General features: G+C 41.0%; 15 protein-coding genes and 1 long non-coding RNA gene across 31 annotated transcripts in view; 6 read left to right on the forward strand and 10 right to left on the reverse strand.

The window, feature by feature from the left end:
• Window positions 1-94, forward strand: part of LOC120548746 (CD109 antigen-like) — a 16,207-nt gene extending 16,113 nt beyond the window's left edge. The window contains exon 32 of the mRNA XM_039785184.1: window positions 1-94. This exon is cut by the window's left edge and continues 413 nt beyond it. The gene's annotated coding sequence lies outside the window, so the exon portion shown is untranslated.
• Window positions 95-80,919: 80,825 nt separating this feature from the next.
• On the reverse strand, window positions 80,920-137,621 carry col12a1a (collagen, type XII, alpha 1a). The gene is given in 66 exon segments (XM_039786396.1): window positions 80,920-81,865; window positions 83,644-83,814; window positions 85,048-85,125; window positions 85,968-86,150; window positions 86,240-86,306; window positions 86,407-86,442; window positions 86,548-86,619; window positions 87,352-87,405; window positions 87,714-87,767; window positions 88,678-88,731; window positions 89,094-89,189; window positions 89,579-89,632; window positions 90,098-90,184; window positions 91,068-91,145; window positions 91,424-91,582; window positions 96,652-96,761; window positions 97,241-97,383; window positions 98,126-98,264; window positions 98,405-98,443; window positions 98,713-98,877; window positions 99,092-99,235; window positions 99,347-99,470; window positions 99,605-99,744; window positions 99,848-99,922; window positions 100,108-100,260; window positions 100,386-100,502; window positions 100,667-100,813; window positions 100,956-101,075; window positions 101,694-101,823; window positions 102,032-102,174; window positions 102,319-102,448; window positions 104,246-104,388; window positions 106,209-106,338; window positions 106,466-106,605; window positions 106,777-106,906; window positions 109,308-109,447; window positions 110,438-110,570; window positions 110,827-110,966; window positions 111,052-111,181; window positions 112,307-112,443; window positions 112,615-112,744; window positions 113,287-113,432; window positions 114,223-114,352; window positions 115,170-115,309; window positions 115,926-116,072; window positions 116,179-116,343; window positions 116,460-116,579; window positions 116,687-116,836; window positions 118,524-118,648; window positions 118,761-118,953; window positions 119,204-119,470; window positions 121,071-121,340; window positions 126,030-126,302; window positions 126,403-126,678; window positions 126,866-127,144; window positions 127,729-127,864; window positions 127,897-128,354; window positions 128,480-128,770; window positions 128,963-129,136; window positions 129,380-129,544; window positions 129,748-130,011; window positions 131,238-131,291; window positions 131,730-131,873; window positions 131,993-132,109; window positions 135,795-135,900; window positions 137,254-137,621. Coding segments are annotated over 65 exon segments (9,318 nt in total). The 5' UTR covers window positions 135,865-135,900; window positions 137,254-137,621; the 3' UTR covers window positions 80,920-81,716.
• Window positions 137,622-138,261: 640 nt separating this feature from the next.
• On the reverse strand, window positions 138,262-141,113 carry LOC120548654 (cytochrome c oxidase subunit 7A2, mitochondrial-like). The gene is made up of 4 exons (XM_039785010.1): window positions 140,983-141,113; window positions 139,899-139,988; window positions 138,734-138,818; window positions 138,262-138,486 (listed from the first exon to the last, which is right to left on the reverse strand). Exons 1-4 carry the CDS (start codon window positions 140,998-141,000, stop codon window positions 138,428-138,430), a joined length of 252 nt encoding a protein of 83 aa, XP_039640944.1. The 5' UTR covers window positions 141,001-141,113; the 3' UTR covers window positions 138,262-138,427.
• Window positions 141,114-142,143: 1,030 nt separating this feature from the next.
• On the reverse strand, window positions 142,144-147,641 carry tmem30aa (transmembrane protein 30Aa). Its single transcript, XM_039786795.1, has 7 exons — window positions 147,160-147,641; window positions 146,278-146,397; window positions 145,593-145,700; window positions 145,429-145,516; window positions 145,070-145,213; window positions 144,770-144,979; window positions 142,144-142,820 (listed from the first exon to the last, which is right to left on the reverse strand). Exons 1-7 carry the CDS (start codon window positions 147,406-147,408, stop codon window positions 142,627-142,629), a joined length of 1,113 nt encoding a protein of 370 aa, XP_039642729.1. The 5' UTR covers window positions 147,409-147,641; the 3' UTR covers window positions 142,144-142,626.
• A 501-nt stretch (window positions 147,642-148,142) lies between these two features.
• On the reverse strand, window positions 148,143-173,228 carry LOC120549835 (filamin-A-interacting protein 1-like). The gene is made up of 6 exons (XM_039787010.1): window positions 173,007-173,228; window positions 160,228-160,527; window positions 159,545-159,718; window positions 159,166-159,344; window positions 150,769-153,568; window positions 148,143-148,857 (listed from the first exon to the last, which is right to left on the reverse strand). The coding sequence occupies exons 2-6, from the start codon at window positions 160,513-160,515 to the stop codon at window positions 148,654-148,656; spliced, it is 3,645 nt and encodes a 1,214-aa protein (XP_039642944.1). The 5' UTR covers window positions 160,516-160,527; window positions 173,007-173,228; the 3' UTR covers window positions 148,143-148,653.
• An 8,279-nt stretch (window positions 173,229-181,507) lies between these two features.
• Window positions 181,508-206,210, forward strand: tfb1m (transcription factor B1, mitochondrial). Of its 3 annotated transcripts, none has more exons than XM_039786164.1 (8): window positions 181,508-181,570; window positions 182,818-182,962; window positions 183,522-183,673; window positions 184,328-184,436; window positions 184,525-184,676; window positions 185,233-185,352; window positions 204,052-204,179; window positions 205,189-206,210. In XM_039786164.1, the coding sequence occupies exons 2-8, from the start codon at window positions 182,830-182,832 to the stop codon at window positions 205,457-205,459; spliced, it is 1,065 nt and encodes a 354-aa protein (XP_039642098.1). In that variant the 5' UTR covers window positions 181,508-181,570; window positions 182,818-182,829; the 3' UTR covers window positions 205,460-206,210. The 3 variants fall into 3 exon arrangements, with proteins under 3 accessions (XP_039642098.1, XP_039642099.1, XP_039642101.1); XM_039786165.1 differs by having other exon boundaries at window positions 181,515-181,556; XM_039786167.1 differs by having other exon boundaries at window positions 181,520-181,547.
• Window positions 192,586-198,101, reverse strand: LOC120549330 (claudin-20). 2 transcript variants are annotated; one of them, XM_039786169.1, is made up of 3 exons: window positions 198,028-198,101; window positions 197,273-197,323; window positions 192,586-196,605 (listed from the first exon to the last, which is right to left on the reverse strand). In XM_039786169.1, exon 3 carries the CDS (start codon window positions 196,422-196,424, stop codon window positions 195,696-195,698), a length of 729 nt encoding a protein of 242 aa, XP_039642103.1. In that variant the 5' UTR covers window positions 196,425-196,605; window positions 197,273-197,323; window positions 198,028-198,101; the 3' UTR covers window positions 192,586-195,695. The 2 variants fall into 2 exon arrangements, with proteins under 2 accessions (XP_039642103.1, XP_039642102.1); XM_039786168.1 differs by lacking the exon at window positions 198,028-198,101 and having other exon boundaries at window positions 197,273-197,526.
• A 7,021-nt stretch (window positions 206,211-213,231) lies between the features above and the next one.
• LOC120549331 (T-lymphoma invasion and metastasis-inducing protein 2-like) lies at window positions 213,232-334,900 on the reverse strand. Of its 7 annotated transcripts, none has more exons than XM_039786170.1 (28): window positions 282,827-282,958; window positions 261,771-261,866; window positions 259,852-261,021; window positions 259,733-259,759; window positions 255,631-256,084; window positions 254,827-254,999; window positions 253,659-253,883; window positions 248,700-248,885; window positions 248,108-248,251; window positions 244,987-245,043; window positions 240,468-240,644; window positions 239,747-239,851; window positions 239,572-239,650; window positions 239,350-239,439; window positions 239,016-239,225; window positions 236,756-236,835; window positions 223,609-223,842; window positions 222,377-222,445; window positions 221,267-221,392; window positions 220,608-220,716; window positions 217,887-218,066; window positions 217,480-217,598; window positions 216,830-216,938; window positions 216,385-216,443; window positions 216,166-216,268; window positions 215,830-215,923; window positions 214,494-214,648; window positions 213,232-214,155 (listed from the first exon to the last, which is right to left on the reverse strand). In XM_039786170.1, exons 3-28 carry the CDS (start codon window positions 261,013-261,015, stop codon window positions 213,461-213,463), a joined length of 5,223 nt encoding a protein of 1,740 aa, XP_039642104.1. In that variant the 5' UTR covers window positions 261,016-261,021; window positions 261,771-261,866; window positions 282,827-282,958; the 3' UTR covers window positions 213,232-213,460. The 7 variants fall into 7 exon arrangements, with proteins under 7 accessions (XP_039642104.1, XP_039642106.1, XP_039642108.1 ...); XM_039786172.1 differs by lacking the exon at window positions 282,827-282,958 and adding an exon at window positions 265,411-265,542; XM_039786174.1 differs by lacking the exon at window positions 282,827-282,958 and adding an exon at window positions 263,476-263,550.
• Window positions 334,901-335,054: 154 nt separating this feature from the next.
• ipcef1 (interaction protein for cytohesin exchange factors 1) lies at window positions 335,055-344,562 on the reverse strand. 6 transcript variants are annotated; one of them, XM_039785985.1, is made up of 11 exons: window positions 343,896-344,562; window positions 341,824-341,877; window positions 341,280-341,319; window positions 340,539-340,708; window positions 338,865-338,938; window positions 338,499-338,570; window positions 338,326-338,390; window positions 338,003-338,127; window positions 337,443-337,794; window positions 336,789-336,979; window positions 335,055-336,648 (listed from the first exon to the last, which is right to left on the reverse strand). In XM_039785985.1, exons 1-11 carry the CDS (start codon window positions 343,968-343,970, stop codon window positions 336,448-336,450), a joined length of 1,419 nt encoding a protein of 472 aa, XP_039641919.1. In that variant the 5' UTR covers window positions 343,971-344,562; the 3' UTR covers window positions 335,055-336,447. The 6 variants fall into 6 exon arrangements, with proteins under 6 accessions (XP_039641919.1, XP_039641924.1, XP_039641921.1 ...); XM_039785990.1 differs by lacking the exon at window positions 343,896-344,562 and adding an exon at window positions 343,686-343,866; XM_039785987.1 differs by lacking the exon at window positions 343,896-344,562 and adding an exon at window positions 343,518-343,641.
• Window positions 344,563-350,442: 5,880 nt separating this feature from the next.
• LOC120549247 (connector enhancer of kinase suppressor of ras 3-like) lies at window positions 350,443-385,536 on the reverse strand. Its single transcript, XM_039785984.1, has 13 exons — window positions 385,291-385,536; window positions 369,104-369,267; window positions 364,499-364,701; window positions 361,273-361,360; window positions 357,584-357,625; window positions 356,600-356,719; window positions 356,313-356,372; window positions 355,526-355,594; window positions 355,170-355,316; window positions 353,711-353,835; window positions 352,831-353,018; window positions 352,623-352,709; window positions 350,443-351,757 (listed from the first exon to the last, which is right to left on the reverse strand). The coding sequence occupies exons 1-13, from the start codon at window positions 385,340-385,342 to the stop codon at window positions 351,468-351,470; spliced, it is 1,635 nt and encodes a 544-aa protein (XP_039641918.1). The 5' UTR covers window positions 385,343-385,536; the 3' UTR covers window positions 350,443-351,467.
• Window positions 385,537-388,026: 2,490 nt separating this feature from the next.
• Window positions 388,027-396,012, reverse strand: LOC120549070 (glutaminyl-peptide cyclotransferase). Its single transcript, XM_039785696.1, has 7 exons — window positions 395,846-396,012; window positions 393,577-393,723; window positions 392,889-393,170; window positions 391,360-391,527; window positions 390,002-390,101; window positions 389,422-389,535; window positions 388,027-389,328 (listed from the first exon to the last, which is right to left on the reverse strand). The coding sequence occupies exons 1-7, from the start codon at window positions 395,975-395,977 to the stop codon at window positions 389,147-389,149; spliced, it is 1,125 nt and encodes a 374-aa protein (XP_039641630.1). The 5' UTR covers window positions 395,978-396,012; the 3' UTR covers window positions 388,027-389,146.
• A 500-nt stretch (window positions 396,013-396,512) lies between these two features.
• Window positions 396,513-403,803, forward strand: mocs3 (molybdenum cofactor synthesis 3). The gene is made up of 13 exons (XM_039785697.1): window positions 396,513-396,769; window positions 397,957-398,089; window positions 398,201-398,293; window positions 399,443-399,563; window positions 400,487-400,561; window positions 400,757-400,874; window positions 400,993-401,101; window positions 401,205-401,267; window positions 401,778-401,941; window positions 402,114-402,161; window positions 402,724-402,820; window positions 402,902-403,009; window positions 403,596-403,803. The coding sequence occupies exons 1-13, from the start codon at window positions 396,677-396,679 to the stop codon at window positions 403,751-403,753; spliced, it is 1,380 nt and encodes a 459-aa protein (XP_039641631.1). The 5' UTR covers window positions 396,513-396,676; the 3' UTR covers window positions 403,754-403,803.
• A 675-nt stretch (window positions 403,804-404,478) lies between these two features.
• Window positions 404,479-442,541, forward strand: prkd3 (protein kinase D3). 2 transcript variants are annotated; one of them, XM_039785698.1, is made up of 19 exons: window positions 404,479-404,899; window positions 405,834-406,473; window positions 423,464-423,602; window positions 427,821-427,952; window positions 428,516-428,673; window positions 429,529-429,721; window positions 429,829-429,906; window positions 429,994-430,180; window positions 430,655-430,778; window positions 431,005-431,082; window positions 435,809-436,085; window positions 437,336-437,388; window positions 437,776-437,848; window positions 437,961-438,067; window positions 438,246-438,407; window positions 439,338-439,436; window positions 439,545-439,812; window positions 440,488-440,573; window positions 440,844-442,541. In XM_039785698.1, exons 2-19 carry the CDS (start codon window positions 406,186-406,188, stop codon window positions 441,015-441,017), a joined length of 2,676 nt encoding a protein of 891 aa, XP_039641632.1. In that variant the 5' UTR covers window positions 404,479-404,899; window positions 405,834-406,185; the 3' UTR covers window positions 441,018-442,541. The 2 variants fall into 2 exon arrangements, with proteins under 2 accessions (XP_039641632.1, XP_039641633.1); XM_039785699.1 differs by having other exon boundaries at window positions 429,532-429,721.
• A 10,413-nt stretch (window positions 442,542-452,954) lies between these two features.
• foxa2 (forkhead box A2) lies at window positions 452,955-455,198 on the forward strand. Its single transcript, XM_039785092.1, has 2 exons — window positions 452,955-453,263; window positions 453,946-455,198. The coding sequence occupies exons 1-2, from the start codon at window positions 453,192-453,194 to the stop codon at window positions 455,116-455,118; spliced, it is 1,245 nt and encodes a 414-aa protein (XP_039641026.1). The 5' UTR covers window positions 452,955-453,191; the 3' UTR covers window positions 455,119-455,198.
• Window positions 455,199-457,185: 1,987 nt separating this feature from the next.
• LOC120548718 lies at window positions 457,186-472,700 on the forward strand. Its single transcript, XR_005637264.1, has 4 exons — window positions 457,186-457,385; window positions 457,979-458,072; window positions 469,334-469,584; window positions 471,204-472,700. It is a non-coding gene; the product is annotated as an uncharacterized LOC120548718 (long non-coding RNA).
• Window positions 472,701-557,382: 84,682 nt separating this feature from the next.
• pax1a (paired box 1a) lies at window positions 557,383-562,033 on the reverse strand. The gene is made up of 5 exons (XM_039785331.1): window positions 561,763-562,033; window positions 560,438-561,067; window positions 559,297-559,430; window positions 558,547-558,760; window positions 557,383-557,999 (listed from the first exon to the last, which is right to left on the reverse strand). Exons 1-5 carry the CDS (start codon window positions 561,764-561,766, stop codon window positions 557,902-557,904), a joined length of 1,080 nt encoding a protein of 359 aa, XP_039641265.1. The 5' UTR covers window positions 561,767-562,033; the 3' UTR covers window positions 557,383-557,901.
• Between the last annotated feature and the right edge of the window lie 14,683 nt (window positions 562,034-576,716).

Here is a 576,716-nt window from a genome sequence, read left to right on the forward strand (position 1 = left end):
TGCGAATGAGAAAATACTGTCTTTGGAAACTAGAAAACAAATAAAAGAATTTCTCTACTTAGGTCATACAAACCTGCCATTCTCCATATGATTCCATGTGTTGACCGGAATAAAAAACGTTTGATAAAGAACTCCTGCACAGTTGGCAGCAAAACAAATGAAAATGATTTATTTCTCAGTACCACGTGTCCTGTTGTTGCCACCTTGGCAGAACAAATGCAGACTTGTTAAGCTGCCTAGAGACATACTATAAAGGCTAAAATAAGATGTATTCTACAGGCCTTGTGTACTTTCCAGGATTTAATGTTTTTACTCGTGTTGGTATATAACCGTTCTGCTTGAGTGAACCAGACCTGACTGAGTTTGGGTGTAAATATGGCACCAAGGAGGAAAATGCCCTGTCAGGTCATTTGAAGTGAGATAGAGTCTGCCGTCCCCCTCTGCCACGTCACGAAACTCTGAGGCAAAGGAATGCAGAATGACCCGCAGAGAGAACTCGCACATGTAAGTCATCACCGGAGAGTAATCAGGTTTGACGCTGCTGACGTATGATGAAATATGAATGCTATATGTGTAAGATTTCAGCCTACTGTGTTCAGTCCATGGCTTATTTCATTTTTGTACAACATAAACATTTCACACCATGTTCACCTGACCATGATCAACAATCAATTATTTCACATTGACAGCATTTTACTTTGGAGGTAACAACAATATTGAAGTTTAGTCTCACGCGGCGATGGGAGGTTTGTTCTGTAGCCGAACATGACCTTTGACCTTGTTAAGCCTTATTCTACCCATGTGGCTTTTTTATTTTTTATTAAATTTTTTTTAAATGTGCTGTCTTGATGTGTTTTAATGGCAATGCATGTCTGGTTTTTATGTGTAAGGTGTTTTATAAGGCTCACGGGGCAAACAATTTCCCTCAAGGGGCAATAAAGCTCTTTGCTCATGAGAAAATGCAGACATGGAATGAGGTTGAGAATATGAGTTGTTACACAAAAAGCAAATACGTACTTAAGACAAACATACACATTAAAACCCTTCACTTTTGGCTTCATTTGAATGTAATAAATAGTTATAACTTGTGAGAAAAATCTCCCAAAATTGCTTCCTTGCCTTATTCCCTACTTTAAAATAAAGTGAATGCTTCAGTAAAGTTAATTGACGAAAGTACTGTGACATGAAAAGGCTACACAATTAAAGAAACTTCACCTTTGGTAGATACTGTACAGTGATGTTACTGTGAATATTTTGGGATATCCCAAATTTTGACCAGATGTGACCACACCGTCTTGTTATTATTCTCCCTGCTAGTCCCCACGGTGCTCGCATGTGTTGCTGTTACATTACCGTAAATAAGCATATTGCTCTAACCGTTACTACATACCAGAATAAGGGGATAATGAATACTCTTATACAAAAAACATTATGGATATATATAGCACCTACACTGCCACAGTTACCCCAAAGAAGAAATTTAACAATTCCATACAGTTTCCATAGAGATGTACACTGTTTTTGAATGTATCTTGGCCATTTCCTCTTGCTTTTCTTCACAAAAACCTGAGAAGTTGCTGTACCTGACTCACTAACACTAGATGGCAGTATTGTTATCATAATGGTGACAGTTTCAAAGTTCAAGTTAGACCCCAAGCCCTTTATAAATTGATACTATCAGAAACCGGAAATACTTTTGGCCTCTCTGATTTAATGATAACTTTGCTGTTACTACTATCATACAATAAGTGGGTGTGATGTCAGGGAGAATATGCACTCCTCAAAGAGTCCAGCAAAACTTTGATGTATTTTAGCAGAGTTTGTGTGATGCACGGCATAATTAAGAAAGGTCATTTGTGTACTGTATGCTGTTTGATGACTTTATTGCCTGTAAATAATAGTGGTGGTTAATGGTTAACTGTGCTGTGGCTCTGGTGTAAATATGTATGTGGGATAACACCACACACATGAAGGTCATGACAAATGACCCTTACTAACCAGGTTTTTCTTGTGGGTCAGGCTACAAAAACAGACATCAATCAGGGGCAAACACTAGTCGTGATGTCATGCATTTACTATGTCAGACAGTTGACAACTGCCTTAGGTGGTGGCCTTAACTGACTTAGTGAAAGTATTTTGAGTTGAAGATCAGTTGAAGGAAGCCTCTCTTAGCGAAAAGGTGTATGGGAAAAAGAGATTTACGTCTTTACAGAGCTTCTATCTTTCACCACTTCATCATCTAGTTGTGAAGAGCAACATGAGATTAAAAATAACTAAATGTAATATCTCCCAAAGTGAAGATTTTGCAGAAATCGCTTCTCTATTTCTCATAAATAAGCTCCATTCATTCTGATGACATTTATTAATATAGCTCAAGCCAATGTGGCTGTGAGAGCCATAAAGTGGGCAACACACCTATCGTCGAGGAGATGCAGATGGGATAAACAAAGTGAGGGAGATTTATGAGCTTTATCTCCTGGTGGGAGCCATTAGAGAAACATGCAATATTGTTGTTGGACTCACTATGACAGAAGGCAAGATGGAGTGTGAGCGTTTTGTCCAAATATGCAATTCACAACAGCAGGAGTTGCTGATGAATCTTCAAAAGTGGATGCATTGCGTAACAGAGAGATCTGTCTTGTGTCAAATAGATTTTATCAAACACACTCATCAAAAAGGAAAATATGTCAGCCCTGCTTATATTTAAGTGTAGTACCCTTGTTGCTTTACTACGACTACTCAGCAATGACACTGATATGATGTATTATAATGATGAATTGTATAATCAAGACTCAATAGTTTACATTTCTAACTGCAGTTATTTAGTGTAAGATAATGTGGTTAGGAAGTGCTTCTGGCAAGTTTAAAGCTTTCTTTCAGTGCAACATTTATTCCAAAAACAGCGATACTAAATTGCTCCCTGTGGCCCTGCTCTAGATGACATCAGTAGGAAAGAATCACCATCACGACAAACAAACACATCATATGGAAAGCCAATGCTGATGGTGTCGTGACATAAATCGGCGGGTTGCAGCCACAACAAAGATGAATCGAAGGGAAAACTCCCAACTCCCTGGCGATGCTACCTAAACAATCGGGAAGGAGGATGATGCATTTGTTTGGCAAGGCACGCTCCATTCACCGGTGCTAGTCATGGAAAATCCCTTTGAGCTCCCATCCCACCCAGAGTGAGTGTGTATTTACACAACCCTCTGGCGACCCTGAACAGGCCGGCCCAGACAGACAAATCCATCCCAGACAAGAGGAGACTCCAGAGGAACAAAGCAGAGCTGAAGGTCCACTCAGTCATCCTGCTCGAGGGAAGCCATCCCTGATCGTATCGCTATGGTGTGATCCTCTCAGGTAGAGATGATACTACCTCAAGGAGTCTGGTTCATTCTTCGTCACCACCAAGAAAGATTATGTTTGGGTTAATAGTGTCTGTGTGCATGTACTGGTAAATGTCGGCGTGAGTACGTGAGTCACTGTCTTTTGGTGTATCAGCATTAAGTAATATGTCATCTGTTTGTGTCTGTATTACTGTTATTTGTACAAGTATGAGCTGCTACAAGCCCAATGATACATAATACCACACAAACAAGATCCAGAATTATATACTATGCATCATGGACCTGCATGGATGGCTCCTTAAACTTGAACATTTCAGTCACTGAGTTGTTCATAAAATGTGCAACTGAACAAACATTGAAAATACAAATTTGCCATCGGGATGGCAATGGCAGTCGGTTGGTCGCACCACTACATAGGAACTAAAATATATCAACAACTGTTGTCTTGATTGCCATGAAGCTTTTTACAGAGTGCACAGAGAAAGAATAATAATGATTTTGGTGATCCTCTGACTTTCCCTCTCTAGCGTGACCATGAGGTTGTGATTTTGCAGTAAATGTCTAAACCGCTATTGATTGCCATTCGTCTCATCCTCACACTTTTCACAGCTATACTTCCATAGCCTACCCAGTATGTTTCCTTATTTGTGACTGAATGACCACTTCAACTCAAGTCCAGCCCCATTATTGTTCAGTACAACCGAATGAATCAATGTTTTCATTGTGGTGAAAGGGCATCATTGGGAAAGGCTTCGACGGTACCAGCTCTTGGAGTGTGATTGATTGATTCTGTCTGGGTCAAGATGATTTCTTCACTCACCGCCTCTGTGCTCCATTTATCCAGCTTCACACTAGGCATCACTTGGTGAGTAAGTCAGGGTCTACGGTTGTGTAAAATATTTGTGTGTGTGTGTGTGTGTGTGTTAAAGAGAGAGTGAGAGAATGAATGATTCACACTGGAAGGCAGACTAAACTTAACTGGTCTTACACACACACAAAGGGAGCAAACCCTGACTCCTAATACCGGTATGACTTCTCTCTCACTTAGGTGCTCTCCTAGTTTTCCACTCATTTTTCACCAGGGTCAGTTTTGCTACCCCAGATTCAGCTGTCACACATTTCCTCAACCCTCACTGGCCAATTAGAGTAATCAGAAACAGGTTCACACCACTGCTCCCGTATGTGCGAGTGTGTTTGTACTGTATGCAGACATAAGACAGAGTTGGACAGACAAAAAAGAAGAGGATTGTTTATGTGTGTGGAAGGCAGAGCGGGGCTTATGAAAGCAACACGTGTATTTGCACAGACATATCTGACTGACATGGGATTATTATGTGACATTATGGGTCTAAACCACAGAAAGAGCGGGAGTTCCTGCAGTCTGATTAGGATCCAAACACTGTCATAAGCGTCTGGATCAACTGCTTTGATTACTCCACATGGAGGAAACACACAGGACGTGCAGTTTAACACGTGTGACGTGAGGGATCATGCAGTAGCAGGGATAAACGGGATTGATGAATGAAGGGGAGCTGAGAAAATAAACGCTCCTGCTCTGTTATTCCACTGATGTATGGCTCGATGATAATGAACACTTAAATGGTGGACCTGAACACTGCTGGAAATACTTGAGTCACAGTTGAGATGGAGTGTTCTGCATAAGATATGAGCTTTTGTGTCTCGTCGTCTGACATCAGTTCATTAATCACATTTTATAAAAACGATGCAACCCTACTTTTACGTTGCTACTTTTAGTACGTACTCCAGCTGCCCTTACAAAATATGAACTGTTGCATGCAGTGTGCATACAATTGGGAAATACTACTTTGTCATAAGATTGTGCCTTGAACTATGACCCTCTTGGTCATCGCAAAATTTAAATGACCTGTCAACGAGCTGTTTTCAGGCTGCCATCTGTCTGTGCTCTCTCAGCAGCTCAGTCGATGTGAGGTATCTTCCGCTGCACAGAGGATTGTGAATAGCCAGAAAAGTATGCGACTGGATGTGACATCCTGGTATTTTTGGCATAGTGCATTTGACATACTTTGTATTAGGACATACTAAATCTTTTTCTGGCATACTAAATAGTACGGTAGTATGGGTATTGGAATACACCCCAAGTGTCTATCAGCTTCGGGGGTGCTCTTGACCCTAACCCCTGACCTCTCTGGAGAATTATAAATAGGCTACATTTACTATCTCTATTCTATACATATCAATCATGTTTCATATAACTACAGCTAGAATAAAAATTTTGTTTTTTTTTAATTGAAAAAGAAAATCATTTAGATTTTACAAGATGCCACAAAACTTTGTGAAATTATCTTTCAAACTATGCAACTGAATATTCTAGTGGAAAATGGACCATAAATCAGAAGGAAATAGGGAGGTACTCTACCAATTCTACACATCAAGATCAGTTTACTCGTAGCAAGGAGAACTGCTCAGCCTGTCAAAAAAGTTTTATAATGTCCTCTGAAGTTACAGGGGAGCTGTCCAAAGCCTGCTTTACAAACTGGGATATGGAGTGTGAAACTTGCATTTACCAACCAAACAAAAACATGACACTGGTTGCATCATGAGAAATGTAGGATCCAGGATATCTGGACATTTTGCTGCACCATCTTTCGACCATTCTTTTCAAATCACTTTCTTGCATGTCACGCAACTTACGGAAGTGCAATACTAAATCGCTGGAGTCCTCTTTTAAGATCACAAAGCCCAGTGTTGGTGCCTCTACATATTGTTTGTGACAGGAAACATGAGAGGCCTGCAATAATTGAAAGGACAACGTTCTGATAATGTCTATTAAATAGGTTTATTTTGAAATAAACCATGTTTTTGCAGAGTGAGCTGGCCAATACAGTTTCATAATGGTTCACATACTACTGTGCAATAGTCTGTTTCTCTTTCTTTTTCTCTGCCTGGTCCCATCTGTCCTGTGATTTCAACAGAGCTGATCTTGCTGTCTAAATATTTCTTGTCACAGTTTAAGGAGTTTTGCAGGAGGGCAGATGGTATGAAACTCAGAGGCATCATATTTCCATTTTGCTACTGAGCTGCGAGCAACTTTAGGCCCACTACCATATAGTGAGTGAGAGAGTTATAGGGAAGCCCCTTGGGTATCAGGCAAGACAATCAAAGCTTACTCTTCCAGGTGTAAAATGTTGCCCCTCCATTGCCATTAATGAGCGTGGATGTATTTGTATGTGCATATGTAATTGGGTATGCACTTGGCAGTGACATTTAGATGTGTGATATTTTATCATCAGGTGATAAATCCTGATCATAAAAAGCATGCAGCCTTTAAAAGTACCCTTTACCAATATGTTTGTTCAGATGTAACATTTGTATTATCAGATTGCTTGAAATTAATTCAATTTATACAATCTCCTCAAGCCTATATTCAAGTTGTTCACATTCACAGTCAATTCAATTCAATTCAATTTTATTTATAGTATCAAATCATAACAAGAGTTATCTCAAGACACTTTACAGATAGAGTAGGTCTAGACCACACTCTATAATTTACAAAGCCAAGAAGACATCCAGAAGCAACAGAAAGAAAAGAAGACATTTCTAGAAAACAGACTTTCATGTGTCAGCCTTTGGCATTGTGAACTAGAGTGTGCATCCAGTTGTCTCTTTACAACCTTAATGGAGCCTGTAATGATTTCCATAATCCTTATACTCTCATCTCTGCCTTACTGCCCCATTAAAATGTATTTTATTGGCAGAATAAACAATTGATCTGTTGAAGATTCTGACTGATCTTAAGTGCCAAACATGCTGCCATTATGCCCTATAGCTTTTGTGAGGATAATGTGTTTCCCATATTCCTTCTGGTAAAGTAATGTGAGAAATTGTTTGGGATTTTTGCAGGATAAATACTGTACGGTGCTGTTTGGCAATGGCTGCATGTGGTGTGAAGCCCCAGATGTGCAAATACAAACACACACCCATAAAGTCATAAAGAAATTCCAAATCTGAGTCAATAATTATTTTTAAGGTGTGCTGCTTCCTTTTGATCTATTTCTTTACTTTAGCTCCAGACAGCATCTGTATGTACATGTACTGTATGAATGAGTGTAAAGCACTCCACCCATATGGAAGCTGCTGGCACATGAAACACCTCAGGGAAACATATCCCCCATTGCTATTTTGAGACGACTGAGCTTTTGCTGCGGCAGACAGACAGAACAGGAATGTCTGTCAGGACGACATATGTGACTAGCTGGAAGGAAACCACACACGGGATAATGGGCCGCTGTAAGCTGCAGAGCAAAAACAAGACGCTCTGCATCTCTGTTTTGTCAGTACTGCTGCACCACACACCTCTGTCCAGTTACCTGCTGGAAACACAGTATGCATGGTAACATGATTTCTGAGCTGTATGTCATTGTTTACTTCACAAACGGACTGTTGCACGTTAGTGACATGTAAAAAGAAGTAAATATGACCTACGGCTATTGAAATCCATGTTTGCAAGTAGTTTGCCCTTTTTTTTTTTTTTTTGCTGATTTTTTTTTTAATGCATGTGCTAAGGTTTGTTGTCTGTGTTTTCTTACTTTTTTCCAGGCAGCCATTGGTTTCCATTCATGTAAAATGAATTAGTAGGCTCTTGTTCTACATTAAGTCTACATTAATTGTATTACAGTGGGGAAAAAATAGATTTTCTAAAACACAGCAAATTTTATCAAATGGGCTAAAACATGCACAACTACTAGTATGGTCGTTTAAAAGACTTCTTCATTTTTGGAAATACTGTACACTTCTTCACTTTCTTTCCGGGAATGGTTACCATAGCTTAAAGCTTGGAAGTGGAAAATGCTGTTTTATGGGGGGTTATTTGCTGAACTCTTTCTTGTCAGGGGGCGACTTCCTGGAGTCCTATTGCCACCGTGAGATTGCACCTCTCCACCTTCAGAGCACAAAAGAAAAATAAAAGTACGATTTGAAGTTCTTATCATACTGTAGCTGTAGACATCACCTTAGCACCATCATGTAATCAGACTCTCAATCTCAATCCCTTTTGTGTTGACAGACAGACTCGGCACTTAAATTAAGACAATCTATCTATCTGTTCTCAGGACGGATGGTCCCAGGTTTACAATAGAACTGTAACCTCTCTTTGCCCCCATCATCCATATCTGAAGTGACCTGTCTGCTGAAGTCTTTACTTCCACAACTGTCAGCCGTACCATACCATACCATACACTGTCAAGCTGCTGCAGTGTCTGCTGCTGTTGAATTATTGTTTTTACTCTGTGGAATTTTCAGTGTGTTGCAGACATCTGAGGTCCACATGAGGCCCATCGGTCATCTGCTGCCATGGATGTTCTCCAGCACTGGTTTTGTGTAGCTGCATGTACCTGGCAACACGTTCAGTCCAGCACACCCATTTGATTCACTGCACACTGTATATAAATACATGCACACTTGAGAACACATTGAAAGGATATTTCACTCGGAATAAGTACGATGGAAATCATTACAGTCCAATGCATGGGCACAAGGTATCCATGACTGTATTCTTGTATCGTGACAAATTACAGTAAGTGATGATTTGTTATGTGACGCATTGTATACTTGGCTGTAAGTGTCTCATCAAATCTAGCCTGACGTCGTCATACTCAGATTCTAGTCAGAATATGAGTCTGGTACTGCTCCATTGGGCTGTGACTATCATAGACAGTAAAATAAATGGACCAACAGATCCCGTTGCTCTGGACGGAGACCAGTGAAGTGAATTAGAAGCACTTTTCCGGTGCTGGCTGAGCGTTACTGCGCAGCCTCCAACTGAGCTTGAAGACGTAGCTGTGACGTGAGCAACCTGTCTGAAAGTTGTAAGTCTTCTGGTAGCTGTGCCAAGAGAAATCTCAATCATTCCGAATCTTGCAGAGACGGAAAGTGTAGGTATATGTAAGGAGATAACATAGGCACAGGCTAATTATTGCTAACTAAAATGCTAGTTAACATTAGTAATTAAACTTAAACAGGTAATATGAGTCGAAACTGCCTGCGAGCTTCTCCTGTACTATGCGGTAATTCCTCTACTATGCGACAGTAAGTCGCGTGGTTATGACCCAATCGTTAGCCTATTTTTACAAAAACGTCTGCTACGGAACCATAACGTGAGGTACAAGGTAATGGAGCCTTTTATACATTGTCGTGTTTCTTTAGAAATAAACAATAGACAAATAAAGTCTTTATAAAATGATAATAAATAAATAAATTATCTGGAGCTGCTCCCCCCACAACCCGACACCGGATAAACGGACGAAAATGGATGGATAAAGAAATTATCTGGTACAAAACCCCAACAGAACAATGCAGTGTCAATTTCACACTTTGGTTTCATTAGGAATTAAGCAAAATAGATAATTGTTAGAGCTTTAAAGGTGCTGGTAGGTGGATTTTGTTACCTTTGGATAGAGCCAGGCTAGCTGTTTCCCCCTGTTTCCAGTCTTTATTCTAAGCTAACGTATGACATGACAATGGTATAAAGTAAATGAGCATATATATTTTAATGTAGAGCTATTCCAATGTTTTCCTATCCCATCAATCTTTGTTAAAGGTTCCCTTATAAAATGTACTTCACCCCATATTTCTTGAGTCAAGCTGCTCAGATGAGCAGACAGTGTGGATGTTTGTAACTAGACAAATGTCAGGAAAGTGTTATTGAAAAGAACACGCGCTGAGCTAACCTCCTCAGATATTTCAAAGTTAGAAAAAAATCATCTCCTTTTTCTTTACTGTGTTGTATCATTGTAAGGACTGTCCTCCTTGTTTCCTGTAAACTATGTACCATACATAAGGCAGAAACATCTACTGTATGGAGACAAATGGAGTCAAGGCACCCTGAACCCCATAAACTGCTGAGGCAAGGGTTGAAACGCAATAGCTCTGACCTAAATAGATTTTACAGCCGCTCCCTCCACGCTGGGGGAGCCAGCATATGCAGAAAACATCAAGCAGAGGTGAGCAGCGACAGACATGATCTTCCTCTTTGCAGAGTCTGGCATGAAATATAGTTGGGTTAAGTTCAATGCCATGCGGGCTGCAGCCTGCACACTGTGGAGAACAGGAAGGAGCTGTGAGAGCCAGTCATGCCAAGTCTTACATAACCCTGCCCAGACAGGCTGTATTCCAGCCTGCCCACACCTAAAGCCCAGCCCTTTTCAGTCCCATCCAGGTAACCTCTGCAGACATTTCTTAGAGAGAGACAGTACATTACTGCTCCAGTGGCAGAAAGCTAGAAGGAAAGAAAGAATGTATGTGTGGATGTATGGGAGAGAAACGTGAGGCTTGAAAAGATAGAAGATAGAAGATTGATAGAGCACCATTTTTCCTAGACTTCCCTTTGATGTACTGTATGATGGAAGCCTGGACCACCGAACCCTGGGGGCAATGGGGGATGGACATCCATCTGTATTTCCCTGTGTCAAGCCTCTTTCCAGGAGACGCTGTGGAGCCTCCATGGTGAACTCCAGAAGCTGCTGAGATTAACTCATGGAAAATCTGGGGCCCAAAGCTTGTAATTGCTTAATTGGATAGCCTCACTCCCTCAACTATTTCTCTAGTCTTTCTTTCCCTCTCTAGCTGCACGCATTGATGAGAACATAAACCAGAAAGCTCTGTCTGAGAGGTGTGTATGGGAATGAGCACATGCATACTAGCGATTGCTGGATCGAAACTATAGCCGGCCTCTGATTTGTGGTACTGATTCAGAGCCATTTTTTCCACTTCAAACCACATGGCGCATGCCGATGAGCTGGTCATGGAGGGAACTTCTGGGAGAAGGGGGGGTGATTTGTGTCTTGTCTCTGGTGAGTCAGACTGTCAGCTCCTTAACGTAAAAAAAAAAAAAAAAAAACATATTGACAAAAAAAAAAAAAAAAAAAAAGGTTTTTAAAAAAAAAAAAAATTTTTAAATTAAATTTTCCCAAAAAAAAAAAAAAAATGAAAGGGGAAGGTTTTTTTTTATATTATTAAAAAAAAAATTTTTTTTTTTTTTTTTTTTTTTTTTTTTTTTTTTTTTTTGCCAGAATAGCGTTGGACTATATTAACATCCTGCATTAGCTTTTACAAACCCACAGAGAGACGCTTGGCCCAATATGAGCCCACTATTTAGTTTGCACTACAGAATATGGGTTATTCACAGCTCTCAGGGGCCACACATTTGCCGCATTAACAGTAATCTCAACATCAGCATTTGCTTTTCTGGGGGAACACCCAGGTAAGTGTCCTTCCCGGCCAAGTCGTTATGCCACTTGAGCGCTGAAGCGCTATGAAAGTCAGTAGACCACCAGACCCCAGAGGGCCAGAATGAGGGCCACCATAATACCGCAGAACAGTAAAGAACCAGAACAGAAAGGGGAAATATTCAAGTTCACTGTCCTGTGAGATCTTATTCTATAAGATGGCTTGTTCTCAAGGAGTAAGGCTTGCCAAGAGGAATGGTTTTGTGATCAGTCTTCCCTGTATATCTTTATGTCTAAAGGATGATGAATGTCTTTGTATATATAGGAAGTATAAGAAAGGTTTTCACTTTGGATATAGTTCTCATTCCTTTATACAGATAATAATAATCCTGTTGTGACTGTTCTGATTCAGTCTCATTTAGTCCCATGAGACTATTTCAAGTCCTTGGCTGTCTGATAACACAGCAACACTCATTGGATCATTTAGTTCGGAGTCTAAGCTGTTGAACAGATGAACACCAAGTCAATGGATTTCCTCTTGTCCTAAATTCCTGCCATCCCTGTCAGTATGCAGAAGAGTTATGAAATGCATCCGTGCTGATGTCATTATTGTGTCAGGACTTAAACAACAGATTGAAATACCTGCTGCAGACAGAGAGCAGGCCTTTCCAGAGCATGTATGACTTAATTTCATAGGAAAATATTTGTATTCTCTTACACTGTGGTCTTGACTTGACTGTAGCTTAAAAAACAGTCTTAAGTCAATATTTTTGTTACGATTTGTATGCATTTTAACACATTTCACCACATGTACTGGCAAATTACATTAACTCACCCTTTTCATTTAAAGCACAGGGCTGTGTAACTGCCAGATGAACTTTGACAGACTTGATGAAGTAGTAACTTTAACCATAAAAATCCCAATTAATCTCAAAGCTGCTCTGCAAGACAGTGATAAATAAGGCTTTGGATTTTAAATAGGTAATGACACATTTGATGTGATCAAGTTAGTAAAACTTAAAAGCCAAGAAAACATTATTCTAGGAATAAAAGTGTTGCAGTGCACTTCCAACATTTCCAGAGTGAAATGATGTGGTCACTGCAGACAAATTAACATATTTTCTGGGAAGCAAGGTGACAAAACTATCAGTTTCGACCATGCCTGTGGAATTAAATCATCACATGAAATCATCAACAACATAAAAAGCATGAAGACTCAGTTTTAATTGAACAAAACATTTAGTTATATTTATTACAACTGATGCTTCTGCTCCATAGTTCTATTCAGGGTTATCCTAAAGGCCAGAATAAACAGGAACAGCTTAGTAACTTCAGACACAAACAAGATGCTACAAGATGTGTGTGTATGTGTGTGCGCATGTGCGTGTGCGTGTGAGTGTGCGTGTGTGTGTGTGTGTTGTGTGTGTGTGTGAGTGAGCTACTAACAGCTCAAATGTTCTCAGAATGTCACTTACTTTAATGGGAATGACAGATGGGCAGACAGATAGATGGAGGGAGCTTTACACTGAAAGGACAAATAATGCTAAATAGTTTCACTTCACATTGGTTTCATTTCACTTTAAAAATTCTAATGAAAAAAAAATGAAAAGTTTGCCTTCGTTCAATCACAAATGACAAAGCATGGTCAAACTGGGAACTTTAAAACCTGCCTGACTGCTCATGTTTGTTGCCCTAATAGACTCAGTTGTACAGCTGTGTACAGCTGTGTGTGTAGTTGCGGTCTTTACTTCGGATAGAAAACTGAGCACTTATTTATAATCAGCAAGGGGAATCTCTAATATCAACTCAGAACCAAACCTTAGCCAAACTGAGATTCAAAGGTCATTCTTGACTCCGGAAACAGCAGTGAAAAAACAGTCTCACCGCAAGGTTAATTAAGCAGCATATTGTATGATGCAGATGAATATCGTGTAATATGATCACACGATATTCATCTGCAGAAGGAGATTGTCATGGATTTGTTGATGTTCAAATTATCTTTTTTTTCCCATGTGCACTTAAAGGTATAGTGGAGGATTTTCCCGAATTTTAGAAAAGATCCGCCCTCTCCACTTTTTGAAAAAATGCACATACGCAACACTCTACCTGCTCCCGAGACGTAACGCCTATTAAACGTGTGCACGAGAGTGCACTGTTTACAAGTTGCTGTCGGCATGGTTCATACAAGCCTACTTTCCAAAAGAAGATGCACTTTTTCACAAATTGAGATGTTTACCGTGTCTGTGCGGTGCGTGACTTGTGCCAGTGCTAGCATCGCTAATCATAGCTTACATCAACTTTCACTAGTGATTTTAAATGGATTTCTCCAAATAGCATGCCAAACTTTACCTGTCGAGTAGAAACTTCGCGACTGAGGCATCAGTGGAGAGCCCAACCTGTGCTTTTAGCGCACGCCAGCGTGTGAAACATTCTCCCAAAAACACTCTGGTCTTGTTTCTTTCTTCAGAGGCCTTTCTCTTCTTGTCATACCTTTCGTAGACACTCGTAGCTCACCACACATATACACCTGAAAGTATTCATGCGCAGAAAGCGGAAACTACCCTGGGGACGAGCACGTACGACGGCCTTACGTAAACATAGCGCCAGAATGGTTGACAACTAGGAGGACCAATAGTCTTGATGATCCACCCGGAAAAATCCTCCACAATACCTTTAAATAAACAACTACCAAGTTAAAGCAGCTCCAGAACAGCTACTAAATGGACCTTCATGACATTTCATGCCATTTTCTTTTTTCATTTGATAGTATGACAACATGAATAGACAGGAGGCGATAACACGACAAAGGTTCCTGGCCTGAATCAAACCATGAACAGTGCAGTTACACGGTACACATCTCAAAGCCCTAAACCACCAGGTGACCCATGTTTCACCCCACTGCTGACCCCACCTCAGAAGACTGACACATACGTCAGTGTTGTGGTGATTTATTATTCCTGACTGTCCTAGAGCTCTTACACATTCTCTAATTTTTGAGTACGCACTCAGTCTTTAACAGAATTCTTTTGGTTGGATTTATTGACTTACTTGATCCTTCTCAGTCCAGAGATCATATCAGTGAAGGACAACAGTATTTGTAATACATTTTCCAGACTTGTTGTCTAACTACTAAACCTCAAAATCTGGAAACTGTCCATTTATTTTCCACATTTCACTTTCCAGACAAGAATTCCGTGGGTAGTTTACCATCGACCCAATATCAAAGAAGTCTACCATGTAAGGTAGTATGCTTTATAAATACAATAATGAAATTAGTAACTTATGCAGTACCATTCGGGCAAATCAGTAGATCCATCATCATCCCTTTAAGTTGTGCCAAGAGGTAGCTATGATGTAAATTTTTTTCTGGTTTAAATTGTCTGTGAGTAATCGCTGCTGTTTATCTCCAAATGTGGCTTAATGATCTGAATGTGATAATAAGATTAACAGCTTGTCATTTTCCTATTTTAAGTCATGACATCAGCTCAACAATCTAGCCCATTAACAATCTGACACAATCCGTATGCCTACAGAGTGACCTCATACTTCATTTAACACATGGTGAACAAACCTAAATGGAAGGTGCTGATAGCAATAGTGTGGGTTATAAAATTGCCTAAATGATGTTTTCTAAAGCAAAGTGATAAATTAACTTCACCAAATGAAGTCATGTCACCATTTCTTTCTTTATACACGTGTTGAAAGTAGATAATCTTGGAAATTTTAGCCTCAGCCGACTTTGGACAGACAGCGCAGGGATTCGGTCTTTTCAAGCGCCCACTGGGCTTCATGATTACTTTCCAAGCCTTTCATGCAAATTCAGCTCCCAGGCTTCGTGTTCCACTCATTAAAAACAGACCCTCTCCGGTCATCACATTTCTCCACTAAAACAATACAACAGTGTGTCGACTCAGCACTTCCTTCTCTTCCTACGTTTGTTGTGACTCTGCGCCTGGTTCTCAGGCTGGGCCATTTTATTGACTGTTGGAGAGACGGTTCTGCGGTGTGCGTGCTACAGGTGGTGATACATGCACATACACTCAAATGTACATTACATCACCATAGTCTGGGTGGTTGAGTTACTGTTCCTCTCATCAAGGTTTCCCCTCTAATCATTTTAACATTATGCTGGCGGCGTGGGGGTTAGGGGGTGTTAGATTAAGGTTTCTGTATGAAGAGACACCAGTGATTACATGTGTACAAATAATCATCATCAAGCAGGAAATGTCACCTGAAATGGGTCTGAGCATTACCTAAAGGTCTGACTTTATTTAGCTGTGGCCAGACTATGTGTAAGTGCCCCATTGGAATAAAGCTGAGTCCGCTATTAGAAGCTCATTAATGACTTATGAAAGGATTTGTACCCGAAAGAACAAGGTCACCGCAGACTATAAAAATGTCTCGGGCTTGCCCATCGTGACTGACCACAGACATTTCACCCACTGCCCCACTTCTCACAGGTTTAAGAAAAGAAAACTAGGCTACTCATGTATGATCTTATCAATTTTACCGTATCAGTAACACTATGAAGATTCACAAATATCTTAACATGGACCCATGATAGGGAGTCTTATTCAATGGATCAGGCCTCTACTAGACCTAAAACTGTTGAAAATCTCTGGACTTGCAATTCTGTTGTATGTATGTTGTATGTGGTTGTCCACATTACTGAGTGACGTGGACAGAAACTAAAGGACTTCTGTTCTTCTGTTAATGATTCAGCTACCACAGCACAAAGTGACAGTGAGCCAGAGATGTTTTAACAGATGGAGAAATAACAGGCAGTCAACAGAGGCTGTCTGATTTATCTAGTGTAGTCATTACATTTGGCTATAGAGTTTCCTATGAAAAAAGAACATGGATCTAGCATCTTGGTTGCCCTATTTATCTGTGTGTGTGTGTGTGTGTGTGTGTGTGTGTGTGTGTGTGTGTGTGTGTGTGTGTGTGTGTGTGTGTGTGTGTGTGTGTGTGTGTGTGTGTGTGTGTGTGTGTGTGTGTGTGTGTTTGTGTGTAATTCCATGTCCATCCATAAATTTACAATTAACAGTATCTCCAAAACAAGACAAAAACCCTCGGGACCTAGAACTCTAGCTTGCTGTAGAAACTGTTGTGCTTTGTTGTCATACATTACAGTGTCTTCAACAAAGTCATGTCACGTCAGAGCAATTTGTTGCAGTTTTACAAACAGAAAAGCAATCAGCAGTCATTCAGTCAGAATGTGTGTTCACCATAATTTCAGCTGTGGAGGATTACTTGTAAAATGTGACCAGGGGCTGTCTACAGTCTGCCTGCCTCCATGCAGAGACTGTAGCTTCTGAGCCCTTTATTCTCTCTTAAGGCAGGATGTCAATAAACTCACCGAAGCTTTTGGTCAAGCCAGACAGAGGAACTGCTCAGAGGCATTTTATGGAGGATCTTGTAAGTTCAACACACAGATGTTGAGTATATTCTGAGGGTGGAGGGAGAGCAGGAGCCAAAGATGGAATCTACAAAACTATGTACATTACACTTGGGGTCAATGCAGTAGTGCATGAGCTGTTTCTCAATATGATACCTGCATTTAAAAGCTCTGCAGAGTATTTCAAGAAAAGAGGCGAAGTTATTAGCAACACATCCAGGCTCTCTTCGGTAATTTATATGGCCAAAGGGGCCACAATCTGTAGACTGGACCAAGCCAAAAAGAGTCAGGGTTACACTAATACCAAGAACCAAGAGTGAGTAACACACTTCTTAACAGGCCTTTTATTTGTTATTCTTTGCTTCTTAAACCTTTAAAGGGGTCATGGGTCAAAGGGACTACCCCTAGTTGATTAAGCATACAACATTGTAGCAGTATCCGCTAAGTGCAGAGAGACGGAGAGACATTGCAGACTCCTCAGGGGAGGAGTGGACCGGGGTCTGGTAACAGGATCCAAAGTGCCCGAGGGATGATGTCATGAGGAAAGACAGGGGGGCGGCCAGGCAAGTCGGTGTGTGGATGGATATATGGAGCGACAAAGCTGCAGACTGAACGCAGAAGAACCACCAACTTTGAAAACATTTGATCGTCTTAAACTGGCAGACAGTTGAATCTTGTATGTTATATGGTTAATGTCATTTATCCATACCTGCTGGATGAAATCTGTTACGAAGTGAAGGCATACAAAAAGAAGGTGTACTGCCAGTAGGGCTGGGCGGTTTTTTAAGGTATATCGATATATTTTTAAATGAGATATGAGATGAGACCATACAGTTTATATCAATATAGTTGCATGTTGCGTTCCATAACCCATTTATTCTGTAAAGCCATGCCCGTGTTTGCATCTCTCTTTTCACACTCTCGGGGCAACCCTATCCCCACTCACTCACAGTCATCATTAACTGCGGAGCAGGGGCGTCGGACTGGGGGGAAATAGGGGACTGAGTACCCAGGGCCCTCATGTGAGGAGGGCCCAAAAATATGCTAGAATGAATAGCTGTGGATGTGGGGAAGGGCCCATAGAAAATGCCTTTCTACAGGGCCCAGAATTTTGTGCTACGCCCCTGCTGCTGAGTCCTCACCAGCCGGTATAGGGGCAACAAATCAATTCACATAGCAAAAGACATTTCCGGTCTGATGCAGACCACTTTTTGGCCTTGTTTGTGGCTTAAAAACTGACATCCACAGAAAAGTAAGTTAACACTATTAGAAGGTCTTTATTATTTCTTGGCTTAAACTAACAAAAATGTAATTACTTAAATTACCAAAACTAATCTACATTTTTGTCAGAAAACTAAAACACAAAATTAAAATCAGGTGCCAAAATTAAAAGTGGTTGGGACAAGAGAATGCCTGTTCAAGAGAAAGACTGCATTACACAACTGGAGGTGTAGGGTTGGAAAGAAGTGGGTAGGGGCTCTGTAATGAAAGATACCAAAGAGTTGAATTATGGGAAATGTAAGATCCAGCTTTGATTTATTCTGTCTCTTGTGAGTCCCTCAACTTCATGGAAGTGCAGCAGTAAGTTGCTGGAGTGCTTTTAAGCAGGATAATGCATTTTTAAAATTGTCTTTGTTGCAAGAACCTTACATTATTTAGAATTTGATGCCATGGACTGGAATGATTTCCTCTCAAAAGCAGATACACATAAATCTAACTAACCATGTCCCTGGAGATAAAAATGACTTTGTACCCATTCTGGCTGAGCAACAACACTTTGGTCTTGTCCCCCTCTACTCACGCGGTTCATAATGTTTTCCAATCACGCAAGAGCAAACATAGTTGTGTTCCTTTTTAAAGCTGACACAAGTTATGACTTACTGAACTAGAAAAATTCAAAGGAAGCATACAGATGGTGATAATTGAGAAAATCTATTTTAAATGATTCAAATCTTCACACATTTATTCCTGTGAATACATGAGAGTTACTGGAAATACTCGTAAACTCTTCAGCAGTAACTGATTCAGTCTTCCCAACATTTTTGAGGCAGTTATGTCATTTGGTTTCATTTCAATTTAACTTGACTGCATTTTATTACACACAATAAAATTAGATGCATTTAGGTCTCGTCTACCAACTGCTGTGTTGCACCATAAAAATCACAATGAAATGCAACTAAATTCTTGTCAGGTGACACATATGAATGCCACATTTGAGATAACAATAGACAAGCTTAAGTGTTAATTTAATTACAGTAGATGTTAAACCATAGTGTGTTAGAAGCATATAAACCGATATCAAGACAGTGAAAGACTGTCTCTCACTGCTCATGAGAATGATGTCATTCATTAAACTCTTTTTCACTTTGCATTGACCCTGCCTTCAATCTGGGTCAGGATGGTTATCAAAAAGATAGATCACCGAAACACTAGGGGACGCCTCTTTAATAGCTAACTGCTGACACAAAGTTCACTCATGGGTTATTTATGCATTATGAAACCATTAGATCCTAAATGATGATTGTGGGTTAATTTGGAAAGACTGTTCTTCTGGAGCAGACTTGCTTCCAGATGTGATCACCTGGCATTTGGATGAATCATTTTCGCCATTACCCAGCCCCCACCCCCGGCGGGGAGCATTTTGGACTGTGTTTATATGCAAAAAGTTCTAGTCACACACAGTCTTTTGATCTCATGTTGCTCCCATACAGTTATTCATTGTTTTCTATCAGAACATCTCAAATCTCTTCTGGGATAATTAGCCTTTTATCATTTGTTCTATGTGATTCGGGGGCCTTTTATCAACCATTTTCCTAATCCTCTAGACTGGTGACTCTGTAGGGCACTGTTCTCTGTGTTGTGTAAAGACGGGTGGACAGATGAGTGTCTCTCTCATCTTCATCCTTACAGACCCAAAACCACAGGCCACATGAAGCTCTGTAGTCCCTGAAACACATGGGCATCTGGATGCTGCAAGATACACTCACACAAACACACACGTACAATACATGCACCAACAGTGCTTCATACTCACACTTACAGATGCTTGTACACTCAGACAACCACAAGCATGCCTTCCCTTATTTACTGCATGTGTACTTCTGTAAATGTGTGTGATTTGTATTAATATCTCTGATGTTCCAGTAAAATGCCCTCAATTTCTGGGTCATCTTTTTGGAAAGGAAATCTGTAACGTAAGCTGGAATCCCATGTACTTATTTCTAATTGATATACCTTTCAAACTCACCACATAAAGCTTGGTAAACAATCCTCTTTAAATCTGCCTGATGAGAGTTGAATCGTTGACCCCAGATCCCCAACATACCTACGAGCTTACTGCGACTAAAGCTAGAAGTAAAAAACAAACAAAATGCCCCCATGATAAGTTTAAAGACCTCTAATGGCCCTTAACTGACCAGCTCTTTGAGTAGGAGGCATGCCATCAAGTTGCCAGATAGCATGCCTGAACATAAATGGAAATATGTGAGTTAGGTAATGATTAAACACAATGGTCAATTCATTGGGTTTAGATCTAACACTGCCATTACATGTGTGTTCCAAATCTATTCACTGCTCTTGGGTGGTAAACAAGAGGAAAACGGTCTAATTAATTCCTGGTAAGCAAATCCTGATTCAAAGAAAAGGGGCAACAAGGCTGTTAGAATGTAATTCATTTGATATTGTAACATTTTCCAGAAGTCTACTTCTAGAGAGAAGTTACATTTTTTGTTCATGCCTTTTTTCCCCTAATGAGTGAAAGAAAAGTAAAAAAAATGGTATTGGACAATCCTCCCAAAGTATGAGGGAAAAAAATCATATAAATGAGAATTCATAGAGTAATGTCAATGTCAGTGTCATCTGTCTACTATTTACCATGGCAGTGCTTAACTATTTAGTAATGTGAAACAATTCTATAGCCACAATTCCCTCTAAGTGTTGACTTATGATGCCAGTAACCAAAGACCCCTGCTATGGCATTCTGTTAAACGCCCACTATTTACCAAACTCTATAATAACGGCGAGAGGGAAACCCATGCTTTCTGTATTCCTTCTTTACTGGCTTCTATATAGGGGAAATCAATCCATACAAGCAACCAAACCCAAAGAGATCTGTGACCATCTGTGGCCATCTGTGGCCATCCAGCTCTCAGTTGTGGCACTGGAAGGAGTTTTAGTGGATTCCTCATCAACGGAGCGAAGACAAACCCTAAAATTTGTACCATGTTTGCCTCTCTGTTTCTGTCTGCCCAGCAATTTTGTTTACTGTTGCAGATGCTCGAAGTGCAACGGACCAGATTCAATGTGGCTTGCAGTCACTCAGATGCAAAGTAAAATTCTTAAAGTAATATGAAATATGTTGCTCTTTCAGACTGGTCTTGGAAGTTTTTGTGTGTTCAGTTCAGTCATCAGGACTGCACTTTGGATAAGCTGATCCTGGGTATCTAGGAAAGACAGCTTCACACTGGAGTCAGGGTATCCGGGACATACATTAGGTTTGGCTTGTCAAGAGAGATTTTCCGTTCCTGTGGACACGGCAGGCCCAGCTGCTCTTTTGCCTGCTTCATATAGGCAGCACATACCTACATAAAAGCCAAGCTCATTTTCACAGAATCGTGCAACCCCTGGAGTTTACCTGTCACAATCAAATCTTTTATTTGGGGTCATTTTAGAAGGGTCATGCCAAGGAAGGTCTATATTTAGCAAGTTGCTCTAAATATATATTATATGCACTTATTTGCAGTGTTGGGCAAGTTACTTCCAAAATGTAATACATTATAGATTACTAGTTACTGTCATTTGAGAGTAATTTGTTATATTACAATATTACTGTCTCTGAATTGTAATGCTTTACACTACTTTTGCATTACTTTTGAGTCACTTTCACCAAAATAACAGCAGAAGTTTAACTAGGCTTGTGAATTTCACTACTGGATCGATAAAGTCTCATCTTTATCCACTTTAGCCAAACAAGGCTAATGTAATAATATGTCAGAGTTGTGTTTGCAGCTTGTTTCCTCTGACCTCAAGTGGCCAAAAACTCAGTTAATGCAGGTTTAACAATGTGATCACTTTTTTTTATTCTGCTCTAAGATTTTCCTGAAATCAGGTAGAACACATAATCTAAATAGTAAACTAATTCATCCCATGCTATGATCCAGTTCCCCTGAAGTTAGAGGGACAGGATGCATGGGAACACTGACAATCCTTTGATCTCAGGAAGCTTTACAATGCTAATGATCTCTCTTATACACAATCTAGCAACACCATTAGCTCTTCAAGTGGGGCTAATCAAGCCAAAATCATCCAAACATCTCCTTGTGTTCACTTAATCATTCAGGGACTGGGATGTAAATATTTAAGATTCATCAGCAGCTCCATTCCCTTGCCTTCTTAAAATGATGAGACCATATGGATGAGACATTTTGTTACTGTAAATACTAACAGAATATAGTGATTGTGGGGGTGGATGCCCACAGACATTACAGTAACTGCTATGTAGATTGTTCTCACATTAATGGCAAGTGTTTCTCAAGGTCTACAGAAATATCTTTGCACGACAAAGAGAGGATTTATAGCTTGCTATAGGAAAAAAACAATGTTGTGGTGGTGGTTCTTTGTGTAAACAATAAGGGCATGTGCGTCTAAAGTCTTGCGCTATCCAATTACAATCAATTAGTGTTTCACAATGGCAAGATGTATACTGTAGCTGTCTCGACAGCTAGCAGGCCTTTCAAAAATAAAGTATATTTTTATTGCTCATATTGTTGTGGTTTAAATGGATATTATCATGCATTGAACCCATGGGAGCTTTTATTTCTTACTAGAAGCTGAGGACAGTGACATGGGAAGACCTTGTTTATTGCAAATAAACAATAATGAAAGCTGGTTTCCTATGGGGACAAACACATTTGCTTGCTCATTCTTAAGAACAATAAACAGTATTAATTGTAATTGGTAACATCTGGGCACAAGGTCGGGTGAAGTTCCGCTGTGGCAGTGACAGCAAAATGAGTACAATCACTCAGCGGACGATATAACTGTCATTTTGTAATCCGAGATATTGTTAAGTTTGATTTCTAAGCTCCGAAGCTGAAATGCACCAAATGTTTGGAGCTGGTGTAATCAAACTCAAACTGCCACTCAAAGCCACAGTGTTTGATCACAGCGGGAGCATGAAGTAGCTCTCCATCTTTCATCCATTGAAATATGACAACATGCAAACGGAATAAGAGAGTTTGACAGCAGACCAAATAAATAATTTGATGAGCATTTGTAAGAGTTCCAATCATATCGTTAAAACGTCATTATTGGAGTTAAATCTGTATTCTAAAGCTCAAGGTGTTTGAGTTTAATTTTGAACACAGCATTTAACCCCAAGTAAGCAATTTATGAATCTAATTACCTTTTAAATGAAAGTCAGAATAGCATAAATTAATTCTCTCCTCATACCTTGCAGTCACACTGCACAACTCCTAGTGGCCATTTTGCAGACCAGATGTGAAGCAAAGCTTTTATTGTGTGACCAGGCCATTTGGGTTGCAGTGAAAAGAGTCCCATGAGGAGAGTCTTTGTAGGAAGACGATACTGTGATTGTCAGATCAAATATCTCTGCCGCTATTTCACCCCAAACTTACCTTTAGATATTCACAACTGTTGACAGCAGAGCAGAGTGAGTGCTCGGTCAAATGAACAAGCTGTGTTTGTTTCTTGTTTTAAAACTCAGAACCTGAGGGAATATTTCTGCTCTGAGGTTGTTCGAATAACAGCTAACATGACTTATGTGAAATTTACAAAAACCAATCCAGCGCTGTGGCAGGACTTGGTTTAATATGCATTACAGTGTGTCAAAACACTTCAATTCCCTCAGTAGCCTGTTGTGCCAGTTAATACAGCAAAGCTTAAACAGATTAGCCCAACATCATTTATTCCTCGATTTGACATAAAGAGTAAGTAGAAACTTAAGACACCTGACTCATTATTACTGTTTGTTAGGTGTTTAATATTTTCTTTTCACTTCATTAAAAGATTTTGCATTAAAGGTCCCATGACATGCTGCTTTTTAGATGCTTTTATATAGACCTTAGTGGTCCCCTAATACTGTATCTGAAGTCTCTTTCCCGAAATTCAGCCTTGGTGCAGAATTACAGCCACTAGAGCCAGTCCCACAATGAGCTTTCCTTAGGACGTGCCATTTCTGTGTCTGTAGCTTTAAATGCTATTGAGGAGGAGAGAGGGGGGGCAAGGTGGAGGGTGGGGGTGTGGCCTTGACCAACTGCCACTTTACTCGTTTGAAAGCCATGATGTCTCTGTCTCATGGGTGGGCCAAATTCTCCGGGCGGGCAAATCAGAGAAAGGGGAGGTAATCTTGCTCCTTATGACCTCATAAGGAACAAGATTCCAGATCAGCCCATCTGAGCTTTCATTTTCTCAAAGGCAGAGCAGGATACCCAGGGCTCGGTTTACACCTATCGCCATTTCTAGCCACTGGGGGACCATAGGCAGGCTGGGGGAACTCATATTAATTAAGTGAAATTTTCATGCCATGGGACCTTTAAACATTCCAAGCCAAATTCATTGTAGCGCAAAAGAAAAATATTAGTGTAAACATTTGCAGCCAAAACTGAAACAGCTGGATTGTGTTGCACCAGCTACTGTAATCATCCGACATTTAGTTTTTGTGTACAGTCCTTCCTAAGTTCTTTGTAATAACTAGTAATAACTAATGTCAACTTATGAAATGTCTTAATAATGCACACTCATTGCTATCAAAAGAATCAACTAAAAGCAGGACATGACTGTAGCATCACAAGCTGTAATACAACTTCCAAAAATTACAGTTTTCATCAACTGCCAATTCTTTTTAAATGTAGGTATTACTGTGTTTTGTTTGTAAGTGCATACTTGGAGAAATATGTGTCAGTTGGTATTCATGCAGTTTAGAATGAGTGGGAAATCTCCAACTACGCCATCCTAGCTAATGTTATTTGGTCTGTTACCAAAACCTTATTGGCATAACGTAATTGACCTTACAGTACATAAAAAAAAAAAAAAACGTTGACGACACGTCTCATATCCTGGATACCCACCAGGGGGCGATCAATATCTTTTGGCTTAACTTATACAGTAGGCTATATTCATAAACCCCTGGTACATAGCAACGTCTTCCATCGAAACAGGTCATATATAAACAAGGAAGGAAGTAGTCTCACATTGCCAGACCTACAGTATCTCCACAGCACTCTGTTTTTTAAATCAATCACAATCGTCTTGGGCGGCGCTAAGCCCAGGATGCAGCGACAGTGCCCTTACAAAATAGATAGTGGAGACAGCGGAAGGGGAGAAGAATGCCGTAAACGTTTGAACTCAGGAAAACCTAGTGCAAGCGGTGGCATTATCCCACCAGCTTCTTTAAGCTTCAGTCTATGTTATGTTTTTACTGGATGGCTAAGATAGATAGTAATGAAAGCAAACCCAGGAGCAAAAAAAGGTTATAGCAGGAGTGAATTATTCACAAAATGTATATTACCTACTTTAAATGCTCTTAATACCAAATTCCCCACAGGAACAATTTACACAGCGAGTGGATGCCACATCTCGAGAAATAAAACGTCAGTGTGGCAACGTGCATCTCCACAAATTTGCCAGACCTCTAACCCGCGGTGAGATTTCTATCAGTGTCTCTATAATTGCATGTTGGCATCCATCATTCTTTAATCTGTTTTGATCAGAACGGTTCTCATCTACAAGAAACAGATAAGTAGATGTCAACAGTGCACATCCAGTCATATTACTTGTTAAAAACACCTGAATCTTGTTGTTTCAGCTGCTTGTCTCTCCTCACGTCTGCGCTATTTGGTTGCTTTCTGATGTGATCCATGGCTGTTTGCATGTTTGTCAGTGAGACAGAGAGAGAAAAAAGGGCATATTGCATTAATGCATAACATGTTTATGATAAATCAACCACTCGCAGGTTTCGCAGCACCAGATGCAGAATTTGAAATTGCTGTAGTGGACTGAGCTTTTCCACATTACACCTCAGCTAGTGTGTCTAAACTCAGCCTGTGAGGCTAACCTCAGCTATAAATTCAAAGCAAGTTGTTGTTGATCATGGAGGAGGAAACATAAACTCTGCAATCCTTCAATGTTTCACTTCAGCTAGATGAGATTGTGATTGTCAGTTGTCATAAGACTGACAATCATAAATCCCTTGAGCTGATAAACACTCAGGCATAGATGTAGAGCAGCAGAGAGATTCATCTGCACCTAATTACACCAATAAGAGACAATAATGACAATAATTGATGTGGCATGTCTCCCTTCCTCTGTTTACTACAGCTGTAAGTATGTAGTGTATGGTAGTGTTTTTTTAACCGTCCAGATGTGACTGTTTAAAAATCATCTGGACTGAGGTCCACAGCACCTTGTCCATTCAGTAAATAACGTTCAGGAAGGGCAGGTACACAGTCTTTCAAATAATCTGTCCATTGTCATGCTGATATAATACCCATGGAGGTCCATGGAACACGGGAACAGATGCAGAACAATCCATTCAACACAACACGGCATGAAGCATTTCATTCAATTATTGCTCTTTTGAAATATGAGGTTAGCTAGGTAACTTGACCAAAGCACTGGGACATTTAGCAAGTTCAAGTTCACCCTTTGGAGTTGGTATTGCACTACATGTGCTTTGATTTGGAGCCATTTAATAATCCCTGAATGTGTCTATGAAGACACATGATACAGTACGGTACTCAGCTGTGACCATCTGTTGCTGGTTGCATAGAGGACAAGGTCACTCAGGAGGCTTTCACATCAGGGACTCAGACCTGGAAACAACAAACACAATTATAAAGTAAACTATGTCTGGCTGTAAATTTGGGCCTCCACTTCATGCTCAGTGCAAACAACTTCAGTCAGAATTTTAATTCCGTCTCTTGGAGAATAAATATTTGGATAACCTTCAAAAACACTAAATATTCTCCACATGCAAATTGCTAAATAACTAGTTAATCATTTTTCAGTATTCCCCACATTGATCCAAATGTAATTACCCGTGTACTCAGTTGTTTTCTGTCTTTTAAATACCAAAGCTGTGAAACCACGCAAAGATAACGAAGCATTAGTTCTCCATTGTCCAAATGGACAGAAAAAAGACACTGTTTAAAAACATAAATCAGGTAATAAGCAAATACTCTCGCATCTGTTTGAAAGACACTGTTCAAAAAGATAATTTAGGTAATAAGCAAATACTCTCATATCCGTTTGCATCATGTAACCTTTTTTACGGACTGATGTAACGCATGAGGTGCTATTACTATAAGAAAATGAATTGATATTGTAATATTCTTTGATTATTCATTCTAAAAAAAGATAGAAATATTTATAAAAAGAGATTGGAAATTAATGAATCAGAATTACAAATGGTTGACATTTAAATGGAGACTGAATAAAAAGCACTTAAAGTCCCAAACTAAAAAATTAAATGCATGGTTACCACCCTAAAAACTATCACAACCACTGATATTTTCTTAATACAGCTATATGCTTGTTTGATATCGCAATGGTTAAAAATGACTCTTTCCTGTTACTTTCTGTTATAATTTTAAAGTTGAGCTATATTTCCCTTTAAAGTCTGTGGGTAAGCCATTAATCAATCCATAACTATGTCGAAGAAAAACAAACTATAAGTCCAGCCATGAATCTTCATAGCAGAGCAGCCACAATGACTGCACAATGGAGATTTATGGAGTAATTAATGCCTGGAAAATGTATCTAAGTGGAAGTGCACAAAGTGTGCTGCTGAGCTCTTTGCGTTGGAATTTGAATACACACTCTTGACCAGAGAGCTATGTACTCCCTTATTAATATTATTATTATCCACAACAGTTGGTGTCTTTTAAAGGAAAAGACTGGCAATTTTCTATGTATTCATCCAAGTGTCAGTATATTTTGTATTCCTCTGTGCCATCATTTATTAAAAAAAGTTGAGCACATTTTTTGTTCATTTTGAGTCACTCACACGTTAACCATCCTGCTGCTGTTATTATTCACTTGAACATCAAACGTGTATTTATCCACAGCTGGAAATAGTCCCCAGCAAAGGCCTTATTTACTCCTGTTTGAGTAACGTTCGCTAAAAAATACATTGCCCAGCTGTTTTTGGAAATGATTTGTTACTGTTATTAACAGTTTTAAAACTGAAACTATGTATTTGTGGCCCATTTTTAAAGCATTTTGTTTTCAGGAACAAACGTGCTTGGAGCCACAGACAGGTAAAGTATGAAAATAGATGAACAAACGCATTGTTTTTTCTGGTCTTTAAAGTAACACCAGCTTTAACCTTTGAAGAATAAATATCTAATATCCATTTAGTGTAACTTTGCTAATTTACCACAAAGCTCAAATAAAGATATATTTAGTAATTCTCCAAGACTGCTAAGAAAACATATCGGTGCAAGGAAGGTCTTTATTTTTCCTGAAATCTGCCATTGTTCAATGTGTGATGTGTATTAAATAAGAAAATCTCTTGGCTGGGCTATAAAGAAGAACAAAGATGATCTTAAACAGTAATCAGTGTGGCCCGGAGAGGAGAGACAATACCAAGCGTGCTGCAGTTAGCCAGACATTTAGAGCCTTTTTCTTAATTATATTCCAATCCAATCCAACTTTATTTGTTAAGCGCTGTTAAACAACCAAAGTTGACCAAAGTGCTGTACAGAAGAGTAAATAAGACATCATAAATAAAATACATAACAATATAACATGAATACAAAATAATAGCTGTGCAATGAAAAACAATCAATATAAATAATTAAAAGAAGTACAACAATTCAACATCTTACTAGGTGTCAAAGGCCACAGAGAAGTGATGGGTTTTAAGACAGGATTTAAAAACAGACAAAGAAGAGGCCTGTTTAACGTGCAGAGGCAGATCATATTGCACAACAAGTTGAGTTACTTCAAACCAGACTGAGAATAAGGGAGTTTTTGTTGTTGGACAAACATTATGCGAGGGTCGTTTGGATTGTAATGAACCTGGGGGAAATCATTTTTGCTTATTTGAAAGAATGTGGGCCCTCACGGCTATTTAAAATAAGACTTCTCCCCTGAGTCTGGGGGATCAAGAGGTGGCCAAACTCCAAGACTAGTATAGTAGTTACCAATGTTTCATAACAGAAGCGACAGTTAACTTCATTAACAGATGCTATCATACTGTCTGTCTGTCTGTCTCAACACATCTCTGAAGAATTTTCCACTTGACAGCTTCTACAAAATCTAGTAAAGGGACCAGACTAGGATCTTTCTGCTTCTGTCCATTGCTGTTACACCATTTCCAGGATTCTCTTCGGAACAATAAATTAGAGTTGACTTCAGCAGTGCAGAAGTAGATAGGTGGCCTTGTTGAAAAAGAATGTATTCTAGGAAGGCCTGCAGCTATGCAATGGTTTAAGTGAAGTAACACTGACATGTGAAATCTGCAAACTCAACGATGATGCTACAGCCCTTTTCATGACAATTTGAACTTGGTTCATATCCAGATGAGACACATCCAGATTATACAAGATGAAATGAACTGAAGGATGGTTTTTCAAAACAGAATGCCAGACAAGTACCCACAATAATTGCCTCATTTGTCGCACAACTAAAAATCTCTGTTTTATCTTCCATAAAACAGTACACTGGAGATTCAGATCTACACGGCTTCATTCAAGATCTGATTCAGGCTGCTCACATTGTTTCAAGGATTTATGGTCTGCAGTGGATGTACTGTATGACATGTGGGTTGAATTAATATATTTTGGTATTTTCCTATTTGGTAAAGGTCCATTTCTTTCATGCTTTTGCTCCACTGGCAGCAAAAAAGAGTGATATTCTGATGCCAGAGATGATAACTCCATGGCATTGTCCAAAACCTGTGAAGATTAGGATGAAATGATTCCTGCTAAAGGAGTCAGCTCATATAGTGGGAATGCTGTGAATGTAGTAGTAATTATTAATAAATAAATTAGTCTAAATGTTGTTAATATGAGAAGTGCTGTCACCATGTTCATAGATGCAAGACCTTGTCTTAAAGGAATAGAGGGTCTAAGGATAGAGGGTGTCATATAAATTGTAAAGCCTTGAGGCACATTTTTGGTATTTGGTTTTTTAAATGTGATAGGTAGGCTTGTGGCCTAGTAATTGTGGCTACCATCTAGCTTCTCATCCACAGGGAAGCTCCACCCTCTGCCTTTCCATTAACAGCCACACTCCTGGAGACCATTGCCTCATTAAGATGTTATATAACAAGCATCAGGATCTCTTTATGCATTGTGGTCCAGTGTGGCTAGGGATGCCGGTTCCTCCCAGTCTGTGTCCCCTGCCATGGCTATCTGAACGGGTACAACCACAGGTTCCAAGGGATGATGAAGATCCAGATGATGGCCTCTGGTTAAAACACAACTCCAGGTATACCCAACAGCCTGAGGTGTCTAGGGCCCCTCTTCAGGTGCCGAGGGCAACTGAAGCCCCGCTCACAACTGACTGTAGCGCTACTGCCCCAGTACGAGGAGGTCAAGACAAACTACAGCTGGGAAACCAGTGAGGGAAAGAGAAGTGGGGGTTGCAAATTCCCAGATACCTTGCTTTAGTAGTATGGTAGTATGGAAGCTGTCACATGCTATATGTAGTGTTCAATCACTTTGGTTCATAAACGGGATGTCGATACAAGATGGGGGGGGGGAGGTAGATGTGATAGGTGGCTAACCCTAGCAATTGTATTAACCAGTTTAAATTCTTGTTTTAGGGTTTATAGCCGCTGCTGTTTTGCTTGCCTTTTAAACTCTCCTATGATGTGTTTTGCTTTTGATGTGGAACTACAAGACACCGCTACAGGTGGATGGGCCTTGTAAATGTTTGTGCCAACTGCTAGTACTGAGGGTATTGCGAGCTCATTTTTGTGATATGTTTTACCACAGCCTTCTGACACTTTTTCCTATTTTTTTTATTTATTTTTTTGTGTTAGCCAGGCAGGGTGGTGGACTGGCCCTTCACTGCATGTGGTGGGGTGAACACTACCGGTCAAAAGTTTAGGGTCACTTAGAAATCGTAATCTGAAAACCGCTGCCCTGGTTAAAAAAACAATGCAACTGATCTCAGCTGGTATTCTGTCTATAATGGAGTGGAATGGAAATTTCTAAGTGACCCCAAACTTTTGACCGGTAGTGTATGTACTAACTGTGTGTGCCTGTCTAACTCAGCCTTGTCTGTTTTTGCTGTGTGTGTGGTTTGCCGTGGTTAGGAGCCGCGCACAAGTGAGTGTGGTGGTGTCCGGGCACCTGGTAACACCCAGGTACCCCCCTGTACGTCTGGCTCCTTAGAGGCTGAGGTGTTACAATTGCCTTGTTGTCTTTTCCTTGTGCATCTCTGGCACCGTTGGCATTAGCATCTTTTTATTTACCATCGCTTGAGTTTTTATGGTGTTTAATAAAGTCGCCCCAAAATTTGTTTAATATTGCTGTTAAATAAATTGCAAAATTAAGTCTCTGTATTTTATCATGTGTGGGCAACCTATGGCAATATTTGATTAGTTATTGGTGGATTTAAACCCCTACCACTTGCCTCAGTTACAAAAATAAAATTGACATGACTTGAATGCTTTTCTTGCGAAAAGTTAGATGAGAAGATAATTACCACAATGTGTGGTATCAATCTTCTCATTTGGCTCTCAGCAAAAAGCAAATATGTGTATTTCCCAAAATTCCAATACTACTTTGGTGACAAAGTAGTTTAAAATAAAAAATGTCATTAATGTAAATGCTATACTTTATTTTTAATGTCATTTTGTAGTGATATTTGTTTTGTTACAATACACTAGCATCATTGTTTTTAAACTTAAACCCACCATTTAAAGTTTTAAAACCGGAAAACCTAAACGAGAGTGTAATCAAACATGTACAAAGGTTTGGGCCATGTTGAGAGCCCTGTAATCAGCAAACATCATGGTAATCATTTTTCAGGTTCACTCCCTGCTTGTTTACTCATGCGTCTCAGCTGCAGAGGCAACCTTTGTTGTGGGGGCTCCACAGCCCCATGCAGACAAGCTGTTAAGCTCACAAGATGATTGACAGTGAGCAATCAGAGAAAGCCAGGGGGCCCATTTCTGATGCCAAAAATAAATGCGTCAAGCACCGCTGAAGGAAAAACATTGAAAAAGTTTTGCAGAGAAGCCAACCACACGATAGGCATCTGAACATTTAAAGCAAAGAAACCGATAATTACATTTAGGCTTTAATTTGAAGTCCTGTTTAGTTTCACAAGCATCCACAAAGTGCACCTGCCAGAAAACAGATGTTACACTCAAACATGGCGACACTCCACATGTCCCCATCTGCACCTTTCTCCAGTTAATTGCTTCCTCAATGCAAAATGTCAACTTTTTTTTATTTTATTTTTTAAAACCTTCATTCCTTTTAGAAGAGGCTATAAAATCCCATCATGCATAGAGTCAACATCAAAAGAAATGAACATTTAAACTGCCTGCTGTCACATTCCTAAATCTTGGACTTGATGTCCGTGACCTGTGCGTGGCATCTGTGCCAGGACTCCCAGAGGTTGTGAAACAGTAACACATGCCAGTATTATGGAGGGAATCCCTTCTCTGGAAACACCTTTCCTGTTCTGATCTGGGTCTCTCATCCAGTATGGATGCACTACTCTTTATTTCCTGTAGAGGCTGTAGATGAACACAGCATAGTCTAAGGAGCATGTTTGAACTTGAAAATAACTAGCTTATGCTGGCTACAGCTGTGGAGAGCAGAGATGAAAATGATTCCACTCTTCCTTGTCAATGTGTTTTTACAGGTATATTAACAAGTGTTGCATGTCAGTTATTGCCTAATGTACCTATGTGGCTTTAATTTCAGATTCCTTTATATGGTAGCTGTTACAGTTTGTCATGACACACTATTGCTGCAGATTTAACCATTTTAATGTAATTTCATGACTTGTCAAGAACTGAGTTAAATAATCTTTTAGATGTTTTCTTTGACTTTGCCCAGTTGTAATGAGAATAAGAGTCAACAGTCACTAATTAGCACAAAACACAAAGTAAAGCTGATTCCTATGGGAATGGCATTCGTTTAACAGGTATTTGGTTGAACCAAAGTTGTGGAAAACTGAATATTTGACCTGCTGATGGCGCTAGCTGGAAAGTCAGAGGATCATCAGAGTGATTAGACTTCCTCCTGAAGGGAACATGAATTTCATGGCAATCAATCCACGTTATTTTTAGGAGCCCCCTGACAGGTAATTCAACCCTGTAGTTACTGTGTCATCTGACAATGACATAATGACATGTCCTTATATTAATACAGGAAAAGCTCCAAAGATTTATAGTTACGTTGTATAGTGCAATTCATTGTTAATGAAAATAAATAATAATAAATAGAATTTCCTTTTATTTGAATTCCAAAGAAAAAACACTGAAGTTGTGTTTGGTGATGATTCAGTTCAAATAAAAAGTGAGTCTGGTTTTTATAAATTCTGAAAATACTTCAAGCTGTCTTCGGTATGAAATAGAAATGATTTCCATCCTTGCAGAATGTGGACTTACAAAATACAGACCCACTGAGCAGCAGATACCAGGCCCTCCCGAGGCCTCAGTGGTAATGAGCAACAGCCGCAAAACTCACAGGTTATTTTATTTCTGCCTGACGGTATGAGGTGAACAACGTAGCTTTTTACCATCAGAATCATCCGGAGCGTGTTCAACAAATGTAGAAATTTCTGTCAAGCATTACCTGTTCAAACTATGAATAAGGATGAACAGGAAAGCTGACAAATCGCTGCTTCATTTCCCATTATCCTCCCTCTGTTCCCTGTTCACAGCCGCAATAACGTACACGTTTCATTGCAACAAAAAAATTGGATGGACAGCCAAATAAGAAAAAAAAGAGGACTGAGAACATCTGCAACTCTTAACTGTCCACATGACAATCTGTTTAAAACATTTTTCTCTTATTTGTTCTCGTAACCGATGACTCTTCACTTCTTTGAAACATGGGGAATTTACAGAGATGAGTTGTTGACAACGTTTTTATTTATACTGAGGGAATTTACATGCATTCTTTTGATCTCATGCATGGCAGAAGTGCAAAGATTTTCAATTTCTTCTAATTTTCATTTCATTTAAGAAGGAAGATGGCTGCCTCCATTCAGCAGAAGCCTGGCAGCAATGAGACAAATCGACACGGAGTATTCTTGCCCACGGCCTCTTCAGCGTCTGGAAAGCTGTACAGACGGAGTGATCTCAGCCTGGATGAAAATGTGTGAAAACGGTCAAGGGAGTTTGGTGCGCTCTGTTCTGGTCAGGATCAGGTTTGACTGTTGGCTGAACAGTGTTGAGGTGTGCAGGGTGTTTTGATAGGAGGTAAGCGACATGATGCCCAAAGCCAACAGCGGATTATATATCTCACACATCTGTAGAAACTCTTAAAGAGACTCACGCACCATGCATTTTGGAAATCCCAAGAGTCCCCAAGCACTGAGGCCAAACTAAGCCATCTAGTTGTGTTGTGCTCCCCACACTGTGTCTATTATGTCCAATATAATTGCCTCAACATGCATTCTGAAAAGTGCGACTGATGAGGATTACTTAAAAATTATGATACGAAAATACATGCAGGCATATTAAATTTCAGTCGGTTCTACAGCCCATCCTGAGATAAACTAAAGTTACTAGACCAAAGGTGCTGTCTGTGTCTGTGTGGTGGAAAGTTTGAGCTTTCAATCATAATATTTTCCTCAACACCCTGTCAAAAAGGAAGATGCAGCTATTAGCGAGTATTAAGTTTATGCTCCTGTGCTGGCGAAAATAACTGGAAAAAATGAAGGAAGCCAAACCGAAAAACAGGCGCTGCACCCATGAAATGAAAGAAAAAGATCAGACACGTCATGTACTCTGGAGGCTGAAACATGCTGTTGTTTGATGGTGGTCTGATGTACGTATATCCATGATGTCAAGTTAAGATGGGACAGTGTTGTTGCTTTAAATAACATTGTTTATATGTCTTATTCTTTATACTTATCAGTTGAACTCCAGTCTAATATTCAGTTTTCATTTCAGTTTCAACATGGTTCCAAAACTTAGAATGCAAGAAAGAAATAAATGTTTTGTTACAACTCCTAATACAGTAAAAAGTGTCCTTCTCATTCATTAATGAAATCTACTAACTTAACCAGTTAGTTATCTGTAAAGGTGAATTATGGTATTGTATTCCTCCTTTCTACATTTGCTCAGAGGTGTCAAAAGTATTCACATTCATTACTCAAGTAGAAGTACAGATACTAGGGTTTGAAAATACTTTTGTAGAAGTTGAAGTATCAACTCAAGCTTTTTACTTAAGTAAAAGTGTAAAAGTACTGGTTTCAAAACTACTTAAAGTATAAAAGTAAAAGTAATATAAGGCAGAGATCTTCAACAGGAGGTCCTCAGAGTCATTGCAGGGGGGCCTCCAAATTATTGTAAATTTTTGAGTCTTTAAAAAGAAAAAAAAATGAAAATGCCTTAACATAATTCCAATATATTATTAGCAAATATAAATTCCCACTGATGATAGGCTTACTGGCCTATAGGTTAGGTAGTCACTAAGATATCAGCCCACAGATACAGTTAATCCTAGATTTACTGTGCCACATATGTAACATTCAAATATGATTTATAAAATCATGCCAACAATTAATATTTTAATAGCTTATGAAAAAAGGGTATGTAAGAAGGCTTCAGGTTGCCCTAACAGTTATTGTAGGCCCAGTTTAATATGCAACTTAATTTCATACAATATGTAGTAGGGGGTCCCTGCTACATCTCACTTTAAGTTAAGGGGTCCTTAAAAAACATTGAAGACCCCTGATGTAATGCCATTAAGGACAAAAGCTTAACCCCAAAACGTGGGGACAAAACCCCACTTCCACAAAAAACATTTTTCTAAAGGCCATAATGACTATAATAGCTAAGGTTATATTAAAATCATACCTGCAAACTCAGAAGGGCTGAAAAAGGTGACACATCTCTTCTGTGTTTTTCAGACAAGGGCAGCTACAGTCTGGTGTTAGAATCCTCTCCAGTGAAATACAGACACACTTTTACACCGTTTAGCTCTCAGCATTTTAACCGTGTTCACTCCAGCTGCTAGCTAACGCTAGGCTAACATTACCTGCTGCCAACTGTAGTGTTAACCATAGACAGTATATAATGGACCAACAGACCCCGTTGCTCTGGACGGAGACCAGTGAAGGCTATTAGAAGCACTTTTCCGGTGATGGCCAGCTTTACTGCGCAGCCTCCAACTGAGAGAATGTGACGTGAGCAACGTGTCTGAAAGTGTGAAGTCTTCTGGTAGCTGCGCCAAGAGAAATCTCAATCATTCCCAATCTTACAGAGACAGAGAGTGTAGGTATATGTAAGGAGATAATATAGGCACAGGCTAATTATTGCTAACGAAAATGCTAGTTAACATTAGTAATTAATCCTAAACAGCTCATATAAGCCAAACTGCCTGCAAGCTTATCCTGTACTATACGGTAATTCCTCTACTATGTGACACAATCGTTAGCCTATTTTTACAAAAACGTCTGCTACGGAGCCATAACGTGAGGTACAAGGTAATGGAGCCTTTTATACATTGTCGTGTTTCTTTAGAAATAAACAACGGACAAATAGAGTCTTTAAATGCTTCAGATGTAAAGTTATTCGCAGTCAAGTGACGTAAAAAAAAAAGGCGGTCAGCGGAATGCTAACAGGAGGTGATGGCCAGGTAGCAACAAAATGGCGCCATAGATGGCTTGAGTTCTGAAGCGAAGCTTACCCCCTTGGTGTTAACTAGCGTCCCGTGCGGCGATGTTTCAGTTCCCTCTAACGTCCGTTTTCGGAGCATCAGAGAGAAGCGCAGTCATTTAGGCCCTGTTTACACGATGACGCTCTCGGGTGAAAACGAAAAAATATTTTATCGGATGTGCCTTTTGTTTATACGGCGACGGCGTTTTTGGGGCTTAAAAACGCAAAAAAGTGAAACCACCCTCCAGAGTGGAAATCTTAAAAACGCTCCACCGTCGCGTTACCGTCTAAAGGGTAAAACGCAAAGTCTGAAGACAGCGAGGGTTGGAGAGCCGAGAAAAAGGCGTCTGTTATTACGGGGTAGGATACAGAAATTATAGGCTCCTGTTAGAATTTCAATGTAATGGCTCAATGTTTAAATGATTTCAACAATGTGGATAAGGTTGTTATAGTTCGATGACGATATGTAGGCTATTCATTTGAGCCAGAGCAGGCGACAACGTTACGGATGAAGAGAGGAAAGAGAGCGAGTGGCAGCGTTAGGCCGGCAGAGGTCAGCGGGCAGAGGAGGGTCTGCTTCAGCCTCCTCTGCCCGCTGCCTCTCAAGCAGCGGCTGCGAAGGGCGCGAGGCTCAGGGTATTGGTAGTGCTCCCGTGGGTGCTGTGTTGTGGCTTATCACGGTCAATTGTGCCGGTCATCATCAGACAAACATGCAACTCCACCTCCTCGTCTTTCCAGACAAGCTTTTGTTGTTCACTTCGGCATGTTTTGGTTTTGCGCTACTAAGGAGAGAAGTAGAATGAATGTTCTACGCAGGTGGGTGCCTTGGTGGTGTTGTGTGGCAGTGCCACCTAGTCACCTGGAGTGCCTACTACATCGAATTTCACACACTTTTGCGTCACCATATGCACGCAGATTTCCCCTCCATAACGCTCGTCTAAATGCAGAATAAAAAGTGATAACGCAACGCCACTTTTGCGTTTTCTCTTCAGATCGTTTCCGTGTAAACATAGCCTTAAGTGGCACCTAAATAAGGCAACAAAATCCGCGTTGCTATTCGGTCCGGTAGATAACGGTCGTTAAAGCACCGGTGCCGTATTAGCACCGGGTCTGTGCAGGTGCGATTGATCGCGTACAAACCAATAGGGTGTCGGAATGGTATATGTTTATACTTCTCATCCAACCACAATCAGATTCACTCTCTCCGGATGGAGCGATCTGGATAGTTTTTTTTTTTTTTTTTTTGAAAAGCCGGGATGAAAACAAGCCGAACTGAAATGTGAGTAACGAGGCTATTTTTAAAATGTAAGGAGTAGAAAGTACAGATAATTGCGTGAAAATGTAAGGAGTAGAAGTAAAAAGTATGCTGTAAAATAATTACTCCAGTAAAGTATATACCCAAAATTTCTACTTAAGTAAGGTAACGAAGTATTTGTACTTCGTTACTTGACACCTCTGCATTTGCTGTAAAAAAAATGACAAACACAAGCTGTTCATCATTTCTAAAATTGATAACTGGCTCAAACCTGAATAATGCTAAGATCTATGTATGAGTTGGACTGAAACGCGAGTCCTTAGATGAGGCTTAAAACCAGCGAGGCATTGACATTTATTTGCTTTTAAGCTGGGCTGCTTTCGCAATAAACTCCAAAAGTTACCTGGGAAGATCATCAAATCGTCTTGTTTACCTTGGAACACTCAAAGGAACTCTTTCCCTACCATTCTGGCAGGAGAAATAAACAGGGACTGCCATAGCAGCAAATCCTTTAAATAATATTATCATACTTCATCCAATTTGTTTACAGTGGCATCAGGGTTGAAATTAAAAGATGGTCAATACATTTGGGAGGAATATAAACAAGAAAAAGTGCCAGAGGCTGTAATTGCACAGGACATTTTCTGCTGGTATTATCAGAGTGAATAACACACTGGTGGCAGAAGAAAGTCTGAACTGTGATGACAGCATGGATAAAATACAATTCATTCAGTTTCAGTGCTTTCTGGTTTTGTGTGACGGTTTATAAACACTACTACAGAGGCTCACTACTACTACACTACAAGTACTAAAAAGGCCAAGAATGTGTGATCTTTCGCTTCTATTAGTATAGATAAAATCTGAAAACCATAAAATGGATCGGTCTGTAAACTTGTGATAGTATCTGGCATTCTTTGTGGCGCCTAAACATCTCCTCCTTCCACCCCAGCCATTTTTGCCTCCAGCTGGTGGAACTTTCTGCTGATTGTGTGCATTCGCCCACCGGTCCCTGATTAGGCTCCAGCTTAATTTTCAAATCCAGTTGAGGTGTTTCCAGTGTTTGTTCGAAGCCTCAAACAAATCTCCTGGAAATACAAGCTTTCCTATAAACCGCAGCATAGAAAACGAAGGAAAATGTTTCTGCACATGGCTGGCTTGAGGTGGGAAGAGGCTCAGACAGTAATATATACTCTGTTTAGGTGACACTGCCAGAAACCACTGAACAATAAAAATGTATATTATGTAAAAGGCTACTGAGCGATTGTCCTTGTACACGTATTTCTGTCCCATGCTTGTGGTTCATGTAAAAAGTCTGTGATGTAACAGTAACACAGATTGACCAGTTAAAATGTGAATGAGGCTATATACAAGCTACAGGACAATATACTTTCCTCCAAAATGACTTTAATGGTAGAATATTGCCATTCATTGTTATCATTAGTAAACAAGTTTATTCAAACTCTAAAACTGCTCTCCCCGGTACGTTATACAAACACGCTGAAGGGCTATTTTCATCGCTTCAGACGCTGACAGCCACTGTCCAAACGTCCGTATTTTACGAGTTCTGAGTGAGACCGGGTTGTTATTGTTGCTAATTTTTTATTTATTGCCGCTCATTTTTGTTTAATTTGCGCTTTTTTCTGGTAAATTCTAGTGAGGCTACACTGGGGAGGTGGTTATATAATTGACAATCAGTTGAGTGCACAGGCTGAAAGTGGCAGGAGCTACATTAGCACTTTGGCTTGTTAGCTATTATCCACAAAGCTTGCTAGCTTGCTAAAAACACTAAATATGAGGGACATGGGTTTTCATTCAAAGCGCCATATAAGGGTCATGATTTTTGATTTATTTCAGCACTTGCACCACTTATCTTTCCCCTTTTAATGCCAGAATGTTGATATTGCCTATTTAAATTTAATAGAAACCCCAAACAGATTTTTCTTTCAACATTTTACATTGTGTGTAGTGTAATGATATGGCCAGATCTGTTGGAATAGACATATTTCTGCTTCTACTTATTTAGCAAAATGCACAGATGGGAGTAGCTGTGATCTCCACTCAGCTGGCGTCACACATTCAACCACATCTAACCCACAGACTTGTTTTCTCTTTTGCAACCTTTACTTAAATAGTTTGATGAACAGCTCTGTTTAGAGTGATGGTTAGTAGATGGGCACAATGTCGAAATAAGGAAATAGTACACATTTTGACTGATTGCCAATTGGGCAGAGCTGTAAGATAATGAGCCTTGTAAAAATAAAGTTTAATAGACAAGTATTTGATATGAAACACATTTACCATTGTCTATGAGCTAAATACTATTTCAGCTGATTGAGACCACAATATCTCTAGTAATCTGCAAAGTCTTTACTTTTCTCTATCACCAAGTTATTCTGTCAAAATAGCACTTTTATCCAGTTGTTCAAAGCTGTTACATTGGCTGTTTCTATTGTTGGACTCTCAGAGAGGGAAAAATCCTCTGGCAATAAGTTATACTGTATATTTCATGTTTTTGGAATAACCAGTTGAACTACGTAGTTAGCACTAATAATAATGGTTGAACAGGAAAAGCAAAGAGCACATGCAGAAATGCAAACTTAATCAACAAGAAACAGGGAAAGGAAAAAAATAAGCAAATAACAAAGAACAAATGACTGCTCAGAGGATGGTAATTGTCTAAAAAATAAAAGAAAAAAAGGAAAGCGACCATATCTGAGTATGTTTGCAGAAAATTATGACAGGAGTCAATGGCATAAACACATCTATTGAATTAATTTTGGGAATTGTTCCTGTCAGTACCCAATCCGTACAGGAAACCTGATTAGTTTTTAACCTATCCCCCCCTAACCATTCGAGGTCGATGCCTATCTCAACCATCTTTGCACATGCGTAACATATCAGTCTGGTTATTGGCCGAGCCAAAGAGCTTGCTAGCTGTCAGTTAGCTGCTGTTAGCACGCTTGTTAGTTCTAACAAAATGCTACAGGATAGTATAAGGCACAGTATGAAGAAAATAAAAAGAAGTTCAAGGAGATATTTCGACATTTGGAGTAGAATTAGCACACCGCTGGGTGTGGTCAAGTGTGGTCTGTTGCACCTGCTTTAGCATTTCACTGTAGTCCAGTTGAAGTGCTGTACTGCTCAGTGTGTGGAAAGAATCATCACTAGTTGGCATTACAACTAAGATTATTATCCTGGGTGCAGTTACTCTTTAATGTAAATATCTGAATATAATTATAATGTAAATGAGCAAAAGGCATTGTTTACAAATGATCCGAAACAACAGTCCAGGCACTGTGATTACTTAACTGCTCATTATGGCACTCTTGCACCCCACCTCTAGTATTCTTCCATCCTGTTAACAAGAACAGAGCCGTCATTCAGTTTCTATTCCCACACATTAACCGCTTTGTAGTGAAAGAGCAGATCAATCTTATCAAATACCTGCATAAGCTCTCTCCAAAAATCTGCAGTTCATTTGCAGCTAATGTGGTTGCTGTGATGATTTGTTCCTGACATGTATTTTGTTTCCTCTCGTTTTATCATACTTCATTGTACATGACTTCATAACTGGCAGAGCTAAGCAGCTTTGATTTTAGCATATGCTCTGTGAACCGACACCTTTCAAATAGTATCAGTGTAGAGCGTTACACAGAAATGTCATTAAAGATATCTAATGTTCTACATTCACTTTTCTCAAAGTTGATTAAAGGCGAAGGAAATTATTGTCCAAAGGGGTTTAGTGGTTAGCTCAGTTTATGTCAGAATTTCATGGTCAGTGTACATGTCAGGCCCAACATCACAGATTTGTTTGTCTCTTTTCTTTGCTTACAGCAACAGGCCAGGGAAAGTCAGACAAGGAAATGGAAAACGGTTGTACAGGAAGGACAGAATATTATTAAATCTACCACACTGTGGTAGGCAATGTTTTTGTCCCACGGCTATGGCCACAGGTGTCTTCTCCTAAATAATAAAAAAAATGCAATCCTCTGTAGTGAATAAAAACATAAAAAGCCCAAACATTGCTCATTTCAACTCACTCTGGACAAGAGGCAGTTGAATGCCAAAAAGAAAAAAGGAATATCTCTTGAGCCCTTTTTTGTAAGAATGTGAGTGCTCTGATCCTGTAATGTTTAAACTGCACAAAAGTTTCAAAACCAGTCACAGAATTACAGCACTAAAAACCACAAGTGGTCATTGTTGGTTATCAACGATAAGTGCAGTCAGTTTGTTAATGGTCCGGTTACCCCATACATAGTGTCATCTGAGATGTTCAGATCGGATTCTCTTGTTAAGTGTCTGGCTGACAACTATTTGATTCACATATTAGCTGCAGTCATTGAAAATGGTAACAATGGACATCTGTAGCTCTGTTGATAGATTGTTGTTGTTTACCACAACTTTTCTATGGGTATTCACAATTCATTGACATCACTGATGTATCTTAATGTCCTATATTGTTTATTTAATTAAAGGGACTACTGTATGTGTAGACTTTAACATTTCCAACTTTGGCAATGCCCATCAAGAAAGACACTGAGGACAGCAATGCGCCCCTTTCACTTTATGACACTGAAGATGAAATGGCAAAAAGCGGCATATAAAAAGAATCGATTTTCACCAGGTAGTAATTCTAGATAAATGAGGGATTTGAGTGTGGCTGACTGGCACTGGAGGTGAGTTAAAAAAAAGATACTAAATTGAAAAATTGAAATTTTCAAAGAGCAAATAAGATGAAATAGCAATGCCTCACAGCAAGCTGCTGCTACCAACAACAACTATCCCACAGTTAATGCCTAAGTGGCTTTATATACCTCTCCTAGAACCACCCTAATTGGACTAAACCATTGCATCGGATTTGGTAAACCAGAGAGGGAACCTCCACTAAAACCTGGGCCATGCTCAGCCCCGACAAAACGTAGCATCACGTTTTTTTAAACTGAATCGGGGGTGCGTTGAACAGTTGAACACCCTGTTGTGTGCACAAGTGCTCTGCCTTTTTACTCCCACGAGTTTACAAACACGTCTCTGCTGATTGGGTATCACCTGTGACAAAGCCAATTAACGAGAGACACACCCACCAAACGAGAGAACATATCTCAAAGCCGTTGAACACGGTTCCACATGGTTCCACACGGTTCCGAGGGAACAAGTCGTCCAATCAGGAAACCGTAGCAAAGCGGAGCACACCGTTTGGAGATTGAACGTGCCCGAGATCCTAAAAGGAACAAAGCAAACATTTGAATGCCAGCCATATTTCAAGGTAAGCAACTACTAATAAACTCTTTCCCCTAGAATGAATTTTATGCTCCCCCACCCTTTACTAACAAACAGTATCTGGTGGTCAAACTGAAAGAGGAAGACACTAGGCCTACTGTGTCCTCCCCTTCAGCCCAGATTGCCAATGACCACTATGACACTAGTTACAAAACGGGAAAATCCCAATTAGAAAACAGCACCAGGTTAAACAGACAAGCACATAAACCTGATGAAGGACAACTTATTTCATTACATATCTTACTGATTAAATTAGAATTAAACCAACCAATTGATGGCTCCAAGAGGTGAATCTTTGTGGATAATTGTGGATATAGAGGGAGCCAGGATTGCTTCAACAAAAACGTATGCCATCAGAATGTTTTGAAAGATGCTATAATTATATCAAAACTGTATACAGAGTGGGTTTAAGTATTTTTGCATTCTAGTGCAACTAAACTATAAACTGGGTACAGATGGAGAGCATTTATATAATACAAATACATGAATATCCTGCAGCTACCATTTCCCCCTGTTTATTTTCAGTTATAGCAGGAAAAACCTTCATTATATATCTTCATGTCTGTTTGGCAACGCTGTGATGCTGTTTTTTTGTTTATTGAGACTGTCTTCTTTCTTTTTGAGGCTGTAGTCAGTGTAGTGGTAATATGCAGATATTCTGTTCAGTGTCATTGCTAGTAGGGGTCTACTTCTGGACATGTTTTTGGCATATGTTTTTACTGTAAGAATCGGTTTTCTTTGCAGTGTTTGTGCCACAACAATTCAGGCAGCAACTCTCTGACATCTTTTTACAGCTAACTTGCATTATTTGTTTCCTTGAAACTCAAAAACATAACTTAACCGTCAGACCTCTATTGAAGTTCACAAGTGAGTTGTTTGATTCAACACCTTTTGAAAGTCTCAAACACAGTTAGCTTGAGCAGGGTTTTGTTTTCTAAGAGTTTTTTGTGATTTGTCCATCATGTGTTTATCAAGCAGTAAGACAAATAACAAAACAAAATATCCACTCTCTCTCTCTACCATAAAATAAACAACAATATTCCTCATTATTCTATTCACTCCACTTTGGGTTAGCTGTGTGGCTTCAGTAAATATGGGGAGGACGAGCTGCATGCAGCCTGGTGGCGGTACCACCCTGTCAGACAGATTATCATGCTTATAGCCAGGAGCAGTCTGGCAGTAATTCAGACTGTCAACTGCAGCCAGGGCACATCTTTCTGCTAATGCTGGAGGATTATCAGTGACTTGTAGATGAACAGAGGAAAGAAAAAGAAATCACAACTGCCTCAGCAGCTCCATAATTCATCTGTAATTGTTACAGCCGAGATGACTAGTGCTAATAGCTACAGCTGTTGTTAACATGGTGTATGGTGTCTACAGGATGATGTCATTGTTGAAATGAAGCTAACTTCATATGTCTGCCACAGAGGAGTTGTGGTTTTAATAATGAGGAGAGTTGTAGATTTAAACTGGTTTTAAGAAGGGATGAAGTTAGTATGAGGTATATTGTTTGCTGTAGTACATTTTTAAATATTTATTTTCATATAATTCTGCTTCATTAGAATATGCTGGAAAGAAAAAATGACAAGACAAATTAAGACAAAGGAGATGATGAAAGTGGGGTGCTGGTCACCAGCTTTATACACAATAACACACGCTCCATTCCACCAGGTTGCCTCATTGTGGGTAACATTTAAAAGAAAACGTTTAATCTTCACTTAATAAAGTGTGATTAAATGCAGTAGCCGCATTAGTCTCTGTCTCTCCAGCTCACAGGCTTCCTCCTCTCAACTCTCAAGCACATGTGTTGTGAATTAGCCTGCTGGCAACAGCCATAATCTGGAGTCTTCCTCCGATGGACGGGGCCCAGGCAGACTTTTACTCATCCCCCGCTGACAGATCTTGTGGAAAGTCTTGTGTCCAGTTATGCTGTAAATACTCTCAAAAGTACAAACTTGACCAGAGGTAATCATAGAGGAAAACAGGTCAGTAGCAATGATACCACCGTGACATCAGGACATGATTATTAACACTGTTACTGTACATTAGTGCTTGAGGGGAAGAGAGCTCTCGATATCAACTCTTTACAGATACACAAATATTTCACTTTACGCAGACTGCCTCATGTGACACAATCTAACTCTGATGTCCATTAAAGTCACCTGTTGTCAGAAATCAACACTAGTGACAGCTATTTTAATTTCCTTGTTAGTTTTATTGTAACTTTGCCTGATCTGTATGTCAAAGAACCTCATTCATAACAGCCCCTTGTAGCATGTGTTTCCAATTATTCCAATAATCTGTTAGCCACCGAGGTGCGTGATGGGGTGTCTTTGAAAATTCGTTGACAGCTTTATGACCATGTTGTGAGATGCGCAAATGAGTAGGTGAGTGATGACTTATGTTCAAGGACAGTTGTTTCAAATGCTCTTTGCAGCCTCCAGAAGATTATAGCCCCTCCGGACACCTGCTCCTGCTGATTCAGTGCATTTAAAGTGCAGCTTGCCAGAATTCATCTAATTTACTGGAGATACTGTATGATAACGGGTGACTTATGGTCACCGTGGTTAAATACTTAGTTTCCTCATATTTTGTGTGAAGCAGTGTGAGATATCATAGATACATTTGAAAAAAGGAAAGCCATTATCTCAATAAGACAATGGTCCTGTTCACAATGAGATTATTTATAACTTCAATCAATGTATTATATATTAATTGCATAATTCTAAACAAAAACTTGTCTGGCTTGTGGTTGCAATCTTGATGCTCCCTCATAAACACTTTTCTGGTGCAATTGAGCAAGGTCCTTAACTCCCCACTGCTCCGCTGCTCAGTACAACTACAGTCTGACCCGTTGACCACTTTATGCTTCAGGGCATACATGTGTGTAAATGTGTGCGTAGGCCATTGCTAAAAAGGAACTTCCTCTCAGTGAAACTAACCTAAATTGATAAAGGTAAATGTTCAGATGCTATATAATCACAATTATTTTTATTTTTAATTTTTGTATATATTTGGTCAATGACCTTTTCAGTCTGTCCAGGTAAATGAGAGCATGAAAATACACCTCCAACAGGTTGAGTGACAGACAGCAGAAGGTACATTGCACACTCATGTATGAATGTGAACTCTGAAGGTTGTGACCATCCCAGACATCTCCTTCACTGCTTCCCTCGAAGGCTGTGACACAGAATATCCAATCACTGGGAGCAGTATGGTAATTTCATTTCTGAACCTTATGGCAAACCACAATGCAAAAACTCGCTGTGCTTGTCTGCATTTCTCCAGTTACATGATGGTTGCAATGTCTACATAAACATGTGGCAACACTTTAGAGATCTTTTTCCACTGGTGCGTGAATCTGTCATGCATTTCTTTTATTTTTTATTTTCACATGGAGTTCAAGGCCCGAGGGTTTACCGAACATTTTGGAAATGTAAACCTGTATATTCTAAAACATCGTTGTTTATGAAGACGCTGTAATTGCAGCATGGCTTTAGAATCAAAGACCATAGTGTCCCAGCAGGATCCCCTCACATTTCTGTGATGGATAACAATATTAGTTATTAAGTCATTTAACTTGATGTATCAATATCTTCATGTTTGATACTTAAAGCATTTGTTTAGTGGGTATGTATCTTCTTCATCCTGTAGTATCCAATGGACCATTTATACTGTCATCATGCCATTTCCTTCACCAGGTCCATTATCTTATTACACTAGGTTTTAGTCTGTTTTTAGTCAGGTGAACCCATGGTTAGTTTTGTTTGACATGATGAAGAATGCAGCATAATAGCATTTTACTTTTAGTTTGTGACCCCTTAAAATAAAGCTGTCTATTAGTGACCTCTCATCACAGCTTACAGTATACACAGTATGTTTTGTGATTTATGACTAGTTCAAGCCCAAAGAATGTTCTTCTCTTCTCAGACCACTTCATTTAAAATAGTTAGTTAAGTCAGAAATAGTTGAGCATCATTTTTGTTGTAACGCAGATATTTTCCTCTACCATTAGTAAACTTGTAGTCTATATCCTCGGCGTTCCACTTCCAGGATTGCTCCGGTGCCGCAGCAAATTCTTTTCGCCAATGTCCGTTTCCTTCCACTTTCTTTGTGTTGGAATTTTAAACTCTATAACTCTCTATAACTTTATGAGGACTATGGTTAACTGCTCCTCAAATCTCTGCAGGGTAAATTCAGACAGCTAGCTAGAGTATTTGTACAATCTAAGTTTTCTCTTGCACAACTTAACAACTTTTGAACGTACACCAAAACAAGTTCCTTCCCGAGGCTATTTTGCAGCGGCTCCATGCGGAGTTTGGCGTCGGCAAAGCGAGACTAGTAAACTTGTGACCCATGATATTTATCTTGTGAAGCCTTTGAAGGGGCCCCAACCCCTAGGTTGGGAGCCACTGCCTTACACATTGAGTTAGAACAGTGGAGATGTAGAACTGTTCACTATTTGTAAGCAACATTTGACTTTTGACAACCAGATAGGAATATTTTGCATTGTGATGGTATAATTGAGAATCAGTATGAAATATTGATCTCTTAAACAACAGTGAGGAAGCACATCGTCAGTCAAAAGCGTATTTATTACTTATTACACATAAATGATAATGATACACATTATTAACTTTCCTGCAAATATCATGATTTAAAAGAGTGAAGATATTGGAACATAGAAAGTGTGGTTTGTGGTTCTTCTAAAAAAAGAATAATATTAGATTGGTGTAAATAATCCTTTATTGACTATTTTTAAAATATAGTCCTGTTGTTGAGTATATGGCAGCTTCAGACAGTTTGCTGTGTGTACGTATATATTAATTATGTTTTTATAACTACACATACACAAACCACAGCTTAAAAGGCATGTAGTATTGCAGGTTCTGTAAAGCATGTGCATAATGATTTACTGCTCCAGCTATGAATGCGTGTGGAAGGCATCTCAGCTGTGGACATTATGAGTCACAAAGCCCAGATGGCTCTCAGATCCTGCCTCTACAGGTAGTGGGGCCCAGCGATGGCAGAACTGGCTGTCTGGGAGAGCTGCACTATGGAAAGTGTGGTTTTGTGGTTCATTTGAAAGGACAACAGGGCAAGGCCAACAAAGGCACCTTTAGTTTTACTGGAGATTTGGTTACAGAACACTTAGGAGAAGTCTGAATATCTTTATCCTGGAAACCCCTCCGACTTGTGGATGGTTTCACCGTACCACAGTCTGAAACATTTTATCCCTAGTTCTTGATGCATGCATATAATGTTTTATAATAATTTTTTTTGTATTAATAATGAGTCAATCAATGTATATACAGCATACAATGACATAAAGTAGCAGAATATAACAATTCATTACATACAGTAACGTCACCCACACATACAACATATCTTTCATTTTGAAACAGGTGCCAAGCTATGCCTAAAGAATTACAAATGTGATATGCACTTCTAATTAAGTTTAAAGCTCGGTGGCGTTCTCATTTAAATACATCAAGGAGAATGTTTATATGAAGTGAAAGTGGTTGTGAATGTTGCCATCATGAAGTTAGCACCAGACAACTTTTTTATGAAACAATTGTCACCTATAAAATCAAGTTCCAGGAAACAAAAGCATTGTTTGGAGTCAATGAATCAGAGGAATATGAGACTTTACAAGGTGGCACGGCCTCTTGTGGAATGCTGACCAAAGTGAAGTAAATGTGCACAAGTATGACCAATAATTCCTTTTAACATCCATGTCTTATAGTATTTACATGCCATACAATATATCATAGGAGTGTTGTTGTTGAAGTACAGTAGCAGTTCATATTAATCATTTCTTTCTAATGAAGACATTCCTGTATGTTATGAAACTTCATATTCCCATGAGTCCTTAAAGCCTGATGTTAGGTCACTGTCGCCTACACTAATTGAAATCATCCTTTAGCAATAAGCCCAACTATGGCAGCTCTCATAAATCATCTACTTAATGTAACTACTGTATTTATTTTCTTTTCATTTTAAATATCAAGTTTAGAAGCCATATCCTGTCCATTTTTCCCAGAGCTCTAGGGACTTTTCAGTAAGTTTCTGTATTTCCACAGTATTTCCTTACTGCTGGTTTACTGTTGGACATTAAGAAATAATTGGATCATTATTAGTGTCTGCATTGCATTTAACATTAATAATAATCAATAAACCCCGTCAGTGGACCCTGGGCTGTACCGGAAACTGCCAGGCCCCCACTATGTTTCTACTACTGTTTCTGCTCTGTACTTTGTGGCTGGCAACGCTTAATGTAATGATTAACTTTCTGAATAAGCCTTTAACACATATTATGGGTTTATTTGTGCATTTCCCATTGTGGTCATGCTCTAAGGATAACAATGCCAGTCTGTTCACCACTTTGGTCAAACAGTCATGATCCCCAGAAGATGAGTATTAGTCGGCCCCTTCTTCTGCCTTTTCCTCCAGTGCCACCAGCAGTTTAAAGTTTTCACTTATTTTGTTAAATAGCTCTATATCTTAGATCTTAACATCTACTTGATGGATTGGCACATTTTGTCCATACATTCATTGTTCCCAGATGATGTGTCCTGACTTTGGTGATCTCCTGACTTTTCCTCTAACGCAACCATTAAGTTGACATTTGTGGTTTGGGCTGAAATGTCTCAACAACTCTGTTGATACTTTGCCTCATATGTAGGCCTATAGTTCTAAATAGCAAATGTTAGCATGCTAGCACGCTGAGCTAAGATGGTGATCAAAGTAAACATTACACCTGCTTAGCATCAACATGTTACAGCCTTTGACTCTTTTCCTGATTCCAACGTTAGCTACATGATTGCAGGATATAAGCCAGACATTATATGGTATTAAGTTGCTGTGAGCTGTAGCCTACATTCACTTCTAAACAGTGGCAGAACATAAAGAAATCTCTGAGATTATTCCTTCACAGCGCTGTGCAATGTGAGAAAATCTCAGACCTGAACCGGGGTTAGGGTAGTATATATATAGTAGTATGACTTCCTCTAATGTAGAAGTACACTGTAAGTCAGTAGTAAGCTATACAGTGGAGTTGCATATTATGTGGTTTGGGGTCCTTCTGGAAATAATTTTGGGGTACAATTTGGTTTTGAAGAATTCTACAAGCAGCAATACCACAAGCCAAACAATCGGCCCGTTACAAACAGGCACATTTTCAACGGGCACTGTACTAGTTAAAGTAATGTTTCGGAGTAATTTCACCCTAGGGTCTTTTGCACCATGACTTCGAGCCAAACACCGCCCCAGAAGCTTTTTTCACCTGGGTCGAACATTGGGAGAGTTAGCGTAGCGTAGCGTTATCAGCTGAATAGCTTAGCGCAGGGGCTAATGGATCCAGTGATGTATCTCGTAAATGACCCCACTAATAATGCCCGAAATGATACCAAACTTCTACACTAGTACAAATAGGTTATGTACTTATAAAACGATGGATTGGAAAGTTTGTAAGTACACCAGAAGTTATGAACACTTGCCTGCTCTCTTCTGCTCTCTGTTGCTGCTGCTGCTGTTGCTGCTGCCATTCCATGCAACTTCCCAACGTCATCAAAAGTCCAGTTTTACCGTCCATTGTTTTGGTTGAGAGACCCCTAGTGGCAGAAAGTTACATATTGTACGTTTAAGAATAAATTCCTAAGGGGTCATCCTGGTGGCAGTCTGTGACCAGCTGAGGACATCTCCTCCGATGTCTTTATCCAAAACACTGATCTAAGACAGGGCAGCAATCATATTCAGTTTTGGCTCGTTTTTTTTGAGTTGTCAGAAGTAAGTTCTGGAAAATGTAGGGAAACACAACGTTCGAGTACTATAAAAGTAGAGCAGATGCACTGAACACTGCGAACTGATAAAACACAGTAACTGTTATCAATTAAAGGGTGTATGTTTCCTTTAACATATATTTCCCATTGAGTGCACAACAAAACATTTAGTGCTGTTTTTAGCACAACGGATGCTAAGAAAACCTTCAAAGACCAGGCTCTGTAAAACTCCATTAAGAAATCAAGACTTGACATTCCTCAAACCACAACTTAGGGCAAGGAAGCTGGTAGTGTTGCCCTTGACTTAAGCACAACTTCGACCACTCTGTGCTATTTTCAGCATTGCGAGCTCCTTCCTAATGCTAAATTAAAGAGGATTTCAGGATGTGCTATTTACACGGGATAATGAGAAGCATTCCCTGACACCGTAGCTGACTGAAAGCCAGCAGACAACTCACCGCACTCTGATTGTACACATGATGTCATGTACGGATGGATACAATCATAAGCCTCTCATGCTTCAAAACTGCTCCTGTAGCCTCAGAGCAGATGAAACATTTGGTCACTTAGGCCATTTAGGCATGTAAACCACAATTCCAATACGCAGTAATCCTCCATAATAGCGATAACAGGAGGTATTAGGTTTTACAGCCTGTGACATTTAGGCCATGTACAATACTAAGGAGAGCTCTTCGACTGGGCCAGCGCTCATGGCAGAGAAAGGCAAACTCCTTATTCTTGTCACAGAATGCAAGTGCAATGAGGTGCTGACATTTCTGCGAAACCTAGCCATAACTACATGGCTGTCATGCTGGTCACTAAAACAGAAAGATAAGATGTCAACTGATCGAGTTGGTCTGTTGTGTTTCATCCAAGTATCACAATATCTCAGATTTTCAAGACTTTGAATTCTTTACAGGGAAACAGACCAGTTTTAATAATGATGACCTCACTCTATACAACAAGTTGAGAGAGTCAAAAGGTCAAAGACGAATTAGGCTCAGACCACCAACACAGAAAGTGGTGTTCTTTGTTCAGTTGAGTAACCTTTGTGGCCACTGTAACCATTGAACCCTGAATATGAGCTACAACTGCCCTGAGGTTCACATGTTGCTGAGTGGCACTTTTGTGGTTGTGGTTAATGGTCAGACGGTGCTCAGAGAGAAAAAAGGAGGATTGGTCATGCTTCTCATTCTCTGTGTGGGAGCCAAGACACCAGTGATTCCTCTGCCCTGGGTGCAATGGCTTTCATTGTTAACTATTGCTGTAATGGCCTGTAATTGCACATTACAAATAGGTTGCTCCTGAGTCCCAATATTGCTGAGTGAAAAAAAGAATTGCATGTAAAGGATTTCTGATTCAAAAGCAGGATAAAGCAGGATTTGTTTTCAATATTTGATAGTTGGCAGATATTACTGTACCAAACATGTATAATATAATATACTATATAAAACAATGAGCTGAAAGAGGAGAGCTGGAGGAACTAAAGAGTCAAGTTATAATTCTCTGTGGGTTCTATAATAATTATGTATACTTTATTAATCCCACAAGGGGAAATTCCAATGTTTTCACTCTGTTGTTATTACACACAGGTCTGAATTACACACACATGCTAAGAAACCTATACATGCACTAATGGAGAGATGTCAGGGTGAGTGAGCTGCCCATGGAAAGGCACTCCAAGCAATTGGGGTGCCTTGCTCAAGGAGACCCTCCGGTTCCCAACCCAGCTCCCTACTGACTGAGCTACTGCCACCCTATTAAGAGGTTATTATAGGTTATCAGTATGAGCAACCCCTTCCACATTTACTTGTCATTTGATCCATTGTGTGTATGAACATATTGATCAGAGCAGCTTTAAAGACATTTACAGTTTAGCGTTAAACAGGTTGTGGGTTACAGTACATAAGAAATCCAAAGTATCCAGCATGAAGAAAGTTAAACCAATTCTACTCTGATAAACTCTGCTCGTAATAAACTCAGATAACCTGAGTCTTCATGCCAAGTGAATAATAGTTTTACAAAACTCTAATTATATGAGAGGATGTATAGGATTATACAGGTGCTGTCTGTTTTATTGAGGGAACCAAATCATGCAAGCACAGAGCTAAAACTTGGATCGAAGAAAATGTTTAACTTTATCTTGTCTAGAAGAGGTCCTTCCTTCCTCCTCCTCCTCTCCTAAGAGCATCAGACCGCCAAATCGTCTCAGAGAGCAACCTCAATCCCCCGCTGGTGTCATCTCTCAAAAAGAGGTTTAAAGTAATTAGGAAAGAATTCTGGTTGTCTCTTGCTTCTGTGCCATTAAATGGTATTGGCTTGGAAGAATGTGATCTTTCACCCTCTGTGCAATTTTGCGTCAGCTAATTTGGGAAGGAGAATTGCAAGAGCATTATGGTTTGAAACAAAAAAGCATAATCCTGATTCCTGGCAGTGATTCTGGGAGTGTGGGTATTGTACCCCCATAGTTTATGGTGTAATGCTGGGGTAAGCCTTTTAATTTTCCATCAAAGAAAAACCCCAAATGTCCAGGGCCATTGCATGAAACAGGAATTGGTTTGCGTGTAATTACCCACAGGAAAGTTCACAGTCTCTCCTCTTATGCATCATTATCATGTTCCCAGACATTTGAGAACAGCATTAATCATTTACTGTTCAGGTCAAACAGGACATGAAGCACTTACCAATACAATTTATGACAGCATGAAAGCTAGACAAAACTGAACTTCACTTTCTGTCAAACTTGAATGACAAAACATATAATTTGACTTCTGTTTTTGCTTTGTATCTACCTGCTACATACTTCTTTAACTGGCTGTGTTGTGACAAAAAATAGTATATATAACCATTTATGCAACAGTCCTCTATCCTTGGACATAAGTGTCTCTGACAGATATCATGTAATTCAAACTGAACTTAAATTTGCCAAAAACAGAACTAAAACAAGCCTGGAAAATGTATGTGATTTCCATATGAGAATGATGGTTAAAGACACCAAAAGAGCAAAATGAATGAAGACCATTCTTTCATTTTGCTCTTTTGGTGTCTTTAACCATTCTCCCCATAGTTCATTTGGTACCATGCTTTACTGAAACCAAACCCCAAATGATACCAGCCCGGTTTGACATCATGATGTAATATCTATGCCAAAGAAACATTTTCTCCTCTGCTATTTCTGGTTCCCAAAAAAGAGGTTTTACTGGCATGACTGTGGAAAATGACACAAGAGGAACCATTTCCAGTGATTCATGATTTTTTTTCTGAAGCTTGATGTGATAGATTTTAATTACAAAGCATCTATAAATGACCAGTTAGGAGATGTTTTCAGAGGATGGAAAGAGAGGACAAATGCTATAAAAATGTGAGATTCACAGCTCTGCTTTATAGGAATACATGCAAATGTTGGCCAAGAAAAATCACTATTTTATTTAAGCAACAGAAATACACTGCAGGTCCGTAACTTTGTGATAAAAATCCAACAGAAACGTTTCACCTAGAAGTGTTTCAAATGCCTATCAAGTACCAGTCCTTTGAGACATTTTGATATCAAAATGTTATTGCAATTAGGTGGATATTTAAGATGCCAAAGTGAATACTGCATCATTATACCAACTGACTTTTGCCTGGCCCTTTCTCCCTCTACATAAATAAAGAGCAAAAAGAAAGAACTCCCTGCTCCCAAATGCTGGAAGTTAAACTTCCATAGCAGATGGAAAATGTGAGTGGATGAAGAGCAAACAGTGGAAAAATTTCCGGCTACGGTTTGAACATTTCTAATTGAAGCAGACAGTGCCCGACTGCACAGACAAGGATCCCATTTTCTGTACACACATCATAGCAGGCAAGGGAGACTTTCAGGCCATAAATAAATACATCAGAAACAACTTAAAGGTGTAAAACCTCCACAAAACGCCAAGGCAAACATTCATGGCCACCTCATTTATAGAATGTAGACATTACATTCAACAAAGAATCCCATTAAATAAAGTCCTACTAGAAAAACACCTCTGCGGTTACTGTGGCCTGCTGGGTTGTTATTTGGCTAAGTGACAAAAAAAATGGATTGTGGGTAGTGCGAGTAGTGTGAGTACATTCAAAGATGAGCCTTGTTGTGTCTCTTCACAAGTCTTCTCTTCATTACAAATTAGTCAGGTTTGTTTTTCCTAGCTTGGGCTTTCCTTACGCTCAGGTAAACTGTTCTTGGATAATAATTATTTCCATCAGTCATAACTAAGTATACTGTCTAACATTGTACTGTCTTTTAAAATGTGTTCCAGTGCAGATGAATATAAGGACTATATTTACTGTTAGGCTGGGCTGTCCAGATTCAAGAACAGACACAGAGAAAAAGGTCAGAACAGGTATTGAGGTTTATTGAACACAATGAGTAATGCAGGAGCTTGATATCCTCTGGGGCTGAGAGCGGGCAGACAGGTGAGAGGCAGGTACAAAAAAAACAAGTTGGCTCAGGCAGGTAGACTGGGCTTCCAAGGCTGAAGTAGGAATCTGGATACAAAAGAAAACACAAAAAGTCAAAACAAGGCTTGCAACAGGAATACAAAGTCTTCTTTCAAAAACACCGAGGCTTGCCGTAGCGAGCATTACCATTTGGGTGAACAGACGATCTGGCAGAAACTGGTTGGAAGGCCAGGGTATAAGACAGGAGTGGTGATTGCTGGATGTGATTCAGGTGAGCAGGAAGCCACAGGTGTCCTGACGAGGAGGGAGAGAGAGCCAGGAGCGCCACACCCACTCAGCACATGACAGACAAGACAAACAACAAGGGAGAGGGGAGAGGGAAAACAGACAGCACCATGACAATTTACTATATTTTCACCATATTATGCTTTAGTGTCAATTGGATTAACATTGGGGAAAAAAATGCACAATTCAGCTTTTTCAATCTGAAATTTGATTTAAGTTAGATGTTCAAATCTCCTGATTTCATTATTGACACAGTGATGTTAAAAATCTGCTTCACATGACCTGCTTTTTCTTGCACTGGAGAGATTTCGCTCTTCATACTTCCCAAAATCACTTAGGCTACTTTTCCAACAAAAACGTATGATCAACAAAGCAGCCCAACACTTGTATATGTCACACGCTCATAAAGCACTCTTTTTTTTTTGTGATGAACGATTACAGATGTAGCACTTTAGACCCACACAGCATTACAGACAGGCAGTGGCTAAAGCTGCTGTAGGTAAGACATTTTAAACAAATACAGGCTGTTCTCAAGGCACACACTTTAACTTGTCATAGTAGAAAAAGCACAGGTGTTACTAATGATATTTACAATGTCTCTGTTCTACTCAACTGTCCCAGTAAGCTATGACAGTGTGACAATGAGCCAGCTTGAACAATACCAGGATCCTAAAACTGAAGCAACTGTCAAAATGCCTTCTGTGACAAAGGCCTACTGTAACATTTCTCTCTGCTTACACCAGACCTGCCTCCAAAGCCCAACCTACTAAAGGAGACCCCCATTTAAAGGTGCCCCTTGGAGTTTTCTTGTAAATGTTGTGAGTTATGTTTACATTATGTAAGTTTCCTGTGTGTGTCCTTGAGACCTAACACACATAATACGTTTTTCCCCATAAAACACTTTTTTTCTTCCCACAAGAGATGGCAATTGGCAAATTAAAATGAATTTGTGGGAGGTGACATATAACAAGGGCCCCCAAACTGGGGGCATTGCAGTGACTTTAACCCCCTGACACCTGCATTCTTTTCTTTTTTATTTCTGGCATTTCCACACAAGTTGTTTTATGCACAAATTGAATATGCATAAAAAAACAAGTGGATGAAAAGGTACAGGTCTATATGACATTGACTCAATCAGGGATCAATTTCTCTACCAACAACTTTGGACTGATACAAATTCAACCTTTGCAGCCTAGAATTTACTAATACCATTTAGACCACTATAGTTTGTATTACTTGGTAGTTAAAACTTATGGTAAAACTATGCTGTGTTTTTTTTCTCTTTTATTTGCATTGCTCTGCATAGACTGTTTGATATAAGTCACATCTTTACTGATCCTGTGAGCTGACAGTGTGGATGAGAGACAAGACCGTATGTGTGACTAATTTTTCTCTCTCACGCACATGCACATGCACACAGACACATACTGGCTGACTGGACTTTCCCAGTCGCTTGGAGGCAGCACTGTTCCTCTAACAAGCAGTGCCTCAGTGGCCCAAACAGTGTGGCTCGCAGCCAGAGGATCTCACGCTCTGGTGGAAGTCCGCTGACTCACTGCAGAAGGACACTCAGCGAACTCTCAGACTTGACTCTCAGACAAACCAACCGAGGGGTCTCTCTACATCCAAGTTAGCATCCAATGAAAGCAGCTGCATAAATTAATAATAATAAACTACTCCTTACAGAGGTTAAGGATGTCTGGATGGCGTAGTGCATCCAAGGACCCGACTTTGGGGCATTTCCAACTTGCAGTACTCACTGCGTAAATGCTCACAATGCTAAAATATCAGAGTGAGTCATATTCAATGGACTTATTGTTCTTTTGCCAATTAACATCAATCTGTACTACTTAAATCATTTTCAGAGAAGATTGTTCATAATGTGCTGTCAAATTACTGCCATATAAATCTTGGCATTACAGTAATAATAAAACATTTGTCATCAATTACCTTTCTATCATAGATTAATATGAACATCCATGTCATTATCACGATATATTTGGGATACTGTGAGAAATGTTTTTATGAACTTCAGAATTAGGTTTCTGAAGTGTGTGTTGATATGCAGGGGGTTCCCTGCATCAAACCCTACATCATGAAAAGTCTATTGCAGTCCCAGTGAGACAGATGGAATTGGGTTCAGATTGGAGGAAGACACGCTCTTCTAGGAATCACCGTTAGCCAACAGATTACTACAGTTATGAAATGTCTTTAAGCACAGTATATCACATCATTTATCATCAAATCCTTGTTAAAAAATAGACTTTGGGCAGATGATGCTTATTGTCTGCCTAGGTAAGACTACCATCATTCAAAGAGGCCCAGAATCTTCTCAAACTGAAAATCTGTCATCATGACATCTTCAAAGGCAGACAGTTACTATCTCCGTCTTTATAAGGGCATGATGTCTTTTTCGGAAGATGAAGAATGTGCTATGGGAAAGTAGGAGCAGTTTTATCATGATACGTTTTTAATCTCTGGACAGTAAAATGAAATCACCTTGTCCTGAAGCTAGGTCTTTGTTCTTGTAAAATAATACAGGAGGCAGGTTACCTCAGAGGAGTCCCCAGGATTAGCCTGGAACTTGTTTTGAATCACGCAAGGGCCTATTGACAACCTCCCTCGTCAGTCTAGGAGAAAAGTGATTCTCATCTAACTGTACAGAGACCTTAGTAAAGCCAGAGGGGGAGGAATATAGTGTACACTTCCACTGCAGTCTTTCCAATCTATTCCAAGCTGTACACAGTAAACCCTCAAGGGTTGGAGGAAACTAAGAAAGAAAACCAAAGACATCTGCTGAAACCTGACAGGACCTTCAGTCACATCATTGAAATACTACAGCTAGCAGTGGGTAATGGAGAACACATGGGCAGCGGTGTGTTTTCATAGATAGGTGAAGCATGTATGACAGTGGATCCAGTACATGAATGATGAATGGAAGATACCATGTACTGTATTTAGCACTGTGCTGCCTGTGTATAATGTGACCAGGACCAGAGCTCCAGCCGAAGCCTTAATCTTTAATATTCTAGATGTCATCAATCTATACTGAAGGCAGTTAGTTGTCAGTTAATAGACTGTATATAAAGATTGACAACGCGTCAAATTATCCAGTAATGGGCGCTGCCATCTTGTAATTTCTGAGGCAGAGTCTGCGCAGAAGTGATCAGGCGGTGGAGTCGCGGTATTCAAGTCCCACCCATACACACGCCTGACCAATCACAAGTCAGTCACAGCTGTCAATGATGAAGTTTGACCCTGTTTTTATAGCATCAAATAAGTGATAAAAAAAAAAAATGAACACTTGATAAAACAGTGTGATAAGAACTACCTTAAATGACAGAAACCATCTCTGGGGAAAAAAATGTATTTAACATGTACTTTGATTTTTTTGTTTGGTCCATGTCCCATCCGCTAGTATGGAGGGGAAGGGATTTGAGACCTATATCCTTCTGCAGCCAGCCACCATCTTTATACAGTCCATGGTTTAAAGAAATAGTTTGACTTTTTAGGAATATCTGTCTGCTTAGTTGAAGCTACACCCAGCAGACAGCTGGCTTAGCTTGCTATAAAACTTAGTTATTAACACTTTATATTACAGTGTTTTATGAGTTGTTCTGTCAAATTAGATATACCTTGTTAATTGGTGAGCTTTAGAGGTGGATTTTGTTACCTTATAAGGCAGGCTAGCTGTTGCCCCGGAAAGAGAGGAAATAAGCATGTAAATGTAGAATACATAAAACAATGTTTTATGTATTCTAAATATTAGCCAATCCGGGCCTGTAAACATTAATTTGACATACGCATTGGTAGAAAAATTGGACAGCAGTGTAAGCGTACAGCTTTGAAGTTTCATGATTGGTTTTTAACATCTTTGTCTTCTTTGGCTCGTGATTAATAAAGCAAGAGGTGGTAAATGCAGATTGTATCATACTGCATATAATAAGCAGGTATACAGGCCTACAAAACCACAAAATAAACTCTGGAGGAAGAAGGTCAGACCCATGAAAACTACTTAGTCCAAGTTACCTAACCACAGAGTTCAGCCTCCTGCTGTTACATGGACATAAAGACATCTCTACAAAAATAATCAGTGGTTACATTTTTCTTCACAATTTTCTGATTATTAATAAGTAGAGAGTGAAAGAAAAGAACGATTTGAAGGACACGTGATATACTACTGTAGTCTAATAGTCACACCTTAAACCACAAAATCACCAGGACAAGTTAAATGAGTCAGGATCAGTTTCATTGGGCAAGTTGTGTAACAAACCCCTCAGATGGAATCGCAGTGAAAACAGCCCAGAGGGAAGCTTTAAACCCATAAGCTAAACAAAAGAAAATGGGAGGTTTGCAGACAAGAAAATCACCTCCACTGTTGGGAGTCTCTGGTGTCTCCTGCATGTAACTCAATTCTGAGTGGAGGAAAGTTTGGACCTTTAGGTTATAAAAGTATGAAGACAAAGAAAAAAAAAAACTATACAGAAATCAGTGGATAAGCCCCATAAACCCAAACAAACCCCCAACTACAGTACAGTTTGGTCCAAAAGCTCAAGTCATGATAGATATACAAGTGAAAATAGATTAATTTTGACTTAACAATTGTAGAGCTTGTGGGGTTTAGAGATAGAAGGCCATTAGGTTATCATCTTACCGGTCACTTGGTGCCAGTGAGTGAAGCTCTACTGGAGAGACTGACGCTTTTCAATTTAAACAAGATCATGCTTCAGTGAGACTTGGATGAATTGTCTATTTAGTAATTGCTTTTAATCTATATCATAGCCACCTACACACTGGGAATGTACAGCAAATGTGGAACTGTCCTGTTAAATAAAAAGCCACATGAGTTCGCGGACGACACCTCCCTCATCGGACTCATCTTCGATGGTGACGAGTCCGCCTACAGGTGGGAGTGTAGGACAAGGGCAGACTGCAGCATGTCATTCGGTCTGCAGAGAAGGCGATTGGCTGCAATCTCCCGCCGCTCCAGGACCTATACGCCACCAGGACTCTGAAGCGTGCTGGAAAGATTGTGGCTGACCCCTCCCATCCCAGACACAAACTCTTTGAGTCACTCCCCTCTGGCAGGAGGCTGAGGTCCATCAGGACCAAAACCTCACGCCACATGAACAGTTTTTTACCCTCCACCATTAGCCTTATCAACAAGGCCCGGAACCCACCCTGACTCTCCTCACACTCCACTTCTGGCTCCTCATGCCACTGTAACTACTCTGCTGTACTGTTCCTTTTTACTTATTTCATTTTACATTTTATTTTCTAGTTATATTGTTTATATTCTTCTTATCCTTCTTGCATCTAGAGAATGTGACATGCACCAACAACACCAAGACAAATTCCTTATATGTCTAAAAAACGTACTTGGCAATAAAGCCCTTTCTGATTCTGATTCTGATTTAACATTGAGGCGCTGCAGAGAGGGATTCTTGAGGGTGCAGACATGCAGATAACATAATGTAGAACACATATTTCATATCAGAGAATTATTATTATTGTCAATAAATGAGGTCAATTAAAAAGTTCAACTACCATTTTCTTTCATCTGACATTGGTTAAACAAGTTAAAGCAGAATAACATTGACTGAAAGAACATCAGTACTAATGTTAAAGTTCATCCACTCTCTGTGGAGATGTTCTAATCTGGAAGAAACTCAAAGTCATTTTACAGTGTAATAGTTTGTTGAGTGGTACCATTTTAATACATTTGAGGGCAAAAACAGAACCGCAAAACCACTGAAACAGCCTTTTAATCACCAGTCAGCTGACATTTAGGGCTGAAAATGAGGCCCAAATTGCTAACTTCATCAGACATCAAAACCTTCCATTCATGATTCATTCTAAAAGCATCATGAGATCACACAATGATTCGACTATTTTATTTAGCACAGCAGCAGTGCTATAAGTTTAAACTTATGATTAACTCTGGCAAAATGGTCAAACTGCCAGTAAAAAATGACATAGGGCTCTCAGCCTTAATCAGTTTAAACCAGTGATTGAGTTTCCAATAGATTACTAGGTGGCACTTTTCCCAGAATCATGCAAAAATGTCAGCATGTTATTTGTGAAAAAATAGAGCACCGTGCTTTGTGAGACAAAGTAAAGAGAAACATCAGGCTACACTACAAGCAACTGGTTTGTTCTTATAAGTCGCAAAATTAAATTTTTGTCATTTTGTTTTCATAATAAACTACAGCAGGATCCTATTTATCAAACTGGTATGATTAATCTTTTGTTTGTTAATTCCATAACTGCATTATAGACTTATGGTTCTGCATCTGGTGTGTGCTTTACCAGAACATTTCCGAACATTAAAACCATGAGAAGAAAAGACCCTTGTTGTTCAGATGAAGATCTATTAGACTATTAAATAATAATGATTCATTTTGTTGTCTTGAAGGAAGGGAAGCGTAAGCCTCAGAAGCCCCTAAAAGTCGCCATGCAACCGAAACCTGGCGGTATGCAGACTCGTCTAAAGCGAGAGCGCAAGATGGGGATAGTTGGTACCGGTACAGTAAGTAACATTCCAGTAATTAAAACTAAGCTGGTGAGTGTTTTTGCCACTAGATTTTCTCCTGATCTGGATGCAGTCACTCTGTGTGATTACCTGATTGAGAAACTGGGCAAATCTGTGACATGTCGGAAGATTGACTCTACCCGCAACAGATTCAGTTCGTTTCATGTTACTGCTGAATGCAACGAAGTTGATGAAATGTATGAGCCACAACTTTGGCCGGAGGGGATCTATGTACGTCGCTATTTTGAGGCTCGCAGACCCAAAGTTAACGGTGATAGCGTGGCCCTGGGATCAGGAGGAGAGGTTGGCCCACAGCAGCAGCGCTCTGTGTCTGTTCCTATACCTGTAGCTACGCAGGGGAGCAGCAGTCAGGCTGCGGCCCGGGATTGATAAACATAAATGAATATCAATATCGTGTCTTATAACGCGCGAGGACTGCGCGTTGGGCACAGTGAAGCAGACAAATCGCGCCGCCTTGTAGTGGATAAACTCTTGGAGGACTGTGATTTATTATGTGTTCAAGAAACTTTTTTATCAAAGCAGGATTTAGAGGGTCTAAATTCCCTGCATAAAGACTTTTATGGGGCGGGTGAATCTACTACTGACCTGAGCACTAGGATAGTTCATGGTAGAATACCTGGCGGTGTTGCCCTGTTATGGCATAAAAAATATGATCAGCTGGTTAAGGTGGTTAGACTGGGTGTTGACTGGGCCATAGGAATTGAGTTTAATTGTGGTGCTAAAAACTTCATTATCTTAAACATTTACACACCCTATGAGTGTTCTCAAAATGAAGATGAATATCTTAACAGATTGGCTTGTGTTATGTCTTTCATTCAAGATAATGCTTCCACGTGCATCTTTATTGTGGGTGATATGAATGCAGATGTTTCCGATGGCAGCGCTTTATTTGCCAAACACTTAATGCAGTTCTGTTCTGATAATGGCTTGATTCTTTCTAGCAAATTGCTCTTGCCTGATAGTAGCTACACCTACATCAGTGAGGCATGGCACACAACTTCATGGCTAGATCACTGCATTTGCACGGCTGATGCACATGACTCTATAGAGGCCATGAAAATTAATTATGAATTTGCCACTACTGATCATGTGCCTTTTTCTTTATCTGTTAATCCAGGCAATATACCTGCTCTTCTGTCTGTAGATAACATGTGTGTGGGGAAAATAGATTGGTCTAATCTGACTAAGGAGGACCTTAAAGAATATTATATTCAGTCTGATTTTTTGTTGAGTAACATTGAATTACCTAAAGATTCTATTGTATGCTCTGATATTAATTGTAAGAACTCTCAACATGGTATTGAGCTGTGCTCCCTCTATGAGAATATTGTGAAGTCCCTCCTGGTTTCGAGCGGGCCTCTGTATAAGACACACAGATTGTACAAGGTCAAGCCAGGCTGGAATGGCTATGTGGAAGAGACACATGCTGAAGCAAGAAGGGCCTTCAAAGCATGGGATGAGTCAGGCAGACATAAACATGGTCCCTTATTTGAATATAAGAAGCGTGCAAATGCAAAGTTTAAATATGCTCTCCGTTTCATTAAGAGGAATGAAAATGCAATGAGGTCTGACTCTCTTGCACGAAAGCTGCGCGAAACAATAGTCCTATTGATTTCGGGAAGAAATCAAAAGAATGAATAATTGTAAAACATCGTTACCAACGAATATTGATGGTGTTAGTGGCTCAGAAAACATTACTCAGTTGTGGCAGAAACATTACTATGAGCTGTTTAACTGTGTTAAAAGTAAATCCTTTACAGTGGGTAACATTGATGGTAATGAAGATGCGACAGTTCTCCCTCAAGAAATATATGATGCAATTATGATGCTAAAAGATAATAAGGCATGCGGTATGGATAAGATATCTGCAGAGCATTTAAAATTTGCTAGTAGAAAACTTTGTCCCCTAATTGCTTTTTGTTTTACTGGGTTGTTAGTCCATGGCATTTTACCTGATTCTATTTTACCTGTCACATTAGTGCCTATCATCAAAAACAAAGCTGGTAAGATTAACAGCTTGGATAATTACAGGCCTATAGCTTTGGCCAGTATTTTATCCAAGGTCTTGGAGAGGACTATACTGAATAGGCTGGAACGGTCTGTCCTGACCTCTGACAACCAGTTTGGTTTTAAACCTAAACATGGCACGGATATGTGTATTTTTGCCTTAAAGGAGGTTTTAGATTTGTATAACAGGCATAACTCCACAATTTTTATGTGTTTTATTGATGCCTCTAAAGCCTTTGATCGTGTGAATCATGAGAAGTTATTTTACAAATTGCACAGCAGAGGGACTCCCAAATATTTGGTGAGAATCTTGGCTTTTTGGTATGCTCATCAGTCAATGTATGTGAAATGGGGTAACTCTATGTCTGCCCCATTTAATGTAAACAATGGAGTTAGGCAGGGAAGCATTTTGTCTCCTTTTCTTTTTAATATTTATATGGATGATCTATCAAAGTTGCTAAACAATTGTGGAACAGGTTGTATGGTTGGGGACACCATTGTAAACCACCTGATGTACGCAGATGACTTGGTCATTCTCTGTCCATATAGTGCTGGCCTTCAACAGCTACTAAGGGTCTGCTCCCAATATGGCTCAGACTTTGATATTAAGTTCAATTCTGACAAGAGTAATATAATGATTGTTAGAAGCAGGGACGACGATAAATTGTCATTTCCTGATTTCTCTCTCTCTGGTACTGTCCTTAAAGTGTGTGTTGAGGTCAAATACTTAGGGCACTATATAACTGATGACCTGTCTGATGATAGGGACATTCATAGACAGTATTGTATGTTGTATGCACAAGCTAATATGCTGAATCGCAAATTTAGCATGTGTTCACTGTCTGTGAAGACCACGCTTTTTAAAGCTTTTTGTACTCCAATGTATACTGCCCATTTGTGGCGGCGCTATAAAAAAAGCAGTATGCAGAAACTCAATGTGGCATATAATGATGGCATGAGGCTGCTGCTTAAAATGCCACGATGGAGCAGTGCAAGCCAAATGTTTGTAAGTGTCAATGTATTCACCTGTCCTGCTGTACTCAGGAATCTCATGTACAGATGTATGTGTAGACTAACAGAGTCATACAACAGCATCATTGCAACACTAGTGAACCCTGCATTGAGTGCAGTTAGGTTCACTTCAAGATTGTGGAACCACTGGCGTTTTAATCTATATGCTAATATCTGAACACTTTTTTGTGTATTGTGGAATTTTGACTGTTGTAGACATTTCTTATTGTATGTGTTTTATCTTGTATCTGTTTGTATTTTGCTATGTTTTTGTATTGTGCTATGGACCATTTGTGTGTGTCCTGAATAAAGAATATGATGATGATGATGATGTGAGACAAAGTAAAGAGAAACATCAGGCTACACTACAAGCAACTGGTTTGTTCTTATAAGTCGCAAAATTAAATTTTTGTCATTTTGTTTTCATAATAAACTACAGCAGGATCCTATTTATCAAACTGGTATGATTAATCTTTTGTTTGTTAATTCCATAACTGCATTATAGACTTATGGTTCTGCATCTGGTGTGTGCTTTACCAGAACATTTCCGAACATTAAAACCATGAGAAGAAAAGACCCTTGTTGTTCAGATGAAGATCTATTAGACTATTAAATAATAATGATTCATTTTGTTTTTGAATTAGGACCTGGCCCTAATTGCTGTGGTTGGACTAAATTACAGGGATATTATGCTTTGTTCTGGTATTGCTGTTCACCTCTTCAAACAAGAGAAGCAAAGAACATCATGAATCAGACTTGTTTTGACTGGGGCCAAACACAACAATAATAGATGAACTATTGAGTGTGTATCGGTTGGATTTACTAATTGACTGTTCTCAAAACTCCTCCCCTGAACATGAATTGTCCAATCATAACTTAACAACCGTAACTAAGGTGATACTGAGTTTTGAGTGTGTCTTTTCTAAGCCTTTCCAAAACCAAGAAACAAGAGCAAAAGTGTAAGAAATGCATTAAACAGCGTGTTTAATTGTCCTAACATAAACTGAAATTGTTAGCATGCCCGGCTAACTAGCAGTAGTAACCAAACGTTACATCCAAGGCCAGGGAGCACATCCTCTGCCTTGCTCAATAACTTACAGCACTTTTCACTGTGCCTAAACTAACCTTTTTATCAAAACTTTAAGAGAAGTATTTATGAATAGGCTACTTGTAATATTTTTGAAAAATTTCAATCAGGTTTACGTGCATGTCATATTACTGAATCTGCTCTAATCAAATTGACAAATAACCTTTTACTTACAGCTGATTCTTCTGGATTTGAGCTCTGCATTTAACACTGTGGATCACTCGATCTCACCTTGAGAAGTGGGTCGACAAAAGGGACATTATCCTAAAATTGTTTTAATCCTACTTATTAGACACGTCTTTCTCAATAGCTATGGGCAATGCCTCCTCATCAGTTGCTCCATCCTTGGCCCATTGTTATTCTGTATATATATCCTATACATCCTCTTTATTGGTTGCCAGTCAATTATATGATTGATTTTTAGATTTGTATCACTTTAAAGCACTTCATGGTTCAACTCCCAGCTACATTGCTGAATTGCTGCTCTCCTATGAGCCAGCTATTACAAACTGTCATGAAATTTTTTTGTCACAGTCTGGTTCTGTATCCAAATGCCCTCAGACTTTTGGTAGAGACTGGACCAAGTTGTGGACTGAGTTGTGTTTTTGGTAGACTGTCTGGCATGATGATCATTTAGGTTGCTGATATTGGTTGGTTTTTGCTCCGGTCTAAACTTGCACATCGGGTGCTCTGTCTCCTGTGTGCAGCATTTCCCTCCAATCTACACACCTGCTCTGAATCAGCCTTGTTAGTCCTTCCCTGTTTCCCCCTGCCAATCAGCTCCCTGTCTGTTTTCCTGCCTAATCACCTCATTAAATTTAACTTAAGTGTTTTTGCCCATCTCTCCACCTGCACTTCATTCCCTCATCAGATTAGTTTGTATTTAAGTCAGTTCAGTAGTTGCTGGATCCTTGGTTTTGTTCTGTTATGGTGACCAGTTTTGCCATGCTTGCATGGACCTTGAATAAAAAGTTATTTCTTGAAGTTGCCATTGACTGTGGCCTCCTGCGTTTGGGTCCACCTGCTCCTCAGCTCTTTGTGACGTTGTTGTGACAACAATGAACTAAATTACATAAATTGCTAAATAGAAATGGCTGAAAAGCATTATAAACCACCAAACAGAATTTAGTGAGTTAGCAGTTTCAACTTTTTAAGTGAATTTAGGGTGATTAATCAGCCTAATTTAGGCTACAATGTCTGGAGGATGGCAAGTATGCTGCAACCATACTTATTCATAAACTGAACTTCTTAAAAAAAGATTCCTGGGAGTTAAGGAGTGATGACCATAAGCCCTGTGGTGGGTAATGTCACAGAAGGCCTAGGCTACTCATAAAATGCACTACTTCACCTTTACCTAATCTCAATCCAAAGTAAATTAAAATGTTGGCAGCCCTGTTTACCGTACAGTATATGCAACAAATGAAAGTGTAAATATACTGGTTGTTTCATCTCTGAAGAATATGCACAGCATCTTTATTTTTTTTATTAAACTGAATGTGCTAAAACACTGTCAATCTATTTATTACATTCAAACCATGATCAACTGCTGCCATTACACACTATTTGGTGATGACATATCTTTTTTTATTTTATTTAACCTTTATTTATACAGGTAATTGTCAAGAGAGACCTGTTTGGGACAATACACAACATAAGTTACAAACAGACAAACAGATTACAATAGTATACACAAGATTTACAATAGTATACACAAGATTGTACAATATTTAAATGAAAGTGCCAAGTAGACTTAAAACACTAAAGTACTAAAAACAAGAACAAGATGCCAAAGATGTTTTTTCCAGTGCCCTTAAAAGTAGTTTAAAATCAAGAGTAGTCGGATATGCTTCATTGGGAAACAGAGGAGGTGGAAAAGGGAACACCACAACTGCTACAGTTGTTATCCGGTTCCTCTCTAACAGCACAGCAGCGAAGAGCAGACAGTGATCGTCTGTGAAATCCATCACTGATAGGAACAGGATTATAAAACTTCCACTATCATCCACTTGGAATGTCCCTCCCACACGGATGAAGACCATCAGGCTTCACAGCAACTCCATCATGTTGCCTGCACCCCTCTTTATTTATAGTCTGAGGAAGAAATAACTCATGGCACCCTGTGGGAATGTTCAATAAAAGAGACGAACAAGATACATAATGTTAGAATTTAAACTGTTCTATCTACAATAATGACACACATTATAAAATTTGTATCATTAAAGTTGTACAATTTGTAGCCAGATTTCATCATGGTGACAACTTTAAAGGCCGTGATGGAAACACCATGTCAACACACCGAGTCATGATGTACTATATGTTCTGTAACCTTAAACTACCATGTTCCACTGAGACATTCGACAATGACTTCAGTGTGAAGCTGTAAAATGCCGCCAAATGACCAGTGAGGGACACATGAAATGGCTGCTGTGCCTGTAGTTTCATTCCGCCGGCTATTCACTACTTGTTAACTGCAGCACTATGGATGGAATTAGGCCTGTTTTCTCAATCAGTATTATAGAAACGAAGTGAAGCTTTAATTCAAGTATTCTGGTGTAATTTTTGTGGATTAAGAACTGCAGCCTTCCCATTTACAGTCAAAACAGACCAGTTCTCCAATCTGTCATGATGTCAAGACTTCCTTTCCTGAGCCAGTTGAAATAATTGACAAATCAATTTAACTCAGCTTCCGTTTAAGATAGAGTCTATGGACTTAAGTGTCAAGTGAAGGTACAATTTCTAACACAAACTAAAAGGAACACCTTTGCATAATAATTTAAACCAAAACAACCTCTACCCTTAAGTTTTGCCCAACTAGCTAGGCCTAAGGATTACAATGTTGGCTGGTAAATTAGTCAATCCAAAACTTACCCCAAAAACACCAAGGGTCCCCAAATTTTTACCACCCCCCCCCCAAAACAAAAAAGGTTTTTTTTTTAATTCCCCTTTTTTTTTTTTTTTTTTTTTTTTTTTCTCTCTTTTTTTTTTTTTTTTTTTTTTTTTTTCCCTCCCCCCCCCCCCCAAAACAACCTTTTTTTTCTTTTTCCCCCCCTCCCTCCTCCCCCCCCCCCCCCTCCCTCCTTTTTTTTTCCCCTCTCTTTTTCTCTTCTCTTCCCTTTTTCCTTCTTTATATTTTATTTTTTATATTTTACATGTATGTGTATGTGACAATAAAGTACTCTTAATCCGATTACCATGAAATTAGATATGAATAATTCATGGTCCCCAGTATGGACCACAGTCTGGTTTTCCCTCAACTGATTTGGCTCATGACAAAACTTAATAGCCTGAAATTTACTGTAGGTTTTGTAGGTCTCCCAAAGGAGAAATCCTTGTTCTGGTTACTTCCTGAATTTACCTCTAGCACCAACCATCCATCCATTTTATGACACTTATCCGAGGTCTGGGTCACGTAGGCAGCAGGCTAAGCATGGTAGCCCGTACATCTTTCTCCCTAGCCACATCCTCCGGCTCTCCCTGCCGTATCCCAAAAGCATTTTCCAGTTCACTCTCATAGATAAACTCTTGAGTGTTTGATGACCCGGGGGTCTTTCCTCTGGCAAAGTTTAAAATGTTTGGCTCATTACTAATGGGGTTTAAAAACAGAAAAACTCTCAGGTCAACTAGTAAAACAGTTACCAGATCTGACAGTGTGTTATCTGTACAATGCTGAAACTTTCTACTATTTTTACACATACCTTAGTGATGAAAACTTTACTGTCAACAAAATAGAGTTGGAAAGTTCATTCTTGACCTCGATTATGAAATTATGAAAAATGACCAGCTTTTTTTGGAGCTTTTACTACATTTTAAGGAAAGTCTACTTCAGCTGAACTCCATCAGCAAATAAAGGCCGTGATACGCATTGAATAAAAAAAAACCAACCTAAATCTATTCTAAGATAAACCACAATATCAACAACTAACCCAAATCATAACAAAATAGGTATAAAAGCTAAATCATAATCAATTATATCATAGAAAGTAATAGTAATACTAATGACATTTTCAGTAGATCATGAAATAAAAATTGTTGTGCTTTCTATCCCTTTTTATATCAGTAAAAGAGTTCATGAAAGTAAACCCAGAGTATTTTCGGTCATGTTAAAACGTGGAAAATCATGCTATAGTTGAATGGTGTTTTTATTATTAATCTATAACTCCAAACCACTTGATGGTGAACAGTTTTCTTCTTTTTCAAGCAGCTTTCATTATCTTTCAATCTTAACAATAATGTAATTTCCTCTCAGCAAAAAAATAAATAAAAGAAAGGAAAACATAACCGGTGCTGACACATAATTTCTTTCTTTTCTTTTGTTGGTCTTTCCTGGAACAGCAGGCTTTTTTTTTTCTTCCTTCCCTGACATTCACAGACACCTCTGGGAGCTGAGTCACGGAGACTCTTCCTCCATTAGGGGTTCACAGGTCATCATGACGGCTGATCTGTCAGCTGCTGTGGCCTGGAGGGGAAACTGGAGAGAATGTTCTCAAAGTTGCAGTGTGAGGAAACAGTGACACAGCATTACGTTAACCCCCGTAAGCGTTTTTCCTTACTTCTCTTAGGCACTGAATGTCCAGGAACAAACAGCCAGACCCCCACGCCATCACCCCCAGAAACATCTGAATGAAATCAGAGTGTAATGTCTGGTTACAATGGTTTTTGTATGCACAGTATTTCAGCGTTTCCACTAGGTCAGCTATCATTTATCGATAATATTCCATGACTGATTTTGATCAGTGGTTTCCAACCTCAGGGATGGGACCTCCCAAGCGATCCCAAGATAAATCTGAGGGGTCACCAGATGATTAAAAGGATAAAGGAAAAAAATCTGGTACAGAAAGTCGTTTATTTTTTCTTTCTTGTGAAATAGTGGATACTTTAAACCCTTCATGCCTGTAAAAGTCCTTGAAATAAAAGTGAAATACTGCATAGTTTTTAGGAAATACGCTTATTTGCTTTCTTAACAAGAGTCCGCGGAGAGGATCGATTCCACTTTCATATCAGTCCTTTAAATATGAAGTTATACCCATGAGAGGGTTATCATAGCATATCACAAAGAGTGGGGGGGGAACAGCTAGCCTGGCTCCATCCAAAGGTAAAAAAGTCTGCCTACCAACATCTCTAAGCTTCATTGCCACAAGACCTCAGGAAGCCATTACTTCAGGCTAGGGTTGGGTACCTTTCGCATCTGAACCAACCAATGGTTCCGGTACCCAACGGTACTTTTTTGGTACTTTCCCTCTGTAAAGTGTATATATATATATATATATTTATATATATTTTATTTATATTTATATTTATATAATTCCAAACCTATTTACTTAGAACATTGTTATTTATTTAGAATATTTTACACTGACAGAAATTAAACAAAAATAAAACCCCTCCCTCTCTCCTCCCAAACCTGTCCCTACAACCTATTAAATTGAATAATTATACATTTCTTACTCACTATAACTTTTATTGTTGTATTTGTATATTATTATATTTTAGCTTGTTTTATTTTCATCATGACCATTTTTAATTGCTCTTTATGTAAAGCACTTTGAATTGCCTTGTTGCTGAAAGGTGCTGTAGAAATAAAGTTGCCTTGCCTTACAACCTCAGCCTGTCAGTCATTCCCCAGGGTATTGAAACCACTGTTGTGCCTGCTCGTGTCAGAGGAAGTGTAACGTCGACAGCACCGCGACCGCTTTCGGCTCGCCATTAAGATCATATCACGCTCAAAGGTGTCTGCGTGAAGTTTTGAAAAACTGTGACTACACTTGAAACCACTTTATCGGCATCGCCGTGACTCACTGGGACTTCAACAAAACTGCAGCGCCGACGAGTCTGCTCCGTCCGCACCTCTGCACGTGGGTGTGTGTCGGACCTCTGCTCTCTGTCAACGTGCAGAGAGGACAGATAAGTTTGCGCTTACTCTCAGGTACCGAAATTTGGCACCGTTTGATTTCACGTGAACCAATACTCGGTAGTACCGACGTGATTAGGTCGGTACCAACCCTACTTCAGGCCTCTGGTATTTAGCCCCCTGTGGTTTTAAAACCACACAATTTTTTTGTACGGATTAAACAAACAAGATATGTGTTAATTAGTAAACTTTAAGGTCTGGTAACACCAGGATTTGTATTGGTGAGCGGATCCTCTGATCATTGGAATGAATTGAAACTGAGGATCTGCTCGAGGAGGAAAATGAATCAGCGCAAATGTTCTGCACAGAGAGGGGGGGGGCAAGGTGGAGGGTGGGGGTGTGGCCTTGACCAACTGCCACTTTGCTCGTTTGAAAGCCATGATGTCTCTCTCTCATGGGTGGGCCAGATTCTCTGGGCGGGCAAAGCAGAGAAAGGGGAGGTAACTTTGCTCCTTATGACCTCATAAGGAGAAGATTCCAGATCGGCCCATCTGAGCTTTCATTTTCTCAAAGGCAGAGCAGGATACCCAGGGCTCAGTTTACACCTATCACCATTTCTAGCCACTGGGGGACCATAGGCAGGCTGGGGGAACGCATATTAATGTTAAAAAACCTTTATTCATTAATTTTCATGCCATGGGACCTTTAATTAAATCTCATCTTATTTTACAATCAACAACTGATTGCATGAATACACGTCCTGTTTAGACATTTAGCGTGCCACAAACCTTAGAAACAACCAAACCTTTTCTCAGTCCTTCCATGAAATCAGTCATTCTGTATTTACAAATGGTTGTAACTTAATCAATACCAGATGAAACAGATGACATCCTTCCTCCATGTTTTTCACACCTAATTCTTCACTCATGCTCTCTGACAAGCAGCTGCACTGGGATGTCTAATATCTTTAGTGAGAAATGCTAACTAGAGGCACTAAAGGCTGCCACAAGACTTGATTTCTGCATCATTTGGCTTGTAATACTGTAAAACCTCACTGGGCAGAAAGCACTGGAAAATAAGGCTGAAATAAGTTAGCTCTAATAGAAGCAGATGGACCATTTCAAAAGTTGGGATGACTTATTCCAATAAAATGTTTCACAGCTGCCTGGGAGCATATACAAAGCCCCAAAAAGGAATGAATAAACATGTAAACTGGTTAACATTTGGAGGAAGAGGGTGAAGGAGAATGTTGAATCAATCAGGTTGTAGACACCTACGCTCCTGGATGAATTGAGGATATAAAAGGCTGCTGAATTTAATTTTACAACATCCCTGCATACATCTTTCAACCACTATCCTGTGCTTACAATGATCCCCTGGATGAGTTTCTCGTCATTAGCCATGCAGTCACGAAAACAAGACATCTGAGACCACCATCATCTCTCAATAAATACACCATCAAAGCTCGCTCAAAACATCGGCGCAACCTTTTGTGGGATAGGCAGAGGAATAAAAACACTGTGACCTCCACAGCTGTGCTCTCCATGCGCTGCTTCCTGCAGTACAGGGCAGAGCTCTGAACTGGGTGGAGGACTTCCTTGTCAGTGGCGGAGTCCGCTATTCCTGCAGTTTTTAATTTGATCTAATTTAGCCTCACTGTTCACTCTTTACTTTCCACTTTCACAGCCATATCAGAGCTGTATTAAAATACTGTTAATGCAAACATAACGGTTCCTTCTGCTGCTGTACATTAGCAAGAAACACAGAGGGGCTATTATTGTCAAGCAGCCACAGGAAACACAATGTATGTGTTACAGAGGTTAATGTTAACTGTGATTGTTTACCAAAACAAGCCAATTTTTTCATCAGTGGATTATTTCTAAGTTTTGCCTGGCGGTTACACAGCCGCACAAGAAGGGCAGCCGCAATGAGCTGTTAGATGACGAGTTGCAGTTTTCTCAGCAACGTAACCTTAAATTACTGCTTTACTGTGGAAAACTACTACTGTGGGAAACTAAAATCTGATAGTGGTTGGAATTATTTTGGACTGACTACTTTTTATTAAAACAAAAGTGTTTGTTTGACTGCACTGTAAACGAATAAACCAGTTGCTCTTCTGATGTATTTCTGACAAAGGAGTTGCACAAAGTGTATGCGGTATTATTAAACTGCTGTCATCACGGGATCCACAGTTGCTGCTAAATCAACCAGGAATGAATTTTTAAGCATTACAATTTGAGGAATCCACATGTCTGTTTTTGTCTTTTTTTCACTTTTATTTATTCAGAGAGGAGATTCACTGAGAGCAATGCTCTCTTTTTCAGTAACGCCCTGATCACACACCATTCACACAGTAACACATTCACACCTGGAAGCTGTCCAGTACAACCACAATAATCTGCTGGCCACTGAGCAGTTCCACTGGAGGAGTTCAGGTTAAGGGCACCTCAGTGGGGGTAATGAGTGATTTCACTTTCCCCATCCAGATTTATGTCCGTGGCCTTGACCAACTGCCACTTTGCTCGTTTGAAAGCCATGATGTCTCTCTCTCATGGGTGGGCCAGATTCTCTGGGCGGGCAAAACAGAGAGAGGGGAGGTAACCTTGCTCCTTATGACCTCATAAGTAACAAGATTCCAGATCGGCCCATCTGAGCTTTCATTTTCTCAAAGGCAGAGCAGGATACCCAGAGCTTGGTTTACACCTATCATCATTATCATCATTTCTAGCCACTGGGGGACCATAGGCAGGCTGGGGGAACGCATATTAATGTTAAAAAACCTCATAAAGTGAAATTTTCATGCCATGGGACCTTTAAGTCATACAATGCTATAGGCAGCAGTAACAGGTACCACTGGAAGGGACCAATTGTGATATTTATCAAGAAAACACACATCATAGTTCCTTGTTTTGTTTCCTGTCTGGAGTTCATTTTGGTGGCAGATAGCAGTGTGGCAAATGAGGACAAATGTGTTTTTAAGAGGAATAATTCACAATCAAAGCTCAGTTTTTACAAGGTCAGCTGGAGAACTGTGGGCGCTCCTCTTCCCATATTCAAAGTGGAGTGCTGCTCCGCCGTTGCTTTTGGCATCTCAGTCAGTGGAAACCAGTCTGAATGCTGACTGAATATTTGCCCTGTGAGGAGCAAACCCCCCTCTAAGTTCAAAAGTACTACTTCATTCCTTCCTCAGGTTTTGGTTGGCAAGAATCAAAGCCACTCCGTTCTAGTGGGTGGCTGCTTCAGGCGAAGCAATTCATACACATTTGTGTCTGGTTCTCTTTGTCAAGCGAGTTCCTCTCTAAACCACATTAAAGCCAAGCTGAGATTAGAAACAGTATGATAAGTATGATATGATAGTACTGTTTACAGGAATGTTGTAACTCACTGTAAATATATATATTTTTTTTGTTTTTGATGGGATTCCACAAAGTTATCCGTACTAATGAATAATTCTACAGCATTTTAATGGAAATTTGGAGCATCACATAGTTTAAAATGCAGGTTCAGAGGCTTGTCCACTCTGCCAAAAGTAAAATAAAGAGGTGATTCCTTTGGCATAAAACAAAACATAAAATCAGAACAGAATGTTAGCTTATCCCAAAGGTGGTCCAATATAAAAGCTTTATTTTTAGTAGTCATCAAAAACCCACATTGGTCAACCCCTCTCATCCCATTGTAGGTTTGAAACCTCAGCTCAACTCTTTTGTAAAGACACTGTATGTAATACTGTATGCCCATTTATGTTACATGTGTGATGAAGCCCATGGTAAAGCTCATGTGACAGCATGTGTCCACCCTGCTGAAGGGTCTTTGAGCCAAACACTGGGTTCCTGCACTCTTAAAGGAATAGGTCACATTTTAGGAAATGCTTTATTGCCAAGAATTAGATGAGAAGACAGATACCTCTCTCTTGTCTGTACGCTAAAAATGAAGCTACAGTTAGCAGCCAGTTAGCTTAGCTTAGCATAAAGACTGGAAAAGTGGAAATAGCTAGCCTGGCTCTGTCCAAATACAATAGGTCAGAACCTCTAAAGTAAAAAAATAAATAAATAAAAGAAAATACTTTTTTAAACTTTGTTTTTTGCACAGATTAAACAAACAAGATATAATGTGTCAGTTAGGGAGCGTTAGAGCTGTTGAAACTGTAAATGATGACTTTTTTATCACTTTTTAAGACATGCTATACTATGACTTTTTTATCACCTTTTTCCGACATACTATACTATGACTTTTTTTATAAAACATTTTGACATACTATACTATGACTTTTTTTATCACTTTTTTCGTTTTTTCGCTATGCTGTATGTATTACTTTATTTGACATACTATGACTTTTTTTGACATGCTATACTATGACTTTTTCAACATACTCCACTATGACTTTATTACCAACTTTTTTATATACTATACTATGACTTTTTTCAACATGCTATACAATTACTTTTTATCACTTTTTTTGACATACTATAGCCTACTATCGCTTTTTATCAATTTTTTCAACATACTATACTATGACTTCTTTGGGTGATAAGAGAATTATTGGAAGACAGTAGGTTGAGTGTTCAAATCTTATAGAGTGCAGTTAGTTTCAAGACCAACTTTACAGGAATGAAGAATTCAAGTAGATTAAGAAAGTTGTTGTATTCTTGTCAGAATCTTTCCCAACCGGATGTTTTGAGGAGATAAATGCACTTTTCGACATACTATACTATCACATTTTAATCACTTATTTTCGACATGCTATACTTTGACTTTTTTTATCACTTTTTTCGTCATGCTATACTGTCGCTTTTTATCAATTTTTCCACATATTATACCGTGTCTTTTTTATCACTTTTTCAACATGCTTTACTATGACATTTTATCACCTTTTTCGAAATACTATACCATGACTTTATTAGCACTTTTTCTACATGCTTTACTATGACTTTTTATCGACATGCTATACTATGACTTTTTTTTATCATTTTTTAAGACATACTATACCATGACTTTTATATCACATTTTTTTTTACATAGTGACTTTTTTTTCACTTTTTTCGACATACTATACTGTCGCTTTTTATAAATGTTTTCAACATACCATACTATGACGTTTTCATCACTTTTTTCGACAAACTAAAAAAACACAACCTTTTTATCACTTTATCGACATACTCTACAATGACTTTTTCGACATGCTATACCATGACATTTTTATCACTTTTTCGACATACTATACTATGACTTTTTCAACATACTATACTATGACTTTTTCGACATACTATACTATGACTTTTTTGACATACTGTACCATGACTTTTATATCACTTTTTCAACAAACTGTACTATGACTTTTTTATCACTTTTTTCAACATACTATACTATGATTTTTTATCTTTTTTATCACTTTTTTCAACATACTATACTGTGACTTTTTTTATCTCTTTTTTCAACATACTATTCTAGGACTTTTAAAACATACTATACTATGACTTTTAAATTTTTTTTCGATATACTGTACTGTGACATTTTTTTATCACTTTTTTCAACATACTATTCTAGGACTTTTAAAACATACTATACTATGACTTTTTAAAAAAAAATTTATATACTGTACTGTGACATTTTTTTATCACTTTTTTCGACATAATATACTATTACTGTTTCGAAATCCTATATTATGACTTTTCTATCACTTTTTTCGACATACTATTCTATGACTTTTTCAACATACCATACATGACTTATACTTGACGTTTTTATCACTTTTGATGAAATTCATACTAAGTTAAACCATTCCCCGTTTTCTAACTATTCTTACTACATCACCTTCTTCTTACGCAATTATGCCAGTAATCAAGTTTAGCTTTAGCAATTTAGCTGTTCAGCATTTACAAGCATTTTCTGCAGGAAATGCCTTTTCCAGTAATATATTTACTGTACAGCAGGTTACATTATGAGTAAAGCTACAACATGTTTTTATGAAAATGTGAAAACTGTGTGTGTTGTGTGTAATCTCCATAATAAATCCCACTTCTACTTTTCAGTACGAGGCTAAATCATCTCATCTGCTGCCCAATGCCAATGCATGGTTCCATTCTATTATGGTGCTGAATGTTTATAAAACACTGTGCAGAAATTCACCGTAAACTTAGGCTGCTCGATGAATATGATGAAATGAATCGTAAAAAAAAAAATATGTTGCAGTGTTCTTTAAACTTTTACTTATTACTCAGCTCCAGAGTAAATCAAAAACGTATGAATTGCCATGGTGAGCTTTCCTTTCTTTGAACCTCAGGCTGTGGTTTGACGTGCCAACGCTGATGTCACATCACATGCTTGATATGAGTTTGCCGTGTGATGTGATATACTGAAGCCGTGTGAAAAGAAAGTACAGTTTGAGACTGTCTGGCCTTTTATAACAGTACATCAAACCTTTTTAAGAAATTACGTAAAACATGAGCTTATATACAAAAATATTAAAGTTTCATCATCCTATTCCACATTGCATTTATTGACACTATGGTAAGAGTTCCCAGATTTGACTTTTTGACTGGTGAAGAGCCTGAGCATTCAGTTATAAAAGAATTTGTCTGCACATTCACGACCTATATCTGATTAGGGAAAATTTAAATAACTCTTTAAAGCTGCACTAATCCATATTTTTATATAAACAATACATCAAGTATGTGTAATGTAAAAGCTTGAAGTGATATACTCAAAGAGTATTATAAACCAGCTCAGTTCCCCTGAGCTCTGTATAGAGCATTTTTAGCATCTTTAAGCTTATTGTTTTGGTTTTCAGGCTTGCAACTGTACTACTTTTTTGCAGAAATATCTCTGATAAACCCACTGTATGCTACATGTCTAGCACTAAACAGCCAGCAGACACAGTTAGCAACTAGGTGGTGAACATAGTGGATCATTTAGCAGCTAAAAAGCCAAATTATTCCCTGAGGAGTTAATGGAGACTGAAACAATGCTAAATACTGTGTACATTTTTACCTTGTGTTTGCCAGGGATCCAGACACACGACTCCCAAGTAAATGTGAATGTTGCTTTGTGTCTGCTGGATACTTATATCGCCATATCAACTTTGTAAGGGGACAATGTCTGTGTTGTGTTTACAGTTTGTTTCTGCTGCTCATGAGTAGTCAAAAAAAAATAAAATGAATGCAGGTTGAAGCCTTAATTTTGGAATGAAATGCTACATAATGCCACCAACCGCTGTGGTAGAGACACTTTGTCTACTGTTTGCGAGCGGACAACCGGAGATAAAACAGGTTAGTTAAAATCTGTTACAACCGCAGACTCTGGAACAGCCCACTTGAAACTCTTGCCACAAAGTGAACACATATGCATGCTGGATTGTCAACAAACTCAAAGAAATCAGCAGACAGAAACCAGACAGGGTTATGGTGAGGATGGTATCAGGCATCACTGAAGACGTCTATTTTATGTGAGTTTAGAGGGAAACACGGTATGGTTGGTCATGGTGGAAAAAAGGGGATTAAAGGCTACAGCGTCGTCTCGGACAGTGTCCTAGAATGATGTTAAAATCAAAATCAGAGCCTGATGTTGAGAAATAATATGAACAGCGTATCACTAATAACAGGTGTGAACATATTTCAACAAGGCCAGAATGTCTGAGAGCGTGCTGTGAGGTAAATATTGGCTTTATTAAAAAGCCACATCATGACCCTCTGTGGAACGGCTTTCTATACCCATAGGCTATATGACCGTGTACTGCTAAAGGGAGATTTAAATGGCAGACTGTTTTCTACATTTGTTCTCCTGTAATCTCCTTTCTTTCTGTATGTGAAATGCTTTAGCAGACTCGCCTCCCTCTCCATTACGCCTAACATGTAACAGCTGTTCAGACACTCACACTGTACTTTACCTGCAAGAATTCTCAACTCTCATGAAATATAAACTTCAATAAAAATCTATTTTAGGTGCTTCATAAATTGCTTGTGCAAATAAGAGTAACGAAATAAAGGATTTCCATGGAGTAATTCTATCATGTTTTCTTGTTGGGGTGATCTCGACCTTAATACCTCACCGCCCACCATCCTTATCTCTGCTATTTGTGCAAAACTCCTCCTCAGACATGGTTTCCCTTCATCACAATAAAAAGAAATGGCGTGAGTGGTTCCTTACCTCATACATCTCTTATTTCACCATTAGATATGATTAATGGGTGGAAATCTGTGAGTTTTTCCAGCTGGTGTCTGCCCAGTCTCATTTGCATTGCTTACTCATGGAAGTCTATGCAAAATCACTACAGCCTGATAGGATGAAAGCCAACATGTAAAAGACTGTGAAGCAGCTCACATGTTGGAAATGTTTCTATTCACACTCTTTCCTTACTCTTCTTGTTGCCCTGACATAAACTGACATTGTGGATGGCGCAAAATATCTTTAGCTGTCAAAATAAATCAAGGTTGAAACTTCAAAGCATATTTCTCTAGGCCTAATGTTTGGAAGAAACTGTTTTGTCACTCAAGATCAAATAAACTCTGTTTCGTCTGGAGGCGTTTAGTGTAAAAAGGAAGATGGTTGCGAGTGGTGTCAGGCAATGTTACTGTGAGAGATACTGTGAGAAGTGAGTTCTGTTTGAAGAATTAACAACAAGAGACAAAATGACTGGAAAGCTGAAACCAATGCTACATTTTCAGTAGTTTTATTGAAAAATGCCTCTTCTGTTTCAGAAATAAATAAGAAAATAAGGCTGTGTGGAATTCACAAAATGTGCAGTTAAAAAAAGCAAAGCAATTCTATGTCCATAGTCTTGCAACCAAATCCAAACTGCATTGATAGAAAACAACAACTATATTCTGACTTAGAAATCCTAGGTAAATATACAACACAAACATGCAATTCCACCTTTGGTAACAAAACAAAATTAAAATAAAAAAAAAAGTTTGGTTTGTTACAATGAATCAGATTATCATTTGGTTTAAAGGCCTAACAAAACATCACAACGAACAAATCTTTGGAGATCAAATTAATTGTCCTTATTTTTTAACCGTTGGGAGTATCTGAAACAGCCTTACATACTGAAGTTTGACAAAAACAACATGGATAGTCTGAAAGTGTTTAAAAACATACAGCACACACTGTACTTTCTTCGACATACTTTCTGCTGGTTTTCACATGATTAGTGCATTACACATTGGAGTCCGATAAACACTTGCAGTTATATTACAAGCAGACACTTAAAGGGAACACTTAGCAAGCACACAGGTTTGTAGTGAACGAACATGTAAGTTTGTATTCATCTTGCTAAACTTTCTCATGTCAAAAAAATATATGTTCAATATAGCCGTGGGTATCAAACCCATATAAGTAATAGTTTTGTACAGGAACCACTTCATCGTCACGTACGTGATCATGGAAGTTATTTCAATATTACACTTTCTGAGAACTCCTTATTGTAGCTATGATGCTATTGCTTCTGTATTTTCTTGTGGTAGCGATCTCTTTCCTCGTTGGATTCGTGAGTAACCGGGTGATTGTATTGCCTCAGACTCTCCAGCTGGCTCCACAGATATAGACTCTACCTCAGGTGCAGGCTGGTAGTTGTTGGCTAGAAAAATATTCGGGATGGCCAATCAAAAAAAAAGGGTTTCTTCTACAACTTTTCACATGCACAATTTAAATTATATTGCACTTTGGAATTTCAAACAAATACCTTGTGTCAAACTAGAGCATCCTATAAAGTACCATAAAACCTAAATAAAAAATACCTGTTCCAAATGCGGTGATGACATTTACAATGAAATCCATCAAGCTTTTGGATAATAAGATGTAGTAAAATAACCAGCTCATACTACAAAGAACACATGGAAATGGCAGGGGAGCTACGTTTAGCACTGATTTGGCCGACGTACACAAAGAACATGAAGATTAAAAGTACAAATGGAACATGCTTCAGTCTGGACTAGAGCTGTCTAAGTCACGTTAGGCGTCGTGAAAAAAGGTTATGCTGGTGGTAAGTAAGCAGAGGGTTATGAGGCACAGGCTCAATACAGATGTTAACTTGATTTTTAGAGAAATGTCCTGGTTCATACAATCATTTACAAGGCACAAACAATTAGTTTTATTTACACATATCACCTCTAGATTAACATTACTTTCAGTTATGAAATCCTCTTTGTTAGTAGTTGTTTTGGGTGGTATTGTACATGCTCCTTCCTTCGTAGAAATGCTCAGTCTCAGTTTTTTTTTTTTTTCCCAACGGTTTACGGTTCAAGATGCAAACAGGCCAGCAGGTTGCCATCACTGTAGCTTGTAGCTGTGAGATGATGTTAGTGCCAGTCCGCACTGTTCTGTTTTTTTTGTGTTTAGTGTTCAATAATTATGTCCATGGTGATTATCCTTACATGCCCCATAGCAAATGGGCAAACATCTCAGAAACAGGACTTCAAAGTGTAAGCGGCACAGTTGACTTAGAAGGTTTACTATGCCAAACCTGCAAACAGTTAAAGAGGGTGTGAGTTTACTCTGTGGAACAAAGTTATAAGCATCTTTTTTGATTTAATGTAAGTCATCATTAGCTAGAATGCTTTACATGCCAGTTTTAAAATTGTACATCAAATGTATGGAGGTATTGAAATATAGTGGCTCCTTACTGAACGTTCACAAACCCCTCCCCAAACAGATTGTTTTAATCTAGTTTACAGTAGCAAATAGTGTTGCCAGCTTGGCGACTTTCTCACTAGATTTAGTGACTTTTCAGACCCTCTTGGTGAATTTGTTTCTAAAAATAGGGGATATGTTATATTGTATATATTCATTTCCATGCATGTGCTTGCGCCGCGAGCAGCAGGCAGTCAGCCGACACAGCCACTAAGCTTTATGCAAATTGTACCTGATGACGTCACCAAAATGCAAATGAGCGTTCAACGTCATCTGGCGACTTTTGGCGACTTTTAGACTTTTAGAGCTAGTGCTAAGCTACGTTCATCGGAAAAGAGTTTGCAACACTAGTAGCAACGTAAACTAAACATGGCAGACCTGTCAGTCACAAAAATCAATGGTCTCTGGCTACAAATGAGAATGTCTGAAATAAAAGACCTATTGTTTCAAAAATGTCTAAGAATTGTGATGGTAAATCTGCCTTCGTTATCATGTCACACTGCGCGGGTGGTGCTCCGAGAACGCTCAGTTGAACTTTTTATGGATATAAGGTACTGTATAACAGCTTTCTGTTCAAAAATCACTACTCTGGAACACTTACATTCATATCTCCATATATTATCAAAGAAAGAAGTAGTGCACTGAGTTGCAAATAAATTAGTCTGCATACACTTAGTCTTTTATGTAATGTAGTACCATGCAGGACCTAAACAGTGTTGAGTGTACCTGTGTATCCTTGTCCATTGTAAGGAATGCCAACACACTGAGAGGAGTCGCAATATCCAGGGGGCCCTGATGGTCCCCTCACACCTGGAGTACCCTGGCGCCCTGGGGGGCCACGAGGCCCAGTGGAGCCAGAAGGTCCTGGGGGTCCCGTTCTTGACTCTCCTGGTGGCCCTGCAAAGTGGAGAGAGGTGAGGAAGGCCAGTTTGAAAATTCTCTGGAGCTCAGCACAAAAATCCACTGACATCATCCATAAATCTTCAGTGGAAATGGTAGGGGTAACACGGGGCTGCAGCTCTGTAATTTGAAATTTTCAATGGCTCAATTAAAAAGCTTGACCAAGAAAAAAAAAGTCTCTGTGGAGTTAGCTGCCCCCCCTCAGCCCCATCTGTCTAGACTTTAAAAACTCAGGATGGAATTTTCCCCCTCTCTCTTTTTCTCTAACTTACTTAAGTGAGCCCATGTGTTGTCAATGAAGCCACTGAAGAAAGCTCATTGTACAACAATCATATTCTCACATACATGCAGGCACACACACACACACACACACACACACACACACACACACACACACACACACACACACACACACAACACACAGGCACGCACGCACACACGCACGCACACACACACACACGCACACACACACACACAACTGAGTCATCAGTGTGGACTTCCTTCCATTGGTTGTTTCTCACTTCATTCACAGAAACAGACATATCAGTGTTTGGTGTTGTGGGGTCAACATCAATAGAAGGTTCCTGTTGTTTGCAATAACTTCCCTTGGGAAAGGACATCTTCTATAATCGTGAGCTTTTTAGAGAAAACATTGGATATCAATTGCAACTGAGGAAAGGCTATGGCAATTGTTTATAAAAAAGCATCATGACCATGTCTGAAGACGGCATGAAGATTGTCTAAACTCCAGACAGAAATTCTCTCCTTAATGATGAACGTAAATACCTTCCATTTTCTGTATGATATTTCACATGTGCACAGTGTTTGGAGAAGCTCAATATACACAAGACATAAATCCTTATAAAAGGAAAGTATGTGAATATGTTTGGGGTCCCTCCAAAGAATTTATGCATTGCAGCTGCCCAAACGAAGGTGCCTGAGACACAAATACTGTAGGTAAATTCTGGCCTCTGGTTAGAATACGTCATTTTAATTGGACCAATGGGAGTACTGTGTCCTAGAAAGGTCCAGAAAAGTAAAAAAATAAAAAACTCACTGTGTTTTAGTGTAACCATAATGTTGTAAGAGAACAGTGAGAGACCAGCAGACTGTCTGCAGAACAATATTCAACACAAAATGTGGTCGCTTGTGTTCCTTGCCTCATTGTCATGGGAGAGTTGATAAAAGATGCGTTATTATAACCAAGAAATTGAGAACCATCTTTATTACCTGGGGGCCCATTTGGACCTCTTTGTCCTCTGATGCCAGTTCCTGGAGATCCTCTCTCTCCCTTCTCTCCTGCCAAACCTAAATAAACCACAGAAAAGAGGAAAAATCACTTTCACACTAATAATGCATGTTTTCTGAAAAATCACCAATATCTGGAATTGAGTAGAAAAGGAGATTCAGGATTGAATAATATTTTGTAACGCTAACTTCAATAATGTGTAGACTACACAAGGTAATTCAGTTACATTGTTATTCCACTAATGTTGGACCAACCTTACAGTCTACAGAGTCGATATCACCATGACCTTCATTAAATCATTGCTCACCATTTGCTTATTATTTCCCTGCTTTCTGCTTTGTAACACTAACAAACATTCAGAATTAAAGTGATCATATTATGCTCATTTTCAGGTTCAAAATTGTATTTAGAGGTTATATTAGAATAGGTTTACATGGTTTAATTTTCAAAAAACACCATATTTTTGTTGAACTGCACATTGCTGCAGCTCCTCTTTTCACCCTGTGTGTTGAGCTCTCTGTTTTAGCTACAGAGTGAGGCATCTCACTTCTGTTCATCGTTGTTGGGAGTCGCACATGCGCAGTACCTAGGTAAGGACTACCAGCCAGTCAGAAGCAGAGTATGAGGGAGTGCCATGCTGGCAGCTAGGCGAGCATTATAACGTGTGTTACAAAGTGATCCACGTTCATCTCTGAAGTAAAGGCTGGACTACAATAGAGCTGTTTGGAGCAGTTTGTGAACAGTGTTTTCTGTTGGAGGTGGTAAGTCCCTTTGGGGTGGACTTTGGGCTTTTTCACTTTGTATACCTATAACGTGCACAAAAAAGATATATAACACAATAAAGGAAAGGGAAAAAGCCAAAAAGCATAATATGAGCACTTTAAGAGGAGAGAGAAATTACCTCTTTCTCCTGGACTTCCAGGTAAACCTGGGTTTCCAGGGAAACCAGTTCGACCAGTTTGTCCAGGCTCTCCGCGGGATCCCTGGTTGCCAGGAGGGCCGGGAGGACCGGCTGGCCCTGGAGTGTTGCTACGATAACCAGAAGGAATCTGGTTGAGCATCATGTCAACTCTGCTCATCTGACCTGCAAGAGAAGAACAAAATCTGTTGGAATCTGAATTTTTGCTTTAACAGCTTAAAAATTCCCTTTAAAATAAGAAATATTTCGCTCACTGTTCACAAGCTGTTCGCAAACTTGTCTGGCAATGGAGCGCATCATGTTCTGGGACGCAAAGTCTCCCTGGGAAACAAAGACATTTTCATGAAGAGATGGCATTGCTTTTCCCATTGGTGATGTATTATAATTGGTATATGGTCATTTCATAAAACATAATACATACTCTCTCTCCTTTCTCTCCTTTAGGACCAACAGACCCCTGTTAACGAGAAGAACAGTGTTAGAACAAGCAACAACCTTGTTCTCACCCTCTCCTAAACATTGCTATGTGACCATTATTTGTGTCTTGGTAGTCAGTACATACTGGGTTTCCTGTGTCTCCTTGTTTCCCTGGTTTTCCAGTCATTCCTGGTACACCTGGATTTCCAGGGCTTCCCTGAAAAGAAAAGAACACAGAAAGAGAATTGTTTATTTCAAAGTACTGCACAGTAAACATAATTGCAACGTTTAACTTCTGCCCCCTGTTAACAGTTGTATAACAAGCTTTACGTTGAGATCTATGTTTTGACAAATGCAGGGGGAGGGGGCGCGTGGCACCAGCTGCCAAGAACACTAAAGAGGAGATGGAAGCACACACATGACTAACGGCCAACCGGTATATGACGGGCGCGCACACACACACACACACACACACACACACACACACACACACACACACACACACACACACACACACACACACACACACACACACACACACACACACACACACACACACACACACACACACACACACACACACGCTACACATCCGCCACCAGGCACTGCTAATGGGTCTTGGAGCACTAGGATGGTATAGTGCGTGTAAATTCTATACTGGCATGTTGCCTGTTGGCATGATGGCTGGATTAAGTAGATTCAGACCTCCCCAAACCACAGAAGAAGAAAATGAGAGGCATGCACCATCCTCGTAACAGTGGAGGGGCTTACAGACTACAATCTGCTTTTTTTTATGTGCTGTTCCAGCAGAGTGCATCTGTGGAGCCAGAGAAGTAATTGTTGCAGATATATCAGGAAAGAAGGCACGCTCCAAGGAATATTTATTTTGCTAGTTTCTGCAAAACACAAAGACACAGAAACACACACACACACACACACACACACTCACCATGGGCCCTGATGGGCCTCTGGGTCCAGATGGTCCCTCCTTTCCTGGTGGCCCCTATGTAGAAACAACATACAATCACACATGGGTTACAACACACTGGAGACCCCATTCATGCAATACATCAGTGTCATGACTTTATATTGGTTTCAGCCTCAAGTTTGTCTTTTATTTATAAGTTAGTGGCTCAATTATTTTGGCTAATGCGAGTACAACTGCAAAAACTAACTACATGCCAGTTACTTCTGTACACGCTGAGCTAAGTGGGTGATCACATTCAAAACATGTGCTTAACTAAGTCTTGGATCCATTTGTAGGCTTTAAACACTGTGTGTATACTAAGCACGCCAGGAGGTAGATCTTACCCGCGCTCCGGTTGGTCCAACAGGGCCTAGAGGACCACGTTGCCCGGGAGGACCCTGGGAAAAAAAGCAGATACACTTAATCAAATGCTAATGATCAGGAACAACACATTATATAGCTCCCTAATGCATCTGTTGAACTAGAATTTACAGACTGAAATCCTGCAGTTTCACAGTTCTTTAGCCAAAGATAATATATCTTCTTGTTAGTAAAAACTGGAACATTCCCTCTTGTCCCAGATATCCAAATAGACAGTGCTGTTATACAGTAATAAGCTTTATTGTGTAAAGACAATGTGGCCAATAAGTTCTGAAGATCATAAGAACAGGACTTGCTCCTCTCCAGTTGAATGGTGGGAGTTGGCTGAATGAATTCAGATGGATGAATGAACGCTTGCTCAGCCAAAAAATGGCCATGTAATGCCAGCCCACTCAAAAATCCCCTGTATTGTAAAATCGGTTTAAGCTGAAATTAGAATCTGCTTCTGACTTAATAGAGCAGTGATGTCAATAACCCCAAAGAACTTTGAACTCTGAATGTTATGGTAATGGTAAGTCTGGTTTTATTTGACTTTCATTTTCATCCAACCTGTCCACAGAATGACATCTACTGTAAGTCAATCGCTCAAACTTCAGACACACTTAGTCTTTACCAGGTCACGATCGTCTTCAATTACAAGTCTGGGGGAAGAACATGTTCCATTCCCTATTTCCCCTTTGGTAACAGGAGTCTACTCTGCGCACCATAATAATTTAACTGCATCACTGGCCTTGTACTGTTTGTCAATCAAGAGGCTGATTCGAGAGTGTGCGTCTCCCTGAGGATGGCATGGTAAACCTCCCACTCTGAGTGTGGTTTCAATCTCAGCATGTGGACCGAATCCAGGCTCCAGTAGCAATGCTGCTCTCTATGGGTAGTCTCCTGTTTCCTGTTCATAAACCACAAAATGAGAGGGGGAGTACTTACTTGCAAGCCAGGCAGGCCCTGGTCTCCAGAATCTCCCTTTGGTCCTTGGCGACCCTGAAGGTGGAGGAGAAAAAAAAAAAGAGAGGTTTGCACAAAGCTTTCGCCTTTGTTTTATCATTTTTAGTCTGTGATTGTCATTGATTCCATGTTTTGACAAGAACATCTGCAGATAAGAAAATAAAGTAGCAGGCTAGCTGGATAGAGGTAGATGGGAGTGTAATGTGTTTTGACTTTTTTGACAGCTGTAAATCCCACTCACTGGTGGATCTGCACCAAAGACACACAAACTGCACTTTTCTATCAGCATGAGCTCTAATCATTTGCGATGGTGTCTGTCATACACATTAAACTCCATATCCCACAAATTCGTAACTATCTCTTCCCTGGCTGGACTTTTGTAGTGTAGATTAACTTACAGGTTCTCCGGGTAAAGACAGTCCGTTAGGGCCCTGTGGACCCGGTGGTCCCATTGAGCCTGGGGGTCCTGACTCACCGCGTGGACCCATTGGACCCTACAGACAAAAAGCAAATTTGTTTCATAGCCATGTTCTTACAAAAGAACAACGCTAATCAGACTTTGTATTGCACAAAACCAACATCAACAGTGGAAATGGGTACTTGACAAAGACCCCTTTTAAATCAAGTTGATGAAAAATATAGGCTACAGTCAATAACCAAAGTCAGATGTGTGCAACTGGCTTTGCCTGATGGTGTAAGCCAACGTAAGGCTGTAGCATTAATAGCTTCTGAATAACAATGGCAGTGAGAAGCGTGTGGATTTAGCATTATTGATCATGTCAGCAAGCTTCATTGGCTATGAACTGGTTCAATGTATTAAGTTACAAATTCAAAGCCTGTAAAAAAAAAAGAGATGTACTTAGTGATGTAAGGCGGTACTCACAGAGTTGCCGGTTTGTCCTCTATCCCCTCGTGGTCCTTTAGAACCTGGGCTTCCCTGGAAAAGCAAGGAGCCGCAAACAGAGAGTGAGCGTAACAACAGGAGCAGATTCTAAAATCTCCAAGTCGTCCTACCAAATCCACAGAGGGGCTTAGTGAAGCACACATATTCCAGACGTCTCCTTAATACTTTTTTCACTGTTGTTTTTCCAACAGGCATTTATCTTTTGACACTTCTTCCTGAGCCCACATTTCGTTGCATGCTACTGGTCTCATCCTCATCTGCTCTTTCCGAAGAAAAACAAAATACCACTTCTGATGCGAAGGACATCCTCAGTCTACTGAATTTCAAACTGTATAGCAGGCAAATGTCACCTAGCTCATTATAGCTGCACAGTCATTGTAACACTAGCAGAGAAACGTATGGCATTATCATCATCATTATCAAAACAGACAGAGATAGAGGAGGTGAAGATAGAGGCGGACAGCAGACAAGGAACGATGATCGCGGGAATGTCTTTACCGAAGGTCCAGGAGGCCCCTGAGGGCCAATGCTGTCCTGTGTGCATGTGCAAGAGTGGGGAAGGGATGGACACTTGGCCTCATCTCTCTGAAAAGGAAGACAAAAGATGAAGAAATTAGAAAAGCATAAACATAAATGCACATATACATTTCACACCCACCCACTGATAACTGAGACCATGTCTTGGCAAACAGAATCAAAAATCAAAAAGGAATAAAAGAGAAAATCCTTTCTGTAATTTTGTGACAGCATCCTGGCAAACTGCGGTTTTGACTTCACTTGGAATTTAAGAAGAAGTTTTGAAACCCAGTAAAGGTCATGATGGAACAGTTCACGCAAAGTCAGCGTGAGGCTTTAAGACCAGATGCTCACTGACAGCTGCGAACTTTGTCCACATTTTCGGAAATGAGTCTTATAACAAGTTATATAACACTGCAATCATTGACGTGATGTATTAATATCTGATGCAGATTACAGATGAATTACTCTTAATTGGATAAATGTGCATGTGTCCGGTATTTACCGTACTGAATCAAAATAAATGTGATTTACTGTCTGCTCCATGGTCTAAAGGAGCACTTGTTCTTATGCAATTGGGAGATCATACTGGCAACAGTCCGATTAGCACAATTACACAGACAGGATACAAGGTTCAATTCAGTTCAGCTGAGGCACTCTCTTTTTAAACTGCAATCTCGTTATCAGCCTTGCATTTAGCCTAATGACTACATACCAGCATACATAAACATCTGAGAAGGTATGCATGTATACAGCATATGCATGGTTCTTCTACTTTTAATTCTAAGAACCAACATTATTCATGGTCTTTTCAGCTACAAATGCAATTACACCTACATGTACATCAAAACATGTGAAAGAAATCTGCTAGAATATCCCTTGAGTGCGCCTACAGATGGCCCTTTGACTTGACTCTGTCGTTAAATTATTCTAAAATGACACTTTTTCTTACTGTGGCGGGCAGGTCGCAGCATCTGTCTCGGCTGATCCAGCTCAAGCTGCAGATAATATCAAACATCTGGAGCTGGAACTACACAACAGAAGAATGGAAAAACATTGAGGAGTGTTACAAATGGCTCCAATTCTTGATAAAAATGCACATTGTTGAAAACAGAACAACATCAGTCCCTCAGAGTAATAGAAAGATGGAGGCTTTCACGCTTCCCAGCAGTCACTGGGTTAAAACTTAATCTGCATCTACGCACAAGAGGATTTGGATATTCATTCTTTCGAAAGTTGTTGAATATTCTTCCAAACGTGCTTTTCCAAGCATTTAGCATTTTTCACAAGTTTCTTTTTTTCGCTTACTGTCGCGGACTGCCTCTTTCCACCTCCAGACTTGGCCAACTTGCCAAGCACTTCATAGCCGTCCAGTGTGATGTTGTTGGCCTCCTTGATAGGCTTCTCTGCCACCTCCAGGCAGTCCAGGTTGAGCTTGACTTTCTCTGGAGAGATGCTGATGTGGAGCTGCAGGAGGGAGAGGATAGAGAGAGGGCACAATTAACAAAACGTTCTTGTCTTCTCAATACTTCACAGCTGCCAGCTTTGTTGCAGCACAATTACTTGGCAAAGAGTAGTAACAACATTGGAGCATTTGAAAAGCTGGGTTTGGCATTCATTTGTATTTTAAAAGGGCATGATTACCCCTTTAAAGAGAAGGGAAATTTAAAGAGAAAGTGCAACCATAAAGCGGGGAAGAACTTCACTGAACCTTTTTAAACCATCTTGTCTAAAGCTCTTAAAGATGCTGATACTGTATTCCACATAATTGTGGAATGAAGTGTTTAGTCTTTGCAGAACCATGTTAATTATAGATTCTGATATTACCCCAGAGTGGTTACTGATTTGGCATGGGACTGCTGTTTGATGCCTCAACAGATGAATGGACCATAAAAAAGGAAATATACAACAGTTGGCATTTCTATGCAGCTTTAAAGCTGTAGTCAGTGATTGTATAACAACACAGAATGACAAAGTGCCAGATTTCAAAGTTTCCTGAGAACCCTGCTCCACATCTTGAAGCAATATCATTTGCGGTATGCCATCAAACGTCCTACACTTTCCATACTTTCCCCTCACTGTTGCAAATTTTCCCCTGCTCAACAGTCAGACAAGCTTTCTTTATGTCAGGAAAAGCAAGCTACCATTTCTTTCTACAAAACCATACCAACCACAGACTAGGCCATAGTTGTTGGCAACCAATCACAAAATTACAGTTGACTTCCTTGGCAACAGAACAAACTATCTGGTGGACCACAAAGAGAGAGGGGTGTCGTTCATCCCAGGGTCCTGGCATGGATATATTATACCGTGATGCTCCTGAGGGCTTACCAAAACAGCTTTGGATGATACACTGGGATGGCAAATAATGAGCATGTATATATTACCTCACTGACCAATGAGTAAACACAATAAAAACACAGTAGTTGCTGGAAAATAAGGTCTAGCTTTCTAGTGACCACTGCTTCCCTCAGTTGATGGTATTTGCTGTTAAGTGATCCAGTCCTACTGCAGCGAAGTGTTGACAGATGAACAGTTTTCATTCATCAATTATTAAGATTCCACTGTGCTTCACTGTGTCAATACTCAGAGTCCATATGGTAAGATTTCAGACTAACAGCGTCCCCCGCTTCAATACACATATTTCCATGATTGCTATAAGATTACATCTTATTGTTCTTGGCTCTGTCCTGACTGTTCCTTCGTTTCCATAATCCTGAACCTTAATTCCATGCATGCACTAATAATTAGGTGTGAGTCTTCTCTATTAAAAAAAAATGCATCCAAGATTAAATTAGCTTTTATTGAGCATGAAGGGAAATACATGATCATAATAGATGCAAACAGTGCTGTGACTGATCATGAAATCCCCAGTTGGGCTGATTATTTTCATTGTATCATTCTAGATGTGAAGCTGATCTGGCACCTGCGAACAGACAAGGCACTGTGGATTTCTTTGGTAAGAGACGTTAATATATAATTTCCTGTATTCCTGGTGTGTTTTTTAGGTTCAGTAAGTCTACTTGTCGTGCTCACAGAAAGAAAACGTCGTTGTGTCTCAAAGAAAGTCGTCACAAATGAAGAGTACAATGAGTGCAGTCAGTGGACAATTTGGCTAAAGCCTCCCTCTCTGTCTTAATGAGGGCATGCGTATATTGGCACAGCCTTCCCAACAGAGTCCCTGAAAGGAAAGTTTGAAGGATTGAGTTCAAGACTTTTTAAAGAACAATAGGGTTGGTGTATTTTTTTTTTAGCATGGAGGCATACTACACTGTTCAGTGACTACAGGAACATACACACTCACACGACTACCAATGTAATTCTGAAGACATGACTATGGCTTGTGGAAAATGTCTTCTTCACTTCAGTTAACAGGGAAGTTCCCTCACCGGGCTCCCACCCTTCGAGTGTGGGAGGGGATTCCCTAGTGGGCTAGTGAGTGGCTAGCATCTGCTATAGTCATCTCTGAGAGCTTTCCCACATGTTCTATTAGAGGCAGACCACGACCTCTCCAGCCTGGGTTACTCTTTATTAACTAGCCTGAGGAGGAAAGCCAAAATCTGCAAGCACTCTTTAACCCAGCACTGTGGCATGAAAGGACATAAAGTGCATTTAACACTTGACAAATACATAAACTGCAGTTCAAGTGACACAAATTCTTCATGAAATTAAATTTAGACTTGCGGTTCGTGTCAAAATTCTGTAAAAATTAACTGCCAGGAAAAGCCATGATTACAGGCAACGAATATGCAGTATCAAACAAACCCTAGTACTGCTAGTACTATATGAAGATATACTGGAAGGGTTGGTAGTTGGAGCTGAAACAATAAGTAGATTAATAGATTACGCGATTGACAGTAAATGGATTATGTGATTGACAGAAAATGAATTGGCAACAATTTGATTGCGGATTGATTTAAGTAAGCTTTTAAGCAAAATTTCACAGGTCCAAACTTCTCACATCTAAATATTTTCCTGTTTCTTAGTCTTATATCATAATGCACTGAATAGCTTTGCATTTTGGACTGTTGGACGGATAAAACAAGGCATTTGAAGATGTCACTATGATCTTTGGGAATATGTGACAGGCATTTATTTTTACCATTTGCTGGCATTTTAGAGATGACATAATTATTTAATTAATTAATAAGAAGAAAATAATCTGTAAATTAATTAACAATGAAATTAGTTGAAGCTTTACTACTTTAGCCTAAAACTCAAAGGTCAACATGGGAGTTTATTGGGTTTTGTTTTGTTTATCTTCACACATGGACAATTAAGCCCAACTGCCATTTGTGACAACCATCATCATTGGTCACTCTGGTTTCAGCACAGACAAACACACACTTTATTACAGAGGTCACTCTGTAATAGCCACAGACAAAGTGTTGGGAAACCACAGACAACATGTAAACACACACCAGCACAGCTGTTCAGCAATTGCACTTACTCAGCAGACCAGTAAATAAGCAGCTAGGTAGACCGCTGCAGACTCGCCAGCTCATGGAACAACAACTACTGCACCACAAACAGCCCCCCTCTGTCATTCCCACAACCCCCCCCCCCCCCCCCCCACCCAAAAACACACACAAAAAAAAAAAAAAAAAAAAAAAAAAAAAAAAACACACACAGGCTGCTGTCCAACTAGACCAGCAGTGATGTCATTTAGATCTACTTCCTGACCCAACATTTTCCAGGGTCCTATTCATTCATGAAGTAACCCTACAATTAGTGTGTAGATGCTAAACGGTCAAACTGAAAAGCCATATACAGTACGCTGTGATCTGGGAGCCAATATATCGCTCGCATCACTTCCTATTACTTTGTAATATCAGGAAGTGGGCGAACTTTGATGTCAGATAAGACCCTGATACATGTCCTCTGGAACAAAGTCAAATGCAATTGGACGTGACTTTTAGTACATTGCAACCAGTCATTTTTGCAGAGATGAATCGAGTATCTTAAGTCATTCAAGTTTGGTATGAAAATATACTGTACTTCATTGTTCTAGTCTCTACACCCTACTGTAGTGGAACATAACAGAGGATGTTTTATATTTGCTGCTGCTTTGAGTTGGATTTAAAGGCATTTGATGTCTCTTTTTACGTCTTCCTGTGGCCACAAGGGACTGCATACTATACAAATGCTGTTTATAGTTGTAAGCTTGGAATGTGGGCATAATGTAGTGGTTAAACCACTGAAAAGAAACAGAGGCTGCAACACCACTGTAAGTGATTACTTCAAGTTAGATGAAGGTTTTGACAGATCTTTTGAAGAGTAGTTATAATAGTAGTAGTAATAAATACTTCCCAAAGGGAGATTAATCTTAATTTCTTTCATGAAAGACAGTGCCGCTGATGGAATGGATTAATTTCAGAGTCAAGAAAATGTATCATCGGGACAGTTAAAAACATCTGGATTTAACCTGCTTACAATGTGTGCTATTCATGCGACCACAACTAATAAGTGTACTTAATCCATCTCTACAGTCTAATCCCCTTTATTATTAGAGCTTCAGCAACAAGTTTAAAGGGACACTCCACCAATTCAACTTGTAAAGTTCATTGTACTCGTCCTGGTCAGTGCTACTCAGCCTGTGAAAACAGCTATGTAATGTCTTCTGTGGCTCTGGAAGATCTTTGTCAAGTCTAAAAACATAACCCTGACGATGTTAACAGGGTTATGTCAGACTGGGCTTGAAACTTCAAATGTATACTGTAAGAGAAAGCCTCAGTTACAAACTGTGACATGGAGTGTGAAAGAGGGGGGTGTTTACCACTTAAGGGATGTCTAACAAACTATGCTATTGAGTTATATTATGGGAAATGTAGGATCCAGTACTTTTGGAGATTGACCCATAGCAGGGACTAAAAGACAGGCTATTCTGGCCACAGTTGCATTGATTTTCTGTATACTAAATCTCTGGAGAACATATTTAAAGAAATACCATATAATCTTTTTATTTAGTAACAAATATACAGACTTTAGGTTCTATTCTTGAAATGCTTTATGCCATTTTTTAACCAAACTCAAACTGAACCCAAATTAAAATAGATCCCTTCCCCTGACTGGTGCTAGAGTTGGGGGCAGACTGGTTTGGAATTCACTTAACAACTACCAGGATAGTCTCCAGTCTTGATGGAAGCCTGACCACATCAAGACTTGTAGTTGTTAAGTGAATTCCAAACCAGTCTGCCTCTAACTGCAGCACCAGTCAGGGTTATGCTGGGTCACTGAGGTATCATAATGTCCCTCCAACCTCTCTTTAAATTTTATTTATAGCCTCCACCACCCATTCATCAAATTAACTTAAAAAAAACAAAGTTTAATGACAAATCATAAAAAAGGGGCCCAAAAACCTCTTTGACACTCTGAGATGGCAATTAACCAATAGGATATAACAACAAACTTCTAAAAGGATCTAAAGAGGATAATCAGCCCACAGGTGACCACAAAAGCTTCCCAGTGTGTGCTATTAAAGCCAGACTTAAATAATATCACTATGTGGTGAGCACAGAATCATGCATTGTGTTTACCTTGTGGAAGCTCCCATGGAAAACCCGCTTCACTTGCTCCTCATTAAACGTGGCTCTCTGGATCTCTCCTCTGGTGTCCTTGTTGTAGAACGTGATTGTTTTGCTGGAAGCTGAAAAGAGAAGAGCCTTTGATGAATCCCTGACAGTGTGTTACGATGCGGTGGCACGCAAAGCACAGACAGGACTATAGAGAACACATGGTTGTAGAGAGCGGAGAGGAATAAAGGGAAGGCTAGAAGGGATTAGGTCCATGCCCGTAATTGTTTGCTAGCATTTACCACGTGCATTTGTAAGAGATACTTATTTAAAAATTAGGGCTTTTTATTAGAGAATAAAAAGGTCGAGCCAAATCAAAAATCAGAATGTAATTCAGGGCAGTGGTTATATTTACTTCAATGCTTCCAATGCCTTATTTACAACCTATCGTATCTGACAAAGATGAATTAGTTTTGGCTGCCTGTAAATTAAGTAACAGAGAGAAAGAAAGCTGCCTAAGATGTTAATAATGAGTTTACAGCTGTGTATATGTTGGGTACGGTACAGCAGCTTCCCCCTACAGCTGAGGGCCACAACAGGATGTGAGGCTTACGGTTGACGGTGACCCCGACCTCAGGGTTGTTGTTTTTGTCTGAAATCTGCCAGATATCAAAGGGTTCAGAGGCTGTGTCGGGCAGCAAGCGGAAGAGCAGGATGATGGTGTAGGATGGGGGAAGACCCTCTGGATGGATCTCCCTGTTAGCGTTGAAAACATACATTGTGATGAGTCATGAGTCAGAGCTGTGTCCTCATCACACTAGCAGTCAGAATATCAGTGTTAGAAATGAATACCAAGACCATTAAGTCTTGCTACAATGATACAGCACCCATTCTGTCGCATCGGCTACAGAACCTGTAAATGATTGCCAGTTTTTCCGCTGGCCTTGCAGAAATTGCCCACATATTGAAAGTATTTTCTGTCCCCTCTCCTTTAATGCAGTTCGAAGTGTTTCCATTTGTGCACATTATGGCAATGGCTGCGCCCAGGCACACAAAGTACGCATCATTATAAACATATTAAAGTATGCTGAAGACGTTTGGATACTTCCTCCGTTCTGCAATTGCCTAACACCAATTAATTGAGGCCTGATAAAGGGATAAAGCTCTTGACTCAGGGGTGATTTGTTTGCTCCCAGCATGACATTGGTGGGAGGAGGGCCTGGTCCAGGAACTTTATAATTCTATGACCACGTTTTGTTGTTGCTGCTAGCACCTTATATTCCACAAGCTGCAACAAATAGGGCTGTGGGCTCATTGCCAAAGGGCACTGGGGAAACCCCTATGACTACAGAGGCTATTGAACATCATTATAAATAATGACCGTGGGCTGGTCATGATTATAGTTCACAGGAGATAAGGCCAATAGGCTGGGAAAATGCACATAGTGAGACTCGCACTCCCTCTGTTTGACACATAAAAATACAATTTAGTCTCTTACTTGGTGGGCTGGTTTAGGAAGGAATCCTTGTGCAGCCTGTAGGCAATGTAGCTGTTGAAAGAGCCCGTCTCCATGGACACACCGTTTAGGCCAGCGAATGTCCGGTCTGTGATATTGAAAGCTTCCAGCATTCTGAAGCCTGTAAGGGATAGAAACAAGAGACGTGTTGAGAGCATAGAAATAGCAAAACCTTCTTATAGCATAGCATAATAGCTAATGCCAACAAGCTCTGGAGGGATTAGTTCATGTGCAAGGTCTAAGGTGATTCTGTATGCTTACCAGGTGTTGTGAACCCATTGATGTAGATCAGAGGGCAAGCTGAAACAGGAAAACAAGTTGTAAAGGGTTAGAAAAACAGATTAATGCTTAAAGAAAGTGATTCATGTCTGTTTGTACATTTCCTGGCAAAAGATTAGCTGAAATGTGCGGCAATGGGTGAGCTTCCTGTTACTTCTGCAGGTGCACTAATCAACCACAACAGAAGTTACAAAAAAGTACAATAAGTAAATGAATAAAAAAAACAAGTCTTGGAATTCAGAATTACTAAACTATAATGTGGCTTTGTGATATATTAATGTCTGCCTTACTGGAAGTGGCTGTTTCACAGATAAAGGTGATCAGGTTGTCCTGGATCTTGGCAAAAGCGTCATAGTCGTCCACCACAAACACATGTCTCTCACTGGGCTTGCTGCCGATAATTCTCAACTCTGTCATGTCCACATCGGCCACTCCAACCACAAACACACTGTAGCCTGTGGGGGCAAAAACACAAAGACAATTGTTAAGCTTCCAATAACTGCGGGCAGTTTTATCAGTGCAGGGGTTATTAAATTACAGTTTATTAAATCAGCCATAAAACTGTGGCTCTGTTGAAGGAAATCGAAGTTTGGGAGCAAACATGAAAATGGATAATTCAAAACATATAATGCACACCAAAATGACAATGATTAATAATGCCACACATACCAGAATGCTGCAGTTTTTCTGCACTCTTCTTGACTTCATCCTGGGAGCGTCCATCTGTTACCACCACCAGCACCTTCGGGACGTTCCTCCTCATGCCACTGTCTGAGGTGAATACCTTCTCATAAACATGCTTCAGAGCGACGCCTGGGTAAAGGAGGAGGATGAGAAGAAGGGGAGAGGACAAAGAACATCAAATCTGAAGAATTCATTTTCTTTTTAACACTTTGTTTGCTAAAATGCCACTCGGTGGTGTACCTGTCTTGGTGTTGCCTCCTCTGTAGCGCACAGTCTGCAAAGCTGATATCACTATGCCCTTGTCGTGGTAGGTGTTCAGCTTGAACTCTGTCTTGGCGTCATCACTGAACTGCACAAATGAAACCTGTTCAAAGAGAACAAAAAATGATGAGAGTGATAATGACTGATATTTAAACAAAATACCTTTTTCAAAACATGCATAAGGTCTGTCTGTACAGAGAAATAATAATGAAAGGTAGCACCACGATTTATGCTGACCTGCATGCCATCAGGGCTGATGACATCAAAGGCTCCGGTCATGCTCTTGACAAACTGGATGACCTTGTTGAAGCTATCATCTCCAATACTCCAGGAACCATCGATGAGGAAGACCAGGTCTGCCTTGGCACCTTTGCACACTGTGGCGCATGTAAAATGATGTTACTGTAAAGCCTTAATGTCAGCTAAACCATAAGAATTATTGTTTCAGCACACAGATGCAAATGTTAAAGCTCCCCTCACCATCTAGTGCAGGGGGGAATGGCGCTGGAGGAGGGGGGGTGGGAGGCTCGGTTGGCACCTCTGTTGGTTTGGGCACTGCAAGACCAAAACAGAAACACACCATTTGAATGGTCATACTACACTGTGGGTGGTGGGGGGCATATTTGTGTAACGCAAAATAAATTGGAGGTTCCAGTAGCTTTTACCAATAGGCTTAATAATGTGACAGCACTGTCCTCTCACACATTAGCATTAAACTGGCGTAGAGGGTGTCATCTTACATGTTCTCTCCTTTACTTTGACTCCAGGTCCCTCCAGGTTGGGAGTTTGGGTGTACACTGTGGCTTCGTAGAGAGAGTCAGGGGTCAAGCCATCAAAGCAGTGACTACTCTCCGAGCCTCTGACTGTGATCTCCTGAGCTCCGCTCTTGGAGGCTAGCAGAGAGGAAAGAAAGAAAGAAGAGAACACAGATTAGACAGATTCAGGTTGCAGTAATCTAACTAATTCAAAGTCTACGTCAACAAGGCCTTTATAGTGCGTAATTGAGTAAAGCACTTACGGTCAATAGGATTGACTTTGAGTCTGTAGGAGGTGGCTGCTCTGTGAGGGGTCCATCGGATGCAGAAGGACTCATAGCCAACATTGTAGGTGGTGAGGTCTGTCACATTCAGGTACACTAAAGGGAAGCGATATTCTTAGTATTCTAAGTATTCTTAGTAGCTGTATTCTTTCACAAAACGTATTTGCAAGATAATGAATTGGCAGTTAAAACTAGAATCATCCATTTAATTTTGTGCAGATAAACCTGTCAACTAATAATGAATAGCATCATCAGCTTACATGTGGTGCCTTGTCCAATTAGAGGCGCGCTGAGGCCTGTGTCGTACTGTGCCAGCACCTTCAGGTCATAGGTGGTTCCAGGTTTCAGGTTATGCAGTTGGTGGGAGGTCACATCTCCAGCAAACACCTCCAAGGACTCATCAGAGCCTGAAAGGAGACATAAACATAACATGTCTCCATATGTGTTTATATTAAAAACTCTGATTTTATAAATGTTACTTGATGAACCATTAAAACATATTTTCTCAGTAACTAACATATTTATTCCCATAACAACCTGTCCATATACCTTCAGGCTGGTAGATAATCTTGTATCCATTAACCCTGGAGGGGGCGGGGTCCCAGGACACTCTGAAGCGGGTGTACCATTCGTCAGAAACAAGAAGGTTCCTGGGGCCGAGCATACCCACTGTAGGAAACAAGATGGGACAGCACAGTCAACACAGGCTTCTTTTCATTGCAATGGGATGGAATTTCAGTGTGTTCAGCATTGTCAGCAGGGTAATTACTGTATTATAGCTTATTGCTCATAATGACTTTTCAATTATGGTTGAAATATCTTAACATTATCAAGGGGATAATAAATCAACCATATCAGAGAGATCAAAAAAAAAAAAAAAAAGCAGCTGCCTCAAGGAGTGGAGTGGTATTACGATATGTAATAGAGCTTCTTTTGTTTGAAAGGCAAAATTAGGCAGACACTGGCCAGCACTGGAAGCATGAGATCTCTCTCACTGGAGCACAGCCAGTTAATTATTATCTGGCAAAGGCTCTTGGTGTGTTTGGCCTTCATGAAAAGTCAAGAATTTCACGTATTCCTCTTTTGTGCAATGGTTAAGGATCCTAATCATTGGATCAGTCCATACGGATTTCCTGCTGTGGATTCCTCACTCTGGTGTGTGCATGTGTGTGTGCAGTACTGCATGATATCCTTAATACTTGTCTGTCAGTTTGCTTAGTTGCATGTCCTTAAATGATCTCTGCATTAGTTGAAACACACAGAACGCACTGATTAAATAGTTCATACCTGTGCGTCCATCTCCTTCCAGCTGTCCTCCTGCTCCATCCGCATAGAAGGCAGTCACTCTGATGTTATAAGGAGTGTCTGGATCCAGGTTCTGTAGAATCACATTGTTTCTGTTTCCTGGTACTACAGTCTGTAAGACATATCACATATCACATAAATAAAAGGATTAATACAAGAACAAATCAAGAGCATATTAGAGATATATTTGTATTAGTTACTCAGAAGAGTTGTTTATCACTTAGGACTATAGGCAAAAATTGGATAATTGCCACTCTAACAAGATCATTTATTAAACCATAAGCAACAGTGTAATTATGTGGAATTATAAACATGTTTACAAATTCCTCGATGGGGTCTCCTGTGGTCTGGGCATAGGTGATGCGGTATTGCGTGACAGGACCTTCGGCATGTTCCCAGCTCACAGAGAGGGTACTGGTGGTGGGGTCATATACACGCATGTTCCTTGGGCCACTGCGGGGCACTGAGCGAAGAAACGTGAAAAAGTGTTTGTGGATTGTACTAAAAAAATGTAATTGTTGATCACTGAAATACTTATACTAGATCTAAACTTGCACTCTAAAAAGCATGATACATGGTCTTTAAACACACTGGCCCGGGTTCTTACATGTCTTTCCGTTGTCACTGATAGTAGGTCCTTCGCCATCGCTATACAGGGCAACCACTCCAACATTGTAATCTGTATCTGGGAGCAGCTGCTGCAGTAGGGCCGTGGTGGTGGTTCCTGGTACCAAAACCTGCATAGAGAAACCGAGCATGTCAGGAATAGACACAATAGGCACTTTCAGTGCAGTATGTTTAAACTTGAGACCTAAACCTATCAGTAAAATAAAACAAAGATCATAGCAAATGTGTTTATTTTCTAAGAAACCTGAGCAATTTGTGTAGGGGTGCACAAGACCTTTCCCTCTCCTGACAGCTGTTTGTGTCGTACACTCCCTCTGACACTCAACGGCCCCTTGATGTCAGCACTAAGTGAAAGGAAGAGCCTAATAATGCTTTGATGTGTGACAGCTGCAGCGCTATTTAGTCTGACACTGACAACAGCTGATTATATACTGTAGGGGCCACCTCCTCCCCACTCTCTCTTTCTCTCTGTGGGTTAGTTATACCCCTTTCACACCAATGGCCAAGGGACCAAAGGGACCAGGGTTATCTGACCTGTGTTCAGCCTTCTTTCGTCAATTCAAACCAAGTCAGTCAACACCGGTTGATCCCTGGTCATGACAATTCAGATACGACCTGGGTCACAACCAGGGAGCAATGCATAGCGTGTGCAAATCCCATTGAAATCACCCCACGTCGATCAAGGTGGATTAACCCTTTTGAACACTAAGTCAACCCTTGTTGAGGCCTCGATGTGAAAGGGGTTTTAGTTGGACAGAGTAAGGTCAGCACTCCTTGAGGGCTGGTGATAACCTTTGTGAGTGAGTGAGGAAGGGGGGGAGGGACGAACACTTGTGTGTGATGGAAATGGATAAAGTGCGTCGTGAAGGGGGTTACGTAAGAGAGAGAGAACGCACCATGTGAGTGTTAGACCAGTAAATGGGTTGGTGAATCTGCTTAAAATCGTTTCATTGCACATTTGAATGCAACAATATCCTGTTGTCTACAGAAAGCTCCCATCCATGTCCATGTCAGAAATTTACTGAAGTGCTTGAGACTCTCCGTATAAAAAATAACATCACAGGCGACATCGGTAAAGCTGGTAATTCATGCTACAAATCTCCAGCTGGTGTTAAATTTGATGGTGGCAGCTGAAAAAGGCCACATTGCTGCACATCATTGGCTCCGGTGATGGAAAAAGGCCTGAGCCTGCCATAAATGTGCACCTCTCTATCAATAAACCGGAATATGCCTCACTCTTCAAAGACCATGTTATTAGGATCTCAGCAAAGAAACGGTTCTCAATAGTCCAATCTTTCTGGCAGATGCTGGAGAGAGCTAATGGCGCCATGTCAAAGTAACACTTCAAAAGTTGCTTGTGGATTCTTTTTAGCTACCCAGAAATCCTGAAAATGTGGGCACACTGGTGCCAGATGCCACATATCGTGTCAAGAACGGGAGTTGCAATTTAATGAATGCTGACTTGGTTAAAATCTTTAGCGGTGCGTAAAAGAGAAGAACTCAGCAGGCAGTAACTGCACACATGCATGCGTACAATACAAACACTCACATATACGTAGACCATTTGGTGAACAGACTAATGGATGAGGCTGCTTTGATTCCTAATCACATATGGTTAAACAGTAAACTGGTAGATAGATAGATATTTTAATTGGTTGTTGCTTGGGCAACATGTGCTCACACCTCCACACTGGTGTGCTCTAATTCTCCTCTTTTTTTATCAAACCCTCAGTGTTTGTGTGTGTATAATGCATGATTTAAGATGTGCATGATGCCGTAAGCAATAAGATGGCAACTGATGGGCTGTGATAAGACAATAAAAAAGTAGTTGTAGTTATGGGTGTAAATGTCTTTTTATGCATATGTGCTATATTACACTTCTTCCCACACAGTGAATGAAAACTCACCGACTCAGAGGGCCTGGCGCCAGTCAGAGGAGCATAGACCACCCGGTACTGCTGGACTGGGCCCGTGGCAGCCTCCCAGCGAACATTCATAGTGTTGGTAGTAGGGTTGAAAACCTGGATGTTCCTGACGGGGCTACGCTCCACTGCCAAGTCAGGAATGTTTGGACGCAAGACGGTGGTTAAAGATGAGGAAGTGAAAGGTTAGGTGAGGATTAGGGTTAAGGTAAAGCAAAAAAAAAAAAGGGTACAAAGTGGAAAGAAGATTAATGAGAGGAACGTTAGACAAAGTGGAAAGAGTGATGCAGGGTGAGGTTGAAGGCCAGCAAATCAAGTGGTTTGTAAAGATTGGGAAGATAGATTGCGAGAGGGGATGACATAAGGAAGAGGAGACAAAACAGATTGTTAAGGTCAAGTAATCATAATTGGGGAATGGACAGATTTCAGTAAATTTGATGCTAAAATCATCAATTACACACACATTCTCCCTTTGTCTCATTTAACCCAACATGGTCTGGATTAGGTTTTGAACAGCCAGAACAATCAAACATCTACATGAGAAAACTTCAATGAAATGGGACAATACTGGCCAGCAACCAACGGAGACAAGTTTAAGACATTATTTAGCAATACTGCTATCAACAGGACACTTCCTTTCAGTGCCCTGAAGGTTAATGAAAAGGATACACAAGGTGTATCACAGCCCTGTGTGAAGCTTGCCTTCTAAAACACCAAAGCAGATGTTTATAAGCTTTGTGCCGCTCCCTATTAAACCCCATAAATGCAGGGGAAAAACGCAGTGAGTGAGCTTCCGTACTTTAAAGTTACACAAACCAAAGCCTGTTGCCCAGAAAGCTGCTTTGAGTTTTAAGGCACAATTAACTGTCAGCGGCTTGCAAAGTTAGCTCAAATAGTGAGTAGCAGATCCTTCCTTAAACTGCATGAAAAGGGGAGAATAAATGAAGGCACTCCAGTTTGAATGGAGATGACAATAAATTCGTCAGAGGCAACAAAGTTACAAGGTTAGCTGTAAAAGGTTTTTTAGCAAAATGATCTGATATACTATACTGTATAATAGTTTGGTTAACATTTCTAGGAAAAAAAGCCACAGAACATGAAGGACCATTGCTTCAGAAGGGAAAATGGGGGTAACGGTAGCAGGCATGGAGCATGACCTTAGCCAAGTGAGTTGCGAGCCATAAAACATATAATGCTCTCCATTCATTTCTAACCCCGTTTCTGTTGCTTTTTCCCAAAGGAAAGCCAATTACTCAATATACCCCCTCCCCCATTACCCAGCCTAACCATTATCCCTTACCACTACCCTTCATTCCACCCTATAAATGGACAATATTACGGTAAAGAGAGGATACACCATTATAATGCTGCCAACCCGGAGGAATTCCTTCCTACGCAATCACCCCACAAAATGCTGACTCATTCCCAGCAGAGATTGTTGGTTTGAAATTGTTGAAAAAAAATGGAAAAATCTGTGTTCTTCAATGAAGTTCAAACTAAGCTGACTGAGCTTAATACTGTCATGTTATCTTATGTCTTACGTTACATTTTACATGTAAGGTGTCAATTAAGTAAATAATTCACCTCTTGAGAACCAAATGACATTTGATCAGTTCGGCTTGGCTCACAGCTTGTAAAAGGAATGGGATGATCTGAAACACATCAGTTATAAATGGCTGCCTCTTTGAATGATCCTGACACACAGTAACAGCGAGCCAGCAACTGAGGCCAGTAAGTTCATTTTGGATGTACATGATTGGTTTTCTTGAAATCCCACTGCCGTCATGCAGTTTGTCATTCTCAAAGGTCCTCTTCTCAGGCTGCATGGGCTATTATAAACCCTGAAAGCTGTCTTCCAAGGATGTCACCACTGCTCCTAAATATTTCTACATGGATCACCATTGCAACTTGTGGCCGACACCAATGATTATATGCATGCAGTTCTTACAGGTTTTGCCATTCTCAGACATGCGTTGTCCCTCTCCAGCGGAGTAGACCGGAACCACAGTCGCTGTGTAGACAGTATCAGACTGAAGGTTCTTCAGCACAGTGTTGTAGGTGCTGCCTGATACCTGGACCTGGGCAGAAGTATAATAAGACATACATCAGGTTGTGCTCTGGCCTACAGGTATGACCGTATTGTGATTATAGAAGGGAAGCACATTTACACATTGTCTAATGCTCTAGAACTATTTTCTAGCTTACCATCTCTTCCTCTCCTCCAGCTGCAGGGACATAGAAGATCCTATACTGACGCACGTTGCCTTCAGCAGCCTCCCAAAGGACATTCAAGGTGCTGGTAGTGGGGTCAGTGACCCGCAGGTTCCTAACACCGCCCAAAGGCTCTGGGGTAAAATAAAAGTATGATAGAGTTGAACTGTCATACCCAAACAGTGTCTGTAAGCTGAAATTCTCTGAGAGAATTTCCATGAGTGTGCTACTACAACTGTATTAATCATAAGGTCTCATTGTTATCACTTGTCATTTGGGAGCAACCAAAGAGAAGCACAACTCACTGGTCTTTCCAGGGCCGTTCAGTTCCATGCTGATTCCTTTGGCGTAGACCGCCACCACGGTGATGGAGTATTCAGTGTCAGGGATCAGCTTTGGAAGCAGGACAGTAGTTTTCTTCCCTCCAATCTGGGTCTAGTTGGTGAAGAATACATGTTAGCTTCCTTGGTTTGTATCTTTTTATTTATATTCGTATGACTTTGTTAAAGCTGTCAGTGATGCTGTCAAATGTTTTCAAACCCAAGATGATCATATTCATTGTAGACGCCATGATTTTGTTTTTGTGGCATTTTTAGGCCTTTATTTGACAGGACAGCTTAGACCTGAAAGGTGAGAGAGAGGGGGAATGACATGCAGCAAAGGCTCGCCAGTCGGAATTGAACCTGTGGCTGCTGCGGCGAGGACAAAGCCTCTGTGCATTGAGCGCATGCTCTACCAGGTGAGCTTACTAGGCGCCCCGTAGACATGATGAATTTAGCCAGTCAAACAATTGTTTACTAGTTTAGTTGGTTACAGTAAAATGCAACTAAGTTCTTCATTCTCTTTGAAATGCATTAGCATTTTCTACAAAATGCATCTGTCTTGCTATAGCTTTCAACAGCCTTTAGCAAATCCAGTATACACTAAGGGAAAAGGTATTTGATCTGTTTATTGGATGGGTTAAAGAGTTTAACAACTCTCCATGGGTGCCTTAAATTGATGTCAGTAATTTGATGGAAGGAATTCTACCTGAAAACTACAAGACCGTCAACATTTCAGAGGAGGAATAGTTCTGAGTCTGTTTGGACTTGATTAATACACAGCACACTGGCCAAGGTAAATCTGTACGCTGATGGCTGAAACAGTTGGATGTCTTGTCATAACAGTGGTGACTGGTGAGGAATTTACTACATTTCTCTGGCTGTGTGTTTCCATGTGGATTAGGGCATGATATTGTAGGCGCCTGTGCGTTTATGTCCTCTTTACTACTCTGTGGATTTCTTTAATCACTTAAAGCTCTGTCTCTCGACCAACTGGCTGATTCATTTTTTCTTTTATCAGCAAAAACAAAAAAAAGGGAAAACAAACGGAAGGAAGTTTTGTAATTTAGCACCGCAGTTGTTTTCTTGTACACAAGTACAAAATGTGTGTCTGACATTTCCGAAAACAGACTTGTTGTCCCAGACGAAATAATGCAAAACTCTCTTGGTTAGCTATACTTGTTGACATCCTGACAGGGAACCAAGACAGCTTGGCTGATGCTAGCTTGTTAGCTTCCAGTTTTCCATCAACCTTTCAGTGAGATATCTCTCAGGCAATATAAAGTACTAAAGAGGAAAACATTCCACCTTGTGTTAAAAGGGAAAGTAATGGTCAACCAAGGACCTATGTAACACCAGCTGAGTCGTGGCTGAATTCTGCACAAAACCTCTGTATGACACATGTTGAATGTCATATGACCTTATTAAAATAGGTGAAAGAACAGCAAACCAATAGCCAGATTTGTGAGCGCAGCAACTTTGTGCAGCACTTAGAACACACAAACTTGCACAGGCTGCATGTGAACCAGCAAAGTTTAATCTCTGAAGTATCTGTTCACTGTCTCCCCATATAATAGAGCTGTTAAATTATCAGCCCTAAAAATGTGTCAACTTTTTACGACGTCTAAATTTTATCTCTCTTAAGCAACTTCTCACAACCCATAAATGCCAAGTAGTGTGGATCAAATATATTTTACCAAAGTTGTCTGGAACATCTAACATTGATTTAAGGGGTTGTTTCACAGCTTATCTGCGTGCCTATTAGTCTGTAGTCTGGTGTATGGGCTTGTGCAATAAGCACCATTTAGCACACTTGCTTTTAAGTCTTGCTTATGTAAGCAAAGAGAAAATGTCTGACAGCAAATTGAAACCAAAATATTCAACTGTCATCCAAAAAGTCTTTTGCACATTCAGTAAGGCAGCCAAAAAATGCATGACCAGTAGGAGACTGTCTGCAGTGTCAGGAAATATTGAGAAAAACTAGGAAGGGTTTTGTCCACATTAATGCTGCCATATCTAAACAAAAGATTAAGAGATTTGACTTTGGATAAACTAAAATAATGCAATAGCAGTGGCAGAGTTAAGCTTTGCACATATATTTCTTGTAGCCAAATACGCTCTGGAGGAAGAAGCAAATCAAGTGATTGAGTTAAAGCTCAAGCCATGAACAGCAGTTTGCCTGGCTAAGTAATGCTAGACTTAAGACCAGTAAAGAAGGCAAGGATAAGACGATTAAGGAGTAAGTAGCTAATATTTAAATGTCTAGTGCTGCTGATACTGCTGTATTTCCTTTTACAGATTATTCAGTTTAAATTATAACTTGTGTTTCTCCTTTGCCATTAAACTACCAGAGCATGTCTCCCTAAATGCTTTTTTTTTTACTAAACCCTCAATCTGATCTTTGGTGTTTAGAAATTATACATAAACCTTATAAATTAATACTATATGTCTTACGTTCATTTTATATAAACATGATAGCTACACAAAGCAGTGTGTTGGTCTGTTGTGTGACTTACAGTCTGGCTCCTGCCTCCAGCTGTGGGGACGTAAGTGATCTTGTAGTTCTGGACGCGGCCTGGAGCTGGATCCCACCTAGCGTTTAGAGTGGTGGTGGTTTCGTTGAACACAACCAAGTTGGTGGGAGGCCCATTAGGTACTGGAAAACGCACGCACATGCACATATAGAAATTACAACCATGTCAATATGTACGTATATCCGTTATATGTAGTAAAAGCACTTTTTCCAGTGGATTTCCTTGAAAATATCTTTTAAAGACACACGTCCTTGATACGTTGGTCAGCTTATGTTAAAATGTCTACTCTGTCTTGAATGTCTTGAAATGCTCATTTTTCATCAAATATTAGTTCATTTACATCTATTATAATTCACATGCACTTTATGGTAAAACCAAGCAGCTTTACCAACTGATTTGTATCAAGGATTGCAGCTTTAAAGAAGAAAAGACAATCCTTCCTCTGGGATTTTGTTTTTTTGGAAAAAAAATATGGATTCGTGAAAAAAAAAATGGGGAAAGGGGTTGGTGGATTTGTTTTTGATGGAATGGGCTTCTTAACAAGGATTCAAGTCCCTGTTTTGCAAAGCATGCATGGTTGAAATCTATCTTCAGCCATTTAATTTGTCATTTGACTGACAGATTAAGGAACAGCCATGGGATGAATGGTATGGGACAAACACAGACAAGGACAGACAGACATAATAAAATCAGCTGTGTCAGGTGCATCACAGCACCACTAGAGCGGTGGATGGGTTAAGGGCCTTGCTTGATGATGGAATGATGGTTGTACAATGAACAAAAGTGCTGATGACTGGTTGAAATAATAACATGCTTTCATCACTTGAAAGAAAAAGCATCCTCTTGCTTTACCACAAATATACTTACGTCTGTTACCATCATGCGTGGACCCTATAGGCACTAGAGGCAGAAATAGAAAGGCACAATGGGCATACCCTTTGCTCAAAATTTCACTCAGCATATTTCCAATGGGTAAAATCGAAAGGTTAATCATTGGTCAGGCTTTAAATCAAAGATCCAACAGAGGTTCTGTCAAGCAACTGAAACAAAACAGTGTTAACTAAAGTGATTGTTCAGTTGTCATCACAGAGCTGCTGGGGTGTGCATCTTACATGTCCTCTCAGTGCCCAGCAGATCCTCGCTCTCTGATTCATCTGGATAGATTGCTGTGACAGACACATCATAGGGCGAGTCTGGCTCCAAGTTCTCCAGAACGTGGGTTGTCTCATCACTGTTCAGAATGGCCTGATGAGGAAAACACAATCACAGCATGAGGGAAAGTGCTTCTAGCCAATAAAAACCAAAGGCAAGCAACACAAGATCCATATTAGAGTGATGATAATTAGATTGGTGCAAAAAGTCTGTTTTTTAGATGTTCCGCCTGGCTCCACTGGAGGTCTTTTTCAAAGCATCACCAAAGCACTTCTATGGGACTCGTCCAAAAAATACCTGCATGAATTATTAGGGATGTAAACATCTGGGACAGCTGGTTTTCTCTTACATATTGGAAGTTAGTATCTCCCTTCTTGGTCCAGCCAACGCGGTACATAGCCACGTCAGGAGCTCCGTGCTCCCAAGTGGCTCTGAAGCTAGTCTGGGTAACTTCTGAGAATCGCAGGTTCTTTGGGGCAGGAACCACATCTAAAGAATAGTTGGAGAGAAGTTAGGTAGAATCAACCCTGGGACAGTGCCCATTATCCACAATAATGACAATTTTTTGTCTTACCAGTGATTGCATTTCCTAACATCGGCTGACCAGGTCCCTCATCATAGATGGGAGTAACAGTCAGGGCATACTCAGTCTGTGAAATCAGGTTGTCCAATTGTCTGGTGGTCACACTTCCATCCACTTCCAGCTGTAGAACAATCAAACACGCTTGTTAAATATTATTACACAAAATCATTAATGAAAATATTTATAATGATCTGTGAAAGTACATAGAACGTCAGATGTTTTTCTCTTCAGCCATGTTTTGCCAAGACTTGCAACACTTTAATTCCGAGTTTCCAGAAATGCTGGCAACAGAAGGAATGTGCTCCTAATAAGACACGTAGGACATTTGACCAGAAGGTACGAAACTGTGCTTGTTTCCAGAGAATGGGAACAAACAAGACAAGCAACAAAAACAAAAAAGCTGCACAAAAAACCCCACCTGGAATACTTAAAGGAAACACCACACCGCTTTCACTGCTCTTGATTCTATTATGTTTTATTTGCTGAATTTCAAGAAATTAAATTTCAGGGATTCATTCTGAACACCCATTAACTTGAATAGTTGCTGTATGTTTGTCTCATCTTTTGCATTATAATTTGAGTTATAAGTCTTAGAAGACACCGTACTTGCCTCTCTGGAACAGCAGAGGGAATATTGTCTGTGTTGTGAGTTGCATACTGTCACTTGTTGGGCTCTATCACATAATCCATTAGGTCAAACATGACATTCTGCTACTTTCTGAGCAGTAAGCTTTTCCTCCCTACGCTGTGATTTTTTGCATCCTCCGCTCATGAGTCACTTTCACATGTGTGTTTCCATCAATGGAGCTTTGAGGATCACCTCCACCTGATTTATGGCAAAGGAAGTAGCAAAAAGCAGACCACAGAGTTTGCTGCTGTAGCCCAAGAACTCCTAAAAGGGGACATGCAACCATAAAGTAGCTGTCCAATCCACCCTTTAACCCCCGCAAAAAACATATTCTGATAGTTTCATAATCTTTTCACTGGACTCCAAAACATTCCCTAAACTCCATCCAACCAGCTGCAATCTCCATTATGTGGTCTCAGCTAAAACATAAAGGGATCAGTGAAAAATATTTATATAAATTAATCACCATCAAAGCTAATGGCTCAAACAGCCAACAGGCAATAAAACTTTGTAAGGAAAACATAGGACTAGTAAAAACATAGTCTGCTAACAACTTTACGTTTACATGTATTCTATGGCTTTAGTAGGAAAAGAAGAGCTAAGCAGGATTGAACTCACTTCTTTAGCATCTCCTTCCTCAGGCTTGTAGGTGACGAGGTACTTGCGAACAAGACCAGGCGCAGCATCCCAAATAAGCCTCATGGTGCTGTGGGTGACGTCACGAACTGTCAGTTTGCCCGCAGGTGGCAGGGGCACTGAAAACGGGGCAGATGGTCAGTGTTAGTTTCAGGATTATAGTTAAGTATTTTTAAAGACAATGTTGAGTCCACAATGGCCCCCATAAACCTACTGTCAGATATAATCATTAAACACACTATATCAGCTTCATGAAATACTGTATGTGCTACATAATAAAAAGTACATACGGGTGACTCCCTGCTTGGTCAGTGGTTCACTAGCTGACTCTCCATGCAGGGCGAAGAGGGAGAGTGAGTAAGCCGTGTTTGGGAGTAACTTCACCAGCTGGACATCAGTTGTATCTCCTCCCACTCTGATCTGCAACAGGACCAGACCATACCAACAACATAGGGTCAGAGGGGAAGTGGATGACAGGGACTCCTCAGTGACTTAGATAGAGACATTTGGATGAGAAGAGTGGGAGAAATATTCTGGTTGCAGCACATCTGCCGATTCCGGTTACGACCCACTGGGTTTGACACCTTATGAACAAATGATGATGTTCCCTTGGCAGAGTGAGCTCATGGTTCACCCAGCCCTTTGTGACCAACAATGTTTCTCTGTATTTTCCCTTTTGCCTTGTGTGCTGAATGGTGAGGCGAACACTGGTGGCTTTGTTATGTGATTTCAGTGTGTGACGTCTGTATTTTGTCAAGAACTGCTGACAGCAGATTGAAGTGTTTGGTCACTTACAGTGTATAGAGGTGTGTTTGTGTGTGTACAGTGCATATGAGTGCATGCAAGCATGTGTACACCCATAAACATGTGCATATGTTCATTTTTTATATCCACAGCTGATTGGCCGTATGCCCTTTCATTCACTCACACTGTGTTCTCAGTGTTCCGGTGATGTCTCTTACCTCCTGCTCGAGGGTGGGCTGAGTGGCATTGATGGCACTGTAGAGCAGCATGTAACCAGTAGCACCCACCGCCTCCTCCCATCTCACCCGCATGGTGGTGGTCTGCTCATCATAAATGTCCATGCTCCTCACAGCAGTCAGGGGCACTAGATAGCCAGGCAATGATGTTAAAGGCAACACATGGCACAGTAAAACTGAGGGAAATATTCAATTTAGCAAATATACATCTACACTAACAGGGAATCCTTCAAAGAACTTCTTTTAAATGTTTATTTGATTGCAGACAGTTTCTCAGACCTATTTGTATGCCATTCACACTGTGCATCTCAACATCAGTGCTGTTTTACATGTGCTTTTATAGATACTATATAACACTATTAAATCTCTGCCACTCTAGAAAGAACACCAGTAAAACAGAAATTAACAACATCTTAAAAAAAACAAAGAAAAAAGTCCAAATTGCGCTTGAACCCCAGTGTAATCGTGTAAAGTGCCTTTGAATTTACATCCAATTAAGATTTACTATTGCTATCTTTTTGCAGCCACATATGGTTTCATAAACAAGACTAAGAATATATATATATATTACCTTTGAACGTTTAGTAATGGAGACAACGCAGGAATCACAGTCACTGAGTGCATACAATTTCTATTATGCCATTATACGTCATGAGTGCTCTAAACCTGATGAAATTTAAACTACTGTTCTTTGACACCCACATTTATCTTGGTTTCCTTAAGTGGGAAATGGTCACATCTACGACTAATGATCAAAGACCAGTCAGACAATTATTTATTATTTTTGTTAGTTTAGTTTAGGTAGTTTACATTCCCACTGACATCTTTCACCCTATATGGATTTTTATAAGTGGATCTCTTTAAATCAAATTGACGGGCCTAGATGTAAGCCAAAAAAGCCAGAAAGAGAAGACATACGTGTGGTCTCAGTTCCTTTGAGAGGCTCGCTGCTCTCCTCTCCCACCACTGAGTAGACATTGACCAGGTACTCCGTCAGAGGGTTGAGGCTCTGAAGAACCACTGTGGTTTCAGTGCCATCCACAAACACCTAATACAGAGGGGATAGTTAGAAAATCGCAGCTAAAGGAGTCATCTGTAAGAGTCTTGAATTTGATTTTGCAGTGTCTTTGATACAAAGCTTTTATTCGATGAGTGTCTATAGATACTTTCTGAAAATATTCTGGATCAATACCTTATGTATACATGTGTGAATATATATTTTGCAGTCTCATATAGTACAGTGGTAAGGTGTGATAATCAATTTAGCACAACAATCAAAAGCTCTATGTGTTTACTGGATTGACTTGAGTATTTTGTAAAGCTCTCCAGAAATCCATCTGACAAGTTTTTACTGGACTAAAACTCAGCATGTGCTTCACTTTCAGATCCATAAACAACAATAAAATCTCATACACTATGTTCACTATTAAACAAAACCATGGGAGCTGGACCAAAAACAAACATCTCCTCCATGTAATTAGATTCAGACACCACAAATGCATCTATTCCACACACTGACGTGGAGCCAAGCCCCTGCTGGCCAATGGAGCTATCACTCACAAAGTCATTATTTGCTTTCTAATCCTCTAAACTGAGGGCTGTGTGTTTTTGTTTCCTTGCCCTGTGTCAGATCGTAACGTAATTAGACACCCAAACAGTGAGAGGCCAACACAAACAGGAGGCTGGAAATAGAAGTTTAAAGTTTAAATGAGTTTCCAATTAGTCTCTGAATCAGTGGGTCAGGACACATTAAAGCCAACATCCCCTCAACACCCACACAGGAAGATGAGCTAAAACATTTTGTGTGATTATATTAGTGAAAGTTGAGATGTTTTTCATCATTGTACTGTATGTGGCAGGTATACCTGTTGTGGGCGTCCAGACAAAGTCACGTACTCCACGCGGTACTTCTCCACCGGGTCTTCAGGGGCGGTCCAGGTGGCTCGGAAGGACTGGTGAGTCACTTCTGATGTCACCAGGTCAGTTGGAGCACCGGGTGCACCTCCTATTCAGGTGAAAGCATCAAAAGACAGAAACTGTAATATAGGCCATCACAGTGAACATTATACATCGTCATGCAAAAGCATGACTGTTCCACCATCATGCATTTCTCATAAACTATACATTTGTGAGAAGTTTCATGGTTATTTGATATTCGGGTTATAAACAAGGAAACTAGAAAAAATAAATAAATGTGGCAACAGATAAAAGCCTATTTAGTAACAAGTCCTAACAGAACCTTGTACACGCCACAGCACTCATCGAGACTATAAAGCCACATCCTCTCCAAGGAGTTCCCCTACAGATTCCAATAGCAGCTCTTTAATTTGATTAGGGAGCAGACAATTTCCTATTCCAGGGAGGCAGAAAGAATATTAAGGGAAGAAGAAAATAATAGATTTGCAATAATTTCCAAAAGCTTGGCTGGTTCTTTGCTTCTGGTGTTGCTTTCCATGGTGGGCCAGACATGTAACTGTATACACCATATTTGTACTGCTTATCAAATGTCTAGGAATTGAGCAGTTGGCGTCTGTCCTTGCAATCCGGTGTACTGTTCCACAGTAATTCCTTTACTTTGATCAGTCAGATGTGTGCATACTTTGATGTAAGCTCATACATACCTGGACCCTTGACACTGTTACAGAGGTTATCAGTAAGGTTGTCAACGATGTCCAGCAGGAAGGAGAAGTCAGCAACGTTGTACATGTGAATACTATCTGGATCAGTGGCAATGGACCTCAACTCATTCTCATCAGCATTCTTCACACCTAAAGAGCAATAAGGTAGACAGTAGTCATCAGCCCTTTAAAACATAAGACATTCTGACTTTATACAATGAGTTTGTGCAGACACACAGAACTGATCTTCACTTACCGATGGCATAGAGCTCAATGCCCTGATCGCGCAAGTTCTGAGAGTTGAGGATGACATCGTCCTGGGATTTGCCATCAGTGATCAACACACCGATCTTTCTAGAGTTGGGTCGCATCCCGACGTTCTCTTTGAAATTGTTCTGGAGTAGATAGTTCAAAGCCAGACCTGCAATGAAGACATCAATGTTCATTTTTCATCCTGATAGTCGCACATTATAAAAATGTACTACTGTGCTTGTAGAAGTCAAAGTGGCATTGCTGCCACTTTAAATAAATAGATACCAGTCAGGGTGTTTCCTCCCTTGTAGGGCAGGTTAGCTACAGCATCCAGGAGAGAGTCCCGGGTTTGATGAGCATCCAAGTGCCATTCAGTCTTTGGGTCGCCACTGTACTGAGCAAGACCTGAAGACACCACAAAAACATTTATTATACAAATGCAAAGAGACCTCTTTTTGTTGTATTAGTAATAACCAGTTGACTGTAACTGCGCTAATTCTGGGTACACCCACCGATTTGGACCCTTTCAGGGCCAATGTCAAAGACTCCCACCATACGGGCGATGAAGGCTCGAATGGTCTTGAAGTTGAGACGTCCGATACTCCAGGAGCCATCCACCAGCAGCACAATGTCAGCTTGTGCATTGGTCTTACACCTCACCTCTGAGAGGGCAACATTTCAGTGTTTTAAATCGGACGAAATTGAAAGGTAAAAACAAAAGAGATAAACAAAAGACAAGTCCATGTTTATGTACACACTGTGGTGCGTGTGGTGAAGTGCAATGAAAGAGGTGTGAGAGGTAAAGGAAAGAAGAGGAGAAGAGGTCTATGACATACAATTTCATTTTAGGCATTTAACCAAACTAAATAACATTAAAACAATTCCCAAGGTGCTTAACAAACAACATATTCACAAGCAAGTAGTAAAACATTCCATCTTTTCTGAAGGTATTTTATCAGATAACTTTTTATTTTCCAGGTGTTGTAATTATTATCTTCTCGTCTTGTGGCATGTCGAGGCAGTATTTCCCTCGGTTGTTCTTTTCAGATCCACGAGTTAGTCGCAGGAGCAAATCAGGCGAGTACACCCTTAATGGCCTGTGACATATCAAAGGCCTCCATGGGAGATATTACTGTGCCCTCCAGAGTAGCAAGGTAATAATCAGATCCTGTTTTTCCAACCATCTGTGTGATGATATGGAAGGCATCCGATCCTCTGTACCTAAAAGAGGGCTGCAGATGTGCATTGGAGATAGGCAGATGTTGCACTAACTGCCACTGTCTGCAACTGAAAACAGGTTACATGTTTGATTTACAGATTGGTTTGCTCACACAGAAAACCCAAACCCAGGCCCCATGACATACAACCAGCTGTCAAGCTTAGCCTGATAGAAAGAGAGACTACAGAGAAAGCCTGCAGAGGTGCAAGAAGCTGTCCAAAGAAAGAATAATATCTGAGACTGCTGACTATCCATTGGCTAGGATAAAAATTGTAAAAGGGAAGAATTATGTAAAAGGTACATTGCGGCAATAACTAATTTTCTACTGTAATTTAAAATAGTTCTTAATGAAATAGGACAAGGAATAAAAGAGAATGTTACTTAGGACTTTTGCCACACCCTCAACTTTCTTTGCCCTCAAGCTCCAGAGACTTGTTGAGAACTGGCCTGTTGTCAATAGATGATACATGGGACAGTGAGATTCTCTCACCTCCTCTAATTTATCTTCTGGAGCTGTTACCTAATCTGCATCTGCCTTCTTATTAGGACCAGGCCTGCCTCCTTATTAGAAGTGGTCAAGCTGACCTTTCCAATTCCTTCCAGCAAACACAATATTTTTCCTCTTTTCACACTTACTGCCTGCTGCGCTCTGACTCATGAGGTAGTAAAAACATTTTATAACTGCAAACAGATTATACGTGAATGGCTTGAATCTACAATGCCCTGTACAAAGTGTCACAATGATGAAAGCGAGAAAAGGGCAGACAGATGAAATAGCCATTACATCTGTTATTTCGCGAGACAATTAGCTTTGAGGAAAGGCATTCAGGGAAACGCTTCAGCTTTTATGGGGCATGGGTTTAGAGCGTATTTTCCTTAGCAAAAATTTACTATGTGATACGGTCTCCAATGTTTGACCGTTGCTGCCCAGAGACATACTGGAGACGCTGCCTTAAAGGTGATGACAGTTGAGTAACAGAATGACTAAAACCATTTCAGTTCTTCGTGTTCTACTTAGTTTTAGGATAACAATGCTTGATCTGTTATTCCTTTGATGATATAGCATATTTCTAGAATATATTTATATATACATATATGTGGCTTGTATAGTAGAATATTAGATATTTTACCTGATGGCTCATAAGGAGGAGGCTCAGGTTCGTCAGAGAGAGTAGTTTTCTCCTCTCCAGCCAATGGCATACTCTCTCCTCCATCAAACATACCAAACACACTCACGCTGTATTTGGTACCAGCTCTGTAGACCAAACAAAAAAAGATCTTAGGTTATTATTTTGTACATGATATACTGGAGAATTTTGTTCAAAGTTCATATGACAATGAGATTAAAAATGAGAAATCAGCCAAACCTCAGCTCCTCTAACACCACAGTGTTGTCATAAGGACCAACCAGAAGTTGTCCCAGGTCAATGTCTTCGCCTACAGGGTGGAAAGTGACTTTGTAGCCCTTGACATCGCCAGGAGCATGGTCCCAGGTTACGCGGAAACTGGTCTTGGCGGGCTCTGAAGTCTGGAGGTTTCTAGGACCTTTGTAAGGCGACACTAAGGAGAGAAGAGAAAAGCGTAGATTGACTAAATGATATAGAATTGAATGATGAACTATTCCAAGTACTTCATAATGAGGAAAAGAACACTAAGTACTGAGACATTTCTTTAATCATTTAGTATGAGATGAGATGGTTATGAATGTTATAAGGATGTGGTTGAGTTTGTAATGGATAATCAAACTTTTCCTAAACTTGGCAACAGAAAGAGCAACATTTGTGGTTTAGTGAATGATAAACCAACGTACGTGTTGTTCCTTCGCCTTGCCTTGCTTTGCCTTCTCCTGAACGGTATACAGGCAGAACAGTGATGTCATAGGTGGTAAGGGGGGTAAGGCGTCTCAGCACAGTAAAAGTGGTGCCGCCGGGCACCTTGGCTGCTAGCTGGCGGCCTCCTTCCTTGGGTTTGTAGGTAACGCGGTAGTTGAGTACATTTCCAGGGGCTGGTTGCCATGTCACCTTCATGCTCTTCTCGGTCTCCTCAGAGACAACAATCGTTCTGCTGGCGGCTGAGACTGCAAGGAGGGGAATAAAGGAACAGAGGTTAAAAGAGGAGAAATGATGAATGGATGGTCTGACGGAAAATGTAGATTTTGGGCCTTGTTCAGGTGGGAATCTGGGCTAAATGTGTGCTTAACCACTTATTTTTCCAGTAGGCCTATACCTTTGGAAATATAAGCAGAATGGCTTTCCTGTCCTGCTGGTAAGTAAACTAAACAGTAACATGCTTGGCTACCTCACAGTCTTTCATATGGATATCTGCTCAGTTTCCACATGCGTGTGGACACAAACTTGCCCAAATATTTCTGATTTTCAGAAGTATACATTAAACAGGCCCAAATTGACATGATTGATCATGTTTAGTTGGCGGGTTGGGGAGCCAGACTCAGATGTCTTGTGAATTTGAGCTAAGCCACAGTTCTCATTTTCCATTGTGCTCAACAGAGTGTTTCTTATTTTCAGAGCAGGAAGGGCAAGTGTGAATTGTCAGACCTCGAAATGAGCTGCGGAAAATATTCAGAAAACTCTACTTCAGAGGGATGACTTTTATTAATGGAAAAAAAGCAGCGCATCCAAATTTGCCGTGTGTGGCTCAGCCCAAAGAGACCTGTGATTTGTGTAGAGCATGAGAAAAGAGAGCAACAGATAGGGGGTGTAAAGCGAAGAAAGGAATGAGCAAAGTGTACATTTTCTTTGACAAAGCTGCCTCATGGTTGTGTTTGGTGTATATGCCACATTTCTTGCTTGCCAGAATCAATAAACAATAATGATGGTTGGAACTATTTTTCCTTGAAAACATTCCATTTCACGAACTGGTGGATAAATTCCCTCCCAACTGGTGTGATTTTCCGCTCAATGTGCTTTTCTCATCCAAGCACGAGTGCAGTCTAACAAGGGAGAGGCCAGTGTCTATCTGTCCTGCATCTCCCATGAAAACCGGGTGCAGGTGTGCTGGACATTACGTCACTTGTGCACATACATATAACACGCACAGTCTTAAAGATGTGCAGGCGAAGACTCTATATTCTTGAAGGCTCAGCTGAATGCCAACAGCTATGACGTTATCTCTTAGCTCAACACAGTTAAGTGTCGCTGACAGATCTCTGTTTCTACATAACACCCACAAATGGGACTTTCAGCGAGACTGTATTTCCTGGATCATTTTTATTTAAACCTGTGTCACTGCGCCTTTTTTCTTAGTAATGATCTCCTATAGCTCTGACTTTACAGCCATAAGAAACGGTGTGATATATGTGTTTATGACAAGAACTTCTAGTCCTGCATTCTTGGACTGCAATCCTGCAAATGATCTTTTTAACAGTTACACATGGAAGAAAAATGCAACTGTCCCTTTGTGGTCATAGAGCTTTTATTGCCTTAATGCTTTTATGGCCGTAGATTTAAATCACACTTACCTTAGCTTCACACTTTCTAGGTAACCCCAAGACGAGACATTCAGAAACTCACAACAGGAAAATAAGAGAGGAGGAAAGCATTGGAAAAACACCAAGAAAAAGAAAGAAGGGAGCAGATGTAGAAAATGAAGAGGAGTGAGAAGTGAAGGATAGGGAATAAGTGTATGGTGGAACAGTTAAAGTAGGTAAAGTAACTTACCATCCGTGGTTTCCTCTCCAACCAATGGCTGACCCTCTCCACTGCCATAACCAGCAAACACAGAGACCCGATAACGTGTCTCTGGGGTGAGACCCTCCAGAACTGTGGCTGTGGTGTCTCCTTGTATTGTCTTTTCTCCGACCTCTTCAGTGAACAGAGACGTCCACTTGATCCGATACTGACGAACATTACCGGGGGCCGCAGCCCAAGACACAGCAAAACTGGTGTCAGTGACATCTTTGGTCACCAAATCTCTGGGTGAACCAAGCTCTGTAGATAAAAAAAAGAAAGAGGAACAGCATTATAAACAGAGTCAGTCTCTGCGTAATGGATACAGAAATGGAAAACAAGAAGCACAACAGCTTTACTTTTGTTTACCTAAAGTATTTCCTCAAGTTTACTTTGTTTTGAGCTGCTCTGATGCATAATAATTGAACTAAGATGGTAGTGTTAGTGCTAAGGTACAAAAATGCTTAAGGGAGCTCCAGCCCAGTGATGGCTTTGTCCAGGTGGTGTTGATTTCCAATGCAGATATATGGAGGTTTGAGGAAGTGAGCGAGACACACAATGGACAAAACTAGGAACCCCATCGCTAAACCATGAACAATCACTCATCTGTCTCTGCTTTAACCCCTCAGGATCTGTCTGAACAACCTGATTTTCTCCCTTCATGATCAGAGGCCGTTGGAAAAATCTCTGCAAAACTAATCATAAATCACATATCCTCAGTGCCTGCACTTTAATTTTCCATCGAAACAGAGGAAACCCGATCTGCAAAAGTGTGTTTGCTACAATTGCAGATGTTGCGCTCTCCCTTTCTCCCCTTCACTCACTTTTCTTGAGAGACGATCATGAAAGGAGGAAAGGCACAGAAATACAGTGGAGGGAATTTTGCGGTGGTGTTTCGTGATGGGCAGCCAGCACATGCTTGGCTGAGAGAGATGCTCATTTTGAGATGGACTCTCAACACTCAGATCTGGCTGCCATAAAGAGGAGCTGCATCTGCCACAGGAGGATACACTGCCACACATAGCCTCCCACACAACCTCCGGGATCCTGATCCTGTAACAAGCCCCTAAGCCCCTACATGCCAGCACCTAATGGCAGACAGAGCAGTGCAGCTGGGTGGTCTCTCTCAGGCCTCATTCATCAAACCTCACCAAATAAAGTTTTAACAAAAAGGCCAAATGCAAAGAATGAGATGCATCACAAATGTACCAAAAGTGTAATGCATGATAATTTTGCGACTGTACAGCATAAAAGAAAGCCACGGTGTCTATCTGTCACCCTATGAGACCTTCTCAGCATCCATCTATTACAGATTAATTGTAAACTGATCTGAACAGCAATAACAGCAGCAACCCTGCCTGCCAAGCAGAGCGATCTGCACCTTGAGAGTGGAGGCCAGATATGAAGAGTAATGGCCATGACCACAAACTAATGTAGAGTTCCAGATTTTGGAAGGACCATTAAAACAGTGTGGGCCACTTATATATATACCCTGATCAGTTTATCAAAAGGGTTATCCTTGCCAAAGGCAAAGGATGAACTTGACTGACTTTTCCGGCTGTGTGTGAACCAAGCGGGGAAGGATCACAAGATAATGACTTCTGCAGATAGTGGCTCACTTTTCATCAGTACTTGCAGACAAGCTTAGGGGCCACTTCTGGAAGCAAAGCCCACGTACATAAAACACATGGTCCACAGACCTAGCAAAAGCTTTGGTTTGCTTGGTAATACATGCATTTACACAATATCAGTGTATAAATTCTCATTTTTTTCATTTGATGTTTGGTTACAACCAGTATTTCTTTTTTGGGTTGTTAAATAGAAGAGTTAAAGAGGCTTCTATAAAGATGTGTACAAGCAATACAATAATATTACAATATAATTTCATGCTGGTTAAAACGTGTCCTTATCTTACTTTCCTTCTCAACCCCCGAAACTGCATCTCACCCTTCAAGAAGAAGGGTACTCTCAAATTACAACTTTGGACAAGACCAGATCACAAACTCACATTAAGGCCTCACCCAATTTTTTTTTAGAAAAACCACATATGACACAACTGACGATCAGCTAAGAGATTTCCTGCAGAGCATGTGCTGACATAACCTTCACATCTGCAGCCAGAGACGCCTAAAGCTTGAAAATATAATAAATGACTACACTTAAAAAAAAAAAAAACATCAAAATGCCCACAGGCTAACAAAATGCACATGAAACACTACCAGCTCATGCTCTGAACATTATCCTAATCATTTTATATGGCTGTTGGATCCACCACTCCATAGACATAGCAAGTACACTTCAAAATCACTGCAGCAAATAATTTGTTCCTTCAAAGTGCCATCTCAGCACTGGCCCCCTTCCCCTCCTTTATTGCTCTTGGTTCACATCTGCGCCACAAAGATGAACCGTTCACTGTCTTTGTGCCAAGGTTGCCTGCCTCTGGCCTATTACCTCAAAGGACCTTTAGAGTGGTGGAGAAAAACAGTCTGGCGATACCACTGAAAGAGCCTGGCACTACCTAAAACTTCCCAAAGGCATGAGTTTAAGAGGAAATCACATCAATATGCTACATTTTCACACCTGCTGTTGAGCTGCTAAGTTAAAGATAGTAAAATAATCGCCTCTAACACATGTGAAAACATTTGCTGTGTCATGCAGTAGTTAATTGTTTGATGTATTGGTGCAATGGCTGCTTCAGGGGCTGAACATATGACCCCTCAGTTATGGGCTGAGCTTTTTTATCCACCCTGAAGCATTCTGGTTCACACTTTGAAGAACCCTTTTTTCTACCCCTCCCAGCCCTCTCTCTGTGCCTCTTCCTGTCTGTTGCACCACCCTGGGAGAAGAAAAACAGACAGTTCTCCCTGTGACCAGACAGCTCACACAGCTTTTAAGGTCCTCTTAGGTAACATCTTCCACATGCTGGATAAAACTCCCTCTTCTTAAGTAAATCATTTTGCTCTGTTTGTGTGTAATATCCACATTCAGGACATTCATCTAAGCATTCGCTATGACACCTTCTTTGTCCTCCTTCTGAGTCATTTCAGGATGTTATAATTATGTCCTACTCAAGGCTTCTGTGTTGGCTACCATGCACTGTTAGCCACAAGGGATGACTTTGTGCAAGACACTCTTCCAGTTCTCGCCTACATGGACTTCACAGAGAGAGTCACTCAAAGTGAATGGCACTCAAAACAATGAGATCAGTGTTGAGGCTTCTTGACGTCATGACAGCTATATAAAGCTGGCTAAACAAAGTGCTTTGTCATGGAGATGTTTTCCTGTGGGGGTGCATGGTTGATGACAGCACAGATTTGACATGAATAAACACAAGCCCTTTGGTCAATGTTGGACCAGAGGAAAACATAGCAAAACAAACATTTCTTTTCGCATTCTTCATCAAAATGTAAACAGACATGCATTATTTCCAGTTGTCAATTCATGGTTGAAAAACTTCTACAGAACACAGTTTGAGCCAAAGTTCTCTTACTCAACCTAGTGCACAGGTCCATGTGGTCTGCAATAAATGTCCCTGTTAAATAAAGATAGGCCCGTCACCGAGGACCTCACTACTGCCAGGAGTGTAAGGAGGCGACATCAAGGAACAAGAACTCCACTCTTTCTATAGCTTTGGTGTGTCTGTGGGCGCAAACTGCTTTCAAAGAGGAGTCTTTTCAGGTTGAGCTAAGCATGGACACGATTAAAGACAGGCACTTAGCTGTTTTCATCTTGGTGCACAAAAGTTTGACTAAAACAAAGTAACGTTTTTTTATAATATTGCTGTTCTCTGATCCTCAGTCTAATGCACAGCCCAGGCTATTAAAGATCATTCCATACAGCACAGCATAGCGAGGTTAACTCTACTCTACTCTCTCCACTATAATAAAATACATGGTCAGGTAAGCTCTTCTGATATCATAGTTTACTGGTTTAGCAGCCATAAATGGAACTGACTGAAAGCCAGATAAATTGTCCTTTGTGAGATACAGTACCCTGGTTGTTGTTTCGTGCCCCAGAGCTACACCCCTCTCTCATAAGAGATCTTTTTGACTTCCTTTCCTGTGGTGTGACACTACAACAATCTCTCCTCCGACTCTGTGTGAAGTCAACAGAAGACCTGCCCCCTGCCTATAAACATCTATAGACAGGAAAAAGATGCTCAATCATAGATTTGTATATCTGGCTTTAGTTAACCCATAGGTAACCCATAGTGTGATGACCATTGTCAGATGCACTGAACTTGAGAAGGTCACCAATCACTTATTATACATTGAAAAAAATGTAATAATATTTGACAGTAATACTCAAATTCAAAATATGTCTTATAAACCACTGTAAAACAACATATTCTATATCTCAGACAGGCCAAGATGTAAAGGTATTACCCGGCAGGCATATGGCTGTCAACGTCTGTTCCAAGCCATTTCATAAGTTCTCTAGGTTTACAAGCATCCCCCACCCATTTCCATCTCACTGCCTTCATGGGCGGCAAAGCCACCCAAACCTACGCCAAAAGAATTACATCAAGTGCCACATTCCTGTCTTTTCCCCTCTAACCACAGCCCATATACTCAACCAACCTTGCAAAGTAAAAGCTCAACTTCTTTAATTCTGATGTGAGAAATACCAGATGGTACATTCTTGGGGGACTTGGTGGGAGACAACTGGCCTTATTTCACTGGGTTTACATCATGCAGGCTCTTTATTAACTTAATAAAATATAAACAATAATTGAAAACAGCACATGTGCATGCCTAAATCTCAGATTTTCCTTGCATCTTAAAAAAAGCTGAACACAATAATTCAGTTGTCCACTCAGCAGTACCCACTTGCTAAGCCCACAGCCACAAAGCATGCCTCACATTTCTTTCACACATTGGCCATAGAAATACTCCTACCCTGTTTCAAAGGTTTGAAATTAGACATTAGCAATTTAACATTCTCCCTTACCTTCTAAAGTGGTTCCTGTGCCCAGAAGAGGATCACCCAAACCAGAAGAGTAGCGAGCACTAACAAACAGCTCATATTCAGTAGCTGGCTGGAGGTTCTTCAGCACAGCCTGGGTAGTATCTCCTTTGACGGATATCTCCTTCCTGTCACCGCCCTCGGCAGGTTTGAAGGCAATGCGGTACTGGACGACATTTCCTGGAGCAGCCTGCCATCTAAGTTTCATTGTAGATACGGTCTCGTCAAATACGCGAAGGTCACGAGGAGAACCACGGACTGAAAGCAAACAAAAATGGATCAGACACTAATTCATATCTATTGTGCAGAAACACAAGATCCACATAGCTGCCAAAACGATGTAGTTTTCCTGACTCACCTTCCTTGGTGGTTCCATCTACTTGCATCTCGTTCCCTACACCTGTAGCATACTCAGCAGACACAGACACACTGTAGGTGGTAATAGGGAAGAGCTCTTGGAGAACTATGGTAGTCTCCGGTCCAGTGGTTTGGGCCTCTAGTATTTCCCCAGTACCACTCTGTGCAACATAGGACAGACGATATCTGATCACTGAACCTGGAGCAGCTTGCCATGACACCCGGAAACTGTTGGTTGTCTCCTCTGTAACTCGTAGGTTTCGTACTGTCCCTTGCTCTGAAAAGGAGAGAATATTTTAGATGAATCTTCTTTCTGCTCCTTTTCATTCAAGGACTTGAAATTTGGTGTTTGCATTAAGTTGTTTGTTTCATTAAGTGTATTACTTATATAAATAAATAAACACATTCTCAGATATTCTCATTTTGATTACTATTACAGTATGGTCCAAGTAAATCTCTCTTACCTTCTAGAGTGGTCTCTTCACCAGTCAAAGGGAAACTGTCTCCTTTGTCATACTGAGCAAAGACGTTGACCTCGTAGGCAGTAAGGGGGAATAGGTGGGGCAGAATGACTGTGGTGGTATCACTCGGCACTGCCATGGAAATGTAGTCTCCGGTGACGTCTTCAGCCTTGCGGAAACGTACCAGGTAAGACATGACATTGGAAATAGGAGCTGTCCAGGTGGTACGGAAGCTTCTGGAGGTAATCTCAGAAAATGCCAAGTCACTGGGTGGAAGTAGACCTGAAAATAAAAGGTTGCTTGTTATGAATGTATGTCATTAAAAGGCAGTGCACAGGCCCAAGTCATGTAAAAGTTTCAAATTAGTACCACCATGATCATATTACATTGTAAATCTCTGAGAATTATGGGGCTACTGTAGCCATATTTTATTCCTTTCTCCTCTCTGCCCATGCATGTCCATGGGCATTACCTCCAATTACTGGCAGCAATAAAACGCAAAGCGTTATTGTAACCTTGTTCATCTAACAAGGTTAAAACATTTTGGTATGTTTATTGGCAGGCTATGGTCAAGTGAGATGATTTAATGTAGCTTGTGCCTTGCCTTACAGCAGTTTATGTTGTATTATACTGCTGTAGTTAGCTTTTTCCCATTTACATTGGCTCTTTGACATAATACCAACTCCTAAAGAACTGGCCAATTGACAGTCAGATGGTACAGTGTCTAATAAGAACAGTATTAACATTACAATCATACTTAGCAAATGGTAGTCATCCAAAACTGATGCCAAGAAGGTATGGGCATATCATGTGGCTACACTCATGGTCATAGTTATTGCGTTTAGATATTCTATCCTCCGACTTACTTCTCTTTTTGATGTTGAGCAGCTCCTGTTCAATCCTCAGACAGATGGACTGAGTCAGCTCCTTGGAGATCCTCTGGAAGGCATCAAAGTCCTCCACCTCATAGACATGAGTGTCTGATGGTTGATTAGCAATGGCCTAGCCCTACCCCTCCATCCCCCCCCCCCAACAAAAAAAAAAACTCAAACTACCTACGCTGCATTTAAAAAAAAAAACCTTACATTCAAAGGGCTGGTTGCATCCTTAAACGAGTCTGATGACTTTCCATCTGTGATCAGGACCATCACACGGGGAACATTCTGTCTTGCTCCACGGGCAGGTATAAAGATCTTCTCCTTGACATAGTTCATGGCTTTGCCAGTGTTAGTGGAGCCTCCACGGTAGGGGAAAGTGCGCACAGCTTTGACAACAGCATTAATGTCATGGTGGGTGTTAAGAGCAAACTCAGTGTGCGGATCACGACTATATTGGACCAAGCTAATCTGGACCTTGTTGTGTCCAATGTCAAAGGCAGTGACCAGAACTTCCAAGAAGGCACGGACTTTGGCAAAGTTTTGTAATCCAATACTGTACGAGCCATCAACCAGTAGAACCACATCAGCCTGTACATCCACTCCCAGAGAGCACTCTGCCAAAAGTCAAGAAATGGGTCATTTAAAGGCCTTTCCATAATAATCAGGATAAAGAACAAGAAACTTTGAGTATATCTAAGAATAGTCAAAGAAAGATTTCATGCACAACAAATAATTTTACCTGTTGACACCTTGACAGGCTGGGTCTTCTCCATTGCCATGACGGCTTCACTGGGGGTCAGACCTTTGAGGGCATTCAGGATAATCTCATACTCAGTCTCAGGGGAAAGGTCACGGACATTGATGGATGTCTGGGTTGGCCCAATGTACAGCTCTTGGCGTTTCATTCCAGGTAGCATTGGGTTGAGGGTGAGCTTGTAGCCCGTGATTTCCCCCAGGGAGGGATCCCATGTCACCCTCATTGACTTAGATGCAATTTCCGTGACTTGCAGGTTAGAGGCTGGCTCCACCACTGGGAAAATGCGCAGGAAATATATAATTACATGAGCTTTCAAGATGTATTCAGCATCAAGATGTTTGCCGGGCTGTGAGTTAACAATGGCAGTACTATATTCCATTAGGACAGTCCTAGTAGGACAATTTCATGTCAAAGCCATAGAACCCAATATAATGTAACACAAGTGATTAAGATCTTTTGACTTACTTTCTTCTCCGCTGACCAGAGCGCTGAGCTGCTCATCAACACCGGAGCACACCTCTGTGATAATCTTTTTTTGTACCTCCTGGATCAGGTCAAAGTTGGGAACATTGTACACATGTTTGCTGTGAGGTGTGGAGGCAATTTCCCTTAGCTCATCCTCATCTGCTCCTTTGATACCTGAGGGGGAAAATGTGAACTACATGAAGTCATATGTTCTTTACTCAGTGGCTGCAATACAGATGTGGTAGACTGTTGACGGTTTTAGAGTATTGCGTATGTTAGAAACATCAACAGTACTTGACTTTTACCAAGTCAAATATGAATATGAACAATCAATGGAAAATCAAATGGTTTCCAAGAACAGGCAGACATTCACATGAGAGAACACTATTGAACAAAACACTGAATAATAAACCATACCTAGGACAAATATTTCCACTCCAATGTTCCTAAGCCTTTTAGCATACTCCTCCACTGGGTCCTGGGATTTTCCGTCAGTGATGATCATGGCTACCTTAGGAAAAGCTTTCCTGGATCCAGCTGCCTCCGTAAAGATGTTTTGCAGCAGGTAATCTATGGCATCACCTTAAGAAAGAAATGTATGTGTATTTTTAACTCCGAGGTAATATTCAGATTCACAGGGCTTTCGACATTTTAATGTTTCACATAAAAATGACACTTAAAATCTACAAAACCCATGCAAATCCATATTGGCTCAATTACAGCAGACTACAAATCTACAAATGATCAAACTTTTTCCATCCGTGTACCTGTAATAAACACCTTACCTGTCATAGTATTTCCCCCCTTGTATGGCAGCGCGTTGATGGCTTGGAGCAGGTCTCCTCTTCTGTTGTAACGAGTGAGGGGGAATTCTGTTCGGGTGTCTGTACTGTACTGAACCACAGCCACCCGGGTCTTGTCCATGCCAATGTCGAAGGCCCCTGCCAGGGCTCCAATAAAACTACGGATGTGCTTAAAGTTTTCTCTGCCTACACTCCATGAGCCGTCCACCAGAAAAACCAAATCTGCTATTGCACTGACCGAACACTCTGGGGGAAAAAGAGTGGAGAAATAAGAGTCGGTCAGAAATAGGACCATTAAAAAAAGAATGTAGCAGGTTTTGTTTAATGATTAACACTTTTTGTAAATGTAGCAGGTTTTGATTGTGCCAGATTAGGAAAAGTTGAACTACCGAGTAATAATTGGTGTAAAAACTTAAAATGGAGAAAAAGCACATCCTTGTGTCTCAAACCAATTTCCAAGCCAGAAATGTGTCAATAAAGATATGGCAGCAACAGCTTGGCCTTGGAGCTATATTTTTACACTGGCCCATTTCTTCTCCTGTCTGTCTAAATAAAATAAAAACCTTGACAGTTAGTTGGATGGCTCAGATATATGCATTCTGACATCAAAGGAAATATCAGCCTGTGCCAAGCAGTGGGCTGGTATAGTCATTCTAGCAGACAGAGGCAAAAATGGAGCTTTATAGACTAAACATTTAGCAGAGGTTCTGCCAGCAATGTTCACTTTTATACTTTCAAATCCTACAGGGCTTTAAATCATAGATGAAATTCCCTGGAACATTTAAGATGACTCTATTGAAATAATTGGCGGGGCTTATGTGGATGGACTTTAATCCTCATTTCCCCTAGGTCTCATTGACTCTAAATTCGGTTCCTCACGTCATGAGCCTCATTCTTAAAAGGGCAGCATTTTTTCTCAAAATTCCCAGACCTAATGATGAAAATGAAGGCATTAAAGTAAGGGTTTAGTCAAACAATTTGGGTGGTTGTGAAAGAAGTTCTGAGTGCTTAACCATGAATTAGTGTTTAAATGAATCTGGAAGTGTGTGTATAGTTTCCAGAAGAATCAACAGGTGGGGTGGGGGGGTGGTCTCATGACATGAGCAGAAGACAGTTTGACAAGGGGATATCATATTAAGAACTGCCACATCTTTTAATAACACTTGCCTCTAGGTGGCACAACTTGACAACCCCCTTCTGCTCCCCTCCACTCAATGGCGCATAACAGAACACATGTCTCCTAGCTTCAAGCCTTTCTATCCTTTTTTTCTTGATGCGACGACTGGTTTCAATTATGGGAACCAATGTGAGCCCTCCCAGTCCCTGTCTGCTTACCCAGTAACAACCCCAACAGAAAGTAAAATGTACGCCTGACCAAATTATTTCATGGGAAAAAAGAATTTTGATGACAGTCATGAAGGGGAAAAAATATATTCAAATATTTTGGTTGAAACTCCAGTAAACATACTCACTGATTGCATCTGACTGTGGCTTCCTGACTTGTCCGCTGGTGTTACTGGACTGAACTGAAACACAGGAAACACTTGGTGAGTTAGCACCGCACATTGCTTGCCTCAGTGTGTGCTTTTTCACAGCAGAAAAAGGCAGGAGAGTCAACACATCATAAAAGCTGGTCGGTAGGATCAAAACCACATTCCCACTAACACATATCTTTATGCTGCATTAGCTATAAACAGTAAGCAATTCAAGAGGCAGTAAACATATGTGGTTTATCCCTACTTTCCTGTGTAATGTTACAGTTATGCTAGTGTAACATTACAGTACTGATTTAAACTATAAAAGTTCAAAAACGTCTGAAACTACACTAATTTCTAAAGAAATCTGACCTTGTGCTTGTGTCTTATGCAAAAATAACTGTGCACTTTAATTTTTCAATTAAACATTTTAAGACATAACTTTTTGCAAACAATCTAAATAAACCCACCGTGAAAAAATTTACTTACTGGTCAGTTGTCCAAAGATGGGAATGCTCTCCTCTGACCCATAAAAGGAGTTTATGGACACAGAGTAGTCCAAGTCAGGGGTCAGGTCAGTGATTGAGGTCTTAGTGGCATATGCATCAAGGGTAAAGTCTCTGGATGGTTCATCTAGGAAAGGGAATTTAACCGTAAATCAACTGTTGTGTATACACACAGTTTATACACACAACAGTTGATTTACGGTAGGGTTCAGATCAACAACTGTAAGTGCTGACTCCCATACTGACCTGCATCTGATACAACTTGTAGTCTGAAGCCCTCTATCCTTGACGAGGGTCTTGTCCATGTCATTTCCACTGTGTTCTCATTTAGAATTTTAAATTTTAAGTCTGAGGGGGGTTCCACTGCAAATAAGAGGTGAAACACTGTTAAATCACAACAAATATAAACATATGTATGATAATGGTTATATGTATGATCAAATCAAAGTAAGGCATTTTCAATAAAGCATTGCACATTGATCCCAACGACAAACACTTCATGACTGAAGTGGACTTGTTCGTTGTTGGGGACAGACACACGCACTGATGTCCATTTGTGAGGGTGACAAGTAAAGAACACGTGACAACATTGAAAAAGTGTGAGAAGCCATTTTGGAGTAAAATGGCATTTGTTTGAGTTGCTTAACCAAGATGGCCAGCAACTCAAGCACTGGCATACACAACATGTGCACGACTCTACCAAAGTGCAAACATTGAGTGAACCATCCAACACATGCTGAGTGCAGTCATTACAACGCATGCCCCAACCACATACTAAACTGATTTTATGATGGAGTTGATCTCAGCATTACAAAAATACATCTGATTATACAATGGAATCAAGGTTGCCATATAGTTGTTGAAGTAACTCTTGACAAAATTGAACACCATATGTTATATATACATTGTATATAAACATATTTCAAAGACTAAAAGTGGTTTGTTGTTTATTTGGTTAAAAACTCTTTACACGAGTGAGTGGCACACATCCATTGCAAACCTTTTGAAAAGATAACACAATTCGTCAGTGGAGACCCTTGTGTACTTTTTCATTAGCAGCAAAATGCATGAGAAGGCTTGAGAACAAAATTACTCTAGATACCCAAAAGACTGTTCAGATGTACTATAATAGAGAAAGTGTGCACATCAAAATAAATATAGGAAAACATACACAAGGCCACGCGCCTTTACAGCTGACTTGATCACAGTGTCATGCATCATGTACATGAGAAAGTTGTTTGGCTCAACAACTTTGACTGACTGGACGGTAGTTTCCATGTACAATTGGGACCACACAGACAGATATGACAAACATATTTTAAAATGATATTCTTTTTTACAGCTTGTAGGCTACCCAGTCGAGAAAAATGGTTAATGTTAATTAGGGAAAGTGTGCTAACATTTAATATGTGCCATTGACATGCATAAAATTAAGTGTTGAATCTAAAAGTGCCAAATTCACTTTTTATTAAACAAGTTACTCACTGTCATAAAAAGTGTCACATGGTTAGTTTTGAATGTGTGTCTTTCTTCATTCATTAAATAATGAACTAATTAACTGAATTCATGCAACTCGGCTCAAAAAGTGATGTTATCATATAGTGAATTAGTGTTCAATTACAAAAACAAAATCTACATAGTGACACAATGACTGAAAGACAGTAGAGAAGACACAATGAATCAACCAAATTTTGTGAGAAAATTAAAGATGTTAATGAGGTTAGCATGACGTAATCTGCACTGATTTGTAGTGCTAGGCCAAGCCCTAATTGATCCACAATGGTACCAGTGGCAGTACACCATGATGGGGGTGATGTAAGGTAAGTGAACATGCATTAGACTGTAAGGCATCAGCAAAGAGCTTTCCTATGTGGGTTCATGCTAGCTGTAAAGTAGAATAAGAGTGCCATGGGAGGCAAGAGTATCATTGTAAAATACACTTTGAGGAGAAAGCCATAGCTTGGGACACACTGAATGCACACACAGATGACAAACAGGAGCCCACCAAATAAAAAACGGGGATTGGAGGATCACCAACCTGGCATATCAACTCAAGGAGCCCCGATGGGCCGCGTTCCACCTGATTTCTGATGTACTCATCTCCATCATCAAATGGTAAGGGGTATGGAAGTGTGTGTGTGTGTGTGTGTGTGGGGTAGCAAGTAGCTATGGAAGGTGGATTGAAAAAGTTGGATACAATTGTTTAAAGCGGGGGCTCACTTGCACAAGCAACCTGTCACTCCCACGTTTGTTTGTGGCAAGATTATATGAGCATGTCATATAAATTTGTTACAATTTCTTCGACCATATGTCATGGTTTTAAAATATACTTGAGGAACAAAAATGTATAAATTAAATAACAACTTCTGGTATGTTATTTGGAGCTTGTTTTTGCTCTTGTTATATGGATGTCTGTCCCATCAGTTCCCAATAAAGGACACCTCTGGCTCCCAGGGGCCAGAGTCTGGCTACTGTTCTTTTAGTAATTTCAGTCTCCAGCCAGCCAGCCAGCCAGCTATCCTGGCCTGAGCTATTGCCAGGAGGAGAGACCAAGAAGAGGAGGAAAGAACACCGACTCTCCCAAAGAGGCAGGACAGATGCCAAAGTAATTCCACAACATGTGCTGACATTAAACATTACTGCATATTAACTTTCCATATGTATTGCAACTCAGCGTTTTTGCGAATGCCCGCAAAGAAGCCCTAGAAAGGCTCTTTGTCTTTGTGCTGTCTGAGGATTAATTTGCTATTCTCGTATTTCATCTTTCCATTCCGTTGGTGGAGATAGGCTATGTGCGAGTAGACGTTAGACTCCTCTCACGCCACCAGAGAGCTTTCAAAAGGGGAAAAATCAGAGGGTTTCCATACCATATTTTCATATTTGCCATTATGTTGGATTGAAATGTTTACATATAAAATTACTGAGTCATTTTCTGTCAAAACTACTGACAGATTGTTAACAGTCTATGACATGTTGGCTCTTAGGACATGTATAGCAAAACATTTAATAGACACTAAAACAGTAATATAATAGCACAAAATCAGACAAGGAAAGTAACACAGTTATTCAAGTATGGCACTTAAGTACAGTTTTGAAGCACTTGCTTTTTCCTCGGATATTTCATTTGTTGGAATTGGAACTGAATTACATTACACAACTTTTTTACATGTTTTTAATATTGAATGCAGTTCACATTGTGATGTCAGCTATTGTAAATGACTGTTCTCTACTTCCACTATTTCACAAGTAATTGACTTCAAATGACTAAGACACTATTTAAATTACTTCAAACACTGTACTGTACTACACCCACTGCACAGAGATTTACACAGGTTTACTAGATCCTACTACAACCTTAGCATAAGTATAATAACTTTAAAAAAAAATATGTGATCTAGCAATGCCTAATTACCAAGGACTTGGCGATCTTCCAAATTTTTGCTTTGGAAAAAAGTGCAGAGGCTTGCTATCATAAAACTAAAACAGCCCTGCTAAAACATTTATGGGGAAACATTTAGCCATGAAATGTCGTTCTACTCTGTGCCCGGCTGTTTAATGCATCCAATTAGAAATTGGAAATTAAATCGTTACAAGTGCGGCATAGTTTTTTTTTATATTTGCCAAATCTGAAAGAGAAAATTGCTCCTGAAGTAATGGTTTAATCCATCTAAATTAGAGCCTAAATACAAGTAAATTAGATTGGATTTGGATTTTACATCAAAGCCTGTAATGAGTCCTGACAGACACATCTGACAAAATACACTACAAATGAGGGATAAAAGCATGATGATTATCAAGGAATCAGTCAGTAGTCCAAAAGCCACATGGTCACATAGAATACACATGAAATAAGAATAACTTTATTCAGTTTATCAATACAAAGAGCTCAGTGTCCATGTGATGACTCTCTGACATTAAAAGTAAAAGACTAATCCCCGGAACATAGAGAACCAATGGAGATATACAGGTGAAAGAAGAGAAGCAGGAGATAAAGAGACAGAGTGGGATAGTGTATGTGAGTGAACTGAGGCCAAGTGGTTTTATTTACCTTGAGCATCTATGGAGGACAGCAGGGCTGCAAGGAATGCAGCCGTGGCTAGTGACAGCCCTATCTTCATGTTTGGCCCTTAAGGGTCAGCAGAGCATCAATCAATCTGAGGATAAAGAGAGGAATTGTGTTTAAGCTGCAGGTCTACGACACAGTTTACTTTTTCAGTGTGGTGACTAGGCACCACATGCAGGGGATCTATTTATGTCTCATTTACTGCTGCATTAAGATAGTTATGCTGAATCTGAAGAACGCGTAATTTGCCCGTAACTAAAAATACATAATGTATAAATGCAACTTGTGCTGTGGACCAAAATGTTCTCCTGAATTATGTTTCGTTTTAATGGAATTCATATTGATAGCTCTTATTATTTAATCATTACTCCCCATTTTGACAGACTGCAAGATCCATCTAGACTCCCTTACACAAAAAGTGCCACACCTTGTTGCTTCCAGTTGATTCCCACACCCTGAGGGGTACTGTAGGTATTTGGTAACGAGGCACTGAAAAAAAAACATCTGTTTGATTTTTATAAGCATAATCTTTAAATCCATTGCCCTCTAGCTGTCTTGATCATTTTAAGTGGGTCGCTATGAAGCTCACTACGGTTACCTGTGGTTCTCACTCACTTTAGCCCTACAGGGATGGTGTCTTGGTGAACCTCACCATATCATAGCTACATAGGTACTTTTTCATGTATTTTTATTATGGTGCTTCTTGATTGCAGTCCCTTTTGTACAAATCACGTGTTTATGTATCTCAAGTCTTAAAATCGCCCCCTAAATCACCTCCTTCTTGGACTAGATCTTTCTTTTTGATTAGATTCGGTTACAGAAATCAATAATGGACTATAGCTTTTACATGGACTCGCCTCATACTGTAAATGTACTTAAGTAGAATAATGGAATGGAATATTCTCCTGCGATGGGGTTATAGTCATTTTACTACAGGATAAGTAGACCACATCCACACAGTAGTCTGCACTCGACTGCTGTAATCTTTACCACAGGCTGTGAGCCCCGCCTGGTGCACAAGCACGAAAACTGCAACAGGGGCCGAAATGACTGTCTTGGCCCCTCCGACAATTGGGGCTCATACAGTTAAAACGACACCTAAAGCACATTAGCTACTTGCTACTGAAACAATGCGTGGCTATAGCTAAACATCGGCTGGTTTGTCGTTGCAGTTTTATTTCAGTTCAGTAACGTAAATGAGGGTAAAATCTTGTAAACAGTAGCCTAACTAATCCTTAAAAAATAAAAATAAAAAAAATGTTTGGAAAGTTACTTTAAAAGTTATTAGCTTGTCTTAATGGCGTTCATCTTTATAAAAAAAGCTGCAACAAAATGACGACATTCTCTCAGATTTTGGTAAAATATAAATTTGTTATTTATATTCTTAAAAGTGCCAAAATAACAGTGCCAAATAACAACAATAAATATAAGTTAGTCAACTCACCTATTCAACCCCCCCAAAAAATGGACCGACTAAATTGCAGAGCAGCGTGCTTGAAGCCTCCCCCTCTGGAAAATAAAGTCAAGTTTTCAGGAGCTGCGGCTGGACCCCTCTCTCCTCTCTCTGGCTACTGGAAGCTCCGCCAGCAGATGTCCAAGAAGGAAAAGCCTCTTTCCAAGTGGGAAGAATCTTTCCACCATCGGCTACTTAATAGGGGGGGCAGTTCCCAACTCTCAGTTTACCATCATATGGGCATCTTAGGAAACCTCTGCCTGTCAGTTGATGTCCCCCGCTATTACCGATCTACTGTTTGGAAACTACTTTTTTTTCCCCCTGCATTCTTTTGGTCTGGTGATTTAATGAGTTTCCAGTGCCAATGCAACTCCACAGCAGGGTCACAGTTGGCCAGACACCACCAAGAGGGGTTAGAGTTTATATTCGCAACAGGCAACCTTATCCATTTTATTTACTCAGATGTCCACTGAAATAAAAATAGAATTTTTCGCTTTATAAACAGAAACCCTTCTGGCTCTTGTAATCATAGCGTGGGTATTTCTCACGATGCGTTCAAGATGGTTAAAGAAACCAAAACAAGTGTAATAATACTAAGCAACATATTTCAGAAGTGTATTAATAATGTAGGAATAGATGGAAAACTAAGTTGTTAAGAAAAGCTAAGTGTTTCAGAAATAGCTTACCCTGCTACTCACTGCTACGAGGCTTGTGACTGATTGGTGTATGGTGCCCTCTAGAGCTCAAATTAAATACCTACACACGTTTGGATTGGTGAAGGAAATCAAATCTAGTTTGATTAAAAATACACCAGTTACAGAAGGACTGCAGTCTCCTGCTAAACTCAAATTCTGGGCTAAGGGTAAGAAAGGGGTCTTGACCTATTTCCTTAACATTTAAGCTATTTACAATTAACATTTTAGCTCAATATGAAGCTTGTCGCAAAAATGTTACCAAACATCTACAGCAGGAATCAAGTTTTTAAAAAGTGATACAATGTCACGAGATGTATATTTTTATTATTTGCAGCTCATAATTTGTACAATCAATAAATATTTCAAACACAAAACATACTGATATTATTGATGGGACAAATTATTTCCCAGATTACAAATCTGAGCGATGTGCATGATTGTTTCATCAGATAAATACGTCTAATCCTGTTTCATTGTGGCTTCTTGGGCATGGCAGCGCTTAACAGCTCATACACGACATATCCACTCCCTGTGAAGAAACCAGACAGATGTATTACTATACAGATGTGACAGAGATACAACACACGCTAATTATCCTGACTTCAAACGACTCTTCATGATGAATCATGAAATTACAGTGATTTGACTTTCAATGTCAGTTTCAGTAATAACATCGGGTTCAGGTCACTGGAATGAGATGCGGTTTGATACAAAAGACAGACTGAGACATGTGAAGTGAGCCTGACTCATCAAATCTCAGACAAATGTTGACATACCAAACACAGTGAGAGTCATTGTGGCTCTGTAGAGCAGAGCGTCCTTCGATCCACCCTTCAGATGGATAGGTATACCGTTATCCTCCTGTTCAAAGAGTGAAGAATGAAGGTAGCTATATAGTTTTTTTTTTTTAAATACAGCCCTACTTCAAATGTATGCAATGGGCTTTTAGCTTCATGTGTTTCTGTTTCTATGGTTTTCAAAGTTTGGTGAAGATCATCTCTGGTTAACCATAGCAATTACGTGGTGGCGTAAAGTACACTATGCAGTGAAGCAGTGCTTGCTCTAGCTGGGATTTAGAAACACGGGTAGGCCATTTGTCAACTAACGGCTACAGTAATTTCTAGCGCTATGCAAGGATCAGCAAAGCCTGCCACACTGGAATGTTGATTTTGTAATGGGTTTTTAATTAGAAGCTTGCAAGCATAATTAGTATAACTCCAGCCCCCAGCTACAGGCGAAGGTCATTTCAACACTGTACGAGGGAAAACCCACTGATACTTATCTGTCAGGCTACAAACAGGATAAAATTAGATTCTGTCTCCAGAACCTGGGAATAGAGTAGACACTTTAACATGATCATTATCAGTATAGAAACACCTCACCCTTTGTCTCGCTTTAAACACTGCAAAATTTCAAATCACAAGTCAAAAGTATGACAAAAGATGCCTACACGCCTAACCAAATTGGTCAGGTGGATGTTAAATTAAGATTTCACCACACATTACATTGCATGTCATTTATCCAAAAGCGACTTACAATTGCTATATATGTCAGAGGTGGCACGCCTCTGGAGCAACTAGGGGTTAAGTGTCTTGTTCAGGGACACATTGGTTGATGTATCGCAGTGGGATTCAAACCCAGGTCTCCCACACCAAAGGAATGTGTCATATCCACTGCGCCATCAACACACTGCTGAAAATGGTGTCATACCGACAATGCTTAACAAATCGGCCATACTGTTTAGAGTAAGTAAATAGGTGTATACAAATTTCACTTTACATCCGCGATATAACCTTTGCTCAGATATGTTGTTCAAAGTGTCAGAAAGAAGGTTCTTCGTAAGATTAGAATACTCCCGTTGCTTACAGGAGTCAGACAGCTTCTGAAAACACTGTTACAAAGATCAGATAGGATATTGATGTGATCATACATTTACCCTACCTGAAACAGTTTTTGTTTTTCCTTTACGCAGTTATCAATCTGTCTGCGGGCACTGCTGGAAATGCTCCGCCTGGAAAGCTGCCGAAGTCCCTGGTGGCACAATCATTTTACTGAGGATTTTATAGTTTAAACAGTTATAATAAGCATGACAAACTGTGGATACTGGTGTAAACGGCTAACTAACAATGAAATAGTATGTGAAGTGACACAAAATGAACAGTGTCATTAAGTGACACAAAGTTTGCAAAGTTTATTTGACAGTTAATTAAGCAAGCTGATTTCAACTAGTGGTGATAGAAATTGCCATTTCTGTAGCACTGAACCACTTTAAAGTGTGCTAAAAAAATAGTTCCTTGTTTTAAAACCTTAGCTACAGTCAAAATGGTGACATCTGCTGGCAAACCCTCTGTATTGCATTTGTATGAAATGATTAAATCGTTGACAGAGTCAAAACAGAGGTCAACTCACTGTTACCACCGTTTATTAGGTAGTTCAAAAATGGTTGTAGGCTACTAGCTACATAATTAGCTATTTGATATGCTGTGGCACAGTGGCAGACATAGACAAGCACGTCCCTGATAATGCGTTCAGTGCTCGTATTGGTCAAGTGATTTTTGTTGAGTTGAAGCGAGCAAATGGATTCACCTGTTAAAGGCACAGACAGTATATAAAGGTCGATACCCTGTCGAATATTTAGCCTATTTAGCTTCGCATCGTAGGTAACGTCACTAACTTGAACATGACTTTCATGCTCCACCACTTGTTGCTTACCGTTAATCGCTGGCGTCCCGTCATAAAGGGCAACTGTGTCAAAGTTAATACCACGCAATACTATCATATACCGACAATAATATATGTAACGTTATTACTTAAATAAATGACTTTATTGCTGCTAGCTAGCTGGGTAGCTAGTAATAGTTAAGTTTAGCTAGTTAGTTAAGTTTGGAAAGCTGAAGTACTCGTCATTAAGAACTAACGTTACCCAAGCAAACGTTTAAAAGTATTAATTAGTTGCACCATAAACACGTTAATGACAACAATTAAAAGTTCTAAGATAAATACAATAGATTAACGTCTCTCTTACCATTAGATGTCTGTACATTTTGCAAAAGCTTCTGTTATGTTAGGCTAAGGTAAGGAACAGGCACCGCACACAAGGACGGACAGTCTGACTTCCCACAATCCCTTGGTGGGCCTGTTACATCCGGTCGCGTGAGTTTGTAGTGTCATTTAATATAATAACCATAATCATGTATGATAATAAATGAAATAAAAAGTAAGAAAGTGCCACAAAAAAAGTAGTGATATATGGCACAAGGTATGGCTGCGATAGTGATCTGCAATAAAACGACAAATTACACCAATACATTCACCAAGTTTTTTTTAATTGGACCCTACAAACCTTGTAAAAACCCATAAATTTAAACAATTTACTCAATGAATCAAGAACGCAATATTATTTATATAATATATAACATAAGATGAAGTGAAAAAGGGGAAAACTAACAAATGTGACACTTTTAAAGTGCATATAATGTGGTCAACATTGAAGAACGCAAAATAATCAAACACTCAGGCAAAACTGTAAAAAAAAAAAAAAAAAAAAATGGTGCTCTAATCAGCCTGAGACGTTGCCCAGATTCTTAGAATTATGAATACTGAATATAGTGGTATAGGATAATGTTTCCATCATTAATAAGCATCAAAATGTAATTTTAAAAAGATGCCTTATGACTGGCTCAATCTCTTTATACAACCAGTCACAGCAGGGGGTAAATAACCACACTTTTGGTACTATTTGTTAGGAGTATTCAATGACTTTCTAGGATAAAATATTTCTTGTTAAATATCAGTGCTTACCATAATCAAGCAATGCTTTTCTGAGCCTATATTCAAGGTAATCTCAAAAACCACAGGAGGTATGTCAATGAAATATAATGGTACATTCATCAGCAGGACATATTACAGTACATAATATGGACAAAAACTTGAAATAAAAATACATACATCCTTCCTTTCCTCAGGAAGGTGGCTGGCGTCTCCCTTAGAAATAGTGTGAGAAGCTCAGTCATCCGTGAGGAACTCGGAGTAGAGCCGCTCGAAAGGAGCCAGTTGAGGTGGTTTGGGCATCTGGTAAGGATGCCCCCTGGCCGCCTCCTTAGGGAGGTGTTCCAGGCACGTCCAGCTGGGAGGAGGCCTCGGGGAAGACCCAGGACTAGGTGGAGGGATTATTTCTCCAACCTGGCCTGGGAACGCCTCGGGATCCCCCAGTCGGAGCTGGTTAACGTGGCTCGGGAAAGGGAAGTTTGGGGTCCCCTGCTGGAGCTGCTGCCCCCGCGACCCGACCCCGGATAAGCAGACAAAGATGGAAGGACATCCTTCAATAATTATGCCATTCGCAAAGCATTGCTAAAATAAGACAGATACTTTGATAATGTATAGATAAATAGAAGATAAATACACTTTTTTGAAGACAGGAAATGACATTCTCAGCAGCTGACACAAAGCTATATGCAGAGACACAGACTCGAGCATCCTTCTTTTGCCTTAGTTGACCTACACAAACACACAGCTTTTGATGAGACACTTAAGACAATGCTGTCTTTACACAAACACACAATTACAGAGACCAGTGTATTCACGCTAAAGTCAACAAGCAGTCTAGAACGGACCTCTTAGGGTCACCCATGCATGCATAGACAGAAAAACGCGATACAAGAAGAACAGTTTAGTTCGGAATATCTGGACTGTTGTTTCGGGTGTCATATTTATGGTGGATGATGAGCAGAACTACCCCCAGGAAGAAGCAGATGGAGCCCACAGTGATGTAGGCAATGCCAAGGAAGGGGTTCTTCCCTCCCATCCAGGAGATGGTGCTCAGGATCATCCGCTTGCGACCATCAAAGCTGAGCACAGGGTAATCTGATGGCAATATGGTTAAAAGAAAAATGATTGCTTCTGGCTTCATAGGTGTTCAATCACAGCTTGCACAGAATCATTAATTTGGACAAAAAATTGTAAACCCTAATATAACAATCATATCCCTATATGCATCCATTGAAAGTCAATAAGCAATTAATTGATTCCCCAATCAATGGTTAGGTATTGTCTTTGCTTTCAAATGGCCAAAAAGCCCTGTGACTAAATGTGGGACACACATTTTCAGTTTAGCCTTTATTTTTAGTATAATTATGTGTACTTGTTGGTTTTAGGGTCTTGCAGGATGTGTCCACATTCTACAGTGGGATCTCTTTCCAGAAGCTGGTTTACTGAGATACCTAGATCACTATGCGGAGTAAAACCTGATCCGCCTGTAATCTGGAACATGTGCTAATGGAAAGTGACCTGTTTTGGGACTCAGCATAGTTTTCCAGATAACTCAGTAAACCGATTTCTTAAAAAATGCCCTGGCATAGACATTAAATGCACAAAACTGGAATCAGCACAATAGACAAAATATTTGACGGTAAGAGGATTCAAATTTTGTTGATGTTGTTGAGGTGTTTTGTTGTTCACTGGGGTTTCGATTTGTCACCCTCTGTACACAAAAGTTGTGAATTTACTGCAACTCAATGTGATTTAAGATTATCTAAGTGAATTGTGTTTCTACATAACTAGTAGAGTGCTCGTTGAAAATGTGCCTGTTTGGAACGGACGATTGCTTGGCCTGTGGTATTGCTGGTTGTAGAATTCTCCAAAACCAAAAGAAGAACCCCAAAACCTCTTAAAATGCAACTCCACTTTCCATTGTCCAATCAGCACATATCTGCATTAATCAACCAGCAGAACCAAACTGTGTGTGCGCAGAGAGAGAGAGAGAACATTTTAGTGTTGTCTTTTTCATCAACGATATTGCATGTTGATATCACCAGTCAGCGTTTAGAATGACAGCTGTGTTGTCTCGTCTCATATTATCGTTAACAAATTTAACACTTGTTGCTTGACATATGAAGTATTGTATGTATGTATGTATGTATGTATGTATGTATGTATGTATGTATGTAGTAAGTATGGATTTGATTCGTGGGGGTATTTTGGTGATGGTAATGTTATTAGTGTTATAAGTTAGCAGTACACTTAATTAAGCGGACCCAGGGTGAGTCTGATGAAAACTACCGTCTTCGGCCGGTAAGCTCCAAGATTGGGTTATGTTCTGCCTCTGTTTAGAAGTGGGGAATGTACAGCTCACAGCAACTTAATACGAAATTTAGTGTTGGTAAATGGCTTTTTATTGAGTTTCCTCTGAGCAAAATAATAGACACGGAAAAGCCTTTTTTCCCCTCAACCTAATTCAACACAACAGTTGCGATGTTCCTGTCAACTATCCGCTCGTGCTACAGGAACTTAAATAAAAGTTTGCTCGTTATATCCAGCAATCATGTTACGTTAGAAGCAGCAAAAAGTGAACCGCAGCTCAAGCCTGTAAACCCCCCACCCCCGCTGATGTCCAGAGCGTGTCAACAGTCTGCTGCACAGCAGTTTATTGTTCGGCCGTTTAGTTTTATTTTTAATATCCAATGCTGTCCAAATTGCTCCAAAATAAATAAACAATAAAAACGTTTATTGGGTACCCAGGAAACCAAGTTTGATTAGACTGGATTAATGGTTCATGAGATATATTTCGAACACGAACACACACACACACACACACACACACACACACACACACACACACACACACACACACACACACACACACACACACACACACACACACACACACACACACACACACCTTTATTAGATAGATAATCTTACCCTGTGAAGCTTTATATAAAAGGAAATAAAAATCATACTAACCAACCCTACAGACTAAAGCTAGCTCTAGTTTTGATTGTGCAGAGAGTTTCTGGCTATAATTCGAAGGATACTGTAAGTGATGTCCAAGAGGTATTTGCCACTGGGCAGAGTGGGGGTTGTGCTCGACTTCTTCTGGATGATGCGATAGAGCTTGCGAAAGGTGGGCAACGCAGCCGTGCGCATCCACACAATGAAGTCCTCATTGATAAAGCCATTGTTCTCCGGATCTGAGGGGTCCAACTCATACACTGGCTTCCTCCAGTTCACCGGCTTAGATGTGCCTGAGAAAGCACAAGACAAACCCAAGATAGTCAGTGCAACTTAAGTGTTTATGAGCCTAGAAGATCCTGTGCACAGTTTGCTAAAATTACCTTGGAAAGCTACAGTAAGGTTGTTGTTTCCACCAGGGTTCCTGAATTTCACATGCTTGTCTGTCCACCACGCAATTCCCTTCTTTACCAGAGGAATTGTATTTTTGGTGCCATTGGAATCAATATAATATAGCTCCAGAGTGTCTGAAACAAACAAACATTACATTCAATATTGCTCTATTAAGTAAGTGCAGCTAATGAGCTAAACTTATGCAAACTGATGTCAGAGTTCTGTTACATACAGAGCTTTTAGTACGAGTTTCAATGGTCAGATAAGACTTTAGTTGAACACATGAGTAGCAATAATCCTTACACTGCTGAGGAGAAAAATGTGAAGTTGTTCACCGTGTCTCACTTACCATTGAAAAGACTGTTAGCTATGGCCCCACACGGAGCAATGGGCTGTCCTTCACTTGTACGGTACGGTTCGCATTCCTTGCTGGGGTTCTGTAAAAAGAAGCCAGTGTCAAACTGATGCACAAGACATGTTTGTTACAATGGTACAACATTTACAAGATTATACCTTTAAAGCAGACTGGTCACCATTCAGTTGGCTGTCATCCCTGGACTTCACATAGCGTCTGTGGTTCTGATAGAAGTTGGATAAGCCGTAGTACATAAAGACATTGCTCTGTATGGGAGGAGAGATCATGTTATAGACAGACTGTATCAGTAAAGGCTAGGAAGTACATCTGTAAGGTGAGACTTGAGAGATTCTTTGGATCATTACGTCTGTGTAGATCCGTTTACCATAATTTGTTGTGCTAACGTAAAGGCAATGTTCACATGTATCAAACATAGGTTTCTTAATGTTTTAAAATGAGATATAGGAGTTACATTTTTGTTGCACCTAAAATTTGCAATTATGCTAAATTATAACCTAAATCTAAGCTGACACTGGTTTGTCTTATCCAGAAAATGTTGAGATAAAAAACTGATTGGTTGAGAGCTTTTATAATTAATCAATAAAAGCCTTCGGAAAGTTGCAGGACTGCATATTTTAAGGACTAGAATAATCAATGGTAATGACCACTACAAACCAACCTTGAGTGTGCCTTTCTTTGAACTTAAAATAGATCTTAATGGACATTTAGTGTCAGGAGGACAGTTTCTATTTTGTATTGCACTTAAAGCAACGCTATCAGTTTTGAAGCTGAAGGCATGTATTATTCATTCATTGGGCCTGCATACTGCAAGCTGCTGCTTACCTCAAATGGCTGCTCCAATGTGAAGGGTACTGAGCAGAGACATGGTGTTGTGCTGTTCCAGCTGAAGTTCTTGGCACAGTTGTAGCATGGATTGTTAACGTCTACACCAGTGTAATCAATCTGAAAAGGAGGAGCCTATTAGTTGAAAAATAGCAGAACTGAACATATTAAGTAGCTACACATAGCTAAAATAGATGCCAATTCATTCAAGTACAACTGCACTGCAATAAATTCCACTTTTATGACGGTTATAATATTCCGTTTTTTTCTTTAAAGGGTGTTGATTCAGCTTATGGTTGATTTTAGAGGCTGTAGTTTCTAATATATTTGTTGACAAATGTTGACAACCTCATTAATATAAATGGGGTGTTATACTAAGAGGTGTCTGTAACATTTTGATATAAATGTGTGGACAAAATACTAAACACTTATTCGTATAATGCAATCCAATATAACCCAAAAGCACCAACCAGCACTAACTGCAGCCTCCGAATAACCATAAGGTTCAAGAAGCCAGTTTTACCAAAACTAAATACAACCTGTTGTATTAGCTAGCTAGACTGCATTAGTTTTAGCCAGTTGCTTGCTAGCTACTTACAACTGAGTAACGTGAACTTTTATAAGGTTATTTCACTATGACAAAGAAATGGTACTATATTAAGGTCTCAGTTGTTATTTGTATTCTTGCTTGTCCTAACAGGATTACAGGTCAATAGGTTTAACGTTACAGTAAATTACATGGCTTGCTGTCCCCAATGGTGGTTGAAATGGACTGTGTAGAAAACCCTAGACGCACCTAGCTAGCTAGTTAGTGGTGGCTATAAAGTTACTGTAACGTTAGCTAGCTGGTTAAAAGACTGGCAGGCATTACTGTTACTGTACCTCGAACTCTTTGATGTTGTTTGAACTGACAAACAGGCCGATGCCGATGGGGATGAAGATGAGACCGATTACGAAGAAAGCAGGCAGCACGGTGCCTGCAGTCAGAATGGGCTGCCAGGCTGGCAGTCGCTGCTGTTTGAACGCGGTGTTGTCCGGCTTTTTACTTTTCACAACCCCGGCGCCTCCGTTATTCGAAGCGCCCGAGTTGTGTCCGTCCTCTTCCTTAGCGTTGTAGCTTGACGCCATCATGGCTGCAATCCGTTTGGGGCAAAATAATCTACTGTAGCGTTAGTTGAAAACCCGCCGGCAGTTTCTAGTTAATCCCACACAGTTAATAAACACGAGACAAGACTTTAAGGCGAAGAGTTAAACTGTATGAGGGGAATTTACCCTCTAATTCAAATATCTACTCATTGTAGTATTGACTTTATCCGTTTTGATAATCTTACACAAGAGGAAGAAGCCGGAAGCGTCTGAGCCAATAGGATGATGAAACGTAGCTGTTACATCACCGCAGAAAATGAAGACGCCCCTTTCTCACAATGTTGATAATGTTGTGCACAAACATCAAATGGTATGGCACAGTTTTAAATAGTATTTCAATTATTTATATTATGATAACATTGTTTTAATTTAATTTTGTTAATGTTACTTTGTCAATCTTTTGTTTTAATAACTTCATTGTATTTGTTTATATAATTTAAGAATGTTGTGGCCTCTTTTTGCTTCCATTTAAACATAATAGTTTCACTTTATCGCAAATTATGTGGAATTTGCTAAAGATCATGAATTGAGCTTTTGTTTCAATACATTTGAAATAACAAAGTGAAAGAAACTGGGGCTTACAGTTAACAGTTCCCATGGTCCATGACTGCATTGTCCAATGTAAAGGACCTGTAGGCTCTTCCAAGAGTAATGAATATTTAATGTTGTAAAAGCGTGACTTAGTATAAGTACACACATGAAACAGTCACATATATAGCAATATATCTGGCCTGTTTTGCAAAGTTGTTCACAATTAATTCTCTGTCTTTACTGCATTTTCTTATTTGCCTTCATATATAAGCATGTCACACTACCCTTTGCAATCACATTTATTTAAAATACATTTCAGTAAAAATCCTTTACAGAAAAAAAAAACATAATTTACATGAAAACAAGTGTTTTGACCTATAATGTGTCCTTATAAAATATTATCAACAACCTCCTTATATGTGAGACATCCACTCAAAGCAAGAATCAGGTAGTAGCAACACAGCCTGATATAATATTTAACCCAAATGTCTATCACAATACACACTGTAAATACAGAGAATATGTTTCAATATAAATGGCAGAAATGAATATGAAACATACAAGTACAAAAGACTTTACAAAAATTAGAAATGGCTTGTTTATTAAAAAACAAATGCCTCTGTGCCTTTTCTGTTGTTTAAATCTCTCTGAAGCACCATAGATATGTTTAAGTATTTTGTTGGTACTATTATGTAGTAATCAAGCTTTTCCTCCATTTTGTAAAGTATGGCTATTCACAGTGGATTTTTTAACTTCTATCCTCATCTGACTCTCAGCTCGTGACTCCAGCTTCACTCCACCCGAGATCCCCAGGGATCCCAGCACAGCCTTCCCCGTCTTCAGGCTCTTGGACATTGGGATGCGGGTCAGTCCTGTGCGAGGTGGCTGGGCATCGTGCCCAGTCTGTTGACAATAAGAAGAGAGAGTACAGTTTCTAGGGCAGGAAAATAAAAACAGAGGAGCACTTGAGGGGAACATAAAGAGTAAATAATGGAAAAGAGGTAAAACCCATTACAGAAAAAAAGGAATTCTAAATTTCTAAACAGTGTAACTGATCGTATGTGCTATATGAACTGTGTGAATGAAAAATGTAAATATTTATTCATTCTTTCACTTCAATCCAGGTGGTTGAGCACTTGTCCAGGCAATATTTCAGTGTGTTGTTAACTGGTGCAAGGCTGTTTTGTGTCAGTCAGAGGGCACTGAGCCCTGTATGGCTGTTTATGAATGTAAACACTGTAACAACTATAAATTACTGCATGACTGTAGCAAAGTGGCAAAATGCCACATCATTAGTTCTGCTGTTCTGAGGCCTGCCCATAGGACCATTTCGGTCACGCTATCTAATCCACAAAGAGCATATTATAAGGTCCACTGAAACATCAACAGGGTTACATAATTTTCCATTTTTAGAGATGAAGCTGTTAGTGAACAGATTTTCCCCGTGAAACCTCAAATGTGTAATATAGAATATGAAACCAAGTGTGTAACGTGTTTAGTTGTTCATTATCAAAATCTGTGTTGCCCATTCACAAACTTGTCCTTTTTCATGAATATTTACCACCATCATCAATTCCAGGTATTTCTTTTAGCTTGAAATTTTACATTTGCATTCGCATGAACTGGGGTAGATGCTCCATATTCATGAGCCATCTTGAAATACGTTAGCCGGTAAGGGACATACAGGATATACTGCTCCGCCTTTCGTGTTTTCGCTGTCGCATGATAAACTCACAGGAGCTGCTAATGCTGCTAATGGGTATCATAGCTTCCCGCCCCGGCAAGTTTGAAGAAGGAAACATGGAGGACCACAAGTATTCAAAATCCAAATTTCAGGAACAGGAGTCTTCTTCTTTGCCCAGAAAAAGGATATTGAAAAGAGCAAGAGATGGCTTTTTGAAGCGTGAAGGCTACTGTAGCTGTAATACGTACTTTGAAATGCGTGGCGCGAGAGAGTTGATTGCGATATATGATCTCAACACTAGATGGGAGAAATTCCTACACATTGGACCTTTAAAGAAATAATTTGACATTTTGGGAAAAAAGCGTATTCACTTTCTGTCTGAGAGTTACACAAGAAAGCCAATACCTATAATGACTGTGTAAGCCTACAAGCAGCAGACACTTAGCTTAGTACAATGACTGGAAACAGTTTGAAACAGCTAGCTTGGCTCTGTCGAAAAGTAATAAAATCCTTTCATCACCTCTAAAGCTAGATATAACATCTTGTCTGTTTGATCTGTACAAAAACCAATGTGCAAAAACGTCAATTTGACTTTTTTCGTAGTCAATGTAGCCTGGTAAATCCAGGTAAAAACAGCAAAAGGAAACCTTTTGTAAGGATAAAAAATGCAAGACGTCCAGGGTGGCCTCTAGCTCACCCAGTAAGAGAGTTCGCCCCATGTTGGCTGAGTCCTGCAGCGGCGCGGGTTTGAACCCGACCTGCTGTCCTTTGCTGCGTGTCATCCCCCATCTCTCTCCCCCTTTCATGTCTATCCACTGTCACTACTTAATAAAGCCCCCAAAAAATTAAATCTTAAAAAAAAATATATATATATATATGTATATATACAATATGTCCAGAGGTGCCTCAGAGTCAATTGAATGGAATTTTCATCTGTACTACCTTTTTACCAAATCTACTTTTTTACTAGTTTCTGTGTTAGCAAGTACTTCCAATGAACTGTTAGTAGTATACTTATACTAATACTTATGTAAATTGCTATATCAAGAGTAAATTGCTGTTGGGCAGGTATCTCAAAGAAACATGTTATTCCATAATTTGGATGAACAGAACCTTTAAGCAAAACTTACCATGCTTTGTCTGGAAGTAGTGGATGTAACAGGGGAAATTGTGATAGTGCTCATCACTTTGCTCTGTGTGGTCCTGGCAGCGGTGGTGGTGATTTGGCGGGGGGAGCGTAAAACTGTCCCAGTTGATAAGGTCATTTCCTTGCTCTCTGTTGCAGCAGGCACCGGCCTGACTACCATCTTTGAGGTCATGCTGTTGCCTAGATGAATATGGATCTTGTTATCATCAGTGGTGGTGATGATGCTAGTGTTGCTGTGACCCTTCCTTATAGGCATTGGGACCATCTGCTTCTCAGGGGTAACCTTATACACAGCTCGGCCCATGGTCATCTCTTGGGGTTCAGGGGAGGCAGATGCTTCAGGCACTATAGTAGTGCTCACTGTCATAATAGAGACAGGGGACAAGGGTCTTCCTGAGGCAGAGGAGGGGGCTCGGCTGCTTTCTGGAGACTTGGCTCTGGACATTGTTGTGATGGTGACTGGAGACTTGGCTCTTTCAGGGCCATGAGGTCCAGTGGTTGACTTTCTTTTGTGGGTTGGAGCAGAGTAGGTGGGAATGATTGTGATTCTGGATTTAGGTTGAGATGGATTGGGGCTGAGGGGAGCTGAGCTAGAGAAAGCATCCTCAGTAGTGGGGCTGCTGATCTCAAGAGTGGCCGTGTTGTTTTGGTGGTCTGGTGTTACGCGGATGTGTAAAGGCTGCCCTTGCTTTTGGGACATGGTCAGTTCAGAAGGCAAATTATCTCCATTAATGTGCATATGCTTCCCCAAGGTAGACTCCTGAAGTGTGTTGTCCTTTTTCCTCATCCAGGGAATCCAGGATTTCTTTACACCCAGGTCGCTGCTAGATGAAGGGCAACGCTCAACACCACTTTTATCTGTTGGCTTTTTCAGGCACTTCTGTCTGAGGTTGTTCATAATGTGATTCTCTTCTTGAACAGACTTCCTGATAAACACAGCTGGGGTATCCTCCTCTGCTGGCCCAGTGGATGATGCTTCTGTCTGTACTCCAGTGGATGTCACAGCAACGTCCACCATCCTCCTCCCATTCAAACTGGGCCTCAGTGCTCGACTATGACGTTTTGCTATCTCCAATTCTTTGGTGAGATGGAAAACTTCAGTGCCCATGTTCTTGGCTCTCTCTTCCTCTTCCAAGAACCTCTGCTGCAGGACAGAGTAATCCACTTGGAGCTGAGAAAGTTGGTCTTCCTTGTGCATCAGTTCATGGATCTTCTCCTTGAGGGCTACGATGTCCGCTTGCAGTTCCCTGGTTTTGGCCTCCTCTCTTTTACATTGCTGTCGGAGGTCTACTTCCTGGCATTCCTCCTCTCCTTTCTCAATTGCTTTGTTCCGTGCTATCTGGCCCCTCATTTCCTCCACCTGTTGGGAAAGAATGTTGGCTTTGTCTTGTTCGGTCATGAACCTTTTCTCCAACATGTCGTACTGATCCTCTGTCTTGATCAAATCTCCCTCAACTACTTCAAGTTGTTTGAGACGATTTTTCAGGCGTTCAATTTCAAATGTCAGCTCCTTAACTTTGTTGTCTTCTCTTTTGAGGGGGTCAGACATTCTGCCTAGTTCACATTTCACTGAATTATTTACTGATAGCTTTTCTGCTTGTTCGAACCCATCTAACCTCTTTTTCATCTGACTGACCTTAGAACTAAGATCCTTAGTTTTATCGATTTCGTAGGCTAGCTTTGTGCTAAGATCCCCTTTTTCTATGGATAGAGTCTCTACTTTGGTTTCCATCTCTGATTTCAACTTCAATAGCTTTTTGCTTTCCTCTATCAATTTCTCAGTCACCTCCATAACTTTTCCCTGCTCAACTGTGACCATCTTACTCAAATCGTCCTTTTTCTTCTCGTCTGACTTCATTCTTTCCATTAGGGTCTTTCGTTCTTCCATCAAAGCAACAGTCAATGATTTCAGCTTACTCAAGTCGTCCTTAAGGCTCAGCTCACACTTTTCTAATTTGAGTTCAGAAGACTCTACCTCTTTCATACGGATCTTGAGAGCTACTACTTCATCTGAGAGCTCTTTGGTGAGGTCCTTCTCTGTCTCTAGAGCAGTGTGCAACTGTGCACACTCAGCCTTGCTTATGCTGAAGGCACCCTCAAGTTTCTCTAACTCTATCATTCTTTTCTGGAGCGTCTCCACTTCCAGCCTGAGGTCTTTGCTCCTACTATCCTCCTCTTGTAGCCTCTTTCTGAGCTCCTTACACTGATTTTCAGTCTTGGTAATCTCCTCATCCTTTCCCTCCATCTCCAGCACCCGCTTCCGTAAGTTTTCCAACTCAGTAATCAAGTTGAAGTTGCCAGACTCCCCTTTACTGATCTTCTCCCTCAGCTCCTGTAGCTCCTCCTCAGATTTCCTCAGAGCCCTGTTGCTCTCCTCTAGCTCCTCCACTTTATGCGTGAGCCCTAAAAGATTGGCATTTAGTTGACGATTGTGGATCTCCTGACTGGCCAGCTTGGCACTCATCTCCTCGTGTTGTTGGGTAAGCTTGGCAGATTTCTCTTTAAGTTCAGCCTCCAGGCTCAGCACCCTGTGGCCATCCTCCTGAGCACGTTCCCTGGCTTCACTCAGTGCCTGCTCCCACTGCTGGTGCTGCTGGCTGAGTTCCTGGGCCCGCTGGCTCTGTTGATCCATTTGCTCCAGGTGTTGCTGTCGCTCATTGACTAACATCAGGGCAAAGGACTTCAGCTTAACCAGCTCCTCTTGCACCTTGGCCAGACGTTTAGAGTGCTCGCTCTCCTTTCTCACCTGGTAGGCCTTCTCGTTCTCAAGCAACCTCTTCAGTCTGAAATGTAAAGGGGAAAACAAAGGCAAGGCATTAGTTTGGTGTTTTATTGACGCAAGTAACTGTGTATCTCTGTTTGCCATCATGGCATGGAAATTACTTATATTCCGGGAAGCAATTTTATCTGTTTTAATGATAGGGAGTGATAATCCCGATTCTTTACAGACATTGACTAGACAAGACTGGTTTCAGTGTCAATGTGTTTATTTTGAAATTATAATCTCAAAACACATACCCCCAAGATACATGGTTTGCTTTGAACATAATTATTTAATTATCACTCACAGAAATCCAGTAACTGACTATTTTACCACACAAGATATTAAATTTGGCTGCTGAAACTGAGTCCAACACGTGATGCCATTTCTATCTATCGGAGACAAAAAACAGAATTTGATAGAACAACTGATTATTATATACAGTATATTGTGCAATAATGAAAGATCATACATGCTATACAGAACAAGCAATAAGATAATGAGGGAAAACTAGCAAAGATTAACATTACAACTCCCAAATACTCCTGCTAGTTATTGGGATAGAATCTGCTAGTGAAAGTTTAACTAACACCCCCTCACCAAGTGGTCTTCTTTTCTCTCAGCTTCTTTCTATGCTGCTCATGCCCATTCTCATCTCCGGTTCCAACAAAATACATGCAAAGCAGATTGAATGCAAAGCTGCATCATCTCCTTTTACACTCCCACTGACATACAATATTCAGCCTGAACATTTTTGCATTGCAAAATAAACCAAATTAATGTAGGCACCAGCACAACAAGGAACATTTTGCATCTATAGCTTAAACAACCTCTAAATGTTCAATAGCCACTATTGTGATGTAGTCACAACACCTCAGAAACTTTACAACAAACCCCATTTAAAACTTACCCATTATGGATGCTCGACAATCAGCACATAAATCAATTTTTCCATTATACAAAATCCACTGAGAACACATAAGATGTAGCAGGGGCCTCCTTTTCCATCGATCCTCCACCGTCACATTCCAGGCATCTTATTAGGACAATACTAGGTGAATAAATACTGTGGAGCACCACGGGACCTTTAGTGAGTGATGTCACCTCATCCATATAAGGCAGTCATGTGTATATGAGAGTGTTTGTGCTGCTCTGCTTTAGACACTGTGAAAAGGGGGTGGGACCCTTTCCACAGGAGGAGTGTTTTGCAAAACTCCCCACTAATTTTCATACTTTCAGAAAACATGGCATGTTTGAGGAAAATCAACTATACAATTTTTTTCAGAAAGTTTACAAAGGTATTACAAGTAATGAAAAAATATTATTATTATTATTATTATTATTATTATCAGTGCAAGTTTGGTGCAAAATAAATTATATTTCCAAACTGCACAGGATATTGCCTCTGCGGACTGGAAGCTATAGTCTCATTTGTATAGGAGACAGGAGAGAACTGTAGTTCCACTCTTGGGGAAACTGGACTTGAACTGGGTTCCTTGCAAAGTCTACATGTGATGAGGAAAGCAGATATGGCTAAGTTGGATGTTTCCCTTGAGGTGAAGAAGATCTGGGAGGATATGTAACCATGACAGTAGGTTTGCCCTGACTTTTCCATGGAGCAGTATATACAGGTAATGTTATAACAAAGCAGTTTTCACAACCTCACATCTCTGCGAATGAATGAAGTTTGAAACTTTAAATGTTAATTGTCAGTTTGCAAGTGACAGTAAACATCTACATTGATTCAGATTACCAGAAGCCTTCATTGCCAAGTGGGATCAGTTGGTCTGGCTACTGTACAACGGAGTCATCCAGATCTCAGAGTGCAGCTCTTAAAATTCATGCTTTAACAGCCAGATGTCACTGATACCCTAGAAATTGGCACTCTAAAATTACTTTCATGCAAAGGTCGAAGTCATGATGTCAGTGGCATTTGACTCCAGTGGTCAGTGGCTCTGTTTCTAAGGAAGAAATAACTATGGACAAATTGGCTGTGTACAGTATATCCAGTCCTGCAAATGCATTGCAGGTTTAAGAAAGTTGTTTAAATTATGGTTTCAACTTCTTAGGCAACTGAAATGTGCGTGTAAGTAAAACACACGTTTCTTAAGCAAATACACAGGTGCAATCCATAAGCCAACATCCATGAGAGACATTTTTTTTCATCATGGAACAACATCTCATCCCATGTTTCCTGGGGAATTTGCTCAGAGGCAATGCAGCCCCTCTATGTTTGGAGGCCAAGACTGAAGCAGACATGAACTGCCAAAAAGCTGTCAAAACACTGTGTTGTACAGTAATGACCTCTCTAGACACATAAAAAGCATTAAGCAAGAGAGTCTGTGATAGCATACAGTACATAAGACTGATGTGGTGTTAAAAGAGAGAAATCAGAAGCAAAGTGGACATTGAACTATTTAAAGACGACCACAATAAGTCTACACATACTGTGTGTACACGATATGCTAACAGATGGTAGAATAATGTGAAGCTTTTCTCGTAAGGCTTTAAAATGACATTCATTTTAGTTTTCAATTTCAGGTCTGCATTTACCTTTTTGTGTGCGTGACTTTACACGTGAGCATTTTTTTTTCGTTAATCATTGCACATACCGCCATGCCACTTAAATATTTTCACTTCTTGACATATAAATTGCTCTGTTGTCTAAGAGGGTGTTAATGGCTGATGGCTACCAGCAGAAACTGCTTCTCCTGTGCCCATCCTCTGCATTCCTGCCGATGTTTGGCACGAGACCTTTGACTTTTCTCTCTTCACTCTCACCCAGATGGTGGAAGGAGATCATATTGACAAAGACGAGGTGATGACATGCTTCCATCTCACCAGACAGAGTGAATGTCAAAACAGATACCAGACATGGCAGATATGTTTGTAGAAAGTAATGCTTTTGTGTGTTTTTGAATCTGTTTTTACACAGTATGTGCTTGTCTATGTTTTAGCATCAGCTCATACATGAATCCGAAGTCAGTTCTGTGTCCTTCTACGGCAACAGATGAAGAATCTGGGCTCTGCAGGTGCTGACAGATCAAGACATAGCAGAGCTCATCCTCTTCACTTTCTCTGTGAGGTGACAGAGGCCGACCTGTGCAAGAGCCAAGGAACCTGCTGGAAACTACCTGGCATAAGAAGGAGGTCACCGCACGCAAACCAGGGATCAAGTGAAAGTTAAGTGGTAGTTCACTTGTGATTTGTGTCACATGTTTCAAACTAAAGCCATAAAATGCTTCTCTTTATTAGCCATGCTAGCAGCTTGGCTCTAAGGACGGCAATGCCAGTCGGTCGATCGGTCCACCACTTTGATCCAGAGTGAATGCGGCTGGATTGCCATGACATTTTCTAAAGACGTTCATGGTCGCCAGAACCATTCTACCTGCTTAGCATCAGCACATTAGCATTGTCATTGTAAGCATGTTAGCAGAGCAGCTATCATGGCTGTAGACTATTCTATTCACTATATTAAAGGCCCACCTGCACTGTCATATCTACTTTTGTTAAAGTGGTAAAATGCACCAATTTGCCTGCACATCAAAGTGAAAACCAAAAACTTGACTTTCATCTCCTGGTTTTATCTCTACTCTATGTCTGTGCTTATTTGTGCATATATTTAGCTTCAGGTTAGATATGTTTTAGACTCAAGTTCAGTCAAATGTCAGTCAACAGACAGTATGTAATCAGCCTTACAAAACCCAATTGTGTAAGTTGCACACACAATATAAATTCCTTAACCAATTTGGTTTAAATCATAAAACACCCAGCTTCATGCTAGATAACTTAATTTAGACATGTTGATTTACAACTCAGAACAAATTCTTCATTGAAATGTTTTAAATCATGACTACCCTTTTCCCCTATCTCATGAAACCAGCCAAAAGTTGCTGCTCATTTCCCAGCCCTCTCTTTGGCATGTGATGGCAGCTCAGCTGTCATGACTGTGATTTAACCTCCATGGTCCATTTCCTGTGTCCTGCAGTAAAAGCTCAAGGAAGAGAGGTAGTCAGTGCTTTCGCTGTTTGAAGTTTTGACAGTTCATGAAATACAGCATAGAAGTGGTCTCTCTAGTCTGTGTTACATGCACTACATTACAGATGCTCTCTCTCGTACTCTGTCTCCCTCACACATCATGCCTGTTGGCAAACTACTAATAACATGCATAGCAACACCACATATTAACTTACAGTAATGAATACATCCCCATTTCTCAGGGTTATTGTGTGAGAATGGACTGGGATGTATTATGGGAATTGCAACAAAATACATTCCCCAACGCAACAGCCAATCAAACTATTTCATCTGTAAATACTTTAATTAGTAGGGCCTCCTCCCTTACAGTACACATTCAGTGCCAGCTACACACTCACAAACACACTTGTTTGATCTCTGTGAGGCCCTCCACACACACAAGTGATCTAACCATCCCCTCTGATGTTGGAAAGTGTGTACATGACTCTCTCTCTCTCTCTCTCTCTCTCTCTCTCTCTCTCTCTCTCTCTCTCCCTCCCACCAAACTCTCACCCCTTGTCTCCTCTTGACCAACAAGCCAGGTCGCAACCTCGGCGATGACTTCATTTCACAGATGATGTCATGGGAGATTCACTCCTGTTGAAGCCCTTTATTCATTCACTTGTTCTTCCTCCTGTTCCTCCACCCAGTGACCTCATCTCCTCCCCGCTCTACCCCTGACCTCCTTCTTTCCCACAGCAAAGAACCTAACCTCTTCCCCACTTCACTTCCCCCACTCTTCCACAAACACCATCCCGCTCCCGGTAAAACAAGGTATGTGAGGTTATCACTTTAGCAACCAGCTCCCCCCTCCCCTCCCCTTATCCCTCTCGCGTTATTCACTTGACTGATGAGGCCATCTTTCACACATTCTCCAATGTCGATGCATTCCTTCGCCGCTCTTTCTCCCTAGATTCTCTCACCTCGTACACTTTATATGTTCCACACTGGTTTTATAAGCCATGTTTGCTCTTATGTTTTCTCTCTCTCACCACTCTTATCCTCCCCCACTGCTTTCACCTGTTTCTCTTTCACCATAACTCCATCCACTTCTTTCACCAGTCTATTTAGCCAGGGAATTGCATTCATATGCAATACTATTTCTTACTGACATCAAATATTGCCTCATAGTACCACTTATACTGTTAATAAAATCAATGTTATCATCTTCCCATGACATATAATTACAGTTCATGATGAAAATGTATGTCAGCATTAAAAAATAAACTGCTATATCTATGTATTATAATGTATATTGAACAGTGTTACACAAATGCTCCTGCCATAAATATGTATTTGATTGTGTGCACATGCCTATATTTTGGTTAAGGGTTAAAGCTCTCTTTTCTTGCTTCAGATTTTCATCTCTCTCACGGAGAGAGACATTTGTTTGTGTTCTTCCAACTTTGAAAATAATATAATTGAAATAATGTGCCGATAGAAAGCAGCATAAAAGTCGTTTGGAAGCTTAACTTTACATATTTACTTTTCAGTAATCAGACATGACTTTATATATCCACAGAAATGTAGTTGATTAGTAAGTTTGTCCTGATGCGTTAATGGTGTGGCAATTCCATGGCCCCTCATTACTGTCCTGCTCACCTTTCTCTCTCCTGCTCCAGAAGGTTGGTGAAGTCATCGCTCTTGTTCATGTAGTCTGCGTGTTTGTGTTTCTCAGTGTCCAGCTCGTGGACAGTGCGTCGGTGGCACTTTTCAGCTAGCAGCAACTGACCCAGCATCCTCCGATACGTCTCCTTGTGCTTCTCCTGCAGACGCTCCAGCTGAGCAAAGAGCAAAGCACACAATCTAATACACACAGGGAAACACACAAACACATGCAAGGACCAAGGACGACACATTCAAACTTAATTTTATTTGTATTGTAACATGCCAATAATCATGAATTCAGGAATGTCACATTGAACTGCTGATCACTGACATTTTTATACAGCTGATTTTCGACATGTAACTGCTAACTGACCTCAACCATAGGCTTCTGGTATACACTGTGGTCGTCCGGCTTGCTGCCAGTGATGAAGCCATCCCTCTGCAGGGCCGTGAGAGCCGAACCAGGGGCTGTAGATCCATAACGTGATTCAAGGTCCTCTGGGACAGTCTGTTTGGACTTTAGCATGCAGATAACATCTTCTCTGGCCTGAAATCACATACAAATATAAAGATATACAAATGAGACAACATATTATAACTTGAGGAGGAACACCTCAATTCACACATTCGGACACCTGTTTAAAGAGACACAAATGTTTTTGTCCCAGACATGCAAATGTGAGAAATGATGCATTAAAAATGGCCTCAAACGTGTTGTGAATGTGCCATTATGCCCAATAAACTGACTACAGTACATCATATTCTAGGGTGTTTAAACCCATGTAGCATTTGTTTCATGAATTCCAGATTTCTCCAAAATGGTCACTTGTTAGACACATTTGCCATTTTTTGCTGGCATGTTTAACTACCATTTTCATCCACAAGATAGAGCTATTGTGCATAAAATTGCAGTCAATCTCAATCCAATGAAGGCATGTGCACTTTTCATTCAACCTTTCCTTGTGTTCATCCACAGAGCCTTCACATGTATGTTTTCTTTACCTCATTATTGCACATATACCTATTACAGCAGGTCAAAGAGATCACCCAACCCACCTGAACCTCTCCTTCCATTATCCCCAGCAGTTTCAATAGATCCTCTTTGGACAGATCCATGATGTTTCCTCTTTGTTCTCCAGCCTCAGGGGAGTCAAATAATATCTTCTTTTTTTCAGAGATCACCTCGACCTCCAAATTATCCTTATCCTCCTTCTGCTGAACTTTGGACTTTAGGCTCTTCACGGGCAGACCCACTTCCTGTTCTTGGCTGATGTCATGGTCACCCTGTGGAACACCACGCACCCCATTGGCCGGGCTCTCCACCCCGCTGCTTTTGGTCCTCATCTTCTACCTGCACTAAGAACAGAAGAAATGATTACATTTTTTTTAGAGCAAATAGTACAATTCCTGTGTTGTTGTTTTTTTGGCACAATATTTCTTGTTATGTTACTTTTCTTTTCCCCATTTCGGCCACTTGTACCCTGGATCTTGTTCTTTCGGTCATGACCCAGCCTTCATGACCATAGGTGAGGGTAGGAATGAAAACTGACCAGTACATCGAGAGCTTTGCCTTCTGGCTCAGCTCTCTTTTCGTCACAACGGTGCGATAAATTGAATGTAATACCGCACCCGCTGTGCCGATTCTCCGACCAATCTCCTGCTCCATTGTCCCCTCACTCGCGAACAAAATTCCAAGGTACTTGAACTCCTTCACTTGGGGTAAGGACTCATTCCCTACCTGGAGTAGGCACTCCATCGGTTTCCTGCTGAGAACCATGGCCTCAGATTTAGAGGTGCCTATCCTCATCCCAGCCGCTTCACACTCGGCTGCGAACCGATCCAGTGAGAGCTGAAGGTCACAGGCCGATGATGCCATCAGGACCACATCATCTGCAAAGAGCAGAGATGAGATCCCCAGCCCACCGAACTGCAACCCCTCCCCACCCCGACTACACCTTGATATCCTTTCCATAAATATTACAAACAGGATTGGTGACAAAGCGCAGCCCTGGCGGAGGCCAACCCTCACCTGAAAGAGTCCAACTTACTGCCGAGAACCCGGACACAGCTCTCACTTTGGTCGTACAGAGATTGGATGGCCCTGAGAAGAGACCCCCTCACCCCATACTCCCGCAGCACCTCCCACAGTATCTCCCGGGGAACCCGGTCATACGCCTTCTCCAAATCCACGAAACACACATAGACCGGATGGGCATACTCCCAGGCTCCCTCCAGGATCCTTGCGAGAGTGAAGATCTGGTCCATTGTTCCACGACCAGGACGGAATCCACATTGTTCCTCTCAATCTGAGGTTTGACTATCGGCCGAACCCTCCTTTCCAGCACCTTGGAGTAGACTTTACCAGGGAGGCTGAGAAGTGTGATACCCCTGTAATTGGCACACACCCTCTGGTCCCCCTATTTGAAAAGGGGAATCACCACCCCAGTCTGCCTCTCCTTTGGCACTGTCCCAGACTTCCACGCAATGTTGAAGAAGCGTGTCAACCAGGACAGCCCCTCCACACCCAGAGCCCTGAGCATTTCTGGACGGATCTCATCAATCCCAGGGGCTTTGCCACTGTGGAGTTGTTTGACTACATCAGTGACTTCCGCCTGGGAAATTGACAACGATCCCCCATCATCCTCCAGCTCTGCCTCTAACATAGAGGGCGTATTAGTCGGATTCAGGAGTTCCTCAAAGTGCTCCTTCCACCGCCCTATTACCTCCTCAGTTGAGGTCAACAGTGTCCCATCCTTACTGTACACAGCTTGGATGGTTCCCCGCTATCCCCCTCCTGAGGTGGCGAACAGTTTTCCAGAAGCACCTTGGTGCTGACTGAAAGTCCTTCTCCATCTCTTCTCCAAACTTCTCCCACACCCACTGCTTTGCCTCTTTCATGGCAGAGGCCGCAGCCCTTCGGGCCCTTCGGTACCCTGCAACTGCCTCCGGAGTCCTCTGGGACAACATATCCCGGAAAGACTCCTACTTCAGTCGGACGGCTTCCCTGACCACCGGTTTCCACCACGGTGTTCGTAGGTTACCGCCCCTTGAGGCACCTAAGAACCTAAGGCCACAGCTCCTCGCCGCAGCTTCAGCAATGGAAACTTTGAACATTGTCCACTCAGGTTCAATGCCCCCAGCCTCCACAGGAATGCACAAAAAGCTCCGCCGGAGGTGTGAGTTGAAAGTCTGTCGAACAGGGGCCTTCTCCAGACATTCCAAATTTACCCGCACTACCCGTTTAGGCTTACCAGGTCTGTCCAGAGTCTTCCCCCACCCCCTGACCCAACTCACCACCAGATGGTGATCAGTTGACAGCTCCGCCCCTCTCTTCACCCGAGTGTCCAAAACATACGGCCTCAGATCAGATGAAACGATTATAAAATCAATCATTGACCTTTGGCCTAGGGTGCTCTGGTACCAAGTACGCTTATGAGCATCCCTATGTTCGAACATGGTGTTTGTTATAGAAAATCCATGACTAGCACAGAAGTCCAACAACAAACAACCACCCTGGTTTAGATCAGGGAGGCCGTTCCTCCCAATCATGCCTCTCCATGTGTCTCCATCATGGCCCACGTGCGCATTGAAGTCCCCCAGGAGAACAATGGCGTCCCCCACTGGAGCCCCATGCATTACTCCACTCAAGGTCTCCAAGAAGGCCGAATACTCCGAACTCTTGTTTGGTGCATATGCACAAACAACAGTCAGAGTTTTCCCCCCCACAACCCACAGGCGTAGGGAGGCGACCCTCTCGTCCACCGGGGTAAACTCCAACGTAGCGGCGCTCAGCCAGGGGCTTGTGAGTATCCCCACACCCGCCCGGCGCCTCACACCCTGGGCAACTCCAGAGAAGAAAAGAGTCCAACCCCTATCCAGGAGTATGGTTCCAGAACCGAGACTGTGCGTAGAGGTAAGCCCCACCAGATCTAACCGGTAGTGCTCCACCTCCCGCACCAGTTCCGGCTCCTTCCCCCACAGAGAGGTGACATTCCACGTCCCCAGAGCCAGCGTCTGCTGCCCGGGTCTGGTCCGGCGAGGCCCCTGGCCTTCACTGCCACCCATCTCAACTGGCATGGGAAAACTAAATGTATCAGGAGAGATAGTTTTAGGGTGAACTTGTAGCCCCTATCTGTTCAGACAAACAGTGCTCACATTATGTTCCAGACTTTGTGATTCTCACTTAGTTAGAATCAGAATCTACATGTAGGAATGAGATAAACTCCCTTTCAGCATTGTGTGAGAAACTTAAACAGAAATATGACAAAAATATTAAGAATCCTGCTTAAATGTAAATTTGCCATTAAACTTTTAATCCCATTTTTAGCCATTTTAGTTTCAATTCACAAACACAAACACAGTGAAACATACACAGGATTACAAGTGGATGATGTTGCCCTACAGTATGTAACATTCCTAATCTGGAATAAATATCCACAATTAACCGCTGTGTGTGTGTGTGTGTGTGTGTGTGTGTGTGTGTGTGTGTGTGTGTGTGTGTGTGTGTGTGTGTGTTGTATTTCGGTGAGTGCATTCCTAACACGTCCTGTTCTCTCACAAGGCTTGTGTATCTCATGCTGAGTGTTGATGGTCTGGAAGCACATTTGTGGCACTCCTGGGTGCCTTAACCTTTTCTGCTGACATTACAAGTCAGAGTCAAACATTTTATCCAGATCCTGAAAATAAATCTGTTGATGACAGACTCTAAATTTAATTTTACAACATTTATCATTATAAAAACACAAGTTACGCTGAGGTGGCCTGTAGCATGCTTGATTATTTAAACATACAGTGAGCTAGGAGAATAACGGTACAGAGTTGTTTGCTCGTACAGTGCACTTTTCAGTGGTTTTGCAAACTTGCTTGTCTGTTGTACCCCTACAGCCTTGTCAGGAGCGATAGTTGTTATCCAAATGTGTTCCCTTGAAATTAATTTTAAGTTGATGCTAACTATTTCAACTGTTCGTAAATTACCTTTAGCTACTATCATTCAACTGTTTATCCATTACTTTTAGCTAGCTATTTTACCAACTTGTTCAGTACTTTTAGCTAATTCAACTATTGTGTTAATCCATTACTTTTAGCAAACTTATAGCTAGCTTATGATAGCTGTCAGCTACTGGTTATTGCGACAATTAATACTGAAATACTAAAATCACACCCATCGTGTAATCATATTTATGTTTTTTTATTTTCCTCCTTTACACAAATGTGTGGATACATTTTTAAAAGATATTCTCTTTTTTTCAAATTAGCTGAACCCTATATGATTCCCAAACACTTGGGAATCACTGCAATAAATGGTCAAAGATGCACTGTAGGTCATTAAGATAGGTGAGTTTGCCTTGTGAATGTGTTTAAGTGTTTGTGTGTATGCATGCATCTGTGTGTTTAAGCTCTCTCACAACAGCCTTGAGACATTGAGCAAGTGCACTCTGTATGATTGATTTCAGATATGACATCAACAGTGCTTTTTAATTACAAACAGAAAACGCCCCCGGCCCCCAAAATCCCCACCGTAGAACTCTGGTGATGTCATAGCACCCTGACCTCTGAATCATGCATTGAGACATCCCGAGCAAGCTCGCCAAAATGTAATTTTCTCTTAAGCACAGGATTGGATGCATGCAATAGCATACCAAACACATCAACTGTGCATGCACACTGTATATACATGGTACAATACATGTACATACACACACGCTCAATGGTGTTTTAAGCCCCCAACATCTCCTTCAAGGAAGTGCTGCGACAGTTGACTTCAAGGCACCTAACCCTAACCATAACCATAACCATAACCATTGCCTAATCCTAGTGCCTTCCAGGCAGCGCTGCCTGGAAGGAGACATTGGAGGCTTAAAACACCAATAAACCACACACACACACACACACACATACACAGATAAAACATCAATGAGCATTTTAATCAGTCTAACTAGATTAAAACAAAGTGATAAAAGTGAATGTGCTCTTGTAGAAGAGGAATTAAACTATTCTATATGCAATTTCGCAAGCTTTGAAAGCGAGTCTATCAACAGTTTCGGTTCACATCAGGAAAAATGTTCTTCTGTAATAGTGGTAAGCAAAGTTAAGACTGCAGAGAATTCTAATGATGCTTAAAACCAATCTCTTCTGTTTCCAGGAAAAAGAGCCAAGCACATGAGAGAGAAGCGTGCAAGATAACAGTGAATGCATCTCTCAGTTCAAACCAACACGTTAAGAACATTCCTTATCTTAGTTTAGGAGTTCAGTGAGTGCACATTGGCTTCAATCAGAGCTGTTTCTTAACTGGAGATTAATTGCAGTGCCTTCGTTCCTGTCCATAACTATAAGCTTCAGCTGTGGGCTCACTATCATTGAGTCAAATGTCATGGAACAGCAGCGTACATGAGTGCTCACAGGGTTCATCTCAACATTCAAGCAGTGCCAGAGAGTTATGACCAAAGAAATGTCCGGTGGTACAGGGCACAAACACTGGCACCAGCGGGGCATAAGAGTGATGAAACATAGAAACATGTGCAGTACTGTAAATTAGTCGGGCAGAGTTCCTATGTGCCGGCAACAAAATGGTTGACACTGAGTTAGGCACTCAAAGGTGTCTTCTTAATTTCTGGGCTGATGCCATGTCAATCCAGCGAAGCTACTATAACAGCTCGTCTCATTTTGTGGTGTCACTCCAGTTCAACAGCGCAAGCAGGAGAGTATGAGTATGTGCGTAGTTATAGCTGAAAGAGCTAAATGACTGTAAAAAGGTATTAATAAATAACAATTCAATAAATATAAATGAACTCACCATCTAATTCTATTAAAATAAACAATATCAGTGTATTTAAGGCCAGTGAAGAGTAGTGAAGAGGATTCTCAAACAAATCTTATTGACATGCAAAAAATATTTGCAAAGTACTTTCTCTCCTCCCAACTACCCACATCAACGCACAAATATAGTTTTTGATTTATTGCAGGGGGAACACATTTCTCTTAATGTTGGGCTTCATGGTGGTGATTGAACTATATTAACCTCCAAGACATGTAGGAGCTTACTTCAATCTGCCTTCATCTTTTTTCTACATTATTGAGCAGACATGGAGCAACATTAGCATTCATTTGGAGTCCTGTTTATGTCCAAAATATCTGCCTCTTTAGCTGCCAAATACTCCACTAACTGCATTGTCTGTTAACTTTTCCTGTGTGACGTTGTTGGTACTTGGATTAGCTCACAGTTGGTTTGTAGAGCTTTTTTTTGTTGCTAAAAACAGCTGCCTGCTGAATCTGGAAACAACACTGGTGAGAGTGGAGATGGTGAATCAAGCCAGTAAAGTTGCAGGCTCTAAAACCAAAACAATGAGCTAAAAAAGTTCTGTAAAACTGAGTGAAGCTGCAGAGCTGAGTGATAATTCTCTGTGGTTTGTCACTATGAGCAACACATTTCATATTGCACATTGTCATTTTATCCATTGATAATGTAAATTTTTTTTTATCATAGCAGCTTTAAATTTCATTAAAAGAACTCAATGATACAAGTTTCCGAAGTTACACCTGCGCTTCATACAACACATTTCCTTGACAGCTGCAGTAAATAGTAATAATGACAACTATTTCACAGGCCCTATTGATGACAAGACTTTGTTTGACTACAAAGTCTGTTTGTCATCAAAGCCTTTTCATGACATGTCTTCTGTCTTACATATGTCTTTGTTGTTTGATCCACCTTGACCGGCCACTGCAGTCTTGATTGTAGTGAATTCTCCAGAGTAGCAAATGCGGAATCCAAAGGCACGTGGCCTGCATTCCAGTCTGATATGCAACATTCTCAGTTGTCTTTATGAAAAATAAAGGAGAGCTGGCAGACAATATGCCTTTACTCTAAAGTCTGCGCCAACCCGCCTCAATGACCCCACTTCCATAGTGCAATTCTAATTTGAAAGAGTAGTCTAATACCCAGCAAGGCCACAGCTAAGGCCTGAGCCTAAATTTAAAGCGATCTCAAATCTATCCCATGGTTTGGGCAAGTCCAGCTGTCACATATATGAGTATTTATAGGCACAAACAGAACAAATGCCTCCATTCCAAAGTGAAAAAAGGGGCTATAAAATGTTGTCAGTGGTCAGCAAGTTAGTGAATACCAATGATGTTCAATATATGACTTTTATCTTTGGTCGGAAATTCCATTTACTTCAAGCATTTCATACAAAAGAATACAGTGATCTTCAATAGCTGCTTGTGATGGGCATTTATCACTAACTTTTGACATTTCAAGTGATTAATTGATTAATCAAAAAAGATACACTGATAAATATTTGTTACTTGTACTCAAGTGGCTTTTGTGATACTTAAGTGGTACAAAAGATAGGGGGATGCTAATTATATATATGCAATATAGGTTGAATTTAAACCCTGCGTTTGTTCATGTGTACATATTCCAGTAACAAAGCTGTAAAATACTTGCAAGAACATTAGCATTAGCAAGATTAGCAGAAATGCAAATTGTTCACATGATGGGGTTTGGTAGCCCTTTTCCAAGCCCTACAACAGCTAACACCTACATATGTTATGTTATTTCTCTCTTTACACACTTTATCTCCTGAAATTTCAGGCTTTAATACTGGCAAACATTATGCTTGTCTGTGATATTCACATAAAGAGTAAAAGTGAGGAAGGTGAGAAGTCGGGTCTTAAAGCAACACCAAAGCACTTTTCCTCTTCTGTACCACTGCAGGTTGGAAGCAGAATTAATTATATCTCATTCGAACTACAGATCCGCTACCTGATCTGGCAAACTTGCATAGTGCGGTTATAGCTGATAGAGGGCCGCAAAGCGAATGCAGAAGTGCCATTCACCCTGTTACGAGTTGATGAACCACTGAAACAATTTTGGAAACATTATTTTAAGGTACAAAAGAATCTTTGGTGTTGCTTTAAAAGTCTGAAAGTAGCCAGATTACTTTGTCAGAGATGAGGGATTAGGACAGCAGCTGCTGCAAATAATGCAACATGACGAAAAATGACTTCAGAGAGTTTGATCTATCACACCCCAAACCCAATGTGACTAAATAAGGAGAGGGAAATGTTATTTGCATGCAAGCAATTGGCAACTTGTTCTGTCAGAGGACACTGATGAAATGCAGTACGCTCGAGAAGCTCTTCTGTCCTGACAAGAAAAATACACCAGCCCGCCAAGATATCGGAATTTCAATCAAAACTGTAGCTGTGGATGAGATTCAAATCTTCGAGTCAATCCATCTGATATTGAAAGTGTTGCGAGCACCTATTTCCCATGCAAGGGTACAAAGCTGCAGTCTGGTCCAGTATTTTGATGGACAGCGCATTCCAGCCTAGACAGCCAGTGACCTCTGGGGTCAGATTTTACATAACACCCATGTTCCTGGTAAATGAAGACGCTTTAGGCAGAGAAGGATGACAAGCTTTTTCTGCTCAGATAGCAACATCGCATCAGACATGTACACATTCCCTTAAGATTCTTCAAACTTTTCAGGAGCATTTTTCCATTAACACTAAATTGAACTGTCAAAGAGAGCTCATGGACAAAACTCAAACATTCACAGCTCATTTTAGTGTAATGATGGCATCTATTAATACCTCATAGCGACAATAACTCTAACGTTGGTACGCCATACTGGAGCAAAATGTCAGCATAGGTGGTGGGTTTCGTCTTGTAGTATTCTCCTGATGTCACATTAACCTGATCCTCTCACTGGAGCCTAGCTTCATCAGTTAAGGTTTCAATGAGCGAACTGAGAAGAATGTAGGTACATCTCCTCATATAATTTCTCACAGTAATGGCTTACTTGCTCAGCACAGTTTAGTTCCTGAATCAGTCACTTATACAATATGACATGTATGATAGTTGTGCTGGTGGCAGTTTGTTAAATATTCACTTTGATTTACTTTTATGAACTCATATGATAGCAATCTAAAGTTAAAACATGCTTTAATTTGGGTCATGCATTATGCGCACTGATGTGTGTGGGAGACTTTGATGCATATTGTATACAGTCACACAACAATGCCAACCCCACTGTTCTGAAGCGACATACTGTCACCAAGCACACAGTATGGATGGGTGCAGCTGCTGGAATACATGACTCACCTCCATCTGTCATAATTAGTTTAATATACATGATTGGCAAAATGAACACATACATTATTTCTATGAGTTAATTTCCATAGCAACAGCATTTATTAAGTCTATTGAGAGTGCCTGGAAACAGAAAACGACTTATCAAGCACCAGATTCTTCTAGACCAATGGCATGAGTGGATATCAGCTTTACGGCATGGAGATCAAGGATCAGATCAAGTTCTGGCTGTTCTATGAATAGAAACAGCAAGACAACATATGCATGAAGCAGTCTCAGATATGGTACAATGTCATGGGGTCAGCCATATGGCTGAGGTCTCGTCTAAATGCCTACTAGATCAGAATTCCACGGATTGACTTTTCTGTCTTGGTTAGTGGTCCCAGAACTAATTGGTTTTTCTACCTTCAAGTTTTTAGGGTCCTTTTAAAGAAGAAAGAAATATTGTTGATTGAACAATTCAAAGACCCTGGAACTGGCTTGCCTAAATGAGATGCAGTCATTATCAATATTATTTTAATAATAACCCCTGTGCTTTTCCTGCTTTGTCAAAAAGCAAAAGCAGGAAAAACACAGCTCTACCTTACACTTGACAACTTAAAACTTCACTGCATGGTTCAGTCTCACAGCTCATATTAACCCATTTCTAGCATCAGGCAGCTGTTTTTAGCCATGCCTATGGAATGGCTTCATTGATGGCACTGTTGGTCTGTCAGTCGATTGATACACCACTTTAATCCGGACTATCACAACAAGTATTGGATACTTCTTCTGCACCCTAGAGGCCAGGAGATTCACATATCACACTCTGGAGTGCTAACCACAACATTCCAAATCTTCACCACCACTACCCATTTAAGTTTTGTAAGTGAGCATTTGTATTGTTTGTGTTGGTATTGTGACTCTGCTCTTTTGTCTGTTGTTGACCTTTTTCATAGAGAAAAAAAGCAGTTATCATAAAAACAATGGAATGCATTGTTACAGGTGAGACAAAAGTAGAGATTAAAATGGCATTGGGTTGAAGAACTCTGTCTCACTAACAGATTTGTGAAATTACAGTGTGGTATTTGGTTTTCAGCACTCAGGGTCAATCAACCACAGAGACCAGACACACACACACACACACACACACCCTCCCGCATCAGTGACATCACTGAGCAGATGAAATCTTTGGGTGGCTGTCATCATCACACACCAGTTCAGAGAGACATAATGATGTCACTTCCCCTCAAAAAATGAAGACGAAAAGCATGTGATGATTGTTTCCTTTTGTATGCATCCTGTCCCAGAAATGCTTGTTACTAACCTAGCTCTGGGGAGTTTAGTACCCGGAGTCCTTATGTTTCTTATTCTGATTCTCTGCAATTCCCGGCTGCATCCTGCTGCGTCCTGCTGCGTCCGCCGCATCCGACATGACATGAACTTCCACGATGACCTTCGAAGTCACTGTTCCATTATCTTTAATGTGACTATTATTTGCCACTGTTCATCACACCCCCAACCGGCCCGTCAGACACCGCCTACCAAGAGTCTGGGCGTTCCGGGGTTCTCTTCTTCTGGCCGAGTTTTTCCTCGCCACTGTCGCAATAGCCACTGCTAATGCTTGCTCTTGAGGGAATTACTGTAATTGTTGGGGTTTTGGAATTTATAGAGTGTGGTCTAGACCTACTCTATCTGTAAAGTGTCTCGAGATAACTCTGTTATGATTTGATACTATAAATAAAATTGAATTGAATTGAATTGAATTGGGTAGGAAGGGTGGGAATATAAAAATATGAAACTGAAACATTCGTAATATATGTGAACTTCATGATTGACCTTACTAGTTCTAATATTGCTACATGTCAATAACCAATTAACAACCAATCTACTGTTAATAGCAAGTATACTTTGCCGTCTTACATATCAAATGATCTTCAGAAGATCTTGGGTTGCTGTGGCATTTAAGGACTTATTTTTAACCCAAGGGAACATGAGTTATATGTACCACTGTTCTGTGAAATATCCAAATGTGTCTAAACTGCATTTTTGGAATTCAAGACGCCCTTATATGACTGGAGCAGTGCATGTGTCAGTGACAGCAGCTGTTGTTGAGGCCCACCAGACGTAATGGGGAAGACACAGACTACTGGCAGCAATGTTATATATTATATTGTGTTTATGTTTATGCACATAGACATTATGTGCAGATAAAAAGGGCCTTCCTTCTCACAATCTCATCCACAAGCTAACACTACACCTCACAAGTTAAATACAGTATTAACAACCTGTCACTAGAGTTCACTCAAGTGACATAGAGCTATAGCAATGCCATGAGGTAAGCCAGTGACACATTTAGTGCATCTCAATTCAATGCTGCTTTGGCAAACACCCAAGCTTGGCCGGCTTGGTTTCAGTTCAAACAGGCACCACATTATTGATTTACAGTAAGACTGATTCATTTACAAGATGGGTACGATAACTGCCCAGTCAACATTCACAAATCTGTTTTTCTCCCGAGGGGCCATTGGCTGATTGAGCTCCACAGACTTTGCAGGGCATGTGCCGAGCTATAGAGGATGAGCTTAGATAAAGCTGGAACAAGCGCAAAAATGTTAATGAGTAATATCTGGCCACTAGTTCTCTTTGTCAGTGGTGTGGTGATAGCACTGAGTGCACAGAGGCCACATCAGCTGGAAAGGGTGGAAGGCAGCAGGGGGAGAGAGGAAGGGTGAGGTTGCACAGAGGCCCTGGACCCTCACAGCAGCATTAGCCACACCTGCATTAGATTCCCTCACTGAAAGTGAGATACATTTCATATTTTCCTTTTTAGTTTACTGAGGCAAGGTGATGTGCACCTTGACAAATGGACTAGCAAGAGCCATGTGTCTCTTCCGAAAGGGCGATGACTTCATGCAGTTGAAATGAAATTCATTTTGGCGTCATTACAATCCATAAATATTCAGGATGAAAGATGTCATCCTGTTGCAGCTCGTGAAGGCTCCCTTTGCAATGTTAAGCAGCGGTGCGGGTGTTTGTACTTTGGTGTATGTCCAGTAGGTGCAATAGTGAGGTGTTGGGGTTGGCAACTGTGGGATAAGTTGAGGTAAAAGGTTGCACATGTGTATTTCTATATGAGTGCAGTGTATCATTTACAAACATGAACAGACAAAGATGAATTGCTTCTCTTTCTCCCACATTCTTAATATCTCAATATCATCCCCTGTTGTCTGGTGAACTTGTGGGCTTCTCGTCCTACATGCAAAGCACAAAAGCCTTGACACTAAATGGTCCTATTCATACAGCAATATAAGATGTAATTCATTGAGAAATGTTTGATTCATGACTCTCTCTCTTTTCTGTATGCGTTGTCACAATGCCAAATCTGTATTGCCATTAACAGCTACAAGAGCAGTGCCTTGTCTTTTCATGGGCGAGTAATTAATGCAACATGTTGAAATCCATATTATTTGAAAGTATAAAACATGAGCTGAATTAAGTAGGTGCTTCATGGAAGAGTTGTTTCATGCATACAGTGCAGAACAGTTTTAACCACAGCTCAAGTGAAGCCAAGTGGATTTCTATCAATCAGTATTCTTTATTAGCTTCATAAATTGATGACATCTAAGCAGAAGCACATGTAGACGTTTCCTGTATTTCAATCTGAAAGCAGAACAGCTGATAAGCTCTACTTTGCCACACATGGGCAGGTAGATCAAGAATGTCTTAATTAGGAGAAACCCAGAAGAAGCTGACTTACCTGCTGTTGTGTTGTCTCCAGGTTTGAGCAATCAGTAGTCACACCAAAGGTAATCCTAGAGGAAAGGCACTAAAGCAGTGACGTATCCACTAATTATCCTCTGGCCTGTGTGGCCCGCTTGTAGTGTCCACTTTTGCTGGCTACTGAGTTGTGCCAAGAGCCATCACAAGCTCTGCTCTCTCTCTCTCTCTCTCTCTCTCTCTCTCTCTCTCCTTTCAGTTCTTTAGGTCAGAGAGGGAATGGTAGAGAGCAATAACAGAGCACTGTAACGTCCCTCTCCCTCTCTCTCACCCTCCCTCCCTCTTTCACTCCCGCCTATCCAGATCTGCGTTGCATAGCGGTTTAAAACACACCTCTCAATTTCTTTCCCTCCTATCCTTTCGAGAAGTCAGTGGAAGATTGTGTGAGAATAAAAGGCAGAAAGGGGGGTGAGGGAGTTAGGCAGGCACTATTCTACTCCCTCCGAGTGGTTGAAGAGGTCAGTGCCCAGTGAAAAGAAAGGCAGAGGTGCGGTGATGTCCTTTGTCACAGGGCCAGATCTTTTCACTCAGCGACATCCTTCATTGTCTTGCTCTACTCTTTTTGAGTCACCAAGGCTAAAAGTATAGTTCTATATTTAACGTGCACTGTTAGCAGCTGAGGCTAACTGAATGCTAGATGTTTTGGCTGGCCAGTTAGAGAGTTAACTCTTCCCGCTGACCCTTGGAGACAGCTGAACTATGCAATTTTCTCATGCTGGGAAAGTCCGGTGACAGCAGCCACCCAAGCCCTAACAGTGGTCCAAGAAACCACCAATTGCTGACTTAGGAGGGCTGAGTGATGCCAAACTCTCCAGGACTTTGGCAGCTAGTCGTTTTGGCCCTGCTTGCAGAAAACAAGGCCAACAAGCTAAATCTGAGATACAGTAATTGTCCTCTGCATCAGTGGGAATAGTTAACTTTGCTGCCAGGGTATTGGGTTAGACATGTGCACAGAAGCAGTAGAAAGTAAACACACCTAAATTTGGTTCAGCTACTTTTTTATTTCTGGAATAGCGTTGACCCACCTTTCAACGTCAACAGTTTCAGTTTCCTGAGTGGAGATGATCTTAAAGGAGAACTCCGGCCAATTTTTACGTTTATCTTGATTGCTATAAATATGCGAGTACTGTCGATAGAAAAGCAGCTAGCCTTCTCTAACACTATTACTGTACAAGGCACAGACATAATTTGGCCTGTTTCCATGTAGTTACATAGTCCCTGATATGGTCATAACCACTACAGTGCTCAATTACTTATTTTTGAGGGGGTAATAAACAAAAAATGTTGGCAGAGGGCATGACCTGTCCTCTGGAGGACATCCACCAGACCACCGGGGACTCGGTGGATTGTTGTTGGCCGCGGCAGGCGACGAAGGCGGGAAGAAAGCAGAAGCGAGGATGCCGGTCGGGCCTGCTAACCCGCCTAAGGGAACTACCACACAGATCACCACTGCCAAGACTACTACTCACCAACGCCAGATCGATCGCACACAAAATGGATGAGCTACAAATACACCCGGAACTGCTCCATGATGGCTGAACACACTCATCCGGGACAGCAGCTAGCAGCTAGTAGGGCGAGCTAGCTACCGGCATGATGTCTGAGTTGAAAACGCATCTTGTTGTCACGTAAGGGCCCTGTTCATGTTGCACAGACATTTTAATTAGGGCCCGAGCACCGACAGTGGCGAAGGCCCTATTGAAACTGAAGGAATTATTATTTTCTGCAAATGAATTTCCTTTTTGAGGGGCTTAACATATTCAAAAACTCACAAAATTTGGCAGTCGCATCAAGTCTGGTGAAAATGTACGTATTTTAAGGGTTTCGGGAATAGGCGCACAAAAATGGCTAGCTAGCGCCCCCTAGAAAGTAAATAAAATTGAGCCCCTGCAGTGCGTTTATCGTAAACTCACGGAACTTGTTACACATATGTAACATGTCAAGATGTACAAAACACTTCATTGGAGCCATACCCTAAACCCAACAGGAAGTCCGCCATTTTGAATTGAAAGTTCAAAATCAGTGCCATTTTTTCCACATGTCGTACTTTAACGAACTCCTCCTAGAGATTTCATCCGATCAACTTCAAACTCGGTCTGTGACATCTTAAGACGTTAAAGATGAAAAGTTGTTAAAAGAAAAACTTTTCGCCATAGGGCGTGGCCGTAGCTGGGCGGCCATTTTGTGCGTTTTGCCGCCGAAACAGGAAGTGGGTGTAACTCGAGTGTACATTGTCCAACTGGCTCGAAACTTTTCAGGATTCATAAGAGTCCAACCCTGAGGACAATTAAGTGCCGATATTTACTTAAAGTCATAGCGCCCCCTTGTGGCAACAGGAAGTAGGTCTAAAAGTCAAGGTGCTATACTTTAACGAACTCCTCCTAGAGATTTCATCTGATGGACTTCAAACTTGGTCTGTATCATCCCAACAACTTAACGATGAAAAGTTATTAAAAGAAAAACTTTTCGTCAGACGGTGTGGGCGTGGCATGGCGGCCATTTTGAGTGTTTAGCAATGAACAAAGAAGTTGTTGTTAACTTCAGTGTATGTTGTCGTATCTGCCCGAAATTTCACGCTTGACAAGGGTCCAGGCCTGAGGACACCCACAAGACAAAATTGACTTTTGGTCATAGCGCCCCCCGCTGGCAACAGGAAATGTGCCTTATATGACAAACATCATCCGATTTACGTGAAACTTAGTATGTATGGTCTACATGTGATACTGAGCCGGCCCCTATACTTTAACCACGCCCACTTACTCAGGCCACGCCCCCTTTCATAACATTTGAACCATTTAAGGTATACCCTTGTGTGAAGTATCATTGAACTCAGCAGAGACTTTATTCTTCATTGGTGATGGTTTGGCCCGCCCCCTAAGATTTAGCCACGCCCCCTTTTATAACTAATGACCCGTTTAATGTAGACCCTTGTGTGAGGTATCATTGAATTCAGCAGAGAGTTCCTTTTTAATTGGTGATGGTTTGACCCGCCCCCTATGATTTAGCCACGCCCCCTTTCACAGCTAATGAAATGTAAGACGTAGAGTCTTGTGTGAGGTATCGTTGAACTCGGCAGGGAGTTCCCTTTTCATTGTTGATGATTTGCGGCGTCTGAGTGCCGCGCGAATGCACGGTCGCAAGGAGCGGAGTCCGCCGGATTCCCCGACACACGCCGAGGCGCGAGGCCCCGTCCATGGCTGCTCGCAGCTTTAATTGCATTTTGTGTCTGTTAAGAGGCACAAAGGCATTCTTTAGAATATGCCCCCACAACTGCCGTTTTAGCTAACTGGGAGCTCTGGGCATTAGCTGCAGCAACTCCAGTTTGCTAGGACTGATTCTGGTTTTTTTTTTTTCTATCCCCAGTACTCGCATATTTATAGTGATCAATATTAACGTAAAAAATTGGCCGCAGTTCTCTTTTAATGCAAGCAGTGAAGTGAAATAACTTGGTCACCATGAGATATAGAGTATCTAACTAAAATGGCAGGAGTCTCTGTCTGTCTCTGTCTTTCTCTGTCTATCTATCTGTCTGTCTGTCTGTCTGTCTGTTTGTCTGTATGTATGTAATAGTGCATTATGTACGCACTGTGTAGTGTATTGAGAGAGGACCCTTTACCGTTACACCGCCGAAACAGCATGCTGGTTACAGCTCGCTCTCCGTCGCTCAATACATTTCATTCAAGAACAGATTAAGACTGGAGAAACCAGAGATGTTACATTGTAGCAAACTATAACATTTTGAAAAATAGCCTGGTACCAAATAGCTAGCTTTTAGCAAATGACGGGTACACTCTAGCATTTGTAGGGAACGTAACTATGTCATGGCAGGTGTATTTCTTAGGAATACTGGAGGCCAAGCAATCAACCTGGTTTGGACAGGCCTGTTTTGAACGGGCACTGGGCATTAGTATTCACAATATCATAAATGATATGCTCAGAGTAAAATGGTTCTCCACTTCTTCGTCAACATGGATAAAACACCCAATGCAATAGTTTGCTCGTCTGCCAAAGGAGAGTTCCACTGGGCAATTCTGCAGCAATGCTATTGGTTGTTGGTGTTTCCTGACGATTTTATTATTTGGCCACAATGATAGGGTGGCAATATACCGGGCAAATCTCTTTGTTTCCAGCCTGACCCTGTTATCTGATTACTGGTTAATGTTTATCTTGTTTGTAGCTCATGATGATCACTGGCTGTTTATTAGTTACCTCTACATTGTTGGGTAGTTGGAGGGTTTTTGTGGTACCGTCTTTAATCCTGACCATTGTCATGTATAAAGAATGAGGGGTCAAGGGAGTGACCCACAGTCTGTATTTTTCTTTTCCTTCCAGTGAAAGTCTTGTCTAGTCACCAGAGGGAAAACGGAACATAACGACACTTTTATCTCTAGGTGGAAACCAAAGCAAACAAAAGCCACGGCAGCTAACCAACAGATTAACTCACAAAGGAATTGTGTCAGATGGACACGGACAAATTCACTCCCTCTTTGTCAGTTCTTAGGTTGCAATGCAGATCTAACCCAGCCGTTTTGTTCACATGTAATCATTGCTGGATTATATGGGTGTGGGGCTGACGTAACGTTTTGTTCAATAAAATAAAAACGCACTCCAGCAGACACCAGCATAGACAAATAAATGGACAGACGTACTGGTTGTTAAATCCTTAGATTCCTTTACTCTCCCAAGCACCACTGGGATACCTGGAGATACAAGGTCACCTGAGAGTTCGCCAGCTCTGTAGCAGCATCAAAGACATTTTTTATCTTTTTTGTTGTCCTGTAAGGGACACTCAAAAGGGAATCAGAGCAAAGAACAACTCAAAAAACAAAGCACATTTGTTTGACAGACGCCTTCCTCCCCACATATGAAGTCATCCCCCTACATGTGGTATCAAAGAGGAAGAGCTATCCAAACTGAGGTCATGAGAAGTGTATTTTGATTGAATGCCATACTTCCCACGCCCAAAATGAAGTCATGTGGTAGGATCACGTAAGGAAAAGGTTTGTTATGATTTCAATCTTTATATATAATGCCCACAGGACGGTGGTCCTGTCTGGGCCCATTGGGGCTGCGGTTATTATGAATCGTAGTAGAAAATGTGTGCTGGTTGAAGGAGCTGCCATACCCAAACTGATATGATGTGATTAGAATGAATAGCCTTCTGATTTAATTAATCCAAGATGGGTGATAGAATGTTGCTGTGAGAATTGGGGTCTGTCATCCAGCTGCAAAGAAGCTTCAGTGTAAATGTCTGTTGAGGGTGTTATCAAAGGAAACATATGAAAACAAGACAATATCATGTCAGGCAAATTAATCTATAATGTCATGAGAAAGTCTTTTCAATTGAGGATGTTATCTACATAACCTTTGTCCTCTGTCTGCAAACACACACACACACACACACAGACACACACACACACACACAAAAAAATTCACAAGTCTCTCAATGCTATCTTGTCATCACATGCTCCCCCGCAGCAAAATAATTACTGAGGTCCCATCCAACACTTGTGTCGTCAAAACACTCTTGCAACATTAGCAACTGTGTTTGCTTTCACTGATTCTGCTCAGACATTAGCACAGCTCTCCTGGGCCATTTTCAGTTTTGGGCTTGCTGACAGATGTTAATAAGCTGTCCATGCAGAGTGAGATTAGACTAGGCCAAGACAACGGGGAACATGTTGTTCCTGCCCTGAAGCCATGAAGGGACTAAAGAGGTTTTTAGCAAAAGGGATGGATGCCAAAAAAAAAGATGAAGAAAAAATAAGGGATGTGTAAACTGGAGTGATAAGACATAGGGCTATGTAGCAAGTCTTTATAGCAGTTTTTACAGTATGATTGTGGCCACCTGTATATAATATGTTATTTCAAGGAACATTTTGGGAAATATGCTTGTTTTCTTTCTTGCAGAGATAAGAAGATTGATACCGCTCTCCGCTCTTATGTCTGTACGGTAAATATGAAGCTTGAGCCAGCAGCTAGCAAGCTTAGCTTAGCATAAAGACTGAAATCAACCAGGAAGCGATATTACGAATCCCACTATGGCCAGGCTAAGACCCGCCCTTCAATAGCATTTATTGGCCAGGCGTCCATGAGAACGCAAAGTAACTGACCACTGCCTCTAGCTACATATTTTATGTTCAGACACATAGAGTGGTATCAATCTTCTCATTTAAAATCTTGGCAAGAAAGCATATAAGCACATTTCCAAAACATTGAACTATTAATTTAATATTGATGTGACAGAGTGTATCAGCAGAGCACCCTCAATTGTTTGCCACCAAAACCTCCAGTCTTCCTGGTTATTTTTCCCTGAGCCATGAGTCACAGGATCTTATCATTTGGTTTTATTGGTCACAAAACAATATACCTATTATTCCATAATTTAGAAACTTACAGCGTCAGACTTGCTGGACTTATATAAACCATGAGTGTGTCACAGAACACCAAACATCTTATAGTAAATTCCTCAAATCTCAGAGTACCACAAAATTACCGCAACACATGAATTACCGGAACACAATATTACCACAAGAATTCCAATGTTGAAGTATCACAACTTCTTTTATGTGGTGCGCTGCACCATATGATTTTTTGTTAAGGTTGACGGACAAGTTTGTCTAATCTGGGTTAGGATTTTTCACTTCCAAACAGTAATAGTGTCCTCTCCTAAGTGATAAATACATGTACAAACAAACTTTTGTATCTATAAAAAGAATCAAAACTGTACAGTAGTTTAACTCAAAGTATTCAAAACAAGCACTTCTCATATTTATCTTAAAACCTCTTGAACGAGATTCAAGAGATTACCATAATTTAGTGCTGTCTCCTTTCAAACTTCTATTTGATTAGGACAAAAAAAATATATTTTACCAGTTTTTTTTTTTATTATTTTGTGTTCGATGGAATACAATATTGCCATAGAAAATTCTTAAACCAAGTAATCCAAATGACTGTTCTTACATCTGGTTTCACTTTTTGGGCCATTAACCTTGTTGAACCTTGCATCAATAATACAACTAGTAAAATACCAGAACATAATACTCAACTTTGAATTACCATCATGACACAAGTTATTGTTGAACATACTGTAGTCCATATCATCTCTTGTGGTTTCTGTGTTTATTGATGTTAGTCTGTTCTTCTAAATTGGCTTGGAAATTATATACTCTTTAGTATTTCGGTCTTTGTTTTTCTTTTGATGTTTCAGTTAAAAGAGATGACTTACCATGTCAGAAATGTTAATTACTTATGTTTCATTTCCTGTCTTTGCTGATCACACACCATGGAGTTGCCTGGAAGAAGAGACTCTCTTACTCCCTCCTGTGGTGAGATGGCAGTTTTGTTTCACATGAAACTAAGCCAAATTTTACCACCTGTGTCTAATACACTTAAATGTGGAAATGTCACTGAATAATCATGCATGATGCAGTTTAGAGTAGGTGCTTTCTTATGGTCCTGGCTCCTGTAGCTCTGAGGGTCATATCCTTTATTCAGCTGGAACTTATGTTGCAGGCATGATTTCATCTGCTGCAACTGCTAATGGAAAAGGAGTGGCAGCAGGAGGTCTGGTGGCTATTTTGCAGTCATCAGGTAAAAGCCATTACTATTTTTAATTAATGGTGAGATAATCATTACTGGAATGATAACTAAATAGGCATTTGTGTCCTATAACTTTTTGGCTGTTTTGTAGGACATGTGCACTGTACATCTTATAGGCTAAATGAGCACTCAGAGCCCCAGGTGATGAATCTTGTAATTTTGATAATATATGCATGATTCTCTAGACTACATCCATAGCCCTGGTCGCATTGCTGTGCTACATACAAATTGAGTAAACTGTCAAGAAGGTGACTTTGCAGAAACCCCACAATAGCAGCAGACCCTCTTTAGGGCCTGAAGCTCTCTCCCAAGGTCAGCCACAGCAGGAGACAGAGCTGCCACTCATCTGCAAAACCCTGGAGGAGAAGGATATTTCCATCTCAAGCTCTGACACCAGTGACCCAGCGTGGGTTTTGAGCAGAGACGGGAGACCACAGGGCCACAGGGGGCTTTCAGCATGATTAAACACTTAGACAATACATTTCTGCCCTGCAGTGGACAAGAGGCAGGCTGCTTATCAGTTTGAGCTGAGAGGTTTCAATTAGTCCAGCATAATGGATATGTCAAATGCTTAATTTATTGTCGTATAATAACAGGGCATATTGGGTGTTTACAAGTCTGAGTGGGCCTCAATGTCTACATTAGATAATATTAAGAAATAGCTGTATTCTTGTTCATTAACCAATAATGCGTTTTGTTGTTGTTTACTGTAAATAAATACAGAACATCATCATTGAATTGTCGCCCTCTTCTGGCTATTGAGCACCAATACATCAACAATTAATGTTTTTTCAAGGGCAAAGCAAAACCCCGCCTCCTTGAATTTGATTGGTTTGGATTAGGATTCTCGCGGGCTCATTGGATACTCAGACGTCAATAGAATGACGTATAGGGAAATGTAAGGGAGAAAACGGCACCGGTGAGAAACGTGGGTTGACTCTTGTAGGTTGTTTTTTTTAGCTTTCTGTCCTCATTATGTTCTGTTTGTAGTTTGTTCTCAGTCTTAACTCGGTTTTTAGAAACAATATGAAGTGTTCCGCCTCAGTTCATAGCCCTCCCAGAGGCTCTTTTAACAGCATTTGGACCAAGAAGCTAACATTAGCTGCAATGCTAACGACTGTGTCAGAACTCCGTCAGCTGTCAACATAAGTTTAAAGTTAATTGTTCCAATTTGAGGTTGTTTGACTGCCTGCTGTAGGTTACTGTATTACTCAGCTAATGCTATTCATGTGCAGCAATGTAACGTTACTAGCCAATGATGCTATAATGTTGTTTGCCGTAAACTAGATTAACTGCTATGTGGTATTTTCAAAATGTTGAGTGGTCAGGTCAATGCGATACTAGGGTAGGGGTCAGGTTAATAATAGGGTTAGTATCTCATAATACAGGTGGTTAGGTATAAGGTTTGGTATGACATTAAATATGGATTTGGCACGATTGTATGGGCGACAAATTGTTCTTTGGTGTTGAGGAAAAGTTTAGAGAGTTCACGAACGCAAAGAAAAGACAGGGAGATGCACAAGAGAGAGGATCAGGAGTGTTGAGTTTTTTTTGTTTTTTTTTAAGTAACCTTAGGGCGAAACGCACATCGACAGGGAAACGGTCTTCGACACAACACCTGATTTTGTGTCTTTATGTTGGTCGTTTAGTTTTTTGTTATAACACCACTAGGTGGTGCACGAGATCTTATTATAAGACCCATACCCAAACATTCAACAGTCCACTTTTTAGCACTGACGCCTAAGCTTCAGGCTAGACATTGGTAATCAATCCCATGACCTGATAAAGCAATAATTGGAATTGATAACAGTTTGCCAGAATTGACGGGCACCTATAGATTAGGAGGACCATGCTGTTTCACATAATGTCCTTTTCAACATATTTGTGGGAAAACATTAATATGTTTGAATGTTAAAATAAAGCCAACTCATCATAGACCTGTAAAGGGACATAAACATCTAACCTTAAATGCATTGCCTCTCAGTGTCTGTAGTTCAAAAGGTCAATCCTGACCTAATATATTTTTCCACAAAGTCTTTTGAATACTATTACTGACAGGTTATTATTACCACTAATGCCTCACATGTTGCCCTTAACAGTATTTTTAGACATTTATGTCTAGCTTCTGAATCTCTTTGCTGCTCAGGAAAGTTGATCAATCATAGTTTTTCTCACCTTTTGTGTATTAGTTGACCTGAACGATGGCTGCCTCAGGGAAACTGGCGTCTTTCCGTCTGCCTCCCTTGCCTACTGTAGGCGAGCTCATAAAGCTGTACAACCTGCGAGCTGAGAAACAGCTGTCCCAGAACTTTCTGTTGGACTTGAAGCTCACAGGTTAGTTTGCCTCACTCTTTCTTTCTTCTTTCAGTTCGCTCTATCTGCAGTGCACCAATACCTGCTCACTCCTGTACTATGTCTGCACTGAGGGCTCAATGGTGTGTCTTGTCAGTTCACTTGATTGCACAGCTCCACATAGCCTTGTTTCGATGCATTGAAACCGACAGGCTTTTCTGTACGGGCAAGGTTGAGTAGATCTTCTAAAGTGAATGGACCGAGTAAGTTGTTTACAGCCCTTGCGGAGCTTGAGCCTTAATATAATTATCAGTGATGCAGTGCAGGTCTGATCTGCTCTCTTGTCCTTGGACAAGGTGGCTGTTAGATTAATGCACCTCATCTTCATCACACATAGGCAGACAGGTATTGTAACATCACACACTATTAATCTCAATTTAGATACCCAAGACTCTGATGAAGATATTTGATTGGAAAGTGTGGTCTAATTTATTTATTTTAGATGCATGAGTTGAACTAAGTTATATTAAAGTCATTGTGTGTATGCAAAAATATTGATGAAACGCACTATTGAGTTTGTCATCCATCTCCATCTTTGCAGACAAAATAGTGCGTCAGGCAGGCAGTTTGAGGGATGCCCATGTGTGTGAGGTGGGTCCTGGTCCCGGCGGTCTCACCCGCTCCATTGTCAATGCCGGGGCGGCGGATGTGCTTGTGGTGGAGAAGGATACCCGCTTCATCCCAGGACTGAAGGTAAATTGAGCAGCCACAATGACATGGGCTTATGCACAATGTTATCAAGCTCATTTGGTCACTCAGCAGAAAAAGTTCTAACACCGTCAGCTGTCCGGTTCTTGAGAGCGGTCAATCCATTTTCAACTGCAGCATCGTTAGCCGCCTGCAGAGTGACTGATGATTAGGGTTGGGCATCGAGAACCGATTCCTACTTGAAATCGTTTTAAAAAATTACGATTCCAGTGGAATCGTTTCTTTATTGGAATCGTTTGGCAGATTTGGTTTCAAATCTGATCCTGGATTCCAAATTTTACATGCGCTATTTTGGTTTCTGTAGCGGCCAGGCGCTTGTTATGTTGCAGCCATGGAGCACAGTAAGCAGCGCTCTGGCGTGGTTTTATTTTACGTTGAAAAAGCCTGGAAAAACTGCAAACCACCATTGAATCAAAATAAAACTTTCTTCTTATTTGTGAAATAAGCATGTGAGCCGTCTCAACTCCACCCCTCAAAGAATTGGAATCTATAAGAACCGGAATCGAAAGGAAGAATTGGTATTGGAATCAGAATCGTTAAAATCCAAACGATGCCCAACCCTACTGATGATTATTTAGTTTTTCTGAACACCTTTCCAATTTTTCTCATTTAATGTCCTATCACTTCCATTTTCCACAGCTGCTGTCTGAGGCAGCACCAGGGAGGTTGAGGATCGTCCACGGGGACATACTCACCTACAGGATGGACCGAGGATTCCCAGAAACTATCTCTAAGCCATGGGAGGGAGGTGAGAATATAAAATCATCTGAAAGCTGTTAACGATGTTCACGTATAGTAAACCCATGGGACTTAACTGTGTATATGTGGCTCCACAGATCCACCAAACCTTCACATCATAGGGAATCTCCCATTCAGCGTCTCCACTCCCCTCATCATTAAATGGCTAGAGAACATAGCCAACAGAACAGGGCCCTTCATCTACGGACGCACCCGGCTCACCCTCACTTTCCAGAAAGAGGTCGCAGAGGTGCGTAAACACTACTGCATGTTTCAGTTTTCAAGGTATTTGTCAGGATGCTAGTGTCTTGTCTAGCTGCCAAGAATCGGTCATTGAATTTAAAAAACAACAACCTGTGTGATACTTGTGTAACTAAAATTGATCAGAGCTTAAATAGCCCTTTAGTCTAAAGTCTACATATGGCTTTATATTGCTCTTTTGCTATGCAATTACCACTGTATGAAAATATTGTGCATGAATGTCTTAATTTATTGTTATGATTAAATATTGATTTCTTGATCTATAATTAATCAGAATTTGCAACTAAACTTAATAAATCTGGAGTGTTTTTTAGTATTTAGGCCATTCAGAGCATGATGTTTGCTTTTACATTTCTATTAATGACACATAAAAACATAATTAGAATACACTTACATACTCATTTTTTTCTAGTTCTACTTTGTTTGTATTTGTTCTTTATGACATGTTGGGTTACTACTAAAAGCAACATTACATGAACTCAACAAATAACCTGGTCTTACTGAATTTGCATCACTAATTTGGGGTATTTGTCCTCTCACTCCAGAGGCTGACAGCCAGCACAGGCAGCAAACAGAGAAGCCGTCTGTCCATTATGGCCCAGTATCTCTGCACAGTCCGAAACTGCTTCACCATCCCCGGACGGGCCTTTGTCCCTAAACCAGAGGTAGGATTTAACTTTAATAATTATACTTCATATCTGTAAATTAAATAAGACTGTTAAAAAAAAAAAAAAAGATTTCGGCCTTTAGTAGCAGTATTGAAACAGTGGTTGTCAGAACAACATCGGCAGATGCACACATTTCAGAGTTCTTACTCTGCTGTAGGATGAGAGTGGGATCTCCTCACATCTACTAGCCTCTGCTCCTCATCTGGTCCCATGCTCCCGTCAGAGTCCCTCATCATGTCACCATCACTCATCGCTCCCCCAATCCTCTTGCTTTAAGGCTTCATTAAGACTGTGTTGAATCAGTGTCGTCTCTGTTCTGTCTTTGGACCCTTTCTAGGTTGTAATGATGCCTGGTGGGTATTTGAGATGTGGCACGATCACACTGCGCCCTGTAATGAGGGCCTAGTTCCTTTTTTGGGAACAATTTCTCTCTCTGCGTCGTTCAGCCCATGTGCGTCTATCAGTGGTGAAAGAAAGACGTTCACTCTTGCGAAACAAGAATGCAAAGGGTTTTTTTCTTTTCGGGACAAAGATTTATAGTAGGACTAGGGGGCGCATTAAGAAAATATAAGTACTGCTGCAATGTTTGAAATATCAGTATTGGCTAATAGACATAGAGATTTTGAGATTATAGACACAACTCTTTTGAAAGACTCAGGAGCTCACTTACATCTTTGTACAAATGAAACCATGTTTTTCTTTGCTTAATTAAAGGATAGGTGTTAGGTTAATGTCAGAAATGGACTGTTGGTCCCTTGAAGATGTCATGGGTCTTTAGGAGACCCACTATTGGTAAATATTTAATCTCCCGTGTGGAGTAAAACGCAGCAGAGTGAATGGGACCAGTGCTGATTGTTCATTCTCTTAGAAGAGATGGCTCCCAATGATTATTTCATCACACTCAGCTGCCTTTCTGTACTTTTTTTTTTTTCTTTTTTACTCTTGAATGTCTTATTTTTGTGTGTATGTCAAACTGGAGCCTAATGGATTTCGGCATAGCAGTGTGTACATGTTAGCATGCATTTTGTATGTATAAAAATGAACAGAGTGGACTCGCACTGCATCCGCATGCATGCACTGCAGATGAATCAGCACCTCCCACATGCGCACAGAGGCCAGCTATCCCCACTAAATGTTTTAATGGGCACTTGGTCGAATTGATATAATTAGGAGAGATGATGGCTGTTTGATGAGCAGACCTCCTACTGCTGGTGTCCTATAAAAGATCAGAGAGCACACAGACTATATTAATGCTATCATACTCCCTGCATTGTGCAGGCCCCTTTTTACTAAAATGTCATGTAGTATAATTCATAAAGAGCTCTATGGCTCTGCATTGTTTAGTGGTGCACACCAGAGTAATTACGCAAAATTGCATGAAGAATAAAAATGTCGTGCCTGATTTACGGGACATCAATGGCTGGTAGGAGAGGGGATTGAGGTTGTGACACTCAGGAATATAGACTTCTAAAGCATTGGTTTGTCTGTAAAACTGACCTATATATTGTCAGAATTTAAAAGAGATATTGAAAATATTGGAATTCATAAGTTCTTATGGATACTGTCTTGGGTGTTGATACACTGCTTATAGTCCTTTAGTTAAAAACGAGAAGCAACTTATAAAAATGGCTGAATACCCCCCTTCAAAATGTAATTATAATGGAGGAATAACACTGCCAAATATCAAAGGTATCTTTTTATATATCCCTCTCTCTTTGTCTGTCTCCCCCTTGGTTACTACAACATGTGTGCCCTTTTTAGGGGAGTGTGTGTGCCTCATACCTGTAGCCAATAAATCGGCTCAGTGATCTAATTGTTGGTATTATTTTGTTCCCACTCTAGCTTTGGGATCACTGATTGTGTTAATGAAAAGAAATTGACACACAACTGGGCATTGTTTGTGTCTGCTTTTGGCAGATCTTTGTCATGTCTAAACCTGAGGCTCTCTGTTCTGTTGTGAGTGAGTGAGTCATGGCTCTTCTGAAAAAGGTCTGCTCAGTCACGTATTGATAAGATATTTCTTAACATTTCTGTGAAAAACGAAATGCCACTGGTTGGTCAGCGGTTTTAGTGCCCCCCCCCTCCCCCAATGTGTTGACTACAGTACATAAAATACAGAGCAGCATGTGCTATGCTACACATATGGCAATTAGTGGAGTGTGAAAAACATTTGAAGTGGTTTAATCAAACAAACAGCGAGTCCCAAAGGGCCACAGAAGCAGTGAAATGACTGAACCCTTCCAAATAACCCTGATGAGAAAATGGCTTCCGTTAAAGACTGGGGGAGGGAAGGGGAAGTGCAGGTGTGATTGGTCGGTTGATTGGAACCTATAGGAGCTGGCCAGTGCAGGCTAATAGGATAATGAGAAGGCAGATGTTGAATCCATTTAAAATCACTAGCTGCTGGGGCCCATATTGGCGTGGGGTGGGCAGATAGGCTCTTATCCTCACAGTTTAATCTGTCTGTCTTGTTCTTTCTCGCCCCCGGACTGCACCTCTCTTGTGTCACATTGAGTGACTGAGATTGTCCTTGAAGGTTTGTGAGAGCAGCGATTGGCTGCTTTGATGGTGTTCCCGGAGGCTCACCGTGCTCTAGGTCTGTCCTGGTGCACATCACACCTGCCTCCCTTTACGTATTAGTCACTCTCCTCCTGTTCATTTTCACATAGACAGACAGATTGAGCGGCCTTTAAATTGCTTCTGTCATTCACAGCTATACATATATCTGAAAGGTCTCTTTTAACGAAGTAAGCTGAGAAAAGAAACCGCTCTTGCGGGAGTCATTATACACATTTCTAATTTGTATTCTGGTCAGGGGTCAATGAGTTTTAGAGTGCACGCTGCCATCATGCATCTGCATCTTCAATACGGACATTCAGTCATCCAATTTCATCTTCACTGCCTCTTAACATAGAAAATAGCTGATTTGCAAAGAGTAAAGAGTGTGTTGACTTGATTATCTCTCTTCCCTGTGCCTCTTTGCTCCCTTGGCAGAATGTGATTAAAATCAACTTGTGTCCGTCACAGGCATGTCTATAAGTCGTGCAATAGATGCTCCATCACGAGCAACCTGCTGTCTTCTGTACAGAGAGCTACTACAGAGCTAACAACTGTGTTATTCATTAGCCAAAGTGAGGAAGAAAATGAGGCATTGAGGAGGTGGGCAGTGGGAGACGGAAATATTAAATGGTAGAGGTGAAAAAACAGCAAAAGAAAATGAGTTGGAGAAAGAAATTGGGCACAAAGAAAAATGGAGTGATAACTAGAAGGGGGGATGAGGATAGACATAAAATATGGATAGAGAGGAAACTGACTAAAAGCACAGTGAGATAAAAGAAATAAAAGCCAGAATAGATAGGGTTTGAGTTTGTGTATGCTCTGGGTGTGATGTATAGAATGAAACAAAACCTGGAAAAGGGTATCAAAATTGCAAAGCTTCCTCCACACGAGTACAGAGCTCTAGAAGACAGATTCATGACAGAGATCGATCTGAAAGGAGAGCGAGGCGTACCTCCAGCAGATGGTTGTCTGGGCCAGTCGTCAGCCCGCTCTGAGTGATGGCTGCATCAGCCATCACCCACTGACTAACTGAGCCTCACAGGAAGAGAACCTTACAGATGTTTGTCTTGTACACAATCGGCGACCAAGAGCACAGGCCAGATGAGCGGAGACTAAATTAAATTTGTTAATGCTGCATTAAACATCCATAATGCCTGGCAGTTGTGAGGGAGACTTTGGACTTAAAAAATCCATTCATTCAAAAAGTATAGAGATAGAGAGATATACAGTATCTCACAAAAAAGTGAGTACACCCCTCACATTTCAGTAAATATTTCATTATATCTTTTAATGGGACAACACTGAAGAAATTACAATGTAAAGTATTAAGTGTACAGATTGTATAACAGTGTTGGTTTTATGTCGGTTAGCCTAATAGCTGGTTTGATTTGCATTGAGAGATGATTTTATGGAAAGTACCCCATGCCAATCTCTAGGTATGGTGAAGGGTATGTGATGATGTGGGGCTATTTTAATTCCAAAGGCCAAGGGGACTTTATCAGGATACATAGTATCCTGGATCCATGAAATAACTGGCCTTTAAAAATAAAAATCTGCCTGCCTTAATTTAACATAGGGGTGTACTCACTTTTGTTGCCAGCGGTTTAGACATTAATGGCTGTGTGTTGAGTTATTTTGAGGGGACAGCACATTTACACTGTTATACAAGCTGTGTACTTAATACTTTACATTGTAGCAAAGTGTAATTTCTTCAGTGTTGTCCCACTAAAAGATATAATGAAATATTTACTAAAATGTGAGGGGTGTACTCACTTTTGTGAGATACTGTATTTAATGTCCTCTTGTTCTCTTTTTCCCATGGCTAGGGTGTCAGCAGCTGTTTAAAATATCAAAATCATTATACCCTTTAAATTCAGGGGATTTCCATTCGGTGTTGAATGTGACCCACCTCAGTCCAGTATAATGCAGTGGCAGTCTCAGTGATGGATATCTTCTCCGTGACCTGAAGTGGCCCAGTAAAGATTGAGTCTACTCAGAGGGCCTGCACTGCTTTCTTACCTCCCGCCACACATTCTACAGGCACACAATTCATCCAAGTCTGTATTCCTATCTCACAAACGGGGTCAAGCGCGGCATCAAGAGTATCGGGGAAAGTTATTTCAATGACTCGTGCCAGGCACTGTAAACGCCCGAAGGCTTGGTCTCAATACATCACATACCCAAGGTAAAGAAAAGCTAAAAATACTCTCCTCCTCCTCGTCTCTCCTTAAACAAAAAGCCGAGGTTGGCAGAGTTTGCTTATGAACATCTCCAGAGATCTATTGCTCCGCCTAACAAGAAACTGTGCCCGCTCATAGTCAGCGTTCAGTTTAGCAAATTCAGCTCTGTTAAGTTAGTGACTATGCCAAGAGAAATTTGCAGGTATGTTTTAGGAATAATGCTAAAACCTTGGCTATATTCCAAGGAAAGAAGGTCAGCTTCAAATACGTTAATTGCTAGCAGTGCTGTGACGCAATGATAACAAATGAACGAATGGGGAAAAAATGTCTTACCAGAATGGAAGGCATCAATCTATAAGCTATTAACTTGAAGGGTTATTTGAACGCTCTAATTTAAACTTCATGCACTGATTTCATGACTTAATTTCAGGCCTTTTAGAGGGACCAAAGGGGTAGGTTTAAATTTAGTGGGTGAGTTGATGAGGTTTTGTACAGGTCAGAGTAACAAAAATATCGTTGTTTTAACCTTTCTGTCCATGTGTAAAAGTATGCCTCTACCTTAGCTTGTTATTGTGTTTCTGCGCTCCCACTACACTGCAGTATTCTGTAATGTAATACACACATCTCTAAAGTGATCATTTTCATCAAGATATAGATTGCATAGAAGCTGATCTGTGTCCACACCTTTCAACTATTTAGCCTGCCTCACCTTCAGCTTACTGAATCCTCCCAGCCATGCATCCTGCCCCGTGCTCAAAGCTCAAATATTAAAGGACCTACTTTGAACTGTCAGAGTGTATTGTTTTCCTACAAGCGCACCTTTTGTCATCTCCATAGCTTTTACTGCCTCTCTCAGCAGTTAACTGCTCAGCCAAGGTCTTTGCTATTATTCTCCAGCCTCACATGAGCACTGGGACCAGAGGAGAGCAACAAAGCAAGGTCATTCTCAGCGTTGATGACCACATTATATCTCCAATATGAACCTTCATGACCATAACAGCTGTCCAAAATGAAGAGCCGCACATTTAGGTATGGTGACATACTAGAGCGATTTGGATGCTTACTGTATTCTGAGCAATGTGGTGATCGCTAATGGGAGTTCTGGTGAACGATGACATGACTTTTCCTTAACATGCTGTGATATCCGTCTCGCTCTTTGTGTCTGCCAGCATGACTGGTGGAGTGCATCACCTGATTGTCTTCCACATTTCTTTTTCTGCGGTTGATCTTTGGAAAAGGTTATTTGCTGGTCAAGAAGGTCATTGAAGTAATCTGTGAATTTGGCCTGGCAGTGAAGTTCAAAGAGAAGCCTGATGCATGATTAACCCCTATCTCAAATTGACAAGCGCTCACCTCCCCTCACATTCCAGATCTGTCATAGTGGCAACTCGGGGTGAAAGCCTTTGATGGAAAATGTAGGTTAAATACACAGAGGAGCAGATCTTATTAGCGTTTTTCCGCGAGAGGAGTAGTTATTTGATCTGCACTCTTGTTGCATAACCAAGAGGAGTGGGAGAATGAGAGAGCTGTGAATAATCCATGTTTGTTTCAGGAAAGCACATTCTCACTTAGTGGATGTCGACGAGGTTTCAATCAGCTGTAATAATGAGAGCCCAGATTTACTTGGAAAGTAACTATCTAATAAGCGCTCCATCTGAAGTATGACAAAGATATTAAAGTTGGAGAACATACTGTACAGTATTCAGGTTTAAAACAAACTGGCGCTTAATGCTGAAGACATCTTGTTTTGGCACAGTCAAAGCTAATTTAACAATTTTTTTGTTTTTAAAATTTTGTATTTCTTATAGATAATTTAAAAAAATAGTTTTTTTTTTTTAAGGTCATTACTGATTTCAATATTTATCCACCAATATGCAGTTTCTTTATACAAACAGATAACATTTAAAAACTATTTTGATAAGAATCACTTGAATTTTGTTATTAAAAATCTTGAGAAGACGTGTACAGAGCAGGACATTTTACAGTTAAAAAATAAACTTGTCAGTCGGGCTGCAACTAATGATTATTTTATAATCGATTGATCTGAAACTTATTTTCTTGATTAATCATTTGGAAAATGTCAATAAAAGATGCCAATCACAGTTTCCTAAAGCTCAAAGTGATGTCATCAAATTACTTTTTCTTTTTTTTTCAACTCAAAAGACATTCAATTTCTGATCACATAAGAGAAAGACAATGGCAAATCCTTCCAATTCAGTAGCTGGAACCAGTGAATTATTTGCCTATCATCTCAGTGAGGAAGGATCAGCAGAGGCTGGGTGTGGTATTAAAAAAAAATTTAGTTGGACTGATTCTGCTGTATTCCAGTGTGCTCCTGCATATGAGCAGCCAGTCTGCTATACTCAGGACAACCTGTACTATCCAACAATCTGTAGATTTGGCAGGAAGATGGAATGCTATCTCCATCCTTATCACCCCGACACATAAAAAGCACACAGGACTTGCACGCAGACTACATACAGTAGGCATCTTGCTTTCACAAAATAGTTTATTGGTAAAAAATAGAACTACTTGCACAAGCACATTGAGACAACTGTATCAGAACTTGTGAACTGTTAATCATCACAAATATGCTCCGGCAAAGTAAGAAGTGCTAAAGCATCCACAAAAATAAGCTGCAGTTATCAAAATGATAAATCAATATATTGGTACAGTACAGTATATGCAGGAGAGTTGTAACTCTTTACATTTTTAAGACATAGTCACTTTGCACTCTGGCCATTTATAAGCTAATTAAAATTGCGTGCTGATGATCAAACTGCACAGCCACAAAAAAAGAGAAATCTCTAGCTGCTATTTTCCTCCTGAATCCCATCAGACAGAAATTGTTCTCTTTTTTTTTTTTTTTTTCTTCCAGAGTGCCAATAGTGTTATGTATTTGTACTGGTCCAGGGAGCTTGGAATGCACAGCCGTTTGAAACAAACAGCTGTCAAATAAAGTAACACAAGCAAAGGTGCATTGAGTAGTCTTCTTATAAAGAAGATATGGTATGAACATGATATCGTATTTTATATATAAACAATCTGAGGGAGTCCTGATCCCTCAGTGAAAACAAACACCTTGAAAGCCTAGATACTTGTGTACAGTTGTCACAGACTTGGAGTGAACCAGAATTCCTGAAACAAATACATTTAGAAAATACCACACTCGTGTCTTTCCAGTGAAACATCACAACTCATCGCGGTGAAGTCTTGCTGTGCTTTGGGAAATGAGGAATAAAGAGGATTTGAAATAACCCTCAAAAGCTGCACTGGACTGTACACAAGCATCTAGTTGACTTAAGACTTAGTCTGGCAGAACAAATCACAAATCCATAAAACATTTGCTGATGTATAATTCATGTACAAACAACGCAATAAAAAATAAACAGACAGAACTCCAGAAAGTATTAAAACATGTCATCATGAAACGATTTGGCACATTCTCGAAACACATAACGTGTCAGTATTAGTTGATGACATGGCACATTCTTCTTTGTTTATTGCATTGGTTATGGTGCCTGGGCAGTTTTTGTCAGGAAGCCAGTTCTGTCGGCTATGGTCTGTGCTGAGCAAGATGGCTAAGTCAGGGTGGGATGGAAACCTGGTCCCAGAGGGCTGCCAGGGCCGGCAGTGGTGCCCACAGAGATGCCCGTGGCGACAGCAGCCTGCAGGTGGTGAGCTGGGCTTAGCCATCTGCTCTCCCCCAGGAAGCTGCATGTTTATGAGAGAGAAGGAGAGAATGTGCAGTTCTATACATCACTGCCAAGGCCCGTCTTAAGAATGAAAACATCGGTTATCCCTCTGGAACATTACTGTCTGAAAGCGTAACAGTGCTGCTGACATGAGTAGGTGGGAGTTTTGTCGATGTGTGCTTGTGTGTTGGGGCGCCCATGCTTTCAACATGCATAAGCTCTCTCTTGTCAGCGATCACATCCATGTGACGTGACAATAACCGGACAGAGAGAGTGAGGGGGGAAAAAAAGGAATGGTGGCACAGTCAAGTGGCTGCAATTTAAGACACTGAGACCTTCTGCAGGTGCAGACTGGTAGCATATGCGCACTGCTGACGCACTTGGAAAACAAGTCACATATGGAGAATGACTCAAACCTTTTTTAAGCTGCCTGCCACACAGCTACCCAGTCGACCATGACTCAAGAAGCTTCTCCTTATCTGCCTCGTCTTCGCCTCCCTGCCACTGCACCATTAAACATCCATTTATCTCTGTGAGACTACTCGCATGGTATATACACCATAGCAGTGGGCAGCAAAGAAGAGCATTCTCCAAAACCATGTAACAGGGATGCTGCCTCATGTCACTTGCTAATAAAGGGGATTGGCAAAAGTAGTGTTAGCAAAAGCCCTGAATAAAGCTTTAGCGCCATGCCTAGAGACAAAAATGCCCCCCTAAACAACTTCAAATCGCTGACTGACATCCACATACCCCCAGACAATACAGATATTTGAATGCTGAATTCTGTTTCCATGGCAGTGCGGAGGAGGATGACTGGAGTGAAAAGCACATGCAAAAAGCCGGCGTGTCTGAGTGTTTACTGTGTACACAAACAGGCACGAGAGCACGAGTAAGTATGCGGGTGTGCATGTCTGAGGGTGTGAAGGAATCGGTAGATGGATTAGAATGGGTAGCCGCTTCTTACAGGCAGTATGTTTTTGTCTTGATAGAAATATTAAAAAACAGCACATCACATAGTCCATTCTGCTAAGGGATTGAATCTCTTTCTGTCAATTTCTCTCCATCTCTCTCATATTTCCACCTGCAGAGAGAGAAGCAGGCAACTGTTTGTCTGCATTTTCTGTCTTCAATCCAGCCCAGCAGTCCAAATCTACTCCTCCTGACAGTCCTCTTTAAACAGTTACAGCAGGGTAATGTTTCTACAGCTTTCCAGGCACAGGCATTTTGTGGCTATGTCTCAGTCTTCTACCAGGCATGCCGCTGTATTAATACACAGACAGGCTCCCCACAGCATGCTTGAGAGGCAAAATATCAACATCATTCTAGTAGCTAACAAAAATATTCATTTCAATCAATTCTTTGTAGCATTCTAGTGGATAAGTATACGAAAAACTACAATGGCTTGCTATGAAAAGGTTTCTAAGGCATTATATTGCCTATTTTGTCAATTGAAAAGGGTACCAGACGATTGTAAATAGCAGCTAAATGATTGCTTTTTTTTCTTTCAAGTCAAACCTTTGGCGAGGAAAAAAAATCTACACTGAAGGCTTCCTTATTTGCTTAATCCATTCCCCAGGGAACTCATTCTGTGATTTTACTGATGAAGGATGTCTGCATTTGGTTAGCAGCTTCCTTCGATGCTGCAGCACCTTATCCCGGGTCCTTACACATTCACACTGTTTGTTCCAAGGTGCTGCTTAGGGAATACCTCCACTGCTTGTGCTTGCAAAACAGAAAAAGGGAGAAGAGCAAGAAGGAGGAGACGGTAAAATGAATTCAAAGTTATTGCTCTCCTCATTTTTTCTCCATCTCCATCTGGAGTGGAGCCAAGTGTGTAGCATTAGCTGTGATGGTTTCCCCTCAGGCTCGTCTCCCTTTAAGCCGTAGCGTACACAGCGCTGCTTTATTACACATAGTCCTGCAGGCTGTAGCCAGTCTTATTGTCTAATGGGGAGAGAGAGCAGTACTGGTGCTGGAGCTCCTGCTGCTGCTGAAGCAGCTGTTGCTGCTGCTGCTGGAGCAGCAATTTGTCAGGGGGAGGGAGCAGGACCAGATCCTGGGGGCCATGCCTTTTCCCCGAGCAGGACATACAGAAGATGGACCCCCCCACGAACAGGAATCCTGCTGAAACAAAGGCCACGTACACAGCACCCCCAGGCTCAAACTTATTGCTCTCGGGCACACTGGAGTCCAGAAAGTTGGTGATGACCTCGTTGGTAAACCAGGAAGCAGGCACCAGACACAGAAAGCCTGCAGCGACAAAGCAGCCACCACTGGCAATTGCAGCATGCCGCTTGGAGCGCCGTCCACCTCCCCATCGTGTGCATTTTAGCCCAAGGGATGCAAGGCAGAGGCCCATGGCAGCCATTACGCAGCAGAGCACCATAGTGGTGCGGGCAGTCTGCAAGTACGCAGGTAGTGAAAGCACAGAATACTTAAGTGTGCAACTGAACATACCTGTGCTGTACCATGTGCAGTCCATCCACAGACCCTGCATCTGGGAAATCGCTGTGATGATGTTGGAGCCCACATCTGCGCTGACCTTCCAGTTAGGCAGCAGAGTGGCCACCATAGCACCCATGATGCCCAACAGCGCTAGAACAAATCCAAATATCTGCATGCCTGTGGATGCCATGCTCCTTTTCAAGTTGATGCTGCTGCCGCCTCAACCCTTGTCCTCGCCAGGCAGCATTCATCCAGCGCCAGCTAGGCTCGTCGACCCCACTGCCCAGCCGCCTCTCTCTCCTCCCTTAGTGGTGTACCAGCTGCCAGTCAAATCCCCAGTTTCTCAGCTCTTCAGCTGCGGCTCCACTGGACTGGAGGAAAGAGACGGAAATGAGAAATTGAACTGAGTGTGTCCCTCGCACTCCCTCTTCCTATCTCCCCTCATTCACCTAAAAAGCACAGACTTTTCTGGCTGGTAACAAAGGGCAGCATGAAGCACGAGCGATAAGAGCTGGTGGCTCTGGCTGACTATACAGTAAGTAATCAAAACACTGAGGTTGTTGTGCGTGTATACATTTTCTATGTGCTGCCTTCTCCTTTTCCTTACCGGAGCCCCATAGAGCTGTTATTGGAGAGGGAGAGATGAGTTTGAGGTATTTGCAATGCTCAATAGCTATGTGGACTTAAAGCTGCAGTGCCCTCACCCCACTCATATACTGTATATTATACCACTTTAATTTCACAGCTGTTTACCTTATAAACAGAGCCCACCTTTTAACAGTAACATAACGTTATCTTCGGTTTTAATACCAGTTTACTCAATTTTGTGAGCCGCTAGAATTGAACTTTGTGAATGTACCCGTTCTTTTTTATTACTATTTTGTCGGACTTCCTAGCGCTTATTGTGGTCTTTATCATCTAAATAAATAGGTCGTTTCAGCATTGTATAATAAATAATCTCGATGTTCAGTCAATTGTTTGCTGTTGTTTTATGATCCAAGGAGAGAGAGAAAAGGCGATGTTGAAATAATCCCTTACCCCGGCTGGTGCAGAGCTGGCGCTGACGCGTCACGTTGTTCACAGTGATTCCTGTAAACACACACAGTCACACATTGAAAGGCAGTAGGCTGATGAGGGGGAGAATTCAGCCCGGATCACGGGTCCATTCAAGCCATCCATTTTCTTAGCAACAGTCTATGAGAGGACATTCCTGCTCTATCGACCACACAGGCTTGGCCGGAGCCTGGGAGAAATAACCGTAGCGCTCTGGCGCTCTCTCTCTCTCTCTCTCTCTCTCTCTCTCTCTCTCTCTCTCTCTCTCTCTCTCTCTCTCTCTCTCTCTCTCTGTGTGTGTGTGTGATGGAAAATAGTCTCTGCCTCACAACAACTTTATAAACGGCTGAACATCACTGTACTGCCCCCGACTGCTACTATACATCTGTCACCAGTTTTTTTTTTATAACTTCCATGCTGTCACCACCTCCTGTCATGACTACAACCAAGACTCGAACCGTTACTAACGCGAAACTACGCGTTTCAGAAATACTAAAGTGTTACTTTTAATTAGCTAACTATAGCTAGCTACTTGTTTATTAACGTCGTCCACACTTAACCCCATTTGAAAAAAATATATATTCCAACGTGAATCATGAAAATAACAGTTGTAACGTTATTGAGAGGTAGCTAGGCTACCCAATGTTAAATAAATAGGTTAGCTTAACTAGCTAGCTAACGTTATAACAGCTAGCTTTAATGTCTTAAAGCACTTTTTTTAAAGCTTAAAAAAATCTCACCAAACCAGCTATACGCAGAGCGCTTTAGCTAGAGAATCTTTGATTGTATTAAACCTGACACGCCCATTAAGCTGTTCATCGCGAAGTCCCGTTCATTCTAATGGACTTGGTCGGCATTACTGGGAACGCCCACTTGGCGAAAAAAACCCATATATATTTCAGCGGATAATTATTTTGGGGAGTACCTCAATTTACCAGTCCGCCCACGTCGTCCTGCACTGCAGGCTCATATGACGGTTCTCCCGAGTTCCTGTAGCTGTAATAATCTTATATACTGTCTATGGTAATAATAGATATAATAATGGCAGATCGATTTTCATGTGATGTGTGATTCTTGCGTGATCTCATGATATCATGATATCGTGAGAATCCAGTTGCAGTGCAAGGTAAGGTTTTATTTGCTCTTGTACAAATTTCAGCAGAAATCTGTCTCTCCAGAAACAATGTCCAAACTACACTAAATAATCCACACATTATTCCAGGGTGAGATAGCTAAATGTGGTAATTTATTTTCAATTTTTATGTCCGATATCTATGTTATGGTTACCAAACATACAACATGGTTACTGAGAGTAATCAAAGTCATGTTGTTAAAAGATAAGAAATGGCCAAGATGCGAAGTCTAGATAAGCTTTCGAACATAGCCCCACTTAACAACTGGGAAGGGTAATCTAATTAAGACAGAAGAACAATTTGCTATCATTATGTCCAGATAAGCTGGTCAGAGTTGTGGGAAGCTTTGTTTGTTTATGTGTTTGTCCAGAGGAGCATGTGTACCCCACCATGCCAAAACTGACCCTCCCCGGGGCATCATCTTCATCAGGCATCAGTCAGCAGGAGCCTAAACTCACAGCTGCTACCCTGTCTTCCCTCTCCTCTCTGTAGAGGACATACAACAAGGGAGGGAGTGGCTAGGGCGGCCTTGATTCGTGAATGACAAAGAGGACAAAATGAGAGCGGGGGGGAATCAGACAGGACTAATGGACCTGATACCCTTGGAAACGCAGATGTGTGTTGCTATTATTTTGCTGCATGGGCAAATCAGCAAAATCCGCCAGCTGCGGGAAATTATTTTGCCTATCCCCCCACTTATAGTATAACGACCAGGCATTGACCACAGTGATGTGTAGCCATTACGTGTAGATAGGTTGGTAGCAATTGATTTGTTTAGCTATTGATCTGTTTGTTTAACAACCACCAAATTACCTCCAGTGTGATATTGGTGTCGACCTTCAACACTACATTCTCTTGGCTCCTTGTGGGATACAGTTGCAGCAGGAAAAGACATTTTCCAGTTTTCCAACAGGCACACTACAGTATGGCGTGTGTGACCTGTCTCCTTGTGACCAATGAGATCCAAAGTGCTGATGCTGGTGTTGTTCTGTGGGGAGTAAGATAAATAAATAAATAGATTATAGAGGTACTGGATAAAAGGAGAGAAAAAGATGGAAGGAGAGAAGAGCAAAACGCGGTTAACATACGCCCGGTGAGTGCAGATGTGTGACGCTGTGATGTGTGAAGATATTGCAGGCTATTATAAGCGTGGTTCCCTTTGTTTTATCACCTCACAGCAGAGCTCTCTAGCTTTTTTTTTTGTTGCACTATAGCTCTGAGGCACAGCCGGACCAGCCACACTCCCTTTTGCCCACACGATGGGCTTTTATCGTTTAATTTGCATTTTCCTCTTTTATGTCCTCCCTTGCGTAATTGGTTTCCGTGCTCATCGTCTTGCAAAAGCGGTCTGTTCACAGCAGAGATGCAAGGTGTCGTGTGATAGCTGTGATGTCGCTGTCATTGCAATCTTGTTGTGGAACAGTTTCACCAAAGATAATACGTGTAAACCTGTCCAAGGCAAAACACATGTGACATGTTGCAAAATTACTGGCATGGCTTGATGAAATGAGTCTCTTCAGCTTACTCCATTAAGACGGAGTCTAATGTGAACAGTGTGGAATGGCATTTATGACCTTTTAAATGTCCCATCAAAACAATTTTCCCATGTTGTCCCCATTTGCTGTTCCGTTGGTCCAGTAACTTTCAAATTGTTTGGCTAAGTTTAAGCTTTTCTGTGACAAAAGTGTCTCTCAAAGGAGCTGATCATGTCAAACTAGGGCTACAGTCTTGAATGTAGGCGATTTCATGGGAAGTACGCTGGCCTGCCTGCACAGGAAGCCAAAGCCCTTCCTCCCCAAACCCCTCAAGCAACATCAGCCGAGTGTATTCAGCAGCATTGACTGCTGCCTTCTCCTCTCAGAGAGGCTGTGTCCCTCCACTGATGTAATGGAGGTTGTCTTCTCAAGGTATTGTCATGATTAATGCAGCTCTTCCTCCTTTGCAGGATCACTGTGAGCTTTTCTCTCTTGTATTCCCTGGCTGTATATACAGTAGCTTTCTTCCATCCCCATGCTCTTTCTCAGAACCTGCCATTATGTAAGCGCAAGTGTTGGTGGTTCAGGTAGCACAGTGGCTGCTGATGCCCCAGGGCCCCTGCCATCTCGTCTGGGTTACGCTTAAAGGGACATGACAAATTACTGCTCACACGCCATTGGGCGAGAACTCACCAAGAAAGAGACGTCTGAGGTGCAAATGGGGAAAAGGGGAGCCGGAGAACCACAGGGCAAAGCTGGAGTAATAGAGTTTCCTGCAGAGCTTTGGGAAGGTCAAATACATGAAATATGGTAACTTGCAAGTATGTTAATACAGATGTAAGACTGTTGTACTCAATTGGGCCAGAAAAGGTCTTAAGTTGCAGACATAGCTGATGTGTGACTTTTAGATAGAGATCTCTCATATTTTGCCCTTTTCATACGCTCTACCAGGGGAATTAGCAGTATAACCCTTCTTTTTTACAATAGAAATACAAGGTGTTAGTTCATCAGATTTTGCAAAAGCTCCGATCAAATTAGCCAGATTGAGAGAGTTAGAGCAAGATTTTTCATGAGCTTGAATATAGATCCCTACATAAAAATCTAATTTAGAGGCCAAATTAGTGGTAAGGATTAACAAGTTTTCCCTTGCTAAATATGATAGTTTGCTCTAGCCTACAAGAAATGATTACCGTCAGAGTATTTCCAGTCTCTGTCTGCTAACTGAGACCTGTATAAAGAAAAGGGAAGGGGGGGTGAGGGATAGGAGAACTTGAGCGAGGGAGAGATATTAAGGTTGTCAGATAGGGTCAATACGTCAGTCTGCTATCCCATTTCAGGATCGCCCAGCAGATGCAAAGTATTGCAGGGGGGGGACATGTTCATAGCACCTCACTGGAGGGCCCAGGTGACAGCGCGTGATTTAAAATGGAGTTTCCTTGCATGTTGAGGTTATCAGGGGAAGGATTAATGGCAGAGAGTGGGATATATTCCAGTGGCGCTACCTAGTGAAGCCATGTAGCAAGGCCATTCATAAATCATAGCAGCAAAGTGACTTGGACAAGCTGATGGCTGAAATGCTGCTGCCTGTATAGTCCCAATATCGACTTTCCCCCTTGCTCCTCTCTTAAATCATGAAGTGCAGAATATAAATGGCCTAATTATTCCAGCGGAGAGTGAAATTAAAGACATTCCTTTTTATTGCTTCTTCCTAACAGATGGTGGTCTGATATTGCATCACCAAAGGACTGATGGAAGAATTTTTGCGATCCAAATATAAAATCCCGAACAGAATCTTCACGTTGAAGTGACAGGTGGAGGGATTGATTGTCCTAATAAACGTCTCTGTTCTTAACTAAATAATGCAGCCACCTCTCAATGCCCTTGACAACACCTGCCACATGGCCTTTGTATTTAAAATGCATCATATGAACTAAAAGGTTTACTGTATTAATAATAAACTCATCATGAAGCAGCCGAGACCATTACTGACAGTGCGAATAAACCATGAAGTCATCATTCAATGATAGACTATGCTAAACATGACAAAAATCAACATTAAAATAAACATGAGATGTACTCAGCTGTACAGTACATGCACTTACAGCTTCAACTCACAACAATCTTTCTTTCTTCCTCAATGTCAAAGAATCTAATGCTGGACCCAGGAGTTTGAAGCTTTCTCTGCACTATTATTGCACATAGCCTTCAGGGCTGTTAAGACAAGCAGTCTCCCTTGCTGCCGTCCCATTAAACGCCACTGCGGCAGGAGGCTCGGAAGCAGCCAGGCATCTCTGGACTACACAGGGATCTATAGATCTGATAAGAGATAGTGCTGCAGTTTACAAGTGCTCCGGAGTGCTACCTTAGTTGTTCACAGAAAAGGGGAATTTAAACCGCTCATTAGAAATCCTTTGCGCGTCCTCCGACCACTTTAGTTTTTCTCCCCTAATTATCAATGCCAGCCCCTTGTCCAGGAAAGCAAAAAGGCAGCTGTGCGTGAGTCACACAATCCAGAAATACAATCTTCACGAGGAGCTCCACAAGGCATATAGTCTCAACAGGAGGGCTGTTGAGCTGGACTAGATGTCGTTTTATTTGACTTCTGTGTATGTGTTTGTATGAGTAAGAGGGGGGAAACAAGTCTGCGGGTATGTGTTTCTGCATGCTTGACTTGCCTTCAGATGTTAAGTGAACACCCTGTGTAACATTCACATTCATGCACCTGCATGCTTCCTTCCTTTACAACTTTTGTCTCCTCTCCTCCATTTATATACCTGCACATATACAGTATGCAACACCGGTCTTCTCTGGTGTCAGCTTGTGCAGGTATATTCTTCATTAAAAAAAAATACCCTATTCCATTTTTTGATTTCAAATTCTTTTCCACTGAGATGAGCTACTTATATAGATGTTTATATTTTTTCTTGCTATATTAAGAGTCTTTGAGTATCATGAAAAGCACTCAAAGCCAAAAAGCACTTGAGGGCAATGAAATGTGTTATTATTAAGACCAACACTGCTGATGTTTTTCATCGGAGCCCTATTGTCAGTCTGCTCAGCCAGTTCATAGTACAGTCCCTCTCATTGCTCCCTTACGAGGGAACTGCCCCACTCTGCTGCCCACTTGAGCTATACGTTTCAGGACTATATGCCATCATGTAAACACCTTTGAAAGGTTATTGCCTTGTTTGATGCTGCAAACGCACATATCCAGATATTCAGAACTGTTCTAATGTATTTTGGTTATTTTGAGCCCATCAATGATAATGCTTTAAAGGGGAACTAGTGAAGAGAGAACGTGTGGATGTATGTGTGCTTGAAAGTTAAGTGTTTTGAGAGCAAGAGTTAGACTCTGCTGAGTCTGGCACGATTACTACAACAGTGTGTCATGTCAGCTTAGGGCTGACACAGGAAGGATCGGGAGTCAGCAGCTAGTGAAGAACTAGAGCTAAGGTTACCACCACCGGTCCTCTGCTTCAGTTCAGTGATTCCCAACCAGCAGTACTTGCGCTGTGGACACATCAGTAATTGCTGGGGGTTAGTGGAAAGACTAGAGTAGTATTCTATAGTTTTGCCATGACTTTCTGAAGGAGTTGAGAGCAGGTGAGAGATTTAGTCGTAGTACCTGTGTCCACGGAGTCTACCATTAAGCAGGACATGAGCTCTGTGGATGTACCATGTGTACCAATGTGCCTAATGTACCAATTCCTGGATCCATATATGGTCATGCTCTATTGGTTTCACCCTTGCTGCTACAGTGAGTCAGGCTCTTAGGTTTTGAGAAACTCAGCGGAGAGACAGGAGAGAGAGGCTCAGTTTCTATGGTCCATCACACAGGTGTTACTGTGGCAACTGGAACCGGCTCGCCAGCCAGCCAGCCAGCCAGCCAGCCATGCTGCGTCATCTTATTTTTTGCCTTTCCTCTTTTCTTTTATCCCATTTAATTGATCCCTCCACCTCCCCTCCCGCTTTGTTCTGCTTTGTATCTCTCATGACATTTGTCAGGCAACCTTTCTCTCCAGAAACACTTTGCATTCTCCTCACTCCTCAACACCTACCGCAGTCCGTAATCTAGTTTTAAGGTGTCTCTTGCTCTTTTTGTGTTTGTGTTTGTGTGTGTGTGTGTGTGTGTGTGTGTGTGTGTCTGTGTGTGTAGGTGGATGTAGGAGTAGTTCACTTCACCCCTCTGGTTCAGCCCCAGATCCAACAACCCTTCAAGCTGGTGGAGAAAGTCGTCCGGAACATTTTCCAGTTCCGCAGGAAGCACTGCCATAAAGGAGTAGAGTAAGCACAGTTATACAACTTGATGTAGCTTGCAAAGCATCTATCCTCTCTTTCCTCACTCTTTTTTTTTTTTTTACTTTTTAATCATGTCTCATCATCCTCATCTATCATTCTCTCTCTACATTTTTCATTCCCTGTTTTCTGACAGCTGCGTCTTCATCTCATCATTAATTAGAATGTTTTTTGATTTGCTTTTCTTTGTCACACACACACAACTCTGACCAATAAAATCACTACTTTTTAGGCTTTCTGGGACCAAATTATGAACATCGGAGCATGCTGAGAGCTCTGTTCAAAACCACTAGCAACAAACCAACACGCCCACATGCATGTGCACTCTGCCCATCGCCCCCATGCCTGTTGGAAAGTGTATGTAGGCCCAGATAACAAAAGAACACTGGCTGTGCGAAAGAGAGCAGCAATTATGAGTCATTGAGGTGGCATAGGAAGACGAGGCAGCATGTTTTATGTAACTACAGCGGGTTTGCGGCAGCGGCACCAAATTGGAAAGGAGGCACCAGCACTGAAGCGCCTAAAAAGCATCTGTACTGCTATATGTGAGAGGAATTGGCTATTGCTTACCAACCTGCAGAGGAAGAACACTTAAGACAAGGAAATGTCTTTTAAAATGAATGGCTACCTCCCTGTATTAAATATTCTGAAGAAGCATTTTAGGGTGAGGGCCAGCAAAATAAGTGAAAATTGGACATTAAAATTATAACTGCCCTCTTAATGTTGGAGAAGTTTGTGTCTGTGTGAGTTTTGTGTCAGTGTCTACATCCCTTGACTATGAAGCATGGCAGTGGAACAAGTTAACAATTCATGAGCAGCTCTAGCCCTTTGTGTGATTTCAATTAACTTCACAGATTTGAAATAATCGCTGAGGGATCATTTCTTTCTGTTTGAACTTTATAATGTCATTAAACTTGCATGATCATTAAGATATCAAAGCGACCTGAGCGTAGGAATCTGTACTATGATGTCTTCATGTTTTCTTTCCTCCCCCCAGAAAGTTGTTTCCTGAGGCATGTCGTGTAGAGCTGACACAGGAGATGATGCAGAAGGCAGACGTGGACCCCACTCTACGCCCTACAGATCTCACCATACCCCAGTTCAGGGCTTTAGCGGATGCCTATGCTCATTTCTGCACCCATGAACCCAGTCTCCTCAGCTATGAGTTCAGAGAGGAGCTCAGACTGAAGCACCTCGCCAGGCAAAGAAACAAACCAGTGGACACATTTATGGACAAGCCAACCGGCACACCACCCAATCCTCACTAATAGCCTCTGTTAGCACAGAGAAACAACAGACTGCTCTTAGCCTTGACATTTCCACTGGCATAGGCATGCATTTTTAAAAACTTTTTCCCGGAGCAATAGGTAACCTGGTATACATGAAATACTGGAACAGAGACAAGAACCACAAGGCCATAAAGATCCTGGGTGGGTTGAATCAGTTCCAAGACCTTGCTCCAGGATAGGACAGCTCAAAGCAGTCATGTGTAGTTACCCACAGTAGCTTTAACTGTGAGTATCTCTGTATTTCCCAATTCTTACTTCAGATCCAAGTCGCATAAACCGTCAGTGTTCATGGTGATTTAGAAAATGGGAACAACATGGCAGCACTGGGTATCCAGGCCGTTTTTTCCCTCCTCCCTATGTACTGTATTGCTTAGTCACTTGGAAGACAGAGCTTAAAGGGAGGAGGAAAGTGGTGGGAATTTGTTAGCTCTAGAAATACGTTTGTTGTATTAAATGAAGAGGAATCCACTGGTAATGCCTATATTTATATATGAAAAAAATCTGCAAACCCAATCTGCAATTGATCCAAAATAATCAAATCTAACCCTTTTCAAAATGCAAAATCATAAATGTTAGTGGAGGAACTGTTGTTACATTTCTTTTACAGAATACAGCATGTATGTTAAATGGATCTGACCACAGTGTTGTTTTATAGGGTTTTATGTCAATAAAAGTGTTGTTTATTTTGTTGTTGTGGTTGTTGGATTGAATATTATGGCTGCTATTTCATTTTGTCTTGATTTTTGTATAGGGAGGGAGTGATGGCGAGTGGGGGGTTCAGATGGGGAGGTGATGTGTCAATGGCGTGAGTTGTATGTTTTGTGTTAAAAATAAAATAAGAATAAAAGTGTTGTTACCAGTTTTAAATATTCATTTTTTTTAAAAGCTAGAACGGATTATCACCAACAGAACATGGCAGGGCTGTTGCCTGCCAGTGTGGCAGATGGCAGGCTAAGGTTGACTTGCCAGAGGGAGAATTCACTCAGTTTTGATGATTGGTGAGTGTTAATCTCCAACCACAATCAGGATTCCATTAGATCTACATGGCAGATGTGGTATGCAGGGCTGCCAAGTTGGCAGCCTTGATGCTGTGTGTTATCAAGATAGCTATGTGGTGGTTTTGTGCTATGATAAGCTTTTATTTTGTAAAATGATAGCATGTGTGGGAAGAGATCGGAGGGCGAGAACTGACGTCACGCGCAAGGGGAAAGTAATTAGCCGCTGATGAGATGCACCTGTGCATTAGCTAGTAGAGATATTTGTTATGTCACGCTGAGATGATTTTTGGTTGTTTGGACCATATCATTTCTTTAAGCCTAAAAATAACTTCAGCTGCCCACTGTACACAAATGAATGCCAGAGGAGTAGGCCTATTCTAGCTACCGTTTCCACCATCCTCGCGGGAGAACCTATTGCAGCTTCAGGCGAGTCAAAACATCCTCACGTCAAATCGGTTGTCAGGTATCGGACACATATAACTCTTGTTTTTTTTTTTTTTTAACAAATTTAAAACCTTTTATGAAAGTGTCTTAACATTAGTTCATCACGACAGCCTAAAATGCAACAGTTTTAGCATGGTTGCGTTTTAAAAACTTAGTATCAACATGAATAAGAGTGTCAGTGCTACAATGTAAACAATGCCGTTAAAAAATACAAGACCTGCATTAAAACGTTTATACACGTAAAAGTAGAGAAGTATCAGCAGCGGTTTAAGTAAATAACTAAACATTATTTAAATTTACATTACCATTTTTATGATCCATTTATGATTTATTTGATCAGTCGTGCTATGTTTTGTATAAAATATATATATATGCAAAATAACTCCCAAAAAGGTGTGGTGAAGTAAAAAGTATACTCTCTTTAGAACAAACTAGAGAATGCATTTCTTGCAGACAATCTTTGTGAATGTTGAAAAGCTAAATTGCTAAAGCTAAACTGGATTGCTGGCATTGCTGGTGATGTAGTGAGAATAGTTGAAGAAGTGGGAATGGTTTTAATTAGTATGCATTTCTTTGAAATGTTGAAAAATACCAATAATATATCAAACAAAAGTGGAATATTTTAAGTTTTATTTGAGAAACTGTCACTACATTGTCTTGATATAAATCTTGTTATGATTTGATACTATAAATAAAATTGAATTGGTTAAAATGTGTAAAAAGGTGAAGTTGTAGGGAAAAGTGGAAATGGTTCTAATTAATAAAAAATAAAAAAAAGGCTTTAAAAGCCGAATAGTACCAATATGGTATGACATTTTTTTGTAAAAGCTGATGCTAAACTGAATTGCCAGCTTTACTTTGGATGAGGAAATAACAGAGTAATGAATGAGTTGGTAAAATGGGTAATGGGTAGGTCAAATTAAGAAATCTCAAAAAGCTGTGTTCAATATTTTCAAAAAGTACGAAAATATTTTTTAAGTTGTATAAAACTCCTAATGAATGAAGGATGTGGAACATTTTTAGGCTTGAATTAAGTATGAATCCCTAAATAAGACTTGATTAAGCATGGAAAGCAGTGATGGTGAAGCAGTAAAATTATCGAAAAATGTGGGAAAGTAATGGAGGATGCAAAATAAAGAGTAAAAAATGATGAGTTCAAATGTTTTGCCTATCTGCGCCACTGTTTCTTTACGTCAGACAGACATTGACAGAGAAAGACATATAAACGTATAGATATGTAGAGAGCGAGAGAGAGAGAGCCCGTTTTGACCTGGTATTAAAAAATCCTAAGTGATCGGATCACAAGTAGACCGCTCTAAGTACAGGTGTAAATGCACTCAGGACACATACTGTGGTGTGTGTGTGTGTGTGTGTGTGTGTGTGTGTGTGTGTGTGTGTGTGTGTGTGTGTGTGTGTGTGTGTGTGTGTGTGTGTGTGTGTGTGTGTGTGTGTGTGTGTGTGTGTGTGTGTGTGTGTGTGTGTGTGTGTGTGTGTGTGTGTGTGTGTGTCCTGAGTGCATTTACACCTGTGTGTGTGTGTACACACACACACACTATACATTTATTATTATAATAAATACACATGATATAATATATATAAATTAGGGCTGCACAATGTATAGTTTTTTTTATCGTCATCGCGATATCATCTGGCGCAATAAACACATTGCGAAAGGCTGCAACATATAGCGAAAGACGCAAAACAGATTTTTTTGTGTTAGTTGAAAGACAGTCAGGCACCTGGGTAGCTCACCTGGTTGAGCGTGCGCCCCATGTACAGAGGCTCAGTCCTTGTCGCAGATGCTGTGGGTTCGGTTCCAAAAATGTATGTCGAATAAAAACATTAAAAAGTCATAGTATGTAGAATAAAAACATTAAAAAGTCATAGTATAGTATGTTGATAAAAGTCATAGTATAGTGTGACTTTCCTCTGGACATCTGACTTAAAAAATAATTAGCACTTGATGGGAATCAAACTCCCAACCTAGAACACCCTAACCAGTCTTGTAATAGACTGAACTGAGGAACAAGTTTATCGTAAAAAGTCATAGTATAGTATGTGGAAAAAATCATAAAAAAGTCATAGTATGTCAAAAAGTGATTTAAAAAAAAGTGATTAAAAAAGTCACAGTATATCGGGGAAAAAAGGCATAGTATAGTATGTTGAAAAAAGTCATAGTATAGAGAGACTTTCCTCTGGACACTTAAAAAATAATTAGCATTTGATGGGAGTCAAACTCCCAACCTAAGACACTTCAATCAGTTTTCCAACCGACTGAGCTAAAGAAAAAGTCATAGTATCATGTGTCGAAAAAAAGTCATAGTATAGTATGTCAAAGAGAGTCTGTGTCATGTGTTGTTATGCGATAACACATGACACAGACTTTCTGTGGTAGGTTAGAGGTGATTGGAGGACATTTTCAAAATTTTGGGCCCACCACCACCCTTCATAGTTAACCTGGATACCAAACTGCCACAGCTATCTGTCATTGCATGGTAACTGGATCAATCACACCAGACCTGAACCAAACTGACTTGTATCCTCCTAGTTTTATGACTCTTTTGTACTTGTGCTACTAGCTACTAAGTTTTAGCATAAACATCGTCACGTATGGCCACAGTGGCTGTTGTACAACAAATGTTACATACATAGCCTCGCTTAAGTTATTATAGTGCTTAAGCACTATAATTCAATTCCATTCACCTCCTTTCTGGGTAGTGCCCAATAGAATTAAATTAATTAATTGTCCTTGTATCGTGCTATTTTGCTTCTGAACTCCGACACTAAGGTGTTTTTTAAAACACTGGCTGGGAGGTTGGAGGATCTTGGTAGGTGGAGACCAAAATGGTTTTATACAGGGGTGTCAGGGATTCCATAATGTCAGGAGAGTGCTTAATGTTTTACATTCTAGAAAAGGGTCATCGGACACTGCAATCCTGTCTTTGGATGCAGAGAAGGCCTTTGACAGAGTGGAGTGGCCTTACCTCTTTGAAGTGCTAACTGGCTTTGGGTGTGGTGCAAACTTTTGTAAATGGATTAAGATTTTATATACAAATCCTTCTGCAGAGATTCTTACTAATAATACGGTATCTGAGCCCTTTGACATCCACAGAGGCTCTCGGCAGGGTTGCCTTCTTTCTCCTCTCCTATTTATTCTCGCTATCGAGCCTCTAGCTATAGCTATAAGATCACACCCCGAATTTCAGGTATAAAAATAGACCAACTAGACCATTGAATAACTCTATTTGCCGATGATATAATATTGTTTCTTACAAATTTGCAAAGCTCAACACTTCTAGATTTAATAAGAGTTTGGAATATTTTCGGGTTACAAAAAATCCCAAATTATGATGCTGAAGGAGGAGGAAAGACGTAAACCTACACCTCTGGTCGCCTCTTTCAATACATCTGAGTGTTTTACATATCTCTGCATTCGCATTGTGCCAGAGATCGATAAGATAGTTTCAACTAACTATGACCCCATCGTAGACTCAATAACTAAATCGTTAGATATATGGTCATTCTTACCTATATCTTTAATCGGACGGATTAACGTCCTTAAAATTAATATTTTCCCAAAGCTTTTGTATCTATTTCAGAACATTCCTTTGCCACCACCATCTCTTCTTTTCAAAACTAAAAAAGATGTTTTCTGCTTTAATCTGGAATTACAGATGTCCCAGGGTCCACTTGTCTTTATTGTTTTTACCATATGACAGTGTGAGGGGTCAATGTGCCTAGTATCCAGTGGTACTATTTCTCTTTAGACACTATGCCTGCGTGGATGGAGATTGACACGGCCTCTGTAATCTCCAAATTACCCCTTAATCTGTATTTCTACTCAACGGATATCAAGAAACTAAGAAAACAAAGAAGCCTTTTCTTTTAAATACAATAAATGTCTGGTATGAAGCGCGGAAATTTCTGGGTGAAACAAACACTCTGTCAGCCTTCAGTCCTATTTGGTGAAACCAGAAATTTGCTCCTGGGAGAGCCGATTAGGGTTTCCAATTATGGGCCAGCAGAGGTTTGAGGAACATTCTCGACTTGTATAAGGATAAAAGTATTATGTCATTTGAAAAACTCATGGTAAAACACAATGTTCCTAGAAAACACTTACAAATAAGGAGCTATATAATGGCTGCCCAGAATCAAAAAATTATGGAACCCCCTTTGTCCGTGTTAGAAAATATCTTGTCAACCAATTGCAACACCAAGGGTAGAATCTCAGTTTTATATGCTATGCTAATATCTAACTCAACTGAGCACAAATTGAATTCGTGGAAGGAAGACATTCAGGAGGACATAACATTGGAGGATTGGAGGTGGACAATGGAAAAAATAATGTATATAGTTAAGGATAAACAAGATACTTTCAAACAGATTTGATTTTTGAACTTTGTTGAAAAGAAAAAAAGAAATCTATTGATAGAGAGGCGAGATATATATATATATATATATATATATATAGATATAGATATAGATATATATATAATATATATAAATATATAGATAGATATATAGATAGATATATAGATAGATATATAGATAGATATATAGATAGATATATAGATAGATATATAGATAGATATATAGATAGATATATAGATAGATATATAGATAGATATATAGATAGATATATATATATTTATTTTGCTTCTATTTTTTTTCAGGGTTTGTTTACGTTTATGTATGTCTTAGTTAAAATGAAACTCATAAAAAAATGTGTTGTCCTTGTGGTGATGCTGAATGTGCTCAGCCAATTGAAAATTTGTGTAGCTTGGTTAATTTCACACATCAGTGTATAAAATCCAAGCACTGCAGTAAAGCTCTTACTTTATGTAACGGTGCCCCACTTCTGTCAGATAATTAGATATTCTATTGAGGAATTACCACCTTTTTTTTAATCCAATACCTGCATTTCTTATGACAGCTAATCAGGGACGGGTGGAGAGTCGAGCCCAGGGACCAAGCCTGAGATGAGACTTCCCAGCACTGTCTTACCCGTCAGTAGAACGGAAATGACAGACTTTGAAGGGCAAGTTGAAAGCATTGTTCTCCATTTGTCATTCAGATAAAACTTTTATTTATAAAACAATTCCATAAGAATGGGGCATTCACATTCATTGGTATGCTAGCATTAAAGGCATGGTAAGGTTGAGCTGAGAAGGTAAAGAATGTAGCAGTGGTTTGCCTTTTTAATAGTACCTCAACATGTACTTTATACTATGGCAAACAAAGCTTTTACAAAAATATCAGCTGCATTTATTGCTAATTCCTGCATTGTTCTTACCTGTACAGTGTCAAATATGTGTAAGAGAATACATTAATGTTTCCAAGATAGAAAAGATTATATATACACACACACACACAGGACACAAACAAAAAGAAACATTGGCTTTTAAACATCATTGTAGTTTAAATCATTCAATTAGGCAGCCAGATCTCAAAAACACTTGTACATTTCAATGCATAAACTGAAAATTACAATCTTCAGAAAAAGACAGTAGGCTACATTTAAAATGAAGTGGAAAAAATGTCAAGCGGTATTGCATTTTTTAAAATTTTTTTTTATATACTAATGGACCAGATCTTTAGCCAACAGTTCAAGCCTTCACCCAAAAAAGTTAGTTTGCTAAGATATACATAATGAAATCTATCAATAAATAAAAACAGCATTAATAACATTAAAACCTGTACAGATACAATGGGCAAACATTGTACTTTAGTGCACAAAAAGGCTTAGTTGCGAAAGTCAGTGTCCTCCCTGTTTGTTTAAGCCAGCCAGCATCTCTTTTCAGGAGGACTGACACGAACACCACAGCTCTTTGGATGGATCTTTTTAGATCGTAATAGCCTTTAAATCAGTGCCACCTTTCACTTTTAACGAAAAGGTAATTTGTAATAACCAATGACCTACAGTGTTTGGTTCTGTGACACCAAATGCAAATGGAAATTTTACCAACCCTGAACCCATGACCTCTGTGTGAAGGCCTGCTGCCCGGCAAACTGTGCCTCCAAAAACTTGTTCCCATGGCTCTATATGCACTACGGACTTTCTTCCTCTTAACTTTTGGTACGGACGAGGACATTCTTTCCATTTCTTCAAAGGTCAACCAAATAAAAACTGCCAATCAGCATGAGCTGCAGGGGAAACCAGGATGGAATACGTCACTCAGACAGTTTGTTGGGAAAAGCCCAGAGAGCTGAGGAAATTGCAGGAACATCAGTGCTTGGCAGATTCATTACAGGTATCATCATTGGGCCAAACAGAAACCCCCCCCCCCCCCCCCCCCCCCCCGGCGGGGGAGAAACTGGGTCTGTCAGCCAAGGCTTCTATCAGAACTGATATTTTACACCTAACTTTTAGCTGGCAGGTTTGTGGCTTACAAAAGCGACTTCAGAGTTTAGGCACAGCTTCACAGCCACACTAGTATAGCCTGCAGTGAGCCACAGGGGCTTTGGTCAGTCTCTCACCTTTATGACCATTGCCTTGTGGCCCTGGTACAGTATAGATCTGCTCTGCCCATCCAGTCCCCTATGATGAGGTGGCATTTCCAGATTCAGTGGCACAGCTCTCAGCGGGGTCATAGAAACAGTCTTCATTCACTACAGAAGCCAGACTTTGGACGCTGAACTCTCTCTCCAACAACGTGTTGAAGTCCATGACCCCTGACGACGATGCTGCATCCGTCTGGCTGTCCATTGACGTGCTGTGTGCCTTCATGTTTAACAGTGCACCTTGGCTCCTCCTCAAACTGTTGGTATTCCTCTTAACAGCATTAAAGTGTCCTCGCCTCAGTTTGGGTTGGGTCTCTGGAGTGTCCCCCACTCCCTCAGGTTGAACACAGGGAGCTGGGGCAGCATCCTCTGAGAGTTTAAGTTGGAGGAACTGAGCCTCAATGGCGCTAGTTGGGGAACTGCTGTCTCCACTGCCCCTCCTTGTTCCCCCCTCGCTAAAGCCATCATCATCATCATCACTTAAAATATCAGACTCTTTCACAGCAGAGGTGGAGCGGGTTTGCGAGCTGGATCCAGGTGGCTGAGGCCAGTTCTGCTGGACAGGGAGGATGTGCATCTCAGAGGAGGTGCAAGGTGGAGGAGCCCCAGATAAACTGTAGGTTCCACTGCTCAGGCTCCCCTCATCTGAGTCTGGCCCCAGCTTGGGATTCGCAGCCTGGGTTGCGAGATCTCCAAGTGGCTGCTTACACAACCAGGATGCCCTGGTGGAACCTAGTAACACATGTGGAGATGGAAGTTAGAAATGCCACTCTTATCTGAGCAAAACACTTGCACCCTTAGCCCCTCTAGCATTTTATGACCTAAAAAGTGAGACACGATTATCTCTAAAGTACATGCATACTTAGCATTACACAGTAGATGGTTTTAAAGGCTAAAATAGCAGTCAGCAAGAATCCCTCCTCTGCCCTGTGGAAATGTTTTTATAGGAAAACTTCCCAGGAGGCAGTACCTGGTACTGGAAACGAATGTCGAATTTTGTTTATAGATCTTTAATTGAAAGAAATCTCTCCTGCACAAATATTTACATGAGAATGCTTCTGACCGCTCACCTATCCTGGCGGAGGAGGGCAGGGTGCTGCGCAGGGGGACCAGGCGCTCCTTACAGCTCCTCTCCAACGTGCCCTCGCTCCTCATGTTCCTCTTCACGTTCTCCCTGAGGATGGAGCGGATCACCTTGATGATGTGGACCTTGTTCTCTGGCACACTGAGGAGGACACAGCAGAGGTACCATAGTAACATGAGCACAGGATATGTTCAACTTGATTTCTGATGCTAAATATAGATTAACAGGATTGGTGAGAGAGTTCCAATGTGTCCCCAGCGAAATGGGCGAGGTAATTCATTAGGAGTGATCCCAATTTCACAGTGTGTAATGAGAATTAATTGGGCTACAGGCTTCACTCACACTACTATCCCCATCTAGACAGTTTTTCTGTTAAATGCTAAAACAGCAGCAAACAGGAGCCATTGGAAGACATGCCCTAATGAGTCTTGTTTAGGGACCATGACATGAAAAAAGGCTTTACAAGATTAAACTAAATGTTTTTTTATTTTAAGGTAAAGGTAAAAAAATTATTTACAAATATTGTAAATCATTACAGGTATAGTTCGACATATGAAGATACAGCCAGCAGCCAATTTGCTTAGCTGAGCATAAAGACCTCTAAAATGTTAGTGAGCTTTAAATGAGAATGGTATTATCAAAAAAGAGAACAGGATTCATTTTCTTAAGCTGGATCACCACTTAGCCATTTTAATTAACTTTAATGAGGTTGGAACTTCCTACATTTTAAGTATGTTTGAATAAATTACAAGATAGTTCCAGCTGATCACCACTTGGGTCTTTCTTTGTAGCCTTGACCATGAGTAATAGCAACAATAAGATCTGTGAATACTAACATTTCTATAAAGAAGACCTCTGAATGCTTGCTTTTCTAACACCATCAGACAGACTGTAAAAAGCAGAGTTTAACCAAACCTTTTTTTGGAGAGACTGAGAACTGTCCGTGAACATCTATCACAGGTGATTGTTTACAGACCAATGTTCTGGTTCAACGTTGAACAACTGTACTTGCCATGGTTGGGTTTCGTGAGAAATTATAACAGACACTATGGCCATGGACACTTTGAGTTTGGTCCAAATAAAGTGGGTTAGATAATCTGGCCACCTGACTGCTTTCATTTTTTGCCCCGTTGGAAAGCAAATTACTTGTGAGTAGTGTTATAATAAATGGTAGGAAAAAAATGCAAAAATAAGACTAACATAATACACCTTAATTATTCTTTAAAAAAAAAAATTATAATTCTGGTATGTGTAATGGGTTCTATGAATGCATACCAACGTTAATCATAACCACGATTCCACCTGAAAGTTTAATCTCTGACCTGCTACACAGCTGGAAGACTGTCTCTGGTCTCCCTTCCACTTCAGACCTGGAGTGAATCAGCTCCCAGATGCAGCTGCTTTCTGTGCCTGTTCCTGGGAGAGTGGGGGAATAAAGGAGAGGGCTTTTAATCACACAGTCCAAATATGGTTTATGGCTTCAGAAGTAGATAAGGAGGGAGGGAACAGAAATGCCAGGTGTGTGGGCAAGGAGAATGAGCTTTGGGGGTTTGTGTGGGGAAATACGAAGGGGGAGAAAGAACAAAAAGATTTAGTGGATGTACTTTGTGAGTGATTTAGTGGGGATACTGTGGCCGTTTGTCAGCCTCTTACTGTACCTGCAGTATTTCCCAACCTGACCTGCAGCGCAGAGAGCGGAATGAGCCAACGGAACTTAAAGGGGTCCGAATCTCCGTGAGAAAGTGCTGAACGAGAGTTGGTCTGGTCATCACGTAGAGAATGGCACATAGGGGAAAAGAGAAAAATGCTAAGTTTCACACCAAATACACTATTTGTGGTTTGTGAGAGTAAATGAATGCAATAGACACAATGCTTACCATCTTCTTCTTCAGCTTGTTGTTTTCCCTGTAGACCAATATCACCGCTTTCTTGAACACTGGTGAGAGAGAACACATCAGTGTCTTAGTTTTTACTGCGAATGCCTCTTGGGGAAAGCGACTGAAGGAGAGCAACCCACAGAAGCATTTTAGATGCCAGCTTGAAGCCTTAAAGCACTACAGATCTGGATGTGTGAGTGCTATTGCAGACACAATTCTGTGCGGCTCTACAGAAAACCCAAGACACTTGGTATGTACTGATTCAACTTTAACTGCAAAAATCCACAGGTAGCACACAAAATGGTCTGCTATATGGTCGTTTGTGCCCAAAGCCTTTAAGGCGTAACAGTATCTGGTGTGTAATAGGAATACCAGTCAAGAAATTGATTGCCAAAAACATTTGGAGTGTAGCAGGGTGGAAGTTGAGGGTAGGATGCATACTCACCAAACACGGTCATTTCGGGGTCTTTTCTCATGCGACCCAAAGACGTATGCGGGTTGAGCCAAACCACTGAGGAATGCATGAGAAACTCTCCCATAGAAATCTCTGTGACCTGAGAGAGACACAGGAGACAGTTTACAAAAACAGCAGAGGGAGAGACAGAAGAATAACAAGCCAGACTTTGGGCTTTTTGCTGGAGCATACTGCTGTGTGATACATACCAAGTATCCATGTCTATGAATGGCGCTCCATAGACACTACAAAATTCTGTTTGTGCATGGGGTGATAGCTAACTTTCAAGCAAACTGATATTGTTTTTGTCTGAGCACTGTTTAAATACATAACCTAGACAACATTATATAGCATTCACTTTGAATATGTATACTGCAGTAGTTACCAACTAAATATTTAATCAATTTTTAAATGTATTCAATCCCTGGGAGGCAATGCACAGAAGACAGCGTAAATGACATAAGGAACTAAACAGCCCCACTTTGATAATGTACAGATAGTTAACTAGGTTGAAGTAGTCAATCACTGATTGTGATAGGTATTTAGTATTTTATTTTCAACAAGAAACCCTTGTAGCAGGTGTCCTGGGAAACTTATGTGTACAACTGCCGCCAAGGCAACTTTAATTATAAATCATTTACCTCTTTATCGTGGCCACTCTGCTCAGAAACTAGCTGATCAAACACAGAGCCGTAATCCTCGTAGATCTTCTGCATCTCATTGATGTGGCTGGCCACTTTCTCCATGGCTTTCAGAGCCTCTGTAGGGGCAAGGACAGAATGAAGTAACAGGGATCAAGGGATCAATTTTTGACTGCATATGCGAGTGCTTTGCATTACAGTAGCAAGTTGTATTTGCTCATTGTGTGTGCACTGTGTAGGGGAAAAATGCCATGTCTTATGTGCCAAGATCTGTCACTTAAGGCTCCCAGGCATGATAGCATGACAAGAGGACACTGAAATGACAAGTGTGAACATGGCCTGTATTACACACATCCTCCATGTGTGTGTATGTGCATTTTTCTTTAAATGTAATGTTTTCTCCCTACCGGTGAGGTGGTAGTGCTCCTCGCTATCAGCATCAGTGAGGGAGACCAGCTCCCTGAGCAGCAAGGGATACTTGAGAACCCTTTGCACTGGTTTAATCAGGTAGGACTCCAGGGTGGATGAGTGCTGCTTGGTGGGGTTCCTCGCATCCAGGAATTCCTTGAAGGCCTGATCCGTCTTAGCTGAAAAAAAAAAAAAAGAAAACTGAACATGAATCTTTCAGCAGTTGACTTTATTTAGGTCCAATCTAATACCCATAACTACCATACTATTAAGTATTGCAGAAAAAGATTCAGTTTTGTTCCAATACATTTTATGTCAATGCAGTATGCCAAAAATACCAGGATGTCCTACTACATCCGGTCGCATTTTGCAGTATGCCTTTCTGGCTATTTTGACCCACAATCCTCTGCATAGGGGAAGATAATCACATCGACTGAGCTGCCAAGAGAGCACAGACAGATGACAGCCTGATGACAGCTAATTGACAGAAGCCTGTGACAGATATTTGAGCAAGAGGGTCAAAGTTCAAGGCCTAATGTTATGAAGAACAGTATGTCCAATTCTATGCATTCTGCATGCAACAGTACATACTTTGTAAGGTCACCTGCAGTTCATACTAAAACTAAGTCATTTGGAACGCAGCATTTGTTTTTGGTGTTTGGGTTTCTTGATGTACTCTGATTGTTTCATGCATACATAGTGAGAAATGTGTGGCTATATTGTATGCCAAACTCAGATCTGAAATTGCCGTATGCAGGCCAGTGCAGAATCATGGTGCAATAAGCTCTCTCCAGCAGGGGGTAGTGTAGGCTTCTCCAGTACCATGACCACTGAAGCATTTAAGTGTAAACATCTGATAATGCATCCAATATACTCAGCACATCACCTCAGAGTATCATAATAAATTGAACAAGCGTTTTTTTTTTTTTTTTATCTAGCAGAACTTTGGTGAGTTACTTAAATACTAAAGCGGTCTTATTTAAAACATGGTAAAAAATTATTAATTTGGGACTCCTTAGTTCACGGAGAAGCAAAAAGCATAGTGTGAAATAGCTGGTATAATACAGAATGAGCCTTCTGTAAAGGTGATGACATTTTCCCTGAGCAGTATGCTTCCACAACGCTTACTGAGGGGGGCCATTAAAGTATTAATTATAGCACTCCAAGCCACAGACAGGCAGCTGCATCGACACCTCCTAGAGTAATTGGCAGGCAATTAACAAGTCGACAAATAAACAGAGAAACTAAGGCAACCCAGAGCCCTTGGCATGATGGGAAAGGGAGGGGGGGCGATGAAGATGGCAGAGACGGGCATATAATTACTTTAAGGGTTGGCAAACTCCCACAGATCTCTTCTCTGTTCACTTGGATCAACTGGTTTTGACCACGCTGAGCCAACTATATACTCTGTGTGCAATGTGCAACTATCTCCCTTGTTATACTTGGCTATTCTTATCTGTACTGTGCAATTATTGTGCTACATGTTGTTCTAATATTAGTTAGTGTGTACCAACTATAATACTGTACACCCCGCCATTGAAAGCATTGGTTAAAGAATAGGGTGTATGTAAGTGGAGTACTTTGAATCTGGCATCTTTTCCCTTCACGCAAGCACTTGCACTATGCCAAGATCTCAGATGCTGTTTGAAAAGGAACATCAGTATTGTGTGACCATATAAATCTTAAATAAAAAAGAATAACTAAAATAAGATATATGTAGAGGTGCTGAATCTTTGACTGGGTAGAGGGTTACCCTTCGGTTTACTTTTAAATCAAAGATTTAAGTTTTTGCATTTAAGAAGCATTTTAGCGAAGGATCTTATAGCCTGATGGTGGTATAATATATGAATAAACATGTTCATGAACTTCCAAAAATATTCAACACTGCAGAAAACTCTTTCATGCACCAGTGTTGCTTTGATAACCATATTTACCAAACATTATCCTCCTCTAGGTAATTCTGACCCCTCAGGGACTTTTCAGGAGTGTTTTTTCTTCTTCTAATCCTATTAAATATCCATCCTGCTTCTTACTTTGAGGAATATATCCCACGAAATTCTAGTAATGGGGCAGATTTAAGCAGCACAATTTGCCCACCCCATCCCCCCATGTCAGCAAAGAAGCCAATCTTCCTACATTTATCTCTGCACTGGGCAGCGTTCCCAAATAATGGCAGAAAGGCAGACGTCGTAGCAGGCATAAATCAACTTTAAAATTTCTACTCTGTCACATGCTGAGGGCGACGCAAGGAATTATTGGGGCTCTCAGGTTGTAACGGTCCGCTGTTTGTGGACAAGGTTATCCAAAGTCTGTGTATTAATGAATGCATGTGCCGGCATTTGTTTATACTTTATCTGCTTGTAAAACAGGTAATAGCTTTGAATATTTAGAAACAGTCGATCACAAAATGAAAGGTGGATTTTGTTTCCCCAAACCTTTCCCTCACTTTCATCCACTGTCTCCCTCTGAGACATTTACTTTTATACATAATTGATATGTTTCCCAAGAGAGAAGGCCAAACCTTCCAACAGTGAGTGCCGTGAGGAGTCTCTGATGCAACATAGGTGCAAGGAAGCTGAATTTAGTAGGGGTGTGAGACACTTTGAATTAGTATGTGTCTGCAGATGTATTTATGTCAATTCTCCATTTCCCTTTGTGCTGTACGCTTATGTGTATTTTGGCCGTCATGCATTCTTCATGTGTTCAGCTGTGTTCTGTACCTCTCTCCAGGACCTTCTGCACCTTGATGTGGTTGGCACAGAAGCCACTGTAGAGCTTGAAGTGGTCAGCGTAGTAGAGGAACGAACCCCCAAGAGAAAACAGCAGCTTCTGTAAAACGAGTGGGATAGAAAAACAAAGGCAGGGACTGAGTGTTACACACAGATGGCGAGAGAGTAATGCTACACAAAGCCAAAAGAGTACAGAGAGAGGGGATGAAAGAGTGTGAACATGTGAAGTCATGACCGAAGCACTCGGTCCTCCCTCTCTTGGGAGACTATCCAAACGCCCCCTCTGTCCTCTCCCTTCTCGCCTAACCTCTTGAGTACACTAGCTTTCAGCAGCTCACAATCCAACCAGTGAACCGCCACCTCGATCAATAGATCCCACACCTTGTCATGTCAAGCCTACAAATCAGCCGGCGATGCTCCTGTCACACCACCTCAATTATTTATAAACGTCAAGATCTCAAAGATCATACCTTTTTTCAGAAAATCACCTGGTTTGAGAAGAATGTCAGTATATGCATTCTCATGGAATCCACACACTTTGGACATTTAATCCATAAGGTGTTACGTTGCAGTGTGTGTGTGTGTGTGTGTGTGTGTGTGTGTGTGTGTGTGTGTGTGTGTGTGTGTGTGTGTGTGTGTGTGTGTGTCACCTTGAACTGTGAGGGGGTCTCGAGAGTGCTGAAGTCAGGCGAGGAGGCGATCCTCTCCTCCAGGGTCTGTAGGAAGACCCTCTGGAAGTCCAACATCTCTGGCAGGCTCCCGAACAGACTGTCCATCTGAGGAGGAGACAGGGTCAGAGGGTTGGTGGGATAATGGATAGGAGAGGTAGTATGGCATTGTGGGAAGGTGATGGATAATGATGTATGAGGGGAAAAAATAGCAGAGAAAGGTGGGGGAAAAGGGAGAAGGAAGGAATATGAGGCTACAAGAAAAAAAAAAAAAAAGAGCCAAGATAGCTTGTAATTCATAACAGTCAGACAGGCACCCTGGAGTGTTATAAAACCTCCACTCTGAAGGCTCCACCTCTGACAGAGGCACTTAGGAACAAGCTATGGCCCTGCTAGAAAATGCAGCGCGCACACGCACGCGTGCACACACACACACACACACACACACACACACACACACACACACACACACACACACACACACACACACACACACACACAATGTCTCTCTCCGACACATACCTAGGGTCAACACATCCCTTCATTAAAAGCCAACAGGCTCTTGTCCACTTTGTGCCTGGACACGTCCCGCTGTCCCATAATGGCCTTATAATTTGCCCCAGTGCTCAGTGGCCTATCGACTAGTATGTCTTGGGAGAGTCGTCCTGTGTTTGAGGTCATGACTGGCACAGCGCTGCACACAGGGCTGGAAACTGCAACACTCCGGTCATTAGCATGCTGCAGCTACTACTATATGTTATAAGGACAACACAAGAAAAAACCCATTGTCTTAATAAAAGAGGTGCACTGAAATCAGCAGACTTAAAAGATGGGTTTACTCTTAAACTAGCCTTTATTATTGGTGTGTCCCAGTGTGACGTTAGAAGGTCAGTGTAGGGGAATGCTAATTTGTCCTCCAGCCAGTCACAGTGGTAATGGCCTAACAGAGTTCATCAACATCACCTCTGGGTAATAAACACTCAATGAATTCCACATCCTACATAGGCTCAACATCTCCTAGGACACACCTCCGTACGCTACAGCTCTCATGAGGTTTATCCATTCTTCACACAACATGCACACGCCACTTACCTCGTCCAGTGTGAGGAAGGTTTCATTCTGCAGGGGTTTCAGGTAGATCTCGAACAAACAGGCCAAGTCCTGTGCACAAAAAATAGAGAGGAAGGTCAAAAGACAATGAATCAAACAGTCAAGTCAAATCAATTTCATCATTAGATTACTACTTATTTTTCCTTTTATAACCTCCAACTGTCTTCTTCCCACAGTCCCTTAGCCTCTTTCCTCCATCTTCTCCCTCCACCTCCCTTCCTCTCCCCCCCACTACTTTAATGTGGCTGTAGCTTGTCTTGATTTCAGTAGAGATATTCTCATTAGGTTGATTTATGGGCCTCCTCCTCCTCATCCCCTCCCCAAACTACCTCAGTCGCTACTGGTGCATGGATACGGGCGAGCAGGCCTGCATCAAAGACAATCTCCTCACTCAATTACAAATCAACAGCAAGTTGAAGAGGAGGGGTGCACGAGAAAAGGGATTTAATGAAAAATGAAGAAATGAAGGAGAAAGGGAAGAAATGCCAGCCATGACAAGTGTTGCAGAATCAAGAAGATCATGAATGTGGCTCTTTAATGCATGTCAGGGAGGAAAAGGTCATATTGGAAAACAAGATTGCAGCAAAACGACTGGGCGGGAAGAAGATAAATAAGGCGAGAAAGGAGGAGGAGGGTTGGAGGAGATCTAAATGTGACACAGGAAACAGTTTCGGTTTCATTTCTTCTCTAGTCCCATGTCACGCCAAAGCATAATATCGTATATTAAAAGGAAAAGTTCAGCATTTTGGGAAATACACATACCGTATTTTGCTTGACGAGACTTGGATAAGAACATTTTAAATAGTTAATTGGTGAGCTTTAGAGGTGCTGATAGGCAGATTTTGTTATCTTTTGACAGAGCCAGGCTAGCGGTTTCAGTATTTATGCTAAGCTAAGCTATCCGACTGTTTGCTCCTGCTACATATTCATCGTACAGAATTGATTGAGTTAGATGATAAGATTCATACCATTCTCAACAAATAGCAAAAGAGCACCATTTCCCAAAATGTTGAATTCTTAAAAATAATAGTAGTCCAGTCAGTCTTGGTATAAAAAAGAAAAGAAATATATAATTTTTTGACTTAGTTAAAAAAAAAAAAAAAAAAAAAAAAAAAAAAAAAAAGGAAAAAAACAGTGGAACAGATTTCAAATAGAGTTTGAATAAACTTATAAGAAATTCTAATACGACAGCAGTCAAAGCTTTGCGATCTCACCTTGACATAGGACTTCTCGGTGTCCACCAGCTCCTGGATGACCTTGCGTAGCCTCTCAGTGGCACTCATATGCTTGGGGCAAGGTCTGAGCAGGGGGGCCTCTCGCGTGGGACCCGAGCGTAACTCCCCTCCCTGCCTCACAGGAGGTTCTTTGGTGTTGTCCATCAAACCCCCAGGGCCTGAGCTCATCCCTTCCTGGAAGGACTGGTAGAGAGTGCACACTGTGTCCACGCTCTGTAGGAGGCGAGAGAGAGAGAGAGAGAGAGAGAGAGAGAGAGAGAGAGAGAGAGAGAGAGAGAGAGAGAGAGAGAGAGAGAGAGAGAGAGAGAGAGAGAGAGAGAGAGAGAGAGATGTATTTAGGTTAGGCAGCTCAGGGATTATAACAGCCAGCTGGATAAAATAAGCATCACCCTTGTTATAAGAAACTGAATTACATGCATGTATCCACAGGCACACTGAAACATGTTCTCAAGGATCTATTAAAATGAAAAACCTTATTTAACAATTCACTATTAATGATTTCAGCTCCATAGCTGTATAAAATAATGATGCATCCATACTACACATGGCCAGTGATTCTCTTGGGTGTACTAAGAGTGTTACGGAGATTTAGTTATGCACTCTATGCTAATTGGCTTTGCATCAAAGACTTTACAGTGCATCTGAAAGACTGACTGGATATCCCAGCAGATAGCATTATATCACATTACATTATTCTTCTAAATCCATAATAGACAGTTATGCAGCTTTGTGTCACACATCAATTAAAAAAAATGTAAAAAATCCCAAGTGGTCACGTATTAGCTTTTATACCATGGTCTGGGTGAATACTCTATACTGATTGGCTGCAGGGTGTCATTAAAAAAGTGTTATAGGACACCTACTAAAGGAGTTCCGGTGAAACTGACAAATGAATGCGCTACATTAAATCAAAAAGGAAATGTGGATTTGTTATTTCCAACTCGTTCTCTGAAAACACCACAGCATGGCGCAAACACACAGGCTGCAAGAAGTAAGTTCTACTGCCCCTCTGGACTAAGTTTCACAGCGAATAACGTTGTCTCACATCCCGTTCACTGTTCAGCTCGCTGCTTCAGGCTGCGCTGCTGCGGCCGACAGTAACGTTACACATCGCGGATCAAATTGTTTGTAAAAGTGATATTGTTTTGGGGACAATGAGATGGCTGGATAGCTAGCTTGTCTTGTTGTCCAACATACTGTGAAATTATTTTTACTGATTGACAACTGTACACAAGGTTATTGACTTTGGATCTTGCTAGCATAGATATATAAATATCTCTGGTTGCTAAGGGAGGCAAGTCGTATCTAAGGTCCTTCCTATTTCCTGGTGGAGTTCTGCTGCAAATGTTTAATTAAAGTAAAAAGAGAGGCATCAGCGTGCTGGATAGTTCAGGAAATAACAGTGCATCATTTATCATCATATTTGTGATATTTTACGAGTAAAATCTAAATCTGCAATGTTCTCTATCACGTAAATGTAGTAGTACAATTTTTCCTCTTTAGTACAAGTACACAGTAAGGCAGTAGTATACATTTAGTTGCATATTGTGCTTTGGGGTCCCTCTGTAAGTTATTTCGGAGTACAATTGTTCTGGAGAGAGCTACAAGCAGCAATACAAGAGGCCAAGCAATCAGCCCATTCCAAACAGGCATGACACTAGTTTTCTAAATGTAGCTAAAAATACCTCTGCTCATTCACAAAAAGTATAGTTTACTCCAGCCGGCTTTGTACGTCTCCGATAGGTGGAACCCCGTGAAAAGTTCAGCATCGTACCATTACAGAGGTGTTCAACAGAAACAGCTAATCTGCATCGCTTTATATTGGACTGTATTGCCTGGGGTCGGAAATTAACATCAGCCGTTGGCACCACACTGCGAAGTCTTGCCTGTGGCGGGTAGAATATGTAGTCTGAGCAACTGTGCCAGAAAATGAGCCATGATCAGCCTCTCTGTTCTAGTCCCTGGGATGTAAAAATGAAGCAGTGAGGGGAAAACCTCTCCCTTCTATCTATTTTACATCGTGGTTGTCACTGTATGGTATATTCTTTTCAAGCACTGTGGTAAACGTTTAGGCCTACACAATCAGAATCCCAATTGCTTACCAGGTAAGCTACTCAGGCACTACTTCATCAACTGCACCAAGCTTTGCTAGACAGTGCTGTAGCCATCAATTATGATTATTGTGATTTCAATGCAAAAAAAATAAAAATAAGAATAGCCTCATGATGACCAGCCCTCCCAGTGAATAACATGATGTAGAATTATATTGTGGCCATGTCACTAGTGTCAGTAATATCCGGTTCCATTCGGCTGCACAGCAACACAGCACGGCAGGCCAAACAGCTGCTCAGCACTCTCCGCCTTCCTGTGTGTGTGTGTGTGTGTGTGTGTGTGTGTGTGTGTGTGTGTGTGTGTGTGTGTGTGTGTGTGTGTGTGTGTGTGTGTGTGTGTGTGTGTGTGTGTGTGTGGTATTGCATGAGAAAGCATTCAAGTGCAGCTCACTATTAAAGGCTCAACAGCAACACACAAAAATCGATACACCCCTCATTCTGACACTGCAGGCATCGATACATACTTGTACGCAGTTCCCGAGCAGTGTGTGAAAGATTGTCTGAGTCATTCATCTCTGAAACGGGTGTGAGCTACCACCCATAGCCCCCCCACCCCCCACACCCAATCCACTCCCAGGGAGCCCACAGACAATCAAGGCTTCCATTAATAAGCCTGCAACTCATCAGCCAGCTCGTTATGGCATGGTCACTCCAGAGACGGCCCTCCAATGCTGCAATATAGACTGTGTGAAAGTGAAAGACTGAAACAGAAACAAAAGAAAGAGAAACAGAAGGAAAATGACTCTCCATTTCCTCTATGTATGTCTGGGCTAAGCCTTTTTTCTTTCAGAAAAAAAAAAAACGGGGCCCCCTTCTGGGGTTTTTTTATGGGGGATTATTATTTTGGGGGATTTTTATTCCACAGAAGTGTTCCTCTCTTTGGTTTTTTTTTTTTGGTTTTTTTTTTTTTTGACATCTCCCTCTGCGCTGGTGAAAGGGATGTTCTGACTTGCACACATCACACACACACACACACACACACACCCACCCACCACACACACACACACACACACACACACACACACACACACACACACACACACACACACACACACACACACACACACACACACACACACACACACACACACACACACACACACACACTTGACCGTAATCCTCATCCATTAATGGTCAAAATAGGTCTACAGCCATACTCGCAGCTCTGCGAGGCACAACGGTGATATGAGCTCACAGTGTCAATGGACAATAGGGTGATGTTTAGCAGGTTTAATCTTTACCATGTTAACTATTTCAGGTTAGCGCATTAGCATGCCAACATTTACCAATTAGCAAACAAATTTTAGCCTGACGATGGCCAAAAATCATCAACTTCAATGTCTGAGATGATGGGGAAAAAAACATTTTTGCAAACATCTATTCTGTTTATACATAAAGCACCTCTCATTCGGAAGAAAGGAACCAAAGAATGTCAGCCATCTGCAACTACAGCTGCTGACACACACTATCCCATTAAAGACCACAAAATACACTTCAGACACAGATGCTGCTGCCACACAGCGCCAGTCAGCCTTCATTTACTGATACACACTCTGGGAAAACTCCATATTGTGCCAGGCGGGGGGAGATTGCCAGTTTTTTTTTTTGCAGTTTATTTCGGCTACAGGCACCCAGAGGAAAGGGGAGGCCTGTCCGGTAGCACACACTGCCACTCCAATGCGGAGTCAATTCTCATCACACCCACACATTGAAAGGATATTGGCTCTAGTTCGTTCACTCACTCACTCACTCACACACTCACACTCACACACACGATGGCGGAGAACACTGCACATGGAAACACTTTCACCTCTTACACAGCTTCCTGACTAAGTAAGATTTTCATCTAAATGGCAGATACCTGCATTGGAGCATGACAGGAAGAGGTGGGCAGAAAGAAAGACCGAAGAAAAGCGAAGAGGAGGGAGGGGGGCTACACTCTGTCATGACTCAGGAATTGCGATAGCCTCACAACAATCCCACCAACACAGCCTGACAGCTAGCCCAAATAACCAATTAAGAGCAGAGGACGGGAGCCAGCGGAGGCGGGAGAAAAGCCTGGGAGCGCCAGGAAAGACGAGTGGATCCGACAGCGCTGCTGTGAATTTCAGGTTGTCTCTCTGACAGCTGACAGCTCTGGATCATGTTTCTACCTCGTCTCGCCATGTTTGCCCTTAAGTCAATTTAGAAAAGAGGTCTTTGTCAACCTTTAAAAAGGTTCAAAAAAATGCAGTGAGAGGCTGTTGAGTCATTTTGTCTCTGTCTACTTGGTTTCCTTCTGACGGCGTCTAGCGGCATTTTTCATTTTCAGTCAACTGCCATACACACACGTACTTACTTGCTAGATCCCCCTTGATGTGAAAGTAAAGGGTTTCATCACAAAATGCTGTACTCTTCCCGTCAAGTAGAATTTCTCATTCCTATAAATACACTTACAGTTTCATTCCAAACTAGGCCAAAAAACTGACAGTGATAAGCTTACATATATGGCAGCCACATCTATATCAATATTGATCCAAAAAGCCTTTATTGGACCCACTCACTTTCAGGTGCAGGGATACTTAAAACACAGTTGAGCGCTAATGACTTTCTACAGTCTCTTTCAAAGAGGCCCCTTCAAAAAGTGTATCCAATATTACAGCATAAACATTATTAATCTCTAAATATTCACTTCCTAATCCAATCCCCTGCTCACCATGAAGAGCAGTCTGTAGAGCAGCCTCCACGCTGCTGTGGCCTGACGCTGGGTCCTTCGGGCCAGCGAGCAGCCCTTCCTACGCAGCCTGCCTCCCCTGGATGCTGGCATGTCGGCTCCAGAGATGCTGTGTGGTTATACAACCTAGCTGAACCAGAGAAAATAGCCGCGACAAAACTGAACAGTTGGCTTGACTGTTTTGGAGATCTATCTTCTCGCTCTGTCCACCTCAGATTTTAATGTGATGTTAGTCAATTCCCTCTTGCAACATTTCTTACCCTGCTCCTCCTTTCCTGCTCTCTAATTAGTGTCCAATACTGGCTGTCTCTTGCTAGGCCCGGGTCAGAAGCCTCAGTATGGAGTACACCTATGCCTCTGAGGCGAAGTGGGCTTTGATGGGGGATCGAGCCATTGATCCTGCGCCCTGGCGTTCTGCAAGCGTAAGCAGAGTAAAAGTGCTCACTCCCGGCTTGTTTTGCATATCAATCACTAGCGGACGGTCTGGCCACTTGTGCAAATAGAGGGGAATTCTTTCCCTGGCAACTGTGTCCTCTCTTACTGTCCATCTCTTTCCATCAGTGCTGGTCTGTCTACATCTCTACTTTCACATCCTACCATCAATCCTACTTCACTCTGTCCATTTGCCTCCAGAAATCCCCATTCTGCTTTCCTCTCCCTCTGGTTCTTCCCCTCCGTTTTGGATCCATGTGACCTCGGTGTAACTTCCAGAGAGCTGAATGGAGAGGCCGGGGGCTGTATCCGTGTCCAGTCTTTCAATAGCATTAGTACAATGCAGACTGTTCTGGCTTGTTACCTCCACACACAGAGGAATGGCTGACTCAAAAATGGGAGGCTCTGAGCCGGTGGGGGGTAACAGGGCAGGAATGTTAACTATGGACTCGCACTAGAATAAAACGTGAGATGTATCACACATTGCACAGGGTATTTTTTACACAGAATAAATAAAGTCTCTGTCCACAAAAATGTATCTTGTTTTTCAATCAGGCTCTATTTTACCCACAATATAAGACTAATGGCCGTTTTATGGTTGTTCGTAGAATCGGCGGCGTACCCCCGCAGACCCTACGCCGGACGTGCACCTCTTGTGCACCCACTCCCCACACACACACACACACACACACACACACACACCGGCTCAACGCACACACCAGCGCACAAGTATAAACATCAGGCCACTTACGTAGGTTACGGTGAAAGCTCTGCATGGAGCCTCCGCAGAACTCTAAAACAGGCTTCAGGTAAGGTACTTTCTTGACTGTCATCCTAAAAGTATACAATGTAGTGTCAAAGTTCCTCTACCTACCCTCCTAAATTCAGGTAGATGACAGTGAGAAGTATTAGGCATTTTATGGTTTTATTAGAGAGACAGGAAACAAGAAGAGAGATAGAATGAGAGTGCCATGCAACAAAGGTCCCAGTTGAGATGCATGGTTTGCGCCTTACAGCCTCTGAACACCCACACAGGCGTTTTCAGTTATTCTGGCTGATTAGACCTCTGCTCAGGTTGAAGGTGGGCCCGATCTTTGATTGGAATATATTAGTTCACAAATCTTCATCTACCAATAAGAATGATAAAGATGTCATTTGTCCTGCCTTGACGCGATGAATTGTACAAATGGGCAATAGAGCACACTTTTGGACACTCTTCTCCAAAAGGCATCTGAGGTTTTGCACTTGATTGTACACATGGAAAGAAAAGTTCCAATCCCAACTTCTTGTACATGTCCACACAACAGTTGTGTAAAGTAGGCATGCTGAGCGTTCCAGACGCTGTCAGACAACCTGACAAGCACTTTTTGTTTGAAGCATACTGAGGCCTCCATGCTCATGATCATCACTGTTGGCTGTAATCACGCACACTTAACCATGCAGGATTTTAGGCCCCTTTTTGGCACATGCAAACACTGAATATTATTTAGTCTCATTAGTGTCATATTCCAATACTTGTTTTGTCCAAGTGTTGGGTATAAACACACAAAAATACACACAGCTCAGCTCTGTCAGACTGGGAGATTGCACTGTCTCCATCTCCATCTAACGCTCCAATGGAGCCATTATGTTCAGAGCTCAGTCTGCTTTGCAGATGAAACGCCGCTCAAATCAAAGGAGAAGCCTTTCACTTTACCAGCACAGAGGCCCCATCTTAGCCGAAATAAACAAACAAGCGTGGGCAGGAAGGGAATAAAGAAGAGGGGATGAAATACAGGTGTGTCCCTAGGGCTGGCTTTGCCCATCCCTCATAGGAAACAGCCTTGTCATGACACTGTGTGTGTGTGTGTGTGTGTGTGTGTGTGTGTGTGTGTGTGTGTGTTGTGTGTGTGTGTGAGTGAGAGACACACACACACACCAGTGGCCGGTAGGCAGGCCAGTGATTCATTTGCCATGTTAGTGGGCTATAGTGCCATCATGCCATCCTCTTTTCAGAGCTCAATAAAAGAAGATGCACGCTCATAAATCAAACAGAGTGGAGGGGAGGGGAGAGGAAGGGCTGGTCCCGTTGCGCTCCACTCAAGACCATTTACGCCTTTTATTATTCATCCCAAAACAAATATTATTCCGCCAAGTCTCAGAGGACTTTGGGAATGGAGTGTGCTTTAATAATGAGACAGCTTCAGATTAAAGCACCCATTCTACTGAGTCCCCTAGGCTATTCAGATCCACTCCACTGCATGACAAAGGCAAAGTAATGCTAGAACTATATGCTATTCTTACTCCACCAAGAAGCCTAAAACTACATGAAAGGTTAAGTGACAATGCTGGTTTCAACATTAAACATGGCTTGATGACAAACAAGTCTGCGGAATAACTAATGACAATCCCTGCGCTGCCCCCCATTCCCCTTTCCTGAAAGCTCAACCTGAGCGATTCAGAAGCAACTAAAGCACCCTGAACTATCCAAACCATACAACTGACAAAGATGACATGATACTAACAGATACTAGACCCACTAGGCACACAAGGTGACCATTAAGAGTGAATACATGCCTGTAAAAACTGCTAATCAGACCAATACAATTAATTCTAATACAGCCCATGCTGCCGAGATTACATGAAGGATAGCAATAATGGCAGTAGAGAAATTAACACCACGACCTTTTGCCTTACTCCCATCTGCCTACACTATAAATCTTAAAAGTGAACAGTTGAATTAAAGATCACCAGGATGGGCCTGAGTACAGAGGAAAACAAGAGTCTGCAGCCACGCCAAAAGCGCTGTACACGACACCCTAACTATATGCTGAAGTCCACCTGCTAACATGATCACAATGACAATGCCAACATGCTGCTGTTTAGCAGGCAATGTTTACCATGTTCACAATCAGTTAATTTATTTGGCACTAAACACAAAGTACAGATGAGGCTGATGGGAATGTCTGTTTTGCAGGTATTTACATTAACCAAAGTACTAGCAGTAAATTAAAACCTGATGAAGGCACTAAAGGAAAATTCAGGGGATCATCAAAGTGATTAGGATTCATCCTCTGGGCACCGTGGGTATATAAAGTACCAAGTTTCATGGCAATTCATCCCATAGTTTCAGATATTTCAGTCTAGACCGAAGTGGACCAATCAACAATGCCATACCTAGAGCCACGCCTCTAGCTTGGCTTAAAATGTAGCAAATAATTCATAAACACTGCACATACATACTGTAAATGCATGCTGTTTTTTCATGAGCTCTTTTAATTAAGGCTAAAATGCTAATGAAAGGCAAATAAAAGGCTAATGAATTTTCTGACTGTAAAACTACTCCAGATTCACATCTGTGGAGATATTTTTAACAAATACACACAGAAGGTTGTGGGAGTTGTGTGAAAGTTTGCAGCTGAAGTGTAATGACTCATAGTATCAGCTGCTTCAGTGAAAACCTCCCACAAGCATGGAGCACATCATCCCTATAGTTACCGGTTGTTTGTCCTCTTTGACGTCTCTTTGGCAGGACAGGCAGGCAGCCATGTCCCGAGCCAAGCGGGCCAGCTTGTCTTTGATGAAGCGTCCCAAACTGAGTAACACAGAGCCCAGGAACAGGTCCTTCTCCTCGGCCTCATGGCCGGACGGCCGGAACCAGCACATGGCCAGGAGGGAGCACAGGGCCTGGGCAGGCGACTGGTCCCGCTTAAAGAGCTCGATTAAGGTGGTGAGGTAGAGACACGGCCGAGGATCTTCATCGTTCACCGCTGGGGCTATAATTGGTATGGCTAATGCCACGGCTTTGCCAGGCACCCCTGGTGCAGTCATTCCAGCCAGATCTGGGTCATGTTGGATCCGGGTCCGGACCCTATTGGTCCCTCCATCGCTCCTTCTTTTTTAAGTTTTTATCGCCAGCTCTGTCTTTCCAACTTGTTTACAGTGGAGTGGACTGACGAGAGCAGGCTAGCATTTACTGCGCTGATGGCTGTAAGCCCAGATTATTAGCCTGCTCATGGCCAGATGGCAACTGATGGGTTTAGTCATAACACACACACACACACACACACACACACACACACACACACACACACCCCTAAACTAACCCCTCAAAAAAACCATTCCACGGACAGACACGCACCCCAGTTGGGTAAAGTAGATTCTCTTAAGTTTGGGAAGGGTATGGTTGTAGCTCTAAGGAAGACGGGATCATGTTTGAAGAAGATGATATAACCTAATATCCGTAGGCATCTACCATATCCTTTTGAAGTCTATGAGCCATGATAAGAGAGGAGAACAAAAATTGAATAATTCAACTTTCTGTTAGTCACACATTTAAAAAAAAATGTTGATACAACTCTCAGACTCCTCTCACCCACTAAGACAAGTAAAAAAAAACAAAAAAGAAACCAGAGTAAAAGAGGAAGAGGTAATAGAAACAGCACACATGTTGCAGTCTACTAATGCCTTCTTCTAATTTAGAGAAGAAGTGTAATAACCACTACTTGAATCAAGTAAATGAAGCCAAATCTCTCTTACAGACAGAGGAAGGCTCGTCCAGTATGGTCCAGACCACTCATAAGTCCATTTAAATGCTCTTACTGAAACATTTAGTCTGGACAAAAGCAAAGAGGCTTAATATGTCTGTCTGCTGTCTAACCTTTTGGTTTAATACAATACATGACTGGCCTCTTTACAACGTGTAAAAATGATGAATGCCATTTATAGAATAAAAGAACATCACAGTTTTTTCTACATAATGGAATTTGACATTAAAGTAACATGGCAGCGGTCCACCAGCAGAATTATTATTTTCATTAGGTCCCCCAATATATTACAAAAACACAAGAAAGTTTCTGTCAATCCCCAAACCAATTGACTTTTTTAGCATTATGTGAAACATTTTTAACTGGATACACCAAAGTAAGGCTGGAACTAATGATTATTTTCATTATTGGTTTGTTGATTATTTAAGTAATTGTTTGGTCTATAAAATTTAAACCAAAAAATAATGTGAAAAATGCCCATTACAGTTTCCCAAATAAATAAATATTTAAATTGTTCAAAACCAAAAAGGTAATTTTAATTTATCATTTTCATAGCAGACTAAGAACAACAGCAAATATTCTCATTTAAGAAGCTGGAACCAGAAAAATTAAGTCATTTATTTTTTGACTTAATTATTAAATATTTTCAAACAATCAATCCACTAATCGTTTCAATGATATGTTCCTTTAAGACATCCTGGTATGTTCCTCTGTGTGTGCATAGATACATGTGTGAGTTCCCCACAGAGGACTGGTTCCATGTGGTGAAACCAGACCATGCCAGATTACGTGTGTGTGTGTGTGTGTGTGTGTGTGTGTGTGTGTGTGTGTGTGTGTGTGTGTGTGTGTGTGTGTGTGTGTGTGTGTGTGTGTGTGTGTGTGTTTTGACATTTCAGCCAACAAATCCCAATCAAGCCTCTATAAAAGCTGTTCAGTTGCTCAACTAGCGGAGATTAGGTGAGGCATAAACAAAATTGATGCAGCTATTCTGATTTTGCCTGTACGCATCCTTATGACTGCTTTACTTCACTAGACCAGCGTAATGTATGTCAAATCAATTTAATTTGAGGGGCATCGTGGGAGTTTTCCGGGACCAATTCAGTGGACGTCTTTGCAATCGATTGGTTAAGCTCATGGTACAATTGCAAAGACGTCAATTGAATTGGTAAACTGCGTTAAACCAATTGCTATGGCGCTCCATAGCCAAATGTATCATTAAGTAACTCACAGGCACAGGAATCACAATAAGATCTATCTCGATGGTAAACAAAATGGATAATTGTGCTGAGTAAGCACTCCACAAAAACACACACACACACACCTCTTGTGCAATAAGCGCAAATTGGAATGCAACGAACCAATTAATCAAAGATAGTCTGTCTAGTGAGGTGGCCGATTACAGGGTGTGACAAGAGACTTGAAATTAGTTCTTCCCTTCCATCCATCTCTATTGACTTTCAGAGCACCGCCTGCACGCACGTGTGCGCCTATATGCTGATACATGGCTGATTTTCTACTCGGTGACTCGATTTCTTTCTCCTCGCCCCAGAGAACAAACTGATGGCAGTGCGGTGATTAAATTCCACTCTTCAAAAATCTGATTTACCAGCACCAATATCTCACCCTTGGTCGTTTTTTTTCGTGTGCGTTTCGCCTTTCGTTGAGTTTTTTTCTCCTTTTGTGCCTCAATGTGCACGTATGCAGTGACATAAGAACACATTCATAAACCTCCCTCCTTCCCACATACACACACACACACACACACACACACACACACACACACACACACACACACACCTATCTTCCATTCATTCCTTAGTAACAGACAAAAGGCAGGGAACTGAGCAGCAGCAGCAATGGTGCAGTGCAGATCCCAGCACAGTGTGGGACTGACTCGTGTCGCCAGGCACACAAAAAGAGACGAATAGAGCCAGAATAGAGAGAAGTAAGGAGAAGAGGGCATGTGTCCTTTGATCAACCTCCTGGCTGACATAGGGTCAAATACTGCACAGTCTCTTCTGACACAGGCAATTAGAACGAAGCTCAGCAATTAAGAGACGGTTTGTGGATATTTGGCCTGGATTTACTATCAATGAATCATTGATGAAATAAACACAACACGACTGCCTGGTTCCCTTTTTCATTTAGACCATATTACATAACAAGCAGGTTGGTGCCAAAGATAGTGTGCCAAACATGCACTCACATTGTTTACAAAAGGACACAAAATATTAGCTGAATGATGCAAGAGAAGGTGAATATGCATGAACGCACACACACACATCCGCTTCTCAGACTAACAGCCATGTCTACATCATTAACACGCGGCTCTTTGTGATGACCACACACACACTCGTTACTGCTCTCGATAAACACTGGCATACACACCCCCTCTCGTATTACATTACCACAGTGCTGAGGCGTAATTCCCAACGGGACAAGCTCATGCTCAGTTTAATGACTTCAATAAAGTTGGTTTACATATCAAAAACCTGACTGGATATTCAACAGACAGGACAGAAATAGGCATGCAACATGCCATAAATCATCAGGGACAACCATTTGGAATATTTATAGAGGAGATAGATTCTCTAAAACCGATATTAGAGGGAATTCGAGAGTTGTAATAATTGCACCTGTTTTGTGTTTAAGACCAAAGCCAGGACTCTGAAGGCAGAGACAAGCACCAGTAATATGTCACAAGCAAGAAGATGTCTGTCTGTCTTACATTTATTTAATAAATAAACTGCAGTAGCTCTTAAAATAATTATAGATGTGTATGTTTGAGTGAAGATAAGGGTGACAGAACCGTATTAGACAACTGTTTCTTCAGAGAGATTTGGCTTTGCTCGCAGGCATTTAATGTTGTGTGTGTGTGTGTGTGTGTGTGTGTGTGTGTGTGTGTGTGTGTGTGTGTGTGTGTGTGTGTGTGTGTGTGTGTGTGTGTAGGAGTCAGAGGGAGTGTGACACAGCCCCTTCTCTCAGTCTGCAAGACAGTAATAAGCTGTGTTGATACCGATGGCTATGATGGAGTATTCTAATTATGGTAATGCTAAGAATTGGTGCCACTCTGGTTTCTGACAACCCCACAGCTGCCACTGTGAGTGGGCACAAACACAAACACACACACACACACACACACACACACACACACACACACACACACACACACACACACACACACACACACACACACACACACACACACACACACACACACACACACACACACACACTTATTAACCCAAACCAACCTGGCAGGAGAGAAGAGAGGTACATGGATGTCTACGAGACATTAGAAATACTTTCTTTCTAGCACACAGACACACTCAAGCCACTCCTACCTTGCTGTGCTGAACAGGCCTGTGTGCGCAGTGGGAGTGACCGTTCTCCAGTCCTACACCATCAGCTGCAGAGAACACATCTGGAGAGAGAGGGAGGACATTTTTAACATTAGGTTTAGCGTCACTGTGTGTGTGAGTGTGTTTTGTGTGCGAGATAGTGTTTTGTACCCATACCACCCTTCACTGCATCTGCACTATAGTGTTTTTTGCTAAAAGCTTCTACTGACCACAATACACAAACAATTCTGGCTAGTTATAGTCTAAAACCATCATGGGCGCCTGCCATCTCTCCTGTCTAAAAATGGCAATGGCATTCAGTCATCCCAAAACTTGGCAATCCTAATTAAAGACTCAGTTATCTCTTTCCTTGTTTGACTTTTAAAAAAAAGCCTAAAACTGTTTTGAAGATAAAGTTTCCCTAATAAAATGCATATTTGCATATAAATTGTCCTGACAGCATGACATTATCAGATTAACGGAGTGATTTGAAAACATTTTCCAGATTTTGGCTAATTCTCCTTAAATTCAAGGTCCCGAGGACAAACTCTCCAGCAGTTGGCACATGAAAAGACTTTTCTTCCTGATTGTAGCCCGGGAGGCGGGCCAATGTGACAGCAGGAAACAAAAGAAAACTTCTGGACCTCCTGTGAAGCTGAATGTCTCCTTTTTGAGATGCCAATCATCCTAAACCAAACTGTCTGACTGGCAGAATTACAAAAGATATCTAGTTATTAAATTTGGTTCTCTTGTCTTGTAAGTTTGCATGAGGCTTAATTAGTCCATATGACAGACATTCTCCTTTAAGGAATGCCATCATAAAATAATTTGTGTAATTTGTGTAAGATAAGTTTTGATTCCCCAATGTCGGCTTTTACCTCCCTGCCCTCCTTATCAGCCTGCCCGGGACCATACGCCCTCTAGAGACGGAGAAGAAAACTGCAGCCACTTTGATCACACCACTCTGTAATGAGGCCTTCGAGTTATTAATCCCTCGGTGTTCAATTACGGCTGTAGTGGAGGAAACTAATGATTTAAAATCATTGTTGACGCTCACAAGATGACGCACTTTCTATGAAACTGATATGCAAAACAATGAAAAAAAGTCATTAAAAAGGCATTGAATGCTCTGCACATTTTGAAGGGCCCACTGACCATTCCTGACCAATTTCTTCACGTACTCATTAGTAAAGAAATGGCCTGATGTCCTGTTTGACAAATATCCATAACTGTAGTTTAAAATTGAGGTTATAATCTTGTCTGATCTGAGACCATATTAACCAAACCAACCGTAGAAGGGTACAAAATCTTAAACTTGATGCCATAGATGTGCGAGTAAGATTTTTCTTTGGTTTTGGATTTCCTTTACCTTGAGGCTCGAACAAATAAAACGCATTTCTACCCGGCTGGGTATCAGCTGTGTGGCGACATGGATGACCTCACTGCTCAGTTCTGACACCTCACGTCTCAAGCGAGATTAAACCATGGCGACAGGATACTATACATCCACAGCGATAATGAGCCCTCTGCGGTCAAAAGCCCCTTCTGGGTTTTCCTCTCCCCCAGGATACACAAAGCTGTGAAACTTCATCTGGAGCTTTTTCAACTGCTTTTCTTCTTTTGACAATGAAGAGAGAGAACGAGTCTCTTATGAGGAAGTAGAGATCAAAATGAGATCTTAACTGGAGCGGAAGTGTGATAGCTTTTTTTTTGTGGTGTAGGTGACAAAACTATCTTCTTTCTCAGAAAAGACTGCGATAGTTAGAAACTGACCATCGAGCAACCTTAAGTACAGTTCAAAAGGACTCAAACCTACCTGGATATACAGTTAACTAATTCACAAACAAATCACAAAACAAAAAGATGCGATATGTGCAACAATATAGAGAACTGGATGGGTCAACTGGGCTTCAACTTTGAGCAGTGGCAGATCCAGGCCGTTCACAGGAAGAATGCCACAGCTTGCCTACAGAGAAAACTGTGAACCTAGTGCCTTCATACCAAGTACACAAAACTGAGAAAGCGCTACCTCAAAAGGGTGTGTGAAGCATTTCTTTCTCTCACCATCTGTCTAACAAACTGAAACTAAAAGGGTGTCACTATTAACTTCACACTTCACTTTCAATCTTACTGTTAACTGTTCCCATTAAGTAAAAATCTATAGCCTCTTAGTACAAATACATCCCCACTAATGACTACATCTACATGTGTTTAGCTGGTTCGAGGATTTGTATGTGGTTTAATGCCACATGGATTTAGGCACCTGAGGAGGACTTGGCTCGGTGGTGCTTGCTGGGAACCTCCTGGTTGTGCGCGAGAGGATGGTGGTGGTTGGAGGTTAGCGGCAGGGGTCCATCCCGCCTCAGGGTCAGGTGCAGGGTTTGTTCAGCAAACAGCGTCTGGATTAGCGCCAGGTCCAGGCCCGACACACACCGGCCGTTCAGCCCCAGGACCTCATCGCCTGGACGCAGGCCTGGGAACACAGACAAGTATGAATGTTTCAGAAAAGGAGGTGCTAAAAGCCACACGGATCAGCCATGTGATGCCATTATTGGAGGTTTCAGGATTATTTGTGTCATTCTTAAGCAAGCAGGCACCTTCGTTGAATGCCAGGTCATCAGGAAGCACTTCGCTGACAAAAATCCTGCTGTTTTTCTGGCTGTCAATGTGTCCTGTTACTGCGAAACCTGGTAGGAGGAAGAGAAACAAAGATGGAGCATTAAGATCGATAAAAGAACTACACAAAAAGGAGCATGAGGTGGACATACAATCACAAACACAACTAGATCTAAATCAGTCCACATAAGTGCCTGACTCACCAAAGTCTCCGGTGCCGCTCGGCTTGCTCATGTGGAGAGTAAACACATTAACTGGGACAACCTCCAACTGATCATTGACCTACAGGGTGATATCAATACACAGTTAGACAACAAGGAGCAGTTAATGAAGAGCACTGTGTAGCTATGTGTGCTTTTGCATGTTTGCCCTCCTCACCACATCACAGAGGAGCTCGCCAGGACCCACGTATTGAACCTCCACGCCTTGCGGCGCTCGCCTGTGCAGTCGGAGGCAGTGCAGGCCCGGGTCCAGCTGTTTCACCTGTTTACACAAGAGTCCCCAATGTTCAGTGGCCTGTACGCACAAAATCATCCAACATATTTCATGCACCAACGCTTAGTCAGACAGCTGCTGTTTGGCCGAGGCGTGAATTATTCACCGACTTTACACTTTGTGATGAGAAATGTGCAGTTAACAAAAAAAGCTTCACGCATTCCAATTTGCGCTTATTACACAAGAGCGGTGTGTGTTGTGTGTGTGTGTGTGTGTGTGTGTGTGTGTGTCTCTATGTGCAGTCATTCTCAGGGGACTGTGTAAAGGTGTGTTATTTCAAGCCGATGGGAGCACAATGTAACCAGATCTGCTTTACAGAGGTTTCAACAAAGACTATTTGACCATTAACAAGACCACACCTGACATAGCAGAAAATGTCTAACTTAAATTAACTTTGCATTCACGTGTGATTCAACCCCACATCACAGGACAATACACATCATTAAGTATGAATGGCAGGATTATGTACAAGACATAAAATTCTACTAGACAACTAAATCCAAATGACATCACAGCTTTTCTTCTCTCTTTTTTTTGTCTGGAATATTGTTCTCTTATTGTGGTGACATGTCATCATTTCTCTGCAACTGGCCGCCAACCCAACCTTGCATGCTGCAGAGAGAAGGTCAGCGGCTGTCTGGTCTCTTCTGACAGGAACTTGGACTGTCAGGCCGTCTGGCATGTGGACACACGTCAGCACGTCTGTTGCACCGCTGATGCTGTCCCACACACCGCCCTCAGGGGGCGACATGGAGTAGATGCTGGTCAGCATTTCCAGCTTCTGTGGGAGAGGGTAAGAAGGCAGGATAAAAGAAAGATAAAAGAAAGGGGGCAAGCAGCATTAGATTGAGAAGAGAGTGAACAGAAAAGGGGAAGAAGGAGGGAGGTAGAGAGGGAGGGAGCAGGATTTAGAATAGCACACAAATCAATACAGTTCCATTAGTCTAAATGCTTGGCTGTGGATCAAGCAGCAGAGCAAAGATGTCATACAATTAGCCTTTCAGATATTCATTTGACAACATAGATGGCAGTTGCTCCACATAATAGTCTTCGTAATGGCCGTGTACACAAGCGGACTGGCAAGGGTCGACTGGCAGGTCTAGACGCCCAGATGATATATGCGCATTTACGGTATTTGGTTTGAAAAGCCACAGTGGTCATTTTGACTTAAGTGATGTATCAGGACAATTTATTTTAAAATCAGTCAAACCTCAGATTAGCCATTTGAAGGGAACTATTTGTTGGTGACGGCATTAACAGTGGGGTTTGGGCTGGGTATTCAGGCAAAGGGGGAGTTAGCCCACCGCTCGTCTGCACAGGCAGCCATTTGGGGGTTTTGGTTGCGACTCCGTGTCTCTGGAGGGAAAAGCGCCACTGCTGCGTTGAGGGGCTGTGGGAGACGCCACAGTGCAGCCTAACACCGCAATTATCAAGGCCCCAGATTTTGAGGAAAGGCTCAATCAGATCAAATGTACTGAAACTGAAATGTACTGAAAATCATGAGTTGATTCAGCACTTCTGACAAAGAGGATACAAATTCTCGGTTAAACTGAGACATGGGACCAAGAGGGATAATTGCATAAGTGAATAGGTCTGGGTGTATAGTGATGTTTTAAAGGCATTATGGGATCATAAAAATGGAGAGTGGTGTGTGTGTGTGTGTGTGTGTGTGTGTGTGTGTGTGTGTGTGTGTGTGTGTGTGTGTGTGTGTATGTGTGGGAGGCTTTCTGTCTGAGGTGCATGTGTGAGAGCTTTGCAGTTCATGCATCATCTCAAGAGGAAAACGACCAGTTTCCCTGCCAGACAGAAAGCCTAAAGGGACAAGCTAAGACCTCTGATTCAGAGCATCAGTTAGCTCCACACACAAATGCACACAGTTCCCAGTGTAGCTCAGATAAACACAGGTGCACAGGCACACAGACAAACATTTGCTTAATTTGTCATCTAAATGTCCCCTTGACTAGTCTACTTCAGGAATTTGTGTCAAAATAAAGGCCACCAATGTTCTTACCAAAATGTTTCTCTAACCTGTTGGGATGGAGGAACATAAGGTGCCACTTCAACACCAACCTCTGCCTGTGTATTAGGGATGTGAGGTCATGCTCACAAACTGAGGAGAAAAAACAAGCCGTCATGGCAACCAGTTGCCTAACTTGCCCCGTTTGTGTCCCAGCGACATGGTGTGACCGGAAAACTAAGATTTGGTTGCCTACGCTGACCTGACCAGTGGCTGACTAAAACTGTACACTCATTCATGGTCAGAGATGGCTGACGGTTGACTGTTAAAAATTCCATAAAACGACTGCCAAGAGTATGGTCCAGGCACGCGCTGGACTTCAACAAGTGCTCTGTGTGGTGAGTGTGTGTACTGTATTTATGTTTGCACTCAGCCAAATAATTCAAGACTTCAGTCTTTCCTCTCAAGTGTGGAAATTATTTCCAAGCAAGCCGTCCTCCACCCTGCAGCTTCTAAAGATGGAACGTGGACAGTTTAGTGGCCGCTGCACAAATACACCCTTTCTGTTCCACAGCAACTGGATGACACAAATATTACAGCACTGCCTCGAATAGATAGAGTGACCTTGAAGAAGAAACAGTTGAGCAATTTGAGCCAATTTCCCTGTATTACATCTATTAAAAGGTATTACTCTTCATTTCCTCAAAGCTCCACCCAAGGTTCGTTCCTCTTTCCACCACGGTGACACACACACACACGAACACACACACAGTGACAATAATGACCATCCATACTGGCTAGCAATGGTGCCTGTTCCTCACTTTAAAGCAGATGTTTGTTTTCATAAGTAGTCAAAGTTAGTGGGAGAATGCAGCTTTAAGTTAGAAGTTGAGTTTTTAGTAACAAGAATTCATGTCATTTTTTCCCCCCACTCCACTCTATGGAGGCTGTGTTAGTGACAGGTTTCATATTAGATGTTCATCTCTCTGGTATTATGCAACAGTCACAGCCCTGAAGCTAAACAGTGACAGAACACCCTCAGCCTGTTGAAATAGTTGGTTTGGGTAAAACTGTGTAGAAAGGACAGCAACCACATGCACATACTCTCCCACACGGTCAGCCATGCAGCGACAACGAAGCTTGGGCACATCGCACAAAAGCACATAAAAACGTACCCTTCACTTGACTTCACTTCAAAGGATTAGTGGAAGATGATTGCTTATTAGAGTCATTCAAGGGATTTAAGACAACAGGAGCAAAGTCATCAAGACAGGGATGAAGACCTGTATATGACAAAAATCAATACAGCCGTGCTATCATCTCTCGCTCTCTCGTTTTCCCTGCGTCCTACTCTGAAGGCTCTTAATCCCCACTAAATCAAATGTATTCTCGTGCAAGCTGTTTCCACATCCAAATCTAGGAAAGACCGTAACACTCAACCAAGGGGAGGGTTGCTGCATTGTAAGAAATATTTAAGCGTTCACTCAATGAAGGCCATTATTGTTTCCTCAAACCACTTCCTGCTCCCAGTCCATTTCTAGGCCCTTAATAGAGGCAGTTGTAACACTCGCCACATTCACCACAGACTCACACTATGAATCATAGCATCCTGTGGAACAGTGATCTTTATAACACCCGTCCTGCTCTGTCTAAAAGCCTCCATTATCCTCATCTGTCAGTGCCAGACATTATCCGTTTGTCCATGAAGGCTTTGACACGATTTTATTTGAACGACAAACAGCAAAAAATAGTTATAAAACATTATCTTTTGGATACTTGTAAAGAATTTCACATTTTCTTACTTCCTTGCTCAGCTGCAGAACAGCAACATTTGAAGTTATGAGGTTTTTAGTTATTTGCTCAAACGACGCTTTAGAAATACAGAGCCTTGTCAACAGGTCGGCATCAGCCCAAATCATTCTTCAATCACTCATCATTCGATATTTTAAGAAATATACTTATCCGCTTCGTTGCCCAGAGTAATTGATTTGAGTAATTGAGATTGATACCACTCTCATGTCGGTTGGTTAAATAGGAAACTTCATCCAGCAGGTGGTTAGCTTAGCTAAGCTTAGCATAAAGACTAAAAACAGGGGAAAACAGCTAGCCTGGCTCTGTTCGAAGTCTTGCCCTCATTGTGCCCAGCCAAGAAATAGTCTGGCTCATAACCCCGACAAAATGGCAGATTGTTGTTTTTACACTTACGTTTTTGTACGGATAAACAAACAAGATGTAACATGCCAATTAGTGAGCCTGGGAGGTGCTGGTAGCAGGCTTTGTTACCTTTAGACACAGCAAGGCTAGCTGTCTCCACCTGATTCTAGTCTTTATGATAAGCTAAGCTTACCGACTGCGGCATCATATTCAGACAGACAATGATATTGATGTTCACAACCAACTCTCAGCAAGAAAGCAAATTAATATTTCCCAAAATATCAAATATTCGTTGAAAGGATCTCTCATTTATTGCAACTTGAGTCTTATTTCTAAAAGTTTGTCCATCGTACAAAACCCTGACCAAGAGATGTGGAAGCTTGCGGACAGCGGGGATTGGAGCTGAAGCTTACAGCAATATTTCACACTTCCTTGAGCTAGGCATGTTACCAACCCAATAATATGCAAATTCTGCAGTTCCAACGTCTGGCTGCTCAGATGGCCAGAATTCACACTTTTCAATCAGTCAACACTTTTACCATAAACTCACACTTTCAAGCACTTCTGGTCAACACTTCAACTCAACACTCTCCATTAACTCAATTAATACTCGTGCCTCATTACGGCATGAATTGGACGCCTGTCCATGCCGGAGTTTAACACGGTGTACAAATTATCTTTCAGACACCTGCAGATCAACATGAAAGGAATCTCAGCTTTGATCCTGGACGAGTAATGTACACATGCAGAAACACACACTTTGTGATCCTGTCACACACACCAATGTGTAAACATATCTTTACATAGCCCACTATCAAAGTCCTGGAAGACGGCAGAGGTCAAAAGTAACAGCAGACATGTTTCAGCCACGGTTACTTCACGCTGAAACGGATAATTCAGCTCATAAAACTGTACCACAGGATGGATATGACAGATGGCAGTGGAATTTTTGAAAGCTATATCAAAGACCCACAAACCATGTAGGACAAAGTTACTGAACGCTATGACTCACCTCAGTGCTCCTGGGAGGGAGGGCGTACGTTTGACCTCCAGCGTCGCTCTCAAAGATCTGAAACCAAGAGACAGACCGTTAGAAATACAGACAGAGGGGCACCACACTGATTGATAAGCAATTAAGTGCCCAGCCACTTCGGCAACACAATATCAGACGCACACAGTGCAATTATGTAGTTAATTAAAAACTATGTGTGGCTAGTGAAGCGCTTTGATACTGCTTCCAAACAGGGTCTGTAGCCTTTGAAGGTGCAATGGCTGGCAATATGCTGTGTGTGTGAGTGGAGGGGGATGTACCGACACTGAGTGGTTTCTGCGCAGCAGAGAGATGAAAGGGGGAATCCGTCCGGTTACAGATGAGGAGGACAAGCGCTCCCCCTCTACATCTCCACCCCTAACTGTAGAAGTCTCTCCACTCTTGATCCATTCTATCTTCCTCAACCTCTCCTCTTTAGAGCCACTCCCTGGCTTGTAAGCCCGGTGCTGGAAGTGCAGCCTCAGAGGGATTCAACAACTCTATAATACAGCAGTGACACAGAGCCATCCGTTACGTGAGGGTGTATCTCCAGCCCTCGCTTGAACAGGCTGCAGTTATCAGGTATTGCTGAGATACTTTGTCACTGGGCAGGAGAGGCATGATGGCATAGCTGGTAACAGAAATAGGGTATTTTGTTCTCAAAATGGGTCTGACAAAAGCTCAAAAGGTGCTTGTATTTTGCCGTGAAATTGAGTTGAAGCTGAATTTCCTGTGTAGTGTGCACACTGTTGGAAGAGACTTGCAGGCGCTATCCCCTTTTCTAAGGATCAGGATTACTTTTCTCCAAAAACAATCTTTCTTTACAATCAGAAAAAAAAACTCTGTAGCTCCTGTTATGGTAGTAAGAACCCTCATCTGACATCTGAGCGGCAGAGTACAGTAACTCTCGCCCCAGTACATTTATAAAGTGGCTGTAAACAGTGCTGCTTCACCGTAAACGGACTAATTTTAGAAAGCTTTACCAACTCTCCCACAAATCCTCAGACCTTTCTGGCCTACTTCCCACAGCCGACTGCTGGCCAGATCCTTACTGTATACATAGCTCTCCTAAGACGGATGAGAGATGAGAAAACGAGAGGGAAGAAGATAGGGGGAAGGGAGCTTGACTTTGGGGCAAGGTTGTCGAGCACAGCATCGCAGTGGTAAATGCAATTCAGGCTTAGTCAACTCAGATGAGTCAGTATGGAAAAAAGTGTGGGAGAAGGACCGCTGGTGAACGCTCTGATGTTTATGCTCTGAGAAACAGGAGGTTTGAGCAAGAGGACGAGGCTGAAGGGGAAAAAGGAAAGACAAATGGTGGGACAAAATGGTTAAGAGAGTGGGATGAAAATCTGACAGATATAAATAAGTAGGATAGAGGTAGAAAAAAGATGGGGTGTTTGGTTTGGAGGAAGGGGGACACATGGAGAGCAAAAGGGAGGAAGGCATTGAAAGAAGATATCTTGAAAATCTCAGAGAAAGCAAAGTCTGAGAACCTGAGAAGGTAACAACAGATTAAGTGCACGGAGGAATGTTCGGCTCCTCAGACGGCCTCACTGTCCAAATCCTTCTCCAGCAAACGCGTGTCTCGTCAGTACATGAGAGAACAGCCAAGGAGCTGATGATGTCATTTAAAATGGCCACGACTGAATTTCCAACAAGTCACAGAGAACAACAGAAGACTAACACTACCAATGAGCTTTCTGATAAAAAAAAAAAAAAAGGAAAACGACACAAAAACAGCAGATGTCCAGGAAAACCCAGCACTGTTAAAATCCCTTGAAGCACTCACCAGCCATTTTCTGTTCCTGATTAGCCTCTATGTAAAGAACAAAAACACCAGAAAAGCACTAAAACAAGCTTGTAAGAGAAGGTGGACCTTGGGAAATAAAAAAAAGAGGCCGTTTAATATTTAGCGTCTTTACACCAACCATCTGCTGGTGTCTGCGGGGTGGAGAAAAGAGTGGAGAATGCCATCTACCACATATGGCTTTCAATAATTCATGTGTGTGCTGCAGCGCCACCTCGGCCTTCTGCACTGCGAAATGTAACTGGGCCTCATTAGGCCGGCCGGCTGGAGTTCCCCGGAAAAATAATAACACACACACATTCATACCTAGTCGCTGACAGTAAGCACAAATGCACAAACATAAATATCACAGAGCAGGTTGTGGGTTGAGTGAGCTAAATAAGAACAAGCGACAGAGAACAGGAACATTTTGTAAGCAGTCAGGTGTCAGGGCTCACCTACCGGAGAACATGATTGGCTCTCAGCTGTGCTAGCTCCAAAACAATAATGATATTGACTTCACAGCATAAAGAAATATGAAGGTAGATTGTCTAACTCCTCTCCCTTCTTATACTCTCGGCTAATGAATGGAGGTCTATAAAAGATAATCAAATGAGCGTTTCCTGTGGTGATTCTTAAAATAGACCACCAAAAGTGGAGGATTCTCCAGAGCCGTATCTTCAGGGTACAGAGTGGTGGATTTCTGTATCAATAAAAAAACCAGCTTGCATGAGTCTAATTACTAACAGACCCCGATGCACCTGGGTAAGGAATGCCCCTCTGTGTTTATGATGATGGGAGCTTATGTGCTTCTAATTAATAAAATCTCCTTAGAGGGAAAAATATGTGTTCTGTAAGCGCTCCATGAATGTATCAATCTCTTGGTTTCTTTCATGTCAACGCAAGCGTTGTGCTTGCGAGTAAGCAATAAAGCAACATGCCTTCAGGTCGGTTCATTAACGAATATGCACAATGTGTACTGAGGGTGTAAGTATCAAGACAGTTTTTCTTGGCAGTAAGTCTCTAGAGACTGCATGCAGTATACATCAACACTATGTGCATGCATGCATACGAATTCAGCATGCTCATGTTATGCCTTTCTGTAATTCCCCCTGCTGAATACATTAAGTGGCTGATCTTGCATTACAAATCTGCTAATCCAGACCACCTGAAGAGTTTCATTATTCTGGGATTATTAAGTGTCACTTCAAGGTCTAAGTGCAGCTGTCAGGCTCAACACTGACAAGAATACAAAAATACTGACATTAAGTAAATCGTATGTAATGTAATGTGTGCGTGTATTTTCGGTAGTACCTGCGATGCAGAGGGCCTCTTGTCCCGGCCCCTCTTCGTAAGGTTGTCGAGGCCTTTAAGCGAGGAGAAAAGGCCTCTCTTGCGCTGTCTGTGATTTAGGGACAATGAGCGCCTTCTGAGTGTGGCCTCATCTCTGGAACAGATCTTAACACACACAACACACACAACACACACACACACACACACACACACACACACACACACACACACACACACACACACACACACACACACACACACACACACACACACACACACACACACACACACACACACACACACACACTATCAGAACTGGAATCATTAGCTCAGCAAAAAATCCCATCTAATCAGACCATCTTAATTAGTTTTTTCCCTTCAGTAATGCAGAAAGGGAGTTTTCACTGGATGCTTTTTTAGTTTCAAATGATTAAAAGATTTTCAAGGTTACTGTTACACATAAAGTAAATTCAAACTGAAGTATCACATACAAAAAGTAATGTTTAAAAAAAAAAAAAACAGGACACACTGCTGGTCCTTTGATTCTGTATTGTGCATTTATTTATAAATCATTCATCTGCCCTTTCTCAAGGCCTGTCCTAGGCTTCCTCACCAGACTATGGAAGGAAGAGACAGAGAAGATCCCCAGGCGCCCCAGGGTGCTTTTGGTGGGACGGCTAGCGATTGCCAGCAGGCTCTTTGGGTTGGGCAGCTCTCCACCTTGTAGACTGGCCAGGTAGCAGCGCATCCTAAACAGATCCATGTTAAACCTCTCCAGGTTCTGCTCCCACTGCTGGATCTGAAGAAAAAAAAAAAAAAAAAGATAACTTTACATGTTAGGTAGAGGTTCTGAATGTGAATTACCTGGGTGGTGACTGAGAAAAGAGAGCCAAGGGGAGGTAAAGGAGGGGGAAAGTAGACAGGAGAAGGAGGGGAGGCATGAAAGGAAGAGTCAAAGAGGGAGTTCCAGGGTCAGTCGAGTGCTTTCCATCAAGCTGCAATTACTTGCAGATGTTGGTGGAGAGGGCACAAATTGGTGGTTTGATAGCAAGGGGGGACTGCATATCTAGCAGAGGAGTCAGAGGGTGCGCAGTTAATTCTAATGCCCGTTTTTTTATGCAAGTCTAGAGAGAGTGGTGATGTTGAACAGACCATCTGTTAAACCTCCACCCTGCACACGCAAATGCAGTACATACACAATTTACAGTTGCTTTTCCCCTATCCCTGTTTGCACTATGTAAGCTATGAGAATGGGCTTATTTTGTTGGCTGGCGACTGGTTTTAATGAGAGCACGCAAGTTAAACAACCCTCTATAACAACTGACTTTAATAGGTCTCGTCTGCACTGAGTTCATTTACAATAACGCAGCCTATGGCGTTGTGCTATTAGGACTCATTTATGTTGATGGCATTCTTTAGAATTAGGAACAAACTGAGGAGGAATGTCAGGGTGGTGTTTTATGAACCTTTGACTTTTCAAACATCTTAAACAAAGAACTTGCACAGAAATCACCATGGGACCATACTGGGCTAGGTTATGTGCTAAACCCATGAAAACACCTATGTTCGTAGCTGTGCAGGTGGCCTCGGTTAACAAGCCTCGAGTCAATGACATTCAGCCATTATTCCCATCCCAGACTTGGACCATGAGGACAACCGCTAGGAATCCACATGCTTTGGTAAAAAATGCCCTTGCATTTTGGCAAGTCATTTATTTAAATAATTGAAAAGGCATTAGTCCTTCGCAAACCCAGAACGGCACATATCAAATTTTATCTCTGGAAAATCAGTATGGTTAAATTTTGAAATATATTAATAACTACAAGTCACAAAAGTTTTTGAGAGTTACGTCTTTTGGTGGAACATTTGCCCAGGTCCTATTTAATGGCGTTTTTCCATTACATGGTACCTGCTCGACTCGCCTCGACTCTACTCGCCTTTTTAGTTTTCCATTACGAAAAAAAGTCCCTGGTACCTGCCAACAGGTACTTTTTTTTAGTATCACCTCTGTCGAAGTTCCAAGCGAGCTGAGGAGATACCAAAAGGTGACGTGAAAACCTGCAGACTACTGATTGGTCGGAGAGAATCGTCACTAATCACTGCGTCATCATTGCTAGCGACAGACGGGGGTGTCCTGAACAAACCCGCAGTTTTAAAATTGTTTAGCCAGCGTTTTTTTTTGCTGCCTCCAGCTTCTTTTGAAACAAAAATGTGTCTTCTGCCTGTGGCAACAACAACAACACACCTTCGACGTTCTATGTGTGGGTCGCGTTAGGTCACGGCAGTTTCCTGCCGCGGCGATATGACAACCAGCCGCGCTCGCCTCACGAGGCGGTACTAAATCTGCAATGGAGAAAGGAGGACGGGGCAACACGGCCGCGTCGAGCCAAGCCGAGCAGAGCTGCTACTAGCAGTGGGTAAGCACCATAAATCAGACTATGCAACTTTTTGAAGAATAAGGGACGCATTTTTCGTGAAAAGTTGAATTAGCAATAAGCAACAAAAATGCAGCGTACCTACTATGGAGCCATTTTGATGCTAATAAGCCATCACCTACCGTTAGTATTCCATTGACTGCCATTCATTTTGGCGTCACTTTGACAGCGAATAACTTTACATCTGAAGCGTTTAAAGACTACTGGTCCATTGTTTATTTCTAAAGAAACACGACAATGTATAAAAGGCTCCATTACTTTGTATCTCACGTTATCCCGGCCACCACCAGCTAGCATTCACGTCAGACTGGAGCTTCTCAAGTCCGACAACATCATAAACAATTTTTTTAAAACTGCCCATATTCAAAATCTACACAGTTGATTTCTCACATAAAAAAAGTCTTAAGTGAATTTAGTGATGAAATAGCAGACAAAACAGTTGTTGGCTGCAGCTACTATGGCAAACTATTGCTCTAGATTCTAGAATCGATTGCTTTTCCTTGGGTTCCCAGATGTTAACACTGAATTTTAAACATTACATTTTGCAGCTGAATATGGCCTGTTGAATTTGAGGAAGTTGAAAATATATTAATTGAATTTAATACAGTGCATTCTGCATCTGAATTTGGTATATACAATTGTTTTATGTTGAATTTTGGATTCTGAATTTATGAATTCAGATACACATTTCAATGCATAAATAAATATTCAGTGCTGAAATCCGATGAAACTGATTTACTTCCATACCCCCCCTCTCACACACATTGGCCAACTCTGACAGACTCACTCTTCTCCTTTTGAACATGAAATAAAAATAAATAAATAATAAAAACGGCCATCAAATTTGTAGTTCACGGGTGCCTGGTTAGCTCACCTGGTAGAGCGGGCGCCCATAAATAGAGGTTTACAACTTGACGCAGCGAAGTGAGTTGCGTGCCTTATTTGATTTATTTACTCTCTTTTTCCTTACCTTTTGTGTATAATTGTCGTGCTATTGCATAGGCAACTAACGTTAACATTACCTCATCTAAAATGTGATAGCGACATAATATATGACAAAACAAATAAAACAACTAAAGGTGGGTTTACTTATTGGGATAATGGTAGTCACATATATTAGCATGGATCCACAAAGCTAATGACATTTGTACTCCTTTAACATTTTCCCAACTTGTTTAAATACCTTCCTGTCAGGTCCTGATTCTAAGTGTACTGAACCTGAACTCAAAGACCTTGTATATAAATCCTCTGATAGTAAGTAAGCAAAGCACATTTTTTATCCTGCTATTTTTGGGTCAATATATACACACAACACTGTGTTCTGGAGGAACTGTGAATTAATTTCACTCAGTGGTTTGAAGATGACTTCAGATGGGGAAGGAGGTATTACTGAGTAAGTCAGATAAGCTTCTTCCTCAAAAGCAAAGACAAATTTAGGAGAGTTGCTGCTTTGGAAAAACTCACGTCTTATGTATAACATTTCACAAGATCCAAGCATGCTTCTGAATTGCATGCCATCTGGATCTGTTTGTCAACAGTCAAATATCCACATCTTTATTCAGGAATGTTCTGAAATAGTCCTGTGCATAAAATTCGATTTGATGATTCATGCTAGTGGTGCATCACTGATGAGGGCCTATATGCAGTCTATTGCTTCATGGATCTAGAAGGCATGAATGAGTGAGACCATCAACCAACAACAGTGAAAAGCAAGGCAAGTTTGGGCCCATCTAGCCTGCATGCACAACTTATTTACATTCATTTCAGAGCCATTAAGCTTGGCAGACATAAGACTTTAATTATTTCCCCTCTTTAACATCTGCCCCTGTCTCTCAGTAAAAGCCCTAATGCATAATAAGTCTTTCAATGCAACTTGATCGCAGTGTGTGTGTGTGTGTGTGTGTGTGTGTGTGTGTGTGTGTGTGTGTGTGTGTGTGTGTGTGTGTGTGTGTGTGTGTGTGTCCAAAAAGGGGGGGAAAGCTGGTCTTCAAAAGAGGTCTACTGGCACTGATTTCAGTAGACATGGTGGGGGTGGGGTAGATCAAAGTAGTGCTCTGTTGGTGCTAGACAACCCCACCGAAACCTCAAATCTATCATCAGCCTCTGGGCGCCTGTATCAGAGTCCTGTCCCATACTCCTCTGACCCTATCATTGACTCCAACCCTGTCTGTCTCCTTGTCTACTCTAAAGTGGCATATTGGCTAATTGGAAACAGACGCAAGCAGGAAGTCAGGCAGTGACATCTCCATCTGTGATTACTGAGGTGAGCTGTTCAGCTTCTATCTTGCTTGATAACTCATATTTCCACTAAGGCACTTTAACTAAAGACCAAATAATTGCCCTTCCAATAAGTATCCATTTTGCTTTTCTAGAGTAGCAGCAGTCAGCACACATGGACATAAGCAGCTGATGAAACGCAAACACACGTGGCTACGCGGAGGTAGAAAAGCATAAGTAAGAGGCACTTTAAGTCAATGACCACGAGCATCACAGGTTAAAAAAAAACACACAAAAAAACAGCTTGATTTCCCCAGATTCCAAGGCAAACAGCAATTACTAGCATACATATTTGGGTACTTGCTAAGATATAGATTATGTGCTTTTTATACCCATCATTAATCTGCTGTATGTAGGCTATAGCACAGCGCTGGGTGCTTTGGATTCTCCCCCGGGGCTGTGAGGAGGAGGAAGAGGATAATGCATGTTGAGAGCCCATTACCAGGAAACATCTGGAATCTCAATCTGATGCTCGGGGATGCGAGCTGCTCCCCTGGGCCCCTTGCGATGCGTTTGGGGACTTATGCATTTAGGCCACTTCACCCACCCACAGACAAAAATAAAGCACAGGCTTGTCACAAAATCAGTAAAATTAAGTAGGGCACATCATGTGTATCGCATTGAATAGAGACAGTCTAAAGATCCAAATGTAGCATTACAAGAGCATGCTTAATGCCACCTGATCTATCAATGCTGTAAAGTAACCCAGCAGATTTTCTGTGAAATTTGTCCCAAGGGCATGACATGTATAATGCAGTGCAAAAATGTGACAGAGGGCTCCAATAGTCTCAGTGATGCTGCTATAAATTACAGTCAATTCAACTAATGTGTTACTACCAGTATCATTATCAGCACCCCACCTGGTTCTCAATTGCCTTGCGGTTCTTGGGGTCGCTGACCACCGTCAATTGGAGCTCGGCCATCTTCTTCATCTTCCCGTCCATGTCGATCTTCTGCAGCAGGCCGCGGACCTGGCTCCGCAGCAGGCGCACGGTATCCTCCTTCCCCTGGCGCTTGGCCAGCAGTGAAGCACTGGCAGAATGGATGGCTGTCACCCAGTTCTCCAGGTCAGTCTGGTTGCTGGCCTGGAAGGGCAAAGAGGGACAGGGAGTTCCATTTGATGAAGTAGCAAGACCAATATTCCCGTTAGAAGCTCGATTCAGAGATAGCCTGATAAATCTGCTAGGATTGCCAAAGCACTGCTTTTGTGTTATTCTACCATATATCACAATAACATCAAGCTGGGCTTTGCTGGATCAATAAAATAACTTTATTAATGGTGTCTCTATGAGAAAGCGCAGGTTATGAACTGTTGCAGTAATCAAACACACATTTTCCCTGTTAATAAGCCCTTTCATAATTAACGCTCTGTCTTTATAAGGAGATTCACTCGGAGGCAGCACGTCGGTTGAGAAATCGGTTGAAGTCCCTTTAGATTGAGAATGACTCATGTTCAACAGGCCATGTGAGTGGAAACAAAAAGGATGAAACCCAGGCGGTCTTCATGCTACAGAGCTGATTTTCTCTCTGCTTGCCTCTGGGGCTATTTCAGCTCCACATAGAACTATTTTATTAGATGTAGGTCTGTATACCACGACATGCTGCAGTCTGGGAAGCTTGTAATGGAGGGGGCTACACGGAAAGAGCCGACGCTAGGCATGAATTTAATAGTGATATGTAGGTCAGTAAACACAACAGGCAAATAGGATGTACTGACAGACCCCTTAGCTGGAAAGTTAGGGCACTTTGCTTGCAAGTCTCACACATGCCAAAATTTGTCATTTCACATGCTACACTCCAAGGAAGGGAAGCTAAAAGGTCCATGTCTGGTAAAATTTAACTACAACCATGTACTGCAACTGTGCACTGCAAGATCATGCTGCATACTTCAGTCTGTCATCTGTCATCCAGGACGCCATGAAACGCATTCATAAGATTTATCACTGATGATTTGACTCTCCCAATTATCAGCACCAAATCTCAAAGGAACCTTCTATCAAAAGCAGTGCGTTAACCGACGCGCTTCACCTGGAAGAGGTAGACGTCTCCATACGAGTTGCTGAGGCAGAATACATTCTCCTTTTTGGGGTGCTCGGGAACAGCCTGGACTATGCTGTCCTCGGCCAGGAGAGCGTAGCGAGGAGACAACTCCTGCTCCGGAGAGCCTTTGCCGTAAGTCTCGTAGAACAGCAATGTACATCCTGAAAAAGACGGAGTATACAGACAAGGAGACAGATGCAAATGTGCGTGAGTAAGTAATGCAGAAAAACAAGCAAATGTACATCATCAAGCTAAGTTTCTCTAGATTGTAAAAGTTTGGATTTTTTATAGCTGTCACATAATGTTTTACAGACAAAACATCCTTGTGAAAACATCTAACAAATGAAGTTTTGCAGGACCAGAATACACACATACTTCCTAGAGTGTCCTTGCTTATACCTTTTATTTTTTGTAACTTCCAGGAGGTGCTCTTCAGTAAATACTTAACAGCAGTGTCATAAAAGCAGCATGTGTACAAATTGGTGGCCTGAATTTTATCCATTTGGCCAGAAACAACAGCATCATTTCCTGTAAGCTTTTAGGGTGGGAGGAAGGGACAATCACTCTGACAAGTGTGATACAGCGTTCAAGGACACGACTGCTGTTAGGAGGAAAACCCTGCGAACAAAAAAGGAACCCACCAGCTCCTCAAAACTGAATTATGGAACTACAACTTGGATAATCTACTTACTTGTGAATTATTTTAAAACCACAAGTCAGCACATTCTTTGACTAAATTTCAAAGTGCATAATTGTTGCTTGCACACCTCCTCCTCCCAAGTTCAAGCTCACCTTTCAGGGTCACCCAGTACTGCTTCCACTTGCGGCGAGTCACCAGCTCCAGCTTCCTGTCCTTGTGCAGAGTGATGAGGGGTTTGAAAGAAAGCCAGCCGGCTCGTCTGACCACCCCCTGCTCCTTTTCAAACAGCAGATCCAGCTGCTCCAGGGAGCCCTCGGCCGACTCGCTGCTGCTCTCCCCCTCTTCGGTGCCCGTGGATGGGTCTCTCCTCTCACCACCTCCCCCTCCTCCCTGTCCAGTGCCAGTCTCCAGCTCCCTCATGAAGTTCTCATAGATATTCTGGCGGAGGGCGTCACTGGTCGTTTGGTGAATGGCTCCTGATGACTGGGCCCTGGAGGCTCCGGGGAACCAGAGGACGCTCGACACCTGAGAGGGGGAGCTGGTGTCTGCAGTCAGGCCATCAACCCCACTATCGAAGGCATCGCTCAGGTCCTTGTACCTTGTCTCCTGATAAGGCCCAAAAATTTTAAAACATGTTATGAGTAAGATATGCAAGAGGAAGAAGGACAGACCATGTGGGGGGTAAGATGAGATTTTTATGACAACTAAAAACTCTAAAAAGTCTAATTCAGGGGTCTTAAGCAGTTTTAAGGCCAAGGACCCCTAGTTGAAAAAGAGACGGAGCAGGTACCCACTACTACATATTGTATAAAATTGAGTTGCATATTAAACTGGGCCTACAATAACATGTAGGGTGGCCTAAAACCTTTACACATGCCTTTTTATGGTGCATACAATACCACCAAGCTTTTAAAATAAAAATTGTTGGCATGCATGTTCATATAATTATATTCATGTTTTAATGAAATGTGGCACTGTGAATCCTTAAACTTAACTGACTGTGGATGGCTACCTAACATATAGGACAGTAAGCCTATCATCAATGTTGTGTACATTTAAAAAAAAAAAAAAAAAAAAAGATTAATCTTTACTAATAATATGTTGGATTCATGTTAATGTATATTTTCAGACATATTTTCTTTTTAAACCATTGATCAAGTAATTTGGTGGCCTCCCTGCAGCAACTCTGAGGACCCCCCAGGGGTCCAGGACCCCCTATTGAAGATCTCTGGTCTAATTGATTGGTCACATTTGGATGTATTGGGGTGGTTTGGAGATTTACAAAATAGTGAACAGAATTATTGTTCCAACCTATATTTATGCAAAACACGCCACGTTCGCTCCCAGATGTACACACCTCTGTATATACAGCAGAGCTCAAACTGCGTTTCTTTCAATTAGCCCCAAGGCCCCACAAAAGTGCAGGAGAAACTTTTGTAAAAACTCTAGTCAAACCACTCGTACCTACTTCAAAGTCTGCATTACAGTCTCTAAATCTTTTGCTAGGGCTGAGAAAGTGGGACAAATTTCCTGTGCTAGGACCTGGGAGGTTGGAACCCTTCAGGCTCAAACAATTTCACGTCATTTGAGGTCTGCTGTGGCTTCCCAACTCCCCAAATGAACACTTGATGGAATTGCACTCTTTCATGCCTAATGACAACCTATCTACACTTGACTAGATTGCAGCACTGATTCTGCCCCTGGCAACAGATTGGAGTGCTCTCCACATGCAGACACAAAGTATATCGTGTCATGCCGGAGCTCATCCTCCGTCCTTGTTTGTTCCGGTGTCTCACTCAGCTTCGTCAAGTCTTCTCCATCCTTATTAATGCTATCTCTATTGTTGATACTTAGCAAACCATTCAAATGTGCCAAAATCATCCACAAAAGACTAGAATAGTGCTTAAAAGCATATACAAAATATTTGCTTACATGGAAAATAACAGCAAATAAATAAGGTAATGTTTTAGTGATTCCTGCAGGTTCCTGTTTAGCTACAAGGGAACTCTTTGAACCCACAGTGTTCAGTTGAGGACAGGCAGCCTTCGTTTAACCATTACGTCCACCTGTCACCATGAAACACACAGTATGTGTGTAGTACAGCCATAGGAAAATGTGTACTGAGCACAGGGTGTGTCTTTTCCAGCTTTCCCTAATTTTCTTTAGCTGACAAAGCCCGAATGTGCCCACCCTCTCCCAGTTCTCTTCCAGCTGCTTTTCATTACAAGCAGGATCTTGGCCTTTGGCACCAGGGTTGTGGCGTGACCTTTAAACCCACAACAGAACCATGGAGTTCAGGTGGAGGGGAACCAGAGCTGGAGGTGCTCCTGATTATGGTTGACCTGCTGAAAGGAGGCACTGGGAAAAGCCCTTTGAGATATATGCCGCGGAGGTTTGGCAGTCAACAAAATGGCCTCCGGAAAACAAAGGAAATATAGTCTGAAGAGCAGGCCTTGTCAGTCACAAAGAAGGAGAAATTTAGGCATTAATCACGGATTCTTTTATTTATTTATTCTTGGCTAAATTGTCCAATAATCTATGTCCAACTTGTTAAAATGTGTCAACAATACCTGGATCTGACAATGGATTCTATTTTCTTTGATGAATCACATTTCTGTAAAAACTGTGTTCTATCACCCTTATTTCTGGCTAACAAAGACTGAAGTAAATCTGTGGGTGCTAGTCTGCCCTCTTAACAGTCAAGCGCCAACACCATAGCTAACATGGTTTTATGGCAAGCAGGAGATTTAGAGGCAGACATTACTAATGTAAAGTGAAAGCTGTGCAACACTTAAAGTGAATACTGTCAGTCTAATGCGTATTTGTCACTACAGGGTGGAGTGACAGCATCAAGGCAAAGTATCTCATATATTTCACTCAACCTTATCCGCTGTTTAAAGCACAAGGAGAAGCTCACAAATTCTTCCTCTAGCAAAGAAGAAAATGTCTTCTGAATACAACAATTGTTCTATTTTGTCCTTTGGTTTGTTGTCAGACCCAACTGACTGAACACCAATCCCTATTAGCAGATTTACTCTCTAAGGACCATGGAGGAGAGCCCAGAAAGTCTGCACCACACAACAACCAGAACAACCATAAGTCATTCATTAACATTAGTGGAGGGGTGGGGGTTCAATCTTCAGCTAGGATTTAGTTTCACTCAAACGGAGCCTCTCAAAGGCTTACAGCTATTCTCTTGGCAGTGCCCAAACAGCGTTCTTAAAACTTTTACAAGGCAAAGCTAAACGAATTAATGCAGAAACAATTGCTTCCAAGCCTCAAAGACAGAGAGGGACATGAGTTCAGGCTAAGATCCAACAAATGCTTTATATCAAATTAAAGCTATTAGGAACGTAGTGTTTGTAGGACAAAATCACATGGTTCTTTAAATCATGTGCATGCAACATGCAGACAAGCTGTGGTTATTTTCAACCTCTTCTCTGACCCTTGCCTGTACGGTACAAGTATCAATTTACTACTGGGAAAATATATCAGCTGTCTGCTCTGTGTCTCATATGCTAGTGTAGCAGTTTCTATGCACTTTCCAGCCATCAGTTAGCTTGAAACCTTTAAAACCTTTTTAAATAAAATGCAATTCAATTGAGCTAATGACCCACACCATTCGGTTTAATCAACACCCTTGCAGCCTACATGTACATCTGACTGCAAACAAAAGAGCTAAAAACATTAACATGCAACAAGTACTGTACATTCAACAACTAATTACAAACAATCAGTAAGCAATAATACTTCAGATGTACCCACCCAGATACAGTCATCCTGAACCCTGCACATCAGCCCTGGACTTCTCTTCCTCGGAGGATCCATGTCTTACACATTGTAATAGCAAGTACCTTTAATCTTTGTTCCATCCTCACAAAAACAAATACGACCCAGCGCTGGCTGCCTTACAAATTTAATTTTGTGCCACCCCACTGTGCCCTGTCTCCGGACAGCTGGTGTTGCGGTGCTAAGGACCAGAGGACGGCGGTAGGTTCCTGGCCATGCCAAGACCACCACTGTGGCTCGTGATCAAATAAACCTTACCAGACAGGAAACGGTCTGTGCGTGGCTGTTACTGATGCCATCGCCTGTCTAATAAGCTGCAGCTTTAAAGACTAGTAGTGAGGCAACAACACAAGACCACAATAAAAAAGGGTGATACATGTATCTATTGTGTGCTTAAACTATGAGGGCTATAAGTTATGGGGCGACTACAAACACCACATTTTTGCAACCTATTGTTTTACATACCGGGTTGACAAGATCCCTGAATGAACCCTGTGAGTGATAAAGGAGTGTAAATCATTAAAAAAGTGCTGAGCACAAAACTAAATCAATGTGATCCCAGAGCCCGTCCTGGCCAAGCTTACCTGAGACTTCCTCTTCTTGCGGCTCAGGCTTCCTGTCCAGTCACTGAAGCGCCTGATGCGGTTTTTGATAGAGTCTTTCTTATGGAAGCCAAAATCAGGTCCAGCCTGCTCCTGGTTAGGATACTGGTCCAGATCCTCGCTCATGGTGAGAGCTTTGGGCCTGCGACAGGGCAGGGTGTATGATGAGTACTGGCAGGCCTCGGGAGATTCTTCCTCCAGTGGCACATCCAGGACTGATGCAAAAGAGGCTCTGTGTGCCCTCTGGCCTGGTGGAGGCTGTTGTAAGTGGGAGGACAGGTCCCTGGCTGTGGGAAAGGTGGCAGCCATTGTGGAGTCCTTGTAGAGGTCTGTGATGGACACAGGGGGAGACTGTTCAGTGAAGGAGTCAAGCTGGTGGCTGGGGGAGTGGACTAGCGTCCTGCTGGCAGCGCAAGGTTGGTCCTGCTCACACAGCTCTGTGCTGGGCCCCCAGGGAGAGTCATACCAGGAGCCATCAGAGCTCAGTGAGCTTCCCTTGCTGGTCCTCGCCGTAGAGGAGGTAGAGGCCGGCGGTGGACCGCTCCGCTGGCTGTCCTGCCTACTACCACTTGAACCAGGCAGACTGGGAGTGGAGGCAGACTCCATGTTGGGAGAGAACTTGAGGAGTTGTACGGGGCCAGAAGCCTCGTCCAGGAGGAGGGGATTGCCTGAGGTGTTGGTGAACTCCACCCTGAGGCTGCCATCCTTCTTGATCACCACCCGTGGGCTGCTCTGTTCCTCTAAAGCCTCATGCTCATCACTGTTTCCATTCAGGGTGCTCCTATTAAGATCAGCCCCGTATGGATTATCTTCGTACTCATCTGACATATGCCGCCTTCGTATACCACATCCAGGCGATCGATGCCAGCGATGCTCACTCGGGCTGCCCCTCGTCCCCTTTGAGACGTAGTCACAGTGCCTTGGGGAGTAAGGCGGCCGGCTTTTAGGAGGGGACAGACAGCCACGGCCAACACACCTGGCCTTGTACCCTGAGCCCACCGGGGCACTTTTCCACCAGGTATGGGGCGACAAAGCGTCATCTTTGGCTGCGCGTAGCTTCAGCGAGTATGGCTTCGGTTTCCCAGGGAAGACAAAGCTGGTGCCTTTGGGGCCCTGGATGCTATATTGGCTCTCTGAATTTCCCATTGCTGCCTGGAGAAAATAAAAAAGGGAAACAAAACCATAATGTCATCGGCATTATGCTACTGGAAAATTCATGGTCGTCACACATACGGCATATGACATGGTATGACTTAATGCCAGCTCATCAGAGACATAAAATTAAATTACTCATAAACAATAATGACTACACTCCCATAAAACCATACATACACACATAATGGTTAAATTCACAGTGACTGTTTCCAGGGTAAAACAGCAGCAGGTCTAATATCTTCCTTATGTCTCTTAAAGAGAATAGCTATAAGTAATTCTATCACATCTGGTCATTAATCTGTATGGTCTCTCATTTTACTACATTCTTCCATTCTTTCTATAGAAAGGTCAAGTCAGAGGAACAGGCTCTCATGGTTGTTTTGTATGAAAGAGTTCAGGATAATGTGAAATCACTTCCAGGCTGTCCACAGCACTCTTACATTAGTGACGGAGAGCCGTGACCAGAAAGACATTTCATTACAGGATTAATGCTATAACAGATAAAGTGCTGGGACACTGTTGGTGGTAAGAGACAGAGACAGACCCTAGGTGAATGTGCTGTAATAAAAGAAACAGGTTTCAATAATGACCATTTGAAAGGACCAATATATTTGAACATCCATCTCTAGTTGTTAGCTATGGTGAAACGAGAATTGACAGATTTGACTGTGTATACCAGGGACACATTTTAAATTCAATCAAGTATAATAATATTAACAAACCAGATATGAAGGCCACAGACTCACCTGTCTGAAAGTCTCTTCTCAGATTGGAGCTCTTATGTGCAAGGTTCCCGCCGCCTCATTGCTCACATAAACTCATCCCTTTGTCGTCTGGCTCATCTGAAACACAGAGAGAGAAGTTGACTTAGTGCTCATTCTCTTTCTACAGGACTGTAATTTATTGTAATAAGCTCCGTGTTTGATAACAGGTGTGCCAGTTAAAGAGTAGACTTGATCCGCAGCATTTGGTAGAAGACAGTGTTTAGTAGGCAGCCATACTTGTTTTTCACTGAGATAAACAAAGCCAGGCAATACGCAATACAGAAACAGCATCTGAGATTTTACTTGAGAATTTCTCAAAACATGATTTATCTTATTGGCAGGTTTGGAAGAAAAAAACTGATTTCAGATGCAGCCCTAAAGTATCAAACAATGAACTTCACTCCAACCAAGTTCCCAGTAGTATTACATCAACCAAGCTTTTTACTACACAAGACAGCACTACAGTATAGTATAGTATAGTATACAGTGCCACCCTGGCTCTACAGTATTATACTAGTTCAAAATTATTCACTCCACCCCCCAAATCTCTCCTCAAATTGGCCATCCAAACCAAACATTCGTAGCATTTTTCCACCTCCCCGCAAGTAAATGACGTCGTCTTTGATCGGGGTTGGGAACGTTTTTGAAAGCCGGCTACAGTTTACCCGTCTGTTTATTTTTAAACCTTGGAATCCTAGCTTGCTCCATTTTTTTTCTTCCACTCGTCACCGCCAAATTTGTCCGAGGGCAGGATCATAAACCAGAAACGGCTGAGGAGCACCCTTTGCAAAAGGCACCAGGCATCTTCTGCGAAGCAGTGTGACTGTCTTGTGTGTATAATATAACCCACTTACATTCATGTAGCTCACACTCCAGGAAGGCTTTCAAAATAGTGTTAACTCCACTAAGCCTCACAGCACACGTAAAGAATGTGTAAGGTTACAGTGTAAACACCCCCTGCCAAAAGCCCTAACCTTAAGGATTAAGTGATCTGCAGCATTAAGAGTTCATCTGCTCCTGCTTGAATGCACCTTGACTGTGTTGCGAGATTAAATCGTGTTATCTGACTAAATGGACTACAGTAAATGAGTGTGTTTAAAACATGAAGTTACGTGGGAAATTCCAGGGGGACTAGAATCTTTTAAATGAAAAACATATGAGGTGCTAGATCCCAACATTTAAGGACTGGGCAAAGATCCAGACTAATGTTACACAAAAAATATCAAATGTAACAAGGAGCCACACAAGAAAATTATTCTCTCCTTCTTTGTTTAGAATGAGCACTTGAAAGTACAGTGGAATCTTGGCCGGAGGCCTGGTAATGAACTTGAACCAGCACTCTGAGCTGATCAGAGGATTAACCAAACACTTGCTTCGCTCGTCATAAGTTAAAGCAGTACCGATACTGAGAGGAATGGTCTTGGCACTGTAACCACCTATCCAAGCCGTTTTATGCCAGTAACACACTGATTATTTCCAGGTATGTCATACTAGTTGAACCGGGGCCTGGGTTCACATGGATGGACCCTAGACAAATCCAAGCTGATAGTGCTTATGGATGCATGGTCAACTGTACAAGACTGATCCAACTCTAAGCATTTTCTTAAACACCTGCAGGAAAACGGGCATGTTTCTTATTCAATTTGTCTTGCATCTAGTAGCTAGAAAGTAAAACGATTATTAGTACCTTTCAGTCAGCATTAAGCTGGTTGTCCAACTTGTCACAGTGACTGCTTTTCTTTTAGCGCTTTTCTCGCAAACTTCATTCTCACAGAGGAGGGTTGTGGGTATGAAAGACTAAAAGGCGTAACAACACACACGCCTAAAGACACACACCCTCGCCTTCTGCTGCGACTTGAACTGCAGTATTGTGCGACTGTTTTGGGAGAACAACAAGACAGACAAGTCTTCCTTTTAGTTGCAAACCACTGCGCCCAGTCTGAACTCTCCCTCCCTCCAACAGTCCTCTGTTCTCGTCAATAGGCTTCCTACAGGCCATCTGCTCAGGGGCCAAGGAACCACTGCCACCCTAATGCTCCTCGACACACCCCATGACCTGGCATTTCTTCTCAAGCTGCCCCTGGATGACTCCTACGTAAGCTCCATGTTTAGTCTGGCACCGTGTGGGTATAAACACAGTAGGTGCATAAAGGCATTGTTACGGAAGAAACCGCCTTTTTCCTACATGAAGACCACCATGCATTTGGTGAACAGGAGCTACAACCTCCGTCAAAGTCTGAAGAACTACGTTTGCAATTCTGACCCTCGTGTCCTTGAATCGAAACTTGATAACCAAAGCTGCAGGAACAAACTATTGACACAGCAGTGTGAAACATAGGGCCGTTCCCCAGAGAACTTAGCCTCACAGTAATATCATGATGCTGTTACTGCAGTTTTTTAACCTTTGGAGATACAGAAATCTTGCTGGGACTTTCCCCCCCATGGTGAAAATATAGGCCAACGATGTGCTGTGATGAGCATAAATCAACAGGGCAAATAAAGTGGAAAATAATATACACAATTAAGTACCAGCAAGGTTTCGTGCTTTAGAATTATTATGCTGTGAACTAAGGAACTATGAGGTCATTTGTTATTAGAAGTGACTGTTAACACAATCACACTGCCTTCCTCCTGTCAAATCAGAGCCCATGGGACTTGTCTCTTATCACTTTCCTCTGGCGCCGTGACAACTGAGCTCTTAAAGGAGCAGTGTCCTTAAAGCTCCACTCTTTTAAGGCGCAGCTTAAATTCAAACTTATGCAAAACAACCATACTTAGTTCTTACAGGACAAAAAAAAAACAACAGGAAGAGAAGAGAGAATAGAGGAGCCGAAGATCAGGCCGTCTCCTGCTGAGCTGTTGTCATATGAAACAGATTTAAAGTATTATGCGGTTGTTTGCTTGTGAGGAGAAATGTAAATCTATGAATCACTCGCTGAAAGCCCATATTACTGTGTGGTGGAATCAGCCAAAGCCACCAAACATCCATCAAAGTGCTTGTTAAGTGTCTTTTGGACTTTTTCATTATACATTTAGAAGCTCTGCCTCTGTCTCCCGACAAAAAAAAAAAAAATGGCATGGCAGCCTTCTGAAAGATTTATACACGTATGCCACTGCCATTCCAGAGTGATGCCAAGAAAATAAAAACGTTTCCAAACACTTTCATACAATGGGATACCACTGAGCGAGTATCCAGAGAGTTCAGCATGAGCTACAAAGTTCAGACGAGGTGGTGGTAAGGTTGTCAAACTCAGTTATTCTCATGAGTGAACGTGTCATGTTCGTTATGCTGACAACCCTGAAACGCACCACAGTGATAAAGTTTGAGATTGTGATGAGTCACTTTGTTGCATCTGCATACAAGGCTACACGTGGCAGGCTTATACAGCAAAGCAGACCACACACTAGAGATAAACACTAAGCACAACTTGCTATCTAACAGATACAGGTGGAAACTAAACAGCACTCCCACATTCAAACACACAGAGTAACCCACACCTGTGGATCTGGACAATAGGAAACACAATGCAACCTCTTCACCTCAGCGTTCTCTTAATCCAGTAAAAAGGGGAAACAAAAAAGGGAGTGAAAGATAAAACACAGAGCCCATAACATCCCTTACCTCTGTGGCCTGGGCTTTCATCTAAAAGCTCTTTGAACAGCTTGCAAAGGGGAAATCTAGCTGGTGTTCTCTGATCCCAAAGTGGATTCTCCCTGTGAAGGCTAGTTGTGTCTTAAAGCAACACACGCACCACATCTGACTCACATGCCCAGACACACTGGAGGACACATGGAAACTCCCTCCCGGCTTCAAGGCAGCAGCGAATCACAGCCCTCCCGGGTATCCCTGGGTAACGAAGCGCCAAGAGGAAAAGCAGGAGAGCAGGGAGGAAAAAGTGAAAAGTTCTCAACAGAAGAGCTCTCTCAGAAAGAGAAGGATGTTTTATAGCTCTCATCCACTGCAAAAAGGGCTCCACTACTCCACAGTGTTGTTTTTCCTATATCCTGCTTTTCCGTTGGCTAGGAGGAGGATGCAGGGCTTGTTACAGCCAAGGCGGTTTTCCATAGCTGTTTGAGGCGATTGGGCCAGACAAGCTGGCGTAGAATGGCTGCAATGCTGCTTGGGGAGGCACTGGGGAGGGCGCAATGACTGGAGCTCTTGTCTGACCCTAAATACCACAATGACCCAAGGAGGAGGATGGGGAGGCAGCCAGCTACTGGGGAGGCAGAAAGTGTGTGTGTGTGTGTGTGTGTGTGTGTGTGTGTGTGTGTGTGTGTGTGTGTGTGTGTGTGTGTGTGTGTGTGTGTGTGTGTGTGTGTGTGTGTGTGTGTGTGTGTGTGTGTGTCTTGGTGCAAAAAAAGAGGAAATTACACAGGGGAAACAGAGTTAGCGACATGGCTAAGTTGTTTAACCGTTTTTATGGGCCAGAGGAGCCAAATGTGCATCTAATTTTGAGGAGCTAATTAAAATGCAAGCAAATGAGTCAAAGCCTTCTCTGGAATTAGAATTTCTGAAATGCACTCAAAGTGTTGTACTATATCTCAGCGGAGACGAACATGAGACCGTCGTCGTTCTAAAAAAAAAAAAAAACTAAAAACACACGTATGCCTCTATTTGTCCACGGTTCACATAGCTGTGGTCACACAGTCAAACTGGACCCATTCAGAAAGCCACACCAGAACACAAAACGGCATCAGAACTGTACCAAATGTGCCAGACTGTTCCTAAAGCTGCTCTCAACGCTATCGCGGGCCAGTTGTTTATTCCAGAGGATCTGAGTGTTATTGGTGTTCAGGGACATCACTTCTACAATTGGAAAACATGAGCGCCCATGTAAACTAGAATGGCTCAATCGGGTTCTTCTTTAGAAATTAATCTCGGCCTGAATAACTATTCAAAGTCACAACCATGCCACGCTGTATGAGCAGCTGTGGAATAGTCTTCCATCAGCCTTCTGCTTGACATAGAGACATCAGCTCCGGGGCACAATATTAGAGCTAAACAACATTGTTAACAACACAATAGTCCTCGTGGCCTAGTCTGAGCTCCTCTCAAAGCCCTTTGTCCAGCTATAGATGGAGGCAGCTAAAAGGGTGGTCAACAACACGCTCGGAGGGATTGAGAGGCATGAAAAGAGTGAGGCACTGAGAAAGAAAGAGAAGGCAGGGAGGGAACGCTGTGATGCATATTCATACAGAGCAGGTGCCGGTTCTAATTCCACATGGCCAAGTGATCTGACCACTAATTAGGATCAATTAAGGCCGCAACAAGCTCTCCAGAGCCAAATTAAATCCCTAAGCTCTGAGCAACTGACTCATGCACACATCAACGAAATTTCTTCAACTGCTGAACTGATGCCGAACTTGGTAGTGGAAGCTTAAGGTCATACTGCTCTACATCATGATAATTCGTTCTTTACCAATATGTTATATTCTGCCCATGTGTATCATACTCAGGAGTTACCAAGCAAAACAGGAAATACAAAGAAAAAGCGGCTCTAACAGGCTTTTACGTGAAGGAAAAACAGGAGCATGTTGTATGCACAGTGACACAGGTTTCAAAGAGCTTATCAGCAGAGCTTTGCTTGGGGATAAAGCTTTCAAACACTAGAATCCCCACTGATATGGAGGTCTAAGATGACTCATGATGGCCCTTCAGTCCGTCTGCCCAAAATCAAGTCCCCCACAGAAATCCTCTCCTCCAATTTGCAACCACAATGTCTGTATGTATGCAGCACAATTATGGCTCCTGGTTTTCAGTAACTCAGGCCTCTCAGAGAGATGCATCCTACTTGTGGTAAACAGGGTTAATTACTTTTTATGTAGCATAAACTGTCACATTTATTCTCATACAGATTACTTGCAATAATCCATCTCTGATGAAAAACTCACACTGGTCAAGTGATACTCATGGGGCTGACGGATGGTGTGGAGAAAGAGAGTTGGGGAGTGAGTCAGAGGGAGAAATATGAGTTTCCAGTCTGCATGCTAATATTTCTTGTCTCCCTCTTAAACAGCATGATGGAGCCACTGTCATAGCTGGAGGTCGTTTATGGTTTGATGCCATTGATTATCCTGCTCACTGGGGACTGCAGTCTGCGGCAATTTGTGAACGAAGCGTCCGTTGGGAGGAAATAAATTGATGTTAATTGCTCATTTTAGCAGAGATTAGTAGACCGCCTCACTCAGAAGCATGGATTTAAGGGTCTAGAAATGCAGTGGAAATAAGAACTAGATGGTCGGAGGGATTGGGGGTGTAGACTGATGGAATTCACTTAAGATGGAATGCTTTAAGTCAGAGAGAAAGGTCAAGTCTTTTGTTTGGTGGTTGGCTTTCACCCCTGGAACTCACTCCATCTCTTTAAAGATTCAGCTACTGGGGTTTAATTATGTATAGAAATATAATTATTTTTTTAAACTGAACAACATCTTTGCATATAAAAAAAAAAAACTGCCTTGATATAAACTGACCCACAGTAAAAACTTTACTTTCAACAGAAGGTGTTTTTCAAAATATTCCTACATCTGAATGTAAAAAGCGCAAAACTCAGGGAAAAATCAGGGAATTAAAATGTAATAAAAATGTGTTTCTCATGTTCTGAGATACTGAAAAGGTTATCCCTCCCACTATATATCCCCTATTCATCCTTCTCCGCCTCCTTATCCCTCTGTGCCATACAGTGAAATCTCTATTTTCTGCCAGCATCCCATGCTGTTAGTTCAGTTCATTTTCTACAGATTGGGGATCCAGTCAGACAAGACACACCAAAAGTCCGACAGAGTCCGACACTCTCCACTCTAAATTAACCAGGATATGTCGGCCCATGCAGGCTCCCTGCTCACAAAAGAGGAGACGTGTGAGAGATCCTCACTCAGAGGGTTCGTTCTCTGCGGACAGTGGCAGAAATCTAAAATGGGAAATGTGGTTTCAACATCTTCCTGATGCTTTGTTTATGGGAGACACTGACTCAGAAAATCCTCAAGGGGGTGTCAGTACCCATATGCTGCTCACTAGTGTGTGTGATCTAAAAAACAGCTGGAAAACTGCAGGTGCAAATCAGTTTTCCATCAGCTTCTCTGCTAATTAAGCAGCTCAATGGACAGAAGGAGGTCATTTTGAGGGTTAAATTTGTGAAGGAAGAAGACACAGACGCGCGCACACACTTTAACTTGATCCAGAGCTACAGTATGTGGCTTTCAGGCTGACTGATATTCACACACTTTAGCTGGATAGATTTTACACACAGACACAGACACACACACACACACACACACCTGGAGGTGATGGGGAAAGTAATAGAATGAGTGACAGGCGGTGCATATGAAACCAAAGTCTTTAGCAGCCACGGGGTCAGATAAGAGAGCTCCAGGCTCCTGGGAAAACAAGCACACACCCAGCCCTGCCCGGTAAGACAGCTTCCTCGCACAAAGGGGAAGGAAAGATACCTATCTCTCCGCCGATAAGAGATAGGGAGAGAAAAGTGCATTTGAGGCGAAGAAGAGGGGAAAAAAGAACAACATTAGTTGTTAACCTTCAGGAAGGTCAGTTTGAATCTCAGGCATCATCAACAAAAACAAAACCTTTTTCTCCTCCTCAACTTTTTGCCAACGTTTACAATGTCTTTGTATATTTTGCGCATGCGAGTGTGAACGCCTGCATAATACACCTGCATTAAACCAATTCGCAAACTGTATTATCTCCACAGGAATTGACTGTGGCTGTCCTTTATGCGCTGCAGGATAATCTGTCACACGCTCTGTGGTGTGAGCTCTAGTGATTAATACGATCAGCCCGCGACTCGTGCACTCATTACCATAGCTATAGCCGCTGTAGTGTACTGCGGCAGTCATGCCAGACACACTCCAGGCTCCCTAAGGTGATCCATCAGTGATCATTGACCATTGCAGTGCAACATCAGTCACATGGAGCCAACTGCTAGAGGTCACACAGAATCACCAGAGGTTTCACAGAAACAATGAAGTGCTGGGGATTAGAAGCAGCAAGTAGAAGTGTACATGTACAGTGATCGATGGTCTCGTACAGAAAGCAGAAGATTCACACATAGGCCTACACATTCAAAACCACAAACACGCACATGTGGCATCAATCCCCGGACTCAACAGCAAGAAGAAAAAAAAAAAAAGAATCTATCGAGGAGCAGAAATCAATTCATCTGCTTTTTTGAAAAGGACAAGTCGCTCAAAGTGCCCCAGACGTGAACTAGCTGCGCCTTTTTATCAAAATGACATGTGGCTGGTGAATACAGCTCTATCTGGGGTAGTAGGGCAACCAGCAACCTATGTCTGGCTTTGTCCCAGCAGACACAAACACAAAAACTGCACACACACCTGCTAAGCTGGCACATACTGTTGCAAAGGAGGGCCAAACACTCTGTTGGTTTGTGTTTGTGTGTGTGTGTGTGTGTGTGTGTGTTTGTGTTTGTGTGTGTGTGTGTGTGTGTGTGTGTGTGTGTGTGTGTGTGTGTGTGTGTGTGTGTGTGTGTGTGTGTGTGTGTGTGTGTGTGTGTGTGTGTGTGTGTGTGTGTGTGTGTGTGTGTGTGTGTGTATCCATCCCATCCATCACTGCCACAGACATGCATTAATCCCTCTCTGCATTCTGGAGGAGCTCTGACGCCGGAGGGACTTTGCCCTTGTGGCCTCCCCCACCCTGGGTATACAGCACCCCGCACCCAGCCCTGGAGCCACTTTTACCCACTGCTAAAAACTTTTTTCAGAAATGTGTTGGCACTGTGTGAGCTGATGGATCACCAACATATGATTTAAGCTTGCAAAGCCAGAGGACAGGTTGACGCTAATGGATATGGTAATTAAAATGTTATCTCCCTATGCCAAGGCGAGCCATATGTTCATGGTAAACTAGCGCTCCAACTGGCAATGTCTCTTCTTTTATGGCCTATTAAGGGCCAAAATGTCAATTACAGTCAGGCCAAACAGGACATGAATCACTCAGCCCGCTTTGATCGAATTCATGAGCATTATTCTCTTCACCGTACAGGTTAGAAGAGCACCTGACTGATTACACAAGGAAACAAAACGTGTCAAACAAAATAATAAGTAGGTGAGAAATCCGAAATAAGGTAACGACCGGGTCATAGCAACTGTTGGTAATTGCTCAGCACTTTCTGCACCATTAATAAATCACAGTCATGTCTGCTAAAGCTGTGAACTGTGACAAACTGACAGGCGGAAGCCAAGGTGATGCTTTAAGGTAATTAGAGGTTGCTAGGGCTAGTCTCGGCCTGTCTGGTGCGTTTGCTCATTGTGGTCAAGGTTAAGATAGATGACAAAGGAGCAGCTAGCCATTAGGGGTCATTACCTGAGGCAATTACATACCATATTAAAGCCTTTCTTTTACCACATTGGCAGGTCTGAAAGACTGCCTGCGTTAAGTGCTCAGGATGGATTTTACCTGGCGAGAACATCATCTAAAAACGTGGAAGGTCATTCAACGTGGCGCAAAAATGTCCACGTTAGCAGGAGATAATTCAGCGCCAATCAACTTGCTTTCCATGTAGCAAGCTGCTGACATCCATTGTTTCAACATACTGACACTTGTCAAGAAAATGTCTGAAACAAGTAAAACTGAACTACAAAACAAGCAGGATTATCCCGCTCTACCAGAATAGGAGGATTAACTTGTTTAAAACAAATTTCAGGACGGCATTGCTTATTAGGAGTGACCTTTTGTGCCGCAGCGAATCCAAACCACATTACAAATGCATTAGACGAGGAAAGCAAGAAAGCAATTTCTTTCTGTTTAAAAATGAAAATGAACGTGGGGATTCACCAGAAGGGCTTTAGTATTCTCATCACACTGTTGAGTGAGACAAACATACATTCTCGTCTCTAGCAGAGCAGAGTGGAGCCAGGCGACCGGCTGTAGATGGCGGGATAAAGTGGGGAGGCTGTCGGCATCAGGTCAGGTCACAGACCTACATCAGAGGCCTGTAAACACAGGACCACAGTCTGGACGGCTAAATAAACTATCCATCAGGTAAAATCAAACACTGTTTAGACACATTCTGCAGTACATGGAGCCTATATGCATGCATGTTTACATACATGCAGCTTATAAATGTCCTTAAACACTTGGCCAGCCTCTAAAAAAAAAAGGAAGTATCCCACTTAAAGTACAGCTTTAGTAAACACAGTTCTTCACTCACATGCAAGGAAAGCTCACGTAAATCTCCACATAAAGTAACCACCCTCTGACGTAAAGCTGCTCACAGCTAGGCTTTCTACAGAATGGGGAGAAAACCTAATATTCTCTGCTGAGCTGGCTGTTGATCAAAGGTGGGTAAATTCCCGAAGCAATAAACAGGTTATGAAATAAGACCAGCTTAGTTCAATCTCGCTGTTACAGGAAAAGCAGGAACACTATTGCTCCTGTTATTATTAACCAAAACAATTTGTATTATTGCAGCTTCAAGCCCCTCAGCTGACCATAACATACAGTATATGGTACTGTCCATGGCAGACTTACAGCACAGATAGGAGGGGGAGAAATCTGAGCTAGAATGTCTGCTCAGCATCCTGCAGACACTGATGATGGGTGAGACAGCTGGTGAGGAGCCAGGCCCGAACACACACAAAATTGTACTCATCACCGTAGCCACTCGTTCTGGATGTGTGAAGCTACTCTGTGCATGCAAGCAGGCTCCTAAATACCTGCATAGGATATATAGGCAAGCAACGTTATGAACACTTTTTATTTGTACATATGTGTCATATGATTAAAGCTAGTGTACTTCATACATCAGACCTAATATTTTAAACAATCTTGACATACTTTAATTACAACAGCCAACAAACTACAACACCTGTGTGTCTAAAAACCACGAGCCATTAGCCTCGTACTGTGGCCAGCAGTTAAGTGTGTCTGTCTGTGGGACGTGGGAATTAAAGCCACACTGGACACATTGTGCCTGAGGACAGCTTAATGCTCACAAACAGGTTTAACACCTGTGGTGAGTGTGTGTGTGTGTGTGAACACATCTTTGCATGTCTGCTTGCCTCTTTCTAGGGCTGGGCTATATGGCCTAAAAATAAAATCCCGGATTTAAAAAAATAAATAAATAAAAAAATTTAAAAAAAATCAATCTGCAAATGACAAAGAAATTGTTCAAAAGAAGTTTTCACTTTATTTTGTTTTCTCACACACACACACACGGCTATATATTCAACAACAAAACGGATGCGTGAGATAAAGCTGTTTTCACACATAAAGGTAATTGACTTCTCGTTCCTCGCTAAAAGTTCAAATAATTTTTATGTTATTGCGCAACCTTGCCCATATTTTCACCTGTTGCTGAGTAACGTACATTAACATCCCATGGTCTCTTGAATGTAGCATACCTGTAGCAAGCTCCTTCGTAATAACTAGCGGTAAAAACAAACGTCGAAGAGGAGCTCCGTGCTACAGAGCGGCCACTGCTAGTTGTTTAAGCAGCTACAGACCTCTGTCACAGCTCGTTATGTTATGTTATGTAGGTTATGTGTAATCCGTTTGGAGAAAGTTTGTTTGATGATGCACGTATGCCGTTAATGCCTTTCTATCTATCGGAGTCCTTTTTATTTTTAAGTAGATTTTGACTCTTAACATCGTGGCAAGAATTCTACAAAGCTCACTCTCAAAAGGAGCCCAAATGGCAAAAGGTGAGATTACATTTTACCGTTGAATGATCACAAGGAATTAGCTGAAAGCCGTTATCGAGCTCTAATCTAGAACAGGTGCTCAACAAAGCACTCCGGCAGTCCTGTGTTTAAGTGGAAAAGCTAAATAAACTCGACAACAAAGACTGACCTGTGCTGGCTGCAAGAAAAACACAGAAACCAGTTTCTCTAGTCACACGGGTGCAGGGGCATGTGAGCTAATTTCGACTGCAGCAGAAAAGTCACAGATAAATCTTTGCAAAACAAACTCCTTTGTCCAGCTTTGCAAAGCCTTTTTCACTGAGGAATGCGGTTCATAAAGACTGATAACACAGAGACAAGCCAATGCGGGCACCGAATGGCACCTCATCTAAGGGCAAGGCAAGACTCGGCTAAGCGCTAGCAGCTGTGCCACATGTGCACCGCTTTTACCGACATGATTAAATTAAGGCCCCTGCCAAACGCATTATTACCCCATCCATAGAGGAAGGCTCAAGAATGTCAATGAGGACCGCGCTCATTATGCAGTCGTCATGCTAAGTGCCCAGAGAGAGAAACACGTACTTTCACACAATTACAGACTGTAAATCAACAGCATATTCGAGCTGACAGGCTTCTTTTGTGTCTCTGAAAAATTATAGGCCAGTCCTTTTAATTTTTATTCTGTAAAATAAATTCCTCGACCAATTGAATTACAGCTCACGGGCAGATGCGACTGCCGGGTGATGTCCCACAGGACTGGCTGGTGGAATCGACAGGCAGATGCTCCCACCAGCAGAGGTCAATAAGGTCAAGCTGTGCCATTATGAGAGGACAAGGGTGGTATTTATTCACAGCCTTCTCCTCCTCCTAAGCAGGACCGGGCTTTAAAAGAATGGAGATTGATACTTAACCCTTGAGGCAAACGGCTGACTACAATCCATCCACTGTTTCTCTCATTAATGGTGGAGATACAGAAACTGTTCCAACCACGACCACTGAGAGGAAGGTATGACAAAAGAGCAGAAAGGTAGGAAGAAAGTTGCTGGAGAAATTCACAGATTATCGGACTCCTGAATGATCAAGAGAATGCGCTGCCACCCAGGCGAGATAATAACAAAAGAATAGGGAACGGGGTGTTCTGCAGTACAAAACTCATGCACTGCAACCCACTTTAAAACAGCAGTAAATGACTATAGGCACATACTGGTTAAAACCATCTAACCTGACGTGACTTGTCCGCAGAGTCCGTGAGGCTGTTTTGTCTTGGCTCTGATGTACCTCTGCATATAGAAGATGATGCTGAACTCAATATTATTAAGCAATGTATCTTGGCCTTGGACTCCTGTGGCTAGCCAAAATGCATTGCACAGTGTGCCGAAAGGCCCAGACATTAAGCATGATGCTATGGATGCTGGTAAAAGATCGGAAAGAATGAGAGCAGTCTTCCAGCTTTTTAAATATGTGTTGGTTAAAAAGCCTGAGGCATTGTATGATAGCATGCTTAGCCAAAGCAGGAGGCATGTCTGGGACCAAACACACACACACACACACACACACACACACACACACACACACACACACACACACACACACACACACACACACACACACACACACACACACACACACACACACACACACACACACACACACACACACACACACACACACACACAAAATGTGTTAAGCTTTCCACATCTCAATTAGAAATGTCATCAGCTACAATACAAATGGACATGATGAGTCATCGAGGGAAAAGAAAGAATACAGAGAAAGATGATGCATGCAGGCTAATAATACAATCTGACGGTGTAAGTACAGCTTTTCACCCAGCTCCTTGAACTGTAACAATCATCTCAACTGTCAGGAAACCCCAGGTCCTGGCGTTTCTCAACACTGTTATTAATAGTTTAAGCCTGGGCACGCCTGTACGAACTGTGCACTGTATAATATTGTTATATTAGTGTATAAAAAAAAAAAAAAAAGGCAACCACCAGTTTCCAGTGAGGCCGATGTCTCCACGCGAGCAGACCACAGGGCTTGCCCCTAGAGACAAAACCACTCGCTCGCACACACACAAAATTACTAGTGAGGAGCAGGACGAGCGCCTAAAGAGACGGGTGGTTTTCAAAATAACTTCAAGAAAATATCACAGTTATTAAAGTCATTCTTTTACAGTTTGACTCTCTGCCAGGACATTTGAACTGAGATAATTGGCAACCGCTGATGAAAACGGACCAAGCCAGAGCATAGATAAGTGAGGCAAAATAAGTGAAATTAATCTTTCTGGTACTTTTTGTATTGACAAGAGAAAATTATTTGCAATAACCTAGACACCAAAGTCAGTGGGTTGAGTGATACATCAGCCACCTATTAGTCACCAGTCAGGGTGTGCTCTATGGATCACTAACCTCATGAGACTGTGAATAAACGATTTCACCCTCTTAAGCGAAATGATATATAATGAATGGTTTCACCACGGTACGCATTCACTTTAAACCAGACCCTGTCACATGCAAGGTGAATATCAATGACTATATAAAAAGGGTAGAAAAATGGTCTGAAAGAGGTGTTTTTTTCTTTGATATGCTAGCAAAAGGATTCATGTCATGAAAGCAGATGAGATAGAGATCAACACCTTCATCCTGTTAGAACCAACAGGCGGTTCACACACAGTTACTCCATCAACATGGATGATGAAGGCTTTGAGAGAGTTGCGACGTGTAACAGAGTTCTTGTTATTCAGCTAAAAAGAATGAAAGCAGAGGAGCTGCTATAACACACACACACACACACGTTGTGAGTCAGTTGTTCCTCCTTTCACCACAGAGAGCCAGTCTAAACTGTAGACACTGCACACTCACATATCATCTTCATCCAGGGAGTTGTGGAAAAGCCAACAATGGTCCTGTTGAGTACGTCAAGCCAAGAGGAGTCAGATGACCCATACTAGCTACTGTCCTAGCCTAACTGTTCAGCATAAAGACTGGAAGCCAGGAGATACAGCTAGCCTGGCTCTGTCAAAAGGTTCCAGCACCCCTAAAAACTTGTTGCAGTGTTGCCCAAGACCCTCTCATAACCTCTTTTAGATCAAAGTCCTTGGACAGAGGGGACTAGGAACAAATCAGGGAGTCTCTAAACCAAGCGGTTTACTTTCTTGGTTCCAGCACCTTTAATAACATTAGGATCGAGCTGCATTGGAGTTAGCCTCTCCAATGACAGTTGAATGTAAAATTACATCAATAGCCTCTGGTATCCCCTGCACACACGTGTCTGCCGGTGAACTGGTTGCCCATCCATCCGCTTATATCATACCTTAAGGTTAAGGGATTCTGCAACATTAAAATGATTTTCTGTGAGTGGCAAGTTTTAACAATCCTCTGTGAGGACTGTGAATCCATGGACTGATAAAACTTTTAAAAAGCGGCATTTATGTGAGCCCAGTGATCTGCTGTAACCCCGTTTGAAGAAGAAGACATTAATATTGCAGGACTTTCCCAGGTTGCAACAAGCTGAGCAGCGACCTGCACTCTGCGTCATCTGCTTGACTTGGCATCATCCCATGGAGGAAGCCGACAGCGATAAGACTGACCTTCTTGACTTTGTATAAATGCTGTGCTCTTGTGTAATTTGTTGGAGGTGAGTTGATGGCAAAAAAGGTGGCAGAACTGGGAGGCAACAATGATTAGAAAGACATACGTTTGCTCCTAAAAAAAGGTACATAAAATGGTGGGGGGGGGAAATCATTCTGGTTTTCTAAAAATGTTTCTCTTCTCAACACAGGTTTATACAAGGCTTGCTGGGTGAAAAAGTCTAGGCTGTCCTTTGCACCTGGCTTTGCACCTGCGCCCATAAACTGTGAAAGCCACCCGAGCCGTGCACTGTGCAGCCAGGGTGGCATGGAGAGCGATCCAGGCAGTGCGAGCAAGTTGTTCCCCCTGGGCCACAGAGAGTGAACTCTGGGTTAAACAGCTCATATGTAAGAGCCAAGCAGAGATCGTGTCTTGGCGCTAGCAGAGCAGAGAAAAGTGAAGTTGGAAGTTTCTGGGCGTTGAGGAAACCCAAGTCGACCATAGTGAGAAATGGAGAACTGCTAGTCGATCTTAGGGCATCCAGAGGGTGCTGTAAAAATATGCAAGCCCACACACAGGCTCTCCCACCACAGCCTGGCCGATACACCACTTGGCTTCCCTTACTTTGAGGATATGATGCACATTATGTTATTTTGCTGCAATTTAACAGACTGCAAAAACTGATACAATGTTCCTATAACTACTATCCTTTCCTCCTATCTTGACATGCTTTACAATGAGTTCCTTCACTCATATATCCTTTTCCTTGTAACAGCTGAGGCCTGTCAGCCAAATAAGCCTTAATGATGATATCGCCCCAGGAAACAGGTTATTTGGCTGCATTTACTTCAATTCTTTTAAGAAAGCTTTAATTGAGCGTGTTCACTGAGTGGATGCCAGGATTGCCGTTGACCCAAAGCAATTAGGACCCTGCCTCTGTTTACGCTGGCCGAATGCCAAATGACTGAACCAACATGAGAAGGCCTGGAGACTGAGAAGTGGAGAAAAGAGCTTATCTCGTTCGGAGATCAAACCACATACTGCTAAAGCGGAGAGAGGCTGGACAGGGAGACGAGAGCTAATGAGGCAGAAAAATCCTCAACACTAATATAAGGGCTGCCAAAGACCTTATAGATATGGGCACATCGTGCACAGAGCAGTTCAGTGGAGCGAGCTACTGAGCAAGCAAAATAAGGGAAACAACATCAATATCTTGTAAGACTGCAGAGTTATAGCAATTTTGTGTTGTGATGACAGATATATTGGTGCAAAAGGAAGACTGTGATGAATGGAGTATTGGACACAGTTGGATTCATGTGTGGTCAGTGATGGATTTGTGCACATCACAACACTCCTTCCTTCGGCTCTTTACAACTATGAATTATCATCTTTCAGAAGAATCATATCGTGATCAGGCTACAGTGATGCAGACATTGTATATCTAAATTAAGATATAAAGAGATCTGGCACAAATAAAACCACACAGTTCAAAGACATGAAGGCAGCTTTGATTATTTTCTGAATATTTTAGCAGAATTAATCAATCGCCTAGCTGTGCATAAAACATCAGAAGTTGGTGGGCTTCCTGGCTTTCGTCAAAGACAATAAGATAATCTCCACCCACTGATGAGCAGGTGGGATGTGCTGGAGTAAATGTGTACCCGGTGTTTGCTCCATCCATCATGGGGGGCAACACAAGACACATGGCGCCAACTGAACATCCAAGCAGCGAGCGCTTTGACCTGTAGCACCAGCTGTGTTTGCCTTTCCAATAGGGCAGGGATAGTAAGGGAGACCTTATGGCTACTGGGCCGAGGTAGGGCAGATCAATCTCAATTTCTATTGTTATGAGGATTGACCGGTAAGCAGGCTTAGAGCCAAGGAGAGGGGGATGCAGAATGGGGTATTTCCATACAATCAGAGCTGTTGATAACCTGAAGAATGTGCCGTCTTTTAAAAAAAAAGTATATAAAAAAAACACAAATATCACACGCACACAGAGTACTGTACACAGCATAAGACTGTTTCCAGCTTGAATTTCTAATGAAAGGTTTAAATAGTATTTTACACACAGCAGCAATGTGCTAAAAGAATATGCTTTGAGCATCACACACACACACACACACACACACACACACACACACACACACACACACACACACACACACACACACACACACACACACACACACACACACACACACACACACACACACACACACACGTCAAGATTATCAAGTTATATACACAGATCAATACACCAGCAAATAGCTTCTTTGCCCAATACTACTTGTCCTCTCCTCTCTTGTTTATACATTTTGATAATCAAACTACTGCTTGTACGTTCACAGCTTGTAAATCACTTTCGGTCAGGTTCAAAGTGCTGAGGCAGCACCTTTACCAGACTGAAATATTGCATGCAGTCTGGTAAACTCGCAGGAATTACATGCACTGCTACTCAACTGCTGCCATGGGGGCATTTTGTTCCTTATGCACACCATTCCCCATACGTTTATATGGCCGTCAATAAAAGAATGGTAATGGCATGTCTTGCAGTTATTTCTTTGGGGTTAATGAAAGTCTTACTCACAAGTGAGTCGTGTGGCGCCGTTTGAAGAGCCACCTCACTCACTTCACCTACACCCCAATCCCCCACACCTAACTCTTAATCCATTACCTTGTCTAACACATTGTTAAAGCGCCTGCCACCATTTAATCTTCATTTTCTTTGCAAACCCTACGAGCCATTATTTAGCAGGTGACCTCAGAAGGAGTGCAATTCAATTTAGACCTACGCATTAATCTCCTCAAGGTCCAGGAGTTGTGGCTGTTAAGAGGAGCATTAATGGGTGCATCGGTTCAGCTAGAAGAGACCACGTCGCTCTGCTGAGCTGGACAGAAGGTTCAGAAGGCTGTGCAGCCGAGCAGGGGATCTCGTGTTGGAGCAGATACACAAAGTGAAGCTGACTGAACAAATCCCTTGAAGTGAATGGGGGTGTGTGGGTGTGTGTGTGTGTGTGTGTGTGTGTGTGTGTGTGTGTGTGTGTGTGTGTGTGTGTGTGTGTCCACGCCAACCCAGTAGCCACAGCAAAACAAGTTAAATTCATAATCACTGAATTATGCAGCACAGAAGGTACAACGTGTATCTTTTTGGCTGTTTTTTTTAGTCAAAGGGTTCAGTTATTATTTTTGTCCAAACTGCCACTACAACACAGGACGGGTAACGTCAATGTCGTGTTGGTGATAGCTCTTCGACCTGTACTTGTGTGCACCCGGAAAGGGGTCAAAGCCAGTCATGTCCGTGTTGGTTGGCGCCTCGATGAGTGCGGTAGCAAATGAGAAGTCTTGGCCAAGATGCTGTCAACACCAGCTTTTAGTTCACCTGCTTTTTATAGCAACCACTCCAGACGCTGCTGGCCATACACTACTAGCAAACACTTTGAAAGCCAAATATAATCTCAACCACAGAAGTAAGAAATAGAAACATACAGGCCAACATTATGCTTGCCTGACTGGACTGTCTACACTGAAACCAAAGCCTTAAAAAGGACATTGTAATCCAGGGAGTGAACATGCTGAGAAATGGACAAAACAGAGAAAGTTGTTGATTTCAATTTGATCCATTTCAAATCCTTTTGTTTCAAAGATGCACCAGTCATGTGGAGCCTCTGTGGTTTTCCCCTGCAGTGCCTCTCAAACCTAAAGACAGTAAAAGGCCTTCATCCCTGTGTGACAATAAGCACAGATGTTACCCATGCCTGATAAGTTACATGCACGCCACCTTATATGGAGAAAAATGTGCCGGGGAGAAGACATGAAACATTGGCGTTTCTCGGCCAGTGTGCTTCAGAAGAATTAACGACGACCGGCACTCACACACACAACCTTCCACATTGTTTGCGGAGAGGAGAACTACAACAGTCAAATTGTTCTTCTCTATAACTCCAAAGTCACACACTGTATATCAACTGACTTTGCACTTTTAATGGAGGGAAGTTCCTGTGGTGATTATGTCACCGTTTCATAATGTTACTGAGTCCTTCAACTTAAATTAGACAAGAGATGAGCTGTAGATGCCCGCGAAGCAACTTTGCGCCACCCAGAGAGAGGGTAACATTACATTTCCCTTTTACCACTGGTAAACAACTTTGACAAACTTGACAGTCCTGCCAGCTGAAAGTCTTAACCCGCAACTCATGTCACAAAAGGAAAGAGTGAACCAGCAAACAATCATGTTTTTTTCATTAAAAAGGAAATCACGGGCCACACTCAATCAGTATCACTCGGATTCTAGACCCCGTCCCAACTAGGGGGAAAACAGAATAGTAAAAACATAATGTTCCTTGTGGTCGAGGATTTCTTTGCCGCAAAAATGTGAAGCGCAAAAGCAAAAACATGCATGTGGTGCAACGGCTTCTGACCCGGCGATATGGTTACTGGCCTCCAAAATCCAAAAAAAAAAAAAAACAGGGTGCACACATGAGAACAACAGAAAGTATGAAAGTAAATAACTATTTCTGTAGAGTCCATTAAACAGGCGAGGGGTGCTGAAATATAAACCAATCACAAAGCACATTCTCCCCACAAGAAAGATAAACGGAAGGCTCTCTTGCATCATGTTGGGCTGAGCCTAATCCCTGGATAAAAACAATCCAAGTAAATGATTACAAACCATTTACAGTGCATTCACTCATCTAATCCATCATTCAATAATCATTAATCCCACTAATTGCCATTACATATCACATTTCCTCAAGACTGAACTTGAACAGACAGATCAATGGCCAGGCCAGCCAGCCTCAGTGAGTCAAACATTAGCCGGTGTTTTTATCATTACAACCCTCAGCAGTGTGCAAAGGTGGCAGGACAGTCAGACTGACATTTTCCCACGTGGGTTTCCATGACGGCCCACCAACCATGCCAAAAGGAGTGCCCGGCACTTCCTCCTACTCCTTGGGTCTGTTTTCTTTGGGCGGGCCCTTCACTCCAGGGGTCCCGGGGCCCTTTTGTTACCTCAGTATGTGGCTACAGAGCCATTCCACCCCAACACACGGCCAAACAACAATACAAGCCGAGGGTAAATCACATCCAAACACAACAGCAGAACTTACACACTTAGTGCATAAATCAGAAGGAAGAATAAGAAGCAATAGGCGGACACTGACACTACTGTGGGCTACATGTTGAACATCTCTGCACTCAAGTCATCTATTGTGTGTGAATGACATCCAAATACCTTTGGTTTGGAGATTTTATTCAGCGTGCTTACAGTATGCATTTTTATTTCATTTAGGCTTACCATACCAAATTGTGTTTCACACCACACAAAAGACTTCATGAGGAAAGTAAAAATCAGCTCTCACACTGGCCGTTTTAATATCTGACGATTATACATTTAAAGAGGGGTCATTCTTTCTCTCTAGGACAATACGTACACAGATGAATAACTACTCTGTACTTTTTACAGTGGTCCATGGTGTAGTAGGCTACTCTTACAATAAAACGCCTTTCACCATGAAACAATTAGCCTAGCTTCGGTTTGTATTTTTTTTTACAGCCAAATGATTGCAGTCACAGCTGCTGCAGCGAGATTTACTGCTCACACTAACCAATGAGAAGTCACTCGTGAAATTAGTGCTGAACATTACACAAACATGCCCAAACTTTTGTTTAACAGACAAAGTTTGTGAGACAATCCTGATTAAAAGATGCGTTTAGGTGTTGCAGCGGACAAAGCCTTTTACACAGACACGAGCGGATCGGGTCATTTAAAACCAACGTGACTACAAAATAAGTTCGCTTGCAACTCACCGGCTAATGTCTCCTCTGATAAAACATACTTCTCGCAGTATTCACGTGCTTCTCTCTTCGCGACCGCTAACTATAACGTTGTTGCGTTTAACGGAAACATAAAAATCGAAAATTCTTGAAGCGTACTTCCACGATTCCTCTGTTTCCAGACCAAATGTTCCTGGGACGGAGCGCCAAGAGACTGCGGACTCCTCCCAGACAATGTGGGGTTAAACTCCTCCTTCCGACGGACCCTGAGAGGGGGGATGGCCGTGTTCTTCAGTACAACATGCAACACCGGGGGATTAATGACAAGTATATCTAATTTAATGCTAAAACACGGAAAATCGGGGGTTCCCAAACAGTGGTTCGCGGACCTTTAGAGGTCCCTCACGGAGATGCCAGGGTCCTCTGTTAAATCAAATAAGGTTTATTTAGCCTACATGACTACTGCAGTTAAATTAAAGGAGCCTAGACCAATTGTACACATACAGTTCAGTTTGAATGTGATGATGATGATGATGATGATGATGATGATGATGATGTCAGCACAGTTATCTCTGCCTGGGCTTGAGACTTAATATTTTTTTTTATAGAAAGCCTGCTTTTACAAACTGGAGGTGGTCTGAAAGTAGTTGGAATTTAGGAGGCAAGGGGGGGGGGGTGGTTATTGAAAGATGCTACAGAGTTGCATTATGGGAAATGTAGGATCCAGTGGTTTTGGAGCTTGAGGTATACTAGTAGGGACTCAAAATCAGGATATCTCGGTCTCTGCTGCCTCTGCTTTAATCTGTCTCTTTATGGAAGTTGGAGTACCTCTGTTAAACAGTGAAGTGAACAGTGAAGGCGCAGATTAAGTCCAACAGAGGAAGCGGACAATAACGTGCGCACAGTTTTTACACATGTGCGTAGTTCCATGCGGATCCTCGCAGACATGGACAGGTGACACGTTTTTACAGACAGAATAATAAGTGTTTGGTTTTTTTAGATCAGGTTTTACTGTTTTACCTATCGTACATGCGTCTAATTTAGAATTAATTCAGCTTTCTTGGGACAGACTTATTTAATTTGGATCTATAGTCCTATGATCTATTTGGCAGCCTTTGACCTTTAATGTTTCCTCCCCTAAGGTTCTCAGCCAGTTGTTTTGCTTGTTAAGGTGAACAAGGTGAACATATTTTGCATACCACTGTCAACCCTTTCTGTCACATGGACTAATGAACTGATAAGCTACGTGATAGGAAACAGGTTTGGTCTCCTCAGACAATTAAACAACATGCCAGTGAAGAGAATCGTCATTGTTATTCTTGGACCTAACGTTTAAGTATTCGTCACTCCCTTTCATTTTCTCTCTATCATTCTCAGTCATGCAGATCCAAATGCCTTTCCTCCCTGATAACACAGTTGCGAAGACCAGGCCTTCGTTTCCTGCAATCTCGCTGGGAATGCTCGTAAAGCACAATCCGGCCTTGTGTTTCGTAATGTGGCTCTTTGGCCAGGCGTGTCGACCCGGCCATACCCATTAATCTGCATATCAGCCTCTTTACAGCTACAGTGGGGTCTGAATGCAGATGCCTATCACTCTGTTGCTCATTGTAACTGCAGATACCGTAATGCTCCTTTTATCACAGATTCATCTAGATCTGTCTACAGAAGAAGCAGCCTGTCATGCCCCTTTATTTAGCCACAGGGTATTCAGCTCCAACTAGCAAAAATCAACATATCTTAATATGCATCTTCAGGAGTGCCAAAGGATTATGCAGACAAATGAGGTTGTGAGGGGATGTGAATCACTACAAGTGGAAATATGTTGAAGACGAAAATTTGGTTCTTCACTGATGTAACCCAGGATCTATTATTTGTCCATAAGAATCATTCGGTTGAACCATGATCGACTCAATAATTCACAGGGCAAACTGGGTGTTACCAATGACGTGCTACAGATCCCCACCCAGTATGTAATGTTGTTCAGTGCAGCATTCTGGATATTTTCTAAGGCGCTCTGTGTCATCTGGCAGCTTTCAGGAGCTCTGGTTACTCTCATTAAACCTAATTGGCTCTGACGGACATTCTGCCACCCATCATCTCTTTCTGTCTCTCTGTTTGCTTGACACGAGACAACAACCCTGAGAGGGCCTATCCCATGAACACACAGAAGAACTGTTAGCGCACTAGTGATGGCTGAAATATTGGTATTGCCAGTTTATTGCTTTAAAACACATCAGGGAGTAGGAAAACAGTGAGCTCAGCCAGCATTTTGTTTTTTTCCTGCTGACGCTAAACAAATATTCTACAGGCAGACAGGTATGGTCTCAGACACACACTCACAGTTATCAACACCTCAGCGCCTTCTCCTTCTCTATAAGAAGGCTTCTCAACAACCCCAGTCCAGCCATCTTACTGTACTCATCATTACTGTGAGTGTAGGGGAGAGGGGCGGCAGATCCCCCGCTAAGTGATTTCCTCAGCCTCCTCACTGCTGCCCATTGTACCGATGTGGCATTATTACCACTAGCATGAGGGCTGGCCACACGTTATTACCTTGTCATTTGTCATTCAGCCTTTAATAACTCGCTGTTGCTGGGGGAAAATGGTCTCATACAGTAGTTTCAAAGGCTGACAGGCTGGTGTGGAAGGTGCTCTGCGGCTGTCTGGAGGGGATGATGGTTTTCATGCAAGGCGGCGTCCAGTAACACAAGGTAGGAGTTGTTATAAGGTGTGAGACAGAGGAAGGGCTATAATCAGACACTCTCACGCCACACCCTCAAACAACTCCTTACTTGTTTCTGTATACAGCCGCCAACATTAAAGCATCTGCAAACACAAAGAGGCGACCGCAGCAGCTCACACAATAGACAAAGGAAATCTTTACATACAAAAGATAGGGGGCACGACTGAAGATAATGTATGAAAAAGCAGAAAAAGCCAGGCTATTTTGGAAAGCCTTTTAACTGAACGCAACAGATATGATCCAAGTGATAGCTTGCAGACTCCTAAGGGCCTAAATAATGAGAAATCAATAACGACAACGAGTGAACTGTGTGTCACAGCAGCCAACCTCTCACGCCACGTGTTATGCACGTCTTTAAATGACAGTTGGAGCACTTAAAACCCCCAATTTAACTCCCTGTAAATGTGATTTCATTAGTATTAGATACAATCCTCAGACCTTTTACTGTAGTTGTCTTTAAAAAAAAAGTCTTACACAATAGCCTTTTGAACAAATTCCTTGAACTGTAGCCCCGTGATAATTACCCAGCAGAAACATTAGCCACAGATTTTGTGCAGAAATACATCCAGCAGTAGGAGTTATAGTGTAGATGATGGCTGATGGAGCAGCTAGATGCTTGACAGAGCGGTCTGCGCCTGCTATCAGAGGATGTATAAACCGACATGGATGTATTTGAGTGGGAAACTAAATATGTGATGGATCTGTCCCCACACGTTCCATCATCTGTCTGTCTGACTGCCTGTCTGCCACATGGATATGTCATTACTGAGAGGAGAGGGGGAGCAACAGAGAGACGGAAGGGGGCAGGGTGTGCCTGAGCTGTTGATTACTTGAGTTCTAGGTGGAGAAACTGTCACAAGGGTGTGACAGAGTGAGGAGTTGAATTAGGTTTTTTGTGTTTTTGTGTCCCTGGGTATGGAGAAAAGATTGAGACAGTCACTTGATGAATCGCAGGATGGGACTGTAAAACAGAGATAGAGCTAAATAAAATAGGAAGTGAGGCTGCACCTGTGGAAAATAAATTCTGGTTCGGGTAAATAAAAGACCAGATTTGCACCTGAGGCCACTGTGTCTGCAAGAATTGGATTGTTCAGGATCATTTAAAGGAGTTCACGCAAAAAGGCGATGAAAGCAAGAGAAAAAAGTAAAGGGGGAGTTGCCCAAACTGTGCAGCATCAATAATTATAAAATGTATCAAACAAAAATACAGTGTACAGCAGTAGATCCTAGCCAAGGGGTCAGGCACCCCCTAAAGGGTTACAAGATAAAGCTGAGGGATCAGGCAACAGTCAACAAGAAACATTATTCATCTACAGTACACAACATATAGATGTTTTTTTTTCTCTCACAGAAATTAGAAATTAAATCTAACAATAAAAACTGTGCTTGGTTGAACTGGTTGTAGCCCGAAGACATATGCAACCTGTGTCAAGGCCATCTTCATTCTAAGGGGTGACAATATTCCACATCACCTTCTAGGCAATTTTTGCATGTCACAATTCACAATTTGACTTTTTATGTAAAATGCCCACCAATTGCTGTCGAATAAGTACCCACAGAAATAAAATCACAACATTATAATCAGGCAGTGGTTCTATTTGTCTATCTACTTTTTTCACGTGTCATGCAGTACATTAAACAGGATGTGCATTTAGTTTTGCAGCAATCGTGTCATTTGGTGTGTGAATCATCCTGCCACTGTATGATTAACATATAGTATATCCAGTTTATGGTATAACCCAATGCTTGCTCGCTCAGATAAGCTTTGTGGATACATATGAGCATCTGTTGTCTGAAAGAGGGAAATCTGTTCTATAGTTTTACCAAATCCCTTTAGGCCTCAGTGCTACGCAAAGAAAACTCAGCGAACAACAGTCTTTTCTTTATCCCTGTAAGCTCTTATCTGCACTGAATTTCTACCTTTTACCAATTCCTCTCAGGCAACACTGCTCACCTATATTAGCACAAAAACATCCAGCTGCCTGAATTTTCTCTCTGGCTATTACAGTGAGTGACTCTGCAGTGACTGACAAGAAAATTGCCTAAAACATGTTTGTCTTCCCATCAGGCCGTGTCAAGTCTGGCACATGGTGGCACCGTACCATGTCCAAAGATAGAAAACAAAAATTTGACTGATGTTGGAGAGTTGACCATGTGGTCAGCATAACATCAGAGCTCGATTTAAAAATGCACCTAAGAAAACACATTTTTACATCTTCTTTAACTGAATGTAGGGCAGAATTGACAATGACAAAGTTGAGAGTATGTAAGTTGCCAAATATGTCACACGTGAGAGAGGAAAGGATATAAATGATTGAGAGACTGTGAGGAGAATACTTTATGAAAGAAAGGTCAGGACTGGACAAGCCTTGTCTTTTATAGACTCTCAGAAAGAGAATAAGGAAGCAGTCTGTAGCTGTGGGCTGGCGTGACAATTTAAGCTGCTTCAAATCTCTTCACTCCTAGTCGAATGAATGCAACCACTGCCTCGCAGCCAGAAGACAGTGGAGGGGAATCCAGAGCAAACACATGGACACTTGATTGAGTTACTATAAGCTAAAAATTGAGTCAAATGAGAATAACATATTACAAGGCAACAAACGTATTTAAACACAAAGCACTATTCAGTAAAAAAAAAAAAATGGCAACGGCTGATTCCAATGAGCCAAATGCAATCATTCACTCTGAAGTGTAATGCAATTTGTATTGGGCTGTGTTGAAGCTAAATTCTGCTCATTCTAATTCAATCAAAGCAACAGACAAAGTGAAAACAAGCCATGCAATTCAGACACAAACAACTTGGAGAAGAAAGTGTAAGGTTGGGCATGAAAAACCTGATAACTACATTCTTTAATTGCAACATTAAACCTCACAATAACTTTGTCACCTATTAATGTATCTGTGATTGTGATATTGCTGGCCTTCGTGGCTCCCTAGCATAATACCGAAGGTGTTAGAAACAAATGGGCTCTTACTGCTCCATTAGGACTGCAATTGTCCCTCTGCCGGTCCACTGAAGGTAACGTTCCCACACCAATTACATCCGTGCTCCCCGCTGAGAAACACTTTCACACCCATGTGAAGGGAGCAGAGCACAGTGGTGTTAAAATTACCTTGTTAAAATCTGCTCATTTCACTTTCCTAATTAGAAACACACGTTGTTTTGGGTCGTTCCCACAAAATCATCGCCTACCAGTACGACGCAGAGTAACAGAAAGCACCAAACTAAAGCGAGGCAGTTGTCTGTCTGGCTGTTCGGGTTTTAAACAAAGTAGGAAATGACCTGTAGCTGTTAATGGAAAGCTGATACCCCCCCTCAACTGTCTGGACTGGTTTGTTTACAGGCCCTGTGGAGGCATGCATGGCAACTGTGGATTAGTTTGTGTACTGGTAAGCTTTCTGAGTTTGTATCTGTGTTTAAAACTCATGAGCAGTCTCCTTGGGGATAAACAGTTATTATGGCAGGTCTGTCAAGCTTTCAATTTCTCCATATGTTGTAAGAGTGATACTCATCACTTTTTTTTAACCTTTACAAAAAGAAGAACAGAAGTACATGGAATGGCTTAAACAGTGTGTTTAACTGTGTTTAAATGTATTTATGGTAAGTCACAATCGTTAGCATATCCGGCCAACTACCTACTATAGTGGTGACCATGTCCAAGGCCAAGGACAGCATTGTTAGCTAACTATATTAGTTCCACATCACGACTAGCACACCCTCTGTGTTATACACTGTGTGGAAGCCAGTCCCAGATGCTAGCAAAGTTAATGCTAACATTAGCAGCTCTGTCCTGCTCTTAATTGGATTTGGGGAAGTTTACACAACAGCAACCCTTGCAGGCGTTACCTGAGATAGCATATTTGCCAAATACATTGGTTAGTAGCCTACTAAAAAGCCTTTTTTGTTAAAACTGAAACACTACACCAGCTATTTCTATCTACCCTGCAACACAAGACAAATGCTATTTCTTTATTTCTTTGTCTTCTACACAGAGTGGTGAGAATTCTAACTTTTTACTTGGGACATGTAGCTTTAGCCTCAGTCTTTTAGCACAATATCATGTATGTAGCCATCAAGAATATATTTTTGACCCTTTTACAAGGTACTTGTTTCAAAATAAGTCGGCTGGAAAAAAAGTCACCCAGAGAGTGTTTTTAACCAGCTAATTTAAAATGAGCTTAATTAGCTAGCTAGCTAGCTAGCTACAGCTGATTACATCTGCCAGTGCCAGTTGTCATTTTAGCCTGTAAAATATAATATAGTAAAATAATATACAGTCAAATTACTATAAGATTTGTGTGGCAAATCTGCCAGGGTTATCACTGTAAACTGTATATGTGCTGTGCGAGAACAGAGTGAATGTCAATTTCACAACAGACTGGCTTACCGGATGTTCAGTGAAGGGATAAAGCCTGACTCATGCGCCGGATGTACCTTCAGTTCCCATTATATATCCATTTAGCAGCAGCAGGTTTCCCCTGGTGTTTGTGTTTCCTACAGCAGCCCTTTGTGTGTGTGTGTGTGTATGTGTGTGTATGTGTGTGTGTGTGTGTGTGTGTGTGTGTGTGTGTGTGTTTAGCGTATTTAGCTAATAATAGCTAATGGATGTGTGCATGTGAGACTCTTCATTTGGGCTGTGAAATCGGATTAGTTCTCTGTGTGGTGTGCTGTGATGTGTTTGTGTATGTGTGTTTGATTTGACAACAAAGTGTGTGTATAAAGGTAACATCTCCATAGAAAGGACAGAGCACCTTATTCAGAAGACAACTGAAAGTGGGTGTTTGCATGTACAGGTAGTGGACAAAATAACTAAAACACCAAATAGTATATGATATGAAGTATAGCGTTCCCCTTTAAAAGAGCTTCACGTCATCTTGTGCTGCTGCTGTACAAATCCTGAACTGTGGGTAACAGGATATTGGAGCTTTCTGTAAGAAGGAAAGCCTTACGTTCTCCCCAGCCTAAACAGGTTTAATGTTGTTTAGCTCTGGTGATTTGGGAGGTCATAGGAAGCATTTGAGTGCATACTCCTGTTACAACCATGGGCAACTGCTGCAGGGCCCAGGATCTCGAGGCCAAGGGGCTATGAAAGCTCCAGGCTTACTGCATGTCAAATAGATTGTGCTAATTTAACTGAAAATGGCTTGTTTTAAGAGCTTCATTATTTGTATATTAGTTTTGTATATATTTAGCATACTTCCAAATTGATATTTAATCAAGTTACCACACAGTAAACCTGGGGCTAGTATTAAAAGCTATATAAATTGCACAGAGAGTGAAAGGAATAAGGGCCCAACTGCTCATTATTTTTGCCCTGAGGCCCCCTAGCAGGTTAATCCAGCCATGTTGATCATGATGAACAACATTATTTTTCTTGTAAGGGCTCCGGGTTTGCCCCGTTTTTGTTCTGTTCTGACCTGCACAAATTAATATTTTTTGTGTAATCAATTGATTTGTATCAATTGCTTTATTCCTGTTGATGAAGTTAGACTTGTGTCAGTGGATCTATTTTTTCCCCAAGATAATTTTTTTGGCCATTTTCAGCCTTTATTTTGACAGGACAGCTGAAGACATGAAAGGGGAGAGTGAGGGGGAATGACATGCAGCAAAGGGCTGCAGGTCGGAGTCGAACGTGGGCTCGCTGCGCTGAGGAGTAAACCTCTATATATGGGCGCCTGCTCTACCAACTGAGCTATCCGGGCGCCCGTGTCAGTGGATCTTTTATGGCAATGCAGCTGGACACAGTTTGACTTTTGGCAGTTTAAACAAATGTTGAGACTCCAGTGCGCCATGATAATTCTTAAGCATAGATTACACTATGTCAATTGAATATTGCATAACAGGATTAATCTGAACAGTAAAAAACAAGAATTTCTAACAGCTTTAATAATAATAATAATAATAATAATAAAAAATTTAATTTGTATAGCGCTTTTCAAGGACTCAAAGTCGCTTAATACTAAATGTAGATGCAAATAATGTACATTTTGAAACTCTGTTTGAACTGAACAGCAGACGCGTTCCAAAAATAAATGGTGCCCACATCAGTTATATTAGGCTAATATTATCAGACCTCAGGGCGGCCTCTAGCTCACCCTATAAGAGCGTTTGCCCCACATTGCCTGAGTTTGAATCCGACCTGCTGCCCTTTGCGGCGTGTCATCCCCCATCTCTCTCCCCCTTTCATGTCTATCCACTGTCTCCCCTACTAATAAAGGGAAAAGCCCCCAAAAATAATCTTTAATATTGTCAGACCTCTTTTACAGCCAACACACACCACTAATTGGTGCACTGGTTACTTTGCTGTGCAGCTGACCTTGTAATTATGATGATGTGACGATGAAAGCTATTTCTTTCATTTGAAATGTTTCTGTTATTTTGTCCACCTCCTGTGTTTACTTCTAATTTTAATTTCAATGTTGCATTACTTCTCTGACTTAAACTTAAACAGCTTTGCAAAGGTTGCATTCTTTGCAGAGATGTTTTACTGAATTATACTGTAGAGGCTCTTGTTGTGTCTGTTGTTTGACATCAGTTCGTACTCTGTTTTTTCATGTTTCCCTGATAGATCATTACTTCTGGCATTCTTTTTCTTGTTAGCATACACTGTGCTGAAAAAGCAATATTATCCAAAATAAGACTGAAATTCTAGCAGCAAAAAGCTGTTTGTGTTTTATTTTGAATGCAGATTAAATAAAATACCTTAAAACACAGTTATGTAAATGTATTCAGTCAGCCAGGCTATCTCAAATACAACTACATATTTTGAAGTAAACCAAAACAGGGAAAGTAGTCCCTAACAGTTTAAACTAACACGGTAATTTCAGCAAATTTGAGCAGATGTTACATAAAAGAACTTTCTTAACAGCCACTAAAACCTCTGTTTTTTTCAGTTTTTGACTTTTATGCACATAGCATAGAAAATACAAAAGTGTTATGAAGTAGTTCAACCAAGGACACATGGCAATTTTTATAGACGATATTATAATCTTAACAGGTAAGAGCGCCAACTAACTGGTGATTTCCTTCTAAAATGGTGAATTAATTTCCCTCCAGGTTAAAAAGGTCATTTATTGCTCTCTATAGTTAATTTGGCCATGATGGAATTGAAACCTAAGAATAACCTTCAGGTGCTTTATTAAACTGCATTTTTAGTTGGTTTTATGAACCAGGCTCCTACTGAGAGACTCAGTTACCAGGGAATCTAACCAGACTGCGACACGATTCACTGGGGAGTAAAAAAAAAAAAAAGGTGAGAGGCAAATGGTCAGAGGGATAAAAAGATGAAACAGAGAGGAAGAATAATGAGGGGAAAGCATGGGGGAATGAAATAAAGGTGGGGGGAGAGGGGAAAGTCCCACCATGGAGATACAGAGGGAAGAGAAAATAGAGGAAGAATTGTATGGGACAAAGTAAGGAGTGCAGCGTCAGCTCTGCTCATCACTCATTTCATCATTTAATTTGCAGAGGCTGCAGGGCGAAGCATGTTTAGTTTTTATATCACATCAAAAGAGGACCACTGGTCCTGGAGAAGACAGAACGGAGGGAAAAGGGACAAAGGAGGAAAGACAAAGAATTACACATTTTATTTTATAATAACACTTATAGGATGATCATGTACTGTTGGTACCCATCTGATTTAACAGGAAAAAAATGAAAAGAGGGATAGGAAGGAAGAGAGTGTGAGAGCATGGGGCATTTCCTCTACATCTTCGCTAGGTCATGGACTTCTAAATCCTGATAATTACACACACACACACTCTCACACAAACACACACACGCTGGTGTGACATCTGCTGTGGATAGGGCCTGTCACACTGCAGTCTCTGCTGGGGCCGGCCGTCACAGATGTTCTCAGCGAGGTCCTCCCCTCCAGTCCATCCCTCCACCCTTGAGAGAGTTCTGAAGGGCCACCCGTAGAGACACGGAGACAGGAAATCTGTTCTTTTTCTATTGAACAGGCCAGCGGATCCATATTACACACACACACGTCAGACCTTACAGCCAAATTAAACAGCTTGGATTTATTCAGGAGTGTGTGAGTGTGTTTCATGAATGTTCTGTCGCATGTCTCTAGGTAGGAGTGTTTTTTTTTCTTTTCTGTGTGTATGTGTAGGTGCAAGTGTGTAGGTGTTTGAGATCAAGATAGAAAGTGTGTTTGTGTATCTGATATGTGTGGGTGGGATAATAGGAAGAGGTTGTGTGTGTGTGTGAGAGAGAGAGAGAGAGAGAGAGAGAGAGAGAGAGAGAGAGAGTGTGAAGGAGAGAGAAGATTGTGTAGGTGTACGAGATAAAGTGCTAACGTGTGTAAGTGTGTGGTTTAAAATAAGGGGGAAAAGTGTGTATTTCCTTATATTGTTTGTGTGTGTGTGTGTGTGTGTGACAGCCTGGAGATCCCTGATGCCTGCTGGTCATTAATAAACATGGTCATGAATGTTTAATCCGCATCAGCAGGATGGCAGGGGAACCCTCGTGGGTGATATTGACAAAGTCACACACACACACACACACACACACACACACACACACACACACACACACACACACACACACACACACACACACACACACACACAGGACAGATTGGAAAAGTGGCAGGAGGGAGGTTTGAAGCGCTGAATGCAGGGTTAACTACTTGTGAGCAGGATATTGGCTCTCTTCTTCTGTCTTACCATGTAGGAAGAAGAGAATTGAACATGTTTTACTTTGAATCAATACATTTTGGAGATCAGGATCAAGAGAAAAATCTTCAACAAGTTGTTCTGACTCAAAATGACATGCTTTGCTTTCATTATTATGCATTGTAGGGGAGATTTTGAGTGTAATTTCCACTTGAGTAGTCTATTAAAACAGTTGACAGTGTGTTCTGTGCATAATCAAAAGTAAATGGGTCATTGTTTCTGGAAATAGATAATGCTTGTTGAATTTTTTGAACGCAATCTTTCAATTCTGTGAGTGCCACAAATAAAATCCCATTCATATAAATTGCAGTACATCTCAGATCACATCTCCAAATCTGTGCAAATAAAACCCAAACTATTTGAATAGTCAGACACATCTTTTTTTTTTTTTTTAAAGAACTTCAGTGTCTGCCTTCAAAACCCCCAAGTCAGTCCAACTCTACCTCAAACATCTGATATGACTCTATGTGGATTTAAGTAATAAACACGGTTCAAAAACATCAGTAAAAGACACCACAGGGTTTGATCACGCTACCTTGATCCTTACAAATCTGTCAAAGCCCCCCCCCACCCCTTCTGTGTGATTCTGGTGACTCAGGAATTTCCTATCTTTTTCATTTGACACCGTCTTCTCTGCTCAGTGACGCCTCTGACTCTCAGGAGGGAATCTGTTTCTTGCCATCGTAAACGAACAGGCAGACAACGAGGGCGCCTTCAGGGCTAATTACCAGCTAGCTGCTGCACCATGCTAACAAACAGCACGGGGGGGAGCAAAGCAGACCGGGGGCGAACAAATGGAGTCATATGTGCGGGCAGGTACAGGTATACACACACTCACTATAGTACATAATGGAAACAATGAGGCTTGTTTTGCCGGTTGATGAACCAGGTGTCACATCTGCAGCAAGAAGCTGAGTCAGCCTTTAATAAGCAGCTTTTATAAGGTCTTCTTTCCAAATGATGACAGACCTGTGGAGGCGACACTAACTGCATGAGAACAAAGAGGATATCAAATGTATGCCAAGTAATGAGGCTGTGTGGATGTGTGTGTTGTTGAGGCGTTATCACACACCTTCTGTAGCTGAGCGCAAGAATGAGACTTAATCAGAAAATTGATGTAAATGCTGTGGGAGTCGGGTAAATGACTTGTGTATGACTGCAATATGTGCATGCACCCACTCGCATGACAGTAGCGCTGATGTAAGACCGACAGCAGGAGGCTGCAGTCTGTACCTGCCTGTCTTTACTGATTACATTTCATGCCCCCCATTTCCAGGCACATTGTGCTGCACTGTCAAATGCATGCCCTGCTTGCTCAGCATCTCTGCACACCTCCCTCCCTGCATATCTCCCCTCTTATCCCCCAAACACACACACACACACATCCCTTGTTTTTGTGTTGGCAGATTTAATAAGCTCCCTTCTCACCCATATTACACACAACACTCCTCCTTCCGTGAATCATGGTTGGATCCTGTCTGAAAATCGGGAAAGTTGTTTGTTGCTCGTTGTCATCTCCTTGACTACCCTCTCCTGCATTTTCCCAGACTCCTCCCTGTGTCTTTGTGACCTTTGACCTCTTATGCCCCGATGACCCAACACTCACTCCACGATAAGTGCAGACAGTTTGGGACAAAAAACAGAAGCACTAACAGAGCTTTTCTAATGAGACATTTTTTGGCAGATAGTCACATGTAAACAGATGATGTCTGTTTACTGATATTTGTGTTTTGAAATGGGGCCACTAACAGGAAAGATTAGGGACTAACAATGTTAACATTGACAGCAGTTGCAGACATCAATCCTAAAATGTGAATGTACTGTCTCTGCCTGTGTAAACCCTGTTTGCACTAATGGGTTTAATTGTAGTTGCAATGCGGCACTGCTGACACACTGCCAACACACACACACACACACACCGTAAGTTATGTGTGTAGGAAAAGGTATTCAGTGACAGGCATGTAGACCACTGATAACACACATGCATGCACATGCACACGCACACACACACACCTTCTCAGTATGCAAATAAATATATACTACACAGGCTTTCTCTCGTCCTGCTCCTGATTGAAAAAAGAAAATACTTGCTACCAAATTTTTATTCGCCCCAAGAGAGGATGGTGAACAAAACTGAGACACATTGTTACCTTCAAAAACTATCAACGGCATTAGCTAGAAATAAGTCTAGATTGGATGAACCTCTTTTTTTAAAATCATTTTTATCATGTTGTGAGCATTACAGTGTTATGTCACATGTGGCAGTATTACTTTATTTGTTTGAGGATGGTAATGTCAGTATGTTAATGTCAGCATGTTAAATTACTCATGAAAATGAGCTACTTAGAAATACATGTTTAATTTTAGCTCTAGGTATGGCAATACCAGTCTTTTGGTCGGTCGGTGTCCACCACATTGGTCCAGACTGAAATGTTAAAATAAATATCAGATGGATTTCCATGAGATGTACGTGGAAATGTATCCCCAGAGGATAAATGCTAATGATTTTGCAGATCCTGACTTTTCATGTAGCGTCACCAGCAGGTCACTTATCCAGTGAGATATCGTAATATATACTGGATGGATTGGCACATTTCTTTATGTAAAGACATTCGTGGTCCCCGGACATGTATTCTAATGACTTTGGTGATCCCTTGACTCTTTCTGTAGCCCCAAAATAAGGTTCATTTGAGTCTCTGTCAAGATGAATAGTAGTCCTCCGACTTTTCATTTAGTGCCAACCATCGGGGTCAAAGCTTTCATTCGTCTGAAACGCTGTTTTATGACTAAATGCCTGCGAAACTAATGACATTCCCATCAGCCTTAGCTGCACTTTGTGTTAAGTGCTGAATAGCAAATAGCATTTGCATTAGCATGCTGACACGCTAAACTAAGATGGTGAACATGGTAAAACATTATAGTTGCGAAACATCAGTCAGTTAGCATTTAGCTCAAAGCCCTGCTGTACAGCCTCACAGAGAGCATGGCTGTAGACTCTAAGTCTTGTTTCTGATTATTTAGTCATGGAATTTCTATATTTCACATCATTTCTGTACAGTTTTAAATCATCAATGAAAAGCAGTACTAAAGGCCAAGTATTGTTTTGACGGAGGCGAATGTAATCCACCCAGCAGTTGTTGAGACATTTCACTGAAATCCAAAAATGTCAACCTCATGGAGGAACTAGAAGAGAAGTCAGCGGGTCACCAAAGTCATTAGGATCCATCCTTTAAACACCATGGATACATGTACCAAATGTAATGGCAATCCATTCAAGAGTTGTTGAGAAAGATGTCTCGGCTACTAATACTGTGGCCAATTAAAAAGAACTCTGATGGACAAGTTTAGGAAGACCAAAACTAAGGGAACTAAAGAGGAGTTACATTACCATTATACAGCACACTTACAGAAGCAAATGACAGCAGATAACTGTACACAATGTGTATATGGGCTTCTTTACCAAGTAAAAAGCTCTTTTTGATGTTTCCATTAAAGAATACAGAACAAGAACACAGAATAGTCTGACTGACTGAGTGTCAATCACCTGTTACATGTTAATTTGTTTGTTTCTGTTTTTGATGAAGGCCATAATGGCCACAGCATCAGCTTCACATTTCCCTGCAGAGTGTTAGGCCTTCTTTCCTTTATTTTAAAAGTCAAAACAATAATCTCCCTCTGGCTGCATGAATTAAAAGTCCTACTGAAGTGAGAACCTGAAGTCCCAACGTTGGCAGGTACACACCCGGCTAAAGTGCCACTGAAAGCAAGCCACTGAATCCCCCGCCCACCCCCCAACAACCAGCTCCAGGGCTGCTGCTCTAACTTCTTGCACTTGCACTTCCCCTGCCTCTCTCAGCCAATTTGCAGCAGGGTGCAGCCTGCAGCAGGGGAACTCATGAGTAGGCTAAGGGAACTTTGGACACCTTGGCCCGGTCCTAAAGAGTCTGCTGGCCTGTGATAACGGGGAGCCAGGCAGACAGTGATTTCTTGAAGGTAGAGGAAACGTACACACACTCCCACAGTGGTGAGTAATTACTGTGGCTGCAGAGTGCAGGCTGAGATATGGGGATTCCTCTCCTGCATAACAAGGTGGACGGAAGATACTGTAGATGGCTGTATCTTGTATTTTTTTTTTGCTCGTGCAAGCAGCCCCAGCAACGCTCTCCTCTTGGCGCAGAGTCCACCATGTGCAAATATGAAATCTGGGATATCTAGTCATGACTGAGAGATAGAGGCTGATTTAAGTCTGGAGGCTTTAGGGGGCCTAATCAATAGCTTTAATCAATTAAGAATGCAGCAACTGAGAAGCTGGAGAAACGGGCCAAGTTTCACACTAAAAGAACCTCATTCCATTTATCAAAGCGCTCCTGTATCGATCTGGAAAAGGTATGGAAAGAGGTATCTGACGAATTAATTTCAGCACGATGGCACCATGAAGATTCTGCACGGCAACAATTTTCTATGCCCTTATCCTTATCCCAGAGTCTGTTGTCGTTCGAAGGAGGCAATTTCATGTGTAGCTATACATCGCCATGGCACTGGTGGGCTTTTACTTGTCTCAGTGAGAGGGAAGCACAGAAGGCAAGAGAGGTGAGCACTGCAGATTGTGAGCTGTCGCACTCCAAGAACCCCTGTCTGCACAGGGTAACACTCCTCTGTCTGCCATAATGGTGAGAGCTGCAGTACCACACTGACCTCAAATGGTCAGACGTGGTACTGACACTACCGATGCACAGACTGTGGTCCCTTTTAACGGCCACAGGAGAACAAAATCGGTTGTGGAATTGTACAACTGGTCTTCAATATAACCAAAACTAATTAAAATGCTCCTTGTAGAGTAAATTATGCCTTGAAGTTGGACATCTTCAAGCAATATCAGACTAGGATATTTTATGATTTCCCCACGTCACATTAAAACTCATTTACAAGCTAAATCTTAACCCTCATCACCCCGTCTAATTGACTTCCTCACAACAGGAAACTTCTCGGTCCCTGACCTACAGCAATAACCACACATTAGCACTACCATATGGGCATGCACTGGCAGTGTATTATTATCCGATGCCATTATGGTTTACATGCGCTCATTAGCTGCCTGTGCTGGGGTAATCCTCGACTAAAGGTCAGACCCACTTTGCTTTGTTCCCATGGGCTTGAATAGGGGGTTTATATGAAGTATAACATGGCAATGATGTGCAAATGGCTTGGCACAGGACCAATATTAGATTCATAGTGAGTCTGGACTGTGCCTGTTGGTTATACTGGCTTTAATGTACGGCTTGCAGAGGAAGAAATGCACCAAATCAGACCCTAATCCACATTAGCAAACAAGCGCTTTATTCTGCCACAGATAAAAAAAACTGAAGGATGCTGGCTCTTCGGTTTTTTTTTTTTTATTGCTGTCCGAGGGAGAGCTAGCCAACTGCTGTGTACACGTATGTCTGTTTCAGGGCAGATAGTGGTTGATTCAAAGTCTCAGCCTGTCAAATCTTTCTGTGGGGAGGTCAGCAAAAGGCTCGACCTGGCTGACTGCCTGGGCCTTTGAGAGCCAGGTGGGAGCTAGAAATTTATAGACCGAGTGATACTAAGAGACACACAAACAGAATGGCTATTTCCAGCCTGGCTTTATCCCCTAACAGGTTTCTAGATGCTAAATCCAGAGCCCAACTAGGAAATTTGTTTTCTGTGTATTAGTGTTTGGATTAGCAGGCTAAGCTCCAGTGTTTTCGGAGGTAAAGGCATTATGCAGCACATCGAGCTGCTCTTCTCCCATTGTTTTCTCTCTATACAAATAAAAAATGCTGAAACTGCATCAGTAGAGATCATGATCTAGGTGACGATTTAAATAAATCCTCTAGCTTGTGTTTTCTGACACTAGCCTGGCCATAAATGAGTATAGAGAAGCGCCTGCTGCTAGCATGTGCTGTGTAAGCACTTCCTCCAGCTGTAGCAGCCGGGGCCGACAGTGCTGGGTGGGGAAGGGGCGGCCAGCATTTTCTACTTCCTCCACATCTCCCCAATTTGTATATTCCCTCCTTACCCTTTTGTTCTGTTGAGGTAAGTGCCAGATGGCCACTTAATAGGATTTTTTTTTTGTGTGCCCTGTGCTTGGATTCAGCAGATTAGTTGACTGTTTTAGATGGAGGGGTTTTGGTAATCATCTACACCTTTATTATTAGGTGTGGAATATAGCACATTGCTGTGTTTTGACAGTGAAACAGACCTTTGTTCAGCATCTTAGGTCTAATGGGAGCTTCTCTCAAGAGGTTTTTTCTAATGCTGGCCTATGCTTGTCTAAAAGTACGTGAACCGTAAAAGTATCTAAAAAAAAAAATCAGTGCCTACAGTAGATGGTTTATATTCTTAGAAACAGAAATAAGGATATGTGATGGTTATCTCAATACACAACCTGGTATACTAGATATGCATGTCCCATAATCTCTTTACATTTTCATTGGTCCAAATTACTAACATCTATTGGGTCTATTATCTCAGTTTGAAGCTGCAGTGTTGGTGTTTGCAAGAAGTCATCTGATCGGCCTGAGTCAGGATTCATGACAATAAGAAGGGTAAAAATCTGATGCACCTTCAACTTTTATTCAACATCACAACTCCTGTAGTAGACATTTGGTCTGAGAGAACAGAAGACTATGGGTTTCTAGTAGTATGTCTCAACAGAAAACCACTACAAGTATGAAATGACAAAAGGGAGACAAGAAGGTTAAAACATGGCTCTAGGCCAGCATGCACAGAACGATGGAGTATATAGACTTGTTCTCTGAGTGCTGTACAAACCGGCCAGCTACTAGGGCTGTAACGGTACGTGTATTCGTCCCAAACGATCGGTTCGGTATGCAACATTGGTTCAGTAAGTCTTGTGACCCAAACACTATTTATGTCTACTACTCGCACATGCGGAACAGAAATTGTGGAGCGCAAATTTTACCTGGAAAGTTTTGGCAGTGCACCAGTTGCTGTCTATAAGCTGTAGCATGCTAGTCAGCTTAGCCCACTTAGCTGGGATAATCGAGCTCAATGGAGATTGATTTGTTTTAAACTCATTTAAACTCTTTGCCGATGTCGGCTATGTCTGTGGATACACTTCAAACATTTCATTTACGACAGCATCATCAGTGTGTTGATTAGCGGAACGAGACAAAAACTCTCAGACAACCCCCCCACTGCCGATTTGGACTGTGCCAATGTAATAACTAACGCTATGGAGTGTTTATTGCTGCCAATATGAGACTGTATTCGGTCATAGAGAATAGCGGATTAAGCATATGGTGCCAAAAATGTGCCTTCAAGTGTGCATTGTAGGAAGTCTGTTGTGCCTGTAAACAAGCACAAGAGGCAGACCAGTTCACAGGTCAGAGTCTTATGGAGCATTATAGCATTCATGATTCATCATTTATTTTAGTTATTTATATTTTCTCATTGACAAAATGGCAGTATTTGAATGCCTTAATGAGCCACTGTTGAATGACAATACTTTTTAAAATAAATGAAGAAAAAAAATAAAATTATTTAATGCATTGCTTTTGTTTTCCCTTGTTGTACCAAAACATACGGAACCATGACCCCAAAAACAAGGTACATACCGAACCGTGAATTGTGTGTGCCGTTACACCCCAACCAGCTACCATTCAAACGGTAGGCCAGTCAATTCTGTGCAGGTAGCATTGTGTTCATAGAGCTGTCTGAAACTGAGTTGCACGCACAGTCTGGTGTACATCACACAGTAGTGTTGGGTAGCATCATGAACGACAAATCCATTCAAAAAGGCACAATCCCATCCTCAACAGTCACCCAGCAAAAGCTTAGGGAAACGTACAGGCTGAAGTCATCAGAAACTAAAAACTACAAGTTCCACGGTTGCATCCAACAAAGTGCTCTGTGGATGGATGGTATAGCAGCAACTTGAGTTACGAGAACATCAAATCGACTGAAGTGACAGCACACAATGTTTACGAGTCTGTAAAGCGGTCTTAGTTTCCCCTGGTCCTGGGTCAGAAAACAGTCCTAAAGCATGTGTTGTTTTTTTTAAACAGACAAAGCATGTTTATTTCAAACTAAAACAATATGCACCCAACATGAAAACATCCCCGTTCTTTTTCTTCCCCCTTGGCATGTTATTTTATGTTTGTGTTCACTGTATAATTGGAAACAAATTACAGACATTTATTTTGGGGATACAACATTTTCATGTTTTCATTTAAAAAAAATGTTCCTTTTTTTCCCCCAATTATGAGCAGCTGTACTGGTCTCACTGTATGCAGGCTATTTTTTCTGCGTAGAAACAGAAAGCATTGTAGGACACCAGAAAAGCATTTACTGAAAACTTTGCAGCAGCATTTAAAAAGAAGAGGAGACAGAAATGGGGCCAGCAACTGCCTTTTTCAAGTATTGTGTGTAACTGTATTCAATCCATTGTTGAACAGCCAGGATGTTTTACTCTCTTCCATAGGAAGGTCAAAGCGCATTTTCCCCATATACAATTGAAACATTTTGGTAGGCAATTCAATAAAATTCGCCAAGCTTAGATTAATTAAAATGGGTGGGGTGGCATTACAATTACAACTTAAAAAAGGAAATAAAAACACAAAAAAAATTGTCTATCAATAAATCAGCTATCGAGCCTTCTATTTAAGTACACTGGTATTGGTGAGAGATAAAATCATGAGATAAAATCATTTGTTATTGGTTATAAGACAATAACTGATGTGAGTCAGTATTCGCCATGTCCCATGTGGTGGTGGTTTGCTGAAATGAGTACAGATAAGAAGAGACAACTTTACAAAATGATCTTTTACCTACTGAGTGATGATTATGTCCCCTCAGTGTCTGTGACAGTGTCTACCACTGGCTGACTCGCAGCTTCCTCCATGGGCTCACTCTGTTCATTGTCTACGTCCTCAGGAGAAGCAAGCTGCTCCGGTTCACTTTCAGGGAGCACAGAATCGGGAGAGGGCTCTTCAGTGGGCTCAGGAGAGAGCTCAGGAGAGGCCTCGGGTGTAGATTCGGCCATAGTGCTATTGTCCATCCCAGATCCATTGACCCACTGGGGTTGGGGTGAGGAGGCGCTCTCTAGTGACTCTTCCTCATCCTTCTGTGGGCTTTCCTGCTCCTCCAGAGAGGGAGTCTCTTCAGGGGGGCTGTCAGCTTGTGTGAAGGCCACAGGTGAGTCCTGGGATAAGGCCTTAACCAGTGGTGAGGCTTGGTTTGGGGCCTCAGTGTCCGGAGAAGCAGTGGTGTTGGAGGGGGACTGGGCTGGGGACTGAGATGGCGATTCTGTTTGTGGAGGGGTCTCAGGTTGTGGGGACGACCCAGCCTGGGTGGGAGCCTCATTCAACGAGCTCTGACCATTGTTGTCAGATGACAGGTCAGGTGATTGGGCTGAGGGTGGTGACTGTGCCTGAGGTGTCTCAGACAGAGCTGGGGTTTCTGACTGGGGATCGGGCACAGCTGCCTCGCTCTGTGGTTGAGGTGGAGACTTCTGAACCTGAGGCAGTGGCTGATTCAGACCCAAGAGAGAGGGCTTGGCCTGAGTTTGAGGCAGGAGTGGGGACTGGAAACGTGGGTGAATCTGGGGGTTCAATTTGAGTGGTGCAAGCAGTTTGCCGTGGTTCAGGGCCAGATTGGGATTAAGAGGTGGAGTTGGAAGCAAAGGTGTAGGCAGAGGGAGAAGAGGTGTCCAGCTCCCACGTTCACGTTCCCTCTCGCGGTCTCTCTCTTTGTCGCGGTCTCGGTCGCGTTCATGCTCTCTGGGGCGGTCTCTACCTCGCTCCCTGTCTCTCTCCCTCTCGCGTTCCCGCTCTCTCTCTCGGCTGTGGCGGTTGCCATTCATCTCCCTCCTGAAGTCAAAATCTCTTTCATCTCTGTCTCTTTGCCTGTCCCATGGGCGTCTTCGCTCATCTAAGTCTTGATGTAGTTCGCTGTCAAAGGGGGCTGCGGCACCACCACTTCGGTTCCAGGCTTGTGGGCCCCCAACAGCTCCAGTATTGCCCGAAACTCCAGCTGCTGCTGCTGCTGCTCCTCCTCCTGCTGCTGTCCCAGGACGGCTCTCAAAGCGGTTGGGGAAGTTCTGGCCAGGTGTGGGCCGCTCCTCCTGGAAGCTTTTTGGACCGCCTGGGGCCTGTAGGCCTCCTCGCATGGTATCTCGTTCATCAAAGTCCCCTCTGGTCTGGTTCCAGCGGCTGTCAGGAGTGAATCCCGCAAGAGCCTGCAGACGTCCCACTAGGCTTGTTCTGGCTGGCTGAGTCCCTGGGGTCTGGAGCAAGGGAGGCCTGCCTCCTCCACCGCCTCCTGCTCCGCCGCCACCTCCAAGGGGCTCCCTATGCTCTGGTGGAGGGGTCCTCAGCAGACCTGTGCTCTGCTTTTCCATCGGAGGAAAGCGGTAGTCCTGGTCTTTGCCCTCGTCAGCTCCAGAGGGAGACTTATCTTCTGTATTGGATACATTTTCATTGGTAAGGTTGGGGACCCTGTTAAAGGGGTCCAGCTGAGAGAAGGGAGCCCTGGCACGGGCTTGAGCCTGGAGGGAACTCTCAAGGAGGCCAGCAGCCTGCTGGATGGGCCCCTGCTGCATGAGGAGCGGGAAGCGGGCAGCAGCCCCAGGTTGCAGGAGGTTAGGTCGCACATCCAGAGGTAGCAGGCCAGGCATTCTCTGCCCAGTCAGACCAGACTGATGCAGCTGGTGGGTGAGCGAAGCTGTGGGGTGCATACCAAGGAGACCCATCCCACTGCGGACTGCATTCTGCATGCCTGGGGACAAAACACAATGACAGAAATACAAGTTTAAATGATTCTCAGTTCCACACAAATAAACCTTTATAACTGCAAATAAAAACATTCTAAAAGAAAATACACTACAAGATATGATCAAAGTGTCCACCAGAAAAACATGTATTAGTCTCTTTCATGCAGGAACACATTAGCATTGCCTCACCTTGCAGTGTAAGCTCTGCAGCAGCATCCATACTCTCTGCAGACTGGGATGTTTTCTCATTGGCTTGATGAGTTTGGATTCCCACTGGGTTGAATACACCGGCCATGAAGCCGCCAGGCATAGCGCTGGTCGGAGGAATCATAGCACTGAATGGTGATTCCTTGACAGCTTCTTGGCTGGTTACCACTGAAGACTGCACTAGAGCTATAGGTAGGTACAGGAGAAAACAACAACTGTAATCCAAGCTAATACATTCAAACTAAATGCCTTGAAAGGACACATTGTCAATTTTTAAAACTATATGCATGTATTAGTTATAAGGGTAGCATGTCAAATACTCACAAGCTGCTGCTGAGGCCATGGCTGCTGTCTGTGCTGCCTGCATAAAACCTGACAACAGAAAATATTTGGTGTAAGCTTGTAAATTTATGTAGGTCTGATTTATATTCTTTACATGATTCTTTATATGACCATTTGCATCATTTACCTGGCGGAGGCTGTGAGGCATTGAAGCCAGCCCTTATGAAGGGTGGTGGCGGTCCGTAGCCTGGTGGGGGTATGCCCATGGTGACAGGGAAGGTAGGAGGCACCAAACCTACTGCATTGGGAACAGCCTGGGCAACTGGGAGCTGGATGAGAGAGATATGAGAGAGTGTGCATCCAAAACATAGATAAGTTAATGATGTAATGGATAAGTAACATGGTACATGAGTTCCTGACTATGTCCCAGCAGCTGCTAGGGTTAGGTACCGTTCACATTTTTACCGGTACCAGAAATTCGGTTCTGGTACCCAACGGTACCTTTTTTCTGTACTTTCCCTCTGTAATTACTAAAAAAAAAAAGTATTTCAGTTGTAAAAATTCCAAACCTATTTATCCTATTTACTTAGAACATTATGCCATTTATTTAGAATATTTTACACTCAAAAATTAAAAACAAAAATAAAACCCCTCACTCTCTCCTCCCAAACCACGTCCCTACAACCTATTAAATTGAATAATTATTCATTTCTTAGTCACTGTAACTTTTATTCTTGTATTTGTAGATTATTCTTTTTTTAGCAGGTTTTATTTTCATCATGACTGTTTTCAACTGCTCTTTAGGGCCCTATCTTGCACTCAGCGCAATTGCCTTTGTACACCGACACATGTATCATTCCTATTTTTCACCCGACGCACAGCAGACTTTTCCCTCCACAGACACACGTCGGTAAATTAGGGAATGTATTTGCGCTCCCGGGGGCGGTTCAGCGAAAAGAGGAGGCGTGTTCAGGCGCAATAGTTCCCTGGTGCTATTTTGCAGTTTCAGAAAACAATTCCGCCACTGACCAGGAAAAACCTGGTCTAAAGTCAGTGGCTCTAGTCTAAAGTCAGTAGCGGGTTATTCAGATGTTATTTTAGGGGCGCATGCTTGGCCATAATGTAGCGTGTGCACAACGCGCAAACACTTTGTTTCTCTCATCTAAACCGACGCAGCAGTTCCCATTTTTGCAAACCATACATAATTATAAAGAAAAATATTACTGAAAATGCGCTTCATGTGTTTGGATAGATCAGGAGGCACTTTACAGTACAGTCCTCAAAAAGTTGCAGCATTCTTTGTGGCTTGTTGTGTTTTACACAACATTTCCATGAATCATGGATGTGTTGATGACATAAATGAGGAAATATTAGAGGACTTAAGGAGACGTGATGTTGAACTACGGCGGGATCTGGTCCGATCTCCGTCCACCCGCTCCTGATGGAGCGGGTGGACGGAGATGGAGTGGGGCGCAAGAGTAATTTATCCCGCCGGTATAATAGCAACAGCGCCCGAGATCTTCCCAAAAAGCTACTTGCGTTTTGCGTTTCAGATCGTTAAAATAGGGCCCTTAATGTTTCATGTAAAGCACTTTGAATTGCCTTGTTGCTGAAAGGTGCTGTAGAAATAAAGTTGACTTGCCTTACAACCTCAGCCTGTCAGTCAGTCACCAGAGCATAGAAACCATTGTTGTGCCTGCTTGTCTCAGAGGAAGTGTAACGTCAACAGCACCGCGACCGTTTTAGTCTCGCCATTAAAATCATATCGCAGCAAACGCTGTCTAAGTGAAGTTTTGAAAAACTGTAACCGTACTTGCAACCGCTTTACCGTCATCACTGTGACTTCAACAAAACTGCAGAGCCGACGTAGTTTGCTCAAGTTTATAACGTCCGCACCTCTGCGTGTGGGTGTGTGTCGGAGCTCCGCTCTCTGTCAATATGCAGAGAGGACAGATAGGCTTGCACTTAACGTGCTTTCAGGTACCTAAATTTGGTACCGTTTGATTTTGCGTAAATCGGTCCTTGGTAGTACCAACGTAATTTGGTCGGTACCCAAAAAAGCACCAAGTTCGGTACCCAACCCTAGTAGCTGCCCATGCCTCTATCAGTCTTTGAAAAAACTCACTGCTCTCTGGTAACAGATCAAGATAGTCCTACTTATTGCAAATAAAGATTGTCATCCAAATACAAAAATGTGTGGGGACATAAAATCTGGGTTAAAATCTATTAAACCGCAATAATGAAAACAGTGAGCCCTTTGTGCACTGTACTGTTCACATTCTATTCAGTGATTGAGACAGACCCTTGTCAGTACCTGTACAGGCATCATGGTGACCTGCTGGTTGTAGCTGTCAGTCTGGGTGTTTGATGCTGCTGTAGTCTCAGCGCTTACTGGCTGACTTGTAACTTCCTTGGCTGGCTCAGCATTCTTGGCTGCTTCCCACTCTGCAGAAACAGACATTAAGATGAAACAAAGTTATAAACTATCATCCAATTCTTAGTTTGGAGAGTTTAGCTTTATTTTTTCAACTTAATATTTGCTTTCATTTTTATTGAGGATGGAGAGTTCCCAGTGGGATTTCTTAAAGGATTTGGGGCATTACCATAACAAAAACAACTGAGAAAATGGGGTAGAAAACAAATCCACTTAGAAGCCAAGTGTTTGGATATCTGGGTTGTGTTTTCATCATGTATGTACAAAGCTGCCAGCGTATCCTACTTATATCTAAACAAGCATTGCTAATGTGTCAACAGACATAGTTTTAGTTTGAAAGCAGTTAATAAGCAGATGTCTTTTCTTTTCACCATCATTAACAGTCTCCTGGTCAATGATTCCTCCCTCAGCAAAGTCATCCAGGTCATCCAGCTTCACCTTCTCCCAAGGTATGTAGGTGACGCCCAGGTCCACATCCCAAAACTGCTTGTACTCCTGCTTTACCCCCTTGTTCAGAGCCCATGCAATCTGGAACGAAACCAAACATGAACACACACAAAAGGTCAAGTAACAGCATTTTCCAAAGTAATTTCCGAGAGCATACAAGGATCCATGTGCCTGCAAACCGTCTCTGAGGTTTCATCATTAGAGGTTAATGTAAAATTACATTAGAAGAAACCACAAGGAGAAAGGAAATACAATCAATTAAATTATAAAGGTAATGTGTACCTTGATGATTTTGGAGCCAATCTTAAAGGAGCCAGTGCTGAGCTTCTGGCGGGCACGGTATGCATCCTGTCTGTGGACCATACAAATGTATGCACAGCCTCTGGGAGGGATCATCTGCAAACACAAAGACATGACAGGCGCGCGTGCGCGCACGCACACACACACACACACACACACACACACACACACACACACACACACACACACACACACACACACACACACACACACACACACACACACACACACACACACACACACACACACACACACACACACACACAATAAGAAAAGGAGAGGGCACAAATGTGTAGGATATGGAATGACAAAGAAATAAAAAGACGGAGGCCATTATATGACAAATTGAAGTTCATGCAAAGGATATCCTTTTAAAGGAACACGCCGACTTATTGGGAATTACCTTATTCACCGTAACCCCCAGAGTAAGACAAGTCGATACATACCCTTCTCATCTCCGTGCGTGCTGTAAAGCTGTCCGACGTCTCCAGCGGCATCAGCCCATAACAGAACAGGCAGGTGAATGGTTCCAGTAATCCTACTGCTCCGAATAAGTGACAAAATAACGCCAACATGTTCCTATTTACATATTGTGATTTGTAGAGTCACAGCGTGTACAAAAAAACAACGCAACATGAGACACAGCCATCTTCTAACCGTAAACAAACCGGGAACTATATTCTCAGGCGGAATAATATAGTACTTTGGCGGAGTGATATGCTCGCAGCAAGCCTGTCTGAGAATATAGTTCCCGGTTTCTTTACGGATAGAAGACGGCTGTGTCTCATGTTACGTTGTTTTTTGTACACGCTGTGACTCTACAAATCACAACATGTAAACAGGAACATGTTGCCGTTATTTTGTCACTGTCACAATTCGGAGCAGTAGGCTAGTTGGAACCAGTTACCTGCAGGATCTGTGCTGGGCTAAGCTAATGCTGGAGACGTCGGACTTCTTACTGCACACATAACGAAAGGATATCGACTTTGTCTGGGGAATTAGTGATGAAGCTAAATTCCCAAAAGTCGGCGTTCTTTATTCTGGAGATCAAAGAACTGGATAACATGCTGTAACTAAATTAGAGGGAGGGAAGTCTTCTTACATTGATAGACTCAATCTGACCAAACTCTTCAAATAAGTTGGTGAGGTCTTGCTGAGTGGCCTTTTTGTCCACCTGGCCCACCCACAGAGTCGTGCTGCACACTACAGATAGAAGGGAAAAGTATTACTCATCAGAAAAGCCCCGACAGAAAACAACTATGAACACATTCTTTAAAACAATGACTTTCATAATATCTTCCACTCACCACTTAGAGTCTTGGATCGTATGGGAGGCAGTCCTTTCTTCTGCCGCTCCTTCTCTCGCTCTCGGGCGCGTCTTTCACTTGAGTAAGATCGTGATGACTTCCTTTTGCGGTCTCTGGAGCGTGAGCGTGATCGCTTACGGTGTTTCCGTTTCCGTGACCCAGAGCGGGACCTGGACCTTCTCCTCTTGGGAGACCTACAGAGAGAAAACACCAAAACCTTTAGAAATTCTTTCCAGACTGACTTTCATGTTTTGAGCATCGACACCTGTTTTCAAAGTTCAGAATTGCATTGAACATTTGTCCACTTCTTAATGCACTACTGTGAGTTACTAGCCAGTGCTTGACATTAAAAGGACTATAGCAACCTAATATTATAAGCTTGTATAGGCAAATAATCGCAAGTCTGCATCCTCTATTTGAAAATTCAATCATGCACGATATTTGAGTTTGAAAACACTTAGGCTGAACTAGACTGAATCCTATATCATTTTCTGTTATAAATGTGAAGAATAACAAGAATTATCGCCTTGCGGTTGTATGCCTTTGCCAACCAGTCAAGTTGCAGTTTAAATCCATGTCGGTCCAGACCCATATACAATTCATAGTGAAGACTTTGAAGCAATTTAATAAATAACAGGTATTGAGTGTATTTCTTAGCGAAACATGAATGCTTCACGCACATTTTCAACCCAGCAGCACAGAAGATCTATACAATCACCACAGTTTTAAAGGTGGGCACCCAGGATTAGTGTCCGCAATTCGGTATCCAACTAAATGTCTCCCCCTTCTGTTAATTATGGCCTTGAATGAATCTCTGAGCTCTTGTATGAATGCATTTATTTCTTAGGCCAATGGAGGAAACACGGGTGATTATGTTTGAGTCTTATGAAGTAAGAAAGTAAAGCTGTTTTACATATAGTAAGGAGTGGAAATATCAGTATGTGTTGGGTATTTTCCACAGGGCAGCAGTCAGCACTTTTCTAACGAGGTTAAAAGATCATAGCTTCTTTAACTTATACAGCACACACTTATTAATATTAGCAATATTTCAGGCACGTTTAGAACATTTTGTCACAAAATAACATTTCAGAAATAAGTGGGACTGACCTAGAGCGCGACCTTGAGCGTGTTCTGGAGCGTGTGCTTACATTCTTCTTCTCCTCTGCCTCAAAGATCTCGTCCTCCATACCGTCCAGGCCCTCATCTAGATCCATGTCCTAAAAAAAGACAGGGTCATTTAAATTCCTTTCTACACGGAAATGCAAGGTCAGGTAGAAAACGACAGGCATTATGATCACACCTAAACCTACAGCTAAACAAACACACTTAGTGCAGCCCTTTTTCTTGAGGCACTGATTCTATTTACAGAAGTAAATAAATAATACAAAGGAATAAATCAATATGATTTACTAGTTTTGTTAATGGCCCACTGGCCAGGCATACATACCTGCTGTTGGTTGTCCATGGAGTCATCCACCTTGTTATCTGGCTCAGGAAGCTGTGGCTGGCTGCTGCTCTGAGCAGTTGAGTTCTCTTGCCCAAAGATTGAGTCCTGCCCTTCCATGCTCATTGCCTGGAGGAATAAAAAAAGCAATGTACCTATTATGTGTCATTTATTAAAAAGGCATCTACACTGGCAAGTCTAGACTTATTTATCCATAACTGTGATGAGAACACAACCATTTTATTTTCACATTTGAATTGCAGGCCTGAAAGGTTTGTTAGGGACATAGTGTGGTGTCGGAATGAGACTAAGCCTACTGGATGCGCAGGTAACACTAAACGAGTTGATCCGATTTGAGTCATCTATTTGCACACCCGAACATTATTTCGTTTGTAAAGACACTTAAAGGTATTTTTGGGGCGACTGTGGTTTAGGGGGTAGAGCAGTTGTATACCAATCGGAAGGTCGGTGGTTCAACTCATCGAGTCATGCTCCTTCTCTACATGTCGAAGTGTCCTGGGGCAAGACACTGAACCCCAAATTGCTCCTAAGGCTGCACAATCGGTGTGTGAATGTGCGTGAATGTATATCTTATGCGCAGTTGGCACCTGGTATGGCAGCTTTGGCTACCAGTGTATGAATGTGTGTATGAATGGGTGAATGGCGCCTGTAGTGTGTAAAGCGCTTTGAGTAGTTGTTAAGACTAGAAAAGCGCTACTTAAATGCAGTCCATTTACTACCTGGTATGATTAACAAAATATGTATCTGTTAAACCATATCAACCTCCATCCGTCCTGAAAAAACTCTTTGAGAAATTGTAATCTGTGTGTGTACAGTGTGTGTGCACCTACCTTCTGTTGGTGCTGCTGGTGCTCTAAAAGCTGCTTCTGAAACTGTTCCAGGTTCTGCTGTTGCAGCTGCTCAGCCAGCTGATGGAAGATGGAGCTGTTGATGGGCTCCGACACCATGGGCCTGGAAGTAGTCAGCAGCTCAATTAAATCGGTGAAGGTGCTTGACACAGTGAAAGCACTCAGGGTCACGATTAAGTCAGTTTTAGTGTTGGAGAAATAATACCCTGATTATAAAGCACAATGAACTCACAGTTGAGATGATGAGGAGTCCTTTTTGGATTCTTCACCGCGTTCAGAATCATTCCCAAAATCAAAAGGACCCAGAAGCTTCTGCAAGGAACACACAGCATAATCCCATTAGGAGGCAACAGATGAAGAAAGGAATAAAAAAAAAAAAATTGGTTGCTGACTTCAACATTACCTTATTAAAAGAGGAGACCCTCTGCTCCAGGGGGTTGAGGCTGTTGGCAGTCGCGGCCGCAGTTAGTTGAGCTGTCAGAGCTTGCAACTGCACCACCAGGCCAGCATCCAAGGCCTGCAGCAGGGACGGCTGGGGCTTCTGCTGCTGCATTTGTAAACTCTGCACCAGCTGCTGCAGCTACAACGAGTGATAATACATATATGTGACACGCTTAACGCCAACAGCTACACAAACTAGTATTGTTTTTACTGGAAATAAAGATTCTTAAGATTATTATGGTTATCCATAACCAAATTGTTTTGCCCTCTCCCTTTCTCTGCTTCTCCTAATAGTTGTCAGATTCATCTACCAACCCTTTGGAGGCTGGCTCAGGTTTGCCTTGGACCAGCTCTTAGTTATGCTGCTATAGTTTTAGATTGCCGAGGGACTTCCTTTGACACACTGAGCTCCTCTCTCCTCTGTCTTTCCATCTGTGTGCATTCATGTCCCAGTGATGCTTGTTACCAACTTAGCTCCGGGGAGCTTATTCTTCAAAATCATTATGTTTTCTCGCCTCACATTTTTTCTTGGATTGGGGTGGCAACCAGTGTTGTAGTTCTTGAGAACGGTCTTGGTCTCAAAACCACTTTTCAAAAGGTTGCGGTCTCGTCTGGGAATCAACCATATTTTTACTCTGCCTTATCTCGGTCTCGGATAAAGAAGACTTGGGATTTTATTTCAAGACCGGTCAAGACCATAACTTCAGGGATATCACTAAATTGCCTGTGTTTCATCTGAGTAATGTCTTAACATCATTACGGTGATTGGATGTAAAACTTCCTGCTTCAAATGCAACCATTAATATGCACTCAAAGTGAATTTGGCTGGCAAAACAGCCAAAGTCTTTACATTACACAATAAATAAAAGTTTATAATTTATAAAGTACAAAAAAGTTTTGTTTTATATCAATTTCCAACCATATTTTAAATTAAGAGTCAATGTAGATAACATATTACAATAATAATATTAAAATGTTACAGTGAATCATTATGGAAGCAAAACTTGCTATATTGTTGTTACTTTGACCAGGTCATCATCAAAAAAGCTAACAAGTACATTCATGATTTTGTCCATATTGAGATGAGTTGCTTCATGTATATTCATTGTAAACTTTGCATTTTTTAGCTTTCAAATAGACGTCGTCTAAACTCTGGGACAAGGCCATGTTTGTTTAAATAACTGCCATGCTCATTCTAAACAGACAGCTTTGTCCAGGCAGATTTGTCTTCAGATAGCTTTTTACACCGTGGCTGGGCCATCGTGAATTACATATCACGTTCCGCTATGAATGTACACACGCATATTTTTTTCATCACAAACACGGTTAGTCATTGAAGGCACAGCGGTAGCAGTCGTTGCCGGTTACAAACTTATATGACAGAGTGAACGGACCGAAGCTATGTGATCAAATGATGACTTTCTTACTGCTACTGCCGTACAGTATCTACTGCCGTATACAGTATCTATCTTAATTTGTGGCACCAAGTCCTGAACGGCTTCCCATCTCCACCCTTTTCCTCTATCCATTTTCAGCGCCATTTGATTTTACTCTTTTCTCAACTAAAGCTGTATCTTCGCTAGGTTTGATAAATGTTGCCTCAATTTTTTAGCCGCATTACCACGGAGACCATACCCCACTCGCGTTTCTTGGCCCTACTTTGCCTTTGATTGGCTAGAGCTTGTTTCAGTGGTGTGCAGAACTATGATGATTGGTTAAACCCAGCGCATCAAAAACAAATCCCATGTGGACTTTCACACCAAATGCTTGCTCGTGGGAAATTGTGGGGTCTTTGTAAATTATAGAGTGTGGTCTAGACCTACTCTGTAAAGTGTCCCGAGATAACTCCTGTTGTGATTTGACACTATAAATAAAATTGAATTGAACTGAGATGCTAGATGGACATGCTTACTAACCTGTTGTCCCTGTGGACTCTGTAGGATCTGTGCCACAGCAGCCACAGTGTCTGTGTTGGTAATCTGGGAAGCCCAATCAGGCAGACCCTGGACTATGTTAGCTGGGGTAGCCGGAGTAGCTGGAGTGCCTGGACACGCAGAAACAGAGGTGTTGTAATATGAACCATGAAATAAGCACATCCCAAAGTTGTGATAAACAAGTTATCTTGCCACATTATCAGAGTGTATGGTTATGTGTGTTTCACTCCACTCGTGTCTACTTTGACTGACCAGGTGTAGTGTTATTGACTGGAGCAGCACTGGGCATTACAGGTGTGATGCTGGGAGGAGCAATCCCTGCTGCCATGTCCAACAGAGGCTGGATGATGTCACTCTTGAAGACCGCATTCTTTTGCCACAGGTTCAGGACTCGCACTATCTTACTCTGGAAACAGATAAAGATGACAAAAGCAACTGTGACATAACAGTAAAATGTGAAGACACTATGAAAGCTGCAGCCTAAAAAAAGTGCGCAAAAATCACTATTCAAAAACAAAGGCTTTATCAGAAACATGATTTTCTTTTCTTTTTTTAATACATCTTCAATTTGGCTTTCAGAGAGTTGCATATTTCCTTTGTCATAAAAGGTTAACATGTGCCATTTACTAGTTTTTAACAATTTGTCATATTTGTCCATGATAATATGGGACAAAACAACTGCCCTACACACATTGAGTGATAATTCACTCTCTTACTCAGTCACAACACTGCAATAAAGTGAGCAAATTGCCAATCCCCATTCCTGTGAAACTGAGACATGTATCAAGGGGTCTAATATCAACTCTCATGAAACCATGACCAGCCACAGAGAGGAACACAAAACCTATTAAAAACTGTCTGACCTTATCATCTGAAGGGCAGCGGTAGAGGTGCTGGAACGTCGCGATGATATTCTTGCTGAAGCGTGGGGCAAAAACATCCTTCTCCGTGCCAAACTGGTGCCGCGACTGTCTGACAATTGAGTCGATGACGTACAGCCCAGGGACCTTGTATTCGGGTTTGCACTGTCGATACAGAAACAAGACAGCTGGTGTTAGGACATTTTAATAACAGTGAAACAATCATCAAATATGAAATTACTGTCTAGCCTTTTATGCATTACTTAAGTGATAAATGTACCTATTTACCGTGCTCTACACTTCAAGTAAATCACAAGCAATTTGGGAAACTGATATTGTCAGAAAAAATTATCTGCAAAAGTGTGAACACTGCCTTTATATTGAATATATAAACTATCAGGATCATCTTCCTGCCTTTATCTACGTGCCCTTTGTGACTGGTTTAGGGAAATCTAACTTTTGACTGAATTCACCTCATCATCATACTTAATGAAATGTCCTGAAAGAGTTTGTACATTGAGTGTGTTTTAACTCCAAAATCTTATTGCACTTGGCTGACAATCCTCTATTTAAAATATGACTCACCTTTTGAACAAACTTCTCCACACTCTGGACAACATGCTTGTAGAACTGAAAGAGAAGCAAAGGAAAGGAAACATTTTCAGTGATGGCAGTTTTATGAACTTTAAGAAATGTAAAATTAGCTGTGATTTAGAAAGGCTGCCAAAGGACATATCATCAATGCTAAAGCAAAATTGTCAATTTTGGAGGGTGTAACAGAAAGATGCAACATTGGTAGTGGTGGCCTTATTAAAGTGTCTCAAGGACATTCCTCAAGATATGAATAAGAAAACTAGTCTGCTAAGTGAGGCTTGTTCCAGCAAGACCTTTCTTCTGATCATTGTAGCCAGATATTTAACAAACATTCAGCATCCACCTGTGTTTATGTAAGAAAGGTAAAAGTATCTCCATTTAATCAAAACACATCTAAAAAGACCAAAACGTCTGACACAAAAGATCACTTTCATTAGGTTGTTCAGTCAACAGCCCTGCTACATTCAGTGAATGTACTCTTTAGTCGTAGGGCCATTATAGGGGTGGACGATATGACCTAAAATTTATATCACAATATTGTTTTTGTTTTCTTTGCGGTGACAGTATTATATCATAGTATTACAAAATTAAATGATACTCCACTCAAAACAGGATTCTATTTCTTTTCCACTCTATTTGCAATGTAAAGGAACATATCTTAAAGAAAAAACTATATATTTTTTTAAAAACGGATGCGTTTATTTGGAGTTGGATTCATGTTTTGTCTTGCTGATTTAACTGTAGGCTTTGACGCAGGGTTAACACAGGATTTGGAAGCGCTGCGATATGTCAATTCCTGCGCGAGCAGAAGCCTGGCCGTTAACACCAGAAGTGCATTTCTCTGCATTGGTCAACAAGTGATTCACAGCTGAAAAATATGTGAAAAACACAATTACAAAAACAGTAGTAATACTAGGCTATTTCTAAAAAATATTGTGGAGGGGCAGATCTTGAAATTTCCCCATGTGTGGGGTAAAACTCTGTTGAATTGAAACTCCACAAGAACAGCAGGGAGAAAGGCAGGAAAATGAATTTTTTTTAAAATCAGAATTAGATCATTTTTAAGCATGCAAAAAAAAAAAAAAAACATTTATGTAGTTCATATGAATTTGGATATGGTTTATTTAGGTGCCTACTACACTGAAATGTCACTGCTGTGCCTTGTTTACTACTAAAAGACACGGCTCAACACATTTTTGCCTGCACAGCCAACGTCTATAAAAAGGTCCGTCAATGTCAGGAAATGTATATTCCTACTATGTACTGTGGACAGATACATATAATAATGACAATCACAGACAGTCCTAGTCAGTAGGTGATCTCCATAACTCCATGTCTACACATGGTCAGCAGTAGAATCACTTTGTGTCAGCTTAAGCCATTGTTTGCCTTGCAAAAGCGCCACCTTGGCTACTGTGCACAGATGCAATTGTCCGTACCTCTGCTACAAATATTTGGCCTTTAAAAGGTTTGTTCAAACAGTTTTCATCTAACTAAGAAGCTTACATTTGGGGAAAAAAATACATAAACTAAATAGCTATGCTGAGCTCTTGTGACTCTGTGAAAGCTAAGACCATTTGACCAGTTAAGCTAAGTTCACACTACACAACTTTCTGTCTTGTCATCGGGAGTCTTAAAGTTGTTGCGGTTTTCACACTACACAACTGACCGGCAACAGGGGGTCACACACTACAAAATATAAATATTATTTATATTATTATTTATATATTTATATAAATATAAAATCTTTTACAAGGAGGAATCCCTAATGTGTACATCTGGTCTCCAAACTATGTTTGATCATGAAAACACACAAGAAGTGTCAACATGTCAACACTACTTACAGCCTGTTTGCTCTAGGTGAAAAAACAACTTTGGTCCGTGTTGCAAAAGCAACAAATACAGAAAAGTCCCTATTGTTACAGACGACACCTCCCCCAGGTTTCCCCTACACCCATGTCTTGCGCTCCCATTGGCTCTTGGGACTGCCTGACAGGTCCAGATATTTAGCCTGCTTGATACTTGGAATGCATCTCTGTGAAAAGTCTTTGCTAAAGCTTTATATTAATATGCACTTTATATTAATATGCACAAATAAAAGATTGCATATTTACCCTCTTCTTATAACAGTATTTTTTTTTTTACTTTAAGGACTTTGACTCAGATGGCTGGAGCACTACACATTTGGATTTAAACAAATAAAACAATGTGTCTTTAGCCACACCCATTGATGTTGAATGCTGTGGCAACATCTTTTAATTAAAAGCTTGAGATTTACAATCAGCCAGTAGATGGAGTTAAAGTACAGGAAACAAAATAGACAGATTTTATGGTTCTTTATCACAGGAACCATATAGAGGAAGATGGTCTTTTAAAGTAAATAAAGTTCAAATACCACAGATGAAAAGTCTCAAGGAACTGCAGGCATGCTTGCAACATATTATGTATGCCTAGGATCACATATAGGTGAGGTATTACCTTCAAAATCAAAGCTCACTATTTAAGAGGTAGCTCTGTATCATATTGTTACAAACACATTCCAACTGTCAAACTGCAAAGCCTAAAATATAAACAGATTTCCCTAACATTAGTTATTTGTAGTTATTTATGAGTCCTCACTAAAATAATATGATAATGCAGTTTAAAAAATAAACTTGTTTGTTTTATTGTCACAACAGAACAGAGGAACATCAAAATATATTAAAGTTCTGATAAATAAAATGTATAAAAATACAAACCTAAGATATGAAACTTAAGTTTTTTTTTAAAGAAAAGGACGTTGTAGAGCACCCTCTGGTGGACAAACTATGCAAAGCCAACACTCATAACATGGTTGCAGGGTGTTTCGTCCGTTTTTATTACATTTCTTAAATATTAATTTATCGGCCATTTTAAGTGCCAATACGATAGTTTGGAAAATGCCTAATATCGGCCTGCCGATATATCGGTCTGGCTCTATATATTACATTAGTGAGTAAAATTACACATGCCATTCACAAACAAAAAAGCATTTGTAAAAATGTGTTTTCAGTCAGTTCAAAGGAAACCATTTTTCCAATCAATGCCATTGTAGGTCTTTGACGGTATGGGTTCTCTCTTACAGGGGTATCATGGTACATGCGGTTATCGTCACACAGCCCTCTACCATTGTGAAATAAATTCCATATAAACACATCTAAAACCCCTTGCACAGATCTCTTTAGCTGAAGGAATTGGAAATGGTAATGATAACACTCAAGGACAGCAGATTAGCTCAAACAAATGCATTGCCAAGGTTCAGGAATTGCAATGCACCACTCATAAAATCAAAAAGAAACTGGTGTTTATATAGCCAATAACACTTGCCCCACCCTTCAGACTATGTTGTAGTTAATATTTGTTTTAATTTATTTGCATTATATTTACAAAAAAAAAACGTAATCCAGCCTAGAAACCATAGAAACATCTCACTTGCTATGCCATTTAAGTCAGAGACAGCTGTGTCTATATTAAGGCTTGTAGTGAACATTAACAGTGAGAAACTGATTTGTGTGAAAACACTATTGACAAAATAATATTTGGAATGAAAGTATCAGCTGCCAACTTGCTGGAAAAGCAAAAGCCTGAAATGTTGTCACTAAAAAGATCTGAGACTGAGACCAATATACTTTAAAGAACCCAACTCAATGACAACATAAGCAAAATGAGCCTTAGAAAGTATAAAGTAAACCCATCAACACAAAGTGTATCAGTAGTAGGGTTAGGTACCAAAACGCAGTGTCAACAGGGCACTGGTTCCGACGTAAACAGTAGTAACGAGAAGAAAGCCGAAGCATCGCTGCACGGGACGCTATGTTACCGTTAGCTAGTAGCTGGATTAAACACAATGGTTAAAATGCTGACAGTTTACATTAAGCGGTGTAAAGTGTGACTGTATTTCCCTATTCCGTCATTTAATTTTAACCATATGGCCTTAGCAATAAACAAACAGTCTGTCGTTATGTGCTCCTTTTTTTATAATTAGAATATATATATATATATATATATATATATATATATATATGTGTGTGTTCTGGCACCGGCACCGTTTAAAAAAAAAAAAATATCGTTTTAGCACCGGTATCGGGAAGAAAAAAAAATAAACGATACCCAACCCTAATCAGTAGTCCCAGTAAGTCAATTACAATATTGTATTTAACACTGACCAATATTTACAGGCAAACAGCTTAACTATGATTACTATGTATGCTGTGACATCACGATGGCTGTCAACCATCGGTCCAACTCTGATGGGGGTATAAAGACCTAACGTCCTGTTTGAACTGAAGACCAGAGGAAGACCAGTTGTCTCTTTGCACTTCACTAAGTTGTGACTCTTTCTTTTGGGTATGACTTTACAGGATTAGTATGGGCCAGCACAAATACCGTCATATACCGTATACACCTGTAAAATGTTTAGAAGATATAAAAAGATATATACTGGCCAAGCCTAGCTCACATCCCATCTCTGATAATTAGCCCACTAGGTAGGTAGAATGTACACCCATGTTTAGCTAAATAAAAGCAGGGGCAAGTTGCTGTGTCTGTGTACTGTGTGTATTTACAGACAGGGTGCATGAAATTGGCTTAAAGGTAAGGAGGCGACTGCTGACAACACCACAGTCATGAAAAGCCCACATTATAAATTAAAATGTGATATAGAATATTGGGCAAAATGACAATGAAAAAAACTTCATAACAAACACTTTGACAGAGAGCATTTTACATAGGGGAGTAAATTAAATAAGTTTGATCATGATACAATATAATTATTTGCTGATATCACAAAGTCAATCAATATGAGACGATATGCTCATTTAACACAATAAAGTTACATTTATCAACTCACAAAAAGCAACAAAAATATGATTTGATAATTTTATTGCTGAGCTCTTCCAGACATAAAAAGAATAAGTATAAAGTGGGAATTTCAAAATAAAGGCGCATCTTAAAAGATTATATTTATCGATATTTACACTTCGTATCTATTATGTTGGATCACTGCTCTAGAATCAATATATCGATCCAGATCGATGTGTCGTTGCACCCCTAATTTTGAAGAAGAAAAATAATCTATAATGAAATAAAAATAACTCAAATTAAAGTCTTTTATTCTGAAAATTATGAGTTTTAATAAATTCTTAAATAATACAGTTAGTGCATGTAAAAGCACTGAGTCACAATGTAGATTATATATTGAGAAAAGTGGTGATTGATGAAGAAACAGGCAGTTATTTATTTATTTTTTTTAAGATGACAGCTGCACTGACTTTATTTAGTTATTTAGTAGACTTTATTTAGAGTCCAAATATAAAAATTTATGTCAGGAAAAGCCTAATTTCTTTCACTGAATTTTTTGTATCCCACCGTATCAGGATCACAAAGCTTCGATGATATATTGATAATAATGTTATTGTAAATATGGTCATACAGTGAAAAAAGAAATGGAAATCAAAAATCATGTTTTGAAATGAAATCTGTGAGATTCCGAGATTTAAAAAAAAAAAAAAATAAAAAATAAATAAAAACTTACTGTACCCTACTGGGCACAGGCATGCCTCTCTTACACAATAAAAACACATGCTCATACACCAGTTGCTGCAGTGTGGACCTGTCTGTGGGCAAGTGATCTAGCATATTGCAGAGCCTGATTGAGCAAAGGATAAGAACTTTGCAATATGTACTCCTTAAGCGCAGTTCAGACCAAAGAGAAACGGTTTTAGAACGTTGCAGGGACAAGTTGCAGCGGTCTGAACCGGCCCTTCTCAGCTCGACTCAAGCCAGCTGACGGTTTTGCTGCGACCCAGCTGGTCAAGTCACAGAGGCTGGTTTTAGAAAGTAAGGTACATCACCAGTTTCAACAGCCAATAGAGAAGTCCGCTGGTAGAGTCAGCTATAAACTATAGAAATAAAAATATCCATAATGCATTTTATTTCTTATGTTACAAATGCTGGTCGAAATGGCGAGAGTTTCAACGACCGCCCGAAAGCACGGTAACGTCATATGGTCAAGTGAGATAGAGAGAGAGCGCTCAGCGGTGTTAAAACAAAGCTGTGAATCAGAAAAATAAAACTTGTTTTTCGCCGTTTCATCTCAATATCACTAACGTTATCCACATTCATATTTACATGAAACAAATGATATATCTAGCTACAAAAAAAGCCTAAAAGTCTGAAGTTAGAACGGAAGTACAAAGAGGCATTGCTATGGAGAGGATACATTGTCTCGTTGCATTGGTGTGAACTGGCAGGTTTCACAACGCTGCACATCGTCTCGTTGTTGAAGTTGCAAGTTTCAACTCGCGAATCTTTGGTCTGAACTGGGCTTTATTTTGAAGTATATTCAACAAATTATTATGAAAATTAGCACATTCAGCAACGTTTTTATCATTAGAAAGACAGGCTACCTTATACAGTCTTTTGGTTTTACATTTCATTTTTGACTATTATGATGAGAAAAACAAATATCTAGACAGCAGCACAGGTAACAGCTGGCCAAATAACTTCAGGCACTGGTGGGATCCCTCTTCAACCAAGTGGGATTCTCCCAATTCTGAAAGTGATTTTAATGTAAAGCCTACCCAAGGCAGTGCTTTCAGTTTAAACAACTAGAGATTTTAAAACTGACATTGGGTTTAAACAACTTGGCAAACCTCCCTCTACATAACTACTTGGTTAGCCTGGTAGAAGTATTGCTACACAATAATCAATAAAAATGAAAACTTGACTTCATTCTCAAGCTAAGTTCTTTTTGTAGCCTCATCAAAAGCTCAAACAATACTTGATCTCTGAATGTGTATAGAAAGAGAGTCCTGAGAAGAGACTATTAGGCAAAATAAGTAAAAAACATCTGTGTGGGTGTACTATAGGTGTCTAATGGCAGTTACACACCAACCAGACGGCCAACCGTCGGCAGAAAAGCCAGTCGGACTGATCAGTCTCCCGGAGTTGGTCCAAAAAGTGCCACAGAACATACCAAAGAGACGAGACGTAATACGTCTCCATAACAGCAGGCGGCGCTAATCTGTATTGTTGACCAAAAAAATTAAAACCGGCAGCTGTTTGGACAAACGCGTCACATGGGTTTGTTTTCTCCGGAAATTCAAAGCCAGACTGCCATGGTGGCTTGTTCAGAATACGATCTCATACTGTACTAAAATAGTTCACTGAAACGTGTTTCTGAAAACATTTTAAGCGAGAAATAGGCCGTGCAGTTGCTGAATCTGTCTTCATTTCAGATCAACAAAGGTCAGTTTAAAAGATTTGTCAGATTTTGAGAGACTTTAGTCACGCTCATTCCGCTCGCCATTTCCGGGCGAGTCCCAAATACCCCGTCTCCGACTGAACATGTCAGGTCGGCCAAAATAAAGGCTGACGGCCCCTCGGACGGACGACGGCGCAGAACACACCGAACAGACTCAAGTCGCTGACCTCGCCAGAATCGGCCGATTATCGGGCTAGTGTGTCTGCACCTTAAGGGCTCTGAGGGCTACACATACATTTCTTTTCCAACTGAGATGGGCTTTAAGGACTTGGCCATGAAACCTTGCTATATTGTGACAAAAAATATATGTCTATTGGACCATAATACAGATGACAACCATGTTCAAATCCATTATGTCCATTTTAAAAATTTTAAACAAACTCAACATTATTTTTCCAAACTGTGAACGGCCCTCCAAAACCCCATAGGTGTTTTAAGTTATTCTGGTTGATATGCCTTGGCCAAAGGTGTGTGGTACTATGCTGAGAATGATGTGATGTTACCAGACATCATGCACTAATAATAATAATAAAGATGTAATATTTCTGTCCCAAAAGGTGCAGTCGGAACAGATTTTTACTTGCTAAATTTACTTGCATGGTGTGGTGAAAAGCAGGTGGACAGAACAGCGTGAGTAGGATTGTAGGCATTAATTGCAGGAACTAGCCTGGCTAGTGGGCTCTCTACAGCAGTCCACGTCGGAAATGATACCACTTTGTACCACAAACTTTGTTATTAACCTCTATCATTCACTCAATGCAGAATCCCTCTTTCTCTGTTCCCTGTACTATGTCGCTGAGCTGAGTCATATGATCATGGACAAAACAACAGGTCTCTTTTTACAGCGGACATTTTGACTTGTCACAGTAGGAAAATGTGTCACTTATAACATTAACAATGTCTTTGTTCTACCTAAGTGTGCTGGTATAAAAGTGAGCCAGCATGCACAACTCCAGGTCCCTGTAAATGTAGCAGCTAAATGGAGCTGAGCCATCATTCATTTCATTATTTACACCTATGCTGTTCCTACAGTGACGTGACAAAATTTCCTCTGTAAAAAAGGCCTATCAATATTTTCTAAATGACATAAATCCCAACCCACTTCAAGCCCCCCTCAAACTGGCTGGCCATTGGAGAGGTGTGCGATTTTGCGTGTCAAAGTACAATCAGACTGAACTCTGCACAAAGTGAAAGAGAATTTGTGCCTCCATAACAGGAGAGCCAGGAAAATGACAATAATTCAGTCTGTACATGCTAACATGGTCCTGAGAAAAGGTCTAATCAGCCTAAATAAAGGTGAACACCTGTGGGGATGTACAATGGGAACGCAGCACCTTTATGTTCCTATTATATTATGGACAAAAGTAACAATTATTTTTAAGGGCTTTTTTCAAGAATATAGGAACTCATTGCTATTCATCTTAAATATTTAAATTTGGTGAAAATGATACAAAAATAAAATTAGAAAACTCTAGAGGAAATGTTTTTGCAGCATTTAAAAAAAAAAAAACAGCATTTACTTTGAAGGACTCTGGTATATTATCAGCTGGTCATTTGCACTTTCCCTACGTTTATCGCTTCACTTTCTATTACTGATAGCACACTCAGAGCTGTCCTCGCAGCGAGAGGATCTCGTTTACTGTATGTCTTAAACATTGTGCATGAGGCACTACTTTGGATGCACAGGAACATCAAATTCTCTGGATCTATTTGAGTTTGTCTTCAGAGCGAGAGAGTTAATATATTTTCAAACAGAGAATGTGAAATACCCCGTCAATCATCAATAATTGCCCTCATGTATTTAGTCAATAAAACGTCACATTGGCTTTTAACGTTTTTTCCAACAAATAGACTAAAACAAAGGAACAGATGCCCCTCATCCCTGTTTACAGCTCATAATACTGCTGCTGGTACATGTTAGAGCTGTCATTGCAGGGTATAACTCAGGGAACAATTAAAGTACATCTGGAAACAAATCAGAACATAAACTGCATTTTATGATGGGTAAAAATGTTTGTGAGTTGAGTAATACTACCTTTTAATGTACATAGAACCTACATTTAGGTTAGATTCACCTAATTATGGATCCGTCACAGACTATTTACTTATAGGCAGGGTCCGAAATTAACACCTGCCAAGTGCCAAATGCCGGTAGATTTTCCGTCTGGCAAGTAAATCTTGAAAGGCTCTCCGTCACACTGGCAAGCACCGAGTCAAAAAGTTAATTTCGGACTCTGCATATAGGGCTTTTTAATGATGGGTGTTACAAAATGTACGGTGCATCAGAACAAGGAGAGATTTGTTCTTAAAATCTAATATCTTCATAAAACAGAGGAAATTAAGGCCTATAATAAGAATCCCAATTCTCTCTTCAGTTAAGCTCAATAAAGGCTCTGGACACTATTTGATAATGTATGGTAATTAGCTTATCTTTCAAGTAACTTGGGGACAGTTTTTATTGTAACAAACAAACAAGTTTGATGGACACATTATGCCACATTTATCAAGTATCAAGCAAGGAGTTACTTTAATCTATATTAAATTATGAAGAAAACAAAACAAAAACAAAAAAAACTGATGCTAGATGAGTTCTCATACTTTGACATTGAAACTCAATAAAAAGCCATTTGCCAACACTAAATTTCAAACAAAAGCTAGACACTATATTGTATTAAGTTGCTGTGAGGTGTAAATTCACAACTTCTGAACAGAGGCATCACGGCCTTCATCTTTCCGTTTGCAGAAAAGAGGGAGGATACATAGAATACGGACCAGACACATAGCACACAAAAACAAAAGAGACAAGCCATCTTCAGCTGAAAAGCTGTTAATAGGAACTGCGTCCGAGGTCACATATTTCAACAGACACAATATACAGCTGAGTGGCACATAGGGGTACTTAGCAAAAGGTCAAGGCCACGCCTCTTTTATTGGGGATAGAACACTGAAGACCCTATAGATCAATATAATGATGTATTCTATGCATTTATTTCTTGTTATAGACATGTCTAATAATTATTTTGTGACCTTGCCTGAACCTGAGGCTGGATATTGCTTATCTGGACATACAGGGCTCTAGACTAACTTTTTTTACTGGGAGCACTGTTTAGGGGCACACAAATGCACATTCAGAAATGTAAAAAAAAGAGAAAAAAAAGAAGTACTATTACTGTCAATGTACTGTATTATTGCCTCAGAGAAGCTCTCCTTCCCTCCTCACTGTCTTTTTTTTTTTAACACTGAAATAGCAATCCTATCTAAAGTGATTAAACTTTCATGGAATGGGGAGTATCTAACTATCTAACATCCAGTGTGGGAAAGAAACCGTGATGAGCAAGCCAGAGAGAGAGAGGAACTCACGACACTCACACAAGCACTATTTGTTTTTACGAGGTAAATAGTTATACATTTAGCAGCCTAGATGTATTCTTCTACCATAGAAGCAGTCTCTGCTCTCTGCTGTCACATTTCTACTTCTCTGTGAGGGAGCGGTACCGCAGTGTTGATGTAAAAATGCAAATAGATCAGTGAATGCACAGGCAATTAAGTGATATCCCGCAGTAGTGGTGTTGAAATAAAATCCTCCCTTTTTGTCTGAGACCGAGACAACACTGAGTAAAAATGCGGTCGATTTTTTGACGAGAACAGCACTGCCGAGGTCTAGCAACACAGCTCCGCCAACCGGAAGTGCACACAAGCCGGATTGAGACCGTAAACAAAGTGGGATGAAGAGAGGATGACTAACCTTAGGCTAAGGCTAACTCCTTATCGGCTATCACTAAGCAGCATTTTCCTCACCAATGTACACTCTAGCAAACAAAATGCACGATCTCCGGCTGCGCATCACCACTCGTAAATGTATTTTGGAATGCAACGTCATGATTTTCACGGAAACATGGTAACAACAGTGCTGTGCAACAGCATGTGCGGACGATGAGTTTGAAGGCACGTAAGTGAGACACACAAATGTAGATCACTAATCACTCACAGACCCTCACCCTCTCACACACATTGGCCCACTCTGGCAGACTCTCTCTTCTCCTTTTTCAACATGAAATAAAAAAAGTCATCATATGTGAAGGTCGCACATGCACGAGTAGTTGTAAAAAAATACTTTCACTACAGTGTTTCCTCTATGTTGATATTACCATGCCGCCACGGTATCAGAAATAGGGCAGACGCACAACAGGGTTACCGCTATGTACACCGCGCACTGCCGCTGCTTCAGCTGTTTATGAAAAGTCATAAAGTCGTAATTATAGGACTTTGCAGAGCCATGTGCTCTACTGAACTCAAGCGAACCGTCATCCGCTCTCTCTCACCTTTAGGGTGAGCAACTGGAACAGTGACAGGACGTCATCACTCGCAAAGTCATTGCAACCAAATAAACAACAGGGCAAGTACACTTGTCATTCAATCTTAGGCAACAGCCGCAACATGAAATCTGCACTCACGCGGGTCCCGTGAAATATGACAGCTACAGTTTATTGGAAAATAGCATTGTGGACACTGAATTTGATGAATTTACTGTTTATCAGACCCCATATGAGACAAGAAGCTAACGTTAGCGAATGCTGCGGTGACGGTCCCTCTGCCTTTGACTCCCCGCTGCAGGAGACGCTGTATTCGCTGTATTAACGTTACCGTTTTAAAACCGTTTTCCAGCTTAGTGGGGGTGCATACGTAGCAATGCATGAAAAACGTAGCTAGTAATGTTCACTCAGCGTTTTGTTTTGTTGTTAAACTGTGTGTAAAATGAGCGTAGACGTTAAATCACCGGTTTCAGGTAACGGGCACCCTGCGGTACCGTCTATTTGCTGGATGGTTTCAAGGTAACTAAAGTAGCTAAAATTAGCAGATAAGCCCGTTGACAGCGACGTTATAAGAAACTTCACGCTGTTTTCAGGTAACGTTAATTTTTGACATTCAACACCGCCCCCGCCCCCTCCAGCTGAAAACAATTCTAGAGGAAACACTGCACTATCTCAAAAAATGGTCGCAAAATGTGGCCATTTGGTCAGTCTGACGCCCTGCTATACAGCCTCCCACTTTAACGTTAGCTATCCATCAGTAGTAACTGTCACCACCATCATTTAGCGATTTACCACACTGACGGTGAAAATTCATGTTCATGTATCTTATGAGCCCCAAACTAGGTGTGAAAGTCTTGGTTAAACCACTAAACAACAGCTTTTCGGCATTTTCCTGTTTCTCTCCTGATGTGACAGAGCGATTCTTTCCCCCAAAATGGAGCCTTGGCAATGACACGATGTCAGTCTGGTCCATAGCTTGGAGCCATAACAACCATCTACCAGGACCTTTTTTAGGACATGTCGGGGGAGGAGAAAAAATCGAGATCAGCATTTTCGGATGTATTGTTGGTGCAACAAACTACACCAACTCTTTGGCAGAGTGTTATTAAATTAAAACAGTTTGTTTAAAAGTAAAACTTTGGAGATATGTTTAACTTCCTTTGTTGCCTTTTTATGCAGAATCTGAAAGTAATTTGTTAGCTTGTCACTTGTGTGAGGCAGTGGAGGCTTAAATACCAAAACCTGATCAGCAGATTTGACATCTTCCAGTTGTTTCACAACATGTATGCCAATATGAAAAACACTTCCACGCTGTGTGTGCAGAAGACATTAACTCTGCATCACTGCTACTCTGTCAAAACAAACATCCAGGGTTTAAGCACTGTGAAACATACAACCCTCAGGGAATGAAATTACCATGTTAATAAATAGTCATATTAATGTGATACTAACAGTGGCTTACTCTTGAATGACTCTTGACCAACTCTTGAAAATTCCGCACAAGGTGTGTTTCATGAAGACGCCTCAAAAATAATATCCATCTTAAAGCAGTCCGTGCTCATAAGCCTATGCCATATGAAATAAAGTGTATATATGTGATAGCCAGAGGATTAATGCTGAATTACTGAAACTGTGTGTTCAGTGATGAAGCAGCACTTTAAAAGAATTTGGATCTAAAAGTCCACATTTTATAAATCCCCAATGTCTATTTCCATCCTCACAACTCCTGAATTTAAACCCAGCACCAACTAAATGATTGCTCAAGCTCCATCAGTGTGCAGTATGAAGCGACTCAGGAAATGTTCTGACTTCAAGAAAGAAAGGTGCATCAATTAGACCACAACACAAATTTTGTCATGAGACAAAAGAAAAAGAATGAACAAGACTGCACCTTCGACGTCCAACACAATCAAAGCATGAAGCCAACATCGACCAATGCATGATAACCAGAGAGGGGGAAGGGGAGTATAGCCCACAGTGGCAACAGCAAAACCCCCGCTTGTCTGGGTGTGTGCGAGCAAATTAGATTTTAAAATTATTTTAGTCTTCTTCCATCTTCCTTGTGAAACAACCCATACTCCTACCTAAGCTGGTTAGGGATTTTCTTATCTCTTTGTAACTCTCTCCACCCCATCCTCCTGCTTCACATTCAGTGCTTTGGGGGAGCTGGGAGAGCTGCTGAGGGAAGGGGAAACGGGCGTTATTTACAAGCAACATAAGGCACAGTAACACCAAAAGCACATCAGTTCAAGAGTACAAACAGGACAAGGAAACAAATTATAAGAGTTATCGTTAAGGACTGCTGTCCTGGACTTGTGCTGTCAGGCCTTGAAATCTTCAATTAATTCACATAATAAATAATAATAATAATACACATAAAGTATTAATTAATAATAAAAAATATAATATACATTTGTTAAGCAAAATGTCTTCACTCTCAGCCTGCATCCCTTTAGCATCTCAGAAGAAAATGCTGAGCAGTTTTGCATTTGAGGTGAACTATAACCACAGATGGTCATAGGGACTTGGTCAGTGTTGGTTGATCAGCCCTTTCTCTGACAGGCTTTTAATAGGTCCAGGTTTTAGGAAACCAGCCATTAGTGTAATGTAGTCGCAGCATAGGAGACAAATTACAGAAAGGGTCTTTTTGTCAAAATAGAGACAAATCTTGATTTAAAAAGGAAACCTTGACTGTAATCTTTTAAAAATCACATCTATAAAACTAAATAAAAGGAAGCAGGATTTCATTAAGATAGTTTTTATTGCAGGTGAGTGCAATATTAGAAGATCTTATGATGTGGGCCTCTATTAAAAGCACTATCCTTTTAAACACACCCTAGTTATGTCACTGTTTAGGAAAAACTTGGCAAACAATGTTGGGCATTAAAATGTTTCTACGTGCCTACAAGTGATCGAGTTATGGCTTATACATTGGTGTGTGTAGTTACTGACTCCATGCAATTGTGTCTCACATTTCTGTGTTAACTACTGAGAATGTTGTACAGGAAATAAAAAGGTGAAGCAACCAAAATATCAAAATCTACCTTTGACAGGTGATCCTTGGACAACTATTACTAAGCGAGTAGAGCAGCGCTTTGGTTTTTTTTGGTTTAATCTAACGTTGGTCTTAGAACAAAAATTGGTTCCTCAATTGGGTAGCATTTTCAACAAGACCATTAGCAAGATTCAAAAGGGCAAACCATTGACTAGCAACTACATTTTAGGATCTTTGAAATATTAAATACTCATTAACAACATTCAAACCATAAACTGATGACTGTTTTTTCCCCCACAATTTGATGTTATTCTATAAGCAGCTATTGCCAATGATGCAGCTGTCCACACAGGTCACGTAACGGCTCAATTTACATGCGTATCCATGACCCCAAGGGCCTTCTAAGGCTTCAAGTCCAGTTTCTTCCATTTTACTAGCGCAACTACAGAGTGCTACCAAAACATGGGTGACCACACAGCAGTGACTGAGTGTGTCCAACGTAGACACTGGCAGAGGACTGAAGCTGCTGCTCTGCAGACACGTAGTTAAAATACTTGCAACTTAACGGGTGAAAGCGTCTAGTCATACCGTTCCAGTTTAAAATATTTTTACCACCAAATGGTAGCAGTCACATGTACAATTAATTCCACTGTTGTTCTTTTGTCTATGTTGATACATTTGGCCATTATGAAATCAACCAATCAGCTCTAACATAACATTGAGCCTCTAACATGGCTTCCAATCAGAGCAGTAACTCACGTCAAACTCATTCCAAACAATTTGTTCAAACATTAGAAAGAAGCACTGAGATTTGACATGTCACAGGAGGAAAAGCACCGGTGTAAATAATAAAAGGATTGATGGCTGAAATCAATTTAGCCACTTGGTTTCAGGGTCCTGGTATTGTGCACGCTGGCTCACTGTTACCCTCTCCTGACCTAGTTGGACACTTCAGCGATTGCTGCAATCTATTCATGGTAGTCAAAATGTCTGCTGTGAAAATGGCCTTTTGCTATAACTAAAGCTAAGGGATTTATACTTGTGGTGCAAAATAATAATGCCATTTAATGCAAATTCCCTTTTGGCATCATCCACTTTAGTTTATTTCTGATTTTCTACAACAGCAAAGCTTACAAAAGATTTTTGTGCAGCAGCACTCTTAAGTGCCAAATGTTAGATTTTCCAACCAGCATGTGAAAATGGCAGACTTTTCAGAGTGATCTGAGCCTTCAACTGCATCACGATGCAGTGATAAGGCAACACACCATAGTTAATATGAAGTCCCACAGGATCTCAATCCTGCTGCAGCTCTCTACCCAATACCCCCCAACACATATTATCTGAGGTAAGCAAAATTTGTTGTTAGTCCAGTTGTATGAAAAATTGTTTGTGCGGTGCCAACATGATGGGCTCTTCTCATCGTCAAGCATAGTATAGGGCTGGTGCGATTAATCAAATTTTATTTTTAATTCTGATTTTGGCTTCCAACGATTATGAAAACAAGATAATTGAGATAAAACTATTGTGTCGCATTCAGTTTCACAACGATGCACTCGTTTTGTCTTTGTCTTTGTATTTCTCATTTTCTCTCTTTTACTTTTAATGTTTTTCAGTTTAAATTATATTTAAAGTTCTAGAAAATCCACTGTAAAGTTCAATAATTGCATGATGTTTCCAAAGTCAAAGAGTAATCGTGTTAAATAATCTTGATCTTAAAATTGACTAAAATAATCGTGCTTATGATTTTCTCCATAATCAAGCAGCCCTAGTGTCCCATGTGGAAATTGGGTATTGAGAAAAACATACAGTACATAGACTAATATGCATCATGCTTACATGTTTGGCTTCATTGCTCGTTTCGCCTCGGATCTAAAGTTCTTCCACTAACCCAACGCTTTCTCACTGCCTGCCATATTTGTAAACCTACCATCTACATGCTGGTGTGACATAAGTTTCAGTCTTAAGGATTCACATAAAACAAAGAGGTACTTGAAGAACAACAGATGCATTTGTACTACTTTTAGGTTATGCAATCAGTGAATGAAAAGTGTGTCCAAACTTTTAACTGGTACTGTATTTGTGAAGGGAAATAGTCATCAAAAGTTGATATGCTCATACAAGCCCTTCACAGTCTCTTACGAGGCTGCATTATTTAGCGGTTATTATAAAACTGAATTATTTCCTAGATGTTGTACACACGTTTTCACATGGATACAATTATGTAAAAAAAAAATCAGCAGCTTGTAAAGTACTATGAGGGCATACCGCCACTAGCATAATCATTTTAATGTTGTATAATTGACATCACCCCACAGAGTCTACATTTGCATTTTTTCTTATGTTAGCTTGAGTTTAGTATTTTGTATTTCATCAACAACAAATTGGTCCTTATAAAAAGGTAGTGTTTAGATGTTATTTGAATGATGTTTAAAAAGCCTTGTGACATATGATAATGCAGTTTGTGGCTTAAACGTGTTCTTTGTTGGGAATAAAATATCTGTTTAACATTTTGCTTACTGTCTTATTTATTACTCAAAAACAGAAATAAATGCCTTTAATGTCTTACTACATATTGAAAAACAGCTGTGAACCTGCTTTTTCTCTCGAGTAATTTTACCTAGGTTTAAACATGAAAACTAGAAAAATAATGCCCATAGCTGGATGGTTAGGCATATATATTTTTCTTAACTTAAGAATTTGAGAGCATTTCTTTATTCCCCATTACCTGCCTCATCCTTTAACACTACATACTTACTTTTATAGCTTTGATTCCAGACTTGGTGATCTGGGTCATCTTGGCCTTGGAGATTGGCGGCTTGTACTCATTCAATGAGTACAGCTGAAAAATGAAATGAGACAACAGACAACATATTTTGTTATTAAATGCTACTATTAAAATGTTCTCTTAATGGTCTTTAAATGACTAACAGTTATATGAACAAGTAGTAGTCCAAAGCATCATGCCTCTAGTCTGCAAGCTAAAAAGAAACGCATCCTGACGTCACGCTGCAGTGGCCAATAACGTAACCGGTAATCAGACTCGGCAATCTGTTTTGAGGCGGTGTGAGAGTCCCATACAGTTAACAGTACACATCACTGTCTCTATCGCTGCCAAAAGAGTTTAAAAAGACCATATACAGGCACTTCACTGCCAATGCGTTTGTGTAACAGCTGATTGTTTCCTGCAACAAGCTCCAGCACAATGCACTGTCGCTGATCTCGTTTCTTTCTCTGTGAAATTAAAGCCTTAAAGTGCGTTCCGATATATCGAGATCATAAAATGATCTGACGGAAAACACGAATTGTGAAATTATAAGTTACTTGTGCTACATTGGGGGGTTAGCTAAAGAACACAACAGGACGTCACACAAATTTAAGTGATCCTCCCACCGCTGCACAAGCCTGCGGCGAATCGCCGGACCGAGCTTGAATGAACATTTTAAGTCTTTTGGCATAATAACGTTTGTCAATGCCGACAAATAGCTAGGTGCGCTAGCTTTATACAGTTAACCTAACGTTAGCTATGAAGCTATCTAATTATAGTACTAGCTTATCATAAGTAAGGTTAGTTTATATTATGTGCAACAGTTACGTTACACTAGGAAGCTAACGCTAATTCGGCCAGAATTGCATGGAAATAATTATTTGGCAAAAAGGCAGTGACTGCGAAGTATTTCACCACGTCCATATTAGCTAGTTAGCTCACCAAGTTATCTCGCAACTGAGGCGGTTTTGCTAACTTGTAGCTAGCTAACGTTAGCTAGCTAGTTAGTTACCGTTAGCACCAGTCTGTGGAAAATATTTGCTCATAAACTTGCAACCAAACACGAGATGTGTTAAGAAACATAATCTCTTAACAGCTAGTCCGTACAGTCAACATGAATTAGCTAGACACATAATAATTAAACGTTGTCGCTGTATTGTTATGCAGACAGCGGCCTTGTGTGAGACTACCCTCCTCTCCTGCTACTTGATGCTAAAGTTAGCATACTGGCTACCGCAAATGTGAATAAGACAACATTTTCTACTATCAATGTGTTCAGAATTGTGTAAGGGTTTCAAACAAACCTCATTGTTAAAGTGTTTGACGGCCTCCATAGTTTTGCTCGCAGTTGACTGTAAATATTTACAGATATCTCCTCAATAACCGGTTAGAGACATGCATGCTCGACGTTTAGTGAGATGGAGGAGACTGCCAATATGGCGCATAACCTCAATAGGAAATCTGCAGAGAGACCGACGACTCCTAGCGTCAGTTTCGGGACACTACAAGTAGTACCAAAATGTCTTCTCTGTACACAAACACACACTCATCTTTGGTGACATTGACATAAATGTCACCATAAACATAAATAAAGTGGAAAATGTTCATTCTTGTGAAAACACTTTATTTCCCTGTATACAAACAAGCACACTGACTTTCATATAATCGATATCAAAGAGAATTGACATCACACATCCATGTACAACTATTTACACCGAGTTCAAATTTAGCATGCACAACAGATGAAACATAATTCAGAAAAAAACAAAAACAAAAAAACATCTTTGTGCCTGGAGCTTGGTTGAGCCCCTACCAGTAGGTGTTGATGTCAGATGACCCTGCTGGCCATTCCTAAGCATGTTGCTTTCTGGAGCTGTGGCTGTGCTCCAGTGTGCACAGTCACATTATGCCTGATGTCTGTATCTGAATGACCTCCTAATTATCTGCTTATGTGTAACTAGTACAGGGTTGGGGTCTGTTGAACTTGTTTGTAAGAGCCTGGGGTGGTCTGCCTTCAGGAACAATATTAGATTTTTTTTCCTGAGAATTATCCACCATGCATCCTGTGTATAAATGCAAACGAATACTGCTACATCCTGCCTTAGGTCCAATAGACTGCATACCATTGTTTAGTAATAAGGTATTTTTCACATTTGCAATAAAATATAAATTAAGTTGTCTGTTACGGTCAGTGCTTGTGGTCAAAAAAGTCCAAAGCATGTTTGCATTAAGGTTGGAATTCATCATCTAAAAATAGTAGCCTATGCTTTGGTTAAGTAGAATACATAATTACATAGCATTCTCTACTGAAACTGAGGTGATTTCTTAAATTACATTGCAGTAACAATGATTTGACATTTTGACTCTTAAAATTAAAATCTGAAATTATCATGACTTGTGACCAACATTTATTCAGTTAGTGCAGGCCCTGGTGTTCAGTTTGGAAAGTCTTAATGATGTAGTATTATGAAGCATGATGATATAATTTATTGGGTGAACAAACGCACCAATCATTCAAAACAGTTGCTGTAAAAACCATGTGTAACAGGAACTGATGGTGCATGGCACCAATAATTGACTGAAAACAGTTAAAATGTGTTCACTGATTAAATCAGATCAATCAAGTAGATGGTAGCTACTATAAACACAAATGTTTCCATGCAGAGAACAATGGATCAATTATTACAACATACTCCATCATTCCAAATATTAAAACAATTTATGCATATATTTATAAAATTACAACATAGAATAATCATTTGTAAAATGTGATCTTACAAAACAAACAGTAAAAGTAATACTAAAACACATTTCACATTTTAATGTGACCTGCTAATCATATGTCTGCATCATCTTCATTTAGGAACTAAAAACACTCTTCTTCATTGATCCAGTTACTTGTTGAATAGCTGATATGGAATAGTAGTCTCAATTGAAAACAGCAGTGGGTGTGTCCAAAGTAAAAGTCCTCCAAGTCCGGACACCAGTCATGAGGAGTCTTTATAAACTGGTCTCGACCACTGGAGCAGCAATGACTGATGCTGCAGCTTTTGTGGCCTTTGATGCCACCTGCTGGTCCTGTTTAACACAGATCTCCTGCACCAATGGTACATTGGCCTCCTTCCACTTTCTGAACTTGCCTGAGGTAAGCCCCGGGACCGACAACACCTGCTCTATTGCCTGTAGGTCTGCCTCTTTTGACTGCACCAGAAAAGAAGAGAGAAAAATTTAATAATTGCAGCTCTCCGAATCTAAAGAATCGACATAGTTGTGCAATTCACACACTAGCTGTACTGTAACTGTGTAATATAAAATAAAAAGTGGAAAAACAAAATATGTACCTTTAATGTGCTGTTCAGAGTCCTGATAAGGTGCAATTTATCATTGACAGTGTTGTTTTTACAGCGTTTTATGAAGGAGGCCCTAAATTCCCTTTTCGTGGATGGTTTACGATCTCCTATTGGCGAGAGGCTGGCCTCTTTTAGACGAATATACAACTTCTCCATCTCATCTGAACTGTTCCCATGACCCCCTGCAACAAGATTAGGTAATATATCATCACCATCCATACACATCACAAAGATTTCATTGAGTAACTACATGTTTTGCAGGGATTTAAGGTTCCTCAAGTCACAGAGACAGCAACATGCATTGATCAGGCAAAAATATAACAACACTGCTTAACATAACACAGATAGGTCACAGACAAAGGAGACAGGGTAGAAAATATATTAAATATAATGAAATGTGCCAGCAAATACATGAACTGACATATCTTCCTTTGAGCTATGATATTAACCAAAGTTTTTAAAACAGGAAATGCTCTCTGCTATCATGTTTCCTTACGAGTGGAAATGATACAGCAGATATTAGAATCTGCAGTCTCCTTTATTTAAAATGAAAGTTTGATCAAAAACAAAACAACTGTCTTAAAGTTTTTAAAGTATAAAAGTCACAAAACCACAACTGATCAAAGGAGCAAAATAAAGTCTCACCTTCATTTTCAGCACCTGAAACAACCTCCTGTGACTCCGCCTCAGCAGCAGGGCTTTCCTCACTGGATCCCGCTTCCCGAGGATCCGGGTGAGGCGAGCTCTCCGACGCCTGGGGGTCATCCTCTTCTTCAGTTTCCTCCTGCGGAGGTCGATGTGAGTGTACTTGAGCTGAGCACACCACTGCCGTTTCCCCAGTGGGATGGGATGCCTGCGAGACCAGGTCCAACCAGGACTGCCGGTGCTTGGCGAGCGAGGAGGTGGAGCTCTGTGATGTCATCGTGCTGACGGGAGACGAGAGCGAACCGTTGGCTTCGCTGGGGACCGCGGAGGAGTAGGGGGGAGGAAGGGTACCCTGAAAGACAGATGCACTATGGTCAGACGTAATACTGTACCATCAATTAAAAAAAACGGTTTTGTTCAGTCGAATACGGCAGTTTTATCACGTATGGAAAGAAAGAAATCTTGTGCATTTTAAAACAAAAATGACCAGCTCCGCAAGAATAAACATAGATGGGACTGATGGTGCGGTGTCGACTGTTTGTAGAAGAGACATGACTGACCTGATGTGTGCTTCCAGGTGGACCGGACGCATCCGCGGAGTCCCGCAGGGTTTGTTCAGAGTATGGTGGAGGGGGAATCTCTGTGCTTTCAGCTTCTTCATGGTCACTGGCTTCACTATAACACTCTGCATGGGACACACACACACAGACACACACAATATATATTAACATAACACATAAAACCAGACTCCAGAAGAAGATATTTAAGTTTAGAATTAATCTAAGCAGAGACACTGAACTCTCATTAAATTCAAAAAACGAAGAAGAACAAGGCTGCTTTTCTTCGTTATAGTAATACATTTCTGATTGACATGGATGCTCACCGACGGCAGCGTTTCGTTCTGTTGGCTCATAGTGAATGGCGGCTAGCCCAAGCTTATTCAACCATCTGAAAAAGAAAAAGAACCTTCAACTCAATAACATTTGACAGAACAATACTTTTTTTAAAAACACCCTTCGAGAAATACATACAACGTTGTACTTGAATGTGACTTACAAGTTCATCTCCTCGTGGCTCTCAGCGGCAAAATAAAACATCATGACGTGTGGGTGGCACGCTTTGAACGCACTGCATGAGGAAAAGTAAATGGAAAGCAGTTAAGACAGAACGAGAAAAAAGTTTCTACTGAAATTTCTGTAAACTTTGAGTTAAACTATGTTTATTCTACTTTATTGACCTTTTTTTTTTTTTTTTTAAGATTGTTTCAAGACTATATGCTTCCTTTCACGGTGTTTGGGAGCACATTCTATGTCCTTCAGGTCCCACAATACATATAGTTACTTTTTTTAATTCAAACCACTGGTGGTGTGTCTTATCTGATGATCTGATTGAGACGAACCAGAAACTAAACTATGAGCTTACTGTTTCTTCTTGCACTCTATGGCTCTGTCGATCATGAAGTTGGCGAGGTCAATGTAGCCTTCAGCCTTTTCTGCCTGCAATGCACAGATTGAACAACAGTGAGCGTTACAAACAAAAGGATGATGTCAAACCACTTCCTGACAATGACACCTGCAGTTGGATTGCCGTAGGCTCCTTCTTCTTCTATTTTGTCCTGCCATGTAATTGTGACATAGAGTAGATCTGATTGAGGTCATCGTGCCAGTAAATCAAGCTCGTCAGTTATATGTATGCCTTTAGCAGAGTCTGAAGGTCTATTAGTGTGTGTCGCATTCAGGAAACACAGTGACACTGCTTGGCGGTTCCTGCAGTGACCAGCTGGCAGGGAGACAGCTGTGACAGAAACAAGTATGACTCATCTGCAGCCGCAGCCGCAGCCCCGGGTGCCTAACACTGTACTTCTGTGACTCAATAAGTGTTGAAAACGATTAATGCGGTTTTAAGATTCAGCTTAATTTGGGTTTTGTTCTATTTCGCAAAAATAACAGGAAAAAAACCCGCAAAAACTATTTTCTTAAGAAGTACTAAGAATGAAATGACATTGGATCTGATTACAAATGGATGGATCTGAGTCTACAGTTTTTTGATTGTTGTTTAAAAAGGTGCAAATGTTTCACTGCAGTACTTCATACATATGTAAATACAATGCACTATGACCAACTGTGTCCTGATTTTCATTTTGAACATAATGATGGATATTGTTTATAACATTTGTTTTTAAACCACATTTTCTTTAAGTCTCTTTCAGAACCTTGTATAGGATAAACATATTTCCTCTACTAGAAATATCTCCCTTCCCAATATTTTTAATAATAATAAAAAAGAATTGTACAGATCCAGACGTATTTGGTTAAAATGCATTTCATTGCTTACGTCATCAAACAGCAAACAGAAGAATAAATTTAAAATTTAAATTTATAACCATTGTGATAAGAGTTACTGAACTAAACCTGTTTTTTTCTTGCTACATTGCAATACCCCTATTGTTTTCCAAAAAACGATTACAACGCACACCACATCTGCTGCAGAAGATAGTCTCCTAGAAATTCACTTACATACATTTACTCCTGTCTGAAATGTTTGCTAAAAACAATAAAATAAGTATATTTTCAGGATCTGTTTTTTGAGCCACAGACAGGTCGAAAGTATTGAGAGACCAAACAAAGGCATTGTTTGTTATGGCCTTTTCATAAGATTTGTTGACATTAACAGAAATATTAAAAGGTGTTTTGAATTTAAAAAAAAAAAAAAAAAAACATGAATATTGCAGCCTTATTTTCTTAAAGCACAGCATAGAGAGAGGGAGAACGAATATGTCAGAGCCTGAGGTAAAACCTACATTCTACGTCAAAACCAGCGGAATAACAATTTGATTATAATATACTACAAAGTACGGTGCCAACCTGTACCAATTAAGCAAATTTGAATTTGACACAGAGAGCTCGAGAGTGTGCACAAGTGAGCAAATCATAGAGAGGACTTTACTTTATTGGTATATTTTTTGAGTAATTCTGTGTAGCTCACTGCAGAACTACAGTTGCTAACTTAAGTTTCTGTGAACAGTGATGAGCTTTGACAGCAGGTGGACATGTGTGCATCATAAATGGGTCCTGATGAAATGGGTGTTTTACTCACCAGCTGGTTGTTGTACCAGTAGAGAGCAGTCTTCTTCAGCACAAACCAGTACTTCTTCCATTTAATACCCAGGAAGCCTTTGCTCTCTTTCTTTCTGTACAGCCAGCCCTGGTGGTCTGGTTGACCCAGCTCTTTGACCGAGATTCGTCTTCTGCTCATTGTACCATTGCCTGTGCACAGAAAACACAAGCACATGAATGCACTGAGACCTCCTCCCCTTTGTCCACAGAGAAGAAAAGCCAAAGTTAAGTGAAAGTACAGCATTAGAGGAAACAAGAAGTTGCAGAGTCTAAAATCCTGACACAAACAGCCCAAACTTTTCCATTTGAGTCAAAATAGGCCAGTGCATTTTAGACTCTGCAACTTCTTGTTTCCTCTAATGCTGATTAGAGCAATTCACCAAATTAATTCTAAAAATAACACTGAACAAACCCACACAGCATCCACATTTCAAAAGGGGCTATTCCACATTCAGCCTACCTGTTCCAGTTATGAATCAGCTTGGTGTAATGATTATTGACAACAACTTAAAAACGAGAACTCGAGTTAGCTTCTAAGAAGAATCCAAGGCATTGTCACAGAGAGACAAAATAGGGAAGAACGTAACTGAGCATTTATTGTCTAAAGCCCTCTGCACACACCAATTGACCTGCCACTTCACACACGCCCACAGAGGGTCCAAATTACAGTTGAGGGCACACACAGAGACAACATGATGAGAGCTTAACAGTGACAACTTACCTCCTTGGGTCTTCTTCTTGGATTTGTGTCGGAGGGAGACCTTTTTGGAGGAGAGCAGAGGAGGCAAACGTTAGGTCAGAGGCAGCAGAGGAGAGGAACACATTAGTTCTTCTCCAGACCCCACAGCTTAGAAGAAGAGGCTGTCCGGAACATCCTGTTTTTCACATAGTGTCACATGCATTTTCTCTCTGCTGTTCTCTCTCTATCTCTCCACATTAACACACCCCTACGCTGCTCTCTAACATCCTCCTCTGTGACTTGACTTTCTGTCTTTTGCTTTGTCTCTCTCGGCTCTACTTTTCTCGTAACTTTCAAATAAATAAATAATTTAAAAGTAAAACCCAAAGAGAAACCCAACTAGACAATAACCAGCTAAGCACCTGGGGTGGATTATAAACCCTTGTTGCTATAAATACTTAACTTTGTCATCATAAAATAGAAGAAGCAGAAGTAGTCCCCCCATTAAAAAGGTTTGAATTCCATTGATTGCAAGAACAAAGCAACCTCGGCCTGTGTCGGACACAAAAAAGGAAGAAGCACTTACAGGGTTGTAGTCATCGGCAGCCATAGAAGGGGGCACTGATATGGGGAAGGCAGCCTGTTGAAAGAAACCAAAAGATACACCTTATCCACAGATGCGTAGGTTGACAGTATTACTTCCCAGATAAATGGGCAGAAAATTCTCATCAATTATTTGCCCGAATGTGACAAGAGGAAGTGACGTCATGGGCAAACCGCACAGACAATGTTTCTCAAATTTTTTTTTCTGAGTGAAAAAAGGGAGTAGAAAAAACAGCAGAAATACCGTACTCCTTCTATGGAAATTAATCAGAGTCAGAAGAAAGGCTGAAAACTTAAAAGGTTACTGCTCATGAACAGCACTTACTCATAGCTAGTGGCACGATTGCCACTCTCAGCAATTCAGCGTATGACACATACACACCTACACTACCTGAAAGTACTGACTATTAAAAAGCTTCTTTGCATTATCACATTTTGTGATGTCAAGCACAATGCAATGTCTCAACCGAAATGACCAGTGACATGAAGGGTATTGAGAAATAGTTGCCATTATGGACTAACTTCCTCTGCATACTTTAGTTCCTTATTTGTAAAGTGACAAAGCTTCCTAAGAGAGACCGAGGGAATATCAGACAGACACACAATATCAAACATTTAACTTGCCATAACAGCAAAAACCTGGGTATAATTTCACAGAAATGAAGACTCTCACTCACTCACCCACCCATTATACTTCTGTGATTTGAAATATCAGCCCAAAAGTGTCTATTTATCATACAACGTAGATATGATACCTTGAGATTGAGTGCTATACAAGAAAAACAGCCTTGAGGTCAGGACATGTAAAAGCACAGGTCTGGTCACAGGGTCCCGAGTTCAAGTCGTGCTGCAGTTGTTCGCATTCAATCACTCACCACAAACTTCATCTACAAATGTCCACAGCGAGAACAATAGAAGAAGAGAGGAAGACACATACCTGGTACTTTAAAACGTCACTAATTAGTCCAAACACCACACACAGGTAAGTACAGGATCCTCTAAAAGCTTACACAATGACAGCAAACCATAGCCAACAGCTCTTATCTAAAACTAAACCGTTGTGTGTCAGTGTATCACTGTATATGCCTGTGTGTGTCTGTCTGTCTTGCACAACACAAATGCATCACAGTTTGTTTTCCGGGTTGTGAGTTAACTGGCTGTGGCAGCTAGAAGATGATCACCACAGAAACCACAGCACAAGTCTACTTACCGAGGCTGTGTGTGTGTGTGTGTGTGTGTGTGTGTGTGTGTGTGTGTGTGTGTGTGTGTGTGTGTGTGTGTGTGTGTGTTAAGTAACTTTAAGTTACAGATTTCCAGTTTCAATTTGTAGATGTGAAAGGTTATGTGCAAGTTCCTGTTGGATTTTTTTTGCAGATGTGAAAGTGTATTTTTAGTTCTGAGATCCATGGATAGGCTACTGAACAAATGAATCGGATATTTCTGGCTTCAGTCAGTTGGCAGCTATCAGCTAACCACATACACCTACACAGTTTGTTTTTTACTCCAATGATACCAGAATATAGTTAGCTTTACAGAACGAGTGGTAGGTAACAACCGAAGCATCACATTTTTAGGTTGTGAATGTGAATACAAAATAGTAAATAAAATACATTTCACAAATTAAAAAAAATAGTAAAAGGTGTGTAATAAAATATAACAGCTAACGTTAAGACATACCAGGTTGCATCGTAGGTTCATTTTAAGTAGCCTAAATTTTTAAAACCAAAAACACGTTATTTTTTTTGAAATGTTAAATAAGTTAATGTAGACCTAAATGTTTTCAGTATTTCTAAAAGAAAATAAATTGTATCTGTAATGAAACCACTCAAACGGCACTTAAAATACCTGTCATTAACATTCAAATGCAATTTTGCCCGAGTTCAAGAACAACCACCTTAAACCCGTAAAAAATAGCTTGTAGTCTGGTCAGTCCCGTCATGTCAAACACACGTATATGTTTTTTTTTTTTTTAGTGGCCTAGCTAGCCAAAAACATCGCCTGTGAGCAAATGAATTAGTTTCGGACATTTTAACAAAATCTATAATGTTACTGTACCTGCCAGCATAACCTGAACGACTGTAGACTGGTCCGGAAGCTCTGCTCAAAGTCTGCCCAAACCTTGGCGAGCATGTCGGAAAAGGACAAAGAAGTAATTCAAAGAAAGCTCGGCTGGTTTCAGGTGAGTTCAGGACCTCTTTGGGTGTTACCCTCTTTCTTCACCTGAAAGTAACACCCAAATTCAAATTCGAGTGACATACTTTTTATTTATTTATTTTAAATCAAACGCAGCAACAACTTTTGACCTATTGATGCATTTATTGCGTTATTGTATTGTGAAATTAATAGTTTAGCTCAGGAAGTCCTCGCAGTTCCTACCCATGGCCTCTAGGTGTCGCTAAGTTACCGCTATGTAACAGACTTTTGAGCCACCAAAACAATGGCAAAAACTTAACATTCAGGGCATATACTGTAGAGCCGTAGCACATGCAATGTAGTGGCGACTACATTTTTTTTTTACTCTTTAAAAACTAATTATTTGTGTTCTATTCACAGAGTGACTAATAATGAGTGCACCTACTGAATAAGTTTAATGTCACGTATCACTAATGTAGAGTGTTAAGGCCAGGACCCAGCTGGATGGGTCCTACACAATTTTTTTCTTTTCTTTAATTGCTTTGAGACCAATTCACAAAATATACTATGGTTTCCTCTAGAAATAAAGAGAAAAATAAGTGTTTCACATTTAATTGTCCACTCATGGCCCTAGGAGGCTTTGGCCTGGCTATCAACACCCTTCACCGGGTTTGTAGCCATAACATCAATGCTCAAGCTGTATCTGTGCAGAAGCCTGGATGTTCTGGTTCTATGTTGGCCTGTGCTGGGATGGCGGTAAACCAGCAGACACATTCTTGAGTCCTGCATTATTATAGTCTCCATTTCATGTCTGCTTAAATAGACAAGGGCCTCTTCTCTCTCTCCACTTGCTGTTGCACTGCAGCGAGTGGAATGATGTGACTATGAAGAGACCCCCTCCCTTTATATCCCTCACATTCACACACTGTAGCTTCCTCTCTGCCTCCCCTCCCATTTGTCACCCTATCGTTCACATCCATATCAATAACTCCCTTGTGTTACCCCTAAAGCTTCCCCTTTAACATTTCAATTAAAAGTGTTGAATTAAATAAAGGATTTCAACACAATTCACACTCTTCTTGTTTCTGTGATGAAGGAAAAAGTCTCAGCATGCCACTTTAGGGTGATTTAAAGGGGCATTTCACTGAAGCTGTGTTTGGGTGGAAGTGAGGTAATTTTGCCTGCGACTCATGTCAAAGGCCTGAAGGATTCATGGGAATGCAAATTGGTCACACCATTGTAGCGCTCAATCTCCCATCACAATCCATGCTGAGAAGTGTCACGGCACTTAGCTAATGCCCCCCCCACCGCACACCCAGAAACTGTGTGTGTTTGTGTGTGACGGAGAAAAATGAGAGGGGGGGGGTTGGGCAACAGAGTGGCTATTATTCAGCACGGGTATCTCACACAGTGTAAAGGGGGAAGGGTGCAGAGCTGGAAATGATATCAAATTCTAGTTTGCTCAGTTTGATGTCACTGCATGCCCCTCACTTGCTGTTGGTGGTAACTGCCCAGTTGCCCTGGCACTGGTCACCACCACCTCAGTTTAAATCATGCTACATGTGCTCACTGAGTCATCATAGCTCTAAATGCACTATTGAATGACAGTTAATGAGGATTTGAAATTAATTCGTTTTCTTCTATGCAGCAATGTTATCTGTCCAGGTTATACACATAAATAATCCAAAGGAAACAAAAGCAGTAATTAAAGTACTCCATTCATCCCTGTATTCCTCCTTCTATGCTGTATAAACTCTGACAGGGGGGGGGGGGTCAAGGCTTTCTTGTTTGGTGCAACAACAAGTCGCCATTGGACCATAAATCTGTACAAATTTGATTTGTTCACATGCCACTACAGACTATGTGCCTAATCCATCTGACTCTTGTGGAGGTGTATGTATGTTCCACTATGGGATTGACAGGGACTTATGGTACTACTGCGGTATATGGTCTCTATGTGTGTGTAAAGACAACAAAGAGATCCTTAGTTTACGTTTATGGTCATTTCATTTTTTACATCTGCCACAGCCAATAGATGCTGGATCAATTTCCACTTGCAACACAAGATGAGGAACAAGACAAAGAGTCTACAGCCGCAGCTCTGTGAGGAACTGCTTTGAGCTAACTGCTAATGCCAGCATGCTAACATGCTCAGGGTGACAATATGCTGATGTTTAGCATGTTTACCATGTTCGCCGTCTTAATTTATTGGGATAACATTTGCTAATTAGCACCAAACACAAAGCAAAGCTGGTCCTGATGGGACTGTCAGTAGTTGTGTAGGTATTGGTAATTTTGAGCTAATAAAAATATGGCAAGATGAAATGTTAATGAATCACCAAAGTTATTACAATTTATTCCAAGGGCAACATTAATGTGAATATCTAATTTCATGAAAATCCAGCCAATAGTTGAGACAATCTGGTCTGGACCAAAGTGGTGGAGTGACTGACAGACGGACATTGCCACCCATTGAGCCCCGCCACTAGCATGGCCAAAGAGTTTTGGGCGCCTGGGTAGCTCACCTGGTAGAGCGCACGCGCCCATATACAGAGGTTTACTCCTCGACGCAGCGGCTGCGGATTTGACTCCAACCTGTGGCCCTTTGCTGCATGTCATTCCCCCTCTCCCTCTCTCTCCCCTTACATGTCTTCAGCTGTGCTATAAATGAAGGCCCAAAAAATAATCTTTAAAAAAATAAGGAAGAGTTTCATAGTGTTGATTCAGACTGACAGAGGCCTAATCGTCATTTAAGACCTCCATGTTGCATTGCTGTATGTTTGTGTCCAATAGAGAGCGCAAGAGAAAAGTGTGTATGTTGTCATATCTGTATGTGAAACGTAATGGGCCTGTAATTGAGGCACTCGGTTTCACCTCCTCCTCCCGAGGCCAGAGGCATTCCTCACAGTGCACTAACTCAGTCACTTGCACATACGTACACCCATTCTTTCATCAGCAGGATTGGTAGCGTTTTTCTTTCTTTTTCAGACAGACTGACCCAACACAATATACTTACTGCTTGAGAGAAGGACCAGGATCGTATTTGTGGTTGATTATACCTGGAAGAACAAATTAGAGACAGTAAAAGTCAACACTTTAAACTGACCAGTAAAGCTGATGTCAAGCAGTACCAAGAAGTTTCACGTAGCCGTCATACTTTAGATCAGACAGAAGTGTGAACATTTCCAACCCATACACATTGCTTCCTAGCCATGATCTTTATCTAAGTTCCTATCCAACTCACTTTGATATTATGGCCTGAACAAAACAGATCCCATGGAGACTGTTTAGGAGAGGGCATTTAGTTGGTGTACCAGTGGTTCTGATAATGCACTTGACAACCAGCCACAGCTGCATGGTTAGACACGAAACTTGTTCCCAAGGCTCAAAATACATGATTTCCCCTAAACCGGGCCTCTCCCTGCAATTTCAGGGTATGAAATTGTCTCCTGTTTTCTGCCTTTCGATTGCTAACATTTTTGGTGCTCTCCTCCTCCTGTCATCAATCAATCTTCACGTCGTCGTCTCCTCCTTAAATTAATAGTTTGTTAAAGGAAATACTGATGTTTTTTGCAGGTGTTGCAACTTCAAATACTTCTGTAGACACGCTCTCCCGCCCACACATTCTGTTCCCCCTTTTTTTTGTGGATAACCAAATTGATGGTTTTGACAAATGACATAGGAATCAAATTGATGCACCTTCACATTTTATGCTTTGTCATGAGGAAAAAAATGGGTTTGTTTTTAACGGATTAACACGGCAAAATTAATATGACAGTTGATTAAATTTGCCGTCAATCAAATTCCATTGCCTGCATCAGCGTCGAACGTTTATAAACCTCCACCAACTGCAAGATTTACAATAGCATCTCTCTATATATTCTAAATGTGAGTAATGTGTTTTGATCGAGCGTGTGACAAACACGGATGCCATGTGTTTGTGTGCGGCTCCTAGAATAGATCTGCTGGGGAGGGCGGGGGGGTATTGTGCGAGGCATTTTAGTCATCGATCATGGTGTTAATGTGGGGAGTCACACCTCTTCAGGCCCTACATCCAAGACTAGAGGAGATACAGGGGCCACGGATAAGGAGCCAGAGGAATAGCAATCCTCGGATGACGTCACATTTAGCAGTGGGATGTGGTTATTTATAGTTGGAAGCGTAGAAGAATCCAGATTTGTCATAACAGTGACATTTCTAAAGATTCTGCAGCGTGTGAAGGTGTCTTGTGGGTGGATGTCTAAGGATGGACATATTGGTGTGTGGGGGACATGTTAGAACATCCTGCATATTGGAGAGATAATGTCTCAAAAAAGCTCAAAAATAATTTAGCATTCAAAGGGAGTGAAAAGGTTGGTACTGCTCCAACATAAGGACCATAATTTATCTGCAGAGGTTTGATAAAGTTGATATTAGTCAATTTTTATACTACAATTTTTACTAAGCATGGCTCACAAAGCACATTTGAGGATTCTTTGCTCAGAGTACATAGGGAAGACTATTAGGGAATAATTCTTTATTTTTGATTGTCAGGCTGAAGCAGAGCAGAGATACTTTGTCTAGGAAATCACTTCTAAACATGTTGTTGTAGTTGCTAAAAGCCACAGGTACAAATTGACTAAGATTACCTAATACTCTACCATTAAACAATTGGTATACCGTCACACATGGATAGTAACTCTCTGGTTTTTACCCTAAAGCTGTCACCATCTGTTTGTCTCTCTCTGTGCCCTGTATGAATCTCAGCCTGGTTGTCTTTGGGATATTTTCCCTGATCATAAAAGCAGCTCACCCACTGACCCTGCACCCTGTGGCTTGTTTTAAAAAGATTCCACGGTGCGTCACTGTCACTCCCTGTAGGAAAATTAGACCCACCCTGGTGTTATGTTTCTCGTTTGGCCTATAGACTAAGCAACACAGTGCTTATACAAGTGTGTGTGTGTGTGTGTGTGTGTGTGTGTGTGTGTGTGTGTGTGTGTGTGTGTGTGTGTGTGTTTGTGGGTTGTGTGTGTGTGTGTGTGTGTGTGTGTGTGTGTGTGTGTGTGTGTGTGTGTGTGTGTGTGTGTGTGTGTGTGTGTGTGTGTGTGTGTGTGTGTGTGTGTGTGTGTCTCACCGGTTGAGGAAATCACTGCTAGAGTGCCAGTCAGGTCCCTGTGATACATAAGATTCACGTGTTAACGCATGTTGGAGATGGAGTCAACTATTCTGGTGCAGTTGCTCTGAAAGCCTTAGTTTGATTGAGACATACGATCATACCCTAAAAGCTGCTGCTGATCAGTGCTCATTTTAAGATTATTTTGGTGTATTTGCTTATAGTCATCCAACACATGACTATGTGACAATACTTAAATGTATACTGTAAAAGTGCAGTATCTTATATTGTGGGCAGCTAAATTATAAACAAATTGTATAGTATGTGCTTTGAATCTCTATTACAAACTATCTTTTGGAAGTCCCCTCCAGAATAGGTAAAAAAATAAAAAATAAAATAAAATAAAAAAAAGAAGCAAGAAATGGAGAAACATAACATTCTGTCTCCGTTTGTGATCATGATTAACTATTTTTTTCCCACATGCACAATCTACCAATAATTCCGCCCATCATTCCCATGTGACCATTTGTGTGTGCAGGCATAACATGTTAGTGGTTAGCAAACTTAGCAGTGGGTTAAACAGAGTGCAGGTAGTATTTAGGCATACCACAGGTTTTCTGAAAGTGCAAATTAGTGAAGACCGCAGGCGACTATAGCTTGGCAGGCTTGGGCAGAGCAAGACACAAGGAAGAAGAAGTGGAGGAGAGATAAGAAAAAAACTCAGTTGATTCATGCAAAAAGAAACACAGGCAAAGGGGAAAGAGGTGAGAGTGGTGGGTTGTTCTTGACAGCAGTCCGATCTTCAATTCCATGATGAAAGTTGCTGATCCGTCTCAGGCAAACACTTTTTCAAATCAATGAAAAATCAATGAAAATGGGTGAATAGTAATCCTAACCTGGGTTTTAAATGTTTAAAAAGCAACATATGTGCAGGAATAAGATCCCCTGATGGAAAACCTGCTTTGACCATATGGTCACCCAGCTGGAATTTTAAAGTTCATCAAAGAGGGAAGTAGTTGCATAACCATCACCATCTGAGATATAGAGAAAAGGTAACTTGACATTAGCTATCCTGTTTCAACAAATGCTTAAAAAAAACAGAAGTGTTCACCTCAAAAGGTCAAAGCAGGTTAAAAAGCCAGCAGGTTCAATAGGTTGGTCATATATTCAGTGGAAGTTAATATTGACCAAACCTGCCCTTGACTGACAGATTGTTATGATAAAATGTCATTTTTAGGTATGTAAACTGATACTAGAACAGCATAGTTTACCAATGTAGTTTTCAGAATAAAATATCATCCCTCACGCTAGATTATAGTTACACATTTAGCAGTAAATGTTCATTATCCAATGGTAAAATAAAGACAATACAAAAGATCACTGACATGTACTGCAATTTTTAATAAAATGCTATTCAAAACTTACAAAAGGCAGATGAAGCAACAATAGACACTTCTTCCCTGTATTTTCTTAAATAATACTGTCATTCTGTCTCATGATCTGTGAGCTAATAGAAGGCCATTTGACCAGTATGTCCTCAAAGATTGGTTCAAAACACTGGCTTAAAAAGACCATTTATTACAGTCAACCAGCTGCATGTATAGAGGCCCTTTAGGTGGGTAATTGCAGAGTAAACTGAAACTCAGGATATACAAGTTTACTCAATAGAGTGCATAGCTTTAAAACCAGCACAAATATTTGCCAGTGACAAGATATAAACATCCTTTTACCAACTGATGCAGCATTGTCAACTACAGTGACTATAAAAAAAAAATCTATCTGAAGTATATGCATAGCTTACAGGAGGCAACCTTTGGTAGAGGGTAATGTAACTAACCGGTCACAAAAGTTTCATTTGAGAAAGAAAAAAAAAACATGTATATTTATAGCACAGTTTCACTAACAAAATATGCTGTATTTTTTTTTTTTTTTGATAACTTATTTATGCAAATAAAATCAAAATCAGCAAATAGCTGAAGTGATATTGGGCAAGTTTTCTGAAGTTTTAAATAATGGTACCAGAGAGCATTTCAACTGAAACATGACATAGCTTGATATGTACAGAGGCGTCCATAGACAACACACAAGGCCAAAGTGTCCTAAACCTGAACAAACTGTTATCTTCTTGAGGCAGAGATGGGACTTGTAGTCAAGAGAAGAGGAGGGGTTGTGGGCAGTGTTAAAGGGGTGATGATGTAATGTAGTGAGTACTACAAAAGCAAGCCTTGGTTGAGGAGTAGTAGTTGGTAGTGGTAGTAACACCAGGGAAATATGGAGGTTGGGGAGAGAGGAGTGTGAGAAAGCCCGAAGCTGCCAAAAAAAACAGCTGGATGTTAAAAATCAAAAGGCACCGAAGAAGGACAAAAGACAGGAACAGGAAGCCCCGGACAGGAAGCGCATCATCAGTGAGTCAATAGCTTAAGCCGCGTGATCCAACTGACCAGTAGTGAGCGTTCTGCCGTTGCACGCTTGGAGGCGGGGCCTATGGGGGCCTTTTTCATGTCCTCCTGGTAAGGGATGGTGGCGCTGTTGTGGAGGTCTGAGTTGGAGTAGTAGCGGCTGCCCCTGATGTGGTCCACTCTGACGAGATGACGTTCCCCTGCAGGCCTGTAGGGAGGAGACACTGAGGGGACCTCCTCTGCAATAGTGGGGATCCTCTCGTTGCTCAGGTATCTGTACAGGAGGTCTTCACCTGAAGCCCAGAGACAATCAGAAGTCAGTTTATCAACGGCATTAAAAAAGGGAGGCACTGGGCGTTTGGAGCTCTCATTCTCATACAAAAAATGAGATGATAATAGGATGAATCACAAATTTATAATTGAGAACTGAACTTTTGAGACTAGAGATCTAAAATAAAGATGAATCAACAAGCAGTCAAATTTACAAATGCTTTTAGCATATCTTGCCTTCATATACAAATTCAGAACAAAGTGTGCAACATGATCAGCGCTATGCTTAAAGGGTTAGTTGGACATTTTGGGAAATACATATCTTATTAATAATCTTAATGGCTTTTCTTGCCGAGTTAGACAAGAAGATCGATACCACTCTCATATCCATCGGTTCGATATGGCGCTGGAGAAAGCAGCCCGTTAGCTTAGCATAAAGATTAGAAACGAGGAAACAGTGAGCCTGGCTCTGTGAATTAAAATATTGTATGCTTTATTAATTTAAGCATAATTTAAACATGATCTTTCATGAGATCATATAAGGGATACATGTATTTGTCAAGGACTGCTATATATTTTTGAAAGTCCTTTTAATTGGTTGTAAAGGTACCATTATTGGTGGGGAATATGTTAGAATTTATATTCTGGACTTGTATATTTTCTCTTGACAACTTCAATGTGCTCAAATGTCACGTGTGGGCAAAGTGATGACAGTGTAGTGCGCCATGCTTCTCAGTTTGTAGCTTTGTTGCTAATAATTTGTGTGAACCATGAGTAAGAAATAGTATGCTTGTCAAAACAAAGACGTAATCCTTCAAGTGATGTTTAAACAGGAAACTTGGAATAACAGAGGTTTCACCTGAAAGTGAAAGCATTGCTTGTACTTACCTTTCCTTCCCTGTGTCCAGGGCTTAGCATAGGGATCTACCACTCCAACACAGGTGTCCACTGGCATGGACAGGGGCCGGGGCTTCCCTGGAGACAAAAGGTTCATATTTATCATTCATTCATTTGAGATTATATTATTCAATATCCACAGGTTGCTTTTTTTTTTTTTTTTTTTTTTAAGATTTCCTTGAGATGAGAGATTACTGACCATGCAAGGGCTTGTGCTCCCTCATTCTGGGCTGGATCACGTTGGCCTCGATGGGACAGCCAACGCTTTGCTTGTCATAATCTGCGATGGTGCAGCGTCTTCTGCTCTCCTGGTCCAGATAGAAGTTGGGTGACTCGGAGCCCTTTGGTCTTTTACTAATGCTGCAGAAGGAGTCTGTTCTCCCCTCTCTGCATGGGGAAAACAAATGCTCATTTATTTATTACAACATCCCACTTCACAGTTTAAAGTACAACACCATAAGGATGATTTGAAAGCAAATAATGTTATGTTACTGTAATTTCAGTGAAATAAAGATGCCAAGGCTACAAACTTCATTTTAAATTCAGTCTCTAGCATTTTAAGTGAATGTGACCAAGTTTTCTCATCCTCCTGGAGGTGGAAGATGATGATGAACAGCCTTTTGCATTAGGACTATAGTGGGACTGGTGGGAGCAGAGTGGGCTGAAGACAAGCAGAACAGAATGTGCAGTAGGAGGGGAGGGAGGTAGGCGATCACAGGTCCGGGACGCCCATTTCTTATACTCCAACTTTTAGAACTCAACCGGTCACTGGTTCAAGTCCCCGTACGGACCAAAGTACAGAGTGTGGGCTGGTAGCTGGAGAGATGCCAGTTCACCTTCTGGGCACTGCCAAGGTGCTCTTGAGCAAGGCACCCCCCCGACCCCCTCTCAGGGCACCTGTCCAGCAGTCGCAGCCCACTCACTCTGACGTCTCTCCATCTGTGCATGTATAGGACGTGTGTGTGTGTGTTTTTCAGGCCTGTGTACTGTAGTGTGTTCTAACAGAGTGTAAAATTGTAATTTTCCCACTGGGGTTTAACAAAGAGTATAAATTATTATTATTAAATGGGACAGCTCACCGTGGCGTGTACGGCATTGGAGGAGGAGGGGGGATGTACAAGTCCACGATAGCCGGCTTCTCCTTTTTGGTTGATCCGTTAGCTGAGCCGCAGGGAGACTGGGCTTTGGTCAAGGAGGAATTGTTCTGAAAAAAATGCAGCACAATATATGTTTACGGTTGAAAAAATGAATTCATTGCTCTCGGTTTCTTAAGACCAAACATGACTTGCTGGCAACTGGGAGGAGTTTACCACATGTGGGGAGACATTTAAGTGCTTGTGTGTGTCTCCTTGAATATAAACCTTCTTGTTTGAGGTATGGAAAGATTGTAAGTGAAGTCCAAAATAGCCCGCGAGACATGTACTTAAAACTGTACTCATTTACCACAGTTATGTTTCCCAACACTCAACAACATTGTGCCCTTGTCTAGATGTACAACTCTTATCCAATGCCATTCTCATCAGACCTACATGCTACAGGGTAGTAGATGAAATATAATAATGACAAACTAAACATCCGATTTGGGACCATTTCTCCCCCTTTTTCTCCCATAGCTCCCATGTGTACAAATTATACAGTATTACAAAGCCAGTGTCATTCATTCCTGAATCAGGGTGTATGATTTGTCTCGGTTTTGCCTTCTGGAGCCGTATGATCTCAGATAAACTGAGATGTCTAACTCTGATACCCCTGACTACTTGTTCAAACAAGATGCTGGCGATGATGTTGACATTGGCCAGCTTTGTGTTGAGAGGCTCTTTGTTGTTTTGAGAAACCCACTCTTATCTGATATCTTCTCATCTTGCCTTCTCGGGCTATAAAACAGGCTACGCATGACAAGACAATACCAGAGCCTGAAATTTGGTAGTCCCAGTTTACAACGGGCTAATTGTCTCCTTGTCTGTTAAAGGGGACTCAGGTGCAGAGATGTGGTTAAAAGCTAAGTTAAGCCTAATGTGTTCACATGAGGGAAAACAGCAAATTGGGTTACAGACATAACCTTATTAGCACAAACAATGTTCAGCTACCCCTGACCTTTCTTTGGACAATAGACATTTGGGGCGTTTGCGCTTTGAAAAGAAAAGAAAGAAAAGAAAAAAAAAAAGGGTGAACCCAGATAACATGACTTTTAGTCCCATTGTCTTCTTTTGATGGCAACATCTGGGCAATTTCTCTCCTATAAACCAGATACAATCTAACCAGACTCCAACACTATAGGCTGCCAGCTTTATCATTATAGACTGAATGACATCATGGGACTTTGTTTGCCTCTGATGTTGTGCACAAAGAAACACTCAATGTTCTATTACATTCAGCCATCAGCACTTCCAGGGTGGCTCTGTGACACTTGTCTGAACTTGCTGTTTTAGAACCAACTCCCTAAAAAGCTGATAATTGGTTGACAATGACTAGACAACACAGGCTTTTGTTGGTCCTCCATAACGAAGGGAGGAAGTGTGTGAGCTTGTGTGCATGTACCTGTGGTACTGGGGGCTTCCACCGCATGTTCTTGAGCGGGGCGGGGGTGAAACCGGTTGTGCCTGTGGGCCTCTTCTTAAGGAGTAGAACCACACCTTTGGGATCCTCCCTCAGTTTGACAACCAGGTTTTTCAGCTGCCAGCCCACCTGATTGACAAGAGTAACACACACACACACACACACACACACACACACACACACACACACACACACACACACACACACACACACACACACACACACACACACACACACACACACACACACACACACATTAACATGTATAGTGTGTACTCAAATTGACAGCATGTATGGTCAAATATGTAGATATCCAAAGACAATAAAAAGGTTCCTACCACTGTCTGCTGGTTGACCTGGATCACCTCGTCACCAGCATGGATCTTCCTGGTCAGGTCTGCTGGTGACTTAAGAACAAAAAAAGTAAAAAAAAAGGTCAAAGCCTGATGAACCACTTTTAGAAAACACTGACACTTGCTAACACACAACATACTATTTACAAAACATTGTTGAAATTGGAGCTACTTTAGTGCCACTACTGTCTGATTTCAACGGAATCTGCCTTTAAAATTCTCTATCCAAAGAGCAAATATCTGCTGAATAAACAGAGAGTCCAATCCATGAGAAAACACAAACACTATCTGCGTGTATGAATATCTGTTGAATTGTTTTTCCTGTCGCACGGATGTCAGACTTGATTAACTAGCCATTATTGGTGATGATTCAGGTCCTGATTCACAATTAAGGCATGGAGGCGTGAGGATCCAACCGTGGCAGTGATGCTGGTGTATTAGTCACTAACTGCTTGTCTCAGTGTGGGGAAAGTTAGGACTTTTTGTTTGTTTCTGCACTCCAGTAACCGGTAAATATCACAAACTATTCCCTTTATGGGTGAGCAGTTCTTAACTCCTTCAGATAAGTTAGTGTGCCCTCAGTAGAGGAGGAGGACAATGAAAAGGAAGATGAGGAGGAGGATGAGAGCGAGGTGTTTTTTTTTAAGCAATATCAGACGCTTGTTCTTAAGGGTACAATGGAATTTCTAAGTTGGCCATATAAAATGAGAAAAAAAAAAGAAAAGACATAGGACATAAAATGGAAAGGGACTGAATGTATTCTCATACTTACATGTTCTGTGGTTCCCGTGATGACATGTAACCCATCGTAGGTAGACTTGATGTACATCCCCTAAGGGCAACAGAAAACCCACAAGATTCTCAGTAAAAAATATAATATTCCCAGAGGGAGGAGAAAAATGTATGACAGAGAAGTGAGGGTCACAATTTGACTCTCATTGCCTGCATTCCTGGCCTTGCAAACCCAGAAGGCAGACATTTGGTTTTAAGGCTGGAAGAAAAAAGAAAAAAAAAAAAAAGAAGAAAGAAAGAAAGAAAGAATCTCCCAGCATTCCTTACCAGACCCTCTCCCGGTTTGATATTGGTCAGCTGGACTTCATCCAAGCAGGCCGACTGGCTCATCAGGGGGTCAGAGGTAGTTCTCACGGTCTGATCACAGATGCTGTTCAAAATCTTAGACTGCAGAGGAAAAGGCAAATGAAAATGCATCAGTGAATGAAACAAGAAGCGCAAGACAATTAAACGTCTCAAACTGTGTGCTAAATCCTCTAATGGTGTATTGTGCCTTTAATAACCATTGTGGGTTGTACAGGTTGGAACAAGTCAGGTTACACGGCTTCTCGTGACAATCATCACGCATAGACCTTATCCTTAATCAGTTGGTTGTTTTACTCCCTGTGTACGTGTGTGTGTGTGTGTGTGTGTTCATGTTTTGTGCAAGACTTAATGGGCTGAAAGGGACCATTAGTGTGCTATTAACTGGACGTACCAGTGCGCACAGAACACTGAAATCAGTCCTTTTGCACACTATTCTTCTTTCTGCTTTCTTCCTAGCTTGTCTCACAAAAAGAAAACCTGTCATTTGTCATCATTACTTTCTATCCATCTCTTCTCAGACACATGCATTTTGTTTAGAACACATGGTGTACACTTAATGTAGAGGTGAGCATGAAACAAAGACAGGGACAAAGAGATGCTCTGCTTTAATTTCTTCACTTGGACTTCACTTGGGTAGTCAGAGAGAGAGAGACAGAGTGCTAGAGGAAGCCCAGTATTAGCCCAAGGGGTCTGGAAAGTGTCAGGAGCAGGAAACACTGATTGATGGCCTGGGCGTATTAGAGCCGCCTCCTCTGCTGGCAATCCTATAGACCTCTTTGCTCTATTCAATCAAAAAAATGGACCTCGCCACTGAGAGCATGTCACACAATCTCTTTGTAAAAAAACATTTACCCAAATGATTTACCAGACCTTTCCCACTATATAGGAACTTCAGGGTATTATTTAGTTTACATTATGGGAAACAAGGAGATATAGTATACTTACAACTTCCAGGATCTTCTCTTCCATCTCGTAAACGCTGCAGTCCTGTTACACAGTAGACAGCGATGACAGATTAGGCATGTGAGCAGTAAACAACAGGAAAGAGGTTATTGAATGGCTAGAGAGAAGAACAAGTATAGGGGTTGGGTAAATACGATATAATCAGCATTCCAGATATAGAACTGAGAAAAATGGAGAACAGCCTCAAATAAACAGCTTTTAGATTCAAATTACCTCTCTGCCTAAATTCTGGGGGAGGCTATAATTGCATAATGCCCCGTGTGGTTCGGTAAACTATATTGAAACGTAAATACCATACTAACACTCATATAGTAACAATGTGCAGATGACATGGTGGGAAACAACTGGAGAAAACATGTAATGATGTTCAGAAAGCCATCATCCAAATAGTACTTGGGTTATCGGCAAACATTTGGATGCATCTCTGCTTTTCACAGTTGAAAGTGGGTGGGCTAGCGGAGGCAGGGGTTTCTTAAAGTCAAATAAGACACAGTAGCTGTGTTAATGGTTGTTTGGGGGAAGAATCTGCAAAGTCAGCTGGAAGACTGTCCACCGTCCCATCCCAAGTTTACCAGCACAGCACTCATAGACTGCAGTTGGACTGGCCACAGCTGAGGCAACAGCCTCCCCTGACAACTGTGTTGTTGGCGGTGAAAGGGCCCCCCTGGCCAGGCCGGGGAGGGGGGTTCACAGCGCACGCAGGGGGGGGGGTTATGAAATTGGCTTTATGCTGGAAATGCCCCAAGGGAAACCACACGTCAAAACACAGGTGAAATGCTTCTGTCAAAACTAGAGAGCACAACAAAGTCTCCTTTAACAAGTCTCTTATATCTCCAGAGCCCTCACAAGCCACATGCCTTTGTCAATGCAAAATAAAGGGATACTGGTGTCGTGGCCCTCACAGTATTAGTGACATGCACAGGCATGTGCCACGTACAAAGCCAGCTCTGTTGCTCTTTGTAAATCCATTGTGCAGACAGCGAATGGGGGTCGAGCAAGTTTTTCCATATTTCCATAGCTTGCACATTCCACTGGGCTAAAGGGGAGCGACTGTTTTCAAATGCATTTGGCTTGTCATACGGTTAGTTTGTTTGCACTGACAAGATTTGAACGACTGTCTGTGGCAGTGAGCGATGGCTTCACATCAAAGCAGAGTACATCCTAGGCTACCTAAATATTATTTTCCATCTGTTTGAGTGCTCGTTTGAGGGAGTAAGCTCTTTTGGTTAAGTAATATACATGACGTGACTTTTCCCCATTTCACTTACTTGGGGGGAAAATTAAAAGCCAATATAAAACATTAAGTAGGAAAAAACACAATCATAATAGGTTTCATTTGACATATATGGGTCCTAAACTCTTGTTTCCCTACAATATATTTTCTAAAGTCAGCCAAGAACATATGGTGGTTTCAGAAAGAATTTGGCTATGCTTGCGTAAACATGCAACTGCATATTTCCTTTAGTGACTGGACCATGTTTGGATGACTACACTATTGACTGAGCCAAGAGGGATGAGCTAAAAATACATATTTCGATGTTTAGAGGTCGTGAAACAAAACAGTATCATTAAAAGCTGCAGACATGGTTTGGCATGTCTCCCACCAAGCTTTAACATTTATGGAACATTTTCTCTCGTTTCATAGTACCATCAAATCATGTGAATACAATATCGCAGCTAATCCCTCTGAGATCGGTCCGTGATATCCAAATGAATCCAATATCTTTGTCAAAACCAAAGTCCTTTTAGTAGACAGGAGCCAGATCGTAACTAAGCGCTGAGAGAGGCTGAGGCTGACAATTCCCTGGGTGTACTGATCCCTCACGTTATAGACTTGATCCCACAGCCGGTGTGGATCAGATGACTCTCTGTGTGCTGCTCTCTGGGGCTTTGATCTGCCACCAGAGCGGATTTGCATGGTCGAGCAATGAAGTGGCCGAGAGAGAGGAGCGCTGGCACAGTGTACAGGTAGCCGTCTTTGCACTTGAGTGAAATAAAGACCTGTCCTGTTATTCATAAGGTATCAACATATGATGGATACATGTTAAAATTCAGTGTTTGGCATACATAATGGAATCTTTGTTTTGGTTTTCTGCTAAAAATAGAGAGATATAAACTTTATATCTCAGCCAACAATACAGGAGTGGGAATCACGGATAAAAGACACAGGGGATCGATGAAAAATGCGTTCTTTGAAAGAGAATGACCTCTGCGCTGACGGGTCAGCCAAGATGGGTGATTTGTTCACAGTTTTATGGCCGTGTCCCATTGTGTGTGTACACACAGGCTTCATTCAGGCAGAACACATCAATTTTGTGATCTGAAAAGCCCTAATTCTTGGTTGAAGTTCATGAACGAGCTGGGCAAACCTCACACCGTCCTCCCCCATCATAAAACTAATCACTGTGGCAGTCTCCTGTGCAACCTATTTTATTAACCAGTGGCTGGACTACATGTTATGAATAACAAAGGGAGTCTAAATGGTCCAAAGAAATGAGAAAGGAAGCCAAGAGTCTTCAAATGCTGTGTCAGTTTAGATACTTAAGTGATGTGATGACTTGGAAATAAGCCTCCTCATCAGTGTTTCTGCAGTTATATAAGTAGCTATGAGCTGATGTAAAACCAAAGGAAGACCAAATAGCATCTTTCCTCCAGTGGAGGAAACTAATCTCTCCAGTCTTACAAAACTCTTTCAGCGCCCATCAGGAGTTCATTCTACACCACAACCTCTCCACTTCACATGGCAGTGTGGGAAATGTATACCCCGACTTCTCCTAGATGACCATGACCGAGAAACCCACAGTAAATCACCAGAGGCGCTGAAATCACTGACTCTGGCGAGGAAATAGGCACTCTGGGAAAGGAATTTATTTTGATGCAATAACCCTCTAAAAATGACACCTGCAGTCTTAGCAGACACTTTCACGGGGAAAAGTGTAAAATGAGTTGCTTACCGGGCTATGCTTAAGTCAAACAAGGGAGAATAAATTGTACATACAAGCTGATGAGTTTGATACTGAAGAAAAGGCCACTCAACAGCTCCCTTTGTCCAAGATATATGTATGACCAACCACTACTGGTTGTATGAAACTGACAGAAGTAGACACCCAAGTGTAGCATGATGCAATGCAAGAGCAATACTCTGCAGAAAGTTGTGAAATATAGTGGATGTACGCTGATGCTCGGTTTTAACCATCTATCTGGCAGTCAGATGGACCCCCTTCTCATCCCTGCATTAAAACTACACACAGGAAGCGCTTTCAGACAGTTTTGGTCTCCCGCTGTGAGCATCTTGGAGAAGCAAAAACAGGAACCACATGGCTGAAGGAGTACGGCAGCCTGGGGAATGTTGGCAGCCACCTTTAAAAGAGCGCCAGTGGGTTTTATGAAACTGGAAACACAAAAGCGACGGTTACCATTAAACGTCCCCGCACTAAGGGGGTCTCCTCATTAGCCAGCATGGAGGAGGAAAAGATCCCAAGAAAAACATCAGCATTTACTCAGACTGCTGGCTTCAGGCTTGTGTCATGGCTGCCAGACCACATTTCCCATAACTCTCTTCTCCTACACTTTATCTTGCATGTCTGTGCCCCTGGGCTGGTATGTCCTCAGTGAAAAAACCTATCTGTGCGTAGCTACATGTGTGCTGTTGAGCTAACTAGCGTGCAGACCTGTTGAACTGTGGTGGTGAGCTCCAGGCACAGCTGAATGATCTTGTTCTTGGTGGCTGTGAAGTCACTGATCCCTGTAAGAGGCGTCCTGCAAGCAGACAAAGAAGGAAAGGGAGAACATTAGGAACCAGTGCTGGGCTGCAGAGTTGGGTTGAATTGTCATTCAAGCACGGCCGCATCATTTTAAAATTGAAGCATATAGCAACCATGTTTGATATTGATTCACTTTATTAGGTACACCTGTAAAAGCTCATCAATAAATTCTACCTTCACAAAGATAATAATGTTCAGTTTTGATTGACAGTGTCAGAGAGGTATTCATTTAACTATATGTTTATTACTGAAGTTGTAGTTTGCAGTGGTGTTGAAGTAAACTGCTTTATACTGAGAAGTGTTTCTGACATTTTGCCCACCCCATTTACAAACATGAGAGAGCAAGAAAATTGGAAATACATTTCAAGACAATGCAGTCCTGTACAACACCACCACTGTGGCTTCAGTAATAAACATAGTTAAATTAACACCTCTCGGAAAATGTTTTAGGCTTCATTAGCAATCAAAATGTGGCAGAGCTATTTTAGGTGTGTGGTATACATACAGGAAGCGTATGCCTCAGTTTACTGCAGAGTCAGCGAAAAGCTACTAACCCTATACTTTATAATAGACCCAGTGAACCTTGCTCTGATTGCTGCATTTGGGTGACTAGCCACGGACAGACTTGGTTGTAACTCAAGAATGTCACCATTTTGGCGCCACTTTATCTTCTTTTGTGTATCTTGGGGGTGGTGATGGCGCAGTGGATATGTCAAATGCCTTTGGTGCGGTAGACCCGGGTTCGATTCCCAATGCGATACATCAACCAATGTGTCCCTGAGCAAGACACTTAACCCCTAGTTGCTCCAGAGGTGTGTGACCTCTGATATGTAAGAATTGTAAGTCGCTCTGGATAAAAGTGTCAGCTAAATGACATGTAATGTAATGTAATAATGTATCTTTATCCCCCCCAACTCCATCTAAAACATATGCTTAAGAACTTTCAAAATAGCTATCCAAAGATCAGCCCACAAGGACTCATGCAGTTCTTCAAATGTGTCAGTGTGGCTCATCACATTATAGACAGAATACCAGCTGAGATCAGTTGTATTGTTTTTTTAACCAGGGCAGCAGTTTTCAGATTACATTATGTGCTTACATAATCGCAAAAGAGTTCTCCAATGTTTTCTCGGTTAGCCTTTTAAAAGGATATCAGATTGGTAAACAGAATATGTGTGTGTGTGTGCGCATGTCTATGTCTATGTCTATGTCTATGTCTATCTATCTATCTATTGTGCTCTGGTAGAACTAGCATTACTACCAACTATGGTCTGACAGTCTGAGCAGAGACCATCAGCTAGCATAAAACAAAGTCAGAGGAGTTGTTTATTTGATCAGTACAAATATATTGGTGATAATGATCGAATTGCTTTGACATCGACAATTGCCAAAAAAAATCCATACACAGCATTAGCCCAAAATGACTTTTGAAATCTTTTTGTAAATGTATAAATAAAAAAGTATAACTGTGAACTACACAAACGTTATTTTAGCAAAGAACTTTTAAACACCATTATACTGCTTTCATCTCAACATCACAACTACCATTTAAATCGTGAGGTCATCTCACCCGCTTTAGGTGAGCATGCCACAAAAAGAGAAGCCTGCTGACCCCTAATCCTGGCAACCTGCTTAATATGCTCTGCTTTTTTGGTGTGATGTGGAGCAGGTCACCAAGAGAGCACTGAGGACTTTGCCAGCTCCGCTCCTAAAGCTCACAGGGGGTTGCATTTCTGCTTTAAAACTGTATGGGTTACCTTGGCCAACAGCATGCATATGTGCATATTCCTAACTTTTTGAAATGTCTTTTTATGCCAAAGATGAATGCCCGTATCTGCTTGTCCATCATATCCACATAAATACATGTATTTCCACTGTTCCAAGTCTACAATAAATTCAATTCAACAACTTTATTAATCCCACAAAGGGGCAATTAGTTAAGAGCAGCTACAGACAATACACACAACAGCACACAAGCCTACATATAGGCCTACATCCTAGAGAGCAGACAATACATATTATTATTATCCATTTAAAAATGGAATTGCAGAAGGGATAAAAGAATTAGAGTGGCGATTCATTTTGAAAGCAGGTAAAATATAACAATGTCTTCATGGCAATACGCTTGCACGATAAATAGTTATAAAATTCGCGATTTAATTTTTAAATGACTTTTTTCAATTAATTTATTGAAAGCATTTGACATTGACATGTTTTAATTATGTTAAGACATGTTCAAGGAGTTCAGATAGAGCCTGTATCAGGTCCATATTTAGTTCAATGTGTTATATGTCACTATTTTTGTTAGCCTACTGTACTTAAATGGCCAGTATGTACTTTATTTTCTTTATTCATTGTCTACAGGCTTGTGGTGATGCGCTATGTGCTGTAGGTGCCAACAAAAAAAATTCTATGTTTGGTACTGCCAATTTGTTTTGTTTTGTCATGGTTCATGTGTGCAATAAACATTACACTTTGTGAGAAACAAATTGTGGCAGAGAATCGTGATATCAATTCTAAGATAAAAAAAATCGTGATTCATATTTTTCCCAGAATCGTGCAGGTCTAGATGGCAACAGAGAAAATTCACTCTGAAGAACATGATCTGAAGAAGATTAAAAGCTTGTTGCTTTACGCAACATTTGTTGATTACAAAGAGTTACAATTTCTTGGTTTCACACCAATAATTTTATAGCCGGTTTAGAAATACTGGAGGAGCACCAAAAGTCATACCCTAAACATTAAAATGAGGTCTTTTATACAATATGACCCTGCGTCACACTGTATGGCAGAGAGGATCACAAGTTCAATCCATGTAATGGCATATTGGTGACAGTCAAGAGTCAAAAAAACTTTTCCACATAGGTCCCTGGGATGAAATCACAGTGAAGCTGGATCAACAGCCTAACGAGTTTCGAACCTTGAGTTTCTACTCAAGGTTCTGTCATTTGAAACAAGTCTGAAAACTCCTACAAAAGATATGGAGAATAAAGTTTCTCCATAAGTGTATGTGTGCAGCTAGTTTAAGTCATGGTCTTACAGCAGCCCTTCTGATATCTGGTCTGACTCAGAGTGCACAGGTAGCTGATGGTTTAAAAAAATAAATAATAATAAATAAATTAATTGTTATTACCTGTCAAGCCAAGCCAGGAGGCTCTTTGCAGCGCCGATCAGCTCCACCACAGAGGTGAGGAAGTCATTGGGTGGCTTGCGTGAGATACTGCCATCGTACGCGGGGCTTTTCCTGCGGTCAGATGTGGCCATGTGCAGACTGTTGGTGGCAGCTCTCATCCTCACAACCAGATTCTTCAAGTTGTCCGTCTCTACCCCATAGTTCTGAAACAGTAAAACAATACACCATTTTAACTACAACTGATGATTGAAGCTGAAATCATTTTTATTGCAGAGTAGAACTCAAGATCAAAGCAAACAACCCTTCTACACAATCTTAGACCTGGGAGGCCCTCTGGTTTTTTTTTTTTTTTTCAACAGGGGAGTCTTATTCACAGGAAAACGTGTGGTTTCTTGTACAATGATGAGCTATAATCATTTCTTTGACATATATGATTTAAGTGCACTTGTCTGTGTGAAGAGCCCTGGCATAAAATTTCCCCTCCAGTCTCCAGGTTTGTTCCAGAGCGTGCAGGGAGGGTGTGCACATGCCATCACCTGACTCCTACCAAGCAGGGCAATGTTTGCATTCTTGAGCCTGGGTTGTTTCCTGCTTTTGCATTCCTCCAATTTATTCGTTATTTAAGTGCACAAAGCAGCAGAGCTCTGTGTCTTCAAGGGTCACTAAGTACACTATAGACCCTGCTATGAACTGAACTAATCCAGGGTACTGAGCTGCAACAGCATTCACATTTCTTTTTTTCTTGGGGGGTAAAGTGCACCTCTGAGACTGTGCATGAGCAATATGTCAAATATTTGAAAGAGCTTGTTTTAAAGTCTTTGTTTTGACTGAATCAATTGGTTTGGGAGTAATGTGTTGGTTAAAAGTAAGCAGCCTGGCTCTTGTCCTGGTAAATATCAGCTTACACAGTGTTGCATCGCTGCCAGCAAGACTGCTGTATGTGTGATGTGCCAGTAGCTAAATATGCTTAGCAAGGACTAAAACAGCACGTGTTTGGGAAATAACGGAGATCTGTAAGTGGTTAGTGTCTGCTTTTATTGCACTGACTCTCTCCAACATGAGTTAAAACAACAACAACCATACAAATCATTTTACTTAGTCAGTTCTCAACGAGTCACTGGAATAACTGGTCTAATCAAACAGTAGCTGAAGGCAGCCTTACTCATGGCACACTTAACGTGAAATGGATTGTCGAAACATCATAAAAGATAAGCAAACTCAGGTAATATACAGAAAAAAAGGAAATAAATAATTTGATGGTTCGGTTTCTCATCCAGTCTTCCACGCAATGAAATCTGAACTGTAGCACAAAGGCAGTGGGAGTGTTTTCTAGATCAAACACCTCTCCTGGCTTTTTTTAGCAGGCTAATCACACAGTCACAGCAGTTCTAACTGGCCCACAGATGTCCAGAAAGCTTTTGTCCCACACTGCCAGCTGAGTTAAAAACCATGTCGGAGCTAAATCTGGGGTTCCAGTCAAATGCAATTTTTCATTCTCATAACAACATTTCAAGCCGAATTTATGTTCTTTTCAGTGCCTTTCTATAGACATTTACAGTAGTTAATCTAGAAAAAAGATTGCAGAAGCTTTTTTTTTGGTTGGCTCTACAGTAGTTGGGGCTCGTTGAAGGGATTATATACTGGTATAAGTGTCCTCGGGAGAAATGGAGAACGGCTATCACAACACAGCGCTTCCTGCCATGGATCTGACTTGACTATAAAAGATACAAATGCCTGTAGCCTAGACAGAGTGTGTGTGCATGTGTGGGTGTTGCTATAATGTGCCATCTAAGGTTAAGTGTTACATTATACCTTGGGACAGATTCCCCCCTAGGCGATGGTAAAATACATTTACAGCAGCTCTGCGACTCATGACCAGGCGAGAGGATGCATCATATACCGTATGTTCAATGGCTGCTGATTGCTAATATGCGTTTGAATTTCATGCAATGCTCGTCTTAGTGCGGGTCGCTGGGGTCTGAGAATAAATTAAGAAGTGTTGGGTTTCAACACTGACTCTGTACAAGACATCATGGCTCAGAGAAGTCCAGTCAAATGAATTGAAAGGTTCTCTCTTTGTCCCTAGACAGCAGTTTGCTCTTGATAGCTTCCAGGTGGAAGAGAAGCACGAGTATAGAGGTTTCCTAAAGGGCTGTGGTGTTGTAACGTTAGGCCCTTGGTCATTATGATATAAGTTTGAAACTACTAACAGGACAGCTCAGGTCCCTGATATACCAAAGGCAAAATCTTTATAATGCATGCACATGCTTAAACGTTTAAAAATTCAAGAGCAAAGCCTAGTAGCAAGGTGTCTCAAAGATGAATGTGACTGCAGCAGCAAGAAGTGTCTGACCTAACAGTAAACAAAAAGAGAGAAAGTGGGGGGGAGAGTGTGAGAGCTTGTGGGGGTTTTCGGGTGCTGCTGGCCTGTGTTTGTCGGTAGCAGTGACCTTGCCTCGGTTAAAGCTAATTGAATCGGGGGCCTCACTTCCTCCCATGGGGCGTGTCTCCCACAAGGCCTCATTCTTAATAAGGAAACCCCTAACGGACAAAAAGCATTTAGCCAGACTGCGTCAGTGAGAGGTTGCTGAGAGTCCAGCGATCCTGGCCTAAAGTTCCAAGGGACAGAGATGTGCCAAAATACTCCAGTAATAAATTGCTTAAGACTAAACAGTGAAACACACACAGACACCGTACTAAAATCTAACAGCTCATTTGGATGGGAGAATAAAGTTCACAAGCAAGGAAAAGGGTTTACTTAAATAAAAAAAATTAAAGAAAAAAAACATGCTGAGGAGGCACTTTGGAGGCCAGATTTATGAAGCTGCTCAAGAGGAAAATGACTTGAAATTGTACTGCCATGATGTCAAGGTTCTAGGGATGAACAAAAATCTGGGTCTGCTTACTTTTAACAGTAAAAGGGGTCATGAACCACAGAATGTACCATATGGTACATATTCTATGATGAGTAAATCTATCAAAACAAAAAAGGCACCCATGTATGTGCCAAGTGCTTCCAGGTGTCCACTTCCAGTGGTTGCAGGTAGAGGAGATACGGTTAACAGGTGTAGGACAGGTTGCTCATCTTAGCGGTTTGCAGAATGAGAAACAATGGAAGAGTGTATTGATTGGGCGAAAGTTGGGTCTAAGGGAAGAGATTAATCAAATCTTTATACCCCTGTCCCAGGTAAACCTGTACACTGTCTGGTTTGATCTTGGTCATCAAAAGATACCCAAGCATAGATTTCAAGATTGTAGCTACAAGCTGCCATGTAGACTGTATGTTTTAGGAGATGCAAGCAATGATGAGAGTGGTTTGCTAACCACACACTAAAATCCCACGTTTCTGCTTCACGCTGGATCCGAGGAAATCCATGCATGACTTCGGTGTGCTGAGGTGGCGGACCACTGACGAAAGAAATCACATTTTCAAAATCAAAATTTGTTGATCCAAACCCATTTGACCTACAGCTTTCAGATCAGCATCAATGCAAGATGTAGCCTCGTTTTTTCTTCTCAAGAGAGAAGATTGAACTTTTAAGTTTCTTCAGGGTAAAAATAACCATGCCCCAAACAATTAATGTAAAGCTTTTAAGAGAGCATAAATGCAGAAATGCTGACACTGATCAAAACGCAGGGACCACAATCTGGGACTTTTATGGCACAGGAAGTGATAAAACTCTAAATCAATCCCATCTGCTGGAAAACCTGGTTCTCTTTCAGTTAGAGCATGGGCGGTTTTCCTCACTCTTTTCATGCTCACTATCTGAAGAGAGATAGATGATATATAGATTGTTAGATCTTTTTGGGCAGTTCTTCTGGGAGCTATGAGCTATGATGATGGACAAAAGGGCAACTGGTTCGCTCCCAAAGTGACTAATAAGAGCCAAACAGAGGATCTACAATTGAACCTAGAGAGATGGCTCAGGTGAGTAGATGGCTGCAGCAGTGAGAATGACCTGCCCCACATTTTTAAGAACAGAGACCAAAAAACAAATATACCTTGTGTTTGTATGTATTTTGTGTGTAAAGGAGACTTCACCTGTAAAAGACAGTATGGGGAGAGTTCTTATCTATCCAACAGATCAAATGGTCACTTGTTGCTATATGATTACCATTTACTGCCTCTTATAATCTCACACAGTTTCTAACTGCCAAATCCAGCCCAAGGCCCCTTTGACCCAATCTGTCCTCTTCTAGAGTGACACTGCTGTTCCCCAATGAACTCGGGATGCTTTGTGAGTGCCTCCCCACCCCGCTGAGCAGTGTGGGAAATGATCGGCCTTTCTGCATCGCTGGTTCCTTTAGCTGCCGAACCAAGAAACTACAGGCTGGGTTTTTTTTTTTTTAGGGAAGGCACACTGAGAGCGATGTGGAGGGACAGCGACTAAACAAAAGCCCCTGTTTTGTTACAAATCCTTCCTGAAGATACGGTTGAGTCCCGCGGTTATGCTTTTACCTGTTTATCCATGCTACTGTATCTGGAATACACATCACATTAGCCACACACACACACACACACACACACACACACACACACACACACACACACACACACACACACACACACACACACACAAACACTCGCAGTGGAGGTCTACTGACCAGAGCGCAGAGCAGATCGACAGCCTCCAACACCAGTTCCTGGTGTCCAATCCTGGCCACGCCAAGCTCCTCCAGGTCTTGATGTGTGATCTTCAGTAGCTGCTCCCCACTGATCTTCTCCCGCTCAAAGTTGCTCACATAGTGCTGTAGGCTGTCATCCAAACCTGGACACACAAGATAAAAAAGGCAAATGGAGGGACTCATTAGACATTTAAAGAACAGATCAGTCTGCTCTGCTACCGTAGACAGTTTCAGTTCAACTGTCATCTGCTGAATCTATCTGCCCCATTGCAAAACCAAAATTAATTCTAATAGTTTGAGTGTGTGCAAGTGTATGTACAGTGCAGATAAGGAACAGGTGGGAGTGCTATCTTTGCTAGACAAACACACCAACAACAGTTGAGACCTTTAGGGCTGTTGGTGGGTTAAACAATGGATGGCTATATTTGTGAGTGTATGGGTGTGTGTGTGTGTATGTATGTGGGTGTGGGCGTTTCAAAAAAACGTACCAGTGTCAGAGGCGTCCCTGTGCTACTATTTGGAGCACCAATAACAAATGAGATAGTTACACTACCAACTGCTCGGGTCATTGAACATTCAAGGATGTAACTCACATAATTATACTGTGTAGTGTAGTGAACTGCAAAAGGCTTTTCTGATACTGTGGAATACGTTATATACAGTGTGTGGATCTTCAAGTTAGACGTTTCTGTCAGTGTGTGTTTAACTGTGGGTGTAGAAGTAAACACCATCTTTCTTTCCATCAAAGAGCGCACAGAGAAGGGCAGCTGCAGATACATGGCCCTATGCCCTGCTTTTCTGAAAGACCTGTCAGCTGGAAAGACACACTCGCTCCCTCTAATCGTACCCCCACACACACACACACACACACACACACACACACACACACACACACACACACACACACACACACACACACACACACACACACACACACACACACACACACACACACACACACACACACAAAACTCTTCAGTGTGAGACAGGGTTGGCCGATCCATTTTCAGTTTGACATTCAAGCAAAAAAAAAAAAAAAAACCTCTACTTTATTATGTGCATGTAACTTCATAGCAGATAACTGCATCCATATAAAATGTATGCCATGTAGTTATGAGTGAGGACCCACTGGGTGTGTTCTGTGGTCACTGAGCACAGAACATTTTTGCACATGGCACCTCATATCTTTATGCCTCTGTGACACTCAGTCTGCATGTGTTGCAGACTATGCAAATAAGGTGATACTGTGTGTGTGTGTGTGTGTGTGTGTGTGTGTGTGTGTGTGTGTGTGTGTGTGTGTGTGTGTGTGTGTGTGTGTGTGTGTGTGTGTGTGTGTGTGTGGGAGCATCAGGGTATACATAAAGGGTACACACTAAACATACAATCTACTTGTTTTTTTATTTAACACCAAATAATGCAGCACAAATCCTATATTCTGCATTGATTACTATTCTGTTTTGATAAGCTGACAAAAGAAGCACATGAAAAAATACAAATGAAGGTTCAGACAAATTGTTATTAGGCTTTAAAGGCCCTTACTTTACTGAATCAGCTTCTAACTGTGAGTGATGGACACACTATTTTCTGCCAATGCTGGAATATTTTGATTATTTCATATTAGATTAGATATAGAGATTGATGCATTTTTTATATATTTTTTTTATTTCTCTGTTCTGTTCTCACTGGTTTAAAGTAGGCGTGACCAAATAAAAAATAAAAAAATCTAACTGAAATATTGCACATGCTTAATAGATTTCAGCACAGTGCAAACACGGCTAAACAAATAAAGAACACAAGCCATGTTACTTGCTTAACGGTTCCTCAACATTCCAGTATTGCAGTCTTTTGATATCCATTTTTTTGTAGAAATTGACATCACAGTAACACTACACATCTGAATATGCTGCATTGTGTAGCCCCTGGGCTCACACTACAGACTCCCCTTCAAGGCCATTAAAATTCCATTATGGCATCAAAGTTCATTCATGACAGCATTTTCAATCCTTGAGAAAATATCTGTGAGAGCTCAAGTCACCTCCACTGACTGAAAGGGAAATTCCATCATGGTTTGTTAACCATTAGCGTCTACACAAGTCAAGTCTAGTTAAGCTCATTGGATTTTTCTCATTCCTTGGCATGCTAAATCAGAAGCAAGACTTTGGAGAATTTTAAGCTTAACCCCTGACAGGCCAACAGCAAGAGAATCCACATCACAATGTAATTAAGTACAGGCCTGATCCCACAACAGCACAAAGCCAAACACAAACACTGTCCCTTAATGCCATCAAATTAAAAACAATGACTTGGACAAAGTTTCTCCTTCCTGCTGTGTTAAAAAGGTATTTCCTTTGAAAGGGTGCCACTCTCCTCACCAACAGCAATAAGAAAGGGTAGAAGGGAAACTTGTGGTTCAGCTTACAATAAGACTTGCTGAGGCATTACACTATGCGTGTGTGTGTGCGTTTTATTTTTAGCTCGGTTGTCGTAAACCACACGATATCATCCAGACAGACGAGCTATGGGAAAACAGTCTGGAAAGAAATGGTGGGAGGAATGAATCTGCAACCGCTAATTGATGAATAAGGGGCCTATCCTCTCCTCTAGGCTGATTTTACTTTCATTCATTCACTGGAAAATGTTTTCTTCTCACATATCCTATCCCTTATCCTAGAAGTCTGACTTCAGAGAGTTAAGAAATTCCAAGTCACTCCAGGGTCCAAACTGATCTGCATTACCTTTGAACTGGAACAACTGGTGTGTTTACGTGCATTAGAGAAAAGAGAGCTACTACCTCAAGAGGCCCTAAGAGGAAGGTAGGACAGCAATCGTTCCCTCTGGACTCAACCATTGACACCTTCTGAATAAACGAGGGGTGTCTCTAACGTGGGGCTTATAAAACATGTATTGGGCCTGGATCAATGGCAGCTGGGGTGTGTGAGACTATCAACTTTCATTAAAGGTAGAGTAACTAGTAAAGGAGACATAGTGTCACGTAATTGTGAATTGAGCAAAGGGGGAGGCACAAGTGAGGACTGTGTGAATACTTTTCAAAAGCCTGTGCAGGATGAAACGCTTAGGAGGAATTTTATGGCCTCTGTGAACCAAGTGGCAAAAGTGGGTGTGACTGTGTAGCAGAGGCACAGACACACAGTACCAATGTCAAATGCAATCACATTGCCAAAAAGCTGGACAAATATTCATTGCCCCCCCCCCCCGCTCCAAACTTCATTGTGATTACAAGTTAACTGAAATGTCAGAACTCATGACAGGCTATACTAACAATACTAGACATGAAAGCCTGGTACAATGTTGCAATAGCACAATACACAAATTATCTCAATGAAGAGTTCATTCACAACTCAAGTTGTCGGTTACCTTAATGATTTTAGGGTGGTTTTCATAATATTGTAAAAGAGAAGATAAATGAGCCTGGATGGCAGCCGAACTTAGCCCCGCCCACAACATTTGATGTCGGGAAGTTCGGTCTGGACTTGATCCGTTGTGGAGCAACTATGCTCGAACCAGAGCGGTTTGGACCAATCAAATTGTCATGGCGGGCTTTATAAGATGATGGACAGATGATCAACAGTAACGTAATCAACCACGTCACCAAAGAGCGCTTGGGTTGAATTTGTTTACAACAAAGATGGCTGCCGCTGGAGAATTGAGATGTGTACATTCCACCATCCTGTCTGTTATAGAAGATATCGACAGCGCATTCATTTTAAAAGAGGAACAGAGAACCGCGATCAAGGCATTTGTCGATCGGAAAGATGTCTTTGCCGTCCTTCCTACGGGATTCGGCAAAAGCTTAATTTATCAGCTGGCCCCAATGGTAGCTCAGAAGATGGGGTGCAATACGTCACATAGTTCCGTTGCTCTGACTGGTTGTAGGTCTATCCAATAGAGTGCAGAGGCATTTTTTCTTTCCTGGTTCGGTTGAAACACGCCCCATAATAAAGCAGTATCAGACTCATATTCTGACTAGAATCTGAGTAGGACGACGTCAGGCTAAAGATAAATAGCAAACCAGATAGCAATCAAAAAGGCTGCAAAATCCTTTCAATTGACTATATTATTTTAACAGTAGCAAATTAAATCCATAGATCTGGATCCAGATCTGAGTCTAAACGAATAGGCAATTAGTTATTAAGTCAATTGGCAGAGAATTAATTGCCAACTATTTTGATAATTGATTAGGTCATTTCTGAAGCACAAACGGCACAAATTATATCCTATTCCAGCTTCTCAGATGTGAGAATTTGCTGTGTTTTCTCCAGTTCATACAATTAGAAATTGAATATCTGTTATGGATTTATTAACTGTTAGTATGACAAAAAAACTATTTGGACTATGTTCTGTCATTTGATAGTCAATTTAGAATCAATTAATACAAATTATATCAAGAATGGTCTGACAGTAGCATTGTACAAACTGTACAAAATGGAACTATAATCAATTTGATTGCATTCCATTATAAACGTTTTCTCATATGGTTAAAAAAGACATGCATGAGGAAGAAGAGGGCATCTGAATGAAATCTGTCAAAGTCTGTGACCAACAAACACAGAATAGGAGGTGACTGGCAAATGCCAGTATCTGTGTCTCAGTATGGCACCTGCCGTTCACTGTGGGGTCTTTCTTACCACCCACCATCTCCCATTCAGTGAACATTGATTATGTGGAGAACAGGTTATCAACGCAACAGTTTCAGTGTATAGATGGATACTCGTAGACACACACAGGCATATTTCTGGACAGCTGGGAAAGCAAGAACCCCAGATTCTGCAGCCTGGATGCAACAAGTGCAACCAGATCTGTTGGAGGCCTTCAAGCTCTACAGCCTACTTAAAGGCTGTGTAAGCACACATTTTGGCAATGTAAACAACAAGACCCTTCCGCTTGCAAATGGATGAGCTATTCTTGTCATAAGCTCTAACAGCTCCCATCTGTACAGAAGCAAGAAAAACAGCAGATTGTGTTTTATATGGCCAAGTGTGTGAGAGCTCAGGACCCATTGAGTTGGTGTGATGAAAAAGTCATTAGAACAGGTTTGAAGTCTTATACAAGTTCAGTGCTCTGTCTGATCTATGATCAATTGTGATCAACAATGCTTTCAGTGCAGCTTTTGGTCGCCAACTTTTCGTTCTCAGGGGTTCGATTACACCAGTAAAGAGCCAACAGTCTTTCACCTCCTACAGAAAGAACAAAACCAGCTCCCTCCTCTTCACCTCCCCCATCTTTCAACCCCACCCTGTGCTCCCAGTGGGAGCTTCAGCCTCCCTGTAACTAACACACACACACACACACACACACACACACACACACACACACACACACACACACACACACACACACACACACACACACACACACACACACACACACACACACACACACACACACACACACACACACACACACACACACACATATCCCCACTGGGCTGGCGAGTGGGAAAGCTACTGGGTGTAGAATAGCAAAGCCACTGTAACTCTGCTGTCTTTATTTGTCAGCCCGGCCTCCAAACCTGCAGGGAACGGTCAGGAATTTGACTCATTGTTCTCCGCTGAGCAGCTCCATTGTGGGAATTCACAGCACCCTGGCACAATGGTCTCTGGATGGGCCAGGCCGTGCTGTAATTAGAAAAAAAAAGAAAAAGCTCCTCTCGGCTACTGCTAAGCTATCCTCTAATGCATGACTTCACAGGAAAACAAAGCCTGTACACACACACACACACACACACACACACACACACACACACACACACACACACACACACACACACACACACACACACACACACACACACACACACACACACACACACACACACACACACACACACACACACACACACACACACACACACCTTCCAATGGGAACTGGGGATAGGAGTTACACAATGGTGCTCTACATCTCTCCATCAAGCATGTTGTGTCCTCATCTGAAAACAGTAATGTTACAGACTTCTATCAGACTCTTCACTCCTAATCATCTTGTTTTATGGTTGCTTTGAATCAGTTGTTTTTCTAATAGTAGGGCAAATTTATGAGTTATTGTGCCATGTTTCAAAATACTGGCAGTTGTTTCCATGATATTCCTGCAGCAACTGAAACTGCACTGGAGATAGGTTTGGATATTGACAATAAATATCTCTGACAGCTTAACAGGCTATGACCCTGTGTGACCCATGTTTTAATCTTATCAGTGCTTCCTCCAGCTAACAAAGAGTGTTTCACTTCATGTACCCTAATCTTAAAAACAGACAACTACAAAATGGCAGTGACATGTCCCGAGTGGGCTGCCTAAGTGAGAAAAAGCAGCTGAAGTTAGTCCCTGCACAAGCAGACAAAAGCAGCTCTGTCTCTTACAGGGTGATGGACGATGACTGATGAGAGAAAGGGGGTCAGAAGTTCTGGGGGCTGTCGTGGTTGAAGCACATCAGCAACTATGAGTGCCAGCCCCTGGGCTCAGTTAATCCCCAATTCTAGCAGCACTCAACCCCAATCAAATTGCTGGTACCCAGTCAAATTTCCAAGTTTGAGGGGGTTTTGGACCGCTTAGTTAATATTGGTGAGGTGAGAGGTGACGTCTGGAGGCAAAGCAGATCAGAGGCGCACAGGGAGATCATTAAAGGGTACTTTGGCTGTCACATGACCTGATACATGATGACTTCTGGTCATAAACAGATCAGGGGAGAGAGGGAAAAAAAAGGTAGAAACAGTAGAAGAAGAGATAAAGCAGACTGCTGCAGGCACATTATTGACTGTCTTTGCATACCTGCATCAACCGAAACCGTTGCTTAAGCTAAGGGCGTGGAAAAAAAAAAAAAAAAACTGGTTGTCTGGGTCGATGAGTTTGCAACCCGATTCATTATTTGGTTTTCTCTCGTCTTCCTGTCCATACAGTTTCTCAAGATCAAACATGTGGCCGGTCATCTTTTGCCACTGTTCACTAGGGCTGTAATGATACATTTGTTCGGTATGCCTCGGTCTGGTACACCCGGTGACCCAAACAATTACTGTCAAAATAGTCTATTAAGGTCTACTTTCTGTGTGAAACGGAAATTCTACAGTGCAGTTTTTTTTAACTGTATAGTTTCGACAGTGCACCAGTTGTTGACTATCAGCAGAAGTCGGTGTTAGCCAGTTCCATGTAGCCAGCCGGTCAGGCTGGTGATCAGATCACCCATCTGCGATCTCAAGCGACCACGATTGGACTATTAGAAAATGTCAGCGATGGCCCAAGTCTTCTTCGCATTGTGCCTGCCCTGTATAATCGAGTGCGAGCTGCAGAGCCTTACGATAAAAGCATTACATTTACATTACAGACATTTGTGATATTTTGGTTTTGTATCGTCTTCATGTAGCCGTGATTTGCATACTTATAATTGGTGGTAAACACAGACATATATTTGATTTATTCATGGGTACATCAGCACAGGGATATTCAAGTACAGGTTGGTAAAGCTGCATGTAAACAGCTTCCTGAATATGACATGAGTCAGTGTCAGTGATACCGTGTGCAGGTCAGCAACCCAGTGCTTACGTGTAGGACAGGGGCAGGGGTTGGAGCAATAACCTCTCAGGCCAACATAAACACATATCACTCTCCAGCCAGTCGGCCGCCTGGCCACGCTGCAGCTCGTTACCACTAGCGTAAACACCCACTAAAGAAAGCACCACACCCACCCACCACAATCTTTCGTCTTTTCTGGCCCCTCCAACATTCATATTGTCGTGGTTTCGCCTGTTGACATCTATCCCGAGATAGTCACAGTCTTTGTGTCTTGAAAGTGCACAGTACAATAGAGACTGTCACTTTTGGAATCTGGGAATGGTCTTGTGTTTTCCAGTTTTAATCCCAATAGGTGTTAAATTAGAACGCAATAAGGACACTGACTGTGTGGCCTGAGCGTCGCAACTAAAATGGGATGTGGCATAACAGATTGTCTCTGTGTCTACAGAATCTCTAAAACACTCACTTTGCTACAACCTATACACCATTTCCCTAAGACAAAAACTATAATTAAAGACCGTTGTTCTTTACAAAGAGACAGAGATGGAGGGAAAGAGGCCAAAAAGCGGGGGAACAGAAAAAGACAAGGAAAGACAAAACAGAAAATGACCACTTTTGAAAGTAGACATCCCCCATCAAAGTGAACCCATAGTTCCAAAGTCATAGCCTGTGAGACACAAACATGTCACAGAAAAAAATAAAAATAAAAAACACACAGGGAACTCAGTTAAGTTCTTTTATCACCATCACATGTATGGATTATGACCATGGTGGCCCTACACCCTGATTACAGAGCAATTTACCAGCACCATAATAGCTGCCTATGGAAAAACCACAATTAAGATGAACAAGGTTGGGTGGAGGAAATGTGCCCCACTCGTTTAGTTTGCCATGGGAATAGTGTGCTAGCACTGCGTGTGGGCATATTTTCTTGCAGAGCCAAACTTAACTTTGCATCTGTTGTGCCATTATGTTGTATGATAATGCTTTTATTTGGCTTTTAAGAAACAGAAAGATATGACTGACAGAAACAAGCTGTTAATTAAAGATAGCTTCATACCGCCCCTGTGGCTGAGTGTAGTACTTGCTTTATTCCTAATGTGGATCCCTATAAGCATCTCTGGATTAGAACCTGCTAATTGCCATAAATCTCCCAGAGGGTGAATCCCCCCCTCAAATCTTGTTAAAAAGCCTGGCTGAAAAAGTAGAAAGAAAGTCCACTGCCAAGCAGAGGATTTACTCGATTAAAACCGACAGTGGGTCCATCTCTGACCCTGGGACAGTGGAGGTCCAGGCCTGTCCACACGCACATCTTTCTAGCCAGGCTAAACCCAGCAGGACCACTTCGCTGGGGCAGCGCAAAGTGCTACTGGTGGTCACCCCCTCAGTCACAATGGTTGCCAACAAAAAGCCGAAGCATTGGCTGGACCTCTAAATAAAATTAAGGTTACTCTGGTAACAGGGGAAGTGGGAAGAGGTTGGGGGGAGGGGATGATTGGGCAAATGAAGGTTTGAGGAAGTTAGAAGAGGCTGAGAGAGAGAGAGAGAGAGAGAGAGAGAGAGAGAGAGAGAGAGAGAGAGAGAGAGAGAGAGAGCCGAAGGCAAATGAAGGCTTTTGGAAGTTAGAAGAGGCAATCCAAGGATTTATAGCTGGCTTGTGTCCAGGTCAGGGGAGGAGGAGTGGGGTCAAAAAGATTGAGAGCATCATTAGTCCATCAACCCTCTGTGTAGAAGACCAATAAAAACAACAAACACACACACACACACACACACACACACACACACACACACACACACACACACACACACACACACACACACACACACACACACACACACACACACACACACACACACCAACGTCAGCTTTCCCACAAAAATTCCCAATGACTAATTTCTCTTAATAAGACAAAAAGGAGCGAATATAACCAAGAATTATGCAATGTAAGACATCACTAGGCAGCCTACGGGCCGCGTGCAGCGGATCCCGTTCTCCCTGCTGTGAGGGGGGCCGGTGAGTCATCCTCAGTGAAAGGTAGCGAAGAGCGTGTTACCCGCAGGGCAGGACAGGGTGCCTGTGACGCAGCACCCAGACCATACAGTCTTTGATTCAGACACACTGCATGCTGTGCTTACTCTACTGGCTCTCCGACTTTCAGGGTTTAAGATGTGTCTCTACATTTATTTCATTTATAAAAAAGGACATGTAGTGTTGACTGGAAAGGGTGCCACATACAAACGGATGAAATGCAGGTGAGAAGAACAGAATCTCCTGTTATTGTTTCTTCAGGTCGAGAAATTTCTCAAAGAGGAGCCGCCACACCCTGCTTAAACAAATTCAAACCCCACATTTTGCTCTTATATATCGTTTGTACAACTTATTGAATTGAGATCAAGGGAAGAACTTTTTTTTTTTTTTTCAACTTTCTAACTTTCAGCATTGAGTCTAGATTAGCTGAGATATGACGTGACCTTTGTCAAGTTCCAGCCTTTGGCAGAAACTTAAGTGGTTTTCAACTTCAGTAGGTTGAGAGATTTCACAACAAATTCCAAATTTGACAAAGCACATCAGGGTGGATCTACCACAGCTGACCTGTATCCTGATAAGTTAGCTTCATGTTAGACGTGTTGCCCGTTGGAAGAGCATACAAGAATAAACACCGGTGATGGGGAAGTCCAGAGGAAGATGGACAAAAAGTATAAGAGATCCTTTGAATGACTTCACTGCTTTTGTTTCGTGAAAATGTCTCTCGGCTCCCTCGGGGACTTTCAAGCAAAACAAAAAAGGAAAACAGAAGCTCGGCACAGTTGTGTCCTCTTATCAGCTGTTTGACCTTTCCATAATGGAGTAATAAACACCTTGTGCTGTAGACATGCATGAAAAACAAAAATAACCACAAAGAAAGTACGGGGCTTCCCCTTAATCATCCAGGTGTTTTTTTTTGTTTTGTTTCCTGGTTAAAAGTTAAAACAAACACTTTCATCCATCCAGGGTGCCATGCTGACAGTGGCCCTCAAGGCTCATCAATGCACCATCAATGCTGTGAAAACACAGACTAACCCATTACAGCTGCCTTATCTATCAGCACTCTGTAATGTAACACGTAAACAAGAGAGTTGACCGACTCTGAGACACGTCACAGCACGTGAAAACACGAACAAAAGCATGGAGACCTACAAACCATGATAGCCTCCATGCAATAATTAGTAATTGGTATTGCATGGAGGCTATGATGTTACATACCAACACAACGCTATTGTGCAAATACAAACATTGGAATGCAAAATGAAAGACAGTAGATTCTCTTACAGTTTAACCATAAGATTGTATTTCCTACAGGGACGGCAAATTTAAACTGTGTGAATATCTAGACAGGAATTCATTCAGTCGCTGTGGAGGAGTGGGAAAATATGGACTAGACTGAACATGTTCTGAACAAGCTCTGATCTGGCATCCGCCCAAGTGCCCAGCTAACCCCAAAAGTGGGTAACAGTTCATGAAACTACAGATCACTTCATAATCATAATGACATTACACTCCATTACAGAGTAAGCTGGTGGCAGGATGAAAGAGCTTTGCGTGTATTTGGTCAGTGAAGGGTACCATCAACCCGACTAAGTTCAGCATTTTAAATCCGTTAAGAGCAACTGGTGGCCCCAAATGCAACAAAGGACATGTGTGACCTGTTTTGACAACTCATTCACAGAGCTGCTGGTTTGGTTTGGAAGGAGGGGGGGGGGGGGAAACAGCAGTTGACTGCATTCCTCTGATGTTCTGTGGTTATTTGAGCATAAATGCATTAGCAGTGCTTTGACAGCAATACCAACACAGCCATTTACGTCCTTTTTCCTTCTCTGCACGAGTTTGAATCATCATACAATCACAGATCTGGTGTGGTAGCAAATTAGGACTTTCATAAATAAAAATAAAAATAAAAATAAAAATAAAAAAACTTAAATCCCCTTACTGTGAGAGTGAGCCTTGAGGCAATGACACGCAATACACCAGTGAGTGTGAGCAGGCGCACATATTCCTGCACGAGAGGTCAGTCAGGGTGTGACCCGTATTTGCACTTGCACCCGCTGTGTCACCTCTGGTTGGCGCTTTTATTCCCATGCCTTAAGCATGGTACTTCGCTGGCCAATGCTCTTAGGGAAGAGCAGGGCCAAATAGCTTGCAGGTCCTGCTAAGCTGAGATCATCCGGGAGATTTGCAATGCACATTTTAGATTTGAATGAAAAGCAAACTGGCCGAGCCCAGGTTGGCAGGCATACGGCGTGACACTTGGTCTTCCTCGCGTGGCACTGAGAGAAGAACCGTTGGCTATACATGCAAATACAAACCGATTTTGGTTTCCTGATAATAAAGCATCGCCCCTGTTAAGTGCTGTACACAATGATGCACTGTCTTTAAGTTGATGAAAACACAGACTCTTGTTTTGTCTTTGTCTCCTCGTCGCTAGATTAGAACAATGGCATTAGCCATCGATGATTTCTCTAGAAGTCCCCATGTGTTAAAGCTCCTGAGGCTCTAAGGCTGGGACACCGGGCCATGTAAGTAACAGGCCGCGGCAGGGTCGACAGGAACGAAACCACAGCAATCCCTTTCAGTCAGCTCTCCCCAGGGGGCATCCTCTTACAGCACTTCCCCTGAACTCTAAAGGCATCTAAAGGTTTTCTATGGAAAGGTAACATCTGCCCATCAATGGAACACAATGGGTCGATTTTAAAAGCTAAATGGCCGGATAACTGGAAACTGGTACATGACAAAGACAGGAGTTCTAGCTAAGGGATGTCAAGATGTCAGATTGACTTTCAATTAAATAAATGATTTCAAATGTGTTACTTCCTTGTATATGTGAGGCCACTAGAAGGAGCATGCAGATTTCCGCTGTTCTTAAAGCCAACGTTTAGATTATTTTTAAGACCTGTCCTCCGTAATGCATACACACAGCCTACAAAATAAGCGTTGCTAAAACGGATTAATGATGCCTGTGGAGGCTATCCAAACATAGAACTCCGCTAGTCAGATAGCACCAGCACTAAACAGAGGCAGTGGATGCCTTAATAAGGGTGAGGTGTCTGCACAATGTCTGTTCACACTCCAGTTTAGGAAGTCTCTCTTTTAGCCAGATAAGGATCATGGGCCATCATTGCCCACACCTCACTATCATCTCTATTGATAAGGCTGCTGAAGGTACCCATCAGTGGAATAATTTAGCATATTCGGACTCGGACACAATGCTATTATTTTTCAAAGCACCCACTTGGTCAAAGACAAAAGCGCATTCAGCACATGTTTGCCACCTCTCTGACAAGCTAATTGCCCCCTTGGCACTTTGGTGTTATTTGAGAGGCAGGATACAGCCACCCGCACTCTTGCTACTACTCTTATGTTTCCAACCACATGACATCAATCGCGCTGCATGACGTGGTGAAGGAACACGTGTTCAACCTTTATCTGACCATTCACATCAGACTTCTGGTTATGTGGTAAAGACACGACACATCTGGAACTGTGGCTCCATACACATCACTGATAAGCTAATAGAGCCAGGCCTTGTATAGATGTGTGCCAAACAGGGCTGTTGGGTCTGAAGATGAGATGTGGGCCACTAGATCAGCAGGACTTCTTGCTCAAAATAAACCCATCACTAAAATCCCCATGACTAAGCGATGTCCATATACAGGGCTTTGAAATTTGAATAGCCAGTATTTAAGTATAGAAAATGCTGGAGGATATCCAGCAATATACTGAACTGTAGAGTCTGGACTTGTTCAAGAACTGGATATAAGCCACTCAGTCAGACAGTAGTTCTGCAGGTTTGCATGTTTGGGATGCCTTGTTCAAACTTGGCAGTCTTACCCCAGTAACTACAAGGTGGACAAGTGCGGAGAAATAAAATGTAAGTGTGTTTGGTAAATTACAAACCATTCAGTCGAGTTGGGGCTAAATATGTCCCCGACAGTGCCAGCCGTTTACAGCTAAAGCATTGCCCATGTGGATTCAGTCCTATATTTAGAGAATGACTCGCAGCATATGACTTAAACTTTTGACTTTGTGGACATGGGTATGTGGGTCACTGTATTAATGTCACTGGATATAGTTATTCAAATCTAACCATAACTTAAAGTGTCATACACAATCCCAAAATGTTAAAAAACGTAGTCCTGTGACATCTATGCTGTCATTAAGAAGAGTGCATGTTTCCCCCAGGGTAAGCAGTGACATGACATATGGCATACCTATCACACGACACCACAGGTCCAGCTGGAAGATCAGAGATGTGCTTCAGGGCAACTCCAGTTCCCAAACAAAAAACAAGTGATTAAAATGAAAGAACCAAACGTCCTTTCACTGGCAGTAAACATCCACCAACCACCGCTTTATCTCCATGAACAATGCAAGTGATTAACAGCAGCCTCAATACACACAAAGTCCCTGTCCTACTGAGGAAAACGACCTGAGGCAAATGAGAGCGAAGGTCTTCCTACAGCGCTTTCTGGGAGTTTAATTATTTTTTCTCTTATACAGGCGCAACAACTCTTAAAACCCCCGTGTTTGCGATTGGTGTGAACAGGTCAACGCGAGGCCACGACCCTGCTCTCGATATGGGTTTTACTTTGGTGTGATGCTGCTTATCTTTGGTATGGAATGGACTAAACAAGTTGTTTTCATCAAACATCAGTGATTACATGCTATGTTGTGGCTGTGTACTGTACAGCGGTCACTGACGAGTCGACAACACAAGGTCTTTTCTGTTCAATGAACGCTGTTGGCGACTTCTGGCCTTGTACACCAAGATGTTAAACATGATTGTGGAGCACGAGCTGATACAAAAGTTAATTAGTCTTAAAAACATGAATTAAGACTTGACTGACCGGGCAGCTGGAAATCAGACCAATCAGTGAACTGTGAGGTGGTTAGAATTAAGACAAGCCGTGCTGTATTTAGATTCATTTTTTTGTGTGGCTCTGACTGCTTAAAGGCAGATCCAATTCCTTTCAAAGTAATTGTAGTCTACACCCACCAACAATGCGTCCACATGGACCACAGACAACACCGCAGTGACCACTTTTGATGAAGTTAAATTCATTACAACCCTGTTTAACAATGAGAGAATGACCTGAAACTTAGCCATCACTTGGTATGATCAAATATAAGTTGACACTGTGTTTAACACCCCATGTTCATGCACTGGGCTTGTATCTGAATGGGATATATGAAATATGACTATAAATGGTCTGCTGTCATTTCAGTAAGCTCACTTCTACCATGTTTGTAAGGACCTGAAAATCCACTGGTTAAGACCTACAGAGACAACTGCTGAGTCAGATTGGCAGGAGCCTGACAGCAACGGGGCCTGACTGACAGCAATGGGGCCTCTGTGTAGACAACTAATCCCCCATCCATGCGTGCCCTGGCCGAGGCTCTTTTCACTGGAAACATTGACACTAACCCCTCCACAATCCCCTTTAGCTACCAACTATAGATGATCGCTGGCAGGCATGCCTCGATCAGCAGATACTGCCCTACAACACAGTCATAGTTCCAAAATCATGACAAAAGAGCTTACCCTGAGATACAAATTATGAGAATAAGGCAAATACAAACAACTTTGGTTCACCATCGGCCATATTAACAGCCCATCACTCCTTTTGAGAGATATATATATATATAAAAATACACACTTTTTGTGTTTGGGACGATAGATTTCCATCCATACTTCACATACCATTTGGTGTCCGTGACTAGACATACCTATGCTGTGACTGAACTCAGATTCAAAGCGTACTGTGTGATGTCATTACCATAGCAAGCACTCTTCTTAGCTCTTTAAACAGGTATATGACTTATATGGAGAGTCAGATCCTAAAAAGCACAAAAACAGAGCTCTGGTTGCAAAGTGATTAATGGAGTTACAATCATCTTGACTTTCTCAAAGAGAGCAAGCGACACCAGGGCACGGATTTCAAAACATTAAAACGAGTAACATTCCTGGTTACACATAGCCGAAGTATTACTTTAAACAATGAATGACAACGAGTGAGTGTATCTAGACTGTGACTGTGTTCACGTCATCCTAACTAGATCAATAGACAATCAAACTGGTTTTAGATGTGAGATCCTGAGGCAAAACCCTGCCAGATTAGAGTCTGTGCTCTAAAATGTTACTGGCATCTGGATTTGTGGCATAAATTAACGTTTAGAAACCAGAGCATTAGTGACTGAATCAAACACTTCTTTATCCCCAATAGTGTTGAAGTTAACTAAGGTTAATGCTCCTCAATAAGAGCAAAAAGGGACCACACAACACGATCCAAACGTTCCAATGAACAGCAATTTATCGGACGTATCAATATTGGACAGGCTATAGGGCTAGCATAAGCGAAATAGCTCATCTTGCTAACATCACATGCAACGTTAAGTGAGAGTAAAAGAAAATGCAGTCCCATTGTTAAGTGCTTCGGTGGAGGTATGTTGTCACCGTCAAACTGGAGCAGTTTCAACGAAACTAGCTCGAGATAACCAAGGAGCGACCGAGAGTTAAGAGACAAAGAACAACTTGAAGAGCACTTAGTTATTGCGTTAATTGGGTATTGTTTCTGTCAAGAAAATGCAAATTGACGTGTTCCAGACTTACCTCTCATCCAGTCGACAACTTGCTTTGGCGTCCACTTCGTTATAGGCTCCATGGCTTCTTTAACACAAGTACAGAGACAAAAATGTGCCCAAGTTTGGCGACGAGGTGCTACAATAAAAAAAAAAAAAATCCTGTCACATTCTTCGCAACAGGTCGGTGCTGTTCGTCTGTTTGTGTACAGCCACTAAACAACTCTGTACAAGCGTGAGTGGAGGCTGGATGAAATCCCCCACAGCTCCTCACCGCTCGGTCTGGGATCAATGCTGCATTCAAGTGCTACCGGGAATACTGGGAAAATTTGGTTGCAAAATAACGACCAAGCAAGCCCTAAAAAAAGGTTGCGTTTCTCAGCCACATATGAACTGGAACAACATTATAGATGATGTTGTTTTCATTGTGTTTATATTTAAATAACTATGTATTGATATGTTTTTTTCCCCAATTGTGCGTGCTTATCGAAAACAATTTTATCACGATGTATTTCCTCCTTTTTTCGTCAAAGTAAGTCTTTATCGATTGATTTGCCAATGTTATATCTATTTCTGAACAAAACCACTTCACCACAGTCTAATATCAACGTTATTAGCCTATACGTCCATGAGTATTACCACTTCGTTCGGGACATGGAGACCGGAGTTTACAGAGATCACCTGAAGGTAGTGTATGATGTCGGAAGTTTCTCATCGCCCTCATTTGAAACTGGACTGGCGGCGTGTAGGTGCACATATCAAACTGGCTATCAAACACATAATGTATTAAGAGAACAGACAGCGGTTTATAATTTCTTGCTCCTGAAAAATAAAACTATCCAAGAATACAGATTATACCGTGATTCTGTCAACATCATTTAAATGGCGGATGGTGAATCACAGGTAGGCCTAGAGCATACTATTTTTGTTCAATGTGCATGACAAATTATTTGTCTATATTCTTTATTAATGAAAAAACAATGAAAACGCATAACTGACACGACATAAGTCATTAGTGTGCTATTAGCTTCTTATTTTTTCAGTAAGCAGTCCCGAAAAACATAATATGTAAGAAAATCATCCATACATCAGAATTAAGCATGGACGTTTTCTTTATACAACTGACTGTGACTCATGGCTGCTCTCTGTTGGTAACTTGCACCATTGCAAGTCATGTAGCAGGCTGCCCTACAATCCCCCCCACACATGGTCACTGTTCAACACACATGCTCACAGTAATGCTTCGCATTAGATACAATCTGAGTAACTAATTTAGAAAACATTCCCAATCCAATAATATAATGGAAGGAGTCAGACGGCTGTTCCAGCTACAGAGCAACATCAATTCACAGCCACCCCCAAAGACCCAGTTAGAAAGATACTTTTTATTTTTTTTAGTGATTGAAATTTCTGAACTCTAAGATGACACCGCTGCAGTGTTAAAAGGGAGAAATGTATACATTGGACCAAACATCATCTTATTTCCTTGCTCTAGGCTGATATGGTGATTATATCATAACATGATATAGGCCAGGATTAGTGAGAGCAACTGGTTTACTGTGTGGCAACAGCTAGCTACTACACAAAATATAAGAAAGCATATCAGGTAATATTAGGAAATATCAAAATAAAAAAGGACCTTCTTCAGTTGAAAAATGAAGGTTGATTTTAATGTATATTTATTTCATACAAGTGTTAAAACTCCAGCATGTTTATATGTGCCTTCCTTAAAAGGCTTTCTAAAGTTAGTAGTTTTACAATTGTGGCTTTTGTTTCCTGGTTTATTGTTTTTTAACACTCTGAAACACACCTCGCATGGGCAAGTCCCGGCCCTTCCTATCACTCCACTACTGTACAGCTGGAAGCTGTTGCATACTCTGCGCTATAATCAGCTGCAGATTAAAGCTTGGCTGTTATTAAACCTAGGCACGCATCAATTTGCAATCAGACAAAGAAATACTGGATGCACCAATACAGTGCTCTACAACAACAACTACTACTCTTCTTTCTCCTTGTTCCAGCATGCATGGTTTCCTTGCTGGTTGGACTAAGCCAAGACATTTTGAATAGTTCTTTAGATTAAAGTTAAAAATGTTTTCTTCACTGTAGTTTAACCGAGTAATTTTGGTGATGACTGACAGGTAGAATGCCTGAGGTAAGCTTTTATAGAAAACACAAAAGAAGTGAAGATGAGTGTGATTAGCACAAGACAAAAAAAGAAGAAAATGGACCTCTATAAAGCACTGCAGGTCACGAAATCTGTATTTAAAGAAAGTTTTCTCAACTTTCTGGAAACTATACAACACATTGCAGTCTTAGGTGACTAATGGCCCTTGAAGCACTTATTCTTTTTAGTCTCCTTAAAGACAAGATATACAGTATGTTTGTGTACATTGTTGCCAGGCATCGCAAACATTTCAGACTGCAGCAAACGGGAGAGTCAGATCCACGTTCAGTTCTCATGGGAGTGGGCTGGATTAAAGGGGATCTGGGTGGTGTGGAATTCAGGGGAGGTCCTCCCTGATAGGATTAAGTGAATCATGGGATTGTTGTGGAGGTAAGGCGGAGGGATGGAAGGGGTGTTTGGTCTGTTGAAGAGGAGAGGGCCCAAGCTTTTAAGGCTGAGAGAGGAAGAAAGACTTGAGCACCAGATGGAAAGCTGGAAGAACTGCATAAGTAACGCTATTGTTTTAGGTTAGAATTACAGAAAAAGTTAACATTTCCTCATACAAAAAGTCACCTTAGATAACCACTATGATCATCATCATGAGCGTCAGAGCGACTTCTTTATTCACAGTATTTAACAGTAAAACAAAGACCCATAAAGATAAGCAAACTCTGCATGGTCTCGCTTGTATTCTGAATCAACATTTATTTCAGCTTCAAAATATAGGAAGTCCAGTTTTGGCACTGTATATTATTCTGGGATCTACATTAAGATCGGGCTACTGATGTGATTTCAACAAAAGCAGGCAAAACATCAGCACAGGAAGTTATCCACTTCACTATCTAAGATGACAGGATATGAAAGGCTAAAGAATACACATAAACCCACTTCCTGCCCCTGACAGGTTTGCTCTGAACACATTTTCGTAGGAGAGGATATATCACGTAGCCTAGGCTGTAGCTAAAACACATGTCATGTGTGTTGCCTTATACTCTGCTCTTTTGGTAGCATCATGTGGGTGGCCATATTGTATATATGTATCACACATGACAGGTCAGAGATTCTGGATGTTATTACATGACTATAAGCAGGCTACAGCGGTCCCCATAGCAATTCATAATGAAATTATCACCAACTTTGGACTTGCAATGCATTCATTTATTTCAATGTTGCCAGGGAAATGAAGGTGGAAAAATAAAGGGTGTCATAGCATTTTAACTGCTTACAATTATTTTCTTTAACCTCTGCGCTGTGCTTTTTCCTTCTCTTTGAGGCACCATATCCGAGACATGAGCATTGATGCCTCATCACAGTGTAAAGGAGGGTTTGAAGCCGATATAAAGAGAGCAGTGTAGTAAAAAACACACAGGGGATCCTGTGTGCTGGGGACTTAAGACCTAAAGGCAAGATGAAGCTTCAGAATCTTATGAACCCATTTGGGAACAAAGTACATTTCACGTACCAAAGCCCAAATTTGTTTAGAAAAAGATTGCAAAATAAAAAAATGTGGATGTAGACGACATCAAGCATCTCTAAACATATTCTTTACGTAAAATGTTGAGTCTCAACCTCACAATTTAAAGGTCAATGAATACATATTGTTGGTGTTTAAACAGCATTAAATACAGTGTATTCCTCCAGTCTATAAAATAACAGCTGAAGATCTTTACTACAGTGAAACATTAAAAGAAAGTTGTCAAATTGGTATGCTGGGATTTTTTTATGGGGCATTATGTGGGTTTGCAGGGATGGCGGGTCTGGCGTTGAGGTACTCCAGAACAAAAATCTGCAGGATCTTGTTGAGGTTCTGAATAGTGGAGCGATCCAGGTTCTGCTCGTTGTCATCAAACGTGTGCCACACGGACGGGAAGGGGGAGGGGATGAGGTGGAGGATGCGCACACCTGACAGAGAGGCACAGAATGAGGGTCACCCGACAGAGCTACACAATATATGTTCCCATATTTTGCGTTAGTTGTGTTACTTGGTGTGTTTACCTCTGTTTAGGAATGGTATATGATCATCTTGTACATGGCCAACGGGTTGATTGGGCCAGAAATATTGCACGTTGTTATGATCCACAAGCTGGTTCATGGAGTGTAAACGCCTTTCTGAGGATATAAGAGGGAGGACAAAGCGTAAAAATAATATTATCCATCTGTTAGTTCAGTTTAAAGAAAAAAAAAACATTGTACAGGTATCATTTCTTAATTGTTTGATAAATCAATAATTTGCTGTTTTGCTTCATCAGGACTGTGTAGGTGTAGTTTGATCTCTCTCTCTCTCTCTCTCTCTAATAATGCTCTATTAGCAATTTAGCAAAGCTAAAAATTTTTTATATAATTAGGATATAATCTCCACAGTGCTGTCACAACAGCACACAAGTCGCAAAGTGACAAATGTGCAATAATTTGACTCTCAGCACAGTTGCCACATTGGCGATGATGACTGTCTGAATTGACTGAATATGACTGTTGTATTAATGACTAGTGATTAAAGTGACTCATGTTTGTGGCACACAGTCACTAAAGTAAACAGACTTACATAGTGTTGACAGGGATTATTCTGATTATTTACCAATGCTCTGCAGCCTGGAGAGCCAGGGTGTTGTGCTGGGGAACTGGTTGCCGAAGCGTGGGCTAGGAGCCCCGATCAGGTCCATCAACACAAACAGATCCTGGAGGGGAAGAAACAGGGAGAAAGGAGGGGAAAAATGGCTCATGAGAAGCTGTCTACACATCCATCTACAAGTTAGTTTCTATAATAATCAGATAGACCGATTAACGGCCCCGGCTGATTATCAGGCCGTTTTTTGGCAGTTTGCAGATTATATGTATCTGTGTTTTATTTGCCTCATAACCGATAAAGTTAATTAATTAACTAGGAAGGAGGAAGGAACTAGGAATAACCTTTTTTCTTTTTCAATTGACAACACTTGAAATGATAAAGGCACTTGCAGATTACAAAGTAGTACAAAATGTAAACCACACCATGGTGTTTCATTTTTACATCTGTTCTTAAGATTTCATCACACCTCACTCGGGCGCCTGGATAGCTCAGTTGGTAGATATATAGAGGTTTACTCCTCGACGCAGTGGCCCGGGGTTCGACTCCGACCTGCGGCCTTTTTTCTGCATGTCATTCGCCCTCTCTCTCCCCTTTCATGTCTTCAGCTGTCCTGTCAAAAATAAAGGCTGAAAATGTCCCCAAAAAGGATCTCTACTTCTAAAAGTGCTCTACTTTGGCTCCGCTGCAGCTCTGTGTCTGTCCCTCTGCTTCGGTTTCACTCACCACTGAGTCTGACTTAATGTCCCACCTACAACACTATCTGACTATCTTTTACAGTGTATTATGTTGAAAGTTTCTAATTTATCAAATAACTGCTTAAAGCATGTAAACAAAGTTTTGTGTTGGAGTTTGTAACATTCCAAAATCTTTGGGAAAAAAGAAAAAAATGATTTTCATTAACTGCTAATAATCGGTATCGGCCTTGAAAAAAACTTCGATCCCTAATAATCACACACACACACACGCACGCACGCAGATTCTGTCTGCTTTATCTCTGCCTAGCCACACAGGAATGTCGACATTTGTAGATAGCCAGTTGCCCTAGCTCTCCATGGTTAGGATACAGAAATATATACCAATTAATGTGACAACTTGTTATCATAGACTGTAAAAAAAAAAGATGTTTGATATCAAGACACCCAAGCCTCCCAGATGATAAAATGGGTAGCTTTGTGATTTGAGATTTCTTCGAATTACAAAACTATTTAAGACATGCACCTCCCTGGTTGAGGGGTATTTGTGGGCTGTGCGTCTAAGACAAGATCAGGGCTAAGCAGATTGTATTGAGATGGGATGATCTGGGGTGTGATTATGCTACTCTCAGGTGGGTTAGGCAGAAAAGGTGTGAGTAGAGAACTGTGGTGTACTATGCCGTGTAGCTGGTTGGTGTCTGTGGCTCCGGCGGGGTGTGGGGTGCTCTCCATCTTCTGGGCAAGGTGGCGAGAGCCATAAAGGGAGTCTGTGCCCGTCCACTGGAAAAGAGCCTCCTCTCCATCAAAGAAGAGCAACTGCAGAGTCAGGTCGGGATTGGAGCTCTACATGAAAAAAAAAAAAAAAAAAGACAGTCAAGGCATCCCCAGAGTTATGCTGCCCTCTAGTGGTTTTGAGGAAACCTGCCTGAGGTTTTCTCAGGTAGTTTTTATGTGAAATATTTCTTTTTAATTTTGTGACACCCCAAAAATAAGCTTCTGTGATGGTTGGTTTACAATTTCTTCTATGTCATTTATTGGCTATGATATTGATTATGTGTCCACCTCTATGGCATCTAATGTATTAGTATTCAATGGGATTCCTATTCCCACTGTGACCACTGTGACAGACAGCTGAGTCTGATAAACATCTCTCCCTGTCACAGGCCCTGTCATTGCCCGCCCAACAGATAGGGATCTGAGCTCAACTGTGAAACAGGGAAAGGCCAGAGGAGCAAGCTGCATGAATACAAAGTGTTTTCATTATGATTCACTTGTTTGTGGAGCAATTTAATGTTGTTGTTGGCAAATTTGTGTTAATTCCCATAAAAACAGCACCAATAATTATAGCTTTTGTACTCAAAATGTTGTTGTTGCCAATTATGTTGTGTTTGAGCAGAGGTTTGTTCATACATAAAGGTTCATGGCAGGCTATAAATTATACCTAATATGACAATTTCTTTAGATTTAGAGAATTTCCTTAGGCCTTCACCTACAATAAACATTTTTTTCCCTATATTTAGCAATGAAAATGCATAAGGGATAAGGCTGGCAAAATTCTACATATTTCCTATTGTAAACAAATCACAAGAAAAGACCAACAATAAATTGATCCTACTGATTTAGAATATTTATTCATATATGAGCCACTATGTTGCACTGGTTGACATGTTCCTTCATTACCATTACCATGGGCACTGTATTTATTTTAAAGTCAATTGCACAGGGATGTGTATTAATCTGCAGCTGAAAACTCCAGTTTATGTTTGCTAAAAACTACGTTGCCCAGCTGTTTCAGGAAATTACAGTTTTAAAATATAATGAGAGACAGACTAATGCATAATTGGTGTTGGTGTTTTTGTGGAACACTTGTAATTTTTTCTCATGTTTGAGTGACATGAAGTCAAAGAACCCAGTTCCTGGAACTGTCTGCAACATGTTTGGCCTTGTTTTCCCCAAAGCTTACCCCCATTAGTCTTGTTGTTGTATGACTTGCCTGTGATTCATGGCCACAACACAAGTCAGTGCACAACCACAAAAACTAAAACACAGCCCCAAAATGGCCTAGGTATCATTCAATGCACTGATCTAATGCACACCTCAGGGATTTGAGGCAAATACACATAGAGTCACAGACAGACAGATAGGCCAGTAGCCTAATGTACAGTATGCCCTTTAACTTCAGGCGCAGCTAACTTCAGGCGCACCTTCTGAGCCTTCAGTTCTTCATCCAGGGCTCGTGCCAGCTCCAACATCATGGCACAGGGAACAGCAGAATCAGTGGCACCTTGGAACTCCCTCCCGTGCCATTGTGGTGGGTAGTACTTGGAGTCGTAGTGACAGGCCAGGACAAGGCGGCGATTGGCTGACGAGTTGAGGGTGGCAACTAGGTTAGTGAAGGGCAGAGTGCCGTAGGGTGTTTCTGACGCAAACTTATCCTCTGTCACCTCCCAGCCTGCTCCGAGGGAACCAAGGGTTGTTTTGATATGCTGTGAACACACACAAAGATTACTTGTCAGTAATGAGCATTCAGTCCGTACCTCACCTCATCACCACCTTACTAATTAGATGATCTAAGGCTGTGGCAATATAACCGGTTGCTTTCCAATATTCCAGGAATGAAACATGATTTTTCTGACAACTTCCTGAATTGGTTGTATTTTCTACTATGACAACATACTGGAGCATAGAAGGTGGAAGACTCACGCACAAGTGATAGGTGATGATTTTAGTTGCCATGACAATGCCAATAAAATAGTGTTTTCCCATGAAGCAACAGTAACAGGATTTTGACATTTTTCTTTCCATTTATTGTCAAATACGTGTTACGCGTTTTCTGTCCAAGTGTTTCTGTATTTGAAAATGGTCCAGCAATGACCATGTAAATAAATTCACCTGCTGCACGGCCTGGCTGCCTGCAGAGCCTGGGTACCTGGTAACCAGCAGCGGCCTCAGGTCCCTCAGCCACATCTGCTCCAGGTCAGTGTGAGACAGGGCGGCACTGATCTCATCTTGTGTTAGAGTGAGAGCTCGGTGATGGAGCTGAAAAGAGCCAGAGGAAACAAACAAAATAGATGAGAAATAGCATTTGGTTCAATTGATAATGTACATGTAGGAAGGAATTAAGGGTGTTCAGACAGACTACTGCAATATGGCTAGTAACATCAGTGCTGTGATCTGTGGTCTACTGTTAAGCACTGCAGTGTTGCAAACAGGGTATGGAACATAGCATATTATTAAGCAATAGTTACTCATGTTTTCAGTCAGTGTCTGCAATGTCAACAATGTCTTAGTGTAGGAATATGGAAGTTTTTCTACGATGCATTTCAATTAAGCAGCAAAGAGGATGACTCACAGCATACAGAACAATTGTGTCACAACACTCTCTCATATTACTGGAAACCACTAACTTGGGTCACTGTCAGTTACTGTAACATCACATCCTATAACAATGTCTAAAAAAAGCCACACAGTATGTTAAAATAAAGAAAATTGACGAGCGTGAATAGACACTGATTGAATGTCAAAATACACACAGGGCTACTTAAAAAAAAAACAGGAATCTATAGAATAAAGAGGCAGAAATGTGAAGGGTGCTTGTTAACATGCTCTCCCTTGCTCTAGGAAATAGACATTTAAAAAAGAAAATCAACCAGTTTGTGTAATTTAAGAAACACAATATGGATCTGGATTCAGGTTTTATGCTGTCAATTCAATGTGTGCTAAATTACAGCGACAGGTCAAAAAAACACATTGATTCTTCGATCCCTTGGCTCTTTTTCATTTGGTCTCAAAGTTCACCTGCTGAGCACAGTGGTTGTCCTGGTAACAAACTGAATCGAGAGGAAGGACAGAGAGCAGGAGAGAAACAGCCGATGGTGAATATCAGAGAACAGTCACAGCCTGTTCTGTGTGTTTTGCACTGCTCCAGCCTCTCCAATAATAGGCCCTCTGGGTAGAGTTGTTATCAAATTGATACTGCCAATTATTTTAATTATCAATTATTTTTTTGATCAACCATTTGGTCTTAAAAATGTCAGAAAATAGTGAAACATGTCCATCCCATCTACCCAGAGCCCAAGGTGACGTCATCAAATAGCTTGTTTTGTGCCGTTCAAAACCCAACAATATTAAACTTTCAATGAAACATTTCAAATAAACAGCAAATTCTCTCAATTAAGAAGCTGAAACCAACAGATTTCTGATGATGTTGCTTGATATGTAATGTATGTCTTTTCTATTTTTATAGAAAATCACAGAGGACATTTGTTCCCCCTAATTTAGTTTCACTTCACTGTCTCAGACAATAGGGGAGGGAACATTACTTAAATCTGTTCATCACAATTGAAGCATAAACATTTCCTTACAAAACCTGTTCACTGTATGAGTTGGGCGGATACTGTCTCACAGACTGTAATTACAGAGTGGCACCCAGTGCAAAATGCATAATTATGTGGTCACAACGATGGAATATAGTCATCCCAAGCACTAGGGCTCACTAAGTTCAGAGAGGGTTAAAAGGGGGTCCAATTAAGGTCTATAAATACCAAGACCTGCAATTGGAGGATCAATGATGATGACTGTGCTGCCATAGCAACTAGGCAAGGAGGAGAAGAGAAGAAGTATATAAATGAGGGCATACCCAGGTGCATCTCAGGAGAATTACACAACAGTGCTGGGAAACAGTGCAGAGGGTTGCTGGAATATCATGAATTAGCTACATATTACATTACATATATTATGCAATTAAAAACTGTTTTGGGCACTTATAGATTTCCCTTTCTCATAATGAATATTCTACTGGGATATTACCATTTTAAAAGGGAACAAATGAACACACAGAGACACCATATACACAATTCGAGTGAATCATTTTTCAGACAATTCAAATATTTCTTTGACAAAACAAATCAATATATTGGGTTCAGATTCTTTTACATTACATTACATTACATTACAAAATTTAATTTGGAGTTAATTGCAAGCATTCATTTGAGCCTTGTCAAAAATAAGTTACTTGATGTTGTATGTGGCAATTTTTTTTTAAATGGTTTCACTTTAAGAGACGGTTTTCTTAATATCTAAACGCACGATTATGACTGCCTGGCAATATGTTAGGATAACAAAATGTGACAACAAAACTTACTTGGCTTAATCGACTTACTTTTTCTTGTGTCCAGGGAATTCCATCGGTGCAGTGAATGAATGTCACCCAGATGACCACAGTGTAAAATAAACGCATTTTGGAGGTACTGTGGCTTCGCTCAGCCATCGTTGTTGTCGCTCCTCTCCACATTCCTGTCACTCCTCTGTAAAAGCTTACAGATCATGTGAAAAGCAGGAGGGAGGACCCGAAGCTCTCTAAACCACAAAGCGTCACTGCTCTGTGTGTGTGTGTGTGTGTGTGTGTGTGTGTGTGTGTGTGTGTGTGTGTGTGTGTGTGTGTGTGTGTGTGTGCGCGTGCGTGCGTGCGTGCGTGTGTGTGTACCTACACATGTCAATACTAACCCATTGAACCCATTATAGTCTCCTAACTACTGGTCAACGTTTAAATGGGAGCTTTTTTATATTTAACAAAAAAACAAAGAAATCCCCCCAAATAAATAATAGCGTATATTTAAAGATAGCATTCTTGTGTAGGTACTTAAATGGGAATGCTTTGTTTAGAGATGTGTGCAGTACACGGAAACTTTGGTGGAGCACAAAACGTTTTCTTTTTCTAAGAGTAAATAGCATTAAATAGCCTATTTGTTTACTTCTTTTTTTTTGTAAAGTAGCCTAAGAAACGTAGCCTACGTAATAGACCTGTGGTTCGTACGTAACCTACCACGTGGTCTCATTGTCACGTGGTCAACCCGGAAGTTTGTACCGTGCTCTTCATGAAGTTCTTGCTAGAGTTCTTGAGTTACATCGTAGCTAAATAAGAATTGTAGCATCTTTTTTGATATACATATTTACTGTGAGTTAGCTACGTGTTTTCTTTGTGCCAGCAGCCATGGCACAGGAGGCGCGCTGCTTGAAGGCACAGCTCGAGGAGAAAGAGAAAGAGATCGCAGCTCTGAAGAATAAACTGGCACAACTGGAAAAAGTACGAAAGTCTTAACGTTACTGAAATTACTGTACATTCTGTTATGTGCCTATATAAATGTTTTTATAATCTATTCGACTCATTTGTTATCTAGCAGTTTAGCATTTATGGTGTATGGTACTATAATTTGTAACTTACTTTGTAACCAAGCAAACATTGCTTATAGCCTCATTTTACTGTCTGTGCTTATAGCCTGTCATCGAACATAAACAGCACGTTTGACGCCAGCTAACGTGAACTTAAACGTTAACGCACTCCTCCTATCTTAAAATGAACCTGGGCACGTGATAGACAGCTTACTAGCTTGTTAGCTAGCAAGTGAAATACATAATTGTCCCGAAGATGATGTGTATCTGAGGGAAAATTCAACATTAAAGCACAGTAAAACATAAACCTTGTATTATATAAAAATAGGGACGGCTAACAAACACAGGACATTTTGGATATCGTAATATGGCATAAGTGTTGTCTTTTCCTGGTTTTAAAGGCTGCATTACAGTAAAGTGATGTCATTTTCTGAACTTACCAGACTGTTCCTGTAACTGTTCTATTATTTGCCTTTAACCACATTATATCCACATTACTGATGATTATTTATCAAAAATCTCATTGTGTAAATATTTTGTGAAAGCACCAATTAGTCAACACTACAATATCGTTGCGGTATCGATATCGAGGTATTTGGTCAAAAATATTGTGATATTTGATTTTCTCCATATCGCCCAGCCCTAATTAAAAGTATACAATTAAATGCAAAAATCATGTAAATGTAATCCTAGAATGCAGTGCTATAATTATACATTCAGATGTCTTTGAACTAACAAATAAATCAATGGCGAATGTGCCTTCAGGGAGACAGAAAGTTTTAAAAATTCCAAAATAAATCTGGATATTTTAAATAAATAAAGAGATAATGCACACTTGACTCATTTAATCTTACATGCTGAATCGAATATAAATAAGCGTACAGTATAAGCCACTTCAATCTTTCCATGTGAAGAGATTTTCCCAAACAACACCTTCTGTCAGACATATGGGGTGGAGACATATGCAAAGAGAGATATAAATGGAGCTCATTATATTATACAGGCAGGCTGTTGAGGGCTGTGATGCCACCTGGCTCAAAACTTAACTTAAAACTTGTTTCTTATATCTTGTGTAATAATTTCTCCCCGATGCGATATAAGTGCCATGCCTCAGGACTGGAGCTGTATGAAAAAGTGACCCCCCTAACCCCCCTGAAAGCCAAAACAGCCCTAAGCAATGAGGACATCATGCGGTACAGCAGACAGCTCCTTCTGCCTGAGCTGGGTGTACAAGGTACGGATGGCTACAGACAGTGATATTCTGATATGCAATACAGTTAGCATTCTATCAAGTGAGATTAATGGCATGAATAAACACAACAAAGTGAATCTTGATTGCCCATAGGTCAGCTAAACTTATCCAAGACCTCAGTGCTGATTGTGGGCTGTGGAGGACTGGGCTGCCCCCTGGCACAGTATCTTGCAGCAGCAGGCATCGGTAGGTAATCTAGTTGATTAATGCTCAGCATGACCTTGTGCCAAACAAATCAAATCGTTAACCTTGAAATAAATCTGCTGTATGGGTGTGAGTAATTGTTGAGCTGTCAACGGGTTGTCTTTTCCCTTAGGCAAGGTCTAAAATAAGGAATCTGGCTCACCTCCCAGTGGCTGGTAAACTAAATAAATGCACCTGTGGGGAAGAGGTTTGCAGCCATTAATTTCCATTTCCAAAAAGAAATATATCACACCACCCATTTTAGTCCTGTTTAATGATTAAAATCAGGTACACTGGGAAAGCTTAGGTAAAGAGACAAGAGTGTATTCACAGCTTCTTATTTAAGACTTACTTATTTTGTGAATATGTTTTTCTTCTCAGTCAAAATTTTACTACCGGCTGCCTCAGGCGAAGTTTCAACCACATTTTTGGGCTTTAAAACCAACTAGGGAAAACCAGAAAAACAAAGAAAAGCAGATACTAAATTTGAGTTAAAGGTCCCATGACATGGTGCTCTTTGGATATAGATCTTAGTGGTCCCCTAATACTGTATCTGAAGTCTCTTTCCCGAAATTCAGCCTTGGTGCAGAATTACAGCCACTAGAGCCAGTCCCACAATGAGCTTTCCTTAATATGTGCCATTTCTGTGTCTGTAGCTATTGAGGAGGAGAGAGGGGGGGCAAGGTGGAGGGTGGGGGTGTGGCCTTGACCAACTGCCACTTTGCTCGTTTGAAAGCCATGATGTCTCTCTCTCATGGGTGGGCCAGATTCTCTGGGCGGGCCAAGCAGAGAAAGGGGAGGTAACCTTGCTCCTTATGACCTCATAAGGAGCCCATCTGAGCTTTCATTTTCTCAAAGGCAGAGCAGGATACCCAGGGCTCGGTTTACACCTATTGCCATTTCTAGCCACTGGGGGGACCATAGGCAGGCTGGGGCAATGCATATTAATGTTAAAAAAACTCATAAAGTGACATTTTCATGCCATGGGACCTTTAAGGCAACAGAGAAGAACTGCAGATACAAAGTGTCAAGTCTTACAAAGCCACACTTTGTTAAATCTGTACCCTGGTTATAGAGTTTAATCTTCCTGGTTCGCCGACGTTATCCAGATTTTTTTCTAAAGTCTTTCTGACTGACTTTGCGTCTCTGCAGGGCGCCTGGGCCTGCTGGACTACGACGAGGTGGAGCTCAGTAACCTGCACAGACAGGTGCTTCATGGGGAGGAGAATCAGGACCAAGCAAAGGCTCTGTCGGCTGCCAATTCAGTTAAAAGGTACCGATTGGCATCTGCAGACATTGGATGAAAAAGTATAATGTGTGGTACCTAACAGGTCAAAAGCACCATATCAATATTATATAGTAGAGCAAAAATGTATTGGAGTATTTGAGATGTGTAATCCTGCATACAGACAGACTTGAGACAGAGAAGTAATTATTTTTGATATTATTAGTAAATGTTGTCTAACTATGATAAGTGCTGTGTTTCTATGTGTTTTGTGACCATTTGGTTGCAGTGTAATGCATGCTGGCGCTCTCCAGTCTCACCACAGGTTATATTTGGTTGTGTATTTCTCCCGAGTCTGCAAATATTGTGTAAACATGTTATTTTAGAGACAGCTGTTTTGGTGCCTTTCTCCCTCACAGTGGGCCTACTGTGGTTCACACACACACACACACACACACACACACACACACACACACACACACACACACACACACACACACACACACACACACACACACACACACACACGCACTGTATAGCCATGACCACATGAGGGCGCCCTTTCTCTTACTAGCAAATATCTTATTAATTGTTTTGATGCTGTGTCTCAAACACGCACCCTCTTACTTTAATTGTTCATTACTGATAATTTACTACATACACAATACAACTTGTAATACAAGAGTCTTGAGTTGATTTTGATAGTTGGGACAGACAGTAAAGATTAGGAGGGAGAGAGAAGAGCAGGAGCCATAATGGTATTAAGGTCCCATGTCAGATTCAACACTCACATGTTGCCATTTGTGGTTTGTTCTTGGATTAACCAACAACAAATATGACCCTAATGCTTGTTTTAAGACATTTGTTAGAAATACTAATGTGGTTGTAATAAAGCTGCTAATTATGGTGGACCAAAACCAGACTTCTTAGTAAATGAATTGATATTTTTGAATGTGATTATATGTCTCCAGGTTGAACTCAACAGTAGAGTGTATCCCCTACCACCTGCAGCTCTCGTCGGAGAACGCCTTGCAACTCATTAAACAGTATCCTGCTGCAACCTACATCTGTTACACAGACCTGCTTATTCTTTGTCATGAAACTATCTTACAGCTGCCACCCCCTAAGTCTTTTTCAGGCCTGTATTGCTTATATTGCATGACTGGTGTTTTAGATATTCAGTTAGGAAATGTGTACATGTGACTAACCAATAATATGAACTTTGACTTTGCTGACCTCATATATGACATTGTGGCCGATTGTTCAGACAACGTCCCCACTCGTTATCTGGTGAATGACGCCTGTGTGCTCAGTGGCAAGCCTCTGGTGTCAGCAAGTGCACTGAGAATGGAGGGACAGGTAAGGTAGAAAGGCTTTTGTGCATCAATGTGGCAGAAGTCCATCAGCTCCTCTAGATGTGTAATGTTACCTTACCAGCGTTAAAGCCTTCTTACTGTGTGTGTGTGTGTGTGTGTAGCTGACCGTATATAACTACTGTGGAGGCCCCTGCTACAGATGTCTGTACCCAGTACCCCCACCACCAGAGACAGTGACCAACTGTTCTGATGGAGGGGTGTTGGGTGTGGGTGAGTCTCGTCCCCTTACTTCCCCAGGAGCCATTAACTTTATACAAAGTACATTTTGTGTAAATGATAGTTGTTAGTAACATGTCCCACTTTTCTTTTTAAGTTCCAGGGATAATGGGCTGCTTCCAAGCTTTGGAAGTCCTCAAGATTGCCTCTGGACAAGGCTGTATCCTTTGGTTTTCCATTCTGAACTCCCACATTACATACAGTACCTACCTTGGACATTTTGTTGCTTTACATCAGAATTTTCTGCAGAGTCATCTGGATGACTCAACAGAGAACTGCTGAAAGGGCTCTCATTGTAGCAAAGTTAGCGATGGGAATGGTGTTTTGTGCCTGTCTGATAAAATATGCACTCTGCTGACTCTTCATTTGCCATTCCCATGAGAACTCTTTTGAAGCTGTTGTGGTTAAAGTCTTCTCATGCTAACATTGAGACTCACATCAGAGAATAGACTTCCCCTATCCTGCCCTCTGTCTTGCATTGTGATACCCATGCTAACACCTGGCCCTCATGCATCAGCCAGGGAAGTGCCGTACTGTTTTCCTATCAAAACGGCTGAATGTTGCTATGGTGCTCATACACAAATGGGGGACGTGGCAGCCGATTCTCTGAATCAAGCAATGCGGTCATACTTTTCAACAAAGTAGCCTTTTCCTTGACACGGCGTGCCAGCTTCCTGCGGCCAACAGCTGGTGATGTTTGACGCTCTAGATACCAGATTCAGGTCCATCAAGTTGCGGCCCAAGCAGGCCGGCTGTGCAGTGTGCGGAGAGAACCCCAGTGTAAGCCAGCTAATGGATTATGAGGCGTTCTGTGGGTCTGCTGCCACTGATAAGGTTGGTCATAAGAGTCAGAACTGCTTTTATGGGGTTGTGCACATTTTCACAGGAAGGTTTCTTTTTGTAAGTAATAAAAAGTGTTTCTTACATCAGCTGGATTTCGCCATACATGTCATTATTCTCTTAATCATAGGAAAAACCTCTCATTGCCTGATATCATGTGTTTCAGTGCCGCAAACTCAACCTCCTTTCCAAAGACCAGAGGATCACAGTACAGGTAGGGAATATATAGTCCAGAACAGTTGGCCATTGCGTGACTCCCTGTATTTAGTGCTGTTTATTGTATGATTACTCACAATTTTCATGTGCATTCATAAACTGATTACATCTCAGCGCTGACCCAGCCCCAAATGGGAAATGACTTAAAATGTGCCTGTAGATTTTCTGTGGGAAAGAATAACATGTACTATTTGGCAGTGAGAGCACTGGTAGTGGATTGCATCTGTTCCTGGAGAATTGGTGCTTTCAAACCCACTGAGTCATTAGGCACAGAGATTGGGATCATGATTGATTGGGCTGTAATCGAGATTGTGCAAAGGGTCTCTATTTAGAAAACAGTTTTGTTTCCTGTGATTTAAGGAAAAGCAGTTAAAATGTTCATATTACTCCACAAATCCAAATCCAGGCAACATTTCAACATTTGCTGAGAGTAATTTAGGTTTCCCTGTTTAACTATAGATATTAATCAATGTCTTTACCCAAAAGCTAAAGCCACGCCTCTCTCTAATTATAAAGTTATTAGTATTTGTGCATTAAGGCCTGTTTTAATGTAATTCCAGGATTATAAATCGATAATGGACAATGCGGAGCCCCATCTCTTGTTGGATGTGCGCCCTCCTGTGGAGGTGGATATATGCCACTTACCTTTTTCTCTCAGTATCCTTTCAGTGATGGAGGCACAGCATCAATCTCCTATTTCCCATTTCTGTGTGATTATGCTCCTTATATTGTTGCCAGACATTCCCCTCTCAAGTTTAGAGGAGAGGAAGAGTGAACATATGCAATTACTTCAGGAGAGAATCAGCCAGTTGAAACAGCAGATGGAAGGTGACTGCCGGCCTCCAGGTAACATGTCAAAACACCATTTAGGGTCCGTACATGTTGTTTGAAATGAACAGGCACGTAGAGCCACTTGTGCATATTCACAGTCCACTGTGTGGTCTCATACAGTAGGGCCCGCAGGCTTATTTTGGATAGCTAGTAACATGTTGTAATGGGGTTGCTAGGTTACCCCTTTTCCAAAACAAGTGTGGTCAATCTGAGCAGCTGGCCTGCTTCAGAGAAATTAATATTCAAAATGTTATTTTGGTGAGGTTCTGGGCATTCACTGTGTTGAGCTTTCTTTATCAATGAGCTAAATTTAGCTTTGTGGCGTTTTAGCTTAGCATTTAATACAGCCTTGGTTGTTTATTATTTGCACAATCAACTCTATGATTTTAAGTAGATCACTTAATGTAATATTTGTGTCATTCAATCTCTTTGTGTGCAGCTTTCTGTACCTTACAGTGTTTCTCTGTGTTCTTTCATCATAGTTAAGGCTAAGTATATTGAAGTTAATTAATACTTTGAATCTGACGCATATTGAGTCTTTAAGATTCACTGGTGTCGCCAAACTAATCTCTCAGTGTTTTCTCTCTGCCGATTCCTCCAGTGTATGTGATCTGTAAGCTGGGTAACCTCTCTCAGAAGGCGGTGCAGGTTGTAGAGAAGATGAGTGGATCAGAAGTGGACAGAATCACAGTGAAAGACATCAGTGGAGGTCTCATGGCTTGGGCAAAGAGAATAGACCCCACGTTTCCACAGTATTAATCCATTGTAAATGCTTTTTTTGTCAATAAACTGCATTCTGTTTTTCATCATTGTTGATTTTGTTTTCTTATATATATATATGTGTGTGTGTGTGTGTGTGTGTGTGTGTGTGTGTGTGTGTGTGTACTGAATATCTCACAGGTAAATTGGCTTTAATGTCATTACTGAATAGTAAAATCTCACATACAAAGTGTAACAATAGACCAGTTCCTAAAATGTGTTCTGTAACCTGCTGTGTACAGATCAGTTCATCTAAAAACACGAGCTGGCAGTTAGATAATACGTAAGCATCCTTGCAAAATCAAGTCCCTCTTCCTGTTTTTTTTTTCAATTCTTAGAATTAATAATAGTTAATTGAACAAATAGCATCCTCATTTCAAAGGAAATAAACATACACTTTCCATGTCAGGGTTCCTGAAGCAGACACAATGGCCCATATAGCCCTGTTTTCCCTTCAAACCTCTGTTAAGCTGTTTGTAGGTTGAGAGACAACATAGTAGAGACTTCAACTTTCTTTTTTATTTATTAAAGTAAAGTGAAATCAATCAATTTCTCATTTTGCTGGGTACATTAAAAGGAACCCGTTCAAGGGCTCCTGAGGACTCCTGGACCCCACTTTGGAAACCAGTTACAAACCGATCCGGGTCGTGTAGAATAGAGTTTTGTTTCTTGGCATGGCCAAGTTGAAATAACGGAAAAGAAAAGCACATGCGCATTGGCTCGAGCTCCATCGGAGGCGCCATTGCTTCACATCGCTGTAGTTCAAGTTTTCCTCCCCACACATGGAAAGTCAGTTATGCGGAGAAAATAAGAGGACTCCAAGCCCCAGCGACGGTCGCTGCTCTTTTTCTCGTCAAGCAGGGGGAGTAGACACAGCTGGAGGGAATAAAGATGCGCATGAATTTACAATCTGGAATAAAAGATAAGAGAAAATAAATGGACGGCTCGGTTAGTCTCAGCTCGCCTGTATGTAAAACTAATGTCGGAATTTGTTACATGTAAACTACGACGCTGCGCTTTTGTGTGTGACTTCCATAAAGTGCAGAATTTGAAACTTCAGACTCCGCTTTCCTCAGTTGATGGAGTTACAAAGTTTCTGCAGTAAACTCACAATGGGACGAAAAGCGCCCTTCGCTGACTGTGAAGGTAAAGTATCATTTCAGAAATATTTAAAGCGACGTTTAGTTGTAAACGGGCTTCACGTGAAGACATATCTAGTTCAACTACAACAAGTCCTTCTGAATGTGTAGATTCAGGTCTTGTATAACTTGTTTTGCTGGCATTCTCGACTCTCGGGTTGTCTTCTGCCAGCAAGCCAATCGAAAGTGGGAGGGGTGCAGATGTTAAGAAGCCTTGGTTCCAGATGTTTGTGGAGTTTGAACTCTGTAAACATAGAAAGGATAGGCTTTATCAACCTATACGTGTCTTTTAGGCTATTATTGAATTGTTTTGCGCACAAGCAGGCCTGTTAGTATAGTTTTGTTAGTTTACCAAATGTCAAAAAGGTCGATACTAAAGTTTAAACTTATGATATTATACACAAAAGTACAAGCTGTGGCTCCTTTAGCACGGTCCATTTACAAAAAGGCGTATGAGTTAGCTTAAAGCTAACCCTGAGAAGCACTTACAACCAAAACAATGCAAGGCAGCAACAAAACAACACAAGTTAAAAAGGCTAAAAATCTAACGATAGTCTAGGAGAAGTACAAGTTCAAGTTTTAAGAGACAGTTATAGCAAGTATTAATATTGGTAAAGATTATGTGGTCTTAATTTTGAAAAATATGTATATAAGCTTAACTAACAATTTGATATTAGTTGGTGGAAAAATCCTTGGTGAGTTGGTAAGGCAGATTGGCTGAAAACATTTGAAACATGTTTTTCTAAATGAATTCAACTAAAAAGTGTTACAATGGGAAGAAAAGTAGCAGTTTCATTCATACAGCCAGGCAGAATGAGAGCCTCTAATGTGCACCACTCCTTTACTGTCTCTACTGTATTCAGATAGGTGAATACTTTTTTTCATTATTAAAAATAGCACTATGTGTGTTTGTCTCTGTGTGTGTATGTTTGCGGTGACAGGCTTCCTGTGGTCAGAATGGATTACTGACTTCAGTAAGGAGAAGGAGCGCCACTTCAGGATATGATGCTCTTTGCAGTGAGACGTCTGCGGATTGTTCACAGACTTTTTCTCCATCGCCTGCCCATCTAGTGAATGAGTGTGTGTTCTGTGAGCTCAGGTGGGCGGATCACCTATTACCCCTCTTAATTCATGAAAAACAATGTCACTTTGATAAAATCATATATTGCTGACTCGCTACCACTGATGAAGACCAAAGATTTCCCCGACCAAGAGTCAACTGTGCTTTTTTCTGCCAGCCTTCACTAAAACCTCCACTATTCAGCATTCCACGTTGCCATTGGAAGAAACCCAATGTCTGCCTCCTCTCCCCCATCCTTACCTCGAGCCTTCCTCCACTCTCTCCATCCGCACCACCCATCCTCGTCGTCCGCCCCGTCGCCGAGCCCGCCCGGACTGCTGTACACACGGCTGTCCAACGGCAGTCACAGCGTTCCCAGCCCCACTAACTCCCGCAGCTCTTTCCATGGGGTGTCCTTCCTGCTGCAGATAGGACTGACCAGAGAGACGGTGAACCTGGAGGCCAGTGACCTGTCGCTGTCTTCTGTCAAGGACCTGGTGTGCTCCATAGTGGACCAGAAGGTAAGCGACTTATCGAAGCACCCCCTTTCATATGATTCACACTCTGTTTTCAGTTAAAAAGGACATCTCTCATCAAACATTGTTTCTCCAATGTCTTCTGAAGTGAAAGGTTTTCCACATACACATGCAAACCAACTTCAATTAGCTTGTTTTCAAACTTTAGCAGGAATACCCAAGGCAGCGGAGGACCAGCATGATGCACCAACATGTGTTTTGCCATCTTTTACCATATTCATTTAATTTTCAGACATCTGGGCCTCGTGCCCCAAAATGAGTCAACACCGCAGAAGCATGCACATGGACAGCACGGATGCTCCTCCAGTTACAGCACACAATGTAGTAGTTATTTACATTGTTGTGTAATGTTACTAGAGTGTAATGTGTTGTAATGACAGTGGAGTGTAGCCTCAGCATAAGAAGTGGCTTTAAATACAAGTATAGGCTTCATCATTTGCCATCTCATATATTGCTTGTGTGAGAATATCTAAAGTGCTAATCAACGGCGCCAGCTTTAATTTGCCTGTACTTGTTCGTTTGTGCTGGAAGTTGTTAGGCCAGTCCTGATCATGGTTTGTGTCTGTCTGTTTATAACGTGCAAAGTAAAGAATGAGGATAACACATGACATTTTTCTTTCTAAATTGAAGTGGCCCCATATAATAGTAAGCATAAGCTACCTCACCACAGATGTTGTGCCTTTCATATGAAGTGGTTTTGTCTGTCAGAAAAATATGTTTTGCACTAGTGCTAACACCAAAAAAGTATTGCTAAACTGGAGCGTTAAACTAGCAGTACATTTGTACAGTAAGTTATACAATAAGTATTTTTATATATTAAAATTGAAAGTTGATAACATCTTTTATTCATCTACTAAAATGATATTATTTCTAAACATATGTGCAATAGGTGCTCTAAACCTCTCACTCAGTTATTGTCTTTTTTGAGCCCATGCATGCATACTTCATAGTTGTGTGGGATTAATGGTGTGCAAAGCCTGTTGGAATAATGAAATGGCTCCTGTGCGCATCCACACGTTGCTTTTTTTTTTCTAACCTCTTGTGAATAATGATGATTACTCCCTTTGTGTCTGTAATTATCATCGACTGGATAAAAAGAGGGTGATTAAGAGAAAGCACTTTCATCAGCCACCAGGATCTGAACATTTAGGTCGGTCAGAAAGCTATGTTTGTGTTTGAGATGATGATAATGGAAATAAGGAAACAAAGAATGAGGAACAGACTTGTGTTGAACAACAAGTGGAAGATAGTAAAGGAGCTTTCTGTATTGAGTCTGTGTCCTTTAGTTCCACGTTGTCCAAGTTGACATTCCAGAGGAGCAGGGTAATGTTGTTGTTCTTTACGAGGTCTGCTGATTCTCACTAGCTAGTTATGAACAGTTCTGGTCTGCAGAGCAGAAAATCTCATCACTGCGCATATTTACATGGATCCTGTAACATATTGGCATAGTTGCAAGAATCTGTAACAGGAAAAGGGTGGGAAATATGATGCTTTGAACACAGACTGTAAAAGAAAATCAGTGCAGTGCATTTTGTGTGAGTGGGTGCTGATAATGTGCCAAACTGAGATCAGGATCACCTATTGGCTGTGTATCATTTTGAATCATTCATTTAAAGATGCCATGCACTCTAATAAAATATGTATGTATGTATGTATGTATGTATGTATATATCTGAACATACTGTACATCCTTTTCATTATAATATACTGTCATCATCACATAACATATCCAGCCCGTTTATCCACATTTCTTCTATTAAACACTGCCAAATGCAGTGTACTGCCTCAACTATTTCATGAAATCCAGCCACATGGCTTTGATATCAATGGAAAATATGACTGTTGGCCTTCTGCGCTCTCCAGTCCATCCCGGCCTCACTTCTTGTTCTAAAATATGCATGACAATGGTGAGCCTTTTAACAAAGTCCGCTCATCCTGGCCAACTTTTCCAGCTGAGGATCTCTGACCCGGGCTTAGCCGTTGACAGTCGTCCCAGGATGTCTCCAGTCAGCAGAAGCTCAGGTGTCTGTCAGCAGAGGCGAGACAGGAAAATGCTTTAGACTTCATGTGGTAATATCTGCATGGATATAGAGCAGTGACTGTAAAAAGAGATAAAGTCTGGATGGAAGTGTATTCCCCCCTTCGTGCTGCTGTTTCCTCCGCTGAGAGCTGGCCTGCTTCACAAAGTGACTCACCACTCAGCCATGCAACAAACAGAGATTCTTATTCCCACTTAAATCTGTCCATTCAGTGTCAGGTTTTCTGCTGTGTCGGCTGTTATGAACTTTTACAGTGGGATTTAATTGTATGTAAACCATGATCATGTTGGTATTTTGCTAGCTTTCAACCTTGTGGCTGAGCAATTTGTCCATCCTTCTGCTGATTATGTGGGTCCCTGTGCCAGCAGGGCAACCTAGATGCACCTTTCATGGCATCCCAGTTTGCATTCAGGCATGCTGGTAGATGTAGTTCCTCCAGTGTGTGCTGTCTCTGCTATGGGTTTCCCCCAGTACACAGTACCTACTCTGTGAAGCAGTGAGATGCTGGGCTACACACATACCTAGTTACTGAAGTTACATCAAGTTAACTTGTAACGTAATTTCGCCATTATTTTTGACATGTCTAGTACTGAATATGCCATACAATCACTGTGTTTACACTACAGTTTTTCTTCAACTTTCTTAATGTCTTTACTCTCGACAATCTCCACCGGCATCAGAAAACACAAGCAGCCCGTGCTGACCAATCATAGTTATTGCGGTCCCAAGGTGGTATCTCTGTCGCTGCTGCAGCTCCCTGACGTGTAGTAAGATTGAAGTGAAATGAGGTGAATGTCATCTGCGTTGGTATGTGGTAGCCCCTTATCGCATTAGTACACTGTATATCCAGCTTAACATTCATACTTTTCATTGCAGACAGTGAGCCCAGCCATTCTACACAGAAACCTCATTTAGGCTGCTTGTATCTGCCATCTCATTCTTTCACGATGTTCTCAAAGCTTGTGACCATAGCTTAAGGACAGAAAGTTGAAGTGAGTGCTTTACTTTGTTGCACGGTTGTTGTTGTTGTTGTTGTTGTTGTTGTTGTTGGTGGCTCATTTTTAGTGTTCCTCTTTTGAGCCTGTTTCTTCACTGGCTTGTCAAAGTAGAGTGTGAAGATGTGTGAGGTCTTTTGATGTATAGACAGCAACATCATGACAAACTAGCTCATGTCCAATTTTCAATGAGCCTTTGTATTAATGACTTTACAAACCATAGAGACAAGCCTGTATGCCATAGCAGATGCAGTTGGACAGCTGTAAAATTTCCAGATGTTTGCATGCGCTCTCTTTTACTGTATCTAATGTGTAATGGCTTCAAGGTTGACATTTCAAATCTTTCCTGAACACTTTAGTCTTGAATCAGTGTCATTGTTTGACGGGGAGTCATGCAGCCTGTTATAATAGCTGTGTATTGTATAGATTTTGTACGGCTCATGCGCCTTCCTGCTAAAGACTCAACCACATGACTTGGCCAGCGTCCAGAGTAGATTTGCTTTCTCTCTGTTCTCTGTGCTGATCTGAAGTTGGTTTAGATAGTAGTGGTTTGGACCTAATTCACCAACTGTAGTGATCTTGGTAGCTTTAGTCTCAGTCTTTTAGAGCAGCTATTGCGGTCACTGCTCCTGCAAAATACTGAATACTTTAAAATATGACCGTTCTAGTGTCACCACATCGACTCGAAGCCAGGCTCCTTGAGGACTGTGAGAAAGGATTAAGGGAGCCAGCCAATGGGTGGTGGAGACCCTCCCAGTCGGGTACCCATCTAACTCACGACAGCGCATTGACAACCCCCTGTGGCTACATGCAATTCCAAAATGGGACAGGCTTGTTTCACTGGTCAAGTCCTGACTTTTCTGTCTGGTTTTGGGGCTTGATGAATGGCGCGAGATAAACATCCATAGCTTCCACTTGTTGAGCGCTTCCTGTTTGGTGTCGCCCAAGTCCTCTCGTGCAGCCAGCAAGGGAGCAGTGGCGGTACAAAAGTTCATGACTCCCTGAGAATGACTCCCAGTTAGCCAGCTGGTTAGCCTGGACAGCCAGCCAGCTACAGAACATTCCTGTTCACCCAGGCATTTTTGGAGGATGATGTGATGTTGCTCGGGATGGGTGGGATTAGACTGCTAGGAAACTGAAATATTTGAAGCTAAACACTTGCTCTGGTAGTACTGAACATCTGACAAATTTTAATGGATGCTGTAATGGCGATTGCGCGATCAGCGCAGTTTCGTTTTCAGTCTTTATGGGTCTGTTTTTAATATCCTACAAATACACAGTGGAGATGCTTTTTGGTAAATGTTGGTAGAAAACATGTTTTATATAAATTTACAGCGTAGCTTGGCATTAGTTAAATGTTTTTCTTGCTATCAAAAAGGGATGATAAAGCTTAGCAGGATAAAGGAAATTCAAAGTTCTTTTGGCATAGGTAATGGAAAAAGAAACATTAAATCTGCGCCTCAAATGTTACTTTTATGAATAATTTACTTTTAGCGCTTGTCCTTAGGATGTTGCTGCAATTTGAGTTGGAAATGCAGTGAAAGGCAGCTGCCTCAGCCACAGGTTTCCCTACTGGTTTTGTCAGTGCTGTAACTCGCAGTCTCTGGTTGAGGGCTGTACAGCTGCCTCTGTAATTAGCGAGACAAAGGCCTTTTTGAGTCAGAAACAGGCTACGTTGGACAAAGTACAGTAAACTAGCAGAGTATTATAAAAACGAAAGGATTTGGATTGTTCTAAACCTTTGAGCAATCTCACTCGCATGATGCAACGTAACACTTGGCAGAGAAAAACAGATTGGCTCAACATTCCTTCTTCAAGATTAATTGAATTGAGTTGCAACAGTAGAGACAGCTTTTTTGGTCTGCATTTATACAATTCATGATGGTGTTGTATCTGCCTTTAGGTGCCGCTAAGGTTATTGTGTCCAACTGTGTTTAGAAGATTTAGCTTTGGTGATTAAGCTTTTGAATATATAATCAAATATAACTGTAATCTCATCAGCCCTTTCACCTAAGATCTGCGTGTGGTGTTGAGGTCTGTCATAAAGATAGACCTTGTGTGGGTATCTACTGTATAGTCATAAGGAGAAGAAAATGAGAAGAGAAAATCGCAAGAAAGATGGGTGCAGATGGAAAATGGAGAGACTGCAGTTCACATCGACCAAAACTAACTGAAACATGCGGGAAATAAATCACCACCATCTCCCTCCCTCCCTCCCTTCGACAGTATAAGCTCACATCTGCATGTTCCTATGGAGCTGGCAGCCATATTTTACCCCAGAGCACGTCCCAACAGCACAGGGCTTTCTGTGTGATATACATGAGGCCAGACGTTTCCTGGAAAGCACATTCAGCTCGTTCTAAAAAAATAGGTCACTTTTGAGTCAAAATATTCACTGTTGGTATTGGTTCTTGGTTATGGCCTTAGCCTTTTTCTAACTTCGATGGTTTTCAGTGTTCATTTCCAGGTTTTCTGATGTATTTCAAAGCCACAGAGTTGACTAAATTGATATCACAATTGGGATTCCTGACAAAAAAAACCCCTTCCATGTACAACTCAAAAGCCTAGTTGCACAAGGAATCTATCAATTTCCCAAGTCTTGGAGTAATTTGTGGAAAAGGGAGAGAGAGAAGAAAAAGGAAGAAAAAAAAAAATCTCTGAAGTTAAGTGAACTGAGTAATTTCTACCATCTGTAGTGCACATTTCTGCCGCCTTGCTCTCCTCTAAATGTAAAGTGGCAAGGCAGAACACAGGGCCCGGCCACAAGAGTTAGAGAGAATGACAGAGTGGAGAAGAGTGGTCCTCTCCAGGGACAGGGGGACAGCCCTATTGGCAGGTCTTGTATGGGCCACAGAGGGGGTTGCGGCCACCGTACGGCTGATGTGCTGCCGTTCAGTCTGTGCCAGAACAATCAATAGAAGGCCGCTCCTGCCACCAAGTGTGGCTTTGCTTTGGATTTTCTGCCCAAATGCCCTTCACCATACTTGACCTTTGCCAGTGGTGGGAGATAATCTTGAATCACTCCAATCTCTGTTAATGCTGGCTCAATGGGCTTTGATTGTGATTGTATTGAAGTGGTAGGCAGCAGTAATGTTGAACCATTTAATACACAAGAATCCTGGTGACTTTGTCCTTGTGAAGCCAACCACATGTGGTGATTTAGGAGCACTTCCTGAGAGACTCCATTCATAAATTTGTAACCGTAGCATAACACAGTTCGCTGAAAGAGGATATCTCATTTCCCTTATTAATTTACTCATTAACGGCTTGAGTTTCTCCTCTCCTTAGAGTGGTGTTCCTCCTTCACTGCACTCGCTGACAACCTCAGCACACTTAGAGGACTCCAACCATGACAAATGCTGAAGAGGAGGGGCCGATTGACATGCACGCTGCCCTCTTCAAGATATTAACCCTCGCTTATTTGACCTGGTTAATCGCTAATGTCACTGTTCAGAACTGAAGAACTCAAAGGCTAGTAGAAACAGATGTTATAATCATGAACTTAGCAGATGTTTTAACATGCCAAAAATGTTTCCAGCGTTGTCTGTTGTAGCTACACAGTCATATCAGCGTGGCATTATTGATCCCTGCAGTAGGAGCACGTTGCAGAATGTCTTATTCTGTGTTGTTTTCTCAGCACTGTTTGCCTTTCCTGTCTTTCAGCACAGTGAGTGATCGGTCAAACTGATAGGAAGGTGGCAGGGGAAGTGCAATTACATGTTGATACAAAGAGAATACAACAAGAAACCTATTGTGTTATGAAGGGAATATGTCTTTGCCACAAGCCAAATGCAAAGATAAGTAGTTGTATTACAATTGCACGTTTGATTGGCTTGTTTGAGCATTTTTATACCCAAGGGGAAACTGTCAGCCACTCAGCATGACTCGTTTTGCCACTGTGTCTCTTTCTGCAGCCATACTCACTGTTCGGTTAGTTCCCCTCAGAGCCGCTCCCTGTTTCCATATTCTCTCTGCTCCTGCTCTCCAATCTGCTGTGGTCGGTCGAGCAGCACAGCCTGTTCAGTCTGTGTGCCTGCGTTCAAATGGCTTTTCTCTACTCTGCACTTGCCGTTATTCTTGTCTGTGTGTTTAAACGTTCAGAGAAATTGCCTTTTTGGCGTCTATATTTTGAGGAAGGTGACAGCTTGAGTGTTTGAATTTGGCTCCACTGGTTATTTGGTATAGTTTATTAATGTAGTTCTTTTACATAGCTACAATTGTATTCCTGTGGAAACGCTAATTCAACAAAAGAACGTCTGTTAAAGCAAATCCTCATTATTAGTCGTAAAAAGAGAGAAAACCTCAAGCGGGCCAGTGCCTGCCCACTTTCTGTAACATCGAACCCACAGCAATTATTAATGTTTCTGTTGAGCAACAGCAGCATGTTCCTGCATCCTGCTATTACCGCTCACCTTTTGACCTCCTGCTCTGCCAGAACAAGAGAAAGTGCAGTCGTAATCAATCTCACATAAATTCCTCCCAGGTTCACCTGTTTATTTGCCCCGTGCGGAGGTGAATCTGGCGGCTGTCCCCTGCTACTCCAGGCCAGAGAGGGGAGATGGAGTGTGTACTGCAGTGTATCTGTGAGGTGGAGGCGCTGGCGGAGGATCGCGGTGGGGCTATAATTCATCTGCAGTGTGCGGGGGCCTGGCCAAGCATGTCTTAGATCACACTGCTCTCTTCCTGAGAGGCCTTAGATCCTGTGACTCAGGCTTCCTCTTCTCTGCTTCGCCTCTGGACACTGTTAACGCATGCAATACACACAACACACACACACACACACACACACACACACACACACACACACACACACACACACACACACACATGCAGTTTTCGAAAAGAGATGAGACAGTTTCTGTCATGTATGTAAAAAGAAATGGTGCTATAAGGTCAAACTCCACCTGGCTCTCATTCTCTCATTGGGGATACAGTGGCTAGCAACCAAACACTGACCTCATTACCATTATCTCTCCACTCCACTTTAGTGCTTTTGTACTTCAGGCCAAATTACCACAGAAGACTATTGTTTCTATGGGTTCAAATAATCAAAAGCCTGGTGATATAATTGCGGAATTTTCTTTGGAGAGCAACGTTTCGTAAAACCAGGATAGGGATTTGGCTGGAAACCATCAGCCACTGTGGTTGATGTAAATTGGGTAAGCGGTATAGCTTTGTTAGCGTCTCCTGATGATTAAGAGAGGTCTAGGATGACAGGTGTAGAGTCTCATACTACGCTGTGGTCTGGACAAGGCCCTGGGCCTAAGCTCAGTGGTTAAGAGTTGTGATTCCACCTTGTCTGCACCAGAAATGGATATACACACATATGCTAACATACGCAGTTCTCAGTTTACGGTAAGAAGTAAAAACAGCAGTGAATTAATTGCATATGAACACTTGCATATGGCACTATTTCAAACCCCTGCGTTTCTCTTCCTACCAGTTAGCTATGCCTCAGCCAGGCTGCAGCGTTCACACTTCTCCGAAACATGCAGGGAAAAGACAAAGGGTGAAAAGTTGCCTAGGGCTCTGAGCTGTTGGCCAAACAATAAGTTGCTGCATCATGTTCGTACAAGGCAGCTGCATTAAGTGGGGAGAAGTTACAGCTGAGTGACAGTGAAGATTGTCAAGTTTGGTGTGTGTTACAATTTTTGAAAGTGCATTGCCACGGTGTGATGCACATTGAAATTGACTGTAGCGGCAGATGTATTTCAAGTAAAGCTTTATTCCACGCTTGGCTGAAACTTTGAGAAGCATCAGATGTGACCGGATCTGTTGTTTTAAAGGACATACTGCCGTGTTCCATATGATACAGCCTCATACAGTTAAAAACCTGCGAATGAACCATAATCTGCCACATGGAATGAACCATAATCTGCCACATGGAAGGAAATAAGTTAGTCAGCCTGCAGAGTGAGAAAGTAACAGCTTTTTTTGCTGCTCTCCCACCAAATGAGTTTCCTTTCCGCTAAATGTGGCTGCTTCAGTTGGTTACACTTCTAGTCTTCCTTTTTGCAGCGGAAAATACGCTGACTTGACTTCAGGAGGAACACATGGTATGAATGTGTGTATGTTATGGAGACTGATGGGATGAGTTTGCTTGATCTGATCCTGCAAGTGCACAAAGATGCCTGCTTGAATATAAACCGTATGAGGGTAGTGCCCCCCCCCCCCTCCTCCTTTGCTCTTTCTGCCTCCAGCTGTAGTGTGTTTTTCTTGGCCTGTGCCTGCAAACAGAGGAGCAAATAGTTTTATCTAATGTACCATTGAAATGAAGCCGTTCTTTTCATGCACTGGCTGCAGAGCAGAAAGGAAGTGCATTATATGCAGGTGCTTGAGATATCATAGATTGTGGTCAGTAGATCTACAGGATATTGTAGCAACCTGCAACATCATTTAATATGTGTTGCTAAGCTAATAGAACAGTGGGTGGTGTGGTGGGTGCTGTCACATGGCATCACAAAGCTCTCTGATTTTAGTAAACGTTTCACCTGTTGCAACTGAGTGAAGCTCTCAAGTTCTCCAAAGACGAGCTCATTAAAATTGGAGCTAGACCGATAAATCAGCTGACCTAATGTAAGAAGTTGAAGTACATAAAATAATTGTTGGAGGTAATTTAGAAATAGTGTCTTTATCACAAAGTTTATCCACCAGAAAGAAGTAACAAGTATTTTTCAAATGTAAAGTATGTATAACCCTGTAATAACCAAATTTAAGGGATCCTTATTGTTTAATGTAAAAAAAGAAGATTGGCTGATGTATTGTTATCATTTTTTTTTTAATATCAATATCAGTATCGGTTTGGCGCTAACAAAAATGTACTAGGTCTGGGACACACGTTAAAGGAATAGTCCAACATTTTCCTGCCAAGTCAGTTAGTTATTTCTGAGACCACATACTGAGTTTCTTGCCTCCTTCCTTGTACTCATGGTGTGTTTTGCATCCTAATTAGGGGTGTAACGATTCAAGTCACTGAATCGTTTCGGATCGTATCGTTCTAAATGAACCAATATTGCCCTTGAATCGTATCGACAACCACGAATCGCGATACGAATCGAATCGTTGTTAAAACGAATCGTTACACCCCTAATCCTAATACATTTCTCTAGCATGTTTTAATTTAAACAACCATTGTTATTTTGGGCTTCAGATGTGGAATTGATGCTTATTAGCAATCGTTTTTCATCTCTAAAGGTCACAGGTTAAGTAGCAATGTGTCTGGTTGTTCTTGTGAGCTTGTGGTAGCACTTCAACACACTGTGTAAGATTTTCAGTTCATTAGGCTTGGAACTAGTAAAAAATAAACAAAAGTACAGTGAGGACATTTGCACCATCATAGTAAATTATTTTAAAATCTTACAGCCAAATTACTGTATATGGAAACTGTTAACGGAGGACCAAAACGCACTTTATGTTGAACAAGACAGTGGAAAACCAGAGTGTTTCCAGTGCGCCTTTTTTTTGATGCCTCGCTCCAAGTGACAAATGACATATGTTTATGCCCGCTTCTAGTCATTTTTATAATTCGCTGAGCATGTGTTTCTCGTACCATGCTGTGTGGAAAACTTTTGCTTGGTATTACATTAATGATATGTAATGAAAACAAATACAATTCCACTGTTGACTTTAATAAATTAACACAGTTTTCCACACTGTGTTTGATGTGACTTGAACAAAGTAATTACACAGTTTTCCCCCCAAGGTTCGCGTGAGCACATAATTGGATTTTCCAATGCATTCGCTAGACGACTTATTGAAGTATATTTTCCTCTGTTGTGGGCATTAACATACACCTCAAAGTCAAACAACGGTTTCCCCATTGTTTTGACATCAAAACTGTTTTCCTATTTGTGAAGCCCTCGCTATGGCTCAGTGGAACTTTCATGACTTACTGTGGAGCATTCAGCACACATGGTGCCTATTAAATCTGCTGTACATTAAAACTCATCAGGTCATGCTTGGAGTTATTTACCAAGTTTGAATGTTCTCTTGTTAGTTTTCTCCTTTTCAGGGCTTCTTAAGGGATTCTCTTTAAGAAATCTCTCTGTTCCAGAGAGAGACAAAGAGAACATCGTGTGGCTTCTGGTGGAGGATCTCTGGGGCAGTGTGATCTGTGTCGTGGTACTATTAGATAATTGCAGGGTTATAATGGACTTATTTATCTGGTGGTAAAAAAAAAAACACCTTGTATCATACTGATCTTGTGACAGTGTGTATCTTGCCACCTCAAGCTAAATGAACAACAGCCTTATACCTCCTGACTCTGGTTAAATGTTTCACATGAACTCAGTACCTTGATGAAAATCGTTAGGTTTTGTCCTCTGCAGAGAGGTTAGATAATCCTCTACTGGATGAGTACCTTCATTCACTTTTGCACGTTCTTACCTGGAAGCCGACCAGTACAACAACAGTCTTCAGCCTGGATACAGGGGCACCTCAGAAGTAGTTGTGTTTGAGTGAGAGTCTTGTTTATTCACTTTCAACCCAGTTTCCCAGCTGGAAACGAAAAACCCTGTCGAATGTTTTCCATCATCTCTTGCATTTTTAGTTTTATTTTTTCCAGGTGCACTGTCCCATTGAAATGCCAAAAGAAAAGTAATATGCGTAAAATCTCCTACACTGGGTAAAGCGGTGTTGTTTGTTGTTCAGTAATCTCATATAGCAAAGACACCTGGCACATTGAGTTTGAAAAATTGGTTAGTTTTCCTAATGTAAATGTATTGCTTTGAATAATGACAAGCTTACTTACTTGTGCTCTTTTCTAAACTGATGGTCAAGTATTCCAGAGTAAAAACACTCCATGATTATCTTAAGTCAGTTTGCTTTAGTGAGAGGTTTGTCACTTATCCATGACATAAAGAGATTCTTCATTGCGACATATGCAAGCATATCGTAATCTGCCAGAACTAGCACCAGCAGTTGCATCCTGACTCGGATGACCCAGGAGCAAAGAGAATATGAAAAAACCACACCAAATATCTTTCCCATATCTTGCAAAATATCCATGCCCGGATTTTAGGACAGGGCCAGACACAATGAGAGCATTTATTTTTTACTATTGTCAGACATTTTAGACCAAATGATTAACAGGTTAATCGGGAAGTGTATCGTTAGTTGCAGTTCTACATCAGTGTGCACATGACCTGAGCTAGCTGTTGTTATGAATAGCATTGTTTAGCTACACATTAGGGCTGAACAATTTGGGAAAAAAAAAATCAAATTGCGATTTTTCTGCCAGATATTGCGATTACGATTCGATTTGCGATTATTTTTTTAAAAGTTTAGCTAAAGTTCAGTATTCACTGTGTAACAGATAAAACTCCTTATTCTTATGCAAGGATGAGAACATAGATATGTATGAAGTGCCAGCAATAAGTGTTCTTCTTTAATAAGCATTGAACAATCTGTGATATGTAACAGTATTCCAGCATGTATCTTATGAAGTAGTACATATAATAATAAAAATAAAAATGATAAACCAAATGTTACACCAAACATTCAACACAATATTTCACATTCGATCAATCGCGGTCTTCACGATTAGCTAATCGCATTCTTTCAAAATCGCGATTTCGGTTTGAAAACGTTTAATCGCTCAGCCCTACTACACATGTACAGTGTTGTACAACCCTTTAGCTCATGCAGACGGATCTGGAGAAGGACACTTCACTGTAACTGTCCTCCACATCTGTCTGGCCTGCCGCCAGACTAATAAAGGTGTGAGGCAGCCTGAGGTCAAGCAGCATACTTTTCCTTACTGTAATCACATGGCCATCTGTCAGAGCCTGTGCTCACCGCTCTCAACACTGCTTCCCTTTTGCCACCCACCTCAGGCACACATCACACATGCACCGAAACACAAATGTCTAACCGCATAATCATGTGAAAACGATTCTATTTTGACAAAAGCTTTTATTGTCCTATGACTGAGTGCCTTCACACATTGGTTATTCTACTGTGAAAGTGAAGAAATTCATCAAAACATTTGACACAAGCCACAGCTATTTATTTTTTTCTTCCAGCTTTAATGTCACATTGTACATGAGTTATGACTTATGAGTCATTTCCCTAATTTATCATTTTGAGCTTAACAATGCAACTGATTGCAGGACTAGCTAGAGAAAGCATCAATATTCCTCAATGCCAAATGGCACACTTGGTTATTCAAACCAGATCATTTCTTCATGGCTGTCTTGGGGTAATTTGTTTTTGGCTCTCGATGAATTAGTACCATATTTCAGATCTGTCCCGCTTACCCCCAAACATCTCCCCTCTTTCTTTCCTTCTTCTGCGTTGCCCTACTCTCTTTCTTTATAACAGGATTTAGCATATCAATGGCGGATTAGTTCGTTTAACAAAAGCTTACTACTGCAAAGCCCCTTTCCACTCGTCTTTCCAGCCTGACTTGTGGACCTCACACACAGCTCCTCCGCGCTGGGGTCTTTGGTATGCGTGTGTGGTCGCGGCTGCTCGGCTGAATGGATTTGCGTTTGAAGATGACAAAAGACATGCTTAGTCACTATGGGCTTCGGAGATGTATGCAGTAGCATGTGTGGGTGATGGTGTGTGCATATGTGTACAGGAGCACGGTGGAGGTTTGTTTTTACATGCGTGTATTCTGGCAGCTGACAACGTGTGTGAACAAAGATATTTCTGCTTTGCACACACAGGTTCAGCCATCATCAATTATCACTTTATCTGTATGATCTGAACAACATACTGTGTCCTAAACCTGCCAGTCTATTGTTCTTGTACCTCTGGCTTCCTCCTGCTTTAATGGGGCATGGAAAAAAGTAGTGTCCTCTGCCCTCGCAGCCGTTAACGTGCTGGCCTGCAGATTCTCCTGCTCTGGAATGGGACCAGTTCTGTACAGTGGAAAGTGTTGCACGGAGGTGCCAGGAGGAGGTGACTCCAGCTGGCTAGATTTGGGCATCGACCCATGTGCGTGCGGGGTTCGAGAGCAGGCGAGTGGAGGAAAACCCCACCGTGACACTGCAGCCGGCTCAGGAAGGATGCCCCCCTGCCTGTGTGGTGTTTGTTTGAGCCACATAGCATTAATCACCTCAGAGGGTGTCAGGGTTTAGGATGTAGGTATGTCAGAAGGAGGGGGCAAGTTGGAAATGTTCCATTATAAATGCACGTGCCTTTGTGTTACTATCAGAGCTTGGCAAAACTTTCTCCTGTTAGCTTCTCATGTTTGTGTTTGCAATAGTTTTGATGCAGTGGAAATCATCCTCACACGCAGGGATTGACTCCTAATGTAACACATGGAAGGATAAGGGTGTCTCTATATACGATGAATATCCTCATTTGGCAAAAACACATGAATACTCAAACACAGTCCCACGGTGTTTGTGAAGGCTTACCTATAGTCTGCACTAGAGATGTTCCGATACCGATACCAGTATCGGTATCGGCTCCGATACTGCCTAAAACGCTGGTATCGGTATCGGGAAGTACTGGAGTTTATGCACCGATCCGATACCACGTAATGAAGCCCTAAAGAAAATCTACGTTAAAGTAGTTTATTTATGTTCTTTTTCATTAAAACTATAAAAGAAAGTTCTGGGGCATTCCTTGTTTGCGTTTGTTCATGTTTCACAAAGAGTTTAACCTGAGCCAGACCGACAACAAAGAAAGAAATCATATCACATCCATACAGAGATAGTAGTATACAGATGTTAAAACATAATGAAATATATGACACGCTGGTATCGGATCGGTACTCGGTATCGGCCGATACGCAAGTTCAGGTATCGGAATCGGTATCAGGAAGCAAAAAAGTGGTATCGGACCATCTCTAGTCTGCACCACAGTATTATCAACCCATCAGTATCATGGTAGCAATGTGTGTATGTGATTGTAAGTATGTGTCAGAACGTTGTGTTTCTATTTCCAAAAGGCCTTTTACCTGTGTGTGTTGTTTTTTTTAGTTCGTACTGTTGTAATAAAAAAACATGCTGTACATAATTTTACACTATGAATGCAAGCTTTAACCTCACACAACCTCAGTACACCCATTTAGGAATGATCACTTTCGCAATTATTGGGGTAATTTTGAGATGGAAATAATGCAGTAATTCACCACTCTCATTCAATCGCCATATTTATTTAAAGGGTTCACCCAAATTACATTAAAACACTTTTTCTAATAAACCCTGAGTAGAATCTAGTAATGCGGAAAGTTTTGGTTTCGAAAATACCTGGCAGTGCGTTATCTACCTCCAGCCCAATACATTGGCGGTGAATTGAACATATATCACATCTGGAACGCGCAACAGCAGTGTATCATTCCAGAAACAATATCTTGGTTACTGACTGATTAGTCCAATATGCCTTACATTGCATTGTGTGCAGTGCAAGTGTTGCATAATAAGTGTACAGAGGATTATTGCTGCTTCAGTCACATGTTCTTTATTCTTAGAGTGTGCCTATAGACAGTTCATGAATGCTATTCTAAGTAGGGTCTTTCATGGGAAAAACCCACTGCTGTACAAGAAGTGATGTTATGTGTTTTGACGCCGTACTTTATTGATCCCTGAAGGGAACATGTTCTCAGAGTTTAGGTTGGGGGCAGGGGGACCAGGTCCTTTGTGTGTCTCTCTGTCCAACCACTAGTCCACTGACCAGAGCAGGCCTTAATTGTCATCAGTTTCTGTGCAGAATTACATTTTTGCCTTCTGACGGCTCATTCTTTTGGCCTGTGTTTTCCTGAGCCATCAATCTGTCTCGCTGTCTCTGTATCTGTGTTTCTTGGCAGTAGTAAGGCTCCAGGTGTCTTGTGTGTCCCGTGCCCAGACGCTTTGCCAGCCCCCGGTGCTCCTGGGCCGTAGTGGCATTGTTCTAAGTGGCCCATTGTGCATGACCCTGGTTCAGGGGAAACAGCTGGTGGATCCTCCAGTACCCCTGCCTGCTTGGCACCAAAGACTGGGCACAAGCCATGGTGTAAAATGACTGCGCCCCACTTCCCACTTTTGATACAAACCATGCACGACAGCTCTGAGCATCCATTTAGAAATTGATCGGCTTTTTCAGCACTGTCAGGTTTGCAAAGTGGTGTTATGCTGTGCAGGACAGGAGAGCTGGTGTTCAAAGCAGGAGTCTTCTTTGTCAATTTTAAGTGTATGGGTACAGTTGATATTTACATATACAGTATACTTTTTGTGCATGTGTTCATTATCGTTTGGTTGGAGCCCTTTCCTTGTGTCAAGGGCTGCCCTCAGTACAGGAAGTGACTCAGTATTGACTGCCGCTGCACTCCCTGTGAGCTGATTCTCCCCTACTCCTCTCAGGATGTTTACCTCCTCCTCCTCCCCCGTCTCCCTCTCCCACCCTCCTCTCCGCCCCCTTCCTTGATCACATGTTTTTTTTTACGTCGGTGCGCTCAGCTCCAGGCCCGACTCGGCTTGTCTAGGTTTAGTTTGGCCCAGACATCGTCAGTGACGGTGACTGCTGAGTTGGGGGTCTTGGTCATGCTGAAATCCAGATGATTTTTCATTGTGTACACTTAATAAACAATACAATATATTACTTCACTGAAGGGTCCTTTAAGTGGTATTTCCTCCTTCTTTATAGTGGAGAGTCCTTTCTGAAGGGAGGAAAGGAGGTCTGAGCAGGTGCTCTCTTCCTGAGCCACTGGGTTCAGAATACTCCAGTCCCCATACTGGTGGTGATGTAAGCCACTGGAAATTATGTAATATGTGTGTGTGTGTGTGTGTGTCTGTGTGTGTGTGTGTGTGTGTGTGAGAGAATACAAGTCAGAGTAATGGGTTTGATCTTCATCTCTTTCTTTGTCTCTTAGTTGCTGTATCAGATGTGGACCCGCCACAGTGCATCATCCATTCATGTCCAGACATTCTGCTTACACACTACATCTGTGCCATTATTTATTAGGCGTATAGCTTCACTAATATCTTTATTTGTATCTCCACCTCTCTCCAGTTCCCAGAGTGCGGCTTCTTTGGCATGTATGACAAGATCCTGCTGTTCCGCCACGACTTAAACGACGAGAACATCCTGCAGAGGCTAACCTCGGCAGAGGACATCCATGAAGGAGACCTCATTGAGGTGGTGCTCTCTGGTATGTAGGCTGCAGTGAAAATACAAATGGATGCATAGTGTCTCACCTTGAATGCGTTGATTTTGCGCACCGTTTTTTCTCCAGCATCTCAGATTAGTTTGAACATGAACAAAGTAGTACTAAAATGAATTGCTGCTTAGCATTTTTGTGAAGGAAAAAACAGACCTTTTTGAACTGTTGCTTTTGGCAAACACAGAGGTAAAGAATGAACAAGTGGTTTTATTCATCCATTCTCAAGAGCTTTCACCCTTTTAATGTGAGTATTTTAAATGTTTTTAAATCATATCGAGATACCCAAATAACTTTTTGCCCCTCATCATTGAATCTTAGGGTCTGAGTCAGGAGGAGATATGGGGGGTATATTTACTAAATGTTGAAAGCAGTAGCTTGAAATCAGCTGCTAACATGAAACATTTGAACTACTGCATAGGACAAAAACCCAGCAGGAGACTTTTAGCATGTGTGTCCTGTATATAGTATTTAGAAAAGTGGAAATTTAGATAATAGAAATTGGTCACTTGACAGTTTTTTTATACATCTTCTTATGCTCATGTCAGTTGAAATATCAGCAAAGATTGCCCAAAGAAACTAAGACTAAAGGTCTTGCTTCTTCAGACTTCCAAAACTGGATAAAAATGGGCATAAAATTCAACCGAGCAGTACAAACCATGTGTTTTAAAGTCCAAACAGTGGTCTAAAACTAATAAACTGGAGGAAGCTTCACGTTTCATTTTTTTGTGTGCCTAGTCATAGTTGACACACCTTCCAGTAAACACAGCCTGTAGTGTCTTGTTTGAGGGAACTTCAGTGGATCAGAGTCCGCTGTTCTCACTGAAACTCTGCTGTCCAAACGCAATATCATTCTTGTGCAATTCGATGTCGTCAGCTGAACAACTGCAGGTGAATCACCGATACTCCGCCCGCTCACTCACCTGCTTTTTATTTTGTTGTTAAAACATTTTTTCTTTCTTAACTTGTCAAAGTTTCCATCGGATTGTCCACCTTTCTAGCGGCTACGCAGGTGTTTGGCTTTTCTTTGCCGTTTTCCTGCGATGAATGAATCAGCTTCCTGTGCACTGATGAGCGCAACAAATGGCTTAAAGTATCTGTTCCGCTCTAATCTGTTCTCCTGCTCCATCTGTCTCCACTGGGAAGCACCTGACACCACCTGTGCTGAATATCTCCCCCTCTCTCCTGGGCTGAGAGCATTGTTTAAGGGGGATTTATACAGGGGATGATTGTATAGGTTCAGGATCTGAGGCATCTTCAGGCATCACTGCTGAGGAATGTAGACTAAAGACTGGAGAACTTCCTTCTTTTTGTTTCTCACTGTCTGTGTTTGTCTTGTGCTCTCTTTTGTGTCCGTCTTTGTTGCTCTCTTTCCCTCCTCGCTTTCTCTCATTCTAATCCCTCCTACCTCGACAAATCCATCTGCAGGTGTAAGCTCTAGCATGAGAGCTTGACAGAGCCTGAGGTATACCTGATGATGAAAACCCTCATACAAGTGTCCAATCTGGGATTTGCTACACATGCTGTTTATTTCTTTATTTCATCTAACACTTGGCCTTCTTCATGAGAAGGGGTTTGCATGTCAGACACTTGATCTTTGTTTGAGAAACACGAGCTGAGAGATCCATGTTCCCAAGCCCTTCATTTGGTTCAGAGAAATTATAAGCCTTGTTCTTCCCGCCCCACAATTTGTCTCCTGTTTTCTTCCGTTAAGTTTTCCTTAACCAACCTGTTGTTGGATTCCGCGGCTGTGGGATAGAGACGGTCTGCATATCTCTCTCGCTGCGAGAGGGAGACAGAAGTGGCTTTTTCTTGGCTGTGGGCTCAAAGAAGAGGGTTTGTTTTTCCTGCAGTAAGTGATTGTAGTAGACCCGTGGAGTGTAAACACGCTCTGATGTGCGGGGCGGCCCTGGACACAGCGGACACTGCGCAGGCCATCTCGCCCCATGAGGTTTGAGGTTTGGCCTGACCGATTGTCCCTTTGTTCTGTTTTTCACTCCCTTACATTTCCCACCCACTTTCACAAGCTCCCTATTCACCACTGCTGACAGTGTGAAATTGATATTTTACAATACCTTCTGTTTGTCATTAATATGGCAAACTTGTTTTTGTCAGATGGAAACTTGTGGCCTCCAAATGGAAACTCTGTGCCTCCACGCAAACAGATAACGCATTCATGTAAGCCTCTCCGCCCGCGAGAAGTGCTGCGACAAACGTTTGGAGTTTGTGTTTGGTGTTGTTTGATGCTAATTTGCACGACAAGCATTGCATAACGACGCTACTGCTAAGAAGCGGGCAGTTGTTTGCAGACGTGTGTAAAAAAACTCATGAATGCCGCCTTTCATGTGTCTGTGCCAGGAAGCTATGTTCGCCCCATGACATGTGAGCTGCTGGAGTTCTTTCTTCTCTTTCAAATCGAACCCAAACTGTGAAAATCACTCCACCAGCCATCTTATTTCTCTGAAATGGAGAGAAATGTGTATTGATGGTGTGCATAGATATGAACATCTCAGATAATTTAATAGCAGCAGTCCCAGGAAGTGAGTTAAAAATGAAGAAAAGGTTTGTTTCCCTATTTGGGTTCACCCTAGAATTGACCCTTGACATGTCCTGCCTGTGGAAATGTTGCATTCTTTCGTCAAACGAACAGATTGGTTCAGCGCGGGTGGCTTTTTTATTTATTCCTCCAAATCTTAAATTGATTTATTGCTTAAAGGAGGTTCTCTCTATTCTTTGTATTGAGCAGATTCTTAGCAAAAGAAAGTGTTTTGTTTTTCCTACTGGCCACTAGGCCTGCACGATTCGGGAAAAAATATGAATCACGATTCTTTAGCTTAGAATAGATATCACAATTCTCTGCCACGATTTTTTTGTGTAATGTTTATTGCACACATGAACCATGACAAAACAAAACAAATTGGCAGTAGACAGACAGTAAACATAGATTTGTTTGGCACCTAAAGCACATTGCGCATCACCACAAGCCTGTAGACATAGAGGCTTCAATGAATAAAGAAAATAAAGTACATACTGGCCATTTAAGTACAGTAGGCTACCAGAAATAGTGACATATAACACATTGAACTAAATATGGCCCTGATACAGGCTCGATCTGAACTCCTTGAACATGTCTTAACATAATTAAAACATGTTAATGTCAAGGTCAAATGCTTTCAATAAATTAATTGAAGGAGAAAATAAAATACTTTTTTTTTTAATTAAATCGTGAACAGGGGTGAATCGAGATGGCGATTTTATAACGATTTATCGTGCAGGCCTACTGGCCACATCGTCATACGTATATTGTTGTTCAAGTCTACATTTCATCACGGTCACAACTGCTGAGATTGTCCTCAGTTGTCCTAGCACAAATGTGTTTGGTTGAATCACCTAAAAGGAAATGACCTAAACACACAGCACACTATGACAACATCATGGCCACCACACAGGTTTTGCAGCTTAAACCGAGTGTAAAGATTAACCGTTCCCTCGTTGGTCACTGCGGACGCATGAATGATTGCACAGGAACACGTTGCTAATGCAAGGTCTGAAGCTTCAGTTGCACACACAGGTTTTGGGAAGCGGTCACCTCCATATCTTACTCATCTTCACATCTTTGATGAGTCACAGCCATTTGAGCTTCATTGTTGGAAGCTTGCTTCCAACAATGAGCTCAGTGTGTCTCTTTGACACAAAACAGTAAAGACACAAAGGAAAGATAAGAGAGAAACAGGAAGTGGGACAGCTCTGTTGGTTTTAATTTTGTGTTCTTAATAACAAAGATGGCCTGATATAACAGGATCGTTCTGCATTTCTCTGGTGTCTCATGGGTGTGCCCTATCACTTAGAGTGATGAAATTGAGTGTCTTTGCAGATGTGGCGCCCTCTACTGCAGAAGCGTAGACATACACTGGCATGAAGTCCAATATTTGTTTGCATCAGAACACTTGCAGAGAGAATCTCACTTCTATTAGATTACTTATGACGAGGCTGTGTATCGTCTTCAATATTGGTTTTATATTAAAAAAACTGTGTGAAATATCTGTGAGATGCGTGTGATAAATGGCTGTTATCTTCTTGTCTTTTTGATTCCTTTGCCATCTTTTCTCCTCAATTGTTTTTTTGTAGTTGTTTTTTAATACAAATTTTTTTCCAGATTAGTTTTGCTTTCACCAACTTTTAGTTATACCACTTGTTTATTGATTCTAGCTCAAGCCACAGTTGAAGACTTCCAGATACGACCCCATGCCCTTTATGTCCACTCCTACAAGGCCCCCACCTTCTGCGATTACTGCGGGGAGATGCTATGGGGTCTCGTCCGGCAGGGGCTCAAATGTGAAGGTTAGACACACACACACACACACACACCTTGTTGAATACAACAGAACCGTGCTGTGTCATCGCAAGGTTTTTAGCTAACCAACTCTACCTTTCACTGTATCTCTGGGGGGGAAAATCACTCTTTCCTACTGTAGCCACAAGCAAACACCCCAAATCTCTGACTTCAACAATGTATCAGGGAGATATTGAAGCAAAAAAAACAGATTTGGCAGTGTAGCCAGTGAAATGCTTAACATTCAGATCCCAGTGGAATTATGGCATGTTGGCTCGCCTTTTCATTTTTTTTTTGGTCCTCATTGGATCAGATTTGAATTGTACTCTTTCATTTTCATGTCATTAGGGTGCAATTGAAGTCCCTTCTGACATATGAACTAAATTGATTTATTTACCAGTGAAACATTCATAGTCATAAATTCTCCTCAGTGGGGCCATCGTGTGGCTGATTTGCAAAGTAAAAATATGTTCACCCCTTATTCACCTCACAGGTTGATGTACTGTAACCTGTAACATTTATACTACCTTAGTGTTTGTGACTGATGTCATTTGTGTTTTCATGTTTTAAGGATGTGGGCTAAACTACCACAAGCGCTGCGCCTTTAAGATCCCAAATAACTGTTCTGGTGTCCGGAAAAGGCGATTGTCCAATGTCTCACTGCCTGGCCCCTCCCTCTCCGTCCCCCGACCGGCACCTCCCGAAAATGCCGTGGTCATCCTGGACGAGGTGAGTTCTGATTGTGCTTGGATAGAAGTGAAGAAACCCTTCAAAGAGCGCTGTGAAAAGTTGGAAAAGACATCAGTCTCTGCTTGTCCTCTGAATGAATGGGAGGTGATGTTTATTATCCTCACACATAAAAATGAGCTGGCCGGAGTTCAGACATTATTCTAAATCAGACTGCGAGCCAGGTGATTTGGCCAAGAATGTGAGACAGTCAATTCGCATGCTGCTCACAAGCTTGGTTTCATCTGTTAAACTTATCAAATTTGGCTCGTTTCCATGGGTGAATCTCCTGGGCCCCTGTTGTAGAATACCACTGATGCAGAAAATTGAATTGAGCTGCACAGAGCTCAGTGGAGAGATCCTTTTTATGACACAGTTTTTGCATAAGCCTACACTGGAATATTCCCCTCTTGTCTGTGTCGCCACTAAAGGTCATCAGGAAATGTAATTATACTAATGACATTAAAAGTCCAAGTTTCTGTATCTAGTATCTAAATGAAGAAAGCTTCCCTCTCCACTTCTGTCAGAAGCTTCCAGACTGCTTGATTTATTCATATAAAATCCAAAGTAAATGCTCATACGTGGTAAAACATGACAAATCTAATAACCGTCTTCAGACCACTAGGATCGTGTTAACTATGCAAAGTCATGCTAACTCTGTTTGACAGATTTCTTTTTTCCCTTTTCCACTTATGTCTTTCTCTTCTTCTACTGCCATATCATTATTCACTCAAATACTCCCTTTGAGGCTGTTGTTCCTTTATTTTCCCCTTTCACTTCCTTCCTGCATATGGCTTTTTAATTCTTCCCAACGTCCCTCCTCTTCTTACCCCCCTCCCATCCTTCCAACCTCCGCAGCAGAGGTCCCATCAGGAGGCAGGGAAGCGGATCCTGTCCTGGAGTGGCAGGCCTATCTGGATGGAGAAGATGGTGCTGGGGCGGGTTAAGGTTCCACACACCTTCGCCATTCACACCTACACTCGTCCCACTATCTGCCAGTACTGCAAGCGTCTGCTCAAGGGTCTCTTTCGCCAGGGCATGCAGTGTAAAGGTACAACTATATATGAACAGTTTTAAAGACAATGTGTCACTATTTGGTGATGCTTTACTATAATTCTATGTGTTTGAGCCATTTTTTAAATTTATTTCATCTGTCAGATTGCAGATTTAACTGCCATAAGCGATGTGCTTCAAAGGTACCTAGAGACTGTTTGGGGGAGGTGGACTTCAATGGAGGTAAGTTCTTCATCCAAGTTCACAGGATTCCGACATTTCCGATATTTGCAATTTTTAAATATTTGCATATTTAATGTATTTGTGTAGAGCCAGCCAGTCCTGGCCCGGACTCGGACACTACCATGGATACTATGGAGGTGGACAGTGGCGACATGGATGGCGGCAGAGGACTGGACGACCCAGAGGAACCCTCCACTCCAGATGAGAGGATGTTCGACATGGATTCTCCCTTATTGGATCGAGAGAAGGACGAAGAGCCGATCAAGACAATCAGGTATGTTTGAAGATGTTGATTTAAGTAGAGGTTATCCAGTTTGACATTCCTGCATTTTCATGGCTGCAACCCCATTCAGAGACAAACATTATGGCTGATAATGTGCCATTGTAGATTTTGTGTTGATGAAGAGTAGGTGGCCTGATTCAAACCGGGGACTTTGCGGTTATGTTTTAAACCACCAGGTCTAACTGCACAATTCCTCTGTTTATTCTACACCAGCAGTGTGCGTTTTATGTTTCCAGTAGTGTTGCCACTGCTTCAAACATAAAATGCATCACTTCCTGTGCAGGATTTCTGTTAGGAAAGACCTAGCAGACACTGGGTGGTTAGAAAAACAAATATAAAAGGTTTCATAAGCTGGCTACAGGTCAATTGAAATGTAACCTGTTACTGTTTCAGTATATTTAGCCCTGACAGAGTAAGTAATTGCCATATTGATTCATGAAATCTTAATTTTGTGTGTATGTCTAGCCCTTCCACTAGCAGCAACATCCCTCTGATGCGGGTGGTCCAGTCCATCAAACACACCAAGAGGCGGAGCTCCACTGTGGTGAAGGAGGGCTGGATGGTTCATTATACGAGCAGGGACAACCTGGTAAGACTGATAACCCCAAAAGCCCAACAAAGGAGCCCAGTCTGAAATGGGCTGTGCTTAGCCTGTATGCTGGGGAAAACTCCTTCTCCAAAGCTGTTCACATGTGTTGAATTCAGCACAGAAGGTATTTTCCTCATGAAACTAAACTTTAAAGCACTGTAATGTTGGTAGGTGATGTGTGTTTTGTCGTTTGGACTAACTTGGCGTTCCTTTCCCTCTTGAACAGCGGAAGAGACACTACTGGAGGCTGGACAGCAAGAGTCTGAGTCTCTTCCAGAATGACACCGGAGCCAAGTTCTACAAAGTAAGTATAAAACTATCATCTCTGCCTTGTTCTTGGAAAAGCATGTCTTGTCCTCCACATCAAACACACAGAAGCATTTATTAAACTGTCAGAAAATGGTAGCCTGGGAAAACCCTGACGAACTTCCGGCTAATTTGAGATTTGCTCTGCAAGTCATTCTGGCCAAGAGCCCATTCAAGCCCATTTCCAATTTTTCCAAATCGAGGCACTAATCACAACCGTTGAGGCAGGCTTTACACCAATCACAACCGTTGAGGCGGGCTTTACACGATGACGATAGCGCAGCGACGGCGAGCAGCTTTTTGTTTACATTGTACCCATTGATGCCGCTGTCGCTGCTACGTCACTCGGATCGTTGGTCTGATTGGTTGAAGGACTATCCAATGCGCCCAGAGGCATTTGAGCGGCGTCCGTTGGTGACGCCCCTTTGGAAATGAGCTGCGAATGCACCTTGCCCAGACCCACTCTCAGTTACAGCTGAGAAGGGTCTGGTGTCAGCCAGGCTAAGAAAATGGAGCAGCTGGATGCAAATTGATTCAATGTTGAGTCCCCGAAGAATAATATCTATAAAGTCCCCATGATAGCGCCATAGTAGTGACAATTTACCTTTACGCTACTTTCTTATGATTCAAACGTGGTGATTGTTGAAGTCATTAGGAGTGATTATTTTTCATATCCACGTTTGAATATTGTCTGTCACACTTATGAGAGGTTTGTTAATGCAGTCTAACCAGTGGTCGCTGTGTGACTCAGCTTGAGGGCTGTCTTGTTGCAACTGTAAACTACCCTGAGGTCAGTTTGGCCCACTGAAATTTCCCCTTGTGGTTTATCACCCTGCTGCCTGGTCTCTTTCCTTCAAGAAGCAAAAGGATCAAGTCACTAACAGTCACTGTCTTTAGCTCCTGTATATCAGATCAGATGGGACATTTGAAGGGGTTTTGAAGAAAAAAAAAATCTTTTTGACAGGCATTCCCAAGTTTCAAAAAGAAATGTGGACTTACAGGAAAATTTTGATGCACCATTATTCCATAACCAGACGTGTCAAAAGTATTCACATTCATTACTCAAGTAGAAGTATAGATACTAGGGTTTAAAAAGACTTCTGTAGAAGTATCAACTCAAGCTTTTTACTCAAGTAAAAGTGTAAAAGTACTGGTTTCAAAACTACTTAAAGTATAAAAGTAAAAGTAATGTAAGTACATTTTAGTACAATGCAAATACATTAAAGAACCATATATGTGTAGGCCTACTACTGAGCATTAACATGTGTTTCATGGAGCGGAAGATATGATGACTAGTTCCTTGTAAGTATTGTAATTAGCTCGTGGTACTTGGGTGCGCAGAGCTTGCGGCTCATCCAAAAGGAGTTGTTTTTGCATCCAACCATTTCTAAACATTCTTCCAGGTAAGGCCAGGGATGTAGAAGGGTTGGCTGGTCTTCCTGGCTATCAACCTCCTTGCTGGTGCTTGGTTGGGACATTTCGCTTGAGTTCTCTTGAGTCTCTGCCACGGACAGCTTCGTACTAGGCTACATACGTCTGCTATTTCTTGCTGGACTGTGACGTGATTTGTGTCATGTGCAGGTGCAATGGATCGCGTACAAACCAATAGGGTGTCGGAATGGTATATGTTTATAATTCTCATCCAACCACAATCAAATTCACTCTATCTGGATGGCGCAATTTATCTGGATAGGTTTTTGTTTTTTTGTGTGTGTTTTTTTTTACGATGACAAGCCGGAATGAAAACAAGCCAAACTGAAATAGGAGTAACGAGGCTATTTTTAAAATGTAAGGAGTAGAAAGTACAGATAATTGCGTGAAAATGTAAGGAATAGAAGTAAAAAGTCTGCTGTAAAATAATCACTCCAGTAAAGTATCCAAAATTTAGTAAGGTAACAAAGTATTTGTATGTGAATTCTTAAAAACTTGACAATTAGTTTTAAATTGGAGTTTTGATCTTTTTAAAAAAAAAAATGTTATCCATTCCAAAATAAGTGGTGGCTGTGAGTGAACCACTGTAATTTCAATATGTAAAACCAGTTGTGTTGTGTGACACTTCCCCGCTCAGTGCCAGCACCGTAGTCAGTCATTACACTGCCGCAGGGGCTTAATAGCACAGTAATTATACACTGAGGACCAAGGGAGGGAACTACAGCCTGCAAGGTAAAGACTTCCACATGTGTGTTGGTGGTTGTGCGTGTGTAGGGTGGGGGGGATGTAATCATTTTATTGTTGATGTTGCTTTGTGTGTTTTTGAGACTTTGACACTTCCTTGAGCTGTGGTCAGCCTTGTGTTGCAGTGGGATGGTGTGTAGGATGCAGCAGAGTTTCCAGTGTGAGAGTCGACACGTTCACTTTTGAGTGTGTGCGTGTCATTCAAACAGGTGGTTCAATACGCAGCTGTGTCCATAGTCCTCTTTCTTACTATCTCCCTCTTATGCTGGTTGTAAAAGAAGCCTGAACAAAAACTTAATTCCTTCACCCCTCTCTCCCAGTTACTCTGTCACACCCTGCATCCCCTGCCACTAAAGCCTTGGAGAGGAAACCTCAGCAGCGACCGACTCCTCAGGGTGTGTTCACTGGCAGCTTTATGTGGTTCTTTATTATCAACTTGGCACTCAGCTATGTTTGAGACCTTCAGGAGGCTAATTCAAGGCTAGCTGTAAATGCCTTCTTTTCATGCTTCAAAGTTCAATCTTTTGTTCCACGGCCGCTGCCTCAGAGTAGCAGATTTTTTTATCCAATGACAGATAACGTGAGAGGATTTCCTGCACATACATTAGACAAATGTTCTTTCAGGGTGTTTCTTCTCTGAAACCACAGATTCTCCATATGCTCGTGTGTGTATACGGGAAACCGTCTGTCCTGGGCATTTTCCTCTCATTTCTCTGAAGTTTCTAGCCTGCTGCTCATCAGTGTGTGGCCACTGTCCTCCCCGCTCCTCTTTTCTTTATAACTCCAATCTGATTAGTGGTGGTCGCGTGGTGGCTTGCTTGCCAGGCATGGCAGCCATTTTCTCCATTTGGAAGCCATAACGGCTCCGTGTTTGAAGATGAGACCCCTGTACTTGTGGCTTTCTCTGAAGAACCTTTTTATGGGGTGAGGGGGCTTCTCTCTGTCCCTGCCAGATTGAGTCCTGTCATACTCAAACGTTGCACCAACACACACACACACACACCCACCCACACACACACTGCCCTGCGGAGGAACGGTAGTTGCCGTGTCTTTCGTCTCAGTGGCTAGCGGTAGCGCCAGCGGCTCGTGCTCAGATGGGGCCTCTGGCTGGCCCTGCCTTGTAATCAAGGAACCAGAGCACTTCAGCCGCCGCAGGACCCGCTCACGTGACCCGGCCCCGCTAACCACAAGCACTTCATCTGATACTCTGTGGTGAGCCACGCGGAGGAGACAGCGTGTGCCTCTATGAGCCCCCATTGGCTGGAACTTCTCTGTGTTTTTTAATTTTTGACCCTCCCTCCTCTCTTTGATTTGACAGTGAATTTGAAAGGGAAGGGCGGGGGGGGGGGACTTTTAAAGTGTGCTCAACTGGCCTTTCTGTATGTGCTCATAAGAAAGAGAAGAGTCAAGGAGAGAAAGTTAGAGCTGGGACTATATAATCAACACTGTGATTACACCCAATGATTTGGGAGACTTTTGGAGTGCGTGAGTGTTACTACCTGTATTATTGTTTCTGTCTTGTCATTGTTTAGGTCGTACATTATATCATTTAGCATGTTTCTGCTTAAATAAGATTTTTTTATTTTTTATTTTTTTCCAACTTTAAAAAAGTGCTGCCTACTTTTACAAAATTAGTAACTTGATGTCTTTTTGTTTTTTTAAAGCAAATAGGAAACTTGTTGACTTGGTAAAAAGAGCCAATTGTTTTAAGTTATTTAGCTGTAGATCTATTTTATTTATGTATTAGTTTTTCATACATTTAAAAAAATGTATTTATCGAATAACTATCCAATGAGTTATTTCTGTATAATTATTTTTTCCTCCTGTTTCTTACCTCTCCTCCTTCTGTAACATGACTTATATAATACATGTTGGTACTTAGAAATGTGGTTGGGCATCTGCTGTTGGACCACTATACCCTTTTTTGTTTTGTTTTGTTAAGGAGTATTTTTTTACGCCAATATATTGTTTATACCTCAGGTGTATTGGTTGACTGGGCAGGCAAGGCAAGGCATATGTATAGCACATTTCAGCAACAGGGCAATTCAAAGTGCTTTACATAAAACATTAAAGAGCAGTTAAAAATGATTAAAAAATAAAAAACAGGCAGGACCATATTTCTTTACCATATCATCCACCACGGGCCCCGCAGGAACATGTGACTTTATACTCTGTTACCCATAACAAGAGTGGAAGTACTTCTCTTTACCTACAATATAGCCGTCGCTGTAAGGCTTAGTTTAATCAAGGCAAACTTTGCAAAATCCTAAACAGTTCCAACTGTTTTCCTTTAGATTTTATCATAAAATCTATGTCACACCTGCGTTGGAGAAATTCTCAGAAATATGTCCGTTATCTATATACAAGCATAAAATTGACAGTGCAGTATAAGAAATTAACAATTATTTAAAGAAAGTCAACATCAAAAAGAAAGGTCTTCAGCAGGCTCTCACTTGATGAATATGTTCTGGATCTAATTTATTTGAGAAACGCAGAAGATAATATTTTGTGTAACTAGTTGTGATCTCTGTCCCTCACCCGTCCCACAGGAAATCCCTCTGTCCGAGATCCTCCAGGTGGAACAGTCCAGAGACTACAGTAATCTGGCCCAGGGCAGCAACCCACACTGCTTTGAGATCATCACAGCCACCATGGTCTACTATGTAGGGGAGAACAACTGCAGTCACTACCACAGCCCCTCTCTGGCTGCCTCAGGAGTCGGTATGGATGTGGCTCAGGGCTGGGAGAAGGCCATCAGACAGGCTCTGATGCCTGTCACCCCTCAGCCCAGTGTGGCCAGTGCTGCTGGCCAGGGCAAAGATCATAGTAAGTACAAGATTACAGCTTTCTTGTGCTTAAAAACATTTTTTTGTGGAAGAAATGGAAAAACAACTTCAAAAAAATGTCCACCAATCGTATTAAATTAGACACTGGAAAGTCAAAAAGTGATTAAGAGTGCTCTTTCATGATGTTTTCAGTTAATATAGTCCATTATGGGATGGGTAAGATACACCATCCAATCCATATCCAAACCTTTTGGCTGGCAAAAGTCATTTAATTTCTGAAATTAAGACAGATATACAGTATAGTTTGTAATACACATCAGTGAGGCATGTTTTCAGTTTGTGACTGTGTGCCGTGTCAGTGATAACTTGTGATATCACAGGGTTTTTTCTGACTCAACATGGGACTAAGTAGGTAACTTCTAGGGCCACAACAAATGAAAAGTCTTCCTTTTCCTTGATTATGTGTGTAGAAAAGAAGGGCCCTCTTCACACCACCTTGGCTAAAGCGGTCAAAAAAAACGTTTAGGTAGCCAGCATTAGCTTTCGATAGACAGGGAAACCCCTGCGTTAGAGTCTATAGGCTAAAGGAGGCTTTGAAGCAAGTCACTGTTAGAAGATGACAAAAGTGACACATGTCTGACATGACTATACAGAAACTGAGCCTCCCTCACTGTAGTCAGGTGTTATAGGTCAGAGAAGCTTAGTCCTTAACATAAAGACAGGAATTGACAATGAGCGGTATAAAAATGTCCTTGTCCCTTCCTCTGTATTCATTTATTTATTAAGTATTTGTAGATAAACCGGTAAATTATATGGCTATTTAATCTGCAAATATTGCTGTTATATAGGTGGTCATTTCTCATTACAAAGTAGAGCGTGTTTTATTAAGATTGAAATTACATTTTTGTGCAAAGCATCAGCTAAATGATCACATCATGTTTTCTACTTGTTTTTATGTCTGGCTTTTCTATTCATTGGGCTAGTAGGCAGTATTAGCCCCTGCGGCTGTTTAAATTCCCAGTTATGAAATGCATTGCATGCTTGCACCATTTAATCACACATAGTTCCCCAGATGAATTTATAGCCAATTTATTGTGTAATAAATGTTTCATTAAGTGGGGCCGTGACTTATTGCATGCAGCTGCAATAAGCTTGAAAGTTGTGGAGAAAACAATACTAGTATTTGAGCAATGCGTCTTTGACTACGATTAAAGATTCATGCTTATGCTTTGGTACAGTGACGTTTTTTGAATTGTTGAATGTGGAAACATCATGTCTTTTCCTCTCCAGAAGAGCTTTCCATCAGCATATCTGTGTCCAACTGCCAGATCCAGGAGAATGTGGTAAGTGGGGCTTCTTTTTTCTTAGACGCTGTTGCACAATTTCCCCGCACAGTCTACACATGCATGCATTCATGTGCTATTAAAGTATCTGTTGTGGTAAAATCAGAAACTGTATCATACTGTTTCTTTACCAAAACATCCAGGGGAAGCTTTTATGCTGCACAAATAGGGAAGCGGCTGACCCGTATTTTTGGTAAAGGGGTTTTCATCTCAGTTGCACTTCTGCATTGAGTGAAAGTTAGTTGTTTGGCAATACCAGAAAACATTTTTGGAAGAGCAAAACATTTTTTTATCTCCGGGCTTTTAATGATGTAACCTTTACCGATGTAAGCATGAAGAAAGTCAAAGAAAAACACAACAGTAACAATGCAAATTATTTCTGTATAGGATATTGCCTCAGTGTACCAAATATTCTCTGATGAGGTGCTGGGATCTGGCCAGTTTGGCATTGTGTATGGAGGTATGTTTCACTTTTGATATGGTACAACTAACATTTGATATAGTACAGCTCTACTGTGTGTATTACATTCATAGGCTATTTACTCATTTTACCGTGTCCTGTAATATTTTAGGCAAACACAGAAAGAGCGGCAGAGATGTGGCCATCAAGGTGATTGACAAGATGAGATTTCCTACTAAGCAGGAGAGCCAGCTAAGGAATGAGGTGGCCATATTACAGGTAATGACAAGAATCCATCAATAATAGCACACAATGAAATCAAAGTCTAGCATGTACTGTCAGTATGAGAGGCCTTGGCTGGAGCCTTTCATTATACAGTACATGCTACAGACCTAAGTTGTACCCCCACTATTCCTGAATCAGGGTAAACACGTTGTCTTTCTGTGGTTTCCCTCAGAATCTGCATCACCCGGGTATCGTCAACTTGGAGTGTATGTTTGAGACACCGGAGCGGGTGTTTGTTGTCATGGAGAAGCTGCACGGCGACATGCTGGAGATGATTCTGTCCAGCGAGAAGAGCAAACTGCCTGAACGAATCACCAAGTTCTTAGTCACACAGGTCCGTGTTGTAGAAACACACTTCTCATCCCTTTGCTCAAGTCTTCAAGACTAAGATTGCAGTACCTGACGTTACTATATTCTCTCTGAAAGCAGCTGATCACAAATAAAGTTATAATCAATTAGATCTACAGCATGTTTCATTTCCTTTCCACGCTGTATACTTTCAAATGGCATCTTCCTTAAGTTCTTGCTAGCTTTTTTGTTGTGTTTTATTTTGTATCATAGATCCATTTCCCTCTCTCCCTGTCCTCCCTTCTGCTTTTTTGGGGTGTGTTAGCACACTGAGCCTCTGCTGCAGCTCTGGGGCCTGTTTATTCTTGTGGTGAGCTGATTGGGGGGAATTGTTTACGGGATTGGTCTGCATGGCATCACGGCCTCCTCCCTGGCCGTGGATTACAGTCTGCAGTGTGCTGGTGGCTTTGTGGCCTGATTAGAAGAGCAGCAGGCCCCTGGGCCTCCGTGGATCCCGGGTCCCAAACAGGAGCCGGGTCATTAAACAAAAGCCCCATTAGCTGCGGTGTGCCTGGCTCTGATGTGGCCGGGAGGACTTCTGTCAAAGTCAGGGTCAGGCTAGGGGAGCAGGCGCACTGTGGTTTTGGTACAGGGCCATAGGCAGACATGCATTCAGCGTCAGCTTACACCAGGCCTCGTGGATATAAAGATGGGATGATGAGATGAGTTCATGTGTCATTATGTGAAGGTACGGGTCAGCATGGAAGTATTTAAGGGCGTTTGTATGCTTATACTGCTGTTATTTTTCCATATAGCAGCATCATAGATCCTACTGCTTAGATTATACAAACATTACTCTGTTTATACCAGACACTCCATGCATTAAAACATTTACATTCTGGAGTTTATATTATTGTCATCTGGATTTTTTTGTTTTTAGCTAAATCTGTGCTTTTTTTACTTTTGCTTGGAACAGATCCTGGTGGCCTTGAGACATCTGCACTTCAAAAACATTGTTCACTGTGACTTGAAGCCCGAGAATGTACTACTGGCCTCCGCAGAGCCCTTTCCTCAGGTACAAAACAGATATTTGTGCATACAGTTTATGTATGTTTTTTTTTGTGTGTGTGTGTGTGTGTGTGTGTGTAAATACGCTGACCATGTTTTTTCTGTCTTCTCACAGGTAAAGCTGTGTGACTTTGGCTTTGCCCGTATAATTGGCGAGAAGTCGTTCCGGCGGTCTGTAGTTGGCACTCCGGCCTACCTAGCTCCAGAGGTGCTGCGCAGTAAGGGCTACAACCGCTCCTTAGACATGTGGTCAGTGGGAGTTATTGTGTACGTCAGCTTGAGCGGGACATTCCCTTTTAATGAGGACGAGGACATTAATGACCAGATCCAGAATGCTGCCTTCATGTACCCACCTACGCCCTGGAAGGACATCTCTGCAGAGGGTAAGAAGACGTAAAACTGTTTGTTTGTTTGTTCCCTGAAGGTTAGCTAGTCTGTCCTTCACTCTTGTCAGTGCTTGGCGGCATGGTTGCACCTGTAGTTTAGTGTCAGAGCGAAACTCAGACATGTAGCCTCAGAGCTGTCCTTACCACCTACATGTCTGGGGTGTCTGTACTTTGATCTGACTTGTCTTTGTCTGTGGTTGTGATGAGTCACTCTCAAACCTCCCCGGCTGCCCTGGCTGCAGCTCCTCCCACACACAGAGTGAAATATATTACAAGGTGAAACAACTGATGAAGGTGTTGATGCTAATGTTTAGTAATCCAACAACAGTAACCGCTGTTCTTGCTGAATCTGAATCATTTGCTGTGAATGGCTATTGCCCTTTTAAAAAGTCACATCCTTTGCTATGCTGTTGGTATGAGATTATATATCTTCATCTATCGACAGTCTGCACGTTATCAAATTCCCTCACAGCCGGGGCGCCTGGGTAGTTCACTTGGTTGAGCGTGCGTGCCGTGTGCAAAGGCTCAGTCCTTACCGCAGCGGCTGCGCGTTTGATTCGGACCTGTGGCCCTTTGCTGCATTCCCCCTCTATGTCCCCTTTCCTGTCTTTAGCTGTTCTGTCTAATAAAGGCCTAAAATCCCTCAAAAATAATCTTTAAATTCCCTCACAGCCACAGATCTGATCAACAATCTTCTCCAAGTCAAGATGAGGAAGAGGTACAGTGTGGACAAGTGTCTCAGCCATCCCTGGTTACAGGTAACATATTACCTTATTTTCTTTGACCCTTTAACCCAAATCACACTCTTTCTTCTCCGAGTCGTAACTCAGTCAAATGTGAACACACAGACATGATACACATACTGTTAGATTCATTATGAATTACACTTTCCGAGGATAGTGCCTCATCATCATCACGTTTGGAAGTTTTTTTCAGTATCAACTGATACACTTTATGTCAGGAACACCTCCTCACTAAGTAGTACATTGTGCTGGACTATTTTAAAAGTTCATGTATCTTTCCCTCAGGACTATCAAACATGGCTGGACCTCAGGGAGTTTGAGACGCGGCGAGGCGAGCGCTACATCACCCACGAGAGCGACGACGCACGCTGGGAGGAATACGCAGACGAGCACAGTCTCGTTTACCCCAAACACTTTATCATGGCTCCCAACCTTGATGACATGGAAGAGGACCCCTAGTGGTACAGGGGACTTACTACACCACATGTATTAAAGGACAAGGATTGTCACAGGAACTTTTTTCATGAAAGCTGTGGGAGCGGCGTATTTTCCCTCCAGAACTGTTTGTTGTGGAAACGGATCATAAGCCGATCAGGTGGAGAATCACCCTCCAGAGGCTTTCAAAGTGGGGGAAAGCCAACAGAATTTGTAGCATGATGCACAACTGCTACAAGCAGTACGCAGGTAGAGATGCGTGCCACAGAAACGCATTAAGAAACTGTCCGGAGAGAAGAGTGTTCGTCTTCTGTTTGCACGATATCAAAACATTCCATGAACTTACTCAAGTTTGGTTCATTCGGTCACAAACCAAAACAAGGTGAACTTAATAGTTTAGTTGTACACACAATTTTGGATAACTTTGAGTAATAATATGACTCTGTTCTTTATCTTTATGTGAGAGAAGACATCGGAGAGCGAGAGCTTACCCCAGGAGTAAAGGGCACTTTTCACAAGGGATTTACAGTCTGAGGATTTAAAACGTTGAGTTTTGTTCTCATTTCCCAACTGTTTGTGAGACTGTCCTTTGGTATGAAACTGGAACTATCACATATATTTGTATGTTTTAAAAAAAATATATATTTGTGGTAGATTTTTGCACTATTGCAATTGAACATAGCATTTGAATAGAAACACTATTCGCTGCTACAGAGAGCATCCAGTCTAGGTGCAGAGTTTTACCCAGAGATAATCAGCAGAAAGTTGATGCAACTCGCGCGGTATTGGCTGCTTTGTCACCATTTATTTTAAACAAACCTCTTCAGGTATTTCCCACCAACATGTCATTAGAGTATGATCTGTTACTGGCAGCTAATAGTGTGCAAGTTTGATCAACTTTCGCCTAGAGACAGTGACCAACAGACCCTGACCAAATATGTTCATTTTAATGTTTCCAAACCTTTTTTCTAAATTTACATGAATTTCTTGACTCACTGAATTGTCAGTAAATGCAATAATGGAGCCGTTATTTTTTTTCTGTTCAACATGAGGCTAAAACAACATGGACTCTATGTATGTTAGAGCATCATGTTTCTGTGTATCTTTTCCTGCAGTATTCTTGAATGTGACTTTTTAAGCACTCCAATTCTGGATTCAATGTGTTTTTGATGCTCCTTAGGTAGGTAAGTGTTGCATGGCCAGAGGCGGCCAACCGAGGTTTTACATAGAACAAAATATTGGTGTCAGTTTTCATTGTTTATTATGTAGTCTGGACCGTTGCAACACCCCTTTTTGTCTAGACAGTAGACACAGTAAAAACTAGGTATACTTAACAGTTTGGTTCACATGGGAGTTTATTGTACTACAGTTTTGTAGTTTTCTCTGTTGGTGTGTTTTGGGAGTATGTTCCTGTTTCCTGTTGTCCTCTTCCTGTCTTTGTTGCCGCTGGATTGGCAGGTGTCAGTGTTTTGTATATTTCAGTACATACCAATGGAATAAAAACTCATCTTCTCAACTGAGAATTAAACGTTTTCTTCAAGCTCTGAATGTCTTTCTTTTGTATTTCAGTGACTTAACTTGAAGTGTTGTGTATGTTGCATCACTGTGTGTGTGTGTGTGTGTGTGTGTGTGTGTGTGTGTGTGTGTGTGTGTGTGTGTAGTGGTTTAACATGTCAGATCCCATTCTCAGCAGCTGGATTTGATTGTTGCACCACACCGAGCAGTTTGCAGAGCCAGTCTCTCACCACAAGGGAGTAATGACATAGTTAAAAAGGGTGGTGGTGAAATGGGGGCTTGTGGAAGACTTTGAAATTGCTATCATGGAATCCCTTCCAGTATCAAACGTGTGCTTAAGATCTAGCCGTATGAATGAAACGTCTTATTCCTGGACTGTACTTCCATTGTTTGAAGGTACAGTTCACCGTAAACCACAGAAAAAGACAGCCGTCATTAATTTACCAACATCTTTGAAGTGTGCTTTCCCTGATTCCTCCGCCAATCTTCTCTGTATTTACCGTAGATACTGACCGACCACTGTTAGCAATCGTGGCTAGCACTATTGCAATGCTATCATCTAATAGCCACTGATGAGAGGTTGGAGATACTCTTTTTCTTTCTCTAAATGATACTCAATACTGCTCTCCTCCTGCATCTGTTAGTCTGAATGTTTTCAAGATGTGGATCGTCTTTGCAGGCCAGACGACCCCATTAACCTCTGTGGGGGAGACTTTTATAGAGTGAACAGGCACAAATACAACAGAACTGTTAGAGTTCACCGAGTTGGTCCTCACACATTACGCAGTGAACAAATAAAACCCAAACTAAGCCCACCGTAACATACCACATATTTTAGTGTAGCTTGTGTTAGTCAAATTTAAGGATTCATGGTGGAATGAGGTGTATACCTCAGAGAAATAAAATAGTTTTTTTTTTTGGTATAGTGATTTAGAAGTAAGGAGATTAGAGAAAAAACTGCTAGGGAAATAAAGTGCAATGTCTCCCTCCTCTGGCTGCACTGAGGTGTAAAATGTTCATGAATCCATGCCTTTTCTAAAACATTAATTTAAAAAGGTTTATGCTATGTTGACAGTTTCCACTTTATTAGGTACACCTGTCTAATCCAATCCAATCCAATATAACTGTCCTGCCATAAAGTCTACCTTTAAGTTTTTTACACCGTCATAGAGGTGCTAGTGATGTTTTGTACTGGACTGCCTTATATTGAAAAAAATATTCTAATATTCTGCCCCCCTCATGGGAAGGACAAAAAAATAGAAACTCTCAACAATGTAGTCCAGCAACCAAAACCACCTTTAACTGTGACCTTTAATAATATACACTGATTGAAGCAATACTTCACTTTAGTGGGGATGCCATGGTAGTTTCTCTGTACTCACCTTAAATCTTTAGTTTAAGACGTGCATGATTTTGTGACATAACCAATTTGGAAGCAAAATCGTGATCCAACATGCAACTTACACAACTGTGATGTGGAAGGGTGAAGCCTCCAGTGCACATAACACTGAATATGGACCTTTTAGGGAAGTAGGAGACATTTTTTGTCTGATAATTCAACTTTTAGAATTAGAAATATTTGCATATTCATAGATTCTGGATATTTGAATTAGGAGAAGGAATAGGTTATTTTTTGTGGTAGAGTAGAATCATTTCAAGACTTTTTAACAAGCTAACTGAACATGTTTGTGGAAAACCCATATCAAAAACAAATGCAGATTCCAACAAGAGTATTTTTAAAACATGCCTAAAGGGGGTCTTTAAAAATATTGTAAATATAAGGACAAATAAAAATATTCAGGAAGCAAATGAGTGACATAGGTGCTCATGTTTATTGTATATATTTATATAATGTCCCATGGGGACAATGCATGTACAGTAGCACTGTCATTGGACCCTCTCCACTGAAACAGGCAGTTCTCTTTGCGACCAGAAGGTGTCACTCTCTGTAGGTTAAAAAGTGAAATTGAAATGGAATAATCTCTGAAACAGTGTGTGTGTGTGTGTGTGTGTGTGTGTGTGTGTGTGTGTGTGTGTGTGTGTGGTGCATTTGGTTATTTTAAGATGAATACAAATTCATTTTATACATATAGAGCGTCAGGCTCTTGTCAGTTGTCTACAACATTTTAAAAAATGACCTGTGCCAGCTTTTCACACATTATAAGTGGATTCAGCCAAAGAAATCTCCTTTAGAATCAACTATAAAACATGTTTGAAAGGTCCTTTTAGAATTTACATGAATCAAGACTGTGCTGTCAGATGCGTGTCAGAAATAACATCTGCTGAAGGATCCGAGACAGAAATCTGTCCTTGTTGCCCTGATCCTGGGGTCTGTGTATATTTGTTGAGCAGCTTTGCCTGGTAGCTTCTCTGCAGGCCTCTCGTCACCTCAAGGAGAGGTCTGAGTGTCACGCATCCTCTGCTACCCCCCCCCCCACCCACCTCTCCCTACCTCTTCTTTACGTCCTCCATTCCTCCACTTCTCTTCTCTACTCCATGCTGGGTATCCATGGGCTCCAGACCAAACAAGCAAACAAACAGAACAACAGAAAAACCCATCACACAGACAAGGAAGAGATGGGGATAGATCTTGTTTGCTTTCTGGGCCAGTTTCATTTCACTATGATGGCAAAGAAGGCCTCCCAGGACACGGCTACCCGCACTTCTGTTTGACTTCCAGGGGGGACCAAGGTGGTCCTCAACACTAAAACATCATCTTGTGACCCAATACACAGCCACGGGCCTGTAGCCTTTACCTAAGCTGGCCCTGTACTCTTTAGCTGTGAGAAGCTTGTTGGTGTGACATTCAGCTGGTGGCCTTTATTCCTCTGAATGCTGTCTCTCAGGCACGATGACCAGTAACTATAATGATTCATTTGATGACTTAACACTGTCATCCCATATAGCCTTCATATAGCCATCATAATATTACATTACATTGTCAGGAATAAAGAAAGTAATTGTATAATTGTTAAACTGTTCCTTACGATACAGTAAGTGTCCATAACTAAAGTAACAAATACATTTATTCTACAGCTTTAACATTGTAGACTTATGCTTTTGCTATTATTATCAGTCCCTCTGCCTGTAACTGACTATAGCCCACACAGTATAGCCAGACTGTTTTACTTTTGCTTCCTGTGTCCTTGCTAAAGGGCACAAGTCCCAAGAAACACTCTATCTTCAATCTCTAATACAATCTAACAGCAACCGCAGAGGACATTTATGCCTTAAGCATGTGTGTATTGGAGACAAATGTGTCCAAAAACATGGCATGTGGTCGACAAGATCAACCTTTAATTTCCCTGCATGTTTACCTATTACCTAATGGCCTGAATCATGGAAGTTATGCGTGTCCATTTTCAGGGAATTTTAGGGAATGCTGATGAAAAGACAGTAAAGGTAATTATGTCAGATAAGAGATGTCTCTAAGTCAGAGTTTTAGACTGTGTATTCCCGAGAAAAAAAAGTCAAAGCTATGTGTGTGATTGCTGGTAGGGACATTAAGACGTTCTTTTGTTGTAAAAGCTGTGGAGAGAGGAAACGAAAGCTGGAAATGGTTTTCTAGTCCGGGAAAATGCAGATGAGCCATAAAGGTATGTTTGATTTGCTGACTCCAGCTGTGCCTGGATAATTCCCCTGACCCATCCTATGGACCTGGTTGCTGTGTGAGGCCACATGTACCACTGTTGCAAAGCAGGCAAGTGCAATACGCAACCCCCTGCCTGAAAGGGCTGGCCATTGAACTCTCAGGCAAGTGGCAATATTTGCTCACCTGAAATACACAGATCTTGCCAATTGGAGTCGGGGTGGGCTCAGGGACTCGGGAAGGACCCCTTGATGCAGCTGTGGCCCGGAGAAAGACCAGACCAGGAAGTTTTGTGGCTGGAGAAGGGTGGGGGCTCGCTTGGTGGGGGGCTGTTTAGCGGTGGCGGCCCTATTGTGTCTTAAAGGAGGCTGGGACCGTATTTGTTCGAAGCTGCAGGAGGCTGATGAGGTGCTAATCTGTTGAGTGGCTGTGTCATTGGGCCCTTGTTCCCAATAGCCTGTTAGCTGTCAGGGCCTGTAAAAAAAAAAAACACAATTTACGGGCCCCAGGCCAGGACTCAGCCATCGGTGTCCACGGGTAAGCAAACACAGATTGAACACTTATGTTGTTGCTCTGGTAGGGCAGGCTTTACCACCAGGCTCCTGGGGTGACACGTAGGCAGCCTCTTTTCAGCCCTCTTCATGAGTTGTCGGCCCCCTCTTTGCTCCTCTGTAAACACTACAAATTAGCCATCTGCATATGGATGGGCCCTCAGTCCATACAGGAAGGAGACAACTGCCTGGTAGAAGGGAGAAGATACAGGCTCTTCTCTAATGCAGACCAGATATACATTCTTCACTATCAGCTTTTAATTTCTACCCTCATGCATACAAAACACATAGCACATTCAGGCACAGTTTTTTTTTTTTTTTTTTTATATTCCTGCTCAAGAGAGTGTGAGAATTCGTTTTACAGCGCTTTGAAGCATGAGGATAAGGAAAGAGCAGGGGTGGCCGGTTTTCTGAGATGGGTTCGGGTCAGCAGTCAGAGGTAATCCCAAACTTGAATTTCCCCATCAGCCTGGAATACAGATAAGACAGCAGCAGATATGACCCTCACTCACTGACTGACTGAGTGGCTGATGGAAAAAGGAAATGGACCAAAAGCCTCTCTCTGATGTGGAGCTGAGATGTGTGTGTGTGTGTGTTTTCTCAAGAGGTCTGTCAGTGATGGTTGAGCATTGTGGTCATCAAAGGGAGATTTGTACTAAAGCTTAACATTATAACAATTCAAAACAAGATCAAAAAAGTTGATCAGTTAATTCAACTATCATGAAAAGGATGCTCTAGGTTATGCCTATGTCCCTTGAGTCAGTTAGGATTAGGAAGACCATCACTGATACATAACTTTTTAATCACAAGGCCAGGTTTGCCCTCTTGTCCATGCCGGATGGCTCTGACAGCATGACGGCCGAGTGTGTATGGCCATAGCTCATCATGGATTATGGCATCGGCTTGATTGTAGTGATATTTAGACACAGAGCTTCCCATGGGAGCCTGGCACTTTAATTAACATAGCACTACTGCCCCCCGCCCCCCCTGTTTTAATTGCCTTCAGTCTGTGATTAAATGTGTATTGACTCTGCAGTTGGTCCACTAATGAATAACAATGTGCTGATTTGGTGATATTAAATCTTTTGGCTCTAATACACATCCCATCCACGTTGCTTAAAGTTCAGACATTACAAGGAACCATGGCATCTGAGCACATCTGTGTCAGAGTGGAAGCCATATACAATTTATAAAATATATCACACAATCCACATAAAGTATAGAGTTTTTCATTTTGTGTCAATTCATTCAATCAATCAACCAATCACCTTTTTTAGTGTTCTTATGTGTGTAGTCTTAAATCTGAGATTTGTACTATAAATTACATCATTTTACCTGGAATGTTTTTAATGATGCATCCAATTGAACTTCACTTTTCAAATAAGGTGCCCTTTAAAACAATCTTAGAAGTTGCACCTAAATGTTATAATTCTAAGCCATTAAAAAGAGCGACATTTGGGTTGCGAAGGTGTTTATCCTTTCTATTTGGTAATAATGGAGTTATAGTATTAAATATATAATATTGTTGGTAATCCATTAATATATGTTCATGGGTGGCTCACTTTCAAATAAGCCATCACATTTGCAGTTATACATGTTGGTAAGTTGTTATTAAAGAGATTTAGATCTATGAATAATGTGGTCTAGCCAGCCAGAGAGTTTTTACAACATTGCAACCTGAAAGCTAGTCCTAGTAATGCTTATAACTGATCTATAAAGAATTAGAAAATCATTTATTAGCCATTACTTAATTCCCATAACATAATTCCTTTACAAAGGGTATCTTTTCACAAAGTGATCCCTTCATTTGTTTTAAACTTTACATTGCAACAATCTATACTCCTAAAGACTCTAATTTGGTGCACATGCATTCTTTAGTGTCATCTGATCTGTGCATCTCTTGGGATGCCACTGTTCTCACTCTACTCCTGTGGTCTAATAGATAAACTGTCACCTTGTTTGATAAATGAAGGGCAGCGGTCAACATAGGGTCCTTTACCATGACAAGAGAGAAGTATTGGAATTGCAGTGTCCTGGATACAGTCAACATAAAACATATCGAATGGCATTCTTCGCCACATTCCTCTCAATATCAAAAGGTGTGTATTTGAGGATATCCTTAGTGCGTTGACGCCTGTGTTTGCGCCCTGACCCACTGGGGCCAGTGCAATAACTTTGGACTCCCTCCCACACTGCATGTCGTTGCAATGACCACTCTCGGTTTTTATTTAGCTGGGTTGTGTGCCTTCCCAGTCCAGCCGCTTTTCAGATTCATTTCCAGGTAAACACAGTGTGGCCAGCCACAAACCTGCAGCCAACAGGCGTTGTCACAGCTGTGGCAGATAATGGCAAGTCCAAACTCCAGCCCGGCTCTGGAATGTTTACTGTCACCACAGGCAAGTTGGCAGCAAACATTTTTTTCCAGCACTTTCTAAGAGGAAGACTCTCTCGTTATTAATTTTATTTTGATGAATTACATACTTAACCCTTTGCCCTGTGCTGTTTTGTGTGACTTGGCGCACTCAGATGGATACAAAGGCAGCAAAAAAAAAGGGGACATGCTTAAGTGAATCTTTCAATTTCAGTTGAAAAAAAATCCTCACTTTGAAAGTTGAAGCTTAAAGTTAACACATTCCTGCCAACAACTCCTGGGTGTTTGAAGGAATGCTAGAAGAGTTCCGCCTTCCTCTCACAAACCAGGGTGCACCATGCCTGTTTTCACCCCCCGGCCCTGCACCCAAGAAAACCCCCCAGACACCCAACAGCATACGTACCAGAAAACTAGGCTTTGGGTGTCATTTTGGCCTCGCTCATGCAGGTGTTTGTGCTTTCACTTCTTTAACTGACTCATTAAACTTTTTTCATTTAGTGTTTGCCCTTGTCATAACCAGTAAAGGAATGACAACTGAATGTGTGAAATGTAACACTGATCATCATGTAGGCTAATTGATCAACAAAGTGTCAAAACTAGCCTTGAAAGAGGAGACACAGAGGGCACACCACTGGTCTGGGTGCTGGATGTATTCTTAGTCGGAACAAGTCAATTTTACAAGAACGCAGTGTGCTACTTCAGTTTGTTTTTTACTCATCCTTGTGAGAGAAAGTAAATGCAATCCTCCTTTCCAGTGTATGCTCAGGGTTGTGAAAGTGTGAGCTGGGATGGAACAGAATGATCAACAATAAATGCAGCAGCATTTAAAATCACAACGCTCCAATTAATGTGCTGAACTATTCAAAAAATGTCTGTTTTTTTAAGCTTAGTAGAGCAGGTGACCAATTTAAATGTCATGTTAATAAAATAAAACATAGAAGAACAGAAAGAGATTAATAGAAACGAATTAATATCTATATTTAACCATAAGTTTACATTATCTGCACCTTGTTATTAGCCTATAATTTTCCACGGACATAACATGATCATAATATAATTATAAGAGGCTTGTACTGTGCAAAACAAACAAATCCTGTCTATTAAAAGTTAATCATTAAAAAAATGTTTTGTAATTTATGTAAAATAAAAAAAATAAAAATCCATGAATGTGTCCTAAAATGTTGCTGCTATTCAATAACATCCATTTGCAGTTTGTATCTGTGGCAGAAGTGCAAACCTTAGTATTTCATCATTCAACAACAGGCCTACACACAGCATTTGTAATTGTTGCCAATTGTTAAATCTGGATGTAATGCAATGAAGTTGGATTTCAGTCATTATTTGACTTCCAACCATGCAGGCTCAGTGAATTAAAGCTACTCTGACTTCAGCCCAACCACCAATGTTGCAAGTTTAAGAAAACACGTGGTGCTGTTTGATGCTTTGGTGATGCCTAAATTACTAAATGTACTGGCATGTTGTGATTGCATTGAAAAAAACTGTTATAGCAACGTCTGATGGTCTACACTTGTGATATCATCATTTTATTTTTTAATGTCATTGATTTTTGTATGAGCTATGCCTCTAGATAAGCTCTATGGTCAAGCTGACTCGGAGTGATGACCCTCTTTAGCCCGGCAGAGAGAGATGTTGACGTTGCCCAACATTATTGTTCCCCATTTAAAAAACGTATCAGGACCATTATTAGTCCTGGAGTGCCTCTCCTTTACACATGTGGTATAGGGACACTGTGTGCACATTACAGAGGATACATGAGGAATATACACAAAATAGGGTGACGGAGTGGCAGCAAAAGGCCCAGTTAAAGTTTTTGTTTGTGACCAAATCCAAAATGTGACCTTCACCCATGTGAGAGGACTGTGGCAGGTTGATGATTAACTTTGGAATTAGCAACATGTCTCATTGACGAACATAATGTCATGCAGGTCAAGGACCATTTTAGAATACTGAGGATTTGGTGTCTGTAATTTTGGAAGTCTTTTCAAGCCTATTGATTTGGTTAGGAACAGGGACGGTTAAGTAAATATCCACCAGAAGAGGTTTTAAAGAGTTGAGTAAAAACTGTCCTAATTTTTTTTACAAAAAAAAAACACCCAACCATATATGCTTGTGTAACAGCAAACTAAAGTGTAGACATCTCAGGCTTATTTTTACGTAACAGAAATACGACTAAAAGGGATTTTATGTCAATGTTTTATATATAACCTTACGTGGATTATTATTATTATTATTAATGAATGTATGTTTATAGACATGTACTGTATATGAAGAGCCACAGGCTCAATCCGGATAAAAATATAGCCCTATAACAGGGCTGCACTTTTATTTTCCACACCTCGGAATATCTGCCCATAAATATATACCCTAATATAAATAATATAGCCAATCAATAAATGTTAGATGTCTATTTGCTTGAACTATCATTATGAAAGTATATTGTCGTTTTTAATTATTTAAAAAAAAAAAAGCTTAAAAACGTGTGTTGACTGCGTCAAACCGAGAGAGCGCAAATTTGACCATCTCCAGCTCTCTCCGGTCAAATCCCCAATCCTCAAACACACACAGAGCTTTTTCTCATGATCTCATTTCCAAGTTAAGCAGACTCTGTTAGTCCCTCGTCAACACGACAGGTTTACTCGCCTTTACTAATGGGTCTCTATACTGATAGTTATGCTCTTGCGTAAATATGCAGTCAAATAGATGTACCACTACTGACACGTGGCTGGCACCGGACTGCAGCCTCACCTTGATGTTTGTGTCATACAAATACTGTACAGGGCAGGCTGCGAGAATTAAAGGGCCGCATCAGCCCGGAGCTATTCCGTCTGATGTTGTGACGGTAGATATTTAAACATTAGGTAAACTTTCACCATGACACGGGTTCCACAAGATAACATGATTATTATTTTGTATCTATTTTGTGACAAAAACTCAAAGAAAATGTACACAAATTCCATCGTTTCTAAAATGTCTCACCACCACCATATGAAAGAATGAGGATGCTTTATGTGCCACAAAAAAGAAGAAGAAGCAAAGCCAGTTGGAGGCAATAACCGAGAGAGGGCGCTCTGAAGCTATGCTTAGCATATTTAGTAACGCTAATTAAAACATTTGGAAACAGTAATTCTGTCATCCAGGTTAGTAATACAATCTCACCTTTTTTTTGCAAATAATAGCGAAATCGTTTAGAAAAACACTTTAATAGTGACAAATATGTGGAAACCAACTGATATGTATTAGAGCGTGATTGTTAAACAGCTGGGGCAAAGTGATGAAATGGCTTTTATGTTCACCAATATCAAAGGAGCTTTCATCATTTCAATGTAGTGATCATGTGCACATACACATGCATTCATGCAGGCCCACATCAGCCATGAGATCATTATTCTCTCCAGGTGGCCTTTAAAAACACACTGTTACTCTTTGAGTGTCACATAATGTGCCTGGAATCAAACAGCAACACAACCCTGGCAACATCCTGCAATACAATACATTTGCCTAAATACATTCATTTAAGTGGATTTCTACTGATAGAGCAACCTTTATCCGATTCATAAATGGTATTTTAGTGTAAAATAAAACAACAGTTTTATAAATTCCTTGAACGCAACGCAATAAAAAAAAATGCTTTATGATTTCAGATCAGTTGAGGTGGAATAAGCACGTTGGAGGATGTGCGTAATGAAAAGCACACCAACGAAGAGCGCCAAAACATTCCTTTTTATAGCTCTTTTATGTTGCCTCAGCCAAAATACAATAAGATTAGTATATAATGAAGCTTTTCATAAGAAACTGTTCTTTTCAGCCAGTGCAGGTGTACAATTGGGGGTGGAGGAGGGGGAGCTTGAGGAGTCTCACGCCTAGGTGCGAGGAGATTATTCAAATAGGGCCCAAGGCGTAGAAGTAGGGATTGGAGGCTTGCCTAGCGCACAGAGCTATATCACAGCGTTAACAGGCAGCACGGAGCGTCATTTGAACTCCAGTCACTGACAGACGCATTTCACGGCTGGCTCCATAAGACACACATCAACGCCAGTCCTTGACGAAGGGACACACCGACGACCTAAATACACTCAGTGGTCCCCAGTCACCTGCTATTAGAGAGACTTTCTGCTTTTCCCCTGCTGGGAGACGCTTTGTAAAAGTCCTCCATGATGCTTGGAGCAGTTAAAATGGAAGGACACGAACACACCGACTGGAGCACCTACTACGGAGAGCCCGAGGTGGGTACCTTAAATATATATTTTTTTCCGTCTAAAGCCAATCCCATTTTATACAACTCAATATTAGCCCTGAGATAATATTAACTTTGTGATCAAATATTGACTTGAGGCGCCTCCAAATCCTCCCCCATCTCTACGCAGGGCACTATCCTAACAAAGTTGCTTGACATGTTGGGGTTGGGGGGGGGGGGAGGACTTTTCATTCGGAATATAATTCCATAAGTATATACGTATCTTTACTAAATCAGATTTTTTTTGTGTGTCATTTTTTCCACTCCACAAACATCTGAGCTGTTTGGTTTTGGGGAGATTGGTTCAAATATTTGTATTGCAGTCGCTGTTTTGTGTGTCACATTAGGTGTCCACATTCTCATCGACATTGTGCATTTTTCGCGTCTTATTTCGCTTAAATTCTATTTGCCATACCAGTGGCATTAAACACACATGCAGCTATGTTTTTAATTTTGAAAGTCTTTCACGCGGAAGCAAAATCATATAGGTCCATTTCAACCTTTACGAGCCCGTGCGCCTTTACAAAATAACTGTTATCTTATTTTGAATGAATGCTTTCATTGCGATTTGAAAGATCTTCTGTGTTTAGTCATTACAGCTGCTTTTGAACTCCTCACTGTAACCCTTGTGCCAGATGAAACTGATGATTTCCCCTTTCCCTCACTGACAGTGTTACACCTCGGTTGGCAACATGAACACAGGCCTGGGAATGAACTCTATGAATTCCTACATGAGCATGTCCGGCATGGGCACCACTGCCAACATGACAGCCAACTCCATGAACATGTCATACGTCAACACGGGCATGAGTCCCTCCATGACCGGCATGTCACCGGGCACCGGAGCCATGAACGGCATGGGCGCAGGCATGACGGCCATGAGCGCAGCCCTGAGCCCTAGTATGAGCCCCATGACCGCGCAGCCCGCATCTATGAACGCCCTGACATCCTACACCAACATGAACGCCATGAGCCCTATGTACGGACAGTCTAACATCAACAGGTCCAGAGACCCCAAGACCTACCGCAGGAGCTACACGCACGCAAAGCCCCCGTATTCCTACATTTCCCTCATCACCATGGCCATCCAGCAGTCTCCCAGCAAAATGCTGACACTGGCCGAGATCTACCAGTGGATAATGGACCTCTTCCCTTTTTACCGACAGAACCAGCAGCGCTGGCAGAACTCCATTCGCCACTCGCTGTCGTTCAATGACTGTTTCCTCAAAGTGCCCAGGTCGCCGGATAAACCCGGGAAAGGCTCCTTTTGGACTCTCCACCCGGACTCTGGGAACATGTTTGAGAACGGCTGCTATCTGAGGAGACAGAAGCGCTTCAAGTGCGATAAGAAGACGAGCAAGGATAGCGGGCGCAAAGGGGGAGATGGCGGCTCCTCTAACAGCAGCTCGGAGAGCTGCAACGGAAACGAGTCCCCGCACTCCAACTCCTCCGTCAGCGAGCACAAAAGGTCCCTGTCGGACATGAAGACGAGCCAGGCCCTGAGCCCGGAGCACGCCGCCGCCTCCCCGGTGTCGCAGGGCCAGCACCTCATGTCTCAGCATCACTCTGTCCTTGCGCACGAAGCGCACCTGAAGCCGGAGCACCACTACTCCTTCAACCACCCCTTCTCCATAAATAACCTCATGTCTTCGGAGCAGCAGCATCACAAGATGGACCTAAAGACTTACGAGCAGGTGATGCATTACTCTGGCTATGGCTCCCCTATGGCCGGGGCTCTTTCCATGGGCTCCATGGCGGGGAAAGCCGGTCTGGATTCTTCAACCATACCTGAAACAACTTACTACCAAGGCGTCTATTCCAGGCCAATCATGAACTCCACATAAACTCTTCAGCCATCCATCCGATGTGGACTTTCTTCCCCTTTCAATTTGTACATTTGTAAAATAAATATAGAGTTTGTGTACAATATGTATTTCCGATATTTTTGACGTTTCCCACCGTTTTAGTTGTCGAGTTTGTTAGTAGCCTAATTATTTTAAGAGAGGATGTTGATATTAATAATTAAAAGTAATGATAATGTGACGAGATCTGTTCAGAAGTCGGCTTCAGGAATGGACCCCAAAGACAAACATCAACTTGCTGTATAATAGCCTCCATCTGCATAACCGAATTCTTAAATGAATTTAAATGCCTCGCAGGATTTCTTCAATCATTTGTGTAATTCCTATTTATGGCTTGTATATGTGTATTCTTGTAGTGACAAGAACAGAATCTATATTAAAGTGTTTATGGTTTTGTTTTCTGAATATGATGTTGTGTGGTAGTTATTATTATTATTATTATTATTGCTACTACTACTACTATACAACAACAGTAGTCTAAATGCAACCATTACAGCAATTATGTTCCTAGGGTGCACTTAATATGTCATTAAAATCAATATAACAGAAAAAACTGTAGGCAAAAATATTTTACATTAAAGAAAAACATAGCCTGCATTTGAATTAGTTTACAAAATACAAAAAAAAAAAAAAAAAAAATTCAAAACGAATTCCATATAAGTGCATACAATGAATTTCACAATATTTCTTATTTATTTGAAAGAATATTCTTATCCATATGCTTTTATAATAAGGCGCATCTTTTCAGCAGTGATTAATAGCTTTGCAGGACAACAACAAGAACAATGTTCTCAATCGGCAATCATCATTAGGAAAAAAATAAGTAAACAAAACAGATAGGCCTACGGTTATTAATCCCAAACGCAAAGTGAGGTATTTATGGGTTAAAAATGTATCCAACACATTAACCACTGTAATATCTTGGCGCTGAAGTGACGACGTAGACAGCCCATAAGCACTTTAGAAAGAAGAAAGCAGGAAATAAAACACAAATTTTACCCAAAATATGCTGCAAACGAAAATGTTTATTTTTTTGCAGACATGCAATCAATCCAAAGAATCGCTAATGCACACTTGGTACAATTTAATCTACCTAAAAATCCCGCTGCTGCAAAGAAGAGTTGGAGAAAGAAGTGTTGAATAATGAAGCTATTTAAATTCCCGCACGTACAGTGAGACACTTTATGATTCAAACCTGTCTAGCACTGTCACTCAAACACTATGCCTGCCTGCCACACACACACACACGCGCGCGCGCACACACACGCACGCACGCACACGCGCGCGCGCACACACACACACACACACACACACACACACAAAGTTTAAATCAGTGAATAAGATTAAGTGTCATTGTCACATAAAACAGCCTCCCCGCGGAGCAGGAGAATAGTTGCTGGAATAGGGGGCTGATTTGGGAACAGAGCCGTCTGAATGTGATGCTCTAACTTCTCTCCCCACAATCTGGGGGTCCATTGTCTACTCCCTACTTTTAAAGTAGTTGGACCCTCCCCTCTTGTTAGATAAGATAGCCTAGTTGTCGTCCAAATGAATCGACCCCCCCACCCCACCCCACCCCCTCTTGCACGCCCTTCCCTGCTGAGCTCAAATCCAAGGCCAGGGGAAATTTCTGCTCCCCTTATAACTGAATGACACCCCTTCGCCTTCTGAACACGTAGGGCCTAAAGTGTGCGTTTATTCTCCAGACCCTCTTTGCAGATCGTACTTTAAACAGTGTGATCTGCGAATAAACAAAGCCAGTAAACAATAGAGTGGATGCTATGCCCGCATATAGGAAGAGTACACACACAGACACACACACACACACACACACACACACACACACACACACACACACACACACACACACACACACACACACACACACACACACACACACACACACACACACACACAATCCAAATTGCACAAGTGTAAACTTTGAATAGGACGCCACAGCTCTGTAAATTTACACAGACATTAAATTTCGTTCTATTCATTTTAGACATATAATGCTAAGCTGATTTTTTTTTTTTTATAGCGCACTGATCGATATCTCTGTAAAATAATCATTTTTTTTAACTAGCGGGGCAGTGAAATCTTTGCTTTGTGCTAAAGTCAACAGTGACAGAGTTTGAGCTCAAATAAATGCCGTGATGTCTGGAGCCCTTTGCAGAAGGCAGAAGGCGAGCTTCTACAATGGGCTCCTGTGTGGCTTGCCAACAACAAGCACCAGCTATTTTGCACAGGTATGAAGCTTTTTATCTTCTATAACGTTCTCTTTTAAAAAAAATATATCTCTGTTTTAACACAGAGGGAGATGTAGTTTGGTGGCCGTTCCCGGACATGCACGAGGAGGGGAATGGTTTTAGTGGTGGTGGTGGGGTTGAGTGCTGCGGCTGCTGCTCATGGCAGAGGCTGATATCCTAAATTCATGAGAAAGGAGACGTATTGGATTTCACGACAGGGTGGTGCAAAAAGGCGAACTGCAGGTTGTGTGATGGAGGCTGCTTCAAGTTTCTGTGTCTTTGAATCGCGTGATGGAGAGCGAGCCTGCTGCCTTGCAATAACTAACTGTCACTAACAGGTGATTTAGTCTCGTTGCTGATTTAAAATGTAACTTATAAAGCGAAAAAAAGAGAATGGGTATTTCACTTGTTTTTTTTTAGGGCTGGGGATTCCTTAAAACAAAATCCTAAAACAAGATAAAAAATATGACTTCATTCTAGAAAATCCCTATTGATTTTACACCGGAAACAGGTGAAAATTGCGTATCTCAGATAAATATAAGTTATTATGGACTTAATGCCTTTTTGAGTTGGAGTTATTTTTTTTTTTGCAGTGTGCGGCTGGCTGATATCATCGCTGCTGCACTGATGTCATGAAAGCGAGTTGTGCTACAGAAGTGATCCTGCGAATGCTTTTATATTATACCAGTAGGTACAAATCGATTAAGAGTTCTTTTTTTTTTTTTTTTAGGTATAATGTTTATCAGTAAATCTCAAGCCTGAGACTACATTGAACTGCTCGTGATTGTGATGTCAAGCCTTTATTAAATGAAGGTAATATGGGCTACATGTTTTTTTTCTTGTTCAGAAATTAAAACTCATTGTAGCGTATTTTATATGTTAAAAGTAGCTCTAATAGCGATGCTCATTGATAATCCTTAAAATATTAATCGTAATTTATCACTATTTGATTAAATAAAATACATCTCAGTGAAATACTAATATTAATAATAAGCCTAACAACAGGCCGAATAATAATAATAATAATAATAATAATAATAATAATAATAATAATAATAATAATAATGATAAGCCGGAAATAAGGGTCCCCTAATATTTCTGCAATGATGTCTTTACAAAATAATGTCCAAGAAGCCATATTTGGATAACTTGTTCTTTTAAATCTTAAGTAGATGGAGAGCCCATGTCCATTAGCCAATATTAAACAACTGTATCCGGACGCGGCTCTCCTCCGATCCTTTGAAGGCGGGATAACCCCAGTCAAGCCCTCTCTGGCGCACACTGAGATGGGAATGGCCTTTTGGAGCTTTGCCGGTTCAAAGGTAACCAACCTCAATCTGTACTGGCGGACAAAAGTTCGCCGAGGCCACATCACTGCACCTTCCTCATCTCCTAACTTTGTACATGCTTTCCATCAGGGATGATACCTCTGCAGCTCCTATAGCCGCACCATAGACGAGCCCATTTGTTGTTATAGCAACAGAATAAAGGATGGTCCAGCCTGTTGATCCCTTTTTACTCCGCTAACCTGATTCCTCTGTATTTCTTGTTGCCGTATTTGCATATTTCTTGATTAAGGCCTGAAAATCAGACCTCCTTTCTCACAGACACAAAGCGTTCAGACGCATCTTTTCTCAGGCAGTCTGACTCTGCTGCGGATTACTGACGGGTCATCAGCATACTAAATGGAATACAAATATGATAAAGATGTGTTTAAACAGGGCATGCATTAAAGTAATAATAATAAAAATAATAGCCAATAGTAGGCTACAAATTCAAACAGGTCTGCTACTTTTTTTTCTGCATGTCTAGCATCTAATTGTACCAGACCTCCGAAGTGAGACATTTCCCCTACAGCGATGCATTTTAATGCCTAGGCGAGTTTGGGCCTCTATTTTCATGGAATATATAAGCCATATAGCTGCTATTATGCTATTATGGCAATAAGCCATATGCGCATCCACCCATGGGCGTCAACTGAATTACATTACATTACATTGCATTACATGTCATTTAGCTGACGCTTTTATCCAAAGCGACTTACTATTGCTATATATCACAGATCGCACACCTCTGGAGCAACTAGGGGTTAAGTGTCTTGCTCAGGGACACATTGACAGTGGGAATTGAACCCAGATGTCCCACACCAAAGGCATGTGTCATATCCATCGCGCCATCACCAACACCAATATAGCAGGGTAAGGGCACTACCATTCCTAACAGGAGTTGGATGCATGGAAGAGGGGACATCATATAGCCTAATAGAAATATTAAGCTATATGAAAATTCCCATCAGGGGCGCAGCAGCTGGGCAACAGATCTGTGCAGGATAATTTGGTAATCAATCCTCCAATCGGATAAAACTCTTCAATCATCAATAGCTCTTCAGGCTATGTATCTGTCGGGTGTAGAGTTATTTCATGGAGTCAGATGGTGTTATAGGCTAGGCCTATAGGCTACAGCAGGACGCCTGCCGCACCTATAGGCTCTAGCCTACGCTGCAGCCCGCGGAGTGGAACACCCAAGTAGATCTGTCTCCATGGCGACGGCGGGACACCGGTCCAACAAGCTGTAATTCTGTCTCAGCCTTTTGCAGGGGAGGGACCGTCCACACTAGCCCGACTTAACTCCTCTTTCAGCAGAAATACTCCTAATCCCATATCTTAGCAAGGTAAACTGCCGTCCCTCAGTATATTAAAAGGACGACAAAGTCAAAACTCAAAGCCACCCATGGTTTCTCAGCAGGCGGCCCGTCCTCCTGGGACGCTCCGTCAGCCAGTCCGTCCAACGAACGAACGAACGTATGTGTCTCCAATTTTTTTCAGTTCGAAAAATGTTTGAAAAAACAACAGGACATACGATTATATTAATGTCAAATTTAGGCTAGTCTATAGGGACAATAAGGAAATAATTTAAGCAATGCATGAAAATATTTGAAATAAAATTGTCCATTGATCTGACCCGAATTGATAATTATTTTGGCCTCTATTGCAACTTTGTTTATTTTATTATCCTGCTGTCAATATTATTGTATTATTGTATAATATTTTTAATTGGCTTATTGGGAATTTAGGATTCAAAACCTGAAAATAAAGTAAGCAAGCTTTGGAAACAGCCTACATAAAATTGGAAAAACATTTCTTTTTACATAAACGTATACTGCGTTGCAAATTTGCAGGCTAATTCAAACAGTCTGTTGTCATATTATAGGCCTACACTAAAATACATTTGGTTATGAGGGTTAAAGTATGAGAGAAGGCTAAAAATATTTTCATACATTTATGCATTTATGGTAATGATTCTTTTTGTATTTATAGAGAAAATATGAATATGAAGAATACAATATAAATTACATTCAAATTGTACATTGATCAAATGCTTTAGTGTATAAAGCAATGGAATTCAAACTTTTTGTTCACACAGTTTTATTGTATTTGGCCTCCTGGAAAAAGCTTAACAATGGACTGTTTGACTGTAATGGACTTTACATCCTGTTTAAAAAAAAAATTAATTCTTACATGAGTTTTTAAATTCAAATTAAAACTGCCATCATTTGCAAATAATGCATATATGTAGCACTATGACTACCACTTAGTTAATATCTAAATGGTTGGTTAATATTTGTTGTGCAGTGAAGATATTTTACACAATTTTCAAACAAAACAACAAATTTGTTCTTCTTCTGAAATGTCATTTTAGAGTATAATCAGGGATTTACAAATGTGTACAAAACAGCCGAAAGCCATACACACTCTTCAATTTTTCTTTTTTTTTGTCTTTCTACTTGGGCCTTTTTTTTTTTTTCTTGAAACAAGAAGTAGATTTGTAATGGTCAGTGTTCACTTTTTAAACTTATTGAAGATGACACTTTAAAAGTCTTACACTTACCAATAACTGACATATGTGTCTGTTATTAGAGTAAATCTGGATGTATGCAGGTCAGATATTGTTCTGTTGTGATGGAAAGAAGAGGTGTGTGTGTGTGTGTGTGTGTGTGTGAGTGTGTGTTTAAAAGAGAGTGGATGGACAGGGTGAGAATGCGGCCGCTGACTGTGATGTGTCCGCACTCTTCTGACACAACTATGTGACATTCCAGTGTAGGACTCCTTAATGTCCTGAGAGAGAGAGAGAGGGAGAGAGAGAAGAGAGTGAGGTTAACCAACAATGCCCATTGAGTACTGTGAGGCAGCAGCTGGCAGGACGTGCAGTGACCTAAAGGCGATCCATTCAGGCCAGAAAAGGGTGCCTCTCACTACCCTGCTGCTTTTATATGACTGGAAGTGGATGGATGGTCAGTGTTTATCCTTGTAAAGTATTGCAACACAGGTCTGTCATCATAAGAATGGAAGAGAAGTCAGTCCCCACCTTACCAAACCGATCAAGGTTTCTAAAGAGAACAAACGACCATCAAGGGGTGATGGAGATAATGTACATGTCTGAAGGAAGAACTTACCATCGTATTTCAATGTGGTGGAGATAAAATGGGGATGACAGGAAAGGCCTTTGTTTCTCGGGAGAGCTGAAGTGAGGCTCAGCCGCACATTTGAGGAAAGGATTAGCTTCTCAAGGAGAAACATAAAGCGTACAGAAACACCCCTCCATGCAAGATAATAGATGTGTAATCAACCAGGCAAAAAGATAATATATAGCGTGGAGATTAAAGATGCTCAAAAATATGAAGTATTGCTTGAGTTGACTGCTGGAAACATTTGTGTGCATGCACGCTCTCATGCTTCCAGCTCCTCTTTGGTAATTCCACAGACATTTCCCAGTGGGTCTCATGCCTGTCTTTGAGATCAAACCTTGTTGGCAAAGTGACCATAAAACGATATGTCAGTCAGCTGTGGTAAAGGGATGCCTGCTTGGCTGTGATTGATCTGCCAAGGTTTCTTTATTCCCCTTGAGACTCGATACCTCCAGGTTTTAGATTCAGCGGTTGCCAGTGCTGATGGATATCTGGGGCTTCTGCTTTGGAATAGTACCTCGTTTTATCCCCTCTTCTGACCCATTTCCACCCAGTGTGGCACATTCAGCAGCACATGGCCATAACATGGAAGCCAACATGCTGCAATATCTCCTCACTTCCCCCTCAGCTCCAGTTCCAGGAAGTGAAGGCAGAGCTTTGCCAGCCAATCACAGCGAAGGACACCCAACTCATTAAAAGTTAATGAAACCTATAAATGTGGTGCGCCAGCGATTCATTTAAACCCCCAATCCAATCTCCTCTCCCAGCAAAGGCAAACAAGCCCGTGTGCCCCCAGTGCCGTCCTCGGAATAACAAACTACGGAATATTTTGTCCTGCATATGTTCTCCTATGCAGACATGTGCACTGTGATAGGCTATCTTACAATGGGACTTGTCCAATTTAGAGAATGCCAAGATGGTGTTCTACAGGGGTGAATTCTGTAATCTGCATCCAAGTTAAATTTAATGCCTTTGCTTTACACCACACAGCTTGTCAGGAATGGCGGCTGGATAGATATGCCATTTCAACATTCATGAGAATCACTGACATTCAAATAATGGGCTTATTATAATACCGTATGAGTGGGAGCCAAATATGTGTGAAAAACCTGTATTTACTTCCACGCTGTCATGCAAGTGTCAAGAACTATTCTTGATCCATGCAGACAGACAAGGCCAGATCTGAGCCCTCTTTCCCTTTCAGATAAACCCTCTCCTTCCAGCATGGTCTGTCAATTTCAGGATGTTCTCACCTAATAGCATTGCTTCTCTCAATTTGATAACAATCCATCAACAGCAATAAAGCACCACCTTACAAGTTTCCACATCTAATGTGTAAAACAATATCCCCCCATTGTCTTTAAGACCTCCATTTCAACGGGGCCCCAGTGCCCCATAGTGCTTCCCTTGGGGGATTCAAATTAAATTCCCCCCATGTATAGAACCACTGTCAGCCCACTAATGAATTCCCATACCCTGATTTGAATCAAATTAATCCCCAATTTAATCCCATATAAATGGCTGCGTTATTTATAATGGAAAGGCGGATGCTGGGCTGAAGGACTGAGGAAAGCTGGGAGGTGTCTATAGGGCTGTTGAGCAGATTATGGTGAAGGATGAGGCCTGTATGTTTTCTCCACTGCAGAGTAGTCCCCTGATACACACTATTTAACCCTTGCCTGCTTGACGCTGACAGAAACATCACATCGTTTGTCACTTAATATCCTTTCAGATTAAGGAGTCAACTGGCAGATTTATTGGTCAGAGCTGGGATACCCTTATCTTGAAGTACCCAACAGAAAGATAATATATCAAAGATATATATCATGATTCATTTGGGCCTTGGATACAGTTAAATTAGCTGTGGGTGTGGACACCGTTTAAGGTCATAGTGTCACAGACAGTTGTGTTTATGTATTTATGCAAATTTCACATGGATTTCCTTTCATATGCAAAAACTTTCATGTGAAAAGTAGTTGCATATTTTTTGAGAACAACTCCAGAGGACTGGAACTATTGAACTGTTGTAGTCAGTGATGGATGTATGACAGGTAGTTCGTTTGAGGGCTTACTTATACAAATAGCACAGCATCATGCGGCATGATGACATATTGCAAATGCTTTTAAGATGCAAATATAATGGTTCGCTTTGCAGTCTGATGCACTTGTGTAAAGAAAGTCCAGATGGTTTCTCCAGGTTCAATTATTGGTGTGTAGCTCTAAAGAGTGGAACTGTTGGACGGCCTGCTCCTTTGTTGTTTTTGGCCAGAGAATGAAAACACATCCAGATATGGCAACATAGTGACGTTTATAAAGACTGCAGCAATTTTCTTATTAAAAAAAACCCCAAACAAATCTCTGCATAGGATAATTGGGATATTTAGGATTGATACACTGGATCAGAAAGTGTGTTAAGAGCCAAAAAGTTTTCAACTGTATAAACTGCATGATTTTCACTAATAACAATACAGATATTAATGCATTCACTTGAAGGAAATTTAGTGCAAAGTTTGTCTTAAAACTGGTTGTTTAAGATAATAAAGTAGTTTATAAATGGAGTATACAGTATAGTTTGCAGGCATATATAGGAGCTTTGCAGATCCAAATGTATTATACTGTGTATAGTTATTAAGTAAGCAGTAGCATGGGATGGATATGAGGATGACAGACGGTTCTGAAATCAGTTTGGCAGTTCAGAGGACAGTTTGGAGTCTTTAAAGCTCGGGCCACCAAATGTCTGAACAGCTATGGTTTATTGAGGCATCTGTAAGCTTACTCATTTTATTGCCAAAGCTTGGCTCGTGTACCCACCGTCATGGAGAGGCAGAGAGAGAGAGAGAGAGAGAGAGAGAGAGAGAGAGAAAAAAACACACACACAAAAGTTTGCTGTTTGCCTTCATTCCACCAAATCCTTGACAGCCGTGCTATAGCCCATCACTATTCACACCATTGTGCTGTCACAACAACTAAACACATCATTTGTGTTGCAGAAACTCATCCTGTATGTATCCAATACCAAATGTTTGGCGACTAAGAGAGGCGATGGTGGGGTGGCGGGGGGTGTGCTGCATAATTTGCTAGGAAACATTTTACCGAACATTTGGTGATAAAAACGCCGGCGTCGGCCCTGAGGCTTAAAGCAATTAATTCAGGATCCTGACATAAACTCTCCAATCCTTTGACAGCTTGGAGCTGAAATAAAAATGCTAGTTCTCCTGGGAACGGCAGGAGATAGCTGGCTCTTTTCTGGACTGTTTGCTCACTGGCCCTGAGAGCAATCTTCCCCAGTCAGAATGAAATGCAAGGACACAAACAATGTACCGGCGAGAGAATGGGAGATGGGGAATGAACAGTTTGGACTATTTGCTCAGCAGAAGGGCAGCCACAATGGCCGGCCCATGGCTTTCCCATGCATCAAGCCTCTTAGTCTTAGGCCTCCCTTTGTTGCCTGGTTTCTTCTTCCCTGGCCAGATAAGAGCCCAGCTGCCCTATACTTTTAATTCCCATTGTACACCATACTGTATGGTCATTTATCTGTCCACATTCTGCCCGCCATGACGGTGTTGTTTAATCGAACGGGTTATAGCATGTGTATCTCTGTTCACCTTAGCATGTGCACTCGTTTAGGGTTTGAATCGCTCTCACTTTGCCATAAAAGGCAGGGTGGCGGCAGGGGAGGGGGGATAACAGCTGACCCCTCTTCTCTTCTTAGAGGAGGCAGCACAAGTCAAGCACAGAGTGCGATAACGATGCCCAAGTGGCTTTTTTATTAACAATGGGAAATATGATAGAGTTAGATTTGGGATGCAAGAAAAATCAAAGTGAAGAGTCCCATTTCTAGAAACCGACAAAGATGTACTTTTCCAGCCAAAGGCAGAAAGCTTCCGAGGGCTCTTGAGGGAGAAATGAGATGCGGTCATTATATGACCTAATGGCAACTCCAGCCAGAAGAGAGGGCAAACAGAGCAAGTGTAGTGGCTGTGGCTGAGAGAAGGATCCATATTGTGCTCTTTTGTTTTGGTTTGTTGGTTTGTGTTTGCATTTACATTGACCAGTTCTCCGCTGAATGTGTATTCACACTCAATACATGTAATGTTGTCTGCGTGGCAGGAAGTAAGTGTGCTTCCCTGTTGAAGTCTGCCGGGAATATAATAACAATAGTAAATGTATCTGAAACAAACAAACACAAAAAAGTAGTGGGATGTCACAGGAGGATCAATACACATAAGATGAAGGAGCATATTCATGCATGTGAGCAGACACTTGCCTAAACACAAACAAAACACACACACACACACACACACACACACACACACACACACACACACACACACACACACACACACACACACACACACACGCCCATCCCCCTCTGTAAAGGTTGTGGTGTCAGGGACCCCCTGGGTGGTCAGACTGAGGATGATTTCTACACAATATGATGTTGTGAACGAAGACCTTTGAGAAAAGAGATTCACTGGCTGTTTCACATTTATGTAACCACAGAAATACATAGTTTTATCTTTAAAGTTGTAATGTATTTAAGGAGAGTAACATCTAGTGTTCTCTCAACTCGCACACACATACACTGCAGGAAAACCAGAGTGAAAACACAACCCATGATGATTCCACAATGGTTTATTCTAATGGCTAAGCTCTTAATCTATCAGATCAGATTTCAAAGTGCCAGTAGCTGTGCCAAGACAGGTCCCAGGAAGGAAAACCCTTTGGTTTGGGGCATCAAATCTTACATTTAAGATATATATATATGTGTATATATAAAGGTATGACCTGTTACGGAAGCAATACCTCAAAGAGCAACATCATTAAGAAACAGTAAGTGCTTGTTTTCACATCCACCTTTGGTGCACCACCGGCGTTTTGCCAGCATGTCAGACCTCAGGTATGGCAAGATAAATAGCTGTCTTATTTGTGCCTGTGAGAGCCGAGCTCCTTGTGGGGTGGTGCTCTCAGCTTCACGCTCCACCAACACTGAAATAAAGCTCTGTGCGAGGCATTTCAACACCGCTTAAGATTGTCGGTGGCCGTGTAATTTATGAGTTGAGAGGACTTCGTTTTTAAGTTCACTATGACCTACAATCTTCCAGCATTCATGGGTGGAGAAAAGAGCTGTGTGAGTCATACTGTAGGAAACTTACAACACCCCTCCAATTACCTTAAACAATGGCGGCGTGAGTGATACCTGTAGCGTTCTACTGCGTGGTTCAGTCCCTAAATGTGATGTGACCTAAAGTAATTTTAGATATAGGCACTTTAACAGGTTAGGTGTTTTGTCACCTTTAGGTCAGTTTAAAGCAGACGGAAGGTGATTAGAGCGGTTCACTTTATGCCCCGTATTTCTCAGTGGGTGGTCATATGGACAGACAGACAGACAGAGAGAGAGACAGAGAGACAGAGAGAGAGAGACAGACAGCGACCGACAGAGAGAGAGACAGAGAGAGAGAGAGAGAGAGAGAGACAGAGAGACAGACAGACAGGCAGACAGACTGACATGCTGACTTATGCTTGCTGGCACTGGTTGCCTCTTTGGCAACCTACTGCAGAAAGAAAAGATAGCCTTCTCAGAGAATTACTGTGTTTAGGGTTTTGGCATTTGAGGTTGAAAAATAGAGTAAAGAATATAGTCAAAATTCTGGCACTTATCAATTTTTGTTGTTGAGACACTTCAGACAAATATACCTTGAGATATGTGTAACATTTTAAATTAAACAATCGCCTATTTTTCTTTTTCTTTCTGTGTAAAAAAAGAATATTCCAATATTTGTTAAATAGCATCTAAAATGGCCTCTTTCTCAGTTTTTCATGAAAATATTAAATTGTTCATTTATATATAAAAAAGAAGCAAAAACTTCACGAGTATTCATGATTAGAAATCTCATATTTACCCAGCACATCAAAGCATTTATATTATAAAAACAAACTGTGTTTTAAAAAAAAAGTGGAAATTGGATTTAAACTGTTAAACATTTATATTTACATATCTTGTGTTTGCCCTTTGCTACAATGAGTGGATATATGACTTGATCATTGGGTTTTATTGCTAAGCCATCACATAAAGGGGAAATTAAACCACACATTATCAGGTTAGTTTTATCAGCGGTTCCACATGTTATTCCACATCATTATCATTTTGTTTACATTTTAACCACAAAAAAAAAATATATGAATTGCTCTAACCTGATATTAAAAAGAAAATAATTTATAGGAAAAAAAAGTACAAATATTTTTATTGTCTTTTTAAATTATTATCTAATTGTGTAAGTATAAAAAACTACGTTATTTGAAAAATACATTTTGCTTGGTTGATACTACTGATCCAACTAATTATCTGTTGTCATGGAATTCTGTAAATTTAAAGATAAAGAAGCACAACTTATCACAGGCTGCATTAAATTAAATTAAAAACATGAAAGGTTTTAAAAATATGCAAAACAAACATGTAAAACAAATAATAAATTATCATATTTGAAAAAAGTATCTAAATATGTAAATACATAAATTAAGCTATCATATATTTGAAGTAATGATTTTTAATTTATTGACAACATATTAAACACAAAAGCAACAGCAAAAAAGCTAAAATTAACAAAAATATCAAAACATTAAAATGTGCTCTTTAAAATGCACATTTCATGATTTACAATTACATCATCTTTTTTTACTGGCAGTGTAAAGGAGATATTTATTTTAATGCTTTTTAGCTTAAAAATGCTGCTGCAATAAGAATAGTTTTTCATTGCATGAATTTTGGATTAAATAAAGAAGAATTACAGAAGTAAATTGCGGAAGTGTTTTCAACTTCTTTATTTAAATGCCACCGTTCATGCTGGAACATTTTGACTGTCCACGTTTCATATTAGTTTTGTTAAACGCTTTCAGGGCCCAGCGCAGCCACACATGGCTACACTATTCACATTACCTCTCTGCCAATGTGTGAATGTCAACACCCTGTAAACACCTTTGACACACATGCTTGAATGCAACGGGCGAGTTAACTAAACATTCCTGGGTGTTCCCCATAAAGGTCTACCACTCATCCACCAGACTGCACTGACCCGTCTCCCACGCTCTAAACTGCAATCATGGAGCAACCTGGATGGCTTTTCCCCTTCGTATATTCACATTCCCCCCCTATTTATCTTTTACATTTAACACACACACACACAAACATATACAAAAAAAAAACTTTAAAAGGATATAAAATAGAAATTGCAACAATTCCCTGGTCCATATCTGGCAGTTTTCGTCTGGTGTGTGTGTCTTAAAACGCTATGGAACAATGCTCTATAAGGATTTGGGAATTTGGGAGTATAATTCCAGCCCCGCGCTTATCGCCACACCCAGACTATTTGAGTGTTTTGAGATGCGAGCTCCCTGAGGACGGATCGAAGGCGTCCTAGTAGAACTGCACATCAAATAAATAGGAGGATGGGATTTATATGGAGGCTGTGTCTCTGTCAAACAGGGCTCTGCTGACTGAAGTGATCCCCACGGCCTGAGTGGAAGAGTGGAGGGAGAGGAAGCCTCAGAGGGAAGAGGGATAACTGCTGAAGAGCTGACACACACACACACACACACACACACACACACACACACACACACACACACACACACACACACACACACACACACACACACACACACACACACACACACACACACACACACAATGTCCCTCTCAGTCCTGGGATGTGACCGGCCCATGGCATTGGCCAGGTATGTCAACTATGTTTGCCAAGCCATCCATCACCCATGCACCTTCCCTCCTGAAACAGGAACTTTTGTTTGAAGCATACACTTGTTAAGCCCATCCTTTGACTCTGCTCAACCTAATTTATTTCCTTATAGCCCAGAAAGAGGATTTATTAGCACCTATGTTTTGTTCTTTATTTTCCTCTTATTGTAGGTTGCACAGTGCAAACGTGTTGGTAAAAACATGGGCGTGTTGTCATTAAGAGAGATTGCAAGCTATACAGTTTGGGGACACCAATGGCCCTTATCGTCGTTGACCAGGGTTAGCAAATAAACACACTGTACTGAGTCAAGCTGAATGTAAGAAAGGAAAAGATTTATGGCTGCATGACGCTCACACGTTCAAAGAGGATATGAAATGTTTTTATTTTCTGTTTGAGTCTCTGGGTCATGCAACAGCAGAATGAAAAGAAAATGTATATTTCCATGATGCTTAGAATGTCAATAATTGCTCTGCTGTTAAGTTATTTTCGTGGGCATGTTATCTTATGTAGAAAATAAAATTTCATTATTGGTATAAAAGAACAAGTATAAAACAAATTTGATAATCTAGTACTTTGGAAATGTTGAGAGGCAAAGAGGTTTCCATAGATTTCAGGAAGAGTTTTATTGATGTTAGTGCAAACACCTGAGTCATTTCTCTATTGTTGGCCAGCTTGAGAACATATTGTCTGAGTGAAACTCCGACATGATGACCGAGCCACAAAAACCTCTCAAAAGAAATCTATGTATGGGCTGGTATGTTTGCTAAAGCACCTAAGTTGGAGCCTTATTTCATTCCCTGGAACATAACCTTCATTTATCTTTTGACTTCTACTCAGAGCGAGAGAGCAGATATCACTAAAAGTGCTACGTTAATTATTGACTCTCGGTGCACCAAGCATCCTGCGTTGAGTGGCCACTTTGCCTCCTCTTGTGCTGCATTTTCAGCCGTAAATGTTTGTGGTCCCACTATCCTCTCCAACTCCCATACAGTATTATTAGCAATGTGTGGGGGTTAGGTTAGGGTCATGACTAAACTTTCAATAAAGAACCATTGGCACGCTGAGGTAAATGGGAGATAAGAGTTTGTCTTTGACACTTTTAGTGCTTTATAAGAATGTGGCTGTGTAAACTTAATCACCCCTCAAGATAAATTCGGCCCTGCTTTGTGAAAGCAAGTTCATGCATTGCTTTTTTTTTTTTTTTTCTGTTCTAAAGCCCACTTTGACAGGCGTGAAATGAGTCCTGGACTTTTCATTGACAGTTCAAGATGGAGAGCAAACTGAGATTAGGGCATGTTAATTAATTGTGGAGTCGGTAAAGTGGCCTCCCATCCCATGAAAGACTTGCTCCGTTTATTGCTGTCCTGCCAGTCAGTGATAATAGTGTAATCATGAGTTTCTCGTCCTTATTCTAAGTTTCTTGCTTTGGCAGGGTAGGATTTCCAGTGTAATTAAGCACACTTATTGAGCTTTTATGTACAACCTGCATGTATTGATGCTCCTTAGCAACTCACCTCTACTAATTAGCACTACTACAATTATGATACTGTAAAATGACATATGTCATGTAAGATTGACCTGTGTGTTCTCCCTCTACAGATGCACATGGCTTTCTTTGAAGGACTCTTTTCCACTGCTACTTTCCATCTACGTTCATCACCCTGCATCAAGCGGCCTGAAAGCACTTCCCTGTCGATGTGCTTGGCTATATCTATGTCTGACCTGTCTGCCATATGTAATATCAAAGCCTCTGTCAGCGTGGAGCTGAATGGGAACAAAAGAGAGGCCTCCATTAATGATTAACTGTTCTAAAAGCCCCGGCTTTTGTATTCCCATGGTGCCCAGGCTATCTGGCCACCATGTGACATGCTCACAGCATTTTTCGAGCAGATTGGGGGAAAGCTAGTGAGCAAACACAGGTGCTTTGGAGCAGCGTTGCCGACGCTGTCAGGGACAACCACAAACAAGAGCAGCTATGCCTGGCTAAATGAATCCCCACCCCTCCCAACACCATCACCATCACCACCTCCATCCCCCCCATCCCCGCTCTCTGTCGCTAGCTAACTTGTTTGCGAGCTCCCCATAGCTTTCTCCCCGCAAAGCCTTCCTTCTGGAGAGTCCCCATGTCCCCCCCCCCACACACACACAAGTTCAATGCCCGCTACAGCCACAGCTCCACAACTTCTCACACCCTCCAAAGAAACAAACAAATAAAAGTGAGGACGGCCGACCACTTCTTTGAGGTGATGGCATTTGCTGTGGTCATGACTAGTGGGAGAGCAAACAAATTAATGGTATTCGGGTTTTCACTTTCCAAACCAAACTAACTGTCTTTTAGTTCAAGTGGGGCAATTCCACTGACCCTGGTGTCAAACGCTGTATAAGGGCTGCACACTCTTGCACTTGAAATGCAGAGAGGAGGCTGTAAGAAATTAAACAGGGCTTGAGTATTGGCCAACCTGGTGTGTTGAAACACCTTAAAGTGAGAAATAAATCTTGAATAAATTGTGTGTGCAATAAACACTTATGGTTTATTGTTTATGTTTGTGTATTTTGACTTTAAGATGTTTAACAAGAGGTGTGTGGAGCACTTAACCTTTTCATCCAGGCTGACTGATTGTTCAGAGTGACTGGGGGTGCTGTGTCTCACAACTTTGATAAGACAATCAGATGATAGGATGGCGTTATCTTAACATGGCTTTCCGGCTGGCGGACAAATGAACAGTGTGTGATAACAGGAACAAAAGCTTGGCTCTTATTGGCTGGCTCCGCCAAAGAAAGGAAAAATTATCAGGATGGAAAATTCACAATAGGCGCAGTTTATTTCATTTTCCATTTTCTACTTAGCCCAGGTCACAGGGACAGCTTTTTTTTCTAATCACTCTGATATTTATATTGTCTCTTATTGGCATTTTTGTTTCACAGTCTGCAATTACCTGCGCCTATAAAGCTGTTATTGTCACTGTAAAGATGATAAAACATTTTTTTTAAACAAACAATTTTAATCAATCAATCAGGAGAGGAAATTAAGTTGTAAAAGTGAGAAAGACCAATGTAGAAAAACAGAGGCTGACAAGGAGTGAGTGAAAAAACATACTGAAGATATATATATGTATATATATATATATATATATATGTCTCTTCAGATATATATATATAAATATATATATATATATATATATATATATATATATATATATATATATAGAGAGAGAGAGAGAGAGAGAAACACTGAAGGATAGAAAAATGGTGTGTGTCTGAGAGAGGAAGAGATGGAAAGATGGAGAAAGAAAAAGGTCAAAAGTTGTTTCTTCAGAGACCTGCTACTGATCAGTAAAATGTGCACTTCTGTCTGGGTTTTCTGACGTTTGCAGCACAATTCTCAGAGTAAGAGAGAAAGGTGTGTATACTCAAGGATTCACTCAGTGCTCTGTTTGCTCTATTGCCCAAAAATGATTGGAAAAAATATTGCCGCCCTGGCACGAAATGATAGAACTTTCTTAGAACTTTAAAAAAACTTGCAACTGTGTAGAAATTGTATTAATAAAATATATATTTAAAAAAAGGTAAATTGTCATGTGTTATTTGAAATGTAATTTTCTCTGAAAAGATCTTTTGAATGTACAGTCCTCAATTTTGTTAACATAGGCATATTCTAAAGTTTAATTAACTTAAACCATTCTTTCAGGGACTACCAGACAGGGCTTAAATAGGCAGAGATGTATTCGGTGAAGCTCAGCTCATCCCCTGTTCTGCCGTTGGTTCCCTGCAGGGATTTAGCCTCTGCTGGTCGTGAGCTGAGTCTGATCAGAGGAGTTACAAATCCTCACTTTTAGGGGTCTTACTGTAATTCACAGGCCTGTTGACCGCAGTCAAGCGTGGGGGCCCAACATCTCGAGAGGGATTTGAGACAACATCTTTGTTGCCTCCTCATTGTGTTACGGTGAAAGTCGTCCAGCCCCATTGTCTGACCAAACTCCGCTCAGACCTCGGCTCAATCAAAGAAAAGTTTTCCAGTAATGAGGTAAGACATGAAAGCTCATTGAACACAGCGACATGTTGAAAGGGCCCTTTTGATCTCACCAGGCACAATGGTAAAATTTGAAAAGAGCAAAGTGTGCTTTAAGCAGCATTGCACTGCATTAACCTTGTCTTTTGACAGGCCCGCACCTAGAAAGAAGTAATATTCCCTCTCAATGGAAAATGTAGTTCATGAGTAATGGCCTCCTCGAGCAGAGGGGACCTTTGTGCTACCTCTACCTGCTTCCATTAGAAATTGGCTGATTAAGAAACAGATAACTGGCCTGTATTCAAAGCTTTGCCACACAGCAGCCTTTCTTGTGTCTTCTTTCAAGTCTTATATTTTTCATTTATTCCTAACATATCAAGGTATTTCTACAAGGATGTAGCAGTAGTATATATGTGTAGTAGTGAATTTAATCAATGTTACGGCCTACAAATCACAGTGAGTCAAATCTTTAAAATGCGTCCCTTCAAGTGACTCAAGATCACAGATTCAAGAGAATGGTACTTCAAAGTTGCCCTTCTTGTTTTATGAAGAGTGATAAAAAACGTAATGGCAGTGTGCTGCAGCTGACTGATTACCCAGCAGCCAGCTGTGTCAGTCATGGGTCAGTGCAGGGACGACTCTGTCCCCAGACTCTGTTAACTAAGTGGGCCGGCACTATCTCTGCCCCATCAGCCAGACAGTCTGTCGACTCCCTGAACGCTAATAAAATATACCTGCCTCCTATTTTGAGGGTCTGCTTTATTATTTTATCTAGGTTAATTAAATGATACACCAAAGGCCTTTGGAAAAACAAATCTCCAACTTTAGAGAATTTTAAAGCTTGCTCACAGTGATTTTTTTAACCATTTAGCAGACATACTACGATATGATCAGAAAGAAACCAAAGAGCAGGTGTTATTTGCCTTAAAAAATGTACTTATAGTCAGAAACCTTCAACACACACTCCCTCTGACGCCTGCTGTCCTTGCCTGCTATAGTGTGTATTCATTTTCCACTTGGAGCTATAAGACAAAGGTGGTCCTCTCAGGTAATGGAGTGACTCAGAACACAATCTGCTCAGGTGGAAGACCTCTGTGCTGCCATCTTCACGCCTGAACTGCAGTCAATGACAGACATACAGCCCGACGCCTCTTTCAGAGCACAAACTACTAGAAGCTTCTCGCTGCTGTTCCAATAATCCTCTATTCACTGAATTGTCTCTCTGCCTCTTTTATGAATACTGCCTGTGTCCCTCGTGTTCAATTACCTGAGTCAATATGGATGTATTGAACCCCCAACATATGAGTCAAATAAAGTGTATATACAAGAACAGGCATATTATGGCCATCTCAAAGGGACTGCGAAAATTACACTGGTGATTTTCAGCCCAGGAAGTAAACAAAGTGGTAATATATGAGGGTAATAACACACAAACATGGTTCCAGTGTGGACAGCATCTGTGCAGTGTTCGACGAAGAAGATGTACTTCAGATCATAGCATCTTGTAAACGGATTTAAACTACTGGTATGCAATAAAATAATAGTCTATATGCCACAATAATGTCTGTGTGAATGGGTTCATATGGGACCATGTGTGCATTGCGTGCATGAGACAGCTGCTGCTTTTTGCGCACCGCACCACACACACATACAAACAAAAAAAAAAAAAAAAAAAAAAAAAAAAAAAAAAAAAAAACACACACACACACACACACAAACAAAAAAAAAAAAAAAAAAAAAAAAAAAAAAAAAAAAAAAAAAAAAAAAAAAAAAAAAAAAAAAAAAAAAAAAAAAAAAAAAAAAAAAAAAAAAAAAAAAAAAAAAAAAAAAAAAAAAAAAAAAAAAAAAAAAAAAAAAAAAAAAAAAAAACAAAACAAAAAAAAAAAACAAAAAAAAAACACACCTTGTCAAATTAATAAAACCAGACAATCCCTTCCATCAGCAGCACAGCAGCAGCAGCAGAGGCCAAAGCAGACAGAGCGACGGAACAAAAGAGCGCAGCGGCGGAGAGACGTGAGGGAGAAAATGAACAGGATGAGAGGAGGAGTTGGTAACACTTTTTGTGAAGCCCACATCCTCAATATATTATAGATACCACATTTTAGACCTGCTGTAACACCCCATAATGCATTATCATGTCTAATAATCAGAATCTTAGGTTAAACTTTTACAAGCTCATAAAACTATTAAGAGTTTCATGCAAAATGGTTAGAATGATTTAGAGGAATTATAATAGTTATAATTATGAATAATAAAAATAAGTATTATGACTACACATTGTCTTACTGTAAGACAGGAGGGAACATATCAATATAGTACTTAATGAATATTGCAACTCCTACAATGCATTTGTATATGTTATAGTTCATTATGTATATAAACAGATATGTATACATATGGGCCTTAAATAAAGTGTTTGTGTTTAAAATCAAATCAAAAAAGTATATTGATTGATTTATTAATTGGTTTATTTAAATGCTGTGCACAGCCCGTATGCTTGTAAGACACAATGAAGCAACAACCCAGATGGTAACATGACAAATCATAATATAAAGTTCCACACATTCAAAAAGAGACCGACAGAAGTGTCATTTCATGATGGATACTTTATTCTATCTCAGCCAACTCAACCCTATTTTCAAACAGTGGACACCTCAGATCACTGTACACCCACAAGTTCTCAAATGAGCATGCAAGAACCTTCTCTGTGATTTAAATGTTATATATGCTGAGCTATGCGTGTAGTAATCTTTCATTTGAATGTCATTCCTAAGCCTTGGATTATTCCAAATCTCCTCAAAATTGTACTTGTAAGTATAAATTGTACCTTTTTTTGGGTAGTCACTGAGCAATCAGACAAGAGGATTGGCTGTGGATGATAGAGCGATGACAATACTGATAAGATAAGAAAGCCCTTTAGAGACTTGCTGATTGTGTGTGTGTGTATGTGTGTGTGTGTGTGTGTTCTGTGTGTGTGTGTGTCTCCTCTGCATCTTGGTCTGCTCCTGTGTCTGCCTTTATAAGTGTGTGTGTTGGTGTAAGGGTGCATGCATGTTACTGCTTGCTTGTGTGTGTTCTCTTGGCATCAGAAAAGGCCTTGGACGGAGTGAAGCGAGGGCCCAGGGGAGAGAAAGAGAGAGAGAGAGAGAGAGAGAGAGAGAGAGAGAGAGAGAGAGAGGCGGTGGAACAATAAGGGGTGGTGGAAAATGACAAGCCTGGTAAAGGAGGGCTTCCTGAGAGCACCACATCTAACAGAGGAGGATGTGCCGCACAGACGTTACCATCCTCCTCCTCTTCCATTAACCCCTGGAGCGCCTGGTTGCCCAGGTAGAGGCTGATTCATTGAAGGCACTGACAGCTGCTCCATGGGTGGGATCCTGCGTGTTTACTTTTACCTGTAGACTCAGAAGACTCATCCTAAAGCCAATGAAAGCTCTAATGTGTCATAACTGACAGCAAAATGAAAACACTGTCATGGACCCACAAGATCATCTGACAATACGATGAGATTGAAGTTGATTAATTTAAATCTATTGCTGTCAGCACAAATAAAAATACAGTGATTGATTTTTTTTTCTCTCCCCCCTCATAAATTATTAAATTAGTGGAGCACCCATTCTGCATCATGACTGAATCATTGGTATCCTGGCAGCCTCAAAATCAGGCGAGTGTGATTAGGCTGATTACCTACATGGGTGAATTGACAAAACGTGTCCAAGGGAAGAAGTAGGAAATGCTTCATAAAGAATCTTTTGAGACAGACTGACAGGGCCTAGTGAGTGAGCGGCAATTTATGGATGGAGGCACAAAAAAGAAAGTTCCCAGTGTTCATCGGAGGCCAGTGAATCCAAAATGAACTCTTTTTATGAGGCTGACTTTGCCTCCGTGATGGCGCTCGCACAAAGCAGCCAACAAAGGGCGGCAGTAAAGGGGGAGTTGTGACAAGATAGCAGCACAAAGAGAGAATCAACTTTCACGTGGCTGAATGCAGGCAGGAGCCCAGCCCAGCTGTTTTTAATGGCGATGCATTGACAGGAGGGCAGGCTATTTTTAATCGCGTGCACTTCTTTCAGGCACACACACAAAACCCCCCCTTTTCACCGAGCTTTGTCAGTAACCTGCGGTGACCTGCATTCAAGGCTACGTCAGGGTCCCCTGCACAAAAGATGCTGGAAGACAGGGGTACAGGGATGTCTGCAGCTAAATGTCCAGTCCAGAGCCTGGAATGTCCCACTAGACCACCACAACCCTCCAGGATGGAGAAGAGAAAATAGTGTAGTGAAACCATTGGAATAATTGAAATAAGAATGTGTACAGACATGTAAAGCCATACTAAGCTTGTTACATTTGAAACTAAATAAATGTCTATAATGTCTCTGCAAACACACAAACACACACACACACACACACACACACACACACACACACACACACACACACACACACACACACACACACACACACACACACAAATAATGTACAAACAAGTCAGAAAAAACAAGGGCTCTTGTAACAGGGCTTGGGATCTTGATGAAAAATTCAAACAATATTAAATTGGGAGTGTCAACAGCAGACACACTTCTGCTGAGGGCCCTTCAAACAGACGGAGTAACTCGGTACACACATTACGCCGCCACAGTTCAACCCCTTAGCGTAATGATGATGGCAGCTTTAACTGGGGCACAGCTTTTAAAACCCCTCTCCTGCAAACACTTTCATACAATGGGGGGGGTAAAAGCTAAGGTTTCTGGCTTAGAAAAAACAAAAAAAGGAGTAAGGAGTCACTTTGTCCAGGCATGTCTTTTACTTCAGATATACCTGCCCGGTGATCGTCACAGGTCACCTGGATTCCCCGCGACCCCCACCATCCACTCCTCCCTCCTTTTTTTTAGTGACCACTTCATCAGGAGTCACACTCCTGAAAGACGCAGATTAAGATATCAGTGCTGAAGGATTCCAACTGTCCTCCTGCACAACATGGATCAGTAATGCCTCCTGACAGGTGAGCTTTAGAGCCAGGTCTCAGATTCTCTCACATCCATCAGTGATCCCTCATCTTGGGGAGTTGGAAAAAGAAACAACTCACATAAATATGTTGACTTCATTGCACACATGAGGAAAAAGTGGACAGGGAAAGGATAAAGGACCACTTTCCTAAAATGTGACATGTATGTGTCTGCGTTTGAAATTATAAAAAAAATCCCCAGAGAGGCCTAAAAAGAAAATGAAAATGTGAAGTCTCCTTGCCTTGCTCTGTACGTTTCTGTAGCAATTTAAGCTTTTATTTAAATGCTGCAATTTACACATATTGTAAATTGTCTTTTTTTTCTCCAGTTTTTAGTTTCTGTTAAATGTTGTACACATCATGTATCTTTACATATTAAAAAGCAGATTTTTACATGAAGTTGTTTGGTGCCTTGCATGATTGTATGAGTATAAACCAACTATCCTAATGTCATCAGGGTCACTCACAATATATATATGTATAAAAAGATTTATTAGCATTAATTTTAAAATGTACAAATTTTCCTTTTTGGTTTTGACACAGATGACAGACTGCTGTGTGTCCATGTAATGCACAGAGATGCATGAAGCTAGACAAATAAATACATAAATTATAAATAAAATAAATAAGGAAATTCTGTGTGCGATACCAAACTTCATCTATGGCTTACAATGACTCAATTTGAGTGCAGTAACACATTGATTAATAATTGGACATTACTGAAAGTGCAGTAGAAAATAACTCAGGTCAGATACAAACACATACAGCAAATCATATTTAGATATATGTATCCTGTGTACGTTTCACTTCCAGTTAAAGGGGGTTAAGAATGCAGATATGTCCTGACTTGTTTAGCTCCAGAAATGCCAGATCCTACATTTCCCATAATGCTAATAACTAGGGTCTTTAACTTGACACCATCATTTTTTTTTTTTTTTGATTCTGGAGAGCTCCTTCTAAATCCACAAAAGACATTATTCAACATTTTTGACAGGCTGAGTAGTACTCCTCATGACAAGCAAACTGAACTTAATGGGTAAAATTGGTAAGTGCCCTTTTAAAGCAGTATTTGGAATAGACTCCTCATTCTTGGATAGGAAGAGGACTACACATAGCTAATCCTAAATAAAAACACAGTCATTATAAGAGCTATTTGCCATAAGTGTGTGCATCTGGCAGCGCTGCAGGGTCAGTAGCTCCACCACCACCTGTAGGCAGACAACAGTGCTGACTGGGAGGTGCTCGACTAACTGTGGTCAGACACAGGAAGCGGAGACAGCAGGTGCACTGTTATCACCTCCATAGAAAGGTAATGAAGCCACATCACAATCAGCAGGAAATGAAGCAGCACAGCTGAGTCTGATAGCATACTCTACAACCTCCAACAACATTTTAAACATCTACCGTATATGCAACTGTACATGATCTGACAATTAATAGTAGCTGATTCTCACTTCTAACTCTTTGAAGCTGTCACAGAGGACTTAACGCTCTTGATAAGGGAACATCTTCCATACTTTCTGCTTTGCAGTTGTATCCCTTTTGTTTATGAGCGCTCAATGTATACTCAAAGTGGTGTGACGTTTACGGGCGCCTGCTTTGAAGAGGAGCCAACTGCTCTCTAAGCAGTAAAAGAGCCACCTGCCTCACCTCACCTGCCGTTCTATGAAGGCTTAGTGGATAAAAACTCCCAAAGTTCCAGTGTCAGCTAGACCCTGCCCAGTAGCTACTGTACAGTGCAGCACACCTTCAAAATCCCCCCCAATTTTGGCTCTTGCAACAGACAGAAAAAAGGATATAAAGAAGGAGAGCTGTTTTCTTTTCAGTGTCTCCCCCTGGCTAAGTCTGGGGTAAGCCCACTAATCCTGCTTGGTGTTATGACTCACAACGGGTGTGGCCAATGTGTTCCCAAAGATATCTTTTCCACAGTCTGAATATCAATAGGAATGTTTATGTTTGCTTTTTGAATCATGTTGTGTGGCATTTAATAGTTTCTAATAGCTGCTGAACAGCTCTTCTTATATGTTTGAACCATAGAAAACAACTAAATCAGAAACAAAACCTATGTATCATTTCTTACATTTGTGAGTTGTAAGCAAAGGTAGTTTTGTGTGAGTGTGTGTGTGTGTTTCCAACATATGTGTGTGTTTGTGTGAGAGCGAGAGAATTGGGCCAGTGTCCCACCTAATTGTTATTGCGTCTGTGTTTGGCCTGGAGACAGTCGATAGGAATCAGCAGTGAGCCTGGTGGTGGTGGTAGGGGGGTTGTGGGGGGGCTGTGTCTCCCACTTCCCAGTGTCTTAGTTGTAATGCATCCCTCCACTAACATGGATCAAGGTATTAGGGATTCAGGTTATTTGTATTGATTTTATGTGCTGTCATGCCGGGCTCGAGGACGCCCTCATATTTGTGGAAATTGCAAATTCCACCTCGGAAATGTCACCAGCATTTAATCTCGTCCTGAGTGGCCAATACGGGACCATCGCTCTGGTCCGACAACGTTTATTAAAGAGAGATCAAGCGTTCCCTCGGTTACCATGGCGCCATGCAGCACGGAACGGGATTGGTCCAGGCTGGATGGTAACATGGGAGTGAGGAAGTGGAACTTCAATATTAATAACTTTTGATAAGATCTGTGTCAATCGCTGTGAGAGGTGACTCTGAATTAGGTGCAGCACATGGAGGAGTAGTCATAGTTGGATTTTGAAGGGCCGTAAACTTACCTGATGTACTATAAGTCAGTGTGGTTCACAGTATTGTACTTTTAAAAGACTTTAGCGCCTGTAAAATAAGTATTAAAAGAAGCATTTATCTCCTGACATCACTGCAGACCGACAGCTGTACGACTAGAGTGTACAAACTAAGGTCAGTGTCATTATTCTAAGAGGACTCTTCAAGGTCCGTAAAAACAAACTGCTTTGTTGCATCTGCCAACATTTGCATGCTATTATCATCTTTGCTTTATCCGTGTCATAGCAAATGTTTCTCTTTCTCCAGTGTTTACAGGAATGACCGAGCCACCCCTCCTCTCTCCATTCACCACAATCAAATTTACTCTGGCTTGAGTACACGTTTAGTGGGGACCATTTGTTTGAGGCAAACACTTAGGGCCCTCGTATGTCATTGACCAGTGTCCACAAATATAATCCTATCAAGTTCAATCTTAGGATGTCCTACGGTATTGTTTTCCTAATGCAATAAATGAAAACTAATCGCATCAGTTTTGTTTTAATATAGAGCCATACATTTTTTTAGCACATTATGAACTTCCTCAAGTTCCTCCATCTTTTATTTGTTCAAGTGGGTCTGTACCAACTGCTTGAGGATATTGCGTTGATTTCACTGAGAAATCCTGCTGATGACATCTACAAGCATTCAAGTATTAACAGTACAAGTGGAGGAACGGCACAGCTAACAAACATGAACCTGCAAGGGTGGACGGCATGCATGAACGCACACCCTTTCTTGCTTGTTGATAAACCCCTGCTTCTTCCGAAAGCCCTCAGTTGACATGTACCTACAGAGAAAGCCTTAACAAAACAAGCAGGACCCTTGTAAATATGCAGTGCCCAACAGTGGCACACGCAGTGTTGGCTTACATACTGCTAGTGGTGTTTTTCTTTTTACCTCCAAATTTGCTCGGAAAACTAATCATGGTCTGATAAAGCCCATGGTAAATATGGGAGAGATTGACACCCACATGTCAAAGTTTACATAGCCGAACCAAGTGTACATATAGGGCAAGGGAACTGTGGAGCCGAGCGGGGCTGGACTTGTCTGACCTCGGTGAGTCTGGGCCAATGAAATAGACACTTTGTGAGAGAAGCCACAGAGGATGTAGACTACTCAAAGACCCGGGCCAAGAGGGGAGATTGTTTAAAGATAAACTTTTCATCTGCACATTGTGAAAAAAGAAAAGAAAAATGCACACCATTATTTGTGTATCATATCAGAAATCTCATGGATAATTTTTTATATAATCTTTTTTTTGGTGCATTAATTAATGTGGTTGTAATGCCTCTGCTGTTTTCATTTCACCTCTCCTTTGAAAGACATTAAAATGAAGACTGTGGATGGCTTCCTTCTTGCCAGTCGCTGTCAGCCTTCCAATTGCTTGATAATCCACAGCAAAGACAGTGCAGCTAACAGAAAAGGTTAACCCCTGACTGATGTGTCTGATGTTAATCTATAGATCAATTAGGGAGAGGCACACTGGGTCAAGCTACAGATATTGCAGTGGCTATTAGTTCCCCTATCTGCCATTATTACACAGTCACATGCTCAAACATTGCGCTGGGTTGGTATGCTAGGCACAGATGCCTAGGGTAAACAGACAGGCCTACAAGGCTTGCACAAAATATTGATCTGACAGCAGATGGGAACCTTGATATCAGCCATTGAGTTTTCCTGTGTCTGTGTATTCGTATGTGTGTGCATGTGTTTGGAACATTTGTGGCAAATGTGTTTGAGAAAATATTTTTAAGCACATATTTGTTTTGACGTTAATCCAGAACATTTCACTTCCAATTTCAGTTTTAGCATATGATAGTATGCTTTCTTCTTCTATTAGTAATATAGATAAATGCATATAGGCTGACTTTAGTAAATTATTTTGAAGTAATAATTATTGAGTAATAAATATATATAAAGATAAGATATCAATATAATTAGTATAATATATACATGCAAAGTGCTTCAGTAAAAGTTGCATTTTGTATAGTTTACACTAAATAGGGGATCACATTCAGTTAATATTTTCTCCTGTTTTGCTGATTAAACTGCTGCCTACAACTTCACAGACAGTATTTTCTGGCCCTAACCCTAACATTAGATCACAAAAGTTGCAAAATCATTGCAGTGGACCCTTTGTGCACTCTAATGTCCAAGATAATAGAGAAAAAAGCTACTAAACATAAGATGAATGCAAGTCAGGAGCAGCAGTTTTGAGATTTACATTTTATATGACGTTCTTTGACTTTGTTCCACATTGACCTTTTACTCTATCTCGTAATTATCCACACCTAGAGGCATTTTTTCTCTCTCGAAAATACCAAACAAAGCATGAAACACATGCATCAACCTCTTTTGTTGCGTTAAGCTGCGTCTAAAAGAGGGACGGGTTGTCAGTGAGAAAAGATGGATTGAAATTTTCCATTACTTCATTCAAAGCTTCTCTTTCAGTTTCAGTGAATTAGCTCGATGGTATAATAACTGAGGGATGAAATGATACCTTGTCTGTCAGCAGAATGACAGAATGAAGTTCTTAAATCCTCTTTCTTGGTGCCTGAAATCAATGATATTATGGGTGATCAAAATGGCGCATGCTGGGAAAAATGTCAACAGGAATGACCCATTTATTGGCAAGGGATGGTCCTTTTTTTTCTAAAGCTGCCAATAACATTGAATCATCACGTTATAATGAAGAATTGCAAGTGCTCTCAGCTGTTATGAATAGGCAATCTCTATATATGAAATTTGAATTTCTAGAGAGGGTTAGGCTGGGTCACATATTTCTTCGGACTATCATTGTGTGCCACAATGCAGCCAACTTGTCCAAATAGCACTGATGGGTAATCCAACATTCCTCAATCCTAAAATCTCAGGATCATCACAGCAGGAGTATGGAGGCATATTCATGACTAATTATGTTTCTATATCTTTCTGCTCCGCCTTTCTGTGTTCAGAGCTCCATGGTGTGTTGTGGCCCTGGGGATCAATCACTCTGAGCAGCCTGGCCAAACACCATTGACAAGGTGGAAGCAATGCAAAGCTGGTCCAGGGCCTCCATGGCATGCCACCATTCAATTAGTCTTGGTCAGCGGGAGGCATGATTATTCCAAAATTAGTGATTATTTCCCTGGGTAAACAGGCCAGATTGGGGTGTGTCATCCCTTGTGCGCCTTGCTGGTCACTGGGCCTCCACAAAGGAGGCTGGGGCCTGGAAGAGAGGCCAGGGTACAGAAGACTGCTTCCCCTGAAAGAGCAGCCCGCTCCCCCCTTCTCATTGCTGGACCCCGCGGCTCGACACAGCCCTCCCTGATAAAGTGGTATTTCCCGCATACAAAGGCGGCATCGGACTTAATCCTCAGCCGACCCACACCCCCTTCTTTCTTTCCAGCAAGAGAGCACAATGAGCGTGGACCTTGTCTTAATCCAAAGGTGGGCTATCACGGTAATCTGATAATACATGCTGATCAAAGTCTATTCAATGCTAATCAGGACAACAGATCACCATTATGATCTAATTAGGGACACCCTATGTGCCACTGAAGTGAAATGCCAGGGCATTGTTAATGGTAGAAGATGGCATTGAAATGCGAGTGAAGAACCAAAGGGTGAATGTAATGCTCTGGTATAATCCTAACTTAAAGCTGTACTGCTAAATTAACCAGATATCAGTGAGTTGAATGAGACAAGGTTGAATACATTTCATTGGGTTAAGATCTGAATCATACAAGATACCATATAATGTTCCTTTACAAAGGTGATTGTGTTTTTTTCTGTTTTGTTTTTCAGAGGTTGTACATGTTTTTTTGCAGTTCCATGACAGCAAGTGGCCTGACAAGATGAAAAGGTCGGAGGTCACTCATGGTAGCGCACTGTCTCACAACATGTCATATGCTCGACCTCCAGACTCAGTAAGAACAAAAATAGCAGTGCTTCCTTGCTTTCTTGATCAGTAGGGCACAGGGCTATATTCATCAAGGCCTCTTGATAGTTTTGACTTGTGCAGACACATTCTGTACTTTTGCTGATATTGACACTCATGGTATGCCCAATTAACCATGAGCTATTAACAAAGCACCAAATCAATTACCTACTTGCCTTTCGGAAGTTGTTGTCCTCCTCTGGGAGGCGCATCAGTCACGCCTTGCCTGCAGAGTCATCCCCTGCAACAGCAGAAATCTGGGTGGCCACGGCTCTTTCACAACAGCACAATACAGCTCCTAGATTTGGATAAACTAAGTCTACTATAACAAGGCTCCTAGCAATGGCTAATCCAATCAAAATGGACTCCTTTTAGAAAAACAATAAAAGCAAGTGCCCACTGACGACTGTGATATGTTTTCGACATGGAATGCTAGGAAGGTAGAAATCAGTGTACAGCGCCTTTCCACCTGGGTCTAAAACAACAAAGCCGTTTTTGGATTCAGCACTGTTTAGATACTCCTTAGCTACAAAAATGAAGGCCAGATGTGCAGGCAGGAATCTCATGTGGCTACATGTAGGCTACTTGTGTGTGACGACGAAAGGCAACCTTGTCGACAGCCATTGCTTTGCAAACTGACTTTCCCTTTCAGACAGTGTACAAAGAAAGGTTTAACCCTTTAGTCCTAACAAAATGTACAAACATCACTGACACTGTGAGAGTTGAACTTGGCAGAACTTCAGTTAGATGTTTATGTGTGTGATGATCTACAATATCTGTTACGTTTTTCAAAATATGAAATTCGAGGGTGGCATGTCTAGACAACAAAGTAGATTAACTGGATTAGGCATCGTACGAATATGATGACTTTAAATGAGTCAAAACGAAAAAGTGTTTGACAGATTAAAAGACATTTCAGTTTAACCCCTAAGCAGCTTCTAAGTTGCTTGAAGTTTAGATGTTGTCCTGTGTGGGTCAGCTCAATGCACTGCCCCCACCCCCATCCTTAGTCCCAACTCCCACACACAGGCAGGAACAAAAAGACCCACCTCAGTGTGGCCCTATCAATGTCACCGCTTTGTCTAGCAGTCTTTCAGGGTACATGAAGTGTCTTTAGCCACACTGAGATCAATAGCACGGCCAACTGTGCAGCAGCTAGCGGCGGCAGCAGCAGCAAAGCTGCAAGACAGAGAAGATAAAGCTGATCAGACTCGACACATTGTCAGATCTGTATCTTTGATCTACTTGTGCATGCTTTGCTTTTATGTAGCTATATAACTTTTCAACCCAGTTGCATTTTTATTTAGCAGGAATTAGAATACAGCAGTTGAGGTGCAATATTGATGTTCCATATCTCCATTTAGTTGAAAATGTCCCCGGGGACCTTTCAAAGTTGTCTGTGTACTCTGCTGAGCCAGATCTTTCCTGACAGTGACCTCAGTCAGCCTATAGGTACACTGGATTGGACAGGTCAGTTGCATTGATTTCCCATTCCCTCTTGGCACAATAAAGACTGTCAACGAACCACTGAGATGTGTCCTTGACCAAAGTGTAACCCATGCTGTTTTATCACATCTACTTTGAAGCTTTTATCTCAGTAAAAGGCTTGTTCTTGATGCAATGATCCGTTGAAAAAAATGCAGATTTAACTGTCCATTACTGCCACTTTGATCGTTCCCTTCTATAATCATGTAAACTGTAGGTGAATATATCATTATGAATAAATGGAGACCACCAAGTTAGACTTCAGAGGTTTCTCTTCTTTTTCCCAACAGAAAAAGCCCAAGCCTAATTTGCCATCATCAGCTTCTTTTGTTCAAACAGGGGCTGGTATTTGAGAATAATCCTCCTTCCATAGATGAAATAGTGTCTCGACAGGCAGCGGCAAGACTCCGTCAAAACCTTTTCCAGAGGCGAATCTTTGTGAGATCTGCAATGTTCTAGGCAGAAAAATTTCTTTTTAATGACAAAACAAGTGATGTAAACTTGCCATCTGGCTTTGGATACAGGAAATGTGCAATTAAAGACCAGGCAAGCCGTTATATGTTTGCTGTTGCGCTCAAAGCTTTCCTCTTCTGTGGACATTTTTTATGTCCTTATTACACGTAATTCATGTAATTCATTACTAATTTTCTATTATTTAGAAACACAATTCAAGTTGACCCAACATGAAAGTGAAATAGACGCCTTTACTTTATATTCAGCGTCTAGTTATCCTTCCAAAATGCCATGTGTAATGTCATACAATATCTGACAAAATGACCTTAATTTAAAGGGCTGCCATTGATGTCAACACCAGGTAAATACCAAGTTGCAAATGTGCATTGATTGTTTAGATGCTCCAAGTGACACCCTGCCAGTAGAGAGAACTTTTGTTTACCTCTCAAATTTCACAGAATGTTGAAGTGGCACTAAAAAACTATTGACATATTGCTAAAGTGTCTGTGCAAAAGAGGGATTGCAAAACAAAGCGTCAAGTTAAGTTATTTTTTTTACAATGTTGATATGAAGACTCATTGCAACATACTGTCAGGTATTTACCTGATAAAGGTCTAAGACTGAAACATCTTATTTTCTAAATATATTATTGCTTGCGTAATGGTCAGTGTGCAGGACTCTTTTTAAACACACTGTCATTAAAATGCATTTTAAGTTGTCAAAAAAAAAAGCATATAAAAATGCACATGCCTACAATTCTTTTTTCCAAACATCATTAATGTTCAGAGCACTTAAATGTAGGCTATACATAAAGCCATATGTAGTATCCAGGCATCCTCGCTATCCCTTTGGCTGTCTCACCAACAACCAAATGGCCAGTGTGTACGGTGCAATTCAATAAGGAAATGAGATGCAAATGACTCCATACATCTACAGCATATTTTAGTAACGTTATTCAGGGTTTTGATATACACTATCTAACATCTTTTTGTTAGTTAAAATGTACAAACTATTCAAAAGATTTCTTTTGTTCTTAACCTTTGTGGGAAAGTGGAGAAAATATTTGGAATGCATTAAGTTCTGAAAACCGCCTGTCATGGCTGACAATAAAGGGTAGCCTAATAGATGTTAGCAGTGATGGTCAAGAGGACAAAAAGAAGCGGCTCTCTGTTGTGCACAAAACTGCCTGGCCTAACTAAAAATGAATCAATTTACTTTAGACTGTTTACTTTGTACTTTTGGCTGTGAAGTCAAAGAAAAAAAAAAAAATTCACGAGGTGCAGGAGCCAAGTCCTCTTTCACAGGCCACGTTTTTTCAGCTTTTTAAAAACTCACACGCCAAGCACCCTGGCAGCCAGCGCTGACAAGATGCAGGGGAGAGAGAAAAGACGGAGCGAGGAGACAAAACCAAACACAAAAACAGTAACATCTGCAGCCGCTTCCAGCCAGACAGTTTGATGTGAATAACTCAGCACTTTGTGCCCTGACCTTGGCGAACAAAGAGGGGGGTGGAGGGGGAGATGCCTCAGGAGGGCAGCGAGACGCCCCGGGAGGCGAGCGCCCAGAGAGCACCCCTGCTCGTTTCGCTGAGTTGGAGTTATTGTCCCCCCAGCAGGGCGAAGAGGTGCCACCTGGGCACCCGGCGCTGCATGCCACTTGGACTGTCATAGTATCAGCACAAAGATGGCTGCTTGACAAATGAAGCAGAGCTGTGCAGGAATAAAATGTCATTTTCGGGGTAGGGCATTGTTGGGATCACCATGCCATATGAATGCAGATCAGGGTCAGTCAAATAACTATAGGAGTGCCTTTTAAATAGATCAGTAAATGTAGAGATAAATCTGTGCAAGGGGGACTAGATGAATATTTATCAATCCTGCCAGAGGATGCTAATATATATACAGATTTATTTCACCTCAGTCCAAAGTTAGAAAAGGCAAATTCCTCCCCCTCAAATCAAAGGGAGACACAACAAAGCAACTGTGTACTTCAAGACTTAAATCTTACAAGTTCCTAATCCTTCTGAAGTCCACACGGGACCTTTGGTCTCCATGGCAACGGCAGAGCATTCAACCAAGTGATTGCCTCCAATGAATTTCAGATAAGACAAAATGGAAGTGAATTGATGTGATTTTAATGCAGAAGTGAGCGGTGGAGGGGAGGTCCACTCGGTTCATATTTGAATAAAGCAAACAGAGCAGACAAAAGGCTGACAGCCGTAAATGACATTGTCAGTACAAAAATTATCAGCCAGTTTACAATCTGTTTGCTCATGTAGAACAAACAGAATGTGTGTGGCATCCCCGGGCTTTGTGAACGGCAGGGCCGGCAGCCGCCAGCGAGAGAAAAGCAGATATCAGCTCCCCCTGCAGCCCTGCAACAATTAGATAGCCATTTGACAGGCACACTCAAATGTGAGTTTGTTGTTCTCTTCCAAGGGCACCATATCTTTTTTTTTTTTCTTTTTTCTTTTCTTTTTTTCCATCAAAAGGAAATACATAATTGAGGTGTTGGGAACAAAGACAAATTGTGTGACCTATGGCCAGAGGACTCGCAGGGTGGGATATCACTGGTGTAGGGAGACACATTCCAAACATAAGACCCTCAGTTACCTAGCAAGGAATCAAATCAAGGTCCCCTTTTCTGCCCTGCCCTCCTTTGGTGGTAGGGAACCAACAGGGAGATCCTCCTTAAAAGACAACCCCGTTAGGCCCTGTTCACTCCCTGCTGCCCTTTGTTGCATTTTGTCACTTGTTTTGTTTAGAGCTTGTTAACTTCTCTATAGCCGCATGGACAAGCAGCAGCTGGTGGGCTTGCGGTGGGCTGTGAGGCATCAATTTTATCCTGCGACAAGGAGGGAAAACATGCCAGGCTTGCTTTTGAGAGCACCTTGAACCTTCTCACTGTAATGCCGTTGGTCCATGTTGCCAAGCAGCCATAAGTCTACTTGAGTCCGGCACAGATTAGTGACCAAAGAGTTGTGTAAAGGTGCTGAACCACAAGCAATATCACCTCATATTGGTAATGTTGTACATTGAGAGCAATGTTATTAAAATAAAATGTTTCTACATTTTTTTGTTGTTTTTCAAGTAGTTTATTGACAATCTGTATAGGGCTAAACTGACAGTTCTAGTGTGTTTGAGTTATGTTTTGGAAATGCAAAAGAAAGGCAAATGTATTTAGAAGACGTCAGCAGCACAGTCCCTGCAGCAAAGGTGTGAATTTAGCTGTAGCAAACAAAGCAGCTCTGGAAGACGTCCAGCGGAAAAGTGAAGTCCAGCTAAGTGGAATCTTTGGCTGCTGATGAGCAATAAGTAGCCTAAACATGTAGTGGATGTGACCTCGTGAATCACTGCTCGCCTGACAGATCTCAAAGCAGCAAACAAAGTCAGCTGAATCTTCTTGATACTGTGTCAAACTTCTCATCGCAGGAAAAACAGCATGTCAGAGTGTTAATTGATATTCATCCCAAGATTCTCCTCCCTGTGCTGTGAAGCCCTGCTCTGTTCTCTGGCTGCGGAGATGCCGTTTAGTCTTATTAAAAAGTTGTTTGATTAGCCGGCCCTGGAATGGAGGCTGTGGAAAGGTCTGGCAGCAGCAGATAAAAGGGGAATGATAAATAGGCGAAAAGCCAGCCGATTGCCAGTCAGCCACTAGAGCATCAAAACACATCCATTTCTCTGCAAAGTTGATCCAATTATTGTCAGCCACTCACAGATAGCTACTATGCTTTACTCCTTTCATTCCAGGCTAAATTGCTCTTTCCCTTTTTCGCCGATACGGCAATCGGTCATAAAGGGCCAGCCATCATTAGTGCTGTTTGAATTGGAGCCCTGTAGTGTTTGGTTAAGAGGGTAAATGCAAATTTGATGAAAGAATAAGGCTGCATTTACATATCAGCCTCAGCTCACATGGGGAGGGTAAACATTCTGTTTATCTCAAGTGTCATTTTATGATTTCAGTGGAATATAAAACCGACCTTGGCCCAGTCGGAGCAAAAGAACAAGGAAATTTACTGTTGTTTAAACAAAATGTATTCAAGTAGAACTTGTCAACAAATCTTCTAGAACTTGGCAAATAAAAGAAGAAAATCATGATGTTGTTTTTTGCATCAGTGTATCCCTATTTTGAAGTTCACCTCCTATTTGTTTCTCTATTTGATAATTGCCCATCCTAAATAATAATAATGGTGATCATTTTAAAGTAATATTCTTATTTAATAAATGTGAATAAAATTAGGTCTTTAAGGGAAATGAGACAGTGGCATATTTAAGATATATTTTAATTAATAACATAATTGACATGATTCATAACAAAATTATGAAAACAATGTATAAGAGCTTCTAAAATAGACATTTGACACAACATTTCAATTTATTTTCACTGAAACAGGTAACAGAGCGGAATCACTGTGTCACATTTGAAGCCACAAAATGACTGACATGGTTACAGTACAAAACATAGCTCAATAAGTAAAGTGTATGACCTGATGTGAGATGTAGAATTTAAAACTGTAAGAAGACATACACGGTATATGAGACACTCTTATCAATGTACCATGTGAAAATCACTATTTTATATTATATTAAGTGTTTGATTCATTTAGGAAATTTACCTTAAACATTTTAGAAGACCAGACAAAACTGTCAAATAAAACATTTTAAATATACACTTCAACCAGAAAACATATTCCACACAAACAGTTTTTTATTTATTTCTGCACAGCCATAGAGCTGAGTGGGCTGTTAAAAATAAGGCAAAACACTGCCATCTATGGCTATGTTCCTAGGACTGCTGAGGTCCTGTGCACCCAGCACAAAGGCAAACAACTATTCCTAGAAAAAAACAAAAAAAACAAGTGTATGGCTTGATATTTGTAAATAAGATTAATAAAATATAATTGTAATCATAAAATTGTAAACACATGACAATTCTCAGACTAGTAAAGTAAAAAAGTGCTTTGGAACAGTGTTCACACCAAAGTTTCTAGCATTGCTCATGAAGCTGACACGTTTTTGGCTTCCGAAATTGACAGATTAGACTGAAACCTAGATTTTCATCCAAATGGGCATCTGGTGGCCATATCCTTTAAGCAACACAATTCTGCACAAATCAGGGGTTCTGTCAGAGCTTTTCGTACCACCTGCTGTGTATCTTCCCCTCAAAATGATTGAGCCTGCCTTTATTGTTTCATCATAATTTTATCTTTACAGTTTTTTGGCCAAAACGCAACACACATTGCACATTTTGTACTTAAATGGGCATATAATGATGCTGAAGGCGTCATATGCTGCATGATGGTATAACGTACTGTATATCTTATGGTAGATACTTCATATCAAATAAATTTAAATTGGCAATAAAAACACATATCAGGACTAAATTTTGACTGTGATTCAAGAGCGCATTAAGGCGCAATAATGAAGTGCATATAGCTGCCAGACTGGGGTAGCAGGTTGGCGGTGAAGCATAGAAGAAAGCCAGATGTCAGGGCTTCTATAGCTTAGGCCTTGACCAGGCCTTCGTCTGCGGTGGCCCTTTATGTAGCTCTCTGTGTGATGCACTGGTCCCCTATGGGAGCCCCAAGGCTTTACTGGTGATGAGACGCGATCTGTCCCGTCTGTCACCTCTCTCCAAGTTATTCATACACCATCCATACAGTTAGTCCTCCAAGGCCTCTAATCCCTGTCTCCCGAGGTGGAGTACAGACAGGGAAGCAGACAGGCGGGTGGGTTGCATGTCTGTTCATAAGATGTTTAACACGCTGAGCATGACAGAGCATTTCATATTTACAAAATTTCAGGCAATGGTTTCAGCATGAGGCTGCAGAACAGTGGGTTATTTCTGCAAGCCTGATTCATACAATAATGTGCAAAAGATCCAGAAAGGGACACATACTGGATTTCACATCTAACTTTTGCAAATGCTTTGAAACAGGTTTTAGGGTTAGGGCTGGGAAAATGCTTTAAATTCAGATTTTGCAACCACATTTAACCTGTTTTTGATGAATGGTGGGAAATTAATTTCATATTTTCATTCCAGAGAAGTTTTATTCTTCTTAATTTTTATAAATCTGGTCCACAGTGTTTACAAACTCATCTTCAATTTAAAGAAAAACAGAGTTTAAGTAAAATCTACAAATGGCAATATGCATTAAAGTCCTTAGCAGTTAGTTGGCATTATGAATTGGAGCTATTTTAGCACCCTTGTGACCACACAAGAGTAAATTTGCTCAGCACGTCATCTCCTGATGTTTACAAACAAATACAGAAAGAGTTTATGTAATGCATTTATTTAAACAAGACCTAAGGAATAAGCAAATAGATCATTCTTAGGGAGTCTTTGCTTTGCAAACACACCTATTATGGATTAAATTTTGACAGTATGCCAAAGTTATCAAGGTAAACTAGAGCTGTGACTGACAACTGAAAGTGGTTTCTCTTTGTTCCAGTGTGTGTGTGTGTGAGAGAGAGAGAGAGAGAGAGAGAGAGAGAGAGAGAGAGCGCAAGAGACAGCTAGAAAAGCCAATAAATAAAGAGGTTGAGCAAGTCTCCCTCCTTCCTGGAGACACCATCAATTTAGCAGGGACGACTTGACCACTCCCTTCAAGGATCAGCACAAAGAGACTGACCTGGGACAGACACACAGGTTCACCTCAGCGCCCATTAATCAAGTGTCACGGTTGTGTGTGTGGATGAGGTCAGACCCTGGCATGTTGTGTTGCAACTGCTAGGTCACACACAGGGCACTGGATTAGATCCACAATATCTTAATAACTCAAAAAAAGAAAAAAAAGTGTGATTTCTGTTGCTGTTTTCCCGCTGAATATTGATTCACTATGTGTGATCAGGAATGTTTGTCAAACTCAAATAGTATTGTTTTTCCTGCAGAGATTAACCTGTTTAATGCAGAGAGCAATCACCCATTGAGGTTGCACCACAGTGTAGGTTGTCGTGTGTTTGCGTGGGTGGGTGGATGTGATGTTGTGTGGTGTGTGTGTGTGTGTGTGTGTGTGTGTGTGTGTGTGTGTGTGTGTGTGTGTGTGTGCGTGCTTACGTACGTGCGTGCATGCGTGTGTGTGTGTGTGTGTGTGTGTGTGTGAGTGTGTGTGAGACAAAGACCACCTGTGCAGTCGAGAGAGCCAGTGAATTTGGAGCCAGAGTGCGCTCTGTCAATTGGCATTTGATTTGTCACTCACCAGACTCGGGCTCCGGCTGACTCACTTAGCAGGCCACACCCGCCTCTCTCCATCTCTGCCTTTCCCTTTTCTTCTCCCTCCACACAAGGTGTATCCAAGGGTTCACCTCAAGGCCAGCACTGTTGACACACATACCTTATTGCGCGTGGCTCACACCCATGTCTTTCAGTGACTTGTGTTAAGCTCCAGCCAAAAAATCATCATAGAATGTAAACTCTTCACTATTAAGATTTGGGGTTGATTCTTTCTTGGAAAGATTCTCTGTGAGCAAGAATATTACTGACACGAAGCTTTGGGAAAATGATCTCATTATTTTCCCACCAGGTTCACACACATTTACGAGACCACAGTTTTTTGTGTTGCTGTATTCTTCAGCCACATTTAGCTCCAATGTGACCATCTGCACACTGAATTGTGGTGAGACAGAAATATTTATATTGTCCTCAAATCATGAGAGACTGCATGTTCCAAAGAGGGCTTTTATTTCATGCACACCTACCAATGTGAGGCACGTCTGAGTCTGAAATAAGAGGACCATAGTGCAGGTAAAACCACATCTGAGCGGCACTGCAGGGATACAGGTGGCAGTGACAGTAGCATGCTCAGAAAGAGTTGAATGGATACCGCAGCCAAAAAAAAGATCACAGATGCACACAGAAGCCTGTTTATTGTACACATCATGCCTTTGAGATGGTAAAAAGGTCTCTGTGACAAAATAATGTAAAGCAGTGATAGATAACGTGCTCTGTGTCATTTGAATCGGTATCAAACCAAAGTCAAAATGTGTTCTTTTACATCTAACACATTTTCATTATTAATCAAAAGCCTTCCAGCAGTACAAAACATGTCAGCGTTCTGAAGTTGCTACAACGGGCTCATTCATGAAGGCGAAGGGTGTGGAGCATCAAACACTTTTATGATTAATTGATGAGGTGATGCCAAAAGGGGGGTGCAACATGGATTGCCAGTGTGAGACTCAGTGTGACTGTTCCTCTGAATTCTACCTCAACCTTCATCCCACGCAACGCAGCGCCAAACCTGATTCCATTTCGGAGTGCAACACTAACAAACCTTTGGTAACAAAGCACATCTATCTGTACCAGAGCTGTGTGACAAAAGGGACATGTAATGTCTGCACTGTACCAATGGGACACAGAGGAGATCTCTGAATGATATGAAACCTCCCAGGTCAGGTGACAGTTTGGTTCCCGTGACAGAGGACAAGTTTGGAGGCTTCAGACAAAAGTGTGAGATTATTTAGACTGTTAAAAATTTCTTTGAAAACCTGTTTCTCAGTCACTCTGAGGATTACAAAACAAACTTGGATATAGCACACAAGCCACATTGCTGCACACCTGCTAAGAAATCTGTAGCTTGAAGGACAAGTTTTAAAAACAAGGGGCCATTTTCTTCTGCCTGACTTTAAGAGAAAAGCGAAGACAAGCAAGAATGGAAGGTGTCCATTGCAGTATAAGCAGCTAATTGATAGGGTGTCCCAGACAATAGGCGGGTGCCACCCGGTCACATTCCTCACATGCCAGTCAGTCTGTCAGTGACCCTGAAACGGAGCCCACTTTCCCAATTAGGGTCATTAGTGTGAGTCAGTAAGTGCCCCAGTCACACATGACTGCAAACCAGGCCCACTTTGGCACTGTGGAAAGACCCCAAGCAAAACAGCACAAAAAAGGCCATCTCAGTATTTTCACCATGATGTCCATCAATGCATTCAGGGGTTATTCAGTGTAGATGCAAGTGAGATTTGTTTCCCCAATTTGGGGACCTGAAGGGAACAATTTTGAGCGCCTGAACATTTTGTAAAAGAAGAAAATGTGCTGCATTAATGATTCTGTGCAGGCCTTACACATGTGAATGAGATGGCAGTTAGAAAGCTGCTCACGGCTGAGTTAAAGGCACCAGACTGACAGTTGTGGCAGTTGCTTAAATTCTCACTGTTGTAGAAAACAGCAGACCACAAGATTCACCATAGTACGTTGTGTTTTCATGGACACGATCCAGTGAAACACCTCCTAACCGCCGCTTCTTGTTGGACCATCTGTATGAGCTTGTGGGCCTATTATCATTCCTATGTCATATGGAAATAGATATTGATTCCTTCAATGATATTTTCCTATTCCTCACAATAGTCATCAGACTGATGGAACCATTTCTAAATCCGGGAATTAAAAAAAAGAAAAGGAGGCATTTACATCTGCGGTCACATCGTTATTTTGTATTGTCTCTGGAAAATATTATGACGTTAACGTATAGCAGATGTTGTTGCTCATTTGACTGCTAATTTGGTTAGTCACTTTAAATGTAGCTCAGAAACATCCGTTTATGGATATGAGGAAAGCGATGCTGTATGGTGCCAGGATCATCAGTGTGTGCGATGTGATTGGCGGTTGTAAGACAGCAGGGATGTTTTCTGTTTTAGCCTTCTGATATCTAAGCGCTCACCCTGAAACACTTACAGTACATATAAAATATTCCACACTGGGAGAAAGTGTGTTCATAATTAGGCTGCAGCATCATCACGCTTACTATTTGCTGATGCTGGCTGGATGCTGACGCCACTGCCTCAACACTGGACTCTGTATTGTTATAGTTGTCTTGGAGAATTTGATAGGGTTTAAGCTACATATTGAGTACTAAGACTAATTTAGCTGGAATTAGCAGACAGCCTTAATGTTAAGCTTGTTTTCTTTTGTTAGGCAGCATTAGCAGCACATTTTCTTAAAAGTGTATCCCGAAATTAGTTGACTTGCATGGAAACCCGTTGCCTTAAACCGTTTACGTTTTTACACAAGGTGAAACTTAACAGGTCAAGTTGTATTAACACAGAGCGGTAAGTTGATGCAGCGGAGAAATCAAGGTAACATTAGAAATCATTAGTAAACATGAGTCATGGTGTCTAAAATAAGCATGTTAAGTTAAAGCTTTAGTGCGTAACTTTTTTATATTAATGAACGTCCGTTACATTCAAGCCATTGCCAAATGAGTTGATACAAAGCTAATTAAGACTATCAGCTCCACAAAACTCTCTCTCTGTATTTCTCAGTATGGCTATGTTCAAAAAATGATGTCTGGTGACTTGTTATCTCAAATTAGTTGACTTTACTAGAAATTTGCGTGGAAAACTGTTGCCTTAAACCGTTAAAGCTTTTCCACAAGGTGAAACTTAACAGGTCATTGTGTCACAGATTGGTAAATTGATGCAGTAGTCAAATCAAGTTTACATTAGTAGTCATAACTAAAAACCATTAGTTAACATAGATTTCTTTCATTTAAATACAATAAACATGAAACACTGTGCCCTACTTACCAAAACTATAGAAAGAACTTATTCTTAACAAAATGTTTCTTCCTTTGTAACACCATAATTTCAGAATTAATGCATTCAATGACTTACTTTCAGTATAACTGAATACAGGAAAATGCATAGATTGCAAATTCTAGCATATGCTAGATGTAATAGATTTCACTGCCCAGAGCCCATCAGTCCCCACGCGGGTCTCGGTCATGGTGCAACAAACATGGTGCAATAAACGTAGATAAACATGAACACTAAATCAACCATACAAAACTAAAACCCAGATAAAATAAATGCACACCCAAAACTTTAACAGAACATTATTAAAACACACTTGAACTAGGACAGGAGCCATTTCATTTTTTTTACCATGCCTTTGCACCCAAACGACCCTGCCCCTCTCATACAGAAATTTAACATCTTTAGTTATCTCTGCAAGATCTGTGCATACTTAAACTATTACAACAACATATTATAACAACTAATGTGATTAGTAATGAATATGGTTTTTAACATATTCGTTTCTGTCCTAGTTATAGTGTGTTTTAATAATGTTCTGTTAATATTTTGGGTGTGCATTTATGTTAACTGGGTTTTTAATTTTGTATGGTTGATTAAGTGTTCATGTTTATCTATTGTCGCACCATGACCGAGAACCGGGTGGGGACTGATGAGGTCTGGGCAGTGAGTGTATACCCAGTTTCCCAGAATAGAAACTAATAACTTTATTTTGTGAGTAAACCTCATAAAAAAATGTTTACTAATGATTTTAGTAATGACTACTAATGTGAACTTGATTTGTCTACTGCATCAATCTGCTGCACTGCTCTGTGTTAATACAACTTGACCGGTTAAGTTTCACCTTGTGTAAAAACTTAGATGGTTTAAGGCAATGGGTTTCCACGCAAATTTATAGTAAAGTCAACTAATTTGGGATAACAGTGTAGAGTGTGCTTTAGGTTTATATCTCTGTGGTTGTAAGGATTTAGAAAACATGCTTTATTTCTCCCTGCTACGATTTGCAATGAACACAATGTGCACCTGCATTCACTTCAACCATTAACAGGCACTGTGTTTTTTATCTTGAGATAAGGCACGCTGAGAGATTTGGAAGGTGGCAGAACACTAAAATAATCAGTCATCAACTTTCACATTCAATGAAACAATAAAGAGAAGTGACTCATAGAGAAATCAGTAGAGAGAGAGAGAGAGAGAGAGAGAGAGAGAGAGAGAGAGAGAGAGAGAGAGAGAGAGATTAGTGTGAATGCTGTTGCCAGGTTCGCTGCTGAAAGGAAGCCGCTCTACCTTGCAGCTGGGAGTTGTGCAGATTCATCAGGTTGAGATTCAGATAGCAAGTTGAGCCAGCTAGCAAGGTGCTGAAAGGTGCTAAAGCCCATGTAGAAAACATGGCACCTCCCTATGTGCTGTATAAACACTAAATGTTTCTTACAAATGTCAAGAAAGGAAAAAAAGTCTCCAGCTTAACAAGATAGGGAAAAAATACAGAATGCATGTTCACATGAAATTGGTCTAATACTGAAGCATTATTGCAAATAGGAAACTTTGTTTTGTGAAGGCAATAAAGCACACCACAATACATAAAAAAACTGACTATGTCAGCACTGCAGTGACAGATAGCAAGCTGTAATATTATACTAATGTCAATACATGCTCTAATAACAACAAATCAGATTGTACAGAGTGTAGGCTACCCAGTGCCTTTAGTGTGTTTGTTTGATGAGTTGACTGGCTTGTAGTGTCTGAAGCCACTCACCTCACTCTCTGTCATAAAGAGGCTGTTTGCACAGAGATCCTCAGACTTACTGCACATCACGCTGGAAAAGTAGAGCACTCAAAAAAGCTAGCTGTTGATCTGTTGATCTCAGTGGCATGTTGGCAAATCAAAGCAAAAATAATCAGCCGGCCCTGTTTGTATAACTGCTCAGCCACCCAAGCGTCTGCAAGTGAACGAGTACTGTTGTGTACAACTCCAGCAGTGATAACGTGCAGATAAACGGACAACAGTGAGCCATATTTGCTTCATGCTACAGTCGTGTGTTCATATGTTGAAAAAACTCTCTTGAGTTAATTTAGAAGTGATGAGTTTTAAAAATTTAAATATCTTAAAAATTCCACCGCTCATTAAAAAAAACACCCACATTACTAAATTATGTATTTTTTTAAATTAAAAATACAAATGAAAAAGGTTCATATTGTATATATATATATATATATATATATATATGATATACTATATATTATTATTATATATCTTTCGATAAATATAAAAAACCTGCTAACTTTTGTTACCAACTAAATGCACACACACACACACACACACACACACACACACACACACACACACACACACACACACACACACACACACACACACACCCTTTATTACTAAAGCCATATCCAGTGCTTACCAAGCTATCACTACACACAATCCCTCTTATTGTCTTATCTTTGTTCCGACAGGTGGTCTTACCTGGCTGTGGCTGGGAAGCAGGCAGATATGAAGGGGATGTGTAGGGCAATAAAGCCATAACCGGCTGGTTGTATTGAGGGGACGTTACATACAGAGCACCACCTGCTAGATGTGAGGGCTCTTTATCACCAGCTGGCCAGTGTTTTATAGTACTTCTTTTACAGTGGTTCTGATTGGCAAAAAAGGTCAGAAGGAAAATGGAGAACCTGTCATCGTGTCAATGTACGACACAGGGTTCTGCTATCTGTTAAAACACTCAGATTATGTCAATCAAGCTTTACTCTGTGTGACAACAATGGTGAGCTAAAAGTGAGTCTCTGATTATACTGTATGTACGTCCTCCAGTGAAGGAGTGAAAGAGGTCTAAACACACCTTATTCTGTAGCACCACCTTGTGTTTGATATGGTGTATTGCAATAGTTCCTCTGAATACTCCTGTTTTAAAAGGACAGATTACCATGATGGTCTGTTTCAGACATGTTTCTGCACTGAGGACAATTCCACTTTTGGAGGAATTATTCTATTATGTATTTTATTGTGTCAATTTACAGTAAAGATAACTATGTCTGTAAGGCTCAGAGAAGTGTGCGTGTTTTCTCAGTGACAGTGTTAGTTAACTGTGCAGATAAAAGCAACAGGCATGTTCAACTGATAATCATGAATGCACCTTTGTATACATAAAGACTTCAATTAACAGTAGTAAAGTCGGAATTTCATGGTTTTTAGTTGACCATATGACTAAATTAAAGAAACCTCCACTACATCAGAAAACAACAACAACGATTTAGGTCTAGTGGCACTGTCATTTTAAAACTGTCAACTCAGTTGGTTTGGCAGTGATAGCAGTTTTCAGTTCTTCTGAGTTATTTGAATCACAAACTTAAGGCCAACTCTAAAGACAACACAGCACCACAATTCAAATCAGTTTGTAAAATCAAGTAACATGCTAATAACGTTTAATGCGAGTAGCACATACATAACATCTCAATCTTACGGTACTTAAAAAAAAAACGCATCAAGAAGTAGGTTATGTTGCTAAAATCTTCCATTGCCTGTCCAGCTCTGGTTCTTCACACAGGTGTTTCCAGTTAATCAAGCTGATTAGTCATCGCCTCAGGCTGACTGGCTGCAGCTGTGCTAAAGGTTTATTGAAGCTGTCAAAACTCAAAAGAATGACACCTTTTTAATGTTGTATGCTACATGGTTTGGCACAGGTTTGTGGAAGCCATGTCTGAAAAATAAGAATGTTTAGTGATTTATTATATTGTGCTACTTTTATGTCTTTTATGTTTAGTTCTGGTGGCAGCTATTGGATGCACATATTTCTACACAAAGTTTATTGGATTGATGACCCTTACTGTGGATCATCTGTAGTGTGTGGCGTAGCAGTAGTAGCTCAGTCTGTGGGGACTTGGCTTAGAAACCTGAGGGTAGCCGGTTAAAGTCCCGGACCGACCGGGTACGCAGTGTGGATTGGTAGCTGGGGAGATGCCAGTGCTTTGAGCAAGGCACAGGACACCTAACTTCTAATGGTGCTGTGCTGGGGTGGCCTATCATTCTGACATCTCTCCACATTTTTTGGGGTGGGGGGGTAGATTTTATGGCCTTTAATTGATAGGATAGCAGCAAAGCAGCGAAAGGCTGCAGGTTGGACTCAAACCCAGGCTGCTGTCATGGACTCAGCCTACATGGGGCGCACACTCTACTGGGTGAGCTAGAGGTCACCCCACATACTATATATATATTGAGGAGGGATGATAATAAAACGTTTTTTTTTTTTAAGTGGTGTACAAAGGAACACCTAGAACACACTCATTATTGTTTTCAAATACACCTGTGCTTTTTCTACTATGACAAGTCAAACTGTCAGGAGGCCGGTTGTAAATTTGAATGAGTGGTTAACTGATATACTTACTGTACATATGTACAATTACAACTTCTGATTTAATTACAAAGATAATAAATGTAGATTGTATGCCTCTAAAATATTACCAGCAGGACTTCAGTAGCTTCCATCTAGTAGGGCAGCACAAATGCATTATTCTTTTTCCCTTGGATGAAACGGATGCACATCGAAATTGATTGAGAGAAATCTTGCTGTCCCAACACAAATGTGTAAGCAATTAAAGACATACATATGATTTATTTATATTTAATTATAGGAACAGGTCTATTTGGATTTATGATGCATGTAGTCAAGTTGCAAGTGAATAAAATAATTACAGATAAGTGTAAGTCAAGTCACAAGCACTGATTGTTTAAAACGGAACTAGCTGGGTCGCAGCAGCCACCAACTAGTCATCATTTCTGTTCTTCTGTTTCCATCCTCCTACTGACTTGCAATTTCTCTAAATCTGCTTGCATCTTCTCATGAACCCTTTAGCATTAAATTGGTCCCTTTAAACAATAGTAGGATGTTTGATTAATGTGTATATGTTTTCGACCACAAACATATTGTGAAATGTCCACAAGAGAATTAATTTATTCATCACTGTCAGATCCAAATGGCATTTCCTCCCTTGCTTTTTATACAACGTTACAGCTCTGATATGGCTTACTTCTATTATCTGCCTTTCATTTTACACTTAAGTTTTAACTGCACAGACCTTGGTGACTTTTTGTCCAACAATGACAGTAATATATTTATACCCAGAAAAATGTAATCGAATCCCACACTAAAACTCAATATCCATCACTGCTGAAAAAAAAAACTTTCACTTATATATCTGTGCCATATAGGGATGGAAGATCTGCCTGTTTTTATTGACTCAGACTTTTCAGCTCTGCTCACCCATCAACTGGCTATTGTGTCTCCCCCAGCTGTTTCATTTGAGTATTGTAGGTCATTAATTTTCATTTTTATGTTTTGTCTGATAATTTTTTTGCACTTCTATTACTTACATTTACAATGATTATATTCTGAATAAGATTAAAGAACACTTGCACTCTAAACAGTAAGGCAATGAACACAACCCCTCACAGGTGTTTTCAGTTATTCAGGCTGATTGGACCTTTGCTCAGGAGAGAGTGAGATGCCAATCAAGTACAGTCTGTACATGTACATTTACAATTAACGTACCCTTATTGTTAAGTGTTACCATGTAGGGTAAAAGCTGAGATTGGTAAATGTTTGTAAGTAAGTAAATCTGTCTATAAGATTACTTTATTCACTCTCCTCTTGTCTTTGATCCATACACTTTTTCTCAATCACTCTTGTGCTCATGCATTATTATGCTGTGAGTTTAGACTCTCTCCTGGTTCACTTCATCCAGTCAAATACGACTATCATCACTACGCCTCTACCATCTTTATGAGCCAATCACTGATCTCCAAAGTCTTTATTAGTTCAATGACCAGCACAGACTGAAGAAGAGTCATGATTTTTGGAAGGTGTTACGTTGCTGACTGAATATTAAGAGCTTTTTTGTTTTTAGCAACAATGCTTTGTATTTCTTTTTTATTATCAGTGTCAGTCAAACATTTCATAATTGGTGGCCAGAAAATGTCTATAGGCCTACTCAAAAAATCAATTAAACACTATGGCTCTCTTAATAGAAATGTATTCCTGTCAAAAAAATATCCCCAATCTTCTTCATAGTTCTTTTTATTGAATTTTACAATGTACATAGATTAAAGCACACACCAACAAAAACAACAACATTCCCACCCCAACCCCCTTTCTGTCACTCGATGAATTGAGACTCTGGTTAATAGAGGAATGTGCAACGTAGAATGCTAAAATATCACAGTGTACAGAATGCAAAGACAGAACACAAGGCACTTAGTTTTGCACAGTGAAGTTGAGATATGAAAAGTCATTAAGGCACGTCTGGTCCCGGAATGTCAAGAGTCACACCCAGGTGCGTGAGGGTCAGACATGATCATTTGAACATTTATTCCTGTACTAGTGTGGAGGATTTATAAAAAAAAGTCAAAAAGATCTCCACACTTTAATACATTTCTTTTCAGAGCCCCACAAAATATCCCCAATCTTGTAGGACTGTATAAAGCATAAGGTGTGACTCACTGCCATTGCTTACTGAGACACTAGATAATAGAAAAGAGCCATTGTTAATGTTATAAGTAGCACCTGTGTCTTCCTCATCAACGTAATTAAACATGATGTAGTGCTCTGCAGTATGCCATAATGCAACATGATGTTTAATGGTGGATTGTTTTCAACTGCCCAATAAATTCAATCATGAAGAATGGAATGTCGGGTCAGTGTTCATGATCAAACACAAGAAATTCCCCATAAATAGTATTTTCTTAGGTTGTTTAAAACAAAGAATTTAAAGCTGTCTGTTTATTTTAAAGACCTTATTCTGAATTGCAACTAAATGCATGTCATTTCAAGTGTGTGTGCCATCATGTATTAAGGAGCATCTTTGAATTACAATCAGTAGGAGGCAATTAAAAAGCGCCTTGGTTCCCCTCCCCTTGTTTTTTTCCTACAGTCATGTTCTGCTAATAGCTTTGGATCATGGCTAAGCCTTACCTCAAATGGCTCTTAATCCAGTGGGCCTACGTTTGGTTACCTGAGGGAAATACTATCCAGGCTCTCTGCTACCCCCACTGCAAGCTTCCAGATTAGTCCAATATATATTAATCCCCCCATTTATCTTTGTCAACTAAGGGCCAAAAATAATTTGAGAGTGAGTAAATAAAAGCGAGTGCAATAAGAGAGGCATGCCTCAGACAGAAGGCAGGTGCTTGCCACCTCATACAACTCGTCACTGGGATTGGCTCTCTAATGAGCCTCTCGGTACGGTAAATATGGCTCTGCTCATTTTGCTCATCAACATTTCATGGGTTAGGTGATTATCCTTTTCAAGCAAACAAGGGATGTTTCAGATTTTCTAAAATGGAAAACGGTCATCAAAAACACATGACTCCTCCAAGCCCAAGTGTTTGCTCATGAAATGAAAGGAATAGAGCATCTTTGAGAAAAAGTGATATTCCGAATAAGAACCAAGCCTGCTGTTGAAGAAAATGGAAGCAAGAGAATAACCACCTCATTGGAAATTGACACAACATCACACCTTTTTTATTAGCTCAACCTTTATGTTGCCTGAACTTTCTTCTCATGTGCTTGTACACACTGAGCAGCCGAACCCTGCAGGACACATCCAGAGTTTGACATTTACTGTTAGGTGGGAGACTAATAAATACGACAGCAGAGTATATCACGGTAGGAATGCGTGTGATGTTTTGCCAAAAGATCCAAATATGATTTCAGCATGATTTCAGGAGGTTATTAGCTTCAAACATATATATTTTTTTAAAGAAGCTGTAAACGTCAGAAATAGGAGATACAGTCATTGGGGTATTTCTTTACTGGAGAGTTTTTGGGGACGACTCAGCAGAAATGAAAGCCTCTCGGAGTCTACTGCAGGGATGTCCTTCTGTCCTGCTAGTGGAACTCATTACAAGTGGTATGCCTCTGCAACACACCCACTGAGACGCTGGCGCAGCGCCACAGTTTCCTGACATGGTGCAGATACATCATCAAAGGTAGGGATACCGTATAAAAGACCTGATGAGGACCAAGTATGCTACTGGTCTTTGCTGTCAGCATTTCATGGGCTTCAGGATTTGTGAAAAAAACTGGAAATAATTTCTTCCTTGACTGATGTTTCTTAATGGTTCATATGGATATGATTGATATGCAATTCAAAAAAATAATGCAGTGTTGCAGATGTGCACCACTTTTACCTATGCTTTGCTTGTGTGACTTTGCTGGTTGGCAGATTATTGTCAGTGGAAATCACTGTAGGTGTAGTATTGATTGTGAATAACCAATCAGCACAGCTTTTGTTTACATAGTCTCATAGGCTGCTTAGTAATGACATTGCAAAATTAAGTTATACATATTTACCATTTGTAGAAAGCCTTACAGGATCAGCAGTTGTAAAGTTTGGAGTGTGTCTTTAGTCAAAAATCCAAACAAGCTGAGTCACCAGAAACCGTTGAAGCTGCACTAAGTAAAATTCTTCATCTGATCAGTAGGTCAAATGACTACATGTATTATGAAAGGGGCCGCATGTAGTGACAAACCCATAAAGAGTTATCTCCTGACTCTGCAGGTCCCCTGAGCTCTATGGGCACTTTAATATCTTTAACCTAAGTGTTTTGGTTTAACGAAACGTGACCCATTTCAAATGCAGTATGTCAGCTGTTTTCTGCGACAAAGCTCTGATAACACCACTGTACACAACTCGCCCAGCACCAAGTGACTAGCTGGTGCTGGAATCTTTGATAATAATTTCTTATAAAATCTTTCACGATAGATTTTAATGCACTCAGTCTTAAATGTGCTGTTTTTGAGAGTTCATGTCATGACGTGCTTTGAATGCAAAAAAATATTGAAACTTAAAGATATTTAAAACTAAATAAAATACAATAGCCCAACGTTGACTTACTTTTTTTCTGGAATAAAACTACTTTTGAATTTTTTTTTCAGGTTGCAAATGTGCAGTGAACTCCCCAAAAAAAGTAAACAATTTTTCCTTTTTGGCAGGAAAACCTCACCAAACCATCTTTTTGTTTTTGAAAAGTATTTATTTTCTGATCCAAGATTTATAAGCTACCACATGCCTGTGGGCAACACACAGATGGATTATTTACCCAAAAAAAATGTAGCGGTGAAAAATTCATGTCTGCGTGTCAGTCTGACCCTTGGTCATCTCCTGGCTCTCCCACCTCCTGGATGAGAAAAGCCCCTCAGTGTTGTTGAGTGATGGGGGTTAGAGAGGAGGTGGGCCAGATGGTCATCTCTCTGCAGCCTGTGACATCCTCTCCTACTTTCCATTGCCCCCTTTTCTCTACATCAGAAGCAATGACCGCCGCTGACAACCAAACATGTACCTTCTCTAAAAGTGCATGTGAGCGGGAAGAACCATAAAAGTTTATGATTTAATGTTTTTTTTTTTTTTTTATTTAATTTGATTTATTTTCCTTTATTTAGCACATCGACATAATTTGTACACAGTAACCAATCCATCATATAAAAACATGTGCAAGGAAGACAAGAAACCCCAAGGGGCTTACAAAGTGTCTCCCTTTAACATAGAGTATGATTACAGTTTAATAACAAAGTAAAAGACAAAAGAAAAACCAAATAACAGAACAAAATATACACATCAATAAGTTTGTGTGTAAAAAAAAGAGGAAGAAAAGAATATAAAAGAGAAAAATAAGAAATAAAATGAAGTAAACCAACAATAATAAAAGAAAGAAAATAAAATGAGTTTGTTCAAGTGCTTTGCCTACATAAGGTAAATGCTTGTTTATCTCATGCATCATTTCAAAGAGCCAACAACTCTTCTACAAATAAAGTGTGATGACATATTAAGTTAATTACATGTACTACATATCTATAATTTAAATGTGGTTCCATAACATCATCATCATCATCATCATCATCATCATCATCTTTTTGGTGTTGGTGGTATGTTGGCCACATATATTTTGTTTTACCCTCTGATAATCAAATTTCATAAATCCCACTTCATCAGTGATTAAATGATGTAAATACTTCATCCACAGTGAGCATATTGTGCATTTTAAACAGTACAAGAAAACAGGCTCTATCTTAATGTCTTTTGACATTAATGATCATCAAGATGATGTTGTACTTCTGCAGCCTCTGTGTTGATCTACATTAATCTCCTTGGTGGAGATATAGGACATTGTGTCACTACAGTAAGGCCCCAAGACTTGCAACTAGCATTAACTGTCAAGTTCATAAGGAAGTCAAATATTCAGTCTGAGGAGTGAAAAGGAGCCCTGTGCATCTGACTAGCTGAAGTGGGGGGGGCGCGAGGGTTGGCCTGCCAACAGATTTAAGTGGTCACTGAAGCCCATATGACGTGTTCTGTGTATTTCATATGAAAGCAGTGTTTCCATAATCCTACATCTCTCTGTTAACCACTTGTCTAAATAGTCATAAATCACCACAGAATTCCTGCTTTTATTTGGAAGGCAGGAGCTTCCAAAGCTGCTGTAGGGAAACCTACAGCGAGACCAGAAAAAAAGTTCACTACATTATGTCCTTTCCAACAAAACAAAACATGGATTTATGTGAACACCAAAACATGCAAATGTGTACTGTCCTGCAGTAAAAGAAAATACCATGATTACTGTATATTATTGCCTTGTTTTACGTGATTCAATCTCTCTTTATGTACTAGAAACAAATACACACACACTCACACACACACACACACACACACACACACACACACACACACACACACACACACACACACACACACACACACACACACACACACACACACACACACACACACACACACACAGAGCAGCGTTTCTCACCTTCCAATTTTACAGTAACTGTTAATGTCCTTTGGGAGAGGAAATCAGCCACCAGTTAGAAAAGAGGACTTACTGAGTGATCCAGTTTCCCCTCCCGCAGAAGGGAAAGTTAATAGGTTATATCCTCGTCCTCAGCTGGGATTGCCATTTCCTTTCCTTTTGACCTGTACATCAGATGGTAGACTCTTACAGGAATCAAGGTGCAGAAGAACAAACATAAACGCTGCAAACTGGAAGGCTGGGCCCTGCCTGAGGTCTTGGTCCAGAGCTAAAAGGGCTATGGGACTGGGGCCGCCTGCTCTGCTCCTCTCTGCCTGCCAGTCTATAAGGGAGGATCGGAAAAGTCATCAGCAGGCCTCAGGCCAGGACCCCGCTTGAACACGGGTGGCCACCAACACAGAGACTCCAAACAAATGGCTTTACATGATGTGATCACTATCTGATGCGCTGCAAGGGAGGGCAAACGCAATATAAATGGCACTTTCCTGTTGAAAGACAAATCATGGATGATGTAACAGCGCTGTGTTTGAGGGTGGCCAGAGAAAACAGAGATGAACAGGGCTCTGTTTGTCTGCTGCCCAGGCAGGCGGCCTCAGCCTGGGTTGCCTTTCTGTATTCAGAAAGTCAGTCATAAAATTTTGTGTGAGGTAAAAGACAGAAGTGGTTTTGCGGCTTTCTTCATGCTGAGTAAAGGGGTCAGTCAGTGTGGTGTCAGGGGAGAGGAGACGTCTGTCAAGCTAAAGTAACTGCAGCATGCTGCAGAACAACTATGAAACACATCCACTATGCATTATGTCATTTTGCCATTTGGAGCAAAACAGAACAATTACCAACCTAATTTACGCATTTGGATCATTTGTCATAGGGAAGACTCATGCCAGGAAAATACAGAGCAGCTTGAATATGACTGTAATAAATATAATGTTTAGACCTGGCTCCAGTTCAGTTCCCTTGAATATGACCCTTGCTACAAGATAGACACGATTCCCTAAAATAAGCTAACAGTGGAGTTGGCTTTGTGCAACAAATTTTTTAGGTTATATGATTTGTAAGGCCGGGTTGCCACAACTTCTGCCCAACATGCCCAATATTGTGTGGTGCAGCATATTTAACCGCTGATGGAAACCAGTTCCATACGGCACAGTAATGTAGAGTAAATAGAAAGACCACTAGAGGTCGCAACAGCCACATCACTGATGAAATGAAAGGCCTGCACACTCCTTATAGGGCTGTCCTGCAAAAAAAGTAAAAAGAAAAAAAGGGTAGTCTTGCATGACATATTCCTCAGTTCAGTGTCCACAATGTAAAAATATAAAATTTGCAACTTATGTCAGTGAAAGATACACTGGGAGATGAAGAATTAGGATTTAAAATCAGGTTTATACTGCTTTAATAAATATGAAATAAGAATCCACATTGTGATGTATACTTTTTCTTCCTCTGGGAAGAATCCACTTCTCTCACCTGCAGCCACATGTTGCCCCCCTCCTCCAGCTTAAAGCCCCCTATAAAGACACAGGTCTCTGCCTGCTCTTTGTGGTTCACGTCCCTGACCGTTGGTCCTCAGGTCAGACCACCGGTCCCTCAGGAGGAAGGTCTTCACCTTTCTTCCTTTAAAACAACAGCAGAGGCTGGGTCAGAGCTCTGTTTTTTACCGACATTTCCTCAAGATGGCTACCAGCAGGAACAGCTGCAGGTACGTACTTAGAACAGCTGGTGCAGAAACATTAACACTATGATGAGAATGTTATAAAACATTTGTAAAATTGTAATTTCTCCTCTCTTAACATTCAAAAAGGCTTGGCTAAATACACAAATTACAGCTTGTATGGTCAATAAAAAAGCTTAATGAGAGGACTTGACAACTCAAATCAAATTTGTATGTTTTGGTAAGTTGCAAGTTGGTTTTGCTATAAAATGCCTACTTGTATTTTTAGGTACCAGTGTTTTACTGGACTAGTATTACACTTTGTGTCTGCCTGTCTCACACACGCACGCACGCACACACACACACACACACACACACACACACACACACACACACACACACACACACACACACACACACACACACACACACACACACACACACACACACATGCAGACGTAGAAAATATATGTTCACCCTGCTCTCTCTTATTTTTGGAGGCACATTGAGGTCTTTTGCCAAATACAGCTTTATACTGCCTGGCCTCCACTCCAAATGGCTCTATAACAGTTAAGAAACCTCCTGGGCCCACAAAGACCAAAAAGAAACAGAGGAAAAAGTGCAATTGGCAGCCAACCACACATATTCACTGAGCTCATCCCACCAGCGGGCAGTAAATCATTATGAAAGCAAAAGACATTGTGGTTGATGCTATCATCTAAGACCAATAAAGCTCCCATTTGTAGGAACAGCCTCCTCACATATAACTGTCACTAACTGTCATGTCAGTAGACATTTCTATGCGTTGATCACAGTGTTTCTGAAATGGGACATAGGTGCAACAAGGCTGGAACAATTCTCATGTAAAAGACGGAGAAATGAAGCTATTTTCTCTTTAATCAGATTCACCCGTAGAACCGATTGGCAGGGATTTGCCTGAAGGACGTTTACAGTCCATTCCCACAAGAAACAGGCAAGGAGATGATAAATTGGTTCCTAACAAATTGAGGGCTGCACTCCTGATGGTAGTAGTAATCAGCCTTACATTTAGTCAAAATGGAAATTGCGTGTTCCTGTTGTTAGAACACAAATGTGGTCTTCAAAGACCTCCTGTAAGAGGCCAATTGGCTTGCTCTTTTCTGTGCTCCTGGGACATTATTCCCCCTTGAAAAGTTTGATGTTCAAACAGCCCAAATAAACAAAAAGAGAGGATATGATTAAGGGGCTCTGGTATGTAGGACACAAGAGATTTGGTTGTGTTAGTTCACTTGTTTTAATTCAGTATTTCCCCTAGTTTTGGCTCTATGATTTAAGTTGCTACTAGAAGAGGGATACCACTTGTTTCAATAAGTATTGCATGTGGCATGAGGCACCGTCCCATCATGCACTCTGCCTGATGTCCTGTATTAAAGGGAAGGAAACCGAGGGCGTCATCCTGTGACAGGGGCTTCAGTAGGCACCTCATTCCCTCTGGGCCTCACTTCGCCTTCGGCTCCAGAGGGGCGTGAGCGGTCTGTCTTCAGCTTGAAAGACGTGGTGCTCTGCCAAGTTCAACCCAGCCCAGAGACATCGACTACTATTAGCTGGCTTCCTGACCAGGACAGGGAGGGCAGAGGGTGGGGGATTCACAGCGGGGCGTGGGGTGGTGGTGGTGGTAGGGGGGTGGGGGGGGCGTGATCGTCCTCTCCATCTCAAGCCTCTGTCCCGGTGATCTGGAGGCAAGCTGAGATAGCAGAGCCCCACCATTCAACCACAGTTTACTCTGCGAGCGATGGAAGGGGACGTGGCTATGCAACAGTATTTACTCCATCACTGACTTCATGTGGGTGGTCCCCCCTGGCTGGAATACAATGACTGCACCAGACACTGCTCACTCACATACTGTCCTGCCTCATTGGGAAAAGCCATAAAACACGAGTCATCCAGGGCTCCCAGGCTGTGCATGATATAATCTGAGTTTTCTGTTTCCTCACAGATTACCTTACATTTGTTGTTTCTCTGCCAGAACACTGAGTGATATTGATCAAACTTTGTCCGTCAGAAAAATCTTCTGTGCAAGTAAATGTGATCTAACAAATTTACTCATTATAGTTCATCAATAACTGCTTTTTATAATTTATGTAAAAACATCTCAGACATTCCCTGATGTTTTGAAAAGCCCAGTGGAACATTTTCTTCTTCTTTTAGGTCCCATTTAGCGGCTTCTAGGGTGTCATTATTCCGGTAAGGCTGCCATGTGAACCTGGAGGTTGGTGATGATACCTAAACGTACCCCACAGAGTGTGTCTGATGTGATTTTGATGTATAGATAAGAACAGAAATTCAGCTTTGTGAGCGATCTGTTTAAGACTTGCTATATAACCTGAGGCAGTGGAAACGAAGCAGACCAACTTTGTAATTTCTCCGAATTGACATCTGACCAGAGAGGAAATCTGGTCCAGTATGGCTTAAATTATTTCACTTCCATTTTTCATGCCTCACCGGAGATGGGAAGCTGCACTGTAAAACAAGGTCAAATAATCAAAGTGTTTTTGTCATACATGTTAAACATATCCAAATGAGTAACTGTCACTGGCGTATTAGATTAACAGTAAAACAAGGCTGTGTACTGTACATGTAACGTATTACACTGCTGATTTTGCTGTTGATAAATGCTCTAGATAATTTGTCCAACTTCCTTTAACAAAACCTGTTTTAACACAAAATTTTCACAGGCTTCTTCCTTCATTCCTCTTTAAACATGTGCAGAGATACACACACACACACACGCACACACACACACACACACACACACACACACACACACACACACACACACACACACACACACACACACACACACACACACACACACACACACACAGTAATGGAGATGTAACTGGAAGAGTTCTCGCGGCATATGGATGCCATTTGTAAGCTGCACTGAGAATGTATAGGTCAGTCTTACCCTTTGGTATCTCTCTATCCATCTGTTTTCACATTACTTGCAAATTATAGTGTCCTCCAGACCCAAATGAACATAAATCAGGCCAGTGAAAGTGCAGAAGTTTTCCCATCTGTCATAAAACAATGATTTAAAGTACGGGTTGTCAAAATACGGCGCTGTGAATTCGCCCCGCTCCCCAGCAGTAGGAACACAAAGCACCATCTCATCGGAGTAATTTATGGCCTCTGAGGGAACAGAGGGTGATTAGAGCTTAGGCCACCAACAGCCAGAAAAACAGTAGGAGCTCCAATAAGGATGGCTGGAAAACCTTAGACCAAATTTATCAAACAATTCAGCGAAATCTATTTCTGTTTGGAGAAGAGAGCGAGATATATGGCCTGTTTAGTATACTGGTACATCTTTGGAACATTTGGTCATACTGCATTTGTGAGTTTTGGAGATTCTACATTAAATAGTCGTAGCCCAGGACATGTGATGTATTGGTCAGTTAAGGTGCCCAAGGCCAAATCAAATATACAATGGGACGTTCTTGGATTTTAAACAACATATTTGTGTAAATTATGTCACCGCGTCTCTATAAAATTGTTTCTTTTAAAGGTGGAGTTTTAGGGTGAAAGCGGCTGTGTTCAACAGTGGCCGTTGGCGTTTGGTATCCGCAAACAAATGGACTAGTTAAAAAATGCTCGTCTTAACCGCCTTTACCTTAAATGGCCTTTAAAAAGTGAAAGGCATAGTTGGTAACTAAAACTGCTGGTGGGACACGGCTTCCTGTATGGTCAGTTAATATATTATGATTAGCTCAATACCAGAGGAAATGCAGGGGTAAGGCGATTGCATTAACAACAGGGTACTGTTGAGGTGAGGTTGGGTGGCACCCAATTAATACTTTTGCTTATTGACACTTTCATTTGTCTCTAAATAAATACAGATTTCCTGTGAACCAGAAAATTGGTGCAATAAAATGAGCCTTGGTGGTCATGCAGCTATGAAGTGGCCACATATCAATATGGTGTTTTTCTGTCCACCTCAATGATGTGAGCTTTATAAAGAAAGGCTTGTCTTCCAGGCCTGACTGACCTTTCCCAAGAAGTCTATGTAAAAATGAAGGTTTGCCGAGATTCCTTTTTCATCTACCTGAACTAAAGAGTTCCTCTGCAGTGTTGTGTTTGAACTAAATCCGATCAATTCGTCTTCACCTGTTTCTCTCTCAACATGGGAGGCTTCTTAGACTGGGCAGGTATTGCTTTTGCATCTATTTTTACAACTGCTCCTCTGGGTCCCTGGCCAGTCATTGGCTCATGCCCCATTGCCCCCACACAGCGTACAAAGTTCAGAGCTTCTGCTCACAGAACCACAGGTGTTTTGCTAGTACTGTGCAGCCTCCTTCTAAAGTCAAACTGCTCACAATATCACTCTAAGCTCCGACATACATGCTGTTTAATGTCATTATTTATACATCTACATCTCTAATGCTAGATTGATTCTTTTTGTCTTTCACTTTTGGTTGGTTGTTGTAGTCCACTAATGTGCATCTCTTGTGAACTCCCGCAACAGTAGATATTCTTCATAATTTGAATACTTAGCAAGGGCCTGATGCACATTAAGTCATTCTTCACAAGCTTATTTGAGCTAATTGCATGGCTGCCTGGCAATCTCCTGAACCACCCAAGCATTAGCTCCCTGGAGGATGTTCTGCATGTCCGCTAACCAATCAGCAAAAGGGTTCTGCATCACTGCTGGCGGTCCACCCTACGATCCAAAGGCTGTTCTGGCCAAGCAGTTGCTTATTTCTCAGGAGAACTCCAATGCCCTCGCTGGGACTCTTAAACATTCGAAGTGGAGCGAAGTTCAGGGGCCTTTGCAGCCGTGGCCACACAGGCCTTGTTATCTGTTTAAACAGCAGGTAGTCCCCATCTCTCCTCTGTTTGTGTCCGTGGCTTCCTCCAACGGTTGGGGGGGATTTTCCCATACACTCCATCGTTCCAAAAGGGCCTTGAAATATGTCTGTTTTCCCCGGATGGAGCTTGATGGAAAAAAAAACACACATTTCCAAGACGTACCAGAATATTATCATTTTCATTCATTCTTTGTACCAGAATTGAAAGTGATGTTAATCAGTTAAATTGATTAGGTCACAGCAGGAATATCACTTTTTACTGCATGAACTAAAGTAGGCCTACTATAACAATTGTTGGTCCTATCAAAAAATAATAAGTCTTTTTTTTTTTTTACATAATTTTTTTTTAATGCTTTTGTTGAATCAATAAAGCGAGTGATCAACAGAAATAGAGCAAGACAGAAAAAAAATTAAAGGTCCAACATGTCTGGAAGTAAATGTGTACACTGTGTCTATTGATGCTGTCTGCACACACAGCCCAACAGTCGGCTCCATCAAGGTGGCCTCAGCTGGGGTTCTATTGCATCCCACGTCAACACCACTGACAGCAAAAAGCACTTAGGGACCAACAGATCACTTTACCATTCGTCCAGCAGGAAGGGAAGTCTCGAGGTGGGCGGTGGGAGGTTGGGAAAGGGGCAAAAAGGATTGCAGGGGCTGCAGACTAGCAAGCACTGGCCAGTAGGTGGGAGTATTGATGCTGGTTTACTCTAATAGTCCCACCACTGGATGGGAATAGAAAATGTGCAGTGAAGATTGTACAGTAACATTAACCTAACTAAAGGAGGATAGTCACTGATCTTAAATAATACTGCTTATTATTTCATATTGTTTAGCATTCAACCCATTTGAATTTGCTCTACTTTCGTTCCTTTAACATATCAAGATAAAAACTGTAAGAATTGCTGATAATACCTTTCAATATATAAGTAAATCTAAATATGTATGGTATGTTCAGAACCCTCAGTTCAATGCATTTCATTTATCATCTCTTTTGAGAAGCATGTCTCCTAACATTTTCACTTCTTTCAAGTTAATAGCTTAATTGCCAACATTATGGGTTGTTCTGGGGTACAACTGGAAGACATTATTTCATTTCAATGCTTCATTTGCAGCTCGGTAAATATAAAAACACCAATTAAAATGTTTCCTGTCATGGTGGATGTTTGCGTCCGTGATACAGTTCTGGTGAAGTGGGGGTTCCATGAAATGGGACAATTAGAATTGGTCACGATAGTAGAAATTGGAAATAACAGTTACATTTTATTTTTGAGGCTCTGAAACATCTGTCGGATTTTCATTTAAACATTATAAAACAGCATTTGTACTGAACTGTAACCCACATAAACTGATTATTTAAAGTCAAAAATATAATGTAGTATATGTGATGGAACTGTTGGTATTTTTCCAGCATTTGACCACACATTACATTACAAGAATACAGTGTACCTGGGAGGAACAGGTCAATGAAATGAAATCAAGAATTCCCCGAACTTTTAAGTGTTAATGAGGACTTCCAGCCTGTTTCGGCACTTACGTCAGGCAGAAACCAGATCTTATTTGCGTGTTTGCTTTCAAGTGGGGTCACCCTCAGTGGATCTCACCAAGCTGTATAATTCAGCCAAGAGCTGCCCTAAGTCTGTGGCCCACCGCTCTCTGTGTTTGTGGGTTACAAAGGCGAGCACACTCCCTGGGGTACCACACACACACATGCTGTATGCACAAGTACAATATATGCATAAGTAAATAGATGCATTTAAATAAGCACCCCCAGATCCCTCTATACTAGAACACACACACACACACACACACACACACACACACACACACACACACACACACACACACACACACACACACACACACACACACACACACACACACACACACACACACACACAGACAAGTTTAATTTGAAACATAAAGCCTTATTTAACCATGTCTCTGGTGTGCACTATAAAATTTTCGAATTTTGTTAAGAATATAGAGGGCAAAATTGCCACTAAATACAATAATAATGAAAGCAGGATTTAACATATAAAACATACACCCCCAAAGCATTTAGGGTTTCAGAAAATGTTGCATGGCAGCGAACCATCAGACTGGCGAACAAATGGAAAGCACTAAAGTGTGTGTATTTGGCAGCACTCATATATACATTAGGAGTGTGATCTTGGCTATGGAGATTGTTGGCTTGACACTGGTGAAGTTATGCAGCCAGGTGAACAAGGCGCCAGTAGAAGTGACAGTCTCACCTCCACTAAGCCTGACTCTGAAGATGTCTTTTAACGTGGGGAAATGTGGCCATTCACGGCCAGCCGAGCGTTTCAATGAGCCACATTAGCGGTTGCGCCATTGTTTTTCAAAAGGCAGCTCTGAACTTGCTTTGATGGCCAGGAAGCTGGCCCACGCTTCACTTTGTCATTCTGATGAGTCTTTCTTCATTCTGATCTGCAGAGTCTTGCAACCTCAATGATATAGTAAGGTGAACCAGGGCAGGATGTGGTTAGTTTCTACTTCAAATTGTTTTTAAAATTTCTTTAAAGCTATTTAGTTTAACTGTTCAAAAATGTGAAGCAAAGATGTGATGTATGATACATTTTTTGGAATTAATTCAGCAAAAACATTTAAAAGATGGAGCCACTTTCTCACCCTCAGAAGTTACCATTTATTTTCAAAATATGACATCTGATTGTGTCTTGAGAGTGAAATGAAGTTTTGTTTTAATATACTACTGGGGTTGGGTATGTTCAATGCATGTGCTTATGGCTCATGAATCCCTTTGAGCATAATTAATATTCCACAAAGGGGATGTTGGCCATCTCTCATGTCCTCCGTCACTCATTCACAGCAAGTCATTTGTAAGTCACACTTTGGCTTTGAAGGGAGTCGGGCACTCACTAGAGAGGAATCCCCTCTGAGGGCAAAATCCTCTGAAAGAGACCTATGATTATATCTATATTAATGGCTCTGTAAGTCTAGAAAGATGTTTTGTCTGCTAGATCTCGCAAATAGAGCTTTTTCACAAAGAAGAGGGTCATCTTAAACTGATTAGGGTGCAGAAATATCAGGTTCTTTTTGAAAGCTTGTGCTGCGCCTTTGGTCTTGTTGTGCAGACCCTGATGCCAGATGCAATAAATTATTAGTCTAAATCAGAACAGAATGCCAGCTACATCAGGATAGTGATCCATGTCAAGGAAAAGAAACATTATGTTTGAAGCAAAGCAACGACCCAGTGTCAGGGTCTATCCCAGCTAAGTCGAGGCTATTATTTACTATTTCACATGGAATCAAACACATTGGGCTGTTTGTGAAAGACTATTGCACGGTAGAGCTTTGTGGGGACTCAAATGATTTCATATGTTTTATCCTCAGCAAAAACACAGAATTGGCCAAGCCCTACTAAAAGAAATGCAGCAATGGTTGATAAATCACACAATTGGCTTTGTGGCATTTCTTTTTTCAAAATACATAAAATATAAGATATATTCCATATATTACCAAATGCCATGCTACATTGTAATGTGAAAAACAGATGCAACGCAAATGTTGGGCACAATATACAGAAATAAGCAATGCAGCATTTTAAAATTCATCTTTACAAAGATTAACAGCAATATCAAATTTCAGCCTTGATAACTTTTACATGGAATCCAAGAAATAATAACACGAAACAAACCCAACTCTTATTGTGCAAAGTTAAAATATGTTTTTCTCATTAAAGTTATACTGCCTGGAATAAGGTGCACTCTATTGCTACCCCACCCCCCCACCCCTCCCACACACACACACACACACACACACACACACACACACACCCGCAAGGCCACAAAATATGTAAGCGGTCATCGTATTAACATGGGATTTGTGGAACTTATCTAAAGGGCTGTGTCATTTTCAATATATCTGCAGACCATTTACTGCTTCTGCTCTGCTGTTATAGCAGCACAGAGAGGGACCAACGGGAGATATCGGTTTCTGCTCTCTTTAAAGATCTATTCAAAATCTGTTCTCACTTTCATTTGACTATTTGTCTTTGTAGAAGCCTGTATAACTGAAAAGCAAAAACTTGAAAAGCTTATCTTCTTAGCTGTAATACTCTTCACATACTGTACAATACCTGTACATCCCTGAAAACAACTTCATAAAGTAATTTAACTGTATTGCTCTTTCATGTAATTATCTTTAATGGCGATTATAAACAAGGTTTAGACTTAAATCAACATTGATAACCATAAAGTACATTTGAGAATAATATATAGACACCTACAGTCTGACTTTAATAACAACCTACAGTATTTTTATGACATAGAAGCAAACTAAAATATTAATTTAATTAATTTAATTTTAAGAATATTTGGCTAAGTACGGCAGTAGCTACGTTAATATGAATGACCATACAGCCTATATTTATATTTTATCCTATGCCACACAGCCTGTATGAAAGCAGTATAATATGATTCAGGCTCAAGAATCATATTCAAACAGCTCTTCACAGTTCAATGACAAGACAACACTTCCTCTTATCTGGGACTAGGACTGACTAAATAGCAGGCCTATGCAAACATAACTCACACTGTTGAAAAACTTCACAAGTGTCATCTTAGCAAGCAACATCCGTGTCCACAGAGCACGGCACCGCAGCGCTTCCTGGATGTACCCATGAGCCCCATGGGAGCTGTCAGGTCAGCAAGCACTGGGCAAGGGATATATACGAACACGATTTCCAATAAAACAAGGCAACTCTGACCAGCATGCAAGCTGCAAAATCAAAACCAGCTGAACTGCCCATGTTCAAAACTATCAAATGAACACCAGATCATGATGCACTTAGGGTGCATATGTTTTCCCTCCTCTCTAAGCGCCACTAAAAGACACAAGCGATGGGCTACGTTTAGCAAACACTGCACCTTGTTAGCATGGGAGCATGTGAAAATGGAACACAGCCAAGGAGAAAGATGTTTTACTGTACAGCTGTATAGCTCAGTCCAGTATCAGTCCAGGCCAGTTCTGTCTGAAGCAAACTTCAGATGTGAAAATGCTCTCAGTATGTCAGCTACACCACACTCTTATTATTTCCTCTTATACCGTATATCATGTTAAGCCTTTGGCCTTCAAACATTTCTGTTCATTTGAAATGTGTGGGTATCGCTTGTCCCAATCAGACAAAATGTGACTTGAATAAGGTGAGGTGAACTGTTTAAGTGATCATGCATTTGCCATGAAATATGTCCTCATTAAGGATGAAAGATTAGGTTACCTTTCTGCAACCAAAACGGTAAACTGAGTCGAGAAGGCAGTCGGCTTTCAAATGTTTTCCTTCCAGGACTGTAATGCAATTTTCTGCACAGAAGAGGGCCATATTCAGAAATAAGCCCGAAGACATGCAAAAAGGGTACACACTTTGCTCGGGGTCAGGAAGGAAGTACCTTGCCCCCGAAAAGTGAGTTAGGAATAATGGAAAATAGAAAAACAATCAAAGGAAATCTATTCTGTATATGTGTAGCAGGAAACTGTTAGACGTTAGTATAGGACTGTTGTGTTTGAACTTTGCATGTAAGATAACAGACATTTAAGAAAGCCAAAGTACCACAGATGTGACGTAATGACACTTTAAATCTCACTCTAAAAATACTAAAAGTTAATGTGAAGCTGTGTGAGTCAGAGGCTCAGTAGTGTCTATGGCAATGGAGGTGGTGCTGACAGATTTTAATAGTGTTGCCAGGTTGAACATAGTTCAGTGTTAAAGGAATGATACTCAGAGTTTCTGGATGATTGACCAACTTAACTGCTGCATGCAGAGCATAGATGCTAAATTCATCCATGTGTCTGTGGTAGATCATTCTCTGCTGTACTTAGCTAATGCGTGATCATTTATGACAGGGTTTTTTAGAGGCAAGAATGGTGTTATTTTAGCAACAAAAAGGTTTTTTGGAGGTTTATTAAATGCTGTAGGAACGCAAAGATATTATCAGTGCTGAAATGATTCACTCCATCGATCAACAAGAAATTTACAAAAACATTTCTTTTAAATTGATTCATTGTTTAATTTAAGGATGAGTCTGATTTCTTACAGTCAACAAATCCCATCAAAACACCAAAACCGATAATGAATTATACTTAGTTTAAGTATTGTCTGTGGAGCCAAAGCTTATTCTTACATATGCTCCGTTGCTGTAAATACTCACAGACACCAAATGTGTGTTAATCCGCAGCTGAAAATAATTCACACAAATGCATTTTTAACTAATGTTTGAGTAACCTTTGCTAAAAACTACAGGACCCAGGTATCATAGGAAATTATTTTGCCTTTTTTAAAATAAAAATGAAACCTATGTGGCCAGGTTTAAGGACTAGGAACCACATTTTACCTTAATAATATTATATTACCAAATAGCATCCGCAAATCGCCTAATTTTTTGAGTTTGAAAACTCAATTTTCAGCTCTGTTGAGGCTCAAAACTTTACCAGTGATCTGGAAAGGAATACATGGAAACAAATAAATCAGGAGTGGCGTCTTTTAGAACAGAATACTACACACCAATTAGCTTCTACACGATATGCATGTGGCCAAAACAACTTGTTTTATACTGCCTTAAGATGAACTGTCTGCATTCTATTTTGACCCTTTTAATCAGTAAACTGTAGGACACAAAATTTTATTATTGGAGTATTTAAAACTCCTGACATGTATTCCAATGTAAATCCATTCAACAATGTCTTATCAGTGAGTTTAATCCGTTTTATTATTAGAAATAGTGTGTGTAACATCCTCTGTGAATATTTCTTACACTATTTACTCATTACTGGAAAAGTTGCATCACCTACGGTAGCTTCACATGTGTGTGCACTGCTTTGTAAGAATATGTTTGTATATTAAATTGCGTTCCTGACAGGATGTAGGAGAAGTGGCCTAAAGCTAGGTAAAAAAAAAAGAGGAATCAGATTAGGACGTAGTGACATCATCATCAAAACAGGTTTTCATGGATATCACCGCACTCGGCGACACAAAGCGTTTGAGTCGAGGACATGAAAGGCCTGTGACAGCATTTTCTCATTTGAAGTAACTTAAGCTAAACTTTCACCTCTCACTTGTGCTACAAAAAAAAAACTGTTGTGAGAAGTCTGGCACGGTCTGTTTGTGGTTAAGTCGGCCATGGGTACCCCTGAGGCAATTTCATGTATTTCCTTCACACTTCTGTCAAAGCTCGTAATATGTGACAGACTACACCCCCAAAGAAGCACTGGAAGGACAAGTAGGCCTACAACTTCACCAAAGTTAGAGTATAGTATGTGTTGGTGTACATCCCTCTGCTATCATTAGTATAACATGCAGCATGTGACTTATGACTCTGAAGACACTGTCCTTATGTTAGTCTGTTTGCACATTTAAAGGCTGTAAATGTGTTTCAGTCCCTTTTTCCCCACCTGATTCTGCTGCATACTGCTGGAAGATGCGCCTTTTTCAGTATGTCACTCGCTCAGTAAAATAAGTCAGAATATTACGTCAAAAACTTGCAGTTAAATTACTACTTAGGCTACTCTATTTAAAAAAAAAAATCCCTAAACACTGTTTTTAATACTTTTATGAGTTACGAATGCCAATTCGAAAGACTATCTGGTCGCCCTGTTTTAGATGTTCTACTCTTTCGTTTATATCTGTCCAATAAAACCTGATGTTCTGTGATTTGAACCATTTCAATTTCTGCAGCTTTTGATATGGCATTGGTTAAAATAAACAAACCTTTTAAATAACTCAAGCAATTATGCTGACTGCGATATTAAACCTCTGTTAGCCACATGTTGGTACTAAAGTAAACTATGCAACTAACTGGGTAGTTTATATAAACACAGTGAAAATGGCTGCTTAGCCCAGTAGCAGCAGCAAATCCCTAAGTACTGGAGCCTATGATTAGACCCACTCAACCTTTGGAATAATAAACTTCAACTTCTGGTCGTCCTTAATCGGACATTTAATCTCATTTTTTTTCTAGATCAGGGTTGGTTCAAAAGCTCCTAACTGTCCTTTAATGCCCCTTAAGTGTTCGTGTTGAGCAACTGTGTTTCATGTGCCGAAGCCAGCTATTCATAGTTTGAGATAGGGGATGGATGAAGCAACTTGTCCAATGTGGGTGATTCAGGAGATGTTAAGTTAGTTTCATTACAGATTCAAATGCATACTCTTGACAGTTTGTAAAGTAAAAAAGAAAAGAACATGGCAGAAGCCACACTCCAAACTGACCAAATAAGAGTACTATTGATAACATTTTGAATAGTAAGTTTTTGATAAAAACACATTTTTCTCTTGAGAGACAGAGCCAGAAAGGCCCCAAAATATATATCTACAACAGACCTGCACAGTAAATGTCCACTCTATCATTTCCTACAGCTGCACACAATCATAATGATAATTACTCCTATTGAGATGGGTCCACCTCAGCATTTTGTGCTGATTTAAGATAGTAAATTGGTTGCCATGTTTGTTTGCTTCAGTAATGTCAAACAACTGAAGAAATATCTACTGTCCCAGTCTGGAGCAATCAGGGTGTATTCTGTTTGGCATGCTTGAGTGCTCCTGAAGTCCACTGGGTGAAGGGGAACTACACTGGATCTCAGCCCAGCTGGAAAACTGCCCTGTGAGCATCTCATCAGCTGTGAAATGGACAGTCTGCATTTAACTGTACAAGCACTGATGAAAGGACAAGACAAACAGGCCGACATCTAAAGACTTAAAGTCAAAATACTTAAAAAGCCTGAGGCCTTTTTCAAATGCAGAGACTAAATCTTTCTGAGTGAAGCAGTGAGGTTTTGTTCCCTTCATATCATGTTTATTTACACAGTGATCAATTGGTTGCAAGACTAGCAGTCAGCTACAAATTATGTGTGAGCACGAGTGCTTACCACGCCGCACTCACACTCAGCTGGTTTTGATGCAGGGATGGGTTCATGGGACAAGTCTTGGACTGCTGTGAAAGGGCTGTGGACTCTGGCGGTCTGCTGCAATGCTCTGTGGGTGGGAACACACACCAGTGTCCTCAGCTACCCAAAAGCAGCCCTATGGTACTGGAATAAGTAGGCCCGACCCCGTGGCCTGCGACGCAGTGGTCCAACGGCGCCTGTCGGCTGAGCCCAAAACACCATTTCTACACCAGATGTATTTCTAAGATTTGGTAGTGCAACAACTTCAAAGTCCGACTTGATTGTTTTTGATTGTATGATTATTCAATGCTGCCGTCTTTTTCTTTTATTTCTGGGGGGAAAAGATATTATCATTCAACCACACTTATTTAATTGCGGCAATTGGAGCCACTCTAATTGGGCCTTGCCTTTCATCTGTAATGGTAATGATTATGCGATTGTGTTCTTGCTGAGCAGTCTAGTCTGATGAGTAAGAGTGGAATGATATGACTGCTTTAACTGCGATCTCATCCATTATTTTTGAGTGTTGTATTTTAGAGTTCTACTATGCTAGACATAATCTCATTTATTACAACATGTATTTCTGTTTTTGCAGATATCAAACAAACCCTTCGTGCGCTCACATTGTTCTCCATCGTGATGTTTGTAGCTGATTTGATCTTTGTAATGGAGCTCTTGAATAAGTAAACAGTGAATGCCTGTTCACAATGTCAGCGTGCTTTTGTCAGAGCCACGCAGACATTTAAAGAGCATCTTATCATGTTGATTTAAGCAATTAAACATGAAGTTGCCCACTGCAAGCTCCGACTGACTGTATCATCTTAATCATTATCTACAGAACCTTATCCTCAAAGCATTTTCTGTGGCCCGATTAAGGGGACTTATCACGGTCATTACGTAGCTAAACGTCTGGCTATTTAAAAAAAAAAAAGTTTAAATTTGGGAAATGTTAGACACAGTACAACCTAGCCTTTAATGTGTTTGGGTATGGCGGTTTACAAATGCTTTCAGGTTGCACATACAGTATGATAAACAAAGTAATTAATCCTAAATGATACTGTCTACTCTAATCATTTCATGTGACAAGCAGGTCTCGATTAAAGCAATGTAAACAGACTGTGCTTTGACCCAGGAAATTGTTAGTGGGGTCTGAAAAGCTGCTAAATAGGCAGATTAGTATACTCTTTTTTTTAAATATGGTTTGAAAGTTCATATTAGTACATTTCTGACTGAGTGATTTAAGATTTGCCTTTAAAGGTTTTGATCAAAAATCAATTTTATTATCAATAGCAGTAGTTGTTCTCCTTTCATCCAGTGGTAAAGACACAACTCTGTAGCTACAGTTGTGCATGATAGTACTAATATTCATCCTATGTGACTGTCTTTTCCCCCTAAGTCAACCACATCCAGATCACAATCTAATCAAATGTGACAAAGCTTTGCAGGGAAAGATGGGCAGCGATCTGGGCTCTGCCCATGCCAGTATAGGAGCTGTTTTGACAAGGATTATCACTTTCATCACCAGGTAATTTATAACAACCCCCAGCTTCTACAGACCTCATATCTCTCCTAAAGAACTGTGCTTACAAACACGAGAGCAATGCTGGTAGCTCGGTTTCTCACCTTCTGCTGAAGTAGGAGGGGGAAAAAACCAAAACATTCAAATATCATGTTATCTTTGGCCCATATTGCAGGCTGATTCTTGCACAGAAGCCCAGGCCATGAGTGTCTTGGCAAAACAATCACCTGCATAGTAATGCAAAAGCCAAGGAATTTATCCAGAAGTCTTCATAAATCATCTCTTTACGTTAAAATAAACTCTGCCCATGCAGCTTTAACAGGCGGCGAATGAATTCTGGAAATTCTAAAGTTGTGCAACCCTTTTTATTTATTTTTTATAGTTGTCAGTTTTTTACATGTTCTCAAAAATATTCACACATTTTTTTCCTGTAATTTTGTGCAGTAGAAAAGCCACTATGACATGCATGGGCAAAGAAGAACAATGTATTTAAATCTGATAAATGACACCACACAGCATTTCATAGCACGACACGTCTTGTAATAAATTACAAACTTTAGCGTTGGAGTGAATTGAAATGTCTTGAAAAAAAATTATGAACAGATACACACACAGTTTATGCAAGAATGTGCAACAGTGGATTAACCTGAACTTTAAATCCAGACGTGGATATGAAGACTGTTTATGATGTAAGCATGCTATTTTTTCAATTTGCGCAATGCAAATGTTTTCACCATGTAGTGCTATCATAACAGCATCTGAAACAACGCCCACACCCCTTCCTTCAACATTAACAGAATGCTCAGGTAATCCAATTATATGGCGCCGGTGGTTTTGCAAAGATAAGCAGTTTAGAGTATGCAGAAACAGCACTGTAAAACATTTTTTAAATAATTTGTTAAACATGTATGTTAACAAAAGACTGAATTCCTGCCTAACAGTATATTTTACCATTTATACGTATATCCAATACATCAGCACCTCCAATATTTCCTAAATGTATCTTATAACATAGAGACTATGCACAGAAATCAGCATGGATATAAATAAAGAACCAAAGTTAAAGCTCCATTATTTTTTTTAAAAAAGCAAAAGAATAACTATTACCAGCTATTTGTTACTGTGGTACTGGCAGATTTCTCCAATTTCTCAATAGATTACTTTTAAATGTTAACATTTGCAAGATGTCGACTACATTAGAGATCTACTGACCACAGAGTAATGAGACTCAGTCCAGTGGAATCCTTGTAGGAATGCATGCTAACATACAGTATATTCAAAAATCAAAGACAGAGAGGCAACCAGAGAAACCACCCGCCAATGCTCTAGTCATGTTCTTGTCAGTCTGCCTGCTTTGGTTAAACAGCACTGAAAGGATGCTGTGCTCAAGCATTACAAGGGGTGTCCTACACCTGTTTGTTGTACGGCAAATTGAACATTATCACACAGAATTTGCAAAGAGGGAGAGAGAATGAAAGCAAGAGAAAAGAAAACCAAAAATGTGGGCGCACATGATTTTCCGCATTGCTTTTTGTGTGCTTAAACTATAGTTCCAAAAAGCCACCCACGCTTCACCGAGTATGTAGGGAGAAACCAGTCTCAAACTGGCACCTATTTATGGACTTCACTACTGCCAGAAATTCCTCCTACAGTGAAAAAAGCCCATTGAATGTCTAGCTCATCCATCATTCTAAAGCCATTGGCTTTCAAACAGAAGCAGCAAGGCTATTATTTGGTAACACACTTTGCTTTCATTGGTTCCCCACTTACGCTTTTGACTTCCCTTTAAACTTGTTTCCTTCAAATAAAGCCCTTCCCCTCTGCAATACAACGTTTGCATTAGCTAAACTATCATATTCTGAATTTCTCTTAGTTCCTTCCATGGCTGAGTTTATGGCCTTCAGATATGTGCAGTATTATGCGTGCAGAGGTTGTGTCGTGTGAACTCCTCACTGGTATGACCAGCCAAGGAGCTGACGTCATGAACTCCATTTCACCTGGGCAGGCTGCTTCTCATGCAAAGAAGGACGTGGTGGCCCCTGCCCTACCTGCTTTGATGCCAATTAACTATCTTCTTACCGGTTTATAGAAGTATGTAAACACTATTTCGCTATCGGTGTGAAAATCAGCCCAATAGTCAAAATGACGTCTATTCAGCACGCTAAAAACCAAAACAGGAGAAGCATTCCTGCACGTGTCAGGGTGAGCGTTATTGTCGATGTGATATCCATTCACTCTGTTATTTATGATCCACTGAGCAGTCATGGCAGCCATTGCTGAAGCTGTGACTATGCACAGTTTGACTTTGGCAGCTATTGTTATTATAGTCATTTATCCAGTCATAATCAAGACTGTGTTTGCGGAATGCTGGGAATCATTCATTGTTTATTTGATTAAATAATATGGATAATCATGGCTGCCTAGAAAAGCCTGTTTCAAAATAACAGCTGAGGATATTTAAAATAGACCTGTTAGCTGTTGTTGTGGATATAAATGTATTTCTGAGAGGGGCCATCTGGCCTATTTTATTTTATTTCCTTCTGGCAAAAGCCAAGTCCCCCAGCTACTGTAAGTCACTGCTCAGTTTAGCTGACAAAAAAAACTATGGCCTTTGATGCTGACCACTTTAGCTGTGCAGCCCCAGTGTGCTGGAAACGGCACAGACAACAACATGGACACATAAAAGGTTTGGCACCTGTGGCCGCAGTAAGGGCTCATTGAATTATTGCTTCTGCCCTGAATTTTCCAGAGATCACGTCACTCAAAGAATGTGGCTAATGTGCTCACAACTGCAGAGACAGCATGGGACAAAGCAACCAGTAGTTATACATTGTCATGTAGTCTATGGCAGATAGGCAGCGACAGACAGCAGAGATCTTAGTGATATGAGCACAATAGGAAGCTGAGCAGAGTTCAACTTTCAACTATGCAATGCCATGTGGTATATTTAGCATGTTTGGCCTCTTTTGACCTTAGTTCCCATTTGTCTGTTCATATAACTGCAAACATAGCAGAACAAGCTAATCACAGCCACTTTCTGTGTTGTATACGGTGTGCCCTGATCGATTTACAGGAATAACAGCAAAAAGGATAAAGCACAGAGGGATGGATCAGAGGATCTAGGGATACCTGGTAAGGATTATAACAGGAGTTGCAAGTTGGTGATGCTAATGAAAAATATTACACATGAAATACACAAATTACTGCTAATTAATGAAACAATCATCTACCATCCTCTACTACCATTGGTTAAGGTTTGTGCTCCTCCTTAAAAGCTACAAAGATTACAGTCAGTCATGCCAGTCAATCATAACCCAATGAATATTTATGTTACGTCAAGCACTTTGAATTGCTTTTTTGTTAAGAAATGCTATACAAATAAACGTGCCTACAGTGTAAAAAATGTTTTATATTATTAACATTGATACAATGTTATAACAACTTTTGTTGTGGTAACCGAAACAAACACAAGAATCTGAGCAGGGCACGTGGCACGAATATGAATCATACAGAATCATTTTCAGAGAAATTAGATATTAATACATGAGCCGTATATACAATCAATACTCTACAATAAAGATATGACAACCACAGACAGATGACACAATGATGCATCTGGGCCTTTAAGCGAAGCGAACAAATATTATCAATTAGGGTCAGTGTGCTGCGGCTGGCGCTTGTTGGATGGCTACCAGCAGGGTCTTTCCTCCAGTTCACAGCTTTAACAAGTCTGATTTGAGTGACCTGGGGAAACGGTTTAATGACCGTTTCTAGACTGTGTTTCAACGCTGTGTGGGTGGGTGGTCTGACGCGACTGGGCAGGGACCGTACACTGATGTACAGTGCTGTAAATGGATGTTTCGGCAGAACAACAAACACTTTTCTTTTCACCGTCCCAGGAAAGTACCAGATAAGGTCACGTTGTGTATTCACACGGTGGTTCTAAATTGTTTGTTTTCTAAAAGAGGTTAGTCCGATGATTTCCCACAGATAATGTTTTGTGTCATATTTTAGGGCTTTCTGATTCCTGTAATTTTACTACACCTCCTGAAGCATTGTCTTAACAGTGTAAATGTCAGCCACATTTCTTTTTTTCCCCATTAGGTTAACCTAAACATGTAGGAAAACATATTCAGTATATGAGAGGTGATTTTGTCCCCCCTATGCCAACCTGCATGATGTCTTCTGAAGCTACTGTAATCCATTTTCACTGGCCGAGTCTTAATAACCATCACAGACTTTTATGGGAGGCCCGGCGCCACATTTCTCTAGTCAGCTGTGCTCCTTGAGAACATTTCCTTGGAGCCCAGTGTCCGAGTGTCATTTGTTTCATCTGCAATTAATCAACCATCATGTTTATTATGAGTTTGTTAGGTTTACCTCCCCATCCCTCCCCACAGCTCCTGCCAGGTTTATGGTCAACACAGAGCCGACGCCAGGATTTAAGAGAGTTCTGCCACTCAACATGCTTTTCAAGTTTTTATTTCCCTGTAACACTCTATAAATAGATGACTGAGTATAGCAACATGTGATCTTTTTTTAAATGCAATGTGATTTTCTTTTTAATTTTACAGATTAGATTTTTTTTTTATTTTGGTACATATATGCACTTGGAAGGTTACATTTTTCTTTTTAAAATACATAAATAAGCCATTGAGATAGTGACATGATTAAACTAATTTCAAAAAAAATATATATATATTAACAATGGATCAAACGACAATGTGTAATATGAAAGGGGTTACTTAATTTTCACATGATTCTGTGGTTCCTCGTCATTCATTCAGCTCATTGTTTTGGTTTTATGGCCCACAAGTTTACTGTTTTGGTTCAGTCTCGGCGCTCTCATCAGTGGTTTTTCATGATTTCAGCGAAAAAGCCACTGTACGCTGCCTTCCCAGCACCAAGCTACAAACAAACAGTTAGTGTATAGCTTATAGTGGAAGATTTAGCAGCTCGAAGAGCCAAATATTTTCTGCCTTGGGGTGGGGGAGTTGGGGGAGACAAAAACAAAGCTATGGGGTGAGTGAATACATGTTAATGTTGCACCATGTCTGCTGGATGTGTTAATCAGCAACTGTTTAAATGATCAACTTTCTACGATCATTTGTCAATATTATGTTTACAGCTTGTTGTGCTGTTCCCAAGTGGTCAAAAAAATAAATTAATTATCGCAGGTCTTAATTTCATACTTATGCTTTTTAAAAACTGACAAACTCAAGGTTACGGTTTTCTAAGTTACAGTTTGCCTAAACCCCCACCTGAAATTTACTGAGGAGCGTGTGTAGTTACACGTCAGCTTCTCAACCAAAGCCATGTTAATTTATTTTCACTTCCCTAATGGAAAAATATTCCCCTAATTACAGTAAACAGAAAGTTGCTATTTCATATGGAATCATTCATGTTTGATGCCTGACTCTGATAAGACACTTTTGAAGTTCCACTGTATATGTTGTAAATTGTTTCTTTGAGCTTGCTCAAGTACCAAAATCACCCCTGCTTCACCCACGGGAATAGCGAGCAGAGCGGGTACCACTCCAGCACTTGGAATCTGGGCCAAAAGTTTCCAAACATCTTTTCCTGGTGCCTAAAATTAGCAGCATAATGAGGTTGTGGCTTCCTTTTCTCTGAACTAATACCCCATCCCTGTGGGACAGCATGATGTGGACTAACACTCCAGATCAACAGAACAAATCTCACACTGACACTTTAGGCCTCAGGGCTGAACATTTAAAACTGAAAAGAAAGAATTGAACTCAAGTACGTTTAGTGTAAATTTGAAAAAGAAACAGAGAAAGAAATATATTCTAAATGTACAAAACATATGAGCAGTTTTACAAAATACAAGGTTTATACAGGTTTTATTCTAAGCTGCTGTATTAAAAGGTTGCAAACAGAACCTAGAGCAGTTAAAATTTCCTCAGCAGTCTCCTTTACCACTGTTTCCAGTGTACACCTTCACTAAAACAAGTTTTATGTGGACTCAGGGACGGCTGGGGAGAATGGAAAAGACATGCTTAAGTAGACTCCACTTCATTATTAAACCTATAGGTCACATTTAATTGCACTTGCATTAATCTGTTTTATTTCAACTAATGAGTACTGCCATAAATTTAACTGAAGGTGAGGAATTTTTATGACCTTCAGCAAACTTTTGATCAGGTGCTGAAGCTGTTCAGGGTTAAACGAGTTGGAGAATCTTTACTGTGTACAGTACAGTGTCCGATTACACAACGGTTTGATTTTCAGCTCTCATTAGGAATTCTCCATCACACATAATAGATGCCTTTTGGGTTTAGTGGACTTCTTTCTTTGAGGTCCAGCTATAGGGACAGGTAATCTTACAAAAACAGACAGATTGGTTGCATATTTCTTGTACCTAAAATTCTTGAAAATGTATAGCAGGAAGTAACTGGCACAGTAATCCTGCTGCGATTGCCATGTTTTTATTACTTTGTTCCATGTAGGTTGGGCTTATTAGCTTTTGTTATATAGTCCTTTTTTGCATCCTTATTTTTTTGTAAGAGTATGTGTTAACAATTGAAAGTCTCGAAACTACTGAAAAATGTCGGTTCCTGGGTAGCTCACCTGGTAGAGTGCATGCCCATACATAGAGGTTTACTCCTTGGCGCAGCGGCCGTGGGTTCAACTCCGACCTGTGGCCTTTTGCTGCATGTCACTCCGCCTCTCTCTCCCCTTTCATGTCTTCATCTGTCCTATAAAAATAAAGGCCTAAAATGCCCCAAAAAAGAATCTTTAAAAAAAGAAATTGAAATGGCACACCACAAAGAAATAGGAATATAAAATGTCATATACAATCATAAATTATATAATATAACAAGTGCTTAATGTTTAAATTTAGTAACAAGACAAAAAAAAGTGTTCATTACAATGGTGACTTGTGGAGCAATTTTCTTTTCTGTTCTTGTGGTTATGATGGAAATTTTCATGACATTACATATTTTCCAAGTAACATAAAGTGAATATACAGTACTGGTTGGCTTGCTAACTATGTGCAAGATACTCACAGCATGTCACATATCTGTGATTTGGGGACTTTGTGCAGGACAAAGCCAATGGCAGCTTTGGTCACAGTGTGAGGAATAATTGTATTAATTTATAGTTATTTCTTTATAGTTGGCACAATTTGACATATTTTAAAAGTAACATATATACCTAAGTACCTCTCCATGCAAGCTGAAATAAACTGAAAAGACATTTCTCTTCTGGAGATTCAACAGCTACTTTAAAGCTGCATGAGCTGATTTTTGGCCACTTGGAGGGAGACAGCAAAAAAAACAAGCTGTAAAGACAACATTGACATTGTATCTCCTTATAAAGATGATATGGGGAAATTGTAAGCTAACAGTTGCTTATTTACACATCCAGCAACTACGGAGCAACATTAGCATTTATTTTGAGTGGGGTTTTTGACCAACTGGCCATGCTAGGATGGGTCAGTCACTCTCCTTTTAGCTCTGTTTTGTTCTCCACAACTCCTGGGAACAAATCAGACTATTTAGCTGTTAAATCCTATGTTCACCTTGCTGCTAACTGTGTCTGTAATACGTTTGGTGCTGTGCAAGTAGCTTACATTGAGTCAGAGGTTTTTGCTGAAATGAGATGCCTGCCGCTTCTGGAAACAACAGTGATGAGAGCGGTGAGACTGAATCAAATGGTTTGGGGGCAGTAGAATCAAAACAGCAAGCTGAAAGATGCTAAAACACTCCAGACTGCTGAGGGGAACTGCAGAGTTGAGAGAGTTTGTCACTTGTGGCCTATTTCACATTACATTGGTCATTTGATCCATTGTGTAATATTAAACGTTTTAGCTCTATTAACCTGTGAATGTCAGGCAGATATCAACAGTTGCCTCATTCATTTTGAGAGAAGACATAAATAAGAGGAAGAAATAAATTGTATGGATGCATGGTTGGATTATCCAGCAAGCCATATTTGACGCCCAGACACGCAGCATCTTTCGATGAACCCTATACTTCCTCTAGTCCATTGACTCCTGGACGCCTCTACAAGAACTGAGCATGTTCTCAAAACAAACAGCACAACCTGTACAGGAGTCCAGACCCGGACCTAAAGAGCCAGACACTGGGATTGCCTCTGACAGCTGTTTCCTGTTTAGTAAAAAAAAAAAAAAACCAAAATTAAAAAAAAGGGGTGTGGGGGTGTGAAAAAAATAAAGAAAAAAAAAAAAAAAAAAAAAAAAAAAAAAAACCAACCAAACAAAACCCCCTTTCTCCTATCAAACAACCCACTCCCCACCCAAGCAAATAAACACCCCCACTTTCTTTTTTTTTTTTTTTTTTTTTTCTTTTAAAGTTGTTGCAAATAACTGGTAGATTATGACAACTTCCTTAGAGTGGTCACTTTATTGTATTGATGGTGGTGGTGGTGGTGGTATTTTATGCAGTAATGATTTTTCAGGTGAAGTTCTGAAAGGAATCACTGTGATCTCTTAGGGGTTCTTCACTGCTATTTGCAGAACCATAAGTGACCCACACACACATTCAAGCACCGTATATACAACCCAATAGTTCTTATTTTCTGTATGTGGTTTTGGTTCACACTTTACTGTAACTGTCTCATTATTAAAGTAAAGGGGTTCTAATCTTGTGTTTATCAAATGTTTTTTGCAAAGCAAACTTTAGCAAACCAAATCAACCTAAATCATTCTTTACTTTACATAAATGTAGTCTCTAATAAAATATGTTCATATTATTAAAGTAAATAGACATAGTTGAAACATATTGTGTATATTGGTTGGAAAACATCAGAACATCCTACACCCAACAAAAATACAACATTGAAAGCATGAGAAAGGTTGTATTTATTCATGGTGGGTTTATTTGGTTTTTATTATATATTTATAATGATGATGATACTCCAACATCTTCTTCCTCCTCGTCCACCTTCCTATTCTGATTAGTAGCAAAAGAGTAGCATTAGCAGCAGAAGCAGCAGCCGTAAAAGTATTTGTTGCGGAATCTACATGTCGTGTTGTACTGTATTCTAAGAAAGGCTAATACATGAGATACATAGTTATATATAGTTGTTTGAACAAGTCTGTGAAATACTTTAAAATAATACAGAGGAAATGTTACAGCGTCCTAAAGGCTTCAGACGCATTAGTTTCCTTGTCGGCCTTTTGCTCAGGAGAATAGAAGATAAATGAGGGAGCAGTAATGGCTGGGAAAAAGGCAGAATATTTGGCTGCCATTCTCTGTAAATATTGGTTTAGTTTGTTTGAGGTCCTTCCACAAAATAAACATTTTACATATTGAAAAGATTATCATACTTGTCCAACCTGGATACCGTATGATAGCATGTGAACATGTCTTAAACTTCCATGCATGGCTGACAGAGAAAGAGAGGGACCACCCTTAGAAAGAGAGGAGTGGAAGTCACTTAATGTGGAAGTTTGTATCCCTTTGAAATGTACCATTTGTGATGGTTATCAGACGCAGCTCAGTGAGCCTCACAGTCCAGCCTTCAATAAGGGCTTCACTGTGACCCTGACATGTGTGTTTGTGACTTTGAAACTACTGTAGCAGCTATTACTCCTGAATCTAATGAATCATTTAAACAAACATTTGACAGGTAAATTGTAGCAGACAAACACCTCTCCTGACATGTTGTGTTTATCCAAATTGGCCCAAGTCACTGTGACATTGCACCACAACAGAAGACAAATCACTTTACTTTTACAAATTAGTCTTACATGCCTGGACAAAAGAATTTTTGACTCAAACATGCTAACATGGAAATGGCACATTTCACAGGACAAAAAGCTTCAAAAGTTTCAAAGCCATGGAAAACTGAAGAAGTCGCAATAAAGCACAAGAGGACATGTAAATCTCTTCTCACAGATGTTTGCGGAAAGAATAGAATGGCAAGGCGATAGGTCATAACTTAGTAGCAGACCTTGTAACAGGAGGCAGATTGTAGCAGTTCTCACACTGTTCCCACGGGAGCTGGCAGTGTGTGTAAGCTAAGCTGTTACTTTACCCAATGAGATTTTAAAGCATTACTGTTTCTCAAACACCTATGCCCATGATTACACGGAAAGAGGCTTTACACATCTATATTGTAAACCTTGCAGTTTAGTCAGGTGTTGACCAGCTAGACAAGCCAGTCTAGAATGCTACAAAAAAAAAGGCCTCGATCACACGCTGGAATGCCTCCATGGGTCAGGGGTATTTATTGATGACATCTGTTCTAGGTTAAAGGGCCACAGAAGGTACAAGTACATATGGAAGTCTCTTTTCACAGTAGAGGGGGCTTTTCCTCCATGACTGCGGATGTCCAGGGTGTGTGTCCCCTTTTTACCACATACCTGCTCCTGCCTTACACTTCAACTCTCTACACGTCAAGTGACAGACGTCCATTGAGATTTATCAGGGCAAGATTTATGTTTTTAGCAGCCAGCTCTCGCTTCTTAGTAGCCGCGCTCACTGCGGGCGGTGTTTTTCTTCCTGCACATTCTTATTAGTTTAGTTTATTACAGCAGCACGTCTGGTGAGGTCATTTATGGCCAACCATGGTGGTATGACAAACTCATTTATAACGGTGAGGCTTCAGCACATTGGATGAGATCACTTGTGCCTTCCTCCCTCTCCCTCTCTGCTGCCCAAACACCAAACGCCATAGGTAATGAAATCTTCTGTTTGTCTGTATATTTGTGCAGGAATATAATGGACCAGGGGATCACTGTTGTTGGTGTGCAATCGCTGGCTGGGGGGCCATTTCACACACTGCTGGGTTTCTTCTCCCACAATAGCTAAACACTATTGAGATAATATAAGAGAGGCGGTAGGTTGCGACCACATGCTGATGATGTAGATCACCAACTGACCAATTAAGCAGCAGTGATGGAAAACACTGTTTCTTTTTAGCCTCTGTATGAATAGGTGTTTGAATTTCCCCCTAGGATATAGATTTGCTTGCTGCATATTTTCTTTCACCTGCATGCAAATAAAGGCTATAAGACTAAAAGATATAGAGGTTAAGAAACAGTGTTGTTGGTTAAGACTTGAGGTGTTGTGATGTTATACATTTGCAAGTAAAGACAAAAATGTTCTTCTTTACTAATTTGTTTTTAAAAGTAAAGATGTGCAATTAATTAGGGTTGTATTAGTCATGGCTTAAGAGATGTTGAAGGATAATTAGCAGCTCAACGGCATGTGTTCGTCTCAGCACAGGTTCCCTGCTGTTACTGAACTTATGACCCTGATCCCGGAGGGAAATATTCAGACAAAGATAGAGGGCAGCAGAGAGATTTAGACATGCTTATGGAACCTGTGTGGTCTCCAGATATGCAATGTGCAGTCCAACACACACATTTGGGCCTTGGCTGAAACTTAGCCCTGATTCATACCGAGTATCCATCTGGTAGAATACCCAGCAGTGTTGTACCCAGCTCTCTGCAGTTCCCATCCAGAAGAGAAAGCATGCCGAAAGAAGGAAGCACAAAGGAATAAAGCTGTCCAAATCTCCAAATCCCAAATGATGAAGATGCCACATAATTTGCTTGTTTTGAAAAGGAAGTGCTTGCTCCAATAAATGTGTATATTTAACATTTTCAGAATGAAAAATGAAGGCAAAACAGGCAATGTGTAAAGACTGGAACTTTTCCACGTAAAACATAAGGATCTCCCTTTTGCCACAAACGTTTTTCACATTAATATTAGAAATATATTTTTTCAGTTCAACACACAACTTAAAGCTTATGTCCATCCGGTTGTCATACATATGCGGTAGTCAAACTTTAATATGTCTACTTTCTGTGTAAACATTTTATATAATTCAATACAAAAGGTTCTATGAAGATGTGGCATTTCATCTGTTTTTCCTTTGCTTTTTAAATCACACAACACTTCATATTCATTTGTTAGAAACAACTGAAATGGTTGTTTTATTAATAGGTAGAGATTAAATTGCACTGCATGCTTTGTATTTGGAAAGGCAGTGGAAATTGTGCTATTGTGAAAGCGGAGATGGTGAGTTTTTCTCATGAGGATTGCGCTGCACAATTGCTATCCTTTGGTCGCAGAATGTAACGAGAGTCGTATTTGTGGCAATGACTTCTCACAGTGCAGCATAGGGCGCAAGCGACAATAAGGAAATGTTACTCATCATTTCATTAAAGTGGATCATACCCAGACTCTTAACAGATATTTATGTTTTATGAAAAACAGTCACGCAATTTCACCAAAAGAGTCAGCGACGGGGCGTCTTTTACCAGCTCTGAATGAAGGCAGCTGAAGTGGATTAGGCTAAATGTCCTTGGAAAGAAGGGCTCACCACAAGAGTAAAGGAACATTTTTACAGCACAACACTGACCGCTTGGTGTTTTCCAACAGATACAAGATAGGTTTGGCCATCTTGTCTTGCATGCAGCAATACAGAACAATCTCCTTAGGGCTTAGCGAGAGTGGTTGCCATTGTATATTTTGACACAATTATCATTTCTGCACACAATGGACACACCTTTACCACAGTATCTACTTAACTGATGCTATCAACTTGGAACTATTACCTAGGTATGGTATTGATGCACACATAGGCAGTCTATTGTGCTTCCCCAAGGAGACATAATGTCAAGGTTAGTGTTAATGTACAGCTGCATTGTCAGCAGCTGGAGAGAGTCATGTACCAATAATATGTTGAGATGAAAAAGGTTTGGACATTGGATGAATGACAAAAGGAAAGATTCTGAACTTTTGAATTCACTTTTTGGTCCACCAGACAAATGGCTAATGAATGTTTACATTTTATCAGCCACCCAATAGATTAACTTTTTTTTTTTTGATTGGTGAGTGAAGCAAATCTACCAGCCATATGTTAACAGCATTTGGCTGGTGGATGGTGCTAATTTGGAACCCTGGAAATATTAGTGTCATATGCTGAGTAGTAGTATCAGTTTTTGTGTTGACATGAAGCCATCAGTTTGTTTGCCTTTAAACATGCAGAAAAGCAAGCATGGATACCCATTTTCCTCCTTTACCACCCATGTGGATGTCTCCTAGTCCTAGATTGAGATACCTCCCTCCACTGCACACAGTCAATGTGCCCTCATGTACAAACCCTGCACAATCTGTTGGACCACAGCCTATTCAGATTTGTTGAGATTGGAGAAAGCACATTTTGGCAGTTTTGCATTGGCTGAATAAAAGAATGACGCTGACGGTGATGAGGATAAAATGCATGTTACATGGGTGGCATTTGACTTTTTAATTGATATGCATGAACACAACATTCCTTTGAATTGCTTCACAGAATTGCAGATGGCCCTTGAAAAGATTAGAAAAAAAAGTATGATACGATATGTAGTAAGAATACCAGTGAGTGGCAAGGTTTCACAGTTCATATCACATAGATGAGGAAGGAATGTTTAAATATCTGAGATGAAAATCCAGCTTTCTCCCAGCTGCTCCAAAAAAACGTGCTGGGCACGAGAGATCATGTTATACAAGTTCGTGGGGATGTGCAAACGACTTTTTTTTCGAAAATCATCAACAATGATCTTAGCCACAGCCATCCAAACCAGTGGAAAATAAATGATATGAGAACGTGCTGACATGTTGAAGTTTACTCTAATTCTCATTTTGGCTCACGCTCCACTGCTCTAGCCACAGAAGAGGATCTTTGCTCCCATCTGGCTCACTGTGCAGCACTGAAGTTCAGGCCAGCTCAGTTCGGTCATTACAGAACTAAATCCTACTCCCAACAGTAATTGCTGAATGGGTAATATAGGAGCAAAGCCTTTAACTGGATTCAGGAGGCTGACTCAGTTATGATGCACAAGGATTTAAATTCAATTATAGGGATTGTCAAATATGAAATATATTAAAAAAAAAAACGTTATGACACTATTTCTTTATCAAATTAGATATGTTTACTATATTTAACATATACATTCAATTCAGTTGAAATAGTATATAAAGACAGCTTTTTGGGCTATTTTCTTAACTGAATATTTTTTCACATATTACATTTTTATTGCACAATCAAACAAATCAGCAGCGGAACACATAATATCATATTTTGTCTCCGTCTACCTGAGAACTGGGAGTCCCCCCACCTGCATGTAGTGTTGATCCTCTAATCCCCTGGATCTGAAGGTAAACAGCCAGACTCTCGGATATAAAGAGGGACACTCACAATATTTAGTTAAGAGATTCAGGCTGGAGGAGGGTTACTCACCTGAGCGCTGGGAATGGCTTTTGTGTGGCTGGACAGGTCAACAACATATCCATTTTCACTAGCGGATGGGAATGTGTTTGCACAGGCCTATCTCCGGTCTCATGGAAGTCCATTTCATCCTGAATGGATAATCTATCGCTGATAGTATCTTCTATCAATTTTTCACCTTGATTACCCATACAGGGACATGTTTGATTTTAATTTAATTTTAATAATTAAGTTTCTGTGTTGCCTGCTTTGAACTGAGTGTCAAGAGACAAAAATATTGGATCATTAGTTCAGAGTTTAGCCTGCCATACTTATAACCTCATTAGCTGTAGTTAGTGAGGTGAGAATACTATTCCTTACCTGTTCAAGGCAGGTCAGTGCCTGTCACACCCAGTAAAGCTCTTCTCTCAGCAGCGTCTCATCTTCTCCTTTATCTGCTCTTTACTCAGATAAGCCAGTCTTAAACGGATATATGAGAAACTTAATATTCCCATCTTATAGGTGAAACGAAAGGAAAGAGATGCTGACAAAGTGTATGACAGATAGTTAATTGGAATGCTGAAATGAATGAAGCACAATAATCTATTTCTCTGTTGGTGCTGTTTTTGCTTCATCTTTATTCCTTGCCTCTAAAACTAATTATTAGTCATGTTAGTGGCATTGCTCTAGGGATAGCAATATTGGTCTGCCTGCCCAAAATATCTTAACATGCGTAACTAGCAGATAATGTTAACCTAGCTCTCTCACAGACTGCTACCAAGGCTGATTGACAGACTATAGCTGTGATTATGACTATAATCATGGGATCGCATAGCTTTGGCCGTTTGCTGTCACTTTGATTGTGGCTGTAGCCATGGCTGTGCTTTGGTTGTCATGATTGTGGCTGTGACACATTAGTTTATAATGGGTGTATTACTAATTACATGCAGGGTTGTATTTCAATCAGGAGAGACTTTGTTGCACATATGCAAAGATTTATTGTACATATGAATAAAATGAAATGTACAATATTTGGAGATTAGACTCCATCGTTATGATATTATATTTTTTAAAGGGGTAGAAAGCCAAAAGATAATCCCCTGATGGAGTCTAGACACTAATGGTGGTGTGAGGAGCCCGAAGACCAAACTGAGGAGCTGACGGCAGTGGCCTGCCGGAGGAGGACCCAGGAGCCGTGCATGATGAAGACTGGAGGAGCAAGGGGAGGAGGAGGGTTGTGCTCTTAGCCTGAAATGACAACAGAGAGAGACATGTTTAAAACTGGGATGTCATGCTGTGATTGGCTTGTGAAATTTATGGCCGCTTCTGATTGGTTAAAATAAAAGTGAACACCTCTAACAGCTGTTCAGTTTAGAAGAGTGACAAAAGTGATTAAGTTTAGAAGTCTTCCTGAAAGAATTTACGCTGTGCTCCATGTGTGCAGTGAACTGACAGGGTGGTGCTGGCTGAAGCTACTGTGTTCCTGAACTCCTGTGTGTGACAGATGTGTTGGTAACACATCTGTCACGTCTGATAGAAGCAGGGCGGGTTCAAATCCTGTGTGGCTTAAAAATGCTTTCTTGGCTAATGTTAGCAGGAGCAGTAAAGAGTTGCCACAGTTCAGCTATCGTAGTCACATCCACAGCATCATAGATTCAACTACAAATGCGCTATAGTTCGAGCAATAACCATATCCACAGCCACAGCTTCACTCAGCACAGCCAGGTAGAGTAGCTGCAGCTGTGCTCACAGTGGTTATATACTGTCCAAGCTCTGCCTTTTGAATGGAGTATTGAGTAATAAATGCATAATGTGGAATACTGTGTGGCATCATCTCCTACTTTCTGTAGTATCTTCACAGTATGAATCTAAACAGGCAGTGTATTATGACTGGACTGGACCAACACACTAATTGTTTTTATGGATCAAGGATAATGCAAACATTTTTGCGAGATAACACAAACGGTATTACAAGGTGAAGCAAAAGTATTACGAAGAAATGGAAAAGTAGTTCCAAAAAAATGTCCCCATCATGATTCTTTGGGGGCTCTGAAGGATTGCCATGCATTTTTTTTTTTTTTTTAACTTCTTTTTATTTCCTTTGCAATCAAACAAGTACAGGCAACTGTTCAGAGACACAATACAGGCATGTATGTCTTAGGGGGTCAGTCCATGGATTTCAGCATCACCTTAACATCCACTCATAGTTCGCAGGGATGAGTGACATTCCTCCTGCAACACAAGGAAAAGACAAATGTAAAATGTTTTTTGAAAAAAAATAAGCATGGAGGGAATTTTTTTTATAAATAAATAAATAATAATAATATTTAAAAAACATTAATGATATAGTAGTGTTCACATTTAAGTAAGCATTCACATGAATTGTTTCACTAACACGTAGGTTACATCATTTGAGAAAGTATGTAATAATCAGAGACAAATTAGTCAGAAATACTGGATTGCCATGACATTTTATACAGACATTCATGGTTCCCACGAGGATGAATGCTACTGACTTTGGTGATCCTCTGACTTTACCTCTAGCACCACCAGCATACCCATATGTCTTGACAACTATTGGATGTATTGCCCTAATGTATATTGGACAGTCATCATTACTGTATACCTGCTAAACATCAGCATATTATTTTTTATAATAATAATAGTAATTGTGAACATGTTAGCATGCTCACGTTAGCATTTGGCTAAATACAGCCTCACAGAGCCGCTAGCCTGGCTGTAGACTCTCAGTCATGTTAGCGGTCTCTTCCTATATCAGTTGTCAAATTATCACCAAGAAGAACCATCTTTTATTCCAAGTTTTAATACCCTAAACAGCTTTGTTGATATCCGCCAATAAATTTGTAATTGGATGACTCTCATCATTAAACGTAATAATTGGGCTAAAGGATGCTCTAAAAAAATATTCCAAGAACACATAAAATTGACTATGTGGCTGGATTAAAACAAATCTCTGCCAGCAATCTCTAGCTCAAACTCCAATCTGTCACGTTAAAAAATGTCAACGGCAAACAAAAAAGATCCCTGCAAAGTAATCTTTTGATTTTACTTCAACATTAGGTAATGGGCAGATACGTTGCTGTTTAAGGTAGACTTGCTTGGCATGATTGATTGCTTTGATGACAGCATCAGCCATGATTACAGTTATTCATTTTGTTCAATTCATTTCACTCATTTAAAGGGTTAGGTTAGAAATTAGCAGAGTCGCCGCAACTGTTAAAAAACACAGTAATAAGGTTGACAGCTTGTCAAAGTGAGACTTGACTAATTACAGTTCTCATCTAACCTGGGGAAAAAAACAGTACAGAGCAGTTGCTGCTTGTGTTGTTCATGTCTAATTACTGTCAAGACAGGATGAGCAATCCCACAAATATCGTTCAAGTATGACAGCAGACACCCACTGACTGATGCCTTAACTTTTCTCTTGTGTTTTTTTTTTGAAGAAAATGTCTCTGCTACTGGTTATCAAAGACCACAAACCTACATTATGAAGCTTAAGTGGGCCTCAACAGCTATTAAACCTCATTTGCAGTATCAGCATAGTATTTTGCAAATTATACACAGTCTACTCTGGATCTTGCAGACGATAAGGACTCTCCCTGGAGACTGGGGGAAATGGCTCAATTTGGGCCTTTCAGACGCACTCACAGGGAGCTGTGCTTGTGCCTTCAGTCGCCAGCCTCGCCATCCCGCTTTATATAAGGCGGTTAGCTGTGTGGTATCTCCACCTGAAATCAGAAAGCACCAACAAAGAGTCAGGGTTCACGTCGAAAGATAGATCCTGGAGCTGGGAGGGGGCCTGGGGTGTTCAGACTTGGAGTTGTTGGAGTTGGGCAAGAATGCCTCGCTGGTGCCAAGTTTTATTTTGGTGTAGGTCCATTGCGAGAGCAATCTCAGAGTGTGTGGCATTATGGAGGACATCCAAACGGTTAAGATGGAATTCTCTGATTGTTATTGAGACCTGAACCCCACCGTTCCTGAAATGATCTCTATCAGCCAGCACTCCTTGAAGCGCAGCTATTCATTAAAGATGGTTATCGGTGGGTCTGAGACGAGAGCAGTGTTTTCAGCGTTTTTTCGACGTGTTCGTTCACAATTAAGACAACTTCAAACAGTCTCACAGGTATCCTTTTAGCTCCTTCAATGTCACAGAGAGAAAGGGGACTAATGAGCTTGCTCTCCTAAAGCGTACAGGGATACGAAATCGCCCAACATCCCATAACAAATAAACATAAAACACCTCACAGATGCAACAAAAGATCAAAGTAGCGCTGCAAGGAATTAACCGTGCTCAGCTCCCTTCGGACCCAGCGTAGCGTGAAGCTGCTATTATCTCTGTGAATGTCATATCTAGACCCTATATTTTCCATTGCTGAGTAGTGCCTATCTTGCAGCTGCAAATCTGCAGGATTTGTTCATGCAGTACAGCAGCTCATGCGTCAGTGTGGTTTAGCTGGATCTCATCTCTGTTGGTTACTTTCATGGTCGAGTGATTGCATGTTTTAGTTAGAAAGCGGGGTCATTCATTTTTCAGGGGTATATTTCTAAAAGTCTGAATTCATTATCAGCCTGTCAATGTTATGTCTCCTCTTTGACCTTTGATTGAAGGGTTTGATTGAAATTGCTTTTTGTGTAAAATCTCTTCTCTCTGAGCAGCTTGTGCACTCTTATTGACCTAATGAAGCAGCACACACTTCCTGGTTCATTACTGCATGCAGTAAGACAGAGGAGAGTGCGTTCAGAGATGTATGGTGGCTTGACTCAGCAGTAGAGGGCTCCCTTTTCTCTCTCAGCTTCTAATTCGACACTGGTCACTTCTCACAAGGAGATCACACAAATAACAGTACCTTAACTTTTATTATCCAAGGTTATTACTTATATTACCCTTTTGAGGGTCAGTCAGTTTTCACACTTTTATTTACACAATGAGCACAATATCCATGTATACTGCTGGTTTCTTAAAATAGCATCTGCATTTATTGAATCGCAGTTGTTATTTTTATTCTTTTGAACAACATACCGCCCTCACATGCTCCCATACAAAGTAAACCAACAATTTCTGCTCCAGCTCTGTATCTGAGAACTATTTCTCAAATCAAGTTGTCTGTTTTGATTGAGTGGGATGTTTGCCAGATAGGAGTTCCCCTGCCATTAATCTTACTGTGGGTCTGAGTGACAGACCGGATTATCAACTAAAACTTTCAGCCACTTGAGACTGCTACTGATGTTTGGCTTTCAAGAAGAAGAAAGAGTGGGAAACAATTCTTCTGGTGGAAAAGAGCAGACATTGGTGTAACTTAAGCATTGTGGAAACCCTCAGCAGCCCTGTAGCATTATCTGGACAAACTAATATTTGCTCTTAAGACAGAGCAAACACACTCATTTACTCTGGCTTTATTCAGTGCTCTGGCATTGTTGATGGATTAACTCTAATGATGAAATCTAACCTATCTTCTTAGTTTGATCTAAAGGTCTCACTTCTGAGAGTGCTGTGCATCAATCACTTCCAAGTGAAATTACTACAAACAATTTTCACACAAAGAAGCTGACAACAAATGGCATTTATTGGTTAAAGTTACTGACTAGTTGAAGTCAAATATATGAACTATAGCTGCGGACAAAGACAGGATCTTTGCTTACAAATTGCTCATCAGCTGCTTCACCATCAATGTGCACATTATTAAGAAGACAGCCTCCCACAAAGATGGAAACAAAATCAACAACAGTCTTTTTTTCAGCTGTGTTCAGAGGGATTGGAGATTTGCAGCAGTCTGAACATGAAAAAGGCGAGTAACGAGTTGGTTGGAAGTCTGACCACAGTGCGGTGCATCTCCGTTTGAGTCTGGTCTGCTTTGAATAAAAACTGATTTTCCTCCGCCCCTAAATTTAGTCTCCAAAATTACACACTCTTCAGAGCATTGTCGGAATGCACAAGACTTGAAGATCCTCCTTTCTCACCAGAGTGTAATGAAAAACTGCTTGTCGAAGACGCTGGTCATAAAGGCAAACACCTGCAATGATGAGACTGAGGGAATCAATCTTCCTTTATCCTGCCTATCAACACCAAATAGAGAAACTGGATTCTCCTGACCTCCCCGTTAGCTGCATGCGATGAAAGTAGACACAACTGCTTTGCTGCTTCAGCCAAGGAGGATGGATGGATGTGGGAAGAACCTCATACATACTGAAGAAAAACACAAAATAGCATGCAAAATACATGAATGATGCAAAGATCCACATTTGGATTATTTGCTTATTGTTCAATGTCTTGTTTTGCCCACTCACAGTTTGGTCATTAATTCATGCAACTTGACGAGGCAGCCAGGGACAATGAACAAGTGAATGAATGAAGTGATATATCATGTTGTAGCTTAGATTTTATGGAGAATGGCTTGGAATATATCAGTAATGATATGCATGCACATATGTTTCATATTTACTATGCTTTAAACTCCCTATACTTTCTTGGCAACATCAAACTGACTCTTTGTATTGTAATGTTGCACATTTGCCTTAATAATGTAGCATGGAAAAAGGGTGCCGGAGATAATGTGATTTTAGTCGTGCAAGAAGTAATCAGAAGTTAAAGGACCAGTACAACATTTTTAAAATATTTCATTACAAGTACAAGTCCTGCATTCACACTCAAGCACATAGCAAAATAAAATACTCGTTCTGCAGATAAATGGCCCCTGTCAGGGATATATTATTACATGATTAGATTATTAATACTGATGCATCAGTTCCTAAGTAGCATAGGGATTTGAGTAACAAGATCAATCTAACGAAGTCATTAAATGATTAATTATGGGGTATATTTTTATACTTTCTCTAATATTTGCTATTTTCGAAAATATTGCATAATTACCTCAGTTATTTAATGGAACCATCTGTTAAGTTTATAGGGGGTCACAAGTCAAAAAGGTTAGGAACCACTGGTTTAATCTTTAACAATGCATTACATTTTTTAATTTAAAATCTTTAGCTGTAAAGTAGTACTATCTAAAGCTGTCAAATAAATGCTGTGGAATAAAAATACTGTTAAATAATATTTCCCTCTGAAATGTAGTGGAGTTGAAGCATAAAGTAGCATAAAATGGAAATACTCAAGTACCTCAAAAAGTGTACTTATGTACAGTATTTAAGTAAATGTACCTACTTACTCTCTGTCACTGGCAGATTTTTTTTTTATTTCATGCATTTTAAGGACATGAAATATATATTGGTGGCCGATACCTTCTACATAACTTCATTTAAGAAGCTGCTTTTTATTGTTGAACGTGATTTTTTAGTTCTTTGGAAGCGGAATGATTCAACCTGCTGCACGGTGTATTTTGAGTGCAACCGAGCAGCACACCTTGCTTTTCCTGACGTGTTTTCATTGGGTTGACCAGTCAGTCTTGCAGGAACAAACTTTTCTTTGGGGGAAATGTAAGCCTTCCTCTAAGAATGTCCATGTTTGCATTTGCAGGTGGACCCAATATGGCATAATGGTGTATCCATACAGTGTTTTGTTTTTAATGGACAAAGTCTCAGCATTCTTTGGCACATATTGGCCCCCAAGTAAAACCTCGGCGAATTCATGTGTGTGTTTATTTGTTTTTTTTATTCCGTGTGACAGACAGCGAGACAGCCTTGGATTTCACTTATAGAGTAGCCGAAACCTTGTTAACTCAGTAATGGATAGCCCTGGTGTACACTGAGACATCCTCTTCATTCTTTTGCCACTGAAAGCAGGAAAAGAAGACAAGCACTTCCTCTATCACTCTGACACTCACCTTTTGTCTGTCTCAGCTAGCAAGGCACCACAAGCTGCTTTTTTAGCTGTGGAGATGGTTAACAGCTTTTCTGTGCCATTTCCCATGAAGACACAACGACATATTTAGCTTTATTGTGTTACTGTGGGGTAAACATGACTATAATGTCAAGTAACACAATATACAATACACTGTACATATACCATGTACACTTATGTATGATGTCTTACTTTATCGAAACATTTTGCAAATATCCATGTTTCTATTCAAACCTTACTTGTGTTGTCCTACTTTAATTTACAAGGTAGGAATCAATGTTAAATGTTGACCTGGCACTAAATAATTGTTTGGATAAAACTGGAGTCCACACAGCGTCGAAAATACACCTCAACTGCAATATTTTTTTTTTGCAAAACATACCCGCTTTCTTTACTAAGCCACTAAAATAGTCCTCAGCCAGAGAACAGAAAAATGATTGTGTTTCTCATTAGGGTTTCACACCATGACAGACAGAGTATTGGAGCTGAAAGACAGAGGGCTCACTAGACAATTGAATGCAGTTTAAGCATTTCTGCAGAGGCCCACCTTGCTATTGTGGCTTGGAAGTGTGACTAGTAGTTGAATCAGTCTGCAGTGGAGGGTGATGACTGAGATGACTGAGCTCTCCAGTACAGAGTTGACACCCACATGGCTTTGTATCTTGTCTGCAGAGGAGTCCGATATATTTTCAGAAAAGAAATGTGTTACTAAGTATCTTTATATCTAATTATTTAATATTACATTATCGTACTAGCAGTATCAACTAAACAAAAGTAGTGTGTAACAATTTGCCTTTACAGAATTCAGTGGTGTGGTTTTATTGTTTTGATATGTAGACCCATTTCATTGTATTTACATATGGCATAGAATAGAAATGTAAGAAATGAGATACATCTGATATAGTGGTCTATATGACATGGACACAATATCCATATATTTTAATTTAAGATGTAGATTATATATATTCATGCACAACACCTCTGCACAAGTGGCAGAAAGTACTTTACTTAAGTACTGTAAGAACAGTTTTGATGTATACTTTAGTTTGCTTCAGTATTATCATATAATGCTGCTTTATCCCTCTACTCCATACATTCATTTTGTATTTCTTACATTTATCTGACAACTTAAGTTACTACTTTGTTTGCAGATTTCAAATAAAAAACAAATCAGCTTATGAAATAAGATACGTTGTTAAAGATGAAACTGAATCAATCAAATATTTCCACTTTGACAAAATACAACATATAAATGCTGCTTATACATTCACATGTCAGTAAATATGGTAATATACATCTAACACTATGAAAGGCCCCTCTGAATAATGAGTACTTTTACTTTTGATACTTTAACTACATTTTGTTGATAGTAGTAAGATTTGGGTGCAGGACTTTTACTCATAATGGAGAATATTTAACATTGTGGTAGTTGTATTTGTATTTAAGTAAAGAAGACTTGTTCCACCGGTGTTCTTCAGGTTTTTGGTTTCATATATTTTTATGCAGGGCAATATTATTTGATTATTATTTGTGTGTGTATGAGCTGTTGAAGCAACTTTCCCATCTGTTACTACGCCAAGACAAAGCCCACATGGCCGGCCTTAGTTTGCATTTTAATGCATTCCTCATATGAAAATATTAACCTCAGTTTCAACAGCACAACCCTATGCAACTGTACTGTGTAATGATTCAAATAATAACTAAAATATCAAGTATTCTCCTGTGTTGCTTATACCAAGCACATTTCAAATTCAACCAGTTTTTGAATTTCCTCTTCCTCTTAAATGCACATTATGCCATGTTGTCTTTCGTTATTTTCATATTGGGGTGATGTCATTTGGCTTGTGGAGCTGTATACTCCCTTCCCAGTGGAGTGGCTATATCAGACCCTTCATTCAGTTTAAAGCCATGTTTTCGCCATGCCAAATTAACAGCCACCCTTTGGGTCAATGCTGCGTGCAAGTGTTGAGATGGCAGAGGCGTGTCTGAGTGAAAAGCACCAACAACAGCAACACGCATGGTTTTCCACAACTGGCTCCACTCCGTGTTCTTCAAAGGGCCCTCTTCCTCCCTCCCCACCCGGGGCTTTCTGGGCCTCGCTACTCACGGACAGACCAAACAGAAACATTTGCTGTTTAAACCTGATGACAGTGTCAATATGGGAAAGGTCAGACAGTTATGTATGTATTTTATTTCATCCCGGATGTTGCTAAATCAAATAGGTCACGTAAGTTTGTGTTGATTTAGACGTGAGTCTGTCCTGGTTATCGGTCAACAAGTTCCTTAGAATTTGACACTTCATGGGTGCTAGCAGCTCTGACTGGCGCTGTTGTCACAAACGCTTAGGGAGTGGCAGCAGATGGGCACGGTCAAAAGGTTGATTAATGACAGTCAGTGCTGTTTCCTTTTCACCTATTGTTGCGTTATCTGTACAACTCACTACACGGCAAAAACATTCACTCCTGGTCCTATACGGTATTTAACAACAGGTTCTGCATGCTTTACACCTGTACTACAGACCAGTGTGCTCTACTTTCTGTTATCTCATCTGAATACTGAGGTGATGCCCATACACCACCCACACACTGAGTTATTATTTGCCTCTTTTAAACCCTGGTCACACACACACACACAAACTATCTGTGTTACCATGATGATGTTGCCCCAATCAAACTTTGTAATTTTCTCCCATTTATGGCGTCAAAATTTCATCTTGAACTTTGAATCCATCTGTATGAATTAGATAAGCTTCATTTATTCTGTAGGTCCCATTGAGATCAAGATCTTTTTTGTAAAAGACACAAATTACTATTATAGTTTATACAAAATCCCAACAAGATGAGTCAGGCACACAATTCATCACGCACTCAAATTAAAAATATGATTTTCAAAAAAGGAATGAGGGATGAGGTTTTCATAAAGGAAAACATACGTACTTGCATACACACAAAAGATACCACCGTGAAAAACCTGCCTCACACAGTGAGATGTGTGGCAGGTTTTCATGGTGGTATTTTTTTTCCCTTGCATGACCATCAACTAGTTTATTATTTTCCTATTTACTTTGACTGCAGGAAATCTAGGTCTCTGATATAGCTACAAGGCCTTCTTATTTCGCCTGAAGCCAATTCATTAATTATTTCTTGAACCTTTTAAATATTTATATTATATATATATCTATAGATATCTATAGATATCTATAGATAGATATATAGCGTTTCCCGTTATACACAATTGAATTCATTATATTCAAACAAGCAAGGATATGACTTTGTGACCTCTGATGTGACAGGCTGAACCCTAACCGTAACCCTTATCCTCCACTGGAAGGTGTACAGATGGCATATTATCAGAATGGCAGTTTAAATTGTAGGAACTTTTTTGGGTCATTGATACAGTCCAGTTAAAATAGAAAAGAGGAATCTCTTAATGCCGTTGAAGTTTGCATATTTATAGATAGATAGATAGATAGATAGATTTTATTGATACCAAAATAAATGGAAAATTCCAGTGTTGCAGCAGCTAAATATCAGACACACAGCACATATACAGAATATACATGAAATAATAGGCTACAATATACATGAAATAATAATATATACATACATTTATACATACTTATATATACTTATATTTATATATATATAGCCTATTTATGCCCTCAATCATAGACCTCTTGATGTGTTCTTAATAAACTATTAAGAACACATCAATGAGCTACACTGTTGCACTGACTGAAATGTTCTTTTATTAACATTAACACACACACACACACACACACACACACACACACACACACACACACACACACACACACACACACACACACACACACACACACACACACACTGTAGTTTATTTTGAGTCAATCCCCTTTCAGTGAATACTTCAAATACAGCATAACGTGTATTTTCTCCACAGCTGAAAATAGTCCCCAATTTACTACTGTTTGAGTAGTGTTTGCAATAAATTGCAATGCCCAGCTGTTTGAGAAGATTACTTGGCATATTAACAAGAAAAGAAAATATATGTTTGTGACTTATGTTTAAAGATTTACATCTTCCGTAGGAACTAATGGGCTTTGAGCCGAGAGGCACAGACAGGGTCGAGAAGTCACTAAGTATTGCGAGATGGATTAACGCATTGCTGCTTTGATCTTGCATTGGTATATGTTGACAATAACAAAATATAGATTAACATCAGCCAAAAAAATTTATGAATAAATATATATATTTTTTTTAAACTAAGTATATTCCAGTGCATCTAAACACAGAGACATCTATTCACTCATTTCAGAGATCTAACTTCTTGCAGGATTTTCCCTTCTAAACCAACAGACAGTACGCTGGTTTACCACTCACATTTTTGGGAGAAGAGTCATCATCTTATTATCACCTAATAATAATTTGAGCCAAAAATTAACTTGAAGGCAACCCTTAAATCCAACTCCCCATAGCTTTTTCGCTGGTAGCCTTTGGCATGCGTGTGGCAACATTTAGCACAGTATATGTTACAGCACACTTTAAATAAGTCACAGATGGGCAGTAGGGCAGAACATTAATTCTATAGTCTCCACAAATGAGAGAGGATCCTCCTGCACAGAGGACTGTCTCTCTGTCTGTGCCCAGATCTTCACGAAAATAGATTTCCACTAAAAAACTGCTGACAAATTTCCATAATGAGGGTTTTGACTTTCCAGTAAAGAACTGCACACTCCCTCTAAATGTTGATATTTACATAACCATTACTGATCCTACACACAAATTACAAGCGCTCTTAGTTTTACAAAAATATACCTGCCTTCATTCAGTATTTTCAAAGCATGCATTTTAATTGTGTTTGCAAACATAATTTCATGCTCTTTTAGTCATCTGTATATAACATTCCAAGTTGGGCTCTGCAATTCAATGTGATGTTGTGGTTATTCTCTTTATTGCTGTATCGTTGTATCCTCTGAGGACCCAAAACAGCGACGGAATCTACTGAGAGCAAATGTGAAATGATACGTTTTCATTTAGAAAGCCAAATGTCATCATCATGTCTCTGTCCCTTTTGCTTTTAGAGCAGTTGGTTGATGTGGTTAGCTGGCAGAGCAAGTAAGAACATGGGAGGGAGACATTTATCATCCTCTAGACTACAAAGCTGTAACTCTGGCTGCTTGGAAATCCTGTGGACAGTCAGTGGAAAAAAAGAAAGTCAATGGTGATTGCATTACAAGGATGACATCGTTACAGACCCGCTGCTTTGGTGTATTAGTTTTGGGTGGTAAAAACATGAATGCATCACTCACAAATTGGCCAAATACCAATATTGATCTTGTTATTCTGTTCATGTCAACTGTCGGTAAGCCTTTATAATTTTCTCTACACGCACTGTTTCATTTTCTCCTGTTCATTAAATGTGCATCCAATTCATACATGGGCGTATATTTCGGGGGGGATGCAGGAGACATGCATCCCAATATTTAGAAGAGGTAGATTTGAAAGACAACCCACTCCCCACAAGAGGTAAAAATAACTGTTCAGGGGGCTCAAAAATGAACGGAAAACAATAATTGTGTCTACTTGTGCTACATCTAGGGGTTAAAGAATACAACAGTGTGAAAAATAAAGATGTGATTTCTTGTGATTTCATGTCTTTTATGTATAGATCTAAACTTTGGAGCGTATGGCTTTAACCAGGTCTCATTCTCTAATAGATTTGCTGTTGAGATGTACATGATTCCTAAAAATACATCGCAAAACGCAATAGTATAATAATAATAATAATAATAATAATTCCCTTAACGTAAATAAAGACATTTGCACCATTAATTGATGGTGGCACAAATTATTGCATACAAATTCACCCAGACCCCCGGTTATAATGTGTCCCCATCATTGTTCAAACAAAACCTACGATCCTAAATTTGTACAATGTAAACGTTAGGCTGGCAGCTATGGCAAGAATTTTTATTCAGGACTTCATTACTCAAGAAAATGATATCCTGCTTGTCAAAGGCCATGACAAGCACATGTTTCAGCATTTTACATGTTTGCATCCACCATGTTTCCATGGTGAGTCAATTCACTTGAAATTTCAGACAAAAACTGTTGACACAGGCTTTTCTTTTCAGAATTTGACAGTTTGCCAACTTGCCACTCTCTCTTTTTAAAAGGTTTCTCATGTATCTTTCTCAGCTTTTTCCAAGACCTGTCTGGCTTGCCATGTCGCCATGTCCTAAGATGCTCTCTTGTTGACTTTGAGTCATACAAAGGCAGAGAAGTAAGTGAGTGAATGACTCCTGCCCAGCCTGGGGTAGTTTCCCCCTCAACATAAAAAGTACAGATAATGTAAAATGTCTTCAATCATACCCAACAAAGTGTCCAACACATAAACTGAACTTTGGTCTCAACAGAACACTCAATCCTTCCAGTACACTTGGCAGACATTGATGAATTGATACAGTTGAAGATGGGATTGCCTGTTCTTGCTTTTTAAGTAATCTCTGTCACCATTTTCCTGCCTGGATTATTAATACTGCTTAATATCATATCCATTAGGATCAAGGAGACCAAGTATTTATCCATCTCTCCAAGTGTCTGTTTATGATTGTGGCATTTGAGAATCCTTTCAAGTTTGAGTTGCAGAGGTAACACTCTCAAGAACCTGGAGTAAGAGCAGTGTACAGTGTTTAAGTCTGGGCATCTGCACACTGTTGTGTGTCACTAGTTTCACTGAAGGTTTGGCATGCAACTTCCTTATGTTTTGGGTCCAACCCTTACTCCAAATATAGCCTACATATTACAGTGGACACCAAAATATGTAACCAACATGTTGGCAAAATATTGTATAGTGATAATGAAATAGCTGTGTATATGTTAATAGCACACATGTTTTACCTTGTGAATAAATAACATCATTAGAAAAAAATAGAAATGAAAGGATGGCTCAGTGGGAACTATTTAACAATGTTCAAAACACACAAATCCTAATGGTAATTCTGGGTTGACAAAAGTGGCCTCACTAGCACATTGGCACATTGCACCCATCTAAAAGTATACACATTAAAAATAAAGAAATATTATGTTTTTTGTGCTCTGTATCAATAAGAAACAACTAAAACTAGCTTACCTGCTGCGCCTCCAACACAGAGGGTCTGCAGAAGACGCAGTGGGGGGTATCACTTGCTGCCCTGATTGATGACCACAGGTCCCAAAGGAAGTAACCCCGCCACCATGAAGGAGTGTTTTCTGAACCCCAAGTGGTATCCGGGAAAACAGACGACGACTCCAGTCAGGGAGCGTGTATACTCATAGGCCATCTTAATGTTTGGATATACTGAGTCATTTGGGATTTTGCTAAATAAAGGGGAAAGGAATCAATGACTGCAAAATAGAGCTCAGAGGGCACCCAAATTCCAGGGTGTATCCTTAAACCTGCTATTAAAACTGATCAGTGTGACACGTCAATGCTTTGTCTTTTGTTTGTAGGATCATAAATCCTGTTAATAAATTACTTCCGTGTTTCTAGGATCCCTTTTCAGAACTCTCAACAATTTTCCATATCAGTCAAAACTCAAAAGTTACTGCTGACCTTTAAGCGAGGTTGATTATTGCTGCACATTTGACATCATACTTGCATGTGGGCTTGGCAGGTAAAATCCATTAGCATTTATGTTTATGTTTTATGACCACAAAATTAGGAACAACTTTTTAAAGCCCAACAACATGTTCAAAAAGCACATTGTTATCTCTAGTTTGAAAGTAACCCATATATAGTAATACTACTGTCAGGCCTTTTTCATGAACATTTCTTTGTTCTTAAGTTCCCAACTGTCTTCCATAGCCATAATCAAGAAAACAATCAAAATATACATATCTGTAAATCCACAGTCAGTGAGAGTAGCCTGAAATGTTCTTTGTTTGGGATGAAGAGGGTTTGTAATTAACACAATCGTATGTCCATATGATAAATAACTGAATTCAATATTCATCTTTATGATAAATGCAGGAGTTACTCTCCAAATTGATCCTCCCTCCAGTCTCACGTTTTGTTTTTTGAGTGTTAAAAACCCTGAAGGGGATTTGGCTGATCAGGTTTATCATTGTTTACAAAAGCAGATGCAATCAATAGTCTCATTGAATGAGCCATGTCTCAGCTGAGTGGAAACCCAGGCAATGTACACTATTTCTTGATCTAAAAGATCTGGGCCTAATGGGCCTATATGTTTGGAACTATAAAACAGTGTTTTTAGCATTACATATTTCATTCATAAAGAACTCCTGACACCAAAAAGGGAAGAACACTATACTGAATAACATATTGTGTCTGGTTGCATTCACACTGAAGGTGCTGTTAAATCCCACATAAATTCTCAATCTTACTCAATCAAACTTTACTGGTTCCTCACCAAACCAACCGTTTTGCACATATTCCCCCTGACCTCACCATCCTGCATCATGTCACAATGTGGTGATGTGGAGCAGGCAGCACCTTAGAGTCCAGTTTAATCATTGAAAGTATACTAGTTGAAAGTTGCCTAGACAAACAAATGACCTACTATAAAAAAATGTCATATGTTAAAAAAAATATGTATTTTTCTTTCTATTGCTCCGAGGTAATTTTGGTTCACAATGAGATTAGATATACAATATTAAAAATGAACTGTAAATTCAAATTTATGACAGGCTAGACGTGTGTTATCTCGATTAAAATGTTGGACTGCTGATATTAATTAAAGGAAATTAGTAAAAGTATTTGTTGTAAGTAGAACACAAATTCAAAAACTAGGCCTACTCAACTTTCACAAATCCAATCGATATGACAAAACGAATTTTTTTTGATGACATTTTAGCCAAGAGGTTATTTTGCTAATTAAGGCCACATAACACAGCATTGAACTTTTCTTTGAAGGGATCCAATGTTTTAAAAATTATAATAATAATTCCTATGAAAACATATCTGCATCGCACAATATTATTATTAATATTAATTATGTATAATATTTTGGTAGTAGTGTACAAAAGCGTCGTACAATAGACAAAGATCGGGTCGGTTGACCACCCCAAAAAAACAGAAGCCACATCATAGAATATGATTGTCGCAAATATCAGTGAGGAGCAGTTCTAAGAAAGGCTGTGAGGAGGCTTTCTGTTGAAACAAACAGGCCACAGGAATTAACAGTTTAGACTCTAAACTGGTCATTCCTGTGGCCTGTTTACCCTCTAAACCTTAGAGAGTGAGCAGACCTAAAGGCCGGTAAGGGGAAAGTCTCGTTATTTGTATACGGGAAAACATATCTCTGGGCAAGCCCCTGTGCTGCATGCGGGTAGATTTGGACTGTAAGCTGCTCTCCTGTAGGATACACAGCGTTCATTAACGTGCATGATCAGGTCTCTGATTTCCATCATGGCAGGTATCATTTACAAGTGAGATAGCATCAGCGGAGGCGCCCAGTCTGTGGACGTGTTACACCTGAGTCAATAAATGACTTAGGTAGTGTTGTAATGACCCAATAAAGGCCTATTTCAATTCCCTTAGGTTCAAATGTTATGCAAAAACTTCGATTATTCACTTATTATATGATCAAATGTAGGCTATTTTTTACGAAACTTCCAGAAAACAAAATGTCACTGATCGAACTTCCATTCAGAGAAAGTCATGTTTCTGTTCCTTCCAGTTGGAAAACGGACAACGATTGGTATACCCCTTTAAGACATTACCAAAAGTCACTTTTTGAAGTTAGGGAGCCGATACTTTATCAGGGAAACTTAAATTTCCTGTATTTTAAGCTGATATCATCAACAACTAACTTCCATGACTTAGACATTAACCAACGATATGAACCAAACAATATACTTCGTGCCCTTCATGGATCTATACTGAAACATATAAACTAGGACCACGTGGCATTTAAGACAGCCTTTATTTATTTTTTTATATATTTACAATGAAATTATAAAAATATATAATTAAAGCTTTGGCAAATATTTTACATTTAGACAATTTACCTCTTTGTTCACATAGTTGAGTCACTGTAGAATCGAGATCATGGCCACAAATTATGATAATATAATATATGGCGGATTACAGAGTAGCCCTTTGGTTTTTTATAATTAAACATCAATGACAGAGTGGACTGACAAAAGTGTATTTAAAAAAAATTAAAACTGCAGTCTCCATACGAGAATATACAGTATAGCAACATGAAGTATTTCAAAAAAAATTGGGAGGGAAAACACCGATGTATCCATGCAAACTTACATTCATATGGCCATAAGGCCGATAAAGCTATACTGTATTCATAACGAATGTGAATAGGCCTGTGTTTGACTGTAAGCTGCAAACACTCGGAGAAACGAGCCGTTACTGTTCAGACTTACTGTTGGAGTTGTTGAAAAGAGTTCAGTTAAATGGGTCTGGTAATTAAGGTGGTGTAAGTCCCGGTTATGATGATGAGGTAGGGAGACTGAGTCCATGCACACTGTTCAAGTCTTCATGTTGCTGCTGCTGCTTGCTCAGGGGAGTGGGCGGTTTTCTGTCTCCTGCACAACACAAACAAGACCTACAGTTCACCTGTGCACGCCATTTCAAGTCAAATTATTATTTACACCTTGATAAAAAACATTCGTTTAACGCGAGTTATTTCACCTACAAGTTAGAGCAGATCTGAAACGAACTATTCAGAAATACACAAACAAGCAGTCTCTTTAACAGAATGAAGCTTCTCTTCCATTTGATGTGTGTAAAAATGTCCTCGGACCACCTGGTAGGCCAATTCTGGAAGGTCAAGATTTAATGATTGGCGTATAATTACGCTTCATTTGGGATTTGGTAAATGTTTACACTCGTTGCAGTCGTTGTTTATTGCGAAAGTGAGTGTGCGTGAGAAAGGCACGGTGGAGGGAGAGAGACTGTACGGTCCTCTGCGTACATGAAGACTATAACATAATAATACTAATATACATATTGCACTGTAAAAAAAAAAATCCATTCAAATATAAAGCAACTGCATCCCAGAGAGATTTTTTTTTTCTCACATCTTTCACCAGTTTTTACATTAAACTGTGCTGCCAGTCCCACTCCGTATACCTTCTCGGGCCTGATGCTTGAAGTTCATCGGCGAGTGGATCTCCCCTGCATGCATGCTCATCCCGCCGCCTGGGTGGGACAGGGTCGGGCTCTGCGGCTGCCAGTGGTGGTGACCCGGGGCCACGTATCCGCCTGCTGCTCCACTGTACACCCCGTACTGGTTGGTGGGAGAGTACGCACACGCCGAGACATAACTGGACAGTGTCGAGGAGGGCTGCAGGCAAACAGATAAGACACAGACAAAATAAGCACGACAAAAAAAACCAAACGCACAGCGCTTATAAATGTATGTGACAGTGACATGTGGCCTCCAGCAGTGCTTCTCAAAGACTGTCTGAGTAGGTTAGAGGAAATTGAGGAATACAGTGCATTCACTATAATTTAATTCACCATAAATACGACTAATTAGAGTATGTTTACACAGATGGATTCCGTCTGTCTGTCTGAGTCCTTAAACAGAACATTTAATCGACAGTAACAAAATGCCCTCGAGTCTCAGGGCTAGAATCTTATCAAGCAGAGTTCTGTGGCCTTAAATGACTCAGTCTGAGGGTCCACAGATATGGAAACTTTTCACAACTCTGCCACAGACCTTTGTAGCGAGAGCACTAATTTGAAGGCCTCTGCCCATTTTGGCACTAAACATGTTTCCTACAAAGAAAGGAAAATGGCGCAATTACAGCAATGCAGAGGGAACAGAGTTGGTGTAGAAACGTTACAGGCTGTACACATGTTCAGATATGTATTTACCTGAGCGTATTTTATGTCGGCGTCTATGGCTGACTTGTCAATCCCGTTGACCGTGTGAGCAGCGGGGAAAGCTGCTCTGTTGACGCTACTCCAGTCCTCCATTTTTGGTGGATATCCCTCTGCCCCAGCAATGGCTGATTTAAAAAACAGTAACTTCATGTCAAAGATGTAGCAAACGTAAAAAATGCTCAAAACAACGCAGTCCTATTTAGCTTTATAATTAATGACATAAATTATAGACATATTTAAAGCGCTTTACGCATGAGCCTATATAGACTACAAAACACATTTCATTTTCAAAACAGCAGGCCTATGTAAAATGATTTTGATGTTAGGTTAAATCAAACAATCACAAAATAAAATATCAAAATTAATATAATTATCAATATAGTGCGTTGTTGTTTGTATTACGTGTGTATTATAAAAATAGCCCTGGGTTTGTGACAAAATACTCAAATACAAAACAGAAACACAAAAAAACCGATAACGTTGGAAGGACAACATTTTATTACCTATTATAAATATTCTTTTCTTATTTAAACATGTATATTAATAATAAGGTAGGCTTATCGTATAAAACCCTGTATGTTGTGTTTGCGTAAAAGAAGCAACATTCTCGTAAAAATAGGTTTATAGCATCGAGCTATTTCAATCAGAAAAAAAGAGTTAAAATATTTAATTTCGCACACATTTTGTTTAAATTAATTTGGACTTTATTGCACAAAAAAAACACTGGGTCACGCGACTTAACACTGGATAAAAACTGACTAAAGGACCAGAAAGGCAAAGAAAAAAATGGCTGTAATGACTACTTGAGGGATTAGAAGGGATCTAGCAGGTGAGCAAGGTGTTTGCAAATGCATCATCCATGAAAAGGCCTTTTGAGAGTGGCCTAATGCTTTCTGGCTGAATGGTGAAAACGGAGGCCTGCACGACTTCTAATGGACACATTGTCCTGCCTGTTGCCTGAACCGGTTGTACGGAGTGCTATGGCGATTCATCATGCTGAATAACACACTAATAACCAGCGGCACGGGTTTATTATGCTCTGATGTGAGGACAGTGAGAGCTAAAAGCTTATGGCACAGAGACGCACAGGCCTACGATTTCTCCCAGAGCAGAAAGTGCTTGTTTTCCTCACCTGCAGGATCCATGAAGGCTCGTATACCGAGGATGTTGCTGACGGTGTGTGCAGAAGGCCAGCCCCTGGATATGCTCATATGTCCAGCCGTCATCGGTACTCCAGGAGGGCTGCCCATTTTAGTGCCAGTGGGCGACATGGTGTTGGGGTAGGAATATGGGTATATGTGGTTGTAGGAGAGCCCGACCTGCGCGGAGGCTTGCTTACTGCTCTCATACTGGTTGGGCTGGGAGAGATTTCCAATCTTGTTGCGTAAAATCCTGCTGATCGAGCTAACCGACGGCACATTGTACTTGTCACAAACTCCATCTGCCAAAAGCCTGTCCCGGATCTCCCAGGCAAATATCCCGGGGTCGCCTTGTTTGTATTCCCTGATATTTTTCACCACGTTAGGCGTCGTGACCCGTGGTTTGCTTCCACCGATGGCACCGGGTAAGATGGAGCCCGTCTCGTTGTACCTCGCCAAAATCTTGCTCACGCAGCCGTGGGAGACTCGGAGTTGCCGGCTTATATCGCAGGGTCTGATGCCGAGCTGAGCCAGCTCCACTATTCTTAACCGTATGGCATTGGGCAGGGGTCGCCCATTGACGAACACGCCGCCTAACTGGTTCACCTCTCCATAGTTTTGCTCTGCAGGAGAATAGAGATAGACAAGTCACATATTTACACTGCATGAATGCATTTCTGACATAGAGGCTATAGAAAAAAAATATATAATATCCTCATGTTGCCATTGTAATTCACATATTCTGCCACTAAATATATTTCCATAAAACCATTATATGTATTTATTATTAAGAAACAACTTTAAAATGCTGCGTCAGTTTGACACAGGCCAGCTCCTGCAATTAACACCATAAACTGAAGTAACAGAGTTGTATAACATGTGTCAGCCTACACAGAGTGGTAATCGCTGGTTGGTACCCGCTATTTTGCAACTTTACAAAAGTGTGTAAATTATTTCTGGCTGAGTTTCCCTTCCACTATGCCTGCACACACAACAAAAAACAACATCAAAAATGGCGAGCTTGAGGAATTGACACTCGGGAGCTCTTCAAAGACATACTTTTCTTAGCGTAATTGGTGGTGTGATTCCATTTAAGATGTAAAGCTTTTAACAATGCCTGCTGAACAGCTGGGAAAAATCCACCATGAAATCAACATGACAAGCTGTCGTCAAAAGACACTCTTCATTTGCGCTTTATCTGAACTTGGAGAAGAACAAATACAATGCTTATTTCTGCCTTTACGCAGGCGTGGTGAGCCTGGATACGCTTCCATAAGCTCCCTGCCAGTGAAGCATGCAGATGGTAACACGGGCTTACCCATTTGCCTATATGTTTCGAGATGCCGGGAAATATAGGTGCCCCTTCAAACGGCTGAATGTGTCCGAGCGAAGGCAGCGAAGGAAGGGGAACGGGAGGAATGAGCCCCAGAAAAGGAAAGATAGACCTCTTAAAATCTCCACCGAGTGTAGCGCGCCCCTTTCTCTTTTTGGAAACAAGTGACTGCAAGGTACAATGGCACCAAAGTGATCTTCATCCGATAAAAGCAAATTGGAGTTATCCTGCAGAGTCCGGCGTCTGCTGGAATTAATTTGACGCGTCCTCCACGTCAATCGTTGCTGTTATACGACGAGCCTCTGCTTAGGTTTCATTGGTCGTCCTGCACAAGGAATTCTGTCAGCCAATGCAAACCCCATCCGGTTGGGGCGATGCAGCCTCCTTGAATATTTTGCATATGGGAAGTGGCAGAAAGGAAAGCGTTTCATCCAACATGCAGCCTTCTGGTAAGGACTTATACATCATAAGAGATATATAGCCTACACTGGGATGACAGTGGAGAGTAAACCTTCCTGGACTGGTATACCAGTGTTTTATATTGGTAATATATGTGCATCAGAGGGAGTGCATGTTTTATATAAAAAATAACATCAATACACGCTTGTGGATGAGACTGGCATGTTGGCTAGTTTGAATGCCAATATGTGTATATTGTCCATTTGTGGCTATTTTAATTAAATCGTTTTATTACGTCATAAATAATATAGAATATGTATTTTTCTGCATAGTGGTTCATAAATTGACTATATATACGCGCAGTGTTGGACAAAGTGAAGTTATCGAGTCATTTGACCATCAGAGAAAAAGTTGCACACTAGCAGCCTGAGTCTTTTTTTATAAGCCAGTGTTGGAGCATCAGACATGAGAAGGGGCTCATGTAATCGATACCTCTGTAGATCGCTGCGCTCCCAGACTATGGTATATCGACTGGATGCCAGAGACATACATTATCACAGCGTGTTTTCGGAGTTTCCTGTGGAAGTTTAGAAGGTATCGTTTATAAGCTCGCAAAACGTTACTTGTAAAACTTAACAGTCGACCCAATGGTAACAAGGTGCAGTGTCCTTATCCCACCACCACCACCACCACTTCCACCACCCCTCTCCTCTCTGTCTCCTGACCACTTCACCATCCAGATCCGGGAGCAGGACACATGGAAAGTATCAGGTTGGGTCAGAGGAGCTGGGTGCTGGAGATGCTAGTGATGGACCCTTTGTTTTAAGTCTGGCTATGAAGTCAATTCATAGCTCATATTTGCATGATGTAGCCTTTTTGAATGCATGTTGCAGAGTGGTGGCACACCGGAAACGTCATCTGTTGCTGCTGAGTATGAGTGATGGTTTTAATGAGTGGTATTTTAGATCTCAGTCTCATTCCGTCTGTGTCCCTGTCTCACTCACTCCCTATCGTTCTGTCTCTCTCTCTGTCTTTTCTCCATTGCTTGGCTGGCAGGACTCCCCTCATGTGGACAACGTAGGAATTGCATGGTTTTATCAACACATTACTTATTTGACATGTGCACTATGATCGGGGTATGCAAACTTCTTTCTGCATGCTTCAATAGAAAATAAATTGCATGTTTTAATATGGATATCAACATGAGAAGGTGCGACTCATATTTATATTTTGTTAATAGTTTTGACTATATTACTGTTTCTTCCTGTATTATGCCTCTACAACTTTTAAATAGCCTAAATGTGTTTCCTTTAACATTATTTTTGCCGTGTTAATGTATGCATTGTATCACTAGGCTGCAGTTGTTGTCTGATATAATGTAATTGCATGCAACGAATGAAATGTCTGTTTTTAGGCCTAAAACAGTGTTTAATTGAATACTGGAATGCGAAGAATACATGCAAACGTGAATGCTGTCTGTATATTGTGAAATTTAATTTGCATTACTTTGTTTTTTGTTTTTTGTTTATTCACCTTTGAACGGGCGATAGGCTACAAATGCGCACAGTCTTTGACATCTAAAGTAATTTTCTTGTGACTGATAAATTCAACTTAAAAAAAAAAATAGTTCTAACGTTCAGATGGTTTAAAATATATAGCCTATCAAAGACCAACATGTGCGGCGCAGAAGATTGGATTTTCTACAGTCTAAATTCAGAGTATGGGTTAGATAAACAGCAAATATCCGTACAAAAATATAGTACAAAATAGAGGTCTGTTTTATTACTGGAATCTTACGGTATTCTGCTAAATTATTTCTCCCTAAAATGTGTTTTAATTTGTCCGTATGGACGTTGAAATACAGTATTAAAACATGAGGGGAAATATAGAAAAAATATTAATAAATAATCCACGTGAAGTTTACACACTACACCCGTTGGTGCAGTTAACTTTTGCACATATATCCTAGAATGTGTTGGCCTATCAGGTGCATGGTTTAGCAACCGTCTGTTTGGGTTTGTCGTGTGTGACAAAATAAAAACAGTCTTGAACGGCTCCCCTCATTTTCCAGGATAAACTGTGTTCATACAATATATGCCCACATAAATAATACAGCATAACACAAACACCAAATTTAGTCTTTAATATTCCATTTGAAATGTAATGGCGGACGACGCATATGCAAATTATTATATATCTACACCGCTGACTGACTGAAGTGTCATTACTGTAGGCCTACATGTAGCCTACTGCAGTATTCTTCTTTTTTCTCCGAGGTGCTCAAGTGGCCAATCTACTGCCATTTCATCAGAGGTGTTCAAACCAAACACAAACTTAACACTGTCTCCCCGAACATCCCAATATGGAAGTAATGGAAGGACGTTTTAAGGCTGGGAGTGCAAATTAAATATTATTTTCCGGTTATAGCCAAGCCACTAGATTGATCTTTATTATAGTGGATGTTGTGTCTGTCTAATGATTAGACCTACCGCCTAAACGTCATATTACCGCACGTTTTAATTGCATTAGGCTACTGTTGCTGGTTGAATAGTAGGCTACTGCTGAGAGATTGAAGCGTTGAATGTAGAATTCCTACTTTTTAAGAGTAGGCTCTTATTAATTAGACTATCGCTTATTTTGTCTCTATTAAATTTTTTTTAGTGAGTTGTTACAAATAGATGAGGATTAATTCATATCCAGGGACTATATGTAATTTCTACTGGGCCAATAATGTTTGCACAAGGCCCTATAATTGCAAACAAAAATCTTGATTTGTATTAAATAATGCTGAAGTAAGTCAGCCGCTGTTCACTCTGACGTCCTGAAAATATAGGCTTATCTCGTAGGCCAGATCATCCTATATGTTCTTAAATGTCCCCGTATATTGTTTTTACGTCAAATGGTTTAGCGTTATGTTTTATTGTTTGTTCAGTTCAGTAAGATTATTAATAGTCCACAAACAGACGCTGGGCTTCGAAGTGTGACATTTCTTCCAAATCGCGTTTAGATCAGACAGGAGTTAAGTCATCCGATCAACACCTGACGCCCACAAAGTGCGACGACCCCCGTCGGTAAATATTGATGTTGGTTTAAAGTGTCATCAAAGGATTCACTTCCTCAAGTGTGTCTTTGTCTTTAAAGTTTTAAGGCGAATTTAAAGTTGTATTAGTCATTTATCTCAAAGGTGTGTGTGTGTGTGTGTGTGTGTGTGTGTGTGTGTGTGTGTGTGTGTGTGTGTGTGTGTGTGTGTGTGTGTGTGTGTGTGTGTGTGTGTGTGTGTGTGTGTGTGTGTGTGTGTTTGTTTGTGTGTGGAGGTTATTGCTGGAATGGATTATTTTAGTGATGTTTCAGGTGCAATTATACACTACTTTGTTATGTGCTCTGCTACCTGCATGCATTGAAGTGTGTGTGTGTGTGTGTGTGTGTGTATGTGTTTGTTTGTGTGTGGAGGTTATTGCTGGAATGGATTATTTTAGTGATGTTTCAGGTGCAATTATACACTACTTTGTTATGTGCTCTGCTACCTGCATGCATTGAAGTGTGTGTGTGTGGGTGTGTGTGTGGAGTTTATTCATGGAATGAATTATGTTAGTGATGTTTCAGGTGCAATTATACACTACTTTGTTATGTGCTTTGCTACCTGCATGCATTGAAGTGTGTGTGTGTGTGTGTGTGTGTGTGTGTGTGTGTGTGTGTGTTTGTGTGTGTGTGTGTGTGCGGGTTTGTGCTGATCTATCACAACAAAATGTTACACAAGGCCTACCTCTGGTTTCTTGGCGAAATAAAGTAGCTGTGATGCATCAAGAAGTTTTAATTATTACTAATAATGTGTAGCATTTTGGACATCAGCTTTGCATCTCTCATTAGGTTAACCCCATAATCATGCTCAGATTAATGCATCTTTCCCATTTGAACAAAACAGAATCTGTATATATTTTTCTGTCATGGTTTAAATTTTATTTCCACAAATGGATGAGCCATGGTGTTTTATTGAAGAGCCTTTTTGTGTACCAATGTTTTTGATTTAGTGTTTGTGAGTTTAGGGGTTCTGCAGTGCTCAGTATGGGTATTATTAGACAGGGTCCAGATTGTGTGCATTTAGCACACCATGGCCAACATGCAGCTATGAGTTTGAAACAAAGTATGTCAGAGAAAAACCTCCTGCTCTTTATATTCCCATAAGGATCCAAACAGTGTTGGCAAAAGAAAACAATATGCATTTGCTACTAATTTGCAGCAGCTACTCTGACCCTCACTATTTTTATTTTTTAATTTAAACCAATACATTAAAACTAAAGCTTAACATTTAGTCTGAAAGGTAATAATCCCTTGTTGTTTATTATTAGAATAGGATCAATGTTGATTCTGTTGAAAGCCAACCAAGCCCAACCTGTAAAGAAACCCACCGATTCCTTGGTCAAGTAGCCCCCCTCTACAAAAAAAAGGTTTGTCCACTCCTATCTGATCCAGAGGTGGTGATGTGTAGTTTCTTTGTGCTCCTGCTGGTGAGGTTCTGCTAAAAGGAGGCTTGGAAGGCAGCAAGCTCAGTTCTTTTATAGCCACAAGACCCACTCTGAGCTGCAGAACACGCCTAATGAGGGCGTGCAGCGGTGCCATGTGAGACATGCCAGCTTTTACCAGGTTGGGTAATTGCTTGTGACCTTCACTAAACGCGTCTCATGTGTCTTCATGTTGTGAGCGTACTTCTAATTGTTACATTTAGGTAGATGTCTGAGGATTATGCATGCACTTTGACTGTGTTGTGGGGAGAAGCAGACAGATCCCTTGCAAAGGTTTTTTGTCAGTGTATTTGTTTTTTGTATGTGAAGATTTGTTGTGCACACCTTCTTTACCTTTACCTCTACTTGCAGTTATCACAGTTCAAAGATAATATAATATTAAGGCTTCCAAAATATTTCTATTAGTACTACTTACAGCCATTGTTTCTGTTATTTACTTTACACCACCTAAGAAAAAACTGCTTGGTTTCGAAATGGGTGGTTTCAGTTTGTTTTAATTTCATACCGCTGGCTGTCCTTGGGAATCCATGACAACTTTGTTCTGTTGGGAGACAAACCTGGTTTTCATTTAAAGTGGAAACATATTAGGAAAATACAAAGGACTTTTTTTTTTTCTCTGTTACTGGTTAAAAAAAAACTGTCATCACTAAAATATGAACAGACTAGAGTGTGAGTGTTTACAATATGATCTCAGATCTGGAATTTATTAATTCTGGTAGTATTCACACATACTGTACTTTGTGATCATTTGCCTTTTGTTGGAATACACTTACACCAATATTTCACTTTGCATCATATAAGAATGTAATCTGATGCCTCATTCAAAATAAAAAGATATGGAAGAAACACACAAATTGTTTTAAAAATGTAAGTAAGCAGTAATGTTATTTTAATACTTTTATAATATATATATATATAAAAGTATATATATAACTTAAAGGTCCCATATTGTAAGACATGAGATTTCCATGTCTTTTTTGATTATAAAGCAGGTTGAGGTGCTGTATAAATACAGTGAAACTATCAAAACGCTCAATCCGCAGAGAATTGCACACAGCTCGTATTCCAGAACTGTGCCTTTAAACAAGCCTTCACGACTTCCGATCAGCTGTGATGTCACAAAATACGATATATAGGTAGAAAGTGCCACTACAGTGCTGTTACAGTCATTCCCCGGCTGCAATGACTGTGCAGAGACTCTGAGATAGCAGATACGGAAGACCAAGAAACACTGATCAATCAGAGCAGACTTGGCTTTTTCAGAAAGGGGGGCTAAAAATGTGTTTCAAGTGTTTTAGAACAGAGGGTGAATAAGGGTACATTCAGACAAACTGTATGAGAAAAACGTTTTTTTTTAAACATTAAAGCGTTTGAACATGTTCTAGTAGAATCCAAAATACAAGTATGAACCTGAAAATAAGAATAATATAGGACCTTTAAGTAAGTGTAAGAAAGTGTGAAGTAATGTCATAATATAGGCCTTCCACTCCTGCATTACAGCAGCTGTTTCTTCTGGAACATTGTGTTTTATTGCACAGTAGCAATCTGTATGACTGAACAGAGAGGCTGCACTTATCATGATGCACTTCATTAATATATTAAGATAAAAGTATGACTTCTAAAAAGAAGCAATAACCATCAATTCTGGACGATGATGTTCTGTTGTGGGAATGGAAAAGATAACTCACATGTATTAGTCATAACTACACACACATGTTAAGCATCTGCTATCAGACTACAGTCAGCATAATAAAGACTCAAGGTGTGACCTCTTTATCAGATATGGCTTTAATTCACCATCACAATCTAGATGAAGATCCAAAAGTGATGCACACCAAATTGAAAAATGATGGTATCTTACTTACCAGGCTAAATGATTTCAATTTGAGTTATTATTTTTATTCGTAAAGAATAACTTTTCCCTGTCTCATACTTTATTCTGGTCTACATCTCCAAATGTTATTTACAGTGTTGACTAGGCAAAACTATTGTATGCCTAGTCATAATAAATTGTGCTTTAACATATAGGGGCTTATGATTTTCTGTACCTTTTTACATTAACTGTGCTCAGATAAACAGATATTTTTATGTGGAACTTGTTGCCATGTTTTGCACTGACACTACTGCATGGTATAGCTCTGCTCTACTCAACTTGACTTAGTTTTTTTTGTTTTTCCATTAGCAAAAATTGTAGATAGTACGTGGTACTTTTTTGGTACCACCTTGGTTGAAGGTCCAAGCGAGCTGACCTGATTCTAGAAGGTGGAGTTAAAACAAGTAAGAATCGTTAGCGTGACACGGGACATCTTACACAAACCCGCCGTTTTTGAATAGCTAAGGTACCGTCCAGCCCGTCCTCACCCAGAAAAACGACCATTTTGGTCGATTAAGCTAGCAACTCATAACAACCCACAAGTTTCTTGTTAAGCTGCGACCCCTTGTGGCTGTAGTTACTATTGTTAGACTAAACGAGGAAGTGAGGTGACAATGTATATTTTGAAATTTTTCCTATAAGTTTAATGGACCTTAGTCTGTGATGCAATGATGTCGGTGACATCCCATTACGTCCTCATTTTAGTAGTTTTACGTGACTCTTGTAAGCAAATCTCTGATGTTTTACTAACGCTAAGTATTTCCGTTGCCTAAACTTAACTAGTTCTGTTTCATAACAGTTACTACATGTTTAAAATGGCACCATGTTAAATAAAACGGTCACATGATTAAACGGCCGCTTTGTGGTAGTACATAGAGCAGACGTATGTGTCGTTTTGGGAGCCTTAGGAAATCCACCTTTCATGGGATTTAGGTATGAGGTTACGTAAACTTTACCATACAATTGACAAAGTGCAGACATTCCTCTGTTTGAAAGGATCTAGCAAGTGTCATGTTAAAGATGATCCAATATGACGTCACATAAACTTCATGAAATATTGAAAAAAAAACTTTTTAATGGGGTTGGTTACTACATTATTAAAATCCATGCTCTATCCAGTCTGTTCAGTTAAAAAGTTGGGCATTATTACATGCACCTTTTTATACTAACGTGCTTTGTTGTTGTTTAACTTCGCTGGGCTGGATCTGTTGTCAATTAAGAGGAGGAACCTTAATTACTTTTGGAGCACTTCAGACTCTATCCACGGCTGCTGCTGATTCATGCCTGCCCTACTTGGAAATCAGCCTAAGGAGTTGAAAACACTGGGTCACATGTGGAAATTGACATCAAACTTTTAATTCTGCTGTAATATTTGATTCACTTTTGACTTTTATCTTCAGTACTTTTCATTTCACTTTGTGTCCTCTCTCTCTCTTACTTAGCCCTAAATTAGTTTCTGTACTTAGATAAAGCACTGAGACACCTGTAATAACAATAAGCAGTGATTCCTCAAATGACCCTCTTTGAGCCATAATTCCAGTCGTGTGTCATGAATTGGTGTTATTCTCTGCTTCTAATCTTAAGAATGCCAGATCCATAATGGAAAAGCATGCAAAGGGACATTCAAGGCCTTCTACCGGAGGCAGTGTGATATCGTTTTCCGCCAAACCAGAAATCAAGGCCTTCGACGGGCCTTTTTTATATCAGGGATAGGGGTACTGTATGTTTTCTGACAGTTGCTCCTTTTAAGATTAATGGGCTTATGAAAACCGTGTGTCTTCTTCCAAAAGCCAAGCTCCATATCAGTCAATGTTACCAGCATAATCGGGCCGTCCTGACAAAGAACTCCCAAAGACAGATTGAATATTGATGCCACAACACAGGAGAATCAGAATCTGTGTTGTGTGTGTATGTGTGCATGCACAGGACAATGCGGCTGGTAGCCATACTGGATTTGATTTCTTACTTCTGGGATGAAACACATGCCAACAAACTAATGCAGTGCTGGTTTTACACAAAGACTTTTATATTGACCATGCAACAAATGATACTGCATAACAAAGCTAAAATCATGAAAAACTTCATAGATTTACTAATAAGGCAGAAAACCACGTGATCTACAAGCCACGCTAGCTCTTCTTCTGGAATATGTCGCTCTATCCTTGTGCTCTATCAGTGCACTGACCTCACTGAACCACAGCCAGATGCTCATAAATACATTCCCTTATTTCTACCCTTGTGTGGATGCCAGTTGGGCCGGGAAGTGGGTTTGTTTTGGGTGTTCTCAGTATATTCCAGCCAGAGCTGCGCTTTCACTTTTCTCACAAGAGAGCTGTGCTGACTTCCTGAAATGCATATGTATTCCTGCTTGTGGTCGTCTGTCATGGTGGTGATCTGTTGAAAGCTGCATAACTCGAGTCCAGTGTCTGTATAATGGAGACTTGTTTGTCCCGACACCCATGGATTAATCAACTGGACGTCTCTCCTGCGTGAATTGTAGTGCCGCACTGTGTGAGTTCAGATTCAAGAGTGTAAATGTGAAAACTGACTCCAGACTCTGGTTAAGTGAGCAGTTAAACCTGTGTCGACCAATGTCAGAAACTCAACCCACATGATTATTTTTCGGTCACATCTGGACACATTGCCTTTCAGCTTTCAAAATATGCATGTGTGTTTTACAGTTTACAGATATTTCAGGAATCCTCCATGTCTCTCATCAGCTTACCATATTTAGAAAGAATAAGCTAATTATGTAGCATTAACAAATTAACCCTGTTGAGTACAACTCAACCTACAGCAAAGGAATGGGAGACCTTAGCTCTCTCATACCGGTGGTGAAATGTCTGACATGTTTGCGCTGAGTAGGGACAGACAGGCCTGCAACCAAGCCTGGACTTGCTGGCCAAGAAAAAGCCCCTCATAGCTCCCCCATTTTCCTTAGCATGCCCCTTCCTGAATGAATGCACTGCCTAACCTTGCAGTCGCTGGATTTACAATAATGAGCAAGTGTGTGAAAATATCCTACTCCTGTGTGTAAATCCACTTTTACTGTCTGTTGTTTGTTGCTGTCTATAATGACTGTAAATATATGGAAGTTGGTATGTGTAAACAGAGTAGAAACCAGCTGGCAGAAAATGCATTGTGTGTAAGGATTGAGAGATGAAAGCAGCTGGAGTGAAAGAGCAGGCAAGGTAAACTGGTCAAATATAAAGCACGTGACTACAGTACTGTATGTGTGATCATAATAAGAGACTGGAATTTGAAATAAATAAATAAAACAGTATGAACTGTGTTTTCTTTGTTCTTGCTGTCCTTTTTGTTTGCTATTTACAGTGGGTAAAAGTATTCGGAGTGTATGAAAAATCTCACTTAAGTGAAAGAACTTAAGTATTAGCAGCAAAATGTACTTTCAGTATCAAATAACTGCAACTAGCTCCACCTCTTGCAGCTATAACTGTGACTATTCTACTTACAAATTTATTGATCAAACAATCTAGCAATATATAGCTAGATTGTCACGGTTAGTGCTGCAAGAGGTGGAGCTAGTTTGAACTACTTTATATACAGTTAGGTAGTTAGTCCAGAGTTCCCAACCCCAGGGTTTGGGCCCCCTAAAGGGTCAGAAGATAAATCTTAGGGGTTGTGAGATGATCAACGGAGTATGAAAGACAAAAAATCCAAGTTCTGATGGATCTGATCTGATCTGTATACATTTTTTGCTTTGCGACATATTGGATCATTTTGCCTCTTTGGACATTAAACAGTTATTTAAATGATACCATGTGAGAAGTTAAGAGCATAAATCACTATTTGGTGGACCTGCAAACAATTCACAGACATCTAAATATGAGCTCACAAGCCAAAGACACTTTAACAAGATAAATTCTGAAAAGTAACCATAGCTGTTAAATAAATGTTGTTGAGTAAAATAAAGTACAGCGCTTGAGTAAATGTACTTAGTTACTTGGCCATTTAACAATAAGGTCTGTTCTCCATACACAAACATTTCATATTCAAGAGTTCCAATTTAGTGATAGTTTGTTTCATTAGTGCAATGTTTTGGTTGTCTATGAAGATGTATTGTTGTTTGGATGTTTTGTCTGTGTGTAAATACCAATTCTTTTCATTATCAATTCAGCTGATGATTGACTTTTCAATTAGTCCATTCATCACTGACTCTATGAAAAATTAAGAAAATAAATTTCCAGAAGCCAAGGTTGTGTCTTCATATTGCTTTTTTGTCCTACAATCAGTTCAAAACACAAAGGTATGCAATTTGCAGTTATATATAAATTTGATAAGCAGATGTTTGGCTTTATTGCTTGATAATTGATTTCACTGATTGATCGATTATCAAATGTTATGCCCATCGACTGCTGTAATTGATCAATCGACTAATTGCTTCAGCTCCAGTTCAGTAGTTTTGGGACACAATCAGTTTGTGCGTATTCCATAAACACCTGCCTTAGATGTTTTTGGAATGGATATATGGATTTTGATTATTTAAAACGTTTCATTTATTTGCTGTGTTTATTCTACAACATATAATATATGTAATTGTAATACAATAATATCATCCCAGACAACGGAAAGTATAAACAGCTTTTGGCTCCACTTCTAATTATTTCTGGTCAAAGTTACAAGGCAGATCACGATTCATGTCAGATATTGTTGACATGAGTTGTAATAATGATGGTGTATGTGGTGGAGCCCACATGTGATGATGTTATTAGTTGGAACAGTTTTGGACAATGTAAAACCACGATTGCTCAATGTCAGTGTTGATGTAACCATATTTGAATTGTGTACACCCATATTACAGCTAATTATAGGTTCGGTCAAAGGTCTCAGTGAGATTCCTAGAAGACTTGCAGTCTAATAGGATGTCAAGGAGAGCTTACCTTCATCCGGTGTAATTAGAGGACGTTCAGAGCCTCAGCTAGAATTTGCAACATGAGGGAATTATTCTGCCACCACCTTGATATAACTTTCATTAACTCATTACACTGAAGACAATTTGTCCAAGATGATGAATTAAGTGTCATTTTATGCTGTTTAGTGTTATGCTCACAGGTTTAGGGTTATCACAACAGATTTGTCGCTGGAAAATCTGAAGGGGTGGAAAACTTTTTTGTCAGCAACTGTGTTGATAAATCAAAGCCTCCCTGGCCTAATTCATGGTACAATTATCTCTAAGGAGAAGCTTTTGTGGAGGTTTTAAAGTGAGCCCATATGCTGCAGACCACAACCTGTTGCCACATCTCCAAAACATCTACAGAGATGGAACTCCACACTGAAGTGTTTGCTCCTACAGAAAAAAAAACATGTCCCAGACCTCCTGTCCGAGACAGAGAAACAATTACAACATCAAATAGAAAGAGTGCGGCGCACTTCCCAGGATCAGAGGGTTGAGTCTTTCCTTGGCAGTGAGCAGCGATACTGGCTGAGAGCCTCCTTCACTCAAAGACATGGCAAGGATATCCTCGTCATGACATACTGCACATGATACGTACCCAAGGATAGGAGGTTGAAGCCAGTTGTGGACTGAAAAGTTAGGCATTCCTGTTCTTTGTCACTGTAATAATATGATTGCTATAATGATGATGATACATGCATTCTGTCTTCCCTGGTAATTGAATATTAAAACATTAAGTGGAGTGTGTCTTTTTTTTGGAAATATGAATTATCAAATAACTTTGATGGTAGAAAATCCTAGTAGATGACTTGAGAATCCGTGTGAAAGCAATCAATTCATTATTCGTATAAGCTTAACAATATTCTTTTTCTTATTCTCAAGAAATCTCGTGAAAAAACAAAACAATAATGTGTTAGTCGGTCTCTCATTACTACCTGACTTCTCCTGTCTGTGGCTCTCTGCCCCAAGTTAATTGGTTCCTATGGAAACGTTTAAAAAACAGGACCCAAATATATACTTTCAGTTTTTAAACCATGCTCAATAATTTCCTAAAATGGCTGGGTATTAGGGTTTTAACCATCATTACTTAAACAGAAATAAATAGTGCATTTCTTTTTCTTTTTCAGCCGTATATTAATACACATCCGGTGCTCTAGTGAGTATTTACAGTTGCAAGATGGTGTTTGTGGGATTAAACTACAGTAGCCACGTTCATCGTATTGACTCTGTCGCTGTGACTCAGTTATGTGTTTTATGACACAGAGGAATAAGCTATGCTTTGGATACACAGATGATACATGACATCACTAGACTTATCCTTTAAGAAGACACAACCTTCCACTACAGTTACTGTCCCCTGTGACCTGCCTTTCAAGTAGGCTATAAATACAAATGAGTCACAGTTCATAACTAACAGGGTAAATATTAGAGGCCCGTGTTATGAGCCAGGAAGTAGTAGGCTTCTCAAATACATACATGAGTGACAAATTCAAGGAAATTAAATTAAATATAACGTGTCTTTAGTGCTGGCACCACAATGAGCTGCCTAAACAGCAATAGTGCTGCTTGGCATAGATTCTTGTAAAGAGTGTGTGAAGCTCTACTGGAAGGAAGAATAATGTATTTGGTGCTTTGATGACGGTGGAGGACAGCGCTGTATAACATGTTGTTTTTTGCTTTAATTTGCCACCTTTTAAATAAACTCTTTACTACCAATCTTACTCCATAAGAATAAGAATCCCTAGAAATTAGTTTTCAAATTACCGGAAGCAACATTTTAATCAACAGCAACCTTTACACACATTTACATTGACACACACAAATACTGTAAGACGTTGTTGCGACGTATCTCATCATGGCTGAAAATACACTTTATAATCCATGAGACTTGCACCATCTGATCCTTATTTTTGGAGCACACATAATCCGCCTTCAGCTCCTGTATCATAACTTTACACTCCCTGTATGAAGTGTTATTGCTGGGGGAGTTAAATCGGTGTCAGTGGTATTTCTACAGCAGGGCTGTGGCCTGTCAACAAAGAGGGAAAACCTCTGAAAGTGATACTCACTCTTCAGAGACTGTTTGACTAAACCAAGCGAGACGTTATTAGCATTCTGGAGCTAAAATGTTTGAGTTAAAGCTAAAAGTGGATTTGTCACTGTCTCCTTGTCTTCAGATGATTCATTCTGATCCATTCTCTGCCCTCTTTCTCTTTTTCTGAACTTGAGCAAAGACAAGTGCAAGCAAGTCCCGGAGCACAGGTTTGATGGGCTACTTTTGATAGTTTTCTTTTCTTTGTACACACATCAGTGAAAGAGTTACATCCCTTTTTCCAGCTGAATTGGGGATCAATGAATAGATAAATTAAAAGGGACATGTTTTTTTTTTTAATCACAATGTTGTTTAGCAATTTTATTTATGGTTGTTTTAGTTTAGAAATGGGAAATTACTCTAGATGAAGTATACAATGGAATAGGCCTAACTTCACAGAGGTGGTGTACCCTTAAACACAGCGGCCTATGACTTTTACTGGGCAGCTGTGAAGGCACTTTGCCCTTAATTCTATTCAACTTGACAAACTTACAGACATTCCCGCCACTTTTTTCTTCACTTCATAGCACTCTGGGTCATATCAAGTTCTCAGAGAGAATGCAGGTAACTGCGATAGCGTCGACAAGATGGTGCAAAGTGATGACATGTCTTACGAGGCGTGGGTCACGGGTGACTGAGAACACGTAGTCAGTCGGTCATGTCATCATCGTTGAAAAGCATTGTCGAGACTAAGGCTTAGTTTCACGTTTTTCTCTTGAGAAAATCACAAAATGCAGACTGAAGTGTTGGAAGCAGAGCTGCACTTAAGAAATAATGACACAATTTTGATAATGATCTTCCTACTAACTTATCCAGGTTACCCTTTCTGGCCTTTAAAGTTCAAACTAGTTGGACTAGCTGTGTAGCCCTTCCAAGATTAAGAATGTTAGGAAAACTAAAAGTCACAGCTACACATATTTGCTATTTCAAGGTTCTTTGTTTTCCTTTAAGTGTTCCACCTGGATACCTTGGATGTTGTAAAACTCTCTTTAGCTCTATCCGTTAGCATTAAACTCAGCTACTCAACAGTTGCTGCCTCTGTCTTTATCATAACATGACCAATCAAAACTCAAAGATTCCTCCTGGTTGATATGTCATGTTGAAACCTACTGACTGACTTTTACAAAAAATAAGAAATCG

Source organism: Perca fluviatilis, chromosome 20, assembly GCF_010015445.1.
Source record: "Perca fluviatilis chromosome 20, GENO_Pfluv_1.0, whole genome shotgun sequence".
In the NCBI taxonomy this organism is placed as follows: domain Eukaryota; kingdom Metazoa; phylum Chordata; class Actinopteri; order Perciformes; family Percidae; genus Perca; species Perca fluviatilis.

Bases quoted from the DNA above. Each gene is read 5' to 3' on its own strand.
- tmem30aa (XM_039786795.1), bottom strand. From the start codon at position 147,408: ATGATGGCGTCAAGCTACAACGCTAAGGAAGAGGACGGACACAACTCG. The intron at 145,214-145,428 runs GTAAGTGAGACA...TGTTTGTTTCAG, and splicing joins AGCTAACAGTCTTTTCAATG to ACACTCTGGAGCTATATTAT. The intron at 142,821-144,769 runs GTATCCTTCGAA...TATTGCCATCAG, and splicing joins CCTCTTGGACATCACTTACA to ATTACCCTGTGCTCAGCTTT.
- LOC120549330 (XM_039786169.1), bottom strand. From the start codon at position 196,424: ATGGCATCCACAGGCATGCAGATATTTGGATTTGTTCTAGCGCTGTTG.
- prkd3 (XM_039785698.1), top strand. From the start codon at position 406,186: ATGTCTGCCTCCTCTCCCCCATCCTTACCTCGAGCCTTCCTCCACTCT. The intron at 406,474-423,463 runs GTAAGCGACTTA...ACCTCTCTCCAG, and splicing joins GCTCCATAGTGGACCAGAAG to TTCCCAGAGTGCGGCTTCTT. The intron at 438,408-439,337 runs GTCCGTGTTGTA...TGCTTGGAACAG, and splicing joins CCAAGTTCTTAGTCACACAG to ATCCTGGTGGCCTTGAGACA.
- LOC120548654 (XM_039785010.1), bottom strand. The intron at 138,819-139,898 runs GTAGGGTAAATG...CTCTTTGAACAG, and splicing joins AAAAACAAAAACTGTTTCAG to GAGGATAACGGTATACCTAT. The intron at 138,487-138,733 runs GTATGTCAACAT...GTTTCTTCACAG, and splicing joins AATGACTCTCACTGTGTTTG to GGAGTGGATATGTCGTGTAT.
- ipcef1 (XM_039785985.1), bottom strand. From the start codon at position 343,970: ATGCTCGCCAAGGTTTGGGCAGACTTTGAGCAGAGCTTCCGGACCAGT. The intron at 341,320-341,823 runs GTAAGTGCTTCT...TCCTCCAAAAAG, and splicing joins CTGCCGATGACTACAACCCT to GTCTCCCTCCGACACAAATC. The intron at 338,128-338,325 runs GTGAGCATCCAT...TGTCCCATGCAG, and splicing joins AGAACGAAACGCTGCCGTCG to AGTGTTATAGTGAAGCCAGT.
- LOC120549070 (XM_039785696.1), bottom strand. From the start codon at position 395,977: ATGTGGAGAGGAGCGACAACAACGATGGCTGAGCGAAGCCACAGTACC. The intron at 390,102-391,359 runs GTACACCACAGT...CTTCCCCTCCAG, and splicing joins CCAACCAGCTACACGGCATA to GATCTGTTTGTGTTGATGGA. The intron at 389,536-390,001 runs GTAAATAATCAG...TTATATCCTCAG, and splicing joins CTCCAGGCTGCAGAGCATTG to AAAGGCGTTTACACTCCATG.
- foxa2 (XM_039785092.1), top strand. From the start codon at position 453,192: ATGATGCTTGGAGCAGTTAAAATGGAAGGACACGAACACACCGACTGG. The intron at 453,264-453,945 runs GTGGGTACCTTA...CCTCACTGACAG, and splicing joins CCTACTACGGAGAGCCCGAG to TGTTACACCTCGGTTGGCAA.
- LOC120549247 (XM_039785984.1), bottom strand. From the start codon at position 385,342: ATGGAGCCTATAACGAAGTGGACGCCAAAGCAAGTTGTCGACTGGATG. The intron at 369,268-385,290 runs GTAAGTCTGGAA...TTGTGTGTCCAG, and splicing joins AGTTGTCGACTGGATGAGAG to GTTTGGATGACAGCCTACAG. The intron at 353,836-355,169 runs GTACATGCACAC...CATTTTTTTCAG, and splicing joins GGAAGCCCCCAGTACCACAG to AACAATTCCTCCTTGACCAA.
- LOC120549331 (XM_039786170.1), bottom strand. From the start codon at position 261,015: ATGGGAAATTCAGAGAGCCAATATAGCATCCAGGGCCCCAAAGGCACC. The intron at 239,226-239,349 runs GTGCCTGCTTGC...CTGTGTTCCCAG, and splicing joins TGACCTGGCATTCAACGAAG to GCCTGCGTCCAGGCGATGAG. The intron at 221,393-222,376 runs GTAAGTGGCGTG...TCTCCTCCTCAG, and splicing joins CCTTCCTCACACTGGACGAG to ATGGACAGTCTGTTCGGGAG.
- pax1a (XM_039785331.1), bottom strand. The intron at 558,761-559,296 runs GTAAATACATAT...GTTTGCCTGCAG, and splicing joins CCGACATAAAATACGCTCAG to CCCTCCTCGACACTGTCCAG. The intron at 558,000-558,546 runs GTATACGGAGTG...TGTGTTGTGCAG, and splicing joins CAAGCATCAGGCCCGAGAAG to GAGACAGAAAACCGCCCACT.
- tfb1m (XM_039786164.1), top strand. From the start codon at position 182,830: ATGGCTGCCTCAGGGAAACTGGCGTCTTTCCGTCTGCCTCCCTTGCCT. The intron at 183,674-184,327 runs GTAAATTGAGCA...CATTTTCCACAG, and splicing joins GCTTCATCCCAGGACTGAAG to CTGCTGTCTGAGGCAGCACC. The intron at 184,437-184,524 runs GTGAGAATATAA...GTGGCTCCACAG, and splicing joins CTCTAAGCCATGGGAGGGAG to ATCCACCAAACCTTCACATC.
- LOC120549835 (XM_039787010.1), bottom strand. From the start codon at position 160,515: ATGAGGACCAAAAGCAGCGGGGTGGAGAGCCCGGCCAATGGGGTGCGT. The intron at 159,719-160,227 runs GTGGGTTGGGTG...ATGTGATTTCAG, and splicing joins TAATGGAAGGAGAGGTTCAG to GCCAGAGAAGATGTTATCTG. The intron at 159,345-159,544 runs GTCAGTTAGCAG...CTCTTTGCTCAG, and splicing joins ACCAGAAGCCTATGGTTGAG to CTGGAGCGTCTGCAGGAGAA.
- mocs3 (XM_039785697.1), top strand. From the start codon at position 396,677: ATGGCACAGGAGGCGCGCTGCTTGAAGGCACAGCTCGAGGAGAAAGAG. The intron at 396,770-397,956 runs GTACGAAAGTCT...ATGCGATATAAG, and splicing joins AACTGGCACAACTGGAAAAA to TGCCATGCCTCAGGACTGGA. The intron at 402,821-402,901 runs GTATCCTTTCAG...TATTGTTGCCAG, and splicing joins CCACTTACCTTTTTCTCTCA to ACATTCCCCTCTCAAGTTTA.